The following is a 576,716-nucleotide window of genomic DNA, read 5'->3' on the forward strand; positions in this document are numbered from 1 at the left end:
GGCATCTCTTATAGCCTTAGTCAGTTTTGGACATTGAACCCCTTAAGCCAAACTAAACCACTTTCCTCTGCTGCCATTCTTGGCAGTGCATGAAAGAAGGATGCACTGATGACATGCCCTTGCTTCGTTACAGGTTGGGGTCTCACAGCTGTCTCGCTACGTGCAGAGCTTGCAGACAGCGCAGGTGGGGAACACGGGAAGCGGGGACAACAACACAGACAAGTCCTGGTCACTGCTCGAGAAACAGTTCAAGGTGCGCTCCGCTGTAACGACTCCAATGGTTCCTGGCTAAAACACGATGATTGGGCCTCCTTTGATTACGCTGATGTTTGACAATTTAAAGATGCTTTTGTTCCTTATTTCATTTTTTTTTTGTGCCACTTGGATTCACATTTGTGTAATTGAATTGTTTGTGATCACGTCGAGCGGCGAGAGTTTGCTTCAGTTATTTCACCCGGTGTGCAGTGATGCAAAAGCTGTGTTAACATTTCCTTGCGTAATCCTTTGTTTTGGTGTTCTGCCGTCCTCAAGTAAAATGTAGTTTGGGGCACTACATTTTTTCGCTATGCTTTGTCTAGTCAGGTTTTCAAGCTTATCTTTGGCAATGTTTCTAAATAACCATGCATGCTCGAATATCTTTTCTACTGGTTTTTTTGCTTAAGTGATAGGTTTCCTTTCCAGAGACTTTTTAAAGATACCATATACAGACTGTTCAGGTCAATAACCTGAATTGTTACATTGGCAAAAAATTCTAAGGATTGATTGTGATACTCCGTAATCCAAAATTTGAGTGCAGATATTTAAGCGTTTTTGCGATGTACTTAGGTAAATCACTTGAAAAATGCTTGTATGTATGTTTATTCAGTTTCAAAGTGTTCTTTATTTTTCTCACGAGCCAAAACGAATGTCTCAGACGAAGAGACAGAAGAGCGAGGAGCTTTGCTTGCCTTTCTCCTTGCTCTCCTTTCTCTTTGTCTGAGTAATTCTTTTAAGGTTGCTGACTCTCTTTTGCCTGGTTACCCTGGCAACGGTGATGTGGCCCAACCACTGAACGGGCACATGAGAGCTGTGCTCTAAAACAAAGATCAGCTGGCTAAACGAACTGAGGCATCGTTAAATCTGTTGCTAACACCAGGCACATCTTTGCGTGCAGCTGGTGACGGTGTTCAAGGCGAAAGACTTCAATGTGGTGTCAGCTGTGAAGCCCTGTAACAAGGCCAAGAACCGGTCGCTGAATTTGATCCCCATCGAGTCGCATCGAGTGCATATCACTCCCAAGCCGGGCACCGACGGCTCGGACTACATCAACGCCACTTTCCTGCAGGTGCGCCAGATGCCACCCGTGTCATACCTGTTGTCTTAGGTGCACTGACTTAGCTCGCAAGTCAAGACCCTAAAATGCTTCTTGACTGCTGGTGTTTTGCTATTGGTCCACTCCCGACCAAAAGCCAAGCATCAAGCAGTCCAGAGGCATTTTACAAAGAGGATGTGGCAGCAAATATTTTGATGGCTCAGCACTGACCTTGAACTAGTTAGAAGTTCAAGACTGGAGTTGCCCTAGCCTCAGCCTATGCTTCTCATGTGCTGTGCACACAAAATGTTGTGGTTCTACTATGTTTGTTTCCTGTAAAATCTATAGTAGGCATTTTAAGGTAGGTACTTTATATGATGTTGTTTAATTCGAAACGGCTTGTAGTCGCCAGAAGTCAGCCAAAGAGGTGCAAGGTGGAGCGAAATTTCCTCTCCCTTTTTTTTTTCACGGCTAACTTTTTCAAATTTGAAAAGATATCGCCTGTATGTGTTAGGAGGACAAAAGCTGAACGGAAAACTATATTTTGGGCTTTGTTCTGCTAGGAACAATCCTTTGTGCACTGCCTCAGTGATGTATGTAAGATTTTCATCAGTGCTATTGAAGTATACTAGTAAATCTTGTTCTCTGGTGAGCCATTTATGTGGAAAGACGGGCTCACTACTAAAGAAATTCACTTTTGCAACTAAAATTTGTTTTGCAGAAAATTGGGTCATCTTATCGCAAGTGTCTCTAAACAGAAGTGCCCCTAAAGAAATTATGGGGGGCATTTAAAGCTCCGTCTTTTAGGGACCGTAGTCTACTAGCCCACAAATAAAGCCCCACTTTACCCAAGTCGTATTTACTCGCCTGCGTGGCCTAGGGGTAACGTGAATTCAACGGTCCTGGCGGGCTGATTCTGACGTCACCCTCTCATACGAAAGGAGAAACCCGAGTTGGCAGCTCCTGTAAAACTTAATGTCAAGCAAACATATGTTCACTCATTGCCCGGCCAGGTTTTTTTGCTCACAACCTTAAAGGGACAGAACACTAGCCAAAATATGTCACGAGATTATGGTGGAGATGAAAGATATTGCCTCATATAGTACAGATCGAGCACTACATATTGTAATTTGCTATTGAAAATCGTATAAAAACAACTGAGGTGCTATCTAGCGGAGAAACCCTACTACTTTCGGTGTAGTACCTCACGTGACTACATGTCAGCAAAGTATCGGTGATTTTCGTAACTGCACACCGCTCTTTTTTCTTCTAGCACTACTTGTCATAATTTATTGTATTTTGCGGTCTCTCCAGTGCTTCTTTAAATAAAAGCCACATCTCTTTTCGCACTGCGAGAGGTATGCTTTCAGGTTTTGCCACTAGATGGCGCCACAGTGTTTGCAATTTCGTGAATGAAGCGATGATAGTGCCCACTAAAACTTTCGTTGACGAGGCATTGCGTTATTGTGCCATAACAGCATTGAGTGTGAAACTGAAAAGGAGGCCACTCTGCACAAAAAATGCCTGGCTACTGTCTGGCAAGTGAAAGTTGTATGTGCTCTCAGTATGTCTCTTTGTCGACCACCAGTCGTCATCGTGGTCGCTGCTCATGGTTTCCAGCATCGCATCAGACTACATAAAAACGGGCGCATGCACTGATAGAAAAATTCTCAGTAAAAATTTTCTACAGTGTTTCGAACAAAAATGTAATGGAATCAAACATTTAAGACATCAATCTTTCCATTGCGCTGGAAAAAAATTCGAGACCTAATTTTTAGTGTTCTGTCCCTTTAATGGCGGTGCCGGGTTGTTGGTGAATGGAGTCTTAATGCTGTTGTATTAAAGGATATGCGAGCATGCCAAGTGTATCCAAATACATGTCGGCTAAAAAAAGATTGATAAAATGGTCTTCCAGTGAGAATAATTGCAAATACTAGAGCATTTATTGCACTATGAAGGAGTTGAAAGAGGGAAACTGTCTCTTTGATCCTACTTAAAAATGTCAGCCCTTTTTTTTTTTCCTCTCTACTTTCTGATTATCCCACAGTAGCTGCTATTTTCTATTTTCCTAACTTTTGGCTCTCATCCTGCTCTGAGCTTTGAAGGTGACCAGCAGCGCAGCCATGTGTCTCTCTTAAGCCGCATTTGCACTGGCGCGTCGCGGGGGGTCATGCAACTCGATTTGTTAATGGGGGGAAGACCTGAACAGTTCTCCAGCAATTGTTCAGCTGTCCGCCTCCGCGATGAATCTAGTCTTATCACTTCTGCAACTCGCCAGTGTGAATGCGGCTTTATCTTGCTCCATCTGTGGCAAAGCTATTGTGGAGAGGCGCAAGCACAGTATGCGCCTTCCTGTATGCTGCGGGCAATGCGTGAGTGCCAACATCTAGCCATCTTATTGGCGGTGCCGTATGCGCGCTGATAAGTGCTGTTACATGGGTACCCACAGCTCGCTGTTGCTGCAAAATTTTTTGCTGAAAGACACGTAAAAGAGTTTGTCTTAAGCTAATTTGTTTTACACTAAGTCCATTCGGAAACTGACTAGGTGGCCTTGCATTGTTCATCTTATCCGAGAACTCATCTTAACCGAGTTACTCTCAAGGGTAGTCTACTGTAGTATTGTGTGAAGTAAGAAACAGCTGCTTATCCAGCTGAAAATGTGCTTTGTGAATTCAACATCAATAAGCACACAGGTGAGTGTGTCAACCTTTGGCCTTGAGGTGCAAGATGCTGAGACGGGCATTCAATGAAGTATCCGAGGGCCGTTGTGTCTGTTTGACGGTTTTTGTAACGTCAGGAGCCTCATCTGGTGCTCTTTTTTTTTTCTCCATGCACCCCTGAAACCTGTAGGGCTACAACAGGCTGCGGGAGTACATCGTGACGCAGCACCCACTAATGACGACCATGGCCGACTTCTGGCAGATGGTCTGGGACCATAACTCGCAGACTGTCGTGGTCCTCTCGGTCGTCGACGAGAAGGTCAGTGCAACATCTTGGCTCCCATTGTCAGCAACTGTTTCTCTCCCATGTAATTAAATTCTAAAATTGTTTAACAAATAATTTATTTTATGCCTTTTGAACAAAATAACAAGTATAGCCTAGTTTTTTTAATATTAGAAGGCATGAGTCTTATTAAAGAGCATATTTTGTCCTCCGCTAAATTTATTCGAACTCACCACTTTGTGCCCTGTTTAAAAAATGCCCCTTGTATGTTTAGCGTTAGCGTGCAGGCCTTGTTCGTGATTGCGTTATCGTAACGCGCATGTCAGTGATGAGAAACAAATTTGATTCCCGCACGACAAAATGTGCTGGTTGCAAAGTTTCTGTCTGACACTGTGGTTATTTCTCTGAAATTTTATCTTGGTAGGTTTCATATCCTGCACCTTCTGCCTGCCGTGTTGTCAGGGCTCAGATTGCCTTCCCTCGCATGTTGGCCGGTTATCACTACTATATCCGGTTGCATTTATTTGCAAATGCCACCAGCTGAGGGCGACAGGTCAATTGAGATTGCTAAAAACTGGCACGTTGTGGAAGGCCAAAGACCATATGGAAAGGCCACAATTGTCAACTTAAATAACTTTGTTCCTAGAAGAGCACGCACCAAAATTGTCTTCATCCATGACGTTATTATTTACACTTGCAGAAAAGATAATAACTGGCCCTTCCCCCCATTAGGGATGCCCCGTCTCAGTATGTGGGTACTTTCATGTTTTGAACATATAAGCTTCTGCAGAGCTTGCAGTAGCGTTACTTCAGCGAAAGCTCATTAGTTTGAACTTCAAAGGACAGACAAAAAAAATGCTAGGGGTCACTTAAACACTCTTAAGAGTGATAAGGCAAAAGCCTCTTTGCAGCCATCGCTAGCGATGGCGTGCTCGTTACTCTACTGGAGACGGGGTTGAATTCGTTGTTGTCGCGCCGCTACGTTCCCATGGAGACAGCAGGAATGCTAGACAAGGAGAACCAATGTATGTTTCTCAAGTGCTTGCCGTGGCATAGGTGGTTAGCACCCTCAGCTGATGATCGGAGGGGTAGGAGTTTGATTCCCACAATGTAGGGCTTTTTTTTTTTTTTTTTTTTATATATATAAGGTTAAATTTCAGTCTGGCTTGTTATGTGGCTGTGTATTGGCTTTGGATCTGTCTCATTTGACACAACTCTGCGAGTGCCACTCATGGGCCAAGAAAGGCTTTCGCCCTAACATTCGAATTATTTAATGACCCCGAAAACTCTGACGAGAACGTAATCACAAGTTCCACATACGGTGTCGCCGCCATGCGGGTACCTAAGGAAATGCCCGAAGGGCGGTAGCGGCGAAGAACGCCCTGCTTGCAGAAGCGCTTCCGGCCCAACATCTATGCTGCTTGTCACATCGCATACTGCTTTTAACATGCCATTCTGTTTCAAGTGCTGTTTTTGACATAACCACGTATTATTATAACATTCACACATGCATATAAAGCACACAATATCGGTTATGCAGGAAATTCAGTTGCCAAGTCTCACTTTTCTGTTTTTCTTGCAGCACTTGAACTGTGCGACCAAAGACAACATTAACATGCATACATAATTTTCCTCATGATACTAATCTCAAGAAGGAGTGTAATTGCCAATCTCCATGTTGGCATGTCAGTTACAGACGTCATGAACATCTAAAGCAGCGTGTGAAGAACAGGCACGAAGAATAAAACGCTACCAACATGACTGGAGCTGCTTGTTGTTTTTGTATTCCTTCAATCGTCATTGTTTGTCTGCGCTACTTCAGATTTCCTGCGTAATTAAGGATAGCATCGAAAAACTTTGGACCAAGGCCGTGACAGTTTTTGGTATGCATTTCGGCTCCAATTATTTTATAAAGTGCACCACCATGAAGCAGTGACTGACTGATGTAAACTGTGAACTACCCTTGAGCGCAACATATTTTTTTATTGGCAACCGCTGCCACAAGGACCGTAAGGTACTTTGTTAGAAATCAAATTTATGATTGCCGCGCGATTCCTTGTGTAGAATACTTGCAGTTAGAAGCTATCCCATGTGCACTAAATTTGGAGTGTGTACTGAATTTTAAAACAATGTGGGGCAGCATCAAGAGCCAGTAGTAGCCTTTGTGGTACCCAGGAAGTTGTAGCTATCCTCGTTTTAAAGCCGGAATTACACTGATTATCAAGCGATCACTACTGTAAAAAATACTTTCGTCAGGGCTTGTTAACAATTCACTTCATTCAAAATCGATACCTACAAGTGGTGCTCCAAAGGAAAGCATGGATTTGAAATGAGCTCCGTAGACCATCATTGCCACTTCCCAGCGCTATTCATTTCGCTTGTCTAGGCAGCAAGGTGAAATTGAGTGAGAAGCGAGGCCACTAAATATGATGTCGGCATACACTTCATGTTGAAATGAGTGCCATGAATCGGATAGGAGCTGTAGAATTTCTCGGTGTCCCTGTTGCTATCGGCGCACGTTTGTCTGCTGCCTTCCTTGCTGTGATTAGAGCCACCTCAGCACAAGTCGCAGCTGCCGCTCCACGCCCTCAGTAGTCGAATGCTTTGCGTACCAGACCAGCGACCACTGCGTCGGGTGGTTTATACTGCACTTGAAATGCACACGCACAGTACGCTTCTACGGTGGCAACACAACAGAGCCTACATTGCAAGCTCTCTCGACAAAATAGCACACCCGTACATTAATTTTAATTCAGTCTCTTCCAGCGCAGCACTGCCGACGACCAGCCGGACCACTATTCGGGCAGCCATATTGTAATCACAGTGGCGCCCTCTATAGGTCGTGGAACTTGCGAATACTTACCTAGTGAAATGCTGGGATGAGGTCGACTGTTTTTTGAATGAGAATGTCACTGAAGTGGCTATTTTTCCCATTTTCATCCTTTGCATCTTTCACGATGCAACTCGGAAACAGTGGTGCCCTCTCACAAGTGGCTGCATAGGGTGTGAGAAAGCTTCATGGCACAGCGCACGAACAGAATTTAACAAGCACAGTCTTGTTTGTGATTAAAGGACCATGTGGATGGAAGCCCCTATCGTAAGCATGTTTCTTTGGCCACGTGTCGGGTGCGAGAATATTCTGGCACAGCGTACAGTTCAAATTATTCATCACGGAAATGGCTCATGCTCAATTTAACGGGCTTTTTTATACAGAGACATCTGTACAGCTTGGCTGGACCAAGTTGTACAGTTTGATTTGTCTGAGAATTCGAAATAGCAGTGTTGTTCAAATTAACAAGCCTTCACTGCACTTTTTGCTAACTTGTGACCGTCACGTGTTGAACGGAATACCTGTGGCAGGGGTGAAACTGATGATCGCATTCACCAAACCTCGTTTCCCGACAATGCAGGAGTACCCGCAGTTCTGGCCCGACACAGATGAGGAGCAGGACTATGGGAGCTTCAAGGTGAAGCCGACATCCGACGAGACGGCCACAACGGCGTCCACGGACACGGCGCCAGCTGACGAGAAGCCCACGAGCGGCGGTGGTCCGGGCCTGGTGAGCCGGGACTTCATCTTGCAGTCGACGCAAGACGACTACGAGCTGTCCTGCCGTGTGATCCAGTGCCCGGGCTGGCCCCAGGCCTGCACACCAATGGCCACCCTGTTTGACCTCATCCGCACGGTGGCCGCACGACACGCCGAGGACCAGAACGGGCCTGTCGTCGTAGTGGACAAGTGCGTGCATTTTTATTTACATCTCCACCTTGCACTAGAGTGATGTAAAGAAGGGCAGGTTGGTGATGGCCTGCTCCGACGAATTCCCTATTTTCATGGCGGAGACCTGTTTTCGTAAGCAAACTGCAGTGACAGTGAAGCATTTTTTGTTTCGAATCCACGCGGTTAGGCCTAACTGCTTATTCACATCAAAATGGCAACCATGAAATCTTAACTCGTGACGTCACAAGTTCCAATTCGAAGGTGAGAAAATTTTCAAATTCAGTTTTCTCAGCAAGAACTGGATCTTCTGCTGCCAAAAAAAAAATTGGCAGACTCAAAGAGAGCTGCAGAATAGATTTTTTTTTTTTTTTCAATAATGGGATGGAGTTGTCCTTGATATAGGAATGGGTCGCTCAGAAGCGGGCCGGATCTCTTGAGCGGCGGTTCTTTTAGTGAGCCGGCTGTCTCGTTTAGTGATCCGATTCGTGCCGAACAGTTCCTTGGGAGTCGGATATTCTCCTCGGTGCGACATGGGCGAAATCTATTACGATGTGAAAAAGCAACTGCCCTCCTGCCCTTCCTCACAAGAGTCGTAAACATCCCCTCGCACCCACTCCCCTTCGGATGTCTTTTGAGCCGCTCTTTCAAAAGAGCAAGAATAGCAGCGACTCACTGAGCGGCAGTTCTTTTAGAGAGCCGTCTGTTCAGTGAGACGTCAGGAACCGTTTTGTCAGAGTCGGGTCTTCCGCTTGGTGCAACTTCATAGCCATCTATTAGCAATGCGAAAAAGCAACTCCAGTGGGCAGGGGTGGATCGAGCTGGCATACAAAAAAAAAAAAAAATGTCTGCCGTCTGCATGATCCTCCACACGCCTTCGGCAGGAGTGCGGCTGCTTCGCCGCCGTGTGGAAGCTCCACGCCGGCGACTTGGCAACGTTGTGTGTATGCTTCGGGTGGTCGTCGCCGGTCTTGTGCGTCCTTTGTTTTGCTTGCCACGACTGGAACGCTTTCCATGTTTGCTATGCATAGTTTTCTGAAGCTGCATTACAACAAGACGAATGTCGAATGCATAGCCCCTTTCGCACCCACCCCAGCGGGAAAAAGACTCCGGTTCAGTCACGTACAAACAGCACAGACTGCAGAGCGTTGTGTGCTCTAAACGGGAAACAGATTCCTTGAGAAATTAAAACCGCACCTCACAGCATGAATGGCGAGCGATACAGCTTGAAGTAGACACAAAATGAATGAGTGAATGAATGAATTAATGAAATTTGGTTGGCGCGTGTATGTGGCAGCGAAAAAAGGAAGGTTGAACAAGTTTCAGTTAGGGGACTGGGGAAGAAACCAGTCGCCAGGTTGAAAGGAAGCAACGGGAGAAGCTGGGGGTACTGAGAGCCGTGGGCCTTGAGAAAAACTGCCGTTACGTTCAAGGCGAGGAGGGTACAGTGCTGCAGCGAGAGTGGTTGTGACTCTTAAGAGGAAGGGCGGGAGAGCAGTTGCTTTGTCGCACCGCTAACAGAAGCGCGGAAGTCGCACCCAGCCACCCAGCTGCCATGGAATGGTTTGGGAAGTCGCAGGGGCGTGGATCAATGAACGAGAGAGAGATAATGAGACAGAGCCGGCTTTCTCTCTCTCTTTCTCGAATATAGCCACTGCTCGCTCCTGAGCGACCCAGGTTTAAGTGAGCCGTACAAATGAGCCGGCTCACTTCAGTGAGTGGAGCCGTTCTGAGCTGCTCATTGAAGTGAGCCGCTTTGCCCATTCCTACCTTGATGTCCCCGTTAAGAGTGAGTTGCGCCGGTCATTTTGTGTCATCCTTCGTAAAATTCCAGTGTGTATGTGATGTTGTGCCGAATAGTTTTCAGAGGCCCTTTTGCCGTAGCTTTGCATTCCTCACTGGCTGCACCCATGTTTGTACTAGCTGCGTAATTAAATTTGATTAAATAGTTTTTGAGCTCTCGATGACTGCTTAGTTCAGTGGGCGCCAGTTCTTAAGTTAGTTAGGTTAAGTATGAGCCAGTTAGGCTCAAGTCAATTATATTGCCATTTTGGCATAGTCAGCAGTATTTCATGCTACATTTTTTGACCTAATGTGCCATATTTCAGCATGTTAAGTTTACTTACCTGACCAGTGTACATATACATATCGAAAAACTAAGGCAAAGAAAGAAAAGGATACGACTTATCCTAAAACAGTTGCTTGTAAACATCATGCAAAGACACTAAATAAGTGGCTTTTGAATATGATTAAACGTTGAAAACAAATACATCTATGTTGTACTTGTCTATTAGTAATAGTGATAGTTTAAGTGATGGTACAATTAAGTGATTAGTTTTGTTATGTTTGGCAGTGTATCAAGTAGCTTCAACTGCGCACATATTTTTCGTACCTCATTAGAAATGATTTATAAATGATAAATTGTGTAACCAGTTGGGCCATAAGTATATTCTTGTTTGATGTGTCAACAATCAAAACGCCGTGAAACATAGGGGACGAAATCATTTTTTCTTTTCTTCGACGTCATGCACTGTCCTCCTCAGAAATCTTTATGGTGTATGTTTGTTGAGAAAGCTACGAGTGGGAGGGTTGAAGGAGATTGCCTTTCGTTCTTGAATTGGGCCTGGAAATCTAGGCGCTTTATCAGCATGAAAATTGCAAAAGAACTCAATATCTGATTAATAGTAACAATATTTTTTTAAAGTTGAAGCCTGCTGTTGCAGTCTTTACTAAGACCCTTGGGTAAAAAAAAAAAAACTGAATTTACAAGCTAGGAAACACACCTTGCTGAGCACATGCAGTGATGTGGCTACGCTTGAACGCTTTCTTACATGCCCGAATGCCGGCAGTTAGGTTGCAGTAATTTTTACTAGCAAGGGGACGGCAAGGCTAATAGGTGGGGCGGTTCCGCATGTTGTGCCGTTAGCAGCAAATATTTGCACGACAGAATTGTGCATAAAATATTTCATTTCGGCAAAGCTGTGTAACCAAGTTGCGTGAACCGTCTCCAGGTGTGAGGGGGCCCGTATGCTTTACCCGCTGATAGTAGCACTAAATGTGTGATTAGAGATCGAGGTAGTGCTGCCGTACATTTTTTTTTTTCCCAGGAAGGTGCATCCCATAAACTTTTACTGTCGGTAGTACAGTGCCAAGTAGGCTCCCTTTTGTGTCAAATTAAGGTCCCTGTTCATTGTCACAAGAAATTGCAATGGGGGAGGTGCAAGGATTTACTCTAATCTGATCGTAAATTCATATCTCCGAAATTCTACCAAAGTGCTCCTTTTTCAACCAGGCTACCTGTGACTGCAGGCCACAGTAAAATGCTTGTCTTGCAGTGCGTTATACAATTGGTGACGGCTTTTCTTGGCAGTGAGGGAAAGTCTGGCTTGTTGCTCTCTCCACAGCAACTCCATTCCGTTTCTGTAACAGCTGGTGCCATCTAGTGAAGTGTCTTGTAATTATACGGGCTAACAGATTTTTAGAAAGCTGTATACCTTGGCTTTCAGTATTTAAAGGTAACACTTGCTTTTAAAATGCTTTAGGCGATGATTATTGACAGTATATCGTGTTTTACGACAAAATAACTGAAAGGAGGGACTATAATCTGCTGCAAAGTAAGAGGGAGGTCATAGTTCGGCTTTGTAACTTCCGCTGCCCGTCCAAGGAATGTCGTGGAGTATAACCATTGTTGCAAGGTTCTCGCTTCGGTGTGAACATTCCGTCTTGTTTCCGTTGTGTGCAGGTGTGGAGGCACGGAGGCAGCCACCTTCTGCTGCCTCTCAGCACTGTACAAGCAGATGGAGAGTGAAAAGTGCGTGGACGTGTACCTGTATGCAAAGCTGTATCACATGAGGAGGCCTGGAATATGGAAATCTCAGGTGGGCACCACCCTCACGCATACTACAGTAAAATCTCGGTGATACGAATTTCGGGATGATACGAATTCATGAAATTCCCCGGCCTGAGCACATTGTGTACAATGTGTAAAATTTCGGATGGTCCGAACACTCGCCCGCGCCACAACGGATAATACGAACGCGCGAACTGCGACCGCAACCTTAAGCACTATGCAGTGCTCGTACATCGCTGACCCCGCGATCGCCAGCCGCGCTGCATGTACGCATCACGAGCAGTTTGCGGTGACGCATGATCCGCACTGGCGCTGTGCAATCCGCCCGTCTCCGCGTACCCCGTCCCCGCGTACTTCTCGCAGCGCATACAGCATGACTGGAGATGGCGACATGCGGGCCGCACGGCACCGCAAACTGCTCGCGATCGCGGAGCCAGTGATGTCCGGTCCGTACGCACCCGCCGCGTATGCCGCCACCAGCTACGGCGGTTGCGATGTCTGCGGTCTGTTGGACACGGGATCGCGATTGCGGAATCAGCGATGTCCGGTCCGTGAGCACCCGCTGCGTGCGCCGCCGCCAGCTACGGCGGTTGCGACGTCTGCGGCCGACAAACCGCAGACGTTGCAACCGCCGTAGCTGGCGGTGGCGCACGCGGCGGGTGCTCACGGACCGGAAATCGCTGGCTGCGCGATCGCGATTCGTGAGCAGTTTGCGGCGCCGTGCGGCCCGCATGTCGCCATCTCCAGTCATGCTCTACGCGCCGCGAGTAGTAAGCGGAGGTGGGCGGATCGCACATCGCCGGCATCGCGATCGTTTTCCACGCCGCGAAAGGTTTGCATTGGCGCGCGGCCGTGAGTAGTAGTTGGCGGCGCACGCGGCGGCGGGCGCGCACGGGCCGCACATCGTAGACTTCGCGACTGCTAGTCGCGCTGTACGCATCGCGAGCAGTCTGCGGCGCCGCGTGGCTGGCGCGTCGCCATCTCTTGTCGTGCTGTACGCGCCGCGAGAAATCCGCGGAGGCACGCGTCCCGCGCGTCGCGATCGCCTGTCGCGCAGTGTGCACCGCGAGTAGCGAGCTGTGACCGCGCGACCGTAATAAACCTTCTCGGGCGTAAACAGATCGGCGCAACTGCCTTTTCCATGCTTCTGCATAGTACTTATTTTCGTTCGTTTTTATGATACGAATTTTTTCGCGACCCCTGTGAGGTTCGTATCACAGAGTTTCTACTATGCACTCACTGGAGGTCCAAGGTGGAAACTGGTCGAGGATGACTGAATGGCATTCGTTAGCCGTGCAACTCCTTCGTTAGGATTTCGCTTTACCAATAGAAGCAATGCACCAAGGCCCTTACATTCCCTGCTTTTATACCCACAATCTGACAGAACTCTGATGTTGCAGGTTTGAAATGGAATGCTTTTGGTGCACTGTCTTGTCAGATAAAAACTGCCGTAAAATTCCGAGTGAGCGCTCCTCCTCTCACACGCCGAAATTACCGGAAAAGTGGAGGGGGCGCTCTCCTGGAACAGGACCGAAATTTAAAATGACATTTTTTGACAAAAAAAAAACATTTGAATGCAGTTCACTTGGATTTAAAATTTTATTTATCTCTTATTAGGGCAATTGGGCTGAGAAGTGTGTGCCGCAATGCAAACTGATCGGTGTGCTGTTTAAACATGTTAGTCATTGTCTTTTTTTTTATTTATCACAAGCTGCCACCTAGACAGTGGCCATCTGCTCTTTGGGTACCGCTCATCAGATGTTCCACCTGCGGTAGTCACCCGTCAGCAGTAATTTGCATACACAACCCCCCCTAGGGTGTGTCGTTTTTGTTTGTGATGTTTCTGAGAGTGAGAATTGAGAATAGATTGGATTCTGGGACTGGCAATTGGGTGAGGTACATGCGAAGGGCAGGGAGCTGGGAGCTGCAGCGCGGGAGAAAGGGGTGCACTTTCCAGGAACAGCACCAGGAACAGCACCGCAATGTGTAATTAGCAGCGAAGTTGGCGGAGGGGGGACTTTCTCGGTACTTTACGGTAGAATTGCATCTTCCCTATACCCTGCCTACCATCGATCAGCTCTAATTTGAGCGATTTTGCCAAAATTGGTATAACATCTGCGTTATGTGCCACGCATGAGCTGAAATTGATCTTTTTCGCGCCACCTCTTACCCTTAGCTCGGTGTCTCATTTTTGCTCTGTCCTCTCTTTTTTTTTTTTTCTCGCCTCAAACAGGACGACTTCCTATTCCTTTACCGTGCACTAGAGAGCCTGCTGGCTGTGAGCAATGGTCCGGCGGCGGCGCCCATTGCCAACGCCACCAACGGCCAGCTCACCAGCAACGGGCATGCGGTCAAGATTGAGGAAGTCGCCGGGAAGATTGAGAGCCCCGACTGATGAAGAAAAGGCCGAGCACAGCCAACGACGAGGGACTTCCTCCTTTTTTTTTTACTGGTCGCTGCTGATGCGGCACCACGACCACCACTGCTGCTTCTGGTCACCCCTTTCCCACCCCTCGCCCACCGCAGGCTGCTACTACTGCTGCTGGCACACACAAGTGTTCGTTTCGCCCCTTGGTTGCACAATGTCACGGCTTCTTCTTTTCCGTTCAACAATGGAAAAGAAAAAAATTAACCAAGGAGCTAAAGCACACAAATGCAACTTCGGTGCACTTCGTCACATGGTGCACAGATTTCTTTGAAGTGCCGATGCATAGCGTGTGTGGGTATGCAAGCGTAATTGAACAGTTCATCCACTGCCTGCGAAGCCTTGAACACTGTGAGGCAGGAAGAAGGATTAGCAAGCCTCTTACTCAGCTGAAAGTTGTATTGGCGTCTCTAGCTGAAGTTGAATGATTTTGGCTTATCTGCCCTTCACGAGTGGAGAATCTTTTTTTTTTTTTTTTTCCCCACAAGAGGCTTCCCCCTCCGAAATCTGTATTATTGCATGAATGCCACACAGTCGCTTTTCCAGCGGTAAAACATTGACAAACAAAGGTGTAGCACGTAAAACAAGGGCCACTGCTATTCAACTCGAGAGGTGGTTGTCTTAGGAAAGGTGCAAGGTAAATGCCTTCTTGTTGTTTACCTATGTTTATTTTTATAGTTTTTTTTTTCTCTGGCCTCTTTCGTCATTCTACAATGGAGAATTTGAAAAAGGGTAGTTAGGCGGCATCTTGCTTTATAAGATTCCTTGGGTGAACATGTGGGCCCTGCAGGCGGAAGGAGTGTTGGAAAGGGGGAGTGACCCAGGTGACAAACTGTGACCGTATTGCTTGTGGCCCGTTTCCGTGCTGCAGTACTTTCTCTCAAGTTTGTGCTGGCGTTATGTTTTGTAAATGGTGTAAGATAGTAGACAATAATTTGTACATTTTTATTACGCATCATGTGTCATCCCCTACATCCCCAAAGTGTGCCCCAACGCTTTCGTTTCCTTGCTGCGTCTTTTTTTTTTTTTTCATCATGTTAGTTCCGGTCTGCCGAGTATGTACTTTTTATACAGCGGCCACAGTGCTGCGAAGAGGTGGTGCGCTTTTTGTTTAATTTCTTTTTTTCCTGTGCTCGTGGCATGTGATGGCATGTCACGGCGAGTGATAGTGGGGCGCATGTGACAGTCACTGCCAGGCGTTGTATGTCACGGCGCCATTAGTCTAGAAGGAACAGATTCATTTTATCTCCCCGGCTGCGTTGACTAACGTGGGAAACCAAAAATGCTATCGAGTACAGAAAGCCGTGGCTCTGCACGTCTGCGTAGAACCACTTCATTAGCACTGCCATTTTCTTTTCTCACTACATTTTCTTTTTTTTTTTTTTTTGTATTTTGCCTTCTCCTCCATCAGGCAAGGTGCTTTCAAATAACGGAAACTCAGCTGTTCTGGGTTGCTCTTACTGTTTCATTTGTGTAATTTTTTTTTTTATTTTTGCAATTACTTAGGCCAGGAATGGAATGAAAGGAGGACAGTTCCAAATGACTGACGAGGCCTTTTCAGGTGGAACTGGAGCAATGTTTTTTAAACTTCCGTGCCTCTGATGATGACACAGCATGGATGGACAAAGCAGTCGAAACAACGACGAAGACAAAGTGGAGCGATTGAACAGGAGAAGGGCTAGGAGGCCGTAGAAGAAGAATGGCTTGCGTGCGAAGGAAAAGCGCAAAGTGGCACGTTGCCAAAGCAACATAGTGCCTGCCGGAACGTGCCAAGTTGCGCAGCACACGCACAGAAGTGCAGCTCGACGGAAAGGTTTCTCGTAAACCACCGCCTCGATGTCGATTCCCCCCTTCCCCCCCCCCCCCAGTTCAACTCTCCCAGCGTTCAACGAACGACACACCCCCAGCAGCAACAATTTCTAGTCTGACATCATCTTCGTGCTCCCTCAACGTTTTGTGTTTCTCCCATTTCTAACTTGTGGATTTCCAGACTTGTCATTCATTTGTGTCGTGAATGTGTCGGTTTCTCCAGCTTACCGGGGCGCGTCTGCGTTCTGCCCCGGCCATCCTTCACAGTGTTGTCATTGTTTCGCGTTAACCCATTGCTAAAACGCTTAGTCTCTGTTCTCGTCACCAATTTCGACACTCGTGGGGCCCTGAAAATACTCGACGGTGCAGCTGTTTCGTCTTTTGGGAGCATGTCGCGCCCTTTTTGTATCCATGTCTTCTTAACAGGAACTCCTCTTTTGTATCTGCCTTCAGTCGCCATGGGAGCGGAAAAAAATACACCTTTTTCCCCACTGAGCCCCTGTCCCTGATCTTAAAGCAAGCTCATTTTTTATAAGCAGCCCATAAACAACACAGAACGCTTTCTCAGCAGGATAGCATTAGCAGTGCTGCCTTTTAGTGCAACACCTTGGCATTGCTGTTGAAACTTGAGGCTGTCTAAATGTTGTTGCAACATTACCGGCAGTGTTTTGCAGCGCCAGTAATGTTGCCAGAACGTTTAGTGTTTCCCGGGTAATGGTTGTGTGTCGTTTTTGTGACATGCTGTTGTTTCCTAAAGACAGACGCACGCCAAATAAGTAACCAGTATGCCAAGGTGTTGTTGTTCAATATACATATTACGCATATAAACTTTGTTGGTAGAGCATAAGTAACCCCTTTCGAAAGAGAGAGAGCTTCGAGTTTGTTGACGTAGTGTTCAGATATATATACACACATCTAATAAACCAGCGCGTAACCCGGAATTCCGTAGTTTTATAAAGTGCGGCATGAACACTTTCAGCAATCCTGGAATTTGGCTCCACTGCGGCGTGTTATCTTAAACGACTTGGTAGCCATCTTTGACTTGGGATGTAATACTGCCCTACTTAACAGTTGGTTCATTGACAGTCTCCAAAGAGCATAGCTTCATTTCGTAAGTCTAGCGGTCTTGTGACCATGCTCGTTAATTTCTCGTAGGACGTGGTCTAGAGTGTAACATGCTCACAGACAATGGTCTGAAAACCAGTATTCTTACATTCCCGAAGTCCTCTCGCAGATTCATTGGAAGTAATGCTATAAACTGCAGGACCAACTGTCGCAGCTATCTGTCACATTTCTATTTAGCAAACAAAGAAAATCCCTTTTATTTTCTCCTTGGTAAATCTAGTATTCAAGTAATTCTTGCTTCAAAGTTTCTGTGCAGTTCACATTGATTATTGTGGAGCGTCCCTGGCATTACTTTTCACTGTCGACTTCTTTATGTCCAGTTTTGTTTGTGCGTTTGTCATCTCAATGAAATGATTTACATGTTATTTATCTTCTGTAATATGCACAGAGACATCATACATTGAAGAAAAAAGAAGCCACAAAAAGTGTTTTTGTTTAGTATTTGTTCTTCTGTGTTAAGCCCTTGCGATCCTAGAAGCCACTGTTATCTGCAAACTTCATCACGCGTGGAGTTCTTTCGTGAGGTCCGACTGTACCAACTGGCTTATATCTCACATGTACATATATATATTAAATGTTAATTATTATAATTAGTGTGTTATACACATAGCTGCATTGTGTGTGTAATGAATACTATAGGTTTTTGCCGAACATGTCAAGTTGTGCTCGTCATCATGCTTGTTTCATTTTTGACGGAATTTTCACGATTTCCTGGGTCGTGTCTAGCAATTTTTTTTTTTGCCCTTTTTTGCAGAGATCACCAGTCGCATTTTATTCTGCATCTGAGTTGTCTGAATACGTTTCGCCCCCCTGTTATAGATTCGATAAATTAGACATTTCTGCTTCTTCACCGAGAAGTCTGCTCTGCTGTCTGCTTTACGCTATTACATAAATCTATATACAAAGAAATCAATATATGTGATATGTATTGACTGCTCAAAATAAAACAAAGACCAAATATGGATAAACCAGTGTGAACTTTCATGGTTTGACGGTGGGCACTGCACGAGACAAACATTCTAGATGCAGTTTTGAGCTGAAATTTGCATTACCACAATGGTAAATGATTTACACTTACGAATATTAACACATAAAATGTGAACTGGTTGGACCGATTATAAAAAAATTAACCATTTTCTTTATTTGCCACCCAGTTTTTGTAGCTTCACACAAGTTTGCAGTGTCTCCCAATCTGTAAAACAAATGCATGTGAGGCAAATGACAGTACATCTCACTCAGTTGGGGTTGCGCTATCATTTTTTCTCTTCTGGGACATAAATTCACACTCAGGTTCCATCTCAAAGGTGACACTAGTAATGGGCCCACTCTGCGGCTCCCCTTGTGAATTGTCTTTTGCATACTAACTTCTAATGTGTGCCTCAATTATTTAGCACATACTAATTTACAGTCATAAGCTGCCACGCAATGCGAAAGGCCACCCGACATAGTTAAAGGCGCACTTTAACCAGGCCATATTAACGTGCCTACATGGCGTAACAATAGTGTATCTGACAATGGGTTCAAAGGTCTCATTTCGCCCCCTCCCATCTCGCCAAAGGCGACAGCTCCTGCCAACTCCATCACACTGTGTCGCCTTGTAACGTCACACTAACCAATCGGTGCCAGGATGTCACACGCATGGTCACGATTTTTCTCACAATGCCAAATTTCCTGAAGGACAGAGCCTTTAACACTGCGGTCAATATCCTTAATATAAGAGCTAAACCTTGTTCACATTTCTGTGACTAACTCCAGTTTCTAGAGAGCAGACCTAGTCCAAAGAATGTTTCAAAATTGTTCAGCAATCAAGCTTGTGATTCACCTCTTTGAGCCCTTCTACTTTCTGCCTGCAGCAAATAAACCCTCAACCCCTGTGCCAATGGTTCGCCTTCTTTACCTAGCTGCCTCTTGCTTTCATGGAGTAATGCAAGAAAGGTGACGAGAATACAACATTCTGGACTATGGAGGCAAATTTACCTTTTCAATGAATTTCTCAAGGTGTTCACCAGCCAGCTAGCTCTATGGTCCATCTTATTACTGTTAACATACCACTAAAGTTTCATGCAGTCACAGCAGCCTTGGCATTGACCTTAACTGAAATATAAAGCCTGAATGCAGTTGGCCAAGAGAGCTGTGCGAATGAAACGATTTAGTGACAAACATTACTATGTCCTCTGTCGCACCGAATCTGAACGAGCCCCCCCAAACGTTTTAAAATTGTTCAGCTTGTTCTTTCCTACTATTCCTTTCACACCACTGTAGCTAGTGTGTGTGAGCATGCGTACAACTAAACGTGGAAATTTAAAAAACTAGATGCATACCCGTGGCTCTTCTCCAGAGTCACATTTCAATCAGAGAAGGAAAAAAAAATATCCATCAGGAACTTCAATATCACATAGCGAAAATGTATTTTGTTGCTTAAGAGGAGACTGACCACCCCAAGTACAAAAAATTTGTTGCTGCGACTCATCGCCTTATGAATGGCCGCAAAAAAAATATTTTTTTCGAGAATTACGGAAGTAGCGGCCGTCAAAATCAGTTTCTAGCACCTTCCTCTCCTCCTCTTCTATCCCCGAAGAGTCTCTCTCCTGCCTGGTCAAGTACACGAAGACAAAATTTCGTAATGCCAAGTACAGATAGGTACAGTAAAAGGCAACTGAAGCAGTTAACAATTCGCCATGATCACACAAAGTACAGTGAAGTAGAACATATAACCAAAGTGTTCAAATGTTTAAAATTTGCAGTTGAAGGCGATGAACTCTTTTTGTGCCAGCATTTGAGATGGTCACAACCACTGAATAAAGTCACGATGACATTCGGGCTTCTCTGCAGCGCACAGCACTGTCCAGTCTTTTATCGACAATTGCCAATTTATTTTTTTTTTTGCATTCCACCTCCATTTTAAGAATGAAATTCACACATCAGAAGCAAGTGGACAATTGCCAATTTTTTTTTTTTTTTGCATTCCACCTCCATTTTAAGAATGAAATTCACACATCAGAAGCAAGTGCGCAAAAAGGAGACTAAGAAAGTGGAGAGCTCTCATAATGGCTTGCGTGCATGGTAAAAAAAAGCTTTATTTCACAATGTCAGACATTCAAAAAAAAAAAAAACACTACATCCAAGCAACCAACACAAGCACATTGCTGTACTGGTGCAATCCACAAGCAAGATGGCGACTGCTATAAAAATTAAGCTTTCTGTGCCCGTCTCGAAGAAACACCCGCATCTATAAAAATGCAGACAGCCGTTTCACTTTGCTCGCTTGAAGAAAGTCCTTGGACGCGACGACATACCCACGCACAAAATGAACACTGTTTCTGAGTAGTCTCCTCCCAAGATTGGCTACAAGTAATGAACAACCCGCCCGCCCTGTGTGCCTCGACTGAAATTATTGCTCTCTACCTGCCAGAATAAATCATTTCGTTTAAGGTCTCGATACGACGCCACCGCCTCCAAGTGGCCGGCTTGTGGAGGTCTTCTCTGGGGACACTTTGGTTGGGGCGCTTTGGAAAAAACTAGTGGATCCTCGCAAAACACGCACATCTGCAGAAATATGAACACCTGTCCTCACTGACACTTTGTTCCGACGCTACTGGAAAGAAAAAAAGAAGCGCCTCGTCCTCCTGTTCCAAGAATGGGATTGCCCTCAGAACTGCCACATGCAATGAGGGAAAAAAAAAAACAGCTTTCTTCTAATGCCTTGACCACGAGAGAGAGAAAAAAAAAAGAAACTGACCACGACAGCCCTTGAGCACCGCAGGAACGTGGTCAAGTACACAGTCTTAATAGGAAATGTCAACTAGGGAACACAAACACGCACATACACACTCACGAAGGGATGGGGAGACAGCAGGCGTGTTGGGGGCAGGGTAGGGGGCGAAGGCCAAGAAGAGTATACGCTCTGCGAGGGAGTTGCAGTTATGCCACACAGTCGCAGACGATATCTTCGACACTTTTAGATGCAAATGCTCTCTCTTCTTTGTCTCTTCCCCTTCTCCATTCCTGGTGCGGGAAGAAGCGCTGGCCCAGAAGAGGGGGGAAATCTGCTCCCCCGTCTACGCTTCCGCATCACTTTCACGTAACAAAATGCCACCGCACAGAGAAACACGTGCCTCCCTCCGACATGCTTCACAGTTCAGTCCAAACCTCAACCTGGCCCACCTAGACATATAAAAAAAAAATGGGGAGACATGCGGCTCGATCACCATCACCTTTTCCACATGTCTGCGACGACTAGAGAGCTGCAACGGTGAGTGACGCACACACACCCGAACATCGTTGGCAACATGCGCAGGGCAGCGGCCAGCTACGTCGCGACACTGTTTCTAAGGCGAGAACGTTGTGCTGGCGTGTCATCGTTGACGATGTTAGGGAGGAGCGCCAGCAGCAACAGGAGGAAAATAAAAAGAGATGAGAAAAGGCCATGCTCTCTGCCTCTCTCTCTCTCGCAGCCGCTCCCTCAGTCCCAGCTCTCGTCAGAATCGGGGTAGTCCATCAGGTCCTCGTCAGCTAAGTCGTCCTCCTCGTCGTCGAAAGAGTCAAACTCGTCGTCGTCGGCTACGGGGAACTCACGACGATCCCGCCGCGTCACAGCGTGGTTCTGGCGGCGTTGAGAGCGCGCTGCGGTGCGGGGCATGTCCTCAGGTCCTCGCACCTTGCGGAACTCGTAGACGAGGGGGAAGATGTGCTCGATTGCTTGCTGGACGTTGGCAACACTGGGAGCTGCAAAAACCGAAAGGTATGCGGCGAAACAGTCTGGAGGCTCCACGCTCAAATTACATGCTACTATACATATGCCGGTCTACCTTTCTTTTTCCTTTAACAAAAATGACCATCACAAAGGAGGGGGGGAATGAGCTATTTATTCCACGTTACTGCACATCTGTATGGCTTGGTTAAAGCTGCACTTTATATCTATGGTGTTCCAGCCAACTTTGTCAGCATATACCATAGTTTTCCTCAGGAGCACACATCTTGCACAGGGGTTCTCAAAATGGGTTCCGGGAGCACCAACACTGTCCTTATTTGCTGGTTGCGCATCAAGCTTGTTGATGCTTTGTCTCACTCACTCTTGCAATAGTCCCATATAGAGGCTGGGATATGTACAAATAAACAAATCCGCAGATGTGACCTATATGCGAGGCTTAAGGCAGCTCTGGTAGAGCCATAGGCAGACAGCATGGCTGAATGCATCCAAGTGAAGTGAAAAATAGTTATGCTAACTAAGGATCTAATTGCCCACTGTATGTGACTGGTTCACATCGAGGGCGAGCGGTAGACAGCGCTGATAGCATGAGGGTCACCTTCGAGCAATTCCAGAGCAATGGAGACCGTAACTGCCACACCATGCATAGCCACTTCACTGCACAACCAATTTTCACAGATTGCAGTTCTTTCTTGAAGGGGGCATTAATTACAGTCAAACCTCGATATAATGAACATGCATACAACGAATTATTGAATATATCGAACTCTTCCAAAATATTTTTGTCAAACACATGTATATTTAACTTCCCATAGCAAACGCGGCTCAGCATAAAACGGATATTACGAACTTCGCGACGCCAAGCACTACCTCACTTTAATAGCAGGAGGCAGGCTTTGTTGCAAAGTGTGTTGTCCGGAGCAGCAAACGTTCAGGACTACCTCAGAGGCGCTGACAGCGCCACAGATGCCATGACGGCATTGAGAGTTGCCAGCCAAAGAAATTCATGGCCTCCGAGATCACCCCCGCGCGTGTTTGTGGGCACGGAAGTGATCTCAGAGGCTACGAGAAATCGTTCGCATCTCGCAATCGCTGACAGCGTCGCTTCAGCAGCGGCGCGATCGAATGTTGCTTTTGCCTTTTTGGTGTTTGCGTTTTTCGCATTTTAGTGTTAGCAGCCGCGTGGCAGCGTCGCGGAGTGGCCGTCGCAGCGTTCGGTGGAGGCTGCGTCGTTCGTCGTGTCGAGTGTGGCGCACGGGTGTGCGTAGTGCTGTGATGGCGGTGAACGTGAAAAAAAAGAGCAGCACTGACGTTAAAGACCAAGCTCGAGATAAAATCAGGGCCTTCAAGGCAGTTCACAACAGGAGACTGATTGACACTGTTCTCGTGAAGCTTCGGATGAAGCGGGACTTGAAGATCGACTTGCTGGGAGCATTAAAGCGGCATGGGACAGCGTGAAAGGCGAAACGATTGCAAACTGCTTTCAGCACGTAGGTTTTGTTCCAGCAGAGGCCCGTGCATCAAGTGAAGATGGGGACGATCCCGACGAAGCAGAAGCAGAGCTCCGCGAGCTCAATGAATGACTGTAGAGGACTTTGTAGGCGATGACGACATTGCGGCGACCACGGCTGTACTGTCAGACACCGAAATCGCTGTGGAATGTTTCTGAACATCCCGCAGACGAAGCTCAGGCTGACGCTGCAGATGATGACATTCCGACTTCACAAGAAGTGCTTGCTGCATTGGATTTACTGCGCAGCCACTGCAGTGCTTTTGAGAGCAGTGGGTTTGCCCTTGTTGAGTGTTTGCAAACTGTGGAACAGGGCATGATACGGAACACGATCAATGCGAAAAAGCAGGCCGCGATAACGCAGTTCTTCGCACGTAAATAAATGGGCGTGACCCAAGTAGGCACCCTCCGAGTTGCTGTGCTTTCTCCGATTGAATTTTGGTGCTCTTGCATGTATTTTCTACGAAATTTTATATTACGAACTATGGATAGAGCGAACTATTTTCAGATTTTTTAAGTGTTCATTATAACGAGGCTTCACTGTCAGGCACATTTATAAGTCCTTCAAACTACACACTCAGTTAGGTGTCATAATAGCAACAGCTGAAAGCAATGTAGGAGGTGAAAATGCTATTATCATCAACAACTCATTTTTTAAAATCTGTGCAGCACGAATGACATCAAAGTCAACTTCCGGCCCAGCATTGCTTGCAGCTAACCACCCCTGGTGACACACGGATTTCAAGACAGATCGAAGACTAAATATAAGGCACGATATCCCCGCAGACAACAACTGGCTGCTTTGCTTCTTCGCCCAATACCTTGAAAGCATCTATGGCCGACCTATTTACAGCAGCAACTAGTATTTGAACTCGACTACATAACACTGGGGTGGGCGGAAGGCACGAACCACAAAGCATGCGTAGAAGCAACCAATACAAACCCACCTGTGACTGTGATGCTGCCAGTGGAGAAGATTTTCAGGGTGGCCTTCAGATCTTTGATCTTGTACGTGACACCAGGGTGCAGCTCCGGCTCATAGCTGCAGTAGGGTACAACGGGCAAACAGAACACTCAGTGCATCCCACTACAATGAAGCACTCTAGCAACCTACCAAAGGCCAAACAATACAAACATCCGCCAGTGAGAATTCTGAATGTAGCTACTACTATCAATATCAAATGAAGCGTAAACTACTGCAACAGAAACCAAGTAAGAACTTAACTTGGGGAGATTAGACACTAGTGCACGTGGCCTAAGCTTCTAAAGCGCCTGAACTGAGTCAATGCTTTCAAAGTGGCGGCAGCCTCCAACAGCAATGAGTAGCAGATGCAACCAGACCACTAAATTCATACTCAAGCATCCACTCAAACTTCCTACTCTAAGCTGCCCTTGAGGACTGTTTGCATTTCAGAAATTCGCTGTACTTCAATCACTCAAGATAGGAAAATAAGATTTCCTTGAGAGCCTTGACATAGCAGTAATAGCACACTGCATGCTCCTTGATCACCACTTCGCTTGTAAACAAGGCGAACGCTGCAACGTTCGCTTGCTGTGTGGGCTTCGCTCTACCGCTCTACAAGCACTTTACAAAACTGGATACAATGATGATGCAGAGTAGCGCGCACCAAAGTGTTGGCTGAATGAAGGCCACAATCTGCTCGACCCGAGACTTCTGGCACGTTATTATTTCATAGGTGCGGTCGTGGCTAGCCTCTGATATGACCGGTCACGGTATTCAGTGCTGTGTCTGATAATTGCATTATGCAGCGCGGACACATCTTAAGTAGTCACCAGATACCTGAGCAACATTTCACAGGCTACTGTGTGCCAAGTTGTGGAATGCATGTGACGGCTGGCGAGGGAACTCAGCGCGGTGGCGTACCGGAAGAATGGCTGGACTGTGCAAACAAAGCTGCACGCATCAACAGCTTGCCCATCATCCCCTCTGGGTGTGTACAGATGCCCACAAATGTTTTATGCAATGCAAAAGTTAGAACAAATTGGAAGAGAGCGCTTAATTCTGCTTAGAGAGGAAATGGCAAAAGCCAATCTACAAGAACGTCTTCACTAGCTGCATCATGATTTCCATCCCTACTATCACTGTCATTACTAGCAATGGTATCATTATCAAAATGCACCGTCACTGTCATCGCAACTGCCATCATTACCACCATCACCAACTGCATCATCATTGCCATCGCTACTATCATCCTCAACCTAGATGAGGAGAATTACGACCGGCTTCTCACGAGCCCGATGTGGCGTAGTGGTTAGCACACTCAGCTGGGGACCTGAGGACCATGGTTCGATTTCTGGCAGAGGAAGATGTTTTTCTTTATAATTTCACGTGGCGGACACATGAGCCTAGAAACGCTTTCGCCTTAAAAATGACTTTCTCAGAACAGCCCAGACCTGAATGACATGGAGAGCACTTCCCTGTGTCACCTATATAATGCAACCCTCAATGCCTTGCGGAGCCTTTTTGAGCGCAAAGAAAATCAGGTTTTTATTGTTTTCTACGTTCAGGAAACAGCTGTGGGCACACGTAATGCGTTGCTTCGCTCATTCCATGGAAACTACCTCTGCGGTTTTCAAGCGCATTTACAATTAAGGCTCCTAGCTTGCTCAGAAACAGCAAGCTGAATCTGCATTGAGATAGTCAAACTTGCTGCTTCGTGTGCATGTGTTGCAATGCACTGCGTAGAAGGACGCTTGTTTTTGCCAAGGGTAAAAGAAACAAAATTTCACACTAACTTGGAGTACAAGCTACTACGTTTCCCACAATTTCTTAACACCTACGCCGTGTTTTACACAATCTCTACGTTACTGCCGGCTCCTACTGATAGATGAGAAACAGTTTCCGACAGTCTTTCACTGGTGCCTTGTTCCCGCAGTCAGCAAAGCATCTTTCACTGGACAGCGAACGTCAAGGTATCTTGTACGAAGGTTGTTTGGAACGCTCGGTATGACAAAATGTGTGTGCTATGTGCACCAGCATGCAGTTTTCGTAAAAACTTGTACAAATATCTCTTCTCGAACTTTTATAACCCTCAACTTTACATTGTAAAACCACACACAGGTGGTATTGCTAACCCTAAACATACATACAAGCAGCTGCAACAGCAAAAATTTAATGCAACCAGCCCTCTGATCGGCTACTTAGCCGATCAGTGCTACTGACAACGCTGCTTGCAATTACAATGCAGCTGCAGATTCCATGGCGACGGCTTTACATAAGCCATTATTGCACAGGCAGAGGAAAACTTTTCGGCACTCACTTTGGAGTAATTAGGAGCAATTTAGCGCAATTTTAGCAATGTGTATCACGATTAGCAGCAAACGCATTTTGAGCGGAATGGAGCAGTTGGACATGGAGTGGATATCCCGATGAACAAAAGGATCACTTGCCTAGCAATGTGCCGGTTTTGTTGAGAGAATGGAATGAGTTTGATGGCAAACGGCATGGTACAGGTGCCTAGAACGTTCACCACCCGGTAGTTCATGAACTTGACCCTGAAGCCGAGCTTCTGGAGGATGCGAGCGTAACGCCGTGCTGCAGTCTTGGCGGTCTCCTCACTGCAGCAACACAGGAGAGAGGAAAGCAGCACTGAACGCTCGGAGGCAAAATGTAAAAAGATATTCTTAGCCACGAAAGCTACTCTCACGTCTGGCCGCCACGGTGAAGGGATTTTGGCTGTAGAGAGTAGAAGCTTACTTCCAGAGTTTTGCGAAGGGCCCAGACCTGAGAAGCTTCACTTTTTGCAACACTGGGTTGGCAAAGGTTAACAATGTACACACATATCAACGTATACTTGTTTCCATGTTGCTACTGCGTCATAACAACAGCTGCTGCGGCCCAATTTCGGACAAGTTTGGCCTCGCAATTACAAAGCTGTATTTAAGTTTTAAACTTTCCTAGCATGCTTCCAACCACTTAGCAATTACTGAAAACAGATTGCACGACATATCTGGTTCCATGCCCTGACCTATCCCCACCAGCCATACATATCTGCCCTTTTCATTTACGACAGAAGACCTATGATGACAATTTATAATTTATGCAGTCGCAGTGATGCAACACCCATTTATTCTAGAAATAGCACAGACCTTTCGTCTCTTGAAACTGCAAGCTGTCAAGAAGAAAAAAAAAAGTTCTGAACCAGACATCCAATACACGTACCTGGTGGCTCCAGTGCAGGTGACCTTCCCTGAAGACCACATGCTGGCCGTTGTGTAAGGTGTCCTAATTTTCATTGTCAGCATCTGCAGTAATGCAAGACAAATGCACCTGACTTAACCGTGTCACACTAGACAGAACACGAATCACTGCTAAAAATTGCCGCAGCATTTGCCTCAGCAAGGCCACGCAAAATGCTCACCTTTCTTGAATCTAAAAAAACGATCTGGCTTGTCAGTTTTATGGTCCGAAATGGTCACCGCAGAAACTTGTAAAGCACCAAAATGGGGCAATTCAGATTATCTCCCTGACACGCCATGTGCACAATTGTGCACAAAAGGAAACACCTGCTTTTTCAGAGGGTGGGTTGCATCTAGCAGCAGTGTCTTGTTTCAGGTGAACGTCACATCCTTCATGAACCAAATAATGTGGCTTTTTAAGCTGGATAGAGAACACAAGTATTTTGCATAACTGTTGAAACATTGTTTTTCACAATTGAAAGCATAGCACGCACCACTTAAAAAAAAAAAAAAAAAGCAATTGAATTCTACTCGGTCATGTAGCACCTCAGTCTTGTTCCTATACATGTACTTCCAAATTTTACCCTGTCTGTTCATGCAAATGTGCGTTCTCTTCTGCGAAGTCAAGTCAATGAGAAAATGTAATATGTAGCGATTTCAAAGCCCCAGCATACAAGACTGAACCGATGCCGCAAGCAACAAATAGCTTGCGAAAACGGGGAAAACTAAATCTGAAGCCAACAGGTTTCTTTTTTCTTTTTTTTTATGCAAGATTGCCATAAGGCATATTGTAGAAACTCATGTAAATTATTTTCCGTGAGGAACTAGAGCCAACAGGTATCTGTTGCCACACAATACCCATAACTGAGATTAAAGGGTTCCTCATACCCCTGTGGTAGACATAACTGTGTTGTGTAAAAACCAGCACTGACTGAAGCAGACGAAGGAAACCAACAGTCAAAAGTAAAGGGGAATTTTTTGTGGTGGTGATCAAAGGGAATTTAGTCTCATCACTTTACCACTGACTGGAGCGAGCTACAACTTATCCCAGATGGCAGCCCACAAAGATAAAAAGGCTCAATGATTACTTATCTGCCACTGCACTAATGGATAACGGGGCTGATATTTTTCAGACAACCAATGACAAACCTATGTACTATCCCAGCCACAGCTGTGCGCATTACTTAAGCATTTCTTTCTAAACACATGCGGCAGCCAGCATGCGGGTGTGCAAACGGTCAGGGGTTCAACTGCCCATTTACTCATCACTTGGATTATATCCAGATTTGCGCTAATACAGCGCCACTGTTGCAGTGCGCCCAAAAGAGATGATTTTTTTTTTTTCTCCTGAAGTAGTGGTAGATGTAAACGTCTACAGCAGAAGCTGCTTTCGTTCAGGAGAGTAGAACATCGCTCATATCAGTGGGTCAACGCTAGCTGCTATACCCGCCGCCCAAACAAGCGTACCGAGCATGACGAAGGAGACTCCTTTTCTTATCGTGCGCAAATGACAGCGAAAAAAGGCATGCCATCGAGCGTCGCCGCGTCCGCACCCGCCGGCACGCACAACACACTCCCTCTCCGCGGATCGCCAGGTCCGTCTCCGGAACCAGGGGACCGACGAGCGGGCGGACACCCAGAAAGTTCGGGGTCATCGTACCGACGGGGTGCCGCTAGCGGACCTTCGCGCCGGTTCAACCCCCGTGAATCACTCGTCGTGTATCGTGCCGCCGACACATCCTCCCAAAACCTCCTTTCCCGCCCCCAACCACCACACCTCGGAGAGCTGCGTCCGCACAACCACGGCCACCAGCAATGCGCGCCCGCTGCCTCCTTTCTGGAAGAACACCTCCACACAAACCATTGCGCAACTCGGCGCCGCCGTTCGTGCTCTTGCCCGCTTGTGGTCTCTCCCTCTCTCAGCCCTCATCCCACTTTTTTACCTCCACCCGGCACAGCTCCTCCTTCCGGTCAAGAACAAAGCAACACGGGCGGCTGTAGATTAAGAAGGCGCGCACCGTCTTGGAACAAAGAGAGAGAAAACGCGCCGTAAGCACAACGTGGATGCAGAGGTCGCCCGAAACCGGACAACACATGCAGACAAAATGAAAGCAACAGCAGCAGTACGGGGGAGGGGGGTTCAAAGGGGGAGACGCTTCACGAACATTCATCGGAGTTCGTAATAAGGGGCGCGGTGAGCGCTCAATCGAAACACGACCTAGGATGACCGGGCGCTGTTCGACCCCTCACACACACCTCAATCGCAAAGAAACGCCCAGATCGGTCGCAGAATGCAGAAATGAAAAAAAAAAAAAATGCAACAGCCACGCCAGCTTTAAAATTCTGGCGGCCGCCAGGGCATTTGGAACATTGTCGATCCGAAAACCCTCCTATGCAGAGATTACCTAACTCGCCTAAGAAACTGCGGCGCAGCAGTGACATTACATAAAACTCGCTTCTAAACTCGGCGTTTCGTCACGGTTCGCTTCGGTCTCCTCCTACTCCTAGAGTTTCGAAGCGTCGGAGGCGTGCGCGCGGTCTGTTTTCTCGCGGACCTTGATGTCAGTCGTAACGAAGACGAAAAAGAAAGAAACCAGGGCAGTGTGTGCAAAACACGAGAGAGAGAAAAAAAATTGCCTCGCTGATATGCACCGCCATGGCGCGGTCAAATCGGTCGGTTGCATGAACAAAATAAAATGTATATAAAACGATGTACAGCGCTGAACACCCGAAGTTCTCGCGCGCAATCGCCCCCGCTCCGCGCGTCCGGACAACGCCACATGCTGCACCTACTACCGGAAAGAAATGGGTTGGACTAAACCCGGTATTTTTAGCGCGGAGGGATGATGGGCGAGTCTGAAGCAGTGCGCGACCACAACGATAAATAAAACGGGATGGATGCGCAAGCTACAGGGGTCCCGGGCAATCGCAGCAAATTAGGCGACGCACGCTAAAGAGGAAGACTGCAAGGAAACTGTGTGGGAGGACGAGGGGGGAGGGAGGCCTGGAACGCCGTCGTTTGAAAGAAACTGAGAAAGGCCCTGGTACACAGTTGATGGCGTTGATCGTGAAACAATGCCCAGTCGTCACAGCCGCCTCCCCAGCGCTGGGCTAACGACTCCCGTTTCGAAAGCGCTGGCCAAGAAAGACACGCGACGTGTGTATCGGATTCAAGGTTGTTCTTTTCGATAGTTTTGCTGGTCGTTGGCGGCGCGCCGTAGACAAAGGCCCGCCACACACACATACACAAAATGCAACGCCCGGAACAGTGCACGCGAATCGCGTGACGGCGAGTCAGCGATTCGTCGCCGACCACAACGAACATAAACCCTTCGAGTTCTATGCACACATCACACTCCCGTGCGTCGGAGTCTGGACAAAGAGGCGGGAGGAATAGGCAAAAAAATAAATAAAAGAAAAAAAAAAGGTGACTTACGCCGTTCTCGCGCCGATACTCAACATTGGTCGCAGTCAAAGCGATCTGGCGCAAGTTGAGGTGGCAGCGCACGCTGAAACTGCACACCACGTTGTTTATCACAATGTCGATCACGGGCTGCGGTTCCGACTCGCCGTCGGTGGCCGGTTGCTCCATCACCTCGGCGGCTGCGGCGACATCCTGTCCCGGCGGCGGAGGCTGGGGTTGCTGCTGCGGCGGCAGTGGTTCTCCAGGGCACGCGTTCTCTGTGTCGGGTCTAACCACGTCCCTTGAAAACTGGTGGAACGCGAAGTTGCTCCCCTGGCTCAGCGTAGCCATCACGGGCGAACCGCCACTCGCACACTACACTCTGCCCCGGCGACCGTCACCAGCGCAGACTGTCGTTTGGGCGCTAGGCCTATGGAAGTAGGCCTAGGCCAAACGCGGAAGAATGACTTCTGAAACTGTATTTCTCACAAATTAGGCTGCGTCGCTGCACAATCAATAAAACTGCGAGTCTCAAAAAGCGCCACGATGCATTTTCGGCGCGCAAACACCACCTAAAAACGCGTGAAGAGGCACACACGCACGGTAGTCAGGCCAATTCTTACTACGCGTCTGCTAGCGGGTGTGCTCGAGGCGCGTTCTGATTGGGTATTTAAGAGAGCGACATGTCCCTCTCGCGGATTAACAGAGAATTATGCGAAATAGGAAAATCTTTTTGCATAGAACCGTTGTACAGACAAGTTTTTGAATACAAGATCCCGCCGCGAGTAAGTCGTAGATAATTGATTAAACACCTTCACGGCAGACAAATTGTAAACGTAGACGGCTTGGCCGGCAGTCACAGGCAAATAATGATACATACCTGCTCAAGCCCTCAAGCGTCTGAAGCGTCTGAAGTATCAAGGACGGAGGCCAAAGAAATTATGGCTAAGCGTTTATTCGCCGAGTATTCAGGAAAGAGAATACCCTATACAAAGAGCTTACTTTTTCGTGACACGTCACAACTTGACAACTTGCCTCGAGGCACCAAGCATAGAATTAAATGAACGACAGGAGCCGACGATCCGTAACTTTATTATAATAAACGCGAAACAATGCCATAACAAGAGCTGTGAACGTCGCAATATGTACTCTTACAGTATCTTTGGCATCTAGGTTTGGCATATACCGCTTTCCGCACTGGAATAAAAGCGACCGTAAATAAAGCATTCATAACAAAAAAAAAAAAAGTACAATGTACAACACAGCTCACATGCTGGACAATTTGGGCACAAACTACTGTGTAGATTAATGTAGCTCAAGTAAAAAAAATCTGGCGAGCAGGTGTCAAAGGAAAACAAAGGTCTTTCTATGGTTAGATTTTGCCTTGTTACTATATGCAGACACTTTTTAAATAGCATGCATGAAAAAAAGTGCTGAACCCCTGAGTATACATATAAGCACATTAAAAGTTAGTGGCAAGTGTCAATGAGCAACGCATACGCACAGTGGTTAATTAAGTATGCATACTAAAAGAATGCAAAACTTCATATTCCGTACATGCAATTGCTGTACCACAAAACTCCTCAGTCAATTTCACATAATGACCACGCTTAATGAGCCATGAGCCAAAAGATTACGATGAAATGAGCTAGAGAGCAGCGCTTCTTATTTCTCTCCCTACACATCAATGAGCGAAATCCATACTATCAGGTACAACTCTTCTACGCATATTCAATATTGCACTTTTGTGCGAAAGTGTGAGGACGATTGATAAATACGACAGGCCTAAAGACACCACTCGGAAGATTCACTTCGCTGCTGTTTGCACATTCACACAGCAGGCCAAACTGCAGGACTGCTCTTCCACTAATCGGTGCACTACCCAAAAATCTCGACACAACTTACATTGGGGCCATTTTTTTACCCTACACCAGCTACACTAGTGTACCTAAAAACCATTGGAAGTACAGGAGATTTTCTACAATGATGTAGCTGGTGTATGTTAAAAAAATAGGGCCAGTATATCCTATGGTGCTGGCTGAAAGTGCAGAGCTACATTAGTGCGGGACTAGCCCTAGTGTGTGCTACCACCAGTAATGGAGCACACATAAATGGGAGGGTTCTGATGGGGAAAGACAATTTATCTAAAGAAACATCCGAGTGACTCATCATCATGATGTAAGGCTCGGGTCGCATGCCTGACTAATTAAAAAGAAAACGTGGAGATGGAATCAGAATTTAAACTGCCACTTTTCCACTCCTCCAGCCGATGTGAATGCAAACACAGCAACAAATTAGTTCAAAAAAATGCACAGATTCAAATAAAAACCAACATTTTGCATCTTCTATGCCATCCATGTTCCGAGAAATGGTAGACCTCTCTCCGGAATCATTTTCAAAAGCGTTTCAACAACTGCAGGTCTTCATAACAGATTTTGTTCGAGAAGCTCTGTTAAGTTTGTGAGGAGTAGACAGAAAAAAAAAAAAAATGTTCCAGTACACCAGGCATTGCCTCCCATATCAACACACACAACATGTGGCAAGTTTTTGATCGAGCTTAACATTATGTGCGTACTTGCAGCATTTCAGCTATGTGCAAGACAACAGCATCGGGACAAGTGATAGGCTAGCTACACACCATGCCTTGCAAGCTTGGCTGGACAAGTTGGTATACTCCCAATCTTAAAGCTCGTGTAAACTGAGTATCTTACTGCAAACTGCAGTGACAAGGTCAAGCTTGCAGTCTCCTTCCACTGGTACAACTGCAGAAAATTGGTCACGGGTGTGCAACTGGAATGCATCTGCCATTCGGGACAAGGCAGCAAATACAAAGGTAAGCACACAGGATACACTTGGCACCACCAAAGACCAAGGTGTCACAAGACGACCATTTTAAAAAGCACACAAAACGCACATACTATTTCTCGTTCGAACAAGACAGCGTGTAAAAAAAAGCAGCTTTAGGGTGAGCAGCCAAGCTGCCAAGGGGTTTTAAAAACACTTAAGTCCAGCTTCAAAAATTTCCTCGCTCCAACGTAGCGCAGAGCAACCTCATACAAATGTGTTGAGTCATTTAGGGAAAAGTTTCAAGTAGAATAAGTTGCATGCTAACGCCTTTTCCGAGATGCCCCTCACATGAACTGAAGCACTGAGACCATTTTAGCTACTCTCATTCAAACTGCATCATCAAAACATTACGAAGAGAGCAAGCTGTGCGCACTACAAAAGACAGACCACTAACAGGCATTGCTAAAGAAGGACACAAATTTATGTTAGTTAAGTGCCTAAGTTCAAAATGCCTTCTTTAAATCATTGATGAACTTTGATGAATTGTCTAATAAGTGGTTGGTTTGTTAAAATGGCAAAATTTTAAGTCAGGGGTAGAAGCAGGCTCAAGCATTTTGGAGCAGCTTTGGAGCAACGAAACGAATTTTGGAGCATTTGAATTATGTTTTGGAGCACGTTGCTAAGGTCAAACGCCTTTGGTAATTGGACTTTTCTTTTTCTGATTCCTTTTTATGCAAGTTCGTCTCTTTAACTTCGCACTCATCTCTCACAAGACAAACGGCCAAAGCATGTAAAGATATAGAACACAGGCTGACCTTAGCAACAACTTGGAACAGACTAGCAGCAAATGGAACGCCTGCTGGTGCAATTCATAACTGAACACCTAGTATAACCTAATGCCTTTACCTATTTTGACTTGATAGATTCAAATGTCAAGTCTACCACTCCGATGCGCTATAGACTATATCAGCAAAACTAAATTGGAGTTCTGATTAATGGGCACATTTCCACTTCCTATCCTGTGCATATCTACTTTATTTCGAATACACCTCAAAGCCCTCAGATATGGGTATTACATGATCCTTTTTGATCCCACGCCTGGGCTGATAAATTCCTGAGCACTGGTTATTTTGCCAGCCAAAAAGGTGCCTTCAGACCACAATAACGTGCCTTGACAAGCTTGGCGCCAGTGCTGCTTCCATGCTTTTTGCCTACTGTGGGATCGCAGACTGCAGCGCCACCTCGATCACCTTGTTTGTAAACATGGAGGTGGTCAGGGGTGGAAGAAGGCTCGAGTATTTTGCTTTAGATGGCATAGAAGGTTATACCATCGATCCAGTTCACTTCACAGCCTCCTGCCAATAGTTCATCAATCTTTACAAGAGCAATGCTGGAGCTCATTTTTAATATCTTGGCAGTAAGACATATGCCTTTCCAACACTTGAGAAGTTTCCTAGTGGTTGACAGCTTTGGCATACCAACCCATAACGCTTCAAGTATGATTTTGTCTGATGTAGGCCCGACGTGCTTGTCATGGACAAAGGGGCTCGATGTAGAAGTACTGGCTTGTTTTCATAGTAAAAGCATTAAAAAGACTCGTAGTTTTTGCAGCCAGACAAGTTTCCTAACGGCTCGCGGTAGTTTACTCTATCTGCTCCGTTTACTGCTCTCGCTACTCTCTCCACCGGTAATTCAAAATGCTGGAAGAAGGTGCTACATCGCAAGCATAGTGCATTTTTTTTTCGCAATTAACTATCTCTAATCACCTGTGGCTCATACTAAATTTACTTACGAACTGATGTTATTATGCTCCATGCTTCCTTCTCTTACAAAAATTTCACTTGTATTAAGCCCAGTGTAAGATGCATTGCGTGTATATCTTTGCCCCTGGTGCTGTGACATTGTTCCCATGTTCCGCCAAATTTGATGGCAGAGTATTGCGGCAGCCAGTTTGGAGCAGTTTTAGAGCAATATTGCATTTTGGAGCAGGATGAAGCAGGGAAAGCAGTTTGGAGCAATTGGAGCAGTGCTTTCACCCCTGTAAGTTCAGTCAAGCTTTCTCAACATGTAGTTACTGCAGCAATAATTAAAAAACGATGCCATGAAACGGATGAGATGTAATCTTCTTAATCCTTATGTAAATCTTGGAGCAGGATTGGAGCAGTTTGGAGCAGTTTTGGAGCATGATGAAGCAGGGAAAGCAGTTTGGAGCAATTGGAGAAGTGCTTCCACCCCTGTAAGTTCAGTCAAGCTTTCTCAACATGTAGTTACTGCAGCAAGAATTAAAAAACGATGCCATGAAACGGATGAGATGTAATCTTCTTAATCCTTATGTAAATCTTGGAGCAGGATTGGAGCAGTTTGGAGCAGTTTTGGAGCATGATGAAGCAGGGAAAGCAGTTTGGAGCAATTGGAGAAGTGCTTCCACCCCTGTAAGTTCAGTCAAGCTTTCTCAACATGTAGTTACTGCAGCAAGAATTAAAAAACAATGCCATGAAAATGATGAGATGTAATCTTGTTAATCCTTATGTAAATCTTCTAACAAACTTTAAATATGTGTACCATGATGAAGTAGTTTGTCATAAATGACGACAAGTCTATAGAGCAACATTCCCAGAATGCAATGGCATTCTCCCAAGTCTCACCACAATAGGGACGTCGGAAAGTTCAAAAGCGCTCTTAGTAGTAGTGCTGTAGATTGAGCATGCCTTTCAAAGCTCTCTTTAATTTGGCAAAGTTGGCAATAATCCAACAAAGAATGCACACCACTGTCGAAAGCGTGCGGGCAACGAGATACTGGGCGCGAATAATTAATTCACGACCGGCCGGAATTTCTCACCGCGAGTTGTTGCAATACCTAAGTAGACTGAAGGTGTACGATGGGATCATAAAGCCCCAATAGCCGTATGCTTCAACGTCATCTTTCCGAATGACAAATTTAACATGCTTTCAGCACCACCACTATTAATGGACTTCTCACTCCGCTTGTACAGATCCAAACTTTAGGCTCAAGTTAAGGACAGCGGAGATTCACGTGCAGCCTATACGCACGGAGCAAGCTGAAGAAAACTCATCCTTTCTGGAAAGAACAAAAAATAGAAGAAACAACCAAGAGATGCAGTCATAACCAGTCGCTGCTATACTTCAAAGTATACTGCATCCTTTCAACTGGCGAATTGACCTATTGAGCTGCCAAAATAACAGAAGAACAAAATGAAAATAAAAAATGGCGGAAAGTTCTCAAACTTACTTCACCACTGATTCACACGTAGAGCACCAAGCAGACCAGTGACCCATCACACCGAAGAGAAGGGCCCATAATATAAAAGGCGTGCTTAAAGCCAGAAAATGACCATTTATAGTACTGCAACACCGAACGCCAGGACTTTGAATAGATTTTTTTAGAGAATTCAGTCACCGATTTTTGACTGGGGCAGACTATCCCTTAAAATGCAACATACTAGGTTTTTAAAACAGTATGTCTGATGCTCTCGGCTGGCAATGCAAAGCTAGGTCCTAGGGTTCCGGCCCATCACATTCAGCCCCTTGACTTCTCTTTGCACAGATGGCCTTGGGTTGTAAACACTAGCAAACACTGGCTTGAAGGAGGAGAGCCGTAAATGAGATAAAAATGTGCCCCGAATGAAGCACTCACAACTTGACGAGCGGTGCCGCATTGTTTGCAACAAAGGCACAAAAAAATGTACAGCGCTCTCACAACGAGTTCGATCATCTCGAAGTGCCCAAGGACTAAAATTACGGTGACTCTGGCAACACACACAAAGTTTCTGCGGCCTTTTTGAAGGCTTTCACCAAGGTCGCACGTGTGGACAGCTCACTCTATAGCAGTCTGCACAAAGCTGTCAAGGCCTCTCTGAAAGCCTCTGCCAAAGTCACTGTACAATGACAGCCCACTCTTAGCAGTCTGCAAAAGAAGGCGTTCTCCAAGACTGCGGGACAACTTTAACACCGAGCGGAAAATCCTTGAGGCCTTGGCCCCCTCCACAACCACTAGAGCACATTTCCAACCGAGGGGCTTGGCAGGCCGTCGTCGTCGCCATGGCGATCATCCTTTTCGCAGATAACCTTGAGCTCGATGGGGTCGGCGGCAATACAGGTGCGGCTTCGGCGGCGGTTGGAGAGCAGAAAAAAGTACAGCTGCACTTCGGGCACGAGGGTGCGCAGCGTCGAGTAAATGCCGAGGAGGTTCTTGAGGAGGAAGAGTGAGACATCGTGGTTGAAGAAGCTCCAGAGGTAGATACGGATGGCCAGGTAGGGCACGTTTATGAGGCTCAAGTGTAGCAGCTTGTAGAGCAGCTTGAGTCCCAAGGGCCGTGGCAGCTGGCCAAACTCACTCTGACTCAACTTGAACAGGGCAAGGGCTGCACAAATGTGAGGAAAAGAAAAGAAAAAAGCAAACAAAATTTTTCACTTGTCCCACATAAGCACCTCGTGTATTTTTTTTACTTTTCTAGAGATGCGCGAAGTACATCTCAGCAACAGTATATCGAAACTGTAGGGATTGTGCTCCCTCAGTGACATTAAGGATGTGACACCTGCTGCTGTTTTAAGGCGAAAATCTCCCTTGGCTCATGGTGAAAATCTTGCGTGGGCGAGATCTGTTCGCGAGATTCTACGGGGTTCTGGCTAACCGTTAAGAAAAAAGAAAAGTCATCCTTCACCTGGAATTGAGCTCCCACCCCTCCAATCACGAGAGGAGCACGCTAACTGACTACTACACAGCGGGCGCATGAGAAACATATCTTAGCTTTCCTCGTCTAGTTTTCCAGCCATCTCCATGGCAACACAAGGGTGCGACGCCACTGCATTCATCCCAGTCTCCAGGAGGTAGCGCGGCACACGCCATCTGCTGCAAGCTATGAAAGCCAAGCGTCGCAACGCGCGCGCCATCGCCGCCAAGTGGAGCTACTCACCTCAAATCCAGCACGGAGGTCTCTGCCCTGCACTGCGCGATTAACGGGGTTCTGTCAAATAAACACTACAGTGGAGCCAGCCCTTTAGACTTACCACTCTTAAGGGGTCCTAAGTGCCTCAAGAATTTTTGCTTACTATGACCCCTGTAAAGCAACTGCAAAAGGATGAGGAACAGCAGTCCTGCTGCTGGCTCCGTTGAAAGGGAAGCTCCTCGGAGAAATGGTGTAAAATCCTCCGCCTTTTTCCTCCATTTGGCTTTGCGTCCCTATTTGGTCACTTCAAGTGATGCACTTAACAGTTGATTCGACATGAGGCTGCGCAGCGGAAACAAACAGGAGACTGAACGCTGATTGGACAGTAGCAGCAGGTGTAAGGCTGCGGACCGCGGGTTGCAAACACGTGCATGCGTGTACGCTTGCTAAAGTCCAGGTCTGAAAGCAGTCCGGCCGATTTGCATAGTTATCAAATGCGAAGTAGGTGCGTAGCACTGCTTAACCATTGTTCTTCAGCACGTCAAGCACAGCGAACCTGCGCCGCAGTCCCAGACGGCCCGGCTTCATCCATTGCAACATGAAGCAAAAGTGTGGCGCAGCTGCGTCCTCAGCTTTCCTTACACCACTTTCAGAAATGAACGAAAACAGGCAAAATGTGCCTCTTTAAAATGCACTGCTCTGTGGCCAAAAGGCCTGGGGTGTGATCATAGGGGGAGAAAAAGAGAAGCACAAGCTGCTTCACGACGCGGCGAGCGGCTTGGAGCCGAGGTCCAGGGAGCACCGCGCGTGTATGTCTGCTGTCCGTGAAGGCTGAGGAGTGACTGATGCGAGGGGAGTGATACCGTGGTTCAGGACGCGCGAGAGAGACACGACTGCCCCCTCCGAAGTAACACACGCTTGTGCAACATTGTCCAGTGACGGCCGGCACATCCGCAACTGACACGCCCCTCTGTCACTGTCTTCTCCGTCACTAGATGCATATATGCAGCCGTTCCGCCCCTTCAGTGTGAACCCGCGTGATGCGGGCGTCGCCACTTTCCCTTCCTCCTCTTCACGTTCCCAGAAAGACGAATGGACAGAGAGAGAGAGCGGCTTCCGCTGCAGCTGTGTGGCCCCTCCGCCTCCTCAAGGCTGAGCCGCGCGCGTCGCCACTTTCTCTTTCTCTTCAAGTTCACGAAGAGAGAGAGTGAGCGGCTTCAGACAGACATCGGCGAAATCCTTGATTGCAGCTAGTAGTGCTACGCACTAAAATCGCCTTGGACCGACAGTAATGTTCGCTTGGGACTGAAGATATATATATATATATATATATATATAACTGAAAGATGAATGACATGTGTAGCCACTATTGAATGCTTTTGCAAACAAACCACAATGTCTAAAAAACAATTTTTTTGGTTCTACACAGTTTGACACAAAAATGATTTTCACAGAAAATTATAAGTCTGATAAGTTGACCTCGGTGTCCATCTGACAAAAGACTAAAACTAAATGAGAATGCTGACGACAACCCCCTATCCCCCAACCCCCACCCACCTCCACACAACTGTTCCAAGAGGATGAAGGTGAAAGTGAGCAACTCACCGGGCAGCAGAAAATTGACGCAGGTGAGGGCGAGAACGGCGTTCTCGAGCGGATAGGTGAGCGTCAGGTGCGTCTCGTTGGGAAACAGCAGGCCCAGGAAAGTGACGCTGTCCAGAATCTCAAACGTGGTGCCCGTGCACAGCGAGTGCAGGTACGTGCGTTGCTCTGAGCTTGCACTGGCCTCGTTGTGGCTCTCGACAAGCAGCAGAAAGATGACCGCTGCCACCGCCACCACTGCCTTCAGAAACTGGATGCCGTACCGGTCATCATCTGCGCAGCACACGTGCCAAAGGTTTGGTGCAAACACTCTCTTTCCACTTAGCAAGTTGTAATGCACGCACAAGAAGGGAAGGGAATCTGAAAGGGAAGTCGTATAGTAAATGCTTAATATCGGTTACGCTCCTACCGAAGGTTTCAATGGCTCTTACAGCTCACCAATCAACCACTTAGAACGAGGTCTTGTGGTTGCCGCCCGCATGAAATGACATCACCACACATAAGATCACACGATTTGGTTAAGCGACAAATTGAAACAAGTCCCATGACCTTGCCATGTGATAAAAAAGAGTCATGTGACCAAAGAAAACAGGTCATGTGACCTCACTATGTGATGGCATCTCATGCGAATGGCAGCCCTGTGATCTTGATGTGGGGGACTCAACGAGTTGCTATGTCTGAGTAGCTGCTGCTTTCTACTGCTGAGCAGAAGAAAGAATCCTTTATGTAGGACACAACATTTCCTTCTAGCGTTTTGTGCTCTCCTCTAAAATCAAACTTGTAAACTGCTGCTGTGGATTTACACGTGGACCACGTGGCAGACACGATTTTAAGCATTCAGTTGAGCAGGAGCTTACTAATAAGCAGGTGATTGGACAAGTTTCAATTAGTGCCTTCACGCAAGAAAAGCCTGAACAAGACAGCAGTATTGATAGGGTTAAAGAACAGGAGCTCCACCAACTCATGAGCGTGCCTGTGTCCCCTTGCTTCCAACATTTTGCCTTTTTAAGCTGAACGTGCCTTTTGTGAAAAAAAAAAAATAACTTGTACCTTGCCAACAAGCCAGGGTTCACATTTTTTTACGTATAAATATTTTCGAAGCAGCGTCCAAAACCCTGCATGCTTAATTAATTGGTTCACAGGAAGGTAAAGGCACAGTATCTGTCACAGAGTCACAGGCCAGTGGAGAGAGTAGCGAGAGCAGCAAACGGAGCAGATAGAGTAAACTACCGTGAGCCATTAGGAAACTTGTCCGGCTGCAAAAACTACAAGTCTGAACAGGCTGCGCCATCTGTCAAATCTTTCTACAAGTCCGTATTTTCACCCCCACATGGGGTTGGTACGTATATACTGAAGAGTATGGAGTGACCACGCCCACCTCCGCTACCTTCTTTGCTGGGAGGCGCGGTCGCTCCGCGCGCGCTACTCTATCGCGCTAAGCGATCATGCGATGCACGCGTTTCGCGATGTGTGTGTGCGGCTACGGGTTCAAGGGTTATTCTGCCATCTGCCACAGGTTTGCAGATTTTTATTTTTATTCTGTTGGCGTGTCTGCTATGATGCGTCATGTTTAGGGGCTCGCGCCGTTGCCTCTCCAATAGGTGGACACATGACTCGATCGCTGCTTTCACTCTCTCTTGCTGCACCCTTGCTTGCGGCTAGCAGCAGCACAGGTGGTTTGATTTCACAACGTGCCATTTACCTCCGTTGTGCGGGCAATCGAAAGTGCGCCCTCCGTGTGCGCGGTTACTTTCGGATGGCTGACCGCGCAGGACCTTCGACTGCAGACTGGAGCGATGGCTCTTTTGATTATAAATACGAGTCGAGCTCGGATTCGGTCTCTCAAGAAGTATCAAGCAGTTTTTTTTCTTATATTATCCTCATTTACCTAATTTATAACCAGGCAAATAATGATGATGATGTTAATTACCAACACCTGCAGAACACTGAAATGTGCATATTCCATTGACTATGTTATTTGTATAGTAATCATAATCAAAAATTAATCACTATGCTCGTTCCCTGAAACCAAGCCGACACTGGGGGTGTGTCACGGCCAGAAACGCCCGACAGTGAAAGGGTTAAGCCAAATGTTTTAATCAAGTTGCTCCTATTTATAATGTTCAAGAGACACTGCTGGAAAGGCTCACATTTCAGTGTAAGAGCTCCACACATTACTACTATATGAGTTACTGCAAAGGGAGGCTGCAATAATTCCTGGAGTGCCTTTTTATTTTCTTCCTTCTGCGTACCTGCAAAGTGAATCAGCCTCAGTGTCAAACACAGTTCCACGGCTTATCTTCATCTAAAATGCTTTATGCTTATCCGCTCACAAGTCAGTATGTAGTGAGACCAGCATCCTAGCACTCTTCCGTGACTCAGACAGCACAGCGGATGGTGAGAGAGCTATTACGATGGGTCCCAGGTCCAAGTCACTGGCGCAAGGGGACGGGTTAAAGGGTGCAGCTTGACACAGTGTGATGGTCATACATTCCACACGTGGGTGACACGTGCGTGACACGTAGGTAGCCCGATAGACATTAAGCAAGTAAAGTACACGCACCTTTGAGCACTTGTGCTACGTCCATCCGAAAGAGCAGAACCACCTTGGCCACGAGCAGCAGGGCGTAGAGAAGCCATGACATGTAGCAGAGAGGGAAGCGCCCCAAGATTGGGTGCGGAGGATCTGGCTCTGGTGTGGCATCATCCGGCTGATCCTGTAGACCGGGCAATGTGACGACTGAGACTGCTCAAAGCGTGACAGTCGAGCTCACCGACCGCACCTCTGTCATCTATTCACAACTCCAGACCGCGACTCCCCACCTGACAGTCTGCACACGAGAAACTGCCGATTCATGGCTAGCACCACAGCAACGTATGCTATTTTTCCATTACTCCTGTGCTCTAAAATGACTGCTCCGCTGTCAACTTATGGCAAGACCATTATGTGAAGGCCATGTACCTCAAAGCGATGATGCACACAAAGATAAGCCTAACTAACTGACAAATAGGCAATGCAACGATGAAAGGGGCAGGCGTAAATAGTCCATTATTATGCGATACTGACAAGCTTGTCTGTCTTGTTTTCTCAAATTCCTTAATGGTTTGGACATGTCAGCATCAGCTGTATTGATCATTCAAACTCTGCACAATTTGAACCAATTCTGAGTCTTGACTACAAATTATAGAGCTCTCACTAATTTATTTGCAGAATGAATTCACGGCTAGCCACTGGTATAAGGATATAGGCATACATTCCACCTCTTGCCTCGAGTTAAATTCTCCTATGAAATTAACATCGTCATCCTTATTCTGAGCCTGTTGTCATAAAAGACGCAGCATTTGGGCCAAAGAGCAACCAGAGACCAGTACGACAGAGGAGTTCTCAAGCAAACCAGAATCAAGGAAAGGTGCCTGCTTACAGGAGAGGGTGCGGACCGCCGGAAGTGGCGCCGGGCGAGGAAGACGGCCGACATGATGCCGATCAGCACGAGGAAGTCTGCGAGGAACCAGAAGTACCAGGCCACCGACCCCTGATTGTGCTGGATTAAATAGAAGTCGAGCGTCGAGCCCTGGAACACCACTGCCACCAGCAGCACCAGCACGTCCAGAATGGCCGCCAGATGCGACGCAGAGCAGCACCGGGCTGCAGCAGTGCGAAGCAGTTTCCGCATGCCGCCAGAGTCCGCACTCAGGGGCTACAACAGCGTTTCAGAAAAGCAGAGGTTTCTAACCTTGCGGGTGAACCTTGGTCTCACAAAACGCAGTTCCCAATGAACAGATTACAACTTCTCTCTACATTAGGACTCAACAATTTTGTAATCTCAAAAAAACATGGCAAATTTCAGCTTCAATCATGATACAGTAGAACCTCCTTAAACCATACAATGATACAAAAATTTAACAGACACCATAAAGCAGATGTAAAGTTGGCTGGTCATGCTTTACATTAAGGGATATCAGAGAGCAGCAACGAAACCAAAAACTGATGACATTTTGGTTTACTATCTTTTACAACCTCAACCTTCGCAATAGTTGAACCGTCTGAAAAATAAGAGTGCACATTTTGCATGTCAGGTAAGGTGCCATTTATCAACAAGCAGCTATCCTCTACCATTTTCTGTCACTCTATGCATACTGCTCTACGTCATCCAACATGAAGGGCAGGAATTATGAAAGTTTACGTTGGCGCGCAAGTTGTGCATTTGAAGCTCGTGTAATTCACAGCGGAGTGTCTTTCAGGCCTTATCACAGATTTGTTCTCTGCAATTACTGCACCTTTTTTTTCAACAATGAAAAACGAAAAATGAACAAAGCTTTAGCATTGAACTCTTTTCATTCGTACTGAGGTTTAACCATTACAAAGCTAGAGTTCAGTCAGTCAAAGACGTCTTGCGAAAACTGCCACGAAATTCTTGGTTTTAAGCCTGCAAGCAACGAAGCATATAAACAGAAACATCGTGCTTCATCTATTCTTGACACAAATGACAATACCCTTTTTTAGTATTTCCATATTCACATCTGTCAGAAAAATATATCAAAGGCGGCATAGACCAGATGTCCCAGCCCAGTGACACCACTTAAAAGCTGCTGAGAGCTGCATAGCCTAGCCTTCAATACTTTATTTTTCATGCTTGCCACAGAGGTTATCTATTTGAAGTAAAGACAAAAAGATAACCTCTAAATTACTGGCTTGAAGAACAAACTGTCAATACAAGAGCTGCAGGTGATGTCAGAAAATTGTTAGCTGTGCCGTTTCCATCAAGAAATGAATTATGCAGCTTGACTTGAAGGCCTTCAAAGAAAGCTATCATGTGACAAGCTTCTGAGTGTGCATGCAAAGCTTTATGGAGGACAGCATTGTAAAGAAAAAGTGGATTTTGTTCACTGAGATGCATCTCGGGACTTTGAAGTGGCAGCATGGTCACTTTGGAGCTCTTTCTTTTGCGCAGGGCCATCATTTAAACCCGGTAAAGAGCTACTTTTCACAAAGTAGGTAGCTTAGTGCAAACATTTTAGTGAACTGGGTTTTTTTTTTTTTTTTTTTTTTTTCTAAGATGATCTACAACTTCTGTATGAAGTTGTAGATCATCTTGCAAAACTGCAAAACTGAAATGCAAAACTGACTTCGAGGTGCACATGTGGAGTTTCGGGTCGAGGAGCGTTTATGAGCGTTTATGAGCGTTTATGAACTCCAAGTGTTCCTCAGTAAATCATTGAATTGTTAGCTAATTAATAAAGCTAATTAATTGCTAAAGCTTGCCGATCAAAACTTCCACCCCATTTTTGATATGAGTCACTAACAATAGCATCATTACATTTGCCTTTGACCAGCTGAAGGACCAGTTGGCCTTGGTGACTCTGGCCCAGGACATTCTTGACGCTTAATAGTGCGTTGAATAAAGTTGTTTCCTCCTCCTTACGAGAGAAAACACACTGCCAGAACATGATTCACCTGAACACAAGCCAACCTACACGAGAAAAAAAAAAAAGATATTAGGAGGTAGCATAATGTGAGTGTGGCCATTTCGAAATTTCATCATCATCATCAGTTTACCTCCAATTAACTTGATCCTGTGCTAGCTGCATCCACTTGACCTCTGTGAACTTCTTAACCTCATCCGCCCACCTAACTTTCTGCCGCCCCGTTACGCTTTCTTTCCCTTGGAATCCAATTTGTTACCCTAAGCGACCATCGGTAATCTCTCTTCACACTACATGCTCTGCCCATGCCCATTTCTTCTTGATTTCCAATAGAATGTCGGTAACTTGAGTTATTTATCTGACCCACTCTGTACGCTTTTTATCTCTTAACGTTACCCCTACCATATTTTGTTCCACAGCCTTCTGCGTTGTCCTCAACTTGAGTGGAACCCTCTTCATTAGCGTTTTGAAATTTAGTCATCATAAATATAAAGGAGAAAAGTTCACCCAGCAGGTGAGTGGGCCACAGACAAAATTCATGCACACTTGTAGCGTAGAAGAACCAAGGGGAGTCTATAATTACAGAGCTCAGTAAAGCAAGGCTGTTGTTCAACACTAAAGGCAAACAGGCTTTCTTGTGTCTGTCTTCTTTCTGTACTACTATACGCAGACACAACTTGAGAAAAGAGCAGCAGATGCCCCTCAAAGGAGGTCCTTCAGCCAATGACGTCAAGAGAGTTAGGTGACGCCAAGGTTAATCCGATTGAGCCACGGTGCCAACATAGAAACAGAAGACCTGCAACAAGAAGGCCCAGCTCACTAAAAGCCCCTAAACAAAATATTTGCATCAAAAATCAAATTTGTACCATTTTACTCAGTCTGTAAACAATATAAATGACGTTTCCTTTTTTACTAAAAACTTCAGATTATGAATACTTTAATTCTGAAGAATATCCCACTTACCTTCGATCAGTTTAAATTGCAGCTGCGAAAGCACTTCTTTCCTGGCTATCAACTAGCTGATAGCTGTCATTTTCCCTACATGCCCGCTTACCTTCTGCTGGCTTAAATTTAAGTTGCAAAACCACTTCTTTTCCAACTATAAACTGCTGACTGCAGGCTTTTTTCTTTGCAAAAAAAGTGTCCGCTCATACGGCAGGTTCTAAACGGGATTCCAGCCCTGCTGCCAATATGCACCTTCATATTGTGCCAATCTTGTGGATCAGATTTGCAAGCAATTCGTGGTTTGTGCAGCATTTAATCCACCTTTGGAGTAGCGCTCAAACAGTTATGATGGGGATCACTATCTCTGTTCACATTAGGTGCTGTTTACATGTGACAACATTAATTTGACTGAACATGCGTCCAACACATTTGTTCTACCAGAGCAGGCAAGGGCAAACTCGGCCTGAACTGGTTGACACCATTGACTGCAGGGAGTCCTTTGATGGTTAAAAGCCCGCTTTCCTGAAATCTATAAGACCTATACCAACCTAATCAGTGGGGAGCATCAGCAAGGAATGAATTGTGTTCGGGTGGCCACATCAATGGAAAATGATGCAGGAAATGGAGTAGCTTAATGAATAGTTTCTTATGAAGTACTACTGCAATTTTTCTGCAGTTAACCAAGTATGGATCAACCCATATTTCCATAAAAGCAGGTAAAGAACTTGACAACAACATGCAAACTGTGGCACTGTATGGCTTATTGTACCCTTTCCTTTATGGTGCCATAAGTATGGTGATTTTAGCAAGACAAGGTCACCAAGCAAGTCACAGCATACCCATAATTCCCCCCACATGTACCCAACAGAGGGTTAATAGGAGAAACAAGGAGATAAGCACAGCTGGTCACAAAGCCTACAAGTAGGTTTCCTAGGAGTTGTTCCTTCTTACTGGCTACGAGTTGGTTTGGTTTGATTCAGGGGCTGCGACTTTGTCAAGCTGTTTTTGGCAGCTTTTTCTGCGGCTCCTCTGTCCATGTACTTTTAAGGCAGAAATAAATTGTTTAGTTTAGTTTAGTGGCGTTTAACGTCCCAAAGCAACTCAGGCTATGAGAGACGCCAGAAATAAATTGATTATTATTATTATTATTATTATTATTATTATTATTATTATTATTATTATTATTATTATTATTATTATTAGCTCCAGATGATTTCGACTTCGACCACCCAAGGTTCTTTAACGGGCCCCGACATCACAGATGCCTCCTTTTGCTTATGGCTGTTCAAAAAATTACATATCTTCCGTAACAGGGAATATGAACAAAGGAGGGCTGCACTTAAAGAAAGCGAAGTGGGCCAGGAATTGATGTTAATGAGATGTTTGTTTAATGTCATCAAAAAGTGCATGAAAACGTCCCCTTTAATTAAAATACTGCGCAATTTAGAATAAAATTTCAGTCACCTTCAAGCTGTAGCTGTTCTTCCATCATAGTTATATACCTTCAGAACTACAGAAGTATCCATCTTATAGCATTATAGTGGACAGTCGCACAATATTGAAAAAATCAGGCAGCGAAGCCTTCCATGACTTGATATATTTATATTCATCTGTTAAAAAATATTGTTAAATGAAGTCTCCTACCTGAGAAGCAGACCTTACTTTATAGATGTAACTGTAACTGGAAAGCAGATGAGACTTTAGGTAAAGTAGCAAGAAACTAGAAGCCCACCGAGGAAAGTTGTGCAAATATATTGACTGTTATTTAATGTTAAAGAGTATGCAAAAACATTAGAGGGTCTCTTAGATGTCTCTTAACAGGTGAATGGCAAAAGCCTACCCTTTCTCACGTATGATTTGCCTCTTATTGGTGTATGTTGCAGTGGTACATATAATTATAATTGGTTTACAAAAAAGCCCAGTATTTGTCACACTTTCTCCGGCAAGTGTGAGTTTGGACGGTACATTATCACTCCAGTCACATGGAATTCCTAGGCACACGTTCAAGGGTGGGATTGCAAATGGCAGGAACGCTAGACAAGGAGAATACATCTCGCGGAACCTCGCACACAGATCCAACGCCTCCTATAGAAGGTGTGGACAGATCTTGTGCACGGGATTTTGTTCCATGAGCCTAGAAAGGTTTTTGCCTCAAAAGAACTGCAAACCACCATGGTCATGGTGACTATCCTAATGAAGCTGTGTTTCACCTGTCGGATCAGGGAGAAAATTGTGCGAAATTATTAGTTTCTCTAAAACACTGGTGACAACTTTTGACACTCAAAGCTATGCGCACTTTCAAAAATTTTGCTCAGAAAGGTTCGCAGAGTTCATCCATATTAAATTTCTTAATCTTGCCTTTGCACTATGCTGTTCTGTTGCCCAAGTCTGTTTCTGTGCAGATAGCATACTTCGTTGTCATAATTACTATGATAATTAGGTTTTTGTAATGGCCTTAATCACTCGTTTAGCCTTGAGAAGCTTTTAATAAGAGGGAGCACAAACATTTGCAGCAAGCTGATATTCTGTAGTAGTAATGCATTCAATAGTAAAACTAATGGTATTAAAATACATCATGCACACCAATAATAATACAATGTTGAAAAAGTGTGCAGACTTCTAATATATACAGAGCTGATTAAACTTTTTTTTTTCTCTCTTTTCTTTTGCACACCAAGAAACCTGATAGGTCCAAATACAACGCAATGCACAAAATTAAACTACTCCTAATCCATTCCGCATGTAGAGATGAAACGCTTGGATAGTTATAATAGTTCTGTTCAGCATGCTCGAATAAGCAAGAAAAAAAAAAAAGATCTTTCTTATCACGAACACAAAATACCACAAGGCGATTACAGCAGACCATGTAAAGGCTAAATATTGTGCATTTCTGCTTTCTGGCGCCACTTTGGACGCTTAACACACATGCCGGAGAATATCTCAAGGCAAACGAATCCCTGCGCTCAGCGACTGCAGTTAAAATCAAGCATAAATCGCACCTGCACAACTGCTGCAAGCAGGCGGCAAACAAGATTTTTGTGCACTATTTAATTATTACTCCTCCGCACGGCAAACATCTGAATGCGACTACATTTTTACGACTGCCAGCGCCGTGCTGCCTTTAAAATCACGCTGAGTAAGCGCACAATGCTGCAAGCAGACCGTAAATTAATTTTTATGCACTATTTAACCTTATCCCCCTTCTCCTTACACCGACAGCTCTCCCTTGCTCCCGTCACGATAATTTGGTCTGTCGTCAAGGGCTCAAAAGAAACACTGCAACGCTACTTGAGAAACAATCAACGAGCGAAAAGAACTGATGCTTTCAGATGATAATGAACACATATATGCGCTCATAATCAGATAATATTCTTTGTTAGCGCTACGAATGCCAGTACACGGGTGCAAATACGATCACACCCAAAACACGACCAGCGCGTCCTGCGCGCGGTAGCGACGACACGCCGCCAGCTGATAAACATGCGAAAAACCTGCCGCACAGGTGCCTTACATAGTGACGCAACGGTGACGCCCACAGAGGCTGATTCATCGACGCAGGGCGCCGAGCACGTCAAGCTCGGACAGCACTGAACAATGCGCCCGCGTCCGTTGCGTAACGCACGCAGAAAGAGGCAAAAAATGAAAGAAAAAGAGACTGCGCTAGCCCTCGTGCTAGCTGCGCGAGATGGTGTTTCAAGGCGAAACATCAAAGCGCAGCAGACCTTTGAGAGGTACAAGCGGGCAGTCCTCCGCTAGCATGCTAACTTCGCACTCGGACTCACCATAGCGGCCGTCGTTTTCGCCTACGCGGCTTCGATGATGGTCAAAAACACATATTCTGGACGCACTGGTAGTGAGGGTCTTGCCACCGTGATAGTAGAGAGCGCGGAGAGCACTCCACATCCATCAAGTCTCCCTTTGGTTTGCCGCTGGTCCTGGTACAACTGCTCGGCGCACAGTCGCGACTTTGACCGTCGTGCACCCGAGAATATGATTCACCCCAAGTGCCTTCTTGAAAAACAAAAAAAAATGCGAGCTTGAAAGTTCAGCGAGCGAAATAAAGGATGCTGGCTGTTAGCCGCTGCGCGCTGCCGCCGTTGACAGAAAAGACAAGCAAAATCCCCCTCCTTGCCTTTCTCAGCGTCGCGACGTCAATTTCGGGGAACTCAGGCCCGTTATGTCGACGGCAAAAGAACAGCGCGCCGCAATTTCGACGGCAAAAAGTTGTGCCTTCAGTCAAATTTATCAGTATTGCAAATAAATAGAAATGCTGGTATCATAACAACCAAGATCGAAACCCAGATTTCTCCCGCATGTTTATGAACAACAGCACTTCGCGTGCATGCTGCTGATAAGGCTCATCCAGGAAATAGCGGGAAATTTGAATGCAGTGTCAGCGGAGTTTCTGTAAGCGTCCCTGTGAGGCGCATGATAACGGTAATTGGCTCACAGGAAGGGAAGGCGCAATATTTGTCACACTTGTTTCTGTGGACACCTGAACCGCATTGTAAGGGAAGGGAGTAAGGTGGGAGTTAAAGTGGAAAGAGGAGCCGTAGTGGAGGGCTACGGAGTAATTTTGACCACCTGGGGATCTTTGACGTGCGCTGACATCGCACTTTAAAGATCGCCGGGTGGTCAAAATTACTCCGTAGCCCTCCACTATAGCTCATCTTTCTCTCTTTTCACTTTAACTCCCACCTTATTCCCTTCCCTTACGTGGCGGTTCAGGTGTACATAGAAACAAATGTGACAAATACAACGCCTTTCCCTTCCTGTGAACCAATTATCATTATCATGCACCTCGCAGGGACGCTTGCCGAAACTAAAGGAGCAGTATCTGTGACACTTATTGCTCTGCTTAAAAAAAAAAAAAAAAAACTGATTTATTTATAGGAAGGGAAAGGCGCAGTAACTGTCTCACTTGTTTTCTGTGGACACCTCAACCGCGCCGTAAGGGAAGGGAGGAAGATGGGAGTGAAAGTGGATAGAGAGAAAGAGGAGCCGTAGTGGAGGACTACGGAGTAATTTCGACCACCTGGGGATCTTTAACGTGCGCTGACATCGCACAGCACACGACGCCTCTTCGTTTCGCCTCCATCGAAACGCAGCCGCCGAGGTCGGGTTCGAACCCGGGTACTCCGGCACAGTAGTCGGGCGTCTTACCACTGCACCACCCCGGCGGGGCTATTGCTCTGCTTATGTGCACATCTGAACCGCGCCGTAAGAGAAGGAGGGAAAGAGGCGCGGATGAGGGATACGAAGTAATTTCGACTATCTGGGGATCCTAACATGGACGTAGGGCCCCCCCTAGATAGGAGACATTGAGGCCGACCTGCAGCAGGCAGCGACCGTAGCGGACCGTTATGCTCGCCGCTGCGGCCCCCAATGAGGCCTCCCCCTAAAAAATCTTAATTCGTGCACGTACGCACATCACCAAAGTGCACTGCCAAACTTACATTGTCTCTCGAGATAGGTACAATCTCCGAGCATGTGAAAGTCCGGTTACTGCGGCTCTTTATATATCGACACAGGCGGTCAGAATAGACCCAACTCCGTAAGGTGGGGGACCAGGTTGGCCGCATGGTGCGCCGAGGGTTGGGGCGAGGGGGGGGATTATGATGTAAGGACGCCTTGCGGCTGGCGTGCATGCCTGTGTAACCAGTCGAATGTTTTATTCGACTCTGTACCTCCACCTACGGAAGCAAGACGAGGATTTACTGTTTACTGGAAGTCATCCTGCGCAAAATTATTAAACAGGTTCTCGACCTCCCTAAGAACACCTCCAATCAGCGTCTCCAGGAGCTGGGTATGGTGAACATGTTTCGGGAGCTCCGGCCATTTGACCAACCAATACACACATCTCTTGAGGACATCGTCATGTTGCCTCCTCCTTGCCCGACTACATATCCAACACACCACTCTCATGGAAGAGCGTGTACGCATTAGATCTCAGTGGAGATACGACCTTCATGTGCGTCGTTTTCCCGCGAACATGACCCAAGAGGGCGAAGCCTTGGCTCACCACTGTGGATTGAAACCTGGGGTATTTTACGTGGACGCCTCCGCCCCTACCATTGGGGATAGTATACAGCCGCAGACATCCACTTATCCAAAGTAGTATACGGCCTTAGTTTTCGAACCCGTGATATAACACACGCAGTGGAGGTCGCCATTGCGTTGGTTACATCTCATCCCACTTCCAAAACAATAATTTTCGACTGGCGAGGGGCCTGTCGGAACACCAAGCAAGGCTAGGTATCGTACCAAGCCTACCACCTTCTCCAAAGCAGGATCTATACCGGGGACCCTGCTCACATGGGACTTGAAGAAAATGAGGCAGCTGACACTGCCGCCCGCGTGCTCTCTCACTGGGCATTCCCCTCCGACCCTGAGAATCAGGAACTCGAATTCACTTCTGCCCGCTCCTTCAAAGATAATGTTCTGCACTATCAATCTGGTCACGGTCATTATCCCCACCCATATACTTTGCTGTGCTCGGCAGCTCTCAAACATTTTGACCCTTCTTTCTAGAGCAGCTGTCTGTACTGTGTGGAGAAGTCTTTGAACATCTACCCCATGATGCGGGCCTGTCCATCCAACTATGCTATCCCCCCTAACCCCAGCCCCACCTTGGAGGACTGGGAGGCAACCCTGCTCGGTCGCTCTGACCTAAAGGCCTAAAAAGTGCACCGGGCAGCTATATGCCCCTGGAACGAAACCTGCCATATACACAATTGCTCTGTCTGCACTGTGCAGCGCGGTCATCGATGCATTGCTCTTAGCGGACCACTTTCTTTTTGTGCTTTCTGAGGATCTACCTTCCTGTGCACTCAAAACACGGACTCATTCAGGATATCAAATTCTTCCCTTGTTTTTATAATTGTCTGAAACATTTTTCGGAGTTTTGTGGTACATAATACTGCTGTTAGTCTTACGTCTTAATCAGTTGTCTGCATAAAAGACGCGTTCCTGCCACAACTTTAAGCTTTCGAAGAGAACTTAAAATATTCTATATAATGAACAGCTAGATGACCTTCATTTTTGCAGGAAAGTCTGAAGCCCCCTGCTTATGCAAACACATTAGTATGGCATAACCAGGTGCAAGTACTTTCACTTCTCAGAGGTTGCAGCAAGTAAATTATGCGATAACAGGTATGCTGACCACCTGAATACTGGAAGCCCAGCTGTTGCCCGACATTAGCGAGGCAAGCAGACGTTTTTTTTTTCGTCACTACTGGAATTACATATTTCTGGCGATTTTGCTTTTATTGCGAATGTGGACAGATAAGCTTCGTTGCATGAACCCTTTAAGTCAGGCAAACAGTCGGCGAGGCCAAGGAAAGCATTGGGGATTGTACTTTGTCTTTTTTTTTTTAATTTTTACTTCGGTAATCACATAAATTAGTATAGTAATCTGTTTCGGGGAAAGATAAACACAAAGTAGAAGAAAAAAAATTACCGACGATTACGTTACTTCCTAATGCGAAATTTGAGCGCAGCAAATAAGCTGTTTCACCTTTTCGATAGATTGAGGCAAAGAAATCGAGCAACACATGTATGCGCTATCACAGAATTTTTTAGAGCGCGTGAAGAAAGGAATTAAGTTCGAGCCAGCGCTTTGACAACCGGAGACTCGCAGGAAGAGGGGGGAGGAGGGCAGCGTGTACACCCAGCGGCAAACGATGGGGGCAGAAGCGCGCGCAGCAAGCGGAAAACGCGATAAAGGGAGGAGGGAAGAGATAGCAGCGACTGACTGATGCTGCTGACGCCGATAGTCAACCCCAGCTGCGGAGTTGGTTTCAGGGACAACGCCGCCGATGCCGACGCAAACAATATGATACCCTCGCTTCCGCAGCGCCAAGAACCAGGTCTAGCCGTGGGAAGGTGGTCACGTATTCGTCGAAGTGCCGGGGCCTACGTGAAATAACCGGCGCGTCGGCAACTGAAGAGCACCCTATCCGCCACACAGGAACAGGAAGGGGGGGGGGACCCTCCCCTCCTCTTTCTGCATGGCGGCGACAGTGTTCTATGCAGTCACGTTATCTTGACTCTCTAGCGGCGTCAGCGGCATCCAGCGATATCAGTCGGTCGCTACTAGCGCTGGGGGGATGAAAGGGGGGCGGAGCTGGTTACGAGGCCGACGCCGACGCGAAACCCAGGAACGGACGCCAAAGAGCTGCGCTCTAAAACAACGTGCCGATGGTGGAAACCGAACCCACGACCTTCGAATATCGCGTCTGGTGCTCTTCCAACTTAGCTACATCGGCCGCTGTCCCACCAGCTACTTTCTTGGGTATTAATGTTGTCTGTACACGAACCTTGAGAGTGTTCACCAGCGCCGCCCTGAACTATAGCGGTGGACGTGGAACGTCCTGTGTTACCGCCAGCATCACGTAGAATGTGATCAAGAACGAGGGCGAAAGCTGTGCTAGAACCCTCTTATGCTACCTATGGGTTCAAGACTGCCAGAACCGAGACCCCGTAGGCTACAAGCAGATAAATGAAGAGGAAATGAGGGTACTCATTATAATACATGAAGGTAAAAAGCCAACAGTCAGCGAGGCCAAGGAAAGCATTGGGGATTGTACTTTGTCTGTTTGTTTTTTTTAATTTTTACTTCGGTAATCACATAAATTAGTATAGTAATCTGTTTCGGGGAAAGATAAACACAAAGTAGAAGAAAAAACAATGTGCCGATGGTGGGAACCGAACCCACGACCTTCAAATATCGCGTGCGGTGCTCTTCCAAGAGTTAAAAGATTCCTACATAACACCAAAATACAATCAAAAGCCATAACTGTCAGTTATCAGAAGAGCTTCATAGAATCTTTTATACCAAACCCACTAACAGCTGTAAGCCAGCTCATTTTGCCGAGCTTGAAAAGTCTTGGTCAACGTTCCTGAAGCAAAAACGTTGGCTGCAATACTTTTTAAAATTACAATAAATGAGTTATTTGTGACAAATATTGAAGCATGCAGTGCTAGACATTACTCATTTGCAATGCATAAAAACTGAACAAATATTAAGGAACAGCAAAGACAAAGTGAAGTTTGATTATACTGGTTAACTGCTGCGTTCTAATAAAGAAGAGACTACTCTCCCTAAAAAAGGGGCATTTACAAGTTAGAAAAGATCGAAAAAAAAAAAAAGTATTTAAACACAGCTGTCATTGCCACAGGTCGTTTTCAGAAGAAAGCCACCAATGGCGTCAAGTGCTTTTCTGTTTGCAGATTTGGGGGCTAGTTAACACCACCATTTGTTTTCAGCCAGGAGTCAAGAAGACCATAATTTGCAATTCTCACAACATCATCACCACCACACATTCTACATGAGTGCTGGGAAAAATACTCTTATTTGAAAATGTAATTTTCTAAAAGAAAAAAAAAAACTTAAGAATGCCAAGATGCAAGTGGTTTCTAGTGTTTTTATTACTGCTGGTAAACAATACATCACTTGAACTCACAAGCAATGAGATGTCTATTTATTTTCCCAGTGTCAATCCCGTTTAAAATAACTCCCTAGGACACAATGCAGCGACATTCACAATGAAGCTTTCCTCAAAATCAGCACACAAACTTGAGGAAATGTCACTAAATCTCGCAGGACTGTTCTCACACAAACACACAAACATGTACCCAATCTCACTGAACGGGACTTTGTAAAAGTTATAGATGAGCAGCCTTCAGTAGCCTGCTGGTTACACACACCTTCCATTTCTCTCATCAACCTGGGTAATAGATTTCACTCAGGGTATCGAAGCCTATCTTACAACATTTTAAAGCAACATACAGCTTTAACGAGTTAGTGTATGTTAAAAAAAAAAAACATGTACAGAGCACAATACACATGATACAAGTACACAGCATGACAGAGCTAATAGGCCGGCAATGGCAACTTATGCCTTTGTATTGTCCTGTAACTGGTGCAGTCATTAACTGCGATCGTATTTTCAGTAAACAACCCTCACTGCAACTGTGCGACACTGCACTCTTGGTTCAGTAAACTACATCAGAACCCCTCAGTAGTAAATCGGTTCAAATCTACGAACATCTACACTACATCAGGGTTTTTATATCAGTTACTGGTCATTGCATGGCTCAGCGGATGATGTCTGGTAATTGACTAGTACTTGCTACACACATAATTTGATTCATAAAAGGAGCACCTGGAAAAACCTTTCATCCTGCTCTTATTATCTCATTATGTGCCAGTGATTTATTTCCAGTCAGCACATTATAGGTTACAGCGTTTCCGACTTCATCAAAGTTTTTATGAAGTAGTTTGGTTTGAATTATGGGATCTAACGTCCCAAAGTGACTCAGGCTATGAGAGACGCCATAGTGGAAGGCTCCGGAAATTTCAACCACCTTGAGTTCTTGCCATAGTATGAAGGTGCCGTAGTAAAGCGCTCCAAATTAAACCATGCACTTCATTGAGTCAATGTACAACACTGACCAAAATTTCGAACATTTGAATCTTTTTTGTTATATTATGTTATAAGTTAGTATGTGTGCGATTGATTGCTAAATGCATTACACGACCATAGCTTGCAAAAATTTTGAACGAATAGCCAAGAAATCGTGTTATCCAGGAACGTATTACCAGGAAATTAATGGTGTAACTCTATGCAGTATTCTTACTGCCCACGACTTTGAACATATGAATCAGGAAACCGTATGAACCAAGAACATAATAAAAGGTTCTACTGCATGTACCACCAATGACTGCTCCAACAACCAACCACAGTCCTCTCTTTAGCCACCCCTACCAACATAAAAGACAATTATAAATTATGGCATGAAGTCTCTTCAGCGATTTGCCACCTGCAAGCATCCAAGCATCACAAGCTGTCAACACCCATTCTTGAGCACAATTTCTAGTCTACGCACCACAGGCCCGTCTTCCACAGCAGCAAGAATCAGCTGGAACCAAAGCCATTATTTTGTACCACCACAGTCTTAACTTCCCTCTAATGACAAGCCAACTCTTTGAGGTTACTACAGTCTTAAGATCACATCAAAAGATTGGCTGTCACCACATCAAGATGCCAACGCTGACATGGCCCCCGACAACAAGGTCCCCTACTGAAGCGGTTCCAATCTCTTAGGCTCACATCTTGAAAAGACCATGTGCTTCGGTGAAAAGAAGACACCAGTATCAAATGGTGCTCACTCTTCAGCAGGCTAAGCTACCCACGGTGCAACAGGCAGTGGTTGTCACCGCTCTGGCGGCACCCGGTCGGTGACCTCTAGCCGGTCCACCACGCCGGAGAAGGTTGCCCTTCTGGCAAGCCGTGGAGGCGAGCCCCCCCGCACTTCCATGGGAGGGCTGATGGCGTCAGTGTGGTGTAAGTACGCCTCCCACAGCTCTCGACGCCAGCGGAACAGGGCGTGCCAGACGCGCTGCAGGAATGCAGCCATGGTAAGGAAGCTGTAGATGGCAACTCGCCGCGTGCCCAATAGGACGGCTGTGGCTGTCTGCTCCATTTTCCACTGCTGCGGAAGCACCTGCAAACAAAGAAAACAAGCATTTTTTTTTTATTTCATTAAAGAAAAAAATGCCCTTCACTGCAATTTTCTTTCCAGCATTAATGCACTTTGTTTTATCAAATATTCAGCCTCATCACATGCTCGTTTTTTCTTTTTTTATTTAAAGAAAGCAGTGCCAACAAATAAAATCACATACAATAAGAAAAGCCCAAGAACTAGCAATAAGCATCAACGGAATGCTCTGATCAGTCAAAAATTACTGTATATACAGTCGTGCCCCGTTAATATGATCCTCGTTAACACAGGTAACCTGAAATATCAACAGTTTTTTTGAATACCAAACTTTTTACATATTTATGCCTCGTTAATACGGAAACTCACTGTCCAGACAATTAACAGGACAGGGTAGAAATGCACAAAGCCCATTGGGGCCCATGTGTTTCCGTCACATTAGTATGAACAATAGCTAGCAAAAAGCAGAGCAGTCTGAACGTAAGTGTGTACCGAACTTCCGTTTAGGAGAACATCCGATATATTAACCTATGCACCGTGTCCCTGTAAGGGACATTTCTCTTAACACTTTCCTGTCCGCAGGAAAAGTGGTGGATTTTGAGTGGTGTCATTAATATATTTTTTTCTTTAACAATACTTGCTTGGTACAGGAATGTCTAGTACCAAATTGTAGAGGAGGAATTCCTCTTCACAATGGTATTAGTGACAATCAACATATTTATTCAGTAAGTGATGAAACTATTGGGGAAAATATTGTAGTTAGAAAAATGCCCACAAGCATCAGTTTCTTGACAGATATAAAACATTAAAAAAATTTTCAAATAATATATTTTTAAAACAGGGACCAACGCAACATTGCAGTAAGTTCTAGCTTTCTGTGTACAGCATTTGCTAACTTAGGAAGGAAAACAGTAGTCGACCCCTGGCTGTCTTCTAGCAGAAAACACGACTCTCTCCGCTGGCGGTGGCAAGTAATCACACTCTAAAGACGAAGCCCTGCAGGTAAAAGTTCTGTCCTTTAGAACACTGATCTCTTTCAACCAGCACGCAGAAAAAGCTAAACTTTTTGGCGGTAAAAGCGAAACTTATTGGGGCATGGCTGTTTACGTTCCGGGTCGGTCTGATGCAGTTTCACTGTCGGTGCTGAAGTCTCAAGAGCTGAATTCGTCTTCCGAGTCATCACTGCTGCTGTTCACATCCAAAAACGAGCTCTCAGATGCGTCAACTTCCTTAGAAATGCGCCGTTACCGAGCAGCAGCAGTGCGCAACGTCAACGTCATGATGTAAACAAGGAGCACCGATCACCTGACTCCGGAGACTATCTGGACGGGCGCAGCACGGCGGAAAAAACAAAACCAAAAGCGAAGCTGAAAGAAGGGTTCGTCTATTTCCCACTGGATGACTCTGAATCGTGAAACCACCAATAATGGGCTATAGATGGGAACAAGCGCGGGCAGGAAAGTGTTAATGGCACGCCCGCGATCCCTTCTCGCGCATGGAGCCCGGTCAACTGTGCATCCTTGGGATCATACTGGTAGCACTAGCACTGAAAAATCGTTTGACGAGGTGAACGTCGAGTCCGACTGAAAGCACCCTTCTTTCTCGCGGGCTCTTTTCAATGTGACTACATAGTAACAAAATTACACCAACAATGACAGCGCTTGTGACACGTGGTGCAGTCTGTTAGGTGTGAGCAGCGCGAGCCCTGGTGCTTTGATCTGTCCCATACCAATATCTGGGGCACAACCCCATGCCCAATAGAGCGGCACGTGGAGGAGGTACATTCAGTGCGCCCCTCATTTCAGTGCCTGGCACGAGGTAACATGTGGCCGGCAGGTCGCGCACCGCGCTGCCGTAGACTGCCAATACATTGGAGGCAGCACGTCGCTGCAGAAGCGTGGCGCTAGCATGGGTGCACCATAATCGCGCTTCTGGGTCACAGCGAAACTCATCTGATGGCACACTTTATATATCGGGTTATTGATACGTGAAACTATTCCGCAATTCTCAACAAATTGAATATACCTGGGATCGACTTTAACGTGTTTAAGTGAACAAGTATACGCCCCAAGTACATAACAATGATTCAGGAATGTCTGACCCATGACAGATCCTGTGCTTTGAATGCTACTGCATGCTCTTGTATTGTAATCTTTTAGAGCTGTGTTTCATTTAATTTTTGGTTTTTAATTCAGTCAAACTATGCTAAAGCTCCTACCTAAATATCACTTTTGCACCTAACTTTTACAGTGCATTCAGGCTTCTAAAAGCTTAAATAAATCAAATGAAATATGAAAAAAAATTGTTAAGCAAATGGCAGGCTGGACATCTGTAAAACACACGCACACACATGTTAAAAAAAATAAAATAAACAAATATTCCATATACAGGATGCATAGTTTAACCTTGGCAAGCTCATGAATATGAATAAACTCACAGCTATTCGTTTGATGAAACAGAGTAAGTAGCTGAGCACAGGTAATGCCAGATGAAACATACAGGAGAAGAGGAGAGGACAAACCCCAAAAAGCTACGCCAAAAACAAGCCTCGTGAGCTTCCGCCATGCCTCCGATTCCCAGAGCAACAACAAGCAAGGTCAGTGGAAAAGTGGACAAAGTGCATCAATAGGGACACTCACTGCAAATACGAAGAGAAAAGCATCCTGACAAGGTCAGAACATCAAAGTGAGGTTCCCGAGAATACTTCCGTGCGTCCTAAGACAAGCTTCCGAAATCGTGGTCCCCGACAGAAATTAATTTTTTCGTCTTTGTTTTCCGTTCTTTAGGTGTGCAGTGGCTCGCAAGTAGACAAGAGTGCCAACAACACCAGTCGTTAGCACTCTGTAGAATGAAACTGGTGTTTTGAGTCTTTGCCTACTGCTGTCTCGTTATATTATTTTTTCCCGACTGGGTTCTTGGATAGAAGCAAGCAGTAGGACACTTGTACCAGTAACAGAAACTGGTAGATTTTTACTAATTTTTACAAAGGCATAGAGTAAGCATGCAGGGAATGAATTAGTACATTTGTAAATGTAATATTTTCTTCCCTCTTCGCTCAATGCCCTCAGGCAATGTAAGGTATATTAGAAAAAAAATGCGTAGAAAGAATGCAAGTAAACCTTCCCTCATGCAAAACTGTGTACAGTAATTAGTTGCTCAATCCATGCATTAAGGTGGGCATCCCGGCTCAACATGCAAGTGCAAGACAAGCAGCTCCACATTGCCATGACATCACACATAGTGTCACTGGATTCTGACCAGTCAGCATGACATGTTATAACCTCACTTGCCCCCTTCTATTTTCTTTTTGCGCTCGTCCATGTTACACCAACGCCGGAAAGCAGAGAAATGCATATAACAGCTGTAGCTGTACTATTACTACCCCAAAATTCTGGGATGCTAAGAGTTATACTTAACAGCACACATCTGCCCATGTGTTCTTCCAATATATCCTAAGGCGAGCAGACTCCTGAGAGTACTTGGGATTGTCACCTTGCGGAGGCCGCCATCAACTGCCTGGCCAATGCATTCCATGGTATCGAACCAAAGGGTGGACACGCTGGATGTAGCTGCCTCGAGGGCCAGACCGGGACTCCACCCGTGCCCCGAACAGTAGGCACCCACGGTAAGCAGCAACAGAAGCCAAGGCACACGCAGTCGCCACAGCCACAGCAGCGTTGACAGAACCACTAAGATCTGCGCCTCCGAGCGCCAGATGTGAAGCCGCTCGGCCAATGACGACCTGTAAAACAAAAACAGTAGTGTGGGCTAGTTGGTTAATGGGACAACCAATTGCGTGGAAGTTTCCAGTAATGTTGACATCTACTCCTCAGGAGCAAGATATAGTTTAGTTGGTAGAATGACTGCCCTAAACAGGCGGTGGCTTCGGGTTTAAACTCCCCGCCAGGAGAAACCAGATCTAAAGTTGTATAAGTTCTTCTTTGTAGCTACTGGCTGCAGTTGGGTGGATGCTAATGAGAAACTGCTCTTCTATTATGAACCTATTGTGTCTACGGGGATTCCACTAGACACTGGACTACAACATTTGCTAGATTCAATGAAATTTCACATACATCATCATCATCAGCCTGACTATACCAATCGCAGGGCGAAGGCCTCCCATATTTCTCCAATTAACCTGGTTCTGTGCTAGCTGCATCCACTTGACCCCTGTGAACTTCTTAATCTCATCCACCCACCTAACTTTCTGCCGCAACTGCCTACGATTTCCTTCCCTTGGAATCCAGTTTGTTACCCTAAGCGACAATCGGTTATCCTCTCTTCGCACTACATGTCCTGCCCATGCCCATTTCTTCTTCTTGATTTCCACTAGAATGTCAGTAACTTGAGTTATTTCTCTGACCCACTCTGCACGCTTCCTATCTCTTAATGTTACCTATACCATTTTTCGTTCCATAGCCCTCTGGGTTGTCCTCAATTTAAATAGAACCCTCTTGGTTAGCCTCCACGTTTCAGCCCCATAGGTGAGTACAGGTAAGATGCAACTGTCGTATACTTTCCTCTTGAGTGATACCGGTAAGCTGCTAGTCATAATCTGCGAGTGCTTGACAAATGCGCTCCATCCCAATCTTATTCTTCTTGTTATTTCCTTTTCATGGTCCGGATCTGCCGTTACTACCTGTCCTAAGTAGACATATTCGCCTACTACTTCCAGTGCTTCGCTACTAATCGTAAACTGCTGTTCCTTCCCGAGGCTGTTGAACATTACCTTAGTCTTCTGCATACTGATTTTCAAGCCTACCTTTCTACTTTTCCTGTCTAGGTCACCAATCATTCTTTGCAGTTCATCTCTCGAGTTACTTAGCAAGGCGTCATCAGCAAATCGCAGATTACTGAGGTATTCTCCATCTACCCTTATCCCTAACTGCTCCCATTCCAAGTCTCTGAATACTTCATCTAAGCAAGCTGTGAATAGCAATGGGGAGATTGTGTCTCCTTGCCTAACACCTTTTCGTTTTCTTTACACACATGCACACTGCCGGGCAAAAGACATTTTCTGCCCCACTGCGGTGGTGCAGTGGTTAGAATACTCGATTACTGTGCCCAAGGATGCGGGATCGAATCCCGACTGCAGCAGCCACCTTTTGATGGAGGCGGAAAGCTAGGCACCCGTGTGCTGTGCGATGTCAGTGCACATTAAAAAAGCGTAAATGGTCAAAATTTACGGAGCCTTCCACTACGGCGTCCCTCATAGCCTGAGTCAATAACCCCATAAACGAAACCAAACCAATCATTTTCTGGTCAGAGGCCCAGCAATGGAAACATCAGCAATTTAGAAGTATAAAATGCTGTGAGCATTCTAAATTTGCTGGCACTTACTTTCAGATCTGAGTTTCGTTAGGATAATGCGTACATGCAGGCAAGATGCTGCGGTGATCGTTGACAGTTAGCCCTTGCAACTTCATACAGGTATGCTTTCAAGTGTCTCACGCCCTAATTACGAAGCTAATCAAATGCGGCAGCGTCATGTAGTTACATAGAAGGCTCTACATACGATTGTTTGCTTGATACCAGAAAGCACATGTCGAGTTTGCTTCAACGGGTAGTACATACGTTACGAATCTGACTATGATGCCTTGACAAAGAAATGCGATAGCTAAAACGAAGTATCGGAGTTACTCTTATCTAGAGTGCAGCCAGCAGTGGGTACAAAGAGTAGATCACAGGCCGATAGCAGTCTTTATGTGACATTCTAATTGCATTGCGCAGTTAAGGTCTGCAACCGTAAGCCGGTGCAGTTTTAAGCATGTTGTTGCACATCGTATTCGAATTCTTTTCGCGCGCGCGGTAGGAGGTGCCTTTATTGTACAGCTCAATCGGCACGTCAGTTATTTGTTATATGGGCACCCTGAAAAAAGAACGTTTTAAATCAGCTCATTTTAGAGAGTTCTGTTCAAAGCCGTAGCATGAAATTTGAGAAAACCAAGCTCGGTGCATGCGAACACCTGCTTCCAAAAATTCGCGCCTTACCCGTGCGTTCGGATCGCGCGTTTGGTCAGCAGGTCAAGCGGCAGGAATATGCAGTACTGGAAGGCTATTTCCAGAAGGAAGGATACCACTGCAGCAAAAGCCGTCGACATTTTTGGAGAAACCAAGCCAACGCTAACGAAAGACGCACAGATTAAACCCCTAAGCCTTTTTTTGAGCTGCCGACGCTGGCTCGGCTTGCGGAACTTGACAAGAACAACCGATCATCACGTTCCGGTCAGTCGTATGTTTCGGTTTCGTTTACATTACAAAAGGGACAAAAGGCACAAAAGGCATGCAAAACCTAACCGGAAGTTTGCTAGCGCTGTCCGGTACGAGAGCGGCGGCCGGCCGCAGCAAGCGCAGCAAACGCGCGGACGGAATCGACGGAATCCGGTTCCGGTGGTCGGCTAATGAACGGGATGATGCAGTGGCGGGAGGAGGTTTGTCGTTGCGTGCACTGATCTTGGATCCGGCGTTTCGGAACTCGAAACTATGCGCATGTAAGGCATGTTTAACAGTTGCTTTTACTGACATGTGAGCAGGCATCGGTACAACTCAGAGTGACTTTAAAGCTGTAAGTGTGACGAGGTAGCACCGGCTGTGCAGTCTCAAAAACTATATTATTTTCACGCTCAGCTGTCATTGCAAGGCGCTTGGTCTTACTTTGTTTGAGAGATGACTCTTTATAATAGTGTGCCTCGCGGACACGTCGCCCACGTGTTTGTGCGCACAATATGCTTGTCCGTTTTATAAATGTGTTGACGATGTTATGAGTGCAGTCACGCGCTGTCAAACAACCAAGAATTGTAGTTTCTTTGCTGTGTTTCGTTTAAAGTGCAGTTACAGCCTGAAGCAGCCGTCTCTCAGTGCAACTAGCTTCCGAAACTTAGTTTCTTTTTAATTTTTGCCATCATTATTAACGCAAGGTTTCAATTGCGGCTTGCAGGGGCGAAGACTTCGTCTCGTGATCAGACAGCATTCGCCGAGCTGGTCGTCGCAATTATTCGTACGTCATGAGCAAAACGAGCAAGACGATGTTGGCCTTCTTGAAAAGGCGCGTTGAGGCCAATCAGGGAATTATGATTTCTCTGCTGCCTGGGCACCTTTCCCAGCTACCGGCAGAAGTGCGAGCGAGCTGCGGCGCCAACGAGCCTGCAATTCGAAAGTTCATGGAAAAGCACCCCGAGGTTTTCGTAATTGACAACACCGGCCGAGTTTTTACGCGCCCAGAAGAGAAGATTTCGCCGACAGCAGCTCAAGAGCCTTGTGCTGAAGATGATATCACAGCACTGTTTGATGCGCACGGCAAAGTGCTGCGCATTTTTAACGTGTTTGGGTTCATTTCGGTGGCGCACCCGGTCAAAACAACTGTTTATTTCTCCGTAAAGGAGTTCGAAAAAGGCAAGTACGGCAGTCTGCTGGACTGCGGCCTTGCTGAAGGCGACAGTGTAGTTTTCGATGCAACAAAAAGTGTTGGACACAAAGCTGCATTCAAAGCGACGTGCGTTAGCCGCATCCACTCCAAAGCTGATTGTTCTGCTTCCAAGTCTCAGCCTGCCGAGGAACAGCCAGAAGATGAGGAAGACAGGCTGAATGACCAGCGTGGAATAATACACAGTGTAAAGCCAGGCTATGGCTTTATCATTTTTGGACCCAAAAAAAAGAACTGTGCATTTTTCCACGGCAGTGTCGTAGACAAGGCAGTGGCCAGGAATAGCAGAAATTTGACGGAATTTCTTACTGTGGGGGACAAAGTTCATTTTGATGCTAGACCAGATGATAAACCCAGCAAATGGGTCAAATGGAAAGCCACTAAGGTCTGGCGTGTTCCCACACCAGTGAACAGTGCTTGCAATTCAGATGTCGACAGTGGAGATGAAGTGTTCATGTCAGAAGACGAGAATGAAATCCAAGATTTACTCAATGGTGACAGTGAACAGGAATCATCTGATGTAGATGTTGAAGACTACCCTGTTGGAAGACCAGATTGGGAAGATCCACCACGAAGACCTCATCAGGGTGATGAGCCTTGTGGGGCGAAAGCCCTACTAGATTGGACTTCTCGAACAAAACTGTCCGGAATGAAAGGCTTTTTCATGCCCCAGACAGAGAAGACTGGGCTTGTCTTACAGCTTGACACTGCTGTCAGCATACACGTGGTGATCACCACTGTGTACCAAATGGGCAGGCAAATCAAATCCTTCAGTGAGCTTGGTCAGGACTCATCTAAGCATGGAGTGGAGGTCTTCTTTGACGCTGTTGAAGATGATGACATGTGGGTGGCAACGCTTGTATGGACTGGTGAACGGCCTGCCAAGCTGCATGTCAATCATAGTGAACACATTTTCAATAGTGTTCTTGCTCTGGTGAAAGTAGAAGCTCTTTCTTGCGAACGTAGCGACAGGGCCGTAGCACGTCCACTTTCGGGACAGTCTGGAGAGGAGCCAGCGATCACAATTTTTCCCAATGGAAAGGGGATTGTGACAGAGGTACTTTCGGACACCGCGGTGGCTAATGTGCAGGAGCCCGACGGGGTCAGACAACTCAAATTTGTATGTTTCTATAAGGATGGCTCAGGACATAATGGGCATTTAAACAAAGTTCTGCAGACAGGCGACGTTGTCTCTGTTGATTACATGGTCGGTACATTCTGTGGCAAAGATTACGTCCACTGCGGCCTGGTCTGGCAAGGACGCAAGCCATCCGATGCAGCCCAGCTGTGTCCAGAAGACTTCATGAAACAGATACGCACAAGGCCAGCCCAAAGGAGTGCTTGCTCATCAGCCAATGGCCAGATGTCGTAAGTGCTGTTGGTTTTGCAGTAGTCACACTTTGCTAATGTGCATTCTGAAGGGGAAAAAAGCAGGAATGATGAGAAAATGAGGTATCAGATGTGAAAACCTGCTAAAGCAGTTGGTTTTAATCTTCATGATTAGGTTTGATGACCTTACTCTAATAATGAATGCTGTTACTCTAATACAAAGATGCTGTGCACGCACAGCCGAGCTTAGCCTCCCAAGAGAAAAGAAAAGAATGTGCAGTTGCGATGACAAGAAATTCGAACAATCGAGGGCATATACGTTATGCCGTTCAGACTTTTTATTTTTTACCCCCGCACTTTCTGAGAGATTTTAATTCTTCGTGGTGTTTGGGAATTGCAGCGTTTTAAGAAGTGATCAGTCAGGTAGGGAAACAAGGGGACAGCAAGGCACTGCACTTCACTGTTGAATACGAGATTGCTGGTTCCGTATATTAGTCACTAAGCGGCTGAAATCACTCTGAAGCCTTTCAGAAAATTGTTACATATGGCAAATGAGGCAGCTAGAAGCAAAAATAAATTGACCCTGAGATTTGGTTTTCTTTGTTCAGTAGCTCTGTATTTAAGATATTGACAAGGCATCTGACTCTTTGCAATACATGGTGGCGCCGCAGTTCCAGCCCTGCTGCTGTCTCCCCTAAAAAGCAAGAGAATGACATGCTCTTGCCGTCGGACAAGCCTTACTTGGATCCACTTCTGCCAGGGGTTCAAGCCACGGGTAAGGAAACCCGTGCACAGCTTTGAGTGCACTGTTGCCACCAGCCTGAACAGGTTTACTCCCTCTGGAAGAACAAGTTGCTAGTCAAGGGACAGTGAAAAGTGTCCGTTGCTAAAGAAACAAGACACACGATTGTGACGGGGTGCCTTGTTCCTCCAGCAATATGCAGCTGTTAACTGCGTTTCACTGCTCTCTACTAGTTTCAAGTGTTAACGTGCTAGAAGGGCTTTTAACTTGATGCTTATATATTGACCTTGGTAGGCGTTTGCTAATACCCTGGTTTCGTTTTTGCAATAAATTCTCTCTGATTGTAGTTGATCTACAATTTAGGATAACAAAATGACTAAGCTTGTTCTTTCCGGTGGGGTCTTCATTCTCTTCTTTATTTGTGTGCTGATTTCTGCTTCATTACTGTGCATCAACGGGACCCAGCTGACACTTTAGTCTTCTATGATTTGTGTCCCTAAGCATTCCCTTGTTTTACCCTTGGCACAGTGACTGGGACATTCAGCTGTCAAGCCCAGGGCTGTATGGTTAAATTCCTGCTATTGCAGCCATGTCTAAATGGACACAGAAATGCATCTCTTGTGCTGTGAAGTGATTTTCCTGTAAAACCCTACAATGTCTTGTCCCCTTTTTCTTGTTTTTATGAAAATATCCGCTAAAATTCTTGCTGACTTTTTTTTTTTTTCTTTTTGCTACCAAAAACAGACCACCACTTCTCTGCTCTCAATGCCTCCTACCCACAATTTCAATTTTTTGGAAAAACTCTAGTACTGTTTGTTACCAGCTCATGCTGAAGAATTGCAGGAGGTCTAAGTTAATCCAGCGTCCTACACTATGGTGGCTTTAATGGGGTTGCAACATTAAAGGCAACTCCAGTGTGCGTTCTGCCTTCACTAATTTTACTCAGATTTCCACTCTTCGCAAACTTCTGATCTCTTGTGCAGTTTTTTGTGTCTAGTGGCACTTTAACATTATAATATTCTAATTTAAAATTAATTAATATTCAATATTTAGTTTTAATATTCTCCTTTTTTTGTGGCTTCAATCAGAGAGATTTCTGCGGGCAAGGTTGCTAGCTTAATGTTACGTGCGGTTGTCGATATTTGCTTCTGCATTTGATAGACAAAATTTAAACATGCTTTTAGTCATTTCAGACAGCCCGTATGGCCGAAAAATATGCGACCATCAAGGCTACATTCGAAACCAAAACTTGTGTGTATGATGATAAACCGAAAGACATTCACCTAATTAAGTGTAGGTATCCAGTGAAAAGTGAAACAAATAAATACCCCTTCCTTTCCCCACATCTTAAAAAAAAAATATTATTTAAAGGCGCTATCGCGTCTACTCGTAAAGTGAAGCTAGAGTGTTACCCCGCCGGGGTGGCACAGTGGTAAAGGCGCTCGGCTACTGTTCCCAAGGATGTGGGATCGAATCCCGGCCTCAGTGGCTGCTTTTCGATGGAGGTGAAAAGCAAGGCACCCGTGTGCTGTGCGATGTCTGTGTACTTTAAGGAATCCCAGGTGGTTGAAATTTCCGGAGACCTCCACTACGGCGTCTCTCATAGCCTGACTCGCTTTGGGACGTTAAACCCCACTAACCTAACCAAAGCTAGTGCGTCCCCCTGACTCAAACCATATACAAACTTGCTAAGCCATGCAGGACTACGCTTTACAGCGCTTTCGCTCGAATGCCTTTTTTAAGTCACGCTTAAACCCCCCACATGGTGTTTTGAGTAACAAATCTTCGCAGCTATCTGATACCAGCAAACCATGTCAAGACATGCCCATTTGTTTGCTTGATGTGATGACAAAAAAAAATGAAAAAAATGCACTTTTAAACTCGCAAATGTGCAAGCTTAACATATCCTCCGTTAGTTAAAGAAATTTGCTGTCAGAGGATTGCAAATCTGAAAAATTGAATTTTTTCCTTTTTTTGACAGAACAATCTCGCACTGCACAAACAGTGCAAAAAAGGAAAGTGACACTTTTTACAACCGCATACATGCAGTATTCATGGCAAACAATTTGTTCTCCATGCAAATGACTTATTGATTGCATATTTATCTGATTAGGTGAGCGGCTGGGTTTTTTTTACGGTTTTGCTATCACACGCAACTACTGCTTGGGACTCTTTACGGCCGTTTAGGCATGGGATTTGGTGCTTTGTGCTAGTGGGAAAGATTGCCAATCGCTTTTACCTCACTGACTCCTTAGTGCGGGTCATTATTGTCGGGTTTCTTCGCTATGTTGTGGGCCCTGCTTGACCAGAACGGTTAATTTGCTGACACTTGTAGCTGGCAACATCACATCTTGCCAGAGTCATTTGCTGAGGCAAAAGCCAGCCTTCTTAGTCTTTTTTTTTTTTGTCTCAAAACGTGACATCAAGTTTGCTGTTCTGTTGCAAGAACTTTCATGTCTAATGCCCCTTTCAGTGGCCTGATGTTCAAGTTCAGACGATCAGGTTTTCACATAGATATAATTCGAACTCATAAGTTACCTTTCCCTATGAGGTTACCATTGTTCAACTCATTGGTTATCGTTATAACGAAGAAAAACCAAAACGAACGAGAGACGACATGCTCTCATCGTTTAAACTGACAAGCACTTGTGTCACCTGTTGATTTTCTTGTTCCAAATTCTCCCGCTGCTTGTTGTAATTTGCTTTATGCTTCACGAAGAAGAAAAAGCAGTCTCATTGCCATTTTCATGGTACTGTATTGCCACTGCTGCGCACGGTCATTTCAGATGTTTGGGGGCTGGAGTGTGCACAAGTTATGCTCATTGAGGTTTCATGTTCCAGGAGTCACCATGCCAATGGAGTCTGGCGTGCGCAGTCTAAATGTAAGCTTGCATCGCCCTACTGCTTCTTGAGCTAAAGCCTCCTATCTTTTACACTGTCCTTTGCCAGTCACTCTTGCTGGAAACTTTTTGCCTTTACCTCCATCTTTGCACATGTACTCAACACATAGTTCTTTCCTCTTGCTTTGGTGTTCATCTCTCTTTTTTTTTAAACACTGACCCAAGCTATGCTTTTTGCCTGTAGCTGGATGTAGCTTGAAGGGCCACTGACCAGATTATGGAAAAAACTAGCCCAGCGCTTTTATCATGTCTTGAAGATAGTTTCGGCAAAACATTACACTGATGCATGCCCCGAAGAGCAGCAGAAATTCAAATCAAAACCCCGTCACCCTTCCTTTCAAAAAGCCGAACCAGCAGAAATGGCATCCATGGATTCATCTCGCTGACTGACGGGTCATCCACTTGTGTATGCTTTTTTGATGGCTGTCATGAAGCGAGTGCCGAGAATCTCAGGCGCCACATATTGTTGCCTCACTGCGGCAGGATTGTTGTTGTATTTACTTGTTGCACCATTCTTTCCAAATGTACTACATACACGGTAGTATCTTGTAGCAAGGGTTATTTTCTAAGCTGAACTTGTTTCGTGGTGCACTGGTTTTCACACTTAATAGAAAAATTCGACCCTGCATGTAAGTGAAAGAAAAAAAAATGCAGAAAGAAATACCTCACGAGGCAGGGCCATGACTCCATGCCTCTCGCCAACATCAGAGGAGGGGAATTTCACGTGCGGAGGCTAGTCGACTGGGTAGGAGAGTGGAAAACCTTGGAAAGGGGACAGCTAGAGAGAGCCCAGCAGAAGTATGTTTGAGCGATGCCTGTTATTGATTAATATTTTAAAAAATTTTAAGGCTATGCGTTCCAGGGATTGATGCCTTACAGTCTCCAAAGTGTCATTAAAAAAGAAATTCTGCATGCTGTGCGCAAAGCACTCTGTGTTTCAGTCGTGTTCATAATATTTACCTTTTACTGTGTATAAGCTTGCAACGTGTTGTTTCTTTACTTATTCGTTTATTTATTTATTTCCTCACTAAGGTCTTCCTACCGAGCCATTTAAGGTGACAAGGGGGGTTGGAGTTTAGTGAGCTGCCTCAGTAGCTTAATGCTAGCCTGTGCACACTGAGCACTTCTGTCTGTTCTTTCTCTCACAGGAGCCCATTGTCCAGTCAAAAAAGAAACATGGCGTCGCGAGGGCTTCGTCTGCAGAGCCTTCAGTCACGGTATATTCAAATGCTAAGGGAACCATCACGCAAGTCCTCGACTGTTTGTCCACGGTCCTGGTCAAAGAGGCGGATACCACGCGGAAGATAGAGTTTTCCGTCGACTGCTTCTACAGGGACGGTGCCATCGTCATCACAGACGACCTTAACGAGGTTCTTGGCATTGGAGACAAGGTCTCTCTCGACTACATGGTGGGCGACACAGGTCGTAAAGAGGTCGTTTTCTGCGACCTTGTATGGCAGGGCAAGAGGCCGTGCAATGTACAGTGCCTCAGCCCAGAGGACTTTGCCAAGGAACTCGACATTACACAGCCGTCTGCTGGTGTCACAGTGTCCGTCGACGACCTTTGCAGGTAGGTTTCAAGGACCATTTCTGTGGCACCGCCCGGTGCCAGTGTGGTATTGAATTTGCGTGGCTGTGGGTGGCGGCCGTAAATTCTTTCATCGCTTCATTTTAAAGGAATAGAGATGGCAAATTTTCATCTTGTAATCTGTTCATGGAATGAAGCAGCACACATGATCGAACATTAATAGCCACATCGAATGCACTAGAAATTAGTTTCGGTCTTGATTTCAACCACCGAAAGATGGCCATGACGTCATAGATGTGCTGAGGTCATGTCAGGTGCACAAAAACTGCAATATTAATTGCTGCTTTGTTTGTTTCAATTCGTGCCAGTGTAATTACGCAAGCCCGCCCAAAAGTAAACAGCCAAAAATGTGAATAAGCAGTAATAATGTATCATTTTTCTTAATCTTTCACTTACCAAAGTGCATCTATGATCTCACAGCCATCGTTCAGCAACTAGAACCAAAACCGATACTGCGCGTAAAAAAGAAAATTATATTGCCGCATTACTAATCACTCTCGTGGCGCCATCATGCAGCCAGACTAGATTACCGACATTTTAGCTGGCCTTAACCACGCTAGTGATCCCGGCCTTCGTCGTCTTTTCTCTCTCTCGAGCTCCCTCCAGCCTTGCCGCGTCACTGTGAATAAACCCATCTTCTAACCTTCGGGCAGTTTGATGGTGACATTTGGTGGAGCCGCCGGGTATCGTCCCATGTACGCTAACTTCGAAGGCACCTTTGAAGGCAGTTCCGAGCGCGTGGATACAACACCTGTCCACAAGGCGAGTCGTCGTCTGCGAGGCCTACAGCCTGAGTTCAGCGCCGTGAGACTCACACCTCCAAGAGCCATGACGTCTAACTAGGGTAGTCATCCTCCTCAGCAAGCTGCAGCGGTGCCGCCGTTTGTCCTACACACACCTCAGTCACCACCTTCGTTTCATGGTGATAGGTTCGAGGATGTTGAAGACTGTTGGCCAGTTTCAACCGTGTAGTGGGCTTCAACCAGTGGGACGGTGAGCGCAAGCTGCAAAACGTCTACTTCGTATTGCTGGACTCGGCCAAAACGTGGTACAAGAACTACGAAACTTTTTTTACCACCTGGGAAGCTTTTCGCCGAGAGTTGTTGGTGACATTTTATACCGACGAGAGGAAAGAGAGAGCCGAACTCGCCCTGCACTCAAGATCTCAGCAGCCAAATGAAAGTGTTGCCATGTTTATTGAAGACATGACGCGACTTTTCAGTCGGGCTGATCATGTTTGTTGGGATCGATGAAGCCCTTGCTAAGTTCCAATTCGGGGCACTCCAAATTAGTGAAGAATGGGATGATCAACACATGCTTGTTAAATGCGTTGAAGAAATCTTGCTGCCACGGCATGGGCAACAGTTTTGAAAGGCAATTGACAAGAATTGCGAAGGCCGGTTATCGAGAGTCTGTTATTAATGAGACCAGTTGCCGGTTACGTCTGAAGAGCCTTAAAAGAACGCTCAGACAGAAATCCCTACCCAGCATGGGTGAGAAGATGAGGAAAGTTGTGGTGGTACCGTATGTGCACAGAATTTCACATGGCCTGTGGTGTTGATGTCGCATTGACCGCCCCGCTCAAGATGAAGAGGATTTGCCCGGCTATTCAAAGGGAAAGAGAATCGAAGAAGCAAGAATGTGGGGTGAAACATAGAGACCCATTTGTTAGATGCAAGACTGGTATTGTGTATAGGTTTCCACTCTCTGTGGAGCCTGTTATATGGGACAAACAGGACGCTGTATTAACCAGAGACTACTGGAACACTGGAACAACTTGGAAAGTGGCGAGGACAAAACATTTCTGGTCTCACATTGCCATTCCAGTTAAACAATGAAGAAGGAGCAGTGTAGTACTCCTATGTTTGACCAGGTTAGGATTTTGTATCGCCGCAAAGAAAAGTTGACGAGAGAAATAGTTGAAGCATATTTTATTTCAAGAGACAATAAGTGTGTCAGCAAGACTTCTCTTGCTCTTTCAAGCAAAGAGACTTCTTTTTTGAGTGACTTTTTGTGTAGCGGGTGAACCCAGGGGTTGCTTCACATGATTGCTTCGTTTTCGTCATATTAGTTTTTATCTGGGCCTTAGGCTGAGTTGTGAGTCAGCGCTTGTCCTGTGGCTTCCTTTTATCTTGTCCTGTGTCTTCCTGTTCACGCTGTTTAAATTAGCAATAGCTATGTACAGTTTTTAAAGAGTTCTATAGGAAACAACGTATGTACAGGTATGTACATAAGCCCCATTAACAGTCCTGGGTTGCCAAATGCCCATGCAAGGCCTACGGTAAATGGCGAACTATGTCAGAAGATCTTGCTTTGTTTCTGCAAAGTGGTCGTGGTGGGCTATGAGCCGGATGTGACAGCGGAGCTAAGTCAGTCACGGAACTGTATAGTCATTCCTTGAATTGGAGCGGCAGTATGCGTGGGCGACATGCTCAGAAACTGCGGTGCTTGCTGATTTACTCGACCTTAGTAGATGGGGTGTCGCATAGGAGGCAGGACAGCACACACGGTAGCTGTCGCAAGCATGGGTGCTTCCTCACTGCGTATCTTGTAGGGCAGGTGTGGCGACAGGTGAAACCTCTTACGACGCAGTTGATTGTACTGTCCCATAGTGATAAATGTGGTTGTGCTCCGTAAGGACTGAGCTCGCTGCATAGAAAATATGACTGCCTGGCTACTTCAATCGGCTACGATATGTGTTCTGAACTTCTTTATGTGCAGTGGATGGAAGGAGGAGAGCCTCCCAGGGGACACCGTGGCAGCTCCAGAGCAGCAACGACCTGTTGGTGAAGACAGTATGCCCGAACTGGGAATGAACATGCCTTTGCCAAAGCTATCCCCCAAGCAAGCTACGAAAAACATTGAGCAGCCTCCGGTGCTAGCAGGTTAGGCCTAGTCAGTTTTCTCGGGGTTTTCCTGCTACAGTGTGTCCAGTGTACACCTTGCTTGAGAGATGAACAGCTCAAAGACCGTACTAATAATTTCGCCTATTCTGTTCCTTGCAGAGTCCATCAATAGTCCCCGTCCTGTTGTATCTGGCATTGATGTAAGTTGTGATTTGCATGTCAGATGTCCTTTTGTCCCTGGCAGCTGCTATTGCAGAGGTTGCAGAATTTGACCTTGAGTTAGCAGAAAGTTTGGGGAAAAGCCTTAAAGAAGAAAAAAAAAAACTATCCACATCCTCGCTGATATTAGGGATATCTGTCGCTGAGGGCAATCTCCGCTTGTAGCCTAGTTTTGGAGCTAACTCATATAGTAAATATACCCGAATTTTGATTTTAGGACTGTCACTAGTAGCACTATCCCCAATGTCGCCCTGCTATGGTAGCTTAGTGGTTAGGGAGCTGGACAACTGAACCAAGAGACCTGAGTTTGATCCTGACTGCATTCTGGCGGAGGCTAGATGCAAGGCATGAGTGTACTGTGTAAACGTTTTGTAAAGGTTACACAATGCTTGCAGAGAGCTTATTTAAAGAGCTAAATCTAAATTCCTGGGATTACTCTTGGTAAAGTATCTGAGGCAGACGAATAATTTTCCTAGATTACGTGGTGCTTGCAGAGAGCTTATTTAGAGAGCTAAATCTAAAATGTGAAAGCACTTTTTCTCCATATTCGTATTTCATATTTAAAAATTTCAATATTTGCACACCTCTACTTACTTTCTATATGTTTTCAGAATGTATGATCAATTTAAAGGGATCCTAAAAAGATAATTATGGGTATAGTATACTCTAAAGTGACAGATCTGTAGAGGTAGTCTCTGTGAGCGCACTATTTAAAAGTTCTGCGTACACACTGCAATTTATGATTTAAAAAAAAAAAATACTGAAGGCGTTTGAACTTCCTAAGAATGTGAAGGCAGAAGCTTATTTGAATTTGATGCGGAGCTTTGTGTTGTGCCTTCCACCGATTTCCTGTTCAACTTTCTGGTAGGCACATCTTCCTGATGGTGGTTGTGATGAGCTGCATTTCGAACTTCTCTAGCCTCTTCTGTTGTGGTGTACTTTCTCAGTTTTTCCGGCCCACGACTAAGGCCTGGTGTGTCATCACCCATAGCGCAGGGAAAAGAATCTTGCGCGGCAACGTATGCAAGAAAGGGGCAAGCATGCTGCCGCTTGCCCCTGTTTCCGAAACGTTCCATGGGTGCTCTCTTTAAAATTTCTTCCCCTCCTTCTCCTAAGCGCCACTGTTGCCTATGCATTATTTTAGCGTTAGTAACTGTCTTCTTTATGCCCCCTTGAAATCATCTATTTTGTGAGATTGAGATAGTCTAATACCGCTGTCACACGGGCATTTCGAAGGCCCTCGAACCGACTGTCTATCGACTCGAAGGCCTTCCAAAGCTGTCACATGGCCGTTTTCAGTGGCCAGTTCGTCGATAGTCTATCGAGTCAACGGAGCAGCTCAGAACTCTGTCGAGATCCCCGAAGGCCTTCGAATGTCGCGCAAGGTTGCTAGCGTTGACTCGAGGAGCGTCACGCACACACGTGCATAATGCGTTTACGATACAAAAACATAGCCAAGTGCTATTATTTTATATCTTTAATTTATGCGGTAAAATATTAATGTCCGTAATAATTTTAAAATAGCATCGCTCTTTTTTAAGGCGTGCGTTTATGTACTCTCTACCACTGTAACCTGTGCTGCTGAGAAAAGCAAACACAATGAAAAGCACAGTCATATGAATGTCAACACGTTAAAAAAAAAAGACTAAAAACAAAGTTGTCCTTGAATAACAACTAAACACCTGCAGTTACTAAAAAAAAATGGTAACAGTTATATTTTATTTTGCATTTATAGCGAGATTTTAGTTCTTTAAGCAAAACCGAAAGCAATGATAGTGGCGTCACAAAAGTTTGGCACCAAACACCAGAACTATTTCAACAGCCTTCAAGTTTTGCCATGTAGCAGCAGCACAACTCCTTCGAGTTCGCTCGCGATTGAAAATCTCGAAGGCTATCGACTCAATCACCTTTGAAAATGACCGTGTGACAGAGGTGTAACAGGTGTTAGTATAAAAGTTAGCTGAGGATTTGTAAATGCAAACTTTTAATACCCCAAAGTTATACAAGCTCTCCCTATTCATCACGAAAAATGTGAGAGCAGACATCGGATTTAAATCTTTGGTTAATCGTTTACCGATTCATTTCTGCCAGTCCGTACACATTCCCTCCGCCATCTTTTTGAGGGCACTGCACGACCTGGATCGGTGGCCAGGATCAGCAATAACTCATGCATGAAATGCTCAAGCTCGAGCTGCGTCTAAATGTCAAGCTAAGTATACTACTAGTCCTCACCCTCACCTTGCAAATCAAGTTACGCTTACTGTTTTCGGTGTTATCTAAGAGCATATGGTCTTTGGAGTCTGAATCTGTGTCACCGTCTAAAAGCAGCGAATGAATTACAGCAGCTATGAGGCTTCCCGTGATTTCGTGATTGATCTCAAAAGAAGCCACTAACAAGAATTTTTCTTGTTGCATATGTGTTTGTGAAGCTAGTGGGCAACTGTTTTTTCTGGCATAAAAACTGGAATCAAAAGTAGGAAACTCTTGACGCATATTTCAAGCTATTTTTATTAAATTTTTTATTTTTTTCATTTTCTGTTTGGCTTGTGGTTCACTGGCTTAAGAAGTAGATGGCTAGGGTAACTTTTTTTATTTAAGTAAAGTTTGTCTCATTATGTTGGGGAGCTGGCAAGAAGATATATCTCTTCATTTCCCTTTAAAGCAGTCTAAAGCAGCCTGAACAAGTTTCTTCCTAAAGCAGTTAAGGCAGTGTGATCATTGCATGCTTATGCTAATGGATTGAAAACAGCAGTTTAGGCAAGCAAAATTGAATTGCACTACTTGGTCCGGCCAAGCTCCATAGAAGTCCGTGTATGAAAAGCCCTTTAATTGAAATGCAGGTTGTTCCACCACGGATAATTCAAACTATGTGCGATCACGCATGGGCAGCCTGGCTTATGACCAGGGAAATGCCCCACAATAGGACAGTGAAGGATTTAAAAAAAATGCAGGTGACCATTGACACCTGTGTATTTTTTGTGTATTTCATCATCATCAGCCAGACTGTACCCACTGCAGGGCAAAGGCCTCTTCCATATTCCACCAATTAATCTGGTCCTGTGCTAGCTGCCATAAACTAATCCCTGCGAACTTCTTAAACTCATCCGCCCACCTAACATTCTGCTGCCCCCTGCTATACTTTCCTTCCCTTGGAATCCAAATTTTTCCCCTAAGCTACCATCGGTTGTCCTCTCTTTGTGCTATATGCCCTGCCCATGAGTATTTCTTCTTGATTTCCACTAGAATGTCGTTAACTCGAATTATTTCTCTAACCCACACTGCACGTTTCCTATCTCCATTTTGCTTTCCATAGTCCTGTGTGTTGTCGTCATCTCAAGTGGAACCCTTTTCTTACCGTGCTTACCGTGATGCAAGTGGTTGTTGTCAGTATTCTATAATTCAAAATTTTTTCCACTTCTTACAAATTCAAATTAGCGAGCTTTTACTGTGCAGCTCGAGGGGTGTTGCTTCTAAGCCCTGTAACTGGTCTTCTTGAAGCACTCCTGGAATGCCTAAACTCAAGAAAGATGAGGACAAGATATTTCGGGACTTTCAAGATTGTGAATGCTCCATTCTGAGTTTTGTGACTGGGCTTACAGGCAAGCCTCATTGGCTGCATATTTTTTGACAGAGACTGTGCATGTTACCGAACAGTGATATTTAGAAAAGAATGTGTTGTTGTTTTTTTGCGCAAAGTGTTTCTTGTTTCTCAATAACTGTAAAGCTCTGCTGGGTTCAGGATGAAGCGCTGCTTCGACTCATCAGGGCGGTTGTCGAGGAGTACCAAGCCAAGCTGCAAGAGGAATTGCAAAAGTGTGTTCGAGCGTGCATGGAGCATCCAAAGGTCATATTGGTCCACAGTGCTGCAACTCAGACCTACACGGAGGATGCTGCTAAGGCCTCAAGCTCTTGTGGGGACAAGACGCCTCCTTTTTTCAGCCCATGCGGCAGTCCAAGTAGGGAGTTGGATCCTCCACATATGTCCTCGCTGGCAGCGGACTCCACGGTTCTCCAGCTACAGAGATTTGCTCCTTTTCAGCCATTTGAAGCACCGAGTGCGGCACCTGGTGTGAACGCTTCTCTACATCCAGATGACGCTTCGGATCTACCAGCCGTCAACGGTACATCGGAAGGGACTGCCTTGATGCAAAGTGAGTCCGCATTGCATCTAGTCAAGACATCAGGAACGGCTGACATCATTTCTGAGCCGGCTGGAGATTTCGACATGCAGGCTGTCGACACGAAAAATGTGGCTACCGACGTCGTTCCACAGGCCATGGATTCATTGCCTAGGCCATGCGTGGAAGTCAAAGTGTCGCCATCACTTGAGCAAGTGAACAGTGAGTCTACATGTGTGAAAGCTTTTCAGAGTGAACTGGCTACAAACGATGCTGCCGCTGTACAGTCAGCAGACTCATATGTGCCATTGAAGAGCAGTAATGTTTCAGAACTCTCTGTAACGCCGAGAACTGAAGGCAACTGTGATGGTTCAGATGAACATTGTCGTGACGAAGACACCATGCAGCCCTCGGAAGCACTGCATGTACCAGATTGCGAGTTCGTTCCAATATCCGGCAATTTCGTTCTTGGCGCAGAAAGAACACTAAATGGACTGTCTCAAGCAGCTGACAAGGCTCCTGCAGGGGAGAGTGTCATTTCACAACCAACTGAACTTGAAAGCTTGTTGGTTCAAAACGCCACTTGTTCGCAGCCACCACGTGCATTAGATGCACCATGCGGAGGCATTGGCATTCACCTTGTCGAAGAGCTTGTTACAGCGCAGGCTGATGAAGTGCGCTCTCGTGTTCAGAACAATGGAGCAGCAGAGTCCTCAAAGACTGTACTTGCCTCGGATTGTCACATTGCTCCTCCATCAGAGGACGCTGTTTTTGAGGTAGAAAAGACATTGAACGAGCTGTCCATTAAGAATACCTTGCCTGATGCTCTTGTAAATGAGAGTGCTTTGCCACTAGTGGCACCTGAGAATTCAGTAGCTGAAGACTGCAGTACTTGTTCACAACCTGGAGCAGGTACATCGGAGGACACATCACAACCTGGAGCAGGCACATTGGAGGACACAATGTGCGGGGGTGCTAGCACCCACCGTTGTGGGGCGCTAGGTGCAGTTCATGCTGATGAAGGACCTGTGGAGCCTTTAGACACTGCTTTGGCACCAGAAGGCTGCAACTTGCACACTGCAAACTTGACGCAGGATTCAAAGACAGCGCTGTCTAGCAACTCTGGTTCAGGGTCATTAAATGTAATGGAGGTACCATTGAGCCAAGAGAAAGCACCCGTTGCTTCAGGTGCACCGGAAAGTGTGCCTGTTTGTCTTGCACCGTCCGAGATGCAGGAAACTGCTGAGCAGCCTGTGGGTGACATGTCCCCATAGCAGTGGGCTGTCTACGATTGGTGCTAGATCAACTGGTCAAGTGTGTGTGGTTTATTTCAGTTCATTTTGTTTCATGTGAAGGCAGTGACTTTCCTTTTTTGCCCATGTGTGTGTGTGCAGTTATTGGTTCAAACAGTAATAAAATGTTGCGTGTGAACCTTTAAATAAATTTGCAGAGCTGCAGTGTTGTGGGTTGTGTTTGTGACTGGCTCCTTGCAAGATACTTCCAGTATGTCAGAGAGAGTTGAACCAGTATATTTCTGGGGCCTGCATGCGGGCCCCAGAAATATACTAGGACGAGCGGTCTTGCACAGAAGGCGGTTGTATGAAATATTCTTTTTTTTTTCATGAGAACTGCCAGCATTTGATCAGCTGTCTGTTCGCTGGCCCAGTTCAGATCAGCAGTTCTCTAGTTTTGATCCTGATATCTCTAAAATAAATCATGGTACAAATATTTTCCATGTACACATGGAGTGGACCTAGGAAAAAAGAAATTTTGGCTTGATACAGCATACAAAGTAACAAAGAGATCAAGGGATGAAATACAATAAGCAAGAAATGGAAATATGGAGTAAAAATAAAGAGAACAGGAAGAACATATAGCACAATATTGTGTTAAAATACACATCTGACACATGGTAGAATCTAAGTTGTAATGCATGCATGTACACTGCATATCTGTGGTGTGCCCATGACTCATCGCTGTTTTCAGCGTGAAACTTATTAGGGCTATGGAATTGCTAAACTGTGTGCCATACTTCGGGCAGTATGTTTGAACATGCCACAGTTCTTTCTCTGAGGGCATATTAGTACTTTTAGCAAAAGATGTGCCAGGTTGTGAATGTAATTTACATCTCCTATATTTCCTTTCTGTATCGCTTAGCCAGCCTAACAACGTACTTTTCAGGAATTTTTGTAGTACTTTATATTATAACAGACATTTGGTACTGCACATATACCCTTCTTCTGTAGAATTAAATTTTACACAGGAGCGTACTGGTCACTGTTGCCATGCCCTACTTAGAGGGCTTTCAAGAAATACTAATCAAAAACATGGCAGCAAAACTCGCACCTTGCCAGCATCCAGGCCGCCATCAGAATTCTGAGACCTGACATGTTGCCAAGACAGATGGCGCCTCCGCATTATAGTGAAAACTGCGCTTCTGCGTCAATTTCTTAATGCCAAACGACCACAGAGGGCCACAGGCTGCTGCCACAGCTTATCCTTTAGGTCAACCGTGTCCCCCTAACTTTTTATCGCTACTTGTAGTTTGCCAAACTAGGTGGCCATAGTTGGGACATGAAATAAAGGGTTAAGCTTGCATGAGAGCAAGTGATGATGCCGGTTAATGATACCCGTGACACGAGAAAGTTTACTAACGACAACTTTAACATTATTGTCCTAGCTTAGCTGACTTAAAATTTACACCTAATGCAGCATTTTCTACAACCTCCACTGTTTTCAAATTTAATCAAGGTCAGATTACTTGCATTCATTTCCAACTGATTGATGTGTGGTCCTATTTGATTTGCCTTTTTTATCACTCACGACCCCTGGTTGACGAGAACGAGTGAGACATCGCCTGCATAAATAGCACTTTCTGGCATTCATTGACAATACCATTAGTATGCAAATTAATAAGCAGATGTCTAAGGATGATGCCTTGAAATACACCAACAGTTATTTCTTTTACCAATAATGCTAGTGACAAAGTGGTGCACAGGATCCCTGAAGCCTTAGTCAAAACAGTTTTTCCAAGAGTCTATTACGACGTGTAGGCAAAGGCACGCAATTGATTGATTGTAAGCACCTTTATTTACAGAGTCTTTTAGACCATTTGGGTGGGCCACCTAGTCCGGTAGTCCACTGGATATTGCTGTGCACTGGCCCTTCCCACCAGCCAGTGCTGACGGTCAGGATCATCACTGAGCAGAATAGTCTCTCACTGCTCTTCTGATGGGTTTGGAATGGGGTAAACTATGGGATTAAATTGGCACGTCCACGCCATGGGGTAGATGTTAGCTACCTTTCCACAGTGTGGGCATTGCGGAGAGTATAGTGTATGGTACGACTGGTGTAACCTAGCTGGTGTTGGGTATATGTTTGTTTGCAGTCTTGTAAGGGTGTTCTAACTTATTAAAAGATTTATGTGGTGTTGGGTATACTTTCCTGGCTGTTCTGTATGACGCGAGATTGTCAGCATACACTGCTGAAGCTATCTGGTCACAGCACCTTCAACGGTCATCAGGAGGAAACGCCCTGTATAGAAGAGCTTGGTCATACCTGTGGGCGGCTTCATCTCCTCCTGGTGTTTCCAGGTGACCAGAAACCCAGATGACTGAGGCTTGGCTGGGTGGATGTTTAGTCAGCAATGACATCCCTAACCTGTGAGTCAACCCGTTGCTAAAGTTGCAACAGGTGTTCTGGGAATCCGTGAGCACCACGGCATTGGAGTTGGACGCTATAGCTAATGCAATAGCTGCCTCCTCTGCGTCAGTGGGGTTAGACGTTTTCATTGACATGCAGTTCACCAGCAATCCTGAAGGCTTTGAGACTACAATAGTTGCCACTCCATTCTTTGGTCCTGCTGTGTCCATACGTAAGGTGTGCTGGGTTGCTTGTCCTATTTCTTCTGCAGGGTTTCTCCTCTTGGTTTTCTCATTTCGATGTCATATGCGGGATGCATACTTTGCAAAATCGGGTACACGTTGGTTCGTCTCCTCACATCGCTATCGGAGATTAACGTGGACCTTTTCGAGCAGTTCTCTGCCTGGTTTTGTGAGGGCGAGCCTGTTGAGTTGTGAGAGCCACTGTGCTTCCCACATCTCTTTTAGGGTATTATGTACTAGAGCCATGAGGTTTGCCATTGGCACGGAGTTCGGTAACCCTAGTGCTGTCTTGTAGGCTTTCCCAATCAATGTCTCCAACTTTCCGATTTCCGACCAGGAGATGTTAAGGAATGCCATTCCGTACATTATCCGCGAGATCACGAAAGCTTGCACTAAGTGAATGGTGCCCCTTTCCTTCATGCCATGGTCCTTATTTCTGGTACAATGTATCATCCGGAGGATTTGCTCGGTGGATGTAGTAAGCTTCTTCAGAGTGGTGATGTTTTGCTGTCCCTGTGGGATATACTGCCCTAGGATATTGATCTACATGGGTTTTTGGACTGGGTGATTGACATGAAAAGGAAATGACAAGAAGAATAAGGTTGGGATGGAGCGCATTTGGTAAGCACTAGCAGATTATGACTAGCAGCTTACCGGTATCGCTAAAGAGAAAAGTATATAACCGTTGCATCTTACCTGTACTCACCTATGGCGCTGAAACGTGGAGGCTAACCAAGAGAGTTCTATTTAAGTTGAGGACAACCCAGAGGGCTATGGAACGAAAAATGGTAGGGGTAACATTAAGAGATAGGAAACGGGCAGAGTGGGTCAGAGAAATAACTCAAGTTATTGACATTCTAGTGGAAATCAAGAAGAAATGGGCATGGGCAGGTCATGTAGTGCAAAGAGATGATAACCGATGCTCACTTAGGGTAACAAACTGGATTCTATGGGAAGGAAAGCGTAGCAGGGGCTGGCAGAAAGTTAGGTGGGCGGATGAGGTTAAGAAGTTTGCAGGGGTCAAGTGGATGCAGCTAGCACAGAACCGGGTTAATTGGAGAAATATGGGAGAGGCCTTCACTCTGCGGTGGGTATAGTCAGGCTGATGATGATGATGATTGCCTATATACAACATGATGTTCTGCATTAGGAGTGTCCTCAGGTTCATCAGGATGATCAGCTCAGGCTTTTCCGGCGCGCACTGGAGGCCTCCCTGGCGTACCGGTCCACCGTGTCTGCTGCTGCTTGAAGACACTTCTCGATCTCGGCGTCCTTCGCCAAGTTGCACCAGACAGTTATATAGTCTGCATACAATCAATGTGTTTGATGCCCGGAATTTCGGAGGCAAGGCCTGGTATAGGCCTTTAATAGCCAAATTGAACAAGAGGGGTGACAGTACCGCCTCTTGCAGAGTTCCTATCTAGGGCCTAGAGTGATGAAATCCGATTTTATTTCACCAAAGATTTTAGTGGCTTGCTTGGCTTATAAGAAGTTTTTAGTATAGTTGTAGGTTCTTGCGCCACAGAATGTAGAATGCTCCTTTCAAATTAAGTGGCAGGATGGCCTTTGTCTGCGATTTGAGAGGTGTCTCAAGGGGGTCTTTTTACAGGTAGAAGAGGACGTCCTGCATCGGCAGGTGAGGGCTGAAGCCGAATTGAGTGTTAGGTAGGAGGTTGTTGTCTTCTAAGTATTGACATGACCCTCTCTATGAGCGGCTCCAAACACGAGGTGAGCGATATCGGTCTTGAATGTTTGCTGGGCTTTTTAATGAACTTGACCTCGGTCGTCTTCCGGGATGTTGGTGTTCCTGTAGCCTGATTCTGCTCATTGAAACATTCCACCAACGAAGCGATGGTGTCATCGACTCGTCGCTGAGGTTAAATAAGAGCTTTGCTGTTATTTGATATGGACTATATGGGCTGCACTTTTTTTCATGGTCGCGATCTCTGGCTTTGATTTTTTATTTTGTAAGTTGTACAGCTTAAGATTCAGAAGCCCAGAATACCCTGGTTTTTTTTTTTTTGTTTGTTTGTTTGTTTGTTTTTCTGTTTATTGTCTTAGGCATAAGAAGAATGGTATGACGGATGAAGGCTATGGTCAAATAAATGAAAAAAGGTTGCCTGGTGCAATGAAGTCGAGGAGTGAACGATGGTGCGGTCCCTGCGTCCAAACGGCATGTGGGATTTTGGGGGGATCGAGAGGCCAGCTGCCACCAGGTGCCAGATCCAGCGCTGGACATTCGCACAGCAGGTGATGGGTGTCAGATTCTATATTTCTGGACTTGCAGATGAGGCACCCAGGGTGTGGATACAAATACCGAAATTGTGGCCACTTTCGAATCACTGCCAGTGACGACTCTGTGTTCGTATCCGGGTTGGTGTGTACGATCTTCGTGTGCCGGTCTTTAGTGGTCGACTCAATTGTTGCTAGTGGGGTCGATTAAGACATGCAGGAGCTTTCAAGACTTCAACACACAGCTTTCCCTGAATACCATCGCAGACGAATTCTAGTTCTGTCTGACCAAGAACATGGCGTAGGCATCTGCCTTTATTTTTGTTTGTCGTGGCTGTAGGGCTGTAGCAGCTGTAGGCGGCTATGGCAGAAAAAAAAAAAATTGAAACGCTTCACGCTTCACGAGGGGATATTGGAACGCACCCCGTTTCAAAAACCGAGCCCACTACGAAACCACGGTGTCCGAAACCGCGCAAAATTCTGCGAGCAGCGATCGGTCTACGGAAGGCACCACAATGCGCACCATAATGCTTCAAAAATAATATTTCGCTCTCTTCCTCCCTTCTCTCACGATGCTGGTCTCGTATCCACCGAAAAGTGTTTTTGTTGGGCCCTACGCAAAAAGCAACTAGCAACGCTGTAATTATGGCTATTTCACGCCGACGGGCCTCTTTGCATACTTTAGATAGAGAGTACTGTAATAAAATCTCCAAGGTATTGCAACATTAGGTATACCATTACGTGCAACCTGCATTACGATGTCAGGAATATGAGTATTTGAGTGAAACCAGCCTAAATATTTTTCAGCAATTTTGATAGAAAAACACCGTGTCAGTAAAAGCTTTGATTTTCTTTCAGGATATAAAAGCGCTCCTACAAGCCAGAGGAGTATCTGAAGGTCGGTCCGGATCCCGTGAGCTGCCTCTTCGTCATGTTCTTCGCAAAGATATAGGAATCTGTTGAATCACAACTTGACGGGAATATTTGACCGACTTTTTTTTTTCATCCGGATCCCCCTGCCCCTTCATCATGTCCTCAACAGGCATAGGCATATTTGATTGATATTGCTATTGTTTTTTAAATTCCACCGCGAAAAGCGAGTTGTTTCCAATACATTTAGGAAGCGTCGGTTCTCATTAAATTCTGCTTGTTGCTTATCCACGGCAACTTTCGAGGTGGTACAAAGAGCACTACGCTTTCACAACGCTTTTAAAATGGTCTCAAACGAAACGAAAGGTACTGCAGGCTTTGCACTATTTCATACAAATCCATATTTATTCATGGATCGGAACTTTGCGGTAACCAAACAGCGAGAAAGAGAGAGAGAGAAACACACAGAGCTCCAGGCGTGAAATATTCGCCCTAGGTGGGAAGCCTAGCCGTGGACCCGAGCCATCTCCCGAGTCCGGTCACCAGGCTACGCTGATCGTCCAGGATGGGGCTTGACAAAGAAAAAAAGTGGAACGCATCACGATTTTGCGTGTCATCCTTGCGCAGGTGCCATATGCTAATTCTGTATCGTTCTAATTTTATATCTACTCGTAGTGATAATTCAGACACACAGAACGGTGAGCATTGTTGGTTAGTTGGCGAACATTTATTAAAACAGTCAAGGGGCCGAAGACCCTGATCTAGGGGTCGGCCAAGACTCCTTGGAATCTGGCAGCCTCTAGAGTGAGACCGATGAGTGCTCGTTGGTCGTCCAGGGTAGAGCTACGTGGACGAGCGGTATGTTGTGTGGGTGTCGGCGTATGTTGTCATGGACAAGTTCAGACCATATGAAGGAGGTCTGCTGGGGTGTTGCAGTGTTTAAACATCGTCATTGACAGTTAACGAAAAGCAAAGAATTACGCATAACTTTGTGTTCTCACATGATTACCAATTCATACTTTTTTTGCATATAATTTTAAATTAGGTTTTATTATTTATGCGCGTATTATTTTGAAATCGCTGTCTCAACCGTTTTCGAAGGAAGGTTTTAATGCGGCGAAACGTGTAGATCATTTCCAAGATAGAATCTTCAAAGGTAGATTAACTGGATTCAAAGGCGCTCTTTGCTGCCATCTTGACGACGCTGTTGAAACTAATATCCTACCCGCGCAAATTTGAAATACGATTTATTTCAAATTGCTGTAAGATAGCAAGTTGGGCTAGTTGGGTTATGTTCATCTTGAGGAAGTATATATAGACCTACATTCTTTTGGTACTTCTACCGCAAGAAAGGGGAAAACACCGACGTGTCAGAAACCGGACTTCCCGGTTTTGGAACCTGACAGCGGCAGCCGCATTTCAGTCGCAAAAGGTGTGCGACCGGCTGTCGCATACGCAGCATAACGGACTGCCCAAATAAGGCACCTGTCTAGCACGCCCACCGGTGCTAACCCCTACAAGATTTCCCTCAAGCTATTCCGCGTGGCATAAGAAAGTAGATCACCACCAAACCTCTTCCTCGGAACATGAACCCGGCGCAAATGAAGGAAGAGAAGCGCGAGCAAATTGAGTCTGCACAAGACCGGCTGCAGGATGTCCTCTATGTCTATGCCGCTGAGGACGCGGATTTTTGCCTTCACTTTTACATTTTTTGCCTCTAATTAATTGCCTAATTAACTTATTGGCCTAATTATTTTTGGACACAACACCACTCATTAACCTCTACCACTTCTCAATTACTCACAATTTCTGCGGACACTATTTTGCGCATTCTGCCTGCCTCTAATTGATTACCTAAATAACTTATTGGCCTAAATATTTTTTCGGACACATTACGTCACCCTCTATCGATTGACACCACTCTATAACCTCTACCACTCCTCAATTACTCACAACTGCTGCGGACTTGTTCCGCGGACAGAAATCTGTGAACATAGCGAAGTAATGTGCTTTCGAATTAATAAGAAGACCACTCCCACCAAACCATAAAAGACTGACCAGACACCAGCAAGTCATATGGGGACAGCTATACAGACGGGGACCCTCCTCAACCTAAACTACATATAAAAATGTATAAGTAAGGATATGGATCCTTTCTGCCGTCTTTATGATCTGGGCGTGCAAATCCGATAACCCTCCCTTAGAACTCTTGCTTGATATCCCTCAAAAGAAGCTTGGGATAGAATAAGCTATAAGGTCCGGCGATGACTGACATTCAGTTCAAGGCTGTCGAATGGGACACAAATTACCATGATATGACTTTTTTTACGCAGCCCCGATTGCATTCGACACGCGGTGCCGACAACTGCAACTACTACTACAACCGACACCTTCTCGAGTTTTACAAGGCCTGCTCACATCCTCCTCTCCCCAGCCATCTACGTCACGCTAGTTGTCCTTTTCTCCCATCACCGATAGCGTTTGGACGGTACACCATCGCTCCTGTCGCGTGGCTTTCCTTGGCGCGCGTTCAAGTGTGGGATTGGAGGTGGCAGGAACGCTAGGCGTGAATGAGTGAGTCAGAAGACTTTATTTACATCGACATGGACATCGGGGCAGGGGCTCAGCCAGCGGGAGGGTCTCCTTGCCGGCTCTCCTGCGCCGTGGCCGCAGAGAAGGTCTTGGAGTAAGCCTCCTCCGCCAGGTGTAGGACGATCTTTTGTTCATCCACATTTGGGCTGCGGATGTAGGACTCCCAGGTAATTTGATCGAGGGGATCAGTTTCTTTAGCTCCCGGAGAATCGGGGCATTGCCAGTTTAGGAGATTGACTCAGAGGTACGTTGCAGAGATTGCAAGGCACTGGGTCCCCTGTCAACTCATTATGTAGAGTAACATGAGGACCAAAATGGTTGGTTGGTCGCTTCGATTTTGGTGGCTGGTGATGTCACTTCTCTGTCGACCAATCAGGTGCGCCGCTTTCCCGGACAGCTTTTTTCGACGACAGTATGAACCAATAAAGGCTTTCTCCGAACGTTCCCGGAAACAAGTTCGAGCGAAAATGTTTGAGCAACTCAATACCAGCTTTTTAGTCGTCGCTGCCTGCTCTCTTGCTTAGGTTTGGTGCTGCACAGCTCCGCGTTGACGTTATTTTTGGGTTGCTTTCCCGCGCTCAAGTGTGCTTTCAATCGTGTGCATGCACTTTTGCATGTATCAGTACATGCAAAATATTGAAGTGTGACCAGCATCATCGCTGCTTGAAACGAGGATATGGTGTTGCACAGAAGACTACGCTTGACGTGGCGTAACATGGGGCGGTGTTGTGTTCCTGGGTGTCGCGGGAACTATGACACTGGTCCCAAGGTGCGTGTTCTCGCGTTTCCAAAGGATGCCAGTAGGAATCAATCGTGGATCAGAGCCATCCTGCGGAAGTATTTCACACCCATCGCGCATTCAATGATGAGAAACAAGTTTATGCTGTACTCTTCAAGTCCCGCGTGCTCGACCAGAAGGCCAGGAAGCGCTTAAATAATGTTTGACGTGAAAAGACTGGCAATCTTAGTGAACTTTGACCAGGGCAGGGATGATGAACAGAAGTATGCAATTTACTCTGCTGGACTGCTTAATAACATGCAAATTATGTAATCGTGTGTCCATATACCGGCAATGAGTGACTACCAGTGGAAAACCAGCACTAGGTCGCCTTCTGGGACCAGTGGAAAACCAGCAAGCACTCTGCTGGAACCAGTACAACCAGCAAAAATCCAGCAGGCTACCTGCTGGTTCCAGCACAAAACAGCAGCTTCCAGCAAGAAACCAGCAGAAAATTTTCACCTGGGTACATATTTTTAATACATTGCGAAAGTTTGTGAACTTCACTTCCAAGAGAAAGACCTAATGAAGAAGCTATCACACTTTGATGCAGCAACAGGAAAGAGTTTGGCAGTGGACAGTGACAGGGTTCATATAGTGTCCAATGCCGTACCATCAATTTACCCGAACTGCCCAGCTTACTTGAACCAGTCCCAGCCCCGTAGGGCCATGCCGTTGTCCACCACCGAAGCGGTGGCGGGTGCAATGACGGCCTACAAGATACAAATCCGGTGGCAGGCTAGCTCCGTAGGCATTTCATTTCTGCGAGATGTTGCCTTGGAAACCTGTAAGAATGGTCACACACCAGAAACTCGAGTGCGGCATGCAGTGTGTGCCGCAACACAGCCAGCAGGTCGCCTGCTGGGACCACTAGAAAACCAGCAAGCACCCTGCTGGAACAAGTACAACCAGCAAAAATCCAGCAGGCTACCTGCTGGTTCCAGCACAAACCAGCAGCTTCCAGCAAGAAACCAAAAATTTTCGCCTGCGAAAGGTTGCTTTGAACAACTTTTGTAAAATGAGAAACGATCATATTCAAAGCGCAGCGCAAAAAAATAGCTGCGGACAGAAAAATGAAGACATTAAGCAAAAATGAAATTGGCCGCTTCCAACCCTTCCTGTCAATAAAACCATTTGTATAAAAGCATTTGCGACTCTATTTCAGAACGCTGTTTACAAGTCTAAAAGCTGCTTTAGATATTGGCGGTGCATATGCCTCGGTGGTGCGAAAAAAAAAAAATACGCGTCAAACTCCCGTAATAATTACCGAACGCAAAAAGCCTGCAACAAACGCGCACCTGGGTATCATTATAACAAGCAGCCGCGACAGATTCAACGCGAACGCCAGGCGGCCGAAAGCAGCGTCAGGGATGCCGGGGCTAAAGCCAGAGCGCGAGAGAAGCGCGCTCTCCCTCGAGACCGGCCGTGGCCGGGGGCAACTGGCGTGACGTCACGGCCTATAGGAAGGGCAAGGCGCGGTAACTGTCTCACTTGTTTTCTGTGGACACCGCAACCGCGCCGTAAGGGAAGGGAAGGGCCTTAGTCAAGAGGGCATGGAGGAAGGAAAGAGCTTAGGAGAGGCCCTGACGTCACATTTTTGAAGCCGGCGCCGGCGCGGCCGCGCCGCGACCGGACGCTGCACAGTATCTCCTCCTCCTTTACCCTCCGCATTTTCTATCTCCGCGACGCTCACGTTCCTCGGGCCCCTAGCAACGCTGTTGCTAGTGGCCCGAGTTTTCATAGCAACAGCGATGCCGTTGCTAATGGCCCACTTGATTGATTGATTTATAGGAAGGTTGGTTGGTTTGTGGGGTTTAACGTCCCAAAGCGACTCAGGCTATGAGAGACGCCGTAGTGGAGGACTCCGGAAATTTCGACCACCTGGGGTTCTTTAACGTGCACTGACATCGCACAGCACACGGGCGCCTTGCTTTTCGCCTCCATCGAAAAGCTGCCGCCGAGGCCGGGATTCGATCCCGCGTCCTTGGGAACAGTAGTCGAGCGCCGTAACCACTGCGCCACCCCGGCGGGGTATTTATAGGAAGGGAAAGGCGCGGTAACTGGCTCACTTGTTTTCTGTGGACACCTTAACCGCGCCGCAAGGGAAAGAAGGAAGGTGGGAGTGAAAGTGGAAAGAGAGAAAGAGGAGCCGTAGTGGAGGGCTACGGAGTAATTTCGACCACCTGGGGCCGAATCCACGAAAGAGTTCGCTTTGGAACGCGTTCGCTTTCTCTCTCGCCACCTCGCTCCATTGGTCGCGTGTCGCCACCGCTGGCGGTGACGCCATTTCACGAAGGCGGGACCACAAATTTCGTTGACGTCACGAGACATGTCAATCAAATGAAAGCGAACGCGGTCGGTCGCTGTGTGTGGAACTCGGTAAGTGGCGTTCGCTTTAGCGCGGGAATCATGCTGCCCGAGGAGAAGGCCCGCGCCAAGGCAGAGCAACCGAGATGGGACCGCCCAGCAAAGCCGATTGGCTGTTCTCTGCCCCCAGCGTTCATCCCACCCTTCTCCTCCCGATGCCTACGTCAAATTGACGTCACGGCAAAGCGAACGCGTTCCAAAGCGAACTCTTTCGTGGATTCGGCCCCTGGGTATCTTGATTGATTGATTGATTAAATTTTAATTTCCACCGATTTAGGAGGCCCCCTACTCCCCGCTCCTGGTGGTGGTGGTGGTGGTGGTGACAAACGTTTATTGATCCAAAAGGGGTGGATGTATGCATCGGCCGGATCTATGAACATCCAGCCCTTACAGATACTGGGGGGGTCCCTAGTACGGGACCCCAGTGGCGTCGGCCGCTGCCCGGGCGCGCTCGACCAAGGCCTTGTGGGCCTGCAGGTCATAGCAGCCGAGCAGGGTCGCCTCCCAGTCCTCCCGAGTGGGGTTGGGGTGAGGCACGCAGGCCTGAGGAACGGGGGCTGGAACCTCCGCGACTAAGGACTGGCGAATATACATTGGTTATTCGCGGCCTCAGCCGCCAGGCGGACGGCTTTCTGCCGGTCAGCGGGGACGTCGCTTTGCAGCAGGGTTACCCAGGCTTCTCTACTTTTAATGTTGTCCCTAGCGCCCGGTGACTTAGGGCATTCCCAAAGTATATGGTCAAGGGTCCCCCTCGCTTCGCAGGCTTTATATTTATCGTTTTTTCTCTCACCTATCTGGGTGTGAAACAACCAGACAGGGTTCGGGAAATTTCTGGCTTGTAATCGCCGCCAGGCTATGGCATCTTTATTATTTAAGCTAGGATCCGGTGGCGGCATCAGACGTTTTCCTAATCTATAATTTTCGATTATTTCTTTATAGGTTTGCAAACGTTCGTCCATCGCCTGGCAGTCGGGCGGCTCCGCGTTTGCCCGGAAGTAGAGATCTCGGGCTAAATCATCGGCCGCCTCGCTGCCGGGGACGGACGTGTGTGCTGGGACCCAAATTAGGGTGATTTTGCGATCGATTTTAGTTGCAGCTTTTAGAATTCGGGCGGCTTCTTGCGAGACCCTGCCTTTTCCGATATTCCAGAGAGCAGGTTTACTGTCGCTAAAGATCAATCTAGCCTTCGTTCCGACGCAAGCGAGCGCTATTGCGACCTCTTCAGCCGTGTCTATGTTTCTGCTTCGGATGGTGGCGGAGACGACTGGTGCGCCGCTACCATCGACTACCGCGGCGACTGCCGCCCCTGATCGGCCGCTTGCAGCGTCTACGTAGGCAACTTCTACTCTGAATTCTTTTGCACTTTTAACCAGTGCTTCTGCTCTCTTCTCCCGTCTCTCCTTGTGGTATTCAAGGTGCATGTTGCGGGGGAGAGGACGGACAATGATGTTCTCGCGACATTGTGGTGGTAGGGCAACCTTGTCGGCTGTGCCCCTATCTAGTTTCGACCCACCCATTCTAAGATGGTTCGACCCGTGCTCAACCTACTTAATCTTTCATGTTGGGCAATTCTCACTGCTTCAGCAAGTTCCGTCCAGCTATTATGCACTCCCATTTCTATCAGGCGCTCCGTAGAAGAGGAGATGGGTAGACCCAGCGCCCTCTTTACGCAACGCCTGATGAGAGCGTCTATCTTATCTTTTTCATTGGTCCTGATGTTGAGGAACGGTGTGGCATAGCATATTCGACTTATGTACGCCTGCATCAGTCTCAAGAGGCTTCTCTCTTTGAGGCCTCTGCCTTTGAATGCAATCCTCCTAAATATCCCTGTTACTTGCGTCGCGTAGGTAGTGTTTTTTTTTTTATCGTTCCGTCATTATACCTGTCCTCTTGAATAAAAAGTCCGAGGATTCTGATTTGCTGGACTCTTGGTACGGTTTTGCCGTCGACCTTAATTTCTACGTTAAAGTCGCCCTTGCACCTCATTGATTTTGGATTATATATGAAAAGATCGGATTTTTGCGGAGAGCACGAAAGACCGCTTTCGGCCGCGTAGGACGCAATGGTGTCCGCCGCCGCCTGTAGGCGTTCCTCTATGCTGCCATCGCTGACATTGTTCATCCAGAGATTAACGTCGTCCGCGTAAATGCTGAACTTCAGGTCTCTTATGACTTCAAGAGCTGCAGGAAGGCCTCTCATCACCACGTTAAAAAGGAAGGGGGAGAGCACCGAGCCTTGCGGAGTTCCTATACTTCCCAGGTGGACAGTGGGGGATTCTAGGTCCTGAAACTTTAGTTTCAACGTCCTGTTTGTCAGGAAATTCATTACGTAATTATATGCCCTCTCGCCGACTCCTAATTCCTGTAGTCCCGCGAGAATTGCCTGGTGTTTTACGTTGTCAAATGCTTTTGTTAGATCTAGTGCTAGAATTACCTTCGCGTCTCTGGATTTCGAGTCAATTATGTCATGTTGTAATCGGAGCATTACATCCTGTGTGCACAGGCCCGGTCGGAACCCGACCATCTCGTGCGGCCACAGGTCGTTTTTCTCCATGAAATTAGTTAGCCTTGTTTGGATTACGCGTTTCACAAGCTTTCCAATGCATGAGGTTAGAGAAATAGGTCTGAGGTTTTCCAATTTCGGGGGCTTGCCAGGTTTTGGAATTAGCACAACGTTTGCAGTTTTCCACTGCTGGGGAAGACGACCGCTACTCCATACTTCTTGCATGTAGTTGGTGAGTGCCGTTATGGAAGCGTCGTCTAGGTTTCGTAGCATTTTATTTGTTATTCCATCGGGGCTGGGAGCTGATCGCGTCTTTAAGCTCAGGATTTCGGCTCTAACTTCCGCTTCTGAGATGGCCCCTCGTTCGGTGGGCCCGCGTATTGCCTAAGAGGGAGGGATGTTGTATCGCCGACATATGTGTCTACGAGTTTAGTTATTAGTTCCGCGTCAGTCCCCTCGAACGCGTGTCTTGCCTTTGCTATTGTTGTGTTTGACTGTATCTTTAACGTGCGCTTACATCGCGCAGCACACGGATGTCTCTTCGTTTCGCCTCCATCGAAACGCAGCCGCCGAGGTCGGGTTCACACCCTGGTACTGCGGCACTGTATTCGGGCGTCTTACCACTGCACCACCCCGGCGGGGCAACGACCCACTTTCGCCACACTTTCTTCTATGAATTGGGAATGTTTCTAAGTTGCTTCCTTCCTCCATGCAAGAGGGTGTTGCGGCAACTGAGCCCTTGTGACGTAGCGTGGCTCTCGCGCATGCGCAGCTTGGTCGGTGCACAAAACACGCGAAACTCCTTCTAACTCGCGTAGTGTAACTGCCACTATAAAAATTAGAGGGCCTCTTAAATTTCTCATATGAGGAGAATGACAAAAGCATGCACTTCCTTTCCTATCATTCACCTCTCATCGTTTGCCTCTTATCGGCGTTTGTTGCAGTGCTACACTTAATTATAATTAATTTACAGGAAAGGAAAGGTGAAGTATTGTCACACTTTCTGCGACAAGTATGTTTACATGGTACTCCATTGCTCGTTTAACGTGGCGTTGCTTGGCGCACGTTCAAGTGTGGGATTGCAGATGGCGGAACTATCGCGCACGAGATTTCGTTCCATGAGCCTACAAAGGCTTTGGCCCAAAAAAAGAAGTGAAAATCATGCTTCGTGCTTGAAACTCTCGCGTAATTAACGGCGGATACCACCCCCCTCTCTCCCGGCGTTGCATTGAACGCAAACAGTGCGTTCTGCTGAACGCGCACTGGGACGCGTCAAGTTTTACGAAGCGGTGTTCGAGCTTACCGCTGGCGTCATCGCTCGGCAGGCCATAACAGAAAATGTATAAAAAATAAAGATGAAAACAGAAAATTATACTCGGGGACAACTTTCTGTGGCAATGGAGCCAAAACTACGGGGGCGGGGCTTTCCTAACTGTGTTGCTGCGCCATGTACAGTGCGTTGCAGAATTAGAGGCGCGATGTAGAATGCTTCTCCCAGCTAAACCGCGGAATCCTTGCAGTTCAAATTTCGCACAGAAATCACATTTTATCGCTAGTATTTTTTAATACTAAATTTGTTTGGGGTACTTGACTGATTCGATCAAAATAAGTCAAATGTTCCCATCGCCTTCGGCGGCGGCGACGCCAGACGAACCGCTGCCCCAGCGATGGGACTGGTGGTGCCACCTCATGCTGCTTACAACAACTCTGTAGCAGGAAAAAGGGGTGGGGGGGGGGTTGGCAGAAGGTTTAAGTTGTTGTAAGCAGCATGAGGTGGCGCCACCAGTACCATTGTTGGGGCAACGGTTCATTTGGCGTCGTCGCCGCCGCAGGCGATGGGAACATCTGACTTCTTCTGATCGAATCGGGCAAGTACCCCAAATAAATTTAGTTTAAAAAAATACTAGCGACAAAATGTGATTTCTGTGCGAAATTTGAACTGCAAGGATTCCGCGGTTTAGCTGGGAGAAGCATTCTACATCGCGCCTCTAATTGTGCAACACCCTATAGTTCCGAGTATCTGACCTCAGCTGCAGTCTCGTCACCGCGCATGACGTACGCTGTCAAAAACAGAAAAACAGACGCTCGTTGCGAACGCGCGCCTGTTACGAACGCGCACAGAAATGACCGGAGTAAAGCGGTAGACGCATCCCACCGGGCCCTACGTACGCTGCTACGTACACGCCGCGCAGCCATCGACATGAACGCTGCGTATTAAACTCCCGCTGTACTTGCTAGTACTGTAATATAAGGCTGATACAATAATAAGGTTAATAGTGCCGTAATTGTATAGCGATCCAGAACATCACTTGCGAAATTTCTGCAGGCACTATATTCTTGTGCGGAGCGAGCTGGTGCGTTTCGGCTCCATAGCTTCCACCACAAAGTTGTCCCCGAGTATAATTTAGTGTGCGTGAAAGGCTATCGAGTCTAACCCTTACTAGCAGAGCTTGTGTTCCCCTAATGTTGTTTTTTTTTTCCGCGCAGTATAAGGGACGGGGGAGAGCTGGGCGAAAAAGTAGAAAGAGATGCCATAGTGGGCCCCGCCGGGGTGGCGCAGTGGTAAGACGCCCGACTACTGTGTCGGAGTTCCCGGGTTCGTACCCGACCTCGGCGGCTGCGTTTCGATGGAGGCGAAACGGAGAGGCGTGCGTGTGCTGTGCGATGTCAGCGCATGTTAAAGATCCCCAGGCGGTCGAAATTACTCCGTAGCCCTCCACTACGGCTCCCCTTTCTCTCTTTCCACTTTCACTCCCACCTTCCTCCCTTCCCTTACGGCGCGGTTCAGGTGTCCACAGAGCAAGTGTGACAGATACTGCGCCTTTCCCTTCCTGTGAACCAACCAACCAACCAAGATACCATAGTGGAGGGCTGCGACTACTTGGGGGCGAGCATCAGACACGTGCGGACATGTCCATTTCTGAAAGAAGGGGGAGGAAGGGTGACGATGTAGGAACGCTAGCTCCTTGCCCTGTTTTTTTTTAACTGGTTTATTTAATTAAAAAAAAAAGTGCGCTTGGAGCAACGACGCATTCTCGCGAGAGCACGTGCTGTTGATGTGGCCGCCCCTGATTTGTCTATGGACTATAACGGCATAGAAAAGGCTGCGTTGGCTTTTTTTTTTCTTACTCTCCTGTGAGGATAATTCTAGTTCACTGTAGTGGTGGCATTCGGCAGCGGTAAGTGGTGGACTGCTTTGTTCGCTTTTAGTGCCTTTTGTGACCTTAAACAGCTTACCTCGGCCTCGACACGTGATAGAGCAGTATTCAGGATGCTGTGTACTTTCTAGCCATGCAATTAGTTCATTTATTCTATTGATTTCCTGACCATGTTGTTGCTTTGGGCGCCTAGGGTACGCAGCCAATCCGCCGCGATGGCTTAGTGGTTGGAGCGCTAGGCTATCTAGACGCAGTACGCGAATGCGAACCTGGCCGCAGTGGCCGCGTTTCAATAGAGGTGCCCTAGCGCTGTGCGATTTAAGTGCACGTTAAAGATGCCCAGGTATAGTCACAATTATTCCGGAGTCCTAAATATATGACACTTCTTCCATTCAACACGCGCGTTTCTCCCTTTCAGGCCACATGGTTCAGGGTCAGTGTTCCGAATTACTCCGTTTTATAAGTTATGTATCGTTTTCGCGATTTGATATATGACGCTGGAGGAGAGTATCAACATATTGGCGCGCTCTGAAAAGAAAGCGTGTCATTTTGTAGTGAAGTCATCGGTCGGTGCTGGCGCATATTTCGTTGCTTTCGCGGGCTCTAAATTGGATACAGTGCTCTCGCTTCGTGTAATCGTACCTCTCACATGTTTATGAAAGAGCACTGAACAAGTTCGCAGGTCGAGCCAACGTTTCGACAAGTGGACTTGTCTTCGTCAAGTTTGAATTAAAAGATTTTGCCTGTTGTTCATTTCAATCGTCGACAGCTTACTGTTAGGCCTAAGAAGAAAGACGTTTGCTGTAGAATGGTTTACTTAAGGAAAACCTGAATTCAGCAACTTGCGCATCGTATTAAACCCGGTCGCACGCCTTTTGAAAAGGGCAAGATGGCAGCGTCCGGCGAATCGGCAGCCTCTCGCCTCATTACAAAGTCGTCGTTGCTGTTCCTGTATCTCGCGTTCGCTGGAAACGAATGGTGAGCGAAGCTTTTTATTTGTCTGACGATCCAGCACCGCACAATTTATCGACAGAGCGCCTCTAAGGTAGCTTTTGGATTCTTAATGTTAGGCTTAGCGAGTAAGTGCGGTATATTAAATTACCTTCGGGTTGTTGAAAAACAAAGGCGACGAAGTATTTAATGTCGCATGATTTATTATTCATTGTTATTATTTATTTAGTTTTTATTATTTATTACAGCTCTCTTAATCTGGCATAATTGAAAGCAGAAGTTAAACCATATTTGCGAAATTTATAACCTGGCGTTCCACTTCTTCAGTCGGAATAGCGAACGCAATCCAGGGGTGGTATTACCAGAACTGCGTTCAGTTTGTGTTCAGTTCAGAACGCTCTGTGATTGGTGGGAAGCACTTCCGCTCAAAGCCTCTCTGAACATGCCGTGACGTAGATGCGTTCAGTTCCGACACTTTGAGCGGAAGTGCTTCCAATCAGAGCGTTCCGAAACTGAGCGCAGTTCTGTAATACCGCCCCAGGCTCGAGCTGTTCTACTACATCTCTATTCTGAACACCATGTTTACAAAGCGGCGTCGCAGCCGGCTGGGGTGAAAAGTAGGGTTAGCGCCCATAAGAATACATGGAACCGAAACATTTCAGCGCAGTTTTCTAATTTCACAGGGCACCTATGATGTTATTTTGTGCAGAGTATCCATGGATCATCCTAGAACAGATCGTGAAAGTATGAAATCTCATTACCGATGTGATTGATTGATTGATTGAATGTCCTTTATTGAATGGGAAGGCTCATGGCCATGGATGGGGATAAAGGGGAGTAGACATAATCTTCATTGTTTAGGTCGTCACTCGAATCACCCCCACACCCCCAAAAGACTCACGTAGCGAATGCGCAGTTTTGTTTACAGTCTGATATGCTGCCGCATGGGGTAAATTACCTTGATAATACTGTCGCACAAGTGATACATCCTAAACAGAATTACATTTAAAAAGCAGTTGTTAAATGCCATACGACAATATGTACCGAACGAGAGTCGCGCATTGCAGCAGACGACAGCGTGATACCCACCGCGACTGCCTCCAGCTCCGGAGCGTCTGCTAGCGACGGCGCCGGTGGTGCATGGTCGTCTGCAAGTGCGCGCGGCCAGTTTATCGTGCGGTGAAGTCCCGTAAGTCGTTAGACTTGCAGTACTTGTAAGGGAATGAAGTGTGCACTGCAGCAGTGTGGACTACGTGAAAAGCTTCTCGGAATCGGATGAACAGCGCTACAATGAAAAGCTGTACATTAACGGCGTTGTGCACCCGGACCCAATTACTATGCCTGAAACACATTGGGAAGTCCACCGGACCGACGCGGGCGTTCTGCCACCAGGGGGCAAAGCAAGAATTGTAGCGTATTTGATCTGAGTCGCTTCATCGTAGAGACCGTCCGCATACAAGACCCTGGAGGCATACAATTATTTTTGATCAGGTGGGTCCGCTCAAGGGGTCAACGGGCATATATGCTAGTTAAGTATTTTATTTTCTTTTTTCCTGCGATATCGCTATGGTTCCCATATATCGCTCATTGCTTTCTGTGCGGTTTCCTCGCTTTTTTTTTTTTCTTTTCGTACGGCATAGACCATGCAGCGCGTGCACGGACATCGGAATATAAAACCTCTCATAATGGTTGCTTACGACTTGCTCACCACATGCATATATCGCGACGCAACTACATATACATTCATTTTAATACTTACCGCCTCTACTTAGTCACGATCGATATTTTCAGGAGCTAATGACGTCTTGCCCGTTTTATTTTGCGTTTTATTCATCCCAATTCACAAAATGAAACTTCTCTCGATCGACGGCATCACTATACTGACGTGATGACTCTGCATGCGGGTGACCCCGCATTCAGGGTCACCCCTATCATTTTACCGAACCGCAGCCACGGACTTAGTACCTGAAGGAAAACTCGTCTGACGTTGACTCACGAACCATGCCCCTGAAAGATATTATCAATATGATCACCCCTCCGCTCCCTGACCGCCTATCAAGCTACGTGCTACGTGTAGAAAGACCCAGTTGGCAGTACATCACCGCGCACTTCCTCGATGCACGCCGAGCCTCCCTGATGTGGAGGTTCGCAAATGGCATCTTACCAATCAGACGGCGCGCCTTCGTCCCTGCAACGTCGGGAAATATTGACTTGTGTCCCTTCTGCTTGGCCCGAGAGACAGCAGAGCACATCTTTCTGAACTGCCTAATTCCCGCAGCACTCCTAGAGCGTCTGAGAGGTATGTTCGGTCTCCCCGGGATACCATGCTCCACCGTGCGCTACTTCAACCCGCTTCCAAAGGAAGGGCGCAAGCAGTTTGTCTTGACTTTGGCAGAGGTCAACTATCAGGTGAGGTTGGCCCTGATGCAAATCGGCCTACTCGAACAAGACTCCGAGCCTCCATGAAGTGAAGGCTAAATCAGAAAAGCATGGTTCCACCTAGAGAGAGAGAGGCCACTTGGGGGGCAAGAAGCTTTTTGAAGAATGGGGACACCACATGTTGATCTTCAAAGAAGAAAACGGAAAACTCGAAGTGAGATATTAGAAGACTTGCTCGCGTCAGGCTTCAACCCATCGTGGTGGTGCGGACGTGGTGCATATGCACTGTGACCCCGCCCCGGTGGGAACAGGCCGGATTGCATGAGCCCCTTGGCTGGGAAAAGCCCGCTCCCCGAAACAAAAAAGCCCCCAAACCTTATGGTGCGGGAGGCCTTGCCTGGGGTAGCCGTAGGATGATGATGGTCGCAGGTTGAGGTCTGTACCCTCACAGGAGGATCGCACCTAGTGTATCCTTCCTTCCATCTGACAAGGCAAGGAAGGGCGCTGTATCTGTCACTCGCGGAATCCCGCTATCATCCTCACGATAGACAAGGGGAATTATGAAGAGCGTTTCGTGATCCGTTTCGTGGTTTTGTATTGGCACATGACATAGCGCAAAAGGAAACTCTGATTAAACATGAGACTAACATGAATGAGTGTCATGATCAGCCAGTGTTAGACGGGCCTCGTCGCTTTAAAACTGAAATAAAAGAAGAAAAAAATGCAGTGCGTGGCGCAGTTAGTAAAGCGCTGGGCTGGGGATCCAAGGAATGGAGGTTAGATTCCCGGTGGAGACAAGGTTTATTAATTTGTTTTTAACTCGCTCTTTAAAACGTGACACCGCTGCTAACAGCCTTCCGTCGACAGCCTTCCGTCGATAACGGTGAGGCATTAAAGCCTTTCGCCTTAAAAATTTCGAGAACACTGCAGAATTTGTACAAGAGAAATGCGTAAGCCTGAGCGTTACTGTGCTGTCCGCGAGATGTGTCGGCGTGAGGCCGCGAGTAAGATACTGTGCCTTTCCTTTCCTCTAAGCTAAGTGTAGAACGCCGGTGATCCGTGATGCATTTAACGGGAACGCTGGTTGTGTTCGACAAAGGGCGCGCGATGCACCGTGTACAGCGTTTCACTGCAGATACTGCAGTGCTGTCGTAATTGTCCAGACAGCAGTTGGGTGGATTACCTCTAACCATCCCCACCATTTGTGCTCCCAAATCACCCTCTTTCCCTCCCGTTCGCGTTGAAACGTTTCAATTCCGCCACCGGAAGTTAGGCCCACGACGCCGGAAGCTGAATACCACGGGACGCCCTTTTGGGCGTCGCCATTATACCTCCCGGCTATTACGATGTCTGACCTGATTAACCCACATGCACCAATTATTTCCCCAGCGAGATTTTTGGTCGTCTTATAGGGGGTATTCACTGACGCGCTGTGCGCGGTGCATTGTGGGTAAGTGAGGCGCAGTCAACCATTTTTGTGTCCACGGAACGAACAGGGCGAACGTACGTATCAAGTGCTGTCGTGCGGTTCCACAATTCCGTGGCACCCGCAGCTATATGTTGTTTATTGAGCTATCGTAGACTGTAATAGACGCGTGCACAGTGTAAACAAACAACGGAAGCTGAAGAGCTGCGTGAAAGACCTCGGCATTTTAAGGTTCCGGAAGTACACACGAACAACTCCACCCGAACGAGACACTTCACCGAGATGCGACGCCACGTATGGCTGGCACGGCACAACCGCATAATTATCATGGAATATGAGATATGTATGTCGAAATGGGCTGGACTGGAATCTTCCGGATGTGCCCTAGCAGCCAGCTCTTGTCACTTTCTGTGCACGACTGTTCTTCGCGCACTAAGACACATTCCCAGTAAAAGAGCAGCGCGGCAATGTGTCGCTTGCAGTCATGCGCATGCATTCAGCGCGCCGCCAACACCTCCTCGTCGTGTTTTGTTGCAATAAAATCCTTCGAAGAGAACTCGCTAAACTTTGTGTTGCCGTACTTGCCTCATTCGATCAGAAGTCGGATGTTCGCATCGTCTATGTCGGCTGCTAATCAAAGCAGACCGCATGCAGATTCGGCGAAGGAACGTATGCGGGCAGAGTTGTTTTGCAGAAGGTTAACTTTATAAACAAATTTATCTCTAATAACAAATAAAGTTTAGCTTGGCCAAAACTGCGCTGTATTTCAAGAGTTTTGCTGCAAAAAGTTATTTCGAGCCCGCAAGGCAACGAGGTGGCGCTACCGGTGTCGTCGCTGTGGCGTGTGGCAGCGGTTTCTTTTGCTTCCTTACCGCCACAGACGATGCAAACATCCGACTTCTTCTGATCGATTGAGGCAAGTACACCAAACAAGTTTTGTATAAAAGATGCTGACTACTAAACGCCATTTCTATGCAGAATATCAGCTACAAAAACTCAGCGGTTTAGTTGGTAAAAACGATGGACGGCACGCACGTAATTGCACAAAGAGAGAGTTCGTCTGCTTCAACCGCGGCTCTTAACCCAGTCGCTTGTAACGTAGTTCCGTTCTTCGAGTGGTTAGTAGGCTTGCGATTGGTTCCTTGTGATGAAGCTCGTCTATAGGACAAGTATTCATGAATGTCGCACATATTTATGCGTGGGCACAGGCCGACGCTTACCGTGGAGTTGCGCATATCGACTGCACACGGGTTGGTACCAAATTTTTGTTTCGTACAGGTCTCTGTCCGCATCGCGCCCTCTTCGCTGATAAATCGAACTGTTACTCATGATACCGATTGAGTTTTCATAACAACGGTGCTGGCATGAGGCAGAGTGACAGAGCAAACGGACGCGCACGAAGAGCTAACCTAACCACCGCCCCGTACTAGTACTAGTCAAAACAGGACGCAAAGATGGCATCGGCTGCATACTGACGTCAGCTGTGACGTCATGTGAATACCCCCTATAATGCAACATTTTTTATAACTGGTTTCGTTCGAACGCAATCATAATGACAGTTCTGGTGACACGAAACTAGTTTGGGTTGGTTTGGTTTGTGGGGTTTAAGGTCCCAAAGCGACTTTGGCTTTGAGACGCGCCGTAGTGGAGGACTCTGGAAAGTTCGACCACCTGGGGTTTAACGTGCACTGACATCGCGCAGCACACGGGCGCCTTGCTTTTCGCCCGGGATTCGATCCCACATCCTTGGGATCAGTAGTCGAGCGCCGTAATCACTGCGCCACCCCGACAGGGTGACGTGAAACGAAACTGCCGACATACATAATGAGTACGCATTAAAAAAGCGATAAACTACTCCGACGAAACAGCCATCGTGCCGCCACCCCCACGTTAGAGATGATGCGCTACATGTAAAAATGAAAGATGGCTTAGCTCTGCTATGCCTGGATATACGTAGCGAAAAGCAGTGATTACCTCGGGATCAAAAGTTAATTTCTCCAGTATTCTGCGCTGTTCGCCAGTGTCGAGCGCATCTAAGTTCACCGGCGTTCTATAATTTTTTTTTTACGGGAAAGGCGCAGCATCTGTCACTCGCGGTTGTACTCGCGGAAGTAATAATTGGTTCACAGGAAGGGAAAGGCGCAGTATCTGTCACACTTGTAGCTGTGGACACCTGAACTGCGCCGTAAGGAAAGGGAGGGAGGTGGGAGTGAAAGTCGAAAGTGAGAAAGGGGAGCCGTAGTGGAGGGCTACGGAGTAATTTCGACCACCTGGGGATATTTAACGTGCGCTGACATCGCACAGCACACGGACACATCTTCGTTTCGCCTCCATCGAAGCGCAGCCGCAGCGGTCGGGTTCGAACCCGGGTACTTCGGCACAGTAGTCGGGCGTCTTACCACTGCACCACCCCGGCTTTTTTTTTTCTTTATTGCTGGTCATCACAAACACAAAACAGAACCAACAAAAACGCGCTACAAACAATGCTCACAGCAGATACACGCATTGGTTGAAATTCACAAATTTAAGACCACTGCCAGACTGGATTTCAAGAGTCGAACCACTATGCGAGCTGAAGGAATTTTAACTTGACAAAGGCAACTCGTATCGAGCCTGCCGGCTTCTGTATTAACGGTGTCATGCTTGTGGTAACTGCACCACCCCGGCGGGGCTCGCGGAAGGCAAGAAGCAGCGCACTCGTTCCCGCTTGACCCTCATTATTGAGGCGAAAGCCTTTAATGAATGGCTCATGCGGTCGTGGACAGTGTGTGTCCCGCTTTTGGAGCGTTCTGATTGGTCGAGGCAGGATGCGTCCCTGCCATCGGCAAAGCCACATTTGAACGCGCGCCAAGGAACGCCACGCGACAGGAGCGATGGTGTACCATCCAAACATGCACCTCTTGCCGGAAAGTGTGATAGATACTGCGCCTTACCTTTCCTGTAAACCAATTAAAAATTTAGGCGGAAGCCTTTAATGGCTCATACTGTCGTGGACAAAGTGTGTCCCGCTTTTGTGGTGGCTGTCGAGTGGCGTTCCTTGGCACGCATTCAAGTGTGGGATCGCAGATGGCAGGAACGATAGACAAGATGAGACTTCTGGAGGAAAGGTGCGGTATTTCTCCGACAAGTGTGCGTTTGGATGGTACGCCATCGCTCCTGTCGCGTGGCGTTCCTTGGCGCGCGTTCAAGTGTGGGATTTCAGATGGCAGGAACGATAGACAAGATGAGACTTATCAGGCTTGCGCCTTTCACTACTTTAGTCGCTAAAGTCCTTCGTAATTTTTAGAGAATTTTAGTAGTGCGTAGTGAGCGCTACGTACGCACAGCCACGTACTTTGCGGAACGCTACGCCGCGGTCGCGTACATGCCACAGAGTCTTTTAGTAGGGCGGAAGCGTATACGTACGCAGGGGTCTGAAAGCTAACGCGGCAAGCGCAGTGGCCTGTGCAGTGCCATCTCGCAGCCATTCAAAAACTGAATTTCCAGCGCAGGAACTCCTGCTTCTTTGTTTTTCCGACAGGCGAGAGATGAAACCCATGCTGCAAAGGTGCTGATTTGGTTCGTCGTTGTTGCAGAGGATGAGGATATAATTAATAACTTTGACCGAATCTGAGCACTACCCCCAGCAAACGTAGTAGAAAACGAAAATTAACAATGCAACCCCGTGCAAATTTTAAATCCGAAGAAGCAAACAGTTTTTCCGAAAGAAACAATGTCATGCCAAAGCAGTTTTCTGAGTTTAACAGTGCGCCTATGATGTCATCCATTCAGTGCAAAGTAACTATAAACCTCGGAGAGTACACTGCGAAATTATACGAAGTCTCATTAGAGAGGCGGAGTATATTTAAAATGCCACGAAACGTATGCCGTAAAAGTTGACACCATGGCCCATAGGCAAAGAAAACTTACCAAAATAATTTTCCGGTTTAGGCCAGCCCCAATGAATACGGCAGATGGTTAAAAGTTAGCAGCGAATGTTTTGAAGAAAAAGTATGACAAAATGTGCTACGGCTTTTTTGGAGCCAAACAATATTTAACGCGCCTCGATGAATCTGCGTTGTGAACACCTACATACGCTTGAAATTTAGCTGTCTGCTCTTCCGAAAGTTTCAACGCTCCCTCTTAAAGGCGGCTGCTCAAATGATACAAGCTTTTAAGCTAAAAGTAGTCATCGCTCGGCACGAAAAAAGAACCGTGCACAACAGCAGACGACCAACAGCCCGTCTGCTCACACGAATGTCATTCGCGGACGCCGGCGTCGTCTGCGATCGAATAGAGCGTCGGCTGCGCCACCGTCTGCTACAGTGGACCGTTCCCTTCCGAAGTTTAAAAATGCCTTTTGAATGTAGTTTTGTCTATGGGCTGATAACTTTGAATGAAAGGTATTAGGAAAATTTAGTACATACAGCAGCTGTATACGAGAAGCTTCCGCTATTGGGAGAAGCACCCAGCGCATAGCGAGCGTGTGTGCGGTATGTACGGCTTCACAACACATATTTTATCGGCGTTTATAAATAGATTACCCGCGGAATGACTCAGCATACTTTGTCACACATTTATTCAAAGCACTCGCCAACATTTATTGATAAGCAGCCTCCATTGGTGCTGTACTAAACAAGAAAGATACTGCGGTAAGTTGTGTTTACATGTTTTCTAAGGGCTCTCAGCTCGTACCCCTATAAGTCACGCACGTTATATAGATATTCCGCCTTTGAAGTGGCATTTCATATTTTCACAGCCTGTTCTAGGATGTTTGTAGTTACTCTATACCAAAAACAAACCCGTGAAGACATAAAATGGCTTTGAAATCTTTCGCTTCCACATATTCTCATAGGTGGTAAGCCTATACATTTCACCCCCAGTCTGAGGCGGGGTCGCGAGCGCTTCATTTATTGGTGAATACGGCGTTTGTCTATAGGTGTAAAGCCCACGGGAAACTTACTGCTTGAAGTTTCAGAGATCCTGGCGACAAAATACACCAGCTAGAAGTTTGAGCGTTGGCGCAGCGCATTCATAGAAAACAATTTGTGCGTCGCATAAGGCAATCCGCGCCCTCTACTGCGGAGCAACCAATGAATTAGAAGTTTCTACTTCTTGCGAAACGTCAAATCGCCTGCAATCATAAGAAAAGAAACGAACACGCGCTGCGTGTTTGCTGCTTATCATGCGCGGCCATATATAGCCAAACGTGTCTGTCGAGCTTTCTCATACGCGAGAGCAACACGCAGACGGTTCAGCGAACGCACGCAGAGGTACTGCGTACGCGAGTAACGTATACGCAGTACGCAAGAATCGTGATGCGTATGACGCATGCGCAGTAAGCAGCACGCAGGCCGCCTACGTACGTAAGGGTTCTGCGTATGCTTACGTACGCAGTACTAAAACTCTCTTTTGTTACACCTTGGTAGCTGACGGCAGATGGGCGACGTCACGCTAATTGAGTGACTTAACTATTTTAGTCTTTGGTAATTTCAAATTGCGCATCTGTCACTCGCGGAATCCCGGTATGATCCTCACGGTAGACAAGCGCAATTATGAACAGCGTTTCATGACCCGGGGCGTGCGGTAAAGATGGATCCAAGAGGTTCGATTCCCAGATGGAGTCTAAATTTTTTTTTTTTTTTTTTTTTTTTTTTTTTTTTTTTTTTTTTAATGAGGAGTCGCACACCTCTTAAGCGTTCCTAGGCAACGCCGGCAGAGCTTGGCGAGGGGGCTACGCAGCTGGCCTTGACTGTGACATCACTCGATCGCGGTATACGCGAAGCTCGATTCCGACCCTCGTAGTGGTTTTGCTGTGTAAAGCGGTTTTGCTGTGATTGATTGATTGAAAACATCTTTATTTATTCAGTATTCTCAGAACATGTGGGTGGGCCGCCTAGTCCGGTAGTCCATTGGCTGCTGCTGCTGCGCTGGCCCTCCCCACCAGCCAGTGCTGACGGTCAGGATCATCGCTGAGCAGAATAGCCTCCCACTGCTCCTCCGAGGGGTTGTGAACAATAACTGTGCAGCCGCTTTGAGAAGGATGATGGGCACGCTAAACTCTGCAAATTAAAATTGCAATTAGTTAAACGTGAAGAGCTTTTGTTGGTGAACAGTAACTGTGCAGCCGCCAATGCGATTGGCTGCGAGGTGGACGTATTTCGTGCATGCACTGGAGATTTTACTATTTCCCCGGGTAATATTAAAAAAAATAGAGGGTCTCTTAAATGTCTCTTAAGAGGAGAATGGCAATGGCCTGCTCTTCATCATTTGCCTCATCGTTTGCCTCTTATCGGCGTTCGTTGCGGTGCTACATATATAATTATAATTGGTTTACAGGTAAGGAAAGGCGCGGTATCTGTCACACTTTCTTCGACAAGTGTGTTTGGACGGTACACCATCGCTCCTGTCGCATGGCGTCTCTTGGCGCGTTCACGTGCAGGATTGCAGATGGCAGGAATGATAGACAAGAACACATCTTGCGGAATCTCGCGCACACTTGACAGATCTCGAACGCAACTCTCGCGCACGGGATTTCATGAGCCTAGAAAGGCTTTCGCCTTAGAAACATTGGCAGTGGCTTAGCTCTGCTATGCCAGGATATTATAGACCAACACAGATCTGTGACGTAAGCACGACGCGGTGGCGCTTCTGACGCCATTCTGGGCCGACTGGGGGTGAAAAGTAGGTTTAGCGCCCGTAGAAATATATGAACCGAAAGACTTCAAAGCAGTTTTCTCATTTGACGGGGCACCTGTGATGTCGTTATTCGGCACAAAGCAACCACGAGCACACTAAAACAGACCATGAAGGTATGAAATCTCATTACTGAGGCGAAGTATTTTTCAAATACCGCGAAACGTGTGAGGGTGCGAGTTGGGAGGGCGACCCAAAGAAACACATCTAAACCCACAACTTACCGCAACATTTTTCTACGTAGTATTTTCTACGCTACGTAGGAAAGACGTCTACCTGGTGATCTTTCAGATATGCCTTAATGGAGGGCTACGGAGTAATTTCGACCACCTGGAGATCTTTAACGTTCGCTGACATCGCACAGCACACGGAAGCCTCTTTCGTTTCGCCTTCATCGAAACGCAGCCGTCGGCGGTCGGTATTGACCGATGTATTTGTTTATAGGAAGGGAAAGGCATGGTAACTGTCTCACTTGTTTTTCTGTGGACACCGCAACCGCGCCGTAAGGGAAGAGAGGAAGATGGGAGTGAAAGTGGAAAGAGAGAAATAGGAGCCGTTGTGGAGGGCTACGGAGTAATTTCGACCACCTGGGGATCTTTAACGTGCGCTGAGATCGCGCAGCACACGGACGCCTCTTTCGTTCCTCCTCCATCGAAACGCAGCCGTCGGCGGTCGGTATTGACCGATTTATTATTTTGTTTATAGGAAGGGAAAGGCGTGGTAACTGTCTCACTTGTTTTTCTGTGGACACCGCAACCGCGCCGTAAGGGAAGGGAGGAAGATGGGAGTGAAAATGGAAGCGGTCGGTATTGAATCCGGGTTCTCCGGCACAGTAGTCGGGCGTCTTACCACTGCACCACCGCGTAATTTGGCCTTAAAGCGACCTTGATAGTGCGCCTTCCCTTTCATATAAACCAATTTACAATTTACAACCGGTCTTCGCGTGGGACCTTCAAGTGATCATGACCTAATTAAGGTTTGGGTGTCACGATTTCATGGTCTCACGGCGCTCACGGAGTCATGCGGCTTGTGGTGTCATGGCGCTCAGAGGTTACTTGAATCATCACTGTCATGGTAATCATCTCTTTGCACTAGTGCCGCGCCGCGGTGGCGCAGTGGTTACGGCGCGCGACTGCTGTGCACGGATTCGTGGCGCTTGTCCTGTGCGATGCCAGTGCACGTTAAAGAACCCCAGACGGCCGAAATTTCCGCAGTCCTCCACTACGGCGTCTCTCATAGCCTGTGTCGCTTTGGGACGTTAAAACCCCGCAAACCAAACCATCCTTCGCACATAGCCGTGTAACTGCGCCTGTGCTCCTTTTTGGTTGTGCTCCTTTAGAGCAAATAACATCATTTGCAGTAAAAACTTTGGAGAAGTACCATGGGACCGGGGTATTGGACCATCTGGGGATCTTCAAGTGCACTGCCATTGCACAGCAGCACACGGTTCCCTCTCCGTTTCACCTCCATCGAAACGCAGCCGCCGGCGGTTGGAATTGAACCCAGGTACTCCGGCATATATTAGTCGGGTATCTTAACCCACGGCGGGGTACCTTTCCTGGGAACCAATTAAAAAATTACCGACGATTACGTTACTTCCTAATGTGCTGCACGATGTCAGGGCACGTTTAAAGATCCCCAGGTGGTCCAAATTACTCCGCAGCCCTCCACTACGGCTCCTCTCTCTCTTTCCACTTTCTCTCCCACCTTCCTCCCTTCCCTTACGGCGCGGTTGAGGCGTCCACAGAAAACAAAGCGAGACAGTTACCGCGCCTTTCCCGTCCTATAAATCAGTTCTACCTTTCGGCGCGGTTCAGGTGTCCACAGAGCAAGTGAGGCAGGTACTCCGCCTTTCCTTTCCAGTGAACCACTACTATTATAAGAACAATTGTGAAAATCAGCGGATGTATAAGGCGACGTTTCAGAGGCTATCACTACAACATTAACAGAATTCCCTCTATCACTATAGGTTTAAGCCATGCTAAAACTCCCTACACTTTTATGACAAAGGAATGTATTATTTATTGCCTTTCTGCTCTATTCATGGTCGGCTAGCACGCACATGGTTTACTCAAGGTGGCTTTTAGCACTTGGTTTTAAGTGCCGTCATTATTTGGGGCCATGAAACTGAGGGCATCTTTCTTCACAAGGAGAGGATCCCGCTCATTTGTTCCCCAACTTCTTTCAAATCCCGCCGCGGTCTGTGTTTAGAGCTCTCGACAACTCAAAGGACGCGAGACTAAACGGCGGCCGCGGCGGCGGCTTTTCATTGGAGGCGAAAAGCAAGTCGACCGTGTGTGCTGTGCGATGTTAGTGAACGTTGAAAGAACCCCGAAGTGGTCGAAATTTCCGGGGTCCTCCATTGCGGCGTCTCTTATGGTCTGAGTCACTTTGGGGCGTTAAACCCTTTAAAATAAAATAAACGAACTTGATAAAAGACTTCCATCGAGATTCGAATAGAATTAGTATGCGCAAAACGACCACCACTTGCCGCCGAAGGAATCAGATTATGTAATCGATTATCTCCACGAGTATGTTGTGCTTCAGATTGATGAAGAGGGGGGGGGGGGGGGGTGAAGAATCCTCTATGCTTTCCTGCGAGGGCTCGCAAGCTGGCCCCAGACGGGGGATATTCGGAACTCTCTGTGTGGGTATACGCCATTTGTTTTTTGGATCAATAATATCGCCTTTGCACTAACTACTGTTCGTGCATTATCATATTCTAGCAGGAACGTTGGTTCGTATTTGGCGCTAGCACGATGAAAGCGGCAGTATAACAGCTTTGTTAGAGTGCAAGGAGGATGTTTCGACGACGCATGTGTTTGTTGCATGATCCTATCTCTAGAACAAACGCGTCTGTCTGCATGCTAACTTAACCATGGTGTAGCGATGCTTTGGAAAAGTGCTTGGCTTGCCAGTCAACTTCACGAAACCCTGCGTCCTCACGTTTTGAGCACTGGACAGTTTTTTTCAGTAGCTGTCGTGGGTCATGATCACGCTCCTTACGATAAGCAGGGTGAGCTATTTGTTTTTTGTTGTACCTTTTCAGAGGCTGGTCATCGACAGTGGGCCACCGTCAGGCTTTTGTCAGCCTAAACGCTCTGGAGGTAAGCCAGTAACGTCGTCGTTGTAAAGGTCGGGTTCTTACCATTAGCAGGGCGGGGGAAAAGGGTAGGGGTGGAGAAGGCGTCGCGCTCATACTGGCGCTTTTTTTCCCCTAGTTTTCGGTTTCTTCCGTAGCAATAAACACCATTACCGAATGAAGCCTAATAACAGCCCCAGTACTGTTTTCCCTGCTATGCAGCCGTCGAGGTCACAAGCCACTGTAAATTGAGGTTTTTGTTATGAGGTATTATTGGCCTCTGTCATCCTTCTGGTGTTCGCGGAATGACGTTATTTTGTCGTCTACTTCTTTCTCCTGCACCTTTTCAGGTTCATTTGACGAATTGTCCATGCTTATGGGAAGCGGAGCCAGCGTCAAGCGTGCGGGCTAGTAGTCATCGCTCAATTGTTCGCAAGCGGCAAGTAGCGGTAGCAGATGTTATTTCAGAAACATCGTGTGTTGCTATGCTTTCTTAGACGCAGCAACGACTCAGAGGGCGTTAAGACATCGGTCTTATACACTGCGTCTTATTGCAGTTTGTCGACTTCATGTCTTCATGTCATCAACTATGGGATTTACATATATGCTTGCCCGTACAGGGAAAGAAAGGAGTTGGGTACATTGGCAGGAAACATCACGTAATTAGGAGAGGCTGTACATAGCATGAATCGCCATTCCCACGGTGGAAACTTGTAGGCTAGCGAACAGTCTTGAAATAGAACAGCACAGTGAGCCATGGAGAGAATGGTATAGGTATAACTCAGACATATAAGTGTGGGTTAGAAAACAAGCTCAAGTTTTCGATAACTATAGCGGCTCTTGAATAGAGTAATGGGCACGATAACTTTGGCGCTTGTGGGTTAACTAAAAGCCAGTTAAGTCAATCATACGTCGAAATAGCCAGAATGGCGACGTCCAAACGGAGTCGCGTGCTACTCGACATTTGATGACGTGGGAAATTCGATGAACGTGAACGAGCTGGAAAGGGCGTGATTTGCGTTCACAGATATAGGGGAATGGTTAGAAAGAGTGTAAAGAGAGGGAATCAACCAACTGCAGTGTCAAAGTTGAGAGCACTGCAGAATCCGCAGTGGAGAAATGAGAAAGCCTGAGCGTATCTGCTGCACATGGTACATCGCGCGCTCCTTGTCGACTGCAATCGGCGTTCCACTGAACGCATAAAAAGTTCATCTGCGTTCTGTTATTGGTTGACAGGAAAGGAAAGGCACAGTATCCGTCACTCTCGGAATCCCACAGACATATCGCGGAGAACACAGCAACGCTCAGGCTTTCTCCAAAGCCAATTCTGCAGTGTTCTCGGAAATTTTCGCTTGTTTATCGGCCCACTGAGAGTCATTCAACCCATTAAATAAAACGCGTTTCTTCCAGCTAATTTGTTCTGCGACTGCAGTGCCTCACCCGCAGGCCACCTCTGTGGCGTCCATAATAGCCCTTGCGTCAATACAGAACGTTGAACTCTTCAAATCAGCTAAAAAGAAGCCTGATAGATAAATGGCAGAAAAAATGGAATAACGAAGAGCAAAATAAACTACAGACAGTAAAATCCATAGTGGGAGATTGGAAATCATGTACACAGAACAAACGCTTCAGTGAGGTGATTTTGTGCCGTCTTCGAATCGGACATACACACTTGACACACAATTTCTTACTGAGAAAAGAGCAAACACCATTATGCGAAGAATGTGGAGGTGAGTTCACCGTGAACCACATTTTGATCTCGTGCACAGAACTTGAACAGTTTAGGAAAAAATATTTTACTCCATTTTATAATGAACGCATCCCATTCCACCCCTGTTTACTATTAGGAGACAACCCGCTTGTTGAAATTTCATCAGTTTTTAGTTTTCTTAAAGAGTTAGGGATTCTAAATCAGCTGTAATTTTCTAAACTTTTCATTTTCACTCATTAAGAAGCTCAGCAACCTAGTGTTTGGCGCATGGTGGCCATAGTTGCCTATGCGCCAAAAAACCCAACCCAACCCTAAACTTGTAATCAATTCTTATTGTAGAGCAGTTTCGTCCTGTGAATATAACCACTGTGCAGTCAGTAGCTAGTTCAATTGGCTCCGAGGCGAACGTGTTTCGCACATGCGCTGGAGATGGGACAGTTTTCCAGCTGAAATTATATACATATATAAAAAACGTCGCAAGCTGAGCAATGCTTATCACTAGGGCACGCAATACCGGAGACTGTTGCGCAGTCTTACTGGTCGGAGCATTTTGGAAAAACGGGTATGAGCCACAAGCATGCTCCAGAGGTACAGAAAAAGTACCTAGACAGGTTAGGGACAAATTAAAAATACCTCCGCTCCCCAAAAACATGCACCCCGTTTACCATGAGAGCCGGAGGAGTGATAGAGCAACAGCGCTGCAAGCCCTTAGGACGTCTTATATACAGATGCCGCACAATGCGCGAACGGTAGGGGACGTGTTTCAGTAGCAACTAGAGAAGACGGGGGCTCGGTAGTTTGCTGCAGCACCCGAAATTCGACCACAACGGAGGCGGGAAAGGTGGCCATCGCGCTAGCTCTAACACAACAACAGGTCAAAATTATAGTTACAGACTCGAAATCAGCGATTAGAAGCTTTGACGCGGGCCGCATTTCGGCCATAGCTGCAAGAGTGTTGGCCAGTGGTTCACCACCGGCAGAGCAGGTCGCGCTTATTTGGACACAGGCGCACCAGGGGTTGAGGGGGAACGAGAAAGCGCACGTACTGGCCCGAGGATTAGCTACATTCCGGGGTCCCAGTGACGACTTATGCGCAACCCCGTACCCCTTGCGCGAGGAGGAGCCCCTGCAGTTCGACGATGACCTTAACACCTACCAAGATATTCTAAATCATTACAAATTAGGCAGATCAGTAGTACCAAAAGCGTGTAAACAACTCACCAAAAGCGAGGAGGTTATGTGGAGTAAGCTACAGACTGGAGTATTCCCGAACCCCCAGCTTTACAGCAAGTGGCACCCGGAAATGTTTAGCCCCAGGTGCAAACGTTGCGATGGCATAGCGGACATGATCCATATGATATGGACGTGTCCTAGATTTGGAGAACCTGACCGAACAGATGAGTCCTGGGAGGCACTACTTCTCAAGCAGGACGAAAAAGGGCAACGAGAAGTCATCCGTCTTGCCCTGGCCGCTGCTAAGATCCAAGGGATCCAGGTCGACGGCTGAGGGGGAGGACATGGTTGGAACAGAGCTTCGCCTCGGATCCTCACCAACCTTTTGACGGGTGCAATAAATGTTATTTCTCTCTCTCTCTCTCTCGTCCAAGACGCGACGGCATAGGAAAGATTGTTGCAATTGGGAGGATTCTGGCAAGCTTGGTCACGATGAAATGCTCCGAGTACGCACGGTCATTAGGCCTACTGCCTGCTGAAGCAACAATAACACATTTCTCCCTTGTAGCTGTTTAGGTGGAGTAATTAACTTAATTAATCAGCTGCTGAAGTCAGAACAACGGCTAGGCTTACTCCTGTCACCCGCCTCCAATCGTCCTCTTTATCGGGACACATCTTATTGGTGAGTAGAGGCGGGAATGTCTTTAGGTGGTATAACGGACACGTTGATGGAAATGACTTAAGCTTCCGATGCGTAGTAATGTCTCACTTCTGAAGCTTGTCCTGCGTTCAAGAGTGATAAGACTGCCATGTGAAGCCAGTGGGATGCGTTTTGAAAATAAGTATGTAAAACTTCAGAGGGTCTCTTGAATGTCTCTCGAGAATGGCGAAAGCTTACCCTTCCTCTCCTATCATTTGCCTCTCATCGTTTGCCTCTTATCGGCGTTCGTTGCAGTGCTACATATAATTACAATTGGTTTACAGGAAAGAAAAGGCGCAGTATCTGTCACACATACTCCTGCTGGGGCTAGGACAGGTAGGTCACCGCCGCTTGAGGCGGGGGCTTGCCTGCCACCGAATTTTTATCTGTTGTAGGCCGTCATTGCACCCGCCACCGCCTCGGTGATGGACGACGGCTGTTGGTGCAGCGCGCGTCTTTCTCTCCCTCTTCCTTTTCTTTCTTTATTTTCTCTTCTGTCTGCACGAGGCCGCGGAGGTGGCCTCGGCGGCTGCCCAACTGCTGTGCTGGAGTACCCGGGTTCGAACCCGACCTCGGCGGCTGCGTTTCGATGGAGGCGAAACGAAGAGGCGTCCGTGTGCTGTGCGATGTCAGCGCACGTTAAAGATCCCCAGGTGGCCGAAATTACTCCGTAGCCCCCCAATACGGCTCCTCTTTCTCTTTCCACCTTCATCCTTTCTCTTACCGCGCGGTTGAGGTGTTCACAGGAAACAAGTGAGACAGTTACCGTGCCTTTCCCTTCCTATATAAACCAATCAATCAGGCAGCGGAGGTGGCTCAGCTACAGAGCCACTAGCAAGCCCGTGCATTTTCTTTTCCTTCTTCGAACAGCCACAAGTGTTTAGACGGTATAGCACGGCTCCTGTTGGGTAGCGTTCCTTGGCGCGCGTTCAAGCGTGGGATCACAGATGGCAAGAACGATAGGCAAGCACACATTTCGCGGAATCTCGTGGAATGACATATCTCGCGCACAACTCTCGCGCACGGGATTTAGTTCCATGAGTCTAGAAAGGCTTTCGTCTTAAAAAAAAAAATGTGAAGAACCATGTGGGTGTTGTGGTGAAGCATGTGGGTAACTGCGAGAATTTGCCCAAAATTTCTGGTTATGTCTTTAGAGTCCTGACGGCACACTGCTTTTTTACAGCACCATGTCAGCATCCACGCGGTTGCGCTGATAATTGTGACTCCCCTACTTCATGGTGGTTTTTCTCGTCGAGACGAGGTCCTGACACTGCAGCATACTGCAGGTAAGTGGATGTGTCGCAGTCCTCCTCAGGGGTACCGACAAGGGTAGAGTGAACTAGAATGTATATTCTAGTTCACTATAGACAAGGGGAAGCGAAGGGCTACGGCCATCATACCCCTCAAAAAGCTTACCAGTGTTGAAGCGAAGGTTCACTGCATGCCTCTGTTAGACTTTGACGCGGAGGTAAGGCTGTCCAAATTGTCCATTTTCGAAGTTCATGAAGGGAGTGCAAGGAACTCTAGCCCCTGTGTTGTTTTTTTTTTTTGTCAGTTCATTTATTCGGCCCTAATGGTAAAGAGTACCATGGCGGCCAAGCCAAAACTGAACCTTCCCTTTCGTCGGCTTTCTCCTAATCGCACCAACTGCATCCTGACGTCATCCCTGCTCAGTGGTGCTGGCACTGAATGATTTTGAGGGGGAGAGAGAGGCTACACGAAGGCGATATTGCAACGCCCACAATCCTGATAACGGTTTACCAGATCCACCTCCCCCGCAAGAACAGTGGCCGCGATTGCCACCACTCTTGTCAATACGCAGGCGCAGGAGGCGTCCAGTAATCCAGCAAAGTGGAGATGTATATAGCATTCGGGGTCCGAGCAATAAATAGCGCTGCTTTTCTAACGGTCCATATGGGTCCGGTACATTTATGGCTTCTCGCGATGAGTTTTTCGTGCTTTGCCATAAGCATGCGATTTGAGTTTATGTCATGCGGCTTGTAGCCGCCATGTTCATTGTATACTCTACTCGGCTATGCTCCGTTGCCACCAGCCCAAGGCGGACTATAGCAGTGGCAGGTTAAAAAAAATTGGCTGAATGCTTAACTTGGTTAACCCTAGAAGATTGCGAAAGCTTGGCTGCGCCTTGTTCGGCGGCTGCGCCCTGACTACTGCGAAGAGCCGAGCCACAGCCCCATTTTTGTTGTTGTTGAAAAACCTTTATTTCCACCGAGAAGAAGCTCCGTTTCGGACTCCCCGGCACGCAGGCCTGACGGAGCCTTACTCAGGAGCCTCGCGAACTAAGGTCTGGTGAAGATACATTGTTGCTTCACGGCCTCAGCCGCCAGGCGGATGGCTTGCTGCTGCTGAGCGGGGTCCTCGCTTCGCAGCAGGGTCTCCCAGGCGTCTCTATCTATATTTTCTTTAGCTCCTGGGCTGCTGTTACATTCCCAAATAATATGATCTAGAGTGCCCCATCTCCCACATGTTATGCAATGTAGATCCTTTTCATCTTTTGAAATTGTTGCATATACCCAAAAGGGACTAATATGATTGCCCCCTTGTAGCCTCCTCCATGCAATTGCCTCCCCGTTTCCGAGGGAACGGTCTGGCGGCGGATAGACCCTTCTGCTTAGTTTATAGTGCTCTGTAACCTCTTTATACGAGATTAGGCTATCTTTTACATCCATGCAAGAGGGCTGCTCGGCAGCCGCCCGGTGATAGAGAGCTCGGGCAAACTCGTGAGCAGCCTCATTCCCTGCGATGGATTCATGTGCTGGTATCCATTTACCCTCCTAGCGTGACGTCACAAACAGCGGGCGCCCTCTCTCGGCTGCGACACAGCGCCGTGCATGGACTCTCCGCCACCATCCGATGGCGCGAGCTGGGGCCCCGTCTCTCGGTCTGACGTGACGTCACACGGTCACGTGAAAGGTCATGTATGGAGGCGCCACGACGCGCCAAAGGCTCGAACTGCTAGCAGTACAGTTGAATCCCGCTATAACGAAATTCACGGTGCACGAAAAAAAATTCGTTCTCGCGGAACTTCGTTATCGCAAAAATTTGACGTGAAACGCAGAAAGAATTGCCCAAGCAGCAGCAAAGGCGTTTAATGCCAAAAATCTGTAAGCTTGGTTTGCTTACGCTCCACGGCGAGCAACGCCGTCACGCGATTTTCGCACTCGGTCAGCAAACCCATTGCAACATCGTCGTCTCGGACAGCAACGAAATTCCTGATGACATCAAAAGCGTCCATCACCTGTACGGCGGTTGCCGCAGCCGGCGCTTCCTGTACGTCGTCGTCTTCTTCATCGGAAGAGTCCTTATCATTCCGGGCAGCTTTTATGATCTGCTCATCACTCACATCTTCGTGAACAACAACACAAGCGTCAGCGCCGATGTATTCGTCGAGCTCGAGATTAGGCGGCACGGTTCCTATTTCTCCCAGCGTTTTCCAGGCGGCCGCGATCCCCGGAGCCGGTGACGCCTCTTCGTCGTCGCCTGTAACGCCTGGTGTTAGGCCAGCAGAGTGTACGGGTCGACCTTCGGCAAATCCGGCGTGCCTGAAACAGTTCACAATTACTGAGCGCCCCAGTGTGCTCCAGGCAGCAGACATAATCTGCAGTGCCACGTACAAGTCCACCTTCGTGTCTCGGCCGGTTTCAGTGTTAAAAAGCAGCCGCTGAATTAACCTCCCGCGGTAAGCGCGCTTCAGGCTAAGAATCACGCCCTGATCGAGAGGCTGTAAGACAGACGTGCAATTGGGAGGGAAAAACCTCAGCTCCGTGTTAGTGAGCTTGACTTCGTCGGAGTGATGCGCTGAACAATTGTCCAAAAGCAAGCAAACTTTACGGCCCTGCCGCTTCATGTCGCGGTCGAATGCCATCATCCACTCGGTGAAAATAGCGCGGGTCATCCATGACTTGTTGTTCGCCTTGTACTGCACAGGTAGGCTACGAGTTCCCTTAAAACAGCGCGGCTTGGCACTTTTGCCTATGACTAACGGCGGACGCTTGTCCGAGCCATCCATGTTTGTGCAAAGCAGCACTGTGATGCGTTTTTTGCTGTGTTTGCCGCCGTGACAGCGCTGCCCCTTGAAGTCGAGCGTCCTAGCCGGCAACATCTCGTAGAATAGCCCGGTCTCGTCGGCGTTGTAAATGTCTGCAGGCGCGAAGTTGCTTAAAATTCCGGCCATGTTACTCGCCTTCCAAGCAGCTGCTCCGTCCACGTCTGCTGACATTGACTCGCCGCACAACACTTTTCCAACGATGTTATGGCGGGCCTTGAAACGGTTTAGCCAGCCAATGCTGGCTTTAAAATCATCAATGCCAAGTAGGCATGCATAGTTCAAGGCTTTCTGCTGGACGATGCTTCCGGACAGGGGGACGTTGCTGGCTCGTGCTTCCACAAACCACGCATGCACTGCTTTGTCCAACTCTTCATGGAGGGGCCGCGTCACCTTTTTGTGCTTCGAGGATGTGCCTGAAGCAAGTGCCATTCTCACGCTGTCCTTATTGCCTAGAATCGTTGACAGCGAACTTGCAGGAATTCCGAAGTCTTCAGCAATTGCCGCTTTCTTCCTTCCGCTTTCTGCTTGGGCGATTATTTGAGCTTTTTGCTCAAGGGAAAGAGTTTTGCGTTTTTTCACTTGCGTTGCCATCGTGTCCTGAGGATGAAAACTCGTCGTTGTCGAAGAGAAAGGCAGCGAGTGAACAACGCGACCACGACACAAAGCCAAAATGGCGGAACTGCAATCACGTGATTTCATGCTTAATGTGGCTTTGGATTTGACTTGGACTTCTCGCCAATAAAACTAGTTTCGGTTTCGATTTTGAACGCGAAAATTTCGTTGAAGCGGAAACGCTCTGCAAAAATGGTTCGTTGTGCAGATAAATTTAGGCCATTAATTCTTATAGGATACTCGCGGGGAATAAAACATTATTCGTTGTCGCGGAAATTTCGTTGTGGCGGTATTCGTTGTGGCGGGATTCAACTGTATTGCTTTCTCAATAGAATCGGGCCGTTGAAGAATACGGCTATGCAGGAGTTGGATAGAAGAAACAAAGCGCAGCATGAAAAGGACTGAAATGGACGGACACAGGGGGGCTGCGTGTGTCTGTCCTTATTTATTGCGCTTTTGCGCGCTACATTTTCTAGTCATCATTCAGGAAACCCAAGCGTCCGCCTTTATTCGGTTATCCGGATACATCAGTGACCCCACCCCCTCTGCATCCTGGGCACTGTGGGACGCCCTTTTATGATAAAGCTGTGCATTGTTCTTCTTTGATTAGCGCAGTAGCATGTGCCCACACTTTTATCACACGTTTACTCCAGGTAACTGCTAGAACTTTGTTCTCAGTGCCTGCGTTTGGAATCTTCAAAACTAGGAGGGGTTTTTTTTTTTACCTCACGACCGGTGCGGATCCCGATCCTTTTTTTCCCCCATTTTCGTGAAACCCTGCCGCAGCGGCTGGCTGGTTACAGTTCTTGACTGCTGAACACAAGGACGCGTTATGAAATGCCGGCCGGTGAGGCCACTCTTCTATGGAAGCAAAAAGGACGCTCGTGTACTGTGCGGTGTCAGTCCACGTTAGAGAATCCCAACTTGTCGGAATTTCCGGAGTCCTCCATTACAGCGTCTCCGAAAGCTTGAGTCGCTTTTGGACGTTAAACTATATAAACTAAACTAAACAAACTTCCGTCGATATTTGGTTAAAACATAGAAAAAAATAACTGCATGCCGCCGGTGGGATCAGGTTATCTAATCGATTATCTCCACGATTATTCTATATACTTTTCATTGATCAGCTCAAAAAAAAAAAAAAAAACGCTATTCTCTAGTATCTTAACGAACTTCTCATTTTGGCTGCATCTTTTTGTTGATTAGCTTAACGAAAACTTTGAATCTGTCAGCCTTGAAGTCATAAGTTGCACAAGATGGTTAACAGTCCAGCTCTCGCCTTTTCCGTTATATCACTTTCCACTTCATCACTCTGGAGTGTCACAGAACGTTCCGCATCTGCCGCTGTAGACGAGCGTGGCGCTGGCGAACACCGTCGGGGACAGGTTACACTTAAAAATTAAAACCTAAAAAAGCAGAACTTGAACTCCCGTCGCTGCAGCTAGCTCAGTCGGTACAGAGCACCAGACATGTAAATCTGAGATTGTGTGTTCGAATCCCACCAGCGTGTCGTATTTCTTTTTTTTTTTTTTGCTGATTACTTAGTGTCATTTTACGCGCTTGATTAGTTTGGATCGGCGTTACCACCTTTGCAGTGATGGCTCTCCAGGCGTCGTCATATTCCTAGCAGGACTGTTGTGTGCGCACTGGCGCTAGCAGCGCGGTGGAGGAGGCAATGCAATCGGTCTGTTAGAATCCAGTGAGAATGTATTGCGACATCTCGGTCGCATGAGGCTGCCCCTAAAAGGATGATTCATTGCATTGCTGCATTAGTTAATGAAACCCTGCAAATTGTCACGCTTTGAGCGCTCAAGAAATTTTCAGTATCAACTCTGCAGTGATGCAGTGAGTAGCGCGTATGGAGAACTGCGCGTGCCCTTCGGGGCTGAAATGAGCGCAGGATGAGCAGCTTATTTACCAGTGTGATTCTTTTCCAACTTTCTTGTGTTGCAGCATTCTCTGCCCAGTATGGCTGCGAAGGAAGAGGACGCAGTGTTGCGGGTGATCCTGGAGAATATGAAGAGCGCGGTAAATAAAGCATCGGATGGTGTCTCTATGGGGCAAATGCAGAGGCTGCTGGCACGGCTACCGGCAAGAGTGCTGGGCCCCTATCAGCCTTCGGTGGACACAATCCGGCTCGCGATCGAAAGGTTTCCGAGTACACTGTACGTGCACGCGGATGGCACGATTCGCAACACCAAACCCAGTTCTGGACCTCAGGTGGGCCAGTGGGCCAAAGTGTCCGCGCGAAAGACAGAAGAACCCGTCCCGGTACTTGCGGAAGGAAGGATAGATGTCATAAAAGAGAAAAACTACGGATTCATAACGACGCACTACCCTGTGAAGCGCAACGTGTTTTACCATAAGAGTGCCGCGATAGGGTGGCCCCCAGGTCTTGGAGGGCCTAAAGTTGGTGACGTGGTTGAGGTAGAGATAACGAAAAGCGAACCAGGTTATATTTGCGATTTTATGACAAGTGTTGTGCGCTATGTCGCGAGACCTGAGGCGGTGGCAGAGACACCTCCTGCCCCAGAGGTCAAGCGAACGACCATCGACGAGGAGGGTGTCATCACGTTCGTCCGCCCCGACCTCGGAATTCTGCAGTTCGGGGACGAAGAGCATGAAAAGGCATTTTTCGATAAAAGGAGCGTACCCAAGACGCTCCTGCGGTCCGGCGAGAAGTTGACCGACGTCTTCTCGGCCAAGCAGAGGGTGTACTTTGAGGCACTGCCTTGCCTTAAGGCGGACGCCCCATGTAAGTGGTATTGCACACTGGTAAGCACAGTGCGGGGTGCCAGCAAAAGTTCAGTGTTTACTGACGGGGACTTTATGGTAAATCCTCCTCCTGCGGCCACAAGCACCGTGATGGGCGTACCGCCAACAGGAGACAAGCACCGCCAAGTCCCTGCCGCGCCCAAGCCGCTGAACTGCAATGTGCAACCGTAAGTACGCCGTCAGTTTTTTTTTCTCGGTTTTCGAATGTAGCGTGGGTTGAAGAAATATTACAAGGATTCAACACTGCTGAACCAAATATTGAGCGAAAGCATTAGCAGCGGGTGACTGAGCGTTCTTCTCTTTTTCTTCTTCTTCAGTCCGCATATAAAGCCCCGCTTTAACCAAGCCTTCCAAGGATAAAAAGAAATCCTAATGCGGCGGTGTTCTTAAATAAAGTGAACAAAATTTGCCTGTCATTAGCTTGTCAAGTCAGATGAACACAAATCAATAATTTGTTAAACTGGCACACACCACGCTAACGAGAACTGAGGTTCGAAATGACCGGCAGGAAGGAAGAGCGCATTGGAAGTGGAATTATATGCGAGTCATACGCAGGAGTAATGCTCTTAATTGTTCGCAAACGTTTTATTGTCAATAAGGGACCGAAACGCCATCATAGGGCAGCAGTGTGATGAGCACCAGCACAGTTAACGTGAACGTAAAACTAAATCCAATAAGTAACAAATCGATTATAACTCTACGGCAATGTAAACAAACTTGCTCCAACACAACCGTGCGGTGAAAATATTTTTGGCGACATTCTCTATAGCACCCGAATGCTAGCTAAACGCGACTGCAGTGCAGATGCGGACCCTACCTATAGCTATAGCGGCCCCGATGGATGGATGGATGGAATATAGGAGCGTCCCCTTTGAAACGGGGGGGGTAGCAGTAGCTATCATGCTCATTTTTCTCTATACTATATCTTAATTATTGATTTAGAATGGTTAACTAAACCATCATTCTATTTATTAAATTTTGCTCCTACATTACTAACATTATGTCATTTCTCTGCTTTTAAGCCACCAATCTTCCAGTCGTTTTTTTTCTAGTTTCCACCGCCGGTTGATTTCACCCGGCCACTGTTAACACTGTTAACACTGTTAACTCTAAACCCCAGAGCTTCAGGAACAGTGACTGCGCCTGCATCAACTTCCGGATGGATACCCGCAGTACCCAAGGAAGCGCCGCGCGGCGGCGCGCTAGTCGGCAGAAAATTGCCGTGACCGGGGAGCGGCTAAAAAAGCTCGTCTATATACTGAAAGTCAAGCCAAGCCACCTTGGTGAAAATCTCGTGCAACCCCACTACTATAGATATGAATAAGAAAAACACCTTATCCACTGAAAATGGGATATTCCATACGAAAACAAACGTAATCGCAAAGGTCTGCCATTTTGACATTTGTTCGGCATTCCTTTTCCTTTTGATACGACTAGACAAGATTTCGCTACAACTTAGATTTTTCTTCACTATTATACGTGTATATCGCACTCCTGTGCAAAAGCCGTAGTCGGAGTTCATGTAGTAGTAGCTCCATGCTTTGCAACACAAGACCTGCGATGAGCTCAGAGGAATCGTTTTGACGCGGCAGAACGAGGTGCAAAGGTGAAATAAAAATTCCGACAGTACTGCAGAATCTGCAGTGGAGAAATGCGAAAGCCCGAGCGTTGCTGCTTTAAATCGCGCGCCCCTCGTTGAACACAACCAGTGTTCCGTTGAAAGCCTCCAAGTTAACCGGCGTTCTATGATTGGTTTACAGGAGAGCAAAGGCTCAGTGTAGGTCACTCGCGGAATCCCGCTGCTATATTCCTAGTAAACAAGGAGAATTGTGATGTCCGTTTCATGATCCCGGGCGTGGCGCAGTTGGTTAAAATGCTCGGCTGGGGATCCGAGGGATGGAGGTTCAACTCCTCGGTGGAGACAGGATCTTTGTTTTTCTGATATCAGGAGGATCGACAAGTGGAATCCCGCGGAAGCTCGCGAAGAAGTGTAATACTTTGTAGCATACAAGGCTGTGAAGCAAAAACAGCAATCTACTGTTCGTGGAGACCTTGCCTGGATCGGAACCCTACGTTTAAGCTTTCGGAGCAACCTACATCTTTCTGCGCTGAGCTCGTGGCAGTTCAGGAGGCGCTCTGCTCCGTGGCCACCATTACGATGCTCCCTATTGGCCAAGTTGTCATCCGCACTGACGAACTTAAGCGGTACGTTTGCTCCGACGTGTCAGCCGTTTCCCAAAAACATGTCGACACTCACCAGCTTGCGGCACGCGTCCCGCAGTCAGTACATATTGAATGGGGTACCACGGGACCTTCTACCTTCCCAAAGTCGAGCCGATTTAGCGACGCGCTTCGTAACCCAAGACTCATCATTACCACGGCTCCTTGATGTAGACGACGCTATCCTCCTTTTATCTAGAAAGGAACATCTCCGGCGCCGCACACGTGCTCTTATCTCTCTGTGTGCGGTATCCCTCCCCCGCGGTCTCACCCGTGCAGAGGTGGTTGCGTTTAGGAGGATCCGGGTCGGTGTTGCCCTAACACCAGCTGTCACATGGACGTGGTCGCATTTCCGATACTTATATCCCCGCCCAGGATGTCTGATATTTAAAGATGAAAATGTTGAAGCCGACATTCACCATTTCCTGCGGGTCTGCCCAGCTCTGAAACCGACAAGAATCCGGCGCTTGACAATAACTGGCTTTTCAGCAAGCAATCCTGCCCCGTATCTCGCTTGGACGTAGGGACAACATCATCGCTCACTGTTGGACTTCAGCAAATCAGCCAACCTTTTTCATTCATTTAATAATTAGCTCATTATCGATCTCATACCCTACTGATGCCCTAAGGTAATAAATATCATTAAAAAAAAGTGTAACACTTCTTGCGGGCGCACGGAGGGACACACTGGCTACTCATGAGCCATAAAGGCTATCGCCTTAAGTTGGTCAGCTTGGCCTTCCACTGTTAACACATCGAACTGCACCTTCTAGTGATAGGGCCATAAGCACTTTGTAAGCCGGACCTTTTGTTAAAAATTTGGCATTCCGTCCAAGGTCAGCGACCAAAGCGACCATAATCAGGCCCACGTGACGTCTTTTGTGGTGAATTGCGATGTATTAAGAATGAATTACATTGGCTGAGTTGCAGAAGGTTTGATCTGGTTTATGGTGTTTGACGTCCCAAAGCGACTCAATGGAGTGACTCTGTAGTGGAGGGCCCAGAAGATTCGACCAGGTTGGGTTCTTTAAAATGCTGACATTGCAAAGCATACGGGGTTATTGCTTTTCGCCTCCACCGAAAAGAGTTCGCCTCGGCCGGGATTCGATTCTGCATCCTTGGGCGCATACTGCGGCGGGTAAAGTTGAAGGGTGAATTTCGGTTGATTAGTTGAATTAAATGGAGTTCTGGTGAATCATGATTGGGATACATTGGGTTAATTATAAATAGGGTGGATTAAAGTTATTTCAGTGATTCGCTCTGGGTTATGAGGAATCGCAAAGAAACGAGTTAATTAGAAGTGAAATTTATGCTGAATTAGGTTCGATTTAGTTCGATAAGGGTGGATTACGGCGAAATAATACAGAACAAATCGAATTATTTGGTGTATATTAGTTTCTTAAGGACGTGTTTTCTTGGATTATGTTAATTACGGTGGATCAAGGATGACGAAGTCAAACTGAGGTGTGTTAATCTGAATTGGGCTGAATTATGATGTTATAATGGCGGAGGAGAGACACTTAAAAAAGGGTAAATAATATCGACTATGACCGAGATTGTCAAACATTTTTGCCTCAAGGAACTAGCAGGCGGCGCCGAGCAACCTGGTACGACGCCAAAGTCCGTGCTGCGGACGGTTCCTACGCTTGTGGCGGGATAATTAAGGAGCGATCCCCCAGAATAAGAAAAAATCATATTATAAAAAGGGTTTAAATGGACCATGCACTTTGTCTGGCCGATTAGTGTGGCAAGAAGTGAAACCGGGAGGAAGGTGAAGTCCTGTGGGAGCTCACGAAATCCAACTATCCTGCGGAACCCAGTTTGAGAACGACAGGGTTAAAGGGGATAGAATACAGGGACGCCAGTGTGCATACGCAGAACTCAGTCTCTGCGTCATTTGGAGAAAAGTGCTATGAAACAGGAATCGCAGCCAGGATTTATGGCGCGAGCTTACGAACAAGCAAGATGACGAACCGGAAAACCAGTCTGCGCGGTTTGCGCCGCAGTGCTGGGGGGGGGGGGGGGGGGGGCGAGAAGGTCGTCGCAAGCTCGATGCCAGTGTAATTTCTTGCTCGCCACCGACATCGAGGCCTACCTAACTAAGAAAGGTGGTGCAGTGCACGAACACGACCTGGTGGCAGTGACAATGTCCCCGAGATCAGATAGAGAGGGCACTTTCGGAACTCCCTTTTCAGCAAGCGATCGCGCACGAGGGCGAGAAAGGTGGGTGCTTCGGCGAAGAGCAGCTGCTGTCCAGCCACCCGCTGACGCCAGTTGTTTACCTAGCTCACTGCCTACTTATAGCCCTCGGGCCGTGGGCTACTTTAGGCAATTTTTCTTGCTTGTATCTGGATGCTTGCGTGCGTGTGTCCAGATAGTGTGCAAGGCTCCGTTGTTGCCTTCATGCTGTGTTAGGATTTGCCCAAATTGTTCACTGTCAGATTAGCGACGATTCGACAAGAGTCATGTTAGTCGGTGATAATTGTATGTAGCTGTGTTGTGTTGGCTAGAGCTATTTAAACTTTCGCTTTTACTAAAGTTTTTGACCTAATTGGTGAGAAGGTGACCCTTTTTTGAATACGGGTTGTCCTCGAAATGATACGTCTGTGAAAACAGCTTTTCTTTCGTTTTTGCACGAGGCGCAGACTGAATTTGTTGCTTCCCAGTCGGGATGCATACGATTTCTAGCATTTTCGACAGCTGATGGTGGCCTATTGCGTGACGTGTTCTTTGCTATTAAGTGTAAAACTCGATCGGTAGACCCTAGAAAGCTGTTGCCTTGGAAGCTCGGTCGCAAAGATTCGCCAGGCTCATTTACATGTATTATTTCCGGTGCAGCGCGCGACATTGATGTTTTTTGCTCTCTACGTCACTTTTACTTATGTTCTGTGATGAAATAAGTCGTGCTTGTTTCATTGCCGCTGACAGGGCCCGGAAACCGGGCAGCGCCGCCAGGGAGGGCCCTATAGAGCCCACTGTGCAGCGCGAGAGCAGCGGAACACAGAACCGGTGTTCATCGGAAGCCGGAAGCGACCAGTGGAAGCACGTGGAACGTTACACCAGCGAATCGCAAGACTCCAGTAGGCTGAGCCAGTGCCGATCAGAAGCGAGCAGGGTCTGCAAACCGGGCAGCATTGCCAGTGAAGGCCCCATGAACCCCGCTGTACAGCATCAGAGAGGGTGTCCATCGGAATCTAGCAGCGGCCAATGGAAGAACGTGGAACGTTACACCAGCGAAGCGCAAGATTCCACTATGCTGAGCCATTGCCGATCAGAAGCAAGCAGGCTCTGCAAACCTGGCAGCGTCGCCAGGGAAAGCCCCGTGGATTCCGCTGTGCAGCGCCAGAGCAGGTGTCCATTGGAATCTAGCAGCGGCGAATGGAGCAAAGCGCAAGTCTCCAATTGGCTGAGCCAGTGCCGATCAGAAGCTAGCAGCTCCGCTCAGAAACAGCATGAAGGAACTGCACAGGCAGAAGGTTAGAATGTGCCTCAGTTCTTCTTTGCGCAGTTATTTGTGCAAGTGTAACTGCACATTAGACTTTTCGAACTCTTGCAGATCATTTGCATGGCGCTCTGTTGCACAAACAAAAGACATCGGGACTAGCTGCTAGGTTGCAGAGTCAAACTCTCGAGGAAAAAAAAAAAGCTGCAAGAACCTGTAAGATTGGTGATCATGCGCACTTTACAAGGGAAACTATCAGGCTGGAAAAAGCTACTCACTCTACACAAGTTTATTTTTCTGATATGTGACGCTAATAAAAAAAAAAGTTTATGTTCGGTACAAGAGAATGCAAAACACTGCTCTAGGTTCACTTTGGAGCGGTTTTGTTTACCAACGACTTTTCCTTTAGAAGAAGGCTGATGAAAGTAACTTTTCCTCTGAAACTGCCAAGTGGTATCGTTATGGTTTTGCGTGCTTTTCTTTCTGAAGACCGAATACTTGAAGGACGAGCAGCAGACGACATTAGGCAAAACTTTGCCTTTTGGAGGCTGAGCAGCTGAACAGCTTGTGTAATGAAGTAGGGGGACCGAACTTTGATCTCGTTTGATACTTGGCAGTGTTGACAGTACAGTAGAAAGGGCAACGCTTATATCGGTGAGAGCGGTTGCAAGCATGAAACGCTTGTGCTAAATAGTTTGCAGGTACCGTATTGTCAGAAATTTTCAATTTCATGTCTTAGTAAAGACAAGTCTAACGTTTCACACTGATTGAGATATTCGCTTTAAATATGCTCGCAGAACATAATTTAGTTGCTGTAATTAAATCGGGGCTGCTGAAACCTTATCAAGTTTTCATCGCTAATTTATATTGTTGCTTTGAAATTACTTCATATAAATGACCCAGTATAAATGGAGTGTTGGAAAAGGAGTTCTGATATCATTCATGCGTAAAGGCTCACAGGAAATCACTGTATCGAGTTCATAGTGGTACTACTGAAAATCGATCATACTGCTCATTTCTGTTATGCTGATATTGCGCTTGTTCAGTAGCTGAAGAAGCACTTGTTGGTGATACAATTGTGTTTTTTTTTTGTTACTGCACTCGATTCAAACTTCTATCTCTATTTAATCACTGGGCTGCACGGTCAAATTCTGAAACTTGAATGACAATGTAGCCTAGCCTGAAGGACCCGCGTGCAAAGGGTCGGCGTTACAGGTTACTCCTGGACAAAGCAATTGACAAGGGGCGCTCCGATTTGACTAGTTGTTGTTGGAATGTTTTAATGAAAAAATAAGGTGGAGCGGGGTTCCCCAAAAGGGCTAGCGAACAAATAGAGAAGTAGGAGATGGCCCCACCTTTTAATCATCCATCCACGTTTGATGTCACCGCAGCTTGGTTCTAGAAATAGCAGGCTGGTGGCAGCAATGGCTCTGTGTCGTTCCTTGAGGTCCCACTTTCAACGGAAATGGTTTCTTCGCCTTTACAGCATGACACGAGATAGACCAACTTCAGGTTGACTTTACTGCCCCTTTTAGGGAAGGTCGTCAAAGACATATAACGAAAAACACTGTCAGCACGTCTGTTATACTGTTGAATAATTTTCATCGTGAGCTTACCTCTCTTCGCTGTGGGAAAAACACGCAGGCTATCTTTCTTCTGGTTACGCAGGCTGCATGATTTCCCATGGAAGCGTCCACGTGAAAGAGATGAGAAAAAAAGTTTTATAGGTTATTCTTTTCACGAAAAATATTCTTGGACAGAGGAAAAGGTGGGCAGTCTCCTCTGACTCGACGTCAAGCATTTATAATCGTTTGGTGCGTTCGCATCAGGTGCGGCAAATCCGAGGGAATTGTGGCGTCCATCAAAAAATGACGCCATAAAATTACCTACCAGTAACTACCTACCGCGACGAATAAAACAGCTAACTGATGAGAATTGAAATTAAAATCTCTAAAATTTCAGACAGAGGAAATACCTAGCTGGTAGGATGCTCTGGTAGGTGACAAGGCCGAACTGTGATTGGCCGGCTGGTTGTATGAAGTGATTCACGAGACCAAATGACATAACCGAGCTGGCAGGAGCTCTGACAGGTGGCGTAGTTGAGCCCTGATACTTTGGCTAAGTCTTGTGACGTCATCAGACACGTGACAGCCAAGTTCGCAGATGCCGAGAGCGGTGGCGATAAGTTTGATCCAGAACCTCTTCTAGGCGCTAAAGAATCGAAACAGAAAAATGCAACAAGTACGTCGATCGGGTTGCAATAAAAGAAACCCATAGCGACCACATGGCTTCTAATGCTATTTCATTCCAATAATTTGGTTTTTTTTTGTTCGTAAATATGACATTTTCATTGGCGGCTCTTCTATTGAAAAAGAGGCATTGAACCTAACCCCGCCGCTTTGGCTCAGTGATTAAGCGACGGTGACTCGATGGCTTCAGAACCCGGACTCGAATCCGGCTGCGTTTAGATTGGGGCGAAGCGCAAAGGTGCCCATGTCAGATTTCTAGGCAGCCGAAATTATTCTGATGTCCGACACTACGGCACCTCATTCTTTCTTCTTTCAGTCCCCTTTTCCCCTTTTTCCTATGGTGCACGATTCCGCTGTTCACGAAGAAAATGGATTTCGCGCCTTGCTTTTTCCTGTAAACCAATTTACATCATTAGCATTCGGTGCCTTGTGAAATCTTTATTTTTTTTTATCTCCCCTGAGTCCTGCCGTACTTTTTTTCGTTTTACAGGTGCATCCGGATTTCAGTCTCGCGGGCACGGATTTTCCGTGAGTACAGGCGATTTCTAGTACTGCGCGATAGTTGTAGCTTTTCTTGATGGATTTAGTTATACCATTCAAGTGTTCAGTATTTAGGCCAATTTGCTGAACTTGTCGAATTGAAGGCTATACATTTTCACTCGCACACAGCTAAATTCGCTGGAAAGAACGTTAGGCACGTAGGATTAGTTCTTTGTTAGTGGTGAATCGAATATGCATGCCGTAGCCAGCCACAATCATGGCATAAAGAAAAATTGCCCTTTACTGCTGGCAATGACAGAAGACTAGCCCCACATTTCAGTCAATGAGAATGGTATGATCAGTGACGCCCGGCATATCCAGCATGCTAATTCTGGCTGGATGCCGCTGTCTGGGAAGCCATGTATTTGAGTAGCGTTACAGTCACCGCATGTATGAACCGGGGCATGAGTTGAACGCGCAAAGCAACCTCGGCAGCATGCTGAGCGCCGTCGGAGTTGCTCCAGTTTTTGAAATATAATCGTCGAAGAAAACTGTGTCGTAGTCGGTTCTAACGTCATGCCTGTGACTAGCAAACCGTTTGGAGATACTTGTGAGTAAAGTTTGATTTGTATTCGTGTGCCTTCAGTACAATCGGCAACAAAAGTTCAAATAACGCGCCTTATTGGAAAAGCATCAACTGCAGCTCTCCCTCGCATTCAAACCGCATATTATTGTTAGCAGACTGTAGAGCTGTCAGGCAACCTCGTACTACAATCCATTTCAGGCGCCTGGATTGTGTGACTATGACGAAACAAATACATTTCTTCACTCTCGTATACAGCAAACTTTTATTACTGCCATTGCAGATGATCAATCATAACAAAATGCGGACGGAAAGTACTTGTGTGGATATGTACGAGTGTATTTTGGAAAAACCTGTCAAAGTATTTCACTTCCTGTCTCTTACCATGTAACTGTAATGATTCAGGCTCATCTTACCATGTAATTGTAATGATTCTGGCTCATAAAGGGCTAGCACTTCTTTGAGGCGTTAGCTTTAATGCTAGCACCACCCAAAGTCGCGTTAGTCTTACAAGTCAGCACCACTCGGTCTCGTGTCACAATACACCTTTATACTTTTGTTTCCCAATATTTACTCCAGTATTTGAACCGTCATCGAGGTCGGACCATTTAGTGCTACAATTCGCATAAACATTTTGGGCCAACTACTTGATCTAATGCTAGCACCACCCAAAATCGAGTTAGTCTTATAAGTCAGCGCCACTCGGTCTTGTGCCACAATACACCTTTATACTTTTGTTTCCCAATATTTACTCCAGTATTTGAACCGTCATCGAGGTCGGACCATTTAGTGCTGCAATTCGCATAACCATTTGTGGGCCAACTACTTGATCTAATGCTATAGCACCACCCAAAGTCGCGTTAGTCAAGTCAGCGCCACTCGGTCTTGTGTCACAATACACATTTATACTTTTGTTTCCCAATATTTACTCCAGTATTTGAACCATGATCGAGGTCGGACCATTTAGTGCTGCAATTCGCATAACCATTTGTGGGCCAACTACTTGATCTAATGCTAGCACCACCCAAAGTCGCGTTAGTCAAGTCAGCGCCACTCGGTCTCGTGCCAAAATAGACCTTTATACTTTTGTTTCCCAATATTTACTCCAGTATTTGAACCGTCATCGTGGTCGGACCATTTAGTGCTGCAATTCGCATAACCATTTGTGGGCCAACTAAATCTAATGCTATAGCACCACCCAAAGTCGCGTTAGTCAAGTCAGCGCCACTCGGTCTTGTGCCACAATACACCTTTATACTTTTGTTTCCCAATATTTACTCCAGTATTTGAACCGTCATCGAGGTCGGTCCATTTAGTGCTGCAATTCGCATAACCATTTGTGGGCCAACTACTTGATCTAATGCTATAGCACCACCCAAAGTCGCGTTAGTCAAGTCTTGTGTCACAATACACCTTTATACTTTTGTTTCCCAATATTTACTCCAGTATTTGAACCATGATCGAGGTCGGACCATTTAGTGCTGCAATTCGCATAACCATTTGTGGGCCAACTACTTGATCTAATGCTAGCACCACCCAAAGTCGCGTTAGTCAAGTCAGCGCCACTCGGTCTTGTGCCACAATACACCTTTATACTTTTGTTTCCCAATATTTACTCCAGTATTTGAACCGTCATCGAGGTCGGACCATTTAGTGCTGCAATTCGCATAACCATTTGTGGGCCAACTACTTAATCTAATGCTATAGCACCACCCAAAGTCGCGTTAGTCAAGTCAGCGCCACTCGGTCTTGTGCCACAATACACCTTTATACTTTTGTTTCCCAATATTTACTCCAGTATTTGAACCGTCATCGAGGTCGGACCATTTAGTGCTGCAATTCGCATAACCATTTGTGGGCCAACTACTTGATCTAATGCTATAGCACCACCCAAAGTCGCGTTAGTCAAGTCAGCGCCACTCGGTCTTGTGCCACAATACACCTTTATACTTTTGTTTCCCAATATTTACTCCAGTATTTGAACCGTCATCGAGGTCGGACCATTTAGTGCTGCAATTCGCATAAACATTTGTGGGCCAACTACTTGATCTAATGCTAGCACCACCCAAAGTCGCGTTAGTCAAGTCAGCGCCACTCGGTCTTGTGCCACAATACACCTTTATACTTTTGTTTCCCAATATTTACTCCAGTATTTGAACCGTCATCGAGGTCGGACCATTTAGTGCTGCAATTCGCATAAACATTTGTGGGCCAACTACTTGATCTAATGCTAGCACCACCCAAAGTCGCGTTAATCAGGTCAGCGCCACTCGGTCTTGTGCCACAATACACCTTTATACTTTTGTTTCCCAATATTTACTCCAGTATTTGAACCGTCATCGAGGTCGGACCATTTAGTGCTGCAATTCGCATAACCATTTGTGGGCCAACTACTTGATCTAATGCTATAGCACCACCCAAAGTCGCGTTAGTCAAGTCAGCGCCACTCGGTCTTGTGTCACAATACACATTTATACTTTTGTTTCCCAATATTTACTCCAGTATTTGAACCATGATCGAGGTCGGACCATTTAGTGCTGCAATTCGCATAACCATTTTTGGGCCAACTACTTGATCTAATGCTAGCACCACCCAAAGTCGCGTTAATCAAGTCAGCGCCACTCGGTCTTGTGCCACAATACACCTTTATACTTTTGTTTCCCAATATTTACTCCAGTATTTGAACCGTCATCGAGGTCGGACCATTTAGTGCTGCAATTCTATAAAGATTTGTGGGCCAACTACTTGATCTAATGCTAGCACCACCCAAAGTCGCGTTAGTCAAGTCAGCGCCACTCGGTCTTGTGCCACAATACACCTTTATACTTTTGTTTCCCAATATTTACTCCAGTATTTGAACCGTCATCGAGGTCGGACCATTTAGTGCTGCAATTCGCATAAACATTTGTGGGCCAACTACTTGATCTAATGCTAGCACCACCCAAAGTCGCGTTAGTCAGTCAGCGCCACTCGGTCTTGTGTCACAATACACATTTATACTTTTGTTTCCCAATATTTACTCCAGTATTTGAACCATGATCGAGGTCGGACCATTTAGTACTGCAATTCGCATAACCATTTGTGGGCCAACTACTTGATCTAATGCTAGCACCACCCAAAGTCGCGTTAGTCAAGTCAGCGCCACTCGGTCTCGTGCCAAAATAGACCTTTATACTTTTGTTTCCCAATATTTACTCCAGTATTTGAACCGTCATCGTGGTCGGACCATTTAGTGCTGCAATTCGCATAACCATTTGTGGGCCAACTACTTGATCTAATGCTAGCACCACCCAAAGTCGCGTTAATCAGGTCAGCGCCACTCGGTCTTGTGCCACAATACACCTTTATACTTTTGTTTCCCAATATTTACTCCAGTATTTGAACCGTCATCGAGGTCGGACCATTTAGTGCTGCAATTCGCATAAACATTTGTGGGCCAACTACTTGATCTAATGCTAGCACCACCCAAAGTCGCGTTAGTCAAGTCAGCGCCACTCGGTCTTGTGCCACAATACACCTTTATACTTTTGTTTCCCAATATTTACTCCAGTATTTGAACCGTCATCGAGGTCGGACCATTTAGTGCTGCAATTCGCATAAACATTTGTGGGCCAACTACTTGATCTAATGCTAGCACCACCCAAAGTCGCGTTAGTCAAGTCAGCGCCACTCGGTCTTGTGCCACAATACACCTTTATACTTTTGTTTCCCAATATTTACTCCAGTATTTGAACCGTCATCGAGGTCGGACCATTTAGTGCTGCAATTCGCATAAACATTTGTGGGCCAACTACTTGATCTAATGCTAGCACCACCCAAAGTCGCGTTAGTCAAGTCAGCGCCACTCGGTCTTGTGCCACAATACACCTTTATACTTTTGTTTCCCAATATTTACTCCAGTATTTGAACCGTCATCGAGGTCGGACCATTTAGTGCTGCAATTCGCATAAACATTTGTGGGCCAACTACTTGATCTAATGCTAGCACCACCCAAAGTCGCGTTAGTCAAGTCAGCGCCACTCGGTCTTGTGCCACAATACACCTTTATACTTTTGTTTCCCAATATTTACTCCAGTATTTGAACCGTCATCGAGGTCGGACCATTTAGTGCTGCAATTCGATAAACATTTGTGGGCCAACTACTTGATCTAATGCTAGCACCACCCAAAGTCGCGCTAGTCAAGTCAGCGCCACTCGGTCTTGTGCCACAATACACCTTTATACTTTTGTTTCCCAATATTTACTCCAGTATTTGAACCATGATCGAGGTCGGACCATTTAGTGCTGCAATTCGCATAACCATTTGTGGGCCAACTACTTAATCTAATGCTATAGCACCACCCAAAGTCGCGTTAGTCTTATAAGTCAGCGCCACTCGGTCTTGTGTCACAATACACCTTTATACTTTTGTTTCCCAATATTTACTCCAGTATTTGAACCGTCATCGAGGTCGGACCATTTAGTGCTGCAATTCGCATAAACATTTGTGGGCCAACTACTTGATCTAATGCTAGCACCACCCAAAGTCGCGTTAATCAAGTCAGCGCCACTCGGTCTTGTGTCACAATACACCTTTATACTTTTGTTTTCCAATATTTACTCCAGTATTTGAACCGTCATCGAGGTCGGACCATTTAGTGCTGCAATTCTATAAAGATTTGTGGGCCAACTACTTGATCTAATGCTAGCACCACCCAAAGTCGCGTTAGTCAAGTCAGCGCCACTCGGTCTTGTGCCACAATACACCTTTATACTTTTGTTTCCCAATATTTACTCCAGTATTTGAACCGTCATCGAGGTCGGACCATTTAGTGCTGCAATTCGCATAACCATTTGTGGGCCAACTACTTGATCTAATGCTATAGCACCACCCAAAGTCGCGTTAGTCAAGTCTTGTGTCACAATACACCTTTATACTTTTGTTTCCCAATATTTACTCCAGTATTTGAACCATGATCGAGGTCGGACCATTTAGTGCTGCAATTCGCATAACCATTTGTGGGCCAACTACTTGATCTAATGCTAGCACCACCCAAAGTCGCGTTAGTCAAGTCAGCGCCACTCGGTCTTGTGCCACAATACACCTTTATACTTTTGTTTCCCAATATTTACTCCAGTATTTGAACCGTCATCGAGGTCGGACCATTTAGTGCTGCAATTCGCATAACCATTTGTGGGCCAACTACTTAATCTAATGCTATAGCACCACCCAAAGTCGCGTTAGTCAAGTCAGCGCCACTCGGTCTTGTGCCACAATACACCTTTATACTTTTGTTTCCCAATATTTACTCCAGTATTTGAACCGTCATCGAGGTCGGACCATTTAGTGCTGCAATTCGCATAACCATTTGTGGGCCAACTACTTGATCTAATGCTATAGCACCACCCAAAGTCGCGTTAGTCAAGTCAGCGCCACTCGGTCTTGTGCCACAATACACCTTTATACTTTTGTTTCCCAATATTTACTCCAGTATTTGAACCGTCATCGAGGTCGGACCATTTAGTGCTGCAATTCGCATAAACATTTGTGGGCCAACTACTTGATCTAATGCTAGCACCACCCAAAGTCGCGTTAGTCAAGTCAGCGCCACTCGGTCTTGTGCCACAATACACCTTTATACTTTTGTTTCCCAATATTTACTCCAGTATTTGAACCGTCATCGAGGTCGGACCATTTAGTGCTGCAATTCGCATAAACATTTGTGGGCCAACTACTTGATCTAATGCTAGCACCACCCAAAGTCGCGTTAATCAGGTCAGCGCCACTCGGTCTTGTGCCACAATACACCTTTATACTTTTGTTTCCCAATATTTACTCCAGTATTTGAACCGTCATCGAGGTCGGACCATTTAGTGCTGCAATTCGCATAAACATTTGTGGGCCAACTACTTGATCTAATGCTAGCACCACCCAAAGTCGCGTTAGTCAAGTCAGCGCCACTCGGTCTTGTGCCACAATACACCTTTATACTTTTGTTTCCCAATATTTACTCCAGTATTTGAACCGTCATCGAGGTCGGACCATTTAGTGCTGCAATTCGCATAAACATTTGTGGGCCAACTACTTGATCTAATGCTAGCACCACCCAAAGTCGCGTTAGTCAAGTCAGCGCCACTCGGTCTTGTGCCACAATACACCTTTATACTTTTGTTTCCCAATATTTACTCCAGTATTTGAACCGTCATCGAGGTCGGACCATTTAGTGCTGCAATTCGCATAAACATTTGTGGGCCAACTACTTGATCTAATGCTAGCACCACCCAAAGTCGCGTTAGTCAAGTCAGCGCCACTCGGTCTTGTGCCACAATACACCTTTATACTTTTGTTTCCCAATATTTACTCCAGTATTTGAACCGTCATCGAGGTCGGACCATTTAGTGCTGCAATTCGCATAAACATTTGTGGGCCAACTACTTGATCTAATGCTAGCACCACCCAAAGTCGCGTTAGTCAAGTCAGCGCCACTCGGTCTTGTGCCACAATACACCTTTATACTTTTGTTTCCCAATATTTACTCCAGTATTTGAACCGTCATCGAGGTCGGACCATTTAGTGCTGCAATTCGATAAACATTTGTGGGCCAACTACTTGATCTAATGCTAGCACCACCCAAAGTCGCGCTAGTCAAGTCAGCGCCACTCGGTCTTGTGCCACAATACACCTTTATACTTTTGTTTCCCAATATTTACTCCAGTATTTGAACCATGATCGAGGTCGGACCATTTAGTGCTGCAATTCGCATAACCATTTGTGGGCCAACTACTTAATATAATGCTATAGCACCACCCAAAGTCGCGTTAGTCTTATAAGTCAGCGCCACTCGGTCTTGTGTCACAATACACCTTTATACTCTTGTTTCCCAATATTTACTCCAGTATTTGAACCGTCATCGAGGTCGGACCATTTAGTGCTGCAATTCGCATAAACATTTGTGGGCCAACTACTTGATCTAATGCTAGCACCACCCAAAGTCGCGTTAATCAAGTCAGCGCCACTCGGTCTTGTGTCACAATACACCTTTATACTTTTGTTTTCCAATATTTACTCCAGTATTTGAACCGTCATCGAGATCGGACCATTTAGTGCTACAATTCGCATAACCATTTGTGGGCCAACTACTTGACCTAATGCTATAGCACCACCCAAAGTCGCGTTAGTCTTATAAGTCAGCGCCACTCGGTCTTGTGTCACAATACACCTTTATACTTTCGTTTCCCAATATTTACTCCAGTATTTGAACTGTCATCGAGGCCGGACTATTTAGCGCTACAATTCGCATAAACATTTGTGGGCCAACTACATGATGCATAAGGTGCAGAGTGGTGTCAAACGATTAAGCGTGTTGTAGAGCATAAACTTACTAGTTGAGTCAGAGCGTAGTTTAGGATAGGACTTCGTATCGAAGACCCATGAACCTTCAAGCGGGCCGAACCATTCGACGCAGGACGTTCTGGATAGTCAAACGATACGTCGTTTTGGGCTACATGCACATTGCTATCAAACTTTCGTTCAGAATGTAAAATCTGGCCAGGAAGCTTAATAAAACGCGGAAGCGAGCAAAGATCGAAGCTGCGACTGCGGCCGATGGTTAACGCTTGTGAAACTTCGTTCAATGATAGCTGCTTGAAGTGTTCTCAAGCAGCACAAGAACTGCATTTTTTTGGTAAGCGCCTAGCTGTAGTTTGCATGCCACAAACCTTCGACACTATGCAGTACTGTCTCAGAAAATAATTACTTTACCCCGCCGGGGTGGTGCAGTGGTAAGACGCCCGACTACTGTCCGGAGTTCCCGGGCTCGAACCCGACCACGGCGGCTGCGTTTCGATGGAGGCGAAACGAAGTGGCGTCCGTGTGCTGTGCGATGTCAACGCACGTTAAAGATCCCCAGGTGGTCGAAATTACTCCGCAGCCCTCTCCACTATGGCTCCCCTTTCTCTCTTTCCACTTTCATTCCCACCTTCATCCCTTCGCTTACGGCGCGGTTCCGGTCTCCACCGAGCAAGTGTGACAGATACAGCGCCTTTCCCGTCCTGTGAACCAATTATATATATTAGCGTTTTATAAGCTTTGCTATCACTGCAGTAAGTGAACGGGACTGGCCCTGCACAAAGGTTATGTGAGACAGACTCCTCGTAAGTTTTCCCTATAGTTTCCCATGAAACACTGTTCCCAGTTTAAAATGTGTTAGTGCATATACTTCTGTACAAAGCACATGAGCGCAATTTGATGACTGATCATCTGTGATTTACATCAATGGGAAGATGGATGCACCCACTTTCGAAGCAATTGGCTTGAGCGTTTGGCCGCCGATTTCACTGTAGAGTCGAGTTCTTGCCGCCACTGCCCCATATCGACTCCGGCGAAATGCAAAACCGCTTGAGCTGTGCGATCCCGTCGGCCATAAAGAGCACCTGGTTGTCTAAAAAGGAAAATGCACGGGTGTGCTACTGACTCTGTTACTGGCTCTGTAGCTGAGCCACCTCCACTGTCTCGTGCGTACAGAGGAGAAAGTTAGGGGCTCTCTTAGATATCTCTTGAGAGAATGGCGAAAGTCTACCCTTCCTCTCCTATCATTTTTCCTCTTCGTTTGTCTCTAATCAGCGTTCGTTGCAGTCCTACATATAACTATAATTAGTCTATAGGAAAGGAAAGGAGCAGTATCTAGCTGCCACACAAACAGTATGACAAATATCGCGCACAGATGTCGCGCCCAACTTTTGCGCCCGGTATATCGTTCCATAAGTCTAAAAAGGTTTTCGCCTTAATAATGCGGAGTCGTCCATTACAGCGAATACCGCAGCCCATGGTTTCCTTTGTAACGTTAAATGCCGCAAAGCGCATAGCGGTGACGTATTTTTGGCACAACGCCTTCGCGATGGTGCAGTGGTCAGGGCGCTAAACATCTGTACCCAAGGATGCGGGATCGAATTCCAGTTTAACCCATGGTGGTCGAAATTTCTGGAGTCCTTCACTACGGCGTCTTTCATAGCCTGATTTAATTTAGGAACTGCACAAATAGACAAAACATCCTTGGCACTAACTTTTTGTTGTGCAGAACTGTTGTGACTGGAGGTTTAAGCAAACTCACCAGTTTTAGTTTTCATCACTGTGACATCAGAGCTCTAAGTAAGCATCTTTACTTTTTTTTTTCAGGCTGAAACAAGTCACCGGTTGCTAAGAATAATTGAAGAGGAACTGAAAAAAGCCTTCGAAGAACAACTGAGCGAAGTGATTCGTGAGATGCAGGTTCGGACAGCCAAACGTTTTGTGCCGGCGAAGAGGCCAAGATGACTGTGCTATTGTGTGGACTGTACAAAGAAATGACTGTGTGCGCGTGCGTGCGTGTATGTGTGTGTGTGCATGTGTAGGAACCAAGTTGGCAGCTCCTGCCAGCCCACAATAAAGCCTCGCTTAAACAAGCCGTATGAACGTGCCTGACGTTACGTACCACGTGAGCACCAGCTGCTCCTCTAGCGCGCCACGCCGACCACTATTGTGTCACGTGGGGTGTGACGTCACGCGCTGCGCCGTGGCTGCGACCGCGGTGCGCCGACCGCTTGAGTTGGTAGCCCAGCTCTCACCTTAGTGGCACGTGGGGTGTGACGTCACAGCGTCAGGAGGGTGCAGCCGTGCTACGCCGACCGCTTGAGTTGGTAGCCCAGCTCTCACCCCAGTGTCACGTGGGGTGTGACGTCACAGCGTCACGGGGGCCACGCTGAAGGCTCGTAACCTTGAGTAGTATTGCTTTTGCAATAAAAGGTTCCGCTGCAGCAGATCGGAAGCCACGCGAGTTGGAGACAAAGAACCAACTTGGCAAAAAGGGAATGGCACATCATCAAAGGCGAACAGAAGGTCCACGGGCTCGATGCGGCCTAGGCACTCCCCTTCGATCAACATAACGGGAGACGCAAGAGGGTTGGCTACCAGAAGTGTGCAGGCGCCGTTCATGTCAAGGACGGCAGACGGCAACGATAAGTAGCGGCGGCGGCAGACAACGTTAGAGGGCACAAAGAGGACTGGTGGCAGAAGCAGCAGTGAGGGGAACCAGAACAGCGCTAACGGGTGGGATGGTTGTGTCATGAGCTACGAGGAGTTTAGACGCAGAACGAGGACATGGCTCGTGAAGCAGGGCATCATCAGACTGTGCAGTCAGTGATAGCATGGTGCTGGACAGAAAATCCCAGCCGCGAATGACGTCATGAAAACGCGGGGAGAACGACGAATTCAATGTACAAGGCACGACGCGAGCAGTGCCGACAGCTGTCGACTGTATACTGTGAGCGGATGCGGTACGACACGATAGTCCCATGAGAGGCTTAGTCTTTCGGAGGGATTGGCAGAGTTTTTGGCTGATAACGGATACAGCGGCACCGTTGTGGACGTGCGAGAGAGTATGAACGCCTTCAACGATGACAGCAATAATATTCGCGGGAGGAAGACGAGGATTGAAATTGTCGCATACGCAGTTCGTGCCTCGCGAACTGCGGCGGTTAGTTTTCCGGCTCTGTAGCGGGTCGTCGGCGCATTGGCGAAATGGAGTGGTGACGTGGTGAAGGCGAACGACGAGGAAGTCCGGAGGATCAGGGTCTGCTGTTGGAGGACCCGATGGGACTGGGAACTTGGTGGCGAAATAAAGTGGCGCAGGCCGTGCAGCAAAGGTCATAGATAAGCGGCACCGGCAGTAGCGTGTAGTGTGGTCAGGGATGTCGCAGTGATAGCAAATCGGCCTGTTTTCTGAAGTGCTCCATGGAGATTATGGCCGAGGCAAAAAGGGAGCAAAAGCTGTTGGTGCCGAACGTACAGGAGGCGAAGCATATGCCGGCGCAGGAGGTGGACTTGAAGCGACTTCGGCATACGTGCGATGCAGTACCTGAGCAGGAGCGGGCGAGACGGCTGGAGCGAAACTCGGTGGTGCAATGCCAGAAGATGGAATTTTAGACGCAGAGAACGGCAGTGAGGGTGCGACCGAAGCTGGTTGAGGACCGGGATTAGGTCCGACCACCTGGCAGCGTTTTTTCGGCGTCGCGTCAGCGCCTCGTCTATGACGTCGCCGCTCGGCGCGCGCCGGAGAGTGGCCAAACACATGACGGCGTACGAACTGGCATCTGCAAGCCAAGGCATGCAGGAATCCTGGAAGTTCGAACAATTGTCCCCCGTCAGTAGCTAAAATCTTCCTATTCAGCAACGATGGGAACTTGCTGGGGAGGCAAGGGGAACAAAGGCGCAGGCATGCGAGCGGACAAAATAGGAGCTCTCGCTTCCGCGGAAACGAGTTGCGCCTGGGGGGGTTGGTGCTATAACTTTCTATTCGTGGCTTGTCAATGATCCCCGCCTGCGAATCATTTCCGGCGTCGACTCTGAGATCTGGCACTGTCAGATACCTGCGTCTTCAAGCGCCTCCGGCGACGCCGATAGCCGAAACGTTGACGAGGTGCCGAAGAAACGCTGCCATGTAGTACGTGGTTCGGCCTTTAGAGACTTCTGAGACATGTCTCTGGATTGCACGGCGAAGCTCCGGAGCAAGGCCAGTTGCAGACTCCTTAACATATGGCTGCAGAGATTGTGGTCGCGCGACCTCGTCACGTACAAAAGCCTTGATGTGTTGGAGAGGCTAGATGACTCCCTCTCCGCGGGTAGTCCATCGAGCGAAGCGTCAAACGGGCGGCGAATCAAAACGCTCCTTGCGGAGCTCGTCATAGCTTCGGCAAAGGTAAATTTCTTTGACCGTAGTGGGGCCCTAGGCGATGAGCATATTGAAGGCGCCGTCATTGATTCCCATGAGGACATGACGTATCTTATCGGGCTCGGACATGGTCGGGTTAACGCGACGACACAAATCATCAATGTCCTTAATGTGACTGGTGAACGTTTCACCGGTCAGCTGCGCTCGCGACCGAAGACGCTTTTCCGCGCGGAGTTTGCGGACGGCGGGGCGGCCAAAGGCCTCAGAAAAGTTTGTCTTAAAGTTACCCTAGGTGGTAATGTCCGACTCGTGGTTTCGAAACCACAGATTAACTAATCGTCGCTCAAGCAAAAGATGACATTGTTGAGCTTACGATTGTCCGAGTTATTGTGACGGCTGACCTGTTCTTAAGCGGACAGCCAATCGTCGACGTCGTCATCGCTGCTTCCACTGAAGGTAATGGGGTACCGCTGACGAAAGGCACCAGTGCAGGTGATGGGCGGAGCTGGGTGCAATAAGGTCGGCTCCGTCATGGGGGCAGTCAGCGTTCTGCTGCGAAGTTCAAGGAACCTCAGATGGACCTCCACCAAGTGAAATATGGATTTAATTGCTTGGTCTAATGTCTAGCACTGCCAGTAGTTCGGACACAGCAGGATAGAATTGCCAGCCCTAGGTTGCGACTGTAAGAAGGAAAAGAAAATACACGGGCCTGGTACTGGCTTTGTAGCTGAGCCACCTCCGCTGCCTCGTGCGGACAGAAGAGAGCAAGTAAGTAGAGAAAAAAGAAAAAAAAAGAGGGAGAAAAAGACGCCCGCCGCAACAGCCGTCGTCCACCACCGAAGTGGTGGCGGATGCAATGACAGCCTACAACAGATAAAAATTTGGTGGCAGGCTAGCCCCTCCCGATGCCCCTAGCGACGTGACCATGTTCACACTGGCCACTTTGCTATCACCACAAAAATTTCTTTATTGCATGAGAAAACTTCTGGAAAGAACAACCTCGAACAGCTTATGCCTTAATTACTGGGCTGCTTAATGCGAGCCCGCCATACCCCTAAAATCTCCAGCATCACATATGTTAAAATTCTGGGAGGCGAGCTGCAAGCATCAAGATACGTTAACCAGCTAGGTAGGTGGTGGTGAAAAACTTTATGCAATGTTGGGAGCTTTAAGTGATTACATCCTAATGACGAGTCGGCTCTTGGCTGCGTGCTGTGGCCGGAAGCTGGTGCTTCCCAGCGACACTCAAAGCCCAGTCCGTCAGCCGCTTTTGAACGGCCGGGCCAGAGCTGGACACCGCAGCCTCCCATCGCTCGAGGTCAGAGAGTTGCCAAACGGCTGGAGCGTGGAATTCCGAGCATTTGATCATGAGTTTAAAATCAGCTTTAGGTGCCCCACACAGGGTGCACTGCGGTGAGAACAGTCCTGGATGGAACAAAGCTAAGAAAGCAGGGGATTGGAATGTGCGAGACTGAAGCTGGCGCCACGTCACCTGTTGTAGCTTAGTCAAAGATTTATGAGGAGGAGAGTAGATGGTTCGTTGATCACGGTAATGCTCCCCGCATCAAAGCGTACTGTTTTCGGAGCACTGACTTCGATGGTAGCGGAGAATCGTCGTGGTTGTCCATCATATTACCCTTCCACAGGCTGAACAGTCCCATAATACAAATCACAAGGCACGACGCAGTTTTTCTGAAGATCGAGAAGAAAACAGCATCATCGGTACAGAATAAAACAATGATCGAACCCTACCGGCCTGAACCACCGTTCCCTTCTAGAAACTGATGCTAACACACAGATGGTATGTGCCAAGTATGGCTTCCTTTGTGGTCTGGTCAGAGCAATATGATTGATCGACGACCTCAGTTGTGCACTTCCATGAAGTTGTGCACTCAGTTGTGCACTTCCAGGAAGAAGCCGTCCTGTCCTGCTGCAGCTTCCCGTGATGCATGCGCTTTCTGAACCAATATGTTGGGTGGACTACTGTTCATTATTAGCTTCGAGCCAGACTTTATTGTGCTCATTTCACAGGGCGCACACGTATGCAACATGTATACTTTAGTGTTGAGCTCACCCCTCGGCTTCATGCGTTGGTAGTAAAAATTTCTAGATGTGGCATTTATCTGTACATTCACACATTTGCGACATAATAATCGGAGCCCAATTTTTACTCCATGCAAGAGCGCCCATGTTTACCAATTTTTTTGTTTTATGGAAATGCCAAATGATTAGACGCATCGATCAGATCGCGTTCTGTCAGATTTGGCATGTGCTATTATTTATGAATTTTTTTCATACCAGTGCAGTACAGCGGTTTTGATTCATGTGATCAAACGGAAACACGTTCTTTGTATGCTTCGAAATTCTCACATGCTTCTATGTCAGTTTTGCTAACATGATCGGACACCTTTTAGAACACAGGAAGTCGTTTCTTCAAAGCAAGGTTCGAATATAAACACAACAAACAGGGCGTTGAGACGGCGGGTGAGTGGGCGCGTGAGTGACAGGATATCTGCCTTACTCGAGATAAGGGTCCCATTTGTTTGTAAACGCTCTGCCTGCCGACGGATTTTTAGAGCGTTAGCTCTATTGTTCACTTGCGCGAGTCGCGCGTTTTCCCGAGAATCATAAACAGTGCCATCACCATATATAGCAACATCGTCGTATTCGTTGTGTCCAAGCAAACTAGCCCGAATGCTCCACGCCCCCGGTCTCCGCGGCAAAGCGCGGTAGCGGGCGGGCTAGCATTTAGCATTAGTGTAAAAATGAACGCCGAACCAGTTTTCCGGCCGAATATATCAACGGTTTACCGCAGACACCACAGTGCTTCGGACAATGCGCCCTTCACGAAGCGGAGTTAGCTAGGAAGAGGATGGGACATCATGCAGCTTTAGCTGGCGGCGTTTCGTTCGAAGACGGACTCGGCACGCAAACAGTATGACACACTGAATGGGAGGCGATAAATAAATCACAAAGCAAGCAAGTGTACACTTTTTCAAATAGCGCTACTGCGCATGCTCGCAGTCTCCTCAGAGGCCATTTTCGCCAGGATGTCACGCGAAAATAGGGGGAGGATTTCGCTGCAGGTTTTTTTCCAGGAAACGACGTCCCTTGCTTCATCAATGCGACGAACTGCTGAACAATAATTGCGCGCGCCTTCGGAATGCACGCATTGTATTGTCCCCGCCTCCCACAGCTTGCCTCAACAGAGAAGACGCGGCCAGGTTCACCAGCTTCCTGTTGTCACTGTCATGGTTAAACAGGGGATGGAAGGGGGAGGTGGGGGGTAGTGTATCAACTTAATTGGTACAGATGATTCATGCGTCTCCGCACAAGCTAGACAAGACCAGCCGTAGATTTAACTACTGTTTGGAAGATAAGCTCACCCCACTACTAGGAACACGTCCGGTCAATAGTACTTCGCCTGAAACCGGCAAGAAGGGTGCGCTGTTGGATAAAGGTCCATTCGCGGGGGTGGCGAGACTCGATTCGTCACGGAGGGGGAGACCCGAACAATACCCCAGCAATTGTTCCCATGGTCTCCTCTGTGACAGATCTGTGGCGCGGCGTTCCACTGTGTCCCGACTCAACTCGACCATGCTTACATGCTTTCTATTCCACTATTAGTTTTTTTTTGTACACTATGCAGCTGGTACTTGTTATCAGTTCAATAAAGGAACGAAAGCCGGAAACTTTAAGTTATATTCGCCAGAAAAAAAAAAACAAGCCATTGAACATTTCAATCGTGCTTAAAATATTTTCTGAAGAGCTCGCGCGCTTCAAGCGAACCACGAAACAATTAGCTGAAAACATCCTGACCGTGCACAGTCCTCGAGAGTCGTAGAGCAAAACCGATGCTTATCCTCTGACAGCGACGGGTAAAGTTTTTTCAGGCGAAACCTCAGCACCGCTGAACGCTTATTACTTGAACAGTTTAGCATATTCTTTTAGCCATTTTACAAAAAACGCTACATTTGATCACAAATAACTTTTACACTGAATTAAGCAGACAGATCATATTTTCAGGAAAAAGCAAACCCTGCACGACCTCAAACTGTGCAAAAAATCTACGCAGCACAATGCATATCTTGAAAGTTTATGATATATATATATATATATATATATATATATATATATATATATATATATATATATATATATATATATATATATATATATATATATATATATATATATATATATATATATATATATATATATTTTCCTGTTTCTTGCATCTTTCCAAAGGCACGTGGCTAATAAAATAAGCTATGCACACTAATAAAAATTCTTAACTTTGTTCATTAGCATCTAATCTTAACATCTCGAACGGTTTTTCTCTAGGTGCAAAATGTTTTGCACAATTTTGCATTTCCTTTCCAACGGCTTTTCAGCTCTATAGAGCTGAAAAGCCGTTTCTTACCTTTATGTTTTCCTTCACAGCTTAAACATCTTTGCAGCTATTTATAAACCAAATGCACCATTCGGAAGCAGAGAAAACAAGCTTTACGAATATATTAAACACACATTTATAAATTAAACTAGTGAGGCACAGTCGTCTCTTCACCGCTGGAGTGAGACCGCCACCTTAAGATAAATCATAATGGACAGTTTTGTTGAACCTGCCTAAGCCCTGCTGCCTTGCTCAATATTTAAGGGTAAACAGGAGCATTAGAAATGCTACTGAGTGAATGCACGGAGTTGCTGTGCTGAAACCTCCATCTTGTGCATATTGATCGCAGCGACATTGTACTGTGTGTGGTCTCTGTTTTGGAACAGCTATAGACAAAAAATGATAGGCCTCTTTTAAACTTCTTGGCGATTATTTGGAAAGTACTTAAAAACTTGGTGACCGCTCGAAACTGTTCACCATGAACTGTTTGATTTGCATGACCAAACAGAATGATATTCGATTCCTTATTCAAAATGTTCAAATTTTCACACTCCTAAAAAGCTCTACACTGAAATGATGTCCATCCTACCTAGTAACTACCATCATCATTAACTCTGCCTGCCTGTACCAGATGGGCCGCACCATTCCAAAAAATGTCCTATTCTGACCTCCCTTAGTTGTATCAAAAGCCACAAATATGCCCCGAGGGGCCATCCATTATTTCTCTTCCACTATACATGGTGCTCAAAGTGCTACGCTAATTATCTGATAGCGGTTGTGGTGTCCCAACTTACTCAATTACCGCCATCATCAATCAGCCTTGTATGGCAACAGGAGCAAACCATTCCACTAAATTTCCAAATTTGATCTTGTCTCAAACCTCAAAACTGTCGGACCATCTACTATACCACTTTCACATGTAATTACACGTGTTTAGCCTCACCTAGGGTACCATTCAATCATGCTTATTCCCCAATATGCCCTGTGTGCACTCTGTTAGTCACAGAAATTCATTTGGTTTTTTCTGCCCCAGAACTTGCATTTTCACTTCCCATTCACATATGGTTGCACATATATGTTAATTCATATTTTTATTACATATTATATTATATTATGTTCATGTGAATAAACATATGTTTATCCGAAATTATAGATTACCAAGCAGACCTAACCCTTGCTATATCAATCACTCAGAAGTGCTCTTGTTTAAGCTAATCTATAGGATTGCAAATATATACTAGCTGGTTTTGCTTCCCCTGCAGATATTCAGTGAAGCTGAATGCACGTTTTAATAAGCTTGTGCTCAAAGTATAACATGCAGATATATAATTCTGACAACAATTACAGCCAATACTCCACTTAAGAACAAACATGATGGTCATTTACTGTTATAGTAAAATGTTTAATTTTCTCCATGAAAGGCAAAAGTAAAAAAAAAAAATGCTGACACAGCAAGCAACGTGTCTCATTTCACCTGCACTGACTGCATCCGCCCGAAACATACTCATGTATGAGAAGTTTACTAGCGATCCCAGCAAGATGGCATCAGACAGTGATTCATACCTTTATAATAATCGATTACCTTCGATTTATTTAGTGTCATCAAGTTATTCTAGAATTGAAGAAACTTCAAAGATTGAGAAATAACTGCCTAAAAAGCAAGTTATATGTACAAAGTACCATATATACATGTATGTAATGTCTGAAGTTACTTATGCATGATGAGTGGAGCCATATTTAAGTTGCAGAACTTTTCCTTCCCTTTGTTGCCTAACCAAATGTAATGTTGAGCCTACGTTGTCAGTTATGGCGTAAGTCAAAAGCTTTCTTGTAGCAACATTTATCACCTCCAACTTCCAAGACTCCTAAACTCTAAAAGCTGAGAAAAGAATGACAATATAGTTTATTTGGTCACGGTAACGTTATATTTCGAATTTATGTAAAGTAGAGCCGTTGAGTAGAGCAACCAGTTTATGCCAAATAGTTGCACCAATGGCAATGAACCGCTCCGCCATCGGAAAACTATATAAACCCGCCTCACGTGCGACAGAAGCCCATATGTAGCCCTTTATGTTCATTTTTTTTTTTTTTTTAATAAACATTTTTGGTCCATGACATGACTACTTTTTCCAAACACTTCACTCCAGAAGAGCCGAGCTGCAGGCCGGGGGAAATCATGTATCCATTGGAAACCGAGTACCCGGCGGGGGATCGAACCTTAATTCTGCCGTAGTTTCGGTGAACGCGGGACCTTACCTTAACTCTACCGTGTTAAAAAGTGCAAATGACAGTTTGGTTTGATTTTATGGTGTCCCAAAGCGACTCGGGCCACGAGAGATGCCACAGCGGAAAGTTCCGAAGTCTCGACCTGGGGGTTCTTACGTGCACGTATAAATTCACATTAAAAAAATCACATGCATATGCGCTAACATATCGCACTGTACATGGGCGTCTTGTTTTCGCCTCCATCGAAAAGCAGCCGTCGTGGCCAGGATTTGATCCCTCGTACTTCGAATTCTTTCGTTTCTTGTGCTTGTCTGTGTACGCGTTGTCGGTTCAGATGTCAAACATCGCACCCACACCAAGAAATTTGAACGAAGGCAACAAGGGCGCCCTTTCGAAACTGAAACTACGCGAAAGTGTCCTGGCAGAAGTGACCGATCAGCATTGGCGGAACGCCGGAAACTACGTACGTGGCGGCGTCCATTCCATATCCGCCTGGTGACGGGTTCAAGGCCCGGCCACCCTTGGTTGGTTTATCTAGGCAGCCGCGTTGAAAGTTGTCGGTCAGTTGGGCAGTTGTGTTGCTAGGGGAAGGCTCTTCGTTTCGGCGTCGAATTCGCGTGGTACACGTGTGCAGGGATAAAAACGAAACGTCTCGAGGACACGTGGGAGTTCATGACTTGGAGCTGACGCCCATCACGCAGGTGAGTACTCGTCTATCCGAGAACGAATGCGCTACGCAGCATGTTATCTGAGGCTGCGCTGCCGTATCTCTCAAGTGCCATGTCATACCTCTGCCCCTAATTGTGTCGTACAGGGTTTCGTTGATCACGCAGCTGCTTTCGTTGTTGACGGCGAAGGGAACTTTTTATCGGCTGTAATTTATTAGCGAACGAATGGCCACTTGTTGCTTTCGGCACAACATTCCAGGGCTACGTTTAGCGAAGTGTAGTAGACCGCGGAAATTCGAATCACTTGCCGTCAAGCGAATGGTGCGTATTGCAACAGTTTGGTTAACCTGCAAGCACTTGCGAGCGTTAATGCCGATTGGCATTGAGTGGCGTTTCCGGACATTGTTCGAAACACGTGGTATTCTTAAGTCGTAGCTCTGCCTGACGTCATCTAATGTGTATTGCGTGGCGATTTCCTTGCTTTTGTTTTTAGAATCTGTTTGTGTGGGAATCAGATTGCTGTAGCAGTTCGATCGGCACTAAGCGATTTCTATTTTTATAGTTTAAGCGTTGGATAGATGTAGTTTAACAAGTGTGTTTGGACCGCAGCGTTTACGTGCCGGTCAGTAAGACGCAGCAGCGCTTTGTGTCAGTTAAGTGTGTTGGAAACCATCGGAAATGAAGTGGCTTTCACGCCCTTATCATAAAGCGAGGGAACGGTTAACTGGCAAGAATATTGGAATTTTTCCAGATGAAATTAGCGAAATCGAACCTCTCTGAAAACGGATGGGGACGACGAGAACAGCTGCAGCTTAGTTCAGAACTCGTTCACTTATCTGTGAGGTAGTTGAGCCTAATCACAAGTTATGCTTTGGCGGTCGGAAACTTGATGGCAGCTTGTATCGAAGCCGGACTTCTGTACTTTTTTTGCTGCAGTCGGAGACGCTGCACGGTTGACTCTAAGGAAACTACAGATTTATTATACATTGTTGGGTGTCTTGTACTGTACTTGCTACACAGTCATTTATTACATCATACATGTGTGAAAGTTGTTATATTTGAACGCTATCTTTTGCTTATCACTTCATTTTGAGACGTCCATGCAGCCGATGGCAGATTTTTGAACCGTATGCTGTCTGATAAGTGATTTTTGCTTTTCAGCATACTGAATGGTGTTACAAACATCTTGCCCAGCCATGGTGAACGGGAACAGCAAATCCCGTGAAACGTTGAAGGAGTTCCTCCGTAAACGAGTCGAGTCTCATCCAGGTATCTCCATTCAGAAGCTTACTGGCCACCTGTCTCAACTTCCGGCTGAGATTCGCCTGAAATATGGTGGCAATGTTGATTCCATCCGCAGAGTGCTTGAGCAGTTCCCCGAAATTTTCATCATCCGTAATCACGATCAAGTACATGTTGCAAATTCGAAGACTACTAGCAAACAGGCGGGGGGGGCATCATCGGGGACAAACAGTGATGACGATACCACCACTAAGCTAGTTGGGGCGAAAGGAAAAGTGTACCGAATGTTCAAGACGTACGGGTTCATTTCCGTGCAGCAACCAATCAGCACGAGTGTTTACTTCAGTCTGCGCTCGTTCGAGAATGGACAGCATTCTAGCCTGCTTTCATCTGGTCTCCAACTTGGTGACGGTGTTGTTCTTGATGCCGAAGTGGGACCCATTGACTGTGAGGCCAAGTTTCGTGCTAGCCGAGTGACGCGCATCAAAGGTGCAGGCGCGTCTTCACCGCCTGATTCGTCATCGCCAGCGCCCCAGAGTACCGTGCTCCTGCCGCTTGTGAACAGAATCGGTGCTATAGAGACCCTGAAAGATGAGTTTGGCTTTATTAAGTTGGAGAAAGAACAGGAGTGCGCATTTTTTCACGCTGCCGAAATAGAGAGGTACCTTGGGACTGCTGTGCCCGCGCTGCCTGAAGTTCTGGCTGTTGGAGACAAGATTCGATTCGATGCTGACCTAAACAAAAACACTACTGCCAGGGCTAAGTGGGTGGTGACCACCATACATAACATACAAAATGTTCCTCCTTGCCATTCGGGAAGTGAGACGGAGGGAAGTGAAGTTGCTCCAGGTACGATAATCAAGCGTGATGGACTCATACAGATGGTCAAGCCAGAGTTTGGATTTATCAAGTTTGGCACCAGCTATCGTGACCGTGCCTTCTTCCACCTCAATAATGTTGCACTGCCTCCTCGCGACACCATCAAGAGTTTACCTGATGTGTTCACCATCAACGACCGAGTACGATTTGAAGCAAAGCCTAGCCAAAAGCCATCTGAGAAGGTTAAATGGCAGGCAACCACAGTGTGGCTTAGTGAGTTTGGAAACAAGGATGGTCTGGACTCTGCCGACGAGAGTGGTAACGAAGTTTTCCTTTCGGACGATGAATCGGATATCATGGAATTGATCCAAGATGGACTTGCGGCCGGGAACGTCAATGAGCTGGAGGAGGACGACCTGGGAGCTAGTTCAGGGCTGCCTCTTGCCTCTTCGCACTCATTAGTTGATGGGTTGCGGCAGCACTTACATGTCGACACCCACGATGGGTTGCGGCAGCACTTAGAGCTCGAGACCCACGACCTGTTGTCATCTCCAAAGGACTTCAACCATCAATTTGGAGACCTCCACAAGGATGATAGCTTTGGCCACATGTCCGAAAGTGTTGAGCCATCCATTGTGATTTATCGGGGTGCAACGGGAATTGTCACGAATGTCACAGACAGTAGCGGTATAATTGAGGTCCAGGATCAGGCAAGCCCTGGCTCGTACGAGTCGAGGAAGGTTGAATTTACCAGTGCTGTTTTCTACCGAGACGGTTCGCTGTGTTTGAAGGAACTGTCCGAGGTGCTTGGCCGAGGGGACGCAGTGGCCCTGGATTACATGGTGGGCAGCAATGGGTCGCGTGAGGAAGTGCGCTGCGACCTTGTGTGGCAGGGGATGAGGCCCCACGGTGTTCTCCAGCTGAGTCCCGAGGAGTTTGGTCAGCATCTGCAGATTCAGTCGCCCGTACATCATGGAGGACCTTCGTACGACGACTTCCAGCGAGAAATGTGAGTACCACATTCTTGTTTTGCTAGTGTTGCATGCGTGTTAGGAGATTTCGTCAAAAGTATTTTTCCTCCCAAGTTTTTTCTGCCAGATTCGCATCTGTGAAAGACTTACAGGGCATACTATTGACGTCAAAAGTGGCTTGGCTGTTCACTCTTGCCCGAGTGCGTGCGTGTCTCAGCACACTCCACGTGAGGGCCAGGAAGATTGCTGTTGGAAGCATGGGCACAACCATTATGGCCTTGTTATCTGTTTTGGGAGAAATGTCTTACTTCTGGAACGTGAGGAGGTGTTCTTTTCCGCGTTTGTCTGCTTGGTGTGCTGTGACGATTGTATGGCAAGTGACTGTCTTGAAGTAGTGTTTTTTGACAATGGGCATTGAGTTTGTGGGGTCTGTCTTTCCCTTGTGTTCACATGATAGCGTTCAACGACCTTCCTTTTTTTCCAGAAAGTCTAGCTTTGGCATTTTGAGCGAAAAATCACTAGACTGCTGCCTCGGTCAGGTGGTAGTTGGCAGTTGACTAGGCTCGCTGCTGATTAGTCGATGGGTTGTCTGACGTCATGAGGTCACATGACTTGACTGTGTTCATTGGATCTGCCAACTTAGCTCTTTTCAGGTGGGCAGGTGAAAAAGTATATCGAAGCTGGGAAGCCACGCAGGCACACTCGTACAGCTTGGTTGAAGCGAAGCTGTATATCTGTTGTGTGGTAGCTAAAATAGAGGCATAAATTGATGGGTTCATGATTAAGCACGTTAAGCATTAGTTTGTGGTTACACCAATGATGATTCGTAAAGGGAGCCATTAAAGCCATCACGCCATACTGTCAAAGGCGAAGCTTAGGTATTCCCAAATCTTTGTATGTGCGCTGCTTACATCAAAGTATGCGACTACACTCCGATGATGATAGAGGGCCTCCTTTGAAGGGCATTTTACAGTTTGTTCTTGAGGCTTACCTGACCGTAGTGCATGTATGCAGTTCGGTAAGAAATTTTTTTATTTTCTATTGTGACTGTACTAACTTCAACTATCCCTCTCTCACAACTTTTATATCCACTCATCGCCTTCCCCCAGTCATCATCATCAGCCTGATTATACCCACTGCAGGGCGAAGGCCTCTCCCATATTTCTCCACTTAACCCGGTTCTGTGCTAGCTGCATCCACTTGACCCCTGCGAACTTCTTAATCTCATCCGCCCACCTAACTTTCTGCCTCCCCCTGCTACGCTTTCCTTCCCTTGGAATCCAGTTTGTTACCCTAAGCGACCATCGGTTATCCTCTCTTCGCACTACATGTCCTGCCCATGTCCATTTCTTCTTCTTAATTTCCACTAGAATGTCGGTAACTTGAGTTATTTCTCTGACCCACTCTGCACGCTTTCTATCTCTTAATGTTACCCCTACCATTTTTCGTTCCATAGCCCTCTGGGTTGTCCTCAACTTAAGTAGAACTCTCTTGGTTAGCCTCCACGTTTCAGCCCCATAGGTAAGTACAGGCAAGATGCAACTGTTGTATATTTTCCTCTTGAGCGATACCGGTAAGCTGCTAGTCATAATCTGCGAGTGCTTGCCAAATGCGCTTCATCCCAATCTTATTCTTCTTGATATTTCCTTTTCATGGTCCGGATCTGCGGTTACTATCTGTCCTAAGTAGACATATTCGCCTACTATTTCCAGTATTTCGCTACCTAATGTAAACTGCTGTTCCTTCCCGAGACTGTTGAACATTACCTTAGTCTTCTGCATATTGATTTTCAAGCCTACCTTTCTACTTTTTCTGTCTAGGTCATCAATCATTATTTGCAGTTCATCCCCCAAGTTGCTTAGCAAGGCAATGTCATCAGCAAATCGCAGATTACTGAGGTATTCTCCATCTACCCTTATCCCTAACTGCTCCCATTCCAAGTCTCTGAATACTTCCTCTAAACAAGCTGTGAATAGTACTGGGGAGATTGTGTCTCCTTGCCTAACACCTTTCTTTATGGGAATTTTGTTGCTTTCTTTATGTAGAACTATGGTTGCTGTGCAGCCACTATATCTTCCAGCACTTTCACGTACGGCTCGTCTACCCCCTGATTTCGCAATGCCTGCATCACCGCCGAGGTTTCAACTGAGTCAAATGCTTTTTCGTAATCAATGAATGCTATGTATAAGGGCTGGTTATATTCCGAGCATTTTTCTATCACCTGATTGATGGTATGGATATGATCGATAGTAGAGTACCGTTTCCGAAACCCTGCTTGATCCTTTGCTTGATTGCAGTCTAAGGTTGTCCTGATTCTATTAGCGATTACCTTAGTAAATACCTTATACGTAACAGACAGTAAGCTGATTGGTCTGTAATTTTTAAGGTCCTTAGAGTCCCCTTTCTTGTGAATGAGGATAATGTTTGCATTCTTCCATGCTTCCGGTACCGTCGATGACACCAGGCACTGCGTATACAGGGTGGCCAGTTTTTCTAGCACGATATCCCCCCCGTCCTTCAGCAAATCTGTAGTTATTTGATCCTCTCCAGCTGATTTCCCCCTTTTCATAGTTTCTAGTGCTTTCTTGACCTCGTCCTTCGTCACTGGTGGAACGTCTGACTGTTTTTCCCTACCGCCAATCTCATTACGGTCCTGACTACTTTGGCTACTGTAGAGATCTGTATAGAACTCCTCGGCTACTTTGACTATCTTGTCCATATTAGTGATGACGTTGCCCGCCTTGTCCCTTATCGCATACATCTGGTTTTTGCCTATGCCCAATTTCTTCTTTACCGCTTTAAGGCTTCCCCCGTTCTTTACAGCATGCTCAATTTTCTCCATGTTATACTTCCTTATATCGGCCACCTTGCTCTTATTGATTAGCTTTGATATCTCGGCCAATTCGATCTGGTCTGTTGGATTGGAAGCTTTCATACTCTGCCGTTTCTTAATCAAATCTTTCGTCTCCTTAGACAGCTTACCGGTATCCTCTCTAACTATCCTACCGCCTACTTCTACTGCGCACTCAGTAATGATATCTCTGAAATTATTGTTCATTGCCTCTAGGGTAATGTCGCCATCCTCAGTTAGAGCTGAATACCTATTCTTTAGCGAGATCCTGAACTCTTCTGCCCTCCCCCTCACCGCTAATTCGTTGATGGGTTTCTTTCTTACTAATCTATTGCGTTCCTTCTTCAGATTTAGGCTAATTCGGGACCTCACCATCCTGTGGTCACTACATCGAACTTTCCAGATTACCTCTACATCCTGCACAATGGCGGGGGTTGAACACATTATGAAGTCGATTTCATTTTTAGTCTCTCCGTTAGGACTTTTCCATGTCCATTTCCGGTTCTTCCGTTTGCTGGAGAAGGTATTCATGATTCGTAAGTTATTGCGCTCTGCAAACTCAACTAGTAACTCCCCCCGTTATTCCTAGAACCAATGCCATAGTCACCTACTGCCTTGTCTCCTGCCTGTTTTTTCCCTACCTTGGCATTGAAGTCGCCCATTAGTACAGTATACTGCTTCTTCACTTTTCGCATTGCCGATTCTACATCTTCATAGAAGCTTTCAACTGCCTGGTCATCATAACTACATGTAGGTGCATAGGCCTGTACAACCTTCAGTTTATACCGCTTATTAAGCCTAATTACGATGCCTGCAACCCTCTCATTAATACTATAGAATTCATCTATATTACCCGCTATATACTTATTGACTAGGAAACCTACCCCTAGTTGTCGCCTCTCTGGTAAACCTCGATAACACAGTACATGCCCATCCTTCAGTACAGTATATGCCTCATTCGGCCTGCTAACCTCACTAAGCCTTATGACATCCCTTTTCATGCCCTCTAGTTCCTCTAACAGCGCTGCTAAACTAGCTTCACTAGCAAGGGTTCTAGCATTAAACGTTGCCAGGGTCAGTTTCCAATGGCGGCCTGTCCAGCGGAGCCAGTGCAGGGTAGCAAACCGGTTGCTTTTACTGGTTAACCTCCCTGCCTTTCCTCCTCATCTTCCTCCTCCTCCCTCTTTTATTTTCAAATTAAGAATTGCATCACTCTGTCGAGGAGTGCAGGTGGTAATAATGTGGTAGTGGCTCGGCCATAGTGAACTGAATTAACCCACGAGGTTAGCTCATGTATATGCACTAGGGAGGTCACTGAACTTGAACTGGTTATGAGTTGCAAGAATGAAGAATGCTTCGGCCAAATATCAGGCCATACATGGTGCACTGGCAATGTGTGAATGGCATCAAAGACAGGAGTGTGAACCATGGTGCTACCCAAAGACACTAGAGGACTGATGCTGTTTACTTTTTCAGTATTTCTTTTTATTGGCTTGGGCCGTGATCTCGTCTTTATGGTTGGTGACACAGGATGGAACGTCTGGCGTCTTTCTAGTTACATTATTAATTTTTATTTACTCACTGCAACCTGAAGGATCTCAGTGAAGCAAGTTGCAACAGGCCCCCCCATGTAATAGCTTTCGTTTTGGGCCTTTTGGGGTGCTATAAGTAAACGAATCTAACCAATAAATGTGACTAGTGTGTCTAGTAAATCTAACTAGTAAAGTGACTGTCAAATTCTTTGCTGAAAGTGGCAGCATATTGATTTACCAATCTTGACCAGGCATGGGCCACTGACTCGCATAGTTTTGGGGCACTGGTTCACCAGGAAGATGGCTGATTTTGGAGTAACCTTGTTATTATATTTCTTTCCCACTGCATCTGTCCATCATGCTCATGCAACACTACTTGTTCTCTAGGAAACTGCCCAGTGTCACATTGTTGCTTTTCTTGTTAGTATTGTTGCTTTCCTTGTTAGTCATGGCACTAATTCTAATGCTTTTCTTTGCAGCCAAGAGGCAGGCCTTTGCATAACGGAAGACGTGAATCCGCGGAGACGAAGGAACAACCGCAGTCCGCCGTCCATTCATGCGGCCTCTAGCGAAGCCTCGCCCACGTCATCTTCAGGGAGCATTCATGGTGACCATGGCTTACCTAATGGTGTCTGTGGTGAGCGCAAACGTTTGCTTTCATTGCAAGGGCAACTCTGGGTGTTCTTTGATGACACGACACTCCCTGGAGTTTCCTCTTTCCGGTATAAAAGACAGCCTTTTAAAGGGCTGAGTGGAAGTCTTTTAAAAAGCAAAAAGTAGGATACCAGAACCAAAACTGGGCTTTCAACAAACAGTGCTGTCGCAACATACCAACATATGTCGTCGTAGAAACTGTCGCGAAACATGTCACGTGCGAGCTAGTGGCTGAACTGGCAACTGTTGGGGAGATTTAGGGTCTGGAACGCTGAAAAACAAGCTTGAAATTGTGTCCTCCCTAAAAAAGCAGAGCAAATATGTACGGCCATACATCCTGTGACGACACACACCTAACACGGTGTGCAGAAATATCCTCAGTTGACCCCACGAAATGGGGCATTTTAAAGTTCATTTCAGTTTCGTGCAACTACAGAAGTGTGCGCAAAGGACCAGAAATCTGCGGCGAGCATACTGTGTACATTTGAGTAAAACAAAAAAAAAAAAACAAAGAAAACAAGCTCGATACTTTGTCCTCCCTAAAAAGCAGAGCAAGTATAGATGGCCGTGTGTTCTGTGACAACACACACCTAAAGTTATGCGCAGAAATATTCCCACTTGACCCCACGAAATGGGGCATTTTAAAGTTCATTCAAACCTTGCGTCGCTACAAAATTTTGCACAAAGGATCAGAAATGAGCGGCGAGCATACCATGCACGTTTCAGTGAAATCCGAGCTGGTAGAGTTGCATTTTAAAGGGGTGCCTAAATGCAATGTCATTCAGTTATCAGTGAAAATTGCTTTATGCCTTTTTCAGGCTACGCAGGCATTTGTTTGGCAACAAATGATGAACTTGTTACTGAGGGGAATTTGATATAAAGGTTCAACTTTTTTTTTTCTTTAATGCTGTTCGGTTCACACTCGTAACATCGCTTCAAGAGAATTGTGTGATCCCTGTTCAGAATTTAATGGGGATATAGTTAAGCCTCGGTGATCCACGAGAAAAAAAAAATTTTCTTGATCTCATTGTAGTTTGCTTGAAAAACGAATTGTAGTGGTGATACCGGTATTTAATTTCTTGGCTGTTGCCAGCCTATAAATGCACTGTTCTCAATAAAAATTGCTTCCTTATACTTGGAACATAGTAGGTCATCTTCATGGGAAAATTCAGTTTCTCTTCAACGTCCGTTTAAAGCGGTAGACTCCAAACTTTTGTGGCCTGTTCTCTTCTTCGGAATGGGGTGTATGGTGTTAGTAAATTGGATTTCTCGATGGTATTCGAGCGCACAGGGTAAATTATTTGCCTCTGAATTTCTTCTTCAGTGTAGTCTTTCTCTTTATGTTTCAGCCAAACAGTAGCAGGGATGTCACAAGTAGCTCAGATCAGGCAAAATAAGATTTGGGGGCCACGTATGCCCTGGCCCTGCCTTTAACGGTAATGGTATGACAGCAAATAAAGTTCGCATGCACGTTAGAACCGAGCACCATAATTTTCAGTATATAAGACGCAGCTTTTCTATGAAAAAAAAAAATTGCTAGTGCATTTTATGTAGCAGCACCGCCACCATAAATCGGCAAATTTTAAGGTAGCGTGTTAGAAGATGAAACCTTTGAAGGCATCGAGGAGTAAAAATAAGGTGTTGTTGCTCTGCCTGTGTGAGATATTTTGTTCGGCGGGGGGGGGGGGGAGGGGGTTAGTGCTTGAGTGCTGCCTTTTTGCTCTTTTTTTTTCTGGCAATTCGCGCCAGAGTGTTCTCACAGGCACGGAGCAATTCGTGCTGGTAGCGCAAGCTTGTAGCATGTATAGTCAAGTCTTATTGCTGCCATAGCCAGGAAAATTCAAGTGCGTCTTATAAAAGGGGGTTGCTTGTATACCAAGTTTTTCGCTGAAAGCCTCTAAATATGAGAGGTGCGTCTTATACACCGGAAAACTATGGTGAACACCATGTTCTTTTTAGTTGAGGAAACTGGCAAAGACTTTACTTTCTTAGAACAGTTTTTATCATTAGTAAACAGGATTGTTAGGTTTGAGTCGTAGAAGATGCTTTAGTATGTTGTTGGCAAGTGGAGTGGTCACTTTGGAACAAGTTCACAAACTTCAGTCTTTGTGTTGCTGTGGCATTTCTAGTGTTGCCGTTGTTTTTACAAGGTGTGCAGTGTGTGTAATGGTGCTATGTTTCAAGCACTTCATATGCATTACATATTTTTCTAGTTGATTTCGCACAGCGCACTTTTTGATAACTTGCTTCCAATGTTTATTGCAGTTGAAGTGGAATAAAATGTTCAGGACTGGTTTCTTTTTTTTTTTTTTTATCGAGGGTTAGCTCAGTAGTATCGGATACAACACTACAGATCTGTCGCAATCCGTTCAGGAATGGGCAGCATCATTGAACAGGATTTATCTTTACAAAATGTCGCAGCTCCTCTGGATGCGAGCATGGTTGGGATGCTTATCAGTTTTAGACTGTTCATTTTTGTGCAAACGTTTGGTGTGGTGAAAAAATTGTGTACTCTTTGCATTGTCTTCTGATTTATTCTATGTGTAATCCTTATAAGGGCTCCTTACCTTAGTACATGATAAGGAACCATGATGATCATGATAAGGAAGGATGTCAGAATTTGCTTCGAGTACCGTTAGGCAGTCATACTCAGGCTTGTTAGGGAAACCTTTCACCATTTGTAACGTGCAGGACGCTTATCACAAAAATATAATTTATTCATTGCCATCTAGCGTTTGTGCAGTCATGCTTTTTGCTGAAATGTTTGCCTTTTTTGCATATCTTCATTGCAGGGGGAAATTCTCTGGGCTTCAACGGCATGTTTATGAACGGCATAAGTGTAAGTACAGTGAATTCCATTTGATCTCTTATCATTAGTATATAGTAAGCTGGTGAGCCCCGTTATTGCCGTGAAAGAGAGCACATCATGGCCTGCAGAGGACATGGGAAGAGGCGACACTGTGGTGCCGGTATGCGTACCGCTAGAAGGGATTAGACTCTTCTCAACACTGCACTGCTCTCTCTTCGGACAAAATGCCGTAGATGTGCTCTCTCGAGCGCTCTCTCCATTTCCGCACTCCTCTCGCGCTTCTTTCACTTTGAAAAGCTAAAGTCTGCCTTGAACCTCTGTGCTTTTAAGCCTGCAAAATTGTGTCTAGCAGGCCAGAGCTATTGCACCTCCTCTTTCTTTTATTTTCATTTATTATTCCTTTTTATTTTTTGTTGGCACAGGTTTTGTGGACACTCTAAGGTCTGTGGACCCCTATTTGACAAACATTGGCCTATGTTATTGCATCAAATATCCGTAACCTGGCTTGTGCCACATTTCCCGTCGATCCCTATCGTGGAAGTGTAGGCTCCTTGACAAGGCATCTGCCGTGATAGCTCAGTGGCTATAGCATTCAGCTGGTGAGCCCAAGGTCGTGGACCAAATCCCGGCCATGGAGGTGTTAAGCCCCACATGTTGTCACTTTTCTGATAAGCTTTGCACATGACTGAGAATGGCAGTTGCAGTTGGGTCATTTATTTCTGCAGTGCACGTACAAGCAGCTGCTGCATTTGTCTTTGGGTTGTGTTAATAAAGCATGAGCATCGGTACAGCATGCGTTGCGAAGACAGCTGCGGTGTGGGCTTGGTCGTATTGCGTCAGACAAATGGCGACACTGACATTGCCTCCAAGCTTCTGGACTCCTGGAGGAGACTTTTACAGTCCATTCATCTCCCCCCTTGTGTGCCCGTTGCAGTGCATAGCATTCATCCTTCAGTTTGTAGAGCATTTGGAATGTCAGCTTTGTTGTTGTCATGACTGTTTAGTCGAGTCTTGGCAGGATTTAGATGCATGCTGATATTTGAAGGGCAGAACTTGTTGTATTGCATTTAATTAAAACAGTTTGATGGGTGTGGTCTTAAAAGACCAGGCACTAATTTAAGGTCACTATTATAACCCTTGATGCACCTCTTTTTGGTCATTATACCTGGCTTAGGCAGAGTTCTTGTTGGAAGTCTTGTGGAACAGTTCCTGTCAAGTTTTGAAATTCACCTTTTAAGCACTTATTGCTATGGTGGTTAATCTAATGACTTGTTTGCTTTATGATAAAAACTTTCTGCAGCTTGCTCAGAGTTTGTAACGATGCTTAAGTTGTCCACATTGAGGCTCTCCACAGTTGTTCTATTCACTCTTTTGGATAAACACACATTGTTGTACATGTTTATCATTGGAAAGGGACAAACTGCCTGTCACTCCAAAAGGGCACAATTGTGGTTCTGCAGTCTATAATGGAGATATAGGTTTAGTGAAGGAATTCCCTTTCTTTCGGAGTGTAGGTACCTGTGTGATGAACTCAAAAGATTCAGTTTAAATTTTTTTTCGGAAAAGAATGTTCTGGACCAAACCTCCAATACTTGATGTGCATTGCACTTCATGAGGCAATGCATCAAGCTCAGCTATGACTTTTGTAAAATGTGTCTGGTTTCGAGGACTTCAGGATGAGGCATATGGTTAATTCTGTCTGGTTGCGTGTACATTTTAGTTGTTATATAACCCCTTTGGGGCACAGTATTCAGGTTTGTCACATTTGTGGACAGACTTGAAATTTTGTGTCCAGGGTGCTTGACTGCTGATCTAGAGGACATGGTTTCAGTCATGGCTGCGGTAGCTGCATTTTGGTGGAGGTGAAACACAAGGGGCCCATACACTGCGCATTGTCATTTCACAGTAAGGAACACCAGGTGGCGGAAATTTACTCAAGCTCTTCATTGGGTCATCGCTCTTAGCTGATAATGCTTTTGAACATTAAACCCTACCTAATATATTCCCAAGGTTCAAAGTCTCTTGTAGGGTGGAGTCTGTTCCTGGCATATTATAGCAGCGCTGTTTTTGAATCGCTGAGTATAGAATAGGTGGCAATGGGGCTGCCCAGCGCAAGCGCTATAGCTATTTCTTCTGCTTTCTGTGGGTTAGTGCCCTGGGATAATTTTTTTACGTATGTAGGTTGTAGGTTGTATGCAACCGCCCGTTGTAGTTTCGTGCTGATCACTTGCAGCGTCCATCCGTGTGGTGTTTTGCTCATCGCCGTATCGTTCATTAAGGCCCTGGCTTCCCATCGCTTGCAGTTTTGGTCATGTTATGAGGGAGTGGTCGAATGCGTAGCCTGTGACGAATTTCTTTGAGGAGAGCTTTTAATGATTTACAATTCGTGGGGATGAAAATTTGGAGTTTTAGAGAGCGTATGCCTTTCGGTAGTGGTGCTGGTCAGGTGCAGATATTGGGCTCGTAAATGCACTTCAGTAAATCTTGTGTGATGTTAGAGGTAGAGGCCCAGGATGCAAATGGTTTGTATCTGTAGGACCTCTCTGCCGTGTTATGCAGATTCTGATGGGAGTGTGGTACGTTCTACCCTTTAGCGGGATTGAGAGAAGCTCAGATTTTTCTGGTGAGCAGATGAAGCCTACCTTGGTGACATCCCAGCTTTCGCACAAGCGCTAAAAAGGAAAGGTGACAGCACGGAGCCTTGCGGGGTGCCTATGTTTGTTAGTGTGTAGCAGCATGTACGTAGACTGTCTACGCATATGCTTGCCGTTTGGTTTTTGCAGGAAATTTCTTTTGTATTGTATGTTTGCTGGCCAACCGCTAGGCCTATAATGAGTTTTAGGATGGCTTCATGCTTGTCGTTATCAAATGCCTTCTTGAGGTCAATTGCCAGTGCTGCTTTAGCGTGTATAGGTAGGATGGGGTCCGAATTGCTTGTCTGCGTTGAAGCATGGCATCTCGCATGGATAGGCGAGATCTGAAACCAATCACCGAGTGTAGGTATTGACCGCTATCTTCCATGTGGCCGTGCCGTCTGACCAGTATGAATTTCTGAATTAGGTTTGAGGTAAGGGAGATGGGGCGCATATTTTCTTTGGTGACCGGTTTGTTAGGTTTAGGTATAAGGATGACCCTTCTGTGTGCCCACTCCTCTGGCAGTGTGCTTCTCTGCCGATGTTTGTTGTAGATATTGGTAAGTTCTTGCAGGGAATGGTCATCTAGGTTCCTGAAGGCGGCATTTGATATCAGAACTTTTCCTGCATTATGTTCCAGAGTCTGTGAAGTGCTGCTCGGACTTCTTCTATTGCTATGTCCCTGTCTAAATCAATATTTGAGGGCTCGATGAAATCCGGTAGGAGAGTGAGGAGTGCCTGGTGAGCCATATAGGCTCTTAAGGTTCTGTAGGAGTGCCTGTGTGTCATATTTATGGTTTTGTGTCAATCGATCGAGATATATGCCTACCTTTGATAGGATCAATTATGTTTTTAAAAGATGCCATGATCGGGCGGTACTCAGATTGCCTCTGAGGCCCTCGCTTCTGCCAATTTTGTCTCAAAGCTGTTGGCTGTATTCTTGAATTTGGTTTGCAAGCTCAGATACCATATATACTCGTGTATAACTCACCCCTGCATATAACCTGCACCCCTAACTTTGAACTCCACGGAAAAAAAAGTCCTTGCTTATAATCCGCACATTGATAAGATAAAAAAAAAAAATGAGCACTAGTAAAATACAACTGCACACTCGATCATTTCACCGCACATTGATAAGATAAAAAAAAAAAATGAGCACTAGTAAAATACAACTGCACACTCGATCATTTCATTTTCAGAACATTTCAAACGACCGCCACAGTTGAATTGGTCATCCGATTCTCAATCGTCGCCGCTTTCACTGTCACCATCCGGGGCTTCATCGCCACTCTCAAAGACTGTAGTCGTCCTCGGAACCATCCAAGCTGTTACTGATGGCACATTTTTTGCTGCTCTTACTCACCAAGTCGGCCAGTATCGCTTTCCACACGTCCACAATCCACAATGCGTCCACAATGACATGCAATGCACACTAAAATTGCATCTGGTAAGACACACTATGCATATCAGGTACGTCTTGCTTCGTCATGCTTAGGCAGCATTTCTTTACAATCGGAAGCATTCGTTTTCATTTCGTTTTCAGAACATTTCAAACGACCGCCACAGTGTCATTGGTCTTCCGATTCTCAATCGTCGCCGCTTTCACTGCCACCATCCGGGGCTTCATCGCCACTCTCAAAGACGGTAGTCGTCCTCGGAACCATCCATGCTGTTACTGATGGCACATTTTTTGCAGCTCTTACTCACCAAGTCGGCCAGTATCGCTTTCCACACGTCCACAATCCACAATGCGTCCACAATGACATGCAATGCACACTAAAATTTCATCTGGCAAGACACACTATGCATATCAGGTACGTCTTGCTTCGTCATGCTTAGGCAGCATTTCTTTACAATTGGAAGCTTCCTTTTGAGTTGATGAAAAAAAAAAACATTTCCACTGGAGGGTGCTAGTTGAGCGGCTTCCTCTCTTTACTCATAACACAAAGGCTTTGATGCCTTTCATGCATGTTGTCATTTCAGTTTGATGGTGCTTGCTGCTCCTTCAGTTCTATGTGAGAGTTCCTTGGTCACAAAGCTATGCTGGCTCACATATTGCGGGTATAAAATTGACAACCAACATAATCTTGCATAAGGGTTCAAATCTCAACTATCTGTCCACATTTAAGTTATTTCTGACCTAGCTTAAGGGGCAGGCCAAAATATGGTGATGGGCCAAGTTTGTTCCGAATATGGGTCTGCTCAGTTTTCGAATTGGGCAAAGTCAGTCTTAGGGGTGGGCAAGCCGATTTTGAATGTGGGTCAAATAATTTTTATGTTTTGGCATAGTGATCTGTGAGGATCGGCTACCCAAAGCTCAGGGATGGGTCCTGGCAATGTCAAGAATGTGCTAACCCATTTTTGGCCATGGCTCAAGCCAGTTCTTGTCTGAGCCCAAGCAGACTTGTCAACGATCAAATTTGGCCAAAGTCATTCCAGGGTCGAATTTCGGGTGGACCTTGACGTGTGTCAGACATGCCTAATCTACTATACCGTGCGTTGTCACTCATATCCTGCAGGGCCATTGACAAATTGAGCATCGCTTGCTGGATTGCTATAACTACCTATTCCCTCACTGAATCCAGCTGAAGCCTCACATTCTTTCTGACATCCATGAAATCTTGATAGGTGGGGTAGAAGTGCTTTCGTGCTAAAGGTGCCCTAATGGCAAGATAACAGATGCTCAGTTTGCCGAGCAGAAGCAAATGTCACTAACTAGGGCACATCGGTAAGAAAAACCCAGCAAGTTTGCAATGCACTGAATTGTGTACAAAGCACCTGGAAAGGTTATCTTGTCATTTTCTAGAGATGCACAGTAGTCTGTGTTCTAAAGGGCATTGCCATAAAGGACTTGATTGTACTGTTCTGAGAAATGTTGCCACTCAGTCTGTGGTGGTACTTTTGAGTTTTAGAAACCATAGTTCTGAAGATAAAGTAAATAATATGAACAAGAAGTTTGTTTGACTTGAATCGCACAAGGGGAGCATGTCCAGTCAGCGACATGGGGAACGTGTGTCCGGCCTGCTTCAGGTGCGGCCAAAGATCAATTTTCCCCAGCACTTAACCCTAGAGAAACCAGGCGAGGGCAAAGCTTATAGTCATGAGAAAGGTGTGCCAGGGATCGGATATCGATCCCCACGCTTCCCACTTGTGGAACTGACGCTCCAGTTGCCACCACTATGACTGGTATCGAGGAGACAACCTGGGCCAGGGGGTACTGTGGCACTCTGTGCCTCAGCGCCCTCCATGGAAACCTCTGCAAAACCTCCTAGCAGCACGGCCGTGTCGTCTGCTCCCCCCTGTATTGAAACACATGCTGTTGACTGCTCCGCGCTGCATTCCAGCACGTGTTTACGCATGCAATTGCGGTTGTTTCTTTCCTCCTCCGGTTGCATTCTGGCCACCGTCGCTTTCCAAGCAAGGGGCCAAAAAAAAGTACAATGACGGTATGCTTTTTCGTACAACTTGTGTGATAAATGGTAACAGGGTAGTTGTCGGACATTTTTTGTTAAAGTATCTTGTACCGACCATATCTTGCACCGCTGTTTGTCCCTGGCGGGGCCACAGCAGCCATCGTGGAACCGAGTCGACCTCAAATAGCAGATATGTCAATCGTTCTATCCTCGTATGCGATCCTGCTTAAGGAGCTTAAAACTACGCACTTGCTTGAAGAGATGAGTGAACTAGGGATTGCACAGAGTAGCTGTAGAACTACGAAGACAAAGGTTTTCCCGGAGAACTGTCCTCCTTGCGTCAGAAGCTCCTCACGCATTTCCTTGGTGTTTGTCTCATGGAGAGAGAGAACTGCCGCAAAGATGGCATCCCTCGGCTCCTCAAGTGACCCAGATTGTTAGAATCCTCTAATCGTTAAAGGTAGATAGGTCATTGATTTTTGATCGCAGCGCTGCTGCAACGAACTCCCCCTGGCCGCTGTCGGCATGAACCAAAGGGTAAGGCGACATGCTTTGTGCCTTTGCAGGGAACACTTCCAAAATGCGCTGAAAACAGGCCCCACGGCGCCGGTATCATTCTATGTAATCACCATGCTAAAGCAAATGGGTCATTATGGGTGGCAACGTCTACTTTCATTGACCTTGTTGGGGGGTTGCCTAAAACATCTGTCCCCAAACAGTTGAATGGGCTCCTTTCAATTGAGCAGTCGCAAAAGGAAGTCAAGCTCCCCAAGCGGCACCTGGAGCACTCGTCGCTGTGTACATTCGTATCAATGATTCTCCACAAGAAAGCTGGACACTCCATTCTCTGAACAGCATGAACAGAAACATCGGGGCTTCCGCATTATTCTTTACTCTCCCACACCTTATCAGCACAAGAGGTGCTGCCTTAGGTCCCTCAAAATGCCTGTTGCTTGCCTCTTGCCTTCGAGTAGCCAATCCGCGTTCATGATTTTTTTTTTGTCTTAGATCCTGCCAACAAGTGCTCATTGAAAACAATGTTCGCGGCAATCGTTTCTCAGGATTTGAAGCGGTGCGCAATGACGACAGTCTATCAGTTATTCATAATTTCTCTCTTTCGAAAGCACCAATAAAAAAAGCCAGACTTTTTGTTAGCTGGGGAGCCGAAAAAATGCAAAAACAAGAAACTCCACCGGTGAAGAGCACTGGCTTTGCGCGCATCTGTATGCGACTGTTCCCCCTCCTCCTCATTCTCTTGCTGCGTGTGCACGCGCTCCCACGCTGGCGGGCTGTGCAGACTCCACAGACAGCTGTGCGCTGCGCGGCCGCGGCTGCGCTTGGGTTTTGTAGTTCCGCTCCGCTCTGTCAGAAACTGAGTGCTGGCATTGTGGAACAAACTCCAGCTTGGGCTCCTATAAGGAGTGAAATGCAGAGGCAGTAACCTTACGTACCTGCTTAACTTTAGTCTTGTTTCCATGAATGCGACAGTAGCACTTTACATTTAATCCGCCCCTTCCTTATTGCCCCGCCGTGGTGGTATAGTGGTTGGGGCGCTCGACTGCTGTGCCCAAGGATGTGGGAGTACTGAACATGGCAGTCGCTTTTCGATGGAGATGAAAAGCAAGGCGCCCGTATACTGTGCGATGGCGGTGCACGTTACATAAGCCCGGGTGGTTAAAATTTCCGGAGCCCTCCACTACGGCGTCTTTCATAGCCCGAGTCGCTTTGGAACGTTAAACTTCACAAGCCAAACCTTCCTTACTATTACTTCCACTTACGTGAAAGCAAGTGAATTAGTAAGTTAATGTGATGCAGCGTGATGTGCTGGTTGCTTGTATTAATGTGACCATAGATAGTGAGGCAGCCTAACACGAGCCGCTTTGTCAGGAAGCATTCACCTTGTCTATACGTATCGGAAGCTTTTGGAGAGACCTGTAAACTGTATGGCTGCGGTCTCTACCCATTGCCTCCCTTGGGAGCATTGCTGCTCGAACTGATGGATCTTAGCCATGTTGTAGTATCGGCAGGCTTGGCTGTGGTGGCTCAGGGCTTTGCGTAAATGTCCATCTTATTGAGCGCACTGCTGTGTAAAAAAAAAAAAAAGCATGAGTTGATGTAAATAGCCTCTCGGTTATCATGACTCTGCGGTTCATCTGATTAAGCCATGGTGATCCCCTTTCATCTGCCACATGCTGCGTTGTCACGCTATGGTATGATACAGGTGGCCTGTGTATTCCTTTGCTGAAGAGAAGACAAAATCAGTTTTTGAAATTTAACTATACCAAAGAAGCCAAATGTATCAAAATTCTCGAGCTGATAATCTTGTCTGATGTTTAGCTTTTTACTTACATATAACTGGAAATGCTTTAATAGCCAATTACTTTGCGTCGTGGAGGAATCATGCATTGCAGTTGCTGCAGACGAGCTGTATCGGTCTATCGGCTGCACAGGGGCGCTTTGAGGGCCATCTGCCGCTTTTTTCTTGAGTTGTATCCGACTATGGTGCAACCAAGGTCGGCTAGAGGAGCTGCGTCATACTCTTAAAGCGGAGCTTAAGTGTCCTCCAAATTTTCTTTTCATTTGTCACTGCCTGAACAGACTCTGGATATCGGTAAGTGAATAAGCACTTAAATAAATTTTTTTTTTTCATTTATTGCAGGACGTAGTCCTTCGTCGCCTGGCCAAGATCGTGGCAGAAGAACTTCATGCCCTGCAGCAGAATGATCGAGCGACAAAGGGTGCAGTTCGGGACGCAAGCACGCAGACAGCAGAGCGCCTCGTTCGTCCAGTCCCGTAGCGGTGTGCCGTTAAAGCGGTAGAGCTTTGACAGCTTGATGGGAAAAGCTGTGGCTCTACAGGGCACCCTTTGAACTTGGGCATTACGGTGATTTAATCTCGCGTTTGCAAAAAAAAAAAAAGTGTAGAAAAGGGAACTGGAAGAAGGGGTGAAGCAAAGACAGTTGAGATGAGAGTTGTGCCTTGGAAAATATTTGGCATGGTACCTGTTGCGACAGCGAGAATTTTGATTCCAGTGAGCTTCGACATGTTTTGTTTTTTTCCCTATTATATTTGTTATTGTTAGTGGTACAGGGGCAAGTGGTATTTTTGTTTACATGCTTGCAAATTGAAAAAGACGCACTGTGTCGAGTGCAAAGCAGACAAACATTAACATGATTTGCTGCTGCCTTGGGGGATAACAGTGAGAATGAAGCCGCTAGTGGCATGGTTAAAGTGAATCTACCGAGAAGATTGTGCCCGTAAAGTGTTAGTTTTTTTTTCTTTTCTCGAACCTTAGTGTTTAAGATATTGTTTGTGACGGTGTCGTGGCAGGCAGCCAGTTACATCCGTGTCTATCGTGCTACGTTGCAAGGCTGGCTGCGCGATGTGCCAAAAGGAAGTGTAGTAAGAAAAAAAATATATAAAACCGAATTCCCAGCAGGGCTTTCACACGACGCCCAGTTCGCTGCTCGGGTGTTGTTATAGGCTTAAGATGTACGTGAAATTCCTAGATTCTTTTCAGGACTGTACAAACTACTATGATGTTTTCATATTTTTCCCCCCACTGAATGAAAATCATGCATGCTCAAAGTTGTATGTTTACTGTGTTGTGTGCATGCCATTATTTTTTCTTTTTAACTGTCAGACGTTTAGTCTTCATTGTGTCGTGTACCGAGACCTGCGTGTTCACGAATAAAGTGAGAACACGTTCAACTCACCATTGCTTTGTAACATTGGTGCTCAGCTCGGACTACTCATTGTTCATGTGTCACTTTCGCTGCATCCGTCATGTGACGTAAAGCCATCACCTCATACATTGTATCCGTGTAAGCCTCATGCCCTCTACTAATGCGGAACATGCTGTGTAACACACTGCTGGTAATTAATAGCATTTACACCTGATTCATGAATTTATTTGTGCATACAGAAGGCCCAAAAGCATGGCTGTGGCACTAACTAATAGAAAGTAGGGCTAAGGAAGAAATAGAGGCAGTTGGTACTTTGTTACATGGACGGATGTCAATTGATGTGAAAATTTATGGGGAAATCAAGGTGCATGAAATGAAAACCTTGGACGTATACAAATGCATATATTGATTTATGTCTCTACATGTTATGATTGCAAGTGGCCTAAAAAAAGACTTGTTCATCGCTCGGTGCCTGCATTTTGAATCGTAATGCTTGAGCGATAGCCTGACAGGCTTACTGCCGTTGTTGTGCTACGACTGCACTGGAGTTGTAGTTACTGACTTCAACTGCCCTTGACGTTTGGCTTGCTCCAGGGCTCATTACAAGGGTTCGCACCTGCTGTTGACGAATGGTGCTAAGGTGGTGAATCGAAACGATGTAGGTCCTATACCATTGTATGTAGCTTTGACTTCGTGTACTGGCAATTTTCACAAAGTTGATGCCAAGCCCTATGTCATCGCCGTGAAATAGTGAAAAGGAAAACTTGTTTTCTGTAGGCGATTCGAGAGTGGCTTGAATTCATTACCTGATCGTAAGTCAGATGTCACTTGAAATATTTATGTCACACTTTGCAAAAGAGTTTGAAAATTTTTCACGGCATTGTCACTACGTGCTGTGGCCCATCCTCCTTTGTATACCAGTGAAAACGAAAAAGCTACTTCTGTGCTGTGTCAATTTCATGCGAACCTGATTAGGCCTCAAAATGATGCCAACAGTATGTATGAAATAAATAAATAGTGTGATTAGTGTGCGTGGAATCACGTTATTTGCTTCTTTGTGGTCACTTCACAAGTGCATTTAGGCCTGTCTGCAAAAAATGATTCGTTGCATAATTACAGAGAGTGCATTGTTGGGCAAGTCTGCACTTGTGTTCATTCTCGTCCATGTCTCTGTGCGCAGTACCCCCTTTTATTTACTATTGTTGCATGATTTCCCTGGTGCACACAACACTGATACACTGGGAACAAGAAATTTGCCAGTTGTAGTAGAGTGCTCGCAGGATGTACACAACAGTGAAGGCACTGCAGCTGTATTTCTAAAAAGTCTGTTTGCCACGCCAGAAAGGGCCTATGTAAATTGACGCATTACAGTTGATTTTTGCAGCACATTTCCACTTCAAATACTTTGCTAGAGAAGACTGATTTAAAATTGTATTTGTCAATAACATAAGTACATGACCACCACTAGGTACATATTTGTAGGTCCATACTCCTTTGCCTCCCTAAAATATTTCACTTGAATCAATTGTGCCTCTACTGACCCACAGGGACACATGAAGACCATCACTGCTTGTGAACGACAACGTTTGGGCTAGCTGTTTTGGGACAAGAAGCAGGTTAACTGCTGCCGTTTTCTTCCTAATCAGAGTTGTAGTCAATCCGTATCTTGTAGCACTACTATATTTACTAAATGCGACATTTGATTTGATCTTGTTTTATTGGTACCCCTAACATTGATATTGCGGGAGTACCAATAATAAATCACAATTTTCGAATGTGTAGTGCAGTCTCTGTGTGTTTGGGCTGATTTCCCCACTATGAAATTTTCAACTGAATGAAATTTTTTACATGCCCTATCAGTTTCGCTGCAGCAAGGTTCAACTGTATTGACAAGCATTTGCTAAGTGCACATGATTGAATGAGCATCTTTCAAGTGCAAAAAACTTTATGCCTCGCCTTGCATCACGTGATGATGGTTCTTATGGTGTGCATGTATGGTGATGAGGTGCTGTGTTAATTAGGGAAAGGGAGGAGGGGATATATGAGAAGTTCATCAGAATTACATTTCACTGATTCTTTTTTACTTCGTTATTGACTGGAATTAGCAGAGGGGCATATAAGATTAATACAATTAAATGCAGATAATTTGTCATGGTGGCATTGGCATTCATTAAATGCCTCTTTTTACTACGTGCAAAACAGTAGAACGTGTTTAGAAAAGGTGACCTCGTTTCTCTTGCTTTCCATCGATCTGTGGACAATGTTAGAAACCTAGCTATATTCGTATATGATATAGCATAATGATAAATCAAATTTCATGGCCGTGGAGAATGCCGCAATATTCCCGTTTATGAGTTCAAACTTAAAGCAGCATCAGCAGCAAACTTCTTTACTTTGTTTCCTGCGTCGAAAAAAGGCAAAGCTGCTTTACTATACCTTTGTGGTTCACATGCACTAATACATTGTACAATAGTGTTCACTGTCGATTTCACTAATCGCAAATTCTTCCGCCGCGGTGGCTTGTGGTAGAGCGCTCCATATTGTACAATAGTCTTCACTGTCGATTTCACTAATCGCAAATTCTTCTGCCGCGGTGGCTTGTGGTAGAGCGCTCCATATTGTACAATAGCCTTCACTGTCGATTTCACTAATCGTAAATTCTTCCGCCGCGGTGGCTTGTGGTAAAGCGCTCCATATTGTACAATAGTCTTCACTGTCGATTTCACTAATCGCAAATTCTTTCGCCGCGGTGGCTTGTGGTAGAGCGCTCCATATTGTACAATAGTCTTCACTGTCGATTTCACTAATCGCAAATTCTTCTGCCGCGGTGGCTTGTGGTAGAGCGCTCCATATTGTACAATAGTCTTCACTGTCGATTTCACTAATCGCAAATTCTTCTGCCGCGGTGGCTTGTGGTAGAGCGCTCCATATTGTACAATAGTCTTCACTGTCGATTTCACTAATCGCAAATTCTTCCGCCGCGGTGGCTTGTGGTAGAGCGCTCCATATTGTACAATAGTCTTCACTGTCGATTTCACTAATCGCAAATTCTTCTGCCGCGGTGGCTTGTGGTAGAGCGCTCCATATTGTACAATAGTCTTCACTGTCGATTTCACTAATCGCAAATTCTTTCGCCGCGGTGGCTTGTGGTAGAGCGCTCCATATTGTACAATAGTCTTCACTGTCGATTTCACTAATCGCAAATTCTTCCGCCGCGGTGGCTTGTGGTAGAGCGCTCCATATTGTACAATAGTCTTCACTGTCGATTTCACTAATCGCAAATTCTTCTGCCGCGGTGGCTTGTGGTAGAGCGCTCCATATTGTACAATAGTCTTCACTGTCGATTTCACTAATCGCAAATTCTTCTGCCGCGGTGGCTTGTGGTAGAGCGCTCCATATTGTACAATAGCCTTCACTGTCGATTTCACTAATCGTAAATTCTTCCGCCGCGGTGGCTTGTGGTAAAGCGCTCCATATTGTACAATAGTCTTCACTGTCGATTTCACTAATCGCAAATTCTTTCGCCGCGGTGGCTTGTGGTAGAGCGCTCCATATTGTACAATAGTCTTCACTGTCGATTTCACTAATCGCAAATTCTTCCGCCGCGGTGGCTTGTGGTAGAGCGCTCCATATTGTACAATAGTCTTCACTGTCGATTTCACTAATCGCAAATTCTTCCGCCGCGGTGGCTTGTGGTAGAGCGCTCCATATTGTACAATAGTCTTCACTGTCGATTTCACTAATCGCAAATTCTTCCGCCGCGGTGGCTTGTGGTAGAGCGCTCCATATTGTACAATAGCCTTCACTGTCGATTTCACTAATCGCAAATTCTTCCGCCGCGGTGGCTTGTGGTAGAGCGCTCCATATTGTACAATAGTCTTCACTGTCGATTTCACTAATCGCAAATTCTTCTGCCGCGGTGGCTTGTGGTAGAGCGCTCCATATTGTACAATAGCCTTCACTGTCGATTTCACTAATCGCAAATTCTTCCGCCGCGGTGGCTTGTGGTAGAGCGCTCCATATTGTACAATAGTCTTCACTGTCGATTTCACTAATCGCAAATTCTTCCGCCGCGGTGGCTTGTGGTAGAGCGCTCCATATTGTACAATAGTCTTCACTGTCGATTTCACTAATCGCAAATTCTTCTGCCGCGGTGGCTTGTGGTAGAGCGCTCCATATTGTACAATAGTCTTCACTGTCGATTTCACTAATCGCAAATTCTTCCGCCGCGGTGGCTTGTGGTAGAGCGCTCCATATTGTACAATAGCCTTCACTGTCGATTTCACTAATCGCAAATTCTTCCGCCGCGGTGGCTTGTGGTAGAGCGCTCCATATTGTACAATAGCCTTCACTGTCGATTTCACTAATCGCAAATTCTTCCGCCGCGGTGGCTTCTGGTAGAGCGCTGCACTGATGGCCTCATAGACGTGGACTGAATATCGGCCACGGTGGTCGCTTTTCGATCGAGACGAAAAGCGAACTGATGCAATATCTGACCATGTCAAATAACCCCAGGTGGTAAAAACTTCCGGAACTCTTCACTACGGAGTCCCTCAGCCTGAGGCAGTTGACTTCGTCGGGTTGATTGCAACTCGAAAAAAAAAAAAATCCGCAGATGGTTTCAGCCGATTTTCATGATGAGCATGTTTATCAGACTGATAAGTGGTAATTCACCTGTCACAGCCCATATGGCACAGCTCATCGTAATGTAGCACCAGAGATATTGGTGATTAAAAAGTCTCCATGGTTCCCTCGGAACTGGTGCACCTGCCCGAGAAAAACTGATTGCAGAACAGTAACGCGCTGCGTCCACGTTTTGGATTGGAAAACATTTATTGTCAGCAATGAGCGATTTGTGGGCGCTACACTTAGACGGCCTCAAGACCGTTCCTCTCGGCGACCCTTTTGAGCCCACTGCAGTAGCCCGTACTTGCGTTAACGGGTCTGAGCTGACCAGTATAGCCTCCCACCGCCCAAAAGAAGGGACTTGTAGTAGGTCCGCTGGTGGTGGCGCTTTTTTGCAGCTCCATAATATATGATCGTATCCTGCTATTTCACCGCAGTGTTTACAATTTGGATTGTATTGTACTGGGTACATGTGCGCTAATTTAGAAGGGCTGAAGAAGGCACGCGTCTGGAGCCGACGCCAGATTACTTCCTGCCTTTTGTCTAGTTTCTTGTCTGGTGGAGGATATATCCGCCTTTCTAGTTTAAAGTGATTAGTGTAGTCATGAAATGAGATTAGTGCATCTCTCGAGAAATTGGGGGAATCAACCTGGCTCACTGCTCGGCTGACATAACCTCGAGCATGTGAGCCAACTCGTTTCCTTTGTTCCCCAAGTGTGTCGGCACCCATATTAATTCCACCTCTTTTTGGTTCCAGTCTTTATATAGTAAAATTCGCTCTGTCTCTTTGGAGATCACGCCCCTCGCAAAATTGTTTATAGCAGATTTGGAGTCGCTAATTATGGTAACCGCTTTGGTGCTGACCATCGCCATGTCGATAGCCGCCTGCTCCGCTGTCCCTGAGTAGTTTGTTTTTATTGAACCTGCCATTAATGTTTTACCCGAGTCGTTCACGCCCACGATAGCAAAAGAGTTGCCTCCTTTGTATTCCGCCGCGTCTACATAAACAGTGTATTTAGAGCCTTCTAACTTGGCCTCAAGGGCCTTTGCTCTTGCTTTTCTCCTGCCTTCATGAAAAGCAGGGTGCATGTTTTTTGGTAGCGGTTTAATAGTAAGTGCGTTCCTGACTTCAGTCGGCAGTTTTACTTGTGCATTTCCTTCCGGGATTCTATCTTGTAGTCCTAATTTATCCAGGATTTTCCATCCCGTGGATGTGGTGGCGAGCCTCTTTTGCTGTGTTATTATATGTGCCTCGCATAGTTCCATGGTGTTATTGTAGACCCCCAGTTTAAGAAGTCTTTCCGTAGGGGTGCAGTGGGGTAGCCCCAGTGCTGCTTTATATACCTGCCTTATGATCGTTTCAATTTTGTTCTTTTCTGCAACCCCTAGCTTGAGGTAGGGGATGGTGTACACTAATCTGCTTGTCACAAAAACCTGAACAATTCGGCACAAATCTTTCTCTTTGACCCCGCGTCTTTTGTTGGCTATTCGCCTTATCAACCTGGTTGTCATGTTAATTGTTGACTTAAGTCGATTTATTATTTCTGTGTTCTTTCCATTTTCATGTATTATCAGTCCTAAGACCCTGATTTTGTTCACTCTGGTTGTGCCATTTAATTCTACCAAAATGTCTTCAGCGTTGATATTGCGTTTTTTTTCCTCGGATTACCAGAAGTTCCGATTTGCTTGGTGAGCATTGCAGCCCTGCCCATTCCGCATATTCTTCAACAATGTCGATTGCTTGTTGAAGATTTTCTTCTATTTCCCCATCGTTGTATGTTTCACCCCTTTCACAGTTTTCAGTAATGGTGGGAGGTTCTTTAACGCTAGGTTGAAGAAAGGGGAAAGAACTGAGCCCTGAGGGGTGCCCTTGTCTCCTAGCTTAATTGTTTCAGACATGATGTCTCCAAGGCTTATTTCTGCTGTTCTTTCGGTTAGAAAATCCCTAACGTAATCGTAAATCCTCTTGCCAGGTGCAATTTCCTCCAGATTATTTAATATGGCTTCGTGTTTGACATTATCAAAGGCTTTCTGTAGATCAAGGCCAAGTACAGTTTTTGTGCCCCCTTTATTGGGCGCGTCAATTATGTCTGCTTTGAGTTGAATCATTACATCCTGCGTGGACAGCTGGCACCTGAAACTTAGCATTGTTTCGGAAAATACCTCCCTTTCCTTTGCATACTCCTGAAGTCGGTTTAGTATTACATGCTCTATCAGCTTCCCTAGGCACGATGTTAGCGATATCGGCCTGAGGTTGCCTACTTCAAGTTTCTTCCCAGGCTTCGGAATGAAGACCACTTTAGCCGGTAGTCAGGCCACGGCCGGTCGAGAGGAGAGCGCGCGCTGCACATAAGACTGGCCATGACCAGACTCAGTTTACACAACTTCCAGGTCATAGGTCATGAGTTGTCATGACCTATGACAACTCATGAGGTCATGAGGTGCCGAAAATTTGAACTTGAGCCGACAGATGCCATAGTGCAGGGCTCCAGAAATTTCGACCTCTTCGCATTTAACTCACAAGGTCATTACTTGCGTTTACCTTAAGGTGAAAAACGCGAGTTTGATCTTCAGCCCAGAGTGCTCCGGAAATTTCGACCAACTAAAGGTCGCTCGTGCGTTTCACCTTTTGCATGGTGTTCTTTAAAAAAAAAAAAAAACAGAAAAAAAAACGTGCACTGACCACGCGCCTATTGGCAAGGTTATGTCGAGAACTGTTGCAATGCAGCCCTGGCGGAGCGCTTTGAAACTATTTGTCCGCCGATTAGGAAGCCCCTTCCCGCCCCCGGCACGGAGGCCCAAGGAACGGGGGCGACATAATAATAATAATTGGTTCATAGGAAGGGAAAGGAGCTGTATATGTCACACTTCTTTCTGTGGACACCTGAACCGCGCCGTAAGGGAAGGAGGAAGATAGAGTGAGAGTGGAAAGAAAAAAGGGGAGCCGTAGTGGAGGGTTTCGGAGCAATTTTGACCACCTGGAAATCTTTAACGACCGTGAAGGGGGGCTGTTCCTGGCCCTACGGGGCTGGGACTGGTGAGTCAACGCCGCTTGCGACGGGGGCTAGGCTGCCACCAAATTTTTATTTGTTGTGGCCCGTTATTGTACCCATCACCGCAAAGGTGGTTGACGACGGCTGCTGCGGCGCTCGTCTTTCTCTCCCTCTTCTTTTTCTTCCTTCTCTACTTCCTTTCTTCTGTCCGCACGAGAGGGGTGGTGAAGGGTGGCAGTTCCTGGCCCTACGGGGCTGGGACGGTAGGTCAACGCCGCTTGCGGCGGGGGCTAGCCAGCCACTGATTTTTATCTGTTGTAGGCCGTCATTGCACCCGCCACCGCTTAGGTGGTGGCGGACGACTGCGGTTGCGGCGCCCGTCTTTCTCTCCCTCTTGTTCTTTTTTTCTTTCTTGTCTATTTTCTCTTCTGTCCGCACGAGGCAGCGGAGGTGGCTCAGCTACAGAGCGTAGCAGGCCCGTGCATTTTCTTTTCTTTCTTCCTGCAGCCACAACAACAAGGCAGCGGAGGCCCCGCCGGGGTGGTGCAGTGGTAAGACGCTCGACTACTGTGCCGGAGCTCCCGGGTTCGAACCCGACCACGGCGGCTGCGTTTCGATGGAGGCGAAACGAAGTGGCGTCCGTGTGCTGTGCGATGTCAACGCACGGTAAAGATCCCCAGGTGGTCGAAATTACTCCGTAGTCCTCCACTAAGGCTCCCCTTCTCTCTTTGCACTTTCACTCCCACTTTCCTTCCCCCACGGCGCGGTTCAGGTGTCCATAGAGCAAGTGTGACATACTGCGCTTTTCTTTCCTGTAAACCAATTAATTATTATTATTATTATTGTTATTATTATTATCATTATTCCGTTCACATGTGCTGCTCCAGCAGGAGTCGTTTGCGTGCAAGGCCTCCATACTGGTTAAAGCCTCCCAGTACTCGCCTTGAGGCGCTTTCTCTAGACTGTGAAAGTCGCCAGTATTTTAAATGATAAGATTAGACTGCATTTCCGCTTGGCGGCAGCGGCTTGAAACACGCGGCTCGTAAACCCTAAATATTTCTGGCTTTGTGCCATAAGTGTCATGCAATGCATGATAGAGCACTGAACAAGGGTAGAGGGGGAAAGCCTCAGGTCGTAGGTCGAGCCAACGTTTCGACAAGTGGACTTGTCTTCGTCTGGGCAAATCCACGTGTCGAAACGTTGGCTCGACCTGCGAAATAAAGCTCCCCCTCCCCTCTACCCTTGTTCAGTGCTCTATACAGTGTAAGCCATCTTCCTCTCGTTCTACAAAGGGCCATGCAAGTACTATCTTCGGCCAGTTGCTCTCCGTGTTTTATTTGCGAGTAGGCACACTCTGTGCAGGTAGTGATCGCCACTGTATCCGTATTGCCAGTACGTTATCAACCCAACCAGACAGGTAAATCTGTCGAAATGTTTAGCTTTCAAGCTTTTGGTTGCCTTTTAAACAAGACGACGTCGAACGGCGCCATCATATTGGACGGTGGTCTTAGCTCGCAGAATAGGAGTGTTGGAGACTGAGCCCCCTTCCCCCTCCCACCAAAATATATCCGAGTGCTGTTGCTGCGAATTAAGTGGAACTTCCCGCTCACCTTCTTGCTCGCTCTTTCTTTTCGGAATAGTGGTTCTCCGAGCGCGGAGTTTGCCATTTAAGTTAGTGTGGCGAGGACCTATATGCGGAAGAGGGCAGGGAAGGGGAACAGCTATTGGAGCACTTGCAGCGTAGCAGCGTTTGGACCGTTGCAGGATCGAGCTCAGCACAAGGCCCCACCGATCGTTGAATGTCTTTAATCTGCAGACTGGAAAAGGCAGCCGTACGTCGTACGCTGTCCCATTCATTTCCAGAGCGGTAGAACAATGAGGACGTTGTGGCAGGCTTACAAGGTTTCGCAGTTGCTGGGTTGCGCCGTGAATGGTCTCCCCGCGGTGAGGAGATACGGAGCCTAGATCATTAGCGTAACAAACTAGTCTTGGCCGACTCTGGCGTGGTGAGGTGCGATGCTGCACGGGCACGCTTTTTCACTTTTCGTGGTCTCACAGTAGACATAGTTAAATTGGCATATTTATTTCTCATATGGATTTATATGTTTTGGCATCCCCATCGGCACGAAGGGACATCTACTGAATCTCAAAGTTAAGCTCTTTCTGTTGGAATTATTGCCGTCAGTGATGAAGTGCCATTTGCTCGTTTGGGAACATCACACGAGCAGTTTCATGACGTGAGATAAAATCCTCCTTTTTTTGGCAAATACAACGCGCCCTTACAGCATCGCGGTAGCGCGTACTACGTGTTACCGATGCTCTCTGAGCATGTTGTGGACGTGTTGCATTATTTGTGTCTTTTGGGACCTGGTTGCAGTTTTATATAGTAGCTTATTACCATCACTGTAGCATGATGAAAGATGAGAGGAAGAAAGCGCGGAGTTTACCCTTGACAACTCATTTTCACTTTTACAGCTGTCTGTGACAGTGTCTACGGAAGTTAGCAGAAAGGTCACTTTGCCATACTGTCGGAACGGCGTCACAGGCTTGTACGGTTTTCGACGGAATCGTTTTTGAATACGTACATTACAGTGGAGCCAGAAATATTTTTCGAGGGGGGCTGACGTTGCTGCTCAGCTTTCTTCGTATCGAGATACCTATCATCAACCTGTCATCTCTCAACTGCGCCGTAAATTTTGCATGCCGGGATGAAAAGAAGAATAGTACAGCCCGGGGCTTTCGTTCCATCGAGTATCCTGAGCATGTATTGTTTCAAACGAAACTCATTTGTTTAATTTAGCAAATGCAGAACTGAAGCCAGTTTTCCAGACATACAATTAACATTAGTTCGAATACGTAGTCTTCCTGACGGACCCGCAGATGAAATGGTTGCCTGCACTCTCTTCAGTGTGCCTATAACTTCGATTATAATGCAGCATCTACACTGTAACAAACCGAAGTGTTACGAACAGACGAGGACTCTCAGCAGACCACCGACAGACTTTCTACCGTAGCATACATAGCGGCTAAAAACACCGAGATTCGAAGCGAACAATAGGCCCGAAAGGGAGAAGACAGCGCGGCATCAGAAGATCGAGTTTGGCCTGCGGAGGCTGCGCATGGGGCGTCACGCTCCCTCGTAGTTTTTTTTTTATTATTATTATTCCTCCGCGCATTTCATCTCTCGGTGCTTTGTCAGCTTGTCTGATGTATCGCTTGTCTCCTTTGTATGGTCCGATGAAAGATTTCAGAAATTGGATGGATGGATGGATGGAATATAGGAGCGTCCCCTTTGAAACGGGGTGGTAGCAGTAGCTATAATGCTCACTTTTCTAACTATATCTTAATTATTGACTTAGAATGGTTAACTAAACCATCATTCTATTTATTAAATTTTGTTCCTACATTACTAACATTATGTCACTTCTCTGCTTTTAAGCCACCAATCTTCCAGTCGTTTTTTGCTAGTTTCCACCGCCGGTTTATTCACCCGGCCACAGTTATCTCTAAACCCCGGAGCTTCAGGAACAGTGATTGCGTCTGCACCAACTTCCGGATGGATACATTACATTCGAGTATAATATGGTCAATTGTTTCACTGGAGTTTCCACATACAGCACATGCGTCATCTCCATTGTTAAATTTCTTTTTGTAGCTGCGTGTTCTAAAGCACCCTGATCTAGCTTCAAAAAGTAGGGCACTGCTTCTTGAGTTATCAAAGAAATTTTCCTTCCTGATCTGCATTTCCCACTTTCGGTATAATTCCACACTCTGTTTCTTTTCCATCGAATTTATCCAATTTTTACCTTCTGTGTTTTTCACCTGTTGCTTAATGCTCTTTACTTCTTCGTCCTTGTGAGTAGCATACTTACTAGTTAGTTTCCTAGTTCTTTTCCTCCATTGTGAGTCAACGCTTTTTAGGTACAGGTATTTAAATACTTTAGCTGCCCATCTGTTACTGTCTAATTTCCTCAGGCGTTCCTCATATAATATTTTACTCTGAGCTTCCCGTACTTCGAAAGATGCCCAGCCCATATCTCCCTGTACCGCCTCATTTGTAGTTTTGCCGTGGGCACCTAGTGCTAATCGTCCAACGGATCTCTGATTTGTTTCTAATGTCGACTGTACCTCTGATTTTAGGCACAAAACCGCATTTCCGAAAGTAAGTCCGGGCACCATAATTCCTTTCCAAATACCAAAAACTAAATACCAAATACCAAAAAACTAAATGCGCCTTTGCCCGCCGGGCGGCGCAGGGGTAAGACGCCCGACTACTGTGCCGGAGTTCCCAGGTTCGAACCCGACCGCGGCGGCTGCGTTTCGATGGAGGCGAAACGCAGTGGCGTCCGTGTGCTGTGCGATGTCAGCGTACGTTAAAGATCCCCTGGTGGTCGAAATTACACCGTAGCCCTCCACTACGGCTCTCCTTTCTCTCTTTCCATTTTCACTCCCATCTTACTCCCTTCCCTTGCCCCGCCGGGGTGGTGCAGTGGTAAGACGCCCGACTACTGTCCCGGAGTTCCCAGGTTCGAACCCGACCGCGGCGACTGCGTTTCGATGGAGGCGAAACGCAGTGGCGTCCGTGTGCTGTGCGATGTCAGCGTACGTTAAAGATCCCCTGGTGGTCGAAATTACACCGTAGCCTTCCACTACGGCTCTCCTTTCTCTCTTTCCATTTTCACTCCCATCTTACTCCCTTCCCTTGCCCCGCCGGGGTGGTGCAGTGGTAAGGCGCCCGACTACTGTCCCGGAGTTCCCAGGTTCGAACCCGACCGCGGCGGCTGCGTTTCGATGGAGGCGAAACGCAGTGGCGTCCGTGTGCTGTGCGATGTCAGCGTACGTTAAAGATCCCCTGGTGGTCGAAATTACACCGTAGCCCTCCACTACGGCTCTCCTTTCTCTCTTTCCATTTTCACTCCCATCTTACTCCCTTCCCTTGCCCCGCCGGGGTGGTGCAGTGGTAAGACGCCCGACTACTGTCCCGGAGTTCCCAGGTTCGAACCCGACCGCGGCGGCTGCGTTTCGATGGAGGCGAAACGCAGTGGCGTCCGTGTGCTGTGCGATGTCAGCGTACGTTAAAGATCCCCTGGTGGTCGAAATTACACCGTAGCCCTCCACTACGGCTGTCCTTTCTTTCCATTTTCACTCCCATCTTACTCCCTTCCCTTGCCCCGCCGGGGTGGTGCAGTGGTAAGACGCCCGACTACTGTCCCGGAGTACCCGGGCTCGAACCCGACCTCGGCGGCAGCGTTTCTATGGAGGCGAAACGAAGAGGCGTCGTGTGCTGCGCGATGTCAGCGCACGTTAAAGATCCCCAGGTGGTCGGAATTACTCCGTAGCCCTCCACTACGGCTCCTCTTTCTTTCCCCTTTCACTCCCACCTTCCTCCCTTCCCTTACGGCGCGGTTGAGGTGTCCACCTAAAACAAGTGAGACAGTTACCGCGCTTTTCCCTTCCTATAAATCAATCAATCAATCAATCCCTTCCCTTACGGCACGGTTCAGGTGTCCGCGGAGCAAGTGTGACAGATACTGCGCCTTTCCCTTCCTGTGAACCAATTCAATTCAAATTCACCTTCCGCTTTTTTATTCCCGCCGAAAGTATGAAATTGCAGATGGCAGAGACGCATCCCCTCTCGGTCAATCAGAACGCTGCAAAAGCGGGATGCACTTTGTCCACGACAGCATGAGCCATTAAAGGCTTTCGATTTTTCGAGGTCCTCCCCTGATGGGGCTGGATCAGGTAGGTCACCGCCGCTTGCGACGGGGGCTAGCCTGTCACAGAATTTTTATCTGTTGCAGGCCGTCATTGCACCCGCCACCGCTTCGGTGGTGGACGACGGCTGTTGTTGCGGCGCGCGTATTTCTTTCCCTCAACCTTTTCTTTCTTCTCTATTTTCTCTTCTGTCTGAACGAGGCAGCGGAGGTGGCTTAGCTGCAGAGCCAGTAGCGGGTCCGTGCATTTTATTTTCCTTCTTCCTACAGCCACAACAACAAAGACTTTCGATTTAATAGCTTGCTTCGAAAATGCGGAACTAAAATGCTCTCACGCTGCCATTGCACGCCTCATACGTTAAAAGAGGACTTGTGACGGTGTCTTTGGTGGTGCCAGAACCGTGTTTCCAATTGATAGGGACACCACTTGGGTGTATCTGCTTTGGCGAGCGCGCCGGCACTGTGATATTGTGAACACTTCCTCCGAAAGGTCCAGGTCATAGTTTTTCTATGGTCCCAAGCGCCCAGTGAAGAGTAGATGATGTGTCAGAAATAGTTAATGCCAGCATTACAGATGTTTTATATCTTACACGGAGAGCTATGAGCTAGCAGGACAAGGGAAATATTTAGATATTTAGATTAGGTACTTTGAAGCCACCACTGTGCAATCTACGTTAACTATTGTTGGGTACAATTAACGTAAAAGCGACAGGTGTCTCCCAAAGGGGAGTTTTCAGCCAGTAGCGTCTACCAATTTTCATAACGCTGTGCATGGTTAAGCGGATGAACCCGTGGTTACCTCCTTCCACCTCCTGCACCCTGTACGGCCGCTCGAATGCTCCTTTGAGTGACAAAAGCCTCGATTGAAGCGAAAGCTTCATTCACTACGTCATGTATCAGCCAATGTAAACATGTCCAGCAGCTTGACCTTCAACGAGCCAGTGGTCACAGGGTGACTATATAAAAGCTTAACTATGATACAATCTATAATGTACCACTACTTGGCATCTGATCTTGACCTTTGACGGCAGATAGAAGATCTAGTGTTCTTTCCTGTAGTTAACGGCGTCCTCGGCAATTTTATCGCTGCAAAACCATGTCATATCAGTGTCTATAAACCTAAGCCTAACCAAAGCAATGCCACGTTTTCGCTTCGCCTAACTAGTTTTAGCAGTGTTAGACACCAATCATACTTTTCTCGAGCTTTATCCGAAGCGCCACACAAAAGTTGCGCAGCATGTTTTGAGTTGAAAGTTCTGCGCGACCGACGATAATGCAGTTTTCTCCAGTTTCAGTTTCTGCTGGTTGTGCGCTGGCGGAGAGTGAAAAGCTTCACATCGCAGGCCTGTCTTTGGGGTGCCGATGGGCAGCAAGCGTTCGCCGCCCCCTCTGGGGGCGCTCTCTGAGTTCCCGCCGCTGGTCGAGTCGTGCAAGCCATCGGCACTTCTGTTCGACGAGGAGGGGATCATCGAGTACCTTCGCGAGGTGTACGGCTTCATTCGTCTCAAGCGCTTCCCGAGTGACACGGCGAGCTTCCACAGAGACGACGAGGCTAGGTGTGCACTCTTTCTTGTTCCTTTTCAGCCCCGCCAGGGTGGTGCAGTGGTTAGGGTGTTCAACTATACCCAAGGACGCGGGATCGAATCCCGGCCTCGGCGGCCGCTTTTCGATGGAGGCAAAAAGCAAGGCGCCCGCGTGCTGTGCGATGTTAGTGCACGTTAAAGGACCCCAGGTGGTCGAAATTTCCGGAGTCCACCAATACAGCGTCTTTGATAGCCTGAGTCGCTTTGGGACGATAAACCCCAAAATCAAACCAATCATACCTTTTTACGCGGAATGCTATGTGATGCAATGTTCTGTGCCTTTAGGTCCTGCACGCGCACCTAACCGTAACCACGTGCACCGGGATGCACGCCGCCAGTAAAACTGCATGTGTGATGTGCTATATTTGGTTCACTTCTGCTCGAATGCAGAGAAAACAAGATCACGAGGACGCTTAAGCTTCCCCTTAATAATATACGCGATAACGGCTTTAACGCCCCCTTTTCATTCTGCAATTAAAAAAAAAGTTTTTATGTGTACATTATTTAAAATGGTAAGTGATAATTGCAACATCAGTACACATCTCGAACAACACACGCACCACAATGCGTCCACTATGGGTCCTTATAACACGCTCGGCACCTACGAGCCTGTTGAAAAAAGTTATATGATGGAACAAACTCGTACAGGCTTTAATCATAAAATATAATTCAAATAGCATGGGGATATTATGCGATGTCAAATATTATCACGAAGTATGGAATATCTTTTATGAGAATTTCTGATATCTGTGTGTTTTTCGAATGTCATATTGCATGAGAAAGCCTGTATGAGGATACTGCATAAGCCTGGCATGCAGAAGGGCAGAATTTATTTTATTGTATAGTTTCTATTTTCTGAAATGTTCCGGTTTGAAGAACGTCTTTGCAATTTTAGTTTCATTTATACAATTCTCCCCCAATTCGTTAGCTTTACTTCAATGCGTGGTGGTTGAAATCCAAGCGCTAGGTCACGTTGTTTTGACGTCACGACCCTGTCCAGCAATCAAGATTTTTTTCCGAGCACCTTCTTTGGTGGCGGTGGCTTTTTCGGCAGAACGAGCTGCGCACGCTATCTCATAAGAGAACGCATGACACGCGCGCCAAATGTGGCTACATGCATTTTTCGCGCGTGGTTTCGCTTTAATCCACAATTCCTACGCTGCAGCGGTACGTGTCGATAATTTGAAAAGGTGACATGACTGTTATTTTTTGCTGCTTGTTTACATCAGGTATTTAGAGACCTCGACGTATAGATCATACGGGGATAAGCCAGGCCCTCACCGAGTGCCTTGCTTAGGCTCCTGAGGGAGCTAGACAAGAAAACACAAAGCAATTGCTTGCGGACTGGGCGGGAGAGGTTGCCTTCCGTTAGGGAGCAACCAATTTTACATCTCATTCATCTGTTCGACCACTGAAGTTTGTCCAATCCAATCCAACCATACTTAAACCAGGATATGACGAGCAAGAGCTTCGGTCGCGGTGGCTCAGTGGTTATGATGCTCATCTTTGAAACCAAGTACCCAGGTTCAAACTCGACCGGTTCGAATTCGTTCCGCTGGATATTTTTAGTGTGAAAGCAACGGCACAAACAAACAAGAACGATAGGACAAGAATATTGGTCAGCGGTGGTGAGATAACGTACTAAAATACAGTAGCAGCGGCAGTGACATTCATGCATGACGCCGTCGCTGCATTAATAATTTCCGTCAATGCATTTACAGGTACCTGGGCCGGCGTGTGACGTGCGTGAGCGACGTCTTCAAAGTGGGCGACGTGGTGCGCTTCGACGCTGTGCCCAACCCTAGGTCCCAGGTGACGGCCCGATGGCGTGTTTCGGCCTTCCATTTCGTCCACGGGGTGCCCGGATGGGCACCTTCCAAGCCGTGCAGGTACTAGAGCATGCTTTTATGTCACTCAGCATCAGTTCACGCGCATGAGGCGAAAAAGGTATACGCTATCGACTGGTTTTGCATTTGCGAGCCTACAACGTTACAAGACAGTCTCATAGGGCGCAGACACTCGCGGGGCGCCAGCAGCGCGAGGCATTAGTAGGTGGCGCTGCCGGAAGCGTAAACTCATGCCGCTTACTGCCACTTAAAGCGGTGCCCACTGGCGTTACTCAAGCTGAAGAGCATGTTATGCATGCACTAAATAACAGACTGAACAGACATGCTTATATCAGAGGGGCAGTGTGCTTCTGGAGACGAGTACAAAATATTGACACATGCCATTCATAGACGACGAAGATTTGAACCGGCGATTCGGAGAAGACGACGAAGCGAAACGGTGCTCCGCTTTCGTGCTGCCCTGACTGGCTGTTGGTGTTCTTCGGTGTCAGAGTGCCAGAGCGCCTTCTGTGTAACGTTACGTTACAAATCTGGTGGAGGTGCTGGGTATCGATCCAGTCCTGCATAATCAACCTGCCAATACGGAGCTTACCCCCGTACATCAACGCCTCGGCCGCCGCCTACGTGGAGAGCCACCTGAATTCGGACCCCTTCCGGCCCCTACCAGGACGACGCATCCTCAGACGGCCGTAGAACCTGCTGCAATGACATCTGAGAGCAGGCTTCCCACCCACATCCTGTGTCATCAGCCGCGAACACCCCCCTCCTTTCATGGCGACGTGTTCGAGGACGCCGAGGACTGGCTTGAGAACTACGAGCGAGTTGCTCGTTACAACGGGTGGACTGATGAGCGCAAGCTCCACAACGTGTACTTCGCTCTTGAAGAGTCTGCACGGACATGGTTTGAAAACCATGAGGCTGCCTTCCCATCCTGGGCAGCCTTCTGTCGTGATTTCAAAGCCACCTTTCCTAGCTCTGACCGCCGGGAGCGAGCAGAAGCTGCGCTACACTCGCGCAATCAGCGCCCGAACGAGAGCGTGCGTACGTTCTTTGAGAACATGACACGCCTTTTCAAGCGTGCAGACCCACAAATGCCTGAAGATAAGAAACTGCGTCACCTGATGCGGGGCGTTAAACAAGAACTTTTCGCGGGACTGGTGCGCAGTCCACCGCGCACTGTGGCGGAGTTTCTCAGCGAGGCAGCGACCATGGAGACAACGCTGCAACACCGAGCCCGTCAGTACAACCGTGACGTGAACATCATTGGGTCCGACGCACCTCCTGTGCATATCGGCAGCGACATGGACGCACTACGAAATCTCATTCGTTCTGTCGTGCGGGAGGAACTGCACGCGCTCCGGATGCCTTGCAACACAACAGCTTTTCCTTCACTGGCTGAAGTCGTCCGGGACGAGGTGCGTATGGCATCTCAGCAAGTTGCTGACGTTCCCCAGCAGCGCGTTCCCCACCAGACGATCGACGCGAGGCCCACCTACGCGTCCGTCTTACGTAGGGCTCCCCCGCCGGACCATAGTATCAACGCCGCAGCTCCAGCAATGGAGCCACAGGGTCCTCGCATGGAGGGCCTCGCATGGAGCCGCATGGGACCTCACTACTCCCCTCCGACAATCTACCAGCGACCCCGTCAAGTATGGTGGCCCCGGGACCGTCGCCCCCTGTGCTATCATTGCGGGGAAGCCAGTCACCTTTACCGGGCGTGCCCGTACCGCCGCGTCAACATGCGGGGTTTCGCCTCGGAGGAACTCCACCCTCGGAATGACGAACGGCCTACTGAGATTGCAAGCGACCTTGCAGCGCGACAGTATCCCGTCACGTCCGGTTACCAAGAGCGTCGCTCTACGTCCCCGACGAGCTACCGTTCGACAAGTCCCCACTCTTCCCGACTCCGCTCCTCTCCCAGCCCTAACCGGGAAAACTAATACCAGCGGCCTTCGGAGGCAGGGTCGCTGATGTCGGGAAATGTGAAGATCCTCCGTCATCGTCAGGCCGACCCGACGAGATTTCGCTTGTGTCAGGTAGCGGCAGCATCCGGCATACTACCTCCGATTTATGTGTAACGATTGAGGGAGTGGATGTCACCGCGTTACCTGACACTGGTACCGATTATTCAGTAATGAGCCGTGGTCTCGCCCGAGAATTGAAGAAAGTTTTGACACATTGGTCCGGCCCGAAAATTCGCACGGCGGGAAGCCACTTGATCGAACCTGCAGGCAAGTTCACAGCGCGGGTCGGCATCCGTGGTTTTGTGTATGTCGGAGAATTTATCGTGCTTCCTGAGTGTTCGAAAGACTTGATCCTTGGTCTAGACTTCCTGCAGACCAACGGCGCTGTCACTGACCTGAAAGAAGCGCGTGTTTCCTTTTCGACGAAACGAGCCGTGGCGCGCATTGAAAACGAAGAACCGGGTCTGAACGTTTTGCGTATAGTCGACGATGACGTGAGGGTTCCGGCACGTTCTAGTGTGTTGGTTCTTGTAAAGCATGACTTATTCCACGATTACGAGGGCATCGCGGATGGGCACCTTCCGCTACTACTCGAGAAGGAATTAGCCGTTGCTCGAGGACTCGTACAACTCCAGAACAGTTGTGCTACTGTCCTCCTGACAAATTTTGCTAAGGAGATGCGGCATCTCGCTAAGGACACGGCTGTTGCCGTCCTTCACGATGTTACTGCCTTGCCTCATTTATGCACCACCGGAGCGAACCCTAAAGAGGAGGCCGCACCTTGTCATGCTCTGCAGACCGTTAAAATTAACCCCGACTTGAGGCCTGATCAGAGGAATCTTCTCTCGGCTCTTCTGAGCGATTTTGCAGACTGCTTCGCCACAGGCTCTAAGGTTGGTCGTACTCCTGTCGCCAAGCACCGAAGCATCACCGATGAGACCACGTTACCGGTATGCCAGCGCCCGTACCGGGTTTCTCCTAAAGAACGTGACGCCATTAAAATGCAAGTGGGTGAAATGCTTGCGGACGACGTGATCCAGCCTTCGACGAGCCCATGGGCATCGCTAGTGGTCCTTGTCAAAAAGAAAGATGGCACCTTGAGATTCTGTGTCGATTACCGAAAGTTAAATAACGTGACTAAAAAGGACGTCTATCCGCTGCCCAGGATTGATGGTGCCCTCGACCGACTACGCGACGCCAGGTACTTCTCCTCATTAGACCTCAAAAGCGGATACTGGCAAATCGAGGTGGATCAAAGAGACCGAGAGAAGACTGCATTTGTGACGCCCGACGGCCTATACGAGTTTAAGGCGCTTCCGTTTGGTCTTTGCTCTGCACCGGCCACGTTCCAACGTATGATGGACACGGTTTTATCAGGTCTGAAGTGGCAGTCGTGCTTGGTGTACTTAGATGATGTCGTTATTTTCTCGCCTACTTTCGAGCAACACTTGGACCGGTTGCGCATCGTGCTTCAAGCACTCAAAGGCGCGCAACTAACGATCAAGCCTGAGAAATGCCACTTTGCTTTCAAGGAACTACGCTTTCTCGGCCATGTTGTCAGTGCACAGGGCGTTCTCCCTGATCCCGAGAAGACTACCGCAGTGTCAAATTTTCCGCGCCCCACCGACAAAAAGGCACTTCGACGATTTCTAGGTCTTTGTACATACTACCGACGCTTCGTCCAAGATTTTTCTAAGATAACTGAACCACTGACAGCACTAACCAGAGAAGGCATACCCTTCCTGTGGGGAGACGATCAAGAACAAGCCTTCCAGGAGCTTAGAAGCCGCCTACACAGACCCCCAATACTCGCCCATTTCGATGAAGACGCCGCAACCGACGTACATACTGATGCCAGCAACGTTGGCCTCGGCGCGATACTCATTCAGTGGCAAGGCGGAATAGAACGGGTTATCGCCTACGCGAGCCGAACACTCTCGCGATCAGAGGCGAACTATTCGACAACGGAGAAGGAGTGCCTTGCGGTAATCTGGGCCATCAGCAAGTTTCGACCATATTTGTATGGACGACCCTTCCGTATTGTCAGCGACCATCATTCCTTGTGCTGGCTGGCAAGCCTTAAAGACCCGTCTGGACGCTTAGCTCGTTGGAGCCTCCGTCTTCAAGAGTATGACGTCACTGTTGTGTATAAGTCGGGACATAAACACCAAGATGCGGATTGCTTGTCACGCGCGCCATTGGACTCCACTGCAGTGGAAAACGCCGACGATTTTCCCTTTATTGGGGCCATTACCCAATCCCATATGGCTGACCTTCAGCGCAAGGACCCGGAGCTGGCGCCGCTCATCGATTATCTGGAAGGACACGGTGGTAGAGTACCGCTTGTTTTTCGTCGTGGCTTGTAGTCATACGCTTTACGAAGTGGAGTTCTCTACAAGCGCAATTTTGAAAGATCCAAAGAGATATTTCTACTCGTAGTGCCTACGCACCTACGGCCTGACATCTTAAGCGCTTGTCACGACGAACCGTCCTCCGGCCACTTGGGAGTTAGTCGTACGCTTGCAAGAATTCGGGAGAAATACCATTGGCCGAAATTATTACCTTCAGTGCGATCTTACGTAAAAACCTGCCGTGATTGTCAACGCCGAAAGACTCCACCCGTGAAACCAGCTGGATTTCTTCAGCCGATCGCTCCACCGAAAACTCCTTTCCAACAAGTGGGGATGGATCTTCTTGGTCCTTTCCCGAAGTCAAGTAATGGAAAGCGTTGGACTGTTGTAGCGACAGACTACTTGACCCGATATGCTGAGACCGCGTCGCTCACAAATGGAACTGCCGCCGAAGTCGCAGAGTTTTTTGGCCACGACATCGTGTTGCGTCATGGCGCTCCGGCTGTTATCATTACCGATCGCGGGGCAGCTTTTACGGCCCGCCTGACTAAGGCTGTACTGAACCTTACACACACTAGCCATAGGCGGGCCACGGCACACCACCCGCAAACTAATGGCTTGGTGGAACGGCTAAACAGAACTCTGGCCGACATGCTGCCTATGTAGGTGGATATAGAGCATAAGACTTGGGATCAAATCCTCCCATATGCCACGTTCGCATATAATACGGCACTTCAGGAGACGACGCGGCTCACACCCTTCGAGCTTGTCTTCGGCCGTCGAGTGACCACTCCACTGGATACAATGCTGGCCGTATACACCGACGACGAAGATGAGCTTGACCTGGACATCGCTAATTTTACCCAGCGTGCGGAAGAAGCACGGCAGCTGGCAAGGCAGCGCATATACCTACAACAGCAACTAGACGCTGACCGTTACAACAAGGGACGGCGCTTCGCTGCCTACGAGCCTGGAGACTATGTCTGGATTTGGACGCCCGTTCGTCATCGTGGGCTGTCTGAAAAATTGCTGCGCCGGTACTTCGGCCCATATCGTGTCCTCCGCCGCCTCAGCGACGTTACTTACGAAGTTGAATCCGCGACCCAAGATCCCTCAAGCCGCAGACGACGCAAGTTCACTGATGTTGTGCACGTCGTCCAGATGAAACCCTACCACGATCGCCCCGCTGACTATTCTTGAGACTGATGGTGCCCCGTTTTGTGTTGTGGTATCCCACACCAACCTAGCATAACATCTGTCAGCTCATCGCATCAAGCAGCATTTGCAGCATCGAGGCGATGCTGCCAAGAAGGGGGGCAATGACACATGCCATTCATAGACGACGAAGATTTGAACCGGCGATTCGAAGACGACGAAGCGAAACGGTGCTCCGCTTTCGTGCTGCCCTGACTGGCTGTTGGTGTTCTTCGGTGTCAGAGTGCCAGAGCGCCTTCTGTGTAACGTTACGTTACAATATTGGCATATTATGGTAGAATTTGCCATTTGGTGGTGGTAGTAACGATGATAGCACTTACGGTCTAGGCAGGAATGTCTATTTTAAATTTGGCAAGTTGGCGATGAGCGGATGGTGACGCCATTTTATTGCACATGATATATAAAGTTCCTTATATATATATATATATATATATATATATATATATATATATATATATATATATATATATATATATATATATATATATATATATATATATATATATATATATATATATATGTATATATATATATATATATATATATATATATATATATATATATATATATATATATATATATATATATATATTGTAAGACAGGTATTCAGCTCTGAAATGTGCAGCGCCTGATGCTGAAGAAAGAGAACGACGACAACGGTCGCTTCGCCGCTCGCGCGTGTGTTGACACAAGCTATACGACTGATCGCCGAACGTTCTGTTCACTGTTCACAGCGTAGCGCCCTGTGCTAAGTCTTCGATTACAATATATATATATATATATATATATATATATATATATATATATATATATATATATATATATATATATATATATATATATATATATATATATATATATATATATTGGACAGTCTTGGACTCGAAGACTGTTGACTGTTGGCTCCCTTAATTATATCTCAATGAGCCCCTCATTTCACCCTATGTATATATAAATTGGAAAGTTATAGAGGCCTAACCAAAGGACGAAAGACAGGGGAGACTACAGGGTTGGATTACTGACCGCAGCACCATGTAATAAGGGCGATTTTATAGCTGCGGAAAAAGGTACTGGAATGCTCTTTCAACCTTAGTTTCTAGGCCTGCTAATCTCCCTCTCCCCTCCCCCTGGAAGCCAGGTTTATGAAAGACTGACAGTGAGGATTCAGTATCGAGCAAAATGACCGAGGCCTGCTTTTACAAAACTGTATTCTGCCACAGCACTTACGTCGAGCTGGCAGTACGCGGAGGACGCGTTCACAGTGAATATTAATAGTCTAGGCGTCCTTTGTATTAGTGCCTGCACATATTTGTAGTGCAAGGATTACTTTGACAGTATCAGGAACGTGTCTTTGACGAGCTTTAATAATACCAGGCGAGCGTTGTGGGCTTTCAACCATCATTGTATTCGACGTCCGAACAGATAGTTTTGAATCTTTTTCAGGAACTGGAGTCTAGACGACGACAATTCGCGAGAACTGACGAACTGCGAAGGAGTGGTCGATCGAATCAAGTCCGAGTACGGCTTCATCCGTCTCGGACCCCACACGACGCCCGCGGCCTTCTTCCGAGTTAACGTCCTAGAGCGCTCTCTGAGGACCACCATCAAAGACATTACCCAAGAACTAGCTGTCGGTGACCTCGTTCGCTTCGACGCCGAGCTGAACCTCAAGGACGACACGTCGGCTAAGTGGTGGGTTACACGTATCCAACCAGTGTCTCGCACCCGTAACTCTTTGGTCGATGATCTCGGTGAACCCTCTCAGAGGCCCAGAAGTATCGAAGTAGTCAAGAATAGCAGTAAAGACACCGACGAGGATCGCTCTGCAGCGGTGGAAAAAGCGAGCGAAAAGAGACTTCCTTGGAGCTATGCTCGATGCGCTGCTAAAGCCGCATCTGTGGAAAGCGTCGTAGCGACTTCGAGCCCGAAAAAGAAGGCACCTGACATCCCAGCTGCTACCTTGGTATCGAAGCGGACGTCCTCCGTGGCTCGACCTTCGGTCCTCATATACCGAGGAGTTAGTGGAATCGCGAGATCGGTCCAGGGAGGTACCGTAATCGAGTGCGAAGTCAAGGAGGCTGTTGGAACCAGACGCATCAGGCTGGGTCAATACTGCCCTTTCTACAAGGATGGCGTACGAGCCCCAGAGGATGGAGGGAACATAGAAAAGGCAGTCAGCGATGGGGATCAGTTGACTCTAGACTACGCTGTTTCAGGAGATGCCTCGTCTAAAGAGGCAGACGTTTACTGTCACCTTGTTTGGCAGGGAGAGAGGCCCAAGGACGTGTCTAACCTAAGTTTAGAGTTACTGAGTCAAGCGCTTACGGCGGGACGTAAGAAAAACTCCGACACGGCTGACAGAGACACGCTTAAACCAGTGGAGTCGTGAGTATACCTTTATAACCGCTTATAATGTATAGCTGTATAATCGCCAGTTAATGTTTGGATCACGAGTGAGAAGCGATAGATGGACATTATTTCGGTAAGAGAGACTTGCGATTGCTTGATGTGAAGCTGGTAGCAAAATATGCTTTCTCCGCGATTGATGACGATACCAGACGAGCCTCTGCAGTGGCTGCATATTAGCGTCGGCCATTGTTCGCGAGCATCATGGCTGCTTGCTCAGGAAAGGCAAAGTGTGACCATTTCAATGAAGTCTGTGTCGCTCGAGGAAGCAGTTTCATTCTTCTGATTTTAACACAACGCATGCTTATTAATTAAACACTCCACTGACGTATCAAAGCCAGTGCATGATCAATCAATCAATCAATCAATCAATCAATCAATCAATCAATCAATCAATCAATCAATCAATCAATCAATCAATCAATCCATGCGTGTCACTATTACAGGCCGCCGCACTCTTCCACTTCATCTGCTTCGTTCTCCGCCTCACATTGCGTCAAGGCTTCCTAGTTCCACCGTTATTATGACACGCGTCGTGTGGACTTCGCTTCTAGGCGCTATTGTTATAGCATTTTGCGCCACGTATACGAAATATAATAGCACAGAACCGGGTTAATTGGAGAAATATGGGAGAGGCCTTCGCCCTGCAGTGGGTATAGTCAGGCTGATTATGATGATGATGATGCGTAATATTAATCATTATAAATAAGCAGACGACGAAATAGGGGGTGGTATGGTGCGGAGCGCTTTCGTTAAGCCCGCTGGCCATTGAAGCATATCTGATTCAACCATCACGTCCCGTCGTCCTGTCCCTTTGCTTGCCGCACGTAATACTTCTGTCGCACGAAAAATTTCCATCCTCATTGAACTATATCTGCATTCAACTCAGTGCAGATTGAGGTTGTCACACGGCAGTTTTACAATGCAATCGAGGCCGAACGTGCTTGGCTCGAAGCCGCTTCCTCAATCGCTTTTGAGTTTTCAAGCACATTCGAGAGCGGGCGTATGTCGCTAATCTCGACGTCACCTAACGCACACGAAGGAAACTTTTCAATGGTCATTCAAAACGGCCTTGTAGCACCGTATGCTTCAATCCTTCTTGAAAACCTCGATGCTGATCGAGTTCAATGAAAATTGGAAGTGTTCGTGTTGAAGAGGGGTTTATTGGGGGTTATTCGGAGGTGTGGAGACGGCGACCGGTGGCACACGACCGTCGTAGAGTAAGACACAACCTCGTCCGAACAAGACCGCCCGAGCTTCGAGAGCGCGCTCCAGCTGATCGGCCAGGAACTCAGCCGTCTTCGTCGTTTGCGTGGGCGCTGAATCATCTTGTTCTTAACAGTGTGACATGCTGCAGGAGTGTGCGTGTGCCGTAAAAATTAGCATTCAAAAATAACTTGTACAACTTTCAGCAGCACTGCAGCAGAGGCTGTAGGCAGGAAAAATAAGAAGATAGAGCTTTGTTCCCGTTGCCGTAGTTAGCGTGTTGGACGGTGTTGAGGCAATTGGGTGCAAGTGGGGGGGAGGCGAAGCAAGTAAGTTGGAGAGACACTACTGGGTCACTAGGGCTGAGGTGGCATACTTCCCTTTTCTCCCTAGTTTCTACTGCAGTACCACTGAAAGCTTTCTGCAAGTATTGCATATTTTAACGCGATACCGTTTGGTGACTCGTTCTCCAGAAAATCAGCCGTTGGCGTTGTGGGCGTAGAATTACGAGCATGGTTCTTGCACGTGGTAGCACAGCTTGCACAGAACCTGGTTAATTGGAGAAATATGGGAGAGGCCTTCGCCCTGCAGTGGGCATAGTCAGGCTGATGATGATGATGACCTTTATATTGCCACCTAGCGTTGCCAGGTGTCGCATGACTAAGGCATGAGCAGTCACTTAAAACAACGCAACTAACGACGAACGTACGTCCGTTAATCTGAATGCGAGCCGTGAACAATATGCGAAAAATACTGTGGCTGTGACTTCTCGAATTTTATTTGCACAAACAATAATTGGCCATTTAGTAGCAAGACACTCGCGACAACTTTAAAGAGACGTAAAAGCGAGCGCTGCGTGTATTTATGACCGCCTCGTTAGGTAGTCCAGAGGCGCTGTTTCACTGCGGTGCCTATAGATGGCTCCACAACAGCGCTCGCAAAATGGAGGCGTTCAATTAACCTCCCCTCAGGCACGCTATGAAGTCATACGCAGGCACATTGATACGGCTTGTTTAAAGGACATTATGTTTATGCCGCGTGGTCTTGTATGAAAGGTGGTATGCTAATTAGTATGCGTGACATAATAGAGGCAAAACTTCAGTGATTAGTGATTAAGCGAGTTAGCAAAGTTCATATACGTGAACGAGGACTTGCGAGGGGAGAAGCAGACGGGATCCAATGACGCTGTCGCCTAATTCGTACGTTTAAATGCGGAGGTTACGGGTTCCCGAACTATATTCCTTCAAAAAAGTGGCCTTTCAATCATTACAGCAATAATTTTGCTTTTCCTGGTCATCCCAAACCACCAGGGTGAAGAATTCAGCCAGCAGCCACGAGTCAACTGAACAAAGGGCCGAGAACTGCGGTGGAGACTGCGACTGCGCAGGGCACACCAAAGAAGCAGGTGACATAATTTAGTACATGTATTTTCATTACTTTCAGCACTGCTTGGAAAGATCGCAAAAATGTGTGTGAAACTTCTAAAATCTTAGGTCGATCGGTAGCTTGTGCTGGCTTGGATCTTTATTGTAGATAAAATGTACAGTTACTGCAGGATTTCTATTGTAATAATGTGTGGTAGACGCATATCTTATATTGGATTTAATAAATAATCCTCATACGTATATACAAATGCTTAAGATCGCTGATTTATGCATTTACACCATCGAGAGAACATGCCTTCCGCATGGTGAGATTAAAAATATTCCACGTATGGCGCTATTATTCTGGATGAATTGAGGTCCCTCTCTACATCGTCAAAGTCGCCAAGAGCAGCAATTTGCTACTCGAAGAGGGTGTATCTGCAGTTATACGCTGCAGCATAGTCTTCTTCCCGCCTTCAAGGATAACTTTAGATGAAGCACGCTTACTGCAGTGCCGATTACACGATCACGGGGAACTACATTTAACGCGACAGCGGTACGTAAAGGCCCCGTTAACCATAAAATACACCTTTATTGTTGTCGGCTCTGTAAGCGAAAAATCCCGAGCATGCTTCAGGCTAGTCGCAGTTGGAAGGTGATCGACATGAACGGGCACTGATTGGTCACCGGGTTGTGTGACGTCACGAGACCACGTGACATTTCAGGAGCTGCCAGATCGGGCAGACAGATGCTTTGAGATGGGCGCGTGAGTTGGGCATCGAGCGCCCAGGGACTCTTGAATCCCAAATCAGGCGATCTACCCCTAGGCCATGAGGGACGTTCGTAAGGCTTGGCTAAATACGTTTTATATCTGTGTCGAATGGCATTGCACATAATGTGACAGCTTACGACAGCGTGCTAGTGAGTATGTGTGATATAATAGGGGCACAAATTAAGGAATTAATGATTAAGCTGCTATAAAAACGCATGTACGTGAGTGAAGGTCCACAAAAACTCACATATTTGAGTTATTTATTCTGTCGCGTCGTACCCATAAATGTTCTTTCAATTTTCCCTGTCTCGACTGAACTTACAGTTAAAACATCCGCGACTCAAAAGTTTCGTATTCAGTGTACTTCAAGGACCGCTCTCAATATTACTTGTTCACGCATCAAACTTCGAATACTCAGCGTGTGACAAGTGGCCTTATACTGTCTTGTTCTACAGGTGCGTCAAGTGGCCAGAAGGCAACGGACTCCATCGTACTGTCGGTAAGCATTGCTGATCTCAACGCCATTCTTCCTCTTCTTCACAGTCCTTACCTCATTGTGCCCGTTTGTACTCACAGGAAGAGAATGCGTCCAAAGTAGCGGAGGTGATCGCACAGAAGCTCTCCGCTCTCTTGCAAACCAACCACGTGCAGAAGGATCAGCAGCAGCAAGAACAGCAGAATAAGCAACAACCGAAGGAAGAGAAGCAAGAACCCGAGGAGCCGCACGCGCAACAAAAGGAGCGGAATATCAGCACCGGTCCCGGCAGCCCCGCGCTGGAAACCGAGCGTCCGAACTCCTCTGCTTGCGATGACACCGACCAAGAGGTGACCCACCTGTGAACTTCAGCTGCGTATCCAGTCAAGCAAAGGAAGCGGAGATGGGGGCTGACTATATTACGCGGACACCTCCATTTTCGTGTTCAAGTAGCTCTCATCCTATGCACTCATCTAGTGACGGATGTGATGGCTAGGTTGACGTCAGAACTTAGGAGTCGCTTACATATAGACACGCACTTGTGGCTGTTGTCAAGGAAGCTGGTAGACGGTTGGTTGGAACGGAAGACATCGCATCATCCTCGTATTTTATACTGGCTTCTCAAAGACGGGCTTGCCTTTTGGCGCTGTACACAATTTGACTATCAGAGTAGTAAGGCTATGTAAGAGTGACCAGTTGAATACAAATACGTTGGCATGTAGTTAGCAACACTTCCTTCGCGTAGCATTCAATGTGTCGTTGACAGCTAAGTCACTCCGAAGTTCTGGCCGATTCCTTCGGGTCGAATCGAACCTAGATAGTCATGATGAAGATGCTCCTAAATATATTATAAAATAACTCGGAGAAATATATTTCAATGGGCAGTCGAGCAGATATTAACGGACGGACTGTGAAATACTGTCTTGCAGCAGTTGAGCCTCCCAGAGTTGGCCACTATATTTCTTCTCCTATTCCTCAGCTGTCGTTGTTTCTGCAGCCCATGTTTTGATGCAAATCACCCGCGACTCCGTTTCTTGAACCTCATTAAAGCTTTCGCGAGGTGGAGAAGTTTAATTTTTTTGAGGTCTTAAAACTTCGGTTTGGAATTGTATGCAACTGTCGCTCCAATGGTAGTTTTTCGGGCCGTGCGCAGAAAGAGGGAAGCAGTCTCGTGAATGAGACATTTCGCGAACGAGTTTATTACAGTTGTTCTTCTTCTGGAGCATTCGTGAGAGTAATGGTATTCATTGTATCGAAGAATTATTTGTTTCTTGATAGACGTCTTTACTCGTAGTGCACGTTTTTGTTTTCTTATTGCATTTCGGTTGCTTTGGAGTAGACAAGGATGCGTTCAGGTTTCTTCTTAGTGTAAGCCTAATTATCTGTCTTTTCACCTATGTTTTCATGCTATCCACACCATATTTCCTTTGCTCCAGAAAGCATCTCTGCGTCTGCACCTGGGTTTCACGTTTTGGTCACTTTGGAGTTGCTGCATATGAATGCGTCAAAATGACCTGCTGTTCATCTTCCAAAGGCGCTTTACTCCAACACTGTGATTTTTGTCTCTTCGTTTGATTCTATTTCCGCAGGCCTCCACCGTTTTTTCGAACGCATGAATGCTTTAGTTTCGTTTTTTTCCCTTATCGATATTTCTGGCACGTTCACAGTAGGCTGGTCCGGAAAGCGAAGAAATTATTTTCGCAACGGGATGTAAACCTACGCCTAGATCGACGATATTGGTCTAACAAGCAAATAGTAATGGCACTGATAAACAACAGCGGATCATTTCAAGCGTTACTGCGAACTTCATACCCTCGAAACTCGAAGGTACGCAAAAAAGCACCATGCAATTGAAATCGGTCTATAGATCATGTTTTCTCAGCACAAAAATGCGCACAAGTTCAGATCAGGCAAAAAAAAAAAAAGAAAGAAAAGAAGCCTATGAACCGGCTTATTAAACAGATTCTGAGCTGGATTACTGGCGTGTGTCATTCATCGCTCATTTCTTCGTTGTCAAGCGCAAACTATTGTCTGTAGGATTTGTTTGCTGATGTATTGCATGCCTGTGCTTATCGTCATGCTAGTTTTGAAGCGAAAAGCTTCACTAGGCTAGCCAACTCCGAGCCTCGCGTGTGCTCCGTCGTTAGAAAAAGCCACAGCTGCGCATGCGCAAACCACGTGACGTCGCAGGAGAGGCGCAGGTGATGGAGTCGCCGCAACCGCCGCCGCGACTACGCCGGTTCACCTTTAGCCGGTGCCGCGCGCTTCTGCGCAGGCGCGGCTGCGGTCGGAGCTGGAGCGCTCTGAGAGGAATGTAGGAGGCATTCGCTATGGAAGGCGATGCTAAAGTGGCGGCTTGGAATTTGGCTTAGAGGCAGCGATTAAACGCGAGACGCCAAGGAACCACAAGCTAAGGCATGGCATCGCCGAAGCTTTTCGCTTCTGATGTCCAGGCTTAACCAAGCTAAGCCACCACCAATTTTTTGTGCCGGGATCGTTTCATGGTTATATATTGTGCCTCAAGGTCGGGGCCAACGCAGTGCTTGTCGGGAAGGGGAGAACATGAGTCTGTATGAGCTAGCTCCACCTGCGTAGAACTTGAACCAAGGTAATCAATAATTTTTGTTTGTTTTTTGTTTGTCAGTGAGCGTTACTCGTTTCTAGTGCAGTACGCGCGTTTGACGAGGTGCAGAAATGACAATTAATGAAATAGGAAATGTTGGACCGGTCATATAATTGGCCTTGTGAAGACGATTTGTTTCGATTGGACACTGGCGAGAGGGAGTGAACGAGCTGCCGGGACCATGGAAGCATGCAAGTTTGCAAGTCAAGTTGAACGTGGCTTTTTTTCTCACTGTCAGTCAGAACAGTGACCTTTGTTGCCTGGGCGTCTCTTATACATGCGAGACTCCAAATGTATTTCGTAGAAGCCCCAGAAACAGGAGTCGCTGGAGAAAGATTTGATGTTGGGAAAGGTTGAGGGTCGCCGGTGAAGGGGTAGGCAGCGAACGCGATGGTTAGATGGCATTCTCGAGGCATTGCAGATGAAGCTATGTGATGTTAAGAAGATAGTGAGAGACCGGAAAGCGTGGCGTGACATGGCCCATAGGGTCACGAAGAGTCGGACACGACTGAACGCCTGAACTGAACTGAACTGAATCGCCCATAAATATCCACATAGGTGGATGGTAATGAGTAACCGCTCTGTAACTGGCTGGCGAGTCGAGGAACGAGACATTTTAGCAGTATATAGGAGTTGCTGAGATCTATTGCTACGAAAGAGCCTCGACCCGCCCCCTGCTTGTCGCTTATATCTCTCTTGAGGATATTTCGTGGGCCCTTGAGAAGTAACCTATACCTTCTGTATTCACCCTCATCTCTGAATTTAAAGGTGCGCGTAACATTGTCACTGCATATTACAACTTTGTACCGCAGAAAATTTTACAGCGAATTTGTGGTCGGCCTTATAGACGCACACATGACAACTACTCGCGTGAACAGGTAAAATAAGAAATGAAAGTTTTCTCGTTTATTCATGAGAAGAAATTTGAAGCTATAGATTTCCGCTAAGATTTTTTATTCCCCAACTTTTACGCCTCCCCCCTCCCATTTTCCCACAAACGGAAGATAATGAAAATAAATTCTGAACTTCTTAACGGTTTGGAGTTTCACCACAGCGCAGCGGACGTAGAGACACGTGCCTTTATCAGAGCATAAATACTTTTATTCTTCTTCCAATGCCCCCCCCCCCCCCCCCCCCCCCCCCCACCCCTGCAAACTTCATGGCTGGGCAGCCCGTCTCGTCTTGTAGAAGCCGTAGGCGAAGAGACCGGCCACTCCGAGGCCTATTCCCAGGAATATCATGAAGAACGACAAGCCGGTAGCTTTGGCTGCAGAAATAATGGAAAACGTTTCACACATAGGAAGACGGGCACGGATGATTGGGAGGGAAACATTCAGGACATCGAATACGGCTAAGCTTAAGTGTGTTGACGGATGAGTTAATTACGCACCGTTGCTGTGAAGGGCCTCTGGAGCATTTGCTGTCTGGAGGTCGTCTAGAAAAAAGAAAAAAGCGTCATGGTTAGTGCACAATGCCGCTACACTCTTAATTTTGGTTCCACATAAACGCCGCCGGTTCCACATAAGTTCCACATAAATCACTTGTTCCAGATAATTTATCTGGAACCAGACGGTATCAGGTTGCTATATGTGGAACGCTCCATTTATATCGCGTTTCTGTCTCTTTTTTAAACTGGAATATCTCGTAATAACTGGAATACACTATATTTAAATGGAACAGCCGTTTTTTCAACTTCAACGCGTTCCACTTACTCACAAGGTGTTCGAAATAAACACTGTGGCGTTCCAGATAAAACTCGGCACTGTCAAAAAAGAAAAAGTTAATTCCGTTGGAAAATTTCCAGTTGTGCTTTTCCCTCAGAGCAGTTGGTACCATTTGAAATTTGGTACAGCATATCCAACCCAGTGGTCCAACTAAAGCAGGAAACAAAATTGGAAATTTTCCATTTGGAATCAGCTGACGTTTTTAGACTGGGTGGTTACTGCAGAGCGCAAAATACGGTTACAATTATACAGTGCACTGCATACATTTGTTTTATAGTTTGAATGTTTTTTTATCATTGGTTTGGACATTTAGCGGAAATATTACTGACATACTTCTTAAATTTGCGTAATATTTTGCAATGACGAGAGTTATAGCAGAGGAGATGAAAATATTAGGGTTGAGTAGGGTTTTCTTCTTTTTGTCTTAATTACTGACACAAGCATCTACTTCCGTGCACTGATACGTGTGTTCGTATCATTTTTATTACATAAATAAAGATGTACTAGTCTAGGTACTAGTTGCTAGTCTATATAATTGAGTTCATGCATCATTCTATCAGACAGCGGTAAAAAACGGCCCCTTAGCTCAAGGAAATCAAGGCTGTGAAATTACGTCATATCGCTGATAACGCTTGTGATGTATGGATGCGAGAGTTGGACTGTGAAAAAGGCTGACCGCCGAAGAATTGACGCGTTTGAATTGTGGTGCTGGCGAAGACTCTTGAGAGTTCCTTGCACTGCCAGAAGATCAAATCAGTTGATATTGTCAACCATAAACCCTGACTGCTCATTGGAGGGTCAAATTCTAAAGTTAAAGCTCAGCTACTTTGGTCATCTGATGAGAAGAGAGGAGTCGCTGGAGAAAGATTTGATGTTGGGAAAGGTTGAGGGTCGCCGGAGAAGGGGTAGGCAGCGAACGCGATCGTTAGATGGCATCCTCGAAGCACTGCAGATGAAGTTATGTGATGTTAGGAAGATAGTGAGAGACCGGAAAGCGTGGCGTGACATGATCCATGGGGTCACGATGAGTCGGACACGACTGAACTGAACTGCTGATAACGCAGGGAAAGCAAAACTGTGGTATGTACCATAAACACGAACTAATATGACCGCCAGATCATACGGTACCCTTTACGGAATGTATTATGACCATCTTGGACCTCCTAAAAGTCAACTCTGTGCTTCTAGTCAGCCTAGATTGATCTTTTTTGCTTGCATATTATTCCATTTTCATGTCCGCACTCTTCAAGACAAACACAAACATGTACCTCGTAACTGTATTTTTCGCACTCCTTTTTGCTTGTTTACCTTCACTGCACCATGGTTTCTTGTTTTAATATCTATTTTCTTTTTGTGCACTAATTAAGTGAAAGTTAACTTGTACTGAGCTTGCGCTCATCAAATTTTCGCGAGGTAAAATTGGGTCCAGGTGGCCATGGTTTGGGGGTGGGCCACCCACAATTGGAGGCCACCATTGAATTGCTGATATTAAATTTAGGTTGGGCACCATTTTTGGCTAAATTCGGGCGCGGTTAAATTTCGGGTGTCCAGGCGGCCGAATTTTGAGGGTACGGGCAAACACTCTCTGATGAAACTTTCCGCGGAGAGATTCTGCATACATGGTCTGCTATACTGACGAATTAAAATAATGAAGGCAATAAGCTTTGCATGGCGCCGCTCATTTCACTGCCTGGAGTCAGTATATATACGCGCGGACACTGTAGAGCCGTGGCATCTGCGCTCAGCTCCGAGCTCGCTGCCGGACCTAGCCGCGGAGGCAACGGCACACCGGCGCCCTTTACGCTTCGATTTTATATATGCAAACGCGGCTCTACGGTTCGGTTCGATTATTGATTGGTACTCCGGGTGAGGCACTCCGAGAGTTGTATGCGGCGCCCTCGATATCACATTAGCAGCGGCGGTGGTCTCTGTCCACATCGATGAAGGCTAAAGCAAGCCGCTGCGTGCGTGGTTGGAAATGTAGCCCTCCATTTTACAGGCCAAGTTGCTTTATTGCTAACCCGCATAAATAAAACAAAATAAACTTAATTGGCGCAAAAACACCGGAGAGAACGTGCAAGTCCTCCATTCCACAAGTTCCTGCTCATAACGCTGGGCGAACGAACGCTTGCGAAAAAGTTTCTGCAATCATCTTGCTCACGCTACAAGAACGCGCCAACCACCTTACCGATCGTACGTGGGCGAGCCATTTCTCTATGGGTGAGCGTCCGCTTCGAAAAAGCTCGTCACAAGGCATGTCACGGAAAGTTCGTTCTCCCTAAGCAGACTAAACACGTAGTATACCTGCCACTCAAACAAACATGACCGCGCGCTTTGCTCTGTGACGCCGAGCCCGGGCCTCGATGCAAGATAGCCAACGAAACTCGATCGAGCGTTCACATGCAGTAAGCGTCAGCAGAAGCACACGGCGACCCGTTTAAGCGCGGGACGATGACAGCGGCGCGAAGCGCTTCAGCAAGATAAGCCATGACCACGTTTTCCGACGGCCACGGATCAGAGCGCCTTATCAGCCATGCGACTTCGTTTTGCTGCGCTCCTCAGTGCTCTTCCTTTCTTGTCGGGCCTAAATCTGACGAAAGCTCACTAATTTCAGAGCCCCGTTCAAATAGACTATGGCGACTGCGACACCTAGTTTCTACAGCCCAGAAGGCCACGGAGATAATTGATGTCAGAAGCGAATTAAGAGCACGCAAGGTTTGTGCCACCACGACACCAAGGTGACACCCTGCAGACGGCCGCCTAGTGCCTAGGTAAGTGCTGACTGCTTGAAAACATTGCCATTTGAAATCGCGACGGTTCGTCACAAACAGTATCGTTTCCATAACTCGCGCAAACCAAGTTACCTCGCACACATTCATGATATGTTGTGGGTTCAATGATGGCCTATTTTGATTTTGCTCGTTGTTACAAACGTTTTCGCAAAAGCAGCCCTATAAGAAGAGCATTTTCGGTTGTAAGCAAAGCACCTGCTGGACGCAATTACGCAGGTTCTATTCTGATCGCGGAGGCCGCTTTTCGATGGAGGCAAAAATCGTGGCTCCCATGTGCTACGCGAAGTCAGTTAAAAAAAAAAAAAAAAAAACCCCTCATGATCCAAATTTCCCGAGATGTCCACAAAGCGTCCCTCATAGCCTTTGTCACGTTGCTCTGTGCTAATGGGCCCATTTACTGTAATTTGATATTGGTCTGTAGGATTAAAGTTTTAGCCTGTTGTGATATCTCAGTCTATTTTTGAATTGGTTATGTACCACTCAAGTACAACTCGTCATCTCAGCACATGATATATCTCCTTGGTAACTCTTGATATTAGTCGATAAGTGATATTTGTGTCATTTGGTTGCGGTTGTGTACATTTTTCACAGCTGTGTTTTATACCTCGTCACACTCCGTCATTCTGACATCATTCGTCAAAGAATGGATTCTTCAACTCTGGCAAAATATACAAGTGGACAGCGAAGAGGCCGCTACTCTGAATGACTATGCTTGTGGCTTCAAACGCACCGTGAAACTGGTGACCAATGCAACATTGCCATTGGGAAGGTGTATTTTATGTGCATACTCGCCGGTGGCGCATGAAACTTCGGGTGAGGCAAGTTATCTTGAAGCGACAGCTTATACAACTTGTTCGGCCGAAAAGTCGTCGGCGTTGTAATTGTCAGAAATAATCGGAGATTGCGTTGAAAATAAATCGTATCGTAGTAATTTGTCGTTTTATGGATTAATGGTTGATTGTTGTGTAATATGCAGTGACGATTTAACGAAATCATTATAATAAATTGATTAATTAAGAAAATGAAAATGTTAACAAGTTGAAAAGGGTTGTTGAATGTGTAAAATGCCCAAAATGAGAAACCGCTGGTGATGATGGTAATCAAGTATATTTACGCTGATTATCAACAAAATATATGAAAAAGTTGAAAAATTGAAAAAGAGGTATTCAAAGTTGTCAAAATGATCAGAATCAAAAGTTAATACTTAATCAATCATGCTAAACAAGAAAGTTTAATGTGTTTATCCCCCCCCCCCCCCCCTCCCTCCTGTCTTTCGACTTGGGCCTCTAGCAACGTGGCCTCTAGGCATAGCGGCGTGACACATTAGACGTGAAGTTACGGTTTGGCCTTGCGCAGAGCCGCAATTCCTTGCGGTGCAGCACCGACAAAAATTCAATCATCAAAGCAGCTACAAATCTCTAATTATAAGTCGGCGACAAGTAATAGCCAAAAATGAATTGTCACGTTTCAGAAACCTGCTTGTTCTATTTGTTTCTGATGTACACCACCAGTCATAATCACGTACCTAATTAAACGTAGTATAATTTTCAATTAAAAGTCAATTAATGCTACTATTACTACTGGTATTTGGCGAAACAAGTTTCAAGCAAGGTCCGTACGCCAAGTGGAGCGCACTCACAATTTCCCGTGTATTCGTAGCTGTTGCAGATGGGAGACATAATCGAGCCGTGTGGGCCGGCTTCGGCGTCGAAAAGCAGGCAGTCGCCCTTGCCCAAGTCCTGAGTGCCGGTGCAGTGGTCGAACTGCTGGCACCGGAAGCTAGCCTCCCAGCACTGGCGCGCACATTCGGCCTCGGATACCTTCTTGATGACCGTGTGCGCGTTGCCCAGGATCCGCGTCATGCGTGTCCTGCGGTAGTCGTTGATGTGCTTGCCTGCGTACGGGTTGCATAGCCAAGAGTGTGTGTGGTCTGTATAATTATCGACACTGAAACGATATATGGACTACAAGTCTAAAAAAGCCCGTGAAAAGCTATTACTAAAACTAGAAAACGCGCACGAGCAATAGGTGTTCCATCAATATTCTCCTGCATGCCAAAAAAAAAAAAAATAATAAAACAATCAAGCTAGCTTTATCAGTACCGATCATATGGGCAGTCGAAAATGATGCTCCTCCTCTCCCCCACCCTCAACTCAGCCCCACTTAGGAGCGTCTAATAGTGAACGCACCCAGCAACCCCCGATGACGTTATCGGGGAGGGAGCGCTCGGAGAGGTGTCGCCACAATCGGTGCCGAGTGGTCGTCAGAAGCACTTCTTGAAAGTAATTTGTAAATTATCCGCTCCACGCAAAAGATTTTAAATTTGACTCGAACACTCACAAAGACCACCCGTCGTGATTTGTTGGAGTAAATCTGGATACTTACTGGCAGTACCATCTCAGGGGTCTTTTAAAGAGGTACTAAGCACCACTTCATGCAACATCTGTTCGATTTAAACACTGTTTGGCGCTTTCGGGGTATGTTGATGTTTCTCCCCCGGTGGAAGACTAGTTTATTAGCATGAAAATAACCAAGCACCACATATCATGGGCCCAAAGTTGACCTCACATAAGGCCAGTGCATTACCAACATAATCCAATATTGGCCCGATGTTTCGTGCTGGCTGGGTAGGATCCAATGACTTTCCAGCTGTTGCCTTGCAGGACAACTCTTCTATATATACCAATACCTTGCCTCTGCCCCCAAAACAATGTATTTTTATTTTTTTGCGAAACCGAAAGCTTCGAATGTGCAGCAGAATTGCTATTGCGCGCATCATCATCAATGTCATGGATGGCCGCACTGGTACCATCGGCATCATTGGATGAGGAGCCAACATGGAGGGAAGAAAACTCTGGAGAGAGCATGACTAATTTACTATAACATGACTCCACGTGCCTACCCCTCACAAGCGAAGTGCTCAGAAAGTTGGTTCCTGCTACATTTTTTTCTCTCTCTCCAAGTATGTCTATAATGTTTTGGATTTGATATGAACCAATGCAGCAATGCAGTTTTTCTTTCTGTAGCGCCAGTATGTGCATGCGCACTCGCAGCGAGGATAGATTTCGCTAAACGCTACTTGGCTAGACTACAAGGCTATTGCCGAACTCCCCTCCAGACATTTTTTCCCTCCATGGCAGCCGATTAAAGCCAAAAAACCAAAAGCCAATGTAGCTGCGGCTTGTTGCATTTCATGCTTAATGCTGCTGCTGGCTATGTGTATATTTAGAGTTGTATAGACTGCCTTTGTGCGGTGCACATTGTGAAGCTATGCCTTATACGCTTTAAGTCATGACGCTATTAAAGCCCAACAAGAGATCTTCGCGGAATTTTTTTCGATCTTTAAGCTTCTAATTTTCGTACTTTGTGACATCGAGAAACAGCAAACCTTTTGCATTTTACACAGCGTATGGATGCGACTTCAGCGTCTCTCACGGCGAAGATGATCTGAAGCTGAAACCAGAATTGAATTGTGCTCATCAACTGCGACACAAGCGTGCAGCACAACCGTCCAACATCTATATGCAACGGTTACTACTAACCAGCACAGACTAAACAAAAACAAGCAGGCAGTCAATAAATATGACGCGGAATTTCTGCGTCAGCAGTGTTATCCGTGTTAACAATAACGTCCACTCTTCTCATTTCCTCCTCCGCATCCAGCCTCGGTTCTTGACGGCGCGGTGGCTCTCACCTCTGACGATAGCTTTAGTTTCTGGCGCTCTCGCATAGGGCTACCAATGATCTGCGGCTTCTTCCTTCTCGTTCCTCCTCGCAATTCTTCGTTCACTCTAAGAAGCCTCTCCAAAATGAACGGCGATTCAGTAGAATGCCTACAATGCCGACGCAGTACAAGGATTCCATACTCACGAGTGAAGTGGCTGCAGCCTTCGGCATTGCTGCGGTCGAGGTCAGCAGGGTCATTGACCTCCAGGATGTGCTTGTCTTGGAGGCGGCAGGCGGGCTTGCCCTTGCGCGACAGGAGGCAGAAGTCGAACGCCTTGCAGACGAAGTCCTTCTCCTTGAGACACATGGCGGCGCACTCGGAAGACATGCTTACGTTCACGTACTTTCTCGCTCCTATAGAGAAGCAGATCCCTGGAAGCTCCTCGAAGGAGCTCTCATAGGTCTCTGGGGATCCAAACAAACGACGCAATGTTTAGGGTAAGGTGTATAAATCGTTAAACTGACTAACAGCCGCACTTGGCGCCCTTGGTATGTACGATGCCGCATATCGCTTCTCATATTCCTGCCATGATGTCATTACTGTGTCATAATGCACAGCGCTTGAATCACCGCATGCGAGTTTATGGAAGCTCTTTCGCGCCTTCCGTATCAAGGTATGATGCCATGACGTCGGTATGACGTAGACACCTGTGTGTATGGTCACTATTGGCACACGGAATACTGAATATAATTTCGAGCGAATACGCTGTTCACATCACGTCTACTCCTCCATCACAGTTTTCGCAATAGAATTAAGCTCATCGCCAAACAAATGTGTGAACCTCCTCGCATGTGCGCATTTCCTGCCCACCTCCTCTCTTGACACCGTTCATCAGTTAATGCTAACGCCATCGCTGCGGCCCATGCCGCTCTTTCTCAGGCGCTCGCTCCACCTGCACCTCGCCGGGTCTCCAAAGCCAGCTCCCACATTGCCCCATACCTTCCTTGAGCTGAAGGCATTGGTTCATAATTTTCCCCATCAAAACTAAGGGAGGTAGGCAGGACGTGACAGCACATGTAGGGAAGATATTGTTTTTTTTTGCTCTAACGGTAAATCTGAGAAAGTAAATAGAAACATTTGAGTGGGTGGAAGGAAGACTACGTTGTTGGGTTTACTGAGGTATAAAGTTAAAGTTAAATTGGTTCACAGGAAGGGAAAGGCGCAGTAACTGTCACACTTGCTCTGTGGACACCCGAACCGCGCCGTAAGGGAAGGGAGGAAGGCGGGAATGAAAGTGGAAAGAGAGAAAGAGGAGCCGTAGTGGAGGGCTACGGAGTAATTTCGACCACCTGGGGATCTGAGGTATGGCAGTCACAGTTTACGTGCGGTAGATGCTATTGAAAGTCAAGGAAAAATGTTTCGCTGCAGCAGACTGAACATGACGGAGAAAACTTGAGTGAAAAATCAAGATGTGAAGAAGGACCAAAAGGGGAAAAAAAAGGATAAGTAGAACGAACAAGGAAGGCAAGAAGAGGGCGAGGAGAAAGTGGGAATTATAGGGCATTTCTAAAATTGTGTTCTGGTTCTGAACTCGGGGCTGTCTCAAGACGAGTGCATAGATGTAGAAGTCGGGAGGAGGTAGTCGTGAAGGGCGAAATGACGCTGGTCGATGTAGCGTAAGATGTGAAGGGAGAAGACATAAATTTGTGTGGGTAGGAAAAGAAAACATTACCCGGTGAATGTAGGAGAAGAGAAACAGGGAAAACGAGGACCTGAAGTAAGAAGGAAAAAAGAAACAGAAGAAAGAGGAGAAGGAGAAGAAAAGCCACTCTGGAACGTCATCATTTGTACAGTGCACGACACAGCTGTACCACTCACTAGAGAAAACGGAGCAGTCCGGCAGGAGTTCCATGTCCTCGGACATGGGCCACCTGCTCTCTGTACTGATTATACACTGCTTGCTGACGAGACAGGAGGAGAAGGCGAAGCAGTCTTCCCGGTCACGACAGATGTCGGCACAGTCCTCCAGTGCGAACGAACCCACGTTCAGGGCGTAGAGAGTGTTCGGCTTTAGGCGCGTGCCCAGTGCGCTGTCGGTGAAGTCCTTCGGGACACTACCGCCTGCAACGGAACAGCAGCAGGGAAAGAGAATGTGCGGTTTCAAGTAATTTTGAAGGCTTGTGAACAATTTCGCAAATTGCGTGCAAGACATGACCAGTATTTGCCTAGCATTATGAAAAGTTTGTTTCCTTGAAGCACACATTTAATTTTTAGGTGTAATAAAGGAAGGTAGAAATGACTCAGACCTGGGCTGAAATAAATAAAGAGAAGAACGCTTCGAGAAAATTTGTAACCGTGAGTGCTGAAGTTGTGAGGTCATGCTCTCACTTTCCGAGATCACGGAATTATGCGAACGACGAAAAATGGCTGGCTTTTAGGTTTATCAAAGCGATAGCAGCTAACCGCAGTACACTACACGAAACCGAATAGTTTTGCTCACCCAGCTGATGGTTGCGCCTAAGATCAGAGTTCTTCTCCCCGAACATGTCACGAAGACCGCCTGTGGAGAACTCGAAGCTTTCGGCAGCGAGAGTAGCGAGCTGAAATGAGGTAAATCCCTTAAAACTCTACAGAACGTAAGCGCGAGCAGAGGCAATCAATCATATAACATAACAGCATAGCATTATGCACCTTACATAGGATAACACCAAAGAAATGCACTTGAATTGAAGGCATATCAGAGAGGATTGTAAAAATTAAGAGATTAGTTTCTGCGACGAAGTGCGGACGCTGAAGCCCTTAAGGCGAACAACACACCTACAGGGAATATAAGGAGTTAATAGAGAGTTACTGCGATCCGCGATCCGCTACCGTGATCCGCCACCGCGCATTCCACTGCGCATGCCTAGATCCCCTTGACGCCGATAGATGGCGCCACATACTGGATGTCAGCACATAGACCTGCCGCGTCGGGACCAGTCAACTTGTGCGCCCCGCCCACGTACGGTAGCGTCACGGTGGCGGATCGCGGATCCCGGTAAGCTAAATCTGATAGAGAGATTTAGCTTACCGCGATCCGCCACCGTGACCCACTACCGTACGTGGGCGGGGAGCACAAGCTGATTGGTCCTGACGCGGCAGGTCTCTGTGCCGACATCCAGTATGTAGCGCCATCTATCGGCGTCAAGGGGATCTATGCATGCGCAGTGGAATGCGCGGTGGCGGATCACGGTAAGCTAAAACTCTCTAGTATTCCACAATACTCTTGCTTCATGGTTTATGTCTCGCACCTTTAGTTCCGACTTTCTACACATCTACACGGCCTACAGTGACGCCGAGGCGTACCTAGTGAACTTAATATATTCGGCGATCATAAATATCTATCTTCACTCTCTCCCTGCTTTTCCCTTTCCTTCTCTCTTCGTGTGCAGTAGCAGGTCGGCGACGTGTCACTCCTAGCCTTCTTCACCACTCCTCACTTTAAGAGATTTAATTCGATCTCCTTCCCCAGAATCTTAGACGCACGGCTAAGACCAACCCTTGATATGTAGAAATTTCAATGAACTACCTTCCTCATCCTCCCATATTTTATAGAATCAGCCAGAAAAAAAAGACATATGTAAAAATAAGAACAGTATTTTCTGCCTTCGTAATTGCGTGGCTAGCTCTATCCACAGATTTGAAATAGTAGTTGATGTCATTTAAACATATCACGCAGACAGTGAAATGACGCTAAGTAATAAAAAAAAAAACTAACCATAAAACATTCTTCCCTCCCGACGCTGCTACTATCCGAAATGATTTGACTTTGCTTCCTTCAAATTGCTAAGTTACTTGGGGGTGAACGTACCGTCCAGCCCCCGTCGAGGTGCTCGACGACAAACTTGAACTCGTTTGCTTGTACTGCATCTTCAAGATCTTCAATGGCATCACGGCTCAGAACGATGTTCCTGCTTTTAGATTCCTCTGTTTCTGAAACAACATAAAGAGGCCGACCGTATTATTAGGCTGCTCAACTAAAGAACAAAATTCTCCTGGCCGAGATATAAACGTTAGTTTCGGCCTTGCAATTAAGGGATGGCTTGAAATATATTTTCTGGCCTAATTTAGTATCATTGCACAGAATGAAAATATCTACGAAAATAAAGCAATAAAACTTAGGCACGTAATCTATGCTTAGTTCCTGAACAAGAGTGCCTAATTCCACCTTTTTCCTCTTCGTACCCTCTTCGTGCTTTCTTCATTGGGGGCCGCATTGGACATGGTAATTTTTGTACTAACTAACTAACTAACTAACTAACTAACTAACTAACTAACTAACTAACTAACTAACTAACCAACTACCTAACTAACTAACTAACTAACTAACTAACTAACTAACTAACTAACTAACTAACTAACTAACTAACTAACTAACTAACTAACTAACTAACTAACTAACTACCTAACTAACTAACTAACTAACTAACTAACTAACTAACTAACTAACTAACTAACTAACTAACTAACTAACTAACTAACTAACTAACTAACTAACTAACTAACTAACTAACTACCTAACTAACTAACTAACTAACTAACTAACTAACTAACTAACTAACTAACTAACTAACTAACTAACTAACTAACTAACTAACTAACTAACTAACTAACTAACTAACTAACTAACTAACTAACTAACTAACTAACTAACTAACTAACTAACTAACTAACTAACTAACTAACTAACTAACTAACTAACTAACTAACTAACTAACTAACTAACTAACTAACTAACTAACTAACTAACTAACTAACTAACTAACTAACTAACTAACTAGCTAGCTAGCTAGCTAGCTAAACTGATCAACCTACGTAAACTGACTATAAAATTGGTCAATAAATAGTCGCTTGCGGGGCTTTTTTCTAGCAACTCTTCTGATACAAGCACGTGTATCATATAGTACTGTATGGCTCCATGAATTCCTCGAAGCATTGAGAAAAAAAAAAAAAAACAACGAAATCCATATGCGAAGCAGCTCAGACGAAAGCATTTCATTTAAAAGCTTACAACGACTGCTGTACCGCCTCTGGCTCGTTTAGTGGACGGAACATTCACGTTAATATGAGTGAAATGTGGCACGACATACGAACAGTGACACCTGGCATGCAATGTTTGGCTTTATCCGATAATTAGCAGGTCGAGCAAGCCAAAATTGTGAAACACTCTTGCCTTTGTTAACGCCTACTCATTTGTGAGTAACAATTCCGAAGCGTGATGAGACACAAGTGCCGGACAAGGCAGCCTTAACATAAATACTTGTTTATGTAATCACTTCATGAACCTGGTGCAACGACTTCTACGAGTGCGAAAGCAAAATAACCAATGGTCTTTAAAGGTAACAGAGTGGATCCCAAGAGAAGGCAAGCGTACCAGAGGACGGAAGAATGTTAGGTTGACGGATGAGATTACGAAGTTTGTGGGGATTAGGTTGATTAGCTGAAACAGGACTGGGTCAGTTAGAGGGATGTGAGAGCTGCCTTTCAGTTTAGAGTTGGTGTAGTGAGCAGGTGATTGCGGTGGTGATTATATATGATGACGATGATGATGATGGTGGTGGTATATGTGTCACAGCTCCTGAATTTTAACTAAAATATTGGTAAGATAGAGTAACACTGCTGGTGAGAAGGCCGCAGCTCGCACATGAACAGAATGGTCGAAGATCGTTGGGAAGCGCCCTCGTACTGGATTGGAAGTAGCAAGGCCGGCAATGATGATATTGGAGATGGCGTTGAACCAGTTGAGGTATGACGGAAGTGGAGCTGTTTGAAATGTATTCTTGATTGCCCCGCCGGGGTGGCGCAGTGGTTGCGGCGCTCGACTACTGTTCCCAAGGATGTGGGATCGAATCCTGGCCTCGGCGGCCGCTTTTCGATGGAGGTGGAAAGCAAGGCGCCCGTGTGCTGTGCGATGGCAGTGCATGTTAAAGAACCCCAGGTGGTCGAAACTTTCGGAGTCCTCCACTACGACGTCTTTCATAGCCTGAGTCGCTTTGGAGCGATAAACCCCACGAACCAAACAAACCAACCCATTCTTGATCGAACGTGTTCGGTCCACATGATCTATTTTGGGACGCGGTGTTGAACACGAATGTCCGAGACGAGTGTGCTCTAGCCCGGCTTACAAAAGCTAAGCGCTCAACGGGTGCTTTGAATGCTGCATTACACAGCTAAACATTGAGTTGGAGGCTTTTGGGGGGTACCCGCATCGCAATGTTTGCGCGAGTACGGACAGAAAATGAAAGGTGCGTTGTATACAAACACGTAGAAGGTAAAACGGAATTGCTTAATGGTAAGAGAGGGTTACTCACTAACGAAGGTGTTGCATTCCACGGAAGTTTCAAGAACGCCGGATGCGCTGATATCTTTGGACGTTGTCGCACAGAAAGATCCACAGTGAGAAACAGCTCTGAAAAACACCATGAATACAAAAAAGCAGGCACATAACTTAGTCAACCGCCAAGTGTTCCGGAAAATATTTGCTAATCAGGCATAGCACTCAACGAAATGACGGTTACTGGCCAAATAGGAAGTAAAATTTTATTATTTGATGATCCAAGAGCCTTTCGTCACTTTAGCATGTAGCGCGTGATGTAATGATGACGGGTATGATCTGATCTGTCCTACTGGCAAAGTTAGCGGCTCTGTACTATCAAGGATTCTAGTACCAGGTTTATTGACATGCTTTTTTCTGTGACACTTATCTTTATTGCTGTCGAAGCTATCATTCGTCTTGTAAACTTGGTCTAGTTGTACCGAGTTTACGGAGTAAATGTGCCCCTTAATGTCAAGTTGGGGCTTTCAACAAATATGCCCTGCTGAGCGCATCGACACAGGCATATGATTGGCCTTTGTACCCAAATATTGCGCTGAGCTTGTTGTCGATCGCACTTACTTTCTCATATCAGGGCTATCTTGGGTAATTTTTTTTGCAATTAAGTCGGTTAGCATTACTTCCGATCTTAAAAGATTATGAGTTAGGCCGCCCAATGTCTTAACTGAAAGTTATATTATTTTATTAAATTCTTATAATTAACTTATAATTTTATAATCAACTTATAATTTTTATGATCACTGCTATCAACTAAGAGTTTTTCGTCAGCTGGTAGAATTACTGCCCATTTGAGGGAGCGGTCCCGAGTTTCAGCGACTGACATGGCGAATTTCACTACAGAAGTATATAACGGAACGAAAAGGTGCATTCTGGGAATTATTGGCTAGATTTTTGCGGCAGCACTCTTGCAGCCACTCCGCGCTCACCTTATTAATAACAAATACCGTCAAAGCTTTTATAAGCATGCGTTGCATATACACATCGCATACAGCATGAGCACGATATACACATGACAGAGCAGGTAAGAGAACACGATTTCAGTTATAAGCAGGATGTTTTGGCTTCTATGAGCAGTCTATATGAACGCCCCTCAGCAGTAGTTTCGTGTTTCGCTTGCGTATCTGCTATTTTCGTTTCGTTCGACTCACAAACATCATCCCAGCTTGGCATACCGCTCTTCGTGTCCGTTTTGCGGTGCGTGTGCTGTTGAATTTCGCGGACCTTTCCGTACCTGCATTCTTTGTAGTGTTTCGAGGAGCAGACTTTGAGGCATTCTTCGTACGTGACGACGCCTTCCGACCATTGCGGCTCCATTATCTTCTTGTTTGGTACCTCTTTGTAGTCAGCTGCTCAACAACACCAACCAAAAACAAAAATAACGTGAGTCTGAGCAAACAATTGCCACGCACTGAGGTTAGAAGAGAGGAAAACAAGGCAGGCAGATCATCCCGATTTGCGTGTGCCAACGCCACCTTTATTTCAACGCGAGCCCCCTGTCCCTTCACACTATTTCTCTCTCCCATTTTCCAGCTATTGTGATTCCTGAGCAAGTGCAGGGAGAGCTAGGAATCCACAACTAGCGAACATAGTACGGCAAACGGGCGAAGAGTCCTCCACTACGGCGTCTCGCATAGCCTGAGTCGCTTTGGGACGTTAAACCCTACAAACCAAACCGAATAAAACCAAACTAAACTTTGACCTTTCTTTCTATATGACACACTTCATAGAAAAGCAGTTGTTAACTATATCAACAGTTAAAGTTGTGACATAAGCCACTGCTTCCCGTAGTGATGCTATACTTTTCGGCGACCAAATGAACAGATGCGTGAAAAAAAGCCTCACTGCGAAGCGACTGAAATACAAAACTGTTCGCTAACCAGCACTGGGTACCTAAATGGGACTGTTTCTTTTGACGAACGGTAGCGAAGATCGCTGTCGAGATGGCAAATGTCAAATTCTTTGACGAACTTAGGGTTTAGAAGCGTTACACACCTGAGATTGCTGGGTGCTCCAGGATAAGGGCGGTCACGTAACACATGTTTTCAGTGAAGTCAACCTGCAAAGTCCAAGAGTGGTCACATTAGCTTTCGTCGTCTCAAGCTCATATCAATACTACGCCTTCGTACGGGGGATACTTCCAGAGCTGTAACCCCGTTTCAGTATGTCATCAATTCGCAATCAACTTTACAGCTCTGGCGGTCTTAGCAGAGCTTGCTGGTAAGAGCGTGTATTTGCAAAGAAATTGGCAAATGGCAAGCGTTGGGCAGAAAATCTGTTTAACCAAGAAATGGTGTCTTTCAAAGGGAGATTTCAGACAGGCACCTTACCGGGTGGCTTCAATCAGTGGGCAGTCCTGGATTTTGCGAACGTTATCAAGATAACGCTTCTAGCTGCGGTGGTTTCGGCAATAAATTTTCGGTTCTCTCAGTGCTGAAGTGTGTGGCTGCGCCAGATGCCGCGTACGTCTTACCTGTATATGTCCAGGCTGAGAAATACATACTGAAGAAACATTTTTTTTTTTTTCACTCCATAACCTGCTTTCTTCTCAACCATCCTTTCCCTCCACACTCCTTGACCTACTTTCTTCTCACCCACTTTCCTCCTCCCCAGCTTTTCTTCTTCGGAAGCAAAAGCATATATAAACCCCTGCCAGTGATGATCGCTTTGCCCAGACGAAGACAAGTCCACTTGTCGAAACGTTGGCTCGACCTGCGAACTGAGGCGTAGCCCCCCTAACCCTCGTTCAGTGCTCCTTCATACCGTGTAAACCATCTTCTTCCCCTCGTTCTACCTGGATCTTGTATAAGTGTAGGTAGTTCTTCATTTACGCGAGTCTGACGTGTTGGACCCTGCAAGTGTCTATGCCTGAAATCTAACCCAAGTTTACACCCAGATCAATAATGAACGCTTGTAAATACTATAGTAGTCTCTCACCGACTTGGCTACAGCATACGCAAGTATATGCCCCTTTACTGACACCTCCGGATACTTTCATTTCGGACCTTGCTATGTGGCATCACACGACGTTTCCGAACTCGCATACCAGTATATCCGGGATCCGGAGAGGCGACAACTTTGTTGCACGCTGAAGCTCGGCTAGAAACCTGCGCTTGATGTTGCCGCGATTCGCAGCCAGAAGAGCCAGGTTTTGGGTCACTGCAGCGGATAAGTGGCAGAACAAAGGAGTAGACATTAGAAGGATCTCTACCAGCTCATATAGCACACATATGGTTGAAGCCTTGACGTTGTTTCTCAAATGGAGCTTTCCCTCCAGTTCCGAGTGCCTTGGTAGTAGAGGGTGATGGCCAAAACAGCAATGCTTTAGATGATGTCATGCTAAAGATATAAGAACTCTGAAAACCGGATATTACCGCTCCCGTTGAGCGTGGGGGAATGCAAATAGTGATTCATCAAAAGCTAATTAATTTCAAATAAGCGGCATTTGCGAATTAGTGGAATATAATTAGTCTACATGAATAATGGAATCGATTATTTGTATGGTTATTCGCTGCTTGTGCGAATATTCATATGAAACTATACTACTCATTCAGATCAGGAAGAGCTGGCACAGCGAAGGAGGTGAAGCTGCAGTTATAAGGCAGTAATTACTTATTAACATCCACTGAAGTCGCACGGCTATGAAGTAGTTATAAGCAGATTTCACAAAAATGTTCTATGGTTGGAGGAAAATTTACTCTCGTCCGGAGATCGAACCCAGGGCTACAGCTTGTCTGGGACCACTACCCCTAAATATTGGACAACACTATCCCCATTTCAAACTGGACATCATTTCGCTCTCGCCTGGATATGTGCTAGACGTCTTGGTTAGCTCACTTAGTACAGCGGCTGTCCCGCACAGCCAGTGATCATGGGTTCGAACCCTGGACAAGGACGAAGTTTCCTCCAACTACGAAGATTTACTTTGTGGCCGTATGGCTATGCTGAGGTGGATGTTAATGGCTAATTACTCCCTTATCTCACATCTACTCTTTTGGAGATTTTCTTGAGCATTGGAACAAAGCTGCAGATGTCGAAAGACGCTGTGCAGATTTCCACTATCGGGTGCACATTACGAATTCAGCATATTAACTGTATAACATTCATGCTACGCGCACAGGAAAATTACTTTCGCTGCTGATGACGATAGCTAACAAGCTAGTGGGAAATCTCAGTTGATGAAAGGAAGAGAGCTTTAGCCATGGCTTCTGATAGCGGGCATGAAGGCAGAGTTTACGAAACACGGCTAAACTCTGTCGCGCAGTCAAATGTCGAAGGAAACAACTAATCAATATGAGAGCCACACGCGAGTTAATCGCAGCGCGGTGCTGAACTCTAGAAATATCAGAGTCTAAATAACTGTACAAACAGTACACCATGAATATAAATAAGGATGCAGTAGGAGCTCCTAAATTTAATTCCAAGGCACTCTGAATAATTCATAATAACCTTAATTTTGCAATACGAGCCGCGGCAAAGATGCAAGAACATGGAATACCCGGGAAGCCCAGCTGAACCCAAGTGAACTTGGAATCGTCTTCTTCGAAATAGCAGTTCTTCACGTTCAACTTGACGTTCAAGTCGCGCAGCTCAGTCGAGATGTCGTGGATGTTGCCGAAGAAGAAGAAGTACGGCTATTGGAAGAAATGTAAAAAAAATAAAATGATTGTATGATGATTTTGCATACGCGGACTTTCGGATGTGGGCGTGGCCATCGGGGTGGCGCGATTTGCCGTGTTTGTGCAGATAAGCTGGTACAGGTTTTCGTTATGAGTGATATGTAGCATCCATTTCCTAACTTCGATGCCTGAAGTGACTGACCGCTTGAAGCGCCCGCCAGCCGGCTGAAGCGGCGAAAAGGAACGTGGTGATTAACTCCGACGCAAAGCATAGCTGAGCCTTCTTGTTTAGGTCAATCATAAAACTATGGTCAGCTGCGTGTGGCTACTGAAACGCACTGCAGCGGGCTACTTACGCTACTGGTAAAATCACGCCGTTTTCAAAAGAGCGAGATTGTTTATTTTACCAGATGAAGACGGTTTCATTTAATATAAGAATGCAACTGCTACCAAGTTTACTATGAAGGGTGTTGCAGAATTAGACGCGCGCTGTAGAATGCTTCTCCCAGCTAAACCGCGGAATCCTTGCAGTTCAGATTTTGCACAGAAATCACATTTTGTCGCTAGTATTTTTTAATACTAAATTTGTTTGTGGTACTTGCCTGATTCGATTAGAAGAAGTAGAATATTCCCATCGCCTGCGGCGGCGGCGACGCCAGACGAACCGCTGCCCCAGCGATGGGACTGGTGGTGCCACCTCATGCTGCTAACAACAACTCTGTAGCAGGAAAAGAGGGGACGAGCGTTTCTGGCAGAAGGTTTGAGTTGTTAGCAGCATGAGGTGGCGCCACCAGTCCAATCGCTGGGGCAGCGGTTCGTCTGGCGTCGCCGCCGCCGCAGGCGATGGGAATATTTTGCTTCTTCTGATCGAATCAGGCAAGTACCACAAACAAATTTAGTATTAAAAAATACTAGCGACAAAATGTGATTTCTGTGCGAAATCTGAACTGCAAGGATTCCGCGGTTTAGCTGGGAGAAGCATTCTACAGCGCTCGTCTAATTGTGCAACACCTTCTATAAGGTTGCCCGTGTATAGTGCTACTATATTTCATTGATCGGTTCTATTTAATCGGGAGTCATACATTGACATCATTCGTCTAACTTCTCCCAGGCTGCATCACTCATACGCAGATGTGCATTTCACCGATCTCACAGCGCGTAAATTTAAGAAAACTTTAAAGCTTAAGTTCTATTACTTTCCATATCGAGAAGAAAACACATGTGGAAGTTTAACTGTTCTATACCTAGATACTGAGTGAGAGCTCGGAGCGTCATACCAGACTCGGGGGCAGCTGTCGCTGGGATAATTTGTCAACGCGTTATTAAAGACCTACTTGACAAGTTAAATTGAAATTTCCTGAATTTAAGGTTAACTTATCCTATTTGATGACCTTGCCGAAACCTGGCGTAATAGAGCTCCAGCTGTAAAAGGATGTCTAATATAATACAAATCACACTGATTTGCTAAGCACTATTGATCACCATTTTGATCGCATACGTTTAAATACCGGATATAATAATAATGCGGCTAAGAACTGAGAAGTTGCGGCGATAAAAGTGATTTGGGGTCTTGGATGTACTATAGCGTGCAGAACTTAACAAAGACTAAGCAAGGAATCATGTTTAGTTGAGACATAAGCTAACGTGAGCCCAATAGTTTGTTAATGTTGGGCTTTTTTTTTGCTTGGTTGTTATATTTGCAATAATTGCTTAATATATTTTCGTATTTAACACTGTTCATTCCTGCTGATTTTGCTGCTTTTTTAGGCACTATTATATGTATCTATACTTCTTCTTGTACCCCCCTTGCACAATGCCTCCCTGGAGGCCTGCAAGGTATTGTAAATAAATAAATAAATAAATAAATAAATAAATAAATAAATAAATAAATAAATAAATAAATAAATAAATAAATAAATAAATAAATAAATAAATAAATAAATAAATAAACTGATTGCTTAGGTAACACCAAATTAAGTGAATTTATGTCACAAAATGAGGGGAGAAAAAAAACGGGGGAAAGGACGGTCACGCTGCATTTTGCAAGATAGGTTTTGTGAGCGCTTATATTATGAAGCAATTTTATCTAGCCAGCTTATAAATGAATATAATTATAAAACATAGATTGGTGCAGTCGGGTAGATGATTAAGGTGTCTACTGAAATTGATTAAAAGTAGCGGTCAGTTGGCAAGAAAAGAAGACTTGCTCTCCACATTATGGCTGCAGCATGCCAACAATAAACTGTCAATTTGAATCAATAAAGAACGGCAATAAAGAAAGGAAGAAAATTACATGTGATGAATTGTGTGTTTTCGCATACCTCGTCCTTTCCGAGCACGTATGCATACATGCTCACGCGGATCGGTAGGTTCCTCTGGTTCACCGATGTGTCATATATCTCGTCTTCCTGCAAGAACAAGCGAACAAGGATGAAAGCGTCATGTCTTCTCCGCATCCGATATTTTAACGGATATTGCCGTAGTCTGTGCGGCAAGCTTGTACCTGCTTGTCATTTTCAGTAATCTTATAAGCACGTGCAATCCAGAATGCAGTTCTCCAAGTTACGCGAAAAGCGGATAAATTTTGGTTGGTCGGTTTTTGAGGTTTACGTCCCAAAGCCACTCGGTCTATGAGAGACGCCGTAGTGGAGGGCTCCGGAAGTTTCGATCACCTGGGGTTCATTAATGTGCAGTGACATCGCAAAGCACACGGGCGCCTTGCTTTGTCGCCTCCGTCGAAAAGCGGCCGCCGCGGCCGGGATTCGGTTCCGCATCCTTGGGCACAGATGTCGAGCACTCTAACCACTGCGCCACCGCGATGGAGCGAATAAATTTTAAATGCAATATTTAGCTCCCGCCACAATACATTCACCTCTGGGGCGATGCTTTTAAAATAACATGGTGTATGATCTACATAGCAATCTTTGCTTTACGTGTTTTGCATTATCAAGTAATCTGTCCTTAAATGTTGGTTCGTTGCCGTCTCGACGGGCAAAGCCAACCAGTTGATGACGTTAAGCGGCGGTCATTTTGGTGGCGAAACACGGAATTTAAAAGAATTTTTGCGCCGGGCTCCTTCATATAATTTAAAGACTGCTACGCGGTCTAAATATACTCGGAGCCACCCACTTTGTGTGGTAGCAAGGTCTGGGAAAAGGACACAACCAGTTGATGACGTCAAGCGGCGGCCATTGTGGTGGCGAAACACGAAATTTAAAAGAATTTTTAAATCCTTTGTCAACTAGGAATAGGTAAGCGCAGTAGCACGGGTTTTAAGGGTGTTTTCTGAAATTACTGAAGCAGAACATGAACCCGACAGGAGCGTATCGAGACAAGCGCCGGGCTGAGATTACATGGACTCGATCTTAGCAAGCCAGGACCTGTTAAGTAGCGCAGTACAGGAGCAACAAAGGCGGATTCCAAGCTTGCGTCACTTCACTGCTGTCTCAGAAGGACGAGAGCGCAAGCTCAAAACAGGCTCTTATTTTTATTGCGAAAACAATACTGCTAGCACCTCGAGCCTATGGCGTGTCGTGGCGCCTCCATACATGAACTTTGAAGTGACCGTGTGACGTCACGCCAGACCGAGAGACGGGGCCCCAGCTCGCGCCATCGGATAGTGGCGGTGATTCCTTACAGGAGCCGCAGCGGTGATGTCAGGCCATTTTCACGTGACCGTGTAACGTCATGCCAGACCGAGAGACGGGGCCCCAGCTCGCGCCATCGGATGGTGGCGGCGAGTCCATACACGGCGCTGTGTCGCAGCCGAAAGAGGGCGCTCGCTGCTTGTGACGTCACGCTAGGAGGATAAATGGGGCTGTGGCTCGGCTCCTCGCTGTAGTCTGGGCGCAGCCGCCGAACAAGGCGCAGCCAAGGGTATTGCTTTCGCAATCTTCCAGGCTTAACCAAGCCAAGCCTTCAGCCATTTTTTTCTTCTTCCTATCGCTAACAGGGCTCTTTCATTCGAAAACACTTACATGCATCTTGTCAAGCGGGTCAAGCTGAACCTGCCTGCCATCTACAATCAGGTTGGCTCAGCCTGACTCGATGGGTCATTTACCAACAGGCGGATTTTATTCCGACATACCTATCCGATCCGATATATGTAGTAAAGTTTGTGTAAACGCCCGGTATACTCACCACGAGAAAGTTGTAAGTTATCACGGCGTGCGTCAGGTGGGCGCCTCTGACGGGCATCGGTCCAGTCACCAGCTCGAATGTGTGCGTGGGCATACCTCGAACTTCATGCTGCTCAAACAACAGGAAGGAAGGTGCACGTAAAATGAAATGCATGAATGTGCTATTTTGAAATCTAAACGCCACTGCATCAATTCATGAGTATAGCTTGAAACCAAATCCGCCTTGCCCTACTATTAGCATTTTCTCTAGGTGAGAGTATTGTAAACCACATGGCAATAGTTTTCATATGATTTTGGCTTCTAAACGCAATATCAAAATACGCAGAAAGGAAGAAAATGCGGCGGCCATTTTGTATGCGGGACTTCGCTTACTATGACTGGACTGAAACTCGGCGGCTTGTGAAGAACTGAGTGCAGGGTTTATAGACCACGGTTTGCTCTAGGGCCCATCTGGTCCGATTATCTATAAGGGTTTTCGATAAACAAATCTTTTAATTGTGGAGCATCTTGGCGATAGCATTTTTTGGAAATGAAGATAATGCTACAATGGCGGAATGTCCAGAGCAGTGTCACTACGCTGTAGTTAATTTGGTCGCAGGGCGGTGCGCCTGACAGCCTTCGCGTCTGCTTGAGCTGATGACATCTTGACACCTCTTGTAATAAGACATCACAACTGAATTCGCTGTAATTAAGGACACCCTTTCTGCTTTAATTCTACAGTACCGGAAGCTGTAAGCGGTATATTAAGCAGGGCATATAGAACAAACTTTGCCAATATAACGCGTTTTTTTAAAAACAAACTAGTAACTGGAACCAGACACTATATTCTGCAAACGTAGAGAGACAAGAAGTGCTGCTTCGGCTCTGCAGCTTTCCTCTGTTGCAAAGAGAAGTCAACCACGCTTCCAACCATGCTTGGGACGCATTGTAACGTTATGAAGAGCATTTAAACCGCAGTTTGATCGCATTGATGTCATTCAAGTGGTTGATGATGAAGACTTGTTTTTACAAATTCGTCTCAAATTAATGTTCTTCGTCGATGAGTTGTTTTTGCACTTCAAGAAGCAGCATTAAACGCTATTCCAGGAAAGCTGGAAATGGACCTCGTAAGACGAAGAAACCTCTCTCCGTACTCACTATTCCTAGGTAGCTCGCGTTCTGGAGAGCCTCGTATGCCGGCAGTATCGTGTCGAGCATGTTGATCTCGCTCCTGTCCGGGAGCTGGATGGTGGGTATCACGTCCTTTCGGGCTTCTACCTTGCATCCAACCATACCGCTGCTGTCGACGTAGCTGTACACGTGGCCTGCGAGCATAGTATAGTATAGTATAGTATAGTATAGTATAGTATAGTATAGTATAGTATAGTATAGTATAGTATAGTATAGTATAGTATAGTATAGTATAGTATAGTATAGTATAGTATAGTATAGTATAGTATAGTATAGTATAGTATAGTATAGTATAGCATAGCATAGTATAGTATAGAATAGCATAGTATAGTATAGAATAGCATAGTATAATATAGTATAGTATAGGTTTGGTTTGTAGGGTTTGACGTCCTAATGCAACTCGGGCTATGAGAGACACCGTAGTGGAGGACTCCGGAAATTTCGACCACCTGGGGTTCTTCAGCGTGCACTGACATCGCACAACGCACGGGTGCCTTGCTTTTCGCCTCCATCGGAAAGGTGCCGCCGAGGCCGGGATTCAATCCCGCGTCCTTGGGAACAGTAGTCGAGCGTCGCAACCACTGCGCCACCCTGGCTTATAGTATAGTATAGTATAGTATAGTATAGTATAGTATAGTATAGTATAGTATAGTATAGTATAGTATAGTATAGTATAGTATAGTATAGTATAGTATAGTATAGTATAGTATAGCATTTATGTTTCGAGAGAAAGAATTAGGAAGGAATATCATTGGCTATAGCCTATCGACCCCTACACGACAATCAATTCTGCTTTGCCTTCACAATGTGAGTCTCCTAAGGGTCAATTCAAAACTCTGCGTAGTTGGCCCAGCCGACGTCGCTGATGTCAATGATGCTGAGAATAAGTGGTAAAAATAAATTTTTTGAGACTGATTTATAAGCAGCGCCATCTGCAACCGCATGCAGACCGCAGGGAGAGTGATACTTGTGTATGACGTTGCTGTTAATGGGAGCCCAGCCAAAAATGGCCTTTGTGGCAACTTGGAGACAGCGATAAAATCGGACGCGGTACTTTTAATGAAAGCTTTTACAATGATTTTAAACGTTTTCCACTGATGACTGGCACAAGTTGGAGGAAATGAAACAGCGCAGGAGGACGACGACACTACGGGACAAAGATTACTTTTGGCTGTTTAATTATGGGAATCGTGATCGCAGACTTTACACATGCAAGAATAGGAACGATGATATATAAGCAGGATCGCAACTGTCTGTGTTGCTCTCGCATGTGCAATTTTATAACACCTGCCCGTAAGCCCTTTGTGTCCGGGTAACTTCAAAACTGTGAGATTTCGGCGCGCTTTTTAATAAAGTGCGGGCGGCTTGCTATGTACCAGTGAAGTAGAAAACAAGCTATTTATATAGGAAGGCGGTTCGCAGTGGCGAACGGCGGCTATGCGTTTCGGCAGTATTCTAAAAATTCCAGGAGCACAGCGGAATCTGCACTGCAGAAATGCGAAAGATTGTGTTGCTGGTGCACATGATGCATCACTTTTTCTCTCATTGTCAACTAAATGAAGCAGTCGTTATCATTGCTAATGTCATCATTTTCATGATCACTAATTGCAGCGTCATTGTCATCGCTACTACCGTCCTTACGGTAGACAAGAATTGTGATTTGCGTTTCACGATCCCGAGCTTGACGCAGTTGATTTAAGCGCTCGGCTAGGAATCCAAGGGATGGCGGATCGATTCCCGGTAGAGACAGGATTTATTTTATTTATGGAGCTGGTTACGAGGGACAACGGCGACGCCGCGAAACGCAGGATGGGGCACCAAAGACCTGCGCTTTAAAGTGAACTCATAAGAGACTAAAGAGAACGCAAAAACCCTTAGAGGCAGATACCTTACATGTGCGACGTACCACTTTATGCCGAATTCCTTTAATGCCTCATCGTTGTAGACAGAAGGCTGTCAGAAGAGGTGTCACGCTTTCGAGAGTGAGAGTTAAAAGTAAATTAATAAAGCTTGTCTCCAGTGGGAATTGAGCCTCCATCCCTTGGATCCCTAGCCCCGCGCTTTACCAACTGCGCCACGCCCCGGATCGTTAAACGACCTTCATAATTCCCCTTGTTTACCGTGAGGTTGATAGCGCGATTCCGTGTGATAGATACTGTGCCTTTTTTTTTTTTTTGCTGTAAACGAATTATAAAACACCGGCGAACTTTGATGCGTTCAATCAAATGCTGGTTGTGTTCGACAAGGGGCGCGTGATGTCTTAGGGCCATTTTTTAAACCTACACCATCTACACTAGTGCAGCAAAAAACCATTGGAGGTATCGGAGATTTGCTACACTAGTGCAGCTGGTGTAAGTTAAAAAAAATGGCCCTACCATTACGACTCTGCGTCACGAGAGGCCATTACGTCACCAGGTTTATACGGGCTGGTGTGTATATATGGACCTGTCTGTAGGTGTCGCCATCTACCTTCCTCCGTTTTGGAGAGCTCCTTGACTGGGGATGGATATTTTCTGCGAGAAAGTCTGCAGTGCTGTAACCTCTCCGCGTACGTCGCCAGAGGACCGGGATAGGGGGGTGTGGAGGATGGAGTGGTCGAGTTCCAGGGAGGAGAGCTCGGGCAGCGGCATGGGTGCACTCGAAATTGATTGATTTATAGGAAGGGAAAGGCGCGGTAATGTCTCACTTGTTTTCTGTGGACACCTCAACCGCGCCGTAAGGGAAGGGAGGAAGGTGGCTAAGAAAGTGGAAAGAGAGAAAAAGGAACCGTAGTGGAGGGCTGCGGAGTAATTTCGACCACCTGGGGATCTTTAACGTGCGCTGACATCGCACAGCACACCCTCTTCGTTTCGCCTCCATCGAAACGCAGCCGCCGAGGTCGGGTCCGAACCCGGGTATTCCGGCACATTGGGCGAGCGTCTTACCACTGCACCATCCCGGCGGGGATTAGGGTCGGGAGGAAGGTGTGATTGAAAGTTGAGAGAAACAGGAGTCGGGTAGTGGAGAGCTACGGAGTAAGGGATCTTTAACGTACGCTGACAATGCACAGCATACGCACGCCTCTCAGATCGTCACATCGTGCATCGGAATTCCAGCATTCGATTGGGGCGATCGCTCGGTGGTCCCAGGTCATGCTACGAAGACGACGAAACATGCAGTGGCACGAGGCGGAGCGCTTGCGCCAGGCCCGCTTGCACGAGGCTCGCTGGCCATTTAGGCATATCTTATCTTAGTGTCAAAGATCCCCAGGTGGTCGAAATTACTCCGTAGCCCTCCACTAAGGCTCACCTTTCTCTCTTTCTGCCTTCCCTCCCACCTTCATCCCTTCCCTTACGGCGCGGTTCAGGTGCCCACAGAGAAAGTGTGACAGATACTACGCCTTTCCCTTCCTGTAAAACAATTTTTATTATTATCTTAGTGTCACCAGGTATTTCTTTTTCTGTTGTGTCGCCGTGTTTCATCGCTTGCCATGTTGGAAGAAATGAAACAGCGCAAGAGGACTGTGACACTACGGAGCAGAGATTACTTCCGGCTGTTTAATTATGAAAATCGTAATCGCATACTTTACGCATGCAAGGATAGAAATGATGATATATAAGCAGGGTCGTAACTCCTTGTATTGGTCCCGCATGCACAATTTTATAACACCTATTCATGAGTTCTTTGTGTTCAGGTAACTTCAAAACTGTGAGTTTTCTGTGCGCTTTTTAATATAGTGCGAGCAGCTTGCTATCTATCAGTGCAGTTTCTTATGCTACGTAGTATCATTTGGAGCGGACGGGGCGTTTTTTGCAGGCGGACCTATTTACGCCGCAAAATATTTTGTTACTGCTTATCCATGGGGCCAAATTGTTAGTATAAGGAAGAATTGTGGATTAAGGTGGGATCCGTGGGATCCTTGCAAAGCAGGTGTAACACAGATAGCCACAACACCTTGCCAATACGTCGATGCTATTGGTTAAAAGACGACATTTGAAGATAATTTGCCATTTTTATTTAGCTGTGTCGAATTACAGAGTTATACATGAATGACGAAAAAGTATCACAAACGGAAGACGAAGGATGTGGATAATTAAGCGCTACGTTGTCGCTTTGCGCTACGTTTTTCATCACGAACGTGAGTCCACTCGCTACGCTATCTGTGTTTGCCGTAGTAGATAAAAGGGTCATAGATGTGACAGTTTTCGCCAACCAGAAAATATAATACAAAAAATGTGGGCATAACATTGAAAAGAACACACGGTAATTCCTTTTTCTTTCCCTCGGATGACAGTATGTGTCATCTTTACGTCATTTCTCGCAGACATTTTGACTACCGCTTGCGATAAAGTTACTCACCGTTGCCGTAGTCGTAGATACGTTGCATGTTGACGATAGGAGAGCGGATAACTTTTCTTGCAGACTTCCAGTCGGCACCGAGCACACTTAGGATACTGTCTCTTTCGTCGCGAATAATCTGTGCGAAAAAGAAAACATGATTCGTCATACAGTTTCGTGATAACTTCGCCTCTAGAAATATTTCGAGACACAAACTTTGTCTTGAACATTTGAGTTCGAAGTTTACTTTGCGTTAACTCTACGAATATGGGGATCTGATAAAAGGTGGATATGTGAATCAGTTTGACAGTGCACGGGCCCCATCATAACGTACAGGGAGCGAATATGCAAGAGTAAGCACCTTCCATAAAAATAGTAATTAAAATATAACATTGAAAAACACCGTATGAGTCACAATAACCTATTACAGATTTCTCATACTAAACTCATACAAATTTCATTAATTCTCATATATTCTCATATGATGAATGAGTTTAGTATGAGAATTTGTATGAGGTTATTGTGACTCATAGTCGCAATAACCTCATGCAGATTTCTGATACTAAACTCATACAAATCTCGTTAATTCTCATATATTCTCATATGATGAATGAGTTTAGTATGAGAATTTGTATGAGGTTATTGTGACTCATAGTCACAATAACCTCATACAGATTTCTCATACTAAACTCATACAAATCTCGTTAATTCTCATATATTCTCATATGATGAATGAGTTTAGTATGAAAATTTGTATGAGGTTATTGTGACTCATAGTTGCAATAACCTCATGCAGATTTCTCATACTAAACTCATACAAATCTCGTTAATTCTCATATATTTTCATATGATGAATGAGTTTAGTATGAGAATTTGTATGAGGTTATTGTGACTCATAGGGTTTTTTCAATAGGAATATATACAGTCATGAACATAGCCTTTACGTTACATATGTTTCTGCTAATGTAGAGCTTTAACGTTATAAACACGAAAGACGAAAAAAAAAGACAATAAATCTTCACTATATAACACCGACACTACTTTAACGTTGCAAGTGCATCATGTCCCGACTTACTTCCAAGTGGGACAAATAATGGTCCTGTCCCAGCTCTGTGGGGTTGGTGAACGCCATTTCCACATGGAATTCAAGGTCCAGGTTGGAGAAATTAGGCGGGGCCGGAACATCTTTGGTCAAACGCTGACAACCTTTTCCCATCGGAATCTGAAATGCGCAAGACGGAACGGGAAATGACCAGTTTTCATGGGTACACCTTTCCAGTTTGCCGCTCTTTCTATTTTTTAGCCTCTCTCGAGAACAGCCAAGTTACTTCTTTTTTTTTTTTTAGTAGCTAAAGCGCGCTGCTAATTAGATTTTTTTTACTAATTTTTTGTTCGGTGATATTACAATATAACGTTATAAAAAGTCAGCCTCGCGTTTTCTTTTCTAATCGCTAGCTATGGTGCAATATTCAAGTTCCGACCTTCGAGCGCCCATGGAGTGGATATACATGCAGCTTTGACCCCCAAAGTTCTCGCCTGTGGATATTAACTCCCTTTCTCCTCCCTACCTCTTTATACTTGCAGATATACTGAGAAAAATTGTGCCCAATCTTATTGGCACTAACGATCCATTCTGCGACTTATTCTAGCTATTTTAATGATTAGCAAAAGCGGCATTTATTGCCAAGAAAATTTGTTTAGTATTTTCCCCCTGTTGGTTTAAATTCGTGGCGCCAAAATGAATGAAGACTCAGTTATCTTCATTGAAACATAACAGCAGTGTAGATGCCAGCCACAGGGTTCCTCGCCAGAAAAACCTACCTCGCGGAACCTGCTAGCAAAAGCTGCCAGTGGTGGCGACAACTGTGACTGGCTTTTTCGAACTTTTTCGGTTCATAACATCTTGATTTTCAGGGACAGTAACGTCTCTGTCGTTATGACAGCCCAAATTTAGTACCGATGTAGGCATCTGCGCATCATTGAAACTGTAGCCAAGTAGAGGTTCTGCTTCTGAAGCCACGAGGCTGAGACGTTGAGGTATTTGCTGGCTTCAGGTGGGGTTAACCTTGCGGGTTCTTCCGGCAGTTGCTTCACCGTAACACCACTTAAATAGCGGTTAGTGTCCACAAGTAGGTACATACGTACAATTGCACGTAATAGTTAATAATAACGACTGCTATCACCATCTGGTGTGTAGATCTGATCCCTGTAGGAAAACTAAAAGAAAGCGTTAAACCTCCTTTCTACAAGACCGGTTTCGGCATGGGCAGACAATGTACTGAAGGGGACTACGGGGTACTCCTGTTTTCTTGAGGAACACTGCGCATGAATGGTGTTTTCATCTACGCCGCACATCGGACCTTAAGTAGCGCGCTTTACGGCAAGGAGCCACAGCACAGATCCCGGAATACCTCTGCTCCCTTCCCCTCCCCCTTCCTTTTGTACCCTGAGTGAATCACTGGGTAATTTGTTCATTTTATCAAAAGAGAGCAGGATCCCACCTTGAATACGTCATCCTCGTCGTTGGGGTAAGGCTGCATCATCATGATGTCAATTGTCTGCGGAGCCGCCCTTATTCTTAGCGGCAGAGACTTCGAAGTGCCGTAGCCGGGATTTCCTTCGACGTCTGTAAAAGCGATTACCTTAATTGAGCTAAATGAGTGACACCTTGGAGCATGCTTATTAACGCGATCAGGCGTGCTCAATAGTAGGTACAAGACATGCTGGAATAATTTAGGGGGACATTTCAACTCCACGTGAAGGGTATGACGTGATAACGGGTCTCTGTAGTGGCCTTGGGTCGTCTTTGCATATCGATTAGCAGAGAAAATCATACAAGACAGAGAAGACCTCCGCTTCACCAAGTCGGAGAAACGTGGAGGGGAACGTGTCTGACTCCGACCCAAAGGTCATAGTTTTCGTTCACACTTAATTTCTCTATGTTCTTTTCCAGCATAATTTACTTCGCATTAATGTCACAGTGACTTCCGAGTCATGCTGTGACACTGTAACTACAACTAATCTAATGTTATAAACAATTAAAGTCCCACGTGACTTCAAGCTCTTTGAACCAATCATAGATTTTTCGCTACATTTACAACGACGAGTCTTCCCTGAAGGAGGCCCTTCACGTCATCGCGTCATAAACTAGGGTATTTCTTTTCTAGGGTATTTCCAAGTCATGCACGCTGCTTTATTGTTTATTTTGCTATGTGTATAGTGCAAGTTCCATAATTTATTGCTAGCACTGTAACTGTATTATTGCTCGCCTTCACATGTAATGTTGCTGTCGTCTGTACAAGTTGTTTGACCGTAAGCACTAACACTCGAGAGCACCGCAACAATTATCAATCAATCAATCAATCAATCGATCAATCAATCAATCAATCAATCAATCAATCAATCAATCAATCAATCAATCAATCAATCAATCAATCAATCAATCAATCAATCAATCAATCAATCAATCAATCAATCAATCAATCAATCAATCAATCAATCAATCAATCAATCAACAAGAACAAGGTACCTGCGAACCAAATACGCGTTGGTTCGGTGTCCCCGGGGTAGCAAGCAGCCCATTGCAAGGTGCTAATTCCTCGGATGGGATCGCTGGGGCCTTGGTAACGCTGCAAGGCAAGAAGTCTCCCTGAGCATGTTTTTGTCCTGAAACTGTGGGCAGCTAATAGCTCACCCTCGAATAATATATTATTGCCTGGAAATGCTAACAACTGAAAAGCTATTCGACACTTTTAAGAAACACCCAGACAAGGTAGTTTATCACTGACACTTGACGTTTTTGTTTTGCACTGAAATTAAGCATCCGTAGTAGGCAAGACGTCCGGGAACGGATGCAAAAAAAAAAAAAAAAAAAGCGCGCCCCTTTTGAAACGCTGAGGGGGAGGTGTGCGGGCAATATCGATATTCATTCCTCTAAACTCCTTTGAGCATTTCTCTGACCCAGGAAAACGAAACTGCCCGCATTAAAACAAATGATCCTTTATACAACATTTGTACTGGCGTCGACAACAGGTGGATTAATATTGCTATCCTTGAAACTTACCATCATAGGAATGGTGCGGTGCCTACATAGACTTTTTGATGGATATTGCTATACAGTCTTTACAAAATTTGCTCTGAGCTAATTACAAGCCAGGGCAAATACAAAGTCCATATATTTTGACATTCCTGAAGTGGCCAACATACCCCAACGCCTCTGTTGATTGTAAGGCTTATTTATTGGAGGTACGCGGTTCTCTCTGCAAGCTGGTTTAACCGCGAGAATACTACTAAGCGATAGTCTCCTCTGGTATTTCGCATAGCGACACGTGACTCTAAAGGTGGAGGCGACATCTGCAGCGCTTACCAGTTCCTTGCTCTGGCTCATCCAGGCTTTGACAAACAGTGACGAGGGGCCGAGGATGGTGACATTCTGACGCCAGCTGCTCCACTCGTGAATCAATGCGTCGACCGGCTTTGGGGGTGACTGCAGGTCCGCCACTTGACATTCACGCCCTGGGAGAATAGGAAGTGAAAGTGAAATGCCACTTGTTCTAAGAGTGACAGCTGTTGAAGCCATTTTTTCCGTTTATGTGGAGTTGGTGTGCTGGCTTCGTAACCCATTGTGTGATGACTGCGCACCACGTTGATTGGTTAGAGTGGAGAAACGTCATTCATTACGTCCTCCCTTCGCGCAGTTCCGACCTGTCAGAACACAGCGAAGAGGCCCAGACATCATGAGTTCTCCCTTTTGTCCTTTTTCCAGCTCAATGTCGCGGCGTCTGTCACGAGAAATATTCAATAATATATTCGATAATATAGCCGGATGGGTAGGCGAGATTTAGGTTACCGTGATCCCCGATCCGCCACCGTAACTCTACCACGCGTGGGCGGGGCGCTCAAGCTGATTGGTCCCGACGCGGCAGGTATGTGTGCCGACATCCAGTATGTGGCGCCATCTATCGGCGTCAAGGGGGGTCTGGGCATGCGCAGTGGAACGCGCGGTGGCGGATCACGGTAGCGGATCGCGGATCACGGTAAGCTAAAACTCTCTAATGACACGCATACACCTTATGCCCCTACATCAACACGCTTTACACCCACTTACTGCTCTCTATCCTAACGCCATAAACATTTTCCTGCGCCCGGTTATGGCAGTTCTTCCAGAAAAAGGCAGCTTACTCACAACTTATCAACTAGAGCATCGGCGTTTTAAGCTATTCTTGATACCGCTAAAGTTAACATTATCGAAAAGGTACATAAAGAAGGATTTTTTTATATGTATTCTTTAATTGCTTGTGATGCTCTGCAATACGCTTCCTTCTAAAGGTAAATGGCTAGGTTTAATGAAGAAAGGAAAGACACAATAACTACCTCTCTTATCCTCACTAATGCTCTATACCGGCAAAACAACCTTGAATGAAGATTTGAAATAGGGAGTAAAGGGAATCACTAAGAAGAAACAAACGTAATGGATGGCCCCAGAATAATTTCGGCCATCTAAGGATTTTCAACGCGCACTGACATCACACAGTACAACTGGCATCTCTATGACATTGGATAGCTTCATGATGGTGAGTTGCATACCCATAAGCTATTCGACTCTGATCGTTGAAGTCTTTTCGTCTCTTGATAGCAGCACAGCTTTGTAGTAATAAAATGCCCAATGAAGAATCAAGTGACCTATGTCACATCGTACTTCGTAAACGACAGCTCTGAATAATTGATTTCTAACCGAAGTATTTTTTTTGTTTTTTGTTTATTATAGTCTCGGTTTTTCGAGCTGCTGAAATCATGACAGTCGTAAATACCGCGTTGGCACAAAACGCGGGGAAGTAACGACAACAGGTTCGATGTCTTCATATGTGGCATGCGCGTCAAAGATAGACCTTCAATGTTTTTGTTGGGTCTGCTAGAAGCCGCCAGGTGGCTTCTTGAATGGGGCATATTAAGGCTTTGCGGCAACGAAAAATTGAAGCCGGTTTCTCACGGACAAAGCGGTTTGGAGGAAAGAGAAGAAGAAAAAAAAACGTTCTGTCGTGACTGTCGAAAAAAACTTTCAATCTATGTCTGACGTAAAGCTCGAAAGAGAGCGCATAGATTTACTTCGAACACAGAAAAAAATAAATAAAATTAAAACATTAGCGGCACTCACCTTGGTACACAAACATCTCCCGGGTTGGGGAAATGTAGTAGAGATTAGTGTCTTCACCACCCTTGTTCCTAAACTTCAGAAAACCTTCTTTTGATCTGGGCTTGTAGTACTCGACCAAGTAATACGTGGACTTCTGTTAAAAAGGAAAAGCAAAAATGTGATCTTGAGTTCGAACAGTCCGCTTGCTATGCAATGCTTCACAAAATACAGGGCCTCCTTCAAAAATATTAGATTAATAGTCCCTAAGTAAATATTCACTATTTTCTAATAAAGTTCAATATACGTCCGAGAAAGGCCATAATGATAAGCTTTATGGGCACTTCTGAGATTTGATAAAGCTTTGTCAAGTCAAAGTTTACTGCGTTTGTTTTCCTGAAAGCTGCACCCAGCGTTTCTCTTAAGACGAAGCTGGGGGCAATTCCATTCAATTTTCTTTTTTTGCAAAATGTGATAGCTTGTTTTTTGATTGAGGTAGGGACTAAAATGCGAGACCAAGGTAGTCTCTCCTTGGACTAGGGTAACCACGGCATCAGAAGCTGAGAGGATAAAACCGAATGTATCGTCAAAAAAGTAAGTATAGTGTTAGTACAAGGGGAAGCTGGGAGTATAATTTCTCCCTACAAACAGATCATAATGACTCTCTTACTTTAAATCTACTCCTAAGAGCAATTGACGTCTGGGGAATTAAAACTTGTGGCATCGATTACGACATCGAACCCGTCTCACGACTCGAATGGCGGCTCAAAATGCAGAGATTTGAAAACAATGTGCAGCTGTCACCAAGATGTTACTGAGCACGCTTCCGACGTTTGAGATTTTCTCATCATCTCCGCAGAGATGTGTTGGTTATTTGGAGCAATATCCAACACACACAACAATACGCGAGCTCCTCAGTGGCATGTACTAAGGTATGCATTATGTTATACTTCCTAAAGCTATATCACTGAGGCGTGTTTGGTATCGTTCTGGCTGGGACTGTACATCTGTACGTACTTTTCGTCGTAGCAGTTTGTGAATACTGCGTGTGTCTAGCGGTGACTGCGTTAAGTTTATTCTTGTATTCTAGGTGCTGAATTGAAGGGGGGAGGGGGGGGGGGTCCATGCTGAGGGAAAGAAAGCCTCGCTTTCAGGCAGACTAAATAAGCAGTCGATTCAGACCAACTTCCGCTTGTCCTCAACAGCCCACTCAACGCATTGCCTAAAAGCAACGTGAAAAAGACGCAAACAAGATATACCGTGCCCATACCTGAAAAGCTCCGTCTCCATGGCCCGTATAAATGAAATAAATTCCTTTAAATAGAATGAAATCATTAAATGTCTAATTTACCTGTGTACATATGAATATAACATATATATTCCACTTTCAGAAATTTCGGTCTGGGGATCCTGCCGAATTATGAGCGCGCTAACTTAGAGATATTAGCATTCGTAGCGTCATTCTACGTTATATAAACTGGTTTAATAGAATTTCTTCAGGGACTAAGTTTGATCGTCGTTCCGCCTGGATTTCCATACCTCACTGTCATCGTTGATCTCCGCCGTGAGTTTCCAGCCGTCCTTGTAAGCATGCAACATGCTCGGAACTGCCTTGGCTGTAATGACAGGAACACCAAGGAGATAAAAGGAGGCGTTATGGTCTGTCAAGGTTAGCCGTTGAGTAAGCGTTCTTTTTTAATAATCTGCAGAGTTTCACATAGTGAGCGATGCGCAACACTTAGCAGAGGAGAGTAAGTTAGGTACATAGGTACATCATTTAGGGCCAGCTGCGTTTCCAGAATAATTTGACTCTGGAAGAGTAAAGATTACTTGCTCATAAACTAACGGTGAATGGACATCATCCTGCATTATTGCCTTCTCGGTGTAATTGTTTATTGCAAGAAGTGCTGCAGGCAATACCGTTTTGCCCACTTTTCTACTAGACGCTTTACATGGAAAATGAGCTTCGACCGTTATAGCGATTATTAATGTAGTTAAATTACAAGATTGTTTTTTCAAATGTGGGATGGTACTGGTGTAGGCGGGTGCCAGATAACAAAACTTTGAAACAAAGAGTGAAAGGCTCCTAAACGAGCCTTTCACTCTACTTCGGGAATTCTGGAAAGAGGGAACTTCGAAATCGGATTAGCGAGTGCATTTTACTGTGAAATGCGAAGCGATGAACTCTACTCAGCACAGATTAAATCATGGAAACACGTTTCGTGAGTACTTAACGTTGTCCATATTTTTTGCTAGGGATAACACTTAAAACCAGCGCATGCTTCATTATTGGGTGATAGGCTTCGTTAAATGATCTATAAATGAATAATGAAAGTACTGTGTCTGGTGCTGCTGGTTGAAGGCTGTTTGTCAAGTTATCTTTGTTTCAGAGCAGAAACGCTATAACTGTCTGATAAAGACGGCCGTAGATTTGTACCGGATGTGGGCTGTATGACCGTAGCGAAATGACCAACGAATTTCACCTTGAAATTTCCCCTTGCAAGACTTTGGAACAAGCTGCGGAAGCGAGCACTACAGCCAGGAATAGAAACGCAGGAATAGAGGCATCGCCATATCGTTTACTTGCCTCAACACGAAAAACCAAGCCCGATTGCACAGACGCGTAAAGAAAGCCAACAATCCACTAAAACCGCGGTAAGCATAACGGAATTTTTCTATTTTTTCAAATTCAGCATATAGTGTTGATCAACGGGAATTTAGAAGTGGAGTTTTTTTTTTTTTTTGTTAAGGATAGTCATGGGGTCAAACTATCGGAAAACAAACAGCGGATTGATGCTTCGGGGTCCCAAACCATGACCTCCGTAAGTCTTGTTCGGTGCTTAGCTAGCTGGGATAGCTAGAGCTCCGGCTTTTCAATGTTGAACATTTGGAGCTATTTATGATACGTGATGACTAACCAACCTTTAAAGAACCTTTAAGATGTCCACCAGTGCCAACCACTGTCGTTCTCTCATACGGCCAGGGTCACATATATGACAAAGTCTAATGATGAATGAGGAAGTTATGTGCCATCTTTCTCTTATGCTGGGCATCAAATCTGTTAGAATCAAAGTCCTCGTTAAGGTGTTGGACATCCTTGAACAATCAAAGAGCAGGTGTTGATATGTATCTCCCCCTATTTCCGCCAGACGGAGGAATTCGAAGCACCTCCAACTCGCGCAGGCGGGATATGAGGCAACAAAGGATGTCATTGAAGGAAGCGCGCAACAGAAGAACCCGCCGTATGGGCGAAAGTTCTCGTCGGGTACTTAAAACTCGCTGGAAACTTGTGCTCAGGAATGAAATTAGACGCCTCTAAAGGTGAGTGCCTCATCACAGTCGTTGTCTTTTCGGCTGAGCTGAGCGAAGTAACAGACAAGAATAAGGAATATAGGGGCTCGGAATGACAACGCAGGAAGCATTTCTTCTACTTTCTAGCTAATTACTTTTAAGGTAAAAAAAATATGTATACAATTTTCTATTGACCACCGCCACAAATTAACCCTTAGTAGAACAGTGTTATAACACACATGCTTGTCACTTGGTTGCAGAAATGAAAAAGCTGCATCCGTGTACCATGTTCTTGTGTTCTGTCATCTACTGAGTGATAAACATTATAACGTGTCCTTACTTTCTGCTAAGTAAGGTCGCTTGTGTGCGATTTGATTTTGGAAGCGCATGTGTACATATTGACTGTGAGCAATTCGGCCTAAAACAATAAACAGGAAATCATAAATTCTCCTTACTGGTGAGCGTGTAAATTTACCCGTTTCTAAGTCAATTCGGTTGCCATTATAGACCAAATTATGCGGCGGCCAAGGACAGAGACGTTTACCTACGAGACTTTTCACGTGTCAGATCTTACGAGACAACGCTGCCTATATAACTGGATCGCTAGAGGCATCGTCTTCGGTACTGCAGAACTTAAAAATTCCTAGAGCACGGTGGAATCTCCACACTGCAGAAATGCGAAAGCCTGAGCTTTGCTGGTACACACGGTGCATCACGTTTCATCTCATTATCATTATCAGCTAAATGCACCGTCATTACCATTGCTAATGCCATCATTGCCATTATCGCTAATTCCAGCGTCATTATCATAGCTACTATCGTACGCACTGTAGACAAGGAGAATTATGATGCGTGTCTTAGGCGCAGCTGGTCAAAGCGCTGGGCTGGGGTTCCGAAGGATGGAGGGTCGATATTCCCGGTGGAGACTGGATTTTTATTTTTCTGATGACGTTAGTTTCTGTTTTGGGTGGTGTCGTCATTCGATTGACAGCTATGGTGCGACCGAACGAACGAACGCCAACAGTATGAGCCGTAAAGGCGTTTTCCTTAAAAGTAGACATAAGGCAGGAATAAGAAGAATGAGGAAGTTGATGGTTCTTAGAAGGAGGAAATGCCTGAGGATGTGTGGTTTGTTAGCTAAGACCGCCAGCGTCCTGCCACAGGAGTATTGCGTCTGGCATAATTTTAACGGGAGGATCTTGAGTCACTGTTATTTACCACATCTTTTAGGCTTTCCTAATTCTATTTTTATTACGGAGGAAGTGTGACACTGTAACGTTATGTTAGACCCAGAACTGTTTGAGGGCTTAACTGAATGTATAGTTTTGTAACGGTATGTTAGACCCATAACTGTTTGAGGGCTTAACTGAATGTATAGTTCTGTAACGGTATGTTAGACCCAGAACCGTTTGAGGGCTTAACTGAATGTATAGTTCTGTAACGGTATGTTAGACCCAGAACTGTTTGAGGGCTTAACTGAATGTATAGTTTTGTAACGGTATGTTGGACCCAGAACTGTTTGAGGGCTCAACTGAATGTATAGTTCATCGGTTCAAATAACCTTCTCTTGAATCTGGTGTGCATGCCTTTGTCCCACTCGCCACTTCGGGGGCTCGACAGCGGCTGGCGTCACAATTGCTATGACAACTGTGATGCCAACTATGGCAGTTGCTATGGCAACTGTGACGCGAGTGAGTCACGATGGATGTGGAGCAAGGCCCAACAGGACATCCGGCCTTCATTAGCTCTCGTAACAACGACCTTATTCACTTTATGCCTAATTACCACAATTAATTTAGCTTTGGGGTGTATGCTTGGTTTAACCTTGGCTCTGCTTGAAGGTTAAGTGCACACAGAGAGGTGAACTTAGGGCTGTCTTTGCAGTAGTAGTGTTTTAGCTATAAATAAATAAATAAATAAATAAATAAATAAATAAATAAATAAATAAATAAATAAATAAATAAATAAATAAATAAATAAATAAATAAATAAATAAATAAATAAATAAATAAATAAATAAATAAATAAATAAATAAATAAATAAATAAATAAATAAATAAATAATCTTTCGGGTGAGAAATGATCTCGCTCTAATTAAAAGAAGGAAAACACGTTCTAAACTCACGTCCCACTTTCTTCTTTGGCTCAGCGTTGCATTGGGCATGAATGGTAGCTGGGAGAACTGCTAACGTCACCCACACCAACGCCGTGGCGACCGCCGATGATCCCTTCATGGCCTGCGTAGAAAATACGAACATTTTGAACGAACTTATTGCAAAGGGTTTGCGGATTGGTTCTCGGCAAACGCTCTAGAAAGGTAAGAAATTCAGAATCGAAAGCCCCGGCTTGCGTCAGAGTTCTAATGCAATTAATAAAAGAAGCCTGGACAGTTATTTTTGGATTTATCTATTTTATTAGGACTCTGGTAGGCATTTTAGTTTTTTTCTTCTGGTTACGTATAAGATATGATCAAATTATCTTCTGTAGCCGCTAGGAGAAAAGCCAATGAAGGCAGCCTGCAGGTTTGTCAAGCTGCTATTGACAGATTTCTCTGTAGGCGTTCCGCATATTGCAATAATGTAAATTATGCCATATTTCATTGTGTCATGACAACTTCGGTTTGGGTCAGTTGGCACATGTTATTTCGGAGTTTGGAGCGAACAAAGGACAAAGCGTTTGTGCTAAGCAGCTGTTTTTTTTTTTTTTTTTTTTTTTTTTTATCGACGAAGAACACGACACCAAATACTGGCTCGCTGTAGCGGATCCGTATTGCAAATATTAGGGAAACAAATTGAGACACAAATTAAACTTCTAGAATGTACATTCTAAACACATCTTTGAAGACACGAATTTAACAGGATGTTAAGAAAATGGGTAAAGTTAGCCTCTATGGCAGATTACCGCGTTCTAACGGTAAATAAGTCATTTTTTTTGAAAAAGGTGCTTTTACAGACTACAAGCGATAAAAAGTACTACAAGTATCGAAGCCGCAGGCAGCGTTTCCAAGAAGACTGGTGTTACGCCATGAAAGATTGTCCAGGCGCGGATGCCAGCGGCTAGATAAACCGCCATTCACTTCGCAATGATAATCGCAATCTTTTTGTGACTTTGACGTCGGTGCTCTAAATTCAGTAGACGGAAGGGGAGGGGGGGGGGGCGGTAAAATTTTTTGACGCAGAAATAACTGCATATTTTGTTGTATACGACCATAAGAGCAAACAGGAGGAGCCTTGGGATTGTTTTTTACCAATAACAAAAATTTGAATGACATTTAATGCCCATTGAAGAAGACAAGCTTTCAGGTTGTGGCTAAGTGCTTTCGATTTTAGCCTTCTATATTATTTGTCTTTTGTTTTTCCTGATGACGTCCACAAACATTCTTTTTTGCTGTGCCGCCTGTGGGTTGGTGTAGCATTCACAAACTCGTACTCTTTTATGATAGGCATGGCGAACAGTCCTGCATGTACAAACAGTGGATGCGATGAGTCTATAGGCCACGTTCTTTGTGAGTGCCCTATATACAGTGAGGAAAGAAAGTGTCTGTGTCGTACGCTGGAGCGTCTAGATGGACGCCCATTGACTGAAATTAAGATTTTAGGTCCCTGGCCACGGCGATCGTCTGCGGTGAAGGCCTCCCAGGCACTGCTCCACTTTATGAAAAACACAGGCCTAATCGAAAGGCTATGAGTTTGCTGTTGTGACGTGACTGTGACATGATGTGATGTGGCATGTCTGTGATGTGACTATTAACTTCAACCATCCCTCTCTGACAACTTTTCTATTTTGTCACCCCCTTCCTTCAGTGCAGGGTAGCAAACCAGTTGCTGTTACGGGTTAACCTCCCTGCCTTTCCTCCTCATCTTCCTCCTCCTCCTTTACTTGAGGTGGCTATCGCCTGTGACGTCATGATTGATAACTAAACGAGCAATGGCATTCACTGGCTACGCTTGCAAAGATAGGCCGAACCACCCAAAAATATGCAAATAAATTAACCGGATTGGCCTATGCAGTTTAACGTTCAGAAACTGTGGCTATAATCGGCGCCGTAATAAAAGGCCATGGATAATTAAGAATACCTGACGTTCTTTAACCTGAACTGACATCGCACAGAACAACAGCACACGGGCTCTTACGTTCCACCTCTACAGAAACACGGCTCGCCACGGCCGGAGGCCGAACGGAACAGTATTCGGACGTCCTAACTACTGCGCCACTGTGGCAAGGAAAGGAAGTAACTGTTTGAGAAAACAGTTGTTCTGAAATATGGCCAACATCTGACTTTCTTGAAAGCAAAATTTTAAAATAAAACAAACTCACAGAACGGTTGCCGATGTGACAGATTCAGTGTGGTGTGGCTAACAGATAACGGTATCGCAGAACGTTTTTTTTTTTTTTTACACAGTTCCAATTCTGAGTAATATAGGAACCGCACAAGAAACTCGTCGAAAAATCTTTTAGATAGCTGAAGTCTGCACTATTATGAAGTAAGAAATGTACTGCTGCAATGACGGTGTGCCTCCCAGTGCATCAAGGGGCCTCATTTGTCTCCTTCTGTGGCTCTTTATCTAGTCACATCGTCTTCATCATCTCCCCATTTACGTCACAGTACATATCTCAAAGATTTTTTTTTTTAAGACGACCCTTATTACGCTTCAAACATCGAATCATATCGGCGGAGACGTGTGGATGTTTGACGCATCCCTGTTTCCTTTGCTGGTTGTACTGCATCTATGTTAAAATAGGCAGTAAGAAAAAGAAAGCTTCGTGTTTATGGAATGTAAGTCAAGAGATGTAATTAGCTGTTCGATTCTTACTTGTTCCCTTTTCTCCTGAGTTACTATTTTCAGTTTCGAGGCAACAATCGTGCAAAGATTTAATTTTCATGTTCTCCCCTCCACCTATATACCGTTCTTTGTATTTTGGTTTATCGATACACGATGTAATCCGAAGAGTGCGGAAAATGTCTCTGTCGCCGTGCACGAAGAATTTTTTTTTATAAGCGACATACTGAGACTCTGCCCGGTAAAACGTGGTTAGAAAAAATAGAAAAAAGGAACATTTTTGTGGTTACAGTTGTGGGATTCTCCAGAAAGCATTGAGCATAATTTCATTGATTGCAAGGACGAAGTACTGTTCTGGGATGTTATGTAAAGAAAACTGAAAAAACAAAAAGTCTGAATTTGACACCGCACGCCGTACGATACCTGACGTCGTTACCATTTGTGGATGAGCCTTTGAACATGGTATTCCTAATTGGATTACACAGCCTCTGGAAAACGCGTACGATAGACCGACATTGCGAATCCGTTGTTTCTGCATTGGACAATTTCTGCCGGAAGATTGTTCACATAAAGAAATTGTATATACATAGGCTGAGTTCGAACCGAAGCGCCACTCACATTTAGTGATGTGCTTGCTCTGTACTACCTCTTGTTTAGAGCTTCGTTAACTAGGTCCGTCCTAGTTTGCACGTATGGATCAGGTGCTGTTTTTCATTATAATCTGCATGTAGTTCATGTACATAGAACGTTGTTTCAATGTGATGAATACTACGTTAAAAGAACCAAATTTCGTAGCGGAATGACAGCGTCCCTGTCTCGTACGCCGTGGTCCCTGGTTAGATTTCCACCACCACCACCACCACCACCACCACCATCATCATCATCATCATCATCATCATCATCATCATCATCATCATCATCATCATCATCATCATCATCATCATCATCATAATCAGCCTGACTATACCCACTGCAGGGCGAAGGCCTCTCCCATATTTCTCCACTTAACCCGGTTCTGTGCTAGTTGCATCCACTTGACCCCTGCGAACTTGTTAACCTCATCCGCCCACCTAACTTTCTGCCGCCCCCTGCTATGCTTTTCTTCCCTTGGAATCCAGTTTTCCAGTTGGAATCCAGGTTCGATTTCCACTTTGACCCAAAGTTTCTTTCCTTTCTATTATTTGATGAACACCAATGGTACCGTTTCAGGTGAACAGGTTTGGCGGACGTTTCGGTTATGGGTTTCGCGTCTGACGATCTGTATAACGCTTTCACATTAATAATAGCAAAGATCACGTCACAAGAGCCCGATAGGTCGCTGCCAGAATGCACTGACAGTCATCTAGACAACCACGAACCCACGAACATGGTAAGACGACAATAAAACTTTTCCGATACAATCCAATCACGTCATTGTAGACACACCTGCCCCAGGTTTTCACAAAGTTGCAAAGCAGGCACTGCGACTTGTCCGCTCTGGACCTGAGATAGAAACCAGTGACCTCACTGCAACAATCGTTGCTATCAATCGTGCAAACAAGGAAGTCAGTATTCAGATGCGGGCCGTTGAACTGAACGCGACCTCAAAGTGGTAGCAGCTCCATATAGAAAGCGTAACTGGAGTCACATAAAAAAAAAAAAAACAAAGAAAAGGCATATTATTCGTGCTCTTCGAGTAACCATCTGAATCGGTCCTCCGGTGCCAACTTACCGGTCTCGTTTATTACACTAAATGACCGCTCAAAGCCAGGAAAACATTCGAAGCTCAATAATACTGACAGAACGAGGCGAATGTATCCTAGCGACCATCGCTTTAGATGACAAAGAAGTCACCCAGAGACCTGCAGGAGCACTCGTGTAAAGAGCAACACTGAATATAAAAAGGAAATTTGAACAAAAAAGATTCCCGAAACCCTTTTCGCCTGTGAGGGTTGCTCTTGAAAGCGCAAGCCTTATTTCCAGGAAATTTATTGAGGCCAATTTACCACACTACTTCAATGAAAGGCGTTTAAGACCACGTGACGATGATAGAGAAGAAAAAAATAAAGAACTCGATAGTTTTTCTTTTCCATTGAAGGTTATACCCAGAGAAGCAGCCAAATATGAGAGAGAGAGAGAGAGAGAGAGAGAGAGAGAGAGAGAGAGAGAGAGAGAGAGAGAGGGGAGTGAGTGGGCATGCAAGCTCCTAGAAAACTTTGCAACGAGGCCTATATGCTTTTCTCGGGACATCTGCGCTAACAAGTATTTTAACAGCACTTATTTTCGAGCTCATATCCTGATCCTTGACAAATTCTAAAAAAAAGGCCCAAGTATTTTTTTGACATATAGTGTAACTACACCACAACAATAAACATATCTGCAGATATTCCCATGGCAGTTTATGAATTTTGCAATTCATTCACAAAAAGCACCCCATTAGTTTTCTATTTCAAATTTGAATTAATCGCTGCGAGCGCAGGACGAAATTCAGAAGGAAATTATTCATATGCATCTAAAAATTGAAGTATTTCCATCAACATAGTGTCCCAAAATATCCCACAGTTGCCTCCCAATCAAAATATGTCCCAGAAAGCCGGATTTGCATTTGATTATACATTCAAATACGTCAGAATGTTGAGCAATAGCAGAGGAGAGCATGTTCAGAATTCTGGGACATTTTTTGTGAGAAACATCCTGATATTATAAGATACTGTTATTCATATGTTGGTGGGAATAAATTAAGCTTCCAATGTGTAGAAAGAAAGTTTTCTTTAAGTAATTCATGTGTTTTCACTGAATATCCAAAACTGTCATAAAAAACAAATGGACTTCGTTTCGAAATTAATTGCAAAGGGGCCGTGTTATACTCTGAAATGCTTTTATGAAAGTATTGATTGAAATGGATTAATCTTCCGATCAGTACCAAGAGTTTGCCTTTAAAGTATGTATTGCGCCCACAGCCCTTAGTTTAAGACAGCAAATAGAAAACCAATGTTGTGTGTTCTCCCTTACAAAAATGAGCATTGACAAAGAGTTGACAGACTGGGGAGAACTTGTGGAGTCAACAGCTTCCACACAGGTTGTGGTCAACAAGTGTAAACGAAATGGATATTTACGCTTAGTCAACAGCGTAGTTGTTGACTAACATTTGTGTAAAGTTTGTTAACCATGTTTTGACCTAAGTAAATACATATAGTTGTTGACTAGCATGTGTATATTTGGTTAACTATTTGTTGACTGCCTGAAGCATATACGATGATCTTCAAAAATTCTCAGGGAGACCTTAGTTGATAGCTTTACTCCGTTAACATTTTTTCTTGCTAGTGATTTTTCTTTCTTCCTTTAGCGCTTTTTATCTGCTTATTAGTCTGCTTCCATGTTTATTTCATTTTACCCTTCTAGCACAAAAAAAACAAAAAACAAAAACGCGTTGCAAATGATAACAGATGTTCGGGTTTTGTATCATTTTACTTAAGCAAAAATTAATAGAATCAGTTTTAATGCGATAGCCTGTTAACAAGTAAACTATCGTTTATTATGCTGAGAAAAAAATCGAGCTCCCGAGAAGGCAGCTCTATATACCCACGATGGATGGATGGAATATAGGAGCGTCCTCTTTGAAACGGGGTGGTAGCAGTAGCTATCGTGCTCATTTTTCTCCATATATCTTAATTATTGATTTAAAATGGTTAACTAAACCATCATTCTATTTATTAAATTTTGCTCCTACATTACTAACATTATGTCACTTCTCTGCTTTTAAGCCACCAATCTTCAGGCCGTTTTTTGCTAGTTTCCACCGCCGGTTTATTCACCCGGCCACTGTTATCTCTAAACCCCAGAGCTTCAGGAACAGTGATTGCGCCTGCATCAACTTCCGGATGGATACCCACGCATACGCCGTCTAGCGCCGCCTAGCGGAGAAATTATGATCTCGTGATTGACATATACGATGCATCATTTCCGATAGATCTCATCGCGACAAATCGTTTCGTACCACTCCCGTTTGTTTATGGCTGTCCGTTACAGAGTTATGTCCCCCTTAAATCAAAATTGGATTCGTTTGAGGGGTTTCGGCGGTCCAGGATTCGGTAGCTAATTTGATATGCTTACGTTTTAATTAATACTTCGAAGTATTCAATGTGTAGATTTTATTTAAATGTAATTTTATTCGTATACCACAAACCATAGGGTTATACTTTCGAACCAAATTCGGTATACAACTGTTCCGGGTAATATGGTTCGTGTGATGGGAGTCAGGCTGCAAAACGACGCTGCAACGTACAGCCACAACAACAGTAACAGTGTAACTGTGTCCCCTGAAACGCATTCACTGACGGTTGATACTGTGTGCTCCGTCCTGAACGTCATAGAAGGGTACTGCAGGGCTAGTGGGGCTAGGCTGAATAAATCCAAGAGTGCCACCCTGTATATTAGGCAAGCACCGTCCAGTCCAAACTCCTCTCATGGCCTTCTTGTGAGGGATGAAGCTCGTATACTAGGATTCGACTTCCGTTCCGACGGGTTATCAGAGACCAACTGGCCTCTTGCCAAAGAGAAGCTTGAGAAGAGAGCTAGAGAATATGGGACGTTGGCGTGCCCTCTCACGGTGCAGGCTACTGTCGTTCGGTCTATTCTGTTGTCGTTCCTGACGTACGTTGCCTGCATAACACCTCTGCCGGCACGTACCAAGCTGCAGCTTGAAAGAATCCTCTTCCGTTTCCCGTGGAACGGAATGATAGATCAAATCGCCTGTGGTGGCCTGTGGAGGCCTGTGGTGAAACAGCCTCGGGACAAGGGCGGCCTCGGCCTCCCCGACCTGGGCATAGTAACCGCAGTGCTACACGTCAGATGGACCCAGACAGCCCTGAATTCAGACATATCCCTGACTCGAAGCTTGACCTCGTTCTTCCTGAGCACCCGCCTTCGTCTTTTTTCGCAAAGCACGTTTTCCCACTGTGTTCCCCGTTCTGGCTCTCCTTCGCCCTTTTATGCCCAAGCAGCTAACTGATTGGAGCGACTCAGAGGCCTCCAGGCCGACATAGATATCCTGGCAGTACCGTTAAAAGATCTAGCCAATCTTCTGACGCTGAAGCTCCCCACTAGGTATATTCAAACAGATCTGTCCAATATGCGTCCAAGTTGGAATCTGATACTGGCAGACTTTTTGGATGCAAGCAGAGCAACGTTCATGTATCGCTTTGCACACGGACGGCTCCCCATCCGCAGCAAGGCATTCACACGAGCGAGCTTGCATCCAGTCTGCCCGTTCTGTGGTGGTCGTGAAGACATTGTGCACATTTTTACACAATGTCTTCTCCCAGCAGCCCTCCTTCGACGAGTGGCTACCTTGTTTAGCGTTCCAGGAGTGCCATATCAAACTATTGGTACCTCAACCCGTTACCCAGGCATGCTGTGAAACAGTTTGTGCTCTTGCTCGTTGAGTGCATGTACCAAGCCTGGTCTGCCAGGTGCGCCGCTGCTGTTTCGCGCAGTGTTCCGGGCCTTCATGACGTGCTCTCACGAGTCCGCAGGGAGGTCTGGTTTCATCTAAGCCGTGAGCAGCGTCACCTCAGCGAGCAAGAGTTCATAGACACGTGGAGCAGGCCACCGATTATTTGTGAGGTTTCTGGGCGTACCATAACAGTGTCAATATGAAGCCCTTTAAAGTTACAGTTGTCCTTCAGGACATCCGAGGTCCAAAGAAGGTCCGGTCTCCCTGTGTTCGGCCTGCTATCACAGCGGGGACCTTAAACACAGTTGGCATAGTGTTCGGTGACTGCGGTGTGCGTGTCACCACACGACTGCCCCCTTGCCAGGGTACGGCCGTCAATCCTCCTCCCCCCGGACATCCGGGAGGAGGGGGAGGTACCGGGGATGATGTATGAATGATGACGGGCAGATAGGTTATGTGAGACCTTGAGGTGCGGCACCTTCTGGAGCCAAACCTCCTCCCATCTGACAACGGTACCTGTCGCCTACCGCCTCACGCAGTAATCCCGTAGTAGCTGGTATATTTTTATGGCGGTGCTATCTGTGGTTTTCTCACTCTGCAATGAGACCTTTGTGGCTATGTTCAAATAATGTCACATTACTCCAATAAATATTCTTCGAAAAAAGAAAAAGATAACTGATCAGACCTGCCTCGTATAAATTGAATCATTTACATATACGTCACTTCGTTACTACTGTACAATAGCTGACGTAGGATGCTTTTACAGCAAGGTTGACATTTTGTGTGCAGTCAACAACTATGATACAACTTGTAAACTCCACAACAGCATCACAATAAGTCAACAACCCGGATGTTAATCGCAGAATTAGTACTTTGTTGACAACCTGTGCTAAGTCAACAACTCCAATACAATTTGTCAGTCAACAACATCAGTACACCCAGTCAACAATTCGGAGTGCCACTATTTGATAGGTGTGGACTGGATATCAACATTTGTGTGTCCTTTTTGTGAGACATTTATTGATTGACTTTACGTTAGTAAACAACTGGAACACATACTTTACACACTCATTTTTGTAAGGGCTTGAAAATAAATGCCAAAACCCTAATAGCTTGTCAAGCCAGGATCTGCGAAAATGTTTATTGTTATGGCGCAGGTACACAATATATGAAAAAAAAAAATCTACGTTCATAATTTTTATCGTAGTATTTGCACAGACTTGTGTGTAGGCACAGTCAGCGCTTTTAGCCTTTTCGGAGGTCCTTGCTGGAGAGAGGATAAAAATAAGTAAAGCAAAATTGCATTTCAAAAGGAGTAATTTTGTATCGAAGAACTGTGGCGAAGCACACGGAAGGAGGGAATGCATTATCGCGATATGCGATAATGCATTATATGCAGTTTAATTCCGTTCATGCCTTAAAGCATCTGTTCCCAAGGAAGCGGGATAGAATCCCGACTTCGGCGGCCGCTTTTCGATGGAGGCGAAAAGCAAGGCGCCCGTGTGCTGTGCGATGTCGGTGCACGTTAAAGAACCCCGGTGGTCGAAATTTCCGGAGTCCTCCACTACGGCGTTTCTCATATAGCCCGAGTGTCTTTGGGACGTCAAATCCCACAAACAAACAAACAAACAAACAAACAAACAAACAAACAAACAAACAAACAAACAAACAAACAAACAAAGCATCAGGACGCCCAACTTTACGAAGTTGATCGCTTACATATTGCTTCGCAGTGCTTTCTAATCAACTCATGCTAACTATTTGGAATAGCTTAGCAAACTTGGTTTGCTATAGAGAAGCGAAAACGAAGATTTGAGAACCTAATTAATAGGCAAAGAATGCCTTCAATGTTACAATAGTAATGAATGGTTCAGATAAGGTGAGTACTTTTATACGCAGAGATCTCTGCACTCTGCCACCGAACACGTGGCGGTGAAAGCTCAGCGGATTGATTTCATGCAGCCAGGGTTAACTCAAAGTACCACGTAAAAAGAGACAAGATTTTTGTTTGCACTGAGGAGCCCCAAATGAAGCTGTTATTACCTCGAATACATGTTCATAAAAACACATTCTGTTGATTCAGGTGTTGAAATGCCTGTACGTCTGCGTACGATGTGGTGAGAGTGATGTTCACTGAATGAATTAAGAGCACGACTCGAGTTGCACGCTTTGTATTGTTATCCACGAAAGGGGAGGGTGTTGGAGGTGACGGTGGGTAGAGGGAAGTGGGAACAAGAAGTACGTGTTGATGTAAGAAACGCATTGGAACTTGGTGTTGCGCATGCGTACCGTGCACTAAAGTCAAAGTGGCATTGTTCTTTTTTCACAATGGATGAACGTTGCGCCTCGTGTTAGACATTTTATAGCAGATATACGCTTGGAAGAGGAGATTTTACGAAGCTTGATGCATGCTTTTAGCCACACCACGGTGCTTAAATCTGGAGTCTGGAGGCTAAACTAATCGGGAGTTCGGAGCCTAATACTAGTCACTAACGACGAGTTATATGTTTGAGCACAACGCACTGAAAGTAGCAGCCTTGCCCTAAACAGATTGCAGGGTATGCGATGACTGAAACGAAACAGTCATGTGTAGCCTTGTGTGGTATGCGAGACTTCAAGGCAAAAAATAAAAGAGGTCAAAATGCAATTATACACATTTACAATATACAGAAGTGAGCATTTGCATTAATTAGAAAACTCACAAGCAATTATTTTGAATAAAAGGGGCTGTAAGAAATACAATGGTGTTTCCATCACCTCGTGTGTCAACGGAGGAGTAGAATACTTAAAGCAAAATAGCATAGTCTACGCATTGAGGCAAGAAAGCACAATTGTATCCATTTGATCAGTTCTCTCTCTATGTAAATGACTTCTCTTTTGCAATCTAGCGATTCAGTGGTACTTTACACGCTAGCAAAAAGGTCTCCTGTGAACTACATACTTATTTCTGCTTCTAAGATTGCAAGAATCACTTACCGTGGCAGATCAGGCTCACCCACGGAGCGGTCACTGACGGAGCGAGGGTATCCCGACTACTTTACGGTTCTACGGATAGGCCTTACGCCCCCCTGCAACCCACTCTTCGAGAACGCGGCCGGGAGAGCTTGCATTCCTTTGTTCGAGCTACGGAGATAAAACGCTTAGCTCTGCACGATAGGAGGCGGCATCGAACGTAGGCGAAAGGAAACCTGACGAGAAACAATGACCGCCCCTGATTAGATAGCAAAACGTCACACTCCCTGTATCACTAAAAGACGTGCAATCGTTTTCCGCCCCTTCATCGAGTGGAAGATGCGCACGATGTAAAAGATCTGTTTCAACACCCTGCAATCATGCGTGGGTCAGCGAGGCATGAACGTTGAAGGTTCCGTCCTGAAAGTTTACTGGTTGGTTTGGTTTACGGGGTTTGACGTCCAAAAGCCACGAAAGCTATGAAAGGTGCCCTAATGGAGGGCTCTGGAGATTTAGACTACCTGGGTTTCTTTAACGTGCACTGACATCCATAGCACACGGACGCCTTTCTTTTTACCTGTATCGAAAACGCCCGCCGCTGCCGGGATTCGAACCTGCATCCTTGGGTACAGAGGTCGAGCGCCTTATCCATGGCGCCTCTGTGTTGTTGTTGTTGTTGTGGCTGTAGGACGAAGGAAAAGAAAATGCACGGACCTGCTACTGGCTCTGTAGCTGAGCCACCTCCGCTGCTTCGTGCAGACAGAAGAGAGAATGGAGAAAAAAGAAAAGGACGAGGGAAAGAAAGACGCGCGCCGCAGCAACAGCCGTCGTCCACCACCGAAGCGGTGGCGGGTGCAATGACGGCCTACAGCAGATAAAAAAAATTCGGTGGCAGGCTAGCCCCCGCCTCAAGCAGCGGTGGTCTATCAGCCCCAGCCCCACCAGGGGAGTCTCGCGCCACTGCGGAGGGTCAAAAGCTTACTTTACTTGACTGGTTGGTACCTAAGCACCATGCGTTGGCACGATCAAAGTGGCGGCAACAAAGCTGGCCCCATGCTGGTATTCCGTAACACCCTTTTACCTGATAGATGGTACAGCGTTTGTCAAAAGCGTTTGTCAAACTCAGGGGATCTGCTTCTGAGCCACTTCGTGCGGCCTGTAATGAATTTCCAGTGTTCCGAATCTCGTGATGGTAAGAAGGTTTTGTTTTTCCTACACTGGGCCCAATGAGAAGGACCTCCACTAATGCTAAATCAGCGCCACTACACGGCTCTGATGCAGACACCCCTTGGCTCTACACAAAGGCTGTACATACAGTTGTATTTCCTGCAATGATCGTTAAGCGCCAAACGCATGCAGGTTTTTCAGGCGGGAGAAAACAAACAAACAAACAAGCAAACAAACCGTCAAGACATTCCGTCATATGGCATGAAGAAAATAACGGCACCTAATGCTTCCAACTGCAACTCCGTCACAAGATGTAAAGAGAGAGGTTTTGTTCGATAGAGAAGGATTTTATTGGAAGAAAGAAAGTGATGTCCTCTACAGGTGGGCCGCCTATACACCTTTCTAATAAGTGGTCGCTGGGCGCGGCCACATTGGCGACTGCACTGCTTTTTGCGATTGGCGCTAGCACAGTGAAAGCCGCAGCGGAACCTGTTTTCCATCATTCCAGAGAGGAGGCGTTTTGGAATCTCCAGCGCCCGACGAAAACAATTCAATTTTTTGAATCGGGATCACTCATTGTGCGAATTGTGATGAAACAAGACTTCAGAACGACCCAAAATAATAGGCAGCCGGGATTTAACACGTGTATAGAAAGTGCCGGCAGTTCTGGCAAGGTCTAGCTGGTGTCCCTTATCTTCATGTTGTCACCACCATGCACCAGTATGAAAAAGTATGGTGTGAACAGCCGCTTAGCTGTCTCAGCCACTGAAGTGAGCTATTGTACTCGAGATTGTTAGCTTCCCGGAGCTAAATGTAGACACATCCTGCATGCAGTTTGTAGATTTTTGTGCACGTTACGAAGTCTCTAGTAGGGCATGGTTTAGTTTTGAGGCAATATTGATGGAGGGTGAAGTGTAGGTGGGAAGCTAGGTAAAAGTTCCTGGTGGGGCACACAGTTTACAGACAGCGCTGTCAACCGGCGGAATGTGCCACCAGATTTCCGAAATCGGGTTAAAGTGCATAACTCTTGGTGCCCAAGTAAACGAACGACTAGGCAAAAGCTTCTGACTTCTGGGGAAAATGACACTAGGCTAGGGTCTAACATTCATGAAGCTATACAGTGCAAGGACTGAAGCGAAACTGCCAATACTTTCTCAATGACTGGCTAAAGGAAGTGACAATGCGTCTTCCTGCCAATCAAGCGATTTTCCATAACACGAGTGGATTTAAATTTTTTCGGGTTTTGTTGAAACTTTCAAACTTTCTATTTTCAAACTTCCAGTTCATAACTAAATGGCGAAAGAACTGCCCGAAACAAACGAGGACGAGGCGCTGTTCTTTCGCCCTTTAGCCATGAATCAACTAGCTCAAGGCAAAGTCTTCACTCAGTTCATAACGTACCTGACTGAAGAAAATCTGGTCGTTATTAAAGTCCACAACGGCAGAACTGTCAGGCACCTTTGGATTGAGAAGACCGTCTTGGACGGAAAACTTCCAAAGGATTAGGCAATATTCTGGTTCTGAATTTTCAGATACGAAAACGCCATGGATGAAAAGTCCTACAAAGAATTGCCTCCCTTCCGCAGTCCGTGTCAAACACAGTGGTGAAAATGGTCTTCAATTAAGTCGCGTGTTTGAAGGCAAAGTACAAGAACAAGATGTTTGTGAAAACTTTGGATCCCATTGTACGGATTCACTAAACATTGGCTTTCAGGGAGATTTACTCATGAAATGCATCATTACCTCCTCCACCACCACCACGTACCACCACCACCACCGCCGCGTAATTCCGTCTTCTCAATGATAGGGTCCCGCAACTTCTTTCTCGTCACTGGTTGCCACTGAGTGGGTTAAACGGCGATTGCTACTGAGAGATGTGTGTGAACGCAACCTAAAGGTAACATACGCTCACTAAAGGCAGGAAATGATTACGTTGAAAATTATTAAATAGTGTAAGCGTTGTCATTCTGTTGTCTCGCGGCTGTGTTCACGGCAGGTTTTGTGGCTATTAAGAATTAAAAACATCGCATGATGCAACTTAAAGGGGAACACCCTCCAGAAAGATATTAGTAGCTTATTTTAATGTTGCAATTTAAGAAACAAATTTCGAAACGCAGGATTCGAACATACATTTTATTCGCTAAGTGTTCAGGTAAGTAATGTTAATCCATTGCGCCACTGAGGCTACGAGCACGGCAGACTTTAAATGTGCTCTTATTCATTTGTAGAATATTTCCACTATCTGTCGCCAGGTGACGCTGCTCAGAGGACCCTACCATTATAAGAACGGAACCACGCACCACCGCACCATCATAATCATCGTCGTCTTCGTCATCATCACTATCATCATATGCTACATCTATGATGCACAATGCTGATCAGAGGCTGAATGATGTTTTGTTTTATTAAAATGAGTGTTTAATGAGAGCTTATTCTTGGTAATATTTTTGAAATTTATGAAAGCTTTATATTGGGAGCAAATCTGATCGAAGTTTCACGAAGTTCTGGTGCCACGACTGTTTTTCAGTTTGACAATGCTGTTTCAAGATATGCCGAAGCGGCAAAATGAGCGGCAACGGTTCACAATGCATGTAGGCGTTCGGTCAAGTTTACCGCCAGTCACATGGTCGTTTATTTAACGGGATAACACACGTGAGCTCCCCATGTTTAGGAAAGCGGCGTGGGTAGGATGTACATAAAAATATTGTCATTAATAAATCTGAATCATTGTATAATTCGTGGTCGCAGGCAACCTGGCTGTCACCTTTTCAGAGTAGCTGCTCTTATCTTCAGCAGCAGACAACGATTGCATAGTGGGACGCCGGCGCATCTAGAGCCTGTACGGGTGGAGAGCATCGGGCTATCGAATCATGAGTGTCAGCCTTGATGTTCACAACATTACACCATGCTTTTTGTCGACACGTTTGTCGAGATACAGATCTTACTCTTGGAGAGATGGATGTGTAATATACTGGAGTGGCCGTGCCTTCAGCAGGCTACGTTTTGCGCTAGTAGAAATGTACATATTGTTGCTTAGAGAATACAGCACGTGGGCAACATAATGAAACAGACGACAATGCGAAACATGGTAAAACATAGGCTGGAGGGATTATAGTAGTGTCGAAAGTAAATGCTTTGAGGGCGTTTGTCAAGATGTGATATTTTACAACATGTTAGAGTCGATCGCTTTCAGGAAAGAAAAGTAAATTTGAAAAGGACAAGCTGTCGGGCTTAGTTGGTTTTTAATCTTTGTACCAGGACAAAGCACGGGGTACAAAGCACAAGCGCTGATTGCAACTTTATTTTGGTAATTCACGAACCACATATCATACATTCCCGCAGAAAAAAACGCCCATGAGGGGTGCAAAAAATTTAAGCACGCGGCGGAAAAAGCCGGCGCGTACAAAAGCAAAGTGTCGAGTGGAGCAAACTGCAATAACTTAATGTGTGGATAACCCCTGTGTGTTCTACTTGTTCCTCTGTGTTTGTACTCGTCCGGCGGCGCGCTGAAAAAAAAAAAAGCAAAACAAAACGATGTAAAACTAAATGTGCTCGTACATTCAGCTCACACAAACTACTCAAAGCGACTCAGGTACGAGAGACGGCGTTGTAGAGGGCTCCGAAAATTTCGACCACCTAGGTTTTGCACTACCGCGTGCCCCCAACCATTGCACCACCGCGGCGATTCGTGGAGTTATTACTTCCGCGATCACATCGGAATGATTCTTATTAATGACTCCAGAGACGAGAGAATATTTTAAAGATGCTAAGGTTTTGGGAGAAACCAACACGCATTCTTCACAAATAGCTGTCATTGGATGAATACCAAGAATTTGCTTCAGCGCCAAGTAGTTTTGACACAGTAAATAGAGGTTGCTTGTGTGGCCTTACTCGGTAATCATTTAGTGTGCTCAAATAACAACAACAACAAAAAAAAAATCAGTCCCGGTTGAAAGATAAGCGCAGCCGTGGAGGGCGAGGCGTTATCTGAACCACTCCTCTCCACTATTGGCGTTGACCTCGTTCTGAGTTATCTGGTGAAATGCGACAAAACGTGAATGATCCAAATAGGATAGTGTTCACAATGCATGCTTCAGCGAAGCCACAATGCAATGCTCCGCACAGCTCACTAGAGGTAAATAATTTCGTTTACCCGAAGTTTATTTTAACCCAGTAACCGCAAGTAAAGCTTCATTGTTTCTCATTCAACATCGTAATAATACCCGTGTTTTAGCTGCTGCTTAATTCAAGGCTTTGCTTTGACATGAAATAAATAAATAAATAAATAAATAAATAAATAAATAAATAAATAAATAAATAAATAAATAAATAAATAAATAAAATAATAAATAAATAAATAAATAAATAAATAAATAAATAAATAAATAAATAAATAAATAAATAAATAAATAAATAAATAAATAAATAAATTTCAAGTGACAATAGAGGAATAGCAGTGCATAGAATCGACGTAAATGGGGTATCCGAACAGCCAACGTCACTTACAAATTGTCTGGATAGAATTTCAGGCCTGACACAAGTGCAGGAGGTGTTTGTCTGGTGTCGTTTGGTTTTTCTGGCGTTTCCTGAGTGTGGCGGGTAACATCTTTTCGAAGGGCGGAAACCCATTCGTCGATATTTTCTACTATGGGAGGTGCTGTTTGGTCGCGGTAGGTGCGGAATTTATCCCAATCAGTCAAGAGAATTCTGTGACCTTTCCTTCAGTACGATGCGAAGGTAAAGGTCGTACATATGAGGAAGTGATCACTACCCAAGTTTTCCCCTGCATTGTTTCATTTCCCTGCATTAAGATGTAGGCGAGAAGTGAGGTCATATCTATCGAGACCGTTGCCCAGCTGTGTGGGGTTGTTGCAGATTCGCGCTCGAATCAGCAGGCAGAACGAGGAGGACGAAGAAGAGGTTTTGGTGCCATGTTGGTACATTGACAAACGTGATATCAGCCGAGGATTAAGAGCAGTCAGAGGTGTCCTGGTGCCTGCCCTCCTTCTTCTATAATTTTGGTGCCGAAATCTTGGATGTCATCCTGGGTTGCGCATCGCATGTCCAACGAGAGATGTCATCCAAGCAGCTGAGTAAACCCTTTCTCTCAGCGTTCCACGTCACCTGGAAGCAGAGGAAGTGGTGTCACAGCCGATACCTGGAAGAACTGGTGCTCCGAATCTCGTTCAAAAGAACCGGACGCCGTGATCTTGCAAAATTGATGAGGACCCATGGCTACGATGACGCTCAAGCAGATAAGCGGCAATACCTTGAACAGTTGCAACCACCAGGTGGACCATGACGCGAAAATGAAGTGGATGCTCGACGAGTGCCAGCATCTTCCGATGTACAACTCTATGACGGCATCTTCGACGCCATTGATCAGTAGCTGGTTGTCATCATAATGGATGCCCAGAGGCTGCAGGAAACCTACCCAGATGGTGAACCAAGGGATTGATGTTGAGTTGTGTACTGTGGTCACTCAGTCGACGAATCAGTGCAGTCTGTTGATGGGCGTATATCAGAAAAATGCCGAAAAGAACTTGAACAGAGTGTGGGCTATAGTGAGTGATTCGTGTGTGTGCTGCTACGCCCCTACGGATACATCTTGTTCTCACTGTTGGTGTTCTTAGAGCTACCTCCTACCTCATAGCGTGGAGCGTGTTGCAGATTCTTCGCTGGAATGAGCAAGCAGAACGAGGAGGGAGAAGAAGAGATTTTGGGACAAAAAGAGCGCGCAGTAGAGGTTCAGCGCCATGTTGGCACATTGACAAACGTGATGCCAGCCGAGGATTAAGAGCAGTCAGAGGCGTCCTGGTGCCTACCCTTCTTCTTCTATATGGGTATGGAGACAGTAGCGAGTGTGAGGCTCAGCTGTTGTAAATGTAGCCATTGGTTCCTAACCAGCGGGTATCCTTATGATAGCCCTAGGCTGTGTGGGATGCGTTAAAATCTCCTACTATAATTATGCCGTGGAGCTGTCAACTTTAAAAGCCCGTGAAAACAGGGAGATAGATCTGCATTGCGGCGTCAACAATGGCGGACGCGCAGTGCCGATGTGGTGAGTACGGCAGGCATAACAGATAGCCGCGCCAACTTACGGCGATTAAAGGCATTTCATTTCTGCTACACCGCGTGCCTCCTCTCACAGCGTGCTTGAGGTGTACAAGGTTTACACCTAGAAATGAGGTAGCTTGGCGCCTTTTAGAATTTCGCCTCGGACCAAGAACGAAGTCGGGAGGTGGGCAGGGGTTAAAGCGCTCGACTATTTCGGAGTGTCTGGGTTCGAACCCGGCCACCTGAGGCTGTGCTTCGAAGTTGCTGCGACTGAAGGACACAAGGAAAGGAAATGCGCTCGCCTGCTACTGGCTCTAGCTGAACCACCTCCGCTGCCTCGCGCGGACAGAAGAGAAAATAGAGAATAAAGAAAAAGAACAGGGAGAGGAGAGAGAGAGAAATAACATTTATTGGCACCCGTCAAAAGGTTGGCGAGGATCCGAGGCGCACCTCTGTCCCATCCTTGTCCTTCCCCTCAGCCGACGACCTGGATCTCTTGGATCTGAGCAGCGGCCAGGGCGATACGGATGAGTTCACGTTGTCCTTTTTTGTCCTGTTGGAGAAGTAGTGCCTCCCAAGACTCATCTGTTCTGTCAGGTTGTCCAAACCTAGGACACTTCCATATCACGTGGATCATGTCCGCTGTGCCATCGCATCGTTTGCACCTGGGGCAAAAAATTTCCGGGTGCCACTTGCTGTAAAGCTGAGGGTTCGGGAATACTTCAGTTTGTAGCTTACGCCACATAACCTCCTCGCTTTTGGTGAGTTGCTTACACGCTTTTGCCTAATTTGTAATGATCTAGGTTTGGTTTGGTTTGTGGGGTTTAACGTCCCAAAGCGACTAAGGCTATGAGAGACGCCGTAGTGGAGGACTCCGGAAATTTTGACCACCTGGGGTTCTTTAACGTGCACTGACAACGCAAAGCACACGGGCTCCTGGCTTTTCGTCTCCATTGAAAAGCGGCCGCCGAGGCCGGGATTCGATCCCACGTCTTTGGGAACAGCAGTCGAGCGACGTAACCACTGCGCCACCCCGGCGGGGCTGTAATGATTTAGGGTATCTTAGTAGGTATTAAGGTCATCATCGAACTGTAGGGGCTCCACGTCGCGCAAGGGGTACTGGGCTGCACATAAGACGTCACTGGGATCCCGTAATGTAGCTAATCTTTGGGCTAGTACGTGCGTTTTCTCGTTCCCCCTCATCCCCTGGTGCGCCGGTGTCCAATGAGCGCGACCTGCTCTGCCGGTGGTGGACCACTGGCCAACAATCTTGCTAGAAACTTTGAGGCGGGCCACATTTCGGCCATAGCATGGCCGAAATGTGGCCCGCCTCAAAGTTTCTAATCGGTGATTTGGAGTCTGTAACTATAATTTTGACCTGTTGTTGGGTTAGAGCTAGCGCAGTGGCCACCTCTTCCGCCTCCATTGCGGTCGAGCAGGGAGAGGAAGACGCGCGTCGCAACAGCCGTGGTCCACCACCGAAACGGTAGCTGGTGCAATGTCTGCCTACAACAGATAAAAGTATGGTTGCAGGCTAGCCCCGACCGCAAGCCGCAGTGACCTACCAGTCCTATGCCCCGTAAGGCCAGGAGCATCCCCCCCCCCCTCTCAATGGCCTGCGTTTCGAAGGAGGCGAAACGGAGAGGCGTCCGTCTGCTGTAGGATGCTAATGCACATTAAAAATCGCCAGGTGGTCAAAATTACTCTGTAGCCCTACACTACGGCTCCCTTTCCTCTCTTTACACCTTAACTCCCATATTCCTATCTTCCCATATAGCTCGGTTCAGGTGTCCACGGAGAAGGTGTTATAGATACTGCCCCTTTCTTTTCCTGTATAATCCAATTACCTTTTTTAAATAACGTTTGGACAGCACCTAGCTTTTATATCCCGGTCGTATATACTGCCCCGCCGCAGTGGAGCAGTCTGTAAGATGCCCGATTACTGCTCCGGAATTTTTGGGTTTGAACCAGAACTCGGCAGCTGCCTGTCGATGGAGACGAAATGGATAGGTGTCCGTGTGATGTGCGATTTGAGCGCACGTTTCTTTCTCATCACTGACTATCTTTATCTATCACTAACTATGACTATCCGTCAATATAATATATACCAGAACCCCAGCGATACCCCGCAGAATATCGCGGATGCATCTCGCGCACAGTTTAGGACAACCGACCATTGTGCATAAGTGGACGAGGTCGACGGAGAATACTCTTGTGGATTCACAAGCGGACATCTCTGAAGACGTTCAAAAAACCGCCAAGTAACATAGGGCTAAATAAAGCTTTTCCTTCCTTCCTTCGACGCACACTTTCTGCTAGCGTCATTTATGAGCTGTTAAAGTCTTTCTCCATAAAAAAATTTGCTTTCCTTTGTGAGATCCCCAGGTGGTCGAAATTATTCTGCAGTCTTCCACTATACCGCACCTCTTTCTCTGTTTCCGCTTTCGCTCACATCTTCTTCCTATCTCTTACGGCACGGTTTATGCCTCCACAGAAAAAAGTGTGACAGATAACGCGCCTTTTTTTCCTAAACGAAACCACCAATACGAGAGCTGAGAGCAAAGTCCTCTCGTTAAATCTCGTTCGAAGACCAGATATTCCCTTTTTGGTGCCAGGATGTGGGCTCTTGGTTATATTTTGACGTTGCCTCGAGGTGGCCGACATGAGCCACGAGGATTTCATGCTTAATATGAGCCGTATACATCGTTGGCCTGGTCGGTAGCTATAAAAGAGAGCTTGATAGAATGTCATTTTCAATTTGCACTAGGCGGAGAAGCGAGTGGTGGTGCCAACGTAGGTGCAAAAATACTAGAGCAACTTGTGGAGGACAAAGAAAAACACGCGATGTTCACAGACACTTGTCCTTACATTTTGCATTTCTTTGCTGTGTTTCTGTTGTGGGAAGATTTTTCTTACTTTAAAGCATCAACTTGCCAAGTGATATGTTTTAGTGCGGAGCAAATATATTTAGGTCAATACTGAGAAATCCAGCTTTGCCTCGGGTGTGAAGCGGATATGTGCGCTTGTGCCGCTCGGGCTTCAGAGAACAGAATAATTAAGACTATGCTCTTTCTCTAACTGATTCACTCTCCCGCTCGCTCGCTCGCTCGCTCACTCACTCACTCACTCACTCACTCACTCACTCACTCACTCACTCACTCACTCACTCACTCACTCACTCACTCACTCACTCACTCACTCACTCACTCACTCACTCACTCACTCACTCACTCACTCACTCACCCACTCACTCACTCACTCACTCACTCACTAGCTCACTCACTCACTCACTCACTCACTCACTCACTCACTCACTCACTCACTCACTCACTCACTCACTCACTCACTCACTCACTCACTCACTCACTCACTCACTCACTCACTCACTCACTCAGTCTTCGCGGTACTGTAATGAAATACCTCTTTTGGACGCTGTTTCTTTATGAGGGATAATATATTGACATTTCCCCGTACCTCCTATGGTGAACGAACACTAAAGAATAACACCATACGCTGCAGAATCAAAGCGAAGTAGTGTGTGAAAAAAGAATTATTTTTTAAAGCCGCGCTACTATCGGGACTGTGGGTTTTTCACTCCAATACGCCCCTAAAACAATTTCCAGAGGTAATATATTCAGGCGAGGTTGGCGAAAACATGGTATAATCGAGGTCCAGTAAGGTTCGTAGTCCAGTTCTCCTTTTGCTCAGTACACAGCAATTTCACAGGGCTTTCGATATTCTCACAAAACAGTGGCAGACACTATGTTCATTATAAATACCAGGTTTCTTTTGTAAAAGTAGCTTTATTGGCTTAATGGCCGCTACTTCTTTATTACGAGTCTTCAAGCAGCGAAAGACACGGTGAAGTCTAGAGAAGTTCATTTACAATCCATACAGACGAGATTATTTTTCTCGAGACGCATTCATGATCATAAATAATGGGCGTGAGTAAAAAGGATGCAGCGATGAGTTCAGTCACCACCGGAGGTTGAGCTGGAGGTCGATTCCACTAGACCCGGTTTGCTCTGTGGGCCCTGTAGAAGCCGTAAGCGAAGAGTGCGGCCGCACCGATGCCAAAACCCAGCAGTACCATGAAGAAGGCGAGCCCACCGGCTTTGGCTGAAAAAATTCGCCAGAGAAAGAAGGTCAGCCTTTTTCACTCGGTGTCGTCATCGACATCATTATCATTAGCAGAGCAATATATGCACTGACAGGCCAGAGCTGCGGATCGCAAGAGCTTTTCCGTTGCACTGTGCTTAGTGCGAAATGGTATTTGGATATTGATTCTTGTGCTCTGTTCATCAATTTTCAGTAGAAATACGGACGGATAGACGGGCGGACCAGTCGAGCAACTGATCGACCTGCTGACTGACCAGCCGACCGACCATCGACGGACGGACATGCAGACAGACGGACAGAAAGACGGACGAATGGACAAACAGGCAGGTGGGTCGATGGATACATATATAAGAAGGGAGGTAGATAGGCAGATAGATATAATACAGAAATAAAGATATATACACAGACTGAAAACAAGAAGACTAAGACAGCGCAGACATAAGGCACTGAGTGACTCAATGAAAGAACTTGAAGTGTGTAGAGTGGAGTGCTTGACTGTGCTCAGTGTCTCGGCAAAGCTATTGAGCTTAGGAAAAGAAGCAAAGCAAGTGACGCAGTGGAGCTCCCCGAATTTGAAACAAAAGCCAAGTTCGGAAGAAAACGGAAGAATAAAAGCTGGCTATGCTAATGGAGATATATCTACACGCGGTTTTCAAGACCTAATGGATGACACTATTAGAATGAGTGTCAATAAATCTGCAAGAGGAGGAGAAAGAGGAAAAATGAGGTGCGTCCAAATCTCCCATGCTACAGGGTCTGCGTTGGAACCGTGTACAGAGAGTGTGACTTATATGACACACCGGAACCTAGACAGTTCTGTAAATGGTAGCATATCATTCACACATATAGTAACTTTAGTGTCTGCATAGCGTCGAAATATGCGGCTGGAAAGCAGGCCCTGCGCGGCCTTGGAACTTTTTATGCATACCATGCATTCAGGGTGCGAGTTTTACTCATTTTCTGTTTGCAGAAGTGAGGCAAAATAGCACGATCACTTTGTCGTATTTTTTTATGATGCAAGCGATTTGTTGTTTTGCTATCACTAGCAGTTGGTTCGAGGGATTTTACACGCAACTGCTGGCGAATACTTTGGACTGGGGATCGAGTTTCAACTTACCGTTGCTGTGGAGAGCAGCACTCTGCTCGTTTGGTGGGGCTTGGATCAGGTCAGCTGCAAAGAAGAGCCATATACGTCAGCACTCCGCCCACACACGTTATGTGAATTCTTGATTTTCTGTGTAGTACCATGCAACTGACAATGCGCTGAGCTTCTTCCCAGTCGAAAAAATTACAGAACCGTGTCAAAAATACGACAAAATATCCTGTAGCTCTGTCGTAAACGTCAGATTTTTCTGAAATTCTGTAGTGCTTTTCTGTAATTCTATAGTCTTTTATGTAGTAGGTTTCGGTTGTCTGTAGTTCTGTAGTACTTTTATGTTGTAACTACAGAAAAACCTGATGTTACTACAGAAAGTTCTGTTGTCATAACAAGTTTCCTGTCAGAAACCGCACAGAAATTCTGTCGTAACAACAGAAAATTTTCTGTAGCTTTTTCCGACTGGGAATTCAAATTTACTACTTTGCAGAGCTGCTTTTATATGTTTTCAAACTTCAGACGGTCATGTTAGCGCTGTTATAATATGCTGATACAAAGAAGCTAGTGACATTCCTTAACCTGCTTGCTACCAGCTCTATTATTGCTTGCCGTGCAGTTCTTTTCGTGTTTTGTTGGCACAAAAACTACTAAAGCACTGATCTGAAGAGCATAAGATGTTTGCAAAGCTCTAAACGCGTGACCCTAATGGTGCATAGAAACTCAATACAACACTTCAATTAGATAGTTCCTTTTTTAATTGAAGTTATATAAGTCAGGACAACGTAGAATTCACAAGCCACCGCCAGCATAAAACAATGCGGGATCTGCCGCGTTCTTCAGCGCTAACCCACCATGATAGCCAGTGAGAGAACAGCAAATCATGACAGACGACAATCAAGACACAACAAAAACCCGAATTAATTGACTTAGCAAAATTATTTCGCAAAAGACAACACTACATACTGCTTTTGCGCCGATTTTTCCAACCCAAAGTTTTTGCGTCCACTCTACAGCTCACCAATATAGCACTTAAGGTGGAGAATGCTCATCTAGTTACAAATAAACAGCGTCTATGCCTCCAGAAGCGCACTCGGCGTGCATGACCACGTAGGTAGAATGATAATAGGTTATCAGTATTGTCCAGAATAGAGTTTGCAAGAACGCGATGTGACAGTAGGCAAGAAGATGATAGTCTCGACTGAATACAGGGATGTCTGTTGGCCTACTTCGGAACGAATTTGTTCAGCTCCTGCGCCCAACGTTATTCGTCTATTTTTGGGGTATATATTTTCCCAACGCTGCAACATTTTTCTGCTCTAACGTGACGCAAACGTATAATAAACTTATCATATATTTATAAACTAAAAAACAAGATAAGTGGTACAGCGGAAGCCACCCGTGAAAAAGGGTGAATCCTTCCTGAAAATCTCCATTACTGCCTCCAATACGATCAGTACATGCAGCAACTGGCCCAGTAGAATGTCTTCGTGAAGAGTTTCTTCTGGCCTTACCCCCTTCCCTTCCAGAACAACAAAAAGAGCTGTACAAGTACTTACGGTTGCCAGTGTAAGTGTACGTCGAACAGATGGGCGACATGGTCGTCTTGACGGGCTCGTCACTGCGCACGTACAGAGTGCAGTCACCGAAGCCTAGTTTCCGCGTTCCGGATGCCGAGCAGAAGTCGAAGTTCTTGCAGTCAAACGTGGCCTCCCAGCACTGGCGCGCGCACTCTTCGACCGACACTTGGTTGATGACGGTGAACGCTTGGCGACCGGTGATTCGCTGACTCTTTGTCTTGCTGAAGTCGTACAAGTACTTCTCTGCATCGCAGTTTGGAAAGTTCAGTAAGCATGGTTGGACCAGTATACTTTGCCACAAATAGTGCCTTCAAGTTTCGCCTAAATTCAGCACCCTCTTTTTTTTTTTAATCGATATTTATTGCCTCAGGGCATCAGCACCCTTTTCGTCATCACTATTTATTATTCCCTCAAACGACCAAGAAGCATAAATGAAAACAAAGTACAGAAGATAGGCAACATCACATAGATGATAGCGTAATAATTCACAATTATTACAACCAAAACGACAACTGCAAACACATTAGAATATAGGTTGTTGCCTGAGCCAGTACGATCAATACAACTTATAAATAACATCGCGGTGTTGACAATCACACATTCTCAGTAAAGGTAATTGACTACAGATCAAAATTCGCTAAGGTTCAGCGGAGTAAACGTAGCTGCGAAGGCATAGTGGATTCCTTGCTAGAGAAACTCTCGATTGTGTCTCAACAAAACTTTCGGTATTATGGGAAATGAGGAACTTAGGCAAAGTTATACACTACCGAAAGTCATGTTCCAGTTAGTGGTAGTAGAAGTAATAAAAAGGAATGCAGCAACGACTGCTTTGTGATAGACAACGAATTTTCTAAGAACAGGGGATAAGTTCCCGCTCCTACACACCATGGCCTTGTAAACACCAGTTTTGGAAACGTCTGGTTGACTTCGTTGATCATTATAACAGAAGACCTATAGGAACCTACTACTGCGACTGTAATACGGGGTGGGGTGCCTGCTCAGTTATTTTTGAATCCTGTAAAGTCGCCCAATCTTTATAACTGGCGCGTGCGATGGCCGCCTTTTCTGCGCTTCTGCACCTTAGGGCGGATAAAAACTTTCGGAAGGTAAAGATAAAGTACGGCCTTGGTGAGCCCCTCTAGAACGCTCAGAGTCACCGAAATTGAGGCCGTCGCTTGCGCGGCTGTACATTATACATTACTCAGTGCGCATGTCGCAGTGAACTGGTTTTAAAATTGTGTTGATGCAACGTTTCCCTTTTCTTATATTGCAGTGTATTATATTACAAGAAGTTGCGACTTCTGTAAAGCATCATTACTATGGCAAAAGGAGAAAGCAGGATTCAAGAATGAACAGTATGGTAGCCCTTCCTAATTTCAGCCCTACGCTATTAACGCATATCATAGTCTGAGCTCAAATCTCGAGGTCTGAAGACAGTGATCCATTCGCAAGAGTATGCTCAAGCTACTGGATCCAAATTCGACTTAGAATTTAGCAGGTGGATACTGTGAGGTGTATTGTACATACTGCTGCCACCGTTCAGTACAAAGAGAAAGAAAGGAAGAGAGAGAGAGAGAGAGAGAGAGAGAGAAATAGTTACTGAAAAGGAAAAGAGCGGAGAATGCGTTCACGGAAGACACGACTCCTATGCCCGTCCCATTTTTTCTAATACTCTATCTATAGATACAGCTTTCGTGTTTAAGCTGCAGTTATCGCATGACAAAAACTCACTGGAGTAGTGGAAGCACTTTTCGGCGTTCTTGGCGTCCAATCTGGCAGGGTCTCCGTACTCGCGAAGGTGCGTGTCGTGCAGCCGGCACACGGTGGCCGGGTCGCGGGTCAGGCTGCAGTAGTCGAACGACTTGCAGTCGAAGTCCTTCTCTGCGAGGCACAGTCGCGCGCAGTCCTCGTTGTCGGGCACGGCGGCGAACTTCTTCGCCGTCATGTCCAGCGACATGCCTTCCAACTCGTTGAAGCTGCCCGTGAATTTCTCTGCGTTGAAAAAGGTACCAGCATCGCCATCAATTAGGTATGTGACTTTAACAAAGTTGAAGCTATTTTTTCACCCTTTTGCAGCGGTGAAAGGACAGGTATTAGAAAGTACCAGGTATATTCCTTCAAAAGCTAGAAACTATTCGTGCAATGTTCTGCAATGCAGAAGGGGCAATATGTACTCGCAAATATCGGTCTTGGATAAGACTGAACCTGTTCTTGTGCGCCTTCCCAAAGTAAAAACGGCAAATGTTGGTGGCTGCCAAGACGTTAGGTATAAGTTGAAGATATAGGTTAGGTATATGTTATCCCGCGGCTGCAGCCACGGGGTAACATATACTTAACCGATATGAGAGGAGAATATAGGTTAGGTTAGCATGCTCTCCTCTCATTTCATTTTGCACTCACTGGAGAAGAGGGAGCACATGGTCTGCTTCTCGATGGCATCCATCGGAGGAGTCCTGTTGAAGCTGAGGATGCACTCGTTGCTCCCAAGGCAGGAGGAGAAGGCGAGACAGTCATCGCGGTCCCGACAGATGTCGGCACAGTCCTCTAGTGAGAACGTGCCAACGTGTAGTGATGACGGCGCCGCGGCCTTCAGGTGCACGCCGAACTGGCTCGTGGCGAAGGTGGGCAGGTCTGGACCGACTGCACGAGAAAATGACCGTACACGTACGACGGTCGCCTCAGGTCCCCTCAGTTCTGCGCTAAACGCACATAGGCAAAAACCCTAACATTACCCTACTGAAAAAATTGTATGAGACAATAACCTCACATTTTCATCACACAATCTCACTCAACTCACATAACAGATCACATACAAGTCGCATATAATTGCATAAAGTCTCATAGTTTCTTGCAGATTATCATAAATATTGTGCGATATTATAATGAAGTGCACCTATGAGAGTCTATGCGATTAGATGAGATTTTATGAGATTATTGCCCCGTAGAACTTTTGGTTTTCCAGTAGGGTATTCCTGCAGTTTAAGCAGTTGCCATATCTGTGGTCGTTGCAGTGGTTATTATTGCTCAAGAACAAAAATAATGCTCATTTAAACTCGAATAAGGCCGATTTTTTTATTTTTTATTTTGTGCTCCTGCAGCCTTGCCCTATCAGTTTGTATGATCGTTCAGTACTTTTCATTATCTAGAATAGTGCCACTTATTTCATGGAATGACTCTAAAAAACATGAAACTACCACGGAACATTCAAGAAAGTTGTTTTTACTGCTGATAGAGGTAGGCCTGTTTTACAGCTTTTGTTCCCTTGGCCTAGTAACGCATCATCCAATTAAAACTGCGAATAGCTGGTGCTTGAAACTAGGCATTTCGAAGAGCCAACCCATCTTCTAATGTTCTGCTGATATATGGGATTTTTCTCCATCTGTTGACCTTATGTCTGCGTACCCCTGGAAGTTGCATTTAGGCGTCGCCCAGCAGCACTTTATACTGGTGTTAATTGCAGTACTCGCATTTCAGGAAATAATCCCGCATATTATTCACGAGCTCGTGACAGCACCAAAGCATACTTACTCCTCTTGTGCATACCGCGCGTCTCTGGGTCACTGCTTCCGAATGTCTGAGGAAGTGAGGTGATAGAATCATCTGTCGTCTCGGCAATCAAAGTCAGAGCCTGAAAGCAAATGCATTCCATGGGCATCAAGCAAGCGTAAGGCACGTGCTAGACATATGCACCATGCTAATCAAGAAACATAAAATAAAGTAACCATCGTTATCACCAATCCGATTCGCCCGAAGTGTTGCATCCTGATATGTTCGTGTGTAGTTCTCCTTTTTTCTGCCACTTACATTCAGTGTAGTTCCATTTGACATATATAACTTTTGTTTTTGTTTATTGCTTTTTAGTATCTGCATAATATCGTGTGTATTGTTCTAACCACCCAATGTTTTCTGCTCAACCTCTACTTCGTATTCAATTTCTTTGTTTTTATGTTCACTTGCTTATGTTTGACTATATATATTCACACCGTTGTCCTCCCCCCCCCCCCCTCCCCTCTCATTATGTAATGTCCCTAATGGCAACTTTAAGGCATCAATAAATGACGATGATGAAGAGATGCTTGAAATGAGGCCAGTTATTGGGTACCCTTGGCCGGTGGGATCGTAATCAAATTAACAACTGGATAAGCGAGTGATCCAGGGTATAGTTTAAAATCAGGTATTTCATCATCGTGACAAAACAGCGCAGCAAAGACGCGGGCGACGAACTAAACACGGCACAGTGCTTGTGCCGTTTTGTCTTTGCTGCGCTGTTTTATCACGATGATGACTAACAAGACCGTTCATCCACCTTACCGTATTTCATGACCTATTCAATGTTATTTCTTTTCGCTCTAAGCTTAAATTGAACGCAGAAAACGTTTCAAATTTTTTTTACACAATTTTTGCACATGCTGCTCACCTTGTGCAATGCAGCATAATATAACTGAAGGGTTTAATTTGTTTTCTTCATGTTGAATTCGTTCAGTAAAGCCCAATGCTCTGTTGCAGGGAAAAGTTGATTAAATATACATCACCAGAGAGAGCATGCTTAACTGAGTTTTGTAACATATTAGTGCTTTCAGGATTCTGTTAATGAATGAATTATCGAAATAACAAATGCAGAAAAGAGAATGGCCACTATTCACGCAAAAAAATCACAATTTTTCTTTCTCGCGAATAGCCATCGAATAGCTCTAACGTAACGGTTTTTGAAAGGAAGGCGCGGTGAATGAGACGCAAAAGAGGTAAATGAACAAAAGAGCATATTGAGGAGCCCCACATATTGCAAATTCGTAAAATATTACCCAATTTGTACCTACCGGAAAGCCTGCACGGCGTCGAACAACAAGGAAGAATTCGTTCTCGCTGACTGAGGTCATGATTTTCTCGATGGCATCTTCGGTCAGCGTTAGATTCCGGCCCAAACCATACTTGTTTTCTGCGTCAGAAAACAAGGTGAAACAGCACAAAGCATTAACTTTCTGAAGTACTATCCCAGTTGGTTTTATGAATGTCGTCGGCCTCGGTTAAATCCACTGCGGTGTGAAAATCTCTACTGTCCTGTGACACCTTTTCTCCGCAAACATCCTAACCTCATCAGCTCGCCTGTTTCTCCGCTGTCCTCGGGTGTAGTTGGCTGCCTTCATTAGACAACAATTATGCTACCCCGAGGAAACGTCTGTTATCTTTTCTTCCCTTAACAAGCCCTGCCCAAACACCTACCTCTACTTGATTTTAGGTAGAATGCCACAACTACGTTCGTTTTCTGACCGGTTTGGATCTTTCATGTGCCTGAACTATCAATCTCATCTTCATTACCGTAGATAAATTGATCTCTATCTTCTTTACCAAACCCTAAGTTCCTTTTCATGTAGTTGTGTACTGGCAGCGTCAGACTATTATTCTTGGGTCTTTTATTTGGTAAGCTGCCTATTCATGGCCTATAACTATACATTCTTCATGACCACCCCGATGTTCTCTCCTCTATGACAGGTACCTGCGATCACGGCTTGCCCTAGATGAATTTGTTCTCTTATCAATTTCAATGCCTCGCTGCCTACCGTAGGGTACTGGTTGCTACAGAGAATGTTAAAATTACTTCGCTTTTCTTCACAATGATTCTTAGCTTTCAGTATTAAGACCCTAGGTAATGCAGTGCAATTCCTTTCGTTTGTTAAGTTACTGGTGCTCAAACAGCGCTAGATTTTCCGCTCTTTTGCATATGGTCTCCTGCGAGCGAATTCACCCGATACAAACCGATATTTTGAAGTCTCCGACTGACGTTTACTTTTCTGCTGATCCAAGTTCAATCCCCTGAATATCTGATTGTGTGATGCTGCGAAAAGTAATGGAGAGATTGCATCTCTCTGGAATTTTTATTGGCAGTGATATGTTCTATATCAATTTCTCTGAGAAGGGTTCTTAGTTTCTGTGCGCTGTACTATAACTTGACACCCCTTAACATATTCATATTTTACAACCTGGTCCACAACTTGACACCCCTTAACATAATCATATTTTATAACCTTGTTAAGTAAAGCTTGCTTAGAGCAGATAATTCAAATTATTGTTTTTCTTCATTGTTTTGTAAGCTGTGCAGAGAGGCTGTTCATATGATTTATATCCTGCGGATTACTCTATAAAATCTTACTGATGGCAAGGAATAGGATCTACTATCAAGTACCCTCCTGAAAATCTCCCTCTTTTCTTGCCTGATTGAAGTCAGCGACAGAGGGTGCTGCGATGTTTAACGCAGTACGAATAAAGCCCCGCCCTCCGAACCCGACATCCGCGCCTCGGCGCTGCTAGTGAAAAATCTCGAGCATAGCGCTGACAGGCGATGGCTGGCAGCTGACATGGTCGAGCACTGGCAGGAAGTAGGGTTGACTGACGTTACATTTGGCAGGAAGTAGGGTTGACTGACGTTACATTTGGCAGGAACTGAAAACACTGGTTTCGCCTTTCACATGAGGGGGTGATGTGAGAATCAGTCTGCCAAGAACTTCACAGTCACGTTATCCCTAGGCCACGTAGGCACCTTCATACGGCTTGGTTAAAGCGGGGCTTTATATGGGGGTTGGTAGCCTCCGCTATCGCGTAGGAGCTCGAGTGCCCCTCACAATTTTTAAGCACTACCTTTAATTGATTCTTTAACCAAAGGATGATAAACTGCTTTGTCTTTTATTGCGATAGCAATACTGCGCCAGGCTTCGAGCCGTCGCGTGGTCCCGGCGGAGGCCACGCTTGACCTGGAACACCCGAGGAGGAGGAGGAGGAGCAGAAGAAGACTGGTAACCTACGCTCTCGCGTCATACTCTTAAAGGATGAGCTTAAGTGTTCCCAATAATGAAGCACCTGACATTGATAGGGCGTGATAGAAGAATAATGTAGCAGTCAAAAAAACTTCCGCCATTGCTATCGCAATTCAACTAGGGTTACCCAAAGTAAAACCACAACTAATTTTTGAAAGTCTTAATAATGTTCTTTCACGTAAATTAATATAATTTTAGTATCCTTCTATGCTTCCCAGACGCTGAAGGTCAGGAACCATTGCGTAAATTGGGTGACCAGCTTAACCACAGTTATCTCCGCTGGCATACCAGCAGAGTAGACATATTGCTCAGTTTTCGGCAAACATGAAACGCGTCGTGTGCCATTACAAAGAGCGGGTATGTAATTTTTGGCACAGTCGCCATCGAAGCGCTTTTTGTCTTAGCGCAGTGCTTTTATGCGCGACAATATGTTGGCCCGTTTCGCCTTGATAACGTTAACGAGTGCACTCACTTGCGTAAACGTTGCAGTCTACAGACTTTTCCAGGTTGTGCTGGTCGTCTTCGCTGTACATTTGGGTCAAGTAACAAGAGGCACCACAGTAGGCGGCAGCACTGCGAAGCAAGCGGAAAACGACCTTGAGTTTTGATACATGTCCTAACTAGAACAATATGCAATAGTACGAAGCATGAATGGAGTTGAGCTTGTGATGAAATTTGTGTGATTTATGAGTGATAAAAAGGACGGTATAGAGAGAATGACTCAAGACCAGCGCTGAAACACGAAGCTGAACATTCATTTCGTATAGGGCAAAGTTTAAACGTTGTGCCAATAGCTTCTTATTGAAATAGGAATTGAAAGATGTTGTAAATTAGACTTGATATTTATAATTTCATTATAGGAAAGCACCCGAATGCTTGAGGGGAACTGCTGCTCCACCAATATTTGAAAAGCGATATATTTGCGCGTCTCACGAGCTTAGGTGTTTCGATTGCCGTAACTAGGTTTAATATTTGGCGAGTAAATGTTCTTCAGTTACCTGAATTACTGTTTTAAGAAAAAAAAGTTAAACAACTAGCCGGATCCAGGCAATAAAAATCAGCCTGAGTCTTGCAAATTTTTATACATTAAAGGCCTAAAAAATATTACGTAAGGGTTGACTGAAACACTGGCCCCCTTCGCTAGACGACTTGTCAAAAATGAAATGGTTGGAATAGCTCATTCTGTTAAAATTAATGAAATCAAACATGTCCGGGCACAATACTAGGCAACATCAAATGAAAGGCACATCCCTACTGAGACTCCCTTCCCAATTTACTCCCCTAATGCAACTTTGAAGCTGCTGGAACTGTACCGTGCCTAGTTTTATATAAAGTAAATTCATGTTCCCTTTTTCTAAAGCAATAGGTGACCTGTATATTAGGCAATCTTGTTCCCGCCTCACTGACGTTTTTTTTTCTTTTTTTTTTTTTTTGCGGCCGCAGGTGTGATCAGCAAAGCGCGTGACTAAATTTTGTTTCAATTCGGAGCTTCGATTGCTCGCTCGCTCACTCACTCACTCACTAGCTCCACTCACTCGCTCGCTCATTCGCTCACTCACTCACTCACTCACTCACTAACTCGCTCACTCACTCATTCACTCTCCCGCTCGCTCGCTCGCTCGCTCGCTCGCTCACTCACTCACTCACTCACTCACTCACTCACTCACACTCACTCACACTAACTCACTCACTCACTCACTCACTCACTCACTCACTCACTCACTCACTCACTCACTCACTCACTCATTCACTCACTCACTCACTCACTCACTCACTCACTCACTCACTCACTCACTGAAACGAGGACGGATGGACATAAAAATTGGTCGATGAAAACTGCTCCAGAATGGCTGCTGTTAGAGGAATGTGCCCTGTTGAGGACTTCGACCTAGAATTTGGCCGTACCGATAAGGTATATACTGCGTCTTTATACGGACTCTCATACATACCGAAAAACTACCAAAACCTGACGATTTTGTAATGAGAAAAAGAATAAAAAATGAAACACCGTTGCCGCCATCAGCGCCCGATTTCACAAATGAAAGCGGTCTTGGACTGCAATTCTCTTCTGTACGATTCCCTGAGCCTATGCTGCACCACCATTCTTCAAGAACGATGACACCGTGGCCTTTGTCACAACTTGACAAGCTTCAATCTATGGCTGGGAATATAGTCAGACGCAATTTCCTCCGAAATATATGCGCAATTTGCTAACGGGGAAACATCAACAAACCCAAAAAGAGACAGATAATATTTTGTGCGTATTATAAAACTCGCAGTAAACAATTTCGATGCGATCGTTCTTCGACTGGTCGTTTTTTACCTTGTAAAAGCTAAAAGCGGCGGCACTACAATATCAGCTTTTCTGGTCACTGCATTACACTACTACAGCATCGCCGCAGCCGAAAATCCCCAATGTTAAACTGGCAGTTTCTCGTGTTGTGCTTGCCACGTCATACAGGTCCCCTTTTCCGAAATTTAGGGTTGATTTCTGTTCACAATCTTTAATCTAGAGATGCGACTACAAATGCGATTTTAGAAATTCCGGGCGCCTAATGAAGACAACTGCAAATTTGTCGTTGGAGATATGTAAGTACGGTACGCGTTCGCCTGAAATTCGGAATGTATCCTTCTCGTGTTCTTCATGCGGTCAACAAATGCTTCAGCACTACCTTTGAACGTTACTTAACTGTCTCAATGATTGTAATACTTTGCTCAAAAATGTGAGCGACCAGGTACTAAAAGACCTTTCTTGATGCGACAGTGATATTCGGATAAGTATTGCACATTTATAGCGTCCTCCTGAATCACATATATGCACTGTTTTTGGAAATACTCGCTTTGTGCTATTGTACAAAGATGGGGCTCGAACCCCGTCAAGGAGATGGTTTTCTACTTTATTTCGAGTCCCTCCGCCTGTCAGAATTTCATTCATTCATTCATTCATTACGTTGGACTCATAAATTTCCATCTATGCGAGGTGCACCCCGAACACACCCATATCCCATTGCCCTCTTAAAATGCGTTAAACTGGCTCAAAATTTTAATGCGCTACCACTAAGGACACCATTAATCGATTTAGGTGATCTTTGTATTATGCGTGATGATGAAAACGGAGCCATGAACCGAAACATAGAGAAACCGGACAGGCTAGCACGCCCAATTTGCATTTGGTATAACCACGCTAACTCATCTCTCATTCTTTTCTGCTGAGTTTATAATTGCATCCGATTTACCTTATTGTTATTTAAAATGGTGTTTCTGTAGATAAACTAACCTTTAGCAACGGTATATGAGTGACTCGAAGCAGTTCCGATAGGAAGTACTTACGTGCACTGATCAGGGCCGCTGATGGTGCACAACTTCAAACAATCTTGGAGCGGGAGCACGGCTTCCTTGAAATCATAACTTCTGATACCGAAGTTTTCTTTCTTGTCGTAGTCGCCTGTGAACAAGGAACTAGCGTCACGCTACAAGTATTGCGCGATAATTATGGGAAGCACGTGAACTACTGCTTGCTTTAAGTTTAACAAATAGCACCAGGCTAGGGGAAAGCTCATACACTGTCAGCGTTGAGTACCGATGGTTCAGGATGTCGAACCCTGCACCCCCCGAACGGGGGCGGGTGCTCATACCACTGGCTCGCCATTGCGGTTACCTGACTGCCGTCCTGGAAAGCTGAGACTGCCTCGGACAGGCAGGATTACAGGTTTGATCCCAGGATCGATAAATATTTCTTTTATTGCTAATGTAAATCTGTGTAGCTTTCCATCGCAGCCGTATGGCGGCATTCCGCAAGATGGTAATGAGCAGTTTTCCTTTCACCCTGGCTTACACATTGTGACACATGTGACAGAACTCAAGACACCCACAGGAAACCTTGGTGGCAAAGTAAAACTTTTGGCAAGTGAATACGCAAGGTTAGGAGACAATCTTACTCGATACATATATAGCAACAGTATTCGTGCACTTAACTTTCAAATCGTTGAACAACTGCACTGGAAGGAGATGGAATACCAATTGCTTTCTTTAAAGAAAGTCATATAACCTAAAGGTAATGTTCGGTAAAGATGGGTGTGGTTTTCATAAAGCTGCAGTATTGTTCTTTTGTTTATTTTGTATTTGTTAATTTGGCTTAGAATGCATAATCGTTAGCAGAACCACATTATAATAATCGTTTTCTGCTTGAAAAGGCACGTGGTAAAATTTTAAATTAAATTTAGTCTTCATTGATAGTATTCTAAATGTGAACGCCGAACCACAGCTAAAAGCATCAAGAAGGTTAAGGGCGTAAAAAAATTAAACAGCTTTTTTTTTTTTTACTGCTACCCTAGTAAGAAACTACAAAGAAAACAAATAATTTTCTCGAAAAAGCTTTCGCCAATATATCAAAGTACACGTGCGGTACCCTGATACTCACTGGTTATAAGTGGACGCTCCAGGATCAATGCCGTCACAAACATCGAGTCACTCGTGAAGTCAACCTGAAATGCACGTTAACCACTGAGCGGTAATCCATTGCATCCCATGTGTCCTATCCTGTTTTGTCATGATGTGCGCCGAAACACGTGTTCCAATTAGGTTATGAGCACTGTGCATAAATCAGAGGTAGGAATGGATGGAAGGGAAGGGTAAATTTACGTTCACAATGCACCACGAAGCTTCAATATAAATCTGGTGCCTGATTGTTCGGAAACTGAGAAGAAATGTACCGAATCCACCATTCGTATGATAGAGATGGGTAGCGATAATGGGATGATGTAGTGGCCATGGTTCGCTCATCACCTTCATGCCCACGTCGACAGCGCTCAATGAGTACTCAAGTAAATAATTTCGCCTTTGCAGTAGGTCTTAACTGCCCTCCGTAATTTTTTCTTAAGCGAAAACATTTGTATCTTCAATTTAAATTATTCAAGAGATGCGACAACCTTTATTTCGCTTAACATGTCATGTTTTAACCACTTCATTCTACCACGTTATGTCGCGTTTAACATGAACGCTGTGGGCTGCCTGAAATACCTCCGAGAGGTCATGTGACTTTGACGTCATGACCCTGTCAGTGAATCAGGATGGGGACTCTTACACTATCGCACACATTTTCGGCAGCGGATCTCAAAGGCAAGATACTAAGTCGCCATTCACGACCAAACTACGACCATGGAATCCTTTTTGTTGTAGACTAAAGAAGTTCTTTGTTTAACGCAGAGAGAGGCATTTCCTGCTGGAGAGAATGAATGTACTACATGGTAGGGCGCAGCGAACTTACCAGAATACGCGGTACCCTAGGCGGAGTCAAATCGGCTACTTCGTAGATCTTCCGTAGGAATGCTTCTTTCACTGCATGGACGTTCCTCATTGTCTCTAGTAAGGAGTTCTCGTCAACTGCGGGGAGAAAATACAAAAATAAAGCTTCAAATATTTGATCTGATAACGAGGCTGACGATGTTCGATCCATGTTTCTATATTTACTGTCGGATAAAAGCGCAAGGGCAAGTTGAGAGATATACCGACAAGCAAAATGTATTGTCCAAAATAGAAATAAACTGCAGAACTTCACAGTTTAAGTTTTCTTTAGAGCATCGATGGACAGGGACAGCGATGCCATAAAGGTTGACGCATTTAATTGCGAAATGACTGTACAGCTTCCCAATTCTAATTTCTGTTCACGGCTTCTTATTTATTCGTTTCGTGCTTGCTCGCATATATTTTTTTTGAGGCTCACAGTGCGCATTGTTTCCGGCTGTTCGAGCTGTTAAGGTGACGCCAAAGGCGATATATTGCATCATAAGGATCCAGAACGCACAAACCCAATATCGCTGCTATTCCGCTCTAGTCGGTGGCTCGAAGTTGTTTTCTTACCTGGGAAGCCGACCTGAAACCAAGTGTAGGACTGCTCGTTTTCGTTATAGCAAGACAGCACGTTCAGCTTCTCGTTCATCTTTTCATTGGCCGTCGTCAGGTCGTGTATGTTGAGCGTAATTTCAAAATATGGCTGAAAGAGACAGTAAAATGCGTGATGTGACCGCATTGCACATCACAGCGGAACCTTCTTTCAGTCTACCCCCCCCCCCCCCCCACACACACATACATACACACAAAACGAGTTTTGAATTACCGGCAGAGCAGATATATAAAAGAACAACACATATTCTGCAATGACATTTTTTTTTTTAAATTCCATTCGACGGGTTATCGTTCCGAAAGGTGTTTTCAGTTTGCAGCGCACACGAGTCTTAACGTTCTCTAACTGGCGTTTTTGCTGCTGTGGAGATACAAAGAAAGAAGAGGCTACTGTGGATTCGGCGGGTGATACCAGAGACGAAAAATGCGAAGAAATTCGCAAAAATGAGACCAACGTCCTTACAACGTCCCCAAAACATCCCTACAACGTCTATAGTGATCGCTCTATTTTCCCTGGACATTGGGTACTTAAAGCGGGAGCGAACGCAGGTGCACCGACGCATCCTCAAATGTCACAAGCACAACATCACCAATGACGTTTTAACGCTCCCTCCATTGCCATCGATCAATCCATGATTTATATCTTTGTAACTACACACACAGACATACAGGCATCTCTCAAAATATTTGCCTCAATATATCGCTAGAACGCTTAAGTAGGTGCACTCAAATTTCTCATCACGGAGTATCGTAGTCGTCCTTATAATTTTTGTTTCAGCCTCGGGAACGGACAGACTGTGAGCAGTTGAGGGCGTATGGGACTAACTTAATGGGCGTAATGGGACTAACATTACCTTTGAAGAAGAATTGGTAAGTGTAAGCCAATACGTGCAATAACCCATTAAATATGTGTGATTGAAATGCACTGAAAAAAAGAAACAAAGGAGGTGTGCAGTTCGTACCTTCAAGCCACTCTTTTCCGCTGTAAACGTGCGAGCAGTAATTTTTATCGGAATGTTCTTCTTTGTGAGGTCCTCGTCCCAGATGATTTTATCCTGCGAACAAAGGCGCAAGAAAGATAGCAGAGAGAAATGTTGAGTTTATATTGCCATAGCGTTAAAGGCCCCGTTCACCGAAAAACCTGCGTTGGTGGCCATCCGCCGGCGTTGAAGCTGCGAGCGAAACATCACGACCATGGCACTCTCAGGCGGTAGCTGGCAGCTGACATGGCCGAGCACTAACTGGACGTAGGGCTTCATGACATTACGTTTGGCAGAAGCTACTAATTCTGGTCTCTCCTTTCATATGGGAGGGTGATATCACAGTCAGCCTGACAAAACGCTTGCATTCACGTTACCCCTAGGCCATGCAGGCACTTTCATATGGCTTGATTAGGGTGGGGCTTTATATGGGGGCTGGTTGCATACGCTATCTGGTCATACCCCTAAAGACGAAGCTTAAGAGGCCCTCAATTTTTCTCGTCTTTAAAAGACGAGAAAATGTCTGGTAAACTTAAACATTTAGCAAAAGGCAGCATGATTCACAGCGGGCAATGCATTGAATAACTATTACTAGTATACAAGAATTGGCATAACTGACGGTTCATGAACTCCTGTTTGTTACTTTCCAAGCTTCCTGATGCGTATATGTTTGCATTCGAAACACAAGCACCAGCTGCTACGTTGCAGGTTTCACCTCGAGACGCTTGTATGGGTTTAGTCAGTGAGACTTTATTGTTTTTCTTTAGCAAACCAGCCATGTGAAAATCTTTATCCATAGCACTCTGAATTTCAAATAAAATAATTGTTTACATGCTGGTACGATATAGATTCATTACAACGAGACGATGTCAAAAGGGCATCATGCGGGATGGAAATCTGTGGAGTCGGTCCTCCAAAGTAGAAATTGAAGTAAACCCAACGAAAGAAAAAGGTCATCGTTGGTAAAAGGCGCCAAAACAGACGCAAACACAAGAAAGGCAAACAACCGAGTGCAACTGGACCTTGTATAGCTAATAAATGTTCTTACCACCACCAGCCACTTACAACTGCTCACAACTAAGAAGTTGTGCATGGCGCTCAGTCCCGTTGCCTTTCTTGTGTTTGTGTCTGTCTTCATCCCTTTCATCTAAGATGACCTTTTTTTTTTTTGCTGGTTGTACTTCGATTTCTTCTTTTATTACTTCGATTTATTTTGATAAAAGGATACGATATCTATAATTAAGCGCTCAAACTTATTCCTAAAGGGAAGCGAACTTTCTGTGGTATTTCTTGCCGCTCTAAAATATGCTACATTATTGATAAAGCGATTACATGACCCTGAAAAGGCGTTCATAACGCTTTTCGTTTTCAAAGTAGCCGCTTGAGACTATGCGCGCGTGTACTGCATCGTTCGCACGCACGGATGCCGGACTTACCACCATGTAGTAGTAGGTGATGGTAGCCTGCTTGATCTTGGAAGATCCGTCACCGAGCCCATTCGTGACGATCTCGAAAGCATGCGTTGGGATGTCTCGCACGTAATGCTTGAAAGAGAAACAAAAAAAAAAGAAAGAAAGAGAATTAGAGAAAATTACTCGGCGTAAGAATGTTCCGGCCTAATCATTGATGGTTGAACGACTTACGTGACGAGAATCTTTGTAGCATGCGCATGCTCTGAAGCGCGACAAGTGTGCGACATGTTGTAACGTTTCTAGCAATGAAATAGGAAGACCCCATGTAGGCCACAGTGATAGCTTCAGGCATTGCAGCTATCAGGCTGCCTACTCTGCAGTCAGTCTCTTTTTCTTCCCTTATGACATTGGGCTAGCGATTACAGCATGTACTCTAATATAACAAACTCATCATGACTCCGTTTCTTCGTGATTGCAGTACACTCGATCATTCGCTTGGCAAACTCAGAACCGTCCTGTTATTGTACTTCAAGGGTCGTTTATGGCAGTTCAAACTCGAGCTAAGTGTTTGCAATTGTCAAAGAGTATCGGTACCAAGCAGAGGCAAGGTAAACCGACAGTAAAGAAGCGAGAAAGAAAGGACGTGGTAAAAGGAGGACCGCCATCATGGAGAGAGATAAATGCAAAAAAAAAAAGAACAAAAAAAAACATTAATGGATAAACAATAGTACGGCTTGGTTGCAACAAGCCAGATCGTATCAAATGTTTTGACCAAGTCGTAGACTGCCTTAAGATGCTAATGCGGCGGTACATGGCATATGTAGGTACCGTCTTTGCCAAAAGTAACCAGGCTGCAGGATCTGCTTCTCAGCCATGAAGCAGCCGATTCATACCATTTCTAAAGCTCTAAATCTCTGCAATATAAAGGTGAGTACCTGTCCTCACTTCTTAAATAGTGATAAAGTTGGAATCCTTATCTGCCCTATAATACAAGTGAGAAGCAAAACATGCAGCCTGGTTACTTTTGGCAAAGACGGTACATGCCGTCTGAAAGGCATAGTAAGGCAGCGATCCGGGGTAAGTACAACCAATCGAGGTTCTTCAATTAACTTCGCATGACATCCCGCAATACATGCATGTTGTGCATTTCAATTCCATCGTTAGGAAGTGGGCGCGATTGGGATCCTGTCACGTGTTCTTGGGCTGAGCAGCCAAACTTTAAGCAAGCGCGCCATGGCAACTAGGCCACCGCGGCTCGTGATGATAACCTTGACCAGGCATCTAGTGCTAATTGCTATGACTCGCTGCTCCGGTGGCTCAGTGGTGAGGTTTACTTTCGATGGAGGCGAAACTCAAGGCGCCCGTACACTGCGATGTAAGGATGGTAGACACTCGTGTGGAGCCTTCAACCGGCATCCCACATTGCTGATATCACTTTGAGAGCTTTCCCTCACAATAAAGCGTAAACCATTCTTTCCTCAATCTTCGTGTTACCAGAAAACGTGACATGAAAATATTCGTACCTGTCAATCATCCAGACATAAATTACATGAAATCATTGACTGATAATTTCGTTAATTATAATTTGAACAGTCATAGTCATGGTTACGGTGCCTGACGTCATGACAGCTCAGTGTAGATGGTGCAACTGCATGCCAGGCGTTAGTGGAAGTCCGTGTACAAGATAACGCACTAGAAGTGTGGACACAGGTACCAACCAGACCAGCAACAGGAGATAAATGCTTTCGCATTTTCTCACGCGAGCAAACTTAAATGCCTTGCAGAAATTTTCCTCGGCTGACGTGACTAGCACTTTGGTACAAGTTGATGAAATAGCATTCCAGTGAAACCCGCACCGGTGGCGCAGACGCTGGGGAATATGGGGTGTATGATTAGCAACACGAATTGAGGCCACAAACTCACGATGCCGAGGTAGTTGGCCGCCATGAGGACTTCCTCCTCAACGAAGATTACGGGCACCATGCCCAACTTGCCCAGTCCGGGTAGTTCGAGTTCGAGCTTGTACCCGTCGAGGGTGCTCATTGTGCAGCTTTCGCGGTGCCCGGTCCTGTTAATCTTGAAGTAGATGCCTGCACAAGACAAACAAACTGGTAAGACTTTCGATACGAAATGAAAATGTTTTCGAAAAAATAAAATATGATGCACCACGCAGCAGAGTAGGCGACGACACACAGGAGAGGTACACAATACACACATAAACATAAACAAGGACAGCAAGGACAATGCTGCCCTTGTCCTTGTCCTTGTTTATGTGTATGTGTGTATTGTGTGCTTCTCCTGTGTGTCGTCGTCTACTCTGCTGCGTGGTGCATCATGTCATCTGACCAACTAGCTCGACTTTCAACGGTAATAAAATACCAGAGGGAAAGATGGGCAGCGTGCTCCACACTTCCTAGGAGGATTGCTATATTTGACATAATACGCTCAACATTTCGGTTTATGGCTCAAACAAGGGCGGACAAAAACATTTCAACTGTATTTTGTTACAACGCTGGTTTCAGTAGTCGCTCTGGTAACTCAGTGCGCGGAATCCTCATACCAGCCAGTGGATGAAAGGGGCTGCGGTTAGGGTTATTTAAGGCTCCCTGCGAGAGCCTTTTTAGATGGTCCACCACTGGCATGTGACGTCATGAGGTGTCGGAATAGTTCAAGTCGAAGAGCACGTTAAAAGTTTTAAGAAGAATGAAAAACTCACAGTACTCAGTAATTCTTCACCAAGTCCCATCTTCGGTTTAAATCTTTCTTTTGTGTGTATGCGTGATGGCAAGCCAAAAATAAAATAAAAGGTGGGAGATGAAGCATAAAACAGAGATTTGAGTGCTGCTATCTGAATGGAAATGCTGCTACTAGCAATGCGAACTTTCGTGACGGTTAAAGGGGCATCGAAGGGAAAAATGAAGTTAGATTGTATCTATAAAGTGCCAGGTCCTAATCGCAAAAACACCACCCTCATTGAAAGTAAAGCTCCCAATAAAGTAGAAAGGACGAGAATGGAAATACAGGCATTGACGCCAGAGCCCATCCTGGCAAATATAGAATCACATAGCGCGCAAAGAATTCTGGAGCATATAAAATGTGCATTGCGGTTGCATGGTTCAGTTTCAGTGCTTCGTACTCACAGCTATGCATTTTTCATTTCCACTCGTTTTTTTTTCTTTTTTTTACGTGCCTCGGTTTACCCGCATAGCGAGAGACATAAAACTTCTATTTAATACAATAATTAGGAATTGTAGTTTTAGGGCCCCTAGTCAATGGCTCCGCTGGTGGCAGTTGATGTGCGGACTAGCTGGCTGATCCAGACTTTCTAGTTCAGGTCGTCGCCGGTTAGGGTCGCCTCCTACTGCTTGTGTGTCGGGTGTGGCACTATTAGCTTCTTATCCGATTTGTCCTGGAATTCCCCAAGACGTAAGGTAGATGTCGGGATTGCTCCGCGCCAAGGGTAGTAACATGGGTATTTTGCGGGACCAGTGCATACCAGCAGAGGAACTCCAAGTTTGAAAATAGACAAACCAGCAAAGAAGACGCACACAGGAAAAAACAGACGCAGAAAGAAATAAAGAGGCTGAACTACCAAGTGAACCAACAGTTGGTAGTCCAGACTTTTTCTTTCTACGTCTCTGTTTTTTCTTATGTATACGTCTTCTTGGCTGGTTAGTCTTTCTTCATGAAATGCACCAACTAGCCCAACAACGTGTTTTACTGATGTCCAAGTTCTTTTTGAACAAAGTTCATGTCACGGAAATCGCTTCTCTATTGAAAAATCAGATATGACATTTATACGGTTAATCATATCGGTTTTGCTTCCATGCACCAGTGAGCTACCTGTTGCATCAGTTTGTTGCAAATCGGGTTCGCATGCGATGTTGACAACTTTCGAAAAAGTCACTTAGAGTAAGCACCTAAATAAGTGTTATACGAAGGGCCGCTCTTTTGGTTCGTGTTAAAAAAATACAACAGCGAAGGAAACTGACGGAAGTCTCAAAATCGGTCTTGTTTCCCCCTTTTTTATTTTTTGCTACAATCCATGGCTCTCCGTTGCTACTATGTAAAAGCGCCCACACGTAGGAGTCTTTACTCGCTAGTCGTGGCGCTGATTCGGTGATGTCAGTGGCTACACACGAAGCTTCGCTTGCTGGCAACACTACCGACTCGTAGGCCCCGGACGTTCTTGATATCCTGCCAATCGAGTAGTCTAAGCTTAAAAAGAATCGAATGCTTTGGGGGGGCCGAGGTTGCTGAAGTGCAGGCCCGCGTTCGCCAAGCGAACTTACATGTTAAGCTCGAGAGCGGGATCCACGGCTCATGAAAAGCATAGAGTTTCTAATTATTTTTCAAACGAAGCGACGGCTTCGGCCAGCGGTAGCTTTAATTTCAGCTGCTGCTAGAACACACCACCCGCCGTGCGTCAGCAATCACGGAGTCCGCGTTTACGGCATGATTCGTGTCATTTTACACATCTACGCAATGGGGAAAAGTTGTCAAAGCGGCGAAAAAAAAAAAAACAACAACAACTCTAACTTCGAACCGAAATATCTCTACATGCGTCTTTCGCTGCCGGACAAGCAACAACAAAGTCACGAAATACCTAACTATTGAATTTTGCTGACATATCGATTGAGATAGTGCTGTCGCCAGTGTCCCCTTAAGTCTGCGGTGACGCCTTACGTCCTACGTTCGTGTCCTGGTTCTGGAGACCATTACCGTTCATGTAGTCGAAGATCTCCTGATAAGGTCCTCCAAACACCATCTTCTCAGCCTTTGGGTCGCTGGTTGCCCACGGTTCAAATATAGCGCTCATGTGGTTGCTGGCTAGGTCTCGAATGAACTGTAAGACGAAGAAAGGCAGCTTGTACTTTCGCGCTAGCACGAGAGAGTAGCAAAACATTAACGCCATCTTCTTCACTCTTTGCCAGTGAGAAGAAAAACGGGTAAAAATGAAAGAGTAATGTGGTTATCCCATGATTTTTTGTGAGACCTCGCGCATGTGGCTTTCCGAGGTACCAATATGGTTTCAGGGACGCTGTTATTTCTGGCAAGACGTTTTCTTGGAGAAAGCATGTTTTTAGTATTTTTTGCTCGGTTGCTGCACACAACCATGACATTTGAGAGCTTTATAGTACTTGAGTAGGTGTTTTTATTTCAACCGAAGCGAACGCAGCATTTCGCGTCGAGTCACTTTTATTTGCGCGCGTGGTAGCTTCGAGTGTTATCGCGTTCAGCCATTCGTCCCAGACAAAGGATTAAAGAAATGAACAGCTTCAAAACTATCCACAGAGGAAAGAGGAAACAGCGGCAGCAGCCCTTTTTTAAATAGAGAAAATAAACAAACGAAGGGAATGTCGGGAAGTGTACGCTTCAAACTTGGCTTGGCTAAAAGCGTTCATTCTGCTGCCGAAGCATAACTGAGCCGCCATGCTTACCCCTGTGAAAGAATTAAATTCATTTACCCGCACATTTATCGCTTTATCAATAACTTTACTGCGAGTACATGTTTGGGTTAGCGAAGCATTTATCAGAGGCATGCTTAAAAAAGCCATTTTCTTACAACCCAACCCACGCTCCAGCCTAACTATACTAGCCACGCAGAGTCCAAAGTTTTCACATTCGGAGATATAATTTACGGAGGTTTTTTGTTTTCTGTTTTCTCTTCTCGGGTAGTTTATACAACTGAGTGGAAAATGGGAGATTGCTCTTAGTCTTTCTAGAGTGATAAAGAGGTGGGACTCACGTCGAGGTGCGAGGAGTAATAGAAGTTCGGTGAATCCTGTAGGTTTCTGAACATGATCTCAGCGTGAAACTCGAGTGACACGTTGGCGAAATCGGGAGGCTTAGGCAAGTTTTTCGCTAGGCGACTGCAGTTGCGTCCTGCCGGGATCTGCGAAAAAAACAAAGACGAAAATAAATGGTTAAACCTAGCAAGAAAGAGTGGGATAGTTATTTTGTATGGCCCCGCACATTTGTGGTTGGGGACACGTTGAAAAATCCACTTCTTGCGAAGTACAAACCGCAGTTATAGAGCAGAATGCATGTTGCAGTTCATATTAGCCACTACTGTAATTAAGCCCAATACCGCTTATCCACGAGCACAATAGGCTCATTCAGGGACAGAACAAGATGAATAGACGTTTCATTGAAAAGCGAGAATTCTCTCAACGCTGTTCAGTTATCAGTAAATCTATCTACCTATCCACACACCCTTCAACCCACTCAGCCGAAGCCCCTTTACGGCGTACGTCATGGTTAATGTCGCGTTGTAACGTTGAACCCTATGAACGAAACCGAGAAAAGTAATAGCCTGGCTTACCATAAACTTTCCTTCTGGATCACCATCGTATTCGGTCATCATCGTGATGTCCGACACTTCTGGGCCTTGAATGATCCTTAGAGGTACGGAAGGGCTGATGGCACTTGCGGAGGTTGAGGCTGTCGGGTCTGCAGAAACGAGAAAAAAAAGCCCTGCGATGAGCCTAATTCTACGTGAAAGGCTTCAAGTGAAGCTTAGGTCGCAAGAGTTATAGAGCTCCTAGTCACAGGGCCTACAGTTCACCGTACGTGTGAAGGATGGCTCACCGCATCGCATTTTACAATGTTACCGTAGTAAAGTGGTTACGGAGAAATCGATTTTTGCTTAGCTTGGCCCTCCTGATGCCCCACAAGTTTAATGTGGTCACGACTAACACCGAAGTAACATTTTTTTTTTTCAAGCAGATTCGTTTGGCGACAGTTACAATATAACAGTATGCTTAAGCTCTCCAATGAATTCAGTTTCAAAATGGGGTGAAGTATTTGGTTAGAAAAAGAAAAAAAACGAAAGGGATGCGGCTCTTTCACTGTGTGCACCGGTGTTGTAGCGTTTGACACATTTCATAGAATGTTTGACCTTGTCGCTTGCTGTGAACACACTTATGTATAAAGTAAAGTCAACATCAGTGGCAACATGAACATTTTGCCGAAATTGAAATGAGTATCTTCGAATTAGAAATGATCTCCATGGCCCTTGATATATTTAGTTGACCTTGTCGTGGCATTTGGATGCCGGCTATTTCCACTAAATGCGACAGCGTTTACGGAAGTTTGGGCGTCGCTGTAAAAACAGTGGCTCGTTAACTTTAGATTACTACTTCGAAAACTAACAAATTGTATTTAATATATCACACGGTGAATGTATTTTTCTTCGATGGAAACTGAGGGTGGTGTCTGATCCGAGAGGGATAAAGAATCAGGGGTTAGAGGTAATCAACACCATGCCATGAGGTGACGAGGCGTAATCACAACCCCCTCCCCCGCTCTCTCTCTCTGTCACACACACACACACACACACACACACACACACACACACACACACACACACACACACACACACACACACACACACACACACACACACACACACACACACACACACACACACACACACACACACACACACACACACACACACACACACACACACACACACACACACACACACACACACACACACACACACACACACACACACACACACACACACACACACACACACACACACACACACACACACACACACGCGCGCGCGCGCGCGCGCGCGCGTCGCGCGCGTGCCCACTACAATTTAGCACTTAAACCCCCGACACTCGGTTGGCTATTCTAACTTAGATTTCAGGCATGTGCTTTCGGCACTGCTTGCCATACTTCTCATAAGGCCCACGCATAAGGAAACAACAGTTCAAGTCGCCCGAAATTCGGGTGTTTGCGTATAGTAGCGGTTGCCACCATTAAAGCCAACTGTTAAAATTGTAAACATTTAGACTGTTATTGCTCAACCACCTGGCAACTATTTCAGTTGAAAAGAGAAACTAGTTTAAAACGTATCCACGTAACAGCCATTAAGTAAAAAAGAAAATATTGAAGAAGATAAGCACTTTCCCTAAGACAATGATGACATTGGAGGCTTTATATGTCCCTCCTGTGCGGTGTTGCAAACCATAAGAAACAAAATAGTGCATGCTAAAACTAATCGCTTTTGGAAGCGGACATGGCGGCGTGATGGATACTATCAAAGGCCTTTGTAAAGTCTTTAGAGCAAGATTCGCTCGGGGGGTGCTCTGCTTGGCGGGAGTGAAGGACATAATGAGACAGCTGCAGCTTAATGTCCTCTGTGGAAAGATGTTGCTGGAAGCCGAACATTATACCGAGGAAGGGGTTCCGACCGTCTATATGGTTCTGGAGGCGTGTGAGCACAATATATGTTCAGATAGTTTGGCAATGCAAGAAATGAAAGAGATGGGCCGGAGGTTTTTGGTGTCAAGTGGTTTGCCGAGTATGGGGATAAATGTGATGCGGGCTTGTGTCCACTGGGCTGGGAAGATTCCTGTGTGCCAGTATTTGTTGAAGAGATCGTGATCGCATCAACGGACAGCTCACCCAAGTTACGAAGAACCCTGTTTGTGACTCCGTCCACCCTCGCGGCTGATGTCGTCCTTAAACGGTGCATCGCCGCCCTGTCCTCAGCTGAGGAAATTTCCTCATCAAGAACAGGGTTCGTGGAACTGGTGCAGGGAGTAGAAGGGGTTGTAGTGAGGTAATGTCTGGAGAAGAGTGTCATCCTCTAGTGGAAGCTGATGAAGAATGTGGGCAAAATTCTTGGGCTGCGTGACTTTGGTGTGTCCAGGATCAAGGAGGTAGCGTAAAAGCGACCTGGTCTCTTTAAGAGAGAGATTGCCGCTCCTGTAGTCACAGACCTGCCCCAACTGCTGGCGAACGAGGTCTCGTGCATGAGGTTCAATCTATTTCACAAGATGTTATGTTCGCCGTTTGAGGGAAGATCATGCTTCTGGGCCAGCCAACGTTTCTGAAAACTGACGTGTGCTTCCCTCATGTGGAGAAAGCGACTATTTGCCGCTGAAGTGTCATCTGGCTCTGCAATAGTGGATGTCGCCGATTCCACACCCTGTGTGAGAGAAGCCACCCAGGCCCCACGTCCGAAATGGTGTCCGGGGCAGTTTGCCGGATGCGGCGAAACTGACTCCAATCCATCACTTGGGCTTGTTTGCGTTTGGGTGGGGTGAAGGAGGTGGAAAGTTCGGTGCATAAAATGCGATCATGGCCAGCGGCCGCCTCGGACGTGTTTGGGAGGGTCAGGTCTGGGCCTGTGTTGTGCTGAATGCTAGATTCGATTCGAATGGGGTAGAAAATGTTGTTGAGAAGAGAAAGCCCTTCGTCCTGAACGAATGAACGGCGAGAATACTGCCACCAGCACTAATATGACGAAAATGGTTAACCTAACAATCGCCTCATTCGCCGGCTTGCCAACCGCCATTGTGGCATGAGCAAGCATGACCTCAGAGGAGTGGTACAGCCCTTCGTCCTGAGCTGTGTCGTATACTTTCTTCCCTGCCTCTTCCTAACGCGGGCGAAGGAAGTCAAGGTCAATGCCCTTATGCAACAGGCATACAATGCAGCCCTCAACTTACACCGTTAGGGGTTAAATGAACGCCTACCTCACATGGGCGCCCATAGCTCCCTGGCGGAGCTCGCGAAAGCCATCGCTCAGCCCAGTTGGAGCTACTACCCTCCACCCTAACGTGCCGCAACATCCTTGCTCGAATCCATCCCTCACCTCCTGGTCACTGCTCTACACAACATACACTTCCTCCTGCGATACACCACGTCCTTAAGGGGCCTCCCTTGCCTAAGAATAAGCACCCAGAACACCACGTCGTATCTCCACAAGGCACGCGCAGCTCTTCGCAATACTGCTTCCGGACGGAGGCCGTTTATGTATACGCTGCCTCATACCATTCTCGCCAAGCGTACGCGCTCAGCGCTGCCTCCAACTACCTGCGGCTGGAAGCCGTCACCACTACTTTGCCTCATTTCCCTGGAGGCGGAAGAGGCGGCGGTTGCCCTCACCATAAGTACTATCAGTGACACCACCACCTTTATTCACTCAAAACTCAAAATCCACCATCCAGAAATTCTCCCGTGGCCGGATCTATGGTCCAGCCTACCGGTTCCTTGCCTCCCCCCCCCCCCCCCTCCCAACCCGACCACCCCATTCATCACCTAAACGAAGCAGCCTACCTTTTTGCTCGAGGATACTTCAGTCTAGCAGGGACTACCACCACCTGGGAGATGCTCACGAGCGCGTGTCTCCGATCACAAAACCTCCCTCAAATATCGCAATCAGCGAACCATCTACGCTCCTGTTCACAAATCTCTGATTAAACTAGAGCCGGTGAAGTGGCGCCAGCTTCAGTCCCGCGCATTCCAATTCACTGTTTTCTTAGCTTGATTGATGCTTGTTGTACTAGTTAGTTAAACATAGCTTAGTTGGTTAAACATAGCTTAAACTTAGCTTGGCTCCATTCATGAATGTTCTCGCCACAGCACATCCTGTGTGGGGCACCTAGAGCTGATTTTCATCACAGTATGTTTCAACGCTCGAAATTCCACCCTCTAGCCTCTCCAGACCTCAAGCGATGGGAGGGTACGGTGTCCAGCTCTGACCTGGCAGTTAAAACGCGGCTGGCGGACTGGGCTTTGGGAGTCGCTGGGAAGCACCAGCTTCCGGCTACAACACGTAGCCAAAAATTTACTCGTCATTTGAATTTAACTATCTTAAGGCTCCCAGTACTGCATATTTTTCACCCCCACCACCACGACAGGTAGGACCAAAGAGCCCTGTGTATTCCAACCTGGTTGCCGACGACATCTTGAAAAGTGCGAACGCTGTTTGATGTTGCATGCCTTCGGGTCAGCAACAAAAGAAGAACGGCATTTTTTGCAACTGGTATCCTTACCGGAAAAGTAGACGTCGATGGGCCCGTCTTCGTCATTGTCGTTCAGGCACACCGACCACTTCAGGGCTGGGATACCTCGCACAGTAAAGTTTGCACCTTGGTACGCCTGCGTGATAACGTCCGGAAACCACCGAAAAACATTATTCGCCCGTTTTTCATCTGCCTCATATGCATATCCATTCTACTTTCCTCACGTCGTCGTATCGCATATTAAACGTTCCTGCACGCATTAAATATAAGCGACATGAGTCGCTTGGAAGTAGTTTAGAATTTTGTAAACCACAATAATTACAGAAGTGCCACAAACCAAAGATTTCATTTTCATTTACCGCACTGACGTGATCAAATGGAGCTCTTCTTCTATTCGTTATAGCTATAGATTTGAAACTGTTTTTATGTTCCTGCACTTGCAATACTTTTAAATGAGTTTTTAATTCTGTAATTTTTACCTGACATGTCAAAGTATGGACATCAAATTTTACTTGCATGCTTCTCCTTGTTAACGATACGTAAGGCGCCATTTTACATAAATCACCGCGTGGTTTTCGCCCAAGGCCACTAAATAATTTATGATCAAGCATTTTCTCTACCTTATTTCTGTTTAAAAAGCTAAGCGATAGGTATCACGTCACTCTAGGCCACGTGAGGAAGAAAAAAAAACTGCGATATACTTTGCTTCTTCACTCGTGATTCCTTCTTTTGAGACAGGCTGTCTTTAACGTCGTAGTGAATTAAAACGACCGAGGAGTGATTTTATGACCTAGGCCTAACTTTTACTTTATAGTAATTGTGTTGAAACCGAAATAAAGTCAACCCTAGCAAAAACAATTGTATGAGTCACAATAACCTCATATAGATTTCGCATACTAAACTCATACAAATCTCATACAATCTCATATAGTCCTCTAACGCTGTATGATACCTGTATGAGATTATATGAGGATTATACGAGTTTAGTATGAGAAATCTATATGAGATTATGGTGACTCATGGGGATTTTCGCTAGGGATGTGTAAAGCGAAATTAGATTGTCAATTATTTCGCGGTGGTAAGCAAATAGCGTGGTACACTGGAATCCGCGACCGTTCACGTTTTTGAAAACCCCCCAACCGGCTTTTTCTTACCGCCTTGACGTTTTTCTTCACAACGGGGCCCATGAACAGAGATGAGGCTCCGTAAATGGTGAAGGTGCCCCTTCTGTCCCCCCACTGAAGGATCATCTTCTCCATAAACTCCGGCGGGTCGTCTAGCGAAAATGTGTTGCAGGTGGAATCTGCGTAATTGAGGCACACAAGCAAACGATTTAAAGGAACTATGCGGACAAATTCATCCCATTCCTGTTTTCCTGTAAGGATCAATCCCCGCACTCTTTATAGTGTTGTCAATAGCATGCAGGCGATAAAAGAAGAATTTGCGTAAGAAAAAAATCTTGGTTTAACAGTTTTTCCGCATTTCTGTTTACGCCATAAATAAAAAGGGCTCCGTGATCCCAGTTTGGGGAGTTAATGGGGGTAGGACCTAACCTCAGGCATCTGCGAACTAGTTTAGATGAGAAAAGGTCCGGCGTTGACGTCACCTGTGTCCCGTTTTTGACCTTTTCTAGCTTATCGAAAATCCGTTTTTCGTTAGGCAGTGTTTTGTGTAATTAGAAAGGGACAACCTATCAACACATGCTGAGTGAAATTTGTACTAAAACATCTTTTTTTTTTGGTGAATAAATACGAGTACAGGAAAGAAAGAGGAGAGAAACGCTTTAGTGTGGGAGGAGTGTGGAGGGTTGGCAAGAAAAATATTCATAGCCCAGCTAGTACACATTTCATTAGACGACAAAAGCAGGAAGGATAGAAAAGGGAGAAAGCAAAAGAGAGATGGGCTGATGTAATGATACACAGCGAGTTGCCACGCGGAATCCATGGAGTCTAATACCCGAGACCGAGGAGGTGCTTTTTTAAACAATAAAGGTTATTGAAGAATTCAGGCAGAGGAAGAATAATTAGACCAGGAATCACTGGACTTTAACTTGAGGACCTTGAAGATGCGACTCTATTGCGCTAAGCAGTGAGTTCAACTGATTGAGACATATTATGTCTTTTTTAGCTTCACTAACACTACACTAGGACATCGAAACCATGAATATAGAATGAAACGAATCTACGGATCTTCAGATTTCCAACGGCGCTTGTCCTTCTTTACCTGCGACTGTGCTCTTGCATTTGTTTAACCCTTGTGTATAGCAGAAATTGACTGAAGATAGCAACGAGGTCATAACGTCTTTATAGTACACATTCAAAACGTCGTTTGATGTCTGGCATGCGACTAAATTATCCTTAAGTATTGGTTGTACATTTTGAAGGAAAGGTCCATAAATTGCTCGCTTTGTGAATTGGCTCATTGTTTTAGTTCAGTTATAGCCTAAATGAATTGACAGTTTTATCAATATCGACAACTCAAATTTCTGGCCTTTGTCGTTTAATAAAGCTTTACATACAGTGGCGGTTATTTGTTTTCAGTAATTCACCAAATATTTTCCCATTCAACCCTGCTGGAATGTTTTCTTTTATTCGTTAGGTGGTTGAACAGTGCTGGGTAATTTTGTTGCGAATTTTTCTACTTACAAAAAAACAACAACAAGAATTTGCATTTTCATTTTCACCAGTTTGCGCTTGCAATGTTAACGTTATATATATGAAATTATCTTATCGGTGGTGGTAACCATTATTGTGCAGTTTCTGATACACCTTCTCCACAGGTCACAATGTCTCTTTATTTATTTTACGTAAATATTGTTAAGATATCATATATAATCAACACCTGGAGTGAATCGAAGAGAAGGCAACTTCAGGCAGTCCAAACCTCATGTTAGTGGAAGGAAAATTAGAAATTGTGTGGCGATGCAGGCGAGAATACTGGCGGCATATTATGGTAAAGATTTCAAGCGTAGTGCATGGTTCTTTCCTAGGCGTACGGTAATGGTTGCCTAATCGGCCGCATGATAGCGCAAAGCGAGAACGGCTGGGAAGCGCTGAGTAAACACTATAGACCTTCAACACGTGGCTGCTTATTCTATTCCTGAATTTGTTGGTCCGTTCATCACCCCAAAGTAATGAGCATAAAAACTGCAGCAAGAAATAACAAGCGCTTGCGACTGGCTATCTCAAGCGTTGAAATGTCATTACTAATAATGGTAGAATTAGGGTGGGAAGATGCACATTTTGCAAAACACAAATCAAACTAAACAAGGGTTTAGGGGGAGCCTCGATCAGCACGCCAAGCAATATTTCGACAAGAGGATTAGTCCTCGGCTGCGATCAGACAGGTCCGTGTCAAAGCGCGGCTAGCGCACTAAGGCTTCTCCTCAATTCTTCCTCATTGTTTTCTTTATAATTGAGTACGAAATTGTCATCAAAAGGCAAGCGATACATGATCTACTTACCTGTGTAGAAGAATGCTTCGCTCGTGTCGTGGTTGTAGTACGTCTCTACCACTGTGCCTTCGTCGTAAAGACGCAAGTAGCCCTGAGTTTTTTCCATGTCGTAGTACTCCGTCATCTGGAGCGTGTTTTTCTGCATGATTTATAGGTATAAAATAAAAAGTCACTCTATATTACGCAAAATTAAACGACGAAAATTGTGAACACGTTCAGCGTTCAAGATAGTACCAAAATTTTACTTCGCTCTTTTCGAGAAATATGGCTGCACTTGTTCATTCGCTTTTTTTTTTACTATCAAAACAGTTATCTAAACACAACAGGAATAAAGCTGCCTGCTTTGCATAGCAAGCAAGAATACATTAATGGTTTAAAAAAAAAATCTTAAAGAAATTTCCCGTCTTCTTGGCCTGATAGTTTAGACTGCCATTGCATGGAGAAGAGAGAGTACAAAACGACCATAGTTAAATGTAGTAGTCAGTTGATGTAGGTCACGTGACAGGATGTAAACTACAACAATTATTATTTTTTTGCTGTATAAAGACAATCCTTTACTGATTATGTATAAATAAGGCGCACAGGGTTTTTAACTTTAAATCGTTTCTCAACGCTTGGCGAAAATCAGTCTTGAGATGAGTAACTGGCAGGCTGGCAAGAAATGTATTTATTTTATTTTTTTTTGTTTTTATTTACCATGTAGTGGCTATGCTTCGGCCAAGTGCACCGCACTATAGTGTGAGAGGAAATGTTTGTGTAGTGCTATTTAATCCCCCCACCAGCCAAGATCTCCACGTTATCATGTATAATACCTATTTCTCTTGGTTACGCAGACTCTCGATATCGATTAACGTTCGCGCCAGTTGTGCAATCGAGATTAGCTGGTGATAGAGAGCGACTCCATATATAGTGGAGAAAACAAAGCTTGCAAGATATGTCTCTTAGGAGGCGCAAGCATGTGCTACCTTTGTAAATCGGAGCCTTGGTTCACTCAAAGCTCCACGTCATGCTGGCTGTCCCGTCCCTCGAAATATCCAAATTAAGAAATGAGGACTGCCAAACGTACAGGTGTGGCCCATAATCCGAAAGGTCGCACCATTACTCACAGGCGGCGCCGGCATCTGTTCTAACGCGCAGACATTTTTAGCTGCCTGATGTTTTTGCTGCCAGTTTTTCGATTGGGGTTAGGATAAGGAGATGCTTTGTAGTGGACAGGTTTACCGGCAGGCGGCGATTATGACACAGGGCGTCAAAGGAGTGTACTGCACTCACATCTTTGACGTTGCTTGCTTCAACTCTCAGTTTGAAACCGCTGCCGAAAATCCTTCTGATGTCCGGGTAAGGTGCCGCTGCGGGGTCACAATATGCCGGAAGAAAGAGTCATATTATCACATAAACAAAAACTCGGCGGCTTATTTTCATGGAGCACCGCAATGTTTCGCAAATAAGCGCGTTCTAGCTTCACTTAATATATACGTTGGATGCGCTTATATGCCTCTCATGGTAGCCGCGCTTCGTTGAAATTTCAAGATAGGGGCTATTTGATCACAAAATGTGTTAAACCATTATTGCTTGCCTGCGAGTATTTAGACTACGAAACCTAACTCCATCTTCAGAACGCGCAGTGAAAGACGGGATGTTTCGACTTCAGGATTTGACACTGTGTACACAACACGGATACATAGACAAGAAAATATATAATTGTCCCTTGGTTTTAGGGGAATCGCGCAAGGTAGAGTCGATTTCGAGTCGAAGTCTTTTGCAATCTGCATTATCAAAGCCGCTAAGACATTCTCTTAGGGTTACGTACCAGGTTGCGGGTTTGGCATTTGCTCACGGGGCACACGTGTCGGTGTAGCGGAATAAATGAACGGCCGCGGACACACAAGTGGAGGAAGGTTATAAAACTAGACTTCTGGTCGAGGTTTACAACCTAATTCTCCATGGCGAAAAAAAAAATCAAGTGCCAATTCCTTTCTTCAAATTCCTAATAATAATGCACGCATCAAGAAACCAATATCCTCGTGCATGCTTACCGTGCAGCATTTCTACAAGGCAATGCTAGGGGAGTTTTGCTTAAATAGGGTAGGTATTCACTGTTAGCGATAACAATAAGCGGTCGGAGCCGCACTTTAAATGGTTTGTAGAAATTCAGAATAATAACTTATTGTGCATTGAAAATATTGCAAATACGAGTAGTATCATGTATTTTATATCGCATGCAAGACACTTTAGCGTTTTGATTGCTTCGCATGTGCCAAGAAAAAAAAAAGCCGTACTTGCCTCCTGAGGATACTTTATTAGCCTCATAGCATAGTCTTCCATTCCCTCCACCAATTGTCCTGCTTGGTTTTCTTGTATTTCATTTGTATTGTTTTCCTTCACGTGATTAACGCGTGCACGTTTTCTTTTTGCGCGCAGTTAAGACTCAATTCACAAATTAAATCAATTACCGCGAGGTATCTTCCTGTAAGTAACGGCGGGTGTCAACAGCCGTAATACCTCACCTAGATACCACCGTCTTCCTTTCCCCAACCAAGGCTATCACGCAGGAACCGAAAATCATACAGGAATCCGCCTTTTTCACATGGCCGCTCTGCGCATGCGCGCCTCTTCCCTGGTTGAAAAGAAACCACCAGCCCAAGCTGCACATGGGCAGTTTCTGGCCTTCGTGATCGACGCAGCCGTAACTGATCTCGGAGGCCATGTGTAGTTAATATTCGTGACAGGCATATGCGACAGATGGCGGTAGCTGTCCAGAATGCACACCGTCATTTCGCTGGCGCCAAGGGCGTTCCCAACCAGTAGCAGACGAATTTTCAATCACTCCTAGAGGGCGCCACATTTTGTGAAAAAGGCGGATTCTCAGCTATGCCACTTTTCTTAATTTTATTTATATCTTATTCCCTTAGTACGGATACACAACGTAATTTGCGTGGTGTCCATCTATTCATTTTATTTTCGATACTGACATAGGTAGGTAGTGTACATGCTGCTTCTGTGGCTGTTCAAGGCTACATCACCTTCTGTTACACGTTGTGTAACACAGAAAATGACCTAAGCATGCACGCCCTGCACCACGACTCCAGCTGATGTTTGGCAGTTTCAAATCAATATTTGCCTGCCCTATCCCATTCCCAACCCCATTCGTTCTCAGGAGTAAACCGGACCAGGCCCGAAAAATGGCACACGCTGTAGAAGCCCAGAGCTGAGGGCCCACTTTATTCAGAAGTGCTAGGTACAATAAAGCTTCTGCTTCCTTGTTTTTCCTGTCGTACTTGGGTAAGACATGGTACGGGGACGTAATACTCCACCATGTCACCAGTACAAAGACAAATGTCGCAGTGAAACGCTCCTGATTAGTTTAGGCCATCTGGGATTTCTTCGGGTGCGACATTATTTCGAGGAAATTAGGTCAGACAAGTGCAAGCGAAGTGCCGAAATGCGGATCAGTATGACGTGGCACATATCGGCTTAGCGCAATATCAGCACCGCACAATAGGCCGGTGAAGTTGTCAGCACTCTGCTGATGATAACAAGGCCATCGATAAGGTACATGACATTCGTTATCTACTGCTGCCGTAGGCGCTCCAGCGAACAGAGTCACCCGCCGAGCTCCTGTCTTTGTTTTTTTTTTTCGGACAAGGGCCAGAGAAATGTTTTGTTTTAATATTTTCACGCAAATAAGATCCATGATCAATCACTGCAGCTCTCATCGAATTTTGTGACTGCCTACTGACGATTGTCTGCTCACCTGCAGCCAATAACTTGCCTGAGGAATTTTGCAAGTATATCCCTCTAAAGCAGCGCCCATATCCCTACTGTCATCCTCCCCACAATCTGAGAGTTGAAGAAAAGAACTAAAATTTAGTCATTTTCACCACAGGGCAGACATCTTTCTACGACCGCTTTTTTTCAGACAATTTTCCGCCTTCGTAAGACTTCCCATACTTTCTGAAGCTGACTAATACGCTTCGCTCTCTTTCGTACCCACTCTTTAAGAATACCATAGTCTATTTTCTTGTCTCTTTACAAGTTTTATTACCAGTAACTAGCGCTTACTATCTAACCCATGCAGCCCAGTCGGCCCTGTAACGTGTCCTCTGTAAGTTTCTTTTCCTATCGCTTGTAGCGCTGTTTTTAAAGCATGAAATAAAACCTTTATTTAAGCATCTTCGTCACGTTACCGAGTAATAATAATGACTATCTCTGTGCGGTAAATGCGGGTAACAAGAATAAAAAGCCTTTACGTGCGCGTAAGTAAACGCCGTATAGGCTGCACCCGAACGAAGCGACGCGGATTAACATTGCTTATCATCATGGATTCGTAAAAAAATTCGACGGAGTATCAATCTGCACGGGTAAAATTTTGGCATTTTTCTTCCGCCAATATACTAGCCACCTCTGTTGAGATATGAACGCCTTAGTCCGCTAGCCAACGTCTCGGCATATTGACTTAGCCACTGTAAGAGCCCACTTGTCGAAACGCTGGCTAGCGAAATGGTGCTCTCCCTCAACCGTGTAGTTTCATTTTCTTTCACGCTGCGTACCCATCTTCTACACCTTTTTCTACCGTAAAGGTACGATTGTACGTTGAAGATGATAGGGAAAATAAGGAGTATGAAGGGAAGCACATGGATATATCAAGATATACGAAAAATGTTATTTGAAACATTGTGAAGCATATATGCGTCAATTGAAATTAGAATTCACAAGAAAAGAAGCTGAAACAAAGTATAGACACGTTCTCAAATCAAGCAAGAGAAAGTAAAACCACGTTACGTGATCTTTGGTTAGCAATCTGTGTGTGAGCGTAGGGTAACTTAATCCAATAGCAGCCATTAATCGCCCCTGCTGCAAGCTCTGAGTCTCACCATCTTCCAAATAAGTTTCTTCTTTTTTCTTTTTTTGCAGTGCTTTTTGGCTGATATTCAGTGCGCTTACTCACCAATGATTCCCGGGGGTGACGTCACATTGCAAGCACCGTGCGCGCCCTGCAGCCAGACAAGGCTTAAAAGCAACGCCTTCGTGACGACAGTCCCGCTTTTCATGGCCCTGCGAATAAGAAGGTCACTCGGTCAAGATTTCTCAATCTAGACGACGATGAGACCAAGAAATAAAAGCACCGCTCGAAGTAGCTCGATGAGTTCGTCGGCTTATGACTGTATGCTGGCCGTATATAGTTATAGTCATGTACTGCTGCATATGTAGCGCGGTATTATTGGTTTTGGTTCGGTTTGGGGATTTTATGCGCCTCGAAGCGATTCAGGCTATGGGAGACGCTGTAGTGGAGGGCTCCGGAAGTTTCTACCACCTGGAGTTCTTTAACATGCACAGACATCGCACAGCACACGGGCGCCTTGATTTTCGTCTCCATTGAAAAACAACCGTCGCGGCCGGGATTCGATCCTGCGTCCATGGGTGCAGCAGTAGAGCGCCCTAACAATTGCGACGTCACGGCGGAGCGTACACTAGGGAAAGTGACGAGAAGCACATTCATTCATTCATTCATTCATTCATTCATTCATTCATTCATTCATTCATTCATTCATTCATTCATTCATTCATTCATTCATTCATTCATTCATTCATTCATTCATACGTGACTCGTGGCTAGTGCTTATAACATCCACGGATGGTCAATAGAATACTGCGTAATTTTTAGGGAATGAATGGAACTCTACTACGGATATACGGGTATTTTGGAGGATGCGTACGACCTGCGCACGTTTAGTTTTTGCTCGCAATGAGTGAATTTGTATTATCTAGAGGTACACGCCCGCTCGCTCGGACTTTTACCAAAATAAATGAAAAAATAACAACCTGCGTCTGAGTTCCTCTGTCGTCCGTGAATTAGCGTGGAACAGTGATTGTGCCGATATTTCACTGTCCCGCCCTGTCCATGCGGATATCCTATCTCGGTAGGCGGGAGCGATAGCGGCGTGCCTATTCGTACAGATAGCACTTCGCCTATACCGTTGTTCTTTCCGCACAAAAGAATGCCCTGGAGGCGTCGGTATGACGGCAGGCGTCCTGTGGTTGCCCCCAACTAGAGCAATGTGGGAATGTGCCTTGATCTGTGTCTGCCATGTTAATATTTTTTTCCTTGTTGTGACAATGCAAGGAGTTCATTGTCCCCGTTGTTTATCGTCGGACATATCAAGGTGACATGTCAACATCGGTAGAGTTGTTTGTTGGGATAGTTGTTATTCTCGATTTAAACTCATAGTACTTAAATGGCAACTTCGCATGGCTGTTTGTCGATTCGTATTCGATTTCTATAAGCTGCGTGAGGACCAAATTTGTTTATTCGCGAAAAATTTACATGGCCAAAGTTGAAGCAGCCTGAACAGTCGCAAAACCTTGTTCTGGGCCTGATGCACCGCAGTTTATCACAAAACAAAGGAAACCAGCCTCGCTGATGATCTTGATGGATCTTCACGACTTCGCAAAGCGCGTAGCAAGCACGTTCAGCGCATGGAGTTGCTCGGAGCTCGAAGGTCCCTCTAATATGAAAGGTAACAAAATCTGATTATTGCCTTATCGATTACTCCAAAATTGCACGTGACTATAGCACAACTTTCCAGTTTTCTAACTTGCTTTCCTCTTGGCGTGTAATATCTAGTCATAAATTGAACATTAGTAGAAAAACAAATAAACAAGCAAATCATCTTTTTTGTGCAAGATGGCTGCTTCCATGCGTTAAGGGTTGCTTCCTTGAAGGGACCTCTACATTCAATATTTTATGGAGATAGCAATGCTACTGCACGTAACCCCCTTTCCCGAATATCTCCCTTCAGTTTAAGTGACATCTCAAGCTCAACTCAGCTCAAGCGAGGAGCCTGATCACCCCGTCCCATCCTCCATAAACGCCACACATCAGCAATCTCTCAAAACGCCCCCACGTGCATAGGCCAGATGAGTGTAAGTAATAGCGTCCCCAGGAAAAAGGTCCTTGGAAGATACGGCACCGGAAAAAAAGTCCCCAGAAGAAACAGCCCTTGAAGTAGCAGCAACTAGGAAAACACGTCCCCAAGGAAAAAAACGAACTAAAAATGATATATCTTCAGCAACTCACATGAAAAAAAAAAAGTACACATTTTATGCCATTCTTTCTTTGATTTCAGTTAAATTTAATCATCATTTGGAACCTGTGTTCTCTGGGCGCCCGAGATGTTAACAAGAACAGCGTAAAAGCATGGTGAAAGATCCATCTGGTTCTTTACACGTTGCATGGTTCCTAGCTATCGAGCTCGTTGAGTGATCATTAAGACAGGTCTAATCAGCTTGGTAATACTGGCCACTGAGAATGATACAAGCGGATCGGCGCGTGGTAGTCTTGGGGAACAGCCCAAAGCAGAGGACGTCACTAGAATCACCTCCCAGACCTTCTGGTGACGAGGTTTAACCGTTCCTCTGATGACGGTGTAGAATGGTGATAAGGGTAATGACACTGTAAGCACGGTGAGGATTAACCGGTCGTGCACCATGCCCACCCTAAAACAACGCTCCAAGCTTTTGGTCTGGTAAAGACGGTGAAACGGGAAAACGCGAATGCACACGGGGAAACGCAAGACTTCAGACCCCGTTCGGGGACGTTTTTTCCTACTTCTCAAAAAGGGACATTTTTTCCGGGGACGTTTCTTCCGGGGACATTTTTTCCGGCGACTTTTTTTCCAGGGACATTTTTTCCAGGGACATTTTTACTGGATCCCTAGGCCAGATAAAGGTTCGGTTACGCTAGCTTGCCGTCACACTCCAGAAAAAATTCTGTCGCGTGTGTGAGGCCGCGGCTTACAATAAAATCATCCAGCTTATAAGCGAAGGTAAACCCAATCGCTCTTGCAGAAATGACATGTCAAATGTCGGGTCAATTTGCAATTTTTTTATCTCCCAATTTGAGTTCTCCGATACACACTTCCATTCCAACTTTCAAAGAAGAACAGGCATATTCTGCGCTTGTGTAATCCCTTTACAATACTAGTGACGCTCACTCTGTAATCGCTGCCTCATAGGCCGTCGTGCAAAGCCGTGAGCAAATCAATTATTTTTATCTACCTGTCAGAAGCTGATAGAACTTCCCGCTCAGTTACGGCGCTCATGTCGAAGGAAGATAATTTCGGATACCGAGCCACGTGCCACGACCGTTTTCTGCTGACTCCTTATCACTCATCACCGACTTTTGGCTCATCTCCCATGCAGGCTCGTGTCATTTCACACGTCAGGGTCATAAAAACAATAACACTAGATAAGGTGGCACGTGACACGTATGCATTTATCACAGTGACATTAACAAATCGTGCCCCTTTAGCCTTTTACTCCTTAACCATGACTCTCATCGATGACCAAAAAAAGGTCACCTCTGTCAAGATATCAGTACATTGTGCTCTACACACGAACAAATGCTCCGTTACTCTTTACCAATTTTACTGAACAATCGTCACAGCAGACAAATTGACATTAACTGCACTAACATCTGTAAACTAAAAATTTTTCTAGGCGAGAAATATCAAGACAGTAATTGTATGAACATTGTTGGAACTGTACAGTTTTGTATTGCTTTACATGTGATTGAATATAACGCTGTCTTTTTTTTTTTATTGCTGTACCTAGAATTGTATAAATGGAAAAGTGATATGTGAATTACTTTATTTGGTTTGCCTTGTGCAATTTGCAATTTTGTTTTCTTCTGTACTTATAAATCTGCTTACTGTTAACCGTGTTAAATACAACCGTGTCGTTACCGTATGCAATGTAAAGGGCGCTCGAACGCGATAAAGTGATCTTGTTTCACTTTTTGTTCGAGCTCCCTCCGTTGTTTTAACGGAAATAAACTGAATTTTAATTTTAATTGAAGTAAGCGCTAGCATTAGCATAACGTACTAAAGATGCTTCTTTCATCTTTTGGTTACTGCATGGACTCGACAGAGGTTCAGGCATGACAGTTTAGATGCCGGTAGGTAAAGTTCTGTCTCAAGATAATTCAGAGCACAGGAACACGTTAGCAGCAGGCGGAAAAAGACGATTACTGCGAGGAATCAACTGCGTGCTTGTACGTCATCTTGTGCCCCGCTGTAATTACACCTCTCTTTTTTTTTTTCATGCGGTGAAGCGTGTAGGGTGGTACAAGACGGTCATAATGACAAATATTATGGACTAACCTGGCGAGTGTGTATCGTGCCTTGTTTGAGAAACACACGGCGCGACGACTAAAGGCGGAACAAGAAAATTTATTTGTATAGTCTACCTGCGCTGGCATCTGCAAAAGGGTTCAGTCAGCTGCCGGTAATTCTACAGGCTAAACATTTGAATATCCCTCAATGTTGCATTAACAAGAAAGTGGTTGTGCATCTGTGTAAGTTAATTCTGTGTCAATGCCTTCTGTGTCAGTGAATGTGCGCATACTTTCAATTTTTGTGGTTGCTTGGTCATGCTACTAATTTGATGCAGTAAAATGTGCTTGGGAAGTTAAAATAGGCATTCAATGTGTTTATTTCTGTGACATCAGGACTCATAATGACAAGATATTATGAGCTAACTTGGCGAGTTTGTTACATATATATATATATTTTTTTTTTTAGAAGCACGCTGAGACAACTAAGTGCGGAGCAAGAAAAAGTATTTGTGTAGCCGGCCTGCGCTGGCATCTGCAAAGCGGGTCAATCACGTGCCTTTCCTTCGACAAGCTAAGCATTTAAATAACCTTCAATGTTACATTAACAATGAAGTGGCCTCAGCATAGGGCAGCCATACTGATGCTCATCTGCTGAGCATTGTTGCTGTCTTCTCTTTCTTTTATTATTATTATTATTATTTATTCCATCCTCATTCTCGCCTCTGCTGTGACGAGGGACGGAGCCGGTGCTTAGGAGAGGAATACGGAGGTCTTTGAGAACTTTTTCGTGGAACTCATTAACAGGCTGGCCGTCCTCCGTGCATTTATCGGAGGCTATAAGCTAGAACAAAACGCTGTTACAAGTTACGCTGATGTGAGAGCTTTCCGATAAGATAGAGCGAGGAGACGATGCTCCCTCAAACACTTCCATCTAGGAACTGTAAACGTTGGGTGTGTGCTGTACGCAGTACTAAACGTAAAAGGAAAATTATGGATTCCTTTTCCTGAATATTTCGATCCTGGTTAAAGAAACTGTTCTGGGTGCATCTCGTTTGCGGTTAGCCTACGTGATGTTTGAAGGGCGACCTGTTTGTAATTTACACTTATACTGTGTAACCCCGGCGTCCCAGGTAATGCGCCTTTATTGCATTGAGTCGAGAGGAGATTCTGTGAAGAGAATGATTAGAGTAGTTAAGGTTTATAAACAGTAGTATACTGTCCTGTCCTAAACTGATCGTCTTAAAGTTCGTCGATTAAAGGCGGATTATCCTAATTAGGCATTCTTGAGCTCAGTAAAACAAGAATATAATTAAAAATAGACTTCCGACAGAGCACTATGCATTTAGGCAAATATTATTCTAATATTAGGTAATGCAGCAGCCTTCATTAATTTGACTTCTATGTTCCGCGCGAACATCAAAGTCAAAAGGCCTTCAAGTATGGAATTCTGCTTATCGGTAGGAAATTAGGAACGGTGCTGTTTTCGGCCGTATAAAGTAACATACACTTCACAATTGAATAGCACTGAATATGTTCTCAATAATGTATACCAACCATTTGTCAGTTACTTGAGGTTCGCTCCTGCAATTGCCCCTATTATATATGTATATATATTTTTTCATGCTAATGCCGATCCTTTTAGATGGCCCGGCTCAGTGCGGTGTGGCATATACTAGGTAAAGTTGTCAGGGCTTATTAAGATCAACGTCAGTTAAAACCCACAGGCTGGTCGTTTGTGAGCATGTGGACACAATTCTACCATCACCACCCGCTTCCCCCAGCCCTGATCAATCATAATTGCAGCTTTGCATTTTGTTGCATTTGATATAATATGCAATATTCCGCATCAGCTGCTTCACAGCTGACCTTTGATTGACCTTACGTGAATGATTACTTTTACTTCTTACCCTAGTAGTCCTCTGATGTCTATCAAAACAATGAACAATCCATCCACTAACCTGAGCAAAAAACGGCCCATCAGGGGCTCATCGCATAGGACGGATTTAAGTTTCTCGATGGTGAAACGAACCACCGACCTTTACACAAAATGGTTCTTATGAGGGGTCATTTTCTGAATACTAAGTATTTTATCTAAAACAAAGACATGAACAATGATTGTGAGAAGTTTGTGCATATTAAAATAGTTGTGAGTGCGCAGCGACACTATCAATCTAACCCAGCACCTCCCGCGCACAGAGCAAACGTCCACACCATTAGTCACGTTAAGTGAAAAAGCTTTCTCCGGAGTATAATACACCACGTCGGAGGATCTTGACCATGGAGTCTGGGGAACGCTTGAGCCCAATAAAAGATCGGCAGATACATTACGGGACTTGGATCCAACCCTGCGCCTGACGCATTCGCCGTAGAACCTCTGACCACTAAGCTGCCCCGTTAACCTGCCATGCCGAAATTCGCGTTTTTATTGCTAAAGCATTACTACGCCAGGTCTAACCGCTGGTCACGTGGTCCGTGGACCCCCCTGCTCCTCCACCTCCTCGATCAGCCTGCCATGACACCTGAACTCACGTTACCTCTATGCCACGCGCAGGAGCTGCCAACTCGAGTCGCTGCTTTCATATGGGAAGGTGATACCAGAATCAGCCTGCCAGAACCGTTTGCATTCTCGTTACCCCTACGACAAGCAGGCACGTCCATACCGCTAGGTTGAAGCATGACTTTATATGTGGGCTGGTAGCTTACGCTATCGCGTCATGCCCTTAAAGGATGAGCTTAAATGTCTCCAATAGCACCCTACACTGATAGGGCGTGATAGGGGAAGAATGTAGCAGGCAAAAGAATCTGCCGCCGTTGCTTTCGCTATTCAACTAGGGTTAACCACAGCTAAATCACAAATAATTTCATTTTTTTTTCAATGTGGATTACCGCATTCAATCTGCTATAAATTATGTAAAAACATGAATTTGAAGGATTAAATTGTCATAAGGCATTAAATTTGAATAAGTTTTTCGCGCTCACCACTGTTGGCTGATCCTGGGCCGAAATGCAAGACTTCCTGTGACGGCGACAGGAAGGCAGCGTCCAGATGCGAATGAGTGGTCGTATCCACCGAGTAGCTCTTCGGGCTATTGATGAGGTGCTGGCACACGCTACGCCCCCTGAAAGCACTGGCTGCCGTACGCCGTGCTCCCGCGTATCGCGCGGGGCGTATCTTATCCGTAGGAGCGCGAGCTCGCGGATAAGGACCCCGTGGCGGTCGCGGTCTGGATCGACACGGTGACACCTGAGTGGAGCGGTCCTCCTCTTGAGGGGAGGCCCCCGTTATCGACGATATATACAGAGATAGGCCGGCGATTGTTTTACACAAGGCAGCGGAGGCCTCCAATAGTCATTACTGCCTAGTGGAAACAAAGGGCTTTGTGTCAGGGTGCGTGCGTAAAGGTGGTGTTTGAAAGGACACTCCCAGTGTGATTTCTTGGTGACACTTCCTTGCTCGTTATTGAGTTCGGCTGTGCGGCGACATTCTGAACAAGAGGGGGTTGAAAGTGCTATGGAGGCCACTTTCTTAGGTGCTAAATGCGTTTACTACAACTATTAGTCCATCGAAGAGCAACTTTCTTCCGTTAAGAAAGTGCAAATTATTCTAACAAGGAACTGACAGCTCCTGGCAAAGAATATCATCATCATCATCATCATCATCATCATCATCATCATCATCATCATCATCATCAGCCTGATTATACCCACGGCAGGGCGAAGGCCTCTCCCATATTTCTCCACTTAACCCGGTTCTGTGCTAGCTGCATCCACTTGACCCCTGCGAACTTCTTAATCTCATCCGCCCACCTAACTTTCTGCCGCCCCCTGCTAGCTTTCCTTCCCTTGGAAACCAGTTTGTTACCCTCAGCGACCATCGGTTATCCTCTCTTCGCACTACATGTCCTGCCCGTGTCCATTTCGTCTGCTTAATTTCTACAAGAATGTCGGTAACTTGAGTTATTTCTCTGACCCACTCTGCACGCTTTCTATCTCTTAATTAAGAGACATTAAGAGATAGAAGGCAAAGAATAGGTGTGCCTTAAATCACAGACAGATTTTTTTTTTTCCACATTTTTCCCACTTACTCTCGAAGGGAGGGTTGCTTTCATTGAGTGACCCATAGCCAATGAATGTCCTGCATACCTCCAAGAGGTGTGATGTTACTTCAGGTGCCGAAGCAAACGGTGCGAAAAAAATGACACACCAGGCGGAGAGCCCTACGCCAAAGTAACGGCGAACGCATCCAAGAGTGTTTACTTGACGTTGTCCTGTTATATACATAAGTACATTCCCAACGACGCGGGATCGAATCCCGGTCTCGGCGACCACTTTTCGATGGAGGCAAACAGCAAGGCGCCCGTGTGCTGTGCGATGTCAGTGCACGTTAAAGAACCCCGTGTGGTCGAAATTTCCGGAGTCCTCCACTGCGGCGTCTCTCATAACCTGAGTTGCTTTGGGACGTTAAGCCCCACAAACCAAACAAACCAAACCAACCAACTGCTTTATTAGCACAAAAAGTGGTTTATGTATGTTGCCAGTATGCCACATGTAGAAGCTGGATACTACAGCCAGTTGTTTGTTTTAAATACAACCCCTGAATTCCGAATGAGTTTTTGTTTTTATCTAATAAAAACTACAGCTTCTTCTACCCTCAGCATGACCTCCCCGTCCCCTCGTATTCCTCGAAACAGATTTGCCCATATATAACTTTTAGCAAACGTCTTGAGGGCAAGTCATTTTGGGACTAGACGCATTACCCTAATTATTTCTCCATAAAATTCAATCATGCCTCCTTTGAAGACTAACAAGGAATGGACGTCACCCCGAGCGCCTTCTGGCGGAGTCAACTATACCTATCGAAGGAAGGATGACAGTAGTGTAATGCATCAAAGTGCACTGAACAAGGGTAGAGGGGGAGGAGGGGGGGGGGGGAGCCTTATTTCGCTGGTCCAGCCAGTGTTTCGACAAGTTGAGTTCTCATCGTCTGGGCAGAGTGACTATCACTGGTAGTGTATAGTGTAGTGTGCAGTGTATCGGACAGAACCGCCGTAGTGGGTTGCATCGGAATAGTTATAAGCTTGTGTGGTTCATAACGTGAACTGTCATCGCAGAGCCCATGGACATTGTGTATTTATTTAAAAATGTAAACATTTTTTTTCTATCTTTTCTTAGTATGGCTCTAAATATAGTTTCAACTCCCTACGTTTTACGCTGTACCTTGTATTGGAGGTTTTAGCAGAACGGAGACGTATACTAGTATATAGGTATAGTGGTACAGAGGAAGAAGCGTGGTTCATTACCGCTACCTACGGTTCAGCGTAAACGCTGAGTCAGCACAGGGCTTTGCAGGCCGGGAAAAATCTGACTCAAATTAAAGGCAAATATTACATGGCAGCCACAAGCTTGGGAATGCGTACTTTTGTTGCCTTTGGTAATCAATCGATCTTTAGTGGCAGGAAGTTTCCGATTATCTTCGCAGTTCTGGGTTTTGGCCTCCGGAGTGTAGAAATCGCTCGTTAGTTGGATATGTAGGAAATGTAAGCGCGTGCGAATACACGGCGATGAAAAGCGCAGCGTCTGCTTCCAGTACAAATTTGGCCTTTGCCAAATGATAGATCGACTTAGACAAGTTCCATAATGCAGGCTGCTCTATGCTCCGAGATGGTAGTTTATGTGGTTTACATAATCCTCAAGGTAAAACTCAGCTTCTCTGCCGGACTGCTGCATACGAAACAATACCTGGGTAACCGAAATCGGAGCACGAAGTAGGAGGACCGGCGAGAATGTTTCTGGCCTCAAAGAAAATGGTGTTATTCTTAAGAATAGCGTTCGTCCAGGTTAAGTACTACTACATGTGCTTCTTGCCACTTGTCAAATTCTGAAGTTGTACGAGATCTACTTTGCAAGTAGAATTATTAGGTGATAGAGGTGTTCGAGCGTGAGCAGCGCTTCGCCGATTGTCTAGCGATTTGTTAACTTTACCAGATGCTCACATTGACACAAAACACTGTGCAGGGCTCTGTTGTTCCGTATGTCTCTTTGAAATGGTAGACGCGTCAAGCCACAGTTGTAGAATAGCCACTGGTTGATTAGCCACGTTCATGGCGTCCGCGGAAGACTTCCACAAATAAATATTACAAAAATGTGAAGCGTCATCATGGAGGATCTCCAAGTGACAAACCAAGTTACTGTGACGCACTTGGGCACGGCGATGGAACGCGTGTATATTACGATTGACGAGAATTACAGTGATGGGGAGAATATTGGGCACTATGTTCTCAGAAGTTGACTAATAATAAAAGACGACAAAGAATGGTTCTCTGTCAGTCAAAATTGCAACAAGTGTATGCTGATTTGAAGGGTTTCCTCACCTAGTGTGTGACGTATGATGATACGTGACGTCATATTCTTGATTCGAGAATAAAGCAATACTTCCTGAAATATAACAACAAAAGAACCTTCTTGTTAAAAAGAAGCGTACGCGTTTTGAACCTTCTGCAGGGGGAAGCGATGGCGTACTATTTCTCTTGACTTTCAATGTTTTATCAGTGTCCATTTATACCTAAATGACAGACAGCTAATGTTGACTATTAACAGCAGCTGTTACAGCGCTTGCAACGAAGAAAAATTAAAAGTGGTTTTCTGACTACACAACACTCTATCGCTCCACACTATTCGCCATGCAGATGGAGGTTGTGCAACATAAGCCAAATTCGACCGCCTCTGGAGCTCCCACTGCCATCCTTTTCATGTCATGCAGGTACACCTTAAGTGCAGGCGGTGATGCCACTTTCTCCCTATTTCGATTTCTGGATGCTCAAGAAGCATCTTTATTTTTTCTAAATAATTTTGGAAAGGACCGTGCTCGTATATCCAAGTACTGTCAGACCATGTTCAACGTTGAAAAGATTTGAGCCCATTTCCATCCTCTGTCAGGCCCTAAAGTTTGAAAATTATCCTCGTAGTTCACATCATCAATTCAGCACTGAAACCTCCTGTCTTGCGAAAAATCGGTACCGGGAACAGTTATGAATAATTAATCTTTGTTGGAACGTATGAACAGCGCTGCACAACTCCTTCCAGCTTTTTAATAACGCCTTCCAGCGCTCGCACATTGTGAATGTATTCACAAGCATGTTACTCTGGGGCTGTGAAGGTCACCGTTAAGAGCTATTATAGAAGTAGGGCAAAGATAACGAACAACTCATTCTGGCCCGTCGCATGTCACAGGAACATGTAATTCGTTAGCTTCCGTTTGCTGATGTTGCATTCGATATATCCTGTATCGCGTGAGCTACGTTCGAGTAGAATGGATGTTAGAGCTTTCGCCACGCCACGTTTCGCCCACGTTGCGAAACGTGACGTGGGCGATAGCGAGAATAGTAGAATGCATACATATTCACAGCCTGAGAGATAATCTCTGAGTGCTGTGAATATTTCAAACTTTCCGAAAAATGCGTCAGCTAGTCCCAGTAACCAGTATATATATCATAATAAAACTTAACTGCCTTAGTTCATGATGGAAAAATACATCGCAGAGAAGGACGAGGACAAAACGAAGACACATAGGAAACACGAGCGCTGTGTGTCCTATGTGTCTTCATTTTGTCCTCGTCCTTCTCTGCGCTGTATTTTTCCATCATGAATAACCAACACGCCCAGACTGCTACGGTATTGCCTTAGTTCATGCTATACATGTGTGGGCTATTTTGTGCCATCCATAAAAGCCTTTTTAAATAAATGTATTGTGCATACAATAAAAACATTTGATAGCTTGTGCAGCATTGTAGCGAATTTGAAGACGACAACCAGTGTCCTTGGAGCAGAGCTCTTATGAGCCCTTTGGGCGGATGAGCTGCATCGCTGTCGATGCTGTTGCCAATGTTACCGAAGGAAAGAGTGCCACGAGACAAGTTACGAGAGAAGGAGAATTTCTCGGAAGAAGAGCCACCAGATATGAGCCGATCGATCATCGGCAGACCCAAGACGAAAGTGTGGCCTCAGGCGAAAGTGTGGGCCTCACCGAAGTTGGCCTCAACAAACCCCCCAGAAGCACTCTCTCTCGCTTTGTGAAGACATTTGGTGGCCCTTAGTACTCCCTTGGTGTATGAAGGTGAAAGCTGCCGCATGCAAAAGTTTGCATTTCCCACTCTGGTCACGCCACACACAGCGTTGCCGTCCAAGAACAAGAAGAATGAGAGGTGCTCAAATTTGGAATTAGGGAGTGTATCGTAATCGTCCTTAGAATTGTGCACTCAACAAATGCATGATACTACGGCGATCGACAGTGACCGGATTGAAATACATCTTGAGTAGGTTGGGGCACCCGGTACCATTCAGTTGTGCATTCCTTACTATCCGAGAATGTGGGTAGCAGGGGACCTGGTTTGGTTTGGTTTAATTTATGGACTTCAAAAGCGGCTCAGGCTATGAGTGACGCCGTAGTGGAAGGCTCTGGAAATTTCGACCGCCTGGAGTTTTTTTAACATGCGCTGACATCGCACAATATACAGGCGCCTTTCTTTTCGCCTCTATCGAAAAGCAGCCGACGCAGCCAGTATTAGATCCCGTATCCTTGGGGAGAGTAGTCGAGTGCCGTAACCACTGAGCTACCGCGGCGGGGTGGGGTCGGGTTTCCTGGAGAAGGAAGAAACTGCAACAGAAAATTCTACGGATGATTACGACACTCCCTAATGAAAACTTTGAGTGCGCACCTAATTAAGCGTTGTTTTCCACTGAGGAGGTTGATTGTTAAATTAGTGCGCACTCACCGTAGAGATCACCAGATCAGGTTATATAAAGCAATATTATGGTAACCTTATATTACCTGAGCTTATTATAAAATGCGGACCGTCCTTAAGATTAAAACAAATAGACGAAGTATAGATTTGAATGAATATGGCCTCGAATGTCCCGGGCAATCCTCCACAGAAGGTACACATCATTTACTCACAGATGTCAGTAACAACAATAGTGATGTTCACCGCATCACTTAGGCATCGAAACGGCTTCTAAGAAGCTAAGGCATGCACCAAGCGGCGTGCCCACTGAAGACTGGCATCAGTTCTTCGAAGTCAGAGCAATGGCCGCCTCCTGGGGCCACACCTCAGGGTTCTAGGGCGCTTTTTAGTTTTGCGTCAACTGTGAGATAATGTAATGTACTGCTATGCAATGTTGATGGTAATGCTCTAGGCTTCTGATAGGTGGCGGAAATTTTCTTTTAAAATTCTTACTGCTCTAGACGCGAGAATGTAAGTGGAAAAGCCAAGTGGCACTGTTCTGGAAACTGGAAAATAGTTTTGAGGTCATTGAAATATTCTAAGATAATATTTGTGAACATATTTGCATAATGGCCGCGGCTTGGAATGCGTGTAAAATTTAGATTCTGAAGTTTCTTCTGCACTCACAACGATTAAGACTGTCAAAATAATTGTAAGGCAACCATGAAATAGGTAATATAGATTTATGAATATATGGATGATATATTGATAAAATATATTTATAATTCCAGTAGCAAACACGTTTCTGCCGGAATTGGCCTGCCCCCGCAACCGATAAGTCAGTGTACTGTATAGAACCAATGCGGTGGGGTTTTGGAAAATTGGAGCAGAAAACTAGAAGGCGTCCTTCATATTCTGAGCCACTTCGGGGCATTTAACTATTAATAAATGATTAGTAAATAATAATAAACAATTATATATTATAATCAATTGATAATTAATTACTTACTCGATACGCCAGTCTGAAAGCTTGAAGCGTGCCGAGGGAAGGTTGCTGGTATAGGTATCGTTATAGTGACTTTATATAAGACGTGAAAAAACACATTAAAAGATTCTTTCCCTGAAAATGTCTAAAATTTCACTGTATAAATCAATGCTTCCGACAACCTTAGCAACTGCATGAGTCTTGACAGTGGTACGTCATGGTAATTTCTGAGAGCAATACATCACAGAGCGACGTCAAGAGAATAATGACTCACCGTCTTCCAGTGATTATTGCGTAATAAAATTTGAAGCCTCCCTCCGCCCCCACCCTCTTAGAAATAAACAGGCGCATCAAGAAGTAGAGGGCCTTGTATCGACGACGGCTTATATAGTTGGGATGGGTTTTATTCTCTGTCCATACATAGCAAAGATTCGACAACGCGTGACCACCACCTAAGAGCATTTGCACTGCTCTTTGTACCTACATAGTTAAAGCTCAGCTACTTTGGTCATCTGATGAGAAGAGATGAGTCGCTGGAGAAAGATTTGATGTTGGGAAAGGTTGAGGGTCGCCGGAGAAGGGGTAGGCAGCGAACGCGATGGTTAGATGGCATCCTCGAGGCACTGCAGATGAAGTTATGTGATGTTAGGAAGATAGTGAGAGACCGGAAAGCGTGGCGTGACATGGTCCATAGGGTCACGAAGAGTCGGACACGACTGAGCGACTGAACTGACTGACTGACTTGTACCTACATGCGCACCCTGCGCGACACTTTTCCAATGGCCACAACTTCTAGCCTCGATGAGACTTGTAATCGCCTACGTGCCTTCACTTCATCCCGACACGCCCCACAGCAGCCAAGTAGCTAGAGTCCTCTGAGCCGTTTCAACATGGCTTTCTAAGAACAGGAATAACTCGCAGCAATGTTACAAACGCCTCTTATCCAGCATGTCGGACCTCCACCGAAACGATCAGGAACTCTGCGCCAAGAAACAGCCTTTTTAGCTTCGATAGTTTTAGCCAGTAAACGACTAAAAAAAAAAACATTTATGGAGACGGGAGGTTGCGAAACGCTCATGACACCTGCAGACTTCGCCAAAACAGTCGCTCCTTCTGCAACCCCCCCCCCCCCCCCCTCCCCCTCCTGCCCGCGTTGTCACTCCAACTGTACTGGCGGAATAGGAATTAGATGTTGGAGTATAGATAGAGAGGGTAGGGTAGATGAGAAGAAAAGAGGATAAGGCATGAGACGGGGGCAGGGATCTGCAGTCCCTTAGACAACGTGTCGACAACAAGACTTGCGCAAGCAAAGACACCTCTCATGTAGGTGGAGGAGAGCCATCATGACGCAAAACAATCTCTCGACATTCCGGCGTGTTGCCGTATTTCTTCCGCTACAAGGAGCAAAATTACGAGGATCTTTAGAGACAAAAGTAGTGAAAGGCAAAACCTGAGTGACACATTCTGCTAAGCAACTAGTACTAATTAGTAATCGATTAATTAATTAATTATTAATCAGTAATTACTTAGTCAGTCATCATTAGGAATTAATAATTTGTAATTGATCATTGATTGGCATATGACCATATAAGGCACGCATTCACGCATACTGTGGTGGTGCTCTGTGATTGGTCGAGACTTTTATGACGTCATCCCGCCTCTGCCAATCAGAGCTGCCGCAAAATCGGGACACACTTTGTCCACGAAAGCATGAGCCATTAAAGGCTTTCGCTTTAATATCAGGATTAGCTATCTTTCCGCGTTGAGTTTAAACGAGAAACTATTACCCGCTTACTTGATCTTTTTCCAGAGATCTCTCCCGAGGCATTGTAAAGCTATCAGCTCTACATTTCTGCTCCGAAGGAAAGAACAAACTGTATGGGAGGTTCGTTTTTATCTTTCTTTTATCTGCGGGTCCCACACAGATTCGCAAATACCCACCATAGTAGCATAGTGGTTGGGTATTCAGCTGTTCAACCAAAGTTCGAGGAATCTGCCCTAGCGGCTGAATTTCGGCCAAAACGAGATTCAGAAGCGTCCGTGTGGTGCGCGATGTCAGGGCGCGCTTATGAACTTCAGCTAGTCAAAATTAACTCAAAGGTTTCTACTGCGTCGCAAATATTTCTTCAATCGTACATTTGTCTACTGACGCAGATTTTTGCCATTAATGAGATTGTAAGATGTAATGCCTGAAACACTGTATATGGGCTGCGGGAGACTCCATAGCGGAAGGCTCTGGATTAATTTTAGCCACCTGGGCATTTTTATACCACACACTACCCTTGCGTGTCATTAGGAACCCTACCATTTCGCCTTCAATGAAATACTGCTGTCTGTGCCGGGATTCGAACCCTCAGGTTATGTGTTGAGCAGCATGACGCTGTAGCTACTTCTCCGCGTTATGGCACGAGCTTATGCTATAGCATAAATGCCCATGTCGAAGAAAACACGGCAGCGTCGGCAGCGTATGCGCCGTTCTTGACCAAATAATGCTGATATGCACCGGTACGAACAAGTATCATTGAATGGGCTGCGTGTAGTGTGACGTCATGTGTCACGTGATCTCCGGAGGCTCCTGGCGGGAGAAGCAACAGTCAGCATCTGGCATCGATAGTGCGGATGTGACAATAACATCGCTGGCATGACGCCAGAAGCAGACCCGTCGCGCGCTATGGAAAGCGAGCTGCCCCGCTAGTCGTACGAAGGATATGTATGTGATGCGGTATTTCACATGATAACTATGAAATACGGAACAGGATGTCTGCGCGGGAAATAGGGACCACTGACGCTATGTACGCTCTCGCGTCACATCCTTTGCTTGAGTGTGCGCCCAGATTTGTTTTGTTTTTGTTTTAAAACGCGAAGCCTGAAAAACGAGGCCCACGAAGCTGCATCCACCCCATGCCTGTGAAGGGGCATTGTTCTCACGAGAAAGGGGCCGTTTCCGTCACTTTGATAACAGTCCGGTGGAAGAGCAAAGCGGAAAATACTATCTGCCGAGGGCAAAAAAAAAGGCAAGGTCAGGTATCAGCGTTGCGCTGCAAGAAAGAAGAAAAAATAAGAGCCTGTCAAACGGCGGTCGTTCACACGCAAAGTAACGGATGGGCGTACACTGCGAGGTTTAACTTCGCTTCAGGCCCTTCATTTTTCTGTTTCATCATTCTTCAATGTTTTTTAATAATCAGCTCATGGATTGCCTTGCACTTGTCTCAGTAAAATGAGGAATGGGAGGAATCTGTTAACAGCTCTTGGTGATGCGTTGGCCAAAAAACAGTCATCGACGATAAAAGAACTTGTCAAAACTTTGGTCGAAATGACTACGCGACTAGACACAGCGGCTGCTTGTGTAACAGAACTGATATCAAAAATAATGTGCTTTATAACAAAACTAATAGTCTATGGATTTCATCAGTGCCGCTTTAGAAAAGCTCAAATATGTACGAAGTGTGTGTCTTGAAATAATCGCAAAAAATAGAGCAGGGGGGATACAAAGAGGAGGCCTGAGAACCGTACGCAACGAAATAAATGAAGTGACAAAAGAGCTGATCTAAAACAGCACAGTCGAAGAAACAAACTTCAGATAAAAGGGGTGTCATTAGCGTCAGATGAAACACTGATTACTGTGACGCTACAGATAGCTGATACCCTGGAGGAAGAACATCAGACTGGAGACATTGAAGTCATACGTTACGTAACGACTAAAGATCACGAAACATACCCTGGAGATTCATGTCAAGAAAAGTGTGAGATCGCATTTTCCTCACAGCTAAAAACCAGAGGCTCACGACATTCGTTTTGGGATTCGAAATGAATGGCCCAGTTTAAAAATGACCATATGTGCCTAGAACATAAAGTCCTGCTTGGTAAACCAACCTTAGCAAAACGTCAGAACCAATGGGAGTTCGCTTTGCTATCGCAACAACATTATTCATGAAGATGGCTGAGAAGTGTAAGGTGTTTCACATAAAAAGCGAGAGAGGGCAGGCTAATTTTACATTTTCATACAGCAGCGGCGCTCTCGATAAATCAAGTTAGTGACGAATTTGACTGATGATCATGTTTTTCTATTATGCACTGTAACATATACATGCGGCATCCGGAAAAACTCGAATTTATTCTAAGCATTTTTATTTCAACATATATTTAAATTCTACTCATTTTCTTCTCGAAAACGCGCCTCGAAAATAAAAAAGGAAATTTTTTCGATCTCGAGACATCACTTCGTTTCCGGCTTTGTGACACTGTAATGTACACTTTGTGTAATGTAAGTAATGTATAGGCGGTTAGAACCTTTTAATGTGTTGTTGACCGTCAGAAGTACTGAAATCCTTAATGCAGAAGGCAGTATTTTTATCCACTCCTAGCAAGTTTCATAATCGATACCAGGACAGCTGCTAGAAGTAAGTTCGGTTACTGCGAGGAGGACGAGGTCTAAACTCAAGTTCTGGCTCATAGATACCGCCCAGTAATAACGTGTAGAGTGTATAGTGTCATCTAAATTGAGTAGTCTTGACACACAGAGAGTCAGAAATAAATTTTATTGTATAATAAGCATGCTGTCAGTTAATGTAAAAATAAACAATTTTAGTGGACACCGAAATTTTTTGTTTTTTATGACTTGCTTAGCTCGCGCGAGAGAGAGAGAAAGAGGAAGAAAGTAACATAATGAAAGGAAAGGAGGTGAGGTCAGCCGGCGGTAAGGTGACCACATCCTGCTACTCAAGGGTGGAAAGAGGAGCAGGGAAGTAGTAAGAGAGGTAAGGCATTAATGGAGGGAGATGACGTCGGAGCATCATAGTACAATGAATTCGTCGTGATGGTTGTGAGACCACGTGTTACTCTGAGTAGCACTCGTCTCGTGTGGAGTCAGCAGCTAGCACATGTCAGAACTTTGCTTTGAACTTTGCAGAACTTAGCACATATACCACACACACCGTAAATTCACACGCATAACGCTTAGAGTTGCAGAGAACAGCTCTGCACACTCCCATATTCTGGCACAAACGCGTATGCACGCACACCACTCACTGATTCTAAAAAAGCTTCACATTCACAGGAACATGTCCCAGTACAAACGCAGGTGCAGGTGTGTAGTTCACACCGTAAACAGTGTAGGTGATGTTGTGCCCAGTCAAGCCGGCCGGATTCTAATTTAGCCGGACGCCAGATTTCTCCGGCTAACGCCCCTTGACATGTCCCAATGCTGACCTGCATTACACTCTGTTGTTTCCATAATTAGTGTACATTATTAGTAGAAGAAAATTTTTATTGTCAGCAGTTCTTGTATTATTTGAATTACATAACCATATTAAAGAAAAACTGTCCAGAAGGATATAATTAGAACAGTTGTAGAAATAATGTTAGAATCCCTAAGTTATAATATAAATGCATGAAAGAACAGGAGCTCTTGGACTGAAAGAAGCAAGACGCACAGTTTAGTTTTGCGGATGATTAAGACAGAACATGCGCGTGAAGTATGTAGTTCCCCAAGATGGTAAACAATACGTAAGGTGCGTGTGTATAAAAGGGTAATATAGTGAGAGGACAATTTCTGGGTGGAAATAACGCGTAATTTTATTTAGCATGCGTATACCCAAATGAATTTTGCATGCAAAAAATTTTAAATGCTTGTCAAGAATAGCACGAAAAATGTGACTGAGTTAGAAGGATAGAAAACTTGAGGGCTTAGGCGTGGGTAATGTGTGGATGTAAGTTGCCTATTGCGAAAGTAAAACATAATGAAGTTAGTTTTAGTGGCAGTTATTTCTAGTTGATCGTCTCGGCACCAGTTATTGATGCTAGTTAATTGATTGTTCAATTCTTGTTAAATTTGTGAAGTCATTGCCAGACAAAAAAAAAATTGTGTTATTCGCAGAGAAAATACAGTTAGAATAGTTAAGACTGCATGGTAAATCTTTAATAATATAAGGAAAAGCAAGGGGCCGAGTATTGATTCTTGTGGAATATTTCGATTAATTATTCTTGGATCATATAAAGTGTGAAGAAATTGAACTATATTTGAACTCCGTCAGAAAGTTAGCTTCGTAGAAGCTGCACTGAACACGATAACCCCTGCCGTGCTTCAAGTGGGACGATCGCGACTAATCGTGTGCATGTAGCGGTTTAAAAAGTTAGGCGTGAAATGATTTGATATTCTCCCCGCATGTAGTACTTGCCGATGGACAGCAGCTCGCTGCCAAGTCTTTCGAAACGGCACCGATCCGTTAAGAGCGTTGCCCTCCTCAGTTCGACTCGTTTTACCGCCTTAAATTTCCTTCGGCTTCGCACTTCTCATCCGGGGGTGTAGCTCAGATGGTAGAGCGCTCGCTTAGCATGCGAGAGGTACTGGGATCGATACCCAGCACCTCCATTGAGACGACTTTTTTTAAACTAATTTGTTCGCGTTTTTAGCTGTCACCTTAACAACATTGTCTCCTGTGAAATGTTTTATTGCAAATTCAGAAGCTTGCAATGAACAGTCTGTAAACATGTTCATTATTCCTCTAGCACTCTCTCGGCGTGTGGACTTCGTTGAGAGCAACAATGTGAATTGGATATTTAGGACTGGGTTCTACAGCATGGAATCAGTCCCACACGTGAACATTCTGTTTTCTCCTTATGCTTGTGAATAATTCGAAGCGCTGCCTAATAAACATATGTGATTGAATCTTCTGAATAAGCCAGCAGTCTAAAATGTGTTCTTGGTTTGCCTTTCTTGGCAAAGGTGATATTACTTTTCCTGAATCAAAAGTTGCCGTGCCTCAAGTGGACAGTTCGCAACTTGACCGAGTGCAGATAGCGATTAATTCAAATCACGTTATGTGTGGCAATCCGTATTATCTTGAAGACGTCAGGTGTTAAATGATTTCAGTTATTCTCACTGCCCGTGTACCTGCCGACGAGTGGTGGCTCATTGCCAAGTTTCCCGAAATGGCATGAACGGGTAAGTGAGTTGTTTCCCACTCCCGTTCGACCTCATTTACCACTTTAAATTCCCCTCTACTTCGCAGTGTCTACCGTCGGAGTTATAGCTCAGAAACACCGACTACAAAGCTCTACACGAAAGTGCTGTCCAAAAGATCGCAGAGCGCAGACTAATTGTTAGGCCACGCTAAACATGCGGCGTAACACGGCGCTTTATCTGTAAAAACGGGCATGTCACTCGCATTATCCTAGAGTGTTGGGATGTTTTTCCCGGTCCGGTAGCTATGCTGCAGCTTGACTTAGCAAAAGCTTTGACCGCGTGTCCCATAAAGGCCTTTTCAGTATTGTCAAACACGCAAACATAGGCAGCGTGATACAGCTCGATGGTATAAAAATGATCTACACTGACTGCAATATAAACCTTACAGTGAATAAGAAACTAACAAATAGTGGTACGCTGCGGTAATCTGTGAGACAAGGATACCCATTGTTCTCTTTGCTCATTGTAATTTATTTAGAGCCTTTTTGCTTATCTATGATAAACAATGAAAGCATCAATGGTTACAAGCTAGAGCCGTGGCAAGTAAAAGTTGTTGCATATGCTAACGATGTTGCCATCTATTGTACGGAGTGTGAAAGTGTGGAAGAGGCGATTAATGAAGCTAGAGGATTTTCAGGTAAACCGTCTGCGAAATAATTATAACGAAAGCGTTGCGTCCTGGCGTGCCAGGTGAGACGTCACATCCCCAGACTTTGCCTATATAGAATGGACAGTGTCTCCTTCAACATATCTAGATGTGCCTGTTAAGCTCTTATGATAATAGCACGCTCTACTGGGAGGTTGAGACATTATATTTAAAGGCAAAAAAGCGGAGAACGGTTAGGTCGCAATTTATCAATGTTTGCTAAGGCAACAGTTTGTAATTTATTTTTTGATTGCCAAAGTGTGGTATGGGCTTCAGGTTTTGTCGATGACACGTGTAAATCTACAGAAAATGCACTGAGCTTTTTGCTGCTTTTATTTGGACCTCCAATTGGGAGAGAGTGAGACGAACCAGTTTATTTCATGCTCTTCAAAACAGTGGTCTTGGACTGCCGTATTTGTTTTAAGACAGATCGTTTCCTCTTTTTTCTTCATGCGACACCAAAGTGATTTATTTTTACGTACCTTGCTCCAAATTCGACTGAAAAATGATTTGCCTGAAATCATTGTGTCTACTGCAAAACCGTTCACTTGTAATGTTAAAGTTTATTTGCGAGAAGTAGTAGCTTCTTTCTGAATACTAAAAGCTCGGTTTTAAGTGCTATACAAAGGGAAGCTGAAGCGGTTTTCAAATTGCATGAAATGCCGTGGTTGGGAAGAAAAGACCTCAAAAATCATGTGTAAATTTTTTCTCGATTCTGTCCGTTAGAACAGCCGCAATCGCCTTTTAAAAACCCGCCGCGGACACGCCCCCGTCGCCTCCGGAAGCGCCGGGTTGGGGGATGGCAAAATTGGAGACCTGGCGGAAGTGACGCCATTCACGGGGAGCCGGCCGGCCGTCCTGCCCGTCCCGCATTGCTTGCTCCGCTGCGTCTCGTGCTTTGGCGTGGCGAACGACGATTCAACGTAATCCTTTGCTAGTGCCGTTTGTTTTTTCTAGTTCGAGCGTTCTGTGTGGAGTGGGTGTAGCGACAAGTGGCCGTCATGCCGTCGTTCTGCGCAGCATTCGGCTGCGCGAACACTGGCGACCGGGACGATGTGGTGTTTCACACGTTTCCAAAGGACAAGAAACTTTCAGCGCGGTGGGTCTCTGCCGTGAAGAGGAAACATTTCGTACCTACGAAATCAACTGGATTGCGGCTGCTGTGGCGGGGCCAAATCCCTCTGCCTCGAAATCAGCGTCCTAGCAATCGGCACCCGAGGGCCATAACTGTATAGTGGATCGTGTGAACATATCCTGTGCGCCGCAGCGACCAGTCGGCGGCACGAGGCCCACCAGTTAATAAGGTGTGACTCAGCAGCCCGTCTGTTTCCTTTCGACGACATTCGTCAAAACAACCACTGAGCCACCGCGGTGGGACAGTATATTTTTTTTTTTTAATTGCGTGCTATCAGCGTTGTAGTACGCGGAGGTATATCTGTACAGCATAAAACTGAGACCTTTGGTCGGAGTTTCGGATTCTCTCTCATTCACCCTCTGAGCATATATCTGTCTAAATGCACCATATTGGTGCAGTGGCAGTAATTTTCCGTGCTCGTTAGTAAAGTTGCACTCACGCTTGTGCTGTTAATCAGTATAAATCTGACTTCTTTTGAACAGATTCTTGCAACTACATCTTTCACAATGCAAAAGTACAGAGTGCAGGGAAGAGCACGTCTCAGGATAGTAATTCCTTGAGGCTCCTAATCTTTGGATGTGGTCTAAGGTACTGTGGTTATTGATACTAAAGAAAGAAAATGCTTTTGTCAGTGTTTTCATGAATTTTTATATATTTCTTCATAGTAGGCTGGCATTTGTGTTGTGCATATTTCATATTCTTTCAGGTCCTCGCAGAAATGCTCGAGAACACGCCTCCTGAAGACCCTTCGCCATGCGAAGAGAATGTAAAAATCAGGGTTACAGAGGCACAGGTCGTCTCAAAGGAAACTGCTGACAAAAGCCTGCAAGTTGTGGTGCGGCCGCCAACAGTTTGCAATGCATCCCAAGCAGATATAAAACCCAGTAGTAATAATAGTTCGTAGAAATAAAAGGCCTTCGGATGTAAGTAGGCACCGTGCTCTAAATAAATGAAAAACAAATGCTTTACCTCGCGTGACTCGTGTAAGCATGCCGGCGTTTTGAATTCGATGTTACAGGTGTCTGGTGTTTCGGCTGTTATGCAGCAGCCAGTAAGCAACAGCGTTTCGACGGGATTTACTTCATTACCACTTGCACATCTACCTCGCAAAGATATGTATAAAAACAAGCACCTACACAAAACATACGTACCAGAGGAGATTTCCAACCCGTGAAAATGTCGCGGCGTCACTTTCTCCATCGGCGCACTCCGCGGCGTCGTTGGTTCCGCCGTTTTCTGCAGCCGCTGATGGCTCGAACATATATGGCGAGAGTGCAAACTGTTCACTACTGCCCGCACTATCCATAATTTTCAAGATTAGGCCTTCCAGCCAACTGAAGCAACGCGCTAGCAACGCACTACGCAGCAGCGCCGTCGGTGCAGGCCGGAGACCCGCGGGACACCCGTCGATGACGTCACGACGGTCCCGACCACTCACAGGCGACAATGGCGTTCGCTCGGCGCCCTGAGGCGCTGGCGCGCGTTTTCTTCTAAAAAACAGCTGCTTGCGTTTATTTAAGCCTTTTTTTAATGCGATATTGTTGTTCAGTGGACCAAAAACAACTAAATGCTGCCGAAAACTCAATTTTTTCGAAAAGTGCTCAGCTTCCCTTTAAGCACAGTGACAAGAAAAACTTTACATGGATTTAATTGAAGTTGTGATGGCACCGCCTTTGTAGAGAAACGAATCCTATATAGGCCCTGGGAAGGATGTATAAAAAAGAGTGAAAAGGATGCCTGTGAGTGCGAATACAAAGTCATTTTTTTTTAACTACATACCTGTACCCTTTCTGTCAATACGTGTATTGCCGACAAAGAAATATTTGTGCCCTGGACAACAAACTGCGCACTGTCTAACCAACCGGAAACTACTGAGAAGACTTTTATTGTGCGCCGGGACGCAATATTTTATTGGGATGTCTGGTAGAGTGCTCTTAAAAAGCAACTGCCGTTAAGGCCTCAGTGTACGCGCTCCCTTCCAGTAGAGAGGGACCAAGGTTTCCCTTATGACATGATAATGCTCTTGGGCCTTCATAGTCTTTGGAAGACACTAATGACAGTGACACATGCTGATATCAACGCACGGTCAACACGAGAAAGTTTGATGAACACGTTGTTTTCATTCGTGAGTTGTATCGCGCACAGGCAGATCCGCCTGACTAGTTGTATGTTTTGGATGATTTAGTGAATTTTAAGGAATTTTGAATTACCGCGGCTGCCTAAGTAGACCAGTGTTTTTGTGTATGTGCTTTGGTGCACTCTTAATCTAGTTCGGCATACGTTCCAGTTATAAGTGGAACATTTTTAAAAGTTCTACTTGGTATGTGGAACCAAGTTAAGAGTGTGGTAAGAAATGTTAAAACAGGAGGTGTAGCAAAGATGGTAGAGCGCTCGCATCGCATGCGAGAGATACTGGTATAGAAGCCCAGCACCTCCACGAACATCTTTTTCGTTGTGCTGGCTTTGTCTCGTGATTGTGTTAGGTGAAAGGTGCAATAAGTTCAAAGTACCAAAGCAGGCGTGTCGCTGTCGGAGATGCCGTAGTGGTGAGCTTCTAATTTCCAACGTCTGGTGTTCTTTAACTTGCTCTGGCATGGCGCAACGCAAGAGAGTTTCCTCTTTTTTAGTTCAAATTAAATGCAGCTGCCGTGTGCAGGATTCGATCCCGCAACCTTGAACTCGCCAGCCAAATATAACAGCCACTCAGTCACCGCGGAGGGCAATTAAGAAATGACATCGGTTTAAAATATAGGTATTTAAAGTAGCAAACAATATTTTATTGATATCTCAGATGTAGCCTTAGCCTTTGTTCTGCTGAAAAGAAATATTTTTAATATTTTCATTAACGTACAGCTCTGAAAGGTGTGTCTTTCAGTGTCATCTACTTAAGTTTTCGCTGCGGGCTAAAAGTAGAGCAAAATGCCCTCGCAGCCGGCTGTTTGTTTTCTTACCCTTCGTAGCGGCGTAAACCTAAGCATGGTAAAAAGAGAGCGACACAGTTGTGACATTGAAATGGAGATCTTTGGCCCACTATTCACTCTTATACCATGTACTTTCTCTTTACTTTGGGGTTGTACAGGTGAACAACAGCAGTGGTCAGACAGCAACTGGTTATCTACAATTTTCGACATACGCCTTGTTCAGGGGGTTCTGCTGACACATATAATGCCACAGAACTTTCTACCCCCGTGCTCAATACCCATCTGTACTCCGTCATGTGCTACCCATAGTTGTGTGCAACGTATTAATCCCGTGCGTAGCGTAGCAGAGTACAAGCAGGATCTAACGAGCCCCGAACAAGTATCTTCGACTTACTTACGCGTACTGCTATGATTGCTATGCAAGTAGAACCCTCTACCCGCTGGCCTACCTCTGCGTAGTTTTTGGTATCCAGGACAACACTAACGACCACTTGCAGTAAAAACTGTTCCACATGTAACCCCCTTTTCAGCCGCTATCATTCCCTGTCTCGCACGCTTATTGACTACTAGCTGGCTATGTATGCTACACCCGTCCTTCGGAGGCGCAGCGGCTGGGCAGGGCAGGTAGCTCTCAGCCAACTTTACTGAAACGGTGTCGACGGAGAGAAGGTAAGGCCACTCTCTCCCGTTCGATCTCATTTACCGTTTTAAATTTCCTTCGACTTCGCCCCGCACCCTGTCCGGGGGTGTAGCTCAGATGGTAGAGCGCTCGCTTAGCATGCGAGAGGTACTGGGATCAATACCCAGCACCTCCAATGTGGCAATACTTTTTTCTTTGTCGATCTCAAACCGACTTCTGGGTTGAGCTCTTTTTCTTATTCACGCTTCTGAAGGACGCCACTAACAGGTGGATAAGAGACTGTTCCTTCAGCGTTTCCCTACCTTTTTAAGCCGTTTAACCAGGGAGGGCTGGGTAGCGGCCCTGTCCAACTCGGACCTTAAGTCCCAGCGGGCCCTGGTCCAGAGAGCTCAGATAGCGGCGATGACCATTGGTGTCTCGGAATACGGACTGACATCCAGCAGGACTATTATTCCATCTTCCCTTTCCAAAATCATTTCAGTGCGTCAATAAATGTTTTCTTCCGCCTCCTGACTTTTTGCAGACAGTCAGCGAGGCCAAGAGAAGCGTAGAGACTTTTTTTTTTTATTTTTTCACTTTGCTATTGATCTGAATTAGTACTGTAATTGCAGCAGTAGTTCCAGCCCTAATTCAGCAATAAGGGTAGGTAAAGCTGCCACAGGAAACCAATGGGCTACGTTTTTTTTTAATAATTCCTAGGCCTACCGCGGAAAAAGACATCGCTATAAATTGTCTAAGCTTGTGATGTAGAAACCTTTTCCGTCCGAAGTTGGTCTTGTACTAACAATTATTAATTAAATCTGCCATAGAACTCCAACAAGGCGCTTTTTTATAGTAAATAGCAAGAAGCTATAAGCGTACTTATAGGGCATACCTGCTCCGATATTAGAGAGATTTAGCTTACCGTGATCCGCGATCCACCACCCTGACTCTCTACCGCGCGTGGGCGGGGCGCTCAAGCTGATTGGTCCCGACGCGGCAGGTTTGTGTGCCGACATTTAGCGTCACTGGAAAATTTTAACCGACATCCAGCATGTGGCGCCATCTATCGGCGTCAAGGGGGGTTTGAGCATGCGCAGTGGAACGCGCGGTGGCGGATCATGGTAGCGGATCGCGGATCACGGTAAGCTAAAACTCTCTATTGATTGTTATGACGCAGTACTCAAAAATACGTTAAATGACTAATTCCCAGAATTTGCCGAAAATATCTGGGTATGAATAAAAGGTGGCTTGGTTGCGACATAGTTATGGTCCTGAGCCTCTGAAGCCTGTAGACCAGACTGGTAGTGATGCATGAGAATGCAAAGGTTTATTCTTGAAACTTTAATTGAGAGCGTGATATGCAGTCGTCAGTTTTGTAGCACTCAGCCCGAGCCTGCCGAACAGCTGATCTTGTTTGAGAATTTTGGCTGTACTAAACTAGTCAAAGAAAAGGAGAGGGTATTTAAAATGGCAGATCGCTCACTTCGCATGCGAGAGGTAAATTGCTACCTCGCAAATTTATGAAAGTAAGTTTACCCCATCCCTCATCTTTTAAAGTACAAAAAGAAGCACCTTTTAAGACTAGACGACAAAACTATTTTTGCGTGCCAGAACAACAGCATGAGTTATGAAACACTACGCTGCAGTGTAGAAGTCCCGATTAATCTTGGCCGCCTGTATTTCTTTAACGCCGTTCGTTCAAAATATCCATGCACGGGAGCTTTTGGGCTTTGTTGGCAATGCATGCCTGCATCCGCGACCGAAATCGACGTTACAACGCTCAGCTCTAACACAAGCAACGAGCCATCCTTGAGCTCTTTTTTGGTATAAAATTTATAGAATAAAAACTGGTAGCGTAACCTTTGCTTCTAATAAAAGCCGTCTGACTTCTAATACAACCTTCGTAGGCTTGCTGATTCCTTTTTATATTTTTGAGATGTTGGTTTCGTTTGTAGTGTTTAATGTCTCAAAGCGACTGACATTAAAAGGGACACAGTAGCGCATTGCTTCGGAAATTTCGACGACCACCTTAAATGGCTTACTGCGCACTGACTTCACATAAAAGGAGGGCGCCTTACTTTTCACACACCTTTGAGGAGTCGCACACCTTTGAGTTTCTGCGGGTCCTTTGAGGCTGAAGCTATGATAATCGAAATCCTGACATCGGTTCGCTGTGCGGGAGAAAGAATATCAGCTTAGTGAGGCGACGATAGCGTAGCTCATTCTCACAGCCTTTTGCATTCGGCGATGTTTTAGCAAAACTTGTCTGATTTTAGGCAATGATGCAAGACATGTACTTAAGTGCATCTATGGCTCGATCGACTGTTAGCCTATGCTACAAACAGATCATATTACACTTCATGACATTGTTATATGCTTTCAAGCTTCCTACGGATGTTCCTGTCGTTTCTTTGCGTATCTTTATTTAATGTTTTGGTCTGTTATGTGAATGAACATACTGATAGCAAGCAAACGCTGGTTGGGATACGTTCAACAGTAGGACGTGAAAAAAGTTATTGAATGCTGTGCACATAAAACAAATGGCTTAGCAGGAAATGGTGCTAATATCGATCGAAGGTTAAAAATGAAAACCTCACCTCAGCGGCTACAACAGTCAGCGACGCACTAGAGCCAATAAATTGAGCTACAGTAATGCACATCAACATTCAGTTACTAATTTTCGGAAAGCTTTTAGGCGGCTCTGAACAGAACGAAAGAAATTGAAAGGGGAAAATCGATGCGGCTTTGGACGCACTAAATTATTTACGATATACAAACAAACTGGACATTGACGAGACGAAGCTCCGTCTTGTCTGTGTTCATTTTGTTTCGTATCTTAAAGAATGTATAGCGCGCCGAAAGCAGCATGTATAGTCAACTATAAGCACAGTTCTCGCTCTCTTAACTGAGCGTGGCTTCTAATGACGAGGTAAGATAACCAATGACCCGTTAGGGTTAGTGGCATGGCTTCCAAGTGTATAAACAGATGTAGAGGGAGAAGGCAGAGAGTTGACTGGCGGATAAGATTTGGCAAATTAGTGGAGGTATAGCGAAGGTTAACTGTAGGTAAAAAAAAGCCTTTGTCTTGCGGCGGACCTAAATAGGCTGATAAGGATGGTGGTGAGGAACCTAAAAGTGACAGTTCTGCGATGTGAACGCGACAAAAAAGTGAAGAGTACCAAACAGTGCCACCATTCACGTTTCTTGGGTGTTTATAACTAGTAAACTGATTGGGGATCCAATCGATGAACAAGAACGAATACCCGGTAGTTAAACGGTCGTTTCTGCTTCTGTCCTAGAGAACTGGAATTGGCGCCGCAGAAAGTACTGTTAAAGAGAAAACCAAATGTTAAAGCTTAGGCAAGCTGGCAGATAATTATTCTTAAAACAGCTGAAAACAAGTCAAAGACGAAGCATAAAGCTCATAAACCACTGCGTACTTGTCCACACTCCTTAATTTTGTAACTGCAGAAGTACCACCAACTCACCGGTGTTTCTGAAATTGTAAGGTTTGTTTCTTCTGTGCAGAAGGTCCTCCTTACTCACGTGCTTCTATTGCTACATGGCCGCCATCAAGTCGAGGCTGCTGGGTTGCTGCATTCTTCAAATAGTGCTCGTGAATAGTGCTTCTTTTGCTGGATTTTGGCTTCTTTTCCGCAGTTTGATAAAGGAAAACAAATAACCTTCTTTGGCAGATAAAAACGATTGAAAAAGGCGCGGTGAGAGCACATGACACATAGCTTCCATCGAGCATCTGCTCCGGATGTGGCGATACGAATATTATGTAAAAATGCAGATCTCCACATTTCCTAGAGCGAAATAATGAAGGCCACTGCAACAATTTCCACAAACCGAGTTCGTAAAAGCACCACAAACGACTTCTTGATCTCAGCGAAACTCCTGACTTACGCTCTGTAGTTTCACCAATTCGGACTCGCTTAATTAGAATTTCTGGCTTATTTTAGCTACCTTCTTCGTTTCATTAATGTCGTTTGTATTAATGACGATGATGCTAGCTTTCTGTGGTGTAATGATCACTTCGACCAGAAGAACGCCATTGCGCAAGACATTTTCTCTGCGCGGGGTGGAGTCACTGACCAATATTAAACCATTTGGCACTAGATAAGCTCAGCGCCTGGCCAGAAAAAACAACACAACTAGTGCGCGTTGCATCATAGAGAGAACCCAGCCACACTGGATATCGAACCCCGCACATCCATCAAATGATGCGGGTGATCAAATCCCTAAGCAACCTCTATAGCATTGTTTATAACAGGGCAGACCTCTTAGTTCGAACAGCAAATAACTAAAATTCTCCAAATATCATTCGAGTTACGTTAAAAGGATTCAGTTGCAAAACACTCCGCGTTTTATGTGAGTCATCGCAGGGTAAGTTTGGACCATAACAGAATTAAAACGAGTTAAGAAGCTGCAGATCCGGTTTGTTCTTGGAGGACGCTCGATCGTTTCCTTAAGCTAGCGCAGGCAGACTGGCGGCTTGCCAAGAATTACCGAGACGGGGTCGATGCAGACAGCGCGTGGTGTCTCTCACCCGTTCGATGCTTCCAAGCTTGAAGTCTAAGTTTCAGCCGATGATGACTGCTATCCGGGGGTGTAGCTCAGATGGTAGAGCGCTCGCTTAGCATGCGAGAGGTACTGGGATCGATGCCCAGCACCTCCAATGTGGCTTTTTTTTCTTTCCTCAAATCTTGTCGGTTTTAGTTGACGTCACAGCATACGCATACACTTTGTTGAGCCAATGGCTTTTGAATTGCACAACTACAGCTGATTTCACGGCAAATAGAACGAAATTACAGCGCTACGTTGCTGCGTGTCTTATTCTCTGGGCCGTTCAATGTATTGCAAGAATGGAATATCGAAACAGAATTGTCTCCTCTGATTTAGTTTTGTTGTGAATTCGTAAAATGGCAAAGAACGGCCAGATAATGTTTTCATTGGCTATTTGCCACCCAACCTGCTTATGCAATTCCATGCAACAAAAGTTACAGCGGGGAAAATTCGGTCTTCTGTACAAGCGTGGCACGTCGGCGTGTTTGCAAAAACTAACCCCGAGCACCGTCCGGCTCGAACCTCCTCGATACCGGCTCGGAGGTTGCGAGGAAAGAGTTAATTGGTTAGATGAGGTCACGCGGTTAACGGGAACGAGGTGGCCAGATCTACATGCAGATATATGGGAGAGGCAGTGGGTGTACTTAGGCTCACAACGATGATTTCGTAAACACGGAAAGCTAATGGGGTGTCAGATTTATTGTTTACAAAAAAGATCGAAAGGCTTTCAACTCGTATCAAAGAAAACGTTGGTGATAAGTATTTTAATTTTCTCATATAGATGCGTTGCACATGACGTCATGGCCGCCATGATGGTAGCTGGCGTGTCGCTCCCACACTGTACCTCATGCCCTCTGGAATAAACGAATAAACGGATTGTCAATACATGGCTTTTGGCTATGCCCCTGGTCATTAATACCACCGTCACTGTGATGTCAGCCAGGCCGATGGTTGTATTGCTCCATGTATTAGTCTGCAGGGGCAAGTCGCATCATTACAGCAAAAAGCGGACAATTCATCTCCGACAATGGCGTCCTGATACCCTAAATATCCGAAGGGACCCAGTTAGAACTGATTCTTGGGCCAGCTGGTGTGTCATTTTCAAGAAGAACAGCGCTACTTACATAAGGACAGAAAGACACACATGGACGGGCATTGACGCATGGATGGGTCCCTTCTAGGTTAATGGCCCAATCGGTCCAATTATGCTATTCAGAAGACATTGTGTGAATAAGTATAATCACAAATAATGCTGAACTGGATGCGCACGTATTCTAGTAGTTGGTTGATTGGTTTGTGGAGTTTAACGTCCCAAAGCAACTCAGGCTACGAGAGACGCCGTAGTGGAGGACTCCGGAAATTTCGACCACCTGGGGTTCTTTAACGTGCACTGACATCGCAAAGCACACGGGCACCTTGCTTTTCGCCTCCATCGAAAAGCGGCTGCCGAGGCCGGGATTCGATCCCGCGTCCTTGGGAACAGTAGTCGAGTGCCGTAACCACTGCGCCACCCAAAAACTGTGCGAAGTGTTATCGACTCTCAATTCAGCACGATTTCTTTTACATAATGACTACCGTACATCGGCAGTACTGGATTAGACTGACCTCGTCGACAAACGTGTTGATTGCGTTCAAATGAGACGACTTCCTGTCAGGCTACGATTAACCCGTTCTTCAAGTGCTGCCCGTTTTCCATCTTTAAAATGCGAGTCACACAGTATGGGCAGCGGAAAGAGGCCGCGTTTTCTTAAACGGGTCGAAGTGGAGAGCCTGCATGTGCCCTCACCTCTTTGATCTCATTGACAACTTCAAATATCCCTTGAATTCGCACTGTACCTCGTCTGGGGGTGTAGCTCAGATGGTAGAGCGCTCGCTTAGCATGCGAGAGGTACTGGGATCGATACCCAGCACCTCCAAGATATCGTGTTTTTTTTCTCCAATCATTGTAGACTTGTTTGTTCTGTTATATACTTTGTACTGTAAATTCATCATGTTGTACATGACATCCATGCCAACGCATTCATTAGGCCCTTTAGCACTTTCCCGACTTTCCGCATTATTCAGAGCGACACATGTATATCTCGATTAATTGATGCCACATTCGTGAGTGCAATGAGGAAATGCAGCGCTGATTCCAGCCACAAAACAAGCCTCACAGCAGAGCGCGTTGTGTCATCCCTTTTTGTATTATTATCAGCATATACAGGGTCAAGAAAGACGAGGTCAAGAAAGCACTAGAAACTATGAAAAGGGGGAAATCAGCTGGAGAGGATCAGATAACTACAGATTTGTTGAAGGACGGGGGGGATATCGTGCTAGAAAAACTGGCCACCCTGTATACGCAGTGCCTGGTGTCATCGACGGTACCGGAACCATGGAAGATTGCAAACATTATCCTCATTCACAAGAAAGGGGACTCTAAGGACCTTAAAAATTACAGACCAATCAGCTTACTGTCTGTTACGTATAAGGTATTTACTAAGATAATCGCTAATAGAATCAGGACAACCTTAGACTGCAATCAAGCAAAAGATCAAGCAGGGTTTCGGAAACGTTACTCTACTATCGATCATATCCATACCATCAATCAGGTGATAGAAAAATGCTCGGAATGTAACCAGCCCTTATACATAGCATTCATTGATTACGAAAAAGCATTTGACTCAGTTGAAACCTCAGCAGTGATGCAGGCATTGCGAAATCAGGGGGTAGACGAGCCGTACGTGAAAGTGCTGGAAGATATATATAGTGGCTGCACAGCAACCATAGTTCTGCATAAAGAAAGTAACAAAATTCCCATAAAGAAATGTGTTAGGCAAGGAGACACAATCTCCCCAGTACTATTCACAGCTTGTTTAGAGGAAGTATTCAGATACTTGGAATGGGAGCAGTTAGGGATAAGGGTAGATGGAGAATACCTCAGTAATCTGCAATTTGCTGATGACATTGCCTTGCTAAGCAACTCGGGGGATGAATTGCAAATAATGATTGATGACCTGGACAGGAAAAGTAGAAAGGTAGGCTTGAAAATCAATATGCAGAAGACTAAGGTAATTTTCAACAGCCTCGGGAATGAACAGCAGTTTACATTAGGTAGCGAAATACTGGAAGTAGTAGGCGAATATGTCTACTTAGGACAGGTAGTAACCGCAGATCCGGACCACGAAAAGGAAATAAGAAGAATACGATTGGGATGGAGCGCATTTGGCAAGCACTCGCAGATTATGACTAGCAGCTTACCGGTATCGCTCAAGAGGAAAGTATACAACAGTTGCATCTTGCCTGTACTCACCTATGGGGCTGAAACGTGGAGGCTAACCAAGAGAGTTCTACTTAAGTTGAGGACAACCCAGAGGGCTATGGAACGAAAAATGGTAGGGGTAACATTAAGAGATAGAAAGCGTGCAGAGTGGGTCAGAGAAATAACTCAAGTTACCGACATTCTAGTAGAAATTAAGAAGAAGAAATGGACATGGCAGGACATGTAGTACGAAGAGAGGATAACCGACGGTCGCTGAGGGTAACAAACCGGATTCCAAGGGAAGGAAAGCGTAGCAAGGGGCGGCAAAAAGTTAGGTGGGCGGATGAGATTAAGAAGTTCGCAGGGGTCAAGTGGATGCAGCTAGCACAGAACCGGGTTAAGTGGAGAAATATGGGAGATGTCTTCGCCCTGCAGTGGGTATAATCAGGCTGATGATGATGATGATTATGATGATGATGATTTATTTATTTATTTCCAAATACTGCAGGCAGCAGCGCTGCCCAAGCAGGAGAGGGGTTACATGTTCTGCAATAACAGTTCAGCAAACATATTTTCATTGGTGCATTTAACAATAAATTGAGGCAAACGATTCCACTAATGTGCTTTGAGTGCACTGGCATCAAAAGCTACATGTCTGGGAAATGTTCGTTTGCGTGTCTATCCAACCGAGTAAGCTTTCGGCGATCGGTGCGTAGTATTCAGCTGCTTTGAGGCTTGTAAAAAATAGTGACAGCACCAACTGTTTATTAAGCGTCAATACTGCAATAGTAATGTTAGATGCGCACCTGTGCTTTCTGGACTGCAATGCTAATTGCTTCGCTGCCTAGCTCGTCTGCGTAGTGTGTTAGTGTGCTCCTGCGAAGCTTTTTTTTTTTTGCAGTATACGCTAATTACGAAAATTTGTGATTTACGAAAATAGTGCGCCCTTTATTTGTGCCTAAGCCTGCGCACATCTTCATGATATAAATGAAAAATATAAGTGAAATAAAGCCTGGGTTGGTAGGTGGAAAAGCTAAAGGAAGGAAATATCTTCCTGTTTTTGTGTGCATGTGTGTGTGTGTGCGTGTATGTGTGCGTGCATGTGTTGGCGTGTGTGTGTGTGTGTGGGGAGGGGGGATATGTATAGGGAAAACAAAGAAATATTGGAAGGGACGGGTGAAGGGTTGAGGATAACGATAGGCGGATGCAAAGCGCTTGGATCTTATGAAACTGAGTTATTTGCATGCGAAGAACCGATGCATCGTGGCATATCGGGAAACTGAGGACACTGTTGTGTCACACTGTATGTCACACGCAAGCTCTTCTCTCCATGTGTCATCTGCTTTACCTATGCGCATTTGTCCCTGATGCAGGATGTGTATCCTAAATAAATGAAAAGTTGCACAATACTGAAAAAAAAAATAGGAGCACACAGATAGACAAGGAGAGAACGGGCACTCATGGACACTCGCCCCTATGTACAGGGTCGTCCACATCTAGCTATAACACAGACACTGCTTTCAAATCAACATTACGTACGAAACAGCCACATATCGATGCAAATCGATGCACGCACACAGGGACCGGGATGTGCTGCTTCACATGGCCTGCCACTTAGCTTTATTGTGTGGCCGGTTCGAACGCAACAGCGTTTTGAAGGCGGTGAGCGTGTTATAGCTAGAAGTGGACGAGGCTGTACCTGTCTCGCCCTTGTCTATCTGTGGGCTCGTCTTTTTTTACCGATGTAGAATATTTACTTTATTCAGAATGTACCAGCTAGCTCAGAAATTGGTTTTATCTGGCTGTGTAGTAGATTTTCTTGTTATGCTTTAACATTGTACACGTGTGGAAAACACGGTTATACATAAGCCATACCTGTTGGACACTCTGTTGCGAATTGTGCGGTTATGCCAATACTTTATACAAATTGGCCACACATTGCAATATTGCGCGGCAAAATATGAAATTTGTAACAAATATGCTTAACATGTCCCTTTTTAGGTGTTGCTATATTCCTCCCTTCCTGTGCCATATTCTTTTCCGGCCGTATCTGTAAAACTGCCAACTGCACGCAAGCAGCCGGACTCGAGCACACTTTAAGTGCAAATGTTGGTGAGTGATTAAAGCAGCTCCTCAAAAGGACGTGCTCTTAAATGCAGTGAAGTGGATCAAGAAAAATACCACTCCATAACTCGCGACAATAGCATACTTCTACGTGACGCCACTTAACATCATGAAATTTACTCGCCCCTCATCATCCAGGGATGCTGACATTCCCATGAGCCGCCGCATTTTGAAAGTAGAAACAAGAGTTCTTCAATACTTCAAAGCAATAATATCGAAGGACTCTGGTAGAGCGCTATATTTATTGGGCCTCTATGAAGCCTTCGCTACCAGTGTACATATACCTCGGACAGTGGATCGAAAGCAAAGTGTGGCATGCGGTGATTGGCGTACTGGAGCACGCCATCCGCTCGTATAGTTCGAGCCAGTCAGCAGAGAACACTAATCCTAATGTATACTTCGCTGAATTAATCGCACTACTAATTTATGTTTCTGTGACATTCATGAATCATTCAGAAGAGTAATTATTCATAAGCGAGTTTTCTGAGAACGTCAGTACTCGATAAACTTGTTGTAATTAGTTCTTTTTTTCCTGAAAAATAGAGCAGTACAACGAAAACGTCAATTATTTTCGTGGGCAAAAAGGCAATTTTTACTGAATGGAACGCAATACCCTCTGGGGTATACCTAGACCGGGCAGTACGGCTCAAGCCAGTGCAGATGGCGAATAATTCAAATCTTAAATCTATGGAAGTCTGCGTTACCTTTCGGATGTTATGAGTGAAATGACTTCGTGTATATACGCAGCGCGGTTCACTGCCAAGTTTTCTGAAGGGGTGTTGATGGGGTGAGCGATTGATCTCAATCGGTACCTTGATACCATTTACCACTCCCATGTTTGCTCCATTTCAGTGCTTCTTCGTACAGGGGCGTAGCTGAGATGGTAGAGCCCTCGCTTATTATGCGAAATGCACTGGAATTTATACCGAGCACCTGAAATCTTAGAGTCGTTTTTTTTCCCTGCCGTGATACAATGTCATTTTTTTCTTGAATTGCAAGCAAATGTTGTAGAAAGGACGGTAAACTGCAATATGCACGAAAAAAATGTACGATAACTGTTTTAAATTCATGACGTTTGCGTCACAGCCATCAGACGTGCCACTGCAACTACTAGTATGACAGCATGGTATTGGTTTTTTAGCAAGAACCGCAGTTACAGCTCGCGTTTTTGGGTGGGACCTGCATATTATTATGCATTAATGTTCCGATCGTACCAGCAGTGCGCTGCCACTGTTCCAGCTTTCTGCTCAGTTATTATAAGAGTTTATTTAAAGAGTGCACGCATAAGCTTTATAGAGATTTTTCACAGAACATTTAGACCACGATAGTCTATGCACTCATAGCCTTCTGAACAGACAGTTCACACTCTGATAAGCAATGCCAAAGAATCCCAATGTCAAAAACGGAGGAGCACAACATGGATGAAGCGCTTAACTTTGAACTCTAATTTAAAAATATATATAGATAAATAGATATCAATAGATATATAAACAGATATCAGTGATATCAAATAGATATCACTTATTTAGGATTCTTTTTTATCAGCGGTAGGTGACTACAACAGGCATTGCAGGACCCTTTGAGATAAAAACTTTGCCACACGAGGTGGCATGACAGGAAAAAACACACCGATCATGAAATCTACATTCAGAACAGCATCGGCCAGCACAAGTCTGTAAATACGGTCTAAACTAAAACGCCGCATTAATGGAACAACAAATGGTGTCGTTTTGGGACGGCCAAGTAACACGCCCAAAATACAGGCTTAAAATGTGAGGGGAGAAAAAGGACACAAGAGGGGAAAAAAAGGCGAAAAATTAAATTAACAAACGTGTTTGCGTCATGTTCTTTATTTGCTCGCCTCGCAGCGAGATTCCTTCTAGCTGCGTTATTTCATCGTTTCAATCTATTTTCGCAGATTCTAGCGTTGTTTAGCCCTTACGTTTTGTACTTGTTACGTTAATTTCTACTCTACGTTTCCACTCAGTAATGCGCCACTATCAAAAATTTTTTGGCATAGTTGTCTCGGTCACGTGCTGCTGCTAAGAAGCCTTTTAAATGCGTGTTCACAGATATTTAAAATAAAAGTTGAAAGTTATGGGCTTCAGTCCGTGATGTCCCCTTTGGTTGCGTTAGTTGTGTCCCTTGGTGTTGACACATCAAAGTATGGAAGACCAACTAGTCCAGCAGAAGATTTTACTCAGACTGCTTATACCCCTACAATTGTCGATATTTGTCTACAGATAGCGTATAGATTGTTTTAAAGTTAATGATATACCTATTTAGGCTGTCTTTACTAGACAAGACGCCCGAAGCCTCCGTCCAAGAAGACTCGATCGAACACTGTAACTTTATGTTCCGCATGAAATTTTGCGCCATCATGCATGCTTCCTACATAAAATTCGTTTAAACGTGGCTTTCACGCGCAGGTACTTGCATTTAATTGGACAGGCGGACTCACCTGAATGTTATACTTGTGTTATCAGAGAGACTCTGCACCATATATTATTGGTGTACCCAGTGTATTCACGTGAACGAAAATTGCTAGCTACTTCCTTGAAGCGTTTGGACAAGAGGCCCCTGTCGGAGGAGATGCTGCTGGGCGCTTGGCAGGACAAGGGAAAGGGTGTCCAGGCAGTGCGTGCTCTTTGCCGTTTTTTGTGTGACACGGGACGTGAACGGCGCTTGTAACGCAAGTTACCTTGCCTGTATATATTTTCATATGTCTTCTACCACATCGTCACTCATCATGATGCTCTTTCTTCTCCTCTTCCCCTTCCCCAGCGCAGAGCAGCTGGCCAAATTTTAATCATTCCAATCAACCTCTCTGCCTTTTCTATCAATAAACACATCTATCTATGCAGACAAGAGTCGTAATAATTTAAGGCCGGCTAAGATCAAGGCGGCACAGGAAGCAGAACCACACAATTCAGCTGACGGTCAAACGGATTATAATGAAGAATGTGTCAGCCTTTTCTGCTATTTTTCTCGTTAATGTATTGTTTCGTTTGGTTTGGTCAGGTCTATGATGTTGAACGTCCCCAAGTGACTCAGTCTATGAGGACGCCGTAGTGAACGGCTCCGGAAACTTCGACCACCTGGGGTTCTTTAACGTGCACTGAAAATGAGCAGTACATGTGTACCTTGCTTTTTGCCTCCTTCAGACAATTCTGGGATTCAATATTTAGCATTCAATCGCCTCAACCACTGAGCCACCGCGGCAGAGCTTTCCGTTACAATATAACTGGTCTCTCAGAGGCGTACGGTGTTGCTTCAAATCACAGCTGGCCAACCGTCAACAGCTGCTTGCTGCTTTCGACCGCGTTGAGCTAAGCGTTGTTGCAATTCTATACGCATCAGCCAGTTCAAAAGAAGATGCCGATGAAACAGACCGCGTCCTGCTTCACACTTTTATAGAGGTCTTAGCCGGAAGGTAGTATAATTTGTCAGTGGAGTTAACGTTGATCAAATGAATGATATCTTCAGTCAAATTTCGCTTTTCACGGACGAAGTAGCTACAAGCTCGGCTACCGGCCGAAGGTATCGGGAATGATTTCTGGAGTTGTAGCCGCATTTTGACAAAAACCAAATGCAAAGTGGCACTGTGATGTGCGACATCAGTGCAGGTTACAGAAATCAGCTGGTCGAAATTACTCGGATGTCCAAAGTTCCGGCGCTCTCAAAGCGGACGACGCTGCCGATAAGGACGTTGATCTCCAGAAACCAACGACCGCAAGAGATCCGGCTAAGCGTACATTCCGTTATACAAGGTCGCACCAACTAGCTGAACGGCGGATAGAAACTGTGCCAAAGGAATGAGCGCGTTGCTGCCCTCTCTCATTCGACCTCATCCGATGCTTTAAAGAGCGCTGCAGTTCTCACTGCTTCTTGTCCGGGGGTGTAGCTCAGATGGTAGAGCGCTCGCTTAGCATGCGAGAGGTACTGGGATCGATACCCAGCACCTCCACTGGATACCTTTTCTTTTTCGATGTGAAGTAAAATGGAATTTTGAATCGAAAGCTTTATTACGCCATTTAAACCCAGGGTGCCGGGCGAAGGCCCCAACTGCGCATGCGCCCCGTCTTCTTCTTCTTCCCTTCTGTGTTCTTCTTCTTCATCGTTTTCTCTTTTGACTTTCCGTCTTATTATTCTTCTTCACTTCTGTCTTCTTCTTGGCGTCTTTCGAATCTTCTTGCTCCATTTTACCGGCTTCCTCTCCTGTAAATATGGAGCTTTACCGCGTGTAACCATTAGCAATGAATATTTCGCTTACATACCAGGTTTGATCAAGCTAAACTGTCAGCAATTTTTTCCCTTCCTACAAAGAGGAATTGCAAAGTGTGCGAAGTAAAAGATGAACACACAGCTTCTGCGAACCATATTGTTAAATTTCGTCATACCCGCTTTTTATCCTCGATTCTGTTTTGATCTAGACAAGTTATTCTTTTTCATCATCAGCATCAACAAATCGTCATAAACGAAGGCTTTTGGAGGAATCCTGATTCTATTTTTGTTCACCTTTCTGAGTCTCTATCTGGGAAGTAAAAAGTAGCACTGGTACTCAAGCTGATGTTATTTATTTCGAGAAAAAGTGTGTGTAACGTCGCTAAGGTCAATGCCAAATAAGGTAATTAGCAGGCCTTTTTGCAAAATCAGACGACCTGTAGAATGGAAAAAGGGTTCAGCTAAAAACAAATATCAGACTTTGAATAGAAAACAATGGTTTCCTGCAAAAAGCGAATTTTCTCTTTTTTTCTTTTCCTGCAAGTGAACGAAATTAGTTATTGCTTTTGAAACAATCGAAGTTATTTTCTATCAGAGCCATATAAGACATCGATTCGGACATCACATCTGCAGGTCTTGGGTTCTTGTTGGAATTGAGGGCAATCGTCACAGACCTGTGTTGAGGGCTCGTTGAAGACTGCCTTGGATCACAGCAGGATGAATTGTGATGCGTGCCTTCTCGGCTACGCAGTCCATGTGGGTCAATGATGGTGTATTAAGCGGCTAGTAGCTGGAGCCGAAGTCGAATAAGTTTTGGTCTCGATATCACGGTCATCACTCTGTACCGAAGGACAGAAAAAAAATGTTAAGGAGCTCTTTTTTATTTTACAAACAAGAAGAGTGGAGGTAGAAGAAGGTTCTTCTTACATCTGCACTCCTGGAGAATCGCCTGAAAGAGTTGTCATCTAGAAAATAAAATACCAACAAATAAGAAACATTGAATGAATGGATGAATGAATCAATGAATCAATCAATCAATCAATCAATCAGTGAATGAAGAAACAAGGAAAGACAGGAAGTAAGAAGGGAAGTCATTCTCGAAGCAAAGAGAATGAGAGCAGAACACAAGAAAGTGAGCAAGAAGAAAAAAGACAGAAAAAAATGTTTTTGTTCGTTCATACTTAATTATTAAATATGTTGCGCTACACAGCACTGCTAATCATCACTGATTGGCAGTTGATTAGTCGCTGATTATCAGCGCTTAGTGGTCCGACGTCGAAGCGAAACACCCGTACAACAAACCCGTTGAACGAACAAAAGAAATCAAAGAGCAAAGAAGGTATTAAAGGAAAATCAAACAATGTAGACGTGCCTTTCTAACCGCTCAAGTGGAAAGAAATAGTTTGGTCGACGTTTTCTTGCAGGAACAGGTCGGCGCAAGCCGGCAGGCTGCGAATGCAGATGGGACCCCTTCAGTAAAGCAGTCAGCACGATCTCCTGCTTTCAAGAACGGTGAATGTCGCACTGGCGCCTTGCTTGAACGCTCGGACTTGGCGTTTGACGACGACGAGATGGAAAAAACCTCAGATCGGTGAATTTGTCTACTGCAGGTCCTTGGCATCAGTGCAAAGGACTCTGATTGAATTTCTCTTTCTCCGAGTAGCAAGTCACGAGTACGAATTGCAAGAGATTTTGAGAGGTGTCACGTCTCTCATTGTTCTCTTAGCATGTTAACAGAAAAACATGGAGTACCATCATGCTGTCAATGATGATATCCCATCGACAGGGGCGCTTGAAGGATATCAATAGAATATTGGAGTACACTTTGTCTTTAGGGGGTGTATAACGAGGTAGCATAGACTACCAGTCCACATATAAAGCCCCGCTTTAACCAAGCCGTATGAACGTACCTGCGTGGCCTAGCGGTAAGGAGCAAAGCAAACGGTCCTGGCAGGCTGATTCTGATATCGCCCTCTTATGTGAAACGAGAGGCTTGAGTTGGCTGCTCCTGCCCAAGGTAAAGTCAGGCAACCCAACGCCCAGTTAGTGCTCGGCCATGTCAACTGCCATCGCCCTGCTCGTGTTTTTTCGCTCACAACACCAACGCTAGCCGCCGAATTTTCGGTGAAGGGGACTATAACGCTAATCATGTTAACATAAATAACTAAACAAAAGTTTGATCTCCTGACGTCTGTCTGATTTATCGGTGGGCAAGGTGAGCAAATGTGTGTTAAGCAAACAGATGATGTTAGAAGTGGTGAAAGGCGTAACAGCCGATGACTGATAGTAGTTAAGTATGTTAGCGAAGGCAAGAACCAACATTGACTCGTGACATCGTGACTAAGTATGACTAGACAAAATAAAGGTACTTAGCAAAATTAAACCTGGTTTTGAACGACGCAAAAAAGCATTTAGGTTACTTAGAATCTCTCTACATATTTGATGAACATTCTACCTTTAGGATAGTTAACTGGTGGGCTAGTTAATTTTCACCGATTCAATTAATCTTTTTTTAGCGCGAAACACGCACCAGATACAATAATATAACAGGTGTTGAACGCTACTGCGTGTACTGGGGCAACACATGACAATAATGAAATTTACCGTACACCGATCGCTCTATGCACGATCATTTTGACTAACAGTGACTCGGTCTTTAAAGTGTTTCTCTTTACGGACGACTTTTTAATTGACTCAAACAAGCACTGCTCCGCTTCGAGAAAAGACGCACTAAAAATGTAATGAAAACTTTTAAAAGACATGGGAAAAGACTGACTGTTGCCTATATACGTTCCCTGAGCAAGGAATGCTATAGGCTTTAGATTTACGCATATAATTCAAGGAATGTCATCTGTGCCGCCCGTATTACCCACGTGGGCAAACACTGTTCTTGCTATAAGACTAAGCCATTATAAATTAATAAGGACAGGCGTAGCAACCCTGTTTGGGATTCACGCTTCAAAGATCGTGTGTCCATGGCATGTAAGCAAGCTTTGATCATAATTTGCGGAGGCTGTTTTCAGCAGGCTTCCCTGAGTTAGTCGTGGTAGATGGGGCTGAAACGCTTCTAAAGAAAAAGCAGGATGATGCACGCATGAATGCCGCGAATACCCAGGGTAGAACCCAAAGCCGTAAGTGATTCCATATAAGCGCAAGATCTCCCACAACTCGAAGAAAGGGGCATAAACGGGCTAACGTTCTAATGCCCTTTCCAGCCAACAAGAAACTTGCTCTTCTAAGAAGTCGCATCACTTGGGGTAACAGAAAGCAATATTAGGAAGCCAAAGAAGCGTCTTGTTAACTGTCCCAGCAACGCCATTTACGAAATCCTTCTGTCTTGCGGCAAATCGTACAGTCACGGATAAACTTTTGCGAGGCCGAAGCATCATTTTAAAACTGTTTTGGCTTCATTATGAGGCGATATGACAGCGTCGAGACTGCGCTGAGTTACGAATAGGCACACACGCGTCCTATATTCGCCTGAACGGCTGCCTGAGTGCTTGTTTCGTGCAAGCCGAGGCTTTATTTGAACTTCTGGGTAATGCTCGCTTTTGGCTGCAGCGCTCGCCGGCAGCTGTGGCGCCCTTCTACTCGACGCGCTGCCAGTCTACTGCACGGAAGGCACCAGTTCACGGGGCATATCGTTTATGAGGTCTGCCGACTACTGCTCTTTCCTAACCCCCTACCCCTGACCCCAATTTTACCCAATAAAGTTTATCAACCAATCAATGAAACGAAATGCTGCAGTCTCGCTTTTTATCTTGTCTCTTTCGGTGATTAATTGTGCATTCGTGCCTAGGGGAAGGAGTGCATGGTTTTTGCAAACTGATCGCAACAAACGAAGGGGCTTTCGACGAAGCAGTTCTGTTTGTTCGTCTCAGCTACTAGGCGTTGCCGAGAAAATTATTGATAATTAATCCGAAAGCACAAAGTGTTACAAATAAAGCATGGGCACCGTGTTTATTGACAAAACAAAAAACACAAATAACGGAGGATAAAAAGTCAAATGGCCCCTCTCAAAGGACACTCGTCTACTAGGAGAAGCCGCCGGCAATAGCTATCACGCTTGCCAAATGGCAAACACACGACTGAAAAACTAATTACCGAAAGAGACAAGACGCGAGACTTCTACCATTTCTTTTCTTAAAGATGCGATAAAAGACGACGTGTCCCGCGAATATGTGCCGTCAGTGGTGGTGGTGAACTCTTTTATTGCGTCTAAAAACAAGGGACCAGTCAAAGGACCGGTTGCGCTGGCTTAGAGGCGAGGTCGGCGGGGATCCGTTGGGATGTCGGGGCCTCCACCGCGCGCTGTGTAAGCCAGCGTTGGTCTGCTGGCTCGGAAGTACGCAGGAGAGACTCCCACGTCTCGGGGGTGTTTGAGTTGTCTGTGTTGTAGTGTGCACAAGTCCACGCCATGTGTATGAGAGTTGCTGGAGTTGAGCAGGGTTTACACATGAGGGCTATCGGTTCCGGAAAGATCCTGCTGTATAAGAGGGGGTGTGGGAAGCTGCCAGTTTGTAGTTTGCGCCATTGGGCGGCCTCGTGTCTTGTTAGATCGCGGTGTGCGGGAGGATATGTGCATCTTTGGAGTCTGTAGTGCTGGAGTATGTCCATAAGCGCGTGAGATATTAGTGTCAGCGGAAGCAGGGTGGCTGATCTCAGATCTCATCTCAGCTGCCGAGCCGCCAGTGCTGTAGATTGGCCGTATACATCGAGCAAGGGGGCCGCCGAGCGCGAGCAGCCAAAGCGGCCACTAGCACTGAAGTTCAGATAAAGCCCCGCCTCCCACGAAACAAGCACTCACCAGCGCAGCTTCGACGCTTTATCGTCGCCTAGAGACGCCAAAGCAGTGTTTAAATGCTGCTCTGGTATCCTAACCATAGAATCGCAGTCCGATCAGTCGATGCGAGTAAAGAAAGAATTGCTATTTTGTTTAAACGTTTGTTGCCGGCCGTCTTGTTTATCATATTTACGTAAAATTTATAACTGCTCCCTCCCAGAAAGCCTCAACGAGAACTGAGTAAAAAAAGCGATCGGAAAAATCGATTACGTGACTACTAGCCTTTACGTTTTCCCCTGTAAGTGATGATGCGTGACAACCGTAGATGCAGCCGCCACAACGTGCCATCATACTTTGTGACAATCCGCGTTCCGGCTGTGTATCGTGAATGGGTGAAAGCCGTCCTTCTGCTGGAACAGTGCCAGCGGAAGCGTCGACACATCGACAGCTCAAGGCGGCGCTAGAGACTACATATAATATGGGCATCGCCAGCAATTTCCTCCAGAAGCAGTAGCCGCCTCGGCCTTGTGCGCGCGCCGCTCCGACGTGGTTCTGCCGACGTTATACAGGTTTGCCTTTTGCCTCTCGTTGTAACCGTCGTGTGTGAGGTAGCCGTGTATATACGCGCCGTTGCCTAGAGGCCTTTGATCGGTGCAGTGTTAGTATATTTTGTGCAACGTTTGCTCCTTTTATCTGATTTCGTGTGTGCTCTTTGTGTCATGAAAAAGAAAAAATCTGATAAATCTGCCTTGATCGTCATCCTAACTCTCTGTTTCTGCTAGCCAGAGTATCAGTTTTGGCACCGGTACGTAGATTTGCAATGGAAGGCCGCCTAACTTCACGGATCTGTATTGCATATCTGTTCACAGAAACCACAGCGCAGGCGCTCGACATAAGCGAAGGGAATCTTCAGCCTCTGTATACACTTCGATCAAGTCATTTCATTTTACTCGTTTTGCGAAGAAGGCTGTTGCGTGGCAACTGTGTCAAACCATTTATATTTTATCTGGCCTCGTTATATAGTATCTTTTTCGTCCGGAGCAGGTATACTAACACTGGTGAACATCATGCTGTGTGTTCTGGCTAATATTGATATGATTATTTAGACAATGCTCACTCATATGATGTAAAGGTATATGATGTCCCTGAAATGTTTGTTGGGTTCTGACCAGATTCTCATCAGGTTCTGACTACTACTTTCTCGCTCAAAGCGAGTTTCTAACCATCATCGAGCGCTGCTTGATACTGCATTACCAACGGGACGAGAATTCAGGACACGGTCAACGCGGCCATCTCCTGATCGTGTCGTCGATACTCGTTCCGGTAATGTTGTTGGGAGCAGCGTCCGCAAGGATACCGCTTTCCAGGGACTCGACATCATTAGTCTGATCGCTGCTTGGCACTCGAAGGTTTTATTTTGCAACCACACGCAGCAACAAGGTATTGCTTCAGGTGTTCTGCCTTCCTCGTTGTAGTAGCGAGAAACTTGAATTGCTTCCTCTCGAGCAAGCAGCTTGTGATATACGGGTGTCGGGTTTTGTGCTAAGGACAGCTTAACACGTAGCCTGGGGATAGCTCGGTCAACATTGTACCAAGAAAGTGTTAAAAGCCAAACTGCGCGCAAAGACGAGGCATACCAAACTACATCATCTTTATGACCACTTCGCCTTTCAGTACCATTTCTTAATGTAATACTAAGAGCAGCATTGTCCGTGGGAAAATTATTAAGCATAGCTGGGATATCTAGGCACTCATAACCAAAATAATTGAACTGGAAGAACCTAGCGCTGGTGTGCAATTGGCGGCTTTATATTGAACGATGATTGATTTCGAAGACTTTTCTTAAATAATATCTAAGTAGAGAATTTAGAAATAGTTTATTTTTCTTGACGAACATCATAGAGAGTAAGTATCCAGGAGGAGGTTCCGCAGGAAGGGATTGAATTTGTACTTAAAGGAACTATATAGAAGTTTTCGAAAAATGCCGCATAGACAAGTTTCAGAAAAAAAATACAGCCACGTTCAATGCATATAGTTAATAAATCGCCCCAATTTTCGGAAAAAATGTCTCGAGAATAACAAAATGTGACTATAGACCAGGTGAAAAGCAAGTATAACAATAAAGAGAAAAAGAACATACAGACCGAAGAACAATGACATCGTATCATGCATTGATATTAGACAATTTTTAGGTTCCAAATTAAACATGCATCTGTTCTGAAATTTTAAAGTCAGTGGTAGCGCATTCTAAAGAAAAAAACTATATGGAATGAACTGTTTGCTTTCCTTAGTTAGTACGCACTTTACAATGTCCGATTTAGAGCAAATCCTTGTTCTGTTCGCAATTGATGAGAAATTCATTAGACATGAGGGCCACGTGAATTATATTGTTTATCAATTAGAATAGAAAAATGCCTAAATTATACTCTACAATTTCAGTAACCGTTAAATTATTGCAAATATGCGCTTTGCGTTTGCATTTTATGCATTAAATGTCATAATCCTAACCGCTCAGTTTTGTAAACTTAGTAACAACGACAGGTGAGTTACGTGTTTCCCTATGTGAGTGTGTCAGTTTCTTTTTATCACCCAATAATTAATTTTAATAAAACGTACAAATTGCAAAATATGTTGGGCATATAGCCGAAGCTAGTTTAGGCCCTTATATATATATATATATATATATATATATATATATATATATATATATATATATATATATATATATATAGCAGGGGAGATGCGCTAAAGGACATTTAACAAATGATTTCAGTGTTATTATACACAAGCAAACGTAACGATCAATGAATATGACAATGAATGAATACATGACACAATGACGCTAGAGCAGATTTAGGAAATAATTGGTGGCATTTGACAAGAAAGCGAATTTCACAAGCAATTTTCTTTATGTGGATTATATAATGAAGCGTTAGGTTGCAGTCGAATTTAACTCCTAAGTATGCGCAAGAATCGCCGGGAGGAACTGCGTAGGGATTAATTGAAACGAATTGGATCCGATTAGGCAATGACGGGTGCTAAGTAAACCACATAAATTTTGTCTTAGTATAATTGCCTTATAGACGACTTAACTGGTACCAGGGCCGAACGTTAGCAAGGCCATGGTTAAGTTTGCTATCCAGTGATATGAGTGCCGTCGTGTTGAGAGATCAGGAAAGCAATTTCCTTCCTTTTCCTTGAAAACGGACTGCGTATCAGGCGCTACCATGCTTTTTCGTTATCTGTCCACTATAGCAACCGCCGACACGATCATAATAAAAATTTGTCAGTTGTTGGGCCTGGAGACTCGCGCTTATTAGACGTTCTGCAGAGTTATCTCCTTTATGCGACCAAAGTCTTCTTCGGCTCAACAGTCAGTACTGTGCTTGTTCTTCTAGTAATTCTGCCGAAAAGTGGCATGCATCCACACTCCTTGTGGATCTGGCGAGTACTTTGGTCCATTGTTGCTAGCATTTCGGTTGTGCCTCTTCAATCTCAAATTCAAAAACTGATGCGGATCCACGTACTAGACATAAAGCTTCATCTTTCATTCAACATGTAGACGTTTATTATGACGGTTTATGTTAGAAAATTCTCTCTTCTTTCAAGAAACATCATTTTTCGAACCGCTATACCTGACGCCCGGCTAGCAGACGGACGCATAAGTCTGCAAAACGCGCTACGTATTTCTATTTTTCAGGCTGTGTGTGCAAAAATCAGTACCGCTTTAATTTGCAGTCCAATAGCTGCTATCAGATAGTTGGTAACTGTAGTAACTTTAACGTCCAGTATTTTGGCTGATACAGGTCATGGCAGGAGGAACGAGCATCTTTATTTTCGTCCTATGTTGCCTCTGCGCATCCAACGTTGTGCGGTGTGCCGAGTGCGACCCGAGGAAGTGTCGACTACAAGACAACTGCCTCTGCGCAGACAACCGGCCACCAGGAAACCTTCATGTCACCGACATGCCACAGTTCGTCATGGTCAGCTTCGACGACGCTGTCAACGAGCAGAACATAGACTTCTACCGAGAGCTGCTGGCTCCCGGTAGGCGGCGCAACTTGGCTAATGGCTGCAACATCGCCGCCACCTTTTTCGTGTCAGCCGGATACACGGACTATTCATTCGTGCACGAAATGCACAACGCTGGCAACGAGATCGCACTGCACTCGATCACGTGAGTGAGGACCGTTGCTTCGATTGCCCAAAGGTAGGGTGGCTTGATGTAGCGCGCCGCCGTACATGTACGTCGGCGCTGGTATCCGGGCACTCTACGCAAATGTGATTTGTAGCGCCATCTTTTGCGAAGCAAACTAAATAGTATGGGGCAATGCGTGCTCATGTAGTAGTTATAGCTGAACCGCTGCCTCATTAGCGCTATGTATTCGGACGCGCTGATGACAGATTGAGAAAGACCTCACTCTGTGCCTTGTTCAGGCTGCGGAACAGTGCATTTTCCGCCTTCTAAAGTCAATGTTTCCTACTGTCTCTAGCTTGGGCAGAACATTTTATCTCCAGAGAAAGTCCTGTCAAAGGTGGAGAGATCAGCATAGGGTACTGATAGCCTTGGATATGTTTCCGGTTCATTTACCTCTTCTAGCTGTCCGTCTATAAAGTGTACAAAGTTAAAGGGCTGCTTTCTTGGTGTCACTTTAGTTGCATCGGTGTTGCGATCCAGCAAGCAGTTCAGCGGAAAAATACAGTTTCACCACAGTTCGAATTCGACCTGACAGTAAAACAGCCACACGCCATTTGCTTTTCGAACTCCCCCATTTCCTGTATACATATAAGGATAGAGACATGTTTCAGACAGTGAGTGCTTTCATGTCACCATCTGCGGAACTGGCATGCTGAAATAGCTTTGCATTAATAGAAACCTTTCAGGTGATAGCTTTGACAGAGAAGGCCTTTTCTGTCAAATGTCTTCTCTGGCTGTCTCGTGTTCACAGATGCTGATTCAGTTAGAGACCCAAGACGGGGTGCTAAAGAGCCTTTTGCATGTTCCTCTCATAGGCACCTTAACAACTTGACGTATTGGCGCACGATGGATGTGGCTGGCTGGGAAGCGGAGCTCCTGGGTGTACGCAAGTTACTGAAGGACTACGCACTTGTCCCGGAGCGGGACATGGTGGGAGCCAGGGCACCGTTCCTCGAGATAGGTCATGGAAGCGCCTACAACATGATGCGAAAACATGGCCTCCTCTATGACTCGTCGATCATAGCCAAGTGCGTGTTTATGCGTGCAAGCTAGCAGTTGAAACGAAATAGCGTACTGTGATGCTGCTGCCAGATGTGACTGGCAGATAAACCTTGTCGGAGAAGTGTTTCCGTTCGTGCTAAAAGAGATAAGGGAACACCAGTTTAGCATGCATATATTTTTGTTGTTTTATATAACTTCACTGTCATATGCTCCCCGCTACGACTGCCTCCACACTCGAGTGAAAGTTGCACGTAGCCTATTTTAACGAGCACCGCCGCGCGGATAGATAAATAGTAAAGGTCGTCTCATAGCCATCATTTATATATTCTTAATATATCTCTCTCCTATGATTTGTTCCCGTGATTTTATCTATTTTCTTCGTACAATCAACCCTTAGTGTCACTCTATTATTCCAACTTTCTCAAAATCTCGCGGCACCTTTGTCCGCTACACCAGAGGTATATTAACGCTAACAAAAAGAGTTGCAATGAGAGTGCTCTTCGAAAAGCAAGGAGGTTGTCATCTGTAAATAATTTTGTGAGCTATATGCGCCTCGACTAAATTACGCCGCGCTCAAAGCCTCTGACATCCTGTCTCGTTACTTCGCTAGCGAGCTCCACTCTATTTTTTATCAGCTCATCTAACAGCCTTTTCTTTTTCTCGCATATCGCTTTCCCCTAAACCTGCTATGGCCCCTGTGTGGCTCGTTCAATTTCTTTCATCTCCTTCTGCCCTGAGTGAAAGGGCAATAGGCTGCTTTAAATGACACAGCGAAGCTTTTTATGTTCCATTTACGAGCCTGGTGAACGAGTAGCGGCTGCAATAAAAGACAGCGCCAAGTGAAGGCACAACAATAGGATCCAGTGTTTGTCCAAGCGCCTTTCAAAAGCTCTGGATATCACACGGTGGAGTGCTAGCTGCGCGTTAGGAAATAGAGCTGTGCTCAACAGACCTCTCCGTGCGCGTGGGTGGGAGGGGCACCAGAGCTTCTCTGCCACAGTAACAGATTCACAACGTTTTTGGCGCTCGGAGGCTGATAGGATGACGCCAGTTTAGCATTTATCTTCACTAATGCGTAAGCATACTGGGAGCATAATCCCCCTAGGAATACAAAGCACGAATTTAATGCCAAACCATTCTCGCCTCCCAATCACCAGGTTGGACTACCTTCCTTTGTACCCGTACACCCTGGACTTCGGCTTGCAGGACATCTGTGGGAACATTTTCTGCCCGAGCGGAACGTACAAAGGACTGTGGATGGTGCCCCTCAACATGTTCGTCCGAGAAGCACCCAACAACGACGGATCAGACGCCGAAAGCTCCTGCGTAATGCCAGATACCTGTCAGCCGAAGCCATCCACCGAATCCGAAATGTTTGACTTCCTCAGGTAAAAGCAGCCTTACTTCTACTTCGTGAAACGTTAAAAATGCAGAGAAAGGAGGTGGTGACTTATAAAGCACTCTAAAGCGACGCGAGAGGGCTATGTCGGGGCAGAGAACAGTTATGACTGGTTTTCCTCTATGACTAGTTCACAAGCGAACAATTATTACTCTTTAAGTCTCTAACAATTAAGGAAATGAAGTTACGTCTGTAATATATTCACATTTGTAGGATATGTTTATTTCTTTTTGGCTCAGAACGAGTAATTACTTATAGGGTCAACTCTACAAAGAAAGCATGCGGAACAGACAGGCAGTACTCAGTTACGAAAAAGGAATGTGTAGATTTCAGAGCGATCTCTTCTCTGCAATGGCGCTTGCGATGGTGAACAAAAGATCCTAATGGCCGTTATTGCTGACGGTTGTAGTCGCAATTTAAAATTTCTATGGTGGTAACTGTTCATTGATAATCTTTATGGAAAGTGTACGACTACGTTTGTGTTTTCGGTCTAGCTGATAGGTACAATATTCAAAGCGTAATACGTTTTCACAAGATATTCAATACATTTTATAAAATGCCTCAACGAAAGCGGCTTTCTCGTTCATATCATTGCCAAATGTCTGCTGAAAACTACAGCAAAGTGTTTCTCCCATTTTCTCCCATAGCACCGGTTTCTTGCTCACTATATGCAGGCAGTCGATTCAGAAAAAGAAATCTTTGACTACGCGTTATATGAACCTAATCCTAAACAAAATCTCAGTAATGTCGAATGGCTTTCTAGATGTTTTTTTCGGCCCTTGTTGTGATTGATATGTTTAATTGTCATGGTGAAAGCTGTTCTGTGTATATTCTATATTTAGTACCCGTACTGAGGTTTATCTCGACTCCATGTAATGCCCTTTGATCTGAACACGAACAATGTGCAGCCGATTGAACATTTTAGAGTGTAAGAAAGGTGATTATTACGCTGTGTTAAATATCCATCACGGAAATGTATGATTTCAATTGATGTCACTTGTCCTTTTTTTTCTTTGGCTTCACTCTCGTTCTTACAGGTCGAACTTCGATCGCTACTACAAAACCAACCGGGCACCGTTTCCGTTATTCATCCACGAAAACTGGCTGTGGGACCCGGAGCGCAGAAAGGGCTTCCTGTCCTTCGTCGACTGGCTGCTCACCAAGAAGGACGTGTTTCTGGTCACAGTAGAAGAAGTGGTGCAGTTCATGCGAAATCCTAAACCCCTTGACAAATACACCCAGAAAAAGTGCTCCAAGGCCACAAAGTTCCAGCAGTGTCCCCGGATATACTCTTGCCAATTTCCCGAGGCGCCCATCGAAGAAATCAAAGAACTGGTGGGCTGCAAGCCCTGTCCTAAGAAATACCCGTGGATAGAGGACGCCACTGTGCAATTTCAAGGGAATCGCGCAGGGTCCACTACTCCTTCAAACCAGCCCTACCACGAAGTAGTCATTGTTCTCTTCTTTTCTAGTCTGGTGTTTTGTACGTGTGTTGCCGTCCGGCTTTCTACCCGCTTATTTCAAGGTGCACGGGGCAAGGCGAAGCACATGTTATAGTGAGGTTTGCGTAATTACGTAATTGTAATAATTTGCTTAATATTTCTAGTTCCTAATTATATAATATTTCGAAATATATCTTGTCACCAGGCGCTGCTTTACGCACCTATACCTTCAGTCATTCCATAATGCTATTTTCCAAAGATTCCAGGAAAAATATTTATTAAGACGTTGCTATTTTATTTAACAGCACTGTGATCATCACATAGTGGTTTTAGTATAGTGACAGAGCGGTAATTGCTGATACAATCGGAAGCGTCAAGGGGAAAATTAGATACATATGTTAACGAGATGACATTCAGGATAAACATGAACAATGAAGGTCCAGGCTAGAAAAATGTCGGAAGTTAGATCATTATTACACGAAAAGTCTCCACTTTAAAATATCGCGGTAAGTATTGTATAAATGACGAGAGCAGGCTTCACGGTCAAGCCCACACCGATCTTCTTTCTTGAGGTAAACATGGTAATTACTAGAGCGAAATAATATTTTGTGTACACGAAAACCCTATCTCTTGCATATAAAGTGTCTTGCGAGAGAAAAATAAACGATTGAAATAGTCGTCACTTGTGCAGAATAGATTATAGCTAAATAAAGCCTGTACCGGGCATCCTAGCGCGCAGAAAAAAGATATTTCTCTTGTAGATTGATTGAAGTTACCTTAGGATATCCTTCCTGCATGTCTCTTCTTTTCTCATAACTCCTCATAAGGCTCAAGGAAGTGCAGCAAGAAATCCCGCAAAAGTTATCCAAAAGGCGCAAAATAAAATCGGGGGGAATTTCACCCTCAAGACATCATTTTCATTATGAGTTCTGTCCCGATTTTTTGCACAACTCTTCATAATAAGTAGAGTTGTAAACGGGTCAAATAAGCTGTAATCTTGCAGGCCGCAGTTCACTGTACAATTTTTTTTTGCAACTCGAAATTTTCCTATCCAACAATAGTAAACATAGGTACACCAGATCAAATTCTTCAACAGTACCTAGCGACCAACGACTGCCCGCCGGAAGACGGAGGAGATGACAAAGCAAGCGAGGGCAAGGACATGCCCACAATTAATGCCGCTGCAGTCAGCGTCGCCCGCTAAGCTGTTCCGGTTATTGCGAAGCATCCCCCGCCGCAATCGGCTGGTACGCATCGGCACCACACTGAGGAGCTGCCACACTTGTTTTTCAGTTTACTTATACTGTGGTTAATATGTGTTATAAAGAACACATTTTGCTATAAACAACTTAGCATACACGATAACTATTTGCCTTGGCTACTTTCGGAATAAATTATTGTCGAGATTTAAATATCGGGGCATTGATTACTTTCGAAAGAAACCTCCTCTTGACAGTACCCGCAAATGGAAACGGGGAGTGTGTAATAGTTGGGAAGCCACAAGTCTGCACCAAAGCCATAAGCACAGAGCAGATAGAACAAGCGCTCTCAGAACTCGGACATTAAACGTGATTCGGTGGCTTGCTTCCGACGGAGCAGAACAGCCAAGTAGACGGCACTCGCTCAGGCAGTATATATATATGATTACGGCCCCCTGGTCATTCTCTCTGCCGATTTCCGATTTGTTTTAGCTCGGCGCCGGTACTATTAAAGAATTGGCAGGGTGTACATTGTGGCCACAATAGATCGAGTAATGGTTAAAAAGAAAAGTGTCATCGATTCGCCGCACTTGCCTCGTTATTACATGACGTCATCATGATGAGAACGAAAAAATTGATGAGTTGATGACTCCACAGCGTATTTAATAGCAACAGCCCATTTACGAGGAAATAAGGCACACACCATACTTCTTATGACTTATGTTTTCGTCTTTTTGTCTTGTTTGCCTTGGGCTTGCGTGCTTTCATCCTAATATCTGGTGACGTCAGCGGCGGCCACATGCGACATCAGTGCATGCCGCTCAGTTAGAATTTTTATTTCCATTGTTGAAAGATGCTTCTACTGACCAAGCCGACTGTACTTCAGTGGCATATAGAGTTTCCGTTTCCACCATTGCAGGACGCCAAGTAATGAACTTCCGACGCGAGTTTCAGGCATGCTTAAGCCTTGCGGGTCTCAGCTACTGGGCCACGGTATCTGGGTTCGAATCCGATCGCGAAGGCAGCGTTTCTCTAGAGGCAAAACACAAGGCGACCGTGTATTCTGGGCGACGTTACTTCACGTTAAAAAAGCCCAAGTGGTCTAAATTATACAGAGCTCTTCACTGCATGCCGTTCCTCATAGACTGACTTGTTTTAAAAATTAAACTTCAACGAAGCCTTGCGGACAGCCTAACTCAGAAGAAAAGAATTGAAATTATAGCAATAAAAACAAACATCGTCAGCGATTCAACGGCATGCGGGTTTTAGGTTTTTATGTGTGAGCAGTTTTACGAAGTTCAGTACTGTTTTCAGATGATGTAAAAGTAATCAATGATGAAGGGAAAAGATTTTAAATTTATTTCAAGTCCCGGTTACACCATGTATTTCGTGCGATGGAGCTACTTCTGATATGTTCTCTCTTTCTGGGAGAGCCGAAACTCTGGCACAATTTTTTTCCTTATTTCGAAAAAGTGTTGTTGAAAAGTCCAGATAAGTTACGCTAACATTCACCTTGTCTTTTTTGCAGAACTGACTGCTTTTCTACCACCGCTTCTTCAAGAGGGCAGCGAAAGAATAACGCGCCAAGGGACCGCATGCTACACCCGAACGGTTCATACGGAAGACGCATGACCAGGAAGTACAGGCCACCAGTCTTGGAAAACGTTGAGTGGGGTAGTCCTACGCCCTCATTTAATGAAGGTGGAGCCTTTTCTCGCAATCACCCGCAATTCCAATAGACATGAAGTAATGGAACATGCCACTGCCTTGACAGATCACGCGCGACACCGAAAGACCACATTTACGGGACCGACTCTGTCATTCATTCTAAAATCTCTACATAAACTTTCTAAAAGAGGATTTAATTTATTCATCCATGCGACGAAGAAAGGATTACATCTACGAAGGCCTCATCCTCTCCAAGATTCCCCATCAATTCCTTAACCAATCACTTCTAAATTAAGACTGCCGGAAAAAGTGTTTTCTATGTTCTCCGAAAATCCTTTCTCTACGCCAAAGTTATGAGGGGTTATAATAAACATCCATTTTCTCTCATTTCATCCAATGCAGTTTGTTTTGAATGAAGATGCTCCAGAAAGTTACACCTACCATGATTTTGAGGTAAAGTTATATTTTATGGGTTATATCAATAAATGCGCGTTAATGATACCTTAGCTGAAATCATATGTCGATTAAGGCAAACTGCTTACTCGAATAAGGCAGCGAGAAAAAATGGACTTCATTGAGAAACTGCATGGTTTTGAGAGCAGCTTCACGACCTGGTGGGTGTGGTTCTCATTTCAAAACTCCAATGACCCGAGCTATTTCCAGAACATTTTCGAAAGCTTTAATGATATTCCAAGGTTACGCTAATCGTCCGAGCCTCCTGCTGCCTTCTGAGAACCATGTGTCGTCATTAAAGGTTCAGGCTTATCCGCACACTGCCGAGAAACGTAGAAAAATATGGGACATGAGCCGTACCTGGGGAACGCACCAGGTTACTGAGTAGGATATGTTTTGCTGTATCCATGTGTTTCGAAGTCAGTTTGCCTTCTTTTGGTGACCAGCTACATTTCTTTAGAGCGCGGTTGGCGGGGTTGTGCTGGGTATCAGAAACAAATACGCAGAAGTTGGCCTTCGTAGCTGTGCATACAGAAATGGAACGAGCAAACATATCCAGAACATTAAAGCAAACACACCAGAGCAAGAAGGATATGAAGGTTATCTAGCGCTTACTTTCCTCACGCAAACATCCCAACCAAACTTTCTAAACATCTGAGCTTCCATAAATTTCCGGGCCAGCCTGTCAGGAGCGTCCCCAATCACTCCGGTAGAATGGTTTGGTTTGGTTTATGAGCTTTAACATCCCAAAGTAACTCAGGCTGTCAATGCCTCCATAGCGAAGGACTCCGGAAATTTCGGCCCCCTGGGGTTCTTTAACGTGCACTGATATATCGCACAATACACGGGCGTCTGGCTTTTAGCCTCCGTCGAAAAGAGACCGCCGCGGCCGGGATTCGATCCCGCATCCTTGGGCACAGAAGTCCAGCGCTCTAACCGCTCTCTGGTAGAATGAAGGAAAAAATAACCAGAAAAAACTCTCTCCGAGGCTTTGGTTCCTTCATGCACATCTCATGTCTGATGGCCTCTTCCATGGCTATTTCTCTGCTGATGTGGTGTTGATAGCGATGTGGGCCTGCATTTCATTTTTGCACATGTCATACCCGAAACAATCCACGCTTGCGCGTTTTAATTCCTCTGATGGATTTCATTTTCATTCAGTACAGTCGTAAATTTGCGCTCGTAAGCATTTTTTCTCTCCTACGTAATGCTGGTTTTGTGCAACGCTTTCTCCAGGAATAACTCGTTTTAGGTTGCCAAAGTTGTTAGTTTGCCTGCATTTAATAAATATAAACCCATGCCACTTGGTCACCCTAACAGCACCTACAGTGCCCCTTTATTCACCGCATAGATTCCTCAGTAATTTTGAGTGCATCCGCAAAAATGAAGGTAACGGTGCGTTTAACTTTCTTCTTAACCGCAACGCCTTTCGGTGCAGCCATTAAGCGTTGTTTGATCGTGTAGTTAAATACTTTGGTGATAACACTGCGTAGTACATGGCTTGAGTATGCTGGAATAATGTAATTTTTTTCGCCATCTCCTGCATGGTTATCTGTTTCCTTGTTTTCTGTTTTTACCGCCCCGGTTACATTTACTGGTGCATTTCTTTCTAGTTTTGTTTATTGCACTACTTGACGCACAGGAGCTTTTGGGGACAGTCATGTAAATGGCGAATGTTTGCAATCTCTTATTTCTGCCTGTATGGTATCCGATACATTTTATAATACTAAACTGAAACAGTACTATATAATTATGGTACTTGGGTATTGTCGCTGTTGTTTAAGAAGACTGCAAAGTGTATCTATTTCACCCGCCTAATTACGAGTCTACCTAGAGGCCTACAATACTCTTTAGTAAACAAATTAAATATACAAAGTGTCTGAAGCACCAGATATGATTGCTATACAGAGCAGTTCCACAGCAGTTACGACCGAAAGTGGAACAGATGGAAAGAACCCGACAACGGCGGGCCTTTGACGCTACAGTGTCGCCCGTGGAAATCGCTCTGCACGAGGGGTCGCATACGTGTCAGTGAAGCAGCTGTTCGCCTCTTCAACGGTTCCTGTGCGCATGTGCTGGGTCTATGTAGGCCTGCTATTCCAGAGCAGCTTCTGGGAGTGTACCACGCGTTTCCGAATGGCAGGAAACGGTATTTTATCACGCTTGCTAAAACAGGTGAGTGGAAAGGCCACGCATATTTTTGGGGTGTGCGACCTGGCCCAAGATGAAAAGGAATACTCTAGGGCATATATTTGATTCAGTGTTTCATTTAGCGTTTGCCAGGATTCAAAGCCCATGCTACGGTCAGGTTTTCTCTAGGTTCAAAACCCAATGTTTCAAGGTCCGAAACTCAGACTGAGCTTTGCTTGGGTATCATATTTACTATTCCACTAAGCTTCAATCTGCGGATGGAAATTCAGCAATCCCCTTCACGTTGTGTTTGGCCTTTCGTATCAGTGCTTTCAAGGTGAAACTTTTATATTTATCAGGGTTAAAAATGAAATACTGATAGTTGTTCTTTATTGACCTCAACAGGCATACTTTTAACAGAAAAGAAAAACGATTAACATCCTTTACAACTAGCATTAAGAAGTATTCGTGGTCAACAGGTTTTCAAGAGTGCGCTAAGTATTGGCGGCACTCTTTTATTATGTGGCCGCACCGCGCACCTAAAAAAACACTTCAAGCAGCTCTAGAATATAGCAACAGTCGGGAATATTACGGAAAAGCACCCGCCCGCCGTCGCTTTCGTATGCTGGAGCGAGATGGCAAGACCAGTAATCCCCCCCCCCCCCCCCTTTTTGGCAGGTACTACGGAGAGAAACACTGGCGTTGTATTAGATTACTCCAGTACGCCCGCTTTGCTGGCCAAGAGGCCGGATGATGGCCGATCACTACGCGTGTCTCGCATTAAAACTGGTTAGAGGTGAGCGTTCGCTATTTCTGCGGAGAAAAACCGGTATGCAAAGACTGCACGACTGCACACACCGCTGGGTTTCCGCCGCAAAACGTAATGTTGCTCGGGATTTCATATATATATATATATATATATATATATATATATATATACAGATCAATCAAGGGGAAATGAGGGTGATCGTTATAATACATGAAGGAAAGAAGCCAACAGTCGGCGAGGCCAAGGAAAGCGTTGGGGATGGTACTTTGTCTTTTTTTTTGTTAATGTTTACTTGGATAATCATAGAAATTAGTAATGTAATCTGTTTAGGGGAAAGATAATTAAACACAAAGTAGAAGAAAAAAACAACGTGCCGATGGTGGGATCCGAACCCACGACCTCCGAATAACGCGTCCGGTGCTCTTCCAACTGAGCTACATCGGCCGCTGTCCCCCCTGCTACTTTCTTGGGTATTTATGTTGTCTGTATACGAACCTTGAGAGTGTTCACCAGCGCCACCCTCAGCCATAGCGGCGGACGTGGGACGTCCTTTGTTACCGCCAGCGTCACGTAGAACGTGATCAAGAGCGAGGGCGAAAGCTGTGCTAGAACCCTCTTACGCTACCTATGGCTTCAAGACTGCCAGAACCGAGACCCCCGTAAGCTACAAGCAGATCAATCAAGGGGAAATGAGGGTGATCGTTATAATACATGAAGGAAAGAAGCCAACAGTCGGCGAGGCCAAGGAAAGCGTTGGGGATGGTACTTTGTCTTTTTTTTGTTAATGTTTACTTGGATAATCACAGAAATTAGTAATGTAATCTGTTTAGGGGAAAGATAATTAAACACAAAGTAGAAGAAAAAAACAACGTGCCGATGGTGGGATCCGAACCCACGACCTCCGAATAACGCGTCCGGTGCTCTTCCAACTCCCCTAAACAGATTACATTACTAATTTCTGTGATTATCCAAGTAAACATTAACAAAAAAAAAGACAAAGTACCATCCCCAACGCTTTCCTTGGCCTCGCCGACTGTTGGCTTCTTTCCTTCATATATATATATATATATGTATATATATATATATATATATATATATATATATATATATATATATATATATATATATATATATATATATATATATATATATATACACAACGGGTGTCCCAGCTAACTTGAACCAAGGGTTACAAAGTAATATATTAGTATATTTGAGGTAAGTCAGTCAAACCAGTTACGTACAACTGCCAGCCTCATTGTGAACCACACGCAATTTTTTTTTTGCAATTGATTAGCTAATTACATTAAATTTATGGCCAATGTATACCTTCCCACATGTAAGAAAATCCGGAATGGCGTTTGGTATGCTTTTCAGTGTATTTTACTGTGCATGCCACCTGTTTCTTCTGATTCACCGGCGAGCAAATTTTAGCCAAATTTGAAGGGGTCAAGTAAACGACGTTTTCATCATACCCTGCGGCTTCCTTTGCAAAAGCTCTACTTCACGGAGCAAATCGGAAAATTAGGATCTATATGAAAATTATCAAAATTTGACTCTTATCCTTTTATCCGCATTTATCCGACTCAGGTCCGCATTTTTTATGTTATGCGATTGTTTGTGGATATATGGTACAACCACCATACAAGTTTCTTTTCCGTCAGCTTAATTTTTCTTCCTCCGTCCTTCAATTTTTAGAGCAAGGCTTCACACAGGCAGGAAATGAGGCAAGGTCAGCAAACAGTCGTGTACAGGTGTTTAAACTGTTTATCAACGCCCGAGTCAGCCAGGTGTTCGCAACCGTTTGTTAGGGATGCAAGAATCACAGCAGTCATAAGCCCCAGCGTAACAAGTTTAGGACTCACAGTATTGGAAAATACGAGACCTTTATGTCCTCCAGAAACTTCGGCGTCGGCATCATTTGTTTGAGCGAGAAATCTCAGGTATGCCTCTGACAGGTGACATATGGCCGGAAGCAGATTGGTCAATGGTGTCTGTGACGCAATGATATAACAGGGCCAACTCAAGTGGCTTCTTTGAGATTAGAGTCGAGCCCTTCGGGCCACTTGCAATCCAAGTCAGAAACGGTACAACTAAATGCAAGCAAGCAAGCTTGTTCTTACAGCTCGGTTAAAGCAAAGTTTAAGTATATGCCGGGTGGTATTTCACATAATGGCATGTCATACGGCTGTATGCTAACTATAAGAACTTAAGTTCCTCCTCGTTCTTTGTGTTCCGCCTGATGCTTGTTTATAGGACCATGGATATGATGCAAACGCGCAACATTGCAAGCATGACGGTAGAATAAGTCTGCGTTTGCAGGTAACGTCCTCAGAGTGCTTGCTTTAGCACCGGTAACTACTTCTTATTACAAATGTATTCCACCTTAGTGAATTTCCCTAAACTTTGGAACGGCATATTTCCCCCTTCATAAACACGCTAGCCTTAGCTCATTTGCTACATCGTGCACCGAAGAGGCTGTGGTTCCGGGTTCGAACCTCGCGCCTGGATGATTATTTCCTCAACTACGTGTAACTTCTTGTAGCTTCGTTCTTTTTTAAAAACGCCTTTATTTGAGTGGATGCTATGACATTAAACACGACTAAGCTCCATTGACCACAAGATGGTACTTCAATTAATCCGCGCACACTGCGGACTAGATGGAAAATGAGCGCAGGCCGATGCTGAAGCAAGGAGTGCTCTCAGCAGGGGCTTCCAAACAGGCGTGTCATTATCAAGACCGGACAAAGCTTGCCTTTTTACTGTAAATCTCTGGGAAGAGTGCAAAGTCGGCCTACTGGGTGCAGCCAGGCGCCCGAAACCTGCATTTAATAATCCTAGACCCAACGATGTCATTTCCTGTTCCGAGTGAAATTTCGCGCCATCAGCCATGCTTCCTTCATAAACAGCACTTAAGCGTGACTTTCTCGCACAAATGCTTGTATTTAATTGCACAAGCGGACACACAAGAAGGCTCCACTTGTGCTGTTACAGAGACTGCGGAGCATGATGCATTGGTGTGCCCAGTATACATGCGAGCAAAGTGAAAACTCTAGCCGCTTCCTCGAAGCTTTGGGATAAAAGGCCCCTCTCTGAGGACTCACTATTGGGGCTTGGCTGGAGAAATGGAAAAGTGTACAGACAGCACTGCCTTCTTCTTGTGTCACACGGCGCTCGATGCGCGATTATGATTCAAGTTCCCGTGCCTGTATATATTTTCCTACCTCCACTCACCCCATCGCCACCCATCACTTTCCTCTTTCAGAATAGCAGGTCCGATGCTCAGCTTCCGGCCGACCTCTCCGCCTTCCTATGCAGTAAACTCACCTATTCATATATTTGGTATACGCCAATAAGATACAACTTCCTCCTAACTAAATCATTTAGTATAGGTCGATAGTCCCCTAAAATATGTTCTATTTCTTTTTCCTCAAGTAACGACTGCAAAGGACTTTCCAAAAATGGTATTCTGTTTGTCACCCATCTGTACACTCTTCGGAATTGTGCGCACTTTATGCCGTGTATCAAAACAATTAGTCGCATCGCCTTGCAGTTATGAAGGTCACTTCCCATTAATCACAGAAGCCTAGCATATGACGCGCCCTTCAGCAGTTAAAACATGGGCGCGATCTCACGCTCGCAGTACTTTCTTTTTTCTTTCGTTAACCCAGCGCAGTGTATTGCGCCTGGCAGCTTTTGTTTGCGGGATATTATTAAAAATTCAGAAAGCTGTCTATGATGTCCACCTTTCTGTATGACCCACACGCACAAGCCGCACAGTCGTCTCGTTATTCAAGATAAGAATCGACAAACGTCAAATAACCATCACATCGTATATTGCAACCGCCAGGTATGTCCCTTTGTTTCATGAAGCCTGTCAGCCGTGGGCTAGTTATGCAACTGTGAATATATGCGAACGCTACGGTGCTTTGTTTAGAGCCATTTGAAAGTGAGAACGAGAGTATTAATTGTGGGTAATTCCAATCGTCCTCGGTTGGCTGAAACAGGCCATGAAAGGTGCGCCATGCAGCATCCTCTTCATGCTGATCATCCTCTGCACCTTCATCGTGGTGCGGTGCTCCGAGTGTGACCCGAGCAAGTGCCATCCGGAGGACAACTGCCTCTGCGTGAGCACCAAGCCGCCTGGAAACCTGTCTGTTGCCGAGACACCGCAGTTCGTCATGATCAGCTTCGACGACGCCGTCAACGAGCAGAACATGGACTTCTACCGGGAACTGCTGTCCCCCGGAAAGCGGCGCAACCGGGCCAACGGGTGCAACATTGGCGCCACCTACTTCGTGTCTGCTGGATACACGGTCTATTCATTAGTACACGAACTGCACAGCGTCGGCAGCGAGATTGCGCTGCACTCAATCACGTAAGTGGGCACGGTTGCTTCACACGTAACATCCAGGAGGCGTTGAATTACACGGACAAAAGCGGTGGTTGCATTCTCGCTAACCGTCTACATTGTAGACAGTAGAGAGTAAAGCCTTCAAATAGTCAGCCGTTACTCAAAAGAGCGAATGCTGGATGCACTAATCTGGTAACAATGATCCTGGAGGCATTGCAGGTTTGTCAGGTTTTGGGTCGTTACGAATTATCGAAGACCGTGGCCGCCATTTATTGCAAGTAACGACTTACAGACAGCACACTTGCATTGTTTTTAGATGCTATCAAAAGACGTCTTGACGCTTAACACCTTATAGCAAATCTCATACTGAGGCTTATCTCATTTTACAGCGCAGCTCTTTGGCGCCCGTTCCTGGGTTTCGCGTCATCGTCGTCGTCGGCGTCGACCGCGTCGGCCTCGTAACCAGCTCCGCCCCCCTTTCATCCTCCAGTTCGAGCCGGCGCTTCGGCAACCGGAGCCTCGCAGGAAGGGAGGAGGGGGTAAACTCAGCGGCGAACGATGGGGGCAGGAGCGCGCGCAGCAACCGGAGAACACGAGGAAAGAAAGGGGGAGGGGGGGGGGTCGCCAAAGGCAGCGCTAGCAGCGACTGAGTGATGCCGCTGCCGCCGCTAGCGAGTCAAGACAACGTGACCGCGTAGAACACCGTCGCCGCCATGCAGAAAGAGGAGGAGGGGGTCCCCCCTTCTCCTATGTGGCGGCGAGGGTGCTATCTGTTTGCCGAAACGCCGGCTCGCTGTCAGCGGATCACGGTGCGTGCATCCCGTTCTCACTCGCTTCACATCGCTAGCGTCGTCAGCGTCATCAGTTAGTCGCTGCTATCTGTTCGTCGCGCAACGTTCCATGAGCCCACGCGCTGCTTTCCGCAACCTTCCGATAACTGAACTGCTCTCTTCTTTTCTCCGACCACAAAGCTTCTTTCATGACAGCCAAGAACTGTTAGTGGAGTGTTTCTTGATGGAATACGTGTGAAAAAGTAGAAAAAAGTTGTCTGTAATTGTACTTACATGTCTTGCTCGAAATATTTGCCGCAATCTATCGAAAAGGTGAAACAGATGATAACTGCGCTCAAATTTCACATTAGGAAGTAACGTAATCGTGGGCAAGTTTTTTTTTTTTTTTTAACTTCAACTAAGTATGGAAACGACGCGGCATTTTACCCCACCCAAATTTTGGTGTGGACCATTTATGCGGCCTAAGTATAGATAATTCCTGAAGGTGACACCGGGTTTTCGACTTCACATGCAATCTCGATCTGCTATTACGCGCTCTTCACTTCATTGAAAATAGTTAAAGCAGTGTTAGATCGTTTCAGGAGTTTTCATGCGGGCATGAAGCCATCGTATTCATTCTCTACTTTACCTGTTTAATGCACATACTAGCGTTATTCAAATGCTTGGGACATAATCGCTGAGTTAGGCGAGTAATCGTCCCAGGGCATGGACTGAATTTCAGTGTCGCCTAGCTCATTTTGGTCTTTCAAAATATTTCCATTTAGGTATTCTTAATAACGGTTCCTTCTGGCAGAGAGAGGGGAACTCAACGGAGTGCGTGATGTCTCAGTGACCTCATTTTTTTTTTTTTTTTAAAGAAAGAAAACCCACGTAGTGGCAGTTGCCTTTTAATATTACGGTCCTTGAAATAACAAAGAATGTCCCTTAATAGGTTTCAGAGTTTATAAAGGAATGAGCGTTTATTTGTGAGTCTTCTTTCGTGCCCTTTTAAGGAGTGGTGCCATGATATAGCTCCGCATAGGTTTAACGCAACGTCATTCTTTTCTGTGCTTTACCTCGGGGCAGAAAGAGATCAGACTTCAGGCTAACAATATTTCATAATTCGGTAAATTTACTTGAAGTAGGGGCTCCTGGGTGACTCTTGGCAATGTGGGCGTTTGTGAATGTTCGTACCCTCAATGGGCTGTCTTAAGTGCGTGATGGGTGAAATCTTCACTCTCGCCCGACGATTCAGGGCTGAGGTCGCTAAAGGTACTCTCGAAACAACGTTTCAACATTTTATTTATTTATTTATTTATTTATTTATTTATTTATTTATTTATTTATTTATTTATTTATTTATTTATTTATTTATTTATTTATTTATTTATTTATTTATTTATTTATTTATTTATTCCTAAGCTGCGGGGACATTACATGAGGGGTGGGCTGTGAAATTTAATATGAATACAATATATCTTCGATGGCGGTTTTTGTAATGACTGAAGTTGGTGATGGTTGCCACTTCGGATAGAAAGCCATTCCAGTCTCGAGCTGTTTTCACGAAAAAAGATTGATAATATGCATCGGTGCGGGCTTTAATTGGATAGACGGTGTTAGGGTGAGAGCTATACGAGAAATGCGATGAGCACGTGTGATAAGAGTAGTTTCAGGATCAAAGGAATGATAAAATTTGTGATATAAGGAAAGACGAGCGATCTTGCGACGACAGGCCAATGTAGGAAGGTTAAGCCGAGATTTAAGCACGGAGACGCTGGTGTGATATGAATAGTCGGAACAAATAAATCTTGCAGCGCGATTCTGAACAGATTCTAGAGTTTCAATAAGGTTAGTAAAAGAAGAATCGTACGCGGCACATGCAAACTCTAATTTCGATCGTACAAATATTAAGTAAGCAAGCAGTTTTATTGAACGGGGTGCTATAAGCAAGGTTCCGGCGTAAGTACCCTAAAATTTGGTTAGCTAATTAGTTATATGGTTAACGTACTGCGACCAGGTGAAATCTTTGCTCAAGTGGATGCCAAGATATTTATAGGAGTCTACTATATAATGGGGATGTTGTTTATTGTATAAATCGCGTTCAGGTGATGGCGACGGCGGTGGAAAGAAAAAAAGAAAGGTTTTAGTAGAATTTAATGACGTTAGCCAAGTGTTATACCCACCTTGGATGCGTAAAAGGTCTTCTTGAAGCTTGGTTACATCGCACGGGTTAACTATTGGACGATAGATGACGCATCCTTTTGCCACAGGCACCTGAATAACATGACTTACTGGCTAACACTGGACGTCGCCGGTTGGGAGAAGGAGTTTATAGGCGTGCGTCACCTCCTGAGGGACTACGCACTCATTCCCGAGGAGGACATGGTGGGAGCCAGGGCGCCGTTTCTCAGGATTGGACCCGGAGACGCCTACGCCATGATGCGGAAACAGGGCTTCCTCTACGATTCTTCGGTATTTGTGAGGTGATTGTGCCCATGTCTGTCCGTTCTTGCATTTGATCACAGAGTACACTTAGGTCTGACGACGTGATACATCAGGGTATCATATCGTTATTTAGTTTGTTGATGGGGCGTTGAAATAGTCTTACCGCATATGAAACCATTATTAAAATCAAAGTGTGCCCACTGATAATGAAATTGCATTATAACAAGCTGTTTGAAATGCCGCTTGCATCTTTAAATTGAGGAAGTAATGCTACTGCTCTTCTTCTTATTTAGGTGGGAGTATTTATACTCACGCGTGTTTCAAGCATATAACCTACATTTTGAGGTCGGTACTCTCAGAAGTTCAGTTTTACTACGGCAGGCGACGCTGCAGCGCCACATCTTCAAGTCCTTGACCTATGAGAGTTCTCGGCTCTAAAATATATTGGCGGTGTGGCTCACATTATGGTATACGAAATTTAGTTCCGTCACTCAGGCTGCCAAAAATATTATTTCAATGTGTAAAGGTCGGATGTGTTAATAACCTGTGGTACATAGTGCAAAAAAAAAAAAGGAAATAATTTTCTTTTCTGCTTCACAGGTATTTATTGCTGACATTCTTGGTGAAAAGACCTTTCTGACATATATGTCGAAGAAAGGTAAACATGTAAGCAGTCAGAGGCGTCGAAGACTCGTTTAAAAATGCATACTAACTTTAACTCGGAAAAAAGAAGATCCTGTTGGCCGTGATACTGCGTTTTCAGTTGGCGAAGCGGTCATGGCCTGTTCTCTTGTTGTACGGGTCTGAATAATCTATGGAGTTTTATCACTTTCTTATATATCCGGAATTGGAAGAGTGCGAAAGCCAGGATGTATATGGTGGGAATTAGACTCGACCTGCGGCTTCACCCTTTGACCTTTTATCTTAAAGTTTCTTGCCTTTGTGTTCGCTAAAGATAACAAACATTAGCTACGCCAAGATAGTTCATTCGCACGTTATACTAGCTGCACGTTAAACCTCTACGATATTTTTTTATTACAAAACGTTAACAATAAATCTCCTGCCAAGTCATTTTCGTTTCAAATGTCTGCTTTAAAAAATTCATTAGTGAGGAAATTTTAAAAGTTTGTCAACTGTATAAGGCGTCTGACATTTGAAGACGTTGATGCAGTCTATTGAGACGTTATTGCACGAACGCGATGCGCAGTAACTGCACTTTTGTCCTCATCACAGGCCTGACAAGCTCCCTCAATACCCGTACACCTTGGACTACGGTGTGCACGAAGCCTGTGGACGAGACGCGTGCCCGGCTGGTGCCTACAAGGGACTGTGGTTGGTGCCCATGAACATGATTGTCCGGAAAGCACCGGGAGAAGACGGGTCACCTGTCGAAGGCCTATGCGTAATGCCCGACGAGTGCCTTCCAAAGCCGACAACGGCTTCTGACACTTTCGACTTCCTCAGGTAAGACGCAACGGGAGAGTCTATCTTGAGCAGCTGCCTGCTAAGGACTGAATTTGTCGCTTGAAACACGTGCCTTGATAATGCGCATCTCACGCATACCAATGAAACCAACTTTCTTCTTCCGTAATGTGACTTAGGTGCCATAGGTGCGATTCTGACTCGCAGGAGAATGGAAAGTTTGACCAGTCTGAGAAATTATCGCTTTCCGAGAGCGCCAATATATACATTTTGTTTCCTGAAAGGAAACAAAATTAGAGATTACTACATTATTAGTTATTACAAAAGCTTAGGCATACAGGCAATTTTGGACAGTCTGAATAGTGTGTCATAGCCATACAGATAGTTCATGAAAGCTAGTGTCCGTCAAATGCACCGTTTCTAGGAAAAAAACCACAAAGGTAAGGGACTGTAAAATTTCACAACATGAGCTGCTTTAGTTTTCTCGCTTATTTTCGACATAGCGTCTCTTCAACGTTATGTGGCGCTCGGTTTATTAGGGCAGAAGGTTACAAACGCCTTTAGGACAATAATTCCCAGAGATGGAAGGCGTGGATCCCTCTTGTTCCAGGTGAGGAGTTTCTCATCTTCATGCTCTAGAGCTGGGTGGAAAGCTCTAAGCGCAACTTTCAAAGTAGGCGAACGTTCGCGAAGAGATTCGCCAGAGTCAGAATGACCATCACTGAGCTACATAAGGGCAGCTGCGTCTGTGCCAATGATTTAGCACGACAGGAACAAAGTGCCTGCTATCTGGAACAATAAAAAATGGCACACATGTTAGTGCCCCGTCTACATCCGTGCTATATAGCCCGTTTTATCAACATGTGCTTTTTTTTTAAATTTTTTTGTATCCTCAGGTCAAACTTCGAGCGCTTCTACAACACAAACCGGGCACCATTTCCACTGTTTCTCCACCAACACTGGCTGTGGGACCCGGAACGCAAGCGAGGCTTCATGTCTTTTGTAGACTGGCTGCTCAGCAAGGACGACGTATTCCTGGTTACCCTCCAAGAAGTCGTGCACTTCATGAAAAACCCGAAACCACTAGGAAAGTACGCACAGAAGAAGTGCTCCAAAGAATCTGAGTTCAAGCGCTGTCCGGAAGTTCACATTTGCTCATTTCCGGAGTCTTCGATTGAGGAGACTAAGTACCTCTATGGCTGCAGGGCATGCCCCAAGAGTTATCCATGGATAGAGGACGTTGTGCTCGAAGCTCGAGAACAACGCGTTAAGTCTACTACAGTGAAGCAGTCCTACAGCGGAGTGTCTGCTGTACTGTTCTGCTGTGCTGTGGTGATTTGCCTGTGCGCAGCGGTTGAGGTGTCGGTGTACTATTTTAGCGGCGGACGCCGGGAGAGGTTACACTCCTCTTAGGTAATTTTAAATGTGGTTAGTAGTTAAATTATAAAACAGTGTGTAATAGCGCTCGTGTCGTCTCTTGTTTCTTCCTTTCTTCCTCTACTTGCCGCCATCCTCAATCCAATTATTATGTCCCAATTTTCTACCTCACTGTACAAAATAATTTTGAATTCATTATATGAATTACCACACAAATCACTAATAACAAAACACCCTCAAGCGCAGAAAATAGTGTAAAATGAAGATAATTCTAGAAGTATATTTTATCAGTACATGCATAGCGATGATCAGCCCGCCTGTTGGAAGCGGAATTACTTTTCAGATCGTCCGTGATCGATACAATGTTTATGTTTTCCGTGTTTTCTTTTTCTTTTTTTTTAATATATTGCACTGGGGTTACGTATGCCCAATTAGTTCTTTCTGAGAGGTAGCTGTTTTCATTCAAGCGCTATTGCTTGCACATTCGCCGTGATGTACGTCTCTTCACATGTCCCCTATTCATAATGTATGAACTGGTCCAGATTTCCAATCTTCTACAAGGCTTACTTTTTTAAGTGCAAGAGAATGCTCAGCAAAAAGACGCACAATAGACTAAGGTGCGTTAAATAATCTCATATATTTCCAGACTTCCCGCGTTTGTACTGACGCACTCATTGCTCTAAACGGAAACTACGCTTATACATAGTCAGCTAACATTAACCAAAAATTAAGTAGAGGTTCCATAACCTCTTGCATGATAAGCGAATGATGTACCATCTTAGGTACACCGCTGGAAGACGGACAGAGCGAAGTCGAATTGAACGAAGGAGGTCGAACATAACAGGGCAACAAATTGCTTACAGAATTGACGCCGTTTCTGTGAACTTAGCAAGAAACCGCTGTTTCGTTTCATTTGTGACATAGCTCCTTAAAGGTGACACGCTCTATCATCTATGTATAATGTCATTTTCTTACATTATGCACTAGGTAAACGCAACTGCCCATTCCCAAGTAAAGCGAACGTTTCACTTTGGAATGAAAAAAAAAAAAAAAAAACGAAACGGTTCTGCCCACAACAACGATTACGAAGCTCATATTGCCCTGCCCTCCCCCCCTCCCTCTTTTTTTTGAAGAAAGAGTAATCAGACATCATTTTCAACCGGCGACTTAACAGATTCATTACCTATTAGTGACGTCCTTGCCAACGCGCAAGCGAAATACGGATTTGCTTTGGCACTTTCTATTAGATATCTGTTTTTATAGGACATCGTCTTGAAAGAAAAAAATAAGAAGGGTGCATTGCAGCCTTTTTTTTCCTTTATTATATTTCGCAACCAAAACAAGCCAGTTGATTTTGTAAAGATGAACCGATGTACATGCAACCCTCGTAACTATAAAACTTTGTAATGAACATTCTTTTTTTTTTTCAAATAAAATAATAAACTCAGGTACACGAAGCTGAGTTTTCAAACGTGCTGAATAAAAAAATGTGTCTCAGTGGAGGTGCTGGGTATCGATCTCAGTACCTCTCGCATGCTAAGCGAGCTACACCCCCAGACGAGAGACAGCGCGTAGTCGAAGGAAATTTAGAGCAATAAATGAGATCGAATGGGGAGGGTGGTACCGCGCTCATTCCTTCGACACGGTTTCAGAAAACAAGACCTCTCCGCCGCCATGTAGCCAAGCCTGGCGCAACGTCTCAAGTATAGGCGCAGAAAGCGGCCGGGCGGCGTTTTTAAGATCGCAGTGTCCACGTTCTGGCTTATGGAGAGCTCTCGTATATTGCCGAAAACGTTTACTTGATATATTCTAACTTTGTTTTTGCTCTCCATTAATCACGGAAGCATATGGGCGTATGAATTTATCTAAAAAATTACAAGGGACTTTTGCGACTATAGTAGTGAAAGGCGAAAGCCTGAGTGCCGCATTCTGCTACGCAACTGATACTGATCAGTAACGACGTAATTAATCAATAATTGATCAATTATTTAGTCAATAAGTAGGTACGCAATTATTATCCATCAGCTAATTATTGAATCATTTAATTAGTCATCAAATAGTAATTAATGAATTCATTCATCAATTAGTCATTGATTAGTAATTGATCATTGATTGACATATGGCCATATATAAGGTACACATTCGCGCCTACTGTGGTGGCGCTCTGTGAGTGATACATACTTTTATGACGTCATCCCACCTCAGCCAATCAGAGCCGCTGCGGAACACATTTTGTCGACGACAGCATGAGCCATTAAAGGCTTTCGCCTGAATAGGCAAGATGATGCGCAAGCGCAATCGAAAAGTCGTGCGGTGCATTCCAGTCGGCAACCCAGAGCGAGTATCCTCCGCGAAACCGGAGAGCATGTTTTAAAGAGTAATTGGGATTCCTGTTGTCAGTGGTGATTTGATCGCGGTCGATAGGATATTCGGAGAGCTGTAACGTATCTCATATTTAAACCCAATTAATTCACCTTTCATCAAATTCATGAAAACCTTATGTATTTTTCGTTCCTTTATAATGCTTATGGGGGTGGCCGGTATTTGGAGAAAAAAAGAACTGAATGAACAAAAAAAAAATGAATGAAACAATGTGCTGCTTTCCCCATAATTCGAGATGGCTGTCAGTATCCCTTGCCCGTAATACCAAATATTCGATGTGGATTACCAACTGAGACCGGCCAAATCTGGCGGCGATTCTGTTTTTCTACGACTTCCTAGAGCGCACGCGAAAATCGTTGCGTAAATCACCAGTATAGAGTGCTTGTTTTATTAGCCCTTACTAAATTTTTTCATGGCACTTAATTATCGTCTTAAAATGTTAAACTCGAAGACGCCACTAAGGTGGCAGTACTTCCATTAGCTCAACTTGCAAAATCCAGACCTGAGAATTACAGAAGTCAGACCCCCCGATTCTGTGGTCATATAGTCGCTCTTCGATAGATAATATTAGAATACATTATAATTAGCTATTATAAATATATATTATATATTATAATTAAATAATGTAATATAGGAGACGCATCATTGGTGAAACAAATTCTAAACCAATCTGTAAGTATCTGAGCTTTTTTTTTTTGACGTTCAGGGCCGGTATTTTAATTATTTCGTCAAAGCAAAGTGCAGACGAGGGAGGCCAACTCAGTAGAAAAGATGAGGAAAAGCGCTATTACTAATAAAATTCTTAGCGAGTCCTCACGAGAGCGTACCGTTAATGTACTATTTTTCAAAAGATTTTGAAAAAGGAAACACTTTTTTTTATGACACGAAAGAGACATCTATATTAGGCCATATGGACATTCGGAAAATTGATAACACTGTTGGCAATGAAACGCAGTGTCGGCTTCCTGCCCGTCGTCGTCTTTCTTTTTACCAAGAAGGATGTGTTAGAGTTCACCATCACCCAAGTATGGAGGCTCATAAGAGATTTCGACGAATATGCACAAAATGAGGACTCGGAAACCTCAAGCACTCCTCCCTCCAACTTTTTTCTTCGGTGTTCCTCTTTTTTATATATAGCTTTTATTTTTAGGTTGCCTTTCTTTATATTTTGCTGACTAATTTATATCGAGCCATATATTCGTCCGGAGTAATAGGCATGCGACGCCGCAAAACCACACTGGACTAGCTGCACTGGTTTCACCGGGAGCAGTCTACTTTCTAAAGCGTCTTCAGGAGACTAATTGATCCATTAGATGAAACCAGGATTGCCTCTGGGATGGGCCTCGTCTCCAGCCTCATCCATTAATCATTCTTCCTGTGCTGTTTTCTTGGTCCTTTCTATTCTTGCCCAAAATGATGTGTAATACAGCATTGAAGAGCACACCCAATAAACCTATATTCCTCCGGTGCTGACTTTATAAGCGGTTGCGTCGAGTACGCCGTTGTGTGAAGCCAATACAAGCAATCACACACAGTTCGCAAGTTCTGTCGGGTCATATATAGGAAGCGGATTGCCATCAAGTGATAGTAAGAACAGAGGCCAGCTTCTACTAATCGCGCGCTCCGACTCAATGGCATCGAGTTCGTGCCACCAGGTACAGACCTGGGCAAGCTTATCTCGACGCCCTGCAACCATCCCCTGAAGAGGAGGCAAAACGAAATTTTGCAGCCAGCACAGGGTTTCAGTTTGCACTGAAGCGAGGCTGCTTAGAAATAAAAGTAAGCAACAATTGAATATGGCACTTAACAAAACAGTTCCAAGTCTGCTTCATCGTTATGTACAAGCCTGCTCACGAATTCACATACATACAAGTATGTTGCTTGCTCGTTAAGAGTGATGGTCACAGGTAAATAACACTGGGCTTCATATTGCAGAATTCATATCCAAGCAGATGACAGTACAACGTGAAGCCGATGCCGACTGTTGTAGTTTTCACAGTCATGCTGAGAATTTGCAAAGCCTTGCAATATTCAGCCCGTGATCGACATGCTTACGCGCGCGCGCGCGCGCGCGTGTGTGTGTGTGTGTGTGTGTGTGTGTGTGTGTGTGTGTGTGTGTGTGTGTGTGTGTGTGTGTGTGTGCGTGCGTGCGTGTGTGTGTGTGTGTGTGTTTGTGTGTGTGTGTGCGTGCGTGCGTGCGTGCGTGCGTGTGTGTGTGTGTTATTTTTCAGACAGACGGGACAACAGCGCGCTTGACATCACTAAAACAATGAGATGAGCAATGATTATGTGCTGCTCTGCTTGTCCTGCGAACATTTACAGATGCATGCAAGTTCTTTGTGTTATAATAACTAATACAAAGTATAAATCTGAAACTAGCAACTAGCGCTCAATACAGAAAACGTGGTACCGTGTCAATGCTTGATCACTGAGGAGTCCTTACAGCTGCTACTTTGGCTTATCTGTGGCGCTGCTTATTATTCTTGAATACTGTCAATCAATCAAGTGACATCAGCCTCTGCTGCAAATTGTATCTGCTACATCAAATCATATTCAATAATATCTGAATCTACAGTACCCTTTGCATGCGATAAAATGTAATTTGCAGAAGCGAGACTGAACAGCACGCTCTATAATATTGTTCAAATAACCGCCCTCTGTTAGTGTTTTATTGCTATAAATGCATCGCATGCCGCCTGATAACTTGTTCTAATATATTTCTATAACTTACATCCCTACGTAACAAGCGAAATTGGAATTAACAGCCAGTTGTAGCGCTTGCTGTACACATGTGGTCGTACATAACTGAAGAAAAGGGAAGCTTCAGGTACTGAGTACTATCATTCAGTGGTCAATACCTTAACGAAGGTACGGTATAATAAGAGTATTCCTTATTTTTCTAATAATTTTAGTTTCAGGGGGTATTTGGCTTTTTTTTTTTTCACAGTATGAATGCGGCTACCCTCACAACTCGGTTAGGCGGGATTACGAAGGACGTACACCTGCAAGTAGCATCAGTGTGGTTTTAAAATTTCGTAATAATCCCTAACACTTCTGTCGATGGCGGCCACCTATTATAATTCAGTCTTTCATTTCTTGAAGTTTTGAATGAGTTCAAGAGCGACAAGGAATAACCAACTGTCTGGCATTTCAAAACGGCAGGCTTGAAATGGCAGCGGTAAATTGCCGACTTGGGCTTCGGAGAGTATTTACACAAAACCCTGACACCAAAATTAAAAACTCAAGTAAAGCGGGGGAATGACAGAGCTTTGAGTGCAATTTTCTTCAATTTCGCGTCACGTGTGGACAAGACCAGGTGATTGCAATACTGCTTGGGGAGAAACGAAGCAAAGAAGTTGGCCAGTCATTGTCGCTTGAGTGTATGACCCTTCGCTTTTAAAAAAATTATATTTGGCACCTGATACTTTTAACCATAACATAGGCTTCTAACCGCGTAACCAGGCGAAAAGCGAGAAATACGAGATCGCCTCTTCCACCCGCTGTTTTCTCGGAGAAATTATTGTGCTTTGTTTTCTCATCGTTTTTTTTTTTTTCGGAAACAGTGGTTGGTGGTGGTGTTACGATTCTTTTCGTTCGGTTCTTGTCATACACTTATTTGTGCTTATTTATTCCAGCCACAGCGAGATAATAAAGAAATACCGGGGTGAAAATTTGGAAAATAAAGAACCCGTATGAAGTTCAATATCAATGAACTCATCACTTCTCTCAACCCTACCTTGAATGCATAACAGCCCCATATAGCTCTATACGCTTGCCTTCATAAGACCTCTCATTGTGGAAGCAGCCAAGCACAGAACTTGTTAGTACTGTATTGCAGATATTAGCCATATGCCATCTGAGATGGCTGTCTGTAAATGACGCCTCTTATTTACACTGGCCATCCTATAGTTTAGGCAAATGATTTTTCTACGCGATAGCATCCGGACCTGGTCGGGTCAGCACGGCGTGATGCCGTGATGGCGCACTGAAGAAATAAACAAATTAAAACACATAGCTAGTAGCAGAATTACAACTCACTCCACCGCGAACAGATCTGTTTCGTCGGCAGGAGCTTGAAATCATTACGACATTTTCGGATTGAATTACATTGGTTGTAAAGATCTTTGCCTTTAGAATAAGCAGACAATGAAAGGTCCTAAGTCATTACTGTGGAGAAGTCTGTCCAGCCGTGGCATCGATACGATCAACACTGTCTATTTTGCTAGTCTTTTGCTGTTATCAGAGCGACGTTTTATTGTCTCTATAACCATCCCACTACGACATTTCACTGTAGACGGCGTTCCCACCTTGTGGTTGTCCGAAAGCGAATCCAGGCTCCTAGTAGCCCGGCTAGGGTGGCATGGTAAAGGTACCTGACAAGTCATAATTATATGTTCAATCGTCTCCGTCTACCATCCGCACACCGCGCACATAGCATCTTGTTGTCCTTGCCGCCTATCCGCGCGTGTCATTTCTTAGTGCGCAGCAGCTGCACACGAGCATCTCGTTTTGGTCCAGAAGGTCTAGCTGTTTAATGTTTCTTATTGTTAGTAATGGTGTCTTGTACTTGATTACCAGTGCACGTATCTTCATTTTCCAGCGCGTACACAGAACGCAAAAGAGAAGGAAACGTTGCGCTCGGCGTTCCCAGTTGCAGTTTTTTCTTTTTATGGCATACTGACAGAAATGGAAAACATAAACAAACTAGTAACTGAAACCACTGGGCTGCAACGTACGAGCCGCGCATCTCTGCGAATACCGCATCATCATTCCAAACATTCCATAAATAAACCACTGTAGGAGTTCTTTGTTAACTTGGTGAATACTGATTAACCTCGCTTACTTGGGAAATGTCTCACATACGTGATAAAGTTCCATGATGCCGATAGATATTCATGGCATCTTGCATCTCAATCTCCCCGCACTTCAAAAATGTATGAAACATATACACTTGTAAAGAACTGACAACCATTCAGAAAGATTCCGTGAAAGATTCCATTCAGAAAGATTATAGCACCCGCTATAATGCACCCCCGTTCAGAGAACAGCCGGCCATGGTTGCAGCCAAACATACCGCTTGCTTAACAGCCAATCTCTAGCATTGTGATCGAGATGCTGACGTCCTCGTCAACTCCCGCATTCTCGCGTGTAAAACTAAGTCACTTGTGCGCAGGCTGAAGGCTGTCTAGTTGTCGTATATTTTCAGAAAAAAATATGGCTTGCAACAGCTCCGCAAGCGTCCCACTACAGCGCGGGAAGCCTTCCTGTTCGAATCTTGCTCACTTTTGCGTGTACCATCAAAACAAAAAATGTCCCCTAGCGACTTTTCTGTCTCATTAGTGTGTAAGTGTCGAACGTAACAGCGCTCCTAAAGTACAGTCTTTATCAAAAGTGTAGAGTCCAGGAGGTCCACCTCTGAGCCACTTCTTGCGGCTTGTAATGCCTTTCCTGTGCTCCGAATCTCGTGATGGTAAGATTTTTTTCCTACCATGCCCACTAGGACGGACGTCCACAAGCGATAAATCAGTACCACGAAAAGGCTCAGAAGCAGAATCCCTGGGCTGTACACTTTTGGCAAACGTTATACATAGGAAAACTATATTAATGCACCTGTCAAACATTCCCAACAAAGCTAGCGAATACATACACGTGCACTAACCACTCTTAGAATAGGTCACAACGCCGCCAAAGTGTGGCATTGATTTAGTGATCATCGCCAGAGCTCAAGCTTCAATGCTCCGTCGGTTTCAGCTGGTCAGGCGAAAGGAAGAGGGAATTTGGAGTTTCTTAACACTAATGAGCAGTTCCAATGCAATGAAGCTGTATCCAGTTAGACTGAGAATGTAGCACATCAGGAAAGCCAGATATGTATGGGGCCACTGAACCGACCTGAAAGCAGATTGTGACAGGAAGTGCTGCTCGTGAAAGAATCCTCGCATGTCGCTACAGGCTTTCGGTAGCGGATACATCATGACACTATAGCTCGAAGCAGCTGCTCGGTGTATCTCCCCAGCACATGCAGATGGCTGTAACTCGTATGTTCTGAGCACCTTAGCGTACTACGGCAGGGACTTGTGGTTAGCAGAAAACAGCCATTTTCTCCAGCTACTAGAGTAAGTGAGAAGTTTACTTATTTTTGGAGTACTGTTTGGATCAGTGCATAGGGGACAGGTTGCCTAGGTTCCAAATCCGATGTTGGTTTTGAATTCTACCACGTGTTAGGCATCAGTGATAGCTTTATTTTTATCTCGGTTCAAGAGCCCGCAATACACTTATGGCTTCCGTAGGCTCAACATTTTGCTCGTATTCGCCATAATTTCTGCTTTGGTTCAAAAGCCCACATTTACACTAGTTAATTCTAGAATAAAATTTTAGCATTCTCTTACATTCTACCTGGATTTAAAACCGAGTAGTCAATTCATTTTGGCCGTTATTTGCTCTAAAGCCAGCATTCTCTTAATTATTTCCCTTGATTCAAATGCATCCATTTCCTTTAATTCTTGCCTCGGCTGAAAAACTAATATTCCCCTTAGCTTCCGTCCTCGTTCAAAAGCGGACATTCCCCATTAGCTTCTTTCTTTCGTTCAGGACAACAATCTCCCCGTGTTTTGCCTTGGCTCAAAAGCGAGCCGACCCCATAGATTATCCTGAGTTCCGAAACCACTACTCTTCGTTGGAGGGTGAAGTCACTATTCTCCTTTAGAGTATGTCAGAAAAAAAGACAGGAAGCAATTGCCCCCAGCAGAACGATCAAACGCCTTTATGTGGACCCGATTTGCAGTAAATTTCGGTACATATTCCATCGATAGGTAAGACGTCCTTTTCCGCCTGGGTTTGGCAGCCACGGTGTGCGAAATGCCTAGAGCTGATTCATGATGCCGATAATAATAATAATAATAATAATAATAATAATAATAATAATAATAATAATAATAATAATAATAATAATAATAATTGATTCAAATGAAGGGAAAGGTGCAGTATCTGTCACACTTGTTTCCGCGAACAGCTGACCCAAGATTCACAATGCGGACAGTTTCGGATTAGTGAGTTCTAAATGCTGTTCAATTTGGGACCCCCTTTCTTTAATACAGGCAATGAGAAGAGCGGCGAGCTTCTTTCTATTAATTCTTTATGGACACTGCACCTTCGACTTGGGGCAATGTTCCCAGTGCGACCCGAGCAGATGCCGCCTGGAAAATAACTGCCTGTGCATGAGCACCCATCCTCCGGGTAATCTGACTGCTGCCGAGATGCCGCAGTTAGTGATGCTCACTTTCGACGACACCGTCAACGAGCAAAACATGGGCTTCTACCGAGAACTGCTGGCGCCAGGAAAGCGGCGCAACTTGGCCAACGGCTGCAACGTGGCCGCCACCTTCTTCATGTCAGCCGGATACACGGTCTACCCATTCGTGCACGAACTGCACAGTGCGGGCAACGAGATAGCGTTGCACTCGATCACGTGAGTGAGGACTCTATATTTGCATCCCAAGTAAAGAAGCATAGTTTGAATGCACTAACCCTGGAGTAAGAGCGGTGACCGCACTTAAGAGCATAGTGTGAATGCACTAACCCTGAAGTAAGAGCGGTGACCGCACTTAAGAGCATAGTGTGAATGCACTAACCCTGGAGTAAGAGCGGTGACCGCACTTAAGAGCATAGTGTGAATGCACTAACCCTGGAGAACGAGCGGTGACCGCACTTAAGAGCATAGTGTGAATGCACTAACCCTGGAGTAAGAGCGGTGACCGCACTTAAGAGCATAGTGTGAATGCACTAACCCTGGAGTAAGAGCGGTGACCGCACTTAAGAGCATAGTGTGAATGCACTAACCCTGGAGTAAGAGCCGTGACCGCACTTAAGAGCATAGTGTGAATGCCCTAACCCTGGAGTACGAGCGGTGACCGCACTTAAGAGCATAGTGTGAATGCACTAAGCTTGGTGTAAGAGCGGTGACCGCACTTAAGAGCATAGTGTGAATGCACTAACCCTGGAGTAAGAGCGATGACTGCACATTCATGAAAACCTCTTCACATATCTTATTACCGCGGTGGCAGCATTGTGGTAACTTCGATGGAAGTTTGCCGCTATCGTTCTCATTAAATGAGGTGCATCCTAATTGAGGAACACTTATATTTCGGTTCGCAAGGTTGATACCGGCAACCTGATGGCCGCTTTTGCAATTAAGAACTTAAAGCCAGAGCTTCTGCAGAGTTTAAACAGTGCAAAATTGAGAAAGCAAAAAAAGCATCTCTTGACAAATTGCAAAGCCTGTTGAAACCGTGTGGTGTCAACTTTGTGCCTCCGCTTCAGAGCTCCACGTTGGCATCACTGTGAATTACCACATCCTCTTTTATGCTTTACTCATCTGAAAGAAGGAATTCGGAATTGATCCTGACGGCACGTTACTGCCTGTAGCGTGGACTGTCACGCGACACCCGGCCGCATGCAGACTTCGGAGAACCTAAATGCTTTGAGGTCACGATGTGGTAGCCATTGCTGCATGTCTATACTAGGGGACAACTTTCTGTGGCAATGGAGACAAAGCTACGAGGGCCGGGCTTTCCTAACTGTATTACTACGCCATGTAGTTCCAAGTACCTGGCTTCGGCTGCGGTTTCGGCAACGCGCACGACGTACGCTGTCAAAAGCAGACAAGCGATACGAACGCGCGCAGAAATGAGCGGAGAAAAGCAGCCGACGCATCCCACCGGCCCCGCCTACACTCTTGCGTTTTACGAGATTGTCGACAGGCCGCGCAGCCATCGACATGAACACTGTCTATTAAACTCCCACCGTACTAACTAGTCCTGTAGTTTAAGCCTGATACAATAATAAGTTTAATAGTTCCGTAATGGTTTAACATTCCAGAGCATCCACTGCGAAATTTCTGGAGGCACTATATGCTTGTGCGGAGTGAGCTGGTGCGTTTCGGCTCCGTAGCTTCCATCACACTGCCACAGAAAGTTGTCCCCGAGTATAGTCGTGTGGTAGTATGACACAATCTACACTGCACAATAGCATTGAATAACCGCAGGCACCTTGATAACCTGACCTACTGGCGCACACTGGACGTCGCTGGCTGGGAGGCAGAATTTGTGGGCGTGCGCCACCTGCTGAGGGACTACGCACTCATCCCCGAGGAGGACATGGTGGGAGCCAGGGCACCCTTCCTTGAGATCGGGCCCGGAAGTGGATACGCCATGATGCAGAAACACGGATTCCTCTATGATTCTTCCGTCTACGTGAGGTGTGCATGTTTGACTGTTTGTGTCCGTTTTTTTTTTCCTTTTCAGCATCTCATGCGGCTGCTTTACAGTGACATGCCACAATATACGTTGCATTCTTCCTCTAGTCCTTGCTCCCACTGAAATGCCAACACAGAGCATTTTCCCAATGAATTCGCATTCTGGTAATTTGTATTTGACATGCAACTTGCAGGATGAAGGAAATTGAGAAATGTTTACTATGTCGCTGCGTAAATATTTAAACTAGCCTTAAGCATGGCGTTGGTGGGAAACTGCCTTCATAGTCCACGGTATCCCACTTAACTATACTTATCATCATATTTCGACGTAATTCATCTGCCATATTGACACCGCTACTAGAGCTCATTTGTACACTCTTAATTTTGGTTCCACATAAACGTCGCCAGTTCCACATAAGTTCCACATAAATCACTTTTTACAGATAATCTATCTGGAACCAGACGCTATCAGTTTGCTCTATGTGGAACCTCGTTTTTCCAACTTCAGCTCTATGTGGAAAGTCGGTTTTCCAATTTCAGCGCGTTCTACTTACCTGCAACGTGTTCGAAAGAAACGTGGCGTTCCAGGTAAACCCTGCAATGTCGAAAAAGAAAGTTTATTCCACTGGAAAATTTACGCTTGTGTTTTTCTCTCAAAGCAGTTGGCACCATTTGGAATATGGACCATGCCCACTGGTGCAACAAAAGGAGCAAACACAATTGGGAATTTTCCATTCGAAACCAGATGTCGTTTTTTGACTGAGTGGCTACAGTAGAGCACAAAATGTGTTTAGCATTACACGGCGCACTCAGTTCAATCGTTCAGTCGTGTCCGACTCTTCGTGACCTGATGAACCATGTCACGCCACGCTTTCCGGTCTCTCACTATCTTCCTAACATCACATAACTTCATCTGCAGTGCCTCGGGGATGCCATCTAACCATCGCGTTCGCTGCCTACCCCTTCTCCGGCGACCCTCAACCTTTCCCAACATCAAATCTTTCTCCAGCGACTCCTCTCTTCTCATCAGATCACCAAAGTAGCTGAGCTTTAACTTTAGAATTTGACCCTCCAATGAGCAGTCAGGATTTATGGTCGACAATATCGACTGATTTGATCTTCTGGCAGTCCAAGGAACTCTCAAGAGTCTTCGCGAGCACCACAATTCAAACGCGTCAATTCTTCGGCGGTCAGCCTTCTTCACAGTCCAACTCTCGCATCCATACATCACAACTGGAAAGACCATAGCACGAGTTATACGGATCTTGGTTGGCAGACTAATGTCTCTGCTCTTTGCTAGGCGGTCAAGGCTAACCATTGCTCTCTTTCCCAGAAGCAGGCGTCTCCTAATTTCATGGCTGCAGTCTCCTTCCGAGGTAATATTGGAGCTCAAGAAGAGAAAATCTGTCACAGCTTCTACTTCTTGTCCCTTGATGCACACAGCGCACAGCATACATTTGATTTCAAATTTGAGATTTTTTTATTATTGGCTTGACATTTAGAGCAAAGACATTTGCATAATATTTGGCACTAACGAGGGCTACAGTAACGGACATGTAAATATTAGGCTTGATTTGGATTCTTTCTTTTTATCTTGATTATTGGTACAGTTCTATTTCGCGTACACTGATGTCGTATATGTCTCGTATATTCTGGGGCTGCAGATTTTTATTACATAAATTTCTTTTTATTTTTTCCGGCTGTTCGTAACCGGAAGAGGAACTCTGCTTTTGAAGAAGCCGCTTCGAGTGCTGAATTTAAAAAAAAAAAAACGTTTTCGTCTTCCAATATTACTGCCAGACGACCCGCAATGCTGTGATGATTCAATGTCGAAGAAGGCCTAGTAAATATACATAATCCAAAAAAAATTGAGGGACAAAATATTCGTGCACATAATTCAATGCACTAGAGAAATGGTGTTTGGTGGTTGGCCACCACCATCTGAAGCTCACCATTGAATTGCCAATATTAAATGTAGCTTGAACACTATTTTTGGTTAAATTCTGCGGAAAACTCTCTGATGCCACGTTCTGCGGAAAGATTCTGCATATAAGGTCTGTTAGACTAGAATTAAAATAATGAAGGCCAGCAGCTTTGGATGGGCGCCGCTCATTTCATCGCCTGGGTTTGGTATATATGCGCGCAGACACTGTAGAGCCATGGCATCTGCGGTCAGCTGCGAGCGCGCTGCCAGGGCTAACCGCGGAGACAACGGCACAGCACACCGGCGCACTTTACGTTTCGCCTCTATATGCAAACGCGGCTGGCACGATTGGGTTCGAACATTAATTGGTACTCCGGTTGAGGCACTCTGAGAGTTGTGTACGACGCCCTCATTATCACATTCGCCGCAGCGGCGATCAGCCGCCGCGTGCGCGGCAATCTTTCTCAACATGGATGGAGGCTTAAGCAAGCCGCCGCGTGCGTGGGTGGAAATGAAACCCTCCATTTTACAGGCCAAGTTGCTTTATTGCTAAAACTCATAAGCAAAACCAAATAAATTTATTTGGCGCAAAACGCCGGCGAGAACATGGAATTTCTCTATTCCACAAGTTCCTGCTCAGCAAGCTGCGCGAACGAACGCTTGGTAACAAGTTTTTGCAACCGTGTGATTCACGCTACTAGCACATGCGTTCCAGTCACCTTACCTATCGTACGTGAGTGAGCCTCGGCTTCGAAAAAGCTCGTCACGACGCTTGCCACATAAAGTTCAATCTCCCTAAGCACACTAAACATTCAGCATACCTGCCACTATCAGGTAGAAGGGACCGTGCGCTTTGTTCCGTGACGCCGAGCCCGAGCTTCGCCGAAGATTGAAAGATAGCTAACGAAACTTGACAGTTCACACGCAGTATACGCGTCAGCAGGAGGGCGACCCGCGTGTGACAACGAAAGCGGCGCGAAGCGCTTCATCACGATAAGCCATGGTCACGTTCCCGATGACCACAAATCAGGGCGTCCTATCAACCACGCGACTTCGTTTTGTTGCGCTCCTCAGTGCTCTTCCTTTCTTGTCGCACCTAAGTCAGACGAAAGCTCACTGATTTCCAAGCTCCGTTAAAATTGACTATTGCGACTTCGACACCTATAGTTCCTATGATCCAGAAGGCAGCGGATAATTGATGTCAGAAGCGAATTGAGAACACGCAAGGTTTGTGCCTCCACGACACCCTGCAGCCGGCCTAGTGCCTAGGTAAGTGCTGACTGCTTGAAAACGTTGTGCTTAGTTTGAAATCGCGATGGCTCGTCACAAACAGATAGTATTATTTCCCTAACTCGCGAAAAACCAAGACTTCTCGCACACCTTAATGATATGCTGTGGGATGCAAGTCGTCCTTTGATTTTTGCTCGTTGTTACAAACTTTTCGCAAAAGCAGCCTTACAGAAAGCGCAGTCAGTATGTAAGCAGTGAACTAAAGGTAGCCGGATGTAAGTACACAGCTTCTATCCTGGTCGCGGCGGCCGCATTTCGATGGAGGCAAAAATCGTGTCTCCCATGGGCTGCGCGAAGTCAGTTAAAGAACCCCTCATGGTAAAAATTTACCGAGATGCCCACAAAGGCATCCCTCGATAGCCTGTGTCGCGCTGCTGTGGTAATCCATATAAGATAAAAAGAACACCGAATTGTGCAGGTATATTACCTATGCTGTCGGGCTCATTTTACTTTGATCGATTTAGTATTGGGTCTTTAGGATTAAAGTTGTACCCCGTTGGGATCTTAGTCTATTTTTGAATTGGTCATGATATATCACTCAAGTACAAAGCATCATCTCCTCGGTAACTTTTGGTATTAGTCGACAAGTAATATTACTTGCGTGCATGAGGTTGTGGTTATGTACATTTTCACAGCTGTTTTATATCTCGTTACACTCCGTCATTCTAACATTATTCTTCAAAAAAAAGTTTGGCAGGACCCCGCCGGGGTGGTGCAGTGGTTACGGCGCTCGACTACTGTTCCCAAGGACGCGGGATCGAATCCCGGCCTCGGCGACCGCTTTTCGATGGAGGCGAAAAGCAAGGTGCCCGTGTGCTGTGCGATATCAGTGCACGTTAAAGAACCCCAGGTGGTCGGAATTTCCAGAGTCCTCCACTACGGCGTCTCTCATAGCTATAAGTCGCTTTGGGACGTTAAACCCCTCAAACCAACCAAGTTTGGCAGGAGATATAAGTGGGCAACGAAGAGGTCGCTGCACTGAATGACACACATGCATGTGGCTTCAAACGCACCGTGGAACTGTTGACCGACGCGGCATTTCCCTTGGAATGGTGTATTTTACGAGGACACTCGCCTGTGGTGCATGGAACTTTACCAGGCGAGGTAAGTAAGTTTTCAGCGACAGCTTATACAACTTGTTCGGCCGAAAAGCCATCGGCGTTGTAGTTGTCGGCAACGCTTGTGGGAAATAACCGAGGGCTGCGTTGAAAAAAAAAAGTATCGTAGTTATTTATCGTTGTATTTAGTAATGGTTGACTGTGGTATGATATGCAATGGCGATTTAATGAAATCATTATAATGAAATATTAAGGAAATTAAAAAGTTATCAAATTGGAAGGGGTTGTTCAGTTGTGTCGAAATGCCCAAAATGAAAAGGCGATGATTGATGACGGTAATCATGAATATTTGTACTGTCTAATTGATTATTAAAATAATTGAAAAAGAGGTATTCAAAGCTGCCAAGTTGTCAAAATGTTCATAATGCGACAATACTTAATGATGCTAAACGAAAACATTTAGTGTGTTTAATTGATCAATTAATTGTTATAGCTGCAGAAATGAAACCTTTGAAAAGGAGGGATCAAAGTTGTTCAATATGCTCACAATGAAAAGGCAATGCTTCATTATGCTAATGAAGAAAATTTAGTGTGTAATCGACGAAATAACCATTTTATTATTCAAATTCGAAACATTGCTCATAATGTCAAATTACACAGAATGGAAAGCTAATGGAATTCCTGATGCTAAGTATCGATGTACAAAAATAATAATAAATAACACAAAGAAAAATTATGAAGCACAAAAAATAAAGGTACAAAATTATCCAATTTTGTTTGCTATATGGAGACCTGTTCTAAACATGGCCAATAGGTGATAGCAGGGAGGTGTATGTTCTGCTGAGAATAATGAATAAATATTTCTAGTAGAGAACCAAGGATTCAAAAGTTGGTACATTGCTGTCCGTGATTATTGTTCGATTTCAGCTTACTTTTGAGCCAAAATTTCGTTTTGAGGCTACGGTGGACATACTGGAAGCTAAGCTCATCGAAGGGAATCAAAAGCTACAGTTTGAAGACTTCTTTCTGACAGCTCCCTTTGCCCCAGAAGATCTACGTTCCATCTCATCACAGGTTATTAAATTCAATTTGGTTTGAAATGCAATACACACAAATCATTGCATACAAAGGAAAATGTCACGAATATTACTTTGCATTGTGTACCCTTCCAAGTGGCTGGCACGGAGCCTTACTAGAGAATGCAATGCATAAATACCAATCTTCTGCCGCTAATATTTGATTCTTCTTGCTTAAATTCAGTAGTAGCAAGAAAGTTTCTGTATCGAAGTGCGGTGCATAAATATGAACTCAATATCTGCTTCATGTACGAGAGACAGTATATACTGACTTGAGACGGTTTATATTATACTGACTTGTATAATATATAAACCAGCACTTAATTGTCACAAATAATGCTATTAATTGATGATCTTATTTCCATTATTATAACCACAATAAAGAAACATTTCTATTTTTTTTTTTTCGTTGAAGGGACCAAACTCGGAAGGAGCTTCACATGGATCGTGTATTTCTGTGACAGAGGAAGAACTAAGTCATGTGTGGGAAACATACTGTTCGCTTAACAGCGGAACTAGCATTGAACAAGCTTTGTTCTTGTGTTTGACGACGCACTTCATCATCACACTGGCATACCCCAATTCTTTTGGCCAACCTTTGCGATTACTTCAAACCGTGCTCTGTGAATGTCAGCCAATTGAGATATATCTCATGACTTCAAAGCTGAAATCTGTTCTATAGAACTAATCTAGGTGCAAAGTGCGTGCCAATTACGAAATGTTCTAGTGCCACTGAGGTATTATCGTGAAAGTTAGTCACACTTTTGTTGCTAAGTTAAATGATTTATTTATTCAAGGTCTACAAATATTTGATATGCCGTAGCTAAGGTACTAATTGCTTTATGAGCCACAAAATGGGCTCCAACAGCAAATCTAAGTGAGCAGTTCCTGGAGTCCACTTTTTCTGTTAACATAAACAACTTGGTTTACAGATTATTGTGAAAGGGCAATTTTTGATCTGCAATGTGGCGACCTCTAATGACCATGATCGCATGTGATGAGAAATCTTTGGAAATGCTCAAGAAACCAACTGATACTTGTGACATACCTTGTGACCAAATTCTGAGTCACACACGCCTTTGTATTCTTACTCAAATTACTTCAAGAATAGTTACTTTAAAAATTCATGCCGCCTACTGGTTCAGAAATATACAGCGCACTAGTGACAGGAACAAGAAATCTGGGCGCATACACAGGCACTGTGTTTACATCCCCTTTTTTTTTTTGTCCCTGCCACTATTGCACTCTATACTTCTGTACCATGAACCAGCAAGCCAGCCACTACATATTATCCTCATTGTTTCCTTAATTTTCATATTTCCTCGTGTTATTCTTTCAGTTATTACTTCCATGTTATTTTTTCTTCCCATTACGGTTAGGCCACTAACCCAGCTTGCCTTCTGCCTTTTCAATGATATTGCATCTCATTTCTTAAAATCACGAAACACACCGTAAATATCGCTATATAATCTAACGATAAAAAATATTTTAGTGAATAAAAATATGCAAACATTACTGTGCGAATCCCATATAAAGGCTTATTCTTGATGTCACCTCTTCATCCTTGCAGTTCGCGGAGATCATGAATATTTATGATTGCATTCGTTCAACTGTTTACTCATATTTGTTATAATTCGCATGCAAGCATTAGTAGTGATATGACACAATATTTGTGTACGCATATATTTTAATAAAGGGCATCATTTATGCAACCTTTATTATGCCGAAATCGAGTGTCTCACTACACATAACGGTTGTGGTTCATAACAGTTGCATGCTTTGGTCTCAGACGTTCTCAAAAACTTGTTTCCAAAAACTATAAATTACCTTACGCGGGATGACAAATCTGATTACCTGAAAAGGAAAATAAAAAAGGCAACAGCAGCAAGGAAATGTAAAATGTTTTTTTAAGGTCTAAAACAATGGACAGCCAGATTTATTTCTATTTAAAGGCTCTGCCCGGCGTTGAGGGGTTGATCGTAAAGGTCACACAAGGAAGCGATCAAAACACCAGTCTGGCCTTGATGTATGCTTAGATTTGCGGCAGTTTAATTTTTGTTTTAATTTTGCTGTTCTGTAGGCTTTTATGGGCGCTTGTATATCAACAGTGCAGTTTAGCCTTGCTCTTCTGTCTCCTGCTGTTGCCTCCTTATTTTATTTTCCAAGTTATTGAACCATGGGTTCTCAGTACTGAAAAACCATCCTTAAGAAAGCATTCTTTCATTCTTTGCTCTGCTCGTCTGCCCTTGATCATATTTCTTCTTTTTGAGGCAAAACGTACATGAACCCTGCCCATGATATTTGTCATGCCCAGCTGAAGAGAAGTCGTGTCTAAATGTTGGCTTGCGAACTGAGGCTCACTTTGAAGCATTATTCACTTTTTTATACTATGCACTGTCTTCTGCTGATCGTTCTACCTAGTCAACATAATTCTAATTATTTCATTCTGCTATTCACGAAACACCTGCACGTTAGTTTCATGTGATTGCAAGTACTTCAGCAGCAGCTAACACAAGACAATTCTGAGCATATGTGGGGTCAAGTAAACACTAAACACTGAATACCTCTCAGTTTAAAAGTAATGTCGACGGTGGAAACGTTTGTCTCACAGGTACAAGAGCTCTTGTAATGCAGTTAATTGCTGCTTGAGCACATTTGGCTCCCCTGTTAGCAGTGATGTCGAGCAGCAATCGAGAAAATCAACCAAGTTGAGCTCTCCTGCCGGGCAGCAACTTCGAGAAGGGAAGCCATCGAATGGCTCAACCACCAAGCAAGTTGGGCACCCCTGTGAGGCATCAATTTCGAGGAGAGAAGCCAGCAAATAAGTTGAAACAACGTCCAGAATACGTGGAACGGTTTTCCAGTTACATGCATGCTCCGCATAAAACCCTTAAAATTTAACTGGAACGTTGTTCCGCATATACAGTCTAGCTTTATCTGGAACACTGCCCCACATATATAAGCGGAACTTTTTAAAAAAAAGTTCCGCTTCCTAACTGGAACTTTATGTGGAACCAGATTAAGAGTGTAGCGTCATTAGTTTGCCGTATTTGCACTTTGAGGTCTTCGAACGTCTTCACCGGTGCTCTTACCTGCACCTATGAAAACTCCTTTATGACTTATATTTGATGCTATATGGGCATGTGTTCGCGCTAACTGGTGTACAGAATGCTGGCGCATGCACTATTCACACCACCTCTCCCCTTCTACCGCTTTCTTCGCAACGCAAACCCGCGTCACCTGCCCCCCCCCCCCCCCCCCCCCCCCTCCGCAGTGACAACATCCACTTTTAAGATATTAATAACTGGACAAGAGCACATAATCTGCATACGATATTTTAAACACTTTACCATCAGTACGACTAAAGCGATCGCCTCCTTACACTACTGTGTGTATAAACAGGTAAGACACAGTGCATTGAAATGGTTGATATGCTCAAACCCCGTCCGATTTGGCAGCCCAGTTCCTAACTTTAGTTATCTGGACCTCTACTCGGTATGTTCGCCTTCGTTCATATTAGGTTCCTAGCAGCTGTCACTTCCTACACTCTTAATCTGGTTCCACCTACATTCCGCTTATAAGTGAAAATTTTAAAAAAGTTCCATTTAATAAGCGGAACTTTTTTGAAAGTTCCACTTATAACTGAAACCTATGTGGAACGAGATTAAGAGTGCACTTAATCAATTTTATTAATACAAGGGACTCTAACAGATCTTTAAAACTTACAGACGTATCATTGCACTGAATGTTCAACATGAGCCGTAAAACATGCATTTTGTTTCATCGGGGCAGTACCAGGGTTAATTGCTTGCGCTAAGCATGGCGACATCACAGGATGAATGCAATTTGTCTCACTTCCCAATTACAGGCAAAATGAATTCCCGCAGTTTCCTTACACCTTGGACTACGGCGTGCGAGGCTGTGAGAACATTATCTGTCCCAGCGGTGCCTTCAATGGACTGTGGTTGGTGCCCATGAACATGTTTGTACTGAGCACGCTGGCTGACAACGGGACACGCGTCGAGTGCTTCGGCTCGATGCCAGACTGGTGTCGCCCACAGCCGAACACAACTCCCGACATGTTCAACTACCTCAGGTATACGACCCAAGCACAGTGTGACGTGCATGATACGCGCTCCGTGCTGTTATTTCCTATCTCAGATCGAACCACCGTCTTTCTGCTGGCCCACCTTTTAAGGTATTCCCCACAGAAAAAAAATTGTATGAGACATTAACCTCACATTTTCTCACACAATCTCACTCTATTCACATAAGAAACTACATACAAGTCGCATAGATTTGCATAAGGTCTCATATTTTCTTACATATTATCATAAATTATGCACGATATTTTGTAATAGTGATGTGAACCGTATGAGAGTCTATGCGATTAGATGAGATTTTATGAGGTTATTGCCCTGTAGAACTTTTGGCTTTTCAGTAGGGTTATTTCAAACTGACTCCCACCTGTCAGAAACAAGTACAAAACAACTAGATGTTGGTGCATATCCTTATACTGGCAATACCAGACTTAAAACGCGCGGATTTATAAAATTTATGTTTAAATTAATAAAGAAAGGCAAGCCAGTACCGATGGTACGCCATACGGAGCTCAAACCTCGCGTTCGAACAGTGTGAACCTGATATTCATTTTAGTTGTTCAAAATGATGCTCTGTCGAATTTGGAATATCATCGGTACGGTTATCAAAACGAAAAAAAAGGAAGTCATTGTACGTGACTATTTGCGCATATGTGGTATATGCATGCATATGTCCCTCTATAAAGGGGGGGGGGCACAATTTATGCTAGCATCTGTTCATGCATGTCTTCTAGGTAACAGGGAAACAATATGGGAACAAAATATTACGCTTAATGTAACTTCAAGAGTGAACAAAGATAAATTCTCGTTTACAAGATCAATTTTCATTTTATTTTAATACCCTCATCTCTTTGTTCCCACAGGACTAACTTTGAACGCTTCTACCAAACGAACAGGGCACCGTTTCCGTTGTTCATCCACGAAAACTGGTTGTGGGAACCGGAGCGCAAGAAGGGCTATCTGTCCTTCATCGACTGGCTGCTCACCAAGAAAGATGTGTTCCTTGTCACCATCCAAGAAGTGGTGAATTTCATGCAAGACCCCAAACCACTGGGAAATTACTCGCAGAAAATTTGTTCGAGAGCCACTGAGTTTCGGCACTGTCCAGAGGTTCACACGTGCAACTTTCCGCAGTCTTCGATCCCAGAAACAAAGTACCTGTTTGGCTGCAGGCCTTGTCCAAGCAAATACCCATGGATTGATGATGTGAAGCTGGAGGGTACAAGCGATCACGCTAAGCCTACCTCGGCAGACCAAAGCTATGGCGCAGTGTCCGTTGTGCTGTGCTTTGTCCTGCTGTTTTTCATCTGCGTTGCCGCTAAGCTTTCGATCCCTATGTTTGCCTCAGGACGCCGAAAGAACTCTCATATCTTGTAACTGATCAGGAAAGCCTCGGTTGGGTGGGCGTACCGCCGGCTTCTGGGCTAGTTTTGCGCCGCTCCGTAAAGGCCCCAGCTGTGATCGCGCCTGTTCGGTGGAATCACCAACTTCTACAGTCAGCTGCAGTGCTCAGTGCATCTCTCCAGCACACAAGTCCCAGCTACCCGTTCCCCCAGTGCACCGACGTCAAGGCACTGAAGTCAAAGCAGGACGACGTAACTGGCACCATTGCTTATATACGACAGAGGTGAAAGTTGATGCAAAGCATAGAAGCATACTCTACGTATCGCAACCAGAAGTTTCCGGAACGCTTAAGAAACATTGAACGCTATACGAATGCATTGTTCGATTGCTTCCTTTTTTCCCCTTGGGAGGGCGGGTAGAGATGGGGAGAAATTAGCTATCCTTTAGGGAATGCTCAGTTCTGTACTTGTGCGGTGCAGTGAGGTTGTAGTGTTGGAGTTGGCTTTCTATGTGTGTCTTGTGTCGAAGTGTCTGTTGTCATTTAGACTGTATAAATGCTTCTGGTGTATTTAGCGTGTCTCGCTTGACCGTTCGTTCTTCCTGAGTGTTTACGCTGAGACGCGAGCAACATACAATAAAAACAAGCATAACATGATACTTTGAGTAAATAAAAAGTTTACCTAATTCAGCTCCTAACTTCCGAGCAGTGGGAGGCCGTGCTGCTCAGCTCCGACCCGGAGATCCAACTCCGGGCAGTGGAGCGGGCCAACGAGGTCGCGGTTAGCCACAGGCTGACCGTCATCTAGCGCGACCGAGAACTCACCTTAAACCACTTTCTGCCGGTGAATAAATGTTTTCCAATCAATCAATCAATGTATCAGTTTTTACTTCTGCATTCTTGTTTTCTTATCGCGATAGGATATTATTTTCTGCCCTATGACCGTCATAGAAACTTAAATGTGCTAAAGAATATTTCATTCTTTGTCAGCCAGCTGAATATAACAAATACACCCACTCAGTAACCTGTGTGCAAAAAACCCTTACAGGATTCTACAGCAAAAAAAAATTAAAAAAGCGCACTTTCTAGTCGCTAGTCCATTGCCCACGTTGTATTTCGTGTTTTACTTTGATCTGCAAGTGCTGGGTATATTGATCCCACTACCTCTCGCATGCTAAGCGATTGATCTACCATCCGAGATACACCTCCGGACGGGGAGCAGAGCGAAGTAGAGGGGAATTTAAAGGGTACAGGCGATTAAACTGGAGAGGGGAACAGCTCACTTACCGCTTCGCGCCGTTTCGGAAAACTTGGCAAGGGGCCACAGCTCGTAGGCATGGTAAACGCGAGGTGTGAACAATTGAAATCATTTCATACCTGGTCTTTCAAGATAGCATGCTGAAGAGAAGTTTATTGCAGCTCCGAAAACTGAGGATCACACACTATATACTATACACACTGTCCAACACTATATCAAACAATGATATACAAGCTGCTCATATACACACTACATACTATACACACTGGTCAACACTATATCAAACGATGATATAGAAGCTGCTCATATACACACTATATACTATACTACACTGTCCAACACTATATCAAACAATGATATACAAGCTGCTCATATACACATGCTCATGTACACACTATATACTATACACACTGCCCAACACTACATCAAACAATGATATACAAGCTGCTCATATACACACTGCCCAACACTATATCAAACAATGATATACAAGCTGCTCATATACACACTATATACTATACACACTGTCCAACACTATATCAAACAATGATATACAAGCTGCTCATATACACACTATATACTATACTACACTGTCCAACACTATATAAAACAATGATATACAAGCTGCTCATATACACATGCTCATGTACACGCTATATACTACACACACTGCCCAACACTATATCAAACAATGATATACAAGCTGCTCATATACACACTATATACTTATACACACTGTCCAACACTATATCAAACAATGATATACAAGCTGCTCATATACAAACTATATACTATACTACACTGTCCAACACTATATCAAACAATGATATACAAGCTGCTCATATACACACTATATACTATACTACACTGTCCAACACTATATCAAACAATGATATACAAGCTGCTCATATACACATGCTCATGTACACACTATATACTATACACACTGCCCAACACTACATCAAACAATGATATACAAGCTGCTCATATACACACTGCCCAACACTATATCAAACAATGATATACAAGCTGCTCATATACACACTATATACTATACACACTGTCCAACACTATATCAAACAATGATATACAAGCTGCTCATATACACATGCTCATATACACATTCTACACCATACACACTGCCCAACAATATATCAAACAATGTTATACTAGCTGCTCATATACACACTATATACTTTACACACTGCCCAACACTATATCAAACAAGGATATATAAGCTGCAGGTCCGTTCTGCACAGCTACCATTGCACTAATGCCAAGCTAGAAAGCACACAACATGCACGTGTTAAGACTCCAACATCTCCCCCCCCCCCCCCACAAAAAAATGGGGGAAAAAAGAGGGGGGGACGTTCAGAAGAAACTCAATACAACAGTACCGGTATGGCGAGACCATCCGGACGAACAACAAAGAAACGTGTATGCCAGCGCTGCAGGAACCACGCCTCCCCATCTATTTCCAGACGCTATCTGCTCTCGGTCAAGTTATGAACTGTCTACTGGAGGCACGGCAAAGGGTTTTGCTTTCGATTTAGAGAAAGTATTACGTCTGGCTAAGAAAGGCAAACCAACAATAAATTTCAGACAGCGGGTTTATTCAAAAGGCGCAATCACATATGTTTATTAAAATTATTCGGAAGCATAAGAAGAAAACATGATGTCCACATGTGGGACGGGTTCCATGTTGTAAAACCCTGCACTAACCACCTAATACACACTGATTGCTGTCAACGAAACCAATAAGCCGAAAGAGTGCTAGATGAATAACATATTGGCAGACTGTTCAATGCAACTGTTTGAAGTTGCAAAAAAATATTTCACACGAGACATTTTTGTTTTGGTGACAACTAAAAGAAACAGTGATGAAAAAAAAAGTATCCAGTGGAGGTGCTGGGTATCGATCCCAGTACCTCTCGCATGCTAAGCGAGCGCTCTACCATCTGAGCTACACCCCTTTTTTTTCTTTATTGCCGTGAAACACAAACCAAAAATACACATGATAAAACACGTCAACTACACTTGAGCTAACGCGTACGCGGCTAAAATCTTTTCAAGTGCACCAACTCATCAAACAGAGAATGCCATTGTGGCGGATCCTGCTGCATCCTGAAAGTTTCGCGTGTATACACAGCACTTTCAATAAAGTTTTCACGCGCAGATCGTGTATCTATATCTGCATGACGCACCTGCATTCGTGTTTTCCACAAACTATGGAGGCCAAGAAGCATAATTAAATCATAAGGCGCATCATCGTTCTGCACTGGTAGGAACCTTATACCGTAAGGAGTTAATGGAAGTTCCTTTTTAATTGTCCTTTGGAGGACGTCCCATAGAAAGACAGCATCCCAACACTAAGAAAACGTGTTCAATTGTTTCCGGTTTTTTGCACAACAGGCAATTTGTTGTCCATTGGGACGAAGATACCTTTTTCGTTCAACCAGGTTTTAACAGGGAGCGTATTGGAGTGAAGTTTGAAAAGGAACGTTTTAGCTGATGGCCTCACGGGCATCTTCTTAACTCTTTTCAAAACGTCCTGCCCTGGGCCTCCACAGTGTAATGCCCGGTATAAAGGCACCGGCAGCATCACGTCAATGAGATCTTTATACAGTTTTTTTCTGGGAACATTGGAAAGATAAAAGAAAACCGCACTTCTAGCAACTTGCACGAAAAAACAACCTCGCGCAGGTAGCCAGTCACAGTACCAGGCATGTTTTCACATGACACAATCCATTCAGGGAGCAGCCTCTGCAATCGCACTTGCATCACAGTTCTTAAAAAGGTATCTTTTTGATCACGGAGGAATATAAATCGCGAGACCACCTGACGCAAGAACAGATGTGCAAGGCCAAGCCCGCCCCTTTTAACAGAAATAAACAAATTCGTCCGGGTGGCTTTTTCCCATGTGGATGCCCAAATAAAAACAGCAAAAACGCGGTGCATTTTCTGAATTGAGGTTCGTGAGATACACAACACATTTATGAGGTACCACAGCCTCGAAATAAGAAAAACATTGCAAATAGAAGCGCGCGAAAACATTGACAGTTGCCTTCCTTGCCACGCATCCGCTTTTTCTTTCACTCTGGATGTTTCTTCCACCCAGTGCACGTTGGGATCTTGATAACATTCTAAAGGCACGCCTAGATATCGTGTTGGGAGAGCAGACCACCGCAGCTTACAGAAGAAATCAGGTGTCACGTCCCAATCACCGTGGCAAAACCCAGAGCTTTTCTCCCAATTGATCTTGCATCCGGTTTGATCACAAAATGTTTGGACGACACCCGTAACTTCACAGATGCTCTTTCTAGTTGCACAAAACACTGCTATGTCATCAGCATATGCCAGCATTTTCACGTGTGCTGATTGCAGCTTGAACCCTAAAATGCGATCGCTATCAATGATAGCCAAGCAAAGTGGCTCTAAATACAGTGCAAAAAGCAAGGGTGAGAGCGGGCAGCCCTGCCTTACTGATGACCGTACTGCGATGCTGTCAGTCAGTTCACCATTCACAATAATACGGGTCGTGCAGTTCGCATAAGCCATTTTAACACCCTCCACTATGACGTAACCAAGGTTAGAATGCTCCAAAATGGAAAAAAGAATTTCGTGAGAAACACGGTCAAAGGCTTTCGCCAAATCTAATTGCATCATGGCTATCTGACCAGTGCATCAACGCATTCTAATACGGTTCTTGCGACATGTATATTCGGGGCAATGGATCGACCCTTGATGCCGCACGTTTGATGAGGCCCAACCAATGTTTTTATTACGCTTTGCAGTCTTTTTGCTAAAACCTTCATGTACACCTTATAGTCAACATTGGTGAGGCTTATCGGTCGATATGACCCCACCAACTGTCGTTTCTCCGGATCATCTGTCTTGGGTATTAGAACAATGTGCGATGTAGAGAAAGACAATGGAACAGTATTACGTTCATAAGCTTCAGTGATTACACAGAGCATAAACTGAGCCGCATACTGCTGAAAAGTTTTAAAGAATGCGGCGCTTAGACCATCCGGCCCAGGGGCCTTCCCAGGTGTCAAGTCATCTATTGCAGATAGTATCTCCTGCAACGTTACCGGTGTTTCTAGGCGCGCTTTACTTTCGTCATCCAGTGCAGGCATCAGTCTTAGAAAATCTGTTCGAAAGCCGCTTACAGTCTCAAGCTTAGCGCTAAGCAGTTCTTCGAAGTGCTCTGTTACCGCACGCTGAATATCTTTAGCATCTTCAGTGATATGGCCGGCATATCTTAAACTCCTTATTTCTTTCTGGCAGGCGTATCTTTTCTCGTCTGCTAGCGCTCGTTTTGTCGGTACTTCTCCAGCCCAAAGTTTTTCAGCCCTTGCACGTATAACAGCCGCTGTGTATCTTTCACTGTCGATTGTTTCCAACTCACTTTTTATCTCTCGTATTTTACTGGCGAAATGCCCTGGCACTGAACTTTCCATGCTCAAAAGAAACTGGAGTTGTTCATTCAGTTCTTTTTCTTTTTCTTTCTCTTTATGCCGCACCTTACTGCTCTTTTCTATGGATTTCAATTTGACCCACTCTTTGAAGCTGTCCCATTCCGCTGCAAAACTTACTGGTCGCATAGCAAGACGATTTTCAAACTCGGTCTTAACTTCCATAAGGAACTCTTCATCGGCGAGAAGCTTGGCATTCAGTTTCCATAGGTGCCAGTTAAAGCGCGATATCTTTCCTTTCCTACCAAACACTGCACTCACGAGACAATGATCACTGAAAGACACAGGCTTGACGTCATATGCAGTACATAGGGAAATAAGATCAACCGAGGCATACACCCTGTCCAATCTAGCATGGCTATCTCGCTGAAAGTGCGTGAACTCTGGCTGGTTTCCAGTGGAGAACACACTGCCAACATCCTCAAGGCCATACTCATGCACAAGTGCATTCAACAGCTCGGAGCTTCTGTCTGTTCGAGGTTTACACTTCGCCGTTCGGTCCACAGCTGAGCACACACAGTTGTAGTCACCAAGTACAAGCAAGATTTTGTCAGTCTTCAGCCACAATTCAATAGACTCAAAAAAACGATTCACGTTCGCATTTTGAATTGGGAGCATACACCCACACACACAACACGCCAGCATAAATTACAGTAGGTAAAATCAGTAACCAAAAGCCGACCACTTGGGCAGGCAAAAACGGACTCTACGCTTACTCCCAGCGTGTTACGTATAAATAAAAGGCATCCACCCGATACACCAACAGAATGGCATACACACACATAAAAGTTTGCTTGAAAAGAAGCCACCATACGGTCAGTGCTTTCTTGGCTCTCAATCTTTGACTCTTGCACAGCTGCTATATCTATATCATTATCCAAAAGAAGGCGACTGAGCTGGCATTGTCGCCTTCTCGCTCCCAGCCCTCTGACATTCAAAGTAGCTACGTGTAACGGCAAATTAAGCTTAAGAGTCATGAATTAGAAAGAGACGCCCGTACCAGCATGGTGCCTACCTTCATGGTTGCGTGGCCTCCGCATCTGAAGAACAGCGGCGTATGTGTGCATGTAATGTCCTCCCAGCAGAACATCGGGCTGCATTCAAACGAAGTCCAAGCACCGTCTTTCATCTTTTTTCACACACGCCCCTCTTGGTTGCAGAATGTTCCTGACGCTGGTCGGTAGGCAGCCGACCCACAAATCGTTCAGGACACCACAAAACTACGGAGGCGGTTTCCCCGCCTGCCGCGTGTCGGCCGAGAAGTTCGGCTTCGGTCGCAAAGTTGCTCTTCGGATGCCCGCAGTTTTCGGAGGCGGCTCACCACAAACACCGCCTGGCAGCTGAGTCTCCTCGACGCTTTCCTCGTGCGGACGTTTCGCGGCAATTAAGGCTGCTGTCTCCGGCCCAACCTCCATGGCATCAGTACAGGAAGGCTCAGTACTGAGATGGTCCTCAGCATCAGAAAATTTGATTACGTCTTCTGACGCTTCCTTTGACGCGCTTTCATGGTCCTGGGATGGAACGTTCAAGACATGCAGAGTTTCATTCTGTTCATTAGAGACCGTCACCTTATTCTTCTTTAAAACCGTCATGGAAGGCGCGTCCTGTTTCGTTGACTGACCTCTAATGTCAGCAGCCTCCTCCGCATCCGCCTCGTCCATAATTAACTCGGACGAGTCTTCGCTGGTCCCAGGTCCGGCAATGCTAGCGTAGGTTCGTGCACACTGGCTGTCTTCATGCCCGAACCGTCGACAGGTTCCGCAGCGAGGAACCCGGCACTCTTTGCGGATGTGACCCGTACTCCGGCAGCGTAGGCACAACGGGGGTCTGCCTGGCACAATCACTAGCGCCAGCTCGCCGCTAACATTCAACTGATGCGGAAGGTCGTCGAGCTTCAAGCCAGCTTTCAGCTTCAGCGTGACGAGTCTAGTGGTGGAGCCCTTTTCTAGCATACCTTTAACACGCCAGCGCTCCCGGGAAATCTCCGACACCTTTCCGTACGGCGCAAATGCAGCACGAACATCCTCGTCTGGCACGTTGTGTAGCAGCCAGTGAAGTTTGAGTCGCACGTCCTAGTTCGCCGGGTCAATCACCAAGCAGCGACCGTTTCTTACACACAGCTCACCTACACTTACAATCTTGTTCACCGCTTCAGTATCTTTGAGAGTGACGGCCCAGACGTGGCTCATCCGATACGCCCCCATTGCGATAACGTCGGGGATTAGCGAGTGTTGCGCCAAAGCATCCCAGAAATCTTCCACCCGGTACGGGCGGGCCCTGAAATCGGCATGCAAAAAAACGGTATTCAAAACAAACCGACCTGTTGGCAGTGCAGGCAAAACAACCTGGTAAGTATTGTCCTGTTCCGCAGTCCTGTTACCGCGGCCTGACATGGCCGCTGAAGCCGCTCCTGAGGAGCCCTGCATCCTGCGTCCGTTCACTGGCGTGGCCGGAAGCAGAAATCCTGAGCTACACCCCCGGACGAGGAGAAGTGCGAAGTCGAAGGAAACTAAAAGCGATTAATGAGATTGAACGGAGGTTAACGAAATATTATACGCGGTGAGGCATTTCGCCCAGCCGACCACTTCAGTTCAGAAAAACAGGTTTTGCTGCTTCTGCATGCGTTTCAGGTTTCGACCGGTGGCCGGCAGTTGACTGACCACAACACGTTGAAGTTGGCGTGGCTGGCACAGTTAGCAGCTTTATTGCAAGCATTCATTTGATTTGTCCACCGGTCGACAGGTATTTCAAAACAGATCATCGAAAGGAGAGAGGCAGCGAGTCAAAGGCATCTATCTGGCAGACCTTATTCTATGCAGGATACAGCTTGACGCGATCACAAGCATCGCACGGCACATGGTGGAAGTGACCCGTTATAATTCTTAATGTTTCGGCTGAATAGAATAAAAGTCGCCTCACTAAACGTGTAGGAAGATGCGCATTTATTTGGCCTCGCCTCGTATCCGTGTTTGCAATGCAAAGAAAGTAAAATCAAGAGAAAATGCTGGAAACCAAAATTTTGTTCACCGTTATTTACGGGATTTCGCAAATTTATCCAGTTCTACGCTTATTCAGCTCGATGTTATTCAGTTTTACAATGAATCACTTCCATGCAAGCAGCGACTTGGTTTGTGAACGAGTTCAGTCTCGACAGTAAACTTAGCAGAGCCTACAGCTGGCGTAAATGGACAAAAACCCTAAATAGCAAAATAAAGGGCATGCTCAATTGTATTTCAGTTCATTTGACGGCGAGGCATTGAACGAAAGTAATGAAGTACAAATTAGGCACAGGTTGGGCAAAAAGACACTCAGTTTCACAAAGAATACAGGAATTATGAAAATTTGCCGGCACTAGTCGCGGACAACCATAGGATACTAATTATTCATCCACTATAGCACTTCTCATACCTTACCTGCTGTTTAAGGGCGTTTAACCGTGACAATTTTACCATAGCAATTATAAAAGTCTAGCACAAGAGAGGAATGAACATCCTGCGAAGATGCAGGTAGTGAATCGCCGATATCGAACGTACGAGCGCTGACGTAGTCAAATACCTCGGATTATATTTGAACAGTTAGGGCACTTTAACTTGGGCTGACATCAAACAGCACGTGATAGTCTATGAATTCTGCGTTCATCGAAATGCAGCAGCATAAGCCGGCACTCCAACTCGCAACCTTGGAATGAACATCCGAACACCGAAACAAATGAACCAGCTACCTCCGCGAGTGCATCAGAGCAATATAGTCAAACGGTTCGATTAGGTCGCACATCTACATAAACATGACATCTACATAACATCTACATGATTATGAGCATCCTGCAATAAAAGAAAAGGTTGACTTTTCTGTTCGTGGCCATTCGCAGTGAGCAGGCAGAACATTGATGTCTCTATCATATTGGAAGTTGTTTTTTTTTTTCATAATAAAAAACATTGTCTCAGTGGAGGTGCTGGGCATCGATCCCAGTACCTCTCGCATGCTAAGCGAGCGCTCTACCTTCTGAGCTACTTTTTTTTTTTCTTTATTTCCTGGCTTTGGTTCATACCATTTCACAAGAACACAACACGAATAACACAAAACAAAGTACATATTGGAAGGTCATCATCAGCCAATGTCAGGCTGGCTTCGTCTCAGTACATTAAAACTCCCGCAACGACAGCAAAGGCTCTACCCTTGAGAGCCATTCGGGAGGGTCAGCAGCCACTTTCTGTATGGCAATAAACCAATTCACACTTTCTCGAAAGTATATTCTAGCGGGTCGAGCATCCCTGTCGCAGTGATAGCCCGCCATTCTGGAGCGCCATATAGAGTGGAGGCCCATGAGCATGATTAAATCATACGGAACGCCATCTTCATTATCAATGCTTAAATACCGGATGCCGTGGGAGTCTAGTGGAAATTCTTTCTTTATCGTACGTTGCAAAACATCCCAGAAATAAACCCCTTCCCAACAATGCAAAAAAACATGGTCTATTGTTTCCGGCTGCTTGCAGATTAAACAGTGCGCCCCCCACGGTAAAAAAAAATCCCTTTCCTCCAAAAACTTCTTTACTGATAATGTTCCGGTGTGTAATTTAAAGAAAAATGTCTTAGCTCCTGGCGACACCTGCATTTTCTTTACTCTCTTCAAGACATCTCTGCCCGGACCTCCACTGTATAAGGTTCTGTACAAGGGTTGTGGCAAAACAATGTCACATAAATCGCGATACAGCTTTTTTCGTTTTACAGTGGACAAATATTCATTAGAAAAACGCACTGAAAGAAGTCTTACACTAGCGACGACCTCCCTGTAATAACCAAAAATCCTACCCGTAGCTTCTTCGGTGGAGACAACAAACTCCGGCAGTAGGCGCCGTAGCCTAACTTGGCAGACGGTGCGTAAGAAAGGGTCCGAAGCATCCCGAAAAAACAAAAACCGGTTGACCACCTGCCGTAAAAACAGATGGCCGAGTCCCAAACCGCCGTCTTTTACCCGACGGAACAAATTCGTCCTGCTGCAGCGTTCCCATTTACCTGCCCAAACAAAAACGGCGAAAATCCTGTGTAACTTCTGTACGTTTACGCGCGAACAACTCAAAACTTGCATTGCGTACCAAAGTTTGCTGATAAAAAAAAGATTGCATACAGTAGCTCTGGCAAAAATCGACATGTTTGCGCCTTTCCACTTCTCGGCTCTCTCCCGTAGTTCGGTCATTTGCCCTTTCCAATAATGCTCGCTTTCGCGGTAGGCACCCAGCTCGACGCCCAAGTACTTGGTCGGTGTGTCTGTCCACGTAACATTGGCAAAGCGATCTGGTTTCGACGGCCACTGTCCATGCCAGAGCCCAAGGCACTTGGCCCAGTTCACCCCGCTACCGGTAACTTGAGAGAACTCACGGATACATTTGACAGCCTCGGTGATACTCTCCTGGTCAACCGTAAAAATAACGATGTCGTCTGCATACGCGAGCAGCTTCACTTCGGCTGCTTGTAACCTAAACGCACTAATGTTGACATTATTCATAAGTTTCATGCACAATGTTTCAATATAAATGCAAAACAAAAGAGGACTGAGGGGACAGCCCTGTCGCACCGAACGCTGCAGTCGAATGGGGGCTCCCAGACTCTTATTAATAATCACTCTCGTCGTGCAGTTACGGTACGCCAGGGCCACACCCTTACATATAACTGAACCAACATTCACATGTTCTAAAAGGGAAAACAAAATTTCGTGATCGACGCAGTCGAATGCTTTTTCGAGGTCGATCTGAAGCATGGCGACCCGACCATCCCAGTCATCACAACACTCAAGGACACTTCGCGCCTTTTGAATGTTGGTCACTATTGACCTCCCTTTTATCCCACACGTTTGGTGTGGTCCTACTATATCCTTAATAACCGTTTGCAACCTTCGGGCCAAAACCTTCATAAAAATTTTATATTCAACGTTTGTAAGTGCTATGGGTCTGTAAGATGTTACCAGGCGTAATTTGTCTATTTCATCAGTTTTAGGAATGAGTACGGTGTGGGATGACCCATATGACGGAGGCAGGGCATTTAATGTGTAGGCATCGTTATAAATTGCGCTCAAAATAGGTGTGATTTCGTACTTAAATTCTTTGTAAAAACCTGCGCTGAACCCATCCGGTCCCGGCGATTTACCGGCATTTAAACTGTCGATAGCGTGCTCCACTTCTGTTTCAGTTATCTTTAGTTCTAATCTCTCTTTCACTTCATCGTCCAGACGCGGTATCGTCGCCAGAAACTTATTCTTAAAAGTGTTAGCGTCTACCGTGTGGGATGCGAAGAGGGTTTGGTAATGGGCGTTGAACGCTGCTTTGATGTGGTCGTTGTCCGCCGCCAAGATACCGCCCCAATCTATTTGGTCGATGTGGTTCCGTTGAGCGTTTGCTTTTTCTAACCCCAGCGCTCGTTTTGATGGCGCCTCCCCTGCAGCTGTGTCTTCTGCCCTTGCCCTCACTAACGCACTTCGATAACGATCTTCGTCTATCAATTCTAGTTTTTGCTTTGTTTTCCGTATATCTTCAATCCATTTCCCCGGCGCTCGAGCTTCCTGTTTAAGCAACGTACGGAGCAGTGTCCTTAACTCCGTCTCTTTCTGCTTTTCCTCAAACCGTATGCAGGTTGCCCTCTCTATTGCTTTAATTTTTATAGTTTCTTTACACAGCTCCCACTGTTGCCAAAGGTGCATATTTTTACTTGGGTTTATTTTTTCAATTTCTTCTTTTACTATGCGGGTAAAGTGTTCATCCTGCAAGAGTTTATTATTGAATTTCCACATTTCCCACGAAAAAGAATTCCCTCTCTTTACCCATCCAAAAGAACATTTAACTAAACAATGGTCTGAAAACGATACCAGCTCTACTTCATAACTATTGCATTCAGGTAAGATGTCGAGGGATGCATAAATGCGGTCCAGCCTTGCATGGCTCGAACCCTGGAAATGCGTGAGCTTTACGGTGCGGGCTCCCTCGAGACACTCTGCCACATCCTCGAGGTTACACTCCTCAACAATTCGCGATAGCACTTCAGTGCTTGCGTCTCGGTATGGCCGCCGGCTTGTCTTGTCTCGCGCACTAAGGACGCAATTAAAATCACCTAGGACGATCAGTTGTCTATCGGTGCAGAGCCGCTGCTGGATGCCTTGGAAAAACTGCGCCCTTTCATCTGCTACATTAGGCACGTAGAGACAGACAATCCGCCAATCCGTGCTATTCAGCGAAAAATCTAGAAGTGCACACCGGCCCGACTCACAAGAAAAATGACCAAGCACTTCAAGCCCCGGCAACTTCTTCACAAAAAGAACACAGCCAGCCGATGTGCCTACAGCGTGGCTAACCACAGCAAAAAACCTAGGCGTGAAACGTTGCACCATGCTCTCGGTCTCTTCCTCACCGTCAACTTTCGTCTCCTGCACAGCTAATACATCAATATCATGCTCCGTTAAAAGTCGGTACACCTGGCCTTGTTTTCTCTTTCCTGCCAGACCTCGAACATTTAGCGTGGCGACCTTCAACGGTGATGCAGGAGCCATTTTTTAAATAAGAAGAAGAGACCGAAAGCACGGTGCTTACCTCTCGCGCCTAGCACAAGGCTAGACGCCTCCGTCCTCCTCGAGCTTCTGGCCGTGCTCGAGAGGCGCCGTGTCGCCGGCCCGCCTCTCGCTCGCAAGGTTTGAGCGAAGCTTCAACGTGGCCCTCCTTGTTTGAGGCGCCTTTGCTGGTGGTTCCTCAGCAGTGGGCGTTGCCTCCTTGTCTCTGCCGGTGCGGGTGTCGGCATGTGGGCGTTTCCCAGAGGTAGCGGCCGTGGTCGTCCGACCACCGCAGTTGTGCCGGTGAACCTCGCTCACTTCCTTTGCTTCTGCGTCCTTGGGAGCCGGCAGGCTCTCCGCGTCCGCTGAGGTCTCCTCGCTTGGCTGTGGCAAATTCACCGTAGCCGGCGCGAGCTCTGGCTTGTCGGCAAGGGGGGCGTCGCCACTCGGAGTCACCGAGGTGCCCTGCGACACGGGAACCTTGTCCAGCACGTCGGCACCCTTTGCTGCTTCCTCAGCCTCGGCGACGTCCATCAGCTCCCTGTTGTCGTCCTTCGCACCGAGCCCGGTCGCTGACGCGTAGGTGCGGACGCAGTCCTCGTCCGCGTGTCCATAGCGCCTGCACTTGGAGCACCTGGGCACCTTGCAGTCACGGCGAACGTGGCCTGTGCCGTGACACCGCAGGCACTGCATCGGCCGCCCGGGAACCACCACTAGAGCCAACTCGCCGGCGACGCGAAGCTGGTGGGGCAGGTCGTCCACCTTCATACCTGGCTTCAACTTGAGCAGCACTGTTCTCGTGGTGGATCCCTTTTCCTTCATTCCAACGACGCGCCAACGCTCCCGCGTCACCTCGGTCACGTTTCCGAACGCCGCGAAAGCAGTCCGGATGTCCTCGTCTTGGACACCGTGTAGCATCCAGTGCAGGCGTAGCTTCACCTGCTGGTCTTCAGGGTCGAATATGAGGCAGCGGCGTCCCTTGACTTCCAGCTCCTTTAAGGCGGCCAGCTTCTTCGCGGCTTCCGTGCTGTTCATGGTTACCGCCCACACATGGTTGATTTGGTACGCCCCCAACGCCACGACGTCGGGGAGCGCACCGACGTTAGCGAGGGCATCCCTGAAGTCCTCGACCCTGTAGGGCCTCATACGCACGTCGCCGTGCAAAAACATCGTGTTTAACACAACACGTCCGGTGGGCAGGGTAGGCAAAACGATCTCGTAGTCCTTATCTTCTTCGGCGCTAAACCTGTTTCCGCGGCCAGCAACGGCCGCTATCGCCGCTCCGACGGAGCTCATGATTCCGCGTCCGTACACTGCGGTGGCCGGAAGCTACACCCCCGGACGAGGGATAGTGCGAAGTGGAAGTAAAGTGGCAAATGAGGCCGATCGAGAGAGTGGCCAAGGTCTCTCTCCGTCGAAACCATTCCGGAAAACATCGCTAACGCTCCGCCGTTAAGCACACCGGGCTGACCTTGACGAATCCGGATCGCATACGCAGCTGATTTTTACGTGCGCAGAAAGCAATGTACTCTCATGGAAGGCAAGACTGACCTCTGCCGCCGTGATCTGCTTTGCAAGCTGTATATCTTTTAAAAACTGCAGTAGACAACAAAGCCTTGAGCAGGCACCCCGGTGGCCATGCGCGCTGCAGTATAAATGGCTTTTATAGGTCGATAAGCGTTTATCCAATTGAAACGAGCGGTTACACTATCAAGCCGACCTGCATAACAGAATAACGAATAATTAGACACTTCGATGGCTGTCACTCAGCCGTGTGTCAGCGAAGCAAGCGAAAAGCGTCGCTTGATTGTAAATGGTCAAGTCATTTTCCGAACTTGTGGCGGAAATCGTGAGAACAAGTAACGTCCAGCAGAAGCACGACATAACAATGTCACGGAGCTAACTTTGTGCAAGCTACTCTTTAATTGAATGATGTGCTCTTTCTGGATCTTGTTTGCCTCCCACAGCTAAAACAAAAAGTTCAGACAGTGGACAATCACGTGGTCGTCCCATATATTAGTGGAATAGCTTGAAAAATTCTTCAGAGGTGTTATACGGCACCGGTAACAAAATGAAAAGAGAAAGGAAAAGAGGAAAGCGAGAGAACGCTGAAGAGAATTGAAAGAAAGAGAAAACTAAAGAAGAAGGATAGAGAAATTGTCCAGTGTCAACGTGTGTCCTTTCTTTGAGATCTATTTAAAACGCGCACGAAGGGCCCACACAGGGTGAGCACAAGATCGAAAGTATATATTTGAACAACGAAACATTACGCTGAAGCACCATCTACAGAAGGAAATGTTTAGCGAGGTGGCTGTGGGTCTCATGGGATCTGATATGCTGAGCGAAAGGACAAAAAATATTTTAAGATAGCTTTAGGAGCTCCGGGGTGGTGGCCGCGGACAAGTGTTGACAGACAATAAGTAATCATTTCCTTATTTCAAATCTACACCACTATGGGGGATTTCTCTAAACTTTGCGCTAACACAGATTCTACTTTAAGGTATTGATCTGCTCGCTGTAGCTCTGCCATCTGTTGGCATGCCTGGTTAACTCAGTTGGTAGAGTGACCACACTGGATAGGCGGTGATCCCAGGACCGAATCCTGAACGAAGTAATTTTTATTTAGCTATACGAAGCTTTTGGCAGAGTTACACTTCTTTCTTTTGTAACTGTATGGCTGCGCTTGGGTGGATGTCAGTGAGTAGTCACTCCTTTATTTCAGGCTTAACTATAATTAGAGAAACGCCTGTATGGTTTTCTTCTGCATCGACACATGTGAATTGAGGCACAAATCGTTTGTATTAGCTCTGTAGCAAAAAACAATACTTGATGGATGGCACAAGGTGGCCTGTGTGACAACTGACCTTTATGTATTCAACGCAGTAGGCAGAACGCTGTTGTTCACAGTTGGCTGTTCCTTATCTTTCCGAAATGATTCTTTTTGGACCGGTAAACAGATATGAAAGTACATGAATTGCTCTCAGTTTCACCATAGCGCCAGTCGAATTGGGAACTGACAGCAGACTCGAAACATATGTGCTAGCGATCCTTTTATACGTACCTGCCACAAAGTGTAGCGCTGTGCAACAAGGGCGAAATGCGTTAACCATCATCGCCGGGATCACGACATCGCGGGCAGGGCGTCTACGACGTTGCTCAATGTGTATTTGAAACCATTCGATCGTTATCATAAAACTTTACCGTGCACTGAACTGTAAAGCACACGGGCATTTTTGCGCTTTTCCGGTACCTAGTAATTATCAGTCGGCCAAACCAGATCATTAATTTTAATGAACAAAGCATCACTGAGAACCGTGCAAAACAAAAAAATTTTTTCTGCGCCCCCCGTCTGAAGCCAGAAAATAATCACATCCGATAAGCTCAAAGATTTCACAGCAAAACGACTAGTGGAGGTGCTGGGTATCGATCCCAGTACCTCTCGCATGCTAAGCGAGCGCTCTACCATCTGAGCTACACCCCCGGACGAGGAGAAGTGCGAAGTCGAAGGAAATTTAAAGCGCTGAATTAGATCAAACGAAAGAGGGACACAGCGCGCCTACCCGTTCACATCGTTCTAAAGAACTTGGCAGTGAGCCACTGTCCGTTAGCAAGGGCACTCGCGGCGCTCATTTGAAATCATTTCACACCTGTCTTTATCAAGGTAACGTGTACTGGCATGCATATATGATTTAAATTGATCGCTATCTGCACTTGGTTAAGTCCTGAACTGCCCACGACAAAGGGTTTTGCTTCTGATCACAAGGAACGTAACATTTCTAGCGAAGAACAAATTTTAGACTGCTGGTTTATTCAGAACATTCACTCACATATGTTTAATACACAGAACATTGTATACCTCGCAGGCAGGTGAGAAAACAAGGTGTTCACATATGGGTCTCGTTCCATGCTGTAAAACGCAGCACAAATCAGCCAATAAACACTGTTGCTCTGAACGAAGAATAATAAACCTATTGGCGGGCTGCTCACTGCAACTTTTTCAACTGGCAATAAAAATTGTGACAGGCAATTATCTTCTGAGGAAAACTAATAAAGTGAAGACTTCAAAAAATGGTATCCAGTGGAGGTACTGGGTATCGATCCCAGTACCTCTCGCATGCTAAGCGAGCGCTCTACCATCTGAGCTACACCCTCGGACGAGAGACGGTGCGTAGTCGAAGGAAATTTAAAGCGGTAAATGAGATCAAACGGGAGAGAGTGCCCTCACCTTCTCTCCATCGACACCGTTTCCGCAAAGTTGGCTAAGCCACCTGGCCTGGCCGGCCGCTGCGCCTCCGGAGGATTTGCAGGTGTAGCTAGGGTGCCTCGATGCACACGCACACTACGTGTAGCATCCGTCGCCGGCTATGACATGCATGCGGTGGCCAATATAAAGTGCGTGACAGAGATAAACAGGAATTAAAACACGGGTTACATCTGTAATAAATTTTACTCCTGTGGTGGACTGAGTTGTCCTTTAGACTAAAAACAATTAAGAGGTAGACAAGCGGGCGGAAGGTTTTACTGGCATAGTGATCGCAGCAGAACGCACAAGTAAAAGAGGCTTCGGTGCCTGTTAGGCCCTTCTTGTACTCTGTGGAGCACATTTGAACGCGATTAATAAGCCGCACACAAGTATTTCTGGCACCCTGCTAACTATACAGATGGTTATTGATTTGTGTGTGTTTGTGGAGCCGCTTTCAGCAAGACATATGACATAACTCAGAGGTAACCAGTTTTTTTGTAAGCGCCGCTGGTGTCCACATGAATTACCCCAAGGTAAAGAAGAACCTCAGCTTGAAAGCGGTGATTGTGGGTGAAGGAGATCCGGTAGAATTTCATATCTATGTCGTGCTTTTTTTAACCGTGCTATAGGGTTTACGCTGCTACCAATCGTCAGAAAACGGAAGTGACCGGCCGTGACGGCCCTTTGCTATCCTTTTAACCCGCAAAGAAATCTCAGGCCGACGGTATTAAAGACAAGAACTTCCAAAGCTTTTTAACACTAAAATGCTAAAAATAATTATGTTTAGCAGAACAGAGTCAATGGCAGCATCTGAAATGGAAATGAAATATCTTTTTTTTGCGATGTTTATTGCTTCGGGGCATAAAAAGAATGTTATGAAGGATGAAGGGTATAATCAAATTAATGAAAAAGGTTGGCCGATGTAATGAAGTGGAGGAGTCAACGATGATGCGGTCCTTGCGTCCAAGCAGCATAAGAGGTCGAATTATTGGGTTAGAGGCCAGCTGCCTCCAGGTGGCTGATCCGCTTCGGCTTCAGCGCTTGACATTCCCACAGCAGGTGGTGGATGTCGACTTCAGTATATCTGTACATGCAGAGGGGACACCCATGGTGGGGATACAAATCTCGAAATTGAGGCTACATTCGAGACACTGCATGTGTTAGGGCAACCCCAACTCGAATCCTCCGAAGCGCCACCTCCTCTGCACGGGTTAGACCGCGGGGGAGGCTTGCCGTACACGGATGTATAAGACCACGTGTACAGCGTCGGAGGTGCTCCTTTCTAGTTAAAAGTAGGGCAGAATTGTCCAATTTTATGAGTTTTGGCGATGTCGAGGTTGAGTTTGAAAGGTGGGTCGCAGAATCCGCATGGCTTTGCGGAGTCCATTCAATACGAATTGGCTACGGTATGCGTGCCGATAGACTGTGATACCCCAATACTCATCGTATGAAGTGGTGTCATCTTTAATAACCCGTCGCCGTAGGTAAGTGGCTGATAAACTCGACCGGCGAGTTCAAGGTAGAGGGACTGAGTCCTGCTTCACGGCAGCCCCAATTAAACTAAAGTAAAACCCTGACTGGTCATTGGAGGGTCACATTCTAAAGTTAAAGCTCAGCTACTTTGGTCATCTGATGAGAAGAGAGGAGTCGCTGGAGAAAGATTTGATGTTGGGAAAGGTTGAGGGTCACCGGAGAAGGGGTAGGCAGCGAATGCGATGGTTAGATGGCATCCTCGAGACGCTGCAGATGAAGTTATGTGATGTTAGGAAGATAGTGAGAGACCGGAAAGCGTGGCGTGACATGGTCCGTAGGGTCAGGAAGAGCCGGTCACGACTGAACGACTGAACTGAATTGAAAATCCGATAACTTTGTTGTGTTGTGTCATGCCAATGCAAGTTGGAAAGCACCAGGCTTTGGAAATTGGCCAGAAGCCAACTACTATACGGCATCTCCGAGAGTCCATGCGCCCGCTTTCTTTCTTAACAGTTATCTAATTTTCTTAACATCGCCTCGAAGCAAAGATGGCACAAGGGAAAAAGAGGCGGTCCAGTGAAAATGCTGGGTATCAATCCCCGTACCTATCGAAAGCTAAGCAAGCGCTCTACGATCTGAGCTACACCACCTTTTTTTCATTGCCTAATTTATTATCAGATCGTACACATAAAGAGCATTACTCCAAACACAGACACACACACACACAGACACACACACACACACACACACACACACACACACACACACACACACACACACACACACACACACACACACACACACACACACACACGCACGCACACGCACGCACGCACGCACGCACGCACGCACACACACACACACACACACACACACACACACACACACACACACACACACACACACACACACAAAGAGAATATTACGCGACAAATACACAACATGGGTTAAAACCACGCGATTTTGGCTGCGTGCCTGAGTGGCCTCCGAGAATGGAAGTGTTGCTGCAAATGACTGATTTGTAATGGTCTGAGCTACACCACCGGAGAGGCAACAAAGCTAACTCCAGCAACATTTGAAACGATAAATGCGATATAACGGAAGAGGGGGGAAACAGCTTCTCCCCATCGACACTGTTTCAGAAAATCTGACAGCGAGCCGCTGTTCGTCTGTAAGTATTGCGGTTAGATATGAAACCATTTCACGCCTAACATCTTAGAAGACGAGCAACAGCGGCAAAGTTTAGGACGAGCCGGCGAAAATAAGAGCACAGAAGTCAAGTACCGTTCACACCCTGTAAAGCTATACACTATTAGCTCTTAGTGGTAACAAATAAGGATTAATGCACCATTAAAAGCATCGCCTTGTTGATTCGAAATGAGCAAAGAAAACAATCAAACAGATTCAGAGAGCAAGTGTGGAATACTTTACTATAAAGCTGCGGACATCATAGGATGAACGGGTAGATGGAAAAGCACTGACAGCGCGAACTTTGTCGGGATCGGGTTGCACGCCGGTGGCTTTCACCAAATGGTCAAGCACTTTAATTTCGCGGCGACCAAAACTGCGTGATTGCCTACGCCAGTCGTCTCCTGTCATCAGCGGAACAGAACTATTCTATTACGGAACGGGAGTGCCTGGCTCTCGTTTGGGCCGTTGGAAAATTCAGACCCTACTTATTTGGCCGACCCTTCACTGTAATTACCGATCACCACGCCTTATGTTGGCTCTCTTCCCTCAAGGATCCTGCTGGCCGCCTCGGCCGCTGGGCACTGCTCTTGCAGGAGTATACCTTTTCCGTTGTATACAAATCCGGTCGGCTCCATCAGGATGCAGACTGTCTGTCCCGTTATTCCGTCGATCCCCCTTCCTCTACTGACCATGAGTCGGACCCCTGTGTCTTCTCTATATCGGACTTTTCCCACATAGCCGACGAACAGCGCTTGGACCCAACCCTCAGTTCTCTTATCGACCGCCTCCGCACACACAGCCGTGACTCTTCCCTCGCCCTGTTCTTCCTTCATGAGAATACGCTATACCGCCGCAACGTGCGACTTGATGGCGCTGAGCACTTGCTGGTCGTTCCCCGACACCTACGCTCTGCCGTTTTCGAACAAATGCACGACGCCCCTACAGCTGGTCATCTTGGCCTCTCACGCACATACGACCGCGTGCGCCGGCATTTCTTCTGGCCTGGACTCTACCGCTCTGTCCAACGTTATGTAGCCGCTTGCGACCTCTGTCAACGCCGGAAGAAACCCGCTGTGCAACCACCTGGACACCTGCAGCCGATTTCTATCGCGACTGAGCCATTTTCTCGTGTTGGCCTTGACCTCCTAGGGCAGTTCGCCGAGTCCTTGTCAGGAAACAAATGGATCGCTGTGGCCACCGATTATGCCACGCGGTACGTGATCACTCGCGCCATTCCAACCAGCTGCGCCACAGACGTTGCTGACTTCCTTTTGTACGACGTCATACTTCACCATGGTGCTCCCCGTCAACTACTTACCGACCGTGGCCGCTGTTTCCTTTCCCGAGTTGTTGAGGAAATACTTCGTTCTTGCTCCGTTCGGCACAAGTTCACCACTGCGTATCACCCTCAGACGAACGGCCTTACGGAGCGTATTAACCGCACACCCACCGACATGCTCGCAATGTACGTATCCGACAGTCATCGCGACTGGGATATTAGTCTGCCATTTGTCCCCTTTGCATATAACTCTTCACGTCATGACACTGCTGGGTACTCTCCATTCTATCTTCTCTTTTGAAGAGACCCCTTACTGCCCTTCGACACTTTGCTTCCCGCCGCTGGCCCCGTCACAACCTATGCCCGCGATACCATCGCCCGACCCAACGCTGCTCGCCAGATTGCTCGTCGCAATTTCACCATCTCTCAGGAAGCTCAAAAACGCCGCTACGACGCTCACCACCGCGATGTGCACTATCCTCCCGGATCTCTGGTGTTGCTCTGGGTTCCGTGGCGTCGTGTGGGGTTGTGTCAAAAACTTCTGCCCCACTCACAGGTCCTTACCGTGTACTGCACCCAGTGACCGACGTGACCTATGAGATTGCACCGCTCCATCCAAAGTCACCGACTGCTACACCCACTTCCGAAATCGTACTTGTCGCCGGCCTCAAGCCATATTACTCCCCCTCCACACCGCACGCCTAATATGCACCGGGACGTTGCCATTTGCCAAGGGGGGTAGTGTTACCGGGAAACGCGGGACCAAAGTGATGTGCTCACTGACAAAGACGACGACCGAGGCACGCGGGCACGACGAAGCGTTGAGAAAGAGGACGACGCTTCTGTCTCACACTAGCTGCTGGGTACGCTAAACAAGCGCCCTACTATTTGATCTACACCACCGGAAGGAAACAAGCGGCTTACAGACAGTATTAGCATACAGTCATGATACGCCGCATTACATGAAATACCACCCGACGCAGATATAAAGCACCGCTTTAATCAAGCCGCACATACTACCTGCGTGTACCAGGGGTAAGCCGCCAGGGCCTCGGGATTCCCCGGGTCCAATTGTCAAATCAGCCGCTCATCTCGCAAGAGCAGCCCAAGCCATGCGAACAGAGCCATGGCATGTGGCTATCGCGCAGTCAGGCAACAAACAGTTCAATCAGCATCCGGCGATATCCCCCGCCAAATGCCACCTACCAAAGGCATGTGATCGATCGCGCAAAATCCCCATACACCGAATTTCCTCAACAGCAGAACATCTAAGCCTGTCTCGTTGGAGATCACCTGATCTGCAATCGACGGGAAAAAAAAGTTATATTGGGTTTTACGGCGCAAAAGCAACTAAGGCCGACGGAAAGAAAGGAAAAAATTGTCCTAGTGAGACGCAGGAGGAAAAATTAATCATGGAACCGCAGCGGTACTTCATAAACTAAGCCGTTCTCTATTATGTGAATGGGATTTAACCGGACCTAGTTAGGCGAAGCGAAAGTGCTGTTTTGATTGGTTTTCGTTTTTCTATGGTTAGGTTTAGGTTCAGACATAGGCAGACTAAATTGCAGCGACTAAATTAGCCAGACTATGGAGTCAAGGAGACCGTCAACTACAGGAGGGAATGCGTGATGCTGTATCGGCCGTCACAGGTCAAGTAGTGGTACATCATAGCTGCTACCATGGTTAAGCTATGTACCACACTGTGACCTCTGGCTGGTCCAAGGTCAAGCGGCCTGCCAGGTTGACCTTGGCTGATACATGGCGTAGTGAAGCTTTTGCTTCAAAATGTGACTGTGATGGCATGCACCTTTCAATAACAGTGGAATCCATAAACGCGGCTCTATAGTGAAGCACTTGTGCAGCTAAAAAATTAGGAGGACGCTTAAGCTTCCCCCCTTCATGGATCACTGCCTTGTCGTGGCGGAGGGGCTTGCGAAACTCGATGAAGTCGTGAGCTCTGCTGTGTAGGGCCACCCAAGATAGACGGCAGAGAGTTCTGACAAAATGTGATTCACTGGAGAAGGTAATGGCAACCCACTCCAGTATTTCCTGCCAAGAAAACCCTATGGCCAATCACAATACCATTATCGATATGGCGCCGGAAGATGAGCCCCCCAGGTTGGAAGGCGTCCCACATGTTACTGGGGATGAACAAAGGGCGATTCCTAGTAGCTCCAGGACGAATGAAGCAGCTGGGCTAAAGCCAAAAGAACGCTCAGTTGTGGATGTGTCGGGAAGCGACCGGAAAGTCCGATGTTGCAAGGAGATATATCACATAGCAACATGGAATGTAAGATCTATGACGCAAGGTAAACTGGATATCGTCAAGCGAGAAATGGACAGATTAAACATTGATATCTTGGGTATCAGCGAGCTCAAGTGGACCGGAATGGGAGAATTGAACTCCGGCGACCATTATGTCTTTTATTGTGGGCACGAATCCAAGAGAAGGAATGGGGTCACTTTCATAGTAAACAGAAGAATGGGCAAAGCAGTGCTAGGGTACAACCCCAAAAATGACCGAATGATTTCCCTTCGGATCCAAGGTCACCCTTTCAACATAACAGTTATCCAAGTCTATGCACCGACCACTGCTGCTGAAGAAGCTGACGTTGAGAGATTTTATGCGGACCTACAATGCCTTTTAGACCGCACCCCATCATCAGACGTCGTTTTTCTCATAGGAGACTGGAATGCTAAGGTCGGGAGTGAAGAAATATCCGGAATTACAAGCAAGTTCGGCCTTGGTGAGCCAAATGAAGCTGGGCAGAGGCTAGTAGAGTTCTGTCAAGAAAACAACCTGACCATAGCGAATACTCATTTTCAACAGCACAAGAGGCGCCTGTACACATGGATTTCACCGGACGGTCTGTACAGGAATCAGATCGATTATATTATTTGCCGGCAGAGATGGAGAAGCGCTATACAAGCAGTAAAAACAAGGCCTGGGGCCGATTGTGGCACCGATCATCAGCTTCTTGTTGCCAAAATTAAGCTTCGATTGAGGAAAACGCAGAAAACTAGAAGGCCTTTCAGGTATGATCTGGATCAAATTCCATTAGAATATGCTGTGGAAGTGAGGAATCGATTTCAAGAATTAGATCTAGAAGACAAAGAGCCCGAAGAGATGTGGACTGATGTTCGTGATATAATACAAGAAGTTGCTACTAAGGCAGTTCCAAAGCAAAAGAAATGCAAAAAAGCAAACTGGTTATCTGAAGAGGCTTTGCAAATAGCTGAGGAAAGGAGGATGGCAAAAGGTATGGGGGAAAGAGAAAGATACAAGGTTCTCAATGCGGATTTTCAGAAAATAGCAAGGAGAGATAAGAATGCCTTCCTGAACATACAGTGCCAAGCAGTTGAGGACAACAGCCAATTAAGGAACACAAGAGCTCTGTATAAGACAATCAAAGATATCAGAGGAAGCTTCTGTGCTGAGCTGGGCGTGATAAAGGACAAACGAGGCAAGGACCTCACTGAAGCCTCAGAGATAAAGAAGAGGTGGCAGGAATACACAGAAGAACTGTACAAGAAGGACCCGGATGTGCGAACCCAACATAAGACGGTTGTGATTACTGATCTCGAGCCGGGCATCCTGAAGAGTGAAGTTGAATGGGCCTTAGCCAGCCTTGCTAAGAACAAAGCTAGCGGAACTGATGGTATTCCAGCTGAGTTGCTTCAAAACCTCAACCACGACGCTGTTAACACACTGCATACATTATGTCAGAAGATTTGGACAACCATGCAGTGGCCACAGGATTGGAGGAGGTCAGTTTACATCCCCATTCCAAAGAAAGGCAGTGCCAAAGATTGTTCCAACTACCGCACGATCGCGCTTATTTCGCATGCTAGCAAGGTGATGTTAAAAATCCTGCAAGGTAGGCTGCAGCAGTATGTGGATCGGGAGCTTCCGGACGTGCAAGCTGGGTTTCGCAAGGACAGAGGAACTAGAGACCAAATTGCCAACCTTCGCTGGATCATGGAAAAAGCAGGAGAGTTCCAGAAACCCATTTACTTCTGCTTCATTGATTATGCGAAAGCGTTTGACTGCGTTGATCACAGCAGATTGTGGCAAGCTCTCCAAGAGATGGGAGTTCCAATTCACCTCATCTGTCTCCTCAGGAACCTGTATGAAGGGCAAGAGGCCACAGTCAGAACTGGGCATGGTCTTACTGATTGGTTTCCGATTGAGAAAGGGGTGAGGCAAGGCTGCATACTGTCGCCCTGCCTATTTAACCTATATGCAGAGTGCATCATGAGAAAGGCCGGTCTGGACGAGTCTTCAGCTGGAGTGAAGATTGCTGGAAAACGTATCAACCTTAGATATGCGGATGATACCACTTTAATGGCAGAAAGTGAAGTGGACCTCAAGAGACTTCTGATGCGCGTACAAGAAGACAGTGAGAAGTTTGGGCTTAAACTGAACATTAAAAAGACAAAGATCATGGCGTCTTGCCCTATCAAGTCCTGGAGCATCAATGGACAAGAAGTGGAAGCTGTGACAGATTTTCTGTTCTTGGGCGCCAAGATTACCTCGGAAGGAGACTGCAGCCATGAAATTAGGAGACGCCTGCTTTTGGGAAAGAGAGCAATGGTTAGCCTTGACCGCCTAGTAAAGAGCAGAGACATTAGTCTGCCAACCAAGATCCGTATAACTCGTGCTATGGTCTTTCCAGTTGTGATGTATGGATGCGAGAGTCGGACTGTGAAAAAGGCTGACCGCCGAAGAATTGACGCGTTTGAATTGTGGTGCTGGCGAAGACTCTTGAGAGTTCCTTGGACTGCCAGAAGATCAAATCATTCGATATTGTAGACCATAAATCCTGACTGCTCATTGGAGGGTCAAATTCTAAAGTTAAAGCTCAGCTACTTTGGTCATCTGATGAAAAGACGGGAGTCGCTGGAGAAAGATTTGATGTTGGGAAAAGTTGAGGGTCGCCGGAGAAGGGGTAGGCAGCGAACGCGATGGTTAGATGGCATCCTCGAGGCATTGCAGATGAAGCTATGTGATGTTAAGAAGATAGTGAGAGACCGGAAAGCGTGGCGTGACATGGTCCATAGGGTCACGAAGAGTCGGACACGACTGAACGCCTGAACTGAACTTAAGCTTCCCGGTAAAAGAGTAGACGCAGTAGTGTCTTAACACCGCTTTTTCATTCCGCAATTTTGGGGGGTTGAGAGACTGGTACAAGCAGAGCTTGATTAAGTGGTATATACGTGTTTAGTAGTAGTAGTAGTAGTATAGTAAGTTTAGGGGTTTCTACTGGCCTTTTATTTCTGTCGTTGTTTCATAAATTTGTTTTCTTCACGACCTTTGTCCGCTGCATGATCAAACACTGCCCTCCGTTTGAGATGCTGACATTTAGCCACATTGCAAGCTTCACAGTCCGACATGCTCAGCTCCAGATTAATAACTGACGAGAAAGGCGTTCGATAGCATCTTTATACAGGGTGTTGCATATTTATCTGTCCGGGTTATGAAAACTTCCCTTCGCTAACTACTGGACTGTTTGGGATCAAGTGCCGACCACAATATAAGCTGTTATGGTTCACGATTATTGATAAGAAAATTAACGTCTGAACTTGCTTTCGTTTTCCGGAACTGCAGACGTCTGCGGCGGAACTTTCGTCGCAGCGAGCGGATCAGCCTACTCGGCTTTAGAATCGACAGGCTCCGCCATCATGCAAACTGGGAGGCCTACTCCGACCTGTTCAGGATACTCGTTTTCCTTGCAGTTCACCAGATAGCAAAGCCTGTCAAATCAGCTGCTTCGCTTAATTGAAACATGTGGCCGCAGCCGACTGAAAATTTTTGCAGATTTCGGAGCATGTAGGCAAAGTGAGGTATTAAATTATTTATCAAATATTTGGCTGTGGTTTAACTGCGGTTAAACCTAGTGTAAAGCGGCAGCTGAAGCATGGTTACACGTTGTAAAGCTCTTCTTTTTCAGCACAAGGTTTTTCTTTGGCTATGGCTATTAAGAGACTCCGGTGATCCGTAAAGTTCGTCTTGGTTTGAACTTGGTGTATCTCGAGTCCATGGCGTGGCTGCGGCCTTTCTATATATAAAGGTACTCGACATTCACGTCAGCGATCATATGCAGCGCCACGCTACTGCTCACGCGTTAAGCGACTTCCCACGTCAGTTGACATTTGACCTTGCCTTTGACCTTTGGTGGGAACATAACTACCCAAAGTGGTTGAGGCTTAAGTTCCAACTTGACCTCGAAGTTGTTGAAGGTTATCGAAAGCACACAGTGACCTTGGCTTTACCTCGCATTGTGAAGCTATCGCTTCAAGCCATATATATACTACCACAAGTTACCTTGCTGCTGACGTTTAAGCCCGCAGTCCAGTAGCTTGCGGACGATAATTTTTACAACATGGGGGGAAAATGCAGCGCACCATGCACGATCGGAATCGTGATTTCATGGCATCATGAACTGTGTGATTGTTTGAGTAGTTTTGTCTATAGGTGAAGTCACATAACATAACAGTCAAAGGTTATGGTGATGGGTCAACACCTGTTACTGTTGCTTCGTTCTGAAGATTTAACTTGAGCTTGGCTGAAGGTCAAACTGCCGCACAGACAAAACTTGCTTCTTCCATTGGGTGGAGTTATCACTCCAAAACCTGCCTGCCTAGTGGCCGAATTATCATGATGTATTAGAGGGGTAGGGCTGTTGAATCGATGCGACTGGTTTGCCCGTCGGATCCACTTTCATCTTCAAGCGTGCTCACCAGCATCACGCAGACGTTGCTGTCATTCGACGTCACGTACCCGAACGTCCTGGACATGTAGATCTTCCTCTGCGAGATGATCATCACCTCGGCCTTGCTCGAAATCGTCATCGCTTACACCAGGCGAAGACAGGACCTAGCATCAGCGAAGCGGTGCTGTATAATAATAATATATGTTTCAAAGAAAGGAAAGGCACTGCAGTATCTGCCACACCTGTCCTGTGATTTACTGATTTACTGATTTATTTATAGGAAGGGAAAGGCACGGTAACTGTCTCACTTGTTTTTCTGTGGACACCGCAACCGCGCCGTAAGGGAAGGGAGGAAGATGGGAGTGAAAGTGGAAAGAGAGAAAGAGGAGCCGTAGTGGAGGGCTTCGGAGTAATTTCGACCACCTGGGGATCTTTAACGTGCGCTGGCATCGCACCTGAACCGCGCGGTACGAGAAGAGAGGAAGGGGGGAGTGAAAGTGGAAAGAGAGAAGAGCCGTAGTGGAGTAATACCTGTGATTTTGTCGTGGCTGTAGGAAGAAGGAAAAGAAAATGCGCGGGCCAGCTACTGGCTCTGTGGCTGAGTCACATCCGCTGCCTCGATTGATTGATTGATTTATAGGAAGGGAAAGGAGCGGTAACTGTCTCACTTGTTTTCTGTGGACACCTCAACCGCGCCGTAAGGGAAGGGAGGAAAGTGAGAGTGAAAGTGGAAAGAGAGAAAGAGAAGCCGTAGTGGAGGGCTACGGTGTAATTTCTACAACCTGGGGATCTTTAACGTGCGCTGACATCGCACAGCACACGGACGCCTCTTCGCTTCGCCTCCATCAAAACGCAGCCGCCGAGGTCGGGTTCGAACCCGGGTACTCCGGCACAGTAGTCGGGCGTCTTACCACTGCACCACCCCGGCGGGGCTCCGCTGCCTCGTGCGGACAGAAGAGAGACAGTAGAGAAGAAAGAAAATTGCTTCAGAAATACAGTGCATGGTACAGACTGACGCCTTTCCGGTCTTCTCTTTTCGGTGCATCGACCTCCGGCGCTTTATTTTTTTCACACCGTTAACTAGCAACCAAAAAAAAACTCACCATTCCTTAATGAACATTTCTGTTTCTCAAATTTAAAACTTTTTGTAGTCTTTACTTCTATCATTTTATGTGCCAGGCTTCACTCATACTGCAGAAAACAGTGTCAAGTTTAATAGTTCCCCCTGAACGTCTCTCGCACGTGAAGCCAAGCTTTGAGCCCCGGCACTGAGAATGAACAAGTAAAAACGACAATGAATTAAGGCAATTTGTTGACTATGCATGCGCGCCCTTTCTGACGCAGCGCGTTTCAACCTCACGCTCAATGCTCAAACCTCCCCACCCCTGTGGTGTGGGTGGCCTTGCCCGGTGTTGCCGTAGTATGATGGTTATTGGTTGAGGTCTGTACCCTCACAGGAGGGCTGCACCCAGTGCACCCTCCCCTCCATCTGACAAGGCAAGTCAGTGTCGTCAAGACACGGGCGTGCGCTTTCACCCTCTATGTAGCGCGTATCGCGACAATCCCGCGCCGTGTGACGAACAGACTCGCGCCCCTTATAGGAACTTTTGTTTTGGATGGCAGGACAGCGCTAGTCGCCCGTCACATCCTACCTCTTCCTAGGAGCAGAGGAGGCCTTGGTCTGCCGTGCATGCCGACACTGGCTCGAGCACTCGCGTTAAGGCTGGTGGAGAGGGAATTGGCTGACGAGTCTTACGCTGGTCGCTCGCTCATCCTGTACTGGATGAGCACTGCGCGTCGTGTGCTTACACTCGAAGAACCTCGGTCCACAGGCGGACAGACCTGTGCCTTTTTACCGCGAGGTTGCCTAGAAAAAGTCGACTCTCGACGCTGACCTTTCAGATGTTAACGTAGGCGACCTACCAACAATACGCACCAATGAACTAGTTGCCGTTCGTAGGCTTTCAGCTGATGAGCAACGAGAGACCGCTCTCCCCAAATGGCGATCGTGGGCAGCTTGTAGGCTGTGCCAAATGAAGTGCGAGATTTTGAATGGCGCTGGGGCGTCCTCCCCACGAGAGAGCGTCTTGCCAGATGGGGGGTTGTACCCAATGACCGCTTTAAGGCTTCCCCCGTTCTTTACAGCATGCTCAATTTTCTTCATAGTATACTTTCTTATATCGGCCACCTTGCACTTATTGATTAGCTTTGATATCTCGGCCAATTCTATCTGGTCTATTGGTTTGGAAGCTTTCATACTCTGGCGTTTCTTAAATCTTTCGTCTCCTTAGACAGCTTACCGATATCCTCTCTAACTATCCTACCGCCTACTTCTACAGCGCACTCAGTAATGATATCTCTGAAATTAGTGTCCATTGTTTCTAGGGTAATGTGGCCATCCTCGGTTAGAGCTGAATATAGCGAGATCTTGAACTATTATGCCCTCCCCCTCACCGATAATTAGTTCATGGGTCTTTCTTTTTTGGCTCCTCTTTCTCTCTTTCCACTTTCACTCCCACCTTCCTCCCTTCCCTTACGGCGCGGTTGCGGTGTCCACCGTAGACAAGTGAGACAGTTACCGTGCCTTTCCCTTCCTATAAATAAATAATAAATCAGTTTCTTACTAATCTGTTGCGTTCCTTCTTCAGATTTAGGCTAATTCGGGACCTCACCATCCTGTGGTCACCGCATCGCACTTTCCAGATTACCTATACATCTTGCATAATGGCGGGGGTTGAACATAGTGTGAAGTCAATTTCATTTTTAGTCTCCCCGTTAGGACTTTTTCATGTCCATTTCCTGTAAAGAAGAAATTGGCCATAGGCAAAAACCAAATGTATGCGATAAGGGACAAGGCGGGCAACGTCATCGCGAATATGGACAAGATAGTCAAAGTAGCCGAGGAGTTCTATACAGATCTCTACAGCAGCCAAAGTAGTTAGGACCGTAATGAGATTGGCGGTAGGGAAAAACAGTCACACGTTCCACCAGTGACGAAGGACGAGGTAATGAAAGCATTAGAAACTAAACTATGAAAAGGGGAAAATCAGCTGGAGAGGATCAGATAACTACAGATTTGGTAAAGGACGGGGGGGGGGGGGGGAGGGGGTAGAAAAACTGGCCACCCTGTATACGTAGTGCCTGGTGTCATCGACGGTACCGGAACCATCGAAGAATGCACACATTATCCTCATTCATAAGAAAGGAGACGCTAAAGACCTTAAAAATTACAGACCGATCAGCTTACTGTCTGTTACATATAGGGTATCGCTAATAGACCCAAGACAACCTTAGACTGCAATCAAGCAAAGGATCAAGCAAGTTTTCGGAGACGGTATTCTATTATCGATCATATCCATACCATCAATCAGGTGATAAAAAAATGCTCGGAATATAACCAGCCCTTATACATTGCATTCATTGATTACGAAAAAGCATTTGACTCAGTTGAAACCTCGGTGGGGATGCAGGCATTGCGAAATCAGAGGGTAGACGAGCCGTACGTGAAAGTGCTGGAAGATATATATAGTGGCTGCACAGCGACCATAGTTCTGCATAAAGAAACTAACAAAATTCCCATAAAGAAAGGTGTTAGGCAAGGAGACGCGATCTCCCCAGTACTATTCACAGCTTGCTTAGAGGAAGTATTCAGAGACTTGGAATGGGAGCAGTTAGGGATAAGGGTAGATGGAGAATACCTCAGTAATCTGCGATTTGCTGATGACATTGCCTTGCTAACTTGGGGGATGAACTGCAAATAATGATTGATGACCTAGACAGGAAAAGTAGAAAGGTAGGCCTAAAAATCAATATGCAGAAGACTAAGGTAATGTTCAACAGCCTCGGGAAGGAACAGCAGTTTACGTTAGGTAGCGAAGCACTGGAAGTAGTAGGCGAATATATCTATTTAGGACAGGTAGTAACCGCAGATCCGGACCATGAAAAGAAAATAACAAGAAGAATAAGATTGGGATGGAGCGCATTTGGCAAGCACTCGAAGATTATGACTAGCAGCTTACCGGTATCGCTCAAGAGGAAAGTATACAACAGTTGCATCTTACCTGTACTCACCTATGGGGCTGAAACGTGGAGGCTAACCAAGAGGGTTCTACTTAAGTTGAGGACAACTCAGAGGGCTATGGAACGAAAATTGGTGGGGGCAACATTAAGAGATAGGAAGCGTGCAGAGTGGGTCAGAGAAATAACTCAAGTCACTGACATTCTAGTGAAAATCAAGAAGAAGAAATGGGCATGGGCAGGAGATTTAGTGCGAAGAGAGGATAACCGATGGTCTCTTAGGGTAAAAAACTGGGTTCCAAAGGAAGGAAAGCGTAGCAGGGGGCGGCAGAAAGTTAGGTGGGCGGATGAAGTTAAAAAGCTAGCAGGGGTCAAGTGGATGCAGCTAGCATAGAACCGGGTTAATTGGAGAAATATGGGAGTGGTCTTCTCCCTGCAGTGTGTATAGTCCAGATGATGATGATGATGATGATGATGATGATGATGATGATGATGATGATGATGATGATGATGATGATGATGATGATGATGATGATGAACAGTGTGCCAACTGCGGTGCTCCCGAGAGCTTCTCGCATGTTTTTTTCGAGTGTGTAGTTGCGAGAACAGTGTGGCGGCTCGTATATGGATGTTTAACGTCCGGATGTACCCCGGCGTCAGGCGCAACCCTTTCGAACAACTTGTGTTCACTGTGGTTCTGTTTGTGTTGTGGCGTCGCAGATGCCTCGCTGAGGCGCGCCGCACTCTCGACCGCGCAATGTACCCAGCTTTGCAAAGGCTGCGCCTCGCCGTCTGGAAGTATCTGTTTGGACAGTTAGAAACGGACGGCGAGACGCGGTTTCTGCGGCGCTGGCACACACGTTTCTATGCTGTACGGGGGAGCAGACTTGAGGTGCCTGTGGTACTTTATCAGAACCCCCCCCCCCTTTTCTATTGTTTTTCCCTTCCTGGGGAATCATGTTTTTGGAATTTATTATATATTAGTACCCTATAGTGCTTTGTATAGTGCTTTGGTCTGTGAGTAATGTGCGTTTTTGTATGTATTTGTATGTAATGTGACATATATGCCCTGCATCGCTGGACGTTAAAGAAGACAACGACCAGCTGCAGTGACACAGAAGAAAACGTGGTAGCAACGTTTGGTGCTAGAAGGTTGACGCTGCTGTGCTTCTGTGTTTTGTGTGCTGTGTCATCCTGGACTAACCTTCGTGACTAGCCTTGCCACGTATCAGTATGCATGTACAAAATAAATTCTCTTTGGTGCACACTTGAAATGCCTGTCGTACTTTATTAGAACCCCCCCCCCCCCCCCCCCCGCCACTTCTATTGTTTTGTCCTCTCTGGTGAATCGTGTATTTGTTGAGTTTATTATGTATAAGTACCCTATAGCGGTTTGTCTAGTGCTTTCGCCCGGGAGTAATGTGCGTTTTTGTATGTATGTATGTACAAAATAAATTCTTTTTGTGCACAATATTTTCTGGTAACACTTTTAAAATGTCATACACCTTAAATCAGCTCTCATTTAGCATAAAGTGTATACTGGATGTGTAATACGTTTCTCGATGATGAGACAGACAAGTTCAAAAGAATGGAAAGGAAACTGCAGGAGAGACGCTGAGCCATAACTGGCTTTTGCGACCTTTATTCGAACAGACTTAGACCACGTACATTAGCCAAGTAACAATAGCATAACAAGCGAATATAATTTATTTATTTATTTATTTATTTATTTATTTATTTATTTATTTATTTATTTATTTATTTATTTATTTATTTATTTATTTATTTTGTTATTTATTTATTTATTTATTTATTTATTTATTTATTTATTTATTTATTTATTTATTTATTTATTTATTTATAAGACTCCTATTTCTAGGGGAAGGCACAAGCCCACTATGGCAGAAAGTGCTAGTAAGTTACCGGACATCGAGGTCCGAATGTATACGGCTAAGATTTGTTTATGTGGGTACGCATATAAGCAAAATTCTGGGTCGACCTGCGCCGCTGAAATGCATTCCCGCCGAGCGGTCAGAAACGCCCCTGCATTCTATCAGCCCTCTCGCTTCTGTTCCGATGCCTACTGCTGTACTACTACTACTACTACTAATACTACTACTACTACTACTACTACTACTGCAGCTACTTCCTAGCTATACTAGGATAACGTAGACCAGACTACCTTTCCTCCTAAGTAAACTACAGTGTGCACTTCCGGGGGAGTTTTATTGTTATTCAGGTGAGTCTAGACCGGAATAACAAAATACACTGGAATCTCGATTGAATTGTTCGAGTTGTAAAGTAATCGAACATTTGTTCGAATAACGGAAGTTTGGATGAAGTCTAATCAGGCTCCCATTAATATATGTCGAACAGACCCAATAGTTATTAGCGAAAGCTTTAAAAGGCAATGTTGTATCGCTAAACACTGAAGTCAAGATGTGTTAGTGGTAGTGGTTGTGATAGCATAATAATGAAAATGGAAAAACAAGCGGTGATAACATGGTTAGTGATAATGAATTAAAAAATAAATTAGTTATGAAGAACACAGACATAAGGAAATCACTGACAAGAAAATTGGTCATAAGGAATGTAGTGATACAGAAACCAGTGATAAGGAAATCAGTGATGAGAAAATTCAAAATAAATTTTTGGACAAGAAAATTAGTAATAACAAAATTAGTGATAGTGAGAAGAAAATCAGTGATAAGAAAAATACAAACATGAGATTTTTTCGCAGTTCTTCAATGCGGGTCACCCCAGTGATCTCCAGGCTTTTTCCGAATGAACTGTAGGCTCAGATCAGATTCCATACACTACATTGTTCACCTGAGGGAAGCGGGTTTTCTATTATGACGAAGAATCTTGAAATAAGAAAACTGCATCTTCCAAAATTGCCATAAGATGTTGTTATAAGGTTTGGTTTGCTTTATAAGGTTTAATTTCCCGGAGTGACTCAGGCTATGACTAATAAACATATTTCATGCCATTTAAAGTGCTCATTCTTGCAAAGCAAAAAGTTGACAAAAACCTAGCTTAATTTAACGCAAAACCACACAGGTACAAGCTACAGCCATTCATGAGCACCATTACATCCTACCACTAACTGAAACCGAAACCAAGCCAACTGCGTGCACATATGGAGAAGCCTTCACCGAAGGAGCTATTCCCGAACATCAGTGAGGAGGGCTTGCGGTCGAGGCTTTATGTTACCGGCCAACGGCCGAACACCTTTTCTCTGTCGCAGCTGCACCGTCTCTGCAGTTGGCCCACAGCAACGGACCAGCATTGCCACGCCCGCCTCTATGAGCAGTGCTGCCAGGGCAAGCCCGTGTCCTGCCAGCAGCAGTAGAAAGACAGAGCGCAGGTTGTCGAAGTCCAGGTTGTCACGTTCGCCCACGTCCACGCGGGGACAGCGCGAGAAGTCGCCCCCGGCGGAGACCGTCTCAGCATGCCACTTCAGGATCACGCCGGCCTCGGCCAGACGGCTGCGCCTACGAAGAGGTTGCCAAATGCGCAGCTTTGGAGAGCTGCAAGTCTAGCTGGGCGGGCATCCTCAGGCAACGGTAAACTCGAAGCTGCGCCGCCTCCTTCCAAAGCACTTTTACCACCCATGATAAATATTTCAAGATGGCGTGGGATCAGCGCACAATTAGGTCATTAATTGTTATCAAGAAACTGCGCGAGTTAAAGCGGTAATTTACGCGAGTAATTTACGACAGCACTCAATCTCGTATGTGTAACTGTTTTGAGCAGTTTCTTTCACAAAGATATACAAACTGTGACGACGAAACCAGGAAAACAAGGACGAGAAGGTTCCACTAATAGAAAAGGCGAAAATATTGACAGCTGTGAAGGATCAAGCTATTTGGATCGAAAGGAGTCATGACAAAGAACTGGCGTGTCTCAGAAGCAGGGATAACACTCTTCTGTGAGGATCGAGCGCACATGGTCTTCTTCGTAGGCAGCAGGCGAATACCTCTCCTCATCAACTACAAATGACGAGATCGGTAACCGAAAAGTTCGGGCGTTCCAAAATCAAATCAATGCTAGGAGTAAGGCGGCTTTTAATGAAGTGGTTTACTCGGCTATAAACAAAATTGCGTGGGCACCTCCATAAGCATGAAAGCGAACCTCAAACCAGCAATAACTCAAAGCAACAGCACGAAAGACAAGGGTACTAGTGATGAACGAGAAAAAAGAAGGACGGAAATAAGGAAACAAACAGACATACGAAGGAAGGAAGGAAGGAAGGAAGGAAGGAAGGAAGGAAGGAAGGAAGGAAGGAAGGAAGGAAGGAAGGAAGGAAGGAAGGAAGGAAGGAAGGAAGGAAGGAAGGAAGGAAGGAAGGAAGGAAGGAAGGAAGGAAGGAAGGAAGGAAGGAAGGAAGGAAGGAAGGAAGGAAGGAAGGAAGGAAGGAAGGAAGGAAGGAAGGAAGGAAGGAAGGAAGGAAGGAAGGAAGGAAGGAAGGAAGGAAGGAAGGAAGGAAGGAAGGAAGGAAGGAAGGAAGGAAGGAAGGAAGGAAGGAAGGAAGGAAGGAAGGAAGGAAGGAAGGAAGGAAGGAAGGAAGGAAGGAAGGAAGGAAGGAAGGAAGGAAGGAAGGAAGGAAGGAAGGAAGGAAGGAAGGAAGGAAGGAAGGAAGGAAGGAAGGAAGGAAGGAAGGAAGGAAGGAAGGAAGGAAGGAAGGAAGGAAGGAAGGAAGGAAGGAAGGAAGGAAGGAAGGAAGGAAGGAAGGAAGGAAGGAAGGAAGGAAGGAAGGAAGGAAGGAAGGAAGGAAGGAAGGAAGGAAGGAAGGAAGGAAGGAAGGAAGGAAGGAAGGAAGGAAGGAAGGAAGGAAGGAAGGAAGGAAGGAAGGAAGGAAGGAAGGAAGGAAGGAAGGAAGGAAGGAAGGAAGGAAGGAAGGAAGGAAGGAAGGAAGGAAGGAAGGAAGGAAGGAAGGAAGGAAGGAAGGAAGGAAGGAAGGAAGGAAAACAAATAACTGTCCACCGACTGGTAACGATGCAATGGACAGCTCACCGTCGCTCCCAGGCATTCATGAGGAGGCGGACGTTGTCGCGGTTGTAGTACACAACCAGAGGGTGCGAGAAGAGGCGCTCGCGGCCGATGTAGAATTCGTGGTGCGGGTAGCGGTGGCACCTCTTGGCCGCCTGATACACCAGGGTGGTGCGGTCCCCGATGATGACCGCCTTGCCCTCGACAACCTGGTCCAGCACTTTCGCGGACCACAGCAGCTCGTAGGGCACCAGCGAGTCGGCTTTCAGCCTGCGGTACACTTGGCGGTCGTGCAGCCGTGGTGACAGCTGCGCTTTTATTAGAGAAACATTCTTTTGTGGTGGTCGACAGTACTAATGTAGAAGTAGGGTCAGGTCAACGCGATTGCCTGTCGCTAACAATCAGCTCCTAGTGCGCAGTCTGGATAATACGGCATGCATGGTCAGTCACTATCGAACGCACAAGTGGCGCAACCCGACGCCTCCTCGTCAAAACCGCCATTGGTGTCATGATCACGAGCGCAAGGTAAAATGCCAATGGGGACAAGTGTACTTTGCCTGTATCAATATATTGGAAGCTATAGCTTCCTGCGCTATAATCTGAAATGAAATGACAGAGAGGCCACTGTCATTTCACGCGGAGCTTTCATAATCTAGGACAAGTAAAAATAGAATCGAAATACGAGTGCAGTCATATACCGGTCGCTTACTCAGCAAACTGCGGTGACGTAGACATTTTTGTTCCGTGTCTTCGAGCCTAGGGTACGCGTCGTCAACTTCAAAAGCGTAATCGCGTAGTCCATTTTGCTCCTGGCGAGTCGAATTTGCATCGAATGGCGGAAAAGAGAATGTTCCAATTTCAAATGAAAGTTTGTAATCAATAAATATCTTTTCTGTCTCACCATAAAAGTACGCAGCCACGGAGAGCCTGAGAATCAATTTTTACTAAGTAGAAAAACTCTAGCTGTCCTCGCTTTACCATAGTAATATACAACTTGAAACAGCAGTTGATAACTGTGGGTAGTGGTACGCGGCGTGTGTATTACTCCGCTGAACAGTAAACAGAATCAGTTTTTAATATTTGACAATTGCAAACAAGCCATAGGTAATGAAACCACCGCACTTATAATTTGATCTGATACCTTTTTATTTTGGTAACCAGAAAATCCCTTAAAACGGACTAATTTGTGTCGCGGAGGGATTGTGTCTGCCGGTTACTGCGGGCTTAAGTCGCATCCGCCTATAGACAAGGCTTGCCCACGCCCAACTTTCCTAAACACCAAGAACTTAAGGCCACCGCTCGCTGTATATAGTAACGAACACTGCGTAATTCGAAGGCTACTTGGAGAAGTTTGCAAACAAAACGGCCAGATCTCATTTTCCCCAAAAATCTCTCATGAAATGTTCCTCCGCTTACACCGTCTAGATCTAACGGTCATATAAAACGAATAAAATGCACCGAAGATTCCAAATTCCTGCGGTGGTTTTGAGTTTTGAACCTCCACTGTACGTAGTGCTAGCCGTGTAAACAGGTCCGCGATTATGCGATACCTATTGATTGTGAGCCAACTGAACGATATTGTAATATACTGTTATTCGCGTGTTGATGGTGATGGTCTAAGCTTTCAATAAGTACCATATTTTTTTTTTAAGTTGGTACTGCACTCACATACAATAAATAAGACTGGAATACTAAACCAATGCAGTGCGTTTCTGAAAATTAATAGCCAAAAACGCGAACCTTGCAGACGGAAGGTCAGGGAATATATGTTGACTGCTAGTAAAGTTAAACAATAAGCGAAAAAGTACGTTGTAGAACTTTTTCTCAGAAAGTGTCCAGGATGTGGTAAAACTTTTCGTCCCAATTCCCTGCTTTTTCATCTTCTTGCAAGCGCATGTGTGGCTGAATTACGCAATGATCAAATAACAAAAGCAGTCACATACCGGTCCATTTGGCCCGCTTCTATTGGCCGGTATGTCCGCCGGTCCGACCAATAGGAGCGTAGTTAATGTATCAGATCTTGGCTGGATGTTTTATGCAATCGTTGCGTAATCCAGCACCTGGACAGCATCGCGACTAACCTGCCATCATACCTAAGTACAAATGTCTAATTGCTCCCGATCATTGCCTTCTACTCAGCGTTGCAGCATCCAGTCCATAAATGGGCTAGCTGATTACTGATTCGAAAATAATACTTGAAAGTATGGTGTGCAATGACAGTTTCTTTCTTTTTTTTTTTTTTTTCGTGGTGACATGTTTTTCGCGTTTCGGCTGGTAGCCAAACGGCTTGGTTAATTGCGCGAAACACACAGACCCAACGAATGAGTACGGGCCTCGTTCTGCGTTTGTTTCGCGCATTTAACTAGAATTAATAGTTAGCAATCAGCTTAGAAGAACGTTCTTTTAATGTCTTTACGCGGTTGGCTTGTACGGTAGTTTTTTGCAGTGGAAATTCGAGCTGAAAATTTAGCTTAAAAAACAAAGATTATAAAATATTAATCTGAGACCTTCCCACTGCCGATGCGAAAATTTTGTGTCCGTCATATCGTTTAAGCAGCTCACCCTTTATCTCAACGATCTCTACATGTCACTGCTCGATGCCCGTTGGTAGGACGCCTCGATGCGCGCACTCGCCACCGCCGCTCTTTGCTGCCTACTGAGTGGGCATCGTAATGGCGGACATCGTGCAGACGACGCTGTTGTCTCCACCCTCCACGGCGACGAAGGGGGCGCGCGCATCGAGGCACCCTAGATTCGCCGACATCCGAAGAACACAGAAGTTACAGCCCGGAGAAAAGAGCTTCTGCTCAAACAGTCTATTCAGAGACCGCTGGGATCTAAACTCTATCTAGCGATTGCTTTCTCTTCGCGTGTATTGTACAGCACGGTGTGAAACGAAACTCTTCAGCACTTGCGAGGCTTGGACGCCCACTCACCGCGAGTAGCAGCGGGTAGGCGGGACCCCTGAGCATGAACACCCTGACGTCTTCGCGCAAAGACAGCTGCGCGCTTGAGTCTATACGGTGTCCGCTCCGGTGTCGCACTGTCAGGCCAGCCTTCATCTTGCCCGTGAACACATTAGTGAACACCAGCATGGCCAGCCACCAGAAGGCCACCACCACGCGGCCCGAGGAGCCCCAGGGAACGGAGGCACTCACTGCGTCAAGCCAGATCACGTGATCACGTCACAAGGCACGTCGAAGGAACGACGCGGTCCATATGCGGTGTAACGAGAAGTGTTAGCATTCCGATTAGATCACAGGAGCAGTTTCGTATGGCATTTTATTATCCTAAAAAGCGTACATTTGGTCATATCCAGTGATGTGGTAATACAAAACGAAAAAAAGGAGTGATTTGTAGTGTTGCTTATTTTTACCTCTTTCCTCAAAACATAAAGTGTCTAGTTTCTGTACAATATCAGTGCATGATGAAAACTATGTAGTGTAAATTATTCTAGAGCCCTCCACATGGCTCTCCACAAGCCCTAGCCGCTTGGAATACTTGGAATACATTCAGCCACAATGTATGCCTCAAAAACAAAAACCTCCTGGGCTCTAAACTTTTGACAAACACTGTAAATCTAGAAACCCTTCGGTCAGAATTCCCTCTTACATCGCAGCCCTTCTAGATAGATTCCATAGCGACTCGGACACACCTGTGGTGAGAATTCCAGAAATATATATCCTATAGACTCTAATAAGCATTTATTCTCAAGCAGTCACTAGCCATCTAGCGTATAGCATAGTGAGACGATTCCAGTTGCATACTTGTAACTGTCCCGTAATTTTCTTGTGTAATACTTGTAGTGATAATTTAACGGAATGTAGAATGACAGGTGATGGTTGTCTGAGGAACGTCTTCCAATCGACTCCTGTCTTACGGGATAGCGATATTCGAAGTGCGGTGGGTATGAAACTTGAGGATCTAAGGTTTACCAACGTCACCATCAGTCCTGTTACGTGAGTTTCAAGACAAAGGCTTCTTCCACGGACTGTCAGCGTGTCTAACGCCAGCTTCACATGTCGGATGGCGACTTTCGCATAACCTCCTCGATCATCTAATGCTATATATAAAAATAGAACAAAGGGTTTACAGTGGAGTGATCTTACAATTTGGTGATTAAAGGGAAGTCCCCGTGCCGTAAACGATTCCTCCCCAGTCACATCACGTCGGTGGCTGCTGAATCGCATCCGCAATGAAGAATACTCGTGCGTATAGTTTTTCTGTCAGGGACGAAGTGAGAATAATACGAGTTAAATTGAACCCTGGCTGCTTGTCCGCCTATTGCACTACACCACACACTAGATCACAGTAGTAGTGTTGGCAATCCCTTGTTGTGAAAAATAAATACAAAAAGAAGGAAAATATGTTGCCCGGTGTAATACTTAAGCATCCGAGATGCGACCGGTGGAAATAAAAGGGACATGGATGAGAGAAGATAGATAGAGAGGAGAAATATAAAGGGGAGAGATAGGGAAGAAGGACGGAGGAAAGCTGTGTACTCTAATTACAATAAAAAAAAAAGAAGATATGCGACTATATTTTGGCCATCGGCCTCTGATCACAAACCAACCACAGATCTGCAGTGAATAAGATGCGGTCGAAGGCATTTCACACGTACACTGCTATTATCCCGATGTCGACATAAACTGATTGCTTGACGCAATACAAAATTAGGTGATGAAATTGAAAGCATGTGGGGAAAACGATAAAGAAGCATGCAAACACTATGACATATCTCACCTTCGAGCCTTTCTCGTCTACTTCTTTTCTTTAGTATTCTTGGCTATTACCCCGTCGGATATATAATAAAAAGTCAACAATCCTAAGTTGCACAACAAATTTTTCTTTCAGCATCATCGCCATTTACTCAAAAACCACTGTGAGAAAAGTTTGAATCATGTCCTTTCCCAGGCGTTAACGTTCCACGCCAAAACGCCAAAACTAAAAGTTCCTTCAGCTGTTTCCAAATTCTACGCACAAGACTTTTTTGCCTTGTACATTCAAAGCTCAAAGTGGAAAGCGAAAATTTTGGTTCCTAAATGTTTCTGCAAATACGTAAAAACTTTCGGGAATCTTTACGCCTATGATTCCCTTCCTCATCCCCAGGAAAAAAAAAACAAAAAAAAAACTGAAACAAACAGATCTTCATGTAACATCCGTGCACTCAAACTCTCAGACATTTTCCACCGTCATAGCGAACGGTTGCCCACCTTGAAGGCATATGCACCTTGCGAGCGTGAACAGGTTTTCAAACAGTCTTGATATGAACATCTGTGGAGAACCCGGAGAGAGCGATTTGATCAGAGCCAGCAGAAGCATGGAGATCGCAAGGGCTATCCAGACCTGCAAACATGGAAATGTGCAGTTGCACATAAGTTGCATGGCACTAAAGCGGTGTATACTTCTACTGCAAAACAGAAAGGATGTCAAAAAGGCGATGCAGAGATGGCCATTCGTGAAAGACCATTTTACTGGTATACTTAAAACGCGGAGTTATCAGGCCTCGTTATCTATAGTTGAAATAGCTAAATGAAATGCATGCTTTCATCAGACTTCTGCGAGTGAAAGTTCGCTATCAGAACAAAACCTACGGCTTGCCAGAGGCCATAGCAGGAACGTGATTTTGTTGCATTTCACGAATTTCCCTGGACACTTAAAAGTCGGTCTTCATTTCAAATGTCTTCATTACATATCTTTAGCAGTAAATAACGCTAGTCCCTTCTTCCGATATGCATCGAAAACGGAGCATGCAATTACGCAATTGGCAGTGCTGGTACACGTGAGTAGATGATCAGTTCGAAATGCCGTTGGCAATTGAAAATGATCCGTTCGGATTTCAACATATAAGCAGCGAAAATACATAAGCGCAGCAAAAGTCGTATCCAGCAAGCAAATAATCATCCACTGCCTTCCCACTCGCGTGAAACCTTTTTCTATATTTAAGATATACACACGTTGATCAAGATCTTAAGAAAAACCTACGTAATTATGCTTGCTCATAAATTTGTTTTCATTCCTGTAGTTTTGCTGTTGCGGACGCAATAACTAAGCTTCATTTGCTATATGCACATCATCATTACGTCAATGTCATTAGTTGGCGCACTTGAGTGTGTTGGTTTTGCGGCCGCAGATGAAAGCGTTCTTCCCATTGAAGTACCCAGGCGTAACTGCAAAACAAAGCACATGCAACCAACGGTCCAATGCATTTCATTTCGCTCACCACAGTTACCGTCTCAACTACCTTATGCGTACATGACTTAGCGTATACGCTTTAAATAGCATATATACGTAAGATATCTCGATTAAGAAAAAAAAAAGACTATGAGTCCTAACAAAGTGAATATGAACAGAAATGCAAGAAATTTAATGCGAGACACTATACGCCACTGTCCTATGCCGGAGACAAAAGAATCGCTCCTTTTTACTAGATTAGGAAACCAGACGTGCATGTGGGCAGGGGAAACGCTGAAGTCGGCGACTACGTGCGTCTACTGATCATAAACAAGACTTTGCCCTTGCTGATTTGACACCTCAATATTAAAAAAATAATAAGAAGGCTTTCTCTAGTGTCGCTGGCCACCATGCTGCGTAAACTTCAAACACATTCTATTCTCAGCTATTCGAGATTGGCACTGATTACGGACGGGGACTACGACCTCATTTCCCCCAATTGCGACTGTGTAGTAACGGCCACATTGGCACACGCCCTTTGGGGATGTAGGGGAAGACCACCCCCTCGTACTTCACTGCCAGTCCCCTCCGAGGAGAGCTGGGACCAACTTCTTACGCACTCAGACAAGAAGATGCAGCTGGCGCTTGTCTCGTGGGCCCAGAGCGTCGCCCCCACCTAGGGGCCACGCCAGGCCGACATGCCTTAATAATTACTTTTTTGGCATTAAAAGTTGTTTCTCTCTCTCTCTCTCTCTCTCTCTCTCTCTCTTGTGTCGCGTGTCATCGCGGAAGAAGTGGCTCTCACGTCAGGGTTGAAGACCGTTAGCGAGGAGGCAATGCTGCTGTTCTCGGAGCTGTCGTTGCCGAAACCTCCCAAGATGACCACTTCCTCCGCCCAAAGGCTGGACGTGGGCTCGGCTACTTCGTTGCGCGAGTTGGTCGGGTAGAAGAGAGTGTAGGCCACGTCGCTTTCCTGCGTTGCAAATCCGCAGTTGTCTTTCGGTCGGTGGCTTACGCTCGCATATACTGATCACGATAGCGTCATTATCATAGTCATCAATCGAGACGAAAATAAAATAAACAGAAGCGAGAGAGAACGCATAATCATCTTCGTTTCGCCCCGAAAGTGATCGGGTTGTATTTTTGTTTTGAAACGTAAGGAGTATTGATAAATTAATGTTGTTCAATGTGTCTTAGAAAAAAAAAATGTAATTGGTGGATTAAATAAGAAATTCAGATTAACCGTAATCAAAGCTGTCGCCACGAGTACAAAAATAAATCGTCCCAAAGTTTTTATCGCGGTATTAACCAGATTTCAATCCTGAAATGAAGTACCTTAAAATATTAACGCATCACATCACACAGCTGCTTTCAAATTGATGGGTGAGATAGGAATCGACAACATGACAACACTGGGGCCGTTGTACCTTCGTCTGAAGTCTCACCGCCGCTAAAAAAAATAACAGGCACGCCTCTGATGTGAGAGCGTCCACTTCTTTGACCACAAGGCCACAATGGTCCCACTGAGCTGTAAATCTCCCATCTGGTCTAGATCATCTAAGACTAGCGATACTGTCTCTGTCATTTATTTACATACGGGATAACGTAATCGTGCTTTATATTGTAGAAATGAAACGCTCGCGACTATATGCCTAATGAGCCTCATTGATCATCTGTGAAATTATTTTTACCGTAAGCCGCCTACGGAGTGGCCTACACCAAAACAAAAAAAAAAACATGACAAGATTTCTGATGCGGAAAAATATTGCTGGGGTTTATCCCCAGCTGAACCTAGTAATCCAAATGTAATCTCTGTTAAGCATGACTACACATCAGCCTGCGCCGAGGCGTCGACAAACTCGGGCCGGTACGCACCAACCAAGCGCCGTAGAAACAGTTGTTATAGTGGCATAATCAGTGTACGTCAGATAACCTCTGAAACCTCCGCTAAGGCGTCTCTCGGCACAAGGTGAAACATGCAAATGCGTGACCATGAATCCAAATCCAGGTGGTCAAATTATCCGGAGCTCTACACTACGGCGTATCTCAGCTCAAGGTCCAACAGGCACGTGAATGACCTCTGGAGTTGCAGTGCGAAGAGTATAGAGCTAACGCACCCAAAAGTTACATAAAGCGAGCTTACAAAGCATTCAGACGAGTTTTAAAACTGCGGCCAGTGCAGGAAATTGGTATTGACAACAGAGATCGCTAGCAACCACATCCAGGTTAAATGGCAGCTCTCACAGGCACGTCGGCTGAGTGCATCGACGCCTGTGTTCTGGCTGCAGGTGACAGTAACAACACGGCCTTACATTTCGCTGCAGCTTCCCAATGAATCCTGTCCACGAGCCATTAGGCAGCTTGATGCCCCAATCTGGATTGTCCAGGATGGTTACCTTGTGCCTGTTAGCAAAAGAAAACAAAAATCATGGTAATGAAGCAAACCTATACGAACCCCGTTACGTAGCGCTGTGCGGAGACTGAAGCGGTGGAGGTCAACGAACAGTACGCACTCGTCTTCCGACCAGAAACGTAACAGAGAGCATGCACTCTTGGTCAGGAGGGTGTGAAAGGGGTTAGGGGTGAGATATTTAGGGGACCAATTCTTTCTCATTAATGACTGGAGTCAGATACAACTCAACTAAAACTGCAGAGGTTCAGCTATCATTGAACCAAGTTTCAAGAGCGTTGCCCATCGGCTGCAGCTGCAGTCGCTGCTACCGCTTCGATCTTGGCTCGCTTCAGCGCCTGATAAGCTTCTCGGCAACGGGCTGGTCTGGCTTCTATTTGTTCGATGATCTAGGCAGTCTGCCTGGCACAGCTGCTGTGTCTGTCCTTAGGGGGATAGCGTATGTGTATGGTGCGCTGAACCTAGGCAAATGATGGTTGGTTGGTTGGTTTGTGGGGTTTAACGTCACAAAGGGACTCGGGCTATGAGAGACGCCGTAGTGGAGGACTCCGGAAATTTCGACCCCCTGGGGTTCTTTAATGTGCACTGACATCGCACAGCACACGGACGCTATCCGTTTCGCCTCCACCAAAAAGCGGCCGCCGAGGCCGGGATTCGATCCCGCGTCCTTGGGCGCAGTAGTCGAGCGCCGTAACCACTCGCCACCCCGGCGAGTCCTAGGCAAAGGAGGAAGCAGCGCAGATGCAACTTCAAGAAGACAACGATGTCCACTGCACAGTGGGAGAATGTTTTGCAGTTGGGAGACGACAATGTCCACTGCGCAGCGCGAGAGTATGTTGCAGTTTTACACGAGGCGTGACCGGCTGCGGCGACAGCCCAGAGCTCTCGTGCCTGGGCATGATGATGAAGACGATGATGTTTGCAAGATCACAAATGTACCATCCATTGACCTTAAGGTTTGTGCATGGAAGGAGTATAGATAACTCTCTAAAAGCCCTTTTTCTTCATGAGAAGACTCCCCTAAAGCCCATACATGGTGTGGCAGATGAAGTTTAATCGCGGCTCATTCAGATTAAACGCTGCACCATGGAAGGAGTATAGATAACTCTCTAAAAGCCCTTTTTCTTGATGAGAAGACTCCCCTAAAGCCCATACATGGTGTGGCAGATGAAGTTTAATCGCGGCTCTTTCAGATTAAACGCTGCACGATGCCTGAAAACCACTCGATGCTATTGATTGAAGGGCCTTCTTTGAGCAGCATCTGTCACTTTTAGCCTGCTGAGAAATACACTCATTACCAAAGCTGAGCATCGAAATCAGTCGTTCTGGTTGGCTATGTTATTTCGTGAAATCACTGTGTGCCATCACTCTGACCGGCTAAACTTTACCTAAGGTCTTTAATGAGAATGACGTCAGAAACTGTGGAGGGAAAAAATCAAGAGGGCGCGTTCGGCAGTGATCTCGAAGCATAGTCAAAGCAAGTGAAAATGATACAGTCAGTCTTCATGTAATCCAACCACGTGTTAGCGTACGGTGACGACAATCATCGCTTCGCGGACGCACGCGTATATGTTGAAGGACGGGGGCGAGATCGTGCTTGAAAAACTGGATGCCACGTGTTCGCAATGCCTCAACAGTTCGAGCGTGCCGGAATCTTGGAAGAACGCTAACAATGTCTTAATCCGCAACATTAACGGTCATTGAGGGTAATGTCCGTTGATTACAACGTATTTACTCAGGTAATCAGGGCATGCCTCAGGCTTCAGTAAGCCAAAAGGCTAAGGATACTTTTGAAAAGATCACAGTGCTGAACAATAAGCCCTATTAACATTGTCATTCAATGGATAGAGAATAGGCAGATTATATAGCCTTAATACATTACTAGAAACCACTTGACTCATTCGAAGAATCACGAAACTAGTAGGGAATCACAGTTTAAATAGACAGATGTGAAAGTTTTGAATGATGTCTATAGCGCCTGCGCAACAACTTTATATAGTCCTCCATAAAGTAATAAAATTCACATTAAGAAGGGCATATGAAGTTACCTGATTCTCAGCAGCTGCGTCCCCCTTGCATTATTGTTGTTGTTGTTATAAAAAAAATGGCGCATACTTACAAGGGGGTTGGTCATGACCAGGCAGTGTATGTATATATATATATATATATATATATATATATATATATATATATATATATATATATATATATATATATATATATATATATATATATATATATATATATATATATATATATATGTACAGTTTGTTAGATTACATACTGCAGAAATGAGATATTGCATTGCGTTTGCAAGTTTCATTTTCTTCCTCTTTCTTTAGTGGCGCGTTTCCTTCTTGCTCTCTCCCGCGCGCATATCTATCCGCTCGCTCTCGACTCTCTTTGGATAGATTTCGGTAAAATTCATGGCGACTTTACCTGCATCATCCATATTTGTAATGGCATTGCATCCTTTATCCTATGGCGCAAATATCTTCCATTTACCTTGCTTTGACCGCTTTTAGACTACCTCCAACCTTTAGAGCATGCAAGGTTATCTCCGAGTAAAATTTACGCCTGACACCTGGAGTTTATTGTAAGCTCGATAGCTCTGTCATTTTTATCCTGCCTGGAGGTTAAAGCTTTCATGCTGTGGGATGTCTTAGCAGATTTTTGGCTTAGAATTAACCGGTGTCCGGTTGAACTACCTACCGCCTGCTTCTACTGTGCACTCCATAATGATAACTTTGAGATAATTCATTGCTTGAATGCTAAGGTGGTAGTCATCTGTTAAAACCTGTTATCTATTCTGCAGCGAAATCTTGAATTTCTCTCATCTCCTTCTGACCACTAACTCGTAGATGGGATTCTTCCTTACTGGGTTTTTCCACTCTCCCTATTAAAATTTAATTTAGGCTAATTCCAAAGCTTACGATTTGATAACTGCTGCATTGTAACTTTCCAAGGATGTTCCTTTTCTTTATGATACAAATCGGAAACACAATTTGATGCCAAAGTACATTCAACTTTTGTGTTACCATGAGGGGATATTGCTTGTTCACTTATTGTTATCCTGATTGCGAAGGAAGGAATATACAATGCGTTATCTATTTCTCTCTGCAAGCTCTACTAATGCCACATTCACCCACTTCCTGGTCTCCAGACTCTTTCTTGTTCGCAATGTATCCACGCATCAGTATTGCGTAGTGTCTTTTTTTTTATTTTGATCACTACCTATTCCACATCTTCATAGATGCTTTCGACCACTTGACTACGGGTTGTACCGTGACCTAAAAACAGCGCAAAAGGCTAACAAGAGAAGATGCACAGGACCACTGCTGGCCCTGTGTATTTCTTTGTCTAGTTCCTTCGCCTTTTGCGCTGCTTGTTATTGTTAAGCCTTTGAACGTGGTTTACTTATTGCACATAACATAAGCATTTCTATCCTGAACTTTCATGTTACATCTTATACGCTTTTCTGTGCCTTCTTTTTGTTTGTGAATAGCCCCTCCTGCTTGGGCCAAGTATTGGCCTGCAGTAATACTAAATAAATAAAATTAATGAAAAACTTAGCTCCCTTAAAAGCAAAGCAACGACGCGGTGTTGCTTGTGTGCTTACTCGTCTTCAGGTGTTCGAATTTCTGTACAAGCATGGACAAAATAGTTATAAAGCCTGTTCGTTTGCTCTAAATGCACACACACACACACAAACACACACACACACACACACACACACACACACACACACACACACACACACACACACACACGCACGCACACACACACACACACACACACACACACACACACACACACACACACACACACACACACACACACACACACACACACACACACACACACACACACACACACACACATCGTCCTACTCTTTCACGTCCCACTCTTTCGGACGAAATATTTACGTTAGGCGTGTCTCGCAATAATTAACCGAGATCATGCTTGAAGAAAGCTTACCGCATTCCCATTCGCTCGGCTATGTCGAAGAGCAGCTTTAGTGGGCTGGTGGCGAAGGTGTGGTATTTAATGCTGCCGTTGGGAAAGAACTGTCCATGTGGCATGTGCTATTTGAAACAGAATGAGAAAAGCGAAACATTACGTCCATGAAAGCCTGGAAAGTTAGTCTTAACAAAAAGGTACAATGCTTGAGCGGCAAGTCATAAGCTGCGACATAGCTTTTAAAGAATCCTTACTATTAAGCAAACGCGAATATAAATTCAGCAAATAGAAAAGAACAGCTCGCTGTCATGTAGAAACGCAGTGAAAACAAGAACCTGGTAGTTATCATAAGGAGGCGATATAAGGAACAATGAGTCTCCTGAAGAACGTCGCAGAAAGATTATCGGATGCAGTAATAGGAGAAACGCGCACACAAAACAATGTTCCGCACAGTAATGGACATTGCCCGCTTACATTCATTGTGCTTATGCGCAAAACCGGTCCCGCAGTATGTGTCATGGCTATTCTTTCACAGCAGAATTCGAAAGAAGTTGGCTCAGCACGTCTGGCCTTAACACGCTATTGTGCCTGAGTTTTGTACAATATTGTTGTAGCCAGCCCTAAATCACAGCCATGCACTGACGGCTTCCTAGCTCAGCTACTGCTGCGCCTTTTCGACGCTAGCATTTTATAGCACGGTTCTCGCGAGCTAAGCATAACCCGATTGGTCAGAAATAAAATGTCGTCACGATTACATGCTTATTAAGTGGCACACGGGTGTGACAGACGAGCATGGACGTTCCATCCATCTACGCTCACTTTGCAAACGACAGGCGGTTAGAGAGTTATTTACGAATCGCCGACAGATTGCGGTCGCGTCAATGCATAAAAAAAAAAATTCCACAGACATTCGTATGCAAGCTTGGACCGCGGTAAATTGCTCTGTTCGAGCGCTCGTCTCGATTATGCATGTCGGCGAGGCCTTCGTAGACATGCGAGCATGGTGAGCGGGCAGGAAAGCGTAAAACGGGAAAGGAATTGCGACGCAGGCTAAGGTCGATTCCTCTGCTTCGTGCTTATAATTATGTGCTTTGTTACACAAATTTAGTGCATCACTTAAGTCAGGGCTTATGCTTCATTTCTCAGCCGTGTATCGCAGTTGCTTTGTGCGGTATTTCTCGTTCTGTGTAAGTTTCAATGTTTTTAACAGCCAAATAAAGTGGCTGCGGTTATGGAGTCGATGTCACACTGCGGAGCATCATGCGCGGAAAGGAGAAAAGCGGAGAAGCTGGAAAATGGCGGAAGCCTGGTTTTACGCGCGCGTTCACTCTTATCCTCATTAATTAAGACCTGCAACCAGTGTTGTGCAATCTTACTCAATATAAGCTAGCCAACAAATTATATCACGAATGTTTAGCGTAAGGTTCAATTTTTAATCGCCGTCAAATGCAAACATGACGCTTAATTAGTAAAGCGGTCAGTTATGTGGTAATATATCAGCTCAGTACAGTGTGACTTGTTGGTAAGCAGGCCAAGTCCTAGTTTGACCTTGAAGGTTGAGCAGAAGTTCATTGCAGCAGCCGTAATCACTTGTCCAATTTTGCTCTACCGTTGCTCTTTCACAGCCGCTCACGATAAGCCAGGGCACATTACAGCGGGAACATACTGCCAGTATATACCCTAGCCTCGAAAACACCTTAGCAAGGCCTTTCTCCCTCTTTACTTTGTCAACATCGTTTCGCACTGCTGCGCTGTTTTCGCAGTGCTTCTCGTTTGTCCCTTTCTCTATCCTGGTACTGGGTACTCGTACACGATAAATGTACTGCTACACAATACTTGTTCCGCGATGTGTGCTTCATAACATCTCCGCAGTGCTTTGCGACTGCCTGCGTGCTCTCACTCACTCCGTCGCCTGACCTAGACCCAAGCGGCGAGCTCGACAGCCAGCTCCAAGATTTCCTTTTCGGGCTTATCTTACGCCCACAACGCGTTTCCTCATTCAGACAGTTGCGAAACTGTCTTGGAAATTTTTTTCTCGGAAATTTGTCATGCTCATCCTAATCTTCGGCAGCCTTGAACCATTCGGTCAGAATTTCCTTGCAGGTTGCAAGCAAACATTATTGAGGGACACTTAAGCTCCGTCTCTAAAGGTATAACGCGATAACATAGGTAGCCTAAGAGCGGAGTTTAAGTGTCCCCATAACTTTCATCTTCCCTTCTCCTCAGCTTTCCTTATCATTTATTTATTTGTTCCATACTGCAAACATTGTGCAGGTCCAAGCAGGGTGGGTGAAGAGGTAACAAAAAAGACAACATAAACAAAATTAATGAAGTATCAAAGTGTGGTAAAAGACAATAAAGAATCATTCCAATCGGTTACAGTGCAAGGGAAAAATTACAACTTGAATAAATATGTACGTGCAAAATACGGCATCAGCGAAATAGGATGATACGGTGGCGAATGGGCCTTGACGTTGAAGGCGACAGACAGGGTGAAGGATTAATTGCTAGATCATGATTGCAAAGCAAGAATAGAAATTGAAACGCAAATGTTTCCTTCTTTCATCAAAACATGAATGCCATTAGCCTGCATTATTTCTGAAGGTGACTCATATGGAGAAAGCTTAAAACATATACAGCCTTCCTCTATATCTTTTCAAGGCGGGTAATATTGCCCCGTTCCTTTTCCTCCGCTTCATGCTTCATTGTCATTTTCAACGTTCCACGATATTCTCATCTTCGAAGCCGTCATTTTCGATCGCATGATAACCTGTCGATTTTTTTTTTTTTTTTCGCTTTCTCATAATCATCCAAAGCGGCCGAATAGCGCCGCAGGTGTTCTTTAACGCGTCTCCCGCTGGCGACACGCACGGGATGCGCGAGGGTGCACGGGTCGGAGCACAGCCAAACGACAGTGGCAACACGGAAAAGGCATAAGTTTCCCTCCCTGGGAAAGGCAGATAACACAGTCGTGGCCGGACATTGGCCCGCACGGTCTTAGACTCGCGCGCTCAGGTGTATTCCGAGAATTCCTACAAACATTTTCGTAGTGTCCTACACTTAATGGAGTGATTACGAGCCCCTCGTGGCCTTTACCTCAGCATATCGGAAAACTAAAATACAAAAATAGCTGCGCTCTAAGTTCGATTACGGCCATTTTAATCGTTGAATTTTTTTGCTATAATACCGCTCAGCAACAAGAGTTCAATCTGCACATTGCTCGCCTAAAAGATGAATACAGATGCGGCCTCAACAACAGAGACATTTACGTTTTTGCGGCCAGCAGATACACTAACCGGGCGTCGCGCGAGAAAATACTTTTAGCTCGGCGGATCCTTCCAATTCTGGCCGCCTCAGCGTTCAGGGCATGCGCAGTGGCGTCTCCGCTCGGCAGCTCAGCCCCGATGCCGTTGTTGTTGTATTTGTTGTTGTGGCTGTAGGAAGAAGGAAAAGAAAATGCACGGGCCTGCTACTGGCTCTGTAGCTGAGCCCCCTCCGCTGCCTCGTGCAGAGAGAAGAGAAAATAGAGAAGAAAGAAAAGGAAGAGGGAAAGACGCGCGCCGCAACAGCAGACGGCCTACAACAGATAAAAATTCGGTGGCAGGCTAGCTCCCGCCGCAAGCGGCGGTGACCTACCTGCCCCAGCCCCATCCGGGGAGGTATCAAACGCTCAGCTGAAACCCTCTAATATGGAGCCCTCTTCACGTTTGAACGTTTGTCAGCCGTTCTGTAAAGCATTTCGAAATAAGAAGGTTTGGAGTTGCGCGCGAGCGCATCAGTGCCATATGTGCTGGCATTGGCATTAAGCCTCTTCTATTATTCTCTAGATTAAATGCAAAAAGAGTTTCATTGCCAGAGCGTGCTCCGTAGTATTATGGCGGCTACTGCACCGTCCGCATTCGCCCCGTTTATTATTATTACATGAACTTCACTTTATGTTTCATCTAAGAGAATTAGCGTGGCAGGAAATTTTCAGGGAAAGCTTTTAGTTGAGGCGTGCAGCACTCTACGGATTTGGAAAAAAAAAACGTTCAGATGACGCCTCATGCGCGTTTTGTTTTCTTTCGATTCGTACGTACGTGACTAGCGCAGTTGGTATTGTTGCGACTGTAGGAAAAAGGAAAAGAAAATGGTTTGGTTTGGTTAGTGGGGTTTAACCTCCCAAAGCGACTCACTCAGGCTACGGAGACGCAGTAGTGGAGGACTCCGGAAATTTCGACCACCTGGGGTTCTTTTACGTGCACTGGCATCGCACAGTACACAAGCGCCTCGCTTTTCGACTCTATCTAAAAGCGGCCGCCGAGGCCTGCTACTGGCTCTGTAGCTGAGCCCCCTCCGCTGCCTCGTGCGGACAGACGAGGACAGTTCCTGACCCTACGGGGCTGGGACGGTCGGTCAATGCCGCTTGCGGCGGGGGCTAGCCAGCCACCTCTTTTTATCTGTTGTAGGCCGTCATTGCACCCGCCACTGCTTCGGTGATGGACGACGCTGTTGTTGCGGCGCACGTCTTTCTCTCCCTCTTCTCTTTCCTTCCTTCTCTATTTTCTCTTCTGTCCGCACGAGGCAGCGGAGGTCCCAGGTGGTCAAAATTACTTCGTAGCTCTCCACTGCGGCTCCTCTTTCTCTCTTTCCACTTTCACTCCCATCTTCCTCCCTTCCCTTACGGCGCGGTTGCGGTGTTCACAGAAAACAAGTGAGACAGTTACCGCGCCTTTCCCTTCCTTTAAATCAGTCCGGTAAATCAATCAGGTGGCTCAGCTACAGAGCCAGTAGCAGGCCCGTGCATTTTCTTTTCCTTCTTCCTACAGCCACAACAACAACAGACGAGAAAATAGAGAAGAACGAAAAAAAAAAGAAGAGGGAGATAGAAAGACGCGCGTCGCAACAGCCGTCGTCCGCCAGCGAAGCGGTGGCGGGTGTAGTGACGGCAGGTGAGACCCCGACGCAAACGGCGGGGGCTTACCATTCCCAGCCCCGTAGGGCCAGGAGCAGCCACCCTGCCCCTCTTCAGCCTCGTGACTATCCAGCACTGCATGAATGAAGCAATGCAGCAAAATCGGCACAGCTAGCGCAAAGCCCCTTTAACTTCCATATTCTTGCCGGAAGCCCATGCATGCTGCCAAGTAATTGTTTAGATGTGCTAAGGTGCAAGAAAGCAACTAGTTTTTAAGTCAGTATCAGCAGAACACGCGCACATGTGAAGCAAAGGCCACGAGAGGGGGAAAGGTCCCCTGTTTTAAGCCATGGCCAGTTTCCGCGTCAGTAGCAAGCTGTTTCATATATTGTCGCTGTATGCAGAGCAGTTCTCGCCACTCCAGCTAAGAGGTCGGTGCTACAGAACAATTACACATGCAGCGAACTCGACGAGCACGAGTTTCTGCGCCTAAATCATAAAGGTAGAATTTCGAGTTAGGTATTAGGCGTACGACGCGGACCATTTGTCTCGCACAAAGCGCGGCTTCTGCTTCTCCCACTCTGTCTCTCTTCGCCTAAATGATGCTAGAGTGCGGTAGACACTTGCACAAGAGCAAATCAACTCGGTTTTATATCGAACAGCTCATCGCTCAAGCAGGGCAATTCATCTTGGAGCATTCAGCCTGTATAACGATGCCTTTGTGAATGGAGAAAAAAGGTCATATTGAGCGGAAGACATATGCATGAGCATTGTGTTTGCGCTTGAATATAATACGAGGCAATCAGAGGCAGATTCGTGAGCAAGTCATAGAGGAGAAGGGAGGGGGGGGGGGGGGGTATTTGTGCAGAAGGAGGTGAATTAGAGGGTACAAAAGGTATGCTACGTCCTGCCTAGAAAGAAGGAGGTGAATTAGTGTACTTGTGTGCTACAAAACGTATGCAACGTCCTGCCGGTGGCAATCTCCTTTTACAACGGCGCTAAATATATCTTGTGCAGCCGCACAAAACCGCCGACAAGTTCGCTATCCATCCGGTGTTTCTCCGCGTCGCACAAACCTGTCTTGTAACCTGACGCACTGTCATATGCACTGAATTTGCTCGCTAATAACGGTCTTTCGAGATGTGCAGTCTAGGCAAAACTACATTCGACAAATTAGATAGTCTTAGATGTCTCTCAAGAGGAGAATAATCAGTCTACTATCATTTGCCTCTCATCGTTTGCCTCTGAACGGTGTTCGTTTGTGGTTTTGTGGGGTTTAACGTTGTTGTTGTGGCTGTACGAAGAAGGAAAAGAAAATGCACGGGCCTGCTACTGGCTCTGTAGCTGAGCCACCTCCGCTGCCTCGTGCGGACAGAAGAGAAAATAAAGAAAGAAAAGGAAGAGGGAAAGAAAGACGCGCGCCGCAACAACAGCCATCGTCCACCACCGAAGCGGTGGCGGGTGCTATGACGGCCTACAACAGATCAAAATTCTGTGGCAGGCTAGGCCCCGCCGCAAGCGGCGGTGACCTACCTGCCCCCGACCGCGCGAGCCGGCCGCCCATCTCTCCTCTGCTCTGACGTCACAATACGGAAAGTTGAGCTAGTTGGTACATGATTGCAAATTACGAGCGCTGCGACGGAGACGTTGTTCTCCGTCGCAGCGCTCGTAATTTGCACTCTGACGTCACGCATCACGCCCCATCAGCGGAGTCCCAAAGCGACTAAGGCTATGAGAGACGCCGCAGTGGAGGACTCCGGAAATTTCGACCACCTGAGGATCTTTAACGTGCGCTAACATCGCACAGCACACGGACGCCTCTTTGTTTCGCCTCTATCGAAACGCAGCCGCCGAGGTCGGGTTCGAACCCGGGTACTCCGGCACAGTAGTCGGGCGTCTTACCACTGCACCACTCCGGCGGGACTTAACGGTGTTCGTTGTCGTGCTAACTGTAATTGGTTTTGAGGAAAGACGCTGTATCTGTCACACTCGGCGCGCTTTCAAGTGTGGAATTACAGACGGAAGGAGCCCCGCCGGGGTGGTGCAGTGGTAAGACGCCCGACTACTGTCCGGAGTTCCCGGGTTCGAACCCGACCACGGCGGCTGCGTTTCGATGGAGGCGAAACGAAGTGGCGTCCGTGTGCTGTGCGATGTCAGCGCACGTTAAAGATCCCCAGGTGGACGAAATTACTCCGTAGCCCTCCACTACGGCTCCCCTTTCTCCCTCTCCACCTTCACTCCCACCTTCATTACTTCCCTTACGGCGCGGTTCAGGTGTCCACATAGCAAGTGTGACAGATACTGCGCCTTTCCCTTCCTGTGAACCAACCAACCAGACGGAAGGAACGCTAGACAAGATTGAATGAATGAAAACTTTATTTCCACCGAACAGGAGCCCTTCATCTCCCGCCCCCGGCACGCAGGCCGGGGAGCGGGTCAGGAGGGCCCCGCAGGCTGAGGTCAGGTGAGGTTACAAGCACTCTTCACGGCCTCAGCCGCCAGGCGGGTCGCGTGCCGCTGTACGGTGGGATCTTCGCTCCGCAGCCAAACCTCCCAGGCTTCTCTACTATCAATTTTAATGCCGGTGCCTGGGGAATCGGCGCATTGCCATATTATATGATCTCGCGTGCCTTTGTGGCCGCAATTTTTACATTTAGAATCTTCTTCCTCCCCGGTCTGTGTTAAGAAAACCCAGACAGGGTAGATGTAGTTATCGGCTTGTAATCGCCTCCAGATGCGTGCTTCATTGTTAGTGAGAGACCGATTTGGGGGAGGGTATACCTTTCGAACTAGTTTGTAAGATTCTGTGATCTCATTGTATGTGATAGCGCAATCTTTAATTCCCTTGCATTCGGGCTGTTCTACCGCTGCCCGGTGGTAGAGATCTCGGGCCAGCAGGTGCACAGCTTCGTTGCCAGGGAGAACTAATCTCGCGGAATATAACGGATATTGCGCACAGATCTCGCGCACAACTCTCGAGCACGGGATTTCATTCCATGAGGCTAAAGACTTTCGCCTTAAAATCAGGGTGGCTGTTCCTGGCCCTACGGGGCTGGGTCAACGCCGCTTGCGGCAGGGGCTAGCCAGACATCGAATTTTTATCTGTTGTGGGCCGTCATTGCACCCGCCACCGCTTAGGTGGTGGACGACGGCAGTTGCGGCGCGCGTCCTTCTCTCCCGCTTCTTTTCTTTCTTCTCTACTTTCTTTCCTCTGTGCCCCGCCGGGGTGGTGCAGTGGTAAGATGCCCGACTGCTGTGCCGGAGTACCCAGGTTCGAACCCGACCTCGGCGGCTGCGTTTCGATGAGTGAGTGAGTGAGTGAGTGAGTGAGTGAAAATCTTTATTAAGCTCCAGATTGGCTTGTCTTCTGCGGTTTTCAGATGGTTTCGTCCATCTTCTAAGACAAAGGTCGGTTGCCCTTAGTCCAGGGATCCGCTTGATGCTGCTGCCAGTTATGCTCGCCGAATCAGACCTTCTTGGTCGACTCGGCGATCGCTGGAGAGTACTCCCTCCCATTGCTCCGCACTCGGGTTTGTTATAACGGGTACCACGCTTATCCTCTGGCATGCCCACGTTATTTGGTACAGCCTGGGTGGTTCTTGGCACCAAGGGAATTTGTCAGTGTATTGTGTGGCATACATTTTGTTGAGTACGTGTAGGTTCGGGTACGGGTCCGTTTGTAGCTGCCTCCGCGCGACTGATTCCTCTCTGCTAAGGGAGTTGTGTGGTGGTGGGTACCGCTTTCTGCAGCCCTTGTAATGGTTTAGTATCGCTGAATAATCTTGGGGTACAGGTTCGTTCCCCTCGAGGTCGCCTACGTTAAATGCTCGGTAATAAGTGTACCCTCGAGCTATCCTGTCCGCCTTTTGGTTCCCTGTTACTCCAGCATGTGCCGGCGTCCATACTATCGTATGCTTGATTGGTTCTTCGTTAGGTTGTCGTTGTGTTATGTGGCCCCCAGAGCGGAGTATGCGGAGCGCTCTGTGCCCGATTCTGCCGCGAAGATAGTTGCGGCATGCTGTTTGTGTCTGTAAGGATTGTTAGAGACCGTTTAGATTGATAGCCTTCCGCTGCCGCTAGAGCGACGGCCGCTTCCTCAGCCTCGACTATCGTACGGTCTTGTAGTGATGCGCTGGTGATCTCGCGTAGCGTCGTCAATCACCGTTGTTACCACATTGCTGTTGTGCTGCCCCGCGTTTCGATGGAGGCGAAACGAAGAGGTGTCCGTGGGCTGTGCGATGTCAGCGCACGTTAAAGATCCCCAGGTGGTCGAAATTACTCCGCAGCCCTCCACTAGGGCTCCTCTTTCTCCCTTTCCACTTTCACTCCCACCTTCCTCCCTTCTCTTACGGCGCGGTTGAGGTGCCCACAGCAAGCGAGAGTTACCGCGCCTTTCCCTTCCTATAAATATTTCTTCTGTCCGCACGAGGCAGCGGAGGGGGCTCAGCTACAGAGCCAGTAGCAGGCCCGTGCATTAGTGGTAGTAGTGGTGAGAACTTTATTTAGAGAAGGCCAAAAGAAAATTATGCTGCCACCGTCCCATGGGTGGCCTTCCTGCTGCTGTCGCCGCTAAGCGACTTCCGCGCGTGAGCCTTCGGGTACATCACATTGCTAACTTTCTGCGTTTGTGCCATAAACTTGTATTCGCAAAAAACTTGTGCTGGGCTATAGTTGGTGACACGCTCTTAGAACAAAAAAGGTAGCAATAAAAACGAGGACAGATGAAAGAGACCCGGTCAAGGACAACTGACTGCACTATGCGTCTGGGCTGTGGCCGCCCGTCGACATCGCCATCATTCAAGATTTCTAGTTCTGGCGACTAGTCTGATACTTGCCCGGATTGGCGTCGATCTCGCATCGTTTGGCCCGTGCGAGCCATTCGCGTCGGCGTCGCTAGAGGGATCCTTTGCCTCCTCGCACTCGTGCAGACGTATTTTTAGAATCTGAAGAACCCACAGTTGGCTATCCGATCGCGCCAGCATCGTCTGGGCGCATTACGCGTCCATGCAGACGAGGATGTGTGGCAGTGCCGTGCTGCGTCCCCTGCTGCCAGCGAAAATATGGCGAATTACCCAGCATACATCGCTTCATGCAAGCTGCCACCGGAGCAAGGCAGAGGACCTGATTAACTATAGCGAAATAATGCACTATAAACTGAGCCGTAGGGTCCTACCACCACCAAACCCCACGTTCGGCAAGGAGGAAGCTATAGCATAGAGAAAGGTACAAATACATACCCGAACCCAGTTTATAGTCAACCATGTATGGCCGGAAATACGATCAGACCTATGTTCATTATGTAAGGAAAGGGGATCATTAGATAACATAATATGGGAATGTGCGAAGTCACCAGGCAGGGCTAAAAATACAACTAAAGACACCTGGGAGACTTCTCAGAAGCTCAGACCCAAGTGCCCAAAGAGAAATTGTTCGACTGGCCGAAGATGCCGCCGGGGTCCAAAAACTACCGGCCTGCAACTAAGGCGACTGTCCCACCTTCCAGGTCTAACCCCTGAAGAGCGGGATAGTCACTCTGTTGTACAAACAAAAGTTCTCTCTCTCTCTAAGCCGCTGCCCAGGCGCATGCTCAAGCCGGAACAAAAAGAATAACAGCTTTGCTCGCCACCGCAGACGCCTGCGTCGTGGGCCGCGTCTGCTAACACATACCGACGCAAAAGCATTAGGATGTGTGGCTTAGAGACTGAAAAATGGAGGAAGGATGGAAGTCAAAAGCACTTGGCTTGCAAAGTGTGGCCGCATCACGCTAATGCTCTCTTTGGAGGTACTTAGCTCTAAAACCCCAATTACAGTACAAACCCAAAAAACACCTCGCTTTGTCAACCCAACTTTCAAGCTCAGCTGAAGCTGGCGCAGCCAGCAACAAAAACTGGTGCATGACCAGTCCGACCATATTTATGGTCACTGACAGACCACTGTACTAATTGCATGTCGTAAATACAGTTCATTAGGTTTAAAATTGAACTTTACGGTACGTTGTCATATATCGTTGGACATCTAATGTTGAATATAATTTCCCCAGACTAACTGTAAGCCTTTAAATGTAAATCAAACGGTAGACTACAGCAATGGCATAGATCATTGGATTGCTTATATCAAGAAAACTGCACCTAATTTTAGGCATCAATTGCCATTAATTAGTTGTGAATATAAATCAAACTTGATCTACCATATCATCACATATTGTTGGATAGCTTATACAGAATATGCACTACATTAATTGCAGGCCATACTTGCAGTTAATTAGCTGGTTGAAAATTGAACTCTATACCACAACGTCAAGCAATATATAGCTGAAAAGTTTTCAACGAGTAGAACCTGAAAATATTTAGTTGAGAAGGTATCCCCTGATCTTAGATGTATACATGGTTAAACTAATTTTTTTTTCCCTCCATGGTCCAGTGGGAGTCACCTCCCAGTTGCGCAACTGTAATGCATCATAATATCGCTTCTACAGCTTCATCAAAGTTTTTGCATTACTCTTTATCTATACTACTTCTAAAGATGAGTGGGAGAAGTTTTAAGGTGCCAGAAAGGAAAAATATAGTATTTTATACTGTATATAAAAAAAAGATGAAACAAGCAGAAAACCGAAGTTCACTGGATATAGAAGATGCAATCTTTTTTTATTATTATTACAGATTTCAACAAAGGTCAAGCAATCACATTGCTAAATGTGATGAAAATAGATGGGAAAGTACCAGGCAGCAAAGCTCTATTTCTTTCCACCAGAAAAGGAGGGCGAGCGTTAATACATACACTTACTACATGCACAGAGCCTGCACATTAGTTTCAATCTTGTGTAAAAGACAAGGTTCATTGGGTTAGATCTGTCATATGGTATTCCCTATTCATGGTTCAATTACAGCCACCCAAATTCAACAATGCGGCCATTTCTTCTATTCTTAAATTACAAACGTAAACTTGATATGCCTCTACATAAAGCATACACGTACAAGAAAACTACGTGTAAACCAAGAGGAAAGTGTGGAGGCAGACAGTAATGCTGAATCATACATCCATGACTGCATGTGCATAACAATAAAATCAGTAAATAAAGGATGTCCTTTCCGTTGACATCCCGTGCTTAAAAATTGATTAGTGGAGCCCATCACATCGATTTTTAACATATCACACAACGTTTAGACACTGTCAAGTGCAAAAAGAAATGAGGTCTAAATGGTGACAATGAATTGCAACAAGTAATAAATATGTTACACGTCAACCTCGAAACTTAGTTTCTTATCACTTTAGGAGGACATACAACAGCTGCATAAATAACACAACAGCAGACATTTAACACAAGTGATGAAAAGGAAAGGCAATTCACAAAGCGCCCAGTTTGTCCACTAAATTTCTTAGAAGCAACAAAAACAAGTGATAAGGCATAAAGATGAAAACTGCAGGATAACAACAGAAGTTTGCAGTTCACAAAAAGTGTCCCGAGAAACAAGACCAAAATATGCTAATGATAAATAGAACACACACAGGCCCGCTGCTCGGTCGCAAAGAGAAAGATTTGAAAGAACTCGCAAGCTGATAGGATTAAAGTAATTCCAGTGCCCAAATATGTTGCTCAGAGCGAAGGTCTGAGCCTACATTTCTTGATCCTACAGGATGGCGAGATTTAATACATCCCCTTATTATATGAGAAACAACATTCAGTCACAAAAACTAAAAACTGCCATCAACGCTAAGAGCATGAACAAATTGTAATGCATGTATCAAAGATGCTGCTGCCAGCAAGAAAGAAATATGCCCCAGATCCCACGCAGTTCACAGTATAGCAGCTTGTAAGGGATAGTATACTATTCCCCACACCAACAAAATTGGAAAAAAAAATACTGATAACTGAGAGCAGTCCACAGTTGCATGCCAAGTCTACCTGGTTCCAATCAATCAAAGTCCAATCAGCAAGCTCACTGGCCATCAATGTTCAATAAGCCCGTAGTAGCTCCATGATGAAAATGGCCGAGTACTCGAGACCAGCTCTGCGGGAATAAACCGGATCAAATCGATGTGAAATTGAAGACACCGTAACGAGGGAATGTTCCCAGTATGTCGTACTACTAGTACAATCGGGTTTTGCTGAACACTACAAGTGGGAGATTCTGCCGGAGACCGTCTTGATGTTGGACCTGTAAGATGATGGCCAAGAAAACGTTATCAGCAAGACGATTCCACACTGATAAGCAGCAATTACAATAAGAGAAGGCAAGCAGACTCACCAAATCAAACCAACGACACAAGTGACAATATTTTTCCTTTTCCTTAAAACTCAGCGACCCCTGCAATGGAAAGAACGATCGTAAGAAAACAAATCAGCAGATGGCAACAAAAAGTATGAACAAGTCAAAAGTGTACTGCCTGCATCTTACAAGAGAAGAAGGTACACTTGCGCAAAACCACCGCAGTCACAAATTTAGCCTGCGATTCCATGTTTACTTCCGTAATCCTTTCAACGAATACCTAGAGCCGTGCACAGGCAATGCGTCATCTTGTGGTATTGGCTTGGTGTCTTTCATCTAGCAGGAACTGACGTCTTCCCTGCAGCTTTTACTAAATGCATTATTTCCTGTTCAGAGTTTGCTAATCATTCGCAGGCCCCTTCCTTTTCTCCTTGCTAATCCACATGGTAGTCTGTGGACAGTGCCCATATGCAAATATAATTAGATGAGGTACGCACCCTTTTGTTCTTCAATTTTGGCAGTAATCTAATGCAACACTTCCAGATGGAATGGTGCCAACACCAGCAGCTGAAGTGAGATGATTGCATTTCAAAGTTTTTCCGACATGACTACTGAGGCAGCTGAACTGATGTCAGTGGGGTAGAGAGTAAACACAAAAAGCTAACAAAAGACAACCTTTTAATCCTTTCGCGGCCAAACTAAGGCTCCTTGGAATAAAACAGACGCACAGGCTTTCACGTGCATACAGAGAGCATAATTAACTAGAATGTGAAAATACAGGCACAGCCATTTCTTCATTTACTTTTATGCGCAATTGCAATCAGTGGGAGCTAATGGGTGTAAAATGCTTAATTGGATGAGTTCAGGTGAAAATAATAACGTGCCACGAAAATCATTGAAATAATGCCAGTCTATATGCCTTGCGCTTCTCACGTCCATGACGCAACTTTAACACGCAGCAATGCACAGCTTGCACCTCCGCTTTATATCGTAGTGTGTGGATCAGTGCACTGCCATGTCAAAAATGCTGGCCCAGTTGGGAGGCAGCGTATAAGAGGGAGGGTTGCCAAGTTTTCTTGTTTCATGTTTTAATGAACCTTTACAATTTCCTCCCAGAACTGGCAGCATTTTGATTTCTGCATCAAGTAAAATTCGTAAAATTAAATTCGAAAGAGTGAGTCCTCACAGCATGTTTTGAAATATTAGTGTGCTAAAGATGGTTCTTTATTATTATTAATGGCTACTAGTGTGCTAAATAACGGTAGTTCTTGTTTCGGGCAGTTCGCATTACACTTTCCATTCTGTCTGTGCAAACAGTTAGGATGCTACGCCGTTAAGAGTTATTTCTGAGTCTTTTGGCAGTTTCCAAATAGTGGCGTAACTGCCCAGCTCCACATGCTGTGATAACAACTACAGTGAAATCTCTAATTCGGCCTTGAATGATTGTATTAACCAAAGTTCCAAAGTTCCAATGATCGAATTACCCTATAAAAAAAAAACTGCCGCAAACCATTTGTATCACGGTAATTTTATCCACTGATCCCGTGTATGAAGGCTGCCTACATTTGAGATGAAAACCGAACGAGAACGAAGGCTTTTCCAAGTTTTGTCAGATACTTCACTTTGCGCACGCAGTCGGGAACGATGAAGAATTGCGCGAAAATTGTAAAAGTCCACACAGACCTTTCTCCCGTGAAATTAAAAAAAGCAAAACCTAAGCTATGCAACCGAGCTATATTTCAGGAATGGTGAACTTCTGGCCGTCATCATGGCTGCCATGCTTGCACATGGGCACCATTTTCCATGCAGTTCAGGTTCGGGGAGAGGTCTATTTTGCTGAATGGGTTGTACCTCGATGCATCACCCTTGCAAATGAACCGATGCAAACCCACCGTTGTCTGAACTGACGAGCACACAACGCCTTATACTTGCGTGGGTATCGGCCAGGACTGGGCTCCTAGTTCCAATTATCCGATTTTCTTAATGAACGGAGGGGAAATTAATGGAATATTAGTGCAATAAATTTGGAAATTAAGGCCCTGAACACAGCGATCAGGCACACAAACCTGTTGGTGCAAATTATAAGCAAAGGCATTACAAAGATGCCCTGTAAAAAAAACAGCACATCGGTAAAAAATGGACTGCAAAATGGTTCCTCTGTTTGCGGTCTCAGAAACGGAATTCTTTCATCTGAACCATGCTTTGGTGAAAACTCTGAGCACATATTTTTAAATCAACCAATTCTTTAACTCATACACAGCCCAAGACCAGTCAATAACGATGAAAATGAAGCGCAAACTGAGAGAACGCGGCTCGGGTTATTCAATCTGGCATCTGCTATAAGCTGGACTGATGTCAGAAGAAGTCTTGACTAGCTTCTTTGCAAGGACCTATTAAATAAGATGATAGCTGATTCAGTCTCCATTCGTCCAGCATTGCAGTCAATGCTTTTCGTGCACTTGTGGTTCACAGCCAAGTCACCATAACCATGATCACTGGGGTCAGGTGCCCCTTGGCACCCACGCCAATACCTCTACAGCACAACATGGTCCAGTACTAGGCCAGTATAGAGTTCTATAATGCAGCCAACTGCAATACAGTCCAGCCCACTTATAACGAACTTGATCGTCACGTGGCATTTGTTCGTTGTATCCAAAGTTCGTAGTAAGTGGACCACCTATAATACGGGCAAAAAGAGCAAGCGAGACGAAAGTTAACTTTATTTTTGAAAAAAGTCCGTGATGCATGTCTGCTTCTTCAAAGCTGATCGCATCACTGCCGTTTCTAATTTTTCCAGCGCGGTAATATGTTCATCGCCAAGGCCTCTGCTGCAAACGAGTTCCTTAAGCGACGCGATGTAACCGATCGCGGTTGAAGCATTCACAGCAACCGGCGGTAGAGCAGCTTCCTCGTCATCGTTCTCGTCGGTCTCTGGGCAGTCAGGAAGGGCTCGCACTTCACGCACAATAGCTTCGTCAGTGCATGGCTCCGCAATGTCGGCGTCGTCATCAGCAGAAACGAAATCGTCCCAGGCACCGTCAGGTCCGGCCAGCTGAGTGTCAACGACGCGTTGCCACAAGTCCTCATGCGACCGGCCTTCCGGTGGGTGATCTATGGCATCCTCGGTGCCTGGGCCCATAAAACCAACCTTGTGGAAGCAATTTGCTATGCACTCCGCGGTGAGTTCCATCCTTGCCACTTTCAACATCTCCACGGCGGCAAGCAAGCTGATGCGAACTGGCACGGCAGCATCAATCCCGATCGACAAGCGTTGGATGACGCGCCGCCGGTAGCACACCTTGAACGCATGAATGGTGCCCATATCCAGCGGCTGAATTTTGCAGGTTCTATTGGGAAGCAAGAAGAGCACTGTCACCGCACTCAAGGAAGGCTGCACATGGTGCGCCGCACAGTTATCCAGCATGAGCAGGACCTTCCTGTTTTTTTGTGCCACGTCGCGGTCAAACTTGATAAGCCACTGGGCAAATAAGTCACGACTCATCCAGGCTTTTGTATTGTTCCTGTAGCGTATGGGCACATAGCTTCCAAAGCATTGCGGCTTACGTGACCTGCCAATGACAAAAGGCAGCCGCCGGTCACTGCCATACATATTGACACACAGAAGAACGGTTATGCGCAACTTGCTGTTCTTCCCTCCTGCGCACTTGTTGCCTTTCAAGGCATGCGTTTTAGATGGCAACATCTGATAAAACAACGCAGTCTCGTTGGCATTGTAAACGTCCCGTGGAGCATAGCTAGTAATTGTTGGGAGGTTGTCGGAAAGCCACGCATCGACGTCCTCGTTGTTCACAGACGCGACCATGCCGACGACCGCCTTGAAAACAATTCCGTGGCAAGCCTTAAACCGGTGGAGCCATCCACTGCGTGGGCTGAAATCAGGAAAGTCCAAAAGGAAGGCGAAGTCTTTAGCCTTGGAGAGCGTCAGCGGTCCACTGATCGGAACGTTGCGAGACCGGGCGTCAGCGAACCACTTCAGCAGTGCATCCTCAACGTCCGCGTAGGTCGCCTTCCAAAGGCGCTTTCTAGTTGTCGGGTCGGCATTCACGGTAGCACCAAAAATCTTTTCCTTGCCCTTAGCAATGGTTGAAATGGTCGATTTCGACAGTCCGTACTTTTTGACCAGTTCGCAGTTTTTTGCACCTTGAGCAAGTTCATTAACAATGGCCATCTTCTTTGTGATGTCGACAGCTTTCCCTTTAGCACCTGAAGAGGTCGGCGTACAGTCCTCCATCGCACCAGGCACAAGTCAAGCCCTTGGGCTCGCGCGTTGAGACAGCCTTCAACTCCCCGATCTGGGAAAGGCACGGATGCGGCAACGATGTCAATGCAGTGCCATCGCGCAGAAAGAATCGACGGCGAAATGCCCTCAGCGGGGTGGCAACGGAGCAACAAATGGAGAACCGGTTTGAGCCGGTAGAGCAGGCGCCTGACTTTCCGGATTGACAGACGCAGATCACGTGGATGCATCACAGCGACGCAGGCGGCGCCACTTTCTCTTTCATCACCGCACGCATGCTCTTTTTCGTTTTCATTTTTCAACTCGGGCTTTTTCTTTTTTCGCTTTATTTTACCCGCAAAGGAGCGCCGGGGGATGCTTTGTGCGCTCTGTATTCGCATCGTGTCCGGGGAACTCAAAGTGCACGAAATTCGCCTGCCGCGGGTTCGCTGTCGAGCGAAACCGCACCAAACACCGCCGGCTCGGTCAACTATGGGGGCTCGACAGCTTCATGTTCGCTCTAACCGAGTGTTGAGGCCACAACAGTTCGTTCTAGGTGAGACACTGTGCCATTGCCCCAATATATTTTTTGATGGTAGCACTGCCCTCGTTCGTACTAAGCGAGCGTTCGTTATATTTGCGGCTGTTATAAGTGGGCTGAACTGTTTTTGAATTGTGGCCACGTGTTTTCCATGTGCTATAAAATATCACATCTAGATTTCCTGTTGGGTTCAGGAGGTCCTTGTACAAGTCCTTCACCACTTTCACACTTGTTGCTTCTGTAGCAGTACCTACTGCTTGGCAAGCTTTTACCATGGTGTCCATGTGCCCCCTGAAAGTCTTGCGGTGAAGACCTCAGTAGGATAGGTTTATGGTTGCACAAAAATCCGCTAAAGTAGTCGCTCCCTTCCCTATACTTCGTATCCCCTTCATCGCCAGAAACTGACTTCAAAGGGTGTGATGTTGGACTTCCCGTGCACTCATGGCAATGAGAAGCGCAGCTCGGTGAAATCGCAATTCGAGCACGTGAGCACTCACTTCACCGCTAAGCCATACTCTCTTTCGCTGCATTTTGTGAGTTGAACAGTGGCCATCCCACACTTGCTGCAACTTGTGGATGCAAACAGCTTCTTCAGTACACTAATATCAACGATGATGTACTTTGTACTACGATCGTAGTCTTCATTTACTGTGCTGACGTTCCTCAGCTCGAACTTGCGAGAAGTCGCAGAGTTCTTCGCCAATGAAGTCTTGACGTTGTCTGCGTATTTTTCGCGCCCCATGCACTCCGCCTCCGTGAAAAACACTGTGTCCAAGTGCTGAGCACGCGAGCTTGGTTTACCCGTGTTCGCCGGCCGGCACTGAAGCGACATGTGGAAATGCCGAAGTCGTCGCTAGGCTTAGCTCAGCGGGCTGGGCCACTTCTGATGACGTGGAATTCGAAGAGACTCTCAGTGCATCAAAAGTTTATATTTTCGATGGGCTAATTCCAGGTACATCCACCAGCACTGCAGACACTTGCGGTAACACTGAAGTTGACATCAATCAGCATGGCCCAGCTGTGGGGTTCACCAGCGAAGCTGACGTCGACGGGATCTGTCCGGCAAAGCTGTGGTCCACGAGATCAATCCAGCTGCATCCACCGACGGCCCTGCAGCTGACGGCAACACTGAAGCTGTAGTTCTCGACGATGTGGCACTCTTCTTATTCCACGTGCGTCTCTTTTTGCTGACTGCTTTTCATGTGCTTGCTTTCAAGCGCGACACCAGGCAGACAAATATAAACAAAAGCAAGAAATCCGATTTTAAGAGGAGCGAGTTAATAGTCAAAATGTTTACAGGAACAATGAGAAAAAGGCAGAACGAAAAATGATAGGAAACGAAGAGAAGCGCGAAAAATGCCATGTGCCAGTGGGCGAAAGCAGATGACAGAGAGTCGACAATGCAGCCGCGAGAGGCGAGCAATGCGTCACGGCTAATCAGACAGCTGTGCCTCAAAGAAGCGTGCGGTTTTCCCAATCAGCGGCTGTCTCAAGTCGATTCATCCTTTGAGAACGGATGCTGATGGCTCCGCTGTATGAAGGCCTACAGCGTGTTGAGAGATGCCAGAAGGGAGAGCGGGAAACTAGCTTTAAAATGAGACCAAGATGGTGCCGATTGGTTAGCGTAGTGCGGAGCTACGGCGGCTTGAAAATGGTGCAAACCTTCGCATATGGCATTTAATTTCGAGTCACCGACGTTTCTATATTGCCGTTTATTTAATACTTTGAGTACGAATTGAGCTATAATATTTTGTAGAGGCACAGTCGTGACATTAAAAACTTCAAAATTGCAACTTTTTTGCGATTTTAAGGCACACATCCCCCCTTAAGGGCAAGTTGGTCCATATATTAAAAAAGAAAAAAAAAGCGCGCAGGCCCCAAGACTAGGCAGTGATCTTGGACTCCTCCCTGATCGTGACATCATGGCATTTTAAACAAGCAGAAAAAAATCATGTTAGCCTAATTTTCTCAACAATTCACGTATCCTTTACTGTCAAATAAGCATCGACACTGCTATAAAGACCTGCACAGTCATTTCTTACCAAAAGCAAAGATTGGTTGGAGCTGCCCTCATTCATTTCAGAAGCAAAATAAAGTGACAGCAGACTTAAAGAATTCAAGGCAGTGAAACTGTGAGGGCAATGCAAGCATCGGATACTTACTATGGTGGGATGCAGAGAGTAGTAGAGGAAAACATCGGCTAGAGTCAATGAAACGGCCACGAAAAAACACCGGTCTGCAAGGTAGCTGTTCAGCTCCTGAAAAGGTCCAGAAAATAAAAGAAATTTATAAGCAAAAGTAAATTTCCAGGTTACTTCGGCTTTTTCAGCCAAGGCCCTGGGATAATAAAATGTGGCAGACAGAAGCACAGGGTTAAATGATGTTCCCTCTAGAACTAAAACAGCTCAGCCAAACCTTTTAACTAATATACTCATGCTTGAAGCCAAGTGCACCTCTTATGTTTCCTGTTCTTTTTTTAATTATTATTATGGGCAAACGTTACTAGTAGAAATGCACAATGGCCACCACAACAGTGCACAATACTCAACAACTGAAACACATACAACAAAACCAGAATCTTTTAACCAGTGGAAGCTTAATATAAACACATGTTAATTTCATTTCGAATGACACGAAGACTTATTTAAAAGCGGTAACCAACCTCACTTATACTTCTTCTTCTAGAGCTAATATCTCTTCATTTTGTTTGTTTTGTTCTGTTGCGTATAGCCATTTGAGCTTCCTTGTTTGCATTTCATTTGCTGAGTAGAGTACACAGCAGGAGGTGAGCTACTGGGCTGTCTGCGTCAGCAGAAAAAGCTTTCAACATGCATTATTACTGTGCGTTCACAAGAAACAGATATCAATCTAGTTAGATAAACTTTACCGCAGCACATCTTAACTGTAGCTAAATGAACTTAGAATCTTGACATATAGCATATGGCAGACAGGCAAATTTTATTTCATGTTATGCATGGTAAACCTATATAAATATCATAGCTGCACACTCCTCACAAATCTAGAGTTTAAACAATGTTTGACTGGTGCTGCCATCTACTGAACACTTCATAAATCTCAAGTCTGCCTATACTTTCATAGATGAATGGCACACACCGCTGTTATATTTGTTGCAACGGTTGGTGGCAGTTGGTTTTTGAATCTCCTTCAATCAACTGAAGCACTCACTGAATTTTGTGTTTAGCCAAAAATAACGTCCTATACAGTTCACTTCTTATAATCCCTGTTATTGCATTGATGTAAAAAAAATATTTTGATATTGAGAGAAAAAGCCCGGCATGCAAGGCATGGGTCCTGCTGAAATATGCGGCACTCGGCGGGTTGAAGTGCAAAAAAGTGAAAAACTGACAAAGTAACAGAGTACAGTCGACTCCTGATATATTAAGCCCGGATATATTCAAACTCTCAGAATGTCTTCTTGAAAATCATGCAAAGTGCAGGAGTCCCGTTTGCATTTACTGAACACTTGTTCAGAAAACATTTGATGCATCGAACTGCATGCAGTGTCCCTGCAAAGGACTCTTCTCCTAATGGCACCCCCCTTTTGCGTGCAGAGCTGGGTCGGCTGCGTAAGCTAGCACTAACGCTGTAATGTCACTAGACAAGGTGAACACGACCAAGGCTTGCGAGTGCTTTTGCGTGGCCTGCTTGTTGCTAAAGGAATCAACTGTAGCCTGTTTTAATTGAGTCATTATTGTTTTTAGAGTGTATCAGAAACTAAATTAGGCCTCCTATGATCAGCAGTGGCTTTTCCCAGAGCACCACCCACAGCAGCTTTGGCGTGAACCCTAACCCAAACGGCACTTGTGCCAGGCAGCGCAAGATGCGAGGAGCAAGCTGCGCAAACTCAAAAGCCCCGATCTGGCCTTCCCAAATATTTAAAGCGCGCACTTGCGCCTGTGGAGCGACGCACGGAGCTTGGGTGCATCATATTCATGCTTCTGGATTACAGAAAAGCTCATCTGCTGGAGCATTGAATTATTAATACTATATAGAAGTATTTCACGATCCACTTCGAGTTCGATATATCCAGGATTGACTGTACTCCATTGCAAGATTGTATCAAGCTACTTTACCAGCATGGTCAAGCTAGACATAAGCAACCTTTGCATCAGCTATATAAGAGAAAGCAATGAAACATAATGAGGAAGTGTAAACTTTAGGCTACAAGTACATTCCAGCCCCATTTACAAGGTCACAAAGCCTGCCTCTAAAGAGCAGGTATGGGATAAATACCTGCCAGGTTTTACCAGGAGAGCATTAAGGAGCTCTCACAACTGCGCGGGAATAAAATAAACTTCCCAGTAGTTGAAGCATGGAATATATGAAGGCTTTTTTGATGATTTGCTTATTTACTCACAAGGGAGGCAGGAAATACACTCTACTTGTGCCCTACTACTCATGCATGTCCTGTTTTAATCACTGTCATGAAATTTTTAATGTGGAAGCCGCTGCCCTGCTTTCTGGGTGCTGTTTTATTCATACATCCGTTCATTCCTTTCTGTTGCTACATTCATCGCCTCACTGACCGTGTATCTCATGTGACACTACCAAATGGTGTTCACATCCAGTTCGCATGCACAATGCGGAGAAAGAATTTTGGCCACTTTTAGACAGTGCACCGAAGCATGCGTGACACAAAACCACACAGGCCTTTCTCCAGTGTTTATGTGATTATAGGATGTGAAATTGCCCTTAAAGCTGGCAGAATATGTTGCATCAGGGAAGAACGAAAAGCTTTGACTCACTGTATCATATACTACAATTTAAAATGCTTATATCGGCAATTGGCCGTGCGGCACATGTGAAGGCTTGTCATTCTAGTAAATTCTACCGAGAAAGCCTTCATTCTAAATTCCACAAAGATGGAATAGTCTTCCAAGACGAAATTCTATTGACAAGTGGGCATGTATGCCTTAATGCAAAATGACTCTTGTACAGGTTCATGCACACCGCCCGTGCAAGGGAAACAAAAGAAGAAGCAGATGAGAAAGAAGGAGACATTACAACTTTAGTAACTTTAATAACCGAGTTTCCTTGCTTTTCCAACTTTCAAACCCGGCCGACCATGCTTTCTAGACTCGTCCTGACGACGTCCATCAGTGTCAAGCAGTGCAGATTGAATTTCCAGGTGGCTATAGCATACATGACCAGATTACAAACTCTGGGCGAAACGTGAAGTGTTTCCTAAAGATTTCCAATATGTACAAAAAAAGAAAACTTTGCAGTCTCACGGATAATTTGGGAAACCTGGCAGGTATGGACATAATAGCAGTGATTGAATAATAATTTCCCATAAGGGCAGCAGATGCCTAATTACAGGGACCTAACCTCTCCCAACTTTCGGCACATTACACGTTTATAGGGAGCGAGTAGAAAATTAAATGTGACTCAATCAGTACGGCTACAACACCAATGGAAATGAAGTAATACCATGTGACCCACATAAAGAAGCACCGGCTTCAAGGGGCAACACAAAGCACATCAGACAGAAAACAAACCAATATAGTGTAACATGGGTCAAAGTTCAGGGTGCCACGACAGAAATAATGCATGCTTGTTCATAACATGAATTGTAAGTGTCTGGAGCCTTCAAACTAATAGAACCAAGTACTGATCTCCTTGAAACTAAAGTTCAGAACAAATTGGTATCTCTAGCCTCATGCCCCGTTTCAAACAAGAAACTTCTGTTGCTGCCTTTTGACACGGGAACCTACATTGTGTTTTCCATCAGTGACATAGATACCTACCTGCAGAACTTCGTGTGCAGCGTCTGATGGTAGTGAGCCACCTTCACAGTGGATGGCCACATACTCAAGCCACTGCTGAATGAGAGCCCTCTCCTGAGCATCTTTTCCTGCATTGGATGCAAAAGAGAAGAGATGTCAAGCAGAGGAACATGCCACGACTACACGCACAGCACAATATCGCTGATAAAAACTGTCTCTTCTCAACACTTAATTGCCCCGCCAGGGTGGCGCAGTGGTTATGGCGCTCGATTACTGTTCCTAAGGACGCGGGATCGAATCCCGGCCTCGGCGGCGGCTTTTCGATGGAGGCGAAAAGCAAGGCGCCCATGTACTGTGCGATGTCACTGCACGTTAAAGAACCCCAGGTGGTTGAAATTTTTGGAGTCCTCCATCACGGCGTCTCTCATAGCCTGAGTCGCTCCGGGACGTTAAAACCCAGAAAAACCAAACTAAACCAAACCATCACAACACCTAATTAAAGAGGCAGCCACGACTCACGCTTTTCCTATGACTTACTCAAAAGAACAAAAAAACAGAGATATCCAGTGAAGATTTCATCCGGAGTCACTACCTCAACCGAAAATGTAACAATTCATTCTGCTTTTAAATCTGCCATTCCTAACATTGTGTAAAAAAAAAAATGATGTGAAAAAAAAAACACACAATTTGGGATAAAAAGTCAATTTTTGGATTATTATTCTTTTCAATTCCTGGGCCAATAAAACACATCACGGAGAACAGTGAGCCCCGATTGCTTAGAAAACCATACCTTGAGATGCGACTGGTACAAAAGTAGCGTGTGACATTTCAAACGTCTTTTCATGCCATGAGAGGCTTTGTCAGACGTTTGATCGTATCGCACGCCGAATCTATTTACCTTGTTTTTTCTGATTGCTTCAAGCATGCATTACTGTTGGAAGAATACCAGCTACGAATTTTGCATCGGCAACAGCTTAGACCGATCTCTCTCAGAATAACTGCCCACCCAGTTGCAGCAGAGGCTCTTCTACACTTCAATGAAGGGCCAAATGTCTTAGGATGGCTGGATATTGCTCGTGGCACACACACTGCCAAGATCGTAGAGACGAACAACAAATTGTGCGCGGTTTATGCGCAAGAAAGAGCACTTCGGAGCTGAAAGATGACCAGAAGAAAGCGGCAACTTGAAGGCACTGCTGCTGAGCAGCCAGATGAAGAACAAGGACTAACATCTGCTGCTGGGGGGTTTTCTTGAGCACTGGAGCTTGAGGAATAAAGTCGGGTGATTTTCAATCTTTGAGTCCATTTTTCTCATTTTCTTTTTTCAGTAAACTGCCAGCTTAGGGAAACTATCCTTCTACCATTTATAGTTAACAGTATTAATACTGTCGTGAGTTTTCTGGAGGCAGACAACTGGGCGCTCAATCTCTTTATTTTTCTCTTTTTTTTTCTTCTTTTTTTTTGCTAGAAAAAGAGTTAAAAAAAAAATGATGACAATGAAGAAACCAATGTTATTCCTTATAAGATAGCAGTCCTTTAATATATAGAAAAACTAAGCAAACTAATTCCACAGTTGTGCACTCTAGACACTTATGAGCCCACATAACACAAAAATTTGGAAAATTACCTTTCCTTTCTGAATGGTAGTTTTCCTAAGCAAGCACAGTCATCCCTGTCGCATAGGTTGCATAACGCCCTTCATACTTATTATACAATAAATAAATTTGGCGGAGATGCTCCGAGCAGTGCTATAAAGTAGCCCTGCAAGTTTGAGTGAAATTGAGCAGGCAATTCAAAAGTCTATTTTTCTGGGTAGTGTCCCCCCTAAGCACACAGAATTCTACATTCTGTTTTTTCTTCTTTTCCATCTTCGTTCCCCTCTTCGTTTTCTGGTTCAGCAGAGCCTTTTTTTTTTTACACTTTCTCTCAGCTTTAGTGCACAATACCTTGCTGTTCGTTTTGTGCATCAGCTGAATTTTTGTAAAGTGCTTTTATTGTTTTCGGCTGGTTGCAAATTTACCATTGTGCTTTGTTACCTGTTATGTTTAGCTGATCTAACCTTTTTAACTCTGAAATTATTGCTGTTTGTATTGTTTGTAGTTGTAACCTGCTCTAATCCTCACGAGCCTCATCTATACCTATAGAGGCACATTTTCCACCATTTCATTCTCCCTTCTGTAGTGAAAACTCACTTCTCACTGTAATGTCTTCATGTCATGTGGATAACGAAACAAATAAATAAATAAATAAATAAATAAATAAAAAAATATATATATATAGCAACCTGCTGATGCATCCGACTATAATTTCTAGCTCATACCCAATGAAATCTCTAATTCCCACATAATATGCAAAACAATAAACTCAGACAACGGAGTTTAACTGCACCATGCTCTTGATGCAACAGGCAGCAGCCGATTTTCGGTCAATTTTTTGTGGAAACGTGGCCAAGGCTAAACAAGAAAGAAGACAGGCCTCTGCCATGTGAAAAATGGAGGGCCGTAGTGCAATTGTCACCCCGTGGTAGAAAATAGTACTGAAGACAAAGGGACGAGGCCAACAAGTTCACACAAGAAAGTAGACGCCTTTCAAGCATTTAACATTCAACAAACCTGCCATTTGCCCAATGTAATTAGATGGTTACGTGGCTGGAGAGGAAGGGGTGGTCAAGGCAAATAAGGTGAGAGCAAAAATGTTCCTCTACAGTAGCTACCTAAAAACAGTGGTCCTTCTCTCCATTTGCAGGCTGGACTACCTGGTATAGTGAGACCGTATGGTGGCAAAGGCCTGTCTTTCCCTTTCCTGTTCAACCTTGGCTGCAGAGTCACAGATGTTCACTACAAGCAAACTACACTATAGCAGCATGGTGGCATAAGAGTAATTGTGTGCTAACGATGAGCTAACCTGGCAGTTTCACTAAAAGCTATCACCATGCAAGTACAGTACCTGTGAAATGAATTCAGTATATGCAAACACAATACATTCCATCTTAAAGTATCACTTCGCCGTGTACATAAGCAAAAAATATTTTCTTTTTCCTCCCGACATTGCCTTCCTGAACAGTGGCATGTTATCCTACTTTAGCTTCAGTCCTCCTAATATTACAGTAGAGCAACAGTTTACACGAGTTAGACAGATTATGCTAACTAATGAATATTTCGTACCGATGTAAGAAATAAATGAACATGAAAGTCACCATAAACTTTGCTTTCCAAGCTTTTTGACCTCCCATCAGGTTTTGCTGCCTGACGAAATATTTTCGAATTTTCTGCACTGGTTAACAGGACAGCTGCTGCGACTGCGTAACGCCACTACGGCTTCCATTGCCACTCTTCGTGAAAAGTGCCAGCGTCAACTTCCTCCTCAGAAATAAAAGGCAAAAAAAGAAAAAAAGAAAAAGGAAAACGCTTACCCAGGAAGTTCCGTCCTTTCTCCGACTGCTCGGCAATGTAGCGTCCGATCGGGGCACAGCCCGTCAGTTCCAATCCCGAATCTGCTTTCACCGTTGGAACCTGCGGGTTATACCGCATTTTTAAGTGCGCATCATTTTTCAGGTACATGGGACCAGTTCGCCAAGGTCAATATACAGCCATATGTCGACATTAGAAGCCAGTTTTGACACTGGCTTCAGTTACAACCTTTCACACGCCCTCATCCGTTTTCATGTCAGCGATTTCTAATACGAAGTTTCGACAGCAGTGACGAGACGGTGAGTTACGTGACGTAACAAAGATGACTGAAGAATGAATGGGGTGCAGCGCTCCGGCAATGTTTAAACACTCAGCAAAGTTTAAGCACTGTCCTCCTCAACTGCCGTCATTTGGAGATCGTAACCTGCTCACAATGTAATACAAATCTGCAGCGTGCCTCTGCGCAGTGCGCGCTTGATGACGCTTGAAGTAATTATGTTCCTACCGGCGAGCACGTAAACACATGTGACCTCATTTTGAGACACGGCCCAAGTTTCGTGAATTCAGCATTCGTGCACGGATTTGTGGAAGAGATTCGTACCAGGAGAGCGAAAACACTGCTTACCTTCTTCTTGAACTGGACGCTAATGGTCTCCGCAGGAATATTTAAAAAATCGAGGAAATTCTTTACGTGAGCAACCATCTTGGACACCGGCCGCGTTGACGCTGACGCTGGCGTTTGCTTTCGCTATGTCGTGCAAATCAATGCACTCAATAAAACAAAAATAAAGCTGTGCTTACAGAGCGGCTTTAGCTCAAACATTCGTTTTAGTTACAGTTTTGCTTATTTTGCTTTATAACAGATGTCTTATAATTTCCTTTAGGAATTTTCAACTGTAAAAAGGTAAAAATGCAGCGATGGGACACGTAGTGCACGTAGCGACGTAACCATGACAACAAAACAAATGGAGGCAACCGGTGGTAGCATGACGATAAAATGAAAGCGTTTGTTTCTTCTCTTAGCTGAACTACACTGTGCCTAAAATATGAACGAGTTCGATCTATGTGCTCTAATACCCGTGCCGAACGTTTCAGGAAGTATTTAGTCATCGCTGGATTAGTGACCGATTGCTGTCGACATGCTTGATCCCGGTATGATTTGGTTCGCTGCTTGCGGACTGCGCGGCCACCAACTGTGCATCATTTTCGTGCTGTTATTTCGTTTTCGAGGCTGAAATCCACCGATGTTGTCCGCCTCCTATATAACTGCAACAATAATTCATTCTTAATATCGATATGGCATGAGGCACACCGAACCAACTTTCAATAACAAATCGATACCATGATTCACATGGTACTACCTCGCCTAGATACACGTGCCGCATAGACGTTGTCAGGTCATGCTTTACGCTTTACCCGCTTAACGCGCCTAAAAGCACTCATGACAGCTTGGTGATCAGGTTAAAAAAAGAAAAACGTGCATGAAAATGAATATTGAACGCTTTACGTTTGAGAAGACTTGCTCTATCACCGCGGTCTCCGGCTCCCTCAAAACTGTTCCCAAAATATTCTGAACACGATTTTCGTTTAACAGCTTAATGCTTTTATTTTTTTTTTCTTCCAGTGCAAGTTCTGTGGCTAGTCGCAGTGGCCGCTCTCTGGGGTTTGTCAACACCACTTTTGCGTAGAGGAGGGAAGGGCGTTGAAGATATCAAACGTGAAGGAGCACTCCAACAGTGGCTGGCAGAAGTCAAGTTTCTAGCGACAAAGCCGCAGGTAAAGGGTTATCTCCCGCATAGCACAAATTAGCTACTGCTAAACTTGTGAAAGGTTTATGTTTTTAACGTTTTCATTCGAATAAAACATTGCCAAATGAGGTGCAGATGGCAAAAGCATATATATATATATATATATATATATATATATATATATATATATATATATATATATATATATATATATATATATATATATATATATATATATATATATATATATATATATTACTAGCGAGGTTTTGTCAAGTTGCTGTTTGCTAGCATAACGAGATGGCAAAAGGCATAGTCATCAGCAGCAGTGCAGATTACTGTGTCATATCTTCATCTGAGATACAGACGAACAGGCTTCATCTCAGTGGGAGGACCCCTAACTGCACTCACTATATCACAGCATCAATGCTTCTTTGTAGGACTGCAGCATTCTTAAAACAGAAGCCTTGCACATTGTAGGCTGCAGTGTTTACTTTGCACAGTTGTCGAGCAGAAAACCAAATGTACTGAGAATCTCTTTTTACATCAAAGTACATTGGACTTTTTGACTAACTTTTAAACGTTATGTCTCCCTTTATATGTAATTACCATAGTTTTAAGGCCATGTTTTATTTTTCCTTTAAGCTATTTTCTGCGCTATTCTATTACAATGTTTATATTCCAAAGCTTGCCTCCAATAAGCAGTAATATGGTCACGTTTATTTTAATCTTTTTTTTAACAGCAGCTAAATACTGTTTTCATTTTAAGAGCCTTTTCTCTCTCCTGTCTCTCTCCGAATGCATTGACATGGTGCTTGTATTCCTTCCTATTTTATATATACTATGCACCTTAATTTCCTTTCCAGTATGCATTGCCATTCCTGATAAACCAGAGTGGGTCGGCTATTTATGCTCTTGCCCTGGGATCAGCAGGTCAGTTTTAATGTGTTTTAATTTGCAGGTTGCATTAAGATGACATATTAGACAGAATCTGTTACCCCCCTCTTTTTTCCATTGCTGCGTGCACTACAGCGTGCATTGTTGGCCATATTGATCATTGAAACGGTGCATTGCTTTTGTGACTTCCATGGCTGTTTTAGTTCAGGGCAGTTAAATTCGCTTGAGTTGAGTAATTATAACCTTCATCTAAATTCGAAGATACTAAATAAACAAGTTACTCTCATTCGAATACTTTTTATCGTATTGGAATCCTTAGCAGAGCAGCTGTTCTAGATTGTAAACACTAGACTAATCCAGAGGTTGCTATCCCAAGTAAACTCTTTTCTTGCTTATGCATCAGCTCCGTACCAATATGTTGCCGAGGTAGCGGCAAGTCGGGCAGTATGGCGCTACAGTCGCACAGCCAATAAATAAAATACGCTTACAAAAGCAGAGATTTAATTGTTAACAAACGTGTCTCACTTCAGCCAACTGCACAAAGTTAGGTGACAGAAGAGCAAAACCTGTGCAGTGCCGCCTTCGCACGACATTGCAATTTTAGCTCAAATTCTCTGCATTTTTTCCTATCAAAAACAAGTCTGAGCTCAATTTGCAAGAATGTATCAAGCTTTCTCAGGCTTATGCTAGCCAAAAATTTTTGGCAAACAAGTTTAGCATACACTTCAACTGCAAAGGCTATCATTAGTTTACAATCTCCACATGTCCTGAATAACTTGTAGTCAGAAAGGGCTCTATTTTTGGTGCATTTGGATTCATTACAGTGCTCTCTATATTTAATGTTACTCTGGATATTTCTTTAATGAGGGTTTGCAACATATACCTGAAAGTTAATGTTTTATGGCAGTGTTATATTCAATAATGTCTTTGAGCGGTATTATTAAAATATTTTGCTGTTTACCGAAATGACAAAAATTGTTGTGCAGGTGCTATTATGTATACTTGGTTTAGTCTCTCAAGGCTTCATCACACAAACTCGAGGTGTTTATACAGTCTTTGTCAAAAGTTTAAAGCCCAGGGGGGTCTGCTTCTGAGCCATACTATGTGGCTCGTAAGGCATTCCCTGGTGTTCCAACTTGCTGAAGGCAGGAAGATTTTTCGTCCTACTCTCTCCAGTGGCTAGGACTTCTACAGTTGTTAAAGAAGCCATAATATACAGCTTAAAAGCAAACCCTCTGGGTTCTAAACTTTTGACAAATGCTGTACATCCACCCTGGCTTTAAATTTTGTTCAGTGTTTGCTTCCTTAGCTATCAGAGACGAAAAGGGAAACCTCTGTCATTCGAAATCTTGTCGGACGTTCGAGGAGGAATTGTGTTCATCATAAAATGACTTTCAGGTTTCAGGTATTTGTATTATTTCCTTTTATTTTAGAAGTACAGTACCTACATTGCAGCTTTACTAGCAAATTTGCATAACATATTGTTACTGGCTGCTTCAGTGAAAACCTTTTTGTTTCTCTTTCAGACCTGTCTTTGGCTGTGCCACTCACCAATTCTCTGAACTTCATTTTTGTCACCTTGGCTGGCCGTGTTCTGGGGGAAACATCATCTACTAATTCACGTATGTACTTTCACTGTATGCTCAGTTATGTACAAGCGTTAACAGCTACAGTGAAGCAGCTTCACAATGGCCTCGCTTAGCAACATTATAGTGGATAGCTGCATTTGGTTATTAAGCATGAAACGCTTTTAACTCCCCTTGTCAGCACCTGGGGCGACTTTGGCTCCAGGATAGAGGCGAGCTGAGAGAAGTGCACGCAGGTGAACCTAAATTAACTTTGCCGAACTTCCCGTCTCTCCCTTGGTACCCATACGCAACGTCGCCACAATAGCACATGCTTCAACAGTGCAATACAATGTTTGCAAAAAAAAAAAAAAAATGGTGTAAATAAACTTTAAAAACTATATTTCACATACAGTACTGCAGAACCATTGCTTATTGTTTGGTGCACGATAGCCTTTCATCACTTGTGCACCACAAAGACAAACACAAAAATCTTAAGAACGCCTGTGAAAGCGTACCTCATACCTGTTTAAGAACTGTGCCAGGATTTTTTCGTGGCTATGGCCTCAACATGGGTAACCATTTCTAAATGCAAACCAACATCATCTGAGATGCTGGCTTGAGCTGTTGATGTAAGCTAGGCTGTCAAAAGTTTCTGAAGGAGATTCTGTCAAAAGATATGATTTTCTGCATTTCTTCTTTCTTCGAAGGCATAGTACTTGAGATTCAATTGTGCTTTATGTTATTTGCTCAGTCACAATTAGTGTTCATTTATCGATTCCAGGATGCATGGAAGATGGATGCATGAAATCATTTTCATAATATTGCTTTCCATAACTTTCAACTGAGTGAACGTCTCAAGTTGCCAGATTTCCGACCATGGAATTTCTGATGTGAGCTGTAAAGCCTGTAATACTACCACTCCCAGAACTACCAAATCACTTGTATAGCTGGTTGACTCAGTAGCGTGTTCTGAATTAGAGCAGCGACAAACAAATATTTTCGTGATAAACTGCGGTTTATAATAAGAAATGTACAACCCAAGGTAGAAGCCTCATCAGTAAAGAGTGAGAATAGGATACAAGGAGCCGGTTGAGTAATGCGCCTAGGTAAGTGGCGAACTTTAAAACAGCTTCAAGTTTAAAACTCATCATTGTCTTGGCTCTATAGTCTGTTCCATTTCCATGTTACACGACTTATTTTGAGGCATAGGAACTTGCTGTCTGAAGCATTCGGCACTATAGCCTAGGCCCCTACCAAGATGTCTCGGATGTTGCTTGTGTGAAAGGATTTTATGACCAAGGGATATTGCATGACCCGCCAGACACCTTACGCATGACCGTGACCCCATTTGCAGTCGACAAAAACTTGCCTGAAGTTTTTTCTAACTATAGGCAGTTGTGTCCACTTTAGGTATCGATGTTTGCAGTTGATTTCGCACAAGTTTTTCTGGTTGTTCATAAGGGATGCTCCAGTGCAAGAAGACAAGCACACTGAAGAAAGACCGCACACAACAAGCGCTTACTAGACACAGAGGCGTATTTCAGTCTCAATGCAATGAAAAGGAATCTCAGTTTCTTTCGTCTTGGTGGCGAAGAACACTGAAAATTGAAATAAGCATTGAAATAAAACACCCTTGTTGCTAGTAAGCGCTTGTGTATGGTCTTCCTTCACTGTGCTTATCTTTTTGCACTTTAGCATCTATTATGAATACTTATGAACAAGCCCAACTTGTCTTGCCGTCCTTTTCCTGGTTAGCAGGCTCAAAATGAAATGTGACACGAAGCTACGCCATGTCTTGAAACACATTTTTATTTCCAGGCACCTACATTGGCATGGCCTTGGTGACAACTGGAGTGACCTTGTGTGTGGCAGACAAGGCCTGGAACCAAGGTTGAACCGGTCTGTCAGTGCTGCTGAAGAGTAACCAGGGAAGTCTCTGGCACCCAGTGATTTGTGGTATAGTCTAAAACAAGTGAGATTGCCAAGTGATATACAGGAGTAGAGAACAGTGTATTTCTTATCTCTTCTTTCATTGCAATGTGTGCCAAATGCAAGCTTTCTAGGACCACACAAGTGCTTGGCATACTGCATTAGAGAGATCATAATTTATTCTTGAAAGCAAATGTTGATAGTAACTTGGCAGTGTGTGAGAATAAGTTCTGTACCTCTTTTTCATGTAAAGTGCCACACATGCTCATGTAAACCTGAGACATTCAGCTTTAGAGATAATCTTAACACAATTGCAGATAATAAAAAGCTAATAAGAAGGTAATAAACAATATAATAAAAGATATGTGAGCATTTTATTTTTTACACTTCTGTCACACTTCCACTTTTTTTTGTACATTGTTGCTCAACTGGCAGAGACAGCAGATCATGGCATTGAGATTACACCTCTCCTGAAGCTCGTTTATTCGGAGAACTTTTCTTTCAGTTTTGACATTTTTGTGTTCAAAAGCTGCACTAAAATGGTGAAAAGAGAACTTTATGAAATTGAGGTTACAAGATGGTGCAACAGCAGGAACAGCAGCGGCATTTCTTCTTTGGCGTTTTCTGTTTCTGGGGAAAGAATGATTTATTTCATGTAGAGATTTGTTTATTTCAAATACCTTCTTTGCATAGAGGGCATTATTGAGGGCAATGGTATGTATACTACGCAAAACATGTCAGTGAACAATGAGAGCGCCTAGTTGTAAGGAAAAAGAGGAACACATTAACACTACAGAACACAATGCAAGTAATGACTTGTCACTTATCGTATGCTCACGATTGGGGATACCATGTGGCTAATAAAAACGGCCACTGTATGTCACCATTACCTTCAAATAATCGTTTCTCTTTGGATTGTTCCTTTTACCGCTCATTTTATCTCTTGGACTGTTGTATGTCTGAGTATTATTTAACAAAATTCATGAAGTATCTACTTCACGAGTTTTATTGCCAGGCGGTCACGCATTTATGAGAAATCTCAAAAGTTTGCATCTTAAAAAAACGTTTGCATTAATTATCACAGGCGTCGCAGTGGTTAACACTCAAAATTTGGCCAACTCTGACACTGCTTTTTGATATGTAGGTCCTGTAGAATTTTTCTTAATTCATAACATCAGAAATATGGATGACCTGTGCATCAATGACATAAGTTGGGCCCATGATCAGAGCATATTTCATATTTTCCTTTGTACTAATAATTTTTTACAATGCAGAACACATATTATGTGTCTTAAAAAAATTAGTTGGCTAAACTAGGCTATGCCATAGTTAAAATATTCAGCAAGCGTAATCTTGTCGATTCTCTCTTCATGCTGCTATCTTTCTGTGTTGTCTTCTTTTTCTCGCCTTTTCTTCCAGCCTTCCTTTCTCTTTTCCCCTCTCCCCACTTTTTTTATATATATATATATATATATATCCACCAGGAGCTTTCTTTTTTCATTTCACATACTGCGGTTTCCCTTTATCCTTCTGCAGGCCTCTTCAGATCGCTTCTTTTAGTGTTTATAATATTAATGGCTCTCACCATAAACAAATGCACAGGAAGGCTGCTTTTCTTCACACGAAAAGGTCTGTTAATGATAGTGTGTTCTCGATGAATGCAACGCCAGACGAATGATTGCAATCTTTGAGGCTGAAGTAAACAATATGATGCTGAGCAGCTTCCGAAATATTTGTGCGAGCTTTGTTAGACAAGTTCTTTACAGATGCAGCATACTCAAGTTCTGAACAAAATATTTTATGGGGCACTTACTTTACTTGTACAGATTGCACAGAAAAATTTTATTCTAGAACACCCACCATCCAATTAGCATTCCCAGGTATGAAAGAAATCTGTTTTCCAACAAGGGTTAGTCAGAAGAAAAACAGATTCTTATATGGAGCTAAATATATTGTACAGCGGTGCCATTTATACGGTAAGCAGACTGCTATGCCTACTTCCACATTTAGTGTGTTGTATGTTTTTACATGGAAGGCAACATGCAACGCAGAGAGAGGTAAAGATTTAGATGCTTGATACTAGTTCTTGGGGGGCTAGCTTTAAAATGCTGTTAAAATTAATTCAGAGCTTTGTGCTTGGTAAAAGAAAGTGCTAGGACAAAGATGTGGGAACGGTATCTACAGAACTAGAAAACAATGTCTTTCTTCTGTCATAGTCTGCAGTTTGTAAACGAGAATGTATTCAGAACTGAACTATAAAAAGTTCACTAATTGTTTTGCATGTCTGCAGTACGCTAACCTGGAATATTTAAGCGCTAACTGCATGAGGCGACAATTCGCGGCGACACGTTGCACGACGCCATCGTGTGGTGGGCTGAGGGCCGCCAGAGCATTACCGCTCGTCGCTGTCGCTCAGATTCTGGGTTTTTAGAAAATTTTGCGTGTTGCCCGAAAGCAGCTCGCGAGGGAGCCAATCGCAGAAGGCCTTGGGGTACTCAACTTCCACACAGGGCTTTTATTTTATTTTATTTTCTTGCGAGGGAAGTTTGTTTTCCTAGTCCAGTTTGAGTGAAGAGCCTGCAGACGGTCATTTCATCTGATCCATGCTTACATGAGCACATCGAGACAATTCAGTAAAAGCTTGGTAGGGTAGTAAAGGAAAATAAAAAGGCTAGTGTGGCTAGATATTGTTACTTTTCGAAAGGAGCAGGAGAAAGCCACTGCTTGCAATACAGATTCTGCATCACAGTGTAGCAGCGCACCGCTGCACTGTGACTTCTTTTTTTTTATACGCGATGCATTACAAAAAATTTCATCAATGTTTTATCGTACTTGATGCCTGTACTCTCCCTGTCCAAACGACGAGCTGGCGGTAACAAAGCAATGATGAAAACGCGCCTCTCTGTCGCCAGGTGCCATCGCTCCATGGGGTATGCACCGATGGCAAGGACAGGCGTTGGCGGCAGCGGCGCGCAACTGATCGCCAAGGGTTGTCGCCTCATGTGGTTACCGCTTTACAGGTAGCTGTTTGTTTCTGCGTAAGCATTCCTTGCTAGATTCTCACAGAGTTGCAGTGTAACTCATCAGGACAAAAGAATAAGTAGAAGGCAGCTGACATTTCCATATTATAGATCAGCGCACTACATCGAAGGCGAAGTGTCCTTTATGTGATACATATATGGCACTCTACACACATTTGCCATATTGGCTGACATTGAGCCTATTGGGTACGCATGGCTTAAACTTTGTCAGCATGAAAAAAATGTCCCAAACATAAGTAAAACACATGCATGATAATGCTGATTACAAATAGATATATTGATGCTAATGATTACCTTTCCCTCTCGTTATTTACGCATTGTGTATTGATTTCATGCTTCAAGGGCATGGCTTCACGTTTTGTGCTTTTCCACTATGACAGACCTGTGGCACTGATTTATTGCATAACTCATCTCTCTTAAGCCCTAAAACACTCCTATGACTGTATTAAAACATGTCAGCTATGAGAAAAACTGAATTTCATGCTGTACTGGATGGCTTGCTTCACTGAAGGTACATACAAAATTTACACAAGCGTTGCAAAGATACACAACTCTGCAGCAAAGCTTTACTCATATGCATAACCACTGAATACTATTCCTCTACTACAAACACTATTGTTTGTTTTCAAAGTTTTTCTTGCCTGACCAAGAATTAATCATAAAACTATGAGTGCAAGAATTTTGATTTTTCCGAATTTCGTTTTCTGCTGAGGTTTGCGCAGGCCACACATTGTTCTGTCACTTTTAAATATCACTTGTACTGTCGAGGAATCTTCCCCGCGTGCCATACTAACTCTGCCCATGACTGCACGCTCAGTGTTTGAGTGTTTGATGTGAAAAACATGAAGGAACAACTAGGCTTAGGAAAAAGCCACTTGTAGGGGAGTTACTCACGTGTTTCATGGCTGCCACGATGGCTGCACCAAAGACGTTTTCAAGACCTTGGTCCATGAGAGCGGAACATTCGACGTAGGCCGACGCTCCTATGCATTCCAGCACAGCTTCACCCTCGAAGCTATTCACAAAAGACTTGGTGCTAGGCACCACCTCGTACAGGAGCTCAGGACTGGCGTCTCGAAGGTCCTGCAATGGGTTACCAAAGCAAAGGAGAGAATGACCTTGTTGAACGTCACATTGAGAGTGTTCTGCCCATTATTGCAAATTCAAAACTGCATTTTTATGCCATATGCTCAGTGCTACATGGAACTTGAATACTACGTTTGATGTCACCGTATTTGCAACAGCCAATGATTTCAGATTTGATATGTTTGCCATCATTCTCGACAAGCTGCATGGAGGAAAAGCAGATGCAAATGTATGGTTTCTAGCAAGCATCCAGAAACTCCTTCGTTCTCATTTTTGAGGAATGTTGCGGCCAAGTGGGAAAATATTTTGTGGAAAAGAAAATTCCTTACTGTTTCCGAGCCTCTGAGCTGATTCGAGGCTTTCAATTTGATCTTTCACACGTCCCAGACTAGCTGCACAAAATTAACCCAATGCTAATTGTCGCCAGTTGGCATCTCTCTTACCTCTCAAATTTCAGCCAAGCTAACAAAACTTTTATATTTTGTTTTGAATGTGACGACAGTAGCTGGCACATTGTGTAGGTGCATAGCAATTTTTTTCTTCCCTCCTTAATTTAGGCATCAAGAAGTTGACCTTTGGAGGTCCGACAACTGATATTTATCCAGTGTATTGAAAAATTGATATTCAGGCATGGCAGCCACGAAAGGAGGCTTTGCAGTAAATATCTGTTCATCAGTTACTTTGAGAAACGATGCTATTATGTAGCATGGCTTCTCAAAAGCAAGGGCTAGTAATCCTTGCTGTGTTTTAACCTTTTTTTTTCACGTGCTTGGAGATATCTAATAACACAGAAAATGATGGAATACTTGAAGTTCAAGGGAGATTAAAGCAGTCCTTGCTCACATGTGACAGTACACAGTTGTGAGGGCTAGTAAGCACTCGAAACTATTTTAGTGTGTACATATAACTATAATTATCCAGCAGCCACTGGGTCACATTAGCAGCTTAATCTCCACTCTGCTGCTGACTTCACAGTGATGAAATTTAGCATTTATTATCCAGAATTCATAGGAAAGAAGGCAGACCTGTAGTATTTGCCTTGGAAAACTGACTTTACATAGTTCACGAGAATGTAATTACTGTAATTACGACCCCACAATATACAATGTGATGGGGCGACCTGCTGACACCAAGAGACTGCTGGTTAATGGGTTAATAGTTAATGAGAACTTGCTTTGGCAGCATTGCCCTGTTGCTGTCACAAAAATAAAAATAAAATAAAAATGATCTGATAAAGTGTTGTGTCAGCACATTTATTGCATTTAAATGAACTAGGTAAGTGTTGTGTTACCCTAAAGTAGCCGAAAACGGGAATGGCTGCATAAGCTGCTCCTAGAGGTGCATCCTTAATGAGGTTCATAGAAAGTGAGGTCTTATAATGACCACTTGCCCGTTTATTCCCGACAAGGATGATGGGAATGTTGGGCAGGAATTCTCTGATTTCGGGCGCCCATTTTTGCTCAGCGTTAACGAGGCTTTCCCTGTTGTCGAGTGCAAAGCAGATCAGGACCACATCGGCCTGCGGGTAGGCAAAAGGCCTCAGTGCGTCATATGAGCTGGAGCCAGGAGTGTCCCAAAGGTTCAGGTACACCTGTTGGAAAATAAAAATTAAATGAGAAAACTGAAAATGTTTCACAAGACAGGTACTAGTTACAGTTTTGCCTGGTGGAAGTTTCATGATTTTACTCGGGAATGACTTTGGATACTAACATCAGACATATTTGGCAGTAAAATGCGGTTCGCTGTCGTTGAGGGTAGTTGAATTGCTCTGCTAATAATGGAACTCCATCTTAAAATGCACATGCTATCCAGGACTAGCTTCTATAGTTTAGCAAATAGAAGGACCCTCTGTAAACATTGGCATCAGCTAAGGATAGCATTTTGCAAATCGGAAATAGCGAAAAATAGTTAACTTGATTGCCACAGCTGATGTATAATCTGCAGCTTCTAAATTTTCGATGGCAAAGCATGCAAGAGTACTTGGAGGTTAGCAAATGCAGTCCTACTTATAATCATTTCCTGGTGAATATAGGTGGCCATGTTCCTACAAAGCTTTACATTTTGAAATCCTGTTAGAAATACTAAACAGGCAATCAGCTGGCTGATGTGCATAGACCTAGTATTACCTTCCCTTCGCCTTCTGAGATGCTTTGTAGAGAACTGCAAATGTTGCAAACTCGCAGCCTTATTTCAGAATGTACTCTAGGTAGCAAAATTTCTTGTTAATTTCAGGGGAATTGAGCATCCTTGAATTTGCTAACAGAGTACTAACCAATTCAACAAAAAAAAAACTTTCGCGAAAATAGTGAGCTTGTTAGCATGGCTTCCGTCATTTTCTTGCCGACAGGTTTTGGCAACAGTATTACAGTGGCCTTGCTTTTTCCTCTATATTAAAAATTTAATGTGGATCTTCAAAATGCAAAATTATTCTATTATTCTTTGTGAGTTCTCATTGTAAATCTGGTGTTTCAATACTAGCTTTCAACTATTTTGACAATTTGAAGGACATTTTCTATCTCCCTGTTAAAAATTAAGCATTGTCTTCTTTGTTGGAACACTAATGGACTGGCTTCCTTAATGCTGAAAAAGCAGCAATAGGCTGAAAATGATTTGTTTTATATTCAAATGGTTAATGGTGCCTGAAAGGGTTAATCAGCTTCTATGAACAAGGGAGGCAATGGAGGTATTCAAAAAGAGTATAGCCATTATGGTTGCATTGTGAAACCATCTCGTGCGCTTTTCAACAGAGGTATTATTTGTTTTATTTATGTGCCATGATGTAGGGGTCAAGCTGCTGCTTTACAGCTTGTCTTCATCTTTTGCCAAGGTGTGTGAATGCCTGTGTGGGGGCTAAATGTAACTAAGTTTAAAAATATGAGAGTGTCCTAACCCCGTGAAACCAATTGAGAGGTGCTTCTGGCGTCTTCTTCTGGCGTGGTCTGCAAGAGTTTTTTTGTTGTCTAATGTTCATGAGGCAAGACTAATCAGCTAACTAGCTAAATCTTTAATTATCAGCATCACGAACAAAGTGTCAATACAGAAGTTGTAGATTGCCTTGAAGAACAAGCAACTGACTGAAACGTTTGCATCAAGCTTGCTTTTTCATAAAGTAAAAGTTTTTTTACCAGCAAGATTATAACTTGCGCAATAAAACGAAAGAAAACATCGCATGACACTTCAGTCCTCAGACACATCTCAAGCACAAAATTTGCTTTTTTTTTCCTAGAGCACTCTACCTGATTGGCTTTCGCGTGGGCACTTGGCAAGAAAAAGCGCCAGCGACAGATCGAGTGATAACATTTTTCGAAGGACAATAGAACAGGGTCTGTTCCAAGTCCTCACGAATTACGTGCAATCTTCAAAAGAAAATTAAATCCTAAATTTCAAAATTGCTACTCAGGAACATATACATTAGGCATGCAACTGGACAAGCCCCTACCCAAAGAACTAACATCCAGCTCCTTTACGAGAAGCATGGAGCAATTTAATCGTCAAACTTGCAAAGTATGGTCAGGCCCTTCATGCAAGCGTCACAACCTTGCATGACCGTTTAAACAATTCTGTCAATAAAGTTTACTGCCTTGGCGCAAAAACACAGCTAGCTGTTTTTCAAGATAACCCACAACTTTTAGTTGACATTCTGTCTGTCAGCCACTGATTAAAAAGTCTATTAGCCTTTGCTAATGATCCCCTTTCATAAATTAAGTCATCTTCACCTCAGTGTTGCTTGCCCCGCTAATGGCAAAACAGGAACTTTTTTGGAACTGCGTACATACTATAGCCATGATTCATGTGATTTATGCAGTAGAACATGTTCATATCCCCAAGCATCACTAAACATATCTGCGGAGCAGTAACATGCAATTTTAGCACTCTATTCTTGATTTCTTTTTGGTGGCCAGTGGCACCATGTTTGGGCAGCACGCAATGTGGAAAAGCCAACCTGACCAGCCATGAAAGGGGTCTACTGACTTTGGCAAACGAAAAAAAATGGTGGAGGTCTAACCCTACTTAATCCTAGTTATAAAGAGCAAAAGCACCCACAGTGGTGTTTGTGTGGTGCCTCCGAGATATCGGTTGGGCAGGGTACTGTCTCGGAAGCCAGTGTACTCGAGACAGCTCTCAGTTTCAGTGCATTCCGTGATTTTTTATTTTTTTTTGTCAGCTTGGTTACTTCAGCTACTGGAGAGGGAAGAGAGTCTCGTCTGATCATTTACTTCAAATTTTTTTGAGGGAATAGCTTTCGCTTCTATGCCACAGTTTCATTTTTTTTTTTTGTGCTGGTACATACCTGCAACGCATGAAGAACCTGTTAACCGTAACGCTGATGGCGGTGTGGCGGATATATATATATATTTTTGTCATGACGCCACGAGTTTTATTTAAGTGGCGGCGACAATAAATTGGTTTAGTTTACACAGTCCCAGAGCGACTCGGGCTATGAAAGGTGCCTAATGAAGGGCTTCTGAAATTTCGACCAACAGGGGATCTTCATGTACCAACATCACACAGTACAGGGGCACCTTGTTTTGGAGCTATAGATTCACTACGCGAGGTAAAACCGATGTCACCGTGTGCTTCTGATGACCTTCAAACAGCTTCAAGGTCAAATAATTGATTCACATGAAAGCTAAGGCTCAGTATTTGTCACACGTGTGCTGTGGTTCAACCGCGCCGAATAGGAAGGTGGGAGTAAAAGGCGAGAGGTCAGCTGACGTGGTAAGTAGCAACTGCGTGGCTCAAAGCTGACGTCAGTACACAGTCGACGCCATCTTCGCATTCTGTTCTGACTAGTACGGTCGGCGGCTTAGCTGCTCTTGTGCGTCCGTTTTCTCTGTCACTCTACCCACAGTATTGCACTGATATAATGAACACTAAATCGGCATCATGAGTGACAGTTCGAATTATCTGCAAAGTGTGCACGGTGTGGCCAGAGACCGGTACATCAAAAAAAATTGTGGCACCGACCCGTCTGTAGCAAATGCACGGTAAGCGTCGACCTGTGGCCGCGCATAAATACGGGCGACATTCACGAGTTCCTTGTGCTTCGGACGAACTTCGTCACAAGAAACCAACTGAAAGACTACAGACCAGTCGAAGGACACAATGTTACAAGCGTCTGGTCATAGCCTCCCTTATACGGTATAAAGGAGGCTATGGTCTGGTTTAAGAATCGCGGTTGAAGCAGACTCGCGCTTTGTGAAATCACATGCGTGCCGTACAATATGCTTACCCCAGATAAACCGCCGAGTCCTTATAGCTTAAATTAAGAACAGAAATGGCATTTCGTAGTAATTGTTTATACCAAAACGTATTTGCTGTATTTGCATGCCTCATTCGATCAGAAGAAGTCTGATGTTTGCATCGTCTATGACGGCAACGAAGCAAAAGAAGACGCTGCGGCGCCACGTGCACCTCGTTGCATTGTCCATAGTTGCGGGCTAGAAATGATTTTTTGCAACAAAACGCTTCAAATACAGTGCAGTTTTGGCCGAACTAAATTTCGCTTGTTGTTTATAAATAAGTTTATAAAGCTCTTCAAACCTTCCGCAAAACAGCTCTGTCCGCCTACGTTCCTTCGCTATTATATTACCTCGCAGCCGACACAGGCGATGCAAACGTCCGACTTCTGATCGAATGAGGCAGGTACGCCAAACGCGGAGTTTGTCGAGCCCTTATTTGAATGCTTGGAATAGCCGCAAAACGCGACGAGGAGGTGATGGCGCGCATGGCTGGACACGGTGACATGTCTCTAATGGTTTCTTCTGGCACTTTGTTACGTACGTCCGACAAAAATGGCCAACTGCGCCCCGCCGGAGTGGTGCAGTGGTAAGACGCCCGACCACTGTGCCGGAGCTCCCGGGTTCGAACCCGACCACGGCGGCTGTGTTTCGATGGAGGCGAAACCAAGAGGCGTCCGTGTGCTGTGCGAGCGCACGTTTAAGATCCCCAGGTGGTCGAAAAAACTCCGTAGCCCTCCACTTCGGCTCCCCCTTCTCTCTTTCCACTTTGACTCCAACTTCCTCCCTTCCCTTATGGCCCGGTTCAGGTGTCCACAGAGCAAGTGTGACAGATACTGCGCCTTCCTGTGAACCAATAATAACAACATAACGTAACAACACAATTACCCACAGTGCACTGCACACGGTTGGTTGGTTGGTTGGTCTGTGGGGTTTAACGTCCCAAAGCGACTCACGCTATGAGAGACGCCGTAGTGGAGGACTCCGGAGATTTCGACCACCTGGGGTTCTTTAACGTGCACTGACATCGCACAGCACACGGGCGCCTTGCTTTTCGCCGCCATCGAAAAGCGGCCGCCGAGGCCGGGATTCGATCCCGCATTCTTGGGAACAGTAGTCGAGCGCCGTAACCACTGCGCCACCCCAGGTGCGCCTCAGCCATAACCGCGCCAAGTTCAAACGAAGACGAACTTTACGGATCACTAGAGTCTCTTCGTAGCGGTAACCAAAGAACAACCTTCTGCCGAATAAACAGCTCTACCATGTGTAATAATGCTTCAGATATCGTTTCACACTAGGTTTAATCTATTCTAAGCTAAACCACAGCCAATTTTTTTCGCCTTTAACGAAAAGCGGCGGGAATTCCGCATCCATGAGTTCAACATTTGAGCTCTCTAGTCACCGAGGCAGCACAGTGGGGCTCTTGGCGATAAATCAGATCAGACGAAATGTAAGCCTACCGTCTGGCCGTCCCAGTGCAGCAGCGTCTCCTTCTGGTCGAGTGCCGTAGGTAGGCACTCGGTGGGGAAGCATCGGTGCACGAACGCGTGCAGGGCGGCCGACTTGCCAACCCCGCTGTCGCCTACGGCAACGAGTGTGACACGCACGATGTCACCCTTGGGGCCCATGACGTCCCTGCTCCCGCGTCGGCCGGTGGCCTGCAGCTGTCGAGGCAGGCACTACGACGAGTGTCCATCTACGGCTCACGGCCCCTGCTCAGAACATAAGGCTCTCAGAGTTGGCGGTTCCGCTGAGACAGCGCGCCGTGTTCCTCCGTCTTGCACGCTCTTTTCGGCTGCGTACAGAGGACGACTTTCAAGCTTTGAGCGCAGCAGAAAAAGAACAAAAAATGACAATAAAAGCGTCAATCATTGGTGGAATGCGCGATGATCGAAATCACTATGCATCATTTCACCGCTGGCTTTGTCAATATCGCTGCGTGCTACATATGGATATGTTTATCTCGCTGTTCCACGATACGTATCGTATTTGCTTCTCATTATACAAGTAAACTGGCCCATTGTTGTTTTTGATTCATTTAGACGATACCATAATACACGTGCAATAAGAAGGTGAAAAAAAAAAAGAATATTTCAATTTCAAGAATACCGTTATGCGTGGACCATTACGGGTCACAAAACAGGGAACCCATATTTACATACATAGTGCGCAGGCCACAAAATGTTCAAAAGTCTTGTGCGCTCCTTAGCGGCGCTTGCTTGCCTGTAGTCCCAAGCGCGGACGCTGGTACAGTCTAAGGGTGTCCCGAAATAGTTCGATATGTCGATACTTCGGTATATAAGATTGGAAGATAATCGGCCGAAGCCCGCCCTCAAATACGCCCCCACTTTCGCCTTGCCGTGCAGTTTCGTGGCGTCAGCGCTGCGAGCAGGTGCCGCCCCTTCTTCGCTAGTCATAGCGCGTGAAATGTGATCGAATAACGCCGTTAGAAGAAGCTCCACTTGTAGGGGAGTGGCGCACAGTTCGATGCAAGGCAGGCGAAGGTAGGACAGCGCTGGCTTCTCTGAATCGATATTACCTGGGTGTATGTCCGGTAGGGGTATGAGGTGTTTAATGTTCTGGAGAGCTATTAGGAACGTTTTTAGCAGGAGGCTCCGGATTTTTTCAGGGTGGTTTAACGTATGGCTCGAGGATTTGTAATTAAATGTCGATTAGTTGCAGCGTTTCCCATCGTCTCCATGGAAATTATGAAGTTTTACCATACATATACATTTACCATACATACGTAACAATATTATCTGCAACTGCAAGGATTCGTTTAGCTCAAATTGGTTACTAGCGCGATATGCATCCCAATTCCGAGTATGGTCGAAAGCAGTCTTTCGCCGAAATTTGGCAGGAAGTATGAAATTGCTGCTGCAGAGGGATTCCAAAGGTTCTTCGTCGCTTTTTCGCACTGAGCGCGCCTTATGAAAGCCGATTTGTGCTCGTTGTAGATAAACATAACGGCAACATCTCCCCGATCTCACGCATGCGGATGAATGAGAGAGTGTGCGCCACACGTGTGGCTCTTCATCGTTGTAGGAGACCCATGGGAGAGCGCCCATTGGTTCCGGGCTGCTATCGCGAATTCACTTGCTACCTCATCTATGTCCATCGAGAACGCATGGTCATTAATAGATAATCATAGATGATCGTGCCCTTTCCCGTACCTCTTCGAGCCCCTCGTGCATGGCATTCGTGCATGCCTCGAAACATCACTGTAGGAAGGTTTTGGTTGGTTTGTGGGGTTTTACGTCCCAAAGCGACTCAGACTATGAAAGGCGTCGTAGTGGAGGACTCCGGAGATTTCGACCACCTGGGGTTCTTTAACGTGCACTGACGTCGCACAGCACACGGGTGCCTTGCTTTTCGCCTCCGTCGAAAAGCGGCTGCCGAGGCCGGGATTCGATTCCGCGTCCTTGGGAACAGTAGTCGAGCATCGTAACCACTGCGCCACCCCGGCGACATGACTGTGGGAAGTTCCTTGTCCGTTATTTTGCTATGAAGGATTTGCGAAGAAAACGTTTAAAGAAACAGGGCGCGAACGCCGATACTTGACTTCAGGGAAAAGACAAAAGTTAGGGACGTACTTGAAGTCGTGCTTTGAATGCGCTCGCATTCACTGGAAGAACTTTTCAGTCCATGTCCACATTCCGAAGGAAGGCCAGAGCTGTTTAAGAACTTTTCGGATGGATCTTTTCTTTTTTATCGTGGGGAGTGGTAAGGCCGAACCGAAGATTTCGGGATTGACCTCCAAATTTACAGAGGGCCCAGATTCCACATCGAAAATAAATAGGCCCACAAATTTCGGCGCGTTGCCCTGGCCAATGCGATATTTTGTGGGAGGAATACCAAATTTTGGTTAAATCACCGTATCTTCTAAGAATTCAAGCACAACAACGACGACACACAAATAGAGGGCACAAGCGAGACACAGAGGAGAGGCAACCGGAGAAACAATTGTCCTGTTGTCCACCCTCTATCTGTGTGTCGTCTTGTTGCGCTTGAGTTCTTACAAGCGATGCGTCAGCATGCCCCACAAAGTGTTTTACTCTGGTACTGCAGGACTCACAGTTTTCGGGGGCAAACCAAAGGGCCCTTTCGAATTTGACGCAGGTTCCTGATCGATCCCACGCAGGTTGATGACAGTCCTGCTTGGCCCCTCTGGGGTTTTCAGGGCCGCTTTTTCTTGCGAACACCACCTCAGTATTCTTCAGGCAGAGAGACATTGTTACGGAGATGAAGTGCAAGAAAAGTGAGAAAAAGGAAGGATGTCTTCCAGGTGACAAAGCTGCTTAGACGCATCAGTACCAGCACACAAATCTGCCAAAACATACATAGTCTAGCGGCATACATACCGCAGCCAATTCGGATTGAATGGATTCCGCGTGACCTAAGTTCTCAAAGCCGTGCGGATTCTGCGACCCACGTTTCCACCTCGACCTCATCAACGCCAAACCTCCTCAAATTCGAGAGGGTTGTCAATAATAGACTGAAAAATTACTTAGAGGATAGCGCTCAGATGCCGGACACCATGTTTGGCATCAGAGAAAAGCTATCAGCCCAGGACGTTCTCCTGCAGATCAAAGAAGAGGTCTTGACAGGTATCCCACGCTCGGCAGAACACGTAGTTTTGGCAGTGGACATTAAAGGTGCATTTGATAATGTTAGTCACAAGGCGATCTTAGATGGTCTGGCAGACACGAATTGTGGAACCAGAGTCTACGAGTACGTTAGGAGCTTTCTGAGTAACCGGACGGCCGAAATCAAGATTGGCAATATAGAAACAGAGACCTTCTCCCCGCCCAACAAAGGGACACCTCAAGGAGCAGTCATTTCGCCCACGCTGTTCAACGTGGCAATGATTGGCCTGGCCAGGCGCCTCGAGAAGGTGGAGGGCATACAGCACGCTATGTATGCTGATGACGTCACCATCTGGACGACCACAGGATCACTCGGGGAGAAGGAAGCGAAATTGCAAGAAGCAGCATCTGTCATCGAAGAATATCTAAAGCAAAGGGGCTTGGAGTGCTCATCAAGAAAATCAGAACTGATCAGATTATGGCGAGGGAAGGGCAACCGCTCTGCTCCCACAGATCAAGGCCACAAGCTCGAGATCCGGCTGCAAGGGGAGACAGTACCCGAAAAGACAACCGAGAGGATCCTGGGGATGTGGCTCCAATCGAATCAAAGGTGTCAACACACACTTAATCTGCTCAAGACCTCGACCCAGCAGGTCGCCCGAATGATAGCACGGGTGACCAGCAAAAAGATGGGGATGAAGGAGCCCGACACACTCAAACTGGTCCGGAGCCTCGTTATTAGCAGGGTAGCGTATGCTCTACCCTACTTCAATATGACCAAAGGAGAGGAAGACAGAGCGGACGCCATCATCAAAATGGCTATCAAGACCGCACTCAAGCTCCCCAAGAACACACCGAACCACAAACTAGCAGCTCTGGGTCTGCACAATACAGTACAAGAATTAGCAGAAGCCCAAATCAAGTCACAGCTAAACAGACTTCTACAAACGAGGACGGGAAGACGGGTGTTGGAAAGACTGGGATATAGCAGACACCTACAGGCTTATAACAAAACAAGAGAGGTATCGCGGGAAGTGAGAAATTGGTACCGAGTTCGGCCCATACCAAGAAACATGGACCCCCGCCTGCACCCGGGAAGAAGGCAGGCAAGGGCAGAGTATTATGAAAAAACATTCGGCCAACAAGACACGTCAAGGTTCACCGACGCAGCCTTATACGAAACCAACGCAAGGAGGGCGATAGCCACGGTCACAGACTGCGAAGGCCGGGAGGTAGTTAGCGCCTCGATCCAAAACTGTACAGTCACGGAGGCAGAGGAAGTGGCTATCGCACTGACCATTAGGCAAGGAAGAGAAACGGGAGAGAGTCTGACGATACTGTCAGACTCTCAATCCGCATGCAGAAATTTTCAACGGGGTAAATTATCTAAGGTAGCGCACCAAATCCTTTCTTCCACAAGCGAGCCAACAAAACAATACACTCAAACACTAGTGTGGATTCCGGGGCATGCAGGGATCACGGGGAATTTGTACGCAGACAGGGTAGCACGAGGACATGCAACCTACCGTGCGCCCAACAGTCTCGGGACAGAGGACCTGATTCCGCTTGACCCTGACTACACCACAATACTACAACACTACAGAGGCTTGCGGAAAGTATATCCGGAGCCGCATAAAAAGCTCAGCAACGAGGAGGCCATAGATCTGAGGCGGTTGAAAACCCAAATGAAAGACATTCGATGGAGGCGAAACGAAGAGGTGTCCGTGTGCTGTGCGATGTCAGCGCACGTTAAAGATCCCCAGGTGGTCGAAATTGCTCCGTAGTCCTCCACTACGGCTCCCCTTTCTCTCTATCCACTTTCACTCCCACCTTCTTCCCTGCCCTTACGGCGCGGTTCAGGTGTCCACAGAGCAAGTGTGACAGATACTGCGCCTTTCCCTTCCTGTGAACCAACCAACCAAATGAAAGACAGTGGGAGGCTTTGCTGGCCAGCTCTGACCCGGAGGCTCAGCTCTACCTGGTCACAAGAGCTCGCAAACTGGCGAAAGCCAGTGGTGCCCTGGACTGGGGGCGCCAACCGCTCGTCAGCCTCGGTTGAAGAGGCGAAGAAAAAGATCTCCGAGCAATTAATAAAGTTCACTCACTCACTCACTCAAATTGAATAATGTTACCCTCCTTTTAACGAGACGGCTGCGTTTCGATGGAAGCGAAACGAAGAGGCGTCCGTGTGTTGTGCGATGTCAGCGCACGTTAAAGATATCCAGCTGATCGAAATTATTCCGTAGCCCTCCACTACAGCTCCTCTTTCTCTATTTCCACTTTCACTCCCACCTTCCTCCCTTCCCTTACGGCTCGGTTGAGGTGTCCACAGAAAACAAGTGAGACAGTTACCGCGCCTAAATCAATCAATCCTTTTAACGAGAAAGGATCACCTCCTACGCCGTACACGTGGTCTCATACCTCCGTGTACGCTAAGCCTCCCCTGCGGTTTAACCCTTGCAGAGGAGGTGGTGGTTCGGAAGATTCAAGTTCAACACTTGCAGTGACTCGAAAGTGGCCTTATATTACAAAATTTCTGTCCCCACCCCTGGTGCCCTGTCTGCAAGTCCCGAGATACAGAAGCCGATATCCACCACCTGTTGTGGGAATGTCTAGCGCTGAAGCTGACGCGGATGCGACACCTGGTGGCAGCTGGCCTCTTCCCCCATAATCCGTCGTCATATCCCGCTTGGAAGCAGGGACCGCATCATAGTTCACTCCTGGACTTCATTACATCAGTCAATCTTTTTTTTTATTTATTTGACCATACTAATCGTCCATCATAACATTCCTTTTATGCCCCGAAGCAATAAACATCGAAAAAAGAAAGGAAGGAAGGAGGAAGAGGAGATCGAAGTGTGCGCGTTTTGTTGGACCTTGTCTTGTGGTACCTGCGCCGCTGTCTGCTGGCTGTGTGAACTTATCAAACCTGCCATAACGTATCCACGTCACGTTACGGGCGTGACAATGACAGGACTGGTTCACACAGCCAGCGGACAGCGACGCAGGTACCACAAGACAAGGTCCAATGGAACGCGCACACTTCGATCTCCTCTTCAATTCCTTCCTTTTCCTCGCTTTTCTTGCACTTCATCTCCGTAACAATATAATGTAGAAGACGGGGCCCTCTCGTCAAAGAGAGCTGATGCTACCAGAGACTGCCAAGAATCGGCGATAAAGGCGTGGTACTTAACGAGCAGCGACATAAGGGGGAACCGCGAGGCTGCGAGGTCCTGCATATGAGCGGCCCTCATGACCTCCTGACACCGGACATGGCGCACGTTGGGGAGGAGGGGGTCGACAGGCGGCCAGGCAGACACGCGCACTTGTGAAGAGCACTAGAAGAGCTTCGCACAGACACCGTGTTTTTGAACCGGACAACCGGCATATAGAACTAGTGTGGAAAGTAAAGGCGGTCGAAGGACGTGTGTAATATTGTCCCTTGAATGTAGCTGGTGCTTGCTTTTGTTCTTCTGTTCTGTCTCCGTATGATTTATCCGTTATTATTCCAACACCAAATTGAGTTAAACTGGTGTATTTCGTTCACTTCAGAAAGAAAAGATCCAAATCACTTGACGGCACTGTCTACAGCATAGGATTTTGCGGTTTATCGCCGCTCATTAACTCAGGTTGTGCCAGCGCGGAGCTGCATTGCTTACACTCGGTCGGTTTTGCGAGATGATGCTGCGGGCGTTACTGGCTGCAGTTTCCGATGTTAACAGCAGTTGTTTAGAGAAAATATTTTCTTCGAACACGAAGTTTGTCTCTGAGAAAGCCTTTCGCATACTGTCGCGTTGCCTTCCGGTTACCTTGTAGTGTCCAACAAACCTCTGGTGCCTTCCCAGTTTCGTCGATTTCCTGTAGATCCCTCTGCCGAATCGATACGGTTTCGCTGCCGACTGACAAGTGCGTCGCGGCGGAAGCGACAAGAGGAGACGACGAAAGCGAGGCGCTCGTGCAATAACAAGTGCGACAAAACAGCGTCGTGTTTTTCGTATACTGTTTCCTGTCGTCGCTATATGCAGTCTGCTCTTGCGCTCTCGAAAGCATCTCATCACGTTTCACCGACAAACCCACGCCAGCAACTGAGCTCATCACTGAAACCGCGATTTGCGCGCCCTCTCTCCCGCTCGAATTTCGCAGTGTACATGGCAGACACGCATCGGCCGCCGCCATGGCGTGCTCTACAGAGCGTATATTTGTTTTGCAGGAACATCGTCCGGCCAAATACCCAGGTAGCACCGTAGCTTTACATATTATTTTTTTTTACATTTTATTTAGCTCAAATGTAATACATCGTTGTAAATATGTTCTTTTAATTTCTTAACCTTACAAATAAACGTTGGGACAACCAAAATATTGGGAGGGTGTACGCCATATTCTAGAGTAGAGGCTAGTTGAACGAACAAATTGCATCTTTATGATGATCAACACTTAGGCATAAAGACAAACAAAGAACTATAAGGGACAGATTCAGCTACAGCACAGCTAGTGCTGAACAGTCAAGTACGGTAACAACATATATCACAAGCACTGGCTATAACACCTGGTTTCCTTTCCGTCTTTATAGAGAAAGCAACAAACAAACCGGCAATAGGACGTATTAAATTGAAATTTTTAAGAAATTTAATGTCTGCAGAACCAAAGTAACCTATTTTAGTATACTATGTATATAGGTTGCAATCATGACACAGTTGGAGGAGACCTGGAGACATGGAGGAAACTAAGAACTCTTGGATACGATATTCTCACAAATTCAGGGTAGAGATGCATGGCCGAAAAATAATTGGCGAATCTATTATCAACTGGCGACAGATGAGGGAACCTGTAGGTAACTGATTAAAATAAAAAGAGAGAGAAGGAACTTGCAAATGTTTGAACTTTTCAAGAAGCAAACGGCTGCTATGAGTTGTCATGCATATTTGGATTCACACCTCCATAACTAATTTTCAGAGTATAAAAAAAAAGTGTGAAAAAAAAAAGCGCGTGTGTGTATGAGAGGGAAGAGTTGAGTAAATTTGTACGTCACTCTGTATGCAAAGGAACAGCCAGTCTGCACGAAAACACGAAAAAATTTTGATTATCTTTCAACCACTGCTGAAAACGACTTTTGAATTCCATACGCCAGTAGGAAAGCAAGTTAGGGACAAATACAAACTGGGCTTGTCGCACATATTTATGGGGTAGCTATTAATTAAACGCGCAAACTTTGTTACCTTTCATATTGGCGCAAGCTGTTTATGTCCTTCGGGGCCTTGAAGTCGCTCAAGCATTCATCTCTTAGACAAAATTAACGCGTCTTTTCGAAACGTAGTTAGGTTCCTGAGCACCCCCCCCCCTCCTCCTCCTCCTCCTCCTCCCCCTCCTCCTCCTGCATTTCCTGTTTAAGTTTGTGCCGTCAACAACTTCCATCGACCCCTGCTCTGCATCTACCTTGAATCCTTACTTATACAGAGATAAATGCGGTGCAATACCTAGCTGCCACCTGACCGTGTACGCACGACGCGACACACGTCATCACTGCAGCACAGTTTCAACACAACGCGCACACGTGCTTCTCGCACCTACCTGTCACATCCTGCTAATTTACACAACAGCAATGGTGCAACGAAACCGAGAACGCTTTGCCCGCAGCGGTGGAAGCGGTGGAAGCTCACCCTTCAGTGTTTCCGGGCGACGGTGTTGTAGGCGCCGAGGGGCCGAGGGCTGCCGCGCTCGCCGCGCTGCTTCGTTTTGCTTTTGTTGCCTATGTGAGTGTGTGTCATCGGCACGCACACGCCCCCAGGCACAAGAGACTCCGATTCGCCTTGCCTGCCGAAGAACGCGCGGTAGAGTCCATTGTCTCACGAGTTGACAAAGTACGGCTCAACAGCTATACATTTCTGCCCGCCTATTTTGGGAAACCAGCAACAAAGCGCTCTCTGTTTTTAGCGCAGTTAGTTAATCATTGAAGTTTCTGGTCGTCACTTTAGGCAGTGTAGTTCAGATCGCTCTCCAGAGATGACGCGACAATCTCTAATAATCAGATTGTGATTTATTATGCATGACGGGCATTGAAACGTATTTGCCAGGAGTATCACTACTTAGTATACGACTGATGACTTTTGGGAGCTCAGGATTTAGAACTTACGTGTAGCAGCACCAGCTGTGAAGCCCTTCCCTGTGCTGTTTGCAGACTGCTTGCTAGGCTGGCGCGGACAACGCTTCGGCGCCGCGGACATCGCGAGAAGCGATCGGTCGTGTCAACGTGACCCCTACAACCCGATAAGCAGGGCTAGAAGCGCTGGCATCCGATAAGAGATGTCACCAACAGCGCGCGCGAGATATATGCGCGGTATTTATGGCGAGATGTCAGCCGGCACGAAGTGCAGGCCGCCAAAAAAATTTAGGGGTTCAACGTTGCTGAGCCGAATATGTGCATCTGCTATTGCAATGGATCGTTGCATCGAACACAACCAGCGCTCCGCTGAACTTTCATGCCCTGCGCATGAGATGCCAGTAATTGTTTCCCTGCTCCACTCGTTCAGCTCTGCGCAGCGGCGCGCGCATGCGCAGTGCGGGAACTGCCATTCCCCTCCTCTCCGTATCAGCGCGCATCTTCTGGGATGCCGATACCCTCTTCCTCTCTAGGGCCATTTTTCTTAACACTCACCAGCTACACTAGTGTAGCAAAACACCATTGGAGGTATTCGAGACTTGCTACACCGGTGTAGCTGGTGTAGGGGGGGGGGGGGGGGGATGCCCTTCTCTTGCGAGCACTGTATACTAAGCTGACGAGTCACTGGGTGACCCACGAATGGTTTACTCATGTGCAGTGACGCTGCATAACGAGGCATGTGACGTGACAAGTCGGCGTAGTTGCGGAACATCTGTGGAACGGCGCAGCTGGTTGCCATGGTTACGGCGCATGCGCAGTTGTGGCCTAAGACAGGCATGGTGAAACTCGCTTCTAGAGCCTAGTGTAGCTTTCGCTACAATAAACTTCCGTGGCGACCGTAATCTGGCTGTAGTTCCAGAACCTTGCAGGGCCGTCCTGCTGGCTGGAAGGTTATATTAGCGCTGTTGTATGTTTACCTGGTGAGCTCATGACTCATCGTTTAGTGAAGCTTGTTTATTTATGTGTTTGTTTGTCACTTTATCCACAGCGTCATTTTTTGCATTACATTGAGGGTGGGGGGAATGACAAAAAAAGCAAAAGTACAAAGCAGGCGATCCCTTTGGCCGAGGGCACACAAACAAGCTAACAGCAGTTGCAAAAAAAAAAAAGAACAATTTATTATTGCGAAAACATTAGTAAGCTATGTTGGCGCCCGAAATGTCCACAAAATGTGTCACTAGAAATTGGTCCCATCGTGACGTCATCAGTCCATGACAGCGTGAGAATTGTAAGTCTTGGTATAAAGAAGTGCTGTATCATCAATGAATCAGTCATGTGACATAGACAAAAGGTGTTGAGTCATGTTATGGAGGTAAGTAGATGTAGAAAGGCGTCGACTGGGAGCGACCGACTTCGCATCAACGCTAATGCTTTCGCATTATCCCAGTGCAGTTTCTACAGTGGTCTCTCATGCTTTTCTTCACATCGTCATATCCGTCTAGGAAGGATGTCAACACAAGTCCGGGTCAAGACATGAAGAGCCTGTCGAGGTGTGACCATTCTGCTTCAGTGCTCTAGAATGGCTTGTCCTGCTGTGACCGGGAAAATCAGTCATCGCGATGAAGGGTTTTATGTGGATAAGGGGGAGACGAAGGGAAGGGGCGCGAGTTTTGAATACCTTCGAGTCTGAATGTCTAGGCGGGAAGGTGTTGAGTGCCGAAGAGAAGAGAAAGTAACTTATGAAAATTTAAAAAATAATTCGTTGCGAATTAAGGCCTTGCTTCTTTTTTTTTAAAAAAACAAGAAGGGAAGTGCACTCAGTAGGACAAAAGCTGCTGCAGGCTTTTTGAAGGAGATTTTATGTGCAGTATATGAAGTAGGGTTTATATTTGAGGCTCCAGATGACTTCTGGCCTCGCAGTGTTGCGGTTTTGTAAGTCTCAGTTCACAAGCGTCTTTGCATTTTGCCCGCTCGAAATTCGACCGCAGCGACCGGTAATCGAGCCCAAAACTTCGCACTCGGTTGCAAAGTACAATCACGATTTAGACAATGGGCTCATTCATCATTTCGGCTGACGGCGCTCCGCTCGAATGGCCTCAAGTGGGAGCACTCTATCGTGCAGCAGGTTCAACAGAAACCAATAAGGCTGCATTATTTTTTATTACTTCTGAATAAGAAAAAAAAAAACTATTGGCGACCACTTTTCAAGCCAGGTGTCCATTTTTCTCTCCTTTCGCAGGCAGGTTTCATTTAATACGACTGTTACCGGTCGAGATGATCCTATGCACGCTGGAGTGCTTTAGGCTCTCATCGAGCGCTTTTCGCACTACATGAACACTTGCCTTCCTCGAGCTAGAATATACCATTGTTACGGGTATGGCACTTTTGAAGGTTTTTTTTTTTTTTTTTGAATGTCTGTCCTGTTTACATGGTAACTTGTCAGTAGCTCAAAACTGCATGTTCGTGGAGCTATCACTACCAATGCAATGTCAATATTGGCGTCAAGCGTTGTTTTCCCCTTTCACGTTCGACACAAAATAAACACATATATGGGACAGGTATTCGTACTTCAGTATGTAGCGTCCGAACGTCTTGTTTTTTTCCTTTAGTTTTCGGAATGAGGAGCAGTCTGTCGTAGTCAGAAGAGATGGACGATTAATTTTACATGAGTATTGCGCGAATGAAGCACATGAAGATCAGCCCCATATAGAGTATCCTGCTCCCTTTTAAAAGTACGCGATTCCCCAGGTGGTTACCTAGGGAATTCTGGTTTAGATAATCCCTAGTCACCTTGCTCATATGCTTCGCTGCCGAAACCCGCCCATGAAACGCGACGTCTTTACCTCCTCGCAGGTCTTCAGACAGCGATGATGGTGTTTTGTTCGCGCATTGCTCCGGGGGAGTGGAATTTTCTACGGCACCGTGGGAGGTCACCTTTATTATGTCATTTTGGTCATGCGGGCACTGTTGCTCGATGTGTACATCACACTCTGCTGTCGGTCTTTTGAGCACTTGAGAATCCAAACAGCGGCTTCCTGCGCCGTGTCTCCGCTGACGGCCGATTTATGCAACTATCCTTCTCGGTTGTTGTACCGCACCGTTTAAACCGTCTTGGTCGCCGTGCCTCTGGACACAAATCAGCAGGCAGTTTCTCTCAACCAAGCAGCGGACAAAGTGTGTTTCAGCGAGCACTTTCGAAAATCCCTAAATATCAGGAGTTCAGAATATAAAAAGTGTTTGCAGGAACAAACTCTGAGCCTCGGGGGACAGAATTTACTGCATAATTGCACAACTAATGAACTCAATCTGTGCAGTCTGTTTGTTAGCAGAAACAGTGAGTTTGAAGTCGCGGGCACGATGATGCATGTCAGTTTGTGAAACAAGCAAAAACCAATTTTCTGAAGCCTTGCTACGCTAGAAATTCCGTTTTTCCATCTTCAGTGCACGAAACTGAAACTGCTTTCAGGAAGCTTTCAGTTCAGTTCAGTTCAGTCGTTCAGTCGTGTCCGACTCTTAGTGATCCTATGGACCATATCACGCCACGCTTTCCGGTCTCTCACTATCTTCCTAACATCGCATAACTTCATCTGCAGCGCCTCGAGGATGCCATCTAACCATCGCGTTCGCTGCCTACCCCTTCTCCGGTGACCCTCAATCTTTCCCAACATCAAATCTTTCTCCAGCGACTTCTCTCTTCTCATCAGATGACCAAAGTGGCTGAGCTTTAACTTTAAAATTTGACCCTCCAATGAGCAGTCAGGGTTTATGGTTGACAATATCGACTGATTTGATCTTCTGGCCGTCCAAGTAACTCTCAAGAGTCTCCGCCAGCACCACAATTCAAACGCGTCAATTCTTCGGCGGTGAGCCTTCTTCACAGTCCAACTCTCGCATCCATACATCACAACTGGAAATACCATAGCTTTATATAGGTACAATACAACGCGGCGTTCGCTGATGATGGGTTTCTGTTAATGTGATGCCCAATTCGAACTACAATCATGACCATGCCACGTCATATGCAGTACTGTTTCGCAATTTGCTGTAGGGAAATGTACGGGCGTTGCCAACTTCGTGACCATTCTTTATTAGAGCGACAGAACAAAGCAAACACGGCACAATGAATTAGGCAGTTCGAATTCGGCTCCAGTCACTGCAATACGTCAGCAGCGGATGTCCTATCTGAACGATATTCCTGCGCGTCCTAATACGCTCCATTTCGGGTTCATGCAGAAAAAAAAATAAATAAAAGGTGCGAGATATCCTTGCGCTGCGCGGCTAAAGCAAATAGTTTTATTTGCTTTAAACGCTGATAGGACACCGTCTCGTTCATATCTATTGAAAAAACCGCATGAGTCATAATAACTTCATACAGATTTCTCATACTAAACTCATACAAAACTCATACAAATGTCATACAAACTCGTATATTTCTCATACGTCGAATGATATTTGTAAGAGATGATATGAGAGTTGTACGAGTTTAGTATGAGTTTAGTACGAGAGATCTGTATGAGGTTATTTTGACTCATAGGGTTTTATATGGTTTCGAATATTCCCCCTACCCACCGAACTGCGGTGATTAAAACGTAAAACGCTAAGAGATTTAGAAAATTAGTTGTAAAATTAGAAGATTTTCGTCCTGAGTTGCGTTCGACGAGCCTGGGAGTTTGTCCCTGAATACTTTTTTTTGATTCCTTATTTTCAGGAATATTTAGAAGCATTCGCTGAAACACGCAGTATACACACAACTCTGACCTGGTACCAACTGCTTGCGTTGCAGAGAACAAACTGAGCCCAACACACAGAATCAACGAAAAAAAAAAATGGAGCTCAATGAATCGTCAACTCTCGCATGGTAGTTAGTTTTTTCCATGCGCCCCAATAGCAACATAAAAAATTTAGATCACTTTACGTTAGTTTCGTCCAACAGAAATTCAAAATTACATATTCAGGCAGCTGGGATCAGATGTGAAGGAAACTCGACAGGCATTTTGTAAGAGACAGTCTGCCCCTTCTCTAATGTCCACTTACGTGCATCTGCTCTCTGCAAATCTTAAATATCTTGTTAAGTGTTGAAGCCCGGATGGACATATGCCTATATTCATAATGAGGAAGCATTGCACATTTAAATGCGATCACCACTTTCTTGTTTGGGCTGAAACTGAACATTAAGACAAATATCATGGCGTCTTGCCCTATCATGTCCTGGAGCATCAATGGACAAGAAGTGGAAGCTGTGACTGATTTTCTCTTCTTGGGCTCCAAGATTACCCCGGAAGGAGACTGCAGACATGAAATGAGGAGACGCCTGCTTCTGGGAAAGAGAGCCATGGTTAGTCTTGACCGCCTAGTAAAGAGCAGAGACATTACACTGCCAACCAAGATCCGTATAACTCGTGCTATGGTCTTTCCAGTTGTGATGTATGGGTGCGAGAGTTGGACTGTGAAGAAGGCTGACCGCCGAAGAATTGACGCGTTTGAATTGTGGTGCTGGCGGAGACTCTTGAGAGTTACTTGGACGGCCAGAAGATGAATCAGTCGATATTGTCGACCATAAACCCTGACTGCTCATTGGAGGGTCAAATTCTAAAGTTAAGGCTCAGCTACTTTGGTCATCTGATGAGAAGAGAGGAATCGCTGGAGAAAGATTTGATGTTGGGAAAGGTTGAGGGTCACCGGAGAAGGGGTAGGCAGCGAACGCGATGGTTAGATGGCATCCTCGAGGCGCTGCAGATGAAGTTATGTGATGTTAGGAAGATAGTGAGAGACCGGAAAGCGTGGCGTGATATGGTCCATAGGGTCACGAAGAGTCAGACACGACTGAACGACTGAACTGAACTGAACTGCCTGCCTTTCCTGCTTGCCTTTCCTGCCTTTTATGCAAGGGCAGCATTACCTAGTCGTCACAGTTAAGGAGGGTTTTGCCCTATATATTCCATTTAACGACTTAATGTTTAGTCGTTACGTTGCAACATATTGCTCTCTTAATTTATTTGCTAGCTGTCCTTGTAGGCTGCTAATGGTGGTTGATTTCAAAAGCAAAAGAAAGTTATTTTCCAATCTAACGCCTTCATTAGCTGTGCATTAATTACATATTTATAATGGTTTTACAACAACCAAAATAAGAGCTCATTGAGGTGCCGTCTAATTCCTGACAGAAGTGTGTACATATGTCATTTGATGCAGATTCAAGCACTTGTGTGGTGGCAGACCAACGTTTGACACGGGATACAATTAAGAGGCGAAACAACACAAAGCAGATGGCGGCTTGGTTTATGGTTTAGGGGGTTTAGACATTCAAAAGCGTTGCGGGCTATGAAGGACGCTGTAGTGAAGGGCTACAGAAATTTAGACCACTTTGGGTTCTTTAACGTGCACTGACACGGACGCCTTGCTTTCCGCCTCCATTGAAAAGTGGCCTCCGTGTCCGGAGCTCGATACCGTGTCCTTTGGTTCGACCAGCAGTCGAGCGCCCTAACGCTGAACCGCCGCGGCGGGACACAAGATGGTTCGGTTTGGTTTGTGAGGTTTAATATCCCCAAAGCGGCTCAGGCTATGACAGACACTGTAGTGGAGGGCACAGGAAACTTCGACCACCTGGGATTCTTTAGTGCACTGACATCGCACAGCACATGGGCGCCTATGGCTTGCTTTCCGTCTCCATCGAAAAGCGGCCGCCAGAGCCGGGGTTTGATCCCACATCCTCGGGCACAGCAGTCGAGTGCCGTAACCACAAGATGCGCTGATTCGCCCTAATTATACAGGATCGCAGGAGTTAAATAATGACAGTGCACTTTTGGTCATTTCTTCAACTATGCAATGATTTTATTGTTTTGATTTTGATTGCGCAGAAATTATTTTAAAGAGAGAAAACATGAAACTGCGTCGACAGCAAACGTATGTGAAGAGGCATTGGTCTCTGAAGATGGGATTCGCTCGGAGATTCAAGCACCTACAGCAGACAACAGCGGTGTCGCCTCTGTCTTCCAGGCTGAAAATAAACAACGGGAGGCAGAGTCATCTTTCATCTAAACGAATCGCCCGTACCACATACATCAATTGTGCATTTGTGCTAAGGATCATAGCCGATTTGTTTCTGATTCACGAACATATGTTCTCTGATTGGCACAAAGTCGTCGGCCGACCGACTTGCGACCAGTAAATCTTTAACTGCATGCATCGGTTCGCTCACCGTACACACGCAAGGGAGTCGTTCTTGATACGAGAACATCATTCACGTATTGCGAACGATCTTTGTTCAGAGCAATTCCCTCAGCGCAAAGGACAGCGGCTTGGTTTAGACAAACCAATGTTATTTGGATTTAGTCCGTAATTTGTGCTGTTCCCAAAGACCTATGAGAAAATTTCTTTTCTGGCATGAGACAAGTATAGCGCCTCTGAATGACTCGTAGAATGATGGTCTCTAAATCGAATCGAGGTATCTCGTATCGAAGGTTCTAAATCGAACTAATTTTTGCCGCCCAGAAAATGCATAAAAGTCTTTCGACCCTTTTTGGGCAAGGTCAGAGTAAAAGAATAGTCGAATTAAGCATAGCAGGTGATTTTGCCCGATAAGCTTATGTTTACTGAGGAAAGCGCGGTGCCCAGTTAGCCCAATTCATAGAGTTCTCTTGGCTCAAATTTTATGGCTGCTCTGTGGGGTAGCACCGGCAATATATGGCAGCAGGTTAGGTTAGACAGTGCTTATTTTCCGCTTATTTTCCCTGCAAGATTACCAGAGCAGCTTTGGAACAGATTCTGGCTTAGAGAAGTCAATCTCTTCAAGTGACGATTTTATATATATATTTTTTTATTTTACTGTGCAATTTTACTGGAGCGTTATGAATTAGGCTGAAAGCCGTCGCAATTTTGTTCACCAGTGTTTTGCTCATTTATTTACTCTGAGCCGGCCCATGCATATATAACGTTTACCCACATCAGTTGCCAATTTTTGGTTTAAAAGGAGCATCCGATATATATATATATATATATATATATATTTTTTATTTTAGTGTTAACTCCTTAGAATGGAGAAGTGCTATCTCACCAATGTGATTACGATGAAAGTAAAGGTCACATCTGGCGTCGTCCAATTACCCCTCCCCCCCCCCCCTCTTCCTAAGCAAATTTTCCCACCTCGCCTATCCGCTTTATGCTCTCCCATTATCAAATATATTGCTCTTTCGTGCCCACTTTCGCTCTCGTGAGTAGGACAAGTTACTACCATCCACACCCCAGGATTAGGGTCGTTCCAGGACAAATACCTCAGTGATTTCCGATCCATCTTATCCTGCACTAGTGAGTTTCCTCATCTCATCACCCCATTTAACCTCTTACACTGTTACCCAAATTCCTTTTCCTTTGGCGTCCTGGTGTCGACTTTCACCCCTGTTTTAAGGGTCGGCTCTATAGGCAGAGCCAACAACGATAATGTCAGGTTTTTTTGTTTTCTTTAGTTGGGACAATCAATGTACCTGCTGCTGTAGCGACGCCTTGATGGCAGCATTGAAGACTTCCCGCACTCCGGTCTGCTTGAGCGCCGAGCACTCTATGTACGCAGCAGCTCGGATGCGGCTCGCCACGGCGCGGCCCTCGGACGTCGTCACGGGAGGCTTGTAGTTGCGTGGCAGCACCGGCGGAGGGCGGTAGTCGTCACGGAGGTCCTGCGGAGAGTGGTTCATTCTGTCACGCGACCGTCTTCCGGTTGCGTGCAATGACGTCATATCCACGTTGCTTCTCTCTCAGCAACTCTCAAATGGAAACTTAAGTTCGAAGGGAGTAGCCGACTCTGTGGCAAAGAAAACTGTTCAGTTTTTTTTTTTTGTTGTTTTTTAGAGGAAAAGCTGTAAAGTCTCACATTTTGTAATGCCAGCAGTTCGAAGGAACAGTCAACTCACCTCAGAAGAGAGCGGTCCAGAGTAGTAGAGAAAGAATCTTTTACTGGGGACAAATAAACTACGGGGAATGTGAAAGAGTAGAGGTAGGTCCTCCTTCGAGGACTCAACTGTCTTTCGTTACTTCCGACTTTATGCTCATCAGCGGAAGCTGAAAGCAGAGGTGAGAGTAGGCCAGCAGGGACTCTCGTGTCTCCCGCGAGATTCATGGGCTTCTGAATTGCACATAACGTAGGATGCGAGATGCTGGTACCAGTCGGGTGTAAGTCTAAGCAGGTGTTTGAGGTGTCTGTTGAGTCTGTACGTCTCGCAATATCGCCGAGATCATTTTGCAGAAAGAGGTGCAGTAGCTCTATACAGCAAAACTTCCTTAGGATGAGGTGGCTGAGATGGATTTGTCGGGTTAGAGATGTTAGAGGCTAGACGTGGGTAGCGCACGCATTTGGTTTAGGGGGCAGAGAGAGAGAGAGAGAGAGAGAGAGAGAGAGGCATTGACAGTTTTGGAGTATATATAGCCAGGGGCACTAAGCAGTCACGCGCTAGGGAAATGTAGGGATACGGCGTTGGCAGTGTTCATATAGCCTCGTGCAATGAGCAATCATGGGGTGCAGGGGTGTGGAGTTGCAATGCTAACAGCGTTGGAGTAACCACGTGTGGTAAGCAGTTATCAGGTGAAGGTGGAGGTTAAATACGTTGAGCAATGAAGGAACGAAGTTGACAGCTAGTGCTCGAGAAACCGGGTGCGATGAACAGCTATGGGTTGTGAGCTCAATGGTGAGCGGTGCAGAACGCAGCAAGACGATGGCCATATAGAGCTGTCGATTTAAGTTATCAGTCGTCTGCCAGCATTCACTCCAAAATGATCAAGAGCGGCATGCGAGCGGTGATTAGCCCCAAAAGGCACCAGCGATCCAAACAGCATCACGGTGACGGCACAGAAATTCTTTCCCCAGCAAATAAAGACTGGAGTTGAAAACAGAACCGAAGGTAAAAACCTACCGTGTTGACTTTCACGAGAGTGCACCTACCATGGACTACGAAGTATAGAAATACGGCTGAAGGCCCATTTCACGCTCACATGCGGCGCATCATTAGTGAATCCGTTCTACCGTATACCTGCTAGTGCCCGAATGCGTGTCACAATCACCAGTTGGCCGATCTCGATCGTATACCTTCTTGTTGCCGACGAGTACGATGGGCACCTTGGGTAGGTAGTGGCGTATCTCTGGCTCCCACTTGAACTCGACGTTGGTCAAACTGTCCTGGTTGTCCAGGGTAAAGCACATCAGCACCACGTTGGCCTGGCAGTAGGAGAGGGGCCGCAGCCGGTCGTAGTCCTCCTCGCCCGCAGTGTCCCAGAGGGACAGGCGGACCTGGACACCAGGCCACAGGAGTTTCAGCAGAGCGAAGTTTGAGTGAGGTATTATTCACCTTCTCACGACCGCATCCGCCATTCATCACTGAAAAAGCGTGTCTTAAGAAAAGTTGTTGCTTTTGTAAAATATTCTGTCTGGTAGCTTGACTGACAACATGGAACAACCATCTTGGGGCTAAAAACAGCGCTAGCACTACACGAGACGAATAAGAGAGGGGACACGACGTTTCGTGTCGTGCTAGCGCTGTTTTAGAGCGCAGCTCTTTGGCGCCCGTTCCTGCGTTTCGCGTCGCCGTCGCCATTGTCCCTTGTAACCAGCTCCGCCACTGGGGCAGCCCGCACTCCCGCCGTCACCGCTCGCCGCTGTGTACTCCCCCCCCCCCTCCCCTCGTGTACTCCGGTTGCTGCGCGCGCTCCTGCCGCCACCGTTCGCCGCTGCGTGTACCCCCCCTCCCCCTCCTGCGTGGCGGCGACGGTGTTCTCCGGTTGCCGAAGCGCCGGCTCGAAATCAGCGGATCATGGTGCGTGGATCCCAAGCCGAAACACAGAGCCACATTTGACTTGACTCGCCAGCGGCGTCAGCTGCATCTGTCAGTCGCTGCTACCTCTTCGCCGAGCAACGTTTCTATGGGTCCACGCGCTGCCTCCCACAACCTCCCGATAACTTAATTGCTCTCTTCGCTCCTCATCCAATGCCAACCCGGTGTGGCGGCAATCAGAGCGCCGGATCGGTGGCGGCGGACCTCGATATGTGCATCGCCCGAGACGAAACGCATAGCCGCGCCGTCCTTCGCCTCTGCGAACCGCCTCGGCAATTTCGTTTAGACATAAGATCATACACCAACAAGCTCAAGTTCGCACCCTTTAAATGAACAACCATTTTTACAATATTGTTTTATGCTTGCTTTCTCATAGAGCGTTCTCAAATCTCATGTAATGCGTTGTTAGCGTGCCTAGCACACATTGTTATAGATTTTTACTATGGCTGGAAACAAAAAAGTATGAAGCGACAAACGCCTCTCAAAGAAGACTGCATGTGCAGCCAAAAGCGACGCTGACTTGCTAACGATGCAGAGTAGAATGCAGCAAATGAAAGGGATACATCACTGAGCAATGTGATTAACCACTGCGTCATTAAAATTATTCGACACCATTGGCTCAAGCTCTTCTGAGGGGCATCTGCGGCTTATTTATTTAGCTGCATCCGACTATGGTGTTATCGGGGATGTAAGTTCCAACACACGCAAACAAAAAAACAAACAAAAAAAGCTATTTGTTCTTACAGCTGCCATGTTCTTGGGCGATCACTTGAATTTACTAGCTCATGTTAGAGCCCACATGTACGACTTTCAACTCGACGTATCTGGTCTTCAGACACCGTCTATTAACAAGAGAGTATAGTATAGGCTTCGATTCCTTCAGACGCACCCTATAGAAATTTCGTCCCTGAGAGTACCTATTTATGCTCGTGATGCAAAATCATGCAGTCTGACCTAAACACTGTGCTGTCTGCCTACTTCTGTATGGTCTCGCAGTGAGTATGGGAGTGTTCTAAATCAGTAAAATAAATAAAGTTCAAAGCACGCCACTTTTCGCACCTGACTAATGATATGCTACTTATGGTGACGTGCAACCAGGTTGGCTCACTGTCTCAAATATTCGGGGATCAGGGAAGATAACATAATGTACAGGCATTCACCGCTGTCGTTATTTGCTGCAGTTTCCCTCCATTTTTCTAATTCTTTTTGAGAGCTTGGTTCCGATCGAACGTAGCGAATAATCCACGAGCCCAAAAGGAATAAGACCTCAACTGCAAGAGGTTCCCGCTATTGCAAATAGCGGGAACCTCCTGATGTCTTCATCTGTTTTCATCTGTCTAAAATAAGCGTTCGACACCTGGCAGCAGTGCTTGTCGGTTTCGTGTGGATTTTGCGTTAGTTTTCATCATCAACATCATCACCACAACCATCATTAGCCGGATTATCCACTGCAGGACGAAGGCGTCCCCCATATCCCTTCAGGCCCTGTTCTAGCTGCATACATTTGGCCCCATGCTTCAAATATCCATGCTACGAATTATACTAAATTAGGTCATGCCGTTAGAAACGATGGGCTGCCATTAAGTTTAATTGCTATTCCCGCGCCTGACTCCTACGAATCAAAACTTTCTCTTTAATCGGACAATGTTGAATGTACTTATTTGTGCGTTTCTTGCAGACGGCCGCGAAGCAACACGTACACTGGGCGCGAAACATTTTGTTTGAAAACTGCCCATAAATGTGGGACGCTGAACTTCCCAATGAGCCGACTGGCAAGAATGCATGTGAACATACAAAAAAAAAAATGAATATGAAAGTTTTCGTTTCTGTTGTCCTTTCTTAATGTTGAAGCAAGAACGAAAACTAAGCTGACGATTAACTCTCTCGGTCACGCGCCTCGTGCACGTATGAGAAGGCTGAGAATAGTTAAAGCTCATATTTGCAATCCTTTGCGATAAGCAATGTGACACAACAATCTGAAACCAGACAAAACAAATGAAGGCAAAGATTGTTTTCAAGGTGGATGCAAGCCCCTGAACCCGTGTCGCTCTGGGACGTTAAACCCAATATCATCATCATTATCATCACCACCACCACCACCCCCATCATCATCATCATCAGCCTGACTATACCCACTGCAGGGCGAAGGCCTCTCCCATATTTCTCCACTTAACCCGGTTCTGTGCTAGCTGCATCCACTTGACCCCTGCGAACTTCTTAATCTCATCCGTCCACTTAACTTTCTGCCACCCCCTGCTGCGCTTCCCTTCCCTTGGAATCCAGTTGGTTACCCTAAGCGAGCATCGGTTATCCTCTCTTCGCACTACATGTCCTGCCCATGCCCATTTCTTATTCTTAATTTCCACTAGAATGTCGGTAACCTGAGTTATTTCTCTGACCCACTCTGCACGCTTCCTATCTCTTAATGTCACCCCTACCATTTTTCGTTCCATAGCCCTCTGAGTTGTCCTCAACTTAAGTAGAACTCTCTTGGTTAGCCTCCACGTTTCAGTCCCATAGGTGAGCACGGGTAAGATGCAACTGTTATATACTTTCCTCTTTAGCGATACCGGTAAGCTGCTAGTCATAATTGTTCACGTTTACAAAAACAAAAGCAAGCAAATGAACACACTCCATCCACCCACCCCACTCAGAATGCACTCAGAATAAACCAAACCAAACCAAACCAATCAAGGTGGACGCCTCCGCATTCTGAGTGGGGTGGGTGGGTGGAGTGTGCTCATTTGCTTGCTTTTTTTTTTTTTTTTTGTAAACGTGAACAATTTAAATGCACCAGATCTGCTCAGTTGTGGGCACAACAATTAGTTCATAAGTCGAATTAATCATGAGTTGTTCGATAACAAAACATAAAAAATATCCCCGACGTTTGCCCTGAACTCGTAGGCTGTTCGCTCATTTAAAGTGTATCATAACGAGTTCCTCATTTCCCCTTCAACTATCTGTAAACTAGTATTACGGGAAAGAAATTTCATAATTTGCATCTGGAACTGTGAGTTGTGCTGTTTCCTGTTTAGAGAACAAGGCGCAAGAACAGCGTGTAGAAACAGGATGCTGTACGAAGCGACATACTACAAGGTACCCTGTCCCGCTTAATAGCCATACCGTGTTCTGGTTGAACTGCACGAACGTGGTGTAAGTCTCGAATACAGTGGGCACGTAGACGTCCGGGAAGGTGTCGCTACAATAGGTGACGAGGAGGCACGTCTTGCCACAGTTGCCGTCTCCAACCACTACCAGCTTCCTGTCGATGGCTTCCTTCCTTCCCGCCATGCCTAACGGCGAGGACGTCACTGTTCCCGCTTCCGACACACACCCACCCCCTTTCGTATTCACTGTAAAGTTATTCACCGGGCCTCCAGCGTACAGCGAAAACCGGTGCACTGAAGGGATGCGAGCCGGAACAAAACGGTCTTCGACCCTCAGTCGACGCCGGTGTGGACACGTCCTTCGATGCGACCATATAGAGAGAACACATCGAGCGGCACACTGTTCATGGTATTCGACGAGGACAACGTCTTCTATACGTCCGCACTTGTCGCTGAGTGTTCCGCGTAGATGGGGAACTCGCTACCAGCGGCTGCAGGAGTCGGTTTCGGAATCGCCTTTAAATTTATCCCTTTCCCAATCAGCGAACTCTAAGGTCGCCAGTCTGTTTCCGCTAGCTGCGACTTCCGCTGATACGCGCGGAACCCGGCCGGCAAGAGCAAGCAGCTCACGTGTTTCCTCTGTTGGCAGAGGACGAGCAAATGCACGCCGTTAAGGCTGCGCACTGGATGCGTGCGATGTTCTCGTCGGCGACACTTTGTTTTATTTTTTTATTATTATTTATTTATTTATTGCATACTGCAAGCCTGTGGTGTTAGGCCTTAGGCAGGAATGGGTGGTACAGCAACACAATGTACATTCAGTCGAGCGAAGGATGGCGTGGTAATACAACACGTACGAAGCAAGAGAGAGAGAGAGAAAGAGTTACGACCATGTCAAAAACTGCTTTGTGTAATGGAACAAGGAACGATTTTGTCCGTGAATGAAGACCGTCCTGTTTCACGCATGAAAGAAATTGGATGGGTTTGCTTACAAGGCGCGTGTGAGAGAAGCACTGAGAACGGCACACTTTCCTAGATATGTGCCATGGATAGTAGTTTCCGCCTTTTTATTAGAAGCAACTGGAAATTGACTTGGACAAGGCATGTGATTTAAAGAACTGACAACTGGTGTTCCTTCCTGATAACAATGTAGATATCAGGGAAAGGAAGGCGTATAGCCAAGAGTGCAGATAATCGGGAGTGTAGGGACATGTAGATATAGGGTGACTGCGGAAAGCAGTGGATAGTGCCAAATGGAAGTACATGGGAAAGACGTTTGCCTTGCGAAATGTATACCTGTACACAACCAGGGAGTATCGTAATGATGATGATGAGTTGTTTGCCGGACTGATGGGGGGCAACCCCTATCCTTATTTTTAATGCGTTAATGCTAGAAGCCCTAACAGAAGAAAACTTAAAGAAAAGTTGAACATTTTCGTCAAGCAAGTTTCCGAGACCGGGGACAACCGGCTCCGAACGTTTCCTTTTATTGACTTTATTCTAATAATATTCCGAGCGCTGGGAAGTACAGGTTATTATTGGTCTGTTCGCGCCTCACAAGTCATCAATAACATGTTCCAATAAAACGCTCGGATATACGCGTTGTAACTATGCAGAAGCGCACTCGTCCCTAAGACGTGCACTATACTAGATAGACGCTCAGCTTACGTGAGCTTGAATATGCAAAGTACATGCGTTGTCCACAGCAGAAATTTACGTACTTACTAGACTTGGTTCAGAATACTTCAGTTCGGTAATCCCCTCTAACTATGAAAGAACAGCAAGCGTCATTACTGTCGAGGCTAACCATCTTCATGGGCCTTTGTCTCTTTGATATAACAAAGATCAAGCGCACCAGCGCGAATAGTTTATTTTCCCTTCGGAGAAATGAGGTATCTGTTAAGAGCGTTCACATTCGCAAGGTTGTATTACCATGAATTAACAGTATCTGTCACACAAGTGTGGCAGGTACTGCGCCTTCTCCCGTCTGTGAACCAATTATTATTATTATTATTATTATTATTATTATTATTATTATTATTATTATTATTATTATTACTATTATTATTATTATTATTATTATTATTATTATTATTATTATTATTATTATTATTATTATTATTATTATTATTATTATTATTATTATTATTATTATTGTTGTTATTATTATCATTATCATTATCATCATTATTATTATTAAAGATCCAGGCGGTTCGAGCAGCGCCTTTCATTTGGAGCTAGGTGGGAGGGAAAGAAAGATAGAAAGAGATGCCGCCGTGGATGGCTTCGAACCGCCACCTTTTGCCTCATCTAACAACGCGAGTGTAATATCGCGTGATAACTACGTGGGCCGTAAAATCCCTGTTTGCATGGACCGACAGCGGAGGGTCGAGTTGGAGGGTTGAGTGTGCTTGACCCTACAGGGTTTACGTGGAACCGACCCGACGAGCGCAGAACTGGCTCTGGACGAGCGGCGATTACGGCGACACCTCGCGTCGAGGCGAATAACTAGAAGACGGCACCTCATTCCGGTTTTTCCCCCACGGATTTGTAGCGTTTTCCGTATACTTCTATACTCTCCCACTGTGCCCCTACTCAATCCGACAGTGTTTACATGCTTCCTGCAGCGGGGCCATATCCACTCAATTCACTCTTTGCGCGGAAGTTGGCTAGACTCGGCCCGTCGTCTCCTCGACCCGACCCGACGGGATTTACATAAACCCGGTAACCGGTTTTCGACCCGATAATTCAACTCACCTTACTCCTGTCGGGTCCATGTAAACAGCGCTACAATGGGACTGGAGATTCATGTGTATCGCCAGAGACTACACACTCGCCCGGCCGAAGCCAGTGACGTAGGTCACGCACCACACTCACCCCAAGGCCAGCGGCTTTTGGTGCGGGTGTACTGAATTTCACAGTGTGACTCTGCGCGAATAACATCAATTACAAATATCACTCGTTGAAAGGGACACTTAATTTTAAATTTTGGATAACGCAAATAACTTTGCAGCGACACAATGGTACGGTGAAAATATCTTTGAAAATATTTTACAGCACCCGAATGCTGGAAAATCGCGGTGCAGGCGCGGCCTCGGAGATTCCGCAGTCCCGCGGTCCCCGGAGAGACGGATCCGGATGGCGGTGCACTATAGTCAGCAGAAAATGACTGTGCGCGAGAGCGGCTCTGAAATCTGGTCAAAAGAACAGTGTTAAAACCGGCAGCATAGAACGAGAAACCGCATGAGCTATTGGCTGAGGATAACACAAACACCTTTTGAAAGCTGCTATATTTCGGTTCTAGTTTCGCCCAAACCGATACCGCTGGCTCTCCCCTGTTGTGGCGCTTGTCCCATGCTTTTCCGTATATCATGGGGCTATGCGAACAAGCTTGCAGTGTTGTAGTGACCGCCATCCCTGACAGGTGAAAAGCCTAGCACAAAGTACAAGCGAGTCCGGCTAGTACGCGAGTCAACTTCTACCAGCATTCCAACCTGATCTGCTCTACAATCCTCCCACTCAACTTCAATTTAGAAATTGAAGGTGCATCATCATTATCATTGTCGTCGAAATACGACTCTGCAAAAACACGCTCCACTTTGATAGCCAGCAGCTTTGATTTCCTTCCGACCTGCTGTAGCGTCATCAGCGCCATTCCGAAATGATCAAACTGGTAATTTCTTAAGTTACATTTCTGCCAATCATCTACTGATATGATCTCATCTATTGATCTACTGATGTAAGTTCGTTTAGAGTGTCGGGAAAGATGTGTATGATTGCTATGACGTCTATTTCTGCAACCCCCCCCCCCCCCCCTCACTCAACGCTTATGTAGTGCATGCAGTTTTATGGCGGACTCCGGTACAAAACGAGATTAAACCGAACATTAAGGGGAGCCCGAGGTACAAATCCCACCAGCATTCCTTCGTTCTCACGCGTAGTTTCTCTTGCTATGTGCGCCTCTACATGCGCCATCCAAAACAACATTGAGCACCTATATCCAATATCAGTAGAGCATGTTCGTCATAGCTACGGCTCACATTGAAAATTGGTATGCTTAATTCATCGCTCGATTTGAGCGTATACTCCATGCTTTCTTGCACTCATGCTGCTCTTATGATAACAATGAAGCGTTCAAAAAGGTCTCGTCACGTGAAAATACTCTCAGCTGCGTTCACACAATCTGTAATGCGCGCGACCAACACATCACGTGGTACTTGTACATGCCAGGGCCAACAGAGGAAAACAAAACCTAGCAGTCGAGCTATAATTTATATCACGCCAGCATGAAACAGTCAGGAACCAGAAAGGTTGGCTTCCAAAGATAACAAATGCTTCAGCAGAGGCGTTTGCCGATCAAGATACGAGATAGCAGCACGTGCTTCGTCTGGGATAGGTGAGATTTGCCGAGACTAGGCCTAACCCCAGCAGAATGCTACGGAGCAGCCGAAGCACAGCTTTGCATTCCCGACCCTGCCCAGTTTACGCTATTTGATTTCGAACGTTTCAACTCCGCCCAGGACTAACCAGACTAGCAGAACATATTCCTCGCCTCTCGTCTCAGTCCCTGCAGTTGCGAACTGTGATGTGTGTTCAAACCCTGCAAATGCCGAGGCCTCGGAATCTGTGCCATGCTGCACGCTCGCCTGTCTACTGCAAGCGGCAATCGACTGTGTTGTGTGTGTGCAAGAAGTTCATCCGAACGTCGCCAACCAGTGCTGGTTACTGTTTTCATGGCATTCTAAACTGCATCAGGTGAACTTTCTGCCAATCTTCGCGGTGGGATATCATCGACGCCGCACCGTGTGTCAGCCAGCTTCAGCTCTGCGTGCGACATCAAAGTTCTTCACCCGCAGGCGCCAAAATGGTAAGTGCGACTGCCAGTTAATGCCCCTTGCGTCGCCATATATGGCATAGTTGTCCCCCGCTTGGTTTAATATCATCAGAATCTGGAACGCATTGGACGCTCTTTTGAACACTCCTTCAACGAGGCGTTTTCATTCTGAAATATTTGCGCCGCACAGCTTCGTATGTAGGGCTAGAATTAGCAAAAAAAAATAATAATAAAAAATAAAGCGACATTATGATTGCGTCAGCATTAGCGTGTACCTGCAGTTATTATAGTGTATATAGAAGTTTTAGCTCGTCGTCCTGGCATTGAAAGTTAACGAAGTTCTCATTTAACTTATCCGATCTGATTTACTTCAAAAAAAAAAAAAAAAAACACGACGAAATAAATTTTATTAATCAAAATGACGCCATAGTAACCTACGAGTACCATCTGAAATGTTCACGTATTTATGCCACTGCTGGTGATCTGTCATTCATGATCCGATGGTACTTTTCGAAAGTACTCGTCCCATTCTGATTCTAGTTATTTACGTACGTTTCGTGACCTGGATCTGCGGTCACTATCCGTCGTAAGTAGACGTATTTCGTTACTACATCTAGCACCTCGCTACTATCCATTCCGGCATAATGCTGTGTAACTCCACTAACCACAGATGTTCAACTTGTGGCATCCCAGAGACTGTGGACCATGTATTATTGGTGTGCCCAGAGTATGCGAACGAAAGAAATGTGCTAGCTGCTTCCTTGAAGCGTTTAGACAAGAGGCCTCTGTCGGAGGAACTGCTGCTGGGCGCTTGGCAGGACAAGGGGAAGGGCGTCCAGGTAGGGCGTGCTCTTTGCCGTTATTTGAGCGCCAGCGGACTTGATTCGCGCTTGTAAAGCAAGCTGCTGTGTCTGTATATATATTTCATATGCCTTCTCCCACATCATCACCCATCATGACCTTCTTTCTTCTCTCCTTCCACTTCCCCAGTGCAGAGTAGCAGGCCAGATTTGAATTATTCGGGCCAACCTCTCTGCCTTTTCCTTTCAATAAATCCATCTATTTTGGTACTGGCGATAATTCCTCGAAATGACAGCTCAAATGTCTCTACGATGCACATGTTGATTTTAGCACCATGCATTGTATTACGGGATAGGAACACATTAGAATGATATTTTCTTAATGCGCGTGTGCTCAGCTCGCCAAAGTGCGGCGTTATTTCGCGGCTTTACGCTGATTTTGTGTGAGATTCGCGTACCGTACGTGTGCCAACGATTCGCATACGTTAAATCTTTGCCACTTTTAATAAAACACTATCTTTATGATGCCGTGTGGCCTTCGCAATGCTGTTGTTGTACGTGATAATATAACATTTTGCGTAACTGGTATGTCTCAAAGTGGATACGCAATCAGCTAACACTTAAAACAAATGGATTTGCCCCGACTCTTGCGAAGTTCCCCTTTATTCCACGACTTTTGTAACGTACGCAGCTCGTTCAGTCCAAAAGACATCGCTACCCCCGAATTACGAAAAACGTGTCGGAAAAATAGGCGTCAGCATGTGGCAGCCACCGGAACTAATCGAGACCTTCTACGTCGTTGCTGAGACAGATGCCGCCTCCGTGTTCCAAGTCTGAGGCACCCTACCAAGTCTCAAAACGGCTTTCGCAATGTGAAATGTGCGTCTACGTCGATTTTTTTTTTTTAATGCGGAATCACCCCACTGGGCCACAGGCCGCTATCGCGTGATGTCTTTGAGGGGGAGCGTAAGTGTTCCCCTTATCGCCAAAGCTTCGCGCTTTTATTGCCATATTTAGTGCTCAGTACTAACTACCCTTTTCAGTGATTGTGACCAACTTTTAAACCGAATTCTATAATATCACGAAAATGGTGAATTCGACGCTGAGTTGCATTTTATGGTGTGATATTGAATAGCGCTTATTGATTAGCTTTGATATCTCGGCCAATTCTATCTGGTCTGTTGGATTGGAAGCTTTCATACACTGGCGTTTCTTGACCAAATATTTCGTCTCCTTAGCTTACCGGTATCCTAATATCCTACCGCCTACGTCTACTGCGCACTCAGTAGTGATATCTCGGAAATTATTGTTCATTGCTTCCAGGGTAATGCCACCATCCTCGGTTAGAGCTGAATATCTATTCTGTAGCGAGATCCTGAACTCTTCTGCCCTCCGCCTCACCGCTAAATCGTTGATGGGTTTCTTCCTTACTAATCTGTTGCGTTCTTTCTTCAGATTTAGGCTAATTCGGGACCACACCATCTTGTGATCACTGCATCGCACTTTCCCGATTACCTCTACGTCTTGCATAATGGCGGGGGTTGAACACAGTATGAAGCCAATTTCATTTTTAATCTCCCCTTTAGGAGTTTTCCATGTCCATTTCCGGTTCTTCCGTTTACTAAAGAAGGTATTCATGATTCTTAAGTGATTGCGCTCTGCAAACTCAACTATAGTAACTCCCTCCTGCTATTCCTAGCGCCAATGCCATAGTCACCTATTGCCTGGTCTCCCGCCTGCTTTTTCCCTACCTTGGCATTGAAGTCACCCATTAGTACAGTATACTGCGTCTTTACTTTTCGCATTGCCGATTCTACATCTTCGTAAAAGCTTTCAACTGCCTGGTCATCATAGCTACATGTGGGTGCATAGGCCTGTACAGCTTTCAGTTTATACCGCTTATTAAGCCTATAATTACGATGCCTGCCACCCTCTCAATAATACTATAGAATTCATCTATATTACCCGCTATATACGTATTGACAAGAAAACCTACTCCTAGGTCTCGCCTCTCCGGTAAACCTGTATGACACAGTACATGCCCATGCTTCAGTGCAGTATATGCCTCATTCGGCCTCCTAACCTCACTAACCACTATGACATCCCGTCATATCCTCTAGTTCCTCTAACAGCACTGCTAAACTAGCTTCACTAGCTAGGGTTCTAACGTTAAAAGTTGCCAGGGTTAGTTTCCAATGGCGGCCTGTCCAGCGGAGCCAGGAATTCTTAGCACCCCCTGCTGCATCACATGCCATGTTCAGTTGTTCCGCAGCCGCTGGTGACTGAGGGTCGCGGTTTCATGGAACTAATCATGAGAGGTTGCGGCTAGTTACTGCCACAGGGTGGCCAACTCCTGTACTGGTGAGGGTGTGCGTTGCCGGAAGTGTTCACCGGCATCAGGTTGTACCCCAAACCTTATGCAATTCCATCGACACGCGGATTTTTTTTTTTTTATCCGGTGGAGAATTGCGCGAAACCGGGATTTGAACCCCGGTCCTCTTGCATGCGAGGCGGATGTGCTACCGGATGGACGGATGGAATATAGGAGCGTCCCCTTTGAAACGGGGTGGTAGCAGTAGCTATCATGCTCATTTTTCTACCTATATCTTAATTATTGATTTAGATTGGTTAACTAAACCATCATTCTATTTATTAAATTTTTGTTTCTACATTACTAACATTATGTCACTTCTCTGCTTTTGAGCCACCAATCTTCCAGTCGTTTTTTGCTAGTTTCCACCGCCGGTTTATTCACCCGGCCATTGGTATCTCTAAACCCCAGAACTTCAGGAACAGTGACTGCGCCTGCATCAACTTCCGGATGGATACCATTACATTCGAGTATAATATGGTCAATTGTTTCACTGGAGTTACTACATGCAGCACATGCGTCATCTCCATTGTTAAATTTCTTTTTACGTGTTCTAAGGCACCCTGATCTAGCCTCAAAAAGTAGGCCACTGCCTCTTGAGTTATCAAAGAAATCTTCCTTCCTGATCTGCATTTTTCACTTTCGGTATAATTCCACACTCTGTTTCTTTTCCATCCAATTTATCCGAGTTTTACCTTCTGTGTTTTTCACCTGTTGCTTAATGCTCTTTATTTCTCCGTCCCTGTGACTAGCATACTTACTAGTTAGTTTCCTAGTTCATATCCTCCATTGTGAGTCAACGCTTTTTAAGTACAGGTATTTAAATACTTTAGCTGCCCATCTGTTACTGTCCAATTTCCTCAGGCGTTCCTCATATAATATTTTACTCTGAGCTTCCCGTACTTCGAAAGATGCCCAGCCCATATCACCCTGTACCGCCTCATTTGTGGTTTTGCCTTGGGCACCTAGTGCTAATCTTCCAACAGATCTCTCTCTGATTTATTTCTAATGTCGACTGTACCTCTGATTTTAGGCACAACACCACATTTCCGAAAGTAAGTCCGAGCACCATAATTCCTTTCCAAATACCCCTCAAAACCTCATACCTGTTGTATCCCCATAATGCCCTATGCTTCATTATCCCGGCATTCCTTCGCCCTTTGGCCTTAAGTGATTGCTCATGCTTTCCAATGTATGCCAATCATTCGTTTACCCATACCCCCATATGCGGCTACTCTGGGTATTTCATGGCCTTGTATTTTAAGACCTTAATCAGTTAAGCCGTTGAAAATCATCAGACCCGACTTAACTGCGCTACAACTGAAGCCTAGTGCGCCCCCTTCGTCTCCGCAATACTTTACTAGAGTTTGCAATTCTTCCAGGCTCTCAGCTACCAGCGCAATATCGTCTGCATACACCAAACCGGGGAGGCGCTGCTCTACCGCCTTTCCACCTAATCTATATGACAGGTTAAAACCTAGGTTACTGTCTTGTATCCTCCGTTCCAGGTTTATCATATAAAGCATGAACAGCAGCGGTGATAGAGGACAGCCGTGTCTTAATCCTTTGCATACTTTGACATCTTCCGTACTTCTTATCCCTTCCCACGTTATTTCTACTTTGTTATCCCTGTATATTTCCTGTAGGAACTCTGTTATCTCATAACCGATACCTTCTTCTTTTAATATGTTCCACAGGGGTACCCTGTTTACGTTGTCGTACGCCCCGTTTATGTCCAGGAAGGCCAAATACAAAGGTCTATTTTCCACTCTAGATATTTCGATGCATTGGGTAAGCATGAACAGGCCATCATCTAAGCGTCTACCATTTCTAAAGCCTTTCTGAAGTTCTCCGAGTATCTTGTTACTTTCTGCCCTTGCTTGCACCTTTAATTTCACCGCCTGCATGGCCAACCTGTACATAACAGATGATATGGTAATCGGCCTGTAGGATTTTATGTGCATCCTTTCTCCTTTACCTTCATAAATCAAATTCATTTTACTCTGCCGCCAGCTGTCCGGAATTTGCTTATTCGTTATGACTGTTTCCAGAGCTTTTAACAACGTTTCCTTACTTTTTGGACCAATTTCATTAATCATCTTGATCGGAATTCCATCTATTCCTGTAGATGTGTTTTTAGGAATATTTTTTTTTCTGCCTTTTTCCAGTTTAGATTGGTCAGTTCTAAGCTGCTTTGTATTCTGCTACCTTGTGTTGCTTCCTGATTTGCGGAGATTACCCTATCGTCGCTCTTAAATGACTCGGCTATAACTGATGTAATATAGTTCAGTGCGTTGTCTCCCTTTAAACAATTTCTCTCGTTATCTTGAATCTGATCCTGCTTTCTTTGATTCTTCTTTCCTAGCCAGCTTATATGGTTCCAGAATTTTCTTGGACCGCCTCTAGAGACATCGTGTATGTCAGCCATCCAGCGATCGGTGGACTGCTTTATTTTACTTTGGACGACGGCCTGTACATCAAGTTTCTTTTGTCGATATGCTTCATATTTCTCGTCGATTTCCTCCTGAGATATCTGTGCTTTCTTTGCTTCTCGGTGTTCCCTTGAAGCAGCCCGTCGTTGTTCAATGGCTTCCCTGATTTCCTTATTCCACCAGCTCCGTGGCTTCCTCTTTCCATTCCAGTGGTTTGCTACTTTAACCTCCTGAATTTTCTTCCATATGAGTAGTTCTACCTGTTCATAATCCCAGTCTTCCATGGAGCTTTTCTCTATTGCTTCGTCTATGTCTGCTGCTATCTGCGCTATTTGATCGTCGTTTAATTTTGCGTTCACATCTTGTCTAAGTTCCATTTCTCTTTTCATCAAGTGCCCCATCTGCAGACTAATACGTTTGTGATCACTTCCCAGACTACACACCCCTTCTTCGTCTATTTCCATTTTTGTGACCTTGCTATAAATTTCCTGCGACATTAGACAGCAGTCAATGGTCGTCTGCCTGTTGCGGAATTGCCACGTGATTTGGCCTTGACATTTTGTTTCTCTATTTACTATAATTAGATCGTGTCGCTCACAGAAATCTAGCATTAGCTTGCCGTTACAATCCGTGTATCCATCCAGATCGTCGATGTGGCCGTTCATGTCCCCCAGCAGAATAACATTGGCCCCGTTTCCAAACTGGCTTATATCGTCACTGAAACATTCAACAAGATCCTTGTTTTCTTGCCTGCATTGGTGTCATGTTCCTAAATAAACTACCCCTAGCCATGTCCTTATGCCGGCAATTGTTCCTGATACCCAGATATGTTCTTTACAAGATGATTTAATTCTTTGCCAATTTGTTCCCTGGTGTATAAACATACCTACCCCTCCACCATTTTTTTCCGATCTCGTTCTGTTGCACCCTTCCCAGACGTAGCCTTCTATAAACGGCGGATCTTCTAGATCCCTGAGATGAGTCTCGCAAAAAGCGTACACACCTAATTTGTCATCCTTCAACTGCTGTTCTATCTCTAGCCATTTCGCTCTTTTTCTACTTCCTTGCATGTTTATGTAGCTGATCCTAGTGTTAAATTTCTTTTTTATACTTTTCTTTCTCGACCTCCTCATTGCCATTTTTTTTTGGGCTCAGCCGCCGTTTTTACACTTTATTCTGCTTCACTTCTAACTACCTCTGTGCGCGAAGTCCTCGCGCACCCCCTAAAAATGCTACAGCTGGCACCTGCCAGGCGCCAGCCGATCTTTGCTCCCACCCTTGTGTTAAAATGAATGCCATCTCGCTGAAAAGCCCTACCAAAACCTGCTTTATGCACCTCCCTGTTTACCTCAACCACTTCGAAACGCTTCTCCAGGCTTAACTTTCTTATGTCCTGATTAACTGTCACCACGTCCTTTTCCAGCTTTCCGTTCAATCCTAGCACCTCCGATACTGTGCATACAACTATCTGCGCTTGCTGTGCTATCTCCCTGATATTGGCAACTCCCTTAGCTAAACTTCCCACCACTCCTGCAGCGTCACCATTTAGGACATCGTTTAGCTCCGCGGCTACTATCACCATACTGCGCTCTGCGGAATTTTTCAACAGCCTATTTTTACTCTCTTCCAGCACTGCCCTCATTGTGCTCCCTGGGAAGGCTCCAACTATCACTCGCTTATCACCCTTTACACGTTCCAAGCTATCTCGCTTGCACCTGCTCATGTTAGAATCTCCGGCAATAAGCACCTGGGCCTTCTCTCTCCCTCTCCCAACTGTTGGCTCCTGTTTTCGGTTATCTGTGTCCTTCTCTCTGGGATTTTCATTCTTCCTTACTTCTTCCTTTTTTTCCGGCTTCTTAGTAGCTGCTTCTAAATAATTCTGTTGGTTCGGATTCGCGTGATCTACTTTGCTTATGCCTTCCATGTCAGTGCTGGTCCCAGTCATGTGGCCCGCACTGGAATGTTCGTCCTCGTTGGTTCCAAGTATAAAGTCGGCCACTTTTTTTTTTCCATTTGAGGAAGCTCTCCAAGCAGTTTCTTATTTTCTGCCCTTAAAAAACGTACTTCATTTTCTAAATCATCCACACGAGACACTAAACTGCCCCTTTCTTGATCAAATCTATCTAGGCGCGCACTCAGCACGCAACACCGACACAAAACGTCGCTGCCTTCCCCTTCACCTACAGAGTCAAAACGCGTTTCCTTGAGATTAACCTGCGCCTCACACTGAGTACACTTTACCTTCTTTTGATTGCATATCTTAAGCATGTATCGACTGAACTATATCTATTACGAATTCTCAGAATATACAAATTGCCAAACGAAGACAGAAGAAACGACTAGCAAACACGCGTTAAAATCAATTCTGTGAAAGCTAATAACCTAGTAAAAAAAGTATTTATCTAAACAAAATAGTTAAAGAATGAACGCCGAGAAATTCTAGCTGCCGGCACGAAAAACCAGGCCGCTAGGACAAAGAGCTAAAATCTATTCTTTAGGCTGCACCTAACCTAACTAGCTGAAAACAAAATAAAGTTAATAAAAGAAAGGACTCGTCTATTTGACGCTTCGGAAGCTCCCGCTGTCGCCAGTCCGTCCGTTTCCAGTAGCCACGTGCAATCGGAGGAGCGATGGAACACACGTCCGCATGCACCACACGGCTGTCAACTGTCAACTCCCCGCTACGCCACCGCTGCGCTTCCTGGTGGCCGATATAAGGAAGTATAACATGTAGAAAATTTAGCATGCTGTAAAAAACGGGGAAAGCCTTAAAGCAGTAAATAAGAAATTGGGCATAGGCCAAAAACCAGATGTATGCGATAAGGGACAAGGCAGGCAATGTCATCACGAATATGGGCAAGATAGCCAAAGTAGCCGAGGAGTTCTATACAGATCTCTGCAGTAGCCAAAGTAGTCAGAACCGTAATGAGATTGGCGGTAGGGAAAAACAGTCAGACGTTCTACCAGTCACGAAGGACGAGGTCAAGAAAGCATTAGAAACTATGAAAAGGGGGAAATAAGCCGGAGAGTATCAGATAACTTCAAATTTGTTGAACGACGGGGCGGGGGAAGGGGGGGGGGGGGGGGGTATATCGTGCTATAAAAACTGGTCACCCTGTATACGCAGTGTCTGGTGTCATCGACGGTACCGGAACCATGGAATGCAAACATTATCCTCATTCATAAGAAAGGGGACTCTAAGGACCTTAAAAATTACAGACCAATCAGCTTATTGTCTGTTACGTATAAGGCATTTACTAAGGTAATCGCTAATAGGATCTGGACAATCTTAAAGTGCAATCAAGCAAAGCATCAAGCAGGTTTTCGGAAACGGTACTCTACTATCGATCATATCCATACCATCAACCAGGTGATCGAAAAATGCTCGGAATACAACCAGCCCTTATACATAGCATTTATTGATTATGAAAAAGCATTTGACTATGTTGAAACCTCCGCAGTGAGGCAGGCATTGCGAAATCAGGAGGTAGACGAGCCGTACATAAAAGTGGTGGAAGATATATATAGTGGCTGCACAGCAACCATAGTTCTGTATAAAGAAAGTAACAAAATTCCCATAAGTAAAGGTGTTAGGCAAGGAGACACAATCTCCCCAGTATTCACAGCTTGTTTAGAGGAAGTATTCAGAGACTTGGAATGGGAGCAGTTAGGGATAAGCGTAGATGGAGAATACCTCAGTAATCTGCGATTTGCTGATGACATTGCCTTGCTAAGCATCTCGGGGGATGAACTGCAAATAATGATTGATGACCTAGACAGGAAAAATATAAAGGCAGGTTTAAAAATCAATATGTAGAAGACTAAGGTAATGTCCGACAGCCTCGGGAAGGAACAGCAGTTTACGTTAGGTAGCGAAGCACTGGAAGTAGTAGGCGAATATGTCTACTGTTGGGGGTGGGACTCGGGTGCCGCTGGACGGATCCTCGGCCGCATCGACGCCCGCTCCACCTCAGGGAGAAGTGCCGCTGAGCGAAGGAGTTGGAAGTAGAAGGACGAAAACTTGGTTTATTTACATTCTTTGTAGTAGGAATGAACTCCGGAGAAGAACTGATGATGCCCGCACACAAACTTAGATTTAAAGGGCCTCCTGTCACACTAGCACGAAATGACGCCGATTTGGTCTGCCAACAGCGCGTCTTCCTGATGTCTGCGTCTGTATCACACTGCGCTGACAGAAACAGTCGGCCGACAGTCGGTGTCGGCGCCGCGTCGCTCGCAAGACGGCTGTCGGCCTACGGTCGCCCAACTCCTATGTCACACTAGCCAGACAATGCGCGAAACCTCCCCACCGCCTAGGCCCTCTCGTATCACTCTCTTCTCTCTCATTATACGTTCTTTTTCTTAATCCTTTTATTTTTTTCTAACATGCGAAATTCTCCTTTCTGTAGCTATTCCGTATCTTATTTTTCTTGGTTTATTCTCGGAAATACTAAGTTAAGCAACGCTTAATTTTAATTCTATTTCATGTATTCGACCATACCAAAACAAGCGCCTCAACAGTCGTGATAATGGGCCGAGACTGAATAGTGCCCAGTATTTTACGGCTCTGGTTGCCGGATCAGAACGTCAATGTTCGAAAAATAAAAGCTGTCCACAGCGAATAAGAGACAGTGCGTATTAAAAGCTGGAAAAAAGAAAGAAGCGAAAACTTTACCTTCAGGATCGAACTTACCACATCCTGTGTGATAGCCAGCTGTGCTAACCACTGCACCACATATCTTTTTTTTTTCAGCATGGTATTTATTACATGCCTTTAAATTCAGTGTAGAGTTATAAACATTATTTACAGAGCAATCAGCCTGTAGACGAAAAGTCCAATTGGAATATACAACACAACACCACACAACTAGAATACGATTAGCACAACTTCACTAAAACGGCGGCAAGGGAAGACAACACATCAACAGTAGCAGCCAGTCCGGTTGATAGTCACTATCTTCGTAAGCGTCTCTAAGCTGGTGTACCATCTGGCCGAAATGAGTAGCGGGGGAGAGTAGAGGTTCAGCATTCCGGTCCAACATACGCGTTTTCCACAGGCTGTGCAATCCAAGGAGGAAAATCATGTCAAAGGGTTCGTGGTCATGTTCGGTGGCTATCAAGTAACGCACACTGCGGGAATTCAAAATAAACTCTTTCTTCAATGTTTTTTTCAGAACGTCCCAAAACAATATTGCATATTTGCAGGGAATAAAACAGTGCTCGATGGTTTCAGGTGTATCATATAACCGACAATTAACAGAAGAAACGAAAATATTTTTTTTTTGCTGAAGCCACACTTTAACAGGCAAAAAACCTCGGCATGAAGTTTAAAGAAAAACGTTTTAGTAGAAGGCGAGATCGGTATTTTGCGGCACCCTTTTTAACACATCATGCCCCGTATAATTGGAATAGAGTGAACGATATAAGGTAGGCGGGAACAACATAGATATCAAATCTTGGTATACATTTTTCCGTGAAACAGAAAATAAGTACTCATAAGAGAAGCGAACTGCAGGAAAACGCACTGAATCGTAAACTTCTTTCATAAAGCCAATAATAAGGGCCGATCGGTAAAATTGGAAGAGACCACTAAGTTTGGAAGAAGGTTCACTAGGTTAGTTTGCAGGGATGCTCTGGTAATTGGATCGGAGCTATTACGGAAAAAGAAAAAAAAACAAGCAACTAACTGTCTGACATAGAGATGTGTCAAACCTAGTCCGCCAGCAGAAACAGGCCTGAACAAGTTATCGCGCCACATAGGCTCAAAACTGGACGACCATATGAACGTCGCAAACGTTCGGTGAAAACTGTAAATGTAATTCCTCGCGCAATGGAGTACCTGTAAAACATAATAAAGTTTTGTAGCCAGAAACATGTTACATGGCTGTGCTCGGCCAAAAAATGATAGGCGGTCCGGCACATAAGTCTGAGCATAGCTTTTGAGTGCCGTGACCCGCTCTTTCCAGTAACGCCCACTTAACTTGAATGCATGAAGGGGAACTCCAAGGTATTTAGGGGGAACACGAGACCATTCAATTCCACCATAATGAGTCAGCATTGCTCCCCATAAACCGAACCACAGACCCTAACTTTTGGACTTATTCATTTGAGCGCCAGGTGCAATGCCAAACTGCTTAATGGTGGTTATAATTAATTTTCTCAATGCTGGGTTTGTCTGTGCAGAAAAACGCCAAATCGTCGGCGTACGCAAGCACTTTGACTTCATTATTGAAGGCAACGTAACCACAGATACTGTGGTTTTGCAGTACACTCAAAGTGGCTCTATGCACAGGGCAAAGAGTAGCCGTGACATAGGACAGCCCTGCTTCACGAATGATTGAATTGGCACAGGCTCTGAGAGGTGACCGTTAACAATCAAGCGAGTGGAACAGTTGTCGTAACAAAGCTGCCCCCCTCTCAGTACAGTTGATCCAACATTTGCACGCTCGAGAAGAGAAAATAGAAACGAATGCTGGACACGATCAAATGCCTTCGCAAGGTCAATCTGGAGTAGAGCAAGCTGCTCATAAGAGCCAGAGCAAGATTCGATAATTGTACGTGCAATATGTATGTTATTTTGTATGGAGCGTCCCATCAAGCCACACGTCTGATGAGGGCCAATGAGAACCGTCATGGCATTATGTAAACGATTTGATAGTACTTTCGCAAAAATTTTGTAGTCCTGCCAACGTGATTGGCCTGTAGCCATCCACGGAGAGCAATTTTTCTTTATCCGTACCCTTTGGAATTAAGACTGTGTGATTCCTAGTAAAGGACTGAGGAAGGACCCCCAAATCAAAACTTAAAGCGAAGATCTGCAGCAAGACAGGGCTCAGCAAAGGTTTAAAAGTTTTGTAAAACTCGCACAATATGCCATCAGGGTTAGGGGTTTTAGAGAGGGGTAATTGGTCAATTGCGTGTTCTATTTATTCCAACGTGAAAGGACCATTGATAAGAGCACAGTCTTCATCTGATAAAGGCGTTATAAGAGCTTTGATTTTAGTTAGTAGATCCGAATTAAAAGTAGCAGCAGCGTCATTGAACGGTGTCGTGTAATAGCTCACAAACACAGAGATGATGTCACGTTTTCGTTACTATAGGGTGCCATTGGACATCATTTCCAGTATCAATTTGGCCGTAGCATTACGGTGCTTATCAAGTAGAGCTTGTCGCGTAGGGGTTTCAGAGTGCAAAGCACGATTTCTACGAGATCGAACTCGGGCACCCCTGTATCTTTCAGCGTCCTGTTTTTGTAGGTCGCACTTTACCCTAGCAACTTTGTCTAAATATACTCCAGGTGCTTCACATTCTAATTCCTAGAGGTTATACAAACTCTTATGCAATGTCCTCTCTTGAAATTTCCTGTGAAATGACCTAACAGACCCAATGTCAATAGCTATCGCTCGCATCTCCTGTTTAAACAGCTCCCATGCAGCAAATATTGGAATGGCACCTGTCACACTTGTAGCTGGGAGCGTATCCGAAAGGCAAACTCCTTATCATTTACAAGTGAAGAATTTAGCTTCCAAAGCTCTCATTGTGGCCTAGAGTGTAAACAGTAAGTTCTTCCGAGCCGAGCAACCACCATACAATGACCTGAAAAGGAAACCGATACAGTTTCACACAACAAATCACGGGAAGTCAGCGTGGAAGAAACATAAATCCTGTCTAGGCGCGCGTGAGACTTTCCCTGGATATGCGTGATAAGTGTAGTTGCATGACATGAGGCCCCTGTTACGATGAGTCCTGAGTCATCTATAACACGCGACAACACTTCACCACCTCTATCTCTGTGTACACTAGGCCCAGCACGATCATTCAGGTAACATCTACAATTATAGTCTCCCATTAGCACAACATTCTTATCACAATCTAGGAGGTTAGCCATGGCTTCAAACATATCAACACGCTCAGCTGCACTGTTAAACGCATAAATATTGATAAGTCTCCACGGCTTCCCGTGGAGCAAAAAATCACAGCTTATTAGCCGCCCTTCACAGTCAGTATAATAAGATAACGCAGAATAAGGGAGAGCCTTTCGCAGAAAGTGATGCCTAACCGGTGCTTTCAGAGGTTGAGATATGGTTTTAGCTAATATGCTGTCTTTTTGTGTGAAAGTCGCGAAGGCAGTAAGAGCGTTTACCGCTTAACTGACTGTCCAGCTTGGTGAGAGTAAACTGCAGATAGTTTGAATCATGCCCGTGTTGCGCAGTAAGGGGCAAAACTTTCGGCGGATTTCGTACAAAGGATTTCACAAGACCGGCCGCGGGACCACGACTGCTGCTGGTTCTGTTGTAAAGTTTAAACGCAAGTTCTGCGCTTTTTGCGCACACAGTTCTTGAAACACATTGACTTATGGAACAAACACTTATTGAGTGATGCGTAACGTAGCGCTGAAATAGGCTTGTGAAGATAGCGACGCAGAGACGTCATGGACTAAACCCAACAATCGAAGTGCGCAGGATTGGCAGCTCTATAGCTGGCTTCAGGAAAATAATCGTTTCTTTTCATAATTTATGTTCAATATGTTCATTTTTCACTATTCTGGGCTGTTCGGAAACGCGGAAAGATTGGTCAGGGTCTCAACGCGCGCCGCAAATCTATGCGCCCCGAATTCACTAGCCCCGAAAGAAAACGCTGCCGTTGATATTCCACGCGCATTCGGCGGCCCCGAGTATACTTTGGCTGCTCACGCTCGGGTTTTGGTCAGGGTTTAGGCGTTGATTGCACTTTTTTACGTATATTCGTGCTGAAAGGTATTCGCCGTCGACGTGGTGCACAGAGTCGGCTTTGCGTTTCGAGAAAGTTTTTGCTCGGCGGCCGATCTCGGGAAGACTCGGTCACCGACAGTCGGCAGACTGGTTTTGTCGGTGTCTCCGGCCTCAAAGCCTGTCACACTGGGAAGACATTTGGTTTTCGGTCCACACGCGTATTGCCAAACCATATTCCGTAGGCGCACTGGAGTAGACGACGCTGTCAGCGAGCTAAACGACGATTATTGCTGAAAGGTCTCTCTGAATGCAACCTAAAGATAATATACACTCACTGTAAGGGCTATTCTTGCTAAAAGATGGCTCCGAATGCAACCTAAAGGCAACATGCACTCACTGAAGCAGGAAATAATAACGGTGAAGGTAATTGTTTAGTGTAACCGTTCTCATATCGATTGTTACTGAAATGTGTCAGTGAACGCAACCTAAAGGTAACATACACTCACTGAAGGCAGAAAATAAATATGGTGAAGGGAAATGAAAAAAAAAAATAAGAAAAAGAAAATTACAACACAGTGTCGAATAAATGTTTCAGTGGCATCAGTGCATAAATGGGTGGTGTCAATCCAGTGCGCCAGAAAAGCGACTGATTGATTGATTTACAGGAAGGGAAAAGCGCGGTAACTGTCTCACTTCTTTTCTGTGGACACCTCAACCGCGCCGTAAGGGAAGGGAGGAAGGTTGGAGTGAAAGTGGAAAGAGAGAAAGAGGAGCCGTAGTGGAGGGCTACGGAGTAATTTCGACCACCTGGGGATCTTTAACGTGCGCTGACATCGCACAGCGCACGGACGCCTCTTCGTTTCGCCTCCATCGAAACGCAGCTGCTGAGGTCGGGTTCGAACCCGTGTACTCCGGCACAGTAGTCGGACGTCGTACCACTGCACCACATCGGCTTTTTTTTTTTTTTATTGCCGAATTTGACATTTGAAAGTGAAATCAGAAATACAGTGCATAAAACGCGTAAGCCAGGCTTCGGCAAACACGGATTAAAATTCTCTCAGCGACACCAAAGCATCAAGCAAGGTCATCCATTCTGGTGGATCAGGGAGTGCTCGGTAACACTCTTTTAGTGAAACGACACTTTTAACAAAATGCTCGCGAACAGGAGGCACGACAAGATCAGCATGTTCAAATTGCATCCTCGTTTTCCATATTGAGTGCAGGCCCAGAAGCATAATCAAATCATATGATATATCCTGTGATGTTTCTATCGGCAAGAACCTTATTCCATATGGATCGAGTGGTAACTGTTTCTTAAGCGTGCGCTGTAAAACATCCCAGTGAAATATTGGGTCCCAGCAGTCAAGAAAAACATGCTCTATTGTTTCAGGTTTTTTGCATAAAAAACAATTGGTAGTCCAGGGTATGAAGATGCCTTTGCTATGAAGCCATGTCTTAACGGGTAGCGTGTTAGTGTGCAATCTAAAGAAAAAAGTTTTGACTGAAGATATTTCCGGCATTCTTTTAACTCTTTTAAGGAAGTCTTGTCCGGGGCCTCCACGGTATGGCAAACGGTACAATGGCTGGGGAAGCATGATGTCAGTGAGGTCTCTATAGAGTTTCTTCTTGGTGACATTGCACAGATATTCATGAGAGAAACGCACATTTAACAACCTATAAGCAAGCATACCTTCACGCAGATATCCAGTCACGGCACCGCACATATTTTGACATGACGACACCACGAACCCCGGTAGGAATCTGCCGAGCCTGACTTGAATCACTGTACGGAGAAATGGATTGTTTTGGTCGCGTAGATAAATAAAGCGCGATACAACCTGGTGCATAAATAAATGCACAAGCCCTAGTCCTCCCTTCTTGGCAGGAAGGAAAAGATTGGTTCGACTTGTTCTCTCCCAAGTCGAAGCCCAAATGAACACAGCAAAAACACGATGAATTTTTTTGTACACTGATCCTCATGGCACCCAACACATTCATTACATACCAGATCTTAGATACAAGGAAGAGATTGCAGATTGTGGCTCGAGAAAACATCGACAATTGCCTTCCTTGCCACGCGTCAGCCTTTTTTTTTTGCAGACAACACTTGGTTAGCCCTATGGCACTGGGTCGCGATAGGCATCAAGCGTTACACCAAGATAACGTTTTGGAACAGATGCCCAATTGAGCCGACAAAAATTGTCCGACGTGGCTTCCCAGTCTCCATGCCAAAAGCCATGACTCTTTTCCCAGTTTATCTGGGCCCCGGTGCACTCACGAAATTGTTGTACAATAGTTGTGGCATGCTGAATACTGTCTCTGTTGGAGCAAAAAATGGCGATATCATCGGCGTAAGCCAAGATTTTAACATGGGTCGCCTGCAGTCTATAACCTGTTATAAGTTGGCTATTTGCAATAGCCAAACAGAGTGGCTCGAGGTAAAGAGCGAACAGCAAGGGTGACAGCGGACATCCTTGCCTCACGGACGACAAAAATGGCAGGCTGCCAGTGAGTTCTCTGTTTACTATGACTCGCGTTGAGCAGTTCGTGTAGGCCATTCTCACTCCCTCGGTTATAACAGTACCGACGTTCGAATGCCCCAAAACGCATAGCAGAACCTCGTGCGAAACACGGTCGAACGCCTTCGCCAGGTCGAGCTGCATCATAGCCACACGGTCACCAAATGCATCGCAACACTCAAGAATACTCCGAGCAACATGGACATTAGTTGCTATACTTCTGCCTTTTATGCCACAAGTCTGGTGCGGTCCAACTAAAGTTGTTATCACTGACTGCAAGCGTTTGGCCAGAGCTTTCATAAAAATCTTGTAGTCTACGTTGGTAAGAGTGATCGGACGATAGGACCCTACCAACAAACGTTTATCCGCATCATCACTCTTTGGTATGAGCACAATGTGCGAAGTTGTAAAAGACAAGGGCACTCTTTTTATTTCGTAAGCTTCACCCAGAACCTTATGCAACATGCGGGCTGCCTTCGTTCTGAAAACTTTGTAAAAAGCCGCTCCTAGACCGTCAGGTCAGGGTGTTTTACCTAGGGCGAGGGCGTCGATTGCGCATTCTATTTCGCCCTCAGTAATTGGCTGCTCCAGTTGCTTCTTGACCGTTTCATCGAAACGTGGCATAAGCGAAAGGAATTTCTGGAATCCGTCTTTTGCCTCGCGTGAGCAACTAAACAGATCCTTAAAATGATCGGCAACCACTTTCTTGATAACGGTGTTATCCGATGTGATTGCGTTCCCGATTGATAACTGGCGTATTTCTTTCTGACATGCATATCTTTTTTCGTCAGATAGCGCTCGCTTAGTTGGCGTTTCTCCTGCCCAGAGCTTCTCTGATCTAGCGCGTACAATCGCCGCTTTGTATTTTTTCGCATCCACACCTTCCAGCTGGCTTTTAACTTCCCTTATTTCTTTCGTGTAATTACCTGGCTGAATGTTTTCCATGCTTATCAAGAACTCCAGTTCTTGCTGGAGTTTTGTTTCCTTCTCTTTGCTGGTATGCTATGAGGCTGCTTCTTTCGATGGCTTTCATTTTAACTCGCTGTTTAAATTCCTCCCATTCGACTGCTAAACAGGGGGGCTGCATTTCAAGTAACTTTTCGAATTCTTCCGTTACTGCGGTGCCTATGCACCGAATGTTGAAACAGAGCGTCGATACTTCTTTGAGCGTTTTGATGCTTACATACACTGTGACAGAGTGATAGTACTGTTGGCAGATTTCAACTGCGTGTGCTCAGCTTGGGATCGCGCTAAGCGTGCACGTGTCCGAGACAAAAGTGCAGAGGTGCTAAATGCAATGGTACATGAATGCAATCTCGAAGACATAGGAAGCGTGCTGACCAGTGAAAATCATCCGCAGTACACTCATTTCCAACGTGAAAGTCACGCGAGACTATATAGAATATATGCATCACATGAGTTGGTGTCCTTATGTACTGCTTACGAAGTCAAGCCCGTCCAGTTTACTGATCATTGCTTGGTGATGGCAACGTTTAAGGAAAGATAGAGGAATATTCGATTCAACTGCGACCTGTGGAAATTAAATGTGAGGCTGTTGGAGGATGAGGTCTTCGTTTACTGCACCACATCGGCAGGGGACGGGAACGGCGGCCTTTAAATGCGTTATTATTCATTCAGACAATACATCCACAATTTGTCGCCAGGTGGCGTTGCTCAGAGGAATCACGGGCCAGAACGTCGTCTGCTCGAGTGCTCCTACGGGATATGGTTTGGTAATAAGCTCCCCGGCCTCAAAGTCTGTCACACTGGGAAGACATTTGGTTTTCGGTCGGGTTGGTGTCGTCGTCGACCTAGTGTGACAGCTTGTTCAGCCGCAAACACGGTCGGCCGACGAGTTGGCCGACAGTCGGTGTCGTTGTCGGGTCTGCATCGTGTCGTGCTAATGTGACAGGCCCTTAAACAGTCTGTGTTCCCCAGGTTCCCTAGGTGAAGGGCGGGCTTGTCGTCGAGGGAGTGTCCTTTCGCTTTAATGTCACTCACATTAGCGCACTTTCACTCTTGCCGACCCGCCTCCTCGAACGTTTGAACTTGAGGGTGAGGAGGAAGCCATTGTGGCGATGTAGAAGGCAGCACACGAGGAGTTCGCTGACTGCCGGCGTCTCATAGTCTGGCACACACTTGCGTTGATCGGCGTCTTTCTGCGCCCCATTGTTGGGGGCACCAATGCGTCGAAGCATGTCGAGCGCACCACTGCGCGCACTGGGCAAGACGAATTGGAGAAGCTAGTGTAGATGGCAAGCGAGGAGCTCGGCGACTGTCGGCGTCGCAAGGGCCGCCGCGCGCTGTCGGCCACACGAAGGGGATGACTGCGTGGCCGCCTCTAGGGTACTGACCCATGCGGGAGACACCGGGATCCACTTGAACCTTTTTGTTTCCCGATGGCCCGACTTGGACTACTGTCGCCTACGGCCGAAAACCGCGCGTTCCTTTCCGGATTTATTTTGCGATCGCCCTTCACAGTCGAGTCTCGCTGTGGGCGTTCTTGACCCCTCCACCTTTTTCTATCGGGAATTATTGTCTCGATGGTTGAAAGCGGCAGCTCTCGCGCCCGTCTCGTTGTCACCATCCTTAACATACTTAGGACAGGTAGTAACCACAGATCCGAACCATGAAAAGGAAATAGCAAGAAGAATAAGATTGGGATGGAGCGCATTTGGCAAGCACTCGCAGATTATGACTAACAGCCTACCGGTATCGCTCAAGAGGAAAGTATACAACAGTTGCATCTTGCCTGTACTCACCTATGGGGCTGAAACGTGGAGGCTAACCAAGAGAGTTCTACTTAAGTTGAGGACAACTCAGAGGGTTATGGAACGAAAAATGGTAGGCGAACATTAAGAGATATGAAGCTAGCAGAGTAGGTCGAAATAACTCAAGTTATTATGCGAAGCATATTGCTAGAGGTAAACCACAGCCCTTCGTGACGGTTACACGCCGTGCAAAGAATGTGGAATGCTACGTCATACCACGTGATACGCTGACGTCACGACAGAGGAGAGACGGGGGTCCAGCTTGCGCCGTCGGCTGCGGTTGCACGCCGTGCGGACCACGTGGTATGGTGACGTCACACCACGTGATACTCTGACGTCACGACAGAGGAGAGATTCACCAGACCTTAGTTCGCGAGGCTCCTGAGTAAGGCTCCATCAGGCCTGCGTGCCGGGGAGTCCGAAACGGAGCTTCTTCTCGGTGGAAATAAAGGTTTTCAACAACAACAACGGGGGACCGGCTCGCGCCGTCGGCTGCGGTTGCACGCCGTGCGGACCACGCGGTATGGTGACGTCACACCACGTGATACGCTACATAAAACTACTAAAAAACTACATAAAATACATAAAGAAACTACTGCACCACTATACTGGACTCGTGTGACAATTCCGCCGCAGAAAGGGTAAAAAAGTATCATATCACAGAGGAATAAGAAAAAAAAAATAACTCCACTCATTTCATAGCAGTATGCATGCTGCCCATGCGGACCTGGCTCTGTAGTCAAGAGTGACTGCAGTCGCGGGCACATCCAAAAAACTGAAAGGCATGCCTTAAGCACTCTGCTCAACACAGGAGCACGGAGCCCTCCCCTGTGCAGAGCGTGGTAGGGGGTCTTCAGGACCCTCCAAGGAGACCCTCGCCCCCACCACCGTCAGGTTCAAGCACAGGATCAGCAGGTCATCCGCTGGTGCTTGTAAAAACGAAAATGGACAGTTGGCGGCATCGAAGGGCACGCCACGACGAAATACCAGTGGACACGTAGAAACGTGATCCAGCAGGCATAAGTGACCTGCGCACTACAGCCATAAGCGCCTCCATGCCATCAAATGGGCGTGTCCGAATCAGACAGGCTGAAAGGAAGAACAATCTTCCTCCACTGTACAGAGCGTGGTTGGGGGTCGGCAGGATACTCCGAGGAGTTCCTCATCCCCAGTCTCAAGTACAGGATCTGACGGAAATCGACTGGTGCTTGTAAACCCAAGGATGGACTGTTGGCAGCAGCAGCGTGCACGCCACAACAGGAAACAGATCAAAAATGCACCCAAGTAATAATGCAGCAAAAAAAAAATAAAATAAAATAATGAGAGAAATAAAGGATACCTGAGAAGAAAAACAATGGCTTCAAGGAAAATATTTGAAAAAAAAAAAGAAAAGGAAAGCAAATCTAAATAATTACGTACGTGATTGGAACGCCTGTTTCGAAAAAAAAATGATATATAATAATATAATATAATATAATATAATAATATAATATAATATATAATAATATATATATATATATATATACATATATATATATATGAAGGAAAGAAGCCAACAGTCGGCGAGACCAAGGAAAGCGTTGGGGATGGTACTTTGTCTTTTTTTTTATGTTTACTTGGATAATCACAGAAATTAGTAATTACAATCTGTTAAGGGGAAAGATAATTAGACACAAAGTAGAAGAAAAAAACAACGTGCCGATGGTGGGATCCGAACCCACGACCTCCGAATAACGCGTCCGGTGCTCTTCCAACTGAGCTACATCGGCCGCTGTCCCCCCTGCTACTTTCTTGGGTATTTATGTTGTCTGTATACGAACCTTGAGAGTGTTCACCAGCGCCACCCTCAGCCATAGCGGCGGACGTGGGACGTCCTTTGTTACCGCCTGCGTCACGTAGAACGTGATCAAGAGCGAGGGCGAAAGCTGTGCTAGAACCCTCTTACGCTACCTATGGCTTCAAGACTGCCAGAACCGAGACCCCCGTAAGCTACAAGCAGATCAATCAAGGGGAAATGAGGGTGCTCGTTATAACACATGAAGGAAAGAAGCCAACAGTCGGCGAGACCAAGGAAAGCGTTGGGGATGGTACTTTGTCTTTTTTTTTATGTTTACTTGGATAATCACAGAAATTAGTAATTATAATCTGTTAAGGGGAAAGATAATTAGACACAAAGTAGAAGAAAAAACAACGTGCCGATGGTGGGATCCGAACCCACGACCTCCGAATAACGCGTCCGGTGCTCTTCCAACTGCTCTTCCAACTGAACACTATATATATATATATATATATATATATATATATATATATATATATATATATATATATATATATATATATATATATATATATATATATATATATATATTGTTACGGACTTGTTCTAAAACAGAGCACGGAGGAAGAAAGAAGGAAGAGGAAGAAGAAGTGTGCGCGCCCGTTCGACCTTTGTCTGGTGGCACTTGTGTCGTTCCCGCTAACCGTGTGTGCCCAGCGTACTGAACCGACTAGAACGTCTCCGTCGCGACGCTAAGGGCGTAACATTGTGGTGGAGGTGCGGGGTAACGATCCCTGGCGCTACAGACAGCACCGACACAACTGGAGCCTCGCCGGAGTCGTCGCCTTGCGGGCCTCGAACCGCAAACCAGCGCCATGCAATCGGCCAATGACCCGCAAGCAGCCCGTGGTGACGCGGTGATCCAGGCTGAAGATCGGCCTGCGGGTGCAGCGAACAGTTCTTCGCATCACTATCGGGAGCCCCGGACTTTCGCGGGAGCGGCAGGCGAGGACGTTGACGAGTGGTTGACCCACTACCAACGGGTGAGCCGCTACAATCGATGGGACGCCGCCGCTAAACTCGCAAACGTGGTTTTCTTCCTAACCCATACCGCTCTTGTTTGGTTCGAAAACCATGAAGACTCTCTTACCACCTGGGACCGTTTTGTTACTGAATTGCGGCAGTGATTCGGTGACTGTCTTGCACGAAGGAAGCGAGCTGAACACACGCTTACGCACAGAGCTCAGCTACCTGGGGAAACATGCACAACTTACATAGAGGAGGTCCTGAAGCTATGTAAAACTGCAAGCGCTAATATGACCGAGGAAGATAAAGTAGGACATCTTCTGAAGGGCATCGCAGATGATGTTTATAATTTTCTAATTGCCAAAGGTGACCTGAACGCCGTCTGTGATGTCATTCGGCATGTTCGCACATTCGAGACATTGAAGACTCGTCGCATAACGCCAAAATTTGGGCGGCTCGCCAACGTTCCATCTGTGGCGAGCATTGAAGACAACTTCATGGACTTGTCGTCGACGATCCGGCAAATAGTTCGTGAGGAACTGCAGCGGTTTGAGCCCCCTGTACGGTCTTCATCATCATTGCCCTCTGACGTTGTCGGCTCTCGAGGGCCTCCCTCCTTGCTCCCGTCGATGCCCGTTGTGAATTCTATCAATACGGCACAGGCGGACGCTTACTCCAACAGCCCGACGCCAAGGTTCGATAGCCCTGGTCACCCACCTCGCTACGACTCGCGCCCTACTAACTTCTTGTCGCCCTATGATCAGCACTATGAGTACCATCCTCAACCACCACCTGCTCGCTATTTCCGGCGTCCAACTCGAAAACCTGAAGATGAGTTTCGCTACCCAATGCACCCTGTCTCCTCGGAGCCCTCCAGGGAACAAGTTTTTCGTCGCACAGCCCCCGTGTGCCGACGCTGCGGCATTGAGGGGCACATAGCTCGATACTGCCGCAGCCGCCCACTCACCCGTTACGATAGGCCCGTCCAAAATGCTCCGCCACGTAACCGTTTCTACGACTCTAATTGGCAATGGCCCCCATCTTCGTATGAATATCCCCAGACCAATGGACCGCGCAACAACTCTCCTGCTTCCGAACGAAGTGTCTCACCACCACCTGCCTCTTCTGCGCGCCGCTTTCCGTCACCACGACCACGAAGGCGGTCGGCATCGCCTTTGCCGGAAAACTAGTCAGCGCGGCTGCTGGAGGTCAGGCCGCTGGAGACTGTGCGCTGCCTGAAGAAATTCCTCCATCTGTTGTTGTGTTAAAGAACACGGTCTATGTGCTTGTGGATGGTGTGGCGACAATGGCTTTAGTGGATACCGGGGCAACCATTTCAATAATGAGTTTATCGTTTAAGAAGCGGTTAGGACGCAAAGTTATGTTTGTTTGGGACAGAAATGTGAATTTTCATGGCGCGGGTGGTGAGGTGTTGTGTCCCCTGGGAATGTGTAGTGCTTCGGTGTCCCTGGGTGGAACGGTATTCGCAGCGGAGTTTGCAGTGCTTTCGCGATGCACGCATGACATAATTCTAGGTATTGACTTTTTGAGAATGTGTGGCGCTACGGTCGACTGCCGCTCTGGGGAACTCTGCGTTGATGGTTGCCTTCCTTCTGGACTCTTAGAGAAGCCGCATGTCCGTGAAGATGTGTTGTGTGTAACAGAGGATACCAATGTGCCAGCCTTGTCTATGGTGTGCGTCCCAGTTTTGTGCCCCAGCCGTGCTTCCGACACCTTCGACGCTACAGTGGCACCGCTTCATTCTAACTGTGCAAAGAAATACATTCTGGTTCCTCATTGCCTACTGTCGGTGGTCAAGGGCTGCTCACGGCTGTGGGCCATTAATTGTTCTTCGCAACTAGTAGTGTTGCCTGTGAATATGAAGATTGCGACCTGTAGCCAAGACGACGCCCCGTCGGTGGCTTTGGTTACTGATGCACCCGGCGCAAGTGCTGCCGCTCCAGCCCCTGACTCGCAACTACATCGGATGATCAGCCGCTCTCTAACCAGGGACCAGCGTGACGCTTTGGAGGCCTTACTGGTCAAGTATTCTTTCATATTTGATTTTTCCGAGCCTAGCGGCTCGCGGTGCATTCCCGTGACACGTACCCGGCATCGCATTGACACAGGCTACTCGCACCCAATTCGACAGAAGTCGTACAGAGTGTCACCAACAGAACGCCAGGTCATCAGTGAGCAGATTCGGGATATGCTGGAAAAGGGTGTTATTCAAGAGTCATGCAGTCCCTGGGCCGCCCCTGTAATTCTGGTGAAGAAGAAAGATGGTACATTTCGCTTTTGCGTCGACTATCGCCGTCTGAATGCTGCAACAAAGAAGGATGTGTATCCCCTTCCGCGGATCGATGACGCCACAGATTGTCTGTTCTCGGCATCATATTTTTCATCCGTCGATCTGCGATCGGGATATTGGCAGATCCCTATGCACCCTGACGATAAGGAAAAAACGGCATTTATCACACCCGACGGCCTGTTTGAATTTAATGTAATGCCTTTCGGGCTCTGCAATGCTCCTGCAACTTTTGAGAGATTTATGGACTCTATCCTACGGGGACTAAAATGGCAAATATGTATGTGCTACCTCGATGATGTCATTTTTGGCCGGACATTCGAAGAGCACAACGAACGCCTCGCTCTCGTGCTTGACTGCTTCAACAACGCCGGTCTAGTACTTAATTCGAAGAAGTGTCGCTTCGGTGAGCGCCAGATTTTGGTACTAGGACACCTCGTCGATCGTGAAGGCGTCAGACCTGACCCTCAAAAGACTGCGGCCGTTGCATCGTTTCCAACACCTCAGAACGTGAATGAACTCCGAAGTTTCCTAGGACTGTGCTCATATTTCCGCCGCTTCATTCCCCGTTTTGCTGACATTGCTAACCCGCTTACGTGCCTTCTCCACAAAGACGCTCCCTTCGAGTGGACATCAGAGTGTGACTCTTCTTTTTGCCAGCTCAAGTTTTTACTAACGTCACATCCGATTCTCCGGCATTTCAACCCTTCTGCTCCAACGGAACTGCACACGGACGCCAGTGGTGTTGGCATTGGTGCTGTGCTGATTCAGCGTTACGGCGACAAGGAACACGTTATTGCTTACGCCAGTCGTTCCTTAAGCAAACCTGAACGAAATTACACAATCACTGAGCAAGAATGCCTCGCGGTAGTTTTCGCCGTTCAGCGATTTCGCTGTTATCTATACGGGCGGCCCTTCACAGTGGTCACTGATCATCATTCCCTGTGCTGGCTGATAAACCTCCGTGACCCATCTGGCCGTCTTGCACGGTGGGCAATTCGTTTACAAGAGTTTGATTATACAGTTTCGTACAAGAGTGGACGCCGCCACGCTGACGCGGACTGTCTCTCACGTTTACCGCTTCCCACAACGGAATGTGACGCCGACAATTTTGATCATTACATCGCTGCGGTTTTACCTCCATTCCCCGATACCCGTACATTCCGCACTGAGCAGAGGAAAGATGAGAATCTCCAACCATTCTTTACCGCTGCAAGGGACCCTACAGCTTCCACTCCCTATTGTATACGGAGTGGTCTTTTGTACAAAAAGGACTATTCTCCCACTGGTCTCCGCTACCTTCTGGTGGTGCCCGTCAGCCTACGCTTCTCTGTTTTGCGCGTTATGCACGACGACCCCACTTCGGGACACCTGGGATCTGCGCGGACGCTCTATCGCATCCAAGAACGTTTCTACTGGCCCCGGATGCGTGAAACCACTGAGAAGTATGTGGCTAGCTGTGCTCAATGTGCGAGTCACAAACGCCCCGCCGGCACTCTTCCTGGTCTTCTTCATCCGGTGACGCCTGCAAGATCCCCTTTTGAGAAAGTCGGGGTAGACCTCTTGGGACCTTTTCCCAAGTCTCATTCTTGCAACCGCTGGATCGTCATCTGCACTGATTACCACACTCGTTACTGTGAGACGGCAGCCCTTCCATCGGCTACTGCACACCAAGTCTCCCTCTTCCTGCTGCACTTTGTTATACTGCGCCATGGGCCTCCCCGAGTGTTGATCAGCGACCGAGGGCGTCAGTTCACCGCTGATGTTGTCGAAGAACTCCTTCGTTTGTGCCAAACGCATTTCCGACATTCTACCCCGTATCATCCGCAAACAAATGGGTTGACCGAGCGAACCAACCGGACACTCACCAACATGCTTTCAATGTACGTCGCCGCCGACCACAAGGACTGGGACACTGTGCTACCATTTATAACATACGCATACAACACCGCCCAACAGGAAACAACAAGTTACAGTCCATTCTTTCTCCTCTATGCCCGGTCTCCTCGACACATCCTCGACACCATCCTCCCGTTCTCCACAGATGACGAACCTGAGATTGCTGAGATCCTGTGCCGGGCTGAAGAAGCCCGCCGGATAGCCCGCCTGAGAACTCTCGCCTCACAAAAGCGCTCGAAATCCCGCTACGACGACCACCATCGCCACGTCACCTACCTCCCTGGAGATATGGTCTGGCTTTGGCGTCCACTAAGGAAGCGTGGCTTAAGTCAGAAACTGCTCGCGCATTATATCGGTCCCTATGTTATCCTCGAGGCAATTAGTGACCTCACCTATCGGATTGCTCGCCTTACAAAAAGTGGCCGACGTTCTTCACGAACTGAGCTTGCCCACGTCGCGCGTCTGAAACCCTGTCATCCTCGTGCTGACGATTGACTCGCCCGGAGGGCTTCGCCTGCGACGGGGGAAGTGTTACGGACTTGTTCTAAAACAGAGCACGGAGGAAGAAAGAAGGAAGAGGAAGAAGAAGTGTGCGCGCCCGTTCGACCTTTGTCTGGTGGCACTTGTGTCGTTCCCGCTAACCGTGTGTGCCCAGCGTACTGAACCGACTAGAACGTCTCCGTCGCGACGCTAAGGGCGTAACAATATATATAAATGGATTAGGACAGAAATAAAGAGAAAAAGAAAACAACATTGGCAACCTTTCAGAGGAGACATGTAGAAAAATAAACCCTGCGGCATATAATTTAAAGAATAAGAAATAGCAAGCAAATAGTTCACTTGAGAGAAGAATGTCAGCGACAATAGTCAGGTATAGTGCTGCTTATGTGTTGAACCATTTGAATTAAAATTGCACAAGCGATAGGATTCCGAAGCAGCGTCGGGTATTGAGAAGTTGTAATATCTGATGAGCAAAAAGACTTTAGGCGAGAAACAAAAGGAGCAGTAAGGGAGCAGTCTTGGAAGTAGTGACGGACGTCATTACACATCTTGCCACAGGAACAGAGTGAAAAGGATAGACGTACTCTTTTAAAATAAAATAGAAACCTGCCATGCCCTGTAATTAGAGTTGTTAGCGCATTACGGGGCGGACAAATGCGTGGTATATTGAGGGTATCAGGTATCCAATTAAATAATTCTATGCCGCCATTATTTTCGCGCCAATATGTGCTCCACACAACAAGGGAAGAATGATGTAAGCGTGAACGGACATAACGTCTTGAAAGGGTAGAAGGATGTAAACGGCCGTACTGGCCTGCGCTACCAGCTGCTTGGTCGGCCAACTGATTGCCATAAATGTCGGAGTGGCCCCGGATATAGAATAACATGAATGCAGCGAGAGACGATAAGCGCGCCAGGTTGTTTTTAATGGTAAGAATTGTGGGGTTAAACGAATTTACTGAAGAGATGGCAGAAAGCAGAGACAGAGAATCTGTATAGAAGTAAATAGACGTAGTAGGAGGATTGTTAAGTGCACAATCAACTGCAGAATTAAAGGCTACAAGTTCCGCTTCACACGCACTGGAAGGTGGCTGCAAAGAAAGGCGATGAACAAATAATATGTTTTGGGTTGAGTTAAGTACTACGAAAGCTGCGCCCGCGGAGTGAAGTGCGAACGACCCATCAGTATAGATATGCAGTGCGCGTTGAGAGGAACAAAACATGGCTTCCTGATAGGTGAGTTTAATATAATGAAATTTAAACTTCATTGAGGAATGATCTGTCCAGGGATTGAACATCGGCTGTATTTCAGAAGCGGTATGTAACGTTGCCATATACTTTGTTGCCGGAGTGTAAAAAGCTTCAACTCGGCACATAACTGATCTAGATGAATAGGCAATGGAACAGCATTGGCCAGAACACAAAGTTCAGCTGTTCGCGTGGTTGCGTAGGCGCCAGTAAGAGCAAGGAGTGGTATTCGTTGTAGTGAAAGGACGCGATCTCTTAGTCTATAAAGAGGACAGCGATACCACCATGCAGGGGCAGCATATGCAATCGAGGGCAGAATGACTTGGTGATAAATTTGACGCAAATGAGAAGGTGAAACGCGAAAGTGTAAATTAAACCAATTAAGGAGCTTAGTGGTAGAGGACAAAGTTTCAGTTTGCAAGTGATTTACATGGGGAATAAAGGTAAGGTATGAATCAAAAACAACACCTAATAATTTGATAGTTGGCTCGCACTTAAGGCTGTGAGATCCAAGACGGATGGTGGGTTTAGGCTTATTATGAAATAAAACATAGGAACATTTTTGGGCGTTTAACTGAACACGATTTTCGGTGCACCATTTTTGCACTAAAGTTAGGACGCTGGTTGCCCTTGTAGATAACTCGCGACTTGTCTTACCAGGTACAAGGATGATGGTGTCGTCGGCATATGCCTAAATGTGAATTGGGGAAGGGAGAGATATAATTAGGAGGTCATAAAGGACAATGTTCCAAAGTAATGGGGAAAGAGGCGAACCTTGTTGACTACCAAGAGAAGAAGGAGCCGAAATAGAACAAGAAGGAGATTGATATGTTAAATGCCGGTCATCTAAGAAGGAAGCTAAAAGGGAATATATATCTTTTGGGCATCGATGGTGCCTTAGGAAACGCAAAATTAAAGGGTGCCAAACACTATCAAATGCACCTTTAAAGTCCAGAGAAATTAAAACCACAGGGTGCTTCTGTTGTTTGTAATCCTGTAATAATTCACGTAATTTATAAAGGGCCTGGACAGAATTCCAGCCGTGAGTGAAACCATACTGATTCCTGTGAAGCAAGTTATTTTTTGTTAAAAAGTAGTACAGTCGACCATAAAGCAAGCGCTCGAGTACTTTACCAAATGAAGAATTAATACAAATCGGGCGGTATGAACTCGGAAGGTCCGGTGGTCTGTTGGTTTTGGGAATAAAAATAACTCTGCCGATTTTCCATGGTTGAGGGAAATGACCCAAAAACAGAGATGAATTGAAAATAGAGGAAAAGAAGAAGGGATGAGCATTAAACAAGGAAACGACAAAACGAGGAGAGATTAGATCAGGGCCAGCAGAAGACGTTAAATTCATTGAATTTATAACAACCTCAATTTCTTCAAGAGGGAAAGGTGGATCCTGGATTGAGTTATTATAAGGCTGCTTATTAATATCACTAACGTGAATATGTAAAGGCAGATCCAAAGAAGAATCGTCCACAGCAACATGCGTATTGAGCAAAAGCTTTATAGTGTCTTGAAATGTTTCTGTATAGGTACCGTGAAGGTATTTAAGCGTAGGAATTATTGAGGGAGTCCTAAGATTTCCAAAAGCATACTTGTATGGCTTGCCAAAAAGGAATTTCCTTGTAGCATTTGAGCAGAGTTCCTTTACATAATTGTCATGTGTGCTCCTGATGTTAGCTCTATAGACAGCAGGAGCTTTATAATAAATTGAGCGGTGGTAAATTCCCTGTGTAGGATCGGAAATACGAAGAAAACGACGTCGAAGAGCCCCAACACGTGAGCGCTCCATGCGTAAATCAACCGACCACCAAACAGACCCCTCAGAAAATGTAGATTTAACAGAGCGTAAGTTTTCGTTGTAGAGTTTGATACAGATCTGATTAAATTTTGAAAGAACGCAATCAAGGGCAGGTGCTGAATAGATCTGATGATTGTAAAAATGCTGAAACCAATTCAGAGACGTTAACTGGGAAATTAAGCGACATGAACTGGCTCTAGTAGACCAACTGTGATGAAGGTTGAGAAATGAAAGAAAAAGAAATAACTCTATGCTCAGAAAGGGGTGAACTGGCATAACTTCCCAAAAATAAGCCTCGTTAAGTAAGTTTGGGAAAACCAATATGATGTCAATCCAATTTGAAGCGTACGGAGTTTCATATGTTGGCAAAGAATTTGGATTATTAATAACAACTAAGTTATTGGATGCGGGAAATGCTTGAACGTGAGTTCCTCTTAGGTCCGTAACACTTCCACCCCAAAGAATGTTTTTTTGCGTTAAAGTCGCTACAAATGATAATATTATCTGTAGGCGAAGTCTGTACACAAGTGGCCAGCAAAGCCAGAAAGTTTTCGATATCTGCGCGAGGTGGTATATATACTGCTATGAAAAGAAATTGATAATTCGATGTCGAACACAAAATGGCAACGAGCTCAGGAGAAATGAAAGTAGAAAAGACATCAAAATTAGGATTATGGAGCAATACAACACAGCGAGGATTTTCAGTACAATAAATTTTATGAAATGAAGGGGGAATTTCTACAAATTCTTTTTTAGGGGTAATGTATGGATCGCAGACGGCAGTTGCTGTGATGTCATTATCTTGAATGCATATAACCATCGGGGCAGTCGCACAACGTGTGTGATCCAAATTTACTTGTAAGAACTTAACATTAAGGTTGGGACGAGGGGTTGCCATGGTCCTAAAAGCCATAGTTGGTTCTTGCCCGTATTCGAGCCACTCGATCCTGCAAGATAGTGCAGGAGACGTCACCAGCTGGATGGGCACAAGGGCGGCTTGCCGCTGCGCATGGGGCGCATTTTGCGTTTTGGTCCTTCATCGGTCTGGAACACTGCGCAAGGGGGTGCGAACCAGCGCATCGAGTACAACACTCCTTATCCGGGGAAGCTTTTTGTTTGGTTTGGTTTGGTTTGTTGGGTTTAATGTCCCAAAGCGACTAAGGCTATGAGAGACGCCGTAGTGGAGGTCTCCGGAAATTTCGACCACCTGGGGTTCTTTAACGTGCACTGACATCGCACAGCACACGGATGCCACTTCGTTTTGCCTCCATCGAAACGTCACCGCCGAGGTCGGGTTCGAACCCGGGTACTCCGGCACAGTAGTCAGGCGTCTTGTACAAGCTCGAAGAGCATGATCATACTGTGCGCAAAAGGTACAGAAAGGCACATGTAGATCCTCCTGGACTTCAACTGAAGTCCAACCGATCGTGACCCTACGTGCGGCGCGAAGTCGGGAGAAGGCGGGAGGGTCGACCTCAATGATGTGCACCCGCTGCCCAGATCGCTGAGTAAAAGAAAGTCTGACCTTACATGTTTCGGGATCGAGGCATAATCCGGGGTTTCTACGGTTGACGACCGCTACCAAATCATCCGGGAGGACGTCCGGGTCAACACCTGACAGCCGAATGTGCGGGTTCCTCCTCGAGGGAACCCGGACCCTAATTGAGGCGTTGGTGGCCTCAATGCGGGTGACGGCTGCTCTTAAACGCTCAAGATCTGCTGGGTCCTTGGAAGTTACTACCAAGGCACGACGCGTGGGCCCGAGGTTGAGAGCGCCAATGCCCTCGGATTCTGCGTCTATTGATGCCTTGAGCAGAGTTGCAACTTCCTGTCCAACATGATTTGTAGCGGCCGCAGACGTTAAGACCATCTGGTGAGGTTCAACAGTAAGATGCACGAGGCCTCATAAAGTTCTGAATACCGTCCATGGATCTGGGAATTGCTTCGCGAGGTACCACGGAATCTGGAGCGGCCCGCAAAGTTTCTGCGAAGGTCCGAGAAACATTAAGTTCAGTCTTCTGCTGATTAACTTCGCAAGCAGATGTCCTACAAGAAAGCTCCGAGTTGTGGGCTTTAAGAGCTTCTAATTCCCGGTCGCGAGAAGAGATTTGGTCGTGTAAAGAACGCATACGCTCCCTGTCCCGTATAGCACAGCCAAAAAGGTGCATTGCCTGTGCACTCAGAGGCGAAGCCAGGGAGACGAGGACAGCGCGAACTCCAGGGCCAATCTTACTTTTGCTGGCGTTGATTGTAGATATCAGCTGCTCGTGTGCCCTCAAAATGGCAGCGTCGGAACCCAGCGGAAGTTCATCAAGATCTGTGGACGGCTCAATGTCCGCAGTATGCGGGGAGAGGCCCGGTAAGGTAGTCAGATGAGTCAAATTCGTCTCCGAAGGCGAATGCGAATGGGAATCAGCATTCACTTCCAGGGCAGAATCCTCCAAGAAAGGAGTAACGTTCGGAAGGTCAGCCTTACTGTCGGAAGTGTCCGCTGTGGCTGGGGGATGCGCGGTAGAATCAGCAAAGAGGTGAGCGTTGCCAGCAACAGCAACCGTGTCAGCCATGGTTGTTCGAGAAACTGTCAGGCCTACCCAGGCTGCCAGCTGAGCCCTGAAGGTTGCAAAGTATCGCTGCAGCGTGGAAGGACGCCAGTAGAAGTCCCCCGCAGGGTCCCTGGAAGACGACAGGGGCCTCTGCGTCGGACCATGTCGAGCGCGCCACTGCGCGCCGTCGGCAAGACGAATTGGAGAAGCTAGTGTAGATGGAAAGCGAGGAGCTCGGCGCCTTTTGGTCTGGGCTACCCCGTCGGCGTCGCAATGGCCGCCGCGCGCTGTCCGCCAGACGAAGGGGATGTGGGCGTGGTCGCCTTGGGGGAACTGACCCATGCGGGAGACGCCGGGATCCACTTGAACCTTTTTGTTTGCCGATGGCTCGACTTGGACTACTGTCGCCGTCCGGCCGAGCACCCCGCATTCCTTTCCGAATTTATTTTGTCATGGCCCTACACAGTCGAGTCTCGCTGTCGCCCTCCACCTCTTTCTATCGGGAATTCTTGTCTCGATGGTTGAAAGCGGCAGCTCTCGCGCCCGTCTCGTTGTCGCCATCCTTAACAGCTCCTCCGCGGCCGGGGAAAATCTCGATCGGCTAGTGGTCGCAGTCACTTGCCGAAGAGAGATGGGCTTGCGTTCGCTCTGGTGGCCTGTCTTGAAGCAGATTGTCTCCCCAGGCAACGACACCCAAAGCCAACCAACACCAACAAAGGAAAGCATAGGTCAAACTTTCCGCACAGTACAGCACTGCCACGTGCTCAAGTGCTCGGAATCCACTTAAGACGCACCAGGCTTTTAAATCAAATAAATGATATTCCTGCATCCTGATCCCTTCAATTTTGCCCGAATTTCGAATCACAGCAAACTCCCATGTCCAGTATGAGGCAACCAAAGGCAAGTCCGACAGGCTCTATACGAAAATCAACAAGGTTGACGACTGGGCAAGTTGGTAAGGGTTCAAATTTAACCAGCCAAAGGACGAGACACAGGAAAGAAGAGTACAGGACAAGGCTGGACTAGCAACTGAATGTTTATTGAACAGAAGAAAACAACGAATACTCCTTCCGAAAAGCACGCGCACAACCCAACCGGTGAAATGGCAGGAAATTGAGAAGATGAAGAAGAAAATTCAAAGCCAATTCAAAGTCAAGGCCTAACTAACGACTTTTCTAATAAATCAAAATCCTTACAATGAAGGCTAACCGACGCCTAGCCACACACTTGTCCTCAGCTTTAGCAATGTAATATGCTTCAACCAACTCTCTACAGAATTGATTACCATTGCTGTAAACTACACCCGTATTATTGAAATCAGGCGCACAAAGGGACAGGTCATGCTCCGACTTACACTCTCGGGATTGCACATGTAGCGCCAGATTAGAACCCGCCTTCCCTCCCAGAGAATTAGAGCTCCGTCAGGCGCACATTTAGACATCTGCCTGTCTGCCCGTAGTAGCACCGGCCACAATTGAGCCGAATGCGATAAACCACCTTCTTTCTGCAGGTGGTGAACTTTTTCTTACGTGACACTACACAACGAAAACTATCACGAGCTACATTGTCGAGCCCCTTTCGAACACTGGCGCACAAGCCTCCTATCTTGTTTCTCGCTGTAAATACAACGTCAACGTCGTAACTTGCCGCCAGTTTCTTGAGTCGGTGCGAAACGCCATGCCCCGCCGGGGTGGTGCAGTGGTAAGACGCCCGACTACTGTGCCGGAGTTCCCGGGTTCGAACCCGACTGCGGCGGCTGCGTTTCGATGGAGGCGAAACGAAGTGGCGTCCGTGTGCTGTGCGATGTCAGCGCACGTTAAAGATCCCCAGGTGGTCGAAATTACTCCGTGGCCCTCCTCTACGGCTCCTCTTTCTCTCTTTCCACTTTCATTCCCACCTCCCTCCCTTCCCTTACGGCGCGGTTCGGGTGTCCACAGAGCAAGTGTGACAGTTACTGCGCCTTTCCCTTCCTGTGAACCAATTAAAAAAAAAAAACGCCATGGAGGTAAGGTATGGTAGCCACCTTCTTTCGCCGCGTCGCCACACCAACATCAACCTGCCCCGTTTTGCTCTTCCTCGAACGTGTTAAAACACCTTCTGACAGACGAGCGAGATGGACAGTTGGAAACGATAAACGTAACGTGTTGATAAACGTAAACAATACATTAGCACCCTGCGTGATCACTCTGTTTTCATATTCATTGTTGTCTAATGTTAATCTAACATGCACTGCGTGTGTTCGTAAAATGGGAGTTATCACGTCGAACAAAAACGTTTTTAAGTTAGTTTTGATAGCACCCTGTGCTGCAATAAAAAATGCTAAATCAACGCAACGGATGTCTAAAATATAATCCTGTCTAGGCAGCATATTATCGCGAATGTGTGTGGTGATTTGCTCGAACGTCGTTCATTTACAATCTTGTTTGACGCCATACGAAAACGCCGAACAAATAAACGCACCGTCCAGAGTAATAATCATAGGCTTATCTTCCCATGTATCCACATACGAGGACAATAGGATAACCCATTTGCTCGCGCCAATACACTACAATCACGAGTTCGCACTTCGACGTAGCGTTCATCATATTCCTCGGTTATAAACCACGATGGATAGCCAATCATTCGACCCGCATCTATATACACATATCCATCGTGTGTTATGATACATTTTGAATGTGTATTACTTTGAGTCACCGATTTCATATCCATTTTAATACTATTTTATTATAGGTCTTATTATATAGGCGTATACAATTAATTATACACATATTAATTATCACACTCCCACGTTTTCCACATCCACTATGTCATACAAAAAGTTTCTTATTTTTACAGGATTCGCCGCAAATGTTTGTAGTTGTATATAGTTTAAAGAATCTAAATAGCTCTGCAGCCCGCTTTAGGGTTTTATGTTATTTGCCTCGACAGACTCGTTCTGTTCGTCCTGATCGGATTTTACAGGCTCCGATGCCAATTCGGGAGGTGCGGACTGTACACCGGTGTCATCTTTGTTGTCTTGTGAATAAATTTGCGCAATAGACTTTATACACATCTCTCTGCACAAATAACATATTTCGTACAACACGTTGCGTTTCTGGCGATGCACGACCCACGTTGTAACTATACCTCCAATGGCAACTCCTATACTGAAACACCTAGTAATCGTTTAAATCGGTGCCCACCAGTCTTGCGGATTGAAATCGGTCAGATCTTGCTGAGATGTACGCCACGCTGAATTTACGTGCGATATACCCTCACTTGTGTACCCATGCGGAGGTACCATTATTTGATGACTGGGTGGATCCCCATACGGTCGCGTTCCCGAATACGCTGAATTATCGTCATCCGTGCTAAATATTGTATTGTGTGTAAAATGGGGCGGCGTGGTGTAATCAAATCTCGATAATGAATTCGATTGTTGCCTAACTATAGTTGGTTTGTTTTACACGGGTCATGGCTTCGGACGGAGTAGTAAACCTGACTCGTTTAACATTCTCGCGTTGCTCCTGCTGTGCTATTGGTAGTTTATTTTTCCCAGTGCTAAAAATAAACGGTCCAGTCATGCTTTCGGGAATACTATAATATGTATTCTTTATGTCTTCTCCCCAGAAAAAATGTAATTATACGCTATAATTATAAGATACTAGATGCATTATTATATAGGGTCACGAGATATTTTGTTCATTATGTTACGATTAATATTGAAATACTTAAGTGGTTTGTTCAATGCCATTTCGATGATTTTGATAGGGGTCTGCGTTCCGTATAATTTGACACCACGTTTTAAAGCGCAAGTTTTGGCATGTACAAATTCGGGTGCATTTACTCGAGTGAATCGCGACACGTTAAATATTGTCGTCCATATAAAGTTAAACATATTGCTGTCCAAAGGTTCAAAAGCATGGTGTATCCACGAGCAGCGAGTGTTTCGTTGCGAATCGTTGTCTGTTAATTACACCAGAGTCCCTCAATACTTATTACACACATACGCACGCATTCATGGCGTCGAGTAAAGAACTGTGCTTGGCGCAATCGGTTGCGTTTCTATATTCGTATTCGTATTCTGGTATTTCACCAACACAAAGTGTTTTCAAACCACAATACTCATCAAAAAATGCCGTGGAAATTCCCAGACAATTTACACACACACACATCTCTTGGCAAAATATATACTTCTTATAATTAGGTGCTTCAAACACAAGCATTCCAAACCCGCCTTTAAACGTGCACTATCTCGAGCCACTAGTTTAATCGGGGAATACATTTCGTTACTTTTAATGTTGTGTCTATAGCAATGCGCCATACTAGTCTGTTTCACTTTGATGCGTTCCATATTATCGACTAATATATATTTATACTAGTCGTATATTTCGGTGTGATTTTTAATAAAATGCATGGAGTCTTCTATATACGATGTATATAACTCGACGCATCGACTAAAAATGCCGGCCATCTTTTTAACATATATACTCATCTCGTGATGCACAGCCGCGTCATTAGTAGTAATACTTTTAATGTCTACGTCAGCCCATTTATATGCATTGTGCGTAACAACATTTAAGTAATATATACCTAAGAATTTAGTTCTGATATACCGTTCTCAAGCCGGGGGGATATTGGTGTCTTGTGATGATGATGCCGTATCTCGATGCGTTGTCGCCAGTACAGATTTGGCAATTCCATTATGTAAAGGCGATAGCATTGGTAATGCATGCAACAAGGTCATCACTTTCGATTCCAATTTCATATCGTCTTTCATAATAGACTGTAAATTATCCATGTGAGAACACCGATTTATTACATATGCCGTAATCGATTTAACTATACAATGCTGTTCGACTTTATCTCGAATCGTCATGTACGCTTCTATTAACGGAGACGATGACGGTTTACTAGAATCCGTTGTTATCTCCACATTATTAAACATACAATGAACGTTGGGCGACAAAATCGGAATAGCACGCACTTTGCTCGTCGCAATAGTTATGTAATCTATAGCATCGTTTATATCTAATCTAAGTTTATAATTTACCGTTCCCAAAAATATCGCTCTTATAAATACATCGACGATAGTTTGCTTAAGATCAACGTCGTTTTCTACATTACGAATACCGTTCTTTTGATGCACTCTTCTACGTGTATCGACACGTTCCAAAATTATGGAGCCTATGCGTTTTTGCGCTTTAAGTACTTTAATATATTCACCCAAATCACGTTTACACACCGCATGTAAGGATAATGCGGATGGTGCCTTTGTTGTCACACTATCATCCGCATTCGATGACACATTGCGAAAATTTGGCAATTCTTCGCATTTAACTGAATTCAACGCGATTGGGGGGATGTAGTACGTCATACTTGAGTTCTAATACTCTAGCACATAGTCGTTTCACGGATAAATTGTGCCAGGCAGCCAGGAGTTCGTCTATTAGATCAGACCCAGTTGAAACGAACGGGTGATGGTGGTTACTGTTACGTCTATCACTCCTGGTAGCATGTCGAATAATCGTGCGTATCATATCGTGAACACCAGCATCGTTTGAACTGGAATAGCTACTTGTACTCGACGTTGTACCGGTGGTGCTATCATCGCCATCACTACCCTCAACCACTTCATCAACGCCGTCGTCGTCAGCATTCTCATATATTGCATATAATTTACTTCGCCTCTTTATAGCGTTAATACTACTTTTACTGTAATAATACACATTGGCGCAATTAGATATTAGACACCTATCAACCCCGTCTATACATATATAATTTAATACCGATAATATGACACTCTTTCTGTCATGAAACAACATAGTTTGCATTATTACACCATCACTGCTGTTGTTATTTATGTCTATCATATAAGGCATCAATGAAGTATATAAGATCGGTAGTATATTACATAATATTGTCACGGTGTTGGCGACTGGGGCTAGGTTAACAGAGCCGGTACAGGTGGAATTACACGGTCCAAGGTTTAGGTACGTCCTGCGAGTCCGGAGCCGATTCACTTCAACGTCGTTTTTCACTCCGAGCGCCCCCTGGCATTCCTCCCTCCTTAAGCGTAACGCACACAGTTACACGTGCACACAAGCGTACAAAAGCAGCCTCCCCCTCCCCCCCCCCCCCAAAAAAAAAAAAAGTTTGTAGACGTAGCTTGGTCAGTCACCATGCAAAGTACGGCTTCAATCGCAAGACATGAACTGTCTCTGGACGAGGTAGCCGACGGCTTGTGTGCTCTGATCCATCCGGGAGCACCTCGTAGTTGACGTTACTGATGCGTCGCACGATTTTGTATACGGTCCGAAGTAGCGGCAAATTAGCTTGCATGAAAGGCCGCGGCGTCGAACAGGAGCCCACACCCACACCTGGTCCCCGGTGTTGTAGGAAGCTTGTCTGTGGCGGAGGTTGTACCGGCGTGAATCCCTGTCCTGTTGCTGGGTGATGTCGACGCGTGCTAGTTGGCGTGCTTGCTCAGCATCTTGGGCAAACTGCTCGGCGTCAGAACAAAGTTCGGTATCTGTTTGGCAAGGGAGCATTGCGTCCAGCATCGTCCGAACCTCCCTGCCGTAAACGAGGCGAAACGGCGTGAAACGTGTAGTCTCCTGGACTGCCGATTGTATGCGAACGTCACATATGGTACGATCGCATCCCAAGTCTTGTGCTGGGCTTCGACGTACATCGCCAGCATATCCGCGATGGTCTTATTAAGCCTTTCCGTCAGCCCATTGGTCTGCGGATGGTAAGCAGTAGCTTTTCGATGCGCCGTACCGCTGAGATGAAAGTCTTCGGCCATCATTTTTGAAGTAAAGGCAGTCCCTCTATCAGTAATAATACAGGTAGGAGCACCGTGCCGTAGTATGATCTGGTGTACAAAGAAATGGGTGACTTCAGACGCTGTACCACTAGGTAACGCTTTGGTCTCGGCATAGCGAGTCAGATAGTCTGTGGCGATGATTATCCAACGGTTGCCACCAGATGACCGAGGGAAAGGATCGAGAAGGTCCATGCCGACTTGATCAAATGGTGCTCGCGGTGGTATTATGGGCATGAGGAGGCCCGCAGGCTTTGATTGCGGAACCTTCCGACGCTGACATTGCCGACAGCTCTTGACATAGCGCTTAACAACAGTGGCAAGGTTGGGCCAGTAGAATGTCTGTCGTATCCTAGCAAGTGTGCGAGAATAGCCCAAGTGGCCAGATGTTGGTTCATCGTGGCATGCGGAAAGGATTTCCTCTCTCAGAGCTGTGGGTACCGCGAGGAGGTAGGTTCTTTACTCGGATCTAGAGTTCTGCTTATAAAGCACACCACCTCTCAGGCAGAAAGTTGAGAGGCTCCGAGAAAAGCACTTAGGTATCATGGCTGGCTGATTTTCTAAATACTCAGTGTTCGTAAATCTGGATCGGCACGCTGCTGACGAGACATATCTGAAGCATCAACAGCTCCGAGGAAACTGCCAGCGTCATCTGCGTCTGGTGAAGCGAGCTCGACAGGCACACATGAGAGCGTGTCAGCAGCTTCATGCTTATGTCCGGACTTATAAACAATAGTGAGATCGACCTCCTGTAGGCTCCATCGCGCCAGGCGGCCGTATAGGTCACGCAGGTTGGCCAGCCAACACAAAGAATGGTGGTCAGTGACCACTTTAAATGACCATAAAGGTAGGGGCGAAATTTCGCAGCAGCCCAAATAATGGCGAGGCATTCCTTTTCAGTAGTTGAATAGTTCGTCTCGGCGCGGGATAAAGTGCGCTGGCATAGGCGATGACTCGTTCAACACCCTCTTGACGTTTCACGAGAACCGCCCTAAGGCCAATGTTACTGGCGTCGGTGTGTATTTCTGTCTCCCCCTGCTCATCGAAATGGGCTAGAACAGGCGGCGATTGGAGACGGAGACGCAGCTCGGCAAAAGCAGCTTCTTGTTCGTGAGTCCAAACAAAAGGGGTGTCTCCCCGGGTGAACTGAGTCAGCGGTTCAGCGAGATCAGCGAAGTTATCGATAAAACGCCGGTAGTAACTGCACAAGCCGAGAAATCGGCGAACAGCTTTCTTGTCGCGTAGAATCGGAAATTCCGCAACAGCACCAATCCTGTCAGGGTCGGGCTTCACGCCGGCGGCGCTGACGACATGGCCGAGAAATTTAAGCTCTCGGTAGCTAAAGTGGCATTTCTGTGGCTTAAGTGTCAAGTTAGCGGATCGAAGGGCTTAGAGTACTGACCGCAGGCGCTTAAGATGTTGTGCAAATGATTCTGCGAAGACCACCACGTCATCTAGGTAAACTAGACAACACTGCCATTTTAGGTCGGCGAGGACAGTGTCCATCATCCGCTGAAATGTGGCCGGCGCGGAACACAGGCCAAAAGGTAGAGCTTTAAATTCGTAAAGGCCGTCGGGTGTGACGAAGGCCGTCTTCTCACGATCTCGCTCATCGACCTCAATCTGCTAGCAGCCACTTTTTAGATCGATGGACGAAAAATACTTTGCACGCCGAAGGCGGTCGAGAGAGTCGTCAATCCGCGGCAAGGGGTAGACATCCTTCTTGGTTACGGCGTTCAGTTTGCGGTAATCGACGCAAAAACGTAACGTGCAATCTTTCTTTTTAACTAGACCAACCGGGGAGGCCCATAGGCTATTGGAAGGCTATAACCTCATCTTCGAGCATTTCCTTAACTTGTGACCTAATAACTTCGCGCTCGGTCGAAGGGGCGCGGTAGGGGTGCTGGCGGATTGGGCGCACATTATCGAACGTCACGATCTGGTGCTTGGCGATGGGAGTTTGATTCACTTTTGACGACGATGCAAAACACTCTTTGAATTCGAGTAACAATGAAAACAGCTGGTCACCCTGGCTGACCGATAGCTTTGAGCTGATATCGAGATTGTCGAGGGATGTGGGCGGTGGCACGGTTTCTGTGGACAAGCACTCGTAGACATCAGAGATGCGTTCGGCGAAAGCTACGGAAGTGTCACGAAAAAGGTGCCGATACTCGTGCGAAAAATTTGTAACAAGTACCTTGGACTGACCACGGTAGATGTATCAAACTGCTGGCTACGCAGACTCCTTGTGTCAACAGTAACGATACGTTATATTTTCGGCTATTGCGTCACCGTCGTTAAGGGCATTGCATTTGACATTAACGAAGGTGCTGGTTCGGGGTGGCAGAGTGACACTGTCCTCATAAACTCGAAGCACATTGAGTGGTCGCTTTGCACCGCTGAGGGCCACTGCTTTCTCAGTAGAAAACGAGCCCTTAGAATTCCGGAGGTCAATAATTGCGCCATATTCACGAAGAAAATCTACGCCCAGAATCAGGTCACGCGAACAGCTTTTCAGAACAAGGCAGCTTACCACAAATGTTGATCCTTGAATTTGAACTCTGGCCGTGCACATGCCCAGAGGAGTAATCAGATGACAACCCGCGGTGCGAACGTGTGTGCCAGCCCACGGAGTCAAAACCTTCTTGAGAACTGCGGCAAACTGGCTGCTCAAAATAGAATAACAGCGCCAGTATCCAACAGAGCTCGAACATGGCGACCATCCAGTACTACGGGTATGTCCAACGAAAGCTGCTCGCGAATGTCAGGCCTCTGAGTCTTTGAGTGCGTCGGTGTACGCGGTCTGCTTCACCTGCAATTCATCGTCGTTGCAGGTGCGTTGTTGCAGCGTCCGTTCCACCGGCAAGTCGTCGTCATTGCGGGTGCGCGGTTGCGTCGTTTGTTTCACCGGCAATTCGTCATCGTTGCGGGTGCGTCGTTTCGTCGTCGGTTCCACCGGCAATTCGTCGTGGTTGCAGGTGCTTCGTGGTGGCGTCGAGGTGGCGTTATGATCGGTAACCGCGGACTTTTCCAATGTCGATGCGTAGTCTTTCCGTGTCCGCATCAATGGGGGGTCTCCCGCCCCGCGATGTCCAGCGAGCCTACCCCCGAAAGTCGCTGGTTTCAGTTTTCCCTCTAGGGACTGGGCGAGCGGCCCTGCGCTGCCCATGAGGAACTCGTAGCAGGTGGCGACGGGCGAGACCTGGGTGACGGTGATCTAGATGGTCGCAGACGAGACGGAACAATCCGGCGCTGATCATTGACGAAATCTTCAACGGCTCGAGGCCGTTCGCCGTAGCGAGGCCGCGGAGAATCAGCGGAAAACCCTTCGAGACCTAGTCGACGGTAGGGACAGCGCCGATAGACATGACCCGGCTCGCCGCAGTGAAAACATAACGGCCGTCGGTCGGGGGTACGCCACTCGTCTGCTTTCCGTGTAGGCGGTCGAGAATCTGTGACGTACTGGATCACGGGGGCTGCTGTTTTCGGCCCAGCTACGTTCGGAGTAATCAGGGACGGCGACGAGGGCGGAGAGTATTGCAGCACCTGGGAGTATGTAGGGCGGTGACACTCAGGTGGTGTAAGAGGAGGAGTAGGACGAGGTTCACCGATTGGAAATGGAGGCCGGAGCGCTTGCTGCACCTCGTCGCGGACAACGCTGGCAATGGAGGACAGAGCTGGTTGAGGTGTGCCATACATCAGTCGGAGTTCGTCGCGCACAACCGAACGTATGAGCTCCCGTAGCGCCGATGTGTCTATGCTATGCGATGGGAACTCAGCAGAGACGTAGGCGGCGTGGATGGTGCGATCCTGTGCCGAAGCTCGCTGCTGAAGCACTTTCTCTATAGTGGACGTTTCCGCAAAGAATTCTGGAACAGTTTTCGGCGGGCTGCGCACCAGGCCAGCGAAAAGCTGCTCTTTGACGCCACGCATGGGGTAGCGCAGCTTTCTGTCCTCAGACATCGTAGGATCCGCACGCTTAAACAGGCGCGTCATGTCTTCGATATACGCCGCGACGGTTTCGTTAGGCATTTGGATTCGAGTGTGTAGAGCGCGTTCGGCCCGTTCGCGGCGATCTGAGCTTCCGTTAGTTTCCGCAAGGTGACGTTTGAACTCACTCCAAGAAGACAGCTGCTCTTCATGGTCCTCGAACCACGTCCGAGCGCCATCCTCGAGGCTGAAGTATACACTTCGAAGCCGTGCGGCGTCATCCCAGAGGTTGAATGTAGCTACCCTTTCGTAGTGCTGTAACCAGTCGTCGACGTCTTCGTAGGTGTCCCCGTGAAAGGTCTTTGGGACGCAGGGGTTTTGCAACGTCACGTAGGTGGGGGTCGCGCCAGGCATTGCGACGATGGCTACTGGTAGTCATGCCCGAGGGGGGAAAGCTCAGGTGGTAGGCCTCGTTGCCTGCGGCTAGTGCGGTGAACGGGCGTTTCCTCGAATAGATTACCAGCACTCCTGCTTAGCATAGGGGTACGGGACATCAGACCTGACCTCCACCAGATTTGTCACGGTGTTGGCGACTAGGGCTAGGTTAACAGAGCCGGTACAGGTAGAACTATTGTTATTGTTGTTGTTGTTGTCCAAATAACTTATGGCACATACCCACAGAGGGGGATCGGCCAAGAATTGGGTAGCAAAGAATTTTTTTTAAAATATACTTGCATAAAAAATGATTTGAGGGGTAGAGGAAAGAAAACAAAATGGGAAATAAGTGAAATATAAAATGAAAAGTGGTAACACTCACGGGAGATTGACACTATAATTGTAGAATAAGTGATGTTTAAATATTTAGCAAGGCAAACGATTTGAGTCCAGTAAAAAATTTTGCATGGTGGTAAAAACAGACCTGTGACTGTGCCCAAGGATGGTGGCGCCAAATGTTAACAATTTCGGGCTGCTTAAACTAAGGCCAAGCTGTTGCAATGGCCTTTCCATCAACCGCGCGTTCCTTTCCGGATTTATTTTGTGATGGCCCTTCACAGTCGAGTCTCGCTGTCGCCGTTCATGACCCCTCCACCTTTTTCTATCGGGACCTTTTGTCTCGATGGTTGAAAGCGGCAGCTCTCGCGCCCGTCTCGTTGTCACCACCCTTAACACTACTTAGGACAGGTAGTAACCGCAGATCCGAACCATGAAAAGGAAATAACAAGAAGAATAAGATTGGGATGGAGCGCATTTGGCAAGCACTCGCAGATTATGACTAGCAGCTTACCGGTATTGCTCAAGAGGAAAGTAGACAACAGTTGCATTTTACCTGTATTCACCAATGGGGCTGAAACGTGGAGGCTAACCAAAAGGGTTCTACTTGAGTTGAGGATAACTCAGAGGGCTATGGAACGAATAATGGTAGGGTAACATTAAGAGATATCAAGCGAGCAGAGTGGGTCAGAGAAATAACTCGGCATGGGCGGGACATGTAGTGCAAAGAGAGGATAACCGATGGTCGTTGAGGGTAACAAACTGGATTCCAAGGGAAGGAAAGCGTAGCAGGGGGCGGCAGAAAGTTAGGTGGGCGGATGAGGTTAAGAAGTTCGCAGGGGTCAAGGGGATGCAGCTAGCAGTGCACAGAACCGAGTTAATTGGATAAATATGGAAGAGGCCTTCCCCCTGCAGTAGGTATAGTCAAGCTAATGATGATGATGATGAAGAAAGCCAGTGACGTTGTTTGATGATTGGTATCACAGACACCGAGAGGGCTGAATTTCATACGATAGTATCGGTTTGCGCTTATGAAACATGGCCCTCTTCTTCATGCGCTAAAGACAATCTCTCAAAACCCGTACCTCAGCCAAGCGCTCCAGTCGAGCCAGGCATACAATGACCAGAATCACACCTGCAGAATCGCAGCTGCAGAAGGGGCACCTGACAGCGAAGCTCACCGCCATCGCTCCGAGACCTCCACACGCTAAGTTCCTCGCTGTTACGAGCGTATACGCGAAAATGCCATTGCATCAGGTGAATGACAGATGCACGAAAAGCTGCAGGGGGTGCGCCCGCCGTAGCTATGTTTAATAAATACCCCCTCCCCCCCCTCCTTCCATTTCTGTTTACTAGCTAGGGTGCCAACTCGGCCAGAATTTTTTTGCCATTGCGAAGGACGAGTGTTCGAGATGCTGCGCATTAATGGAAGGGAGTTTAGTTTCTATGTCGGAGAAGCGTACCACCAGTGTTCCCTGAATCGAAACGCGGGTATATGTAAATGTACCCCTCCGCCGGTGTAATACAGCTCCTCTAGTAACTATTAACTTGTACTGTGTATCGTGGTTTTGTACGTGGGCATCGGCCACCAACCACCGCGGGGTCGAGCTTCGCGCGAGTCGAAGCCCCGATCAGCCGTCACCACGCGCGCACTGTCACACAGCAACGCGCACTCAACCTCCGCAGGGAGGAGAGCGCTTCGCTGCAAAGACGCTAGCCTCCTAGTTCACACAGGAGACGTTTATTCAACGCCGTCCGCCAGCAGTACACAAATACTCAGTCACCGCGTCACAGGAGCGCGCGAGGAGCAAGGCCGCCAGCCCGCAAGGGCGTCCTGTGATCTCTGTCTCGCAGTGACCAAAGGGTTCCTTTGAGAGAGAGTGGGCAACCACCACATGGTACGCCTGTAGTGGGTCGTTGGATCGCGATCGATAGGCTCGAGCTGCGCTCTCAGGTACGACCCGGAGCAGACGAACTCGAGTACACACTGGTCTGCGCGGACGAAGGCCGGCAGACAAGAACAGTAGCGTACACACCTGGCGATGTCTCGGAGGGGTCTCCTTCTGAGCTCCACACGGACGGTCGCGGAGAGCGCGGCCGTCGAAGTGGTGCCGCGTTAAAAGGCGCCAATGAGCACAGCCACTGGGACGCCCGGGCGGAGCTGTGGCCGAACGACAGTGACAAGTCCGAACATCTCTTCGCCGCCTCAGGCGAGAGAAAGGGGACGAGGCGAACAACATGGCACGGGGGCGGCCGCTCAAAGGGCAGCCGCGGCAAGACCTAATCGCACAGTATTAACGTGGTAAGCTTGATTAGTTTATAAAGATTAGTGCTTAACGAGCGCAGGGTAAAACGAAAGGGCCTGAACACTGTAGTTTTGCGCCGTCGTCGACTTTATGCGCTCTTACATGTGAACTTTTTTAAGCATGCTGTTTCGCTCTCGGCACTGCTTCTACGCCGTGCTTTATATCCTGTACTACGACTGCGAAAAAGGTCAACCATAGATGAGCACGCTACACAAAAGAACGCTACAATCAGCTGATTTTAATTTGTCTGTGGTTGCTTTTTGCGCTGTCTTCTTAGTGCATGTGATTATCAAACTAGCCCAACACCATGTTTTATTTCAGCCCCGTTTTCTTTTTCATTTTTTTTTCAAGGAACCTTATTGACGAAACCAAATAATATGTACAAACACTTGGACCGATAGCTCAGTAGACTAGTGGCCGCTCCAAATACAAATATTACTTTCAGGTTCCATAGAGGATCAGGGATTGAAAGGAACAATAATGATATAAACGCAACATTACTGCTTCAATTGCATACATATGCAAGAATACATCAAAGTGCAAGTAAAATAAAATACCCACACAATTATGAGTACCAAATTAAATCATAAGCATAACAGTACTACCACGAAGAAAAGGAGAATTAGAAAGAATATGGTTACAAAGTACAATAATGTGCAAGCGGAGTACACGATACACTCACAAAAATTATTGCGCACACGTAATATCATGTGCGCAACAATAAATAGCAGTGTAGAGCATGTTTCAAAAACTGGGCAACATATGTTAATTTCACTAAGAAAGAAATTCAGGCGGATTTTGATTAGACTGGTAATACAGTTTACATGCCAATTTAAAATTTCTGGCGGCTTTTACCTCGATCGGGAATTCATTCCACATTTTAATACCATTGAACTCCATCAGTCGCTCACCATATACATTTCTACATTTGGGGAGGTTAAAAGTATACAGTAGGTGCGATACTAGCAACAATCACCTATTAATAGTCATTCCGTGTTCATCAATACCCACAGAACACAAGCTCAGAAAGACAATGAGAATCTTAATGACAGATGATTGTATCTTATATGGCAATACACTTCCTCATGATTCGAGGTACGAAAGAAAGGGGGGAGGGGTCCTAGTATTACGCAAAAGCTGGAAAAATAGGCTTAATGGAAGGGAGAGTTAGGGCTGATTATATTGTTGATCACAAGCGCAACTTTGTAGTTACGCAAGGTTAGGTACGATAGTATATTGTTGGCATCTAATTTTTGCTGCTAGATTGTTAAAAATTACTAGTTGTTATTGCATTAAATGCCCGCTTTTGAAGATGATGTAAAGTCGACAAGTATGTTTTATATATGTTTGACCCCAAGATTCACTGCAGTAACTGATATGTGAATGAAAAAACGAGAAGTAGAGGGAACGTACCGTAAGGAAAATAATAGACAGTTTTAGTTTCACGTGCGTACAGAGTTACGCACGCAAACGTGTGAAGTATACGTGCGCTGCGCGCATTTCGCCAGGACTACTTTTAGTTTCACGTACGTGGTGTGCGTGAAGCAAAATGTACGGACCTTTCATACAAGACTCGAAAAACTGTGCTGACGATGATGATGACGATGACGTGTTATGCCGCATCATCTAGTACAGATGAACAAAATTAATTTTGTTTAGTCGAGCTGCCTTGAGCCGAGCCACGCAGCTGCGGCCGTAGCCAAGAGTCGGTCGAATTGGAAATTGCTGTTCGCAACGTCGTTCCTCTACAGTGAACAATTAGCAGTTCGCGCTATGCCTTCGAGTATTTTGTGCAATCATCAGGTCGTGTCGCATATCCTCTCACGTCGCATTCTCTCACGTCACGAAACATATCCAGATCGTCGCTTTTGGAAACGCGAATTCGCTGGGCAACAGAACAAACAGAACTCATGCTTACAACTTCCACGGCCGCTCGATGGAAGCGCACTGTGTGCGGCCTGCTGCATCGCGCCGCCGTCAATGGGCAAGCGCGTCCTTGGGGAGTTTACAGTTGCGCCCGCTATTTCTGCTGAGGGCGCCACTGTTCGGGGACACGTCGCCGCCGGGGTCGCCGGCTCTGAGCGCGCGGTTTGCTTCCTTTCTGGACGCGTTCGCCTCGTGTCTGCGTGGTAAACGCAAACTTTTTTGTGTGCGCGTGTGCAAGCACGTTAACGTTGAGACGGGATGCGTTTGTTTTTTAAGGCGAAAGCCGTTCTAGGCTCATGGAGCGAAAATCTGTGCGCAGCTTCTGCGCACAGATTTTCGCTCCATGAGCCTAGAACGGCTTTCGCCTTAAAAAAACAAACGCATCCCGTCTCATCGTTAACGTGCTTGCACACGCGCACAAAAAAGTTTGCGTTTGTGCCTGTAATCTGTACGTCGCATCTGTGCACTGGTGTGTCAGTCGCAAAAGCGGACGTGCAAGTAGGGAGATTAAGAATGAAAATGATTGATGATGATAGGTAATCAATAAAAGTTATAAATATATATTGATATAGGTAATGACTAATGCTATTGACTAATAATGGTTAATAATGACTAAAATGATTTGTAATGACCAGTATATCAAACTACAACATGTAATGACCGCAATTGATTAGAAATGAGTAAAAGTTCTTAGCGATGTGTGGTAATGACTATAATTGCTAGACATGACTCATCATTACTGCTAATGACTACGAAATGGCCTATATGTGAAACGACATGTAATGACCACTGCTGATTCTAAATGAGTAACCTGCTTAGTTATGAGTTGTAAGGGCTACAATGACTACTCAGGCAGACTCATCATGACTGGGAAACGACCAATATATCAAACGACGACTTGAAATGACGAACTTTGGCAAACGATGAGAGGCACATGATAGGAAAAGGGTAGGCTTTCGCCGTCCTCCACTTAAGAGACATCTAAGAGACTCTCTAATTTTATCTGCTGAGCACGCTTCAGGCAAAGGCAGCAGCGAGGAGTGGAAATGCACTCGCTTCCTCTGAAATGAAAGCGGTGCTGAGGTTAAAAAGTCCCGATGCTGAAGCATAATGCCCTATCAGCTGCCATTGAATTTGCCTCAAGGGGCAGCAGATTCGACTTGTTGGTGATAATTTATAGGTTAGCAGTGCAATCAACGTAACGGGAACACAGGAGAAGAAGACGGCACAACCGCGCTAGTTGTGTCGTCCTCTTTTCCTGTGATTCCGTCACGTTGTTTAACCTATGTAGTTACCAGGGAGCTGGCCAATAACTAGGATTTCTAACGATGTGTTGTGAAGCAGATGAACACGATGAGGTAGCACCTTCTCGCATGTTATGTAGCGATGACATATCAGAAAAAGGTACGAAGGTTGTTTTTTTTTTTTATGTATAAGTATACAATTTGTTCTAAATTCTGCCGCGCTAGTATGAGCGGCCTTGCAAGCAAAGGAGCCTGTGCATACAACACTTGTTTACACTCTTGAGACTGTTTGAGCCGATGTGATAAACTGAAAAGCCACGTCCCACAGAAAATCCGGCGCCCGCTCTGTCGGCGGAAAGCCGGAAAAGTATCTCTCTGGTAAGAGGCACTTTAGTTGGTGATATGGCCAGACACCTTTGGCGCAATAAGAACACATGACATGTTCAATGTGGCAGGAGCTGCCAAACCAAAGAGTCAATAAGATGTAAGGGTGAAATGGGAATTATTGAAAGTGGGACCCTTAGATCCCAATTCAGGCACAATATACTCCTATAGGGCCCGTTCGTACAGTTTCGGTAAAGAGGGGCTTTATATAGCTATGTGTAGGGTGCTATTGTATATAATGCGGCCGCTTAAGGCTGCATTCTAGTGATATGCGACAGAGGCAACAATTACGAGATACGGTGAATAAGCAGGTAGCAAAGTGCGGGTACTTTAACGAGGTTCTGCAAGGAGACTTAAAAACCCCAAGTTTTGTTTATCACTACCAGGTTGTTGCTTAAGTTATGCGATATTTGGAAATGATTTTGAGGCGACATGTCAGTTGTGCAAGTGCCTAATGCAGGAAATATGCGTAAACTGGACCAGTTACAGGTTAATGAAAACCAAGGACAATGGAGGCTTGATTTAACCCGCAAAGGAAGTAATCAAGCTTTTTCAGCTTACGAGCACCTTCATTAACAGGATGAAGTCTGAAGAGGTCCGGCGAAGTAGCAAGTTGTGTAATCTTTTGATTTCGTCATTGTTTTCTCACTGTACACAGTACCTGCAGCTAATTTCTGAAAACAATGATCTTGCCCATGTTGAGGCACTATGCAAGATATCGTTAAGTTGGTGCACCCACTGATAGTGAGCTCGGCTGGAAATGTCAACTCAACAGTGGAGCGACGTTTATGGCTATGGCATAAACCTCTCTCAAGAAAGGTTTCCGTCTGCGATTGGTAATTTTCTTACTTTTTTGTGTGGCCATTTAATTAGCGCCCTCGGCTGCTCGCTGAATCTCGGCTGCAGTTGCGCTCTGAAGCGTGAACATTCTTGTGATTGCAGCTTAGAGTTTCATAACAGGAACACTCGATGCGCATTCTTCCATTGAAAACTGCAAAACAGCAAAATTGTGTGGGTTTGCGAGCAGCCAATAAATATAGTAATAAAAACTTTCGGCGAATATACGTAGCACCTTGAGGCACACCGGCTCTATGAAGCGCGCTTAGTTTGCCCGGTCATGCAAAATACGGGAACTCATGACGGATAGCGTTCCGGTGTGCAAAGTTTAAGGTCTCCAATTGAGTCGAAGATCTCAGGTTATCATTTAGATTTAACCTAATAAACATCTTCATATTTCCGCCGTAACATTTGTCAGAATGAGATAGAAAGATTGGTTACATGTCGTATTTTCACAGAGGTTGCTCGTAGTAAGACATGTTTTTTTTTATTGGATAGCGCTGGCAGCTTAGAACAGGTTGAAATCAATTTGTGTATAAAAGCTGTATGCAGGAATGAGTAAATGGTATGAAAATGACACACGAAATTAGCGACATAGTTAATTAAGTGGTTATGGATTAGGCTACCATGGCAGCTGAAGAGGTTCGAATTGTTTATAGCCGCCAGGTGACATTTTCATGTGACAAACAACTTGATCCGAATTCAACATCGCGGTAATGCGAGCTCTTCAATCGAGTGGCCTTGAACCACCGTCACATTAGGTCTTTCGTGGTACACTCCAGTATACATCCTTGCCGAGCAAGCGCTAAGTGCTGACATGGTCACACTAGACATGACAGTATATACTAATTTGTGTTGCCAAATGGTGTGAAGCGGAGCTGTTATATCCTTAAAATAAAAGGCTTCTACCACGCCGACGCCTCCCTCAAAGCGCAGCCAGGTGCAGCTCTCCGCGCGCTGCTATCCCCGAACGGTGGCGCCGCGGCGGTGGCGACGGGAAGTAGGCGCCTCCCGCCGGTTTCGGGAGACGTAGCAGGCCGCACCTAGTGCGCTTCCATCGAGCGGCCGTGCAACTTCACAACCTTCAACCTACAACGAATTGGCTCTGGTTGGCTGCCGGCTTGCATCTGGCACTCTAGCCACTTCTCGCTCAACTCTGGTCTGGCGTGACCTCGCGAGATCGTTGCTATGACGACGACAAACGCTTCTGCGTCATGCTTAACAGCTGAAAAATCGTCCTTCTATCTAAAAAAAAAAGGCTATTTGTCACTTGAAACTTTACGCGAGTGTAAGATTGGATATGCTTAAAGCGAATACAACAGTTTAGAACACGATATCGCACCGAGGAATTAACGGCGAAGCTGTTATTGCTGTGAAGCGGGTGGGCAGAGCGTCGCCATGTTGTCAACTCTACGTACGCCAGCAACGTGACGACGCCAACGTGAAAATCCGAATCTCACGTACGTCCGTGAAACTCCCGCGGACTCTTCACGTTCTGCGCATGCGCACTGGTCACACGCAGGCGCTTCATGTACGTGGGAGCTTCACGTACGTGAAACTAAAACTGTCTAATATCTCGCCTTAATGAACGTGTGGCACCCAAAGGCAAAATTTTTGCATAAGTTGTTAATTTGTTGTTTTTTTTTCAGTGTAAATGGCAGTCAAATATAACCACTAAATATTTAAAAGAAGGAACTGGTTCTATTAACGAGTTACCGAGAGTAAGTGTAAATGTATTGTTAATAGTCTTGTGTCTAGAGTGAAAAATTATATATTTAGTTTTGACAATGTTCAGCGTTAAGCGATTGTTGAGGAACCAGGAAGACAGCATTGTCAGCTCATTCATTATGATCGTCTGAATTGCCTGAAGACATTCCCCAGTAACTACAAGAGCGGTGTCGTCTGCGTACAATAGTACTTGAGAAAAGCACAGCACTTACGGGAGATCGTTTAGACAAAGTGAGAACAACACGGGGACCCAAAACAGAACCCTGTGGCACACCACAGGTTACATCGTTGATATCTGATATAAAATCATTAATAAGTACTCTTAGCTTACGGTTAGATAGATAGCTGTGAAAAATTAAAGCGAGTTATCGACAAAACCATAACTTTCCAATTTCTGCAACAATATAGGAGAACATACCGTATCAAATGCCTTTTGAATATCTAAAAAAACAACAGCTAATTTGTTCTGATGCAGGGCAGAATTAATAGCTTGCGATAAAGTTAACACTGCTGTAGAAGTTGACCTATTTCCGACAAATACATTTTGCTGAGGTGTAATGATATTATTGTTGTAAAGAAATGTTTTTACTTGTTTCGCTATTAGTTTTTCGAAAAGTGTATCAATCACACTTAGTACAGATATCGGCCTGTAACTAGACGTGGGCATCCTCACGAGTGTGAACCGTCATGAGGACGTCCTCACCCTCACCTCGTGATGATCTGACTCGGTGAGGTGAAGGCGAGGGAGGATCGGCGCTGAAAAATCGTGAGGACGAGGGTGAGGGAGGGCAGAGGCGGTGAGGTGCGGGTTAGGGAGGGAAAGATACAGAGTTTGAGGGGCGAGGGCAAACGTTCCCGAAAGGCATAGTTTCTGCAGTAAGAAAAAACACGCGGCAGCCCGAAAGGCATGAGTGACAACAAACGTTCTCCTCCACTGGGTATGCGTTGTATATAAAACAGATGTAATGGAACGGGACACAGGCGCTGCAGCTGTAGAAGAAGTAGGAACGAAAGCTACAAAATTGCTCCGGCGCTCGTGGTGAAGAAAAGTCTAAAAACGACCCTAGGAAGCTGCAGGGAGTCACCGAGAGTGATGTCGCTGTTTCCAGCCTCACGGAACACGACGGGACCGGCAAAGTACACAGGACCACCATTTCTAACTGCTAAGGTTTCTTTGCCATTTAGGGGAAAACATGCCCCCCCCCTCCCCCCCCCCCCCCCCCAAAAAAAAAGCGCGTCCAAAATAGAGGGGACACGCAGAAAAACGAACACACAAGACCAAGGTGGGGTGATTTTATTTGCTGGGACCCTGCCACATGTTGTTGTTTTGTTTTTTTTCTCGTCCGGATAGCTTGCATATGCCGACGCATGCGAAGTGTTTCTTGACAGTGTTATTTGACTGTTTGGTTAGCAAGGTTTTACATAAAACTTTCATAAGTTGTGTAAATTACAATTCGCAACAAAACCAAAGAAAAATAAACAGCAGTTCCAATTTGTGCTGATAATAGCTGCAAAAAAATAAACCGCAGTTCAATATCCGTTGCAATCTTTGTCATGTGTTTGTAGAAACAAGAAGTACTTTCTTATTTCTTTTACCATTTTTCGCTTTGTTGTGAATTAGCAAAATTGTCAAATCGTGCATTAATATGTGCGGCTCGTAATTACAGCGCATTGTTTTTTCTGCAATTTCTATAGCATTAAGTTTTACTTTTTCTATTTTCTTAAGACAGTTTTCTTCAGATGGGTTTTAACATAACATCGATTTGAAAGTAATTACAGCGTGCGAGTATTGAATACAATTTCACAAAAGAGTTGTTTCATTTCCAGTATCCAAAGTCGATAGAGTGTTCTCATTTCGTGTTAACCTGTTGAAGTCCTCTTCCGGAGTAAGGTTCTTTAATATTATTTGATTTTAGCATCTGTTCTGTATTCATAATGACTTTAATGCATCTAGATGCCCGACGATCGTAAGACCATATGTTGTCTCAGACTCACGCATGAGGGGAGTATGACAATGCTGAACCGGGTTTAATTCTTTGCCGAATGCGCTTTCGGGTTGGGTGCGCAAGAGTGCTTGCAGTTCTTAGATACATGTGTTGCTGTTTGCAAAATCAAAGCGTGCTGGAGGTTTCAGCCTCGCTATAAAAAAAAAAAGGTATTTTAAGCTACCAGGTAGCTCATTACAAAGTTCCTAAGAAGGCACTGCTAAAACCTACCTGCATGCCGCTCTTGACAAATCCTGCCTACATGAAACGACATGTATAGCGTGGATGTCTGGCTGCAAACACTGAGCAATGCAGGATTTCCCTTTGAGGTGTTCACCTCTGTTTTAAAGGACCTTGCCAAGAATGCTAGGGAGGTAGAGCAGCACCGCTGCGCTGAAGAAGCGCAAGGTACAAGATCCGTTGTCATTCCTGTACCAGAACCTTCAGTGCCAATAAAATTCTCTTAAACCGTCATTCCATTTTACGATCAAATCTCCCACCGCCTAAAAAACGTGGCTCAGAAAGGTGACGTACACACTGTACCCGAAAAACTGGCTGGCTTGTGCAATATGGTGCAAGGAAAGCACAAGCAGCTGAAGATGCAGTATCAAACACTAAAGGCAGGTTCATCACGAGGGGGAGTGCCGTCGTTTACAATATACCGATGTCCCGTGTCAGAAGCTACACAGAACAAATCGGATGTTGAAGAAACGCCACACTTCAGAGCTCCACACAGGAGCAGACGCACCGGCAGGGTTGTGGGGAACTGGCCGTCTATGTGGTCAGCGTCGTGGTTCTGTTCCAAAGGCGTGCCTCGATTCCGTGAAACAACAATCTTGAAGAAGTTTGCGTTCGAGCTCAGCAAAAAACTATACGAAGTATACTACATTAAGATAGAATTCACCACTTGTGTTAGCAATTGAAGCCTCCGTCGCCTTATCCGATAACTTAAGGAGTCGCGCGTACGGCAACGTGCCAGTGATTTTATTTTGTCATTACTTAATTTGTCAAGATCAGCTTCACTATAGGGGTGGACCACGTTTATGTCGGCTTTCAACAGCTTCTTATCCAAAGAATGGTTTCCTGTGCTTGGTACGTCACGATATAAAGCGAAAAAGTGATGTAGGTTCAATGCTGCAGAAATAACGCAACCGCTGAACTGGAATTTTCGCAAAGCAGGGTTTAGATTCGAGGAAAGCTACAAAACATCAATTCACATTCGGTTATAGAGGTCCGTACTGAGTGTTTTTGACCTATAAGATGAGAGGGTGACATCGAAGTCCAGCCCTCCAGGACGCTTGGACCTCGAATAAGACCCGCTGCCCCAAAGCCACGCAGGCACATTTGTTGTTTGATTAAAACGGGCTATAATTGTAGCTTCGGACTTTTTGAGAACGTTTTAATAAGTGTCCTTACATTTTCTTAACATAAAGATGACCAGCTGAGATGAAGTAACTTTATGCATGCCGATAAGGCTAGAGTCGCGCCAGAGAGCACCTGTCTCGCATACTGTTAAAACGTCTGCCAGATCTTAAGAAGAGGAAGACTTCGGGGAATAAGGCTTCGAGGGTTTGCGTGATACCTGCTCTCGAACACGCAACACTACCTCCCCAGCCTCAGCGCTCCACGTTCACTCTAAGACTGAATCAATATTAATAAAGTAGACAGCTGAGATAAAATTAAACCCAATTCCGCGTAGTCATGGTCTGTCCTAAGATCTCCAGCTGGCATGTTGAAACTATGACAGCACTGCTTTTTGTACACCTGTTTGTGCTTAGCCATTTCTGTGGAAGGAAAGATGACTGCTCTCTTCCGCGGATTTCCCGTGTTGTTGTGCAAGCGGTTGATTGCTTCTTATGTGAAGCAGTGGAATGATCAGCGATATGCCTGCCACTTTTTCTGTCTTGTGCGAAACACACGCATACATCATGTGCGTGTTTCCAAGCAAACTAAATACGAAGCAACGAAAGCCACTGCTCGTACTAGGCCACAGGAAGATGTTCCATTCGGAGGGCTACAGTGTTCTACAAGGCTGTAAGCCGGAACGTTGTTAGCCGGGGCGCACCTCAGCTTGCACGCCCGAGAGCTTTGGTTGGCGGCGCTTCGTTTGAAGACCGCTTGGGAGGGCGACAGATAACGCACAAAACAATCAGCGTGCGCCTGACTTTGCCCCCTGTGGCAATGCGTCGACGACAGGCGCTAGACTCCCCCCACGATGGACGTGGCAGCATTGCTCTCGGAAGGATACACACGCGTCCCCCACCGTGCGTTCCTTTCCCGCTCTCTCTGTCCAAAAAAAAGGGTCTTCCTTCAGCCTGGTCTCCCCCCCCCCCCCCCCCAAAAAAAAAAAAGAAAAGAAAAAAAGAAAGAAATAGCGAACGGCAGGAACGGCTGTGGAAGCCCTTCAGTTTGTGTTGCTGTGTCCTTTCGATCGGACCACTCAAGTTGTTGACGCTTGTTGAAACAACGCTTTGGTGCGCTGTTGCAAATTCTATATGCTCAAGGACGTCCGTATACTATGTGCGCGAATAAGTTTGAATTGTGGCAGTGTCCTCGGATGTTACTGGGAAATGTGCGGTCCAAGTGAAAGGTGTGTACGGCGTCATGCAGGTTCCAGATGAGTTTCATTATTTTGCCGCTCTTGCCTTCACAGTGCAGACAATCCGTTTTCCGGCTTTTGCATATGTGGGTTCTGTCCGGAATGAAGCAGATCAGCTAGGAGGTGTGAACTTAGACGAACTGATGCAGAGTGCTGACTCCGGCTAGTTGACGCATATGTGTTGCTCTTCTGCTCCCGTTCTATAAGCACTGCTTTTTTCATAAGTGATCCTAGGTTGAAGCACACTATTCAGGAAGCATAATCGAACCTTATGCATGAAATTCTGGCCTGTTCACTTTGCACATCGTACTGCTCTAGTTAGGCGCTGTCTCATCCTGTCCTCGTATAACTTTAATAAAAACTGAAAAAAAAAAAAGAAACGATTTTACGCAACACTGAGGCGGCGTTCGTGAACACCAGAAGCGCAACAGAGCTACGTGTTTCACTTTTCGTTTTCGGTTTGTTCTTGGAGGAAGACGGGATGCGATCGGGGCACATCGTCGGTGGCACCACCGGCGCCGTGTCCTAACAACCATATTTTTACGCGGTGTTTCCCAAATGACACTACATGTACATGACAAATTGTCGGGCACGGCCCCGGGCTCTCTCCATCCCACCCCCTCAGCGAAGCGATCGAGGGTCATGACCCCCTGACTCCCTCGAAATTTACGCTTCTGTGTGATAGCGTTTTTCTGCTACTTTAATTAGATTACATTGTTTTCTTGTCTAATATGTCGTATACGCCTCCTGCCTTCCGTCTGCGGCTGGTTAGAAGTTAGAACCTCCTCCTTCATCATGCGCTGTGTAAACGCATTTCATCACTCTATCTCCTTCAAACACGTGACGTGCGAACCGGTGGGCAGGTTTGCCCGGTAAACTATGGCAGTGGTTATTTTCCTTCCTTCCTTGGCATGCTTAGGGCACTGCCAGAATTGTTCTTTGGACTTTTCACAGCCTCTGGTTTCCATGTGCAGTGCAAATCTTATTCTCAGCAACTGTTGGAAGAAGTACCAGATGGCTCATGCCAGTGATACGCTACAGCATGAACGCAGCCCCGTCATTCATTTAAGTCCATTGTTACCTTCGAGAAATTCGGATTGCTAAATGATCAACGCGGCTTGACACTGCCGAAAACACACACAGAATAGTTTGCGCCTACTTTGACTCACTGTAACGTTGGCATAGATCGAAAATAATGAAAAATAACAAATATTAAAACTGCAGGTTGAGGGTGAGGGAGGGCAAATGAGATGAGGGTGAGGGTGAGTGAGGACCGACAATATTTTTTAAGTGAGGATGAGGGCGAGGGAGGGCGAAGAAATGTTTTTAAGTGAGGGTGAGGGAGGGCTGCTGATTGGAAATTGAGGGCGAGGGAGGAAAGGCCAAAACGAGGGCATTTGCCCACCTCTGCCTGTAACTACCTGGCTGGTTACGATCTCCTCCTTTATATATTGGAACTATTTTAGCAACTTTCAGTGTATCAGGATAGCGATTATGTTCTAGGGAACGATTGAACAAGTGGCAAAGGTAAGGGCAGAGGATATTTATGTTATCTTTGACTACCCTTGATTGAATGCCGTCAAGACCGGTTGCTTTGTTTACTGCCATCTTGCTTACAACAGCGTTTATGTCTTCAGTGGTGATAGCGCGAAAATGAAAATTATTGCATACAGTTGTTGGTACAGATGAACTAGATAGCTATAGTGAGGATTGGCTAGAAAGACTACTACTAATGTTAGTGAAGTATTCGTTGAAATCATTAACAACTTGCAGAGAAATGCTGTTGGGGGTGACTTCTTTTCGTTTATTTATACCAGTTACATTTCTAACTATCTTCCATAGTTGTTTCGTGTCCCCTTTGTTTTGACTAACCAGTTTAGGGTAATACAGTTTTCTCGATTTTCTGATCACGGCTACTGACTTATTCCTGTAATATTTAAACTGCGTTCGTTCGGTAATAGTCATTTGCTTGGTTTTCTTCCATTTATTGTACCATGAATCGTTTCTCTTCAGGGCGTCAAGTATGTCCTGAGTTACCCATGGCTACTACGATATATGATCTTTGTAGTTGCGTTTGACACACTCCCGTATTGATTGGCTGATTGCATTTTTGACGTACGAGAAAAAATTTTCAAATATTTACGTCATCATTACATATAGTACTGAAGGTAATGCTCTTACGTATACTTCTAACTCGCACGTAATCAATAGGGAAAGATCGCTTCGGCTGACTTCGACTAGACGGTGACATACAGGATCGGGGCAAGAACATAAATGTTGGACAATGATCAGCAACCAGAACATCACACACACCTGCCCGAAAATTCATATGAAGGTTACACAGCGTATGGTCGATGAGGGATGCAGTTCGACTAGTTATCCGAGTTGCAGAATTCATTACATTTTTGGAATCGAATGATTGAAGAAGAAAAATGTAGTCACTGCAGTTGTCTGATAATAGGTTAATGTTGAAGTCGCCACAGATAACAATAGGAATTTTTTATACTCGCATATGACATAGAAATGTTTTCAATGTCAGAAATCAATTCTGGCATTTTACAGTGCAGAGGACGGTAAACCACGTAAATTGCGGGGTCACACTAAAGTTTAACGAAGAGAGCTTCAATTGCTTCTTTGATGTATTTCCTAACATCGGAGCTACAGTAATGTAGTTCAGTTTTGGCACAGCGACTTATCAGTGTCAAGACTGCTCATTTCCAGCTCTATCATTTCCAGGAGAGCAGCGTCACCGAACATTTCCGGTATCGGGTACAGCTCGAGACGGGCTTCCTAGCAGTTATGGTCATTGCAGGCAGAGAACAGTTTTGTGATCAACGGGAACATCCCGTACTAATATACACGCTAACAGAGAGAGGAAAGTTGGAGACAGAGCTGATTCATTTCAGAAGCAAGGGGACATGTACATGTGGAAACTGTCCTCGTGTGACACATGAAGACACGATTCCGCTTCCCACCTCTGTTCCGCATTTTGCACAGTCGCCGCACT

General features: G+C 45.7%; 18 protein-coding genes and 8 non-coding genes across 37 annotated transcripts in view; 13 read left to right on the forward strand and 13 right to left on the reverse strand.

The window, feature by feature from the left end:
• Window positions 1–18,129, forward strand: part of Ptp99A (Protein tyrosine phosphatase 99A) — a 224,075-nt gene extending 205,946 nt beyond the window's left edge. For 2 of the 3 annotated variants that reach the window (XM_084579003.1, XM_084579005.1), the window contains exons 17-22: window positions 134–253; window positions 1,154–1,324; window positions 4,142–4,270; window positions 7,645–7,973; window positions 11,695–11,830; window positions 14,036–18,129. In XM_084579003.1, the coding sequence (XP_084435129.1) occupies window positions 134–253; window positions 1,154–1,324; window positions 4,142–4,270; window positions 7,645–7,973; window positions 11,695–11,830; window positions 14,036–14,197 (1,047 nt within the window). In that variant the 3' untranslated portion in view covers window positions 14,198–18,129. Of the gene's footprint in view, window positions 1–133; window positions 254–1,153; window positions 1,325–4,141; window positions 4,271–5,816; window positions 6,091–7,644; window positions 7,974–11,694; window positions 11,831–14,035 lie in introns of those variants that run through there. The other variant, XM_084579006.1, reaches the window with a different exon arrangement.
• Window positions 18,130–20,218: 2,089 nt separating this feature from the next.
• Window positions 20,219–31,645, reverse strand: LOC146179380 (TATA box-binding protein-like 1). The gene is made up of 5 exons (XM_084579009.1): window positions 31,016–31,645; window positions 27,563–27,645; window positions 26,791–26,958; window positions 24,327–24,421; window positions 20,219–21,886 (listed from the first exon to the last, which is right to left on the reverse strand). The coding sequence occupies exons 1-5, from the start codon at window positions 31,331–31,333 to the stop codon at window positions 21,624–21,626; spliced, it is 927 nt and encodes a 308-aa protein (XP_084435135.1). The 5' UTR covers window positions 31,334–31,645; the 3' UTR covers window positions 20,219–21,623.
• A 1,812-nt stretch (window positions 31,646–33,457) lies between these two features.
• On the reverse strand, window positions 33,458–50,817 carry LOC146179381 (transmembrane protein 121B-like). Its single transcript, XM_084579008.1, has 5 exons — window positions 50,430–50,817; window positions 43,701–43,976; window positions 42,842–42,995; window positions 40,282–40,551; window positions 33,458–38,151 (listed from the first exon to the last, which is right to left on the reverse strand). The coding sequence occupies exons 1-5, from the start codon at window positions 50,430–50,432 to the stop codon at window positions 37,781–37,783; spliced, it is 1,074 nt and encodes a 357-aa protein (XP_084435134.1). The 5' UTR covers window positions 50,433–50,817; the 3' UTR covers window positions 33,458–37,780.
• Window positions 50,818–56,461: 5,644 nt separating this feature from the next.
• On the reverse strand, window positions 56,462–64,397 carry LOC146179382 (uncharacterized). Its single transcript, XM_084579013.1, has 3 exons — window positions 64,141–64,397; window positions 61,642–61,891; window positions 56,462–58,155 (listed from the first exon to the last, which is right to left on the reverse strand). Exons 1-3 carry the CDS (start codon window positions 64,248–64,250, stop codon window positions 57,865–57,867), a joined length of 651 nt encoding a protein of 216 aa, XP_084435139.1. The 5' UTR covers window positions 64,251–64,397; the 3' UTR covers window positions 56,462–57,864.
• Window positions 64,398–64,478: 81 nt separating this feature from the next.
• Window positions 64,479–80,768, forward strand: LOC146179383 (uncharacterized). Of its 3 annotated transcripts, none has more exons than XM_084579012.1 (8): window positions 64,479–64,580; window positions 65,087–66,940; window positions 67,573–67,676; window positions 70,485–70,525; window positions 71,692–72,113; window positions 74,853–75,016; window positions 75,137–75,177; window positions 78,936–80,768. In XM_084579012.1, exons 2-8 carry the CDS (start codon window positions 65,154–65,156, stop codon window positions 80,586–80,588), a joined length of 4,212 nt encoding a protein of 1,403 aa, XP_084435138.1. In that variant the 5' UTR covers window positions 64,479–64,580; window positions 65,087–65,153; the 3' UTR covers window positions 80,589–80,768. The 3 variants fall into 3 exon arrangements, with proteins under 3 accessions (XP_084435138.1, XP_084435136.1, XP_084435137.1); XM_084579010.1 differs by having other exon boundaries at window positions 64,503–64,640; XM_084579011.1 differs by having other exon boundaries at window positions 64,559–64,714.
• Window positions 80,769–86,882: 6,114 nt separating this feature from the next.
• LOC146179384 (U6 spliceosomal RNA) lies at window positions 86,883–86,981 on the reverse strand. The gene has a single exon (XR_014700998.1). It is a non-coding gene; the product is annotated as a U6 spliceosomal RNA (small nuclear RNA).
• A 35,462-nt stretch (window positions 86,982–122,443) lies between these two features.
• LOC146179385 (uncharacterized) lies at window positions 122,444–172,846 on the forward strand. The gene is made up of 6 exons (XM_084580183.1): window positions 122,444–123,417; window positions 128,399–128,946; window positions 152,363–154,265; window positions 159,090–159,247; window positions 162,057–162,103; window positions 170,779–172,846. Exons 1-6 carry the CDS (start codon window positions 122,444–122,446, stop codon window positions 170,914–170,916), a joined length of 3,768 nt encoding a protein of 1,255 aa, XP_084436309.1. The 3' UTR covers window positions 170,917–172,846.
• Window positions 172,847–186,468: 13,622 nt separating this feature from the next.
• Window positions 186,469–202,226, forward strand: LOC146179386 (uncharacterized). Its single transcript, XM_084580184.1, has 6 exons — window positions 186,469–186,694; window positions 188,443–188,610; window positions 195,542–196,483; window positions 199,021–199,115; window positions 200,302–200,345; window positions 200,423–202,226. The coding sequence occupies exons 1-6, from the start codon at window positions 186,501–186,503 to the stop codon at window positions 200,684–200,686; spliced, it is 1,707 nt and encodes a 568-aa protein (XP_084436310.1). The 5' UTR covers window positions 186,469–186,500; the 3' UTR covers window positions 200,687–202,226.
• A 1,856-nt stretch (window positions 202,227–204,082) lies between these two features.
• LOC146179387 (uncharacterized) lies at window positions 204,083–254,508 on the reverse strand. Its single transcript, XM_084579014.1, has 24 exons — window positions 254,355–254,508; window positions 243,289–243,400; window positions 239,412–239,488; window positions 237,897–238,029; window positions 236,109–236,257; window positions 235,272–235,371; window positions 234,244–234,368; window positions 232,818–232,964; window positions 231,764–231,881; window positions 227,393–227,559; window positions 226,257–226,364; window positions 224,438–224,524; window positions 221,996–222,131; window positions 220,544–220,656; window positions 219,493–219,556; window positions 218,732–218,846; window positions 217,478–217,575; window positions 214,978–215,099; window positions 213,628–213,727; window positions 213,006–213,248; window positions 211,331–211,591; window positions 209,100–209,354; window positions 204,335–204,379; window positions 204,083–204,211 (listed from the first exon to the last, which is right to left on the reverse strand). The coding sequence occupies exons 2-24, from the start codon at window positions 243,395–243,397 to the stop codon at window positions 204,102–204,104; spliced, it is 2,982 nt and encodes a 993-aa protein (XP_084435140.1). The 5' UTR covers window positions 243,398–243,400; window positions 254,355–254,508; the 3' UTR covers window positions 204,083–204,101.
• A 10,829-nt stretch (window positions 254,509–265,337) lies between these two features.
• On the reverse strand, window positions 265,338–309,986 carry LOC146179388 (uncharacterized). Of its 2 annotated transcripts, none has more exons than XM_084579015.1 (24): window positions 309,772–309,986; window positions 302,626–302,732; window positions 298,950–299,026; window positions 297,687–297,816; window positions 295,378–295,526; window positions 294,254–294,359; window positions 289,774–289,901; window positions 289,198–289,344; window positions 288,171–288,294; window positions 285,372–285,538; window positions 283,473–283,580; window positions 282,019–282,111; window positions 281,015–281,147; window positions 280,422–280,537; window positions 279,576–279,639; window positions 278,486–278,600; window positions 275,628–275,728; window positions 273,164–273,282; window positions 271,875–271,974; window positions 270,747–270,986; window positions 270,078–270,338; window positions 268,326–268,589; window positions 266,791–266,844; window positions 265,338–265,673 (listed from the first exon to the last, which is right to left on the reverse strand). In XM_084579015.1, exons 2-24 carry the CDS (start codon window positions 302,726–302,728, stop codon window positions 265,564–265,566), a joined length of 3,009 nt encoding a protein of 1,002 aa, XP_084435141.1. In that variant the 5' UTR covers window positions 302,729–302,732; window positions 309,772–309,986; the 3' UTR covers window positions 265,338–265,563. The 2 variants fall into 2 exon arrangements, with proteins under 2 accessions (XP_084435141.1, XP_084435144.1); XM_084579018.1 differs by lacking the exon at window positions 309,772–309,986 and adding an exon at window positions 303,501–303,520.
• On the forward strand, window positions 265,691–359,002 carry LOC146179389 (chitin deacetylase 1-like). Of its 3 annotated transcripts, XM_084579021.1 has the most exons (6): window positions 348,091–348,295; window positions 351,533–351,903; window positions 352,740–352,952; window positions 354,084–354,314; window positions 355,363–355,771; window positions 358,495–359,002. In XM_084579021.1, the coding sequence occupies exons 2-6, from the start codon at window positions 351,536–351,538 to the stop codon at window positions 358,498–358,500; spliced, it is 1,227 nt and encodes a 408-aa protein (XP_084435147.1). In that variant the 5' UTR covers window positions 348,091–348,295; window positions 351,533–351,535; the 3' UTR covers window positions 358,501–359,002. The 3 variants fall into 3 exon arrangements, with proteins under 3 accessions (XP_084435146.1, XP_084435145.1, XP_084435147.1); XM_084579020.1 differs by lacking the exons at window positions 348,091–348,295; window positions 358,495–359,002 and adding an exon at window positions 265,691–266,000 and having other exon boundaries at window positions 355,363–356,698; XM_084579019.1 differs by lacking the exon at window positions 358,495–359,002 and having other exon boundaries at window positions 348,089–348,295; window positions 355,363–356,698.
• On the forward strand, window positions 322,795–322,867 carry TRNAA-AGC (transfer RNA alanine (anticodon AGC)). The gene has a single exon. It is a non-coding gene; the product is annotated as a tRNA-Ala (tRNA).
• TRNAA-AGC (transfer RNA alanine (anticodon AGC)) lies at window positions 328,906–328,978 on the forward strand. Its single transcript has one exon. It is a non-coding gene; the product is annotated as a tRNA-Ala (tRNA).
• On the forward strand, window positions 333,394–333,466 carry TRNAA-AGC (transfer RNA alanine (anticodon AGC)). The gene has a single exon. It is a non-coding gene; the product is annotated as a tRNA-Ala (tRNA).
• Window positions 335,198–335,270, forward strand: TRNAA-AGC (transfer RNA alanine (anticodon AGC)). Its single transcript has one exon. It is a non-coding gene; the product is annotated as a tRNA-Ala (tRNA).
• Window positions 342,614–342,686, forward strand: TRNAA-AGC (transfer RNA alanine (anticodon AGC)). The gene has a single exon. It is a non-coding gene; the product is annotated as a tRNA-Ala (tRNA).
• Window positions 359,003–361,138: 2,136 nt separating the features above from the next.
• LOC146179395 (chitin deacetylase 8-like) lies at window positions 361,139–373,147 on the forward strand. Its single transcript, XM_084579880.1, has 5 exons — window positions 361,139–361,262; window positions 365,994–366,364; window positions 369,381–369,593; window positions 370,789–371,019; window positions 371,874–373,147. Exons 1-5 carry the CDS (start codon window positions 361,158–361,160, stop codon window positions 372,388–372,390), a joined length of 1,437 nt encoding a protein of 478 aa, XP_084436006.1. The 5' UTR covers window positions 361,139–361,157; the 3' UTR covers window positions 372,391–373,147.
• Window positions 373,148–375,680: 2,533 nt separating this feature from the next.
• LOC146179396 (chitin deacetylase 7-like) lies at window positions 375,681–395,616 on the forward strand. Its single transcript, XM_084580185.1, has 5 exons — window positions 375,681–375,761; window positions 381,909–382,201; window positions 383,777–383,989; window positions 393,203–393,430; window positions 394,298–395,616. The coding sequence occupies exons 1-5, from the start codon at window positions 375,681–375,683 to the stop codon at window positions 394,809–394,811; spliced, it is 1,329 nt and encodes a 442-aa protein (XP_084436311.1). The 3' UTR covers window positions 394,812–395,616.
• Window positions 395,617–397,934: 2,318 nt separating this feature from the next.
• Window positions 397,935–398,007, reverse strand: TRNAA-AGC (transfer RNA alanine (anticodon AGC)). Its single transcript has one exon. It is a non-coding gene; the product is annotated as a tRNA-Ala (tRNA).
• A 6,515-nt stretch (window positions 398,008–404,522) lies between these two features.
• Window positions 404,523–409,361, reverse strand: LOC146179398 (uncharacterized). Its single transcript, XM_084579022.1, has one exon. It carries the CDS (start codon window positions 409,340–409,342, stop codon window positions 408,110–408,112), a length of 1,233 nt encoding a protein of 410 aa, XP_084435148.1. The 5' UTR covers window positions 409,343–409,361; the 3' UTR covers window positions 404,523–408,109.
• A 2,093-nt stretch (window positions 409,362–411,454) lies between these two features.
• TRNAA-AGC (transfer RNA alanine (anticodon AGC)) lies at window positions 411,455–411,527 on the reverse strand. The gene has a single exon. It is a non-coding gene; the product is annotated as a tRNA-Ala (tRNA).
• Window positions 411,528–430,125: 18,598 nt separating this feature from the next.
• LOC146179400 (uncharacterized) lies at window positions 430,126–445,017 on the reverse strand. Its single transcript, XM_084580187.1, has 8 exons — window positions 444,973–445,017; window positions 444,517–444,623; window positions 440,441–440,531; window positions 438,934–439,101; window positions 437,168–437,300; window positions 434,891–435,111; window positions 431,979–432,262; window positions 430,126–430,456 (listed from the first exon to the last, which is right to left on the reverse strand). Exons 1-8 carry the CDS (start codon window positions 445,015–445,017, stop codon window positions 430,126–430,128), a joined length of 1,380 nt encoding a protein of 459 aa, XP_084436313.1.
• Window positions 445,018–456,006: 10,989 nt separating this feature from the next.
• On the reverse strand, window positions 456,007–472,316 carry AIMP3 (aaRS-interacting multifunctional protein 3). Its single transcript, XM_084579023.1, has 6 exons — window positions 472,160–472,316; window positions 471,537–471,636; window positions 468,146–468,252; window positions 464,540–464,635; window positions 457,639–457,698; window positions 456,007–457,548 (listed from the first exon to the last, which is right to left on the reverse strand). The coding sequence occupies exons 1-6, from the start codon at window positions 472,235–472,237 to the stop codon at window positions 457,480–457,482; spliced, it is 510 nt and encodes a 169-aa protein (XP_084435149.1). The 5' UTR covers window positions 472,238–472,316; the 3' UTR covers window positions 456,007–457,479.
• A 159-nt stretch (window positions 472,317–472,475) lies between these two features.
• LOC146179402 (transmembrane protein 234 homolog) lies at window positions 472,476–478,040 on the forward strand. Its single transcript, XM_084579036.1, has 5 exons — window positions 472,476–472,686; window positions 473,159–473,310; window positions 474,149–474,215; window positions 475,706–475,801; window positions 477,566–478,040. The coding sequence occupies exons 1-5, from the start codon at window positions 472,674–472,676 to the stop codon at window positions 477,640–477,642; spliced, it is 405 nt and encodes a 134-aa protein (XP_084435162.1). The 5' UTR covers window positions 472,476–472,673; the 3' UTR covers window positions 477,643–478,040.
• On the reverse strand, window positions 477,543–497,870 carry LOC146179403 (ras-like GTP-binding protein rhoA). 5 transcript variants are annotated; one of them, XM_084579030.1, is made up of 6 exons: window positions 497,760–497,870; window positions 497,287–497,440; window positions 488,504–488,838; window positions 483,194–483,394; window positions 481,612–481,800; window positions 477,543–478,300 (listed from the first exon to the last, which is right to left on the reverse strand). In XM_084579030.1, exons 3-6 carry the CDS (start codon window positions 488,669–488,671, stop codon window positions 478,247–478,249), a joined length of 612 nt encoding a protein of 203 aa, XP_084435156.1. In that variant the 5' UTR covers window positions 488,672–488,838; window positions 497,287–497,440; window positions 497,760–497,870; the 3' UTR covers window positions 477,543–478,246. The 5 variants fall into 5 exon arrangements, with proteins under 5 accessions (XP_084435156.1, XP_084435153.1, XP_084435151.1 ...); XM_084579027.1 differs by having other exon boundaries at window positions 477,543–478,306; window positions 488,504–488,755; window positions 497,760–497,865; XM_084579025.1 differs by having other exon boundaries at window positions 477,543–478,306; window positions 497,760–497,865.
• Window positions 497,871–504,535: 6,665 nt separating this feature from the next.
• LOC146179404 (ras-like GTP-binding protein rhoA) lies at window positions 504,536–512,161 on the reverse strand. The gene is made up of 4 exons (XM_084579024.1): window positions 511,661–512,161; window positions 507,796–507,996; window positions 506,204–506,392; window positions 504,536–504,720 (listed from the first exon to the last, which is right to left on the reverse strand). The coding sequence occupies exons 1-4, from the start codon at window positions 511,826–511,828 to the stop codon at window positions 504,682–504,684; spliced, it is 597 nt and encodes a 198-aa protein (XP_084435150.1). The 5' UTR covers window positions 511,829–512,161; the 3' UTR covers window positions 504,536–504,681.
• Between the last annotated feature and the right edge of the window lie 64,555 nt (window positions 512,162–576,716).

Source organism: Amblyomma maculatum, chromosome 9 (assembly GCF_055883805.1).
Source record: "Amblyomma maculatum isolate TAMU_Amacu chromosome 9, ASM5588380v1, whole genome shotgun sequence".
NCBI lineage: Eukaryota > Metazoa > Arthropoda > Arachnida > Ixodida > Ixodidae > Amblyomma > Amblyomma maculatum.

Excerpts from the sequence above, each read along its gene's own strand:
- LOC146179398 (XM_084579022.1), bottom strand. The coding sequence starts at position 409,342 with ATGAGCTCCGTCGGAGCGGCGATAGCGGCCGTTGCTGGCCGCGGAAAC.
- LOC146179385 (XM_084580183.1), top strand. The coding sequence starts at position 122,444 with ATGGCTGCGAAGGAAGAGGACGCAGTGTTGCGGGTGATCCTGGAGAAT. Across the intron at positions 123,418-128,398 it reads CTGAACTGCAATGTGCAACC|GGCCCGGAAACCGGGCAGCG; the intron begins GTAAGTACGCCG and ends TGCCGCTGACAG. Across the intron at positions 159,248-162,056 it reads CTTACCTAATGGTGTCTGTG|GGGGAAATTCTCTGGGCTTC; the intron begins GTGAGCGCAAAC and ends TCTTCATTGCAG.
- LOC146179387 (XM_084579014.1), bottom strand. The coding sequence starts at position 243,397 with ATGAAGGGATCATCGGCGGTCGCCACGGCGTTGGTGTGGGTGACGTTA. Across the intron at positions 231,882-232,817 it reads ATTATTTGTCCCACTTGGAA|ATTATTCGCGACGAAAGAGA; the intron begins GTAAGTCGGGAC and ends TTTTTCGCACAG. Across the intron at positions 217,576-218,731 it reads AAACACTACAAAGAATGCAG|AGCTGTTTCTCACTGTGGAT; the intron begins GTACGGAAAGGT and ends GGTGTTTTTCAG.
- LOC146179395 (XM_084579880.1), top strand. The coding sequence starts at position 361,158 with ATGTGCTGGGTCTATGTAGGCCTGCTATTCCAGAGCAGCTTCTGGGAG. Across the intron at positions 361,263-365,993 it reads TATCACGCTTGCTAAAACAG|GCCATGAAAGGTGCGCCATG; the intron begins GTGAGTGGAAAG and ends TGGCTGAAACAG. Across the intron at positions 371,020-371,873 it reads GACACTTTCGACTTCCTCAG|GTCAAACTTCGAGCGCTTCT; the intron begins GTAAGACGCAAC and ends TTGTATCCTCAG.
- LOC146179404 (XM_084579024.1), bottom strand. The coding sequence starts at position 511,828 with ATGGCGGGAAGGAAGGAAGCCATCGACAGGAAGCTGGTAGTGGTTGGA. Across the intron at positions 507,997-511,660 it reads TGCAGTTCAACCAGAACACG|GTCCGCCTGTCCCTCTGGGA; the intron begins GTATGGCTATTA and ends CCTGGTGTCCAG. Across the intron at positions 504,721-506,203 it reads AGGCGTCGCTACAGCAGCAG|CCTGGAAGACAGAGGCGACA; the intron begins GTACATTGATTG and ends GTTTATTTTCAG.
- LOC146179382 (XM_084579013.1), bottom strand. The coding sequence starts at position 64,250 with ATGTCGACGGCTTTTGCTGCAGTGGTATCCTTCCTTCTGGAAATAGCC. Across the intron at positions 61,892-64,140 it reads CGCGCGATCCGAACGCACGG|GTCGTCATTGGCCGAGCGGC; the intron begins GTAAGGCGCGAA and ends TTTGTTTTACAG. Across the intron at positions 58,156-61,641 it reads TTGATGGCGGCCTCCGCAAG|GTGCTTCCGCAGCAGTGGAA; the intron begins GTGACAATCCCA and ends CTTTGTTTGCAG.
- LOC146179383 (XM_084579012.1), top strand. The coding sequence starts at position 65,154 with ATGAGCAAAACGAGCAAGACGATGTTGGCCTTCTTGAAAAGGCGCGTT. Across the intron at positions 66,941-67,572 it reads TCAGCCAATGGCCAGATGTC|TTCCAGCCCTGCTGCTGTCT; the intron begins GTAAGTGCTGTT and ends GTGGCGCCGCAG. Across the intron at positions 75,178-78,935 it reads CTGTTGTATCTGGCATTGAT|GATGAAGCGCTGCTTCGACT; the intron begins GTAAGTTGTGAT and ends TGCTGGGTTCAG.
- LOC146179403 (XM_084579027.1), bottom strand. The coding sequence starts at position 488,671 with ATGGGCCCCAAGGGTGACATCGTGCGTGTCACACTCGTTGCCGTAGGC. Across the intron at positions 483,395-488,503 it reads TGCACTGGGACGGCCAGACG|GTGTACCTGAACCTTTGGGA; the intron begins GTAGGCTTACAT and ends ATTTTCCAACAG. Across the intron at positions 481,801-483,193 it reads TCCTTGTCGGGAATAAACGG|GACCTTCGAGACGCCAGTCC; the intron begins GCAAGTGGTCAT and ends AACCCATTGCAG.
- LOC146179388 (XM_084579015.1), bottom strand. The coding sequence starts at position 302,728 with ATGAAAAGCGGGACTGTCGTCACGAAGGCGTTGCTTTTAAGCCTTGTC. Across the intron at positions 289,902-294,253 it reads CATCGACGTCTACTTTTCCG|ACCCGACAGCCTCAACCTCC; the intron begins GTAAGGATACCA and ends TCGTTTCTGCAG. Across the intron at positions 280,538-281,014 it reads GTTTCAGGTCGGCTTCCCAG|TTGACGAGAACTCCTTACTA; the intron begins GTAAGAAAACAA and ends TTCTCCCCGCAG.
- LOC146179400 (XM_084580187.1), bottom strand. The coding sequence starts at position 445,017 with ATGACACATACTGCGGGACCGGTTTTGCGCATAAGCACAATGAAT. Across the intron at positions 437,301-438,933 it reads TAACGGTCTTCAACCCTGAC|GTCTGGATAGCCCTTGCGAT; the intron begins GTGAGAGCCACT and ends CCATGTTTGCAG. Across the intron at positions 430,457-431,978 it reads ATGAATGCCTGGGAGCGACG|GCGCAGCCGTCTGGCCGAGG; the intron begins GTGAGCTGTCCA and ends ACCTCTTCGTAG.
- LOC146179402 (XM_084579036.1), top strand. Across the intron at positions 473,311-474,148 it reads TTCTAGCGACAAAGCCGCAG|TATGCATTGCCATTCCTGAT; the intron begins GTAAAGGGTTAT and ends TTTCCTTTCCAG. Across the intron at positions 474,216-475,705 it reads TCTTGCCCTGGGATCAGCAG|ACCTGTCTTTGGCTGTGCCA; the intron begins GTCAGTTTTAAT and ends TTTCTCTTTCAG.
- LOC146179386 (XM_084580184.1), top strand. The coding sequence starts at position 186,501 with ATGGGCAGCAAGCGTTCGCCGCCCCCTCTGGGGGCGCTCTCTGAGTTC. Across the intron at positions 196,484-199,020 it reads ACGCTTAAACCAGTGGAGTC|GGTGAAGAATTCAGCCAGCA; the intron begins GTGAGTATACCT and ends CCAAACCACCAG. Across the intron at positions 199,116-200,301 it reads AGGGCACACCAAAGAAGCAG|GTGCGTCAAGTGGCCAGAAG; the intron begins GTGACATAATTT and ends CTTGTTCTACAG.
- LOC146179381 (XM_084579008.1), bottom strand. Across the intron at positions 40,552-42,841 it reads CGTAGCACAAGTGCTCAAAG|ATGATGACCGGTACGGCATC; the intron begins GTGCGTGTACTT and ends TGTGCTGCGCAG. Across the intron at positions 38,152-40,281 it reads CGTCAATTTTCTGCTGCCCG|CCCTTGCCCTGTTCAAGTTG; the intron begins GTGAGTTGCTCA and ends ACATTTGTGCAG.
- LOC146179396 (XM_084580185.1), top strand. The coding sequence starts at position 375,681 with ATGAAACGCAGTGTCGGCTTCCTGCCCGTCGTCGTCTTTCTTTTTACC. Across the intron at positions 382,202-383,776 it reads ATAGCGTTGCACTCGATCAC|GCACCTTGATAACCTGACCT; the intron begins GTGAGTGAGGAC and ends GAATAACCGCAG. Across the intron at positions 393,431-394,297 it reads GACATGTTCAACTACCTCAG|GACTAACTTTGAACGCTTCT; the intron begins GTATACGACCCA and ends TTGTTCCCACAG.
- LOC146179389 (XM_084579020.1), top strand. The coding sequence starts at position 351,536 with ATGGCAGGAGGAACGAGCATCTTTATTTTCGTCCTATGTTGCCTCTGC. Across the intron at positions 351,904-352,739 it reads ATCGCACTGCACTCGATCAC|GCACCTTAACAACTTGACGT; the intron begins GTGAGTGAGGAC and ends TTCCTCTCATAG. Across the intron at positions 352,953-354,083 it reads GACTCGTCGATCATAGCCAA|GTTGGACTACCTTCCTTTGT; the intron begins GTGCGTGTTTAT and ends CCCAATCACCAG.
- LOC146179380 (XM_084579009.1), bottom strand. The coding sequence starts at position 31,333 with ATGGCTACGCTGAGCCAGGGGAGCAACTTCGCGTTCCACCAGTTTTCA. Across the intron at positions 24,422-26,790 it reads CAAAACCGGCACATTGCTAG|CTATGAGCCGGAGCTGCACC; the intron begins GCAAGTGATCCT and ends ACCCTACTGCAG. Across the intron at positions 21,887-24,326 it reads TGGCAGCATCACAGTCACAG|CTCCCAGTGTTGCCAACGTC; the intron begins GTGGGTTTGTAT and ends CGGTTTTTGCAG.
- AIMP3 (XM_084579023.1), bottom strand. The coding sequence starts at position 472,237 with ATGGTTGCTCACGTAAAGAATTTCCTCGATTTTTTAAATATTCCTGCG. Across the intron at positions 471,637-472,159 it reads GCGTCCAGTTCAAGAAGAAG|GTTCCAACGGTGAAAGCAGA; the intron begins GTAAGCAGTGTT and ends TATAACCCGCAG. Across the intron at positions 457,699-464,539 it reads ACTCTCTGCATCCCACCATA|GGGTCGCTGAGTTTTAAGGA; the intron begins GTAAGTATCCGA and ends TTTCCATTGCAG.